General features: G+C 43.8%; 2 protein-coding genes across 3 annotated transcripts; one reads left to right on the plus strand and one right to left on the minus strand.

The window, feature by feature from the left end:
- The first annotated feature begins 30,044 nt into the window (after window positions 1-30,044).
- Window positions 30,045-61,555, plus strand: ube2t (ubiquitin-conjugating enzyme E2T (putative)). 2 transcript variants are annotated; one of them, XM_078197952.1, is made up of 7 exons: window positions 30,045-30,313; window positions 30,433-30,556; window positions 43,007-43,076; window positions 44,346-44,451; window positions 47,043-47,141; window positions 53,581-53,670; window positions 59,394-61,555. In XM_078197952.1, the coding sequence occupies exons 2-7, from the start codon at window positions 30,448-30,450 to the stop codon at window positions 59,511-59,513; spliced, it is 594 nt and encodes a 197-aa protein (XP_078054078.1). In that variant the 5' UTR covers window positions 30,045-30,313; window positions 30,433-30,447; the 3' UTR covers window positions 59,514-61,555. The 2 variants fall into 2 exon arrangements, with proteins under 2 accessions (XP_078054078.1, XP_078054077.1); XM_078197951.1 differs by having other exon boundaries at window positions 30,101-30,313; window positions 30,444-30,556; window positions 59,394-61,385.
- Window positions 61,556-165,263: 103,708 nt separating this feature from the next.
- lgr6 (leucine-rich repeat containing G protein-coupled receptor 6) lies at window positions 165,264-452,566 on the minus strand. Its single transcript, XM_078242326.1, has 18 exons — window positions 452,303-452,566; window positions 356,849-356,920; window positions 310,685-310,756; window positions 278,871-278,942; window positions 230,789-231,004; window positions 223,201-223,272; window positions 207,023-207,091; window positions 205,142-205,213; window positions 202,942-203,013; window positions 198,162-198,230; window positions 197,875-197,946; window positions 187,325-187,390; window positions 185,517-185,588; window positions 180,838-180,909; window positions 175,194-175,319; window positions 172,717-172,877; window positions 169,891-169,971; window positions 165,264-167,497 (listed from the first exon to the last, which is right to left on the minus strand). Exons 1-18 carry the CDS (start codon window positions 452,491-452,493, stop codon window positions 166,239-166,241), a joined length of 2,886 nt encoding a protein of 961 aa, XP_078098452.1. The 5' UTR covers window positions 452,494-452,566; the 3' UTR covers window positions 165,264-166,238.
- Window positions 452,567-576,716: the final 124,150 nt, after the last annotated feature.

The following is a 576,716-nucleotide window of genomic DNA, read 5'->3' on the forward strand; positions in this document are numbered from 1 at the left end:
GTACTCGGGCAAAAGGAGCATCACACTAAAATTTGCAGATGACACATAGAGAGCTTGACAAACAGTGAGGAGCGCTGCAATATTTAGCTGCAAGTATCAGCTGGCTCAATGATAGCACGTGCCTCTGAGTCAGAAGATTTTAGGAGGACATGGACATATTTATCAGAACGGATAGACAGGTTCATTTAGTACAGGGAAGCATGAGATAATGCATTTTTTGGTAAGGAGAATAAAGTCAGTGCATACTTTTTGGAAAGAGGAAAAGGAGGGCAAATAAATAATTCCTTGAAAATAGATAAATAAAGCCATAAAAATCGATAAGGTCACGTGACTAAGATATCACTTCTTATTAAAACTTCCTCTGAAAGATCACTGCAGTATGGATTTAATTTGCATGTGGCACCATCAGTGAAGCCAGTGCCCCCAGAGGAGATGCTGATTCTAATGTAGCTGCGAAACCAGGGCAAAGATTGCTGCCAGTAGCTTGTGTGTATTTGGGACCATTGCTTAGCAACACCAGTATCAACAAGATTATACCAGTAGAATGAGGTTACCCAGTTGGCATTCTGCCCACCAGTGAGGAAAACAAGCATGTCCAACCACACTACTCTGATTAAAGCTATTCCACTGTGATGGTGTAAAATAAATTGAACTGTTATGATTTGTTTGCTAACATTAATATCAGCTGGAAAGCAGCCTGGCCTTATCTTTGGAGATAGATGAAGCATTCTCAGACACTTATCATTTCATACTGTGAAGCAATGAATCAGAAAACATCAGCCAATTTTATAGCTCATATCAGGTAAACAAGTGTTTGAAGGTACAGATAGGATTAAACAAACACTCAACACTTTTTTTTTCATCTGATACTTTTGCATTGGTATACTCCCCTATTGGAACTTGTCCTAGATTGCTTTATCTCATCTACCTGTCTCCCAATAAGTCTTGCTTTATCATATCTTTATAAGCATGTGGATGACACTATCAGGTCGATATTTACTACCCAACTTAGGTCGGAGTTAACCACATAATGATTTCTGGAATATATGTTAGGGGTCAAGTTAGACAAGTTAGGGCTCCCTGTTCATGAGAGATGTTAGCAAACAATTTGATCAGTTTCACGGTAACTTTTTGGTGGCTGCTTATACATTTCCAGACTATTTGGGCGGCACGGTGGCACAGTGGTTAACACTATTACATCACAGCACCAAGGATCCAGGTTCGATTCCTGGCTTGGGTGACTGTCTGTGTGGAGTTTGCACGTTCTCCCCTTATCTGCGTGGGTTTTGTCTGGGCGCTCTGGTTTCCATCCACAGTCCAAAAATGTGCAGGTTAGGTTGATTGGCCATGCTAAATTGCTCCTTAGTGTCAGGGCAATTAGTAGGGTAAATATGTGGGGTTACGGAGAAAGGGCCTGGGTGGGATTGTTATTGGTGCAGGCTCAATGGGCCGAATGGCCTCCTTCTGCACTGTAGATATTCTATTATTGAATTTAGTTTCACATTAATATCAGCTAGAAAGCAGCCTGGCCTTAACTTTGGAGATAGCTGTTGTGGACACATCTCAGAATCACTAATGACTTGGATACTATGATGGTAACTTGAGGTAGCTAAAAATTGCAGGTCATTAAGAAAAAAGCTAAGTCAAACATTTCAGGATACAAAAAAAACTATTAATTTGCATTGTCCAATGGAAATCACTGCAGCCATAGGTGGGCTGTATCTATGTCTCCATTTTAGCCACATACAGTAACTTCAGTGGAAAATTGTACCTTTGTCGTCTTTTTTGCTGGAGTTTGGAATGCAGACTGAATTACATATGTGCACGATGGTCTTGCTTTCATTTGAAAACTATGGGAAACATCAAGGAAGATTGACTAGAACAAATTACTATTTCTATATTTCTGTAGAGTTGTTTAAAAAAACGTGCTTCTGTTTGTACTTCCTGTCTGTGCCACTTGCTTTCATACTTCCATATTTTGGCCACAATTTTTGAGTAGACTTTTGCCATTCTGTATTTCTGTGTCCACAATTACATTGGGAAAAAAACCTAAGTAAACCTATCGTTTCAATCTGACTGTATCATTGAGAGCCATGACCTTAGCGGACGGCAATGATGAAGGAGAAGCCAGTCAGGGTTTCTTCACACCCTTTTTCCCTTCCTGCTTCTATCCATGACCACACTTTGCACCACAAGCTGTTTTCCCCAGCAACTCCTTCCTCTACTCTAGCTTCATGCTGCTATGGACAGGGGAGAGATGACAGGGATAGTTCTCCTTTTTTCTACCTCTCAACAGACCAAATACAGCATGTTTTAAAATAAAGTGTTTTAACCCCTGAGGGTTTTAACTGACAGGAACAGACAAATGACAGATTTTTTTTTAGAAATTAGAAACCTTACAGTGCAGAAAGAGGCCATTTGGCCATCGAGTCTGCACCGACCACAATCTCACCCAGGTCCTACCCCCATATCCCCACATATTTAACCCGCTATTCCCTCTAACCTACACATCTCAGGACACTAAGGGACAATTTTAGCATGGCCAATCAACCTAACTCGCACATCTCTGGACTATGGGAGGAAACCGGAGCACCCGGAGGAAACCCACGCAGACACGAGGAGAATGTGCAAACTCCACACAGACAGTGACCCAAGCCGGGAATCAAACCCAGGTCCCTGGAGCTGTGAAGCAGCAGTGCTAACCACTGTGCTACCGTGCCGCCCAGTGGCATATGTTTGAAAAGAAAGATATTATTTGACACTCGAATATATATGCAGCCATACCCCCTCATACATTCATACAGAGACATGCACATTCAAGAGAAGATTACAAAAGTAGCATGCACTTAGATCTTAAGAGTTCAAGAGTTGTTTGTCACATTTGCTTTTCCCCGTGGTGAAGTCTTGAAATGATGCAGGCTTGTAATCCATTTTTGGCCCAATGAGGAAAAGGGTCTGGAGGTTTTCGGAAGATGGATTTGTGGTTGTTTATTGTTCACAGTAGCAGATTTCTGTTTTTCCAATCCAGTCAAGGTGTAAGAACTCTGGTCTGTTCTTCAGGTAGAAAGGTCAAGGCAAATCACAGTCTCTTCCTAGTTGTATTTCTCAGACAGGGTCTTGTTCCTAATCAAGATGATTTTCCTTTCTGCTCCATAACGTGCCTTATTAAATCTTCACATCTGAATTCTAGTTTCAGTCATGTGACCACAGTATCTCTTCCATTGTCTTCACAAATAGTTTCTGATAGTTGTTATTGTTAAACAATGAAGTCTGAGTATCACCCAAGCACATACTGTTGTGATAACACAGGACTTTTCGCACCCATTTTCTGGATTTCAACTTTGGAATCAAGTCTACAAACTGTATTGTGAAACCCATTTTTTAAATGAGTTGGAGATGTGCAGTCATTGGTCACAGGAAGTGTCATTTGCATTTTCATAACTCCTCAGAAATGCCGTTTGTATTTTAATGACTTTGTCAAACTTTGACCACAGATGAAGATTAGCTCAAGGGGACTTCTATTTTGATATATATTTGTAGGAAAAAAATAAGTCACCTGATCTCTCAAATCCAATTTTTTAAAGGAAAATCTTCAGGTATGTACTAGATAAGTTCACGTTGCATGAACATAACAATGCTAAACCCTTTGTATCTCACTTACATTGTAGGTGTTGAAAATGTGGACACCCCTCTGTTTAGGAACTGGCAAATTTCCTGAAGATGTCACTCATATGAGTCTAGCGAACAAATTCAGATACAGGCACTGACAATGGATACAGCTAAAGGGTGGGGTGGGGTGGGGGGGGACATATTCACATGGTGAATCACTGACCACCAATATGCAGGTTCACAAATGTACCTGGGCTTAATACGCAAGAGGATCCCAGTTGATGTCATAACTGGACAAGGAGATCCCAAAATGAAACCTTAGCTCAAAAGACCATAACAAACAAAGAACAAAGAAAATTACAGCAGAGGAACAGGCCCTTTGGCACTCCAAGTCTGCACCGACTGTGCTGCCCATCTGAACTAAAACCTGTTACCCTGCCGGGCACCATATCCCTCTGTTCCCATCCTCTTCATGTATTTGTCCAGACACCGCTTAAAAGTTACTATTGTATCCGCTTCCACTACCTCCCCCGGCAGCAAATTCCAGTATTTTTTTACACTGTAAAAAAATTGCCGTGTACATCTCTTTTAAACCTTGCCCCTCGCACCTTAAACTTATGTCCCCTAGTAATTAACTCTTCCTGGGAAAAAACCCAGGGAAAAAGCTTCTGACTATCCATTCTGTCCATGCTCCTCATAACCTTGTAGACTTCTATCAGGTCGCCCTTGTTCCATTGTTCCAGTGAGAGCAAACCAAGCTTCTCCAACCTCTCCTGATAGCTAATGCCCTCCATACCAGGCAACATCCTGTAAATCTTTTCTGTACCCTCTCCAAAGCCTCGACATCCTTTTACTTAATTTTCTTTCACATAACTTTTACTTATTTTAGAAAATGTAGAGGAACAGTCACAAGACTGCCAATTAGCTTTAACAACAAGAAAAAAAAATTAAACATGAAAAGTTTGATTCTGATACAACATGCCTTCACTCCCACTTATCTTAACAAATGGTCACAAATTTCAAGGATAACATCCCACTCTGAAACCCAGTGGAAGATGCCACTTAATCGAACTCCTATGGATTTCTCCTCAGTTGCTCCCAGATGATTGTCTCATGAGTATTTCCAAACTCCACTCCCAAAAATACATGCTTTAAAATCTTATTTCATCAGCTGTTTTTAACACGGATCCACCTCCAGGTTTCCCAACTCTCCTTTCAGTATTCCTTTCTCTTGAATGCTTTTACACAACCTTTGAGATCGAACTACTGATAGCTCCACAATTACTTCAAGTATCACTTCATAGGCGGCAGTAAAATATCACAAGCCTTAGGATCACTTTAGATATCTTTGGCTCCTCACTGGTCAACCTCTCCTTGGCTCTGTCTGTGACTTCAATGAACAGTAGTACCCTGTTCCAATTCCAGTTTCCTCTGTTTCTTTAACTTCAGATTTCCTGGACACTTCTTTTCATTTCTCTGATTTCCTGAACTAACTGTTCTTTAGATTTCTGGCATTTGCTTTCTTGCCCCTTATCCCATTTTATGGCTTTTCTTCGAGCAAAGCTGTGAGAGATGTCCCCTCTCTTACTGCAACACTCAATCTACTCTGGCTTCCAGTTAAAACTAACCTTAAAAAGGCATTTAACTAAAAATTGGTCTCTGGTTACAACATCTCATTCTATCCCCTAGCTCATGTTTACCTTTCCCATTGTAAACGCTCTTTCAGCACAATAAAAACACAACTTGAATTAAAACCAAAACATCCAAACATGCAAACACCTTTGTTGAACATGAATCTAACTAGAGTTGTACCTTTCTTGCATAAAAATGCTAAATTAGACACACTTAAATCTATACTTTTTTCTAATACTTAACAATCAAATAGAGATCACTGAAACCTACCTTTGTTTCCTGACACAGATCACTGAAGGGGGCCATGACATACTAGCTGTGTTACTCATATACAGTTTTCAAGATTACCGAAGAAGGCTTCTGGGCATAACACCAGGAAATGATAAATCAGATTTACCCACAGTGCCATGGGGCAATCTAGTTTCAACTTGTCCTGGGGTTTTGTGAGAACGTGGAGGTCACTCTAACCAACATGGAGAAGGTCAGCTCCATTAATATGATAACAGTGCTCATCATTGTGGAGCTCACACTACTCTCATGGAACCTCAGACAAATGCCATTTGGTTATAGGGACCAGTGGTAACAGGGGATTTCAGAGCAACACATCACTCACTCCTGGCCCTCTGCTCTCAGACAGAGCCAGATGACAGCCTCCAGGATGACTAGCCCTGGCTCTGTAAGAGAGACAGCTGGGGGGGCGATACTGCCAAAAGTGCTGAATTGGCAGGAAAACTGTTCTAAATCCTGACTGTTCTGACAATTCAGCTTCTCACCTGAATCACCGCACTCTGTGCACTGAAGAGGTCCCAGTCGTGAATCTCATTAAAAACCCAGGGGAGCGGGGCCTATTGATGCCGGAGTTTGACAGTTCTGGAGCTCTCCGCATGTGCAGTGGCCCCAAACTGTCAAACTCCCGTTTGCTGGCCAGCCCGATCGCTGGCCAGCCTGGGATACCGGCAGTGCTGCCCCTCCAGCCCCCCCACAGCCCGATTGCTGCCCCCACAACAATTCCCAGGCCAGCCCTGATTGCCCCCCCCCCCCACCCCGTCCCAGATGCCCAGCCCCCACCCCTCCCCCCAGCAGTGGCAATCCTCCCCACCCACCCTCACCCCGGCAGACCCCCCCCACCCCCCGCTGACCCCCTCCTGGGGTCAGACCCCTCCCCCGGAGGCAGCACCCCTCCCCCCGGCAGACCAACCCCCCCCCCCCCCCCAGCCCACCCCAATGTTTGATGAGGACTCGTCTACTGAGGTAGTATGGGCTGAGGTTAGAAACAGGAAAGGAGAGGTCACCCTGTTGGGAGTTTTCTACAGGTCTCCGAAAAGTTCCAGAGATGTAGAGGAAAGGATTGCAGAGATGATTCTGGATAGGAGCGAAAGTAACAGGGTAGTTGTTATGGGGAACTTTAACTTTACAAATATTGACTGGAAAAGCTATAGTTCGAGTACGTTAGATGGGTCAGTTTTTGTCCAATGTGTGCAGGAAGGCTTCCTGACACAGTATGTAGATAGGCCAACAAGAGGCGAGGCCACATTGGATTTGGTACTGGGTAATGAACCAGACCAGGTGTTAGATTTGGAGGTAGGTGAGCACTTTGGTGATAGTGACCACAATTCGGTTATGTTTACTTCAGCGATGGAAAGGGATAAGTATATATCGCGGGGCAAGTGTTATAGCTGGGGGAAAGGAAATTATGATGCGATTCGGTGAGATTTAGGATGCATAGGATGGGGAAGAAATCTGCAGGGGATGGGCACAATGGAAATGTGGAGCTTGTTCAAGGCACAGCGACTGCGTGTCCTTGATAAGTATGTACCTGTCAGGCAGGGAGGAAGTGGTCGAGCGAGGGAACCGTGGTTTACTAAAGAAGTTGAATCTCTCGTGAAGAGGAAGAAGGAGACTTATGTAAAGGTGAGACATGAAGGCTCAGTTAGGGCGCTTGAGAGTTACAAGTTAGCCAGGAAGGACCTGAAGAGAGAGTTAAGAAGAGCCAGGAGGGGACATGAGAAGTCTTTGGCAAGTAGGATCAAGGAAAACCCTGAAGCTTTCTATAGGTATGTCAGGAATAAAAGAATGACTAGGGTAAGATTAGGACCAGTCAAGGACAGTAGAGGGAAGTTGTCCGAAGAGCTAGGAGAGGCGCTAAATGAATATTTTTCATCAGTATTCACTCAGGAAAAAGACAATGTTGTCGAAGAGAATACTGAGATACAGGCTATTAGACTAGATGTGATTGAGGTTCATAAGGAGGAGGTGTTAGCAATTCTGGAAAGTGTGAAAATAGATAAGTCCCCTGGGCCGGATGGGATTTATCCTAGGATTCTCTGGGAAGCTAGGGGGGAGATTGCAGAGCCTTTGGCTTTGATCTTTATGTCGTCATTGTCTACAGGAATAGTGCCAGAAGACTGGAAGATAGCAAATGTTGTCCCCTTGTTCAAGAGGGGAGTGGAGACAACCCTGGTAACTATAGACCAGTGAGCCTTACTTCTGTTGTGGGCAAAGTTTTGGAAAGGATTATAAGAGATAGGATTTATAATCATCTAGAAAGGAACAATTTGATTAGGGATAGTCAATACGGTTTTGTGAAAGGTAGGTCATGCCTCACAAACCTTATTGAGTTCTTTGAGAAGGTGACCAAAGAGGTGGATGAGGATAAAGCAGTTGATGTGGTGTATATGGATTTCAGTAAAGCATGGGGCGGCACGGTAGCACAGTGGTTAGCACTGCTGCTTCACAGCTCCAGGGTCCTGGGTTCGATTCCCGTCTCGGGTCACTGTCTGTGTGAAGTTTGCACATTCTCCTCATGTCTGCGTGGGTTTCTTCCGGGTGCTCTGGTTTCCTCCCACAGTCCAAAGATGTGCGGGTTAGGTTGATTGGCCAGGTTAAAAATTGCCCCTTAGAGTCCTGAGATGCGTAGGTTAAAGGGATTAGCGGGTAAAATATGTGGGGGTAGGGCCTGGGTGGGATTGTGGTCGGTGCAGACTCGATGGGCCGAATGGCCTCCTTCTGCACTGTAAGGTTTCTATGATTTTCTATGATTTCTATGATTTGATAAGGTTCCCCATGGTAGGCTATTGCAGAAAATATGGAGGCATGGGATTGAGGGTGATTTTGCGGTTTGGATCAGAAATTGGCTAGCTGTAAGAAGACAGAGGGTGGTGGTTGATGGGAAATGTTCATCCTGGAGTTCAGTTACTAGTGGTGTACCACAAGGATCTGTTTTGGGGCCACTGCTGTTTGTCATTTTTATAAAGGACCTGGATGAGGGCGAATAAGGATGGGTTCGTAAATTTGCGGATGACACTAAAGTCGGTGGAGTGGTGGACAGTGTGGAAGGATGTTGCAGGTTACAGAGGGACATAGATAAGCTGCAGAGCTGGGCTGAGAGGTGACAAATGGAGTTTAATGCGGACAAGTGTGAAGTGATTCACTTTGGAAGGAGTAACAAGAATACAGAGTACTGGGCTAATGGTAAGATACTTGGTAGTGTGGATGAGCAGAGAGATCTCGGTGTCCATGTGCATAGATCCCTGAAAGCTGGCACCCAGGTTGATAGGGTTGTTAAGAAGGCATACAGTATGTTAGCTTTTATTGGTAGAGGGATTGAGTTTCGGAGCCAGATGTCATGTTGCAGCTGTACAAAACTCTGGTGCGGCCGCACTTGGAGTATTGCGTACAGTTCTGGTCGCCACATTATAGGAAGGATGTGGAAGCATTGGAAAGGGTGCAGAGGAGATTTACCAGGATGTTGCCTGGTATGATGGGAAGGTCTTATGAGGAAAGGCTGAGAGACTTGAGGCTGTTTTCGTTCGAGAGAAGAAGGTTAAGAGGTGACTTAATAGAGGCATAAAAGATGATCAGAGGATTAGATAGGGTGGACAGTGAGAGCCTTTTTCCTCAGATGGTGATGGCTAGCACGAGGGGACATAGCTTTAAATTGAGGGGTGATAGATATAGGACAGATGTCAGAGATAGGTTCTTTACTCAGAGAATAGTAAGGGCATGGAATGCCCTGCCTGCAACAGTAGTGGACTCGTCAACATTAAGGGCATTTAAAGGGTCATTGGATAAACATATTGATGATATTGGAATAGTGTAGGTTAGATTGGCTTTAGATTGGTTTCACAGGTCGGCACAACATCATGGGCCGAAGGGCCTGTACTGCGCTGTAATGTTCTATGTTCTATTCGCTGCGCTCCCTCCATCCCAGACTGATCCCAATGTAGAGTGACAGTGGGACCCCCCACCCCGACCAATCACACCAGGCCCCACACACAATAAGCCCCGCCCCCTTGGCACTGCCCGATGCCCAGTGGGCATGGGCATTTCGCCGCTTGGGCAGGGCCAGGGACACAGGCTGACTCTGCCAGGGTGCCCATGCCCAGGGGACACAACTCCCCGCCGCCTGACTCCCTTGGGGGGGCCCCCGATTGTCCCCTTCATTCCGCTGGGGTCTCCCGCTAGCTCCCCAAACGTGGGGAGTTGGTCTGAACCTCGCTGGAACGAAGTACTCCTGGCGGGGTGGGAGATTCGATTGGGACCTGAAAGTAAGGCTCACTGGTCTATAATTACCTGAAAGGTCCTGATAATTAACAAATCTACATATTTAAAATAGATTAAAAACAGATTTAAATTGCTTACCTGCCTTCCTGCCGGTTTCCAGCGTGGTCTGGCCGGCGACTGTTCGCCGGCTCTGGGAGATGCGCATGCATTCCTGGCGCATGCGCAATCCCCGTTCAAGGCCACAGATGCGTGTCTCCCGGCCAGACCCGCCAGAAAAGTGGCGGGCCGCAATGGGAGAATCGCGGCCCTGGTGTCCTTTCTCAGAATGGCAGCCTGTCTGCCTGCAACCTTCCCCCAATCCTGCCCCCCTCATCCCAACCTACAGAATCCACTATTGCTTTTGTTAATACCAGATAGCCAGCTGGGGTAGACTGACTTGGCTCACATCAGAATGTTGCAATCTGCAGCTAAGCCCCCAAGGCCAAGAATAGAGTACTTAAAATGTGGAACTCGGTACCACAGGGAATAGAATGGGGAACTCAGCACCACAATTGAGATGAATAGATGCATTCAAAAGGAAGCACAAATGTGAGAGAAAAATATAAGAACACACGTTGATGGAGTTATAGAAATCATAGAAACCCTACGGTGCAGAAGGAGGCCATTCGGCCCATCGAGTCTGCACCGACCACAATCCCACCCAGGCCCTACCCCCACATATTTACCCGCTAATCCCTCTAACATACGCATCTCAGGACTCTAAGGGACAATTTTTAACCTGGCCAATCAACCTAACCCGCACATCTTTGGACTGTGGGAGGAAACCGGAGCACCCGGAGGAAACCCACGCAGACACGAGGAGAATGTGCAAACTCCACACAGACGGTGACCCAAGCCGGGAATCGAACCCAAGTCCCTGGAGCTGTGAAGCAGCAGTGCTAACCACTGTGCTACCGTGCCGCGGGTGGGAGGAGACTTCTAACTACTCAAAGCCACCCACCACGGCTATCTGAGGTGTCCTCATTAGAGGCTCACTTTAATTTCCCAAGTTGTAGTCATTGGAAACATTTCATAGGAGCTTTCGTAGAAGTGATGGGCACAGAAATTAGTCACTGATAATGATTCCTTACTTTTCTGATTAAATTTCACACACAGATGGAATTAAATTACATTTTTGTATTTCGTATTGGTGTTAATGGGCTAGAATTTTCTGGGACAGGACATCATGCAATTTTTCTGGTTAGTTATCAGGTTTCTGTGCCTTCTGCTCAAATATTTTGCCCTGTGCCCTGTTGGAAGTGTGAACTAATCACAGCGTGGCAAGGACAACAGGGAATCCAGAACCTTAATGAGTGACGGGAGCAAAAGCATGATTCCTTAACTCGTGAGATTTAAAGATTCAAAAACATAGGAAGGACTGAGCAGGAGGGCAAATTAGAGTGGGTAAAGTATAGTTAAATTAGTTGTTTAAAAAAAAGAAATAGAGAGAGGGAAAGTAAGATTGGATGAAGAGAGTGAAAAAGAAACAAAGGAAAAGTAGGGAAAAATAACATTTTAAACTCAAACACTTTTACAATCTCTAACAATTATCATGTTAATCTTTAGAAGAGTATTTATGCTATTAATTCTGAGACTTAAATTGCTGTGGCAAGATTACTGGATATTAATGAGAAAATGTAGCAACTTCATGAACTCGCAGGGAGATTAAGGTGAGATGCATTTTTTATGAAACTAATGATGGAGTACAAATCATACAAAACTACAAACATGCAAATTAGGAGGAGTAGGCCAATTGGTCCTTTGAGCCTGCTCTACCATTCAATTAGAATGTGGCTGATCTGACTGTACCCTCAACTCCATCCTCCTGCCTACCTCCTGATTCTTCAGAATCTATCTATCACTGCCTTAAGAATACTCAAAGATTCCGCTCCCACCGTCTTTTGAGGAAGAGAGTTCCAAAGACTCACAACGTTTTGAGAGAAAAGAATTCTCCTCCACTCTGTTCTAAACGGGTGACTCCTTACTTTTAAAGAGTGGCCCCTAGTAATAGATTTTCCCACAAGATCTTGTCAAGGCCATTCGGAATCTTATATGTCTCAATCAAGTCACTTCTTACTCTTCTAAGCTCCAGCAGATACAAGTCCAGCCTGTCCAACCTTTCCTCATAAAACAACTCAGCCAATCCAGCTATTAGTTGAGTGAACCTTCTCTGAACTGCTTCTAATATGTTTACATCCTTCCATAAATAAGGACACTAACACTAGGCACAACACTCCAGTCTGCACAGCTGTGCACTCAGCACTGGCTTCTGACAGGGAGAAAGGAAAATCTCTGCTGCAGCATGGAGTGCTGCAATGATTTTAAATCCTGCTGGGTAACCGGGGGTATGGACATTAAAGTAACCTGGCCACCTTAGAGTTTTCAGAGCTGACAGGCAGGAATGCAGATGTTGATCACGGAGCTGCCTGAAATTACCATGCATGGGGTGATCTTCAGGTCTGCCAGGGCTAGAAGGGGCAGTCCATACTGACGTACCCATCCCAATGGAGAGTGATGAGGTCAACCCTTTCCCCCAGCCTGAGCCCATTCAACCCCCAGGACCCTCGAAAGGCTCTTCCTCTGCAGCCTGGTAGCACCAGAGGGGCAAATGGCCACTGGACCTACCTCCTCGAGCCCTCTCTACCCAAGGCACCAGGCCACGGTGTCACTGTCAAGGTGTATGGCCTGAAGAGGGGCTGTGTGGGGGGTCTGAATGGGAAGGGGGATGAAAGCAGCCAGGTCACCTTCATGCCTGAGTAGGGGAGGGGGGATGATCCATGATTTGAGTGATAGAGGATGCCCCTCTTTTCTGAGGGGTTGGTGGTGCTCCCTGGACTCTCAAAGTCCAGCGTGCCATGTTCTCACTCGTGGGCAGGAACTGTAAAACCCACCTGGTGCCGTTGCCACTGGTGGGATGGGTAAATGGCGAGAGGCTGGTGAATGGGCCATCAAATCTGCTAATGGCATTCAAATTAGTGGGTTTGCATAATTATCGGGTTGCCACCCACTCTGGGTGAGAACTCAATCGGGGCAGGTGGGACGAGTCAACTGAACCTCAAAAGCTCGCGTGCCCGTCGGAAATCCCGATTTCCAGCCGATGCTCCATTCACTGGGGATCGGGATTTTTAAAAAATTTATTCATGGGTGTCACTGGAGCACTTCAGCGGTCACGGGCATTCGGCCTCTGATATTCGCGTAAGCGTTCTCCAAGGTGGCCCTCATGACACACGACGGCGCAGAGTCGCTGAGCAGAAACTGATAGCCAAGTTCCCCACACATGAGGACGGCCTGAACCGGGATATTGGGTTCATGTCACACTATCTGTAATCCCCACAGCTTGCCTGGACTTGCAGAATTTCACTGTTTGTGAACAGAATTCCCACTCACCTGACGAAGGAGCAACGCTCCGAAAGCTTGTGGCTTTTGCTACCAAATAAACCTGTTGGACCTTAACCTGGTGTTGTTAAACCTCTTACTGTGTTTACCCCAGTCCAACGCCGGCATCTCCACATCGTCACTGGCTGGGCCAGCATTTATTACCCATGCCTGAGGGCATTTAAGAGTTAACCACAGCACTGTGGGTCTGGAGTCAAGAAAGGACGGTAGACTTCCTTCCCTAAAGGATATTAGTGAACTAGATGGGTTTTTATGGCAATCGACAATGGTTTCATGGTCATCATCAGACTTTTAATTCCAGATTTTATTGAATTCAAATTTTATCATCTGCCGTGGTGGGATTTGAATCTGGCTCCCCAGAGAATTACCCTAGGTCTCTGGATTTCTAGTTCAGTGATAATGCCACTACGCCACTGCCACCCTGAAGGGGTTGGACCATCACCCCCAACATCTTTAATCATAGTCTTGAACAGTTTCCCTATGACAGATGTTAAGCTAAGTGGTCTTTACTTTCCTGCTCTCTGTCTGTCTCCCTTTTTGAATAAAGGAGTTACAGTCATTATTTTGCAAATTCATGGAACCTTCCCCAATCTAGGGTATTTTGGAAAATTAAGATCAATGCACTAGCCACTTCTTTTAAGACCTTAGGGTAAAGTCCATCAGGTCCTGGGGACTTGCCTGTCTGCAGCTCCAACAATTTGCATCGCACCATTCCCCTAGTGATTGCAATTTCTCGATTTACAGCTATTTCTGGGATGTAATCGCAATGGTGCAAATACTGGTTCAATTCATCTGCCATCTTCTTATGTTCCATTATTAATTCCCAAGACTGACTTTCCATAGGACCAATGCTCACATTGTTAACTTATTTATTTTAAAATATCTATCTTTATACTCCGTCCTACTCTATGGTTACAGTTAGTGCACCACTCCCACAAGTGACTTCTTGCCTTTCTCATTTCTGATCTCTGCACAAACTGTTTCTACATCCCTGTTTCCTGAATTTAGTCATTCCTATCTAATGTGCTAATATGGGAGGCACAGTGGTTTGCACTGCTGCCTCAGCGCCAGGGACTCGGGTTCAATTCCCAGCTTGGATAACTGTCTGTGTGGAGTTTGCACGTTCTCCCTGTGTCTGCGTGGGTTTCCTCCGGGTACTCCGGCTTCCTCCCACAATCCAAAAGACGTGCTGGTTACGTGGATTGGCCATGCTAAATTCTCCTTCAGTGTACCCGAACAGGCGCCAGTGTGTGGTTACTTGGGGATTTTCACAGTAACTTCATTGCAGTGTTAATGTAAGCCTACTTGTAACACTAATAAATAATCATTAATTAACAGAGCAACCCCTCCATCTTTTTGTCCTTCTTTCCCGTGTTCCTAGCTTCCTGTCCTTCCTAAATGCCACATACCCATCAATATTAGAGAGTCATAGAGCAATACAGTGTGGAAGCAGGCCTTCAGCCCAACCAGTCCATGCTGACCATGGTGTCCTCCCAGCTTATCCCAATTGCCCGCATTTGCTCTATATCCCTCTCTAGAGGTTCCAGGTATTCAGTTCCAGACGATGTCATCCTGCAGCCATGTCTCTTTAACTGCTATTAGATGATGCTTATTCCTTTTTGTGCCCTCAGTTCATCTGTTTTGTTTCTAATACTACATGGATTCAGATGCAGAGCCTTTAGTTTTGTCCTTTTGTTATATTTGTAACCTCTAGCCTTCTCTGCAGAGTTGCTCTTAGACTTGTACTCCCTGTAAGCTCTGATCTTTCCTGCCACAGTCTGTTTATTATTTCCCACATTAATACTTCTCTCTTTTGCCTTTTCTTGACTGATTTACCACATCTTCCAAAATTTGATTCCTTGCCCCCACTATTTGGAATTGATGGGGCACCTCTTTTATATCACAAATTGCTGACTGTGTTGTGCATTGATAGCAGCATGTGTCGAACACCATTACCTTTTCAGCAAATTCTGGTCCATTGTAATGAAGAGAGGGTAAAAGCACAAGGTTGGACTGAAGGAAATGGCAAGGATGATGGTGACAAGAACTGTGGAGCTGTTGATGTATTTGGGATAATTCATATGATGCACTTTTGGATGAGTTACTCTCATCCAGAGCTTCATCAATACGTTTGCTCCTCTTAATGCTGCTCCCACCCACATCACTCTTCTTCTGGCTGCTCTCTCTGCAGCCCAGTTAGCGGTGAGGGCTGGTCTCTTGTGACAGCAAAGTTATATAGGATGCAGCAGACAACCACAAATTTGGAAGCTTAAATTGGACAGTACTGCAAAAGTCCTCCTGAATGCCCCAGGCAGTGGATGCATTGTTTGAAATCCTTACCTGGCTCGATGATGTCAGGGTGGCACAGTGGTTAGCACTGCTGCCTCACAGCACCAGGAATCTGGGTTCAATTCCAGCCTTCGGTCACTGTCTGTGTGAAGTTTGCACATTCTCCCTGTGTCTGTGTGAGTTTCCTCCGGGTGCTCTGGTTTCCTCCCATAGTCCAAAGATGTGCTGGTTAGGTTGATTGGCCATGCTAAATTAACCCTAGTGTCAGGGAGATTAGCAGGGTAAATATGATTACCAGAATAGGGCCTGGGTGGGATTGTGGTCGGTACAGACTTGATTGGTCGAATGGCCTCCTTCTTCACTGTGGGGACTCTATGGGATTCTATGATTTAGTGGCTCAGGGGATGAAGGAATCATGATTTGAGGCTCAGTTGTGGCTGCAAGTCTTCTTTTCTGAAGTGAAGGCACCTTAGTGAAATGAATGGGCAGTTCATTAGCAAGTATTAGAAGCGTTCCCTGAAGATTTACTATGGGTATGGCTATTGTGCAAACTCTTCCTCCCCCTCCCTCTTCTCTCAGCCATTCTCCATCATCTTCCGATTCCAAACCACCCGGCACTGCAGCTAAACTGTTTGACAAGCAACTGAAAGCAGTCCAGCACCAGCAAAAACTTATCAGAAGTCAGCATTGAATTTTAAAAGTCAGAAAAATAGTCACAATAAATTACCAGGCGTTAAGGCAAAGCAGCAACTAACCTCTGTGGAAGAGATGAGCCCTTTAAACAGCACTGCGGAAGTGCCCTTGCTACTGGTTACCTACCATACCATAGAATCCCCACAGTGCAGAAGGAGGCCATTCGGCCCATTGAGCCTGCGCCGACAATTATCCCACCCAAGCCCTACCCCCGTAATCCCATGCATTTACCCTGCTAATTCCCTGGCACTAAAGGGGTGAGTTAGCATGGCCAATCAACCTAACCCGCAAATCATTGGACTGTGGGAGGAAACCGGAGTACCCGGAGGAAACCCACACAGACACGGGGAGAACATGCAAACTCCACACAGTCACCCAAGGCTAGAATTGAACCGGGGTCCCTGGTGCTGTGAGGCAGCAGTGCTAACCACTGTGCCACCCTATGCTGCTGAACAGTTTATCACTGGGAGTTCGCCCAAGTTTCTAACAAGCAGAGAACTTTTCTTAAATACCATAGTAAGCATCCTGAACCATTCCTAAGGATACCTGTACAGTGTGGGATTCTATGATTTAGTGGCTCAGGGGTTGAAGGAATCATGGTTTGAGGCTCAGTTGTGGCTGCAAGTCTTCTTTTCTGAAGTGAAGGCACCTTAGTGAAATGAATGGGCAGTTCATTAGCAAGTATAAGGGAGGCAGTATCCATCATATTGGATGCATAAGTGTTTGTTTTATACCAGTAAAATGAGTATGGTTCAAAAAAAATCTCTAGCCGAGCAATCAAATAATGGAAGCAAAGGTGTGTGTTTGTGTGTGTGTGTGTGAACATGTCTGTCTGTCTATCTATCTACACGCACACACACATGCATCTAGTTTTGAATTAACATACCAAATACTATTGCCACTAGTGAACTTTCAGATCAGTTTGATTTTCAAGTGGGCTCTTTTGAAAGTTCTAAAATATAAACTGAACAGTAAGGTCCAAATCTGCACAAAAATGAAAGGACACCGCAACTTAGTCAAAATGGCACTGTTCCCAAACCTGGTACCCACCATTCTTGCCGGGGAAAGGATGTTGGGGAAGGGTGAGGGGGGATTTGTGGCAGGGGGTATTTCACACTTCCGTGATTCACGGAGGCAGCAGCTGCCTTCAATCAGAAGAAATTTCTGCTACCAGGATTTCCAAAACAAGCGCTGCCTTTCGCAACTCCCTTCTCCCCGTTTTCACTTACCTGTGCTTCGCAATTTATACACAGCATTGCCCAATGTGACCGCAATGTTCAATCCTCTGCATTTTTTTCTCCCTCTTTCCTCTTTCTCCAGGATTTTGGGCCAGTGTTGAATGCTGGAAGAGTGAGTAAATTTAAGGAGGAGTTAGACAGATTTTTAATTGGTAATGGGTTGAAAGGTTATGGGGAGAAGGCAGGAAGATGGGGAAGAGGAGCATATCAGCTATGATTGAATGGCGGAGCGGACTCGATGAGCCGAATGGCCTAATTCTGCTCCTATATCTTATGAACTTATGAGTGTTAGTTTGTTGATCAAAATGGGTGAAGTTTCCTGACAATGATAGGTCACAACAGTTCATCTTCTTAGCTATGCTCTTTTTTTAAAAAAGAAAGTGGCAATCGAGGCATTTTTCTTTGGTCAAAAAATTATTTTTTCTTGGAACTGAAATGCAGCCTGAACAATTTTGAAATCTTCACCAGTGTACTATATCGCTCAGAGGCTCCCCTCTCTGTCCTATAAAGGTACTGCACCACAATTTGCTGGAACATATCTGACTGATTCAGTCCCTTTCAAAACATGTTCATTGTTTGCGATTTTGCTGTTTGTGAGGATTCGTGGGGAAGTAGCCCCCATGAACGGTGGAATTTTACTGTATTCATGAATGGGAGGAACAGGTCTAAACCTGTTGGAGTTCTTTGGAGAGGTCAGGTACCCCTTTGGGATTGTTAAGAGCAGAATGAATACGACTGCGACAGGATCCTAGACTTCCTAACCCACAGACTGCAATCAGTAAGGATAGGTAACGATACCTCCTCCACGATTATTCTAAACACTGGTGCCCTGCAAGGCTGTGTCATCATCTCCTTCCTATACTCCTTATACACCTATGACTGTGTGGCCAAATTCCCCTCCAACTCCATTTTCTCCAAATTTGCTGACGACGCTAGTGGGTCAGATATTAAACAATGTCAGTAAAAGGAGGGAGATAGTCATTGACTTCAGAAAGCCTGGTGGAGAACATGCCCCTGTCTACATAAATGGTGGTGAAGTGGAAATGGTTAAGAGCTTCAGGTTTCTAAGTTTCCAGATCACCAGCAACTTGTCCTGGTCCCTCCACGCTGATGCTATAGTTAAGAAAGCCCACCAAAGCCTCGAATTGGGTGGCACCGTGGTTAACACTGCTGCCTCACATCTCCAGGGACCTGTGTTCAATTCTCGGCCTCGGGTCACTGTCTCTGGGGAGTTTGCACATTCTCCCCATGTCTGCGTGAGTTTCCTCCAGGTGCTCCGGTTTCCTCCCACACTCCAAAAATGTGTGGGTTAGGTGGATTGGCCATGCTAAATTCTCCCTCAGTGTCAGGGAGACTAGCAGCGTCAATGCTTGGGGTTATGGGGATAGGGCCTGGGTGGGACTGTGGTTGGTGCAGACTCGATGGGCTGAATGGCTTCCTTCTGCATTGTAGGGATTCTATAATTTTTCAGGATGCTAAGGGAATTCAGCATGTCCGCTACTAATCTTCAATTTTTCAGATGCACCACAGGAAGCATCCTTTCCGCATGTATCACTGTTTGGTATGGCTCTTGCTCTGACCAAGGCCACAAGAAACTACAAAAGGTTGTGAACGTAGCCCGGTCCATCACACAAACCAGTCTCCCATCCATTGACTCAATCTACACTTCCTGCTGCCTTGGGAAAGTAGGCAGCAGAATCAAGGACCCCACAACTCTGGACATACTCTCTTCCACCTACTTCTGTTGTGAAAAGATACAAAAGTCTGGGATCATGTACCAACCGAATCAAGAAGAACTTCTTCCCTGCTGCCATCAGATATCTGAATGGACCCATCAGATATTAAGCTGATCTGTCTGTAACATTATATTCTGCACTCCCTCTTTTCCTTCTCCGGTATGTACTCTATGAATGGTATGTTTTGTCCGTATAGTGCGCAAGAAACAATACTTTTAAATGTATTCAAATACATGTGACAATAATAAATCAAATCAAAATTAAATAAAACCTGAGGGTACAAGGGCTACATTTCCATAAATAACTGGGCGGCAAGGTGGCACGGTGGTTAGCACTGCTGCCTCACAGTGCCAGGGAACCTGGTTCGATTCCCAGCTTGGGTCACTGTCTGTGTGGAGTTTGCATGTTCTCTCTATGTCTGTGTGGGTTTCTTCCGGGTGCTCCAGTTTCCTCCTACAGTCCGAAAGACATGCTGGTTAGGTGCATTGGCCATACTAAAATTGCCCGCAATGTACCCAAACAGGTGCTGGAATGTGGCGACTATGGGACTTTCATGGTAACTTCATTGCAGTGTTAATGTAAGCCTCCTTGTGACTGATAAATAAACTTTAACGAGAGGCCAGTAATATAATATAGTCAGCAAGAAATCCAATGGGAATTCAGAAGAAACGTCTTTACTCAAGGGCTGGGAATATGGAACTTGCTGTCACATGGAGTGGCTGAAGTGAATAGTGTAGGCTGAGAGATCACGTGATAAGTAGTCTCACAACACCAGGTTAAAGTCCAACAGGTTTATTTGGCAGCACGAGCTTTCGGAGCGCTGCTCTTTCATCAGGTGAGTGAGGACTTGTGTTCACAAACAAGGCATACACAGACACAAACTCAATTTACAAGATAATCAAGTCTTAAAGGTACAGACAATGGGAGTGGAGAGAGGGTCAAGCACAGGTTAAAGAGATGTGTGTGGTCTCCAGCCAAGACAGTTAGTGAGATTTTGCAAGCCCAGGCAAGTCGTGGGGGTTACAGATAGTGTGACATGAACCCAAGATCCTGGTTGAGGCTGTCCTCATGTGTGCGGAACTTGGCTATCAGTTTCTGCTCAGCGATTCTGCGTTATCGTGTGTCAGGAAGGCCGCCTTGGAGAACACTTACCCGAAGATCAGAGGCTGACTGCCCGTGACTACTGAAGGGACTGGAAGGGAACACTCCTGCCTGGTGATTGTCGAGCGGTGTTCATTCATCTGTTGCCGTAGCGTCTGCATGGTCTCCCCAATGTACCATGCCTCGGGACATCCTTTCCTGCAATGTATCAGGTAGACAACCTTGGCCAAGTCGCAAGAGTATGTACCGTGTACCTGGTGGATGGTGTTCTCACGTGAGATGATGGCATCCGTGTCAATGACCCAGCACGTCTTGCAGAGGTTGCTGTGGCAGGGTTGTGTGGTGTCGTGGTCACTGTTCTCCTGAAGGCTGGGTAGTTTGCTGCGGACAATGGTCTGTTTGAGGTTGTGCGGTTGTTTGAATGCAAGAAGTGGGGGTGTGGGGATGGCCTTGGCGAGATGTTCATCTTCATCGATGACATGTTGAAGGCTCCGGAGAAGATGTCGTAGCTTCTCCGCTCCGGGGAAGTACTGGATGACGAAGGGTACTCTGTTTGCTGTGTCCCGTATTTGTCTTCTGAGGATGTCGGTGTGGATTTTCTCTATGGCATGTTGAAAATGTCGATCGATGAGTCGAGCGCCATATCCTGTTCTTGTGAGGGCGTCTTTCAGCGTCTGTGGGTGGCTGTTGCGATCCTCCTCATCTGAGCAAATCCAGTGTATACGGAGGGCTTGTCCGTAGGGGATGGCTTCTTTAATGTGTTTCGGATGGAAGCTGGAGAAGTGGAGCATCGTGAGGTTATCTGTGGGCTTGCAGTACAGTGAAGTGCTGAGGTGACCGTCCTTGATGGAGATGCATGTGTCCAAGAATGCAACCGATTCCGGAGAGTAGTCCACGGTGAGTCTGATGGTGGGATGGAACTTGTTGATGTCATCATATAGTTCACCATGAATCCAAAGAAAGAAAATGTCATCGATGTATCTAGTGTATAGTGTTGGTTGAAGGTCCTGTGTGGTGAAGAGATCTTGTTCGAACCTGTGCATAAAGATGTTGGCATATTGAGGTGCGAATTTGGTCCCCAGGCTGTTCCGTGTGTCTGGATGAAGAACTGGTTGTTGAAGGTGAAGATGTTGTGGTCCCGGATGAAGCGGATGAATTATAGAATTGCATTTGGAGATTGGCAGTTGTCGGCATTGAGTACTGAGGCGGTTGCAGAAATGCTGTCATCGTAGGGGATGTTGGTGTAGAGTGCCGAGACATCATTGTGACAAGGAGTGCTCCTGGTTCAACTGCTCCATGTGTGCTGAGTTTCTGTAGGAAGTCCGTTGTGTCGTGACAGAAGCTGGGAGTTCTTTGTACAATGGGTTTCAGGATGCCCTCGACGTAGCCAGAGAGATTCTCACACAGGGTCCCATTGCCTGATACGATGGGACGAACGGGTGTGTTGGCCTTGTGTATCTTCGGGAGGCAGTAGAGATCTCCAACGTGGGGAGTACATGGGATGAGAGCACGGAGGGTGCTCTGAAGGTCTGGATCAAAAGTCTTGATCAGTCTGTTGAGTTGACAGGTGTGTTCTTTGGTCGGATCTGTGGGTAACTGTCTGTGTTGTTCAGTTGTCGGTACACTTCTTTGCAGTAATCCGTTCTGTTCAGTACGATGGTGGCCCCTCCTTTGTCTGCTGGTTTGATGACAATGTTGCGGTTGTTCTTGAGAGCGCGGATGGCTTTGCGTTGTACTTGGGTGATGTTCGGGGCTGTCTTGTGAGTGCGGCTGATGAATCTGGCATTGACGCACCTCCTAACGGCTTGGACATACATGTCGAGTCGAAGGCAGCGGCCTTCTGAAGGGGTCCAATTCGACTCTTTTCTCTTCGGTTGCTGCACCGCGGATCCCTCTGTCGACTGTTCCGGTTCATTGGCTGTCTGTTGGGTCTTGGACTTTGTGGAAGAACTCCCGCAGCCTCATTCCTCTGTGTCCACTGCAAGACTGATGGGGTCCATGTTGGTGGTGGGGCAGAAATTGAGCCCTCGGCTGAGAATTTCGATTTCATCTGGTTGAAGTGCACAGGACCTTCAATCGACGCTCTACGCTAGATACATCGATGTTATTTTCTTCCTTTGGACTCATGGTGAACAATCACTGAAACAACTATATGATGACATCAACAAGTTCCATCCCACTATCGGACTCACCAAGGACTACTCTCCGGAATCGGTTGCATTCTTGGACACACGCATCTCCATCAAGGACCGTCACCTCAGCACCTCACTGTACCGCAAGCCCACGGATAACCTCACGATGCTCCACTTCTCCAGCTTCCACCCTAAACACGTTAAAGAAGCCATCCCCTACAGACAAGCCCTCCGTATACACAGGATCTGCTCAGATGAGGAGGATCGCAACAGACACCTTGTGGTGAACCATAGTTGGTTACCACTATGAGTGCTGAGCCATGGATGGTCAGCACTATGGGGGTTTGTAGATATGATTACTGTAGTTACTGTTGGTGTTAGGGTTGGGCTGTTCTACCTGTTGATATTGTTCTGTGGTACACTCCAGTTGGCTCCGCCTATCAGGGGAAGTATAAAGGTCATTGCGCTGCCTGGAGACCCTTTAGTCTGGGATTGTATTGTATATAGTGTGCTCCATTCTTGTCAGTAATAAAAGCCTTTATTTCCCGGGTACAATCTAGCCTCCCGAGTGATTTAATCGCGCATCACACCTACAGACGCTGAAAGACGCCCTCATAAGAACAGTATATGGCGCTCGACTCATTGATCGACAGTTCCGACGCGCCACAGCAAAAAACCGCACCAACCTCCTCAGAAGACAAATATGGGACACAGCAGACAACGTATCCTTCGTCGTCCAGTACTTCCCCAGAGCGGAGAAGCTCCGACATCTTCTCCGGAGTCTACAACATGTCATCAATGAAGACGAACATCTCGCCAAGGCCATCCCCACTTCTTGCCTTCAAACAACCGCACAACCTCAAACAGACCATTGTCCGCAGCAAACTACCCAGCCTTCAGGAGAACAGTGACCACGACACCACACAACCCTGCCACAGCAACCTCTGCAAGACGTGCCGGATCATCGACATGGGATGCCATCATCTCACGTGAGAACACCATCCACCAGGTACACGGTACATACTCTTGCGACTTGGCCAAGGTTGTCTACCTGATACGTTGCAGGAAAGGATGTCCCGAGGCATGGTACATTGGGGAGACCATGCAGACGCTATGACAACACCGCTCGACAATCACCATGCAGGAGTGTTCCCTTCCAGTCGGGGAACACTTCAGCAGTCACGGGCATTCAGCCTCTGATCTTCGGGTAAGTGTTCTCCAAGGCGGCCTTCATGACACACGACAACGCAGAGTCGCTGAGCACAGACTGATAGCCAAGTTCCGCACACATGAGGACAGCCTCAACTGGGATCTTGGGTTCATGTCACACTATCTGTAACCCCCACGACTTGCCTGGGTTTGCAAAATCTCACTAACTGCCCTGGCTGGAGACAATACACACCTCTTTAACTTGTGCTTGGCCCTCTTTCCACTCACATTGTCTGTACTTTTAAGACTTGATTACCTGTAAAGACTCGCATTCCAAACATTATCTTGTAAGTTGAGTTTGTGTCTGTGTATGCCCTGTTTGTGAACACAAGTCCTCACTCACCTGATGAAAGAGCAGCGCTCCGAAAGCTTGTGCTGCCAAATAAACCTGTTGGACTTTAACCTGGTGTTGTGAGACTACTTATCACTGTGCTTACCCCAGTCCAACGCCGGCATCTCCACATCAAGGTCACATGATGACATGGCTACAAAGGGGTCATGTGTCGGGAGTGCGGCAGTTTCCCCTGAGGGCACTGGCAGAGTACAAGCATGAAGTAGCTGCTCAGCTAGTGAATAAGCTACTACTTGTATTGAGCCTTTGTTGTCAGAGTTTCAGAAATCGAACACATTTATTAATAGTATACAGTCTCTCAAAGTCCAACCCTATGTCCATGTTGTGGGAGATGCTAACAATAATGCTGGGCTAACAGGGTCCTGGTGAAGTTGGAAGGGCTAATCACCCCTTCAGGGGATTTAACTGATTACAGAAACATGGCTAAATAGACAAAACAACAACTGTCTTGGTGGTGAAGGTTCTTCTGATGAAGAGCTTATGTCGTCACACAAGAAAAATTGAAAGAAAACTGTGCGACCGAATCTTCTGACATCAAGCTGGGAACATTGGAATGTCAGTACCATGTATGTGGCAGGCAAAGCAGCAACAGTTGCTATGGAGATGAAGAGATTCAACACTGATCTCCTAGGGTTGGCAGAGACAAGATAGCTCTTGTCTGGACAGGTAAAGCTTGCTACTAGGGAACTGATTTTGTACTCAGAGCATGAAAATGACAAGAGCAGCTCACACGGAGGGTGTATGATTTATGCTGTCCAGTGAAGCCCAGAGAGCACTTACCAGCTGGGAACCAATCAACTCCAGAATAATATCAGCAACCTTTAGAACAAAGCTTCATAGGATAAAAATCCCTGTCATTCTGTGTTATGCTCCCACACATCATGCTGATGATGAGGATCAAGACCAGTTCTACTACAGGCTGCAACAGGTGATAGGAAACAACAGCCCACAGGGGTGGCAAAGGTGGCACAGTGGTTAGCACTGCTGCCTCACAGCGCCAGGTTCAATTCTGGCCTCGCGTGACTGTCTCTGTGGAGTTTGCATATTCTCCCTGTGTCTGTGTGGGTTTCCTCCGAATGCTCCGGTTTCATCCTATACTCCAAAGATGTGCGGGTTAGGTTGATTGGCCGTGCTAAATTGACCCTGGTGACAGTTGGGATTCTATCATTCTATGAAAGAGATTATAATGTTGATGGAGGACATGAAAACAAAGATAGGCAATATAAACATAGGATATGAGTTAATTATTGGGAAACAAGGTTTGGGAAATATGAACAAGAGAGAGAGGTTTGAAGATTTCTGTGCAGCCTGGTCATAGGAGAAGGGTCCATTTTCCCACACAAGGATATCCACAGAGCCACATGTAAATTTCCAAATCACACAACAGAGAACCAAAATGACCACATCTTCATTCAGAAGACCCTTACTAGATCCTTACTAGATGTTAGAGGGGAACAGACACAAGTTCAGAACACCACCTGCTCGTAACCAGAATCTCGCTGAAGCTCAAGAGAGGTGCACAAATAGAGTCAGGTAGAGTAAAATTCAACACTGACAATCTCAAGGACAAAGCAACATCAGACTTGTATCAATTCACATTGCAAAACAGATTCCAAGCTCATCAAGATTTACAGGATATTGAAACATCAATAGAGGATCAAAGACAACAATTGAAGACCACTTGGAAGATAACATGTGAGGATGTATTGGGGCAAAAGAAAAGACAACACAAGCCTTCGATTTCAAATGCTACTCTTGAAAAAATACACAGGGAATACACAGATGCTAACAGAGAAGTTAAAGCTAGGATAAGAGAAGATAAGAGGAGATACACAGAATATCTTGCACAAGAAGCAGAAACAGGAGCAGGTCAGCACAACATAAAAAAGCTCTACAAAACAGCTGTCAGAGAAATTCAGACAGGAAAACACTCAGATTAGGGACATAGATGGAAAACTTCTCATTCTTACAAAGGATCAACTCAGGAGATGGCCAATTCCTTAACAGACCTCCACCAACTGTATCAGCTGACATACAACCCTCAGAAAACCCACCGGATATCAGCCGTGAACCGCCATCAGAAACAGAAATCAGGAAAGCCACCTCATCGCTGAAATGTGTCAGATCAGCTGGACCAGACGACATACCAGCAGAAGCTGGATATGCTCTATGGACTCCCAAGGAAAATATGGGAGGAAGAAAGGATACCATCAGATTGAAGGAAGATTATGTGGTGAAACTTCCAAAGAAGGGCGACCTCAGTCTTTGTAAGAACTATCGTGGGATAATGTTGCTCTCTGTGCCAGGGAAAGTACTGAACCGCAGCATACAGTAGAGAATGAAAGGGGCAGTAGAAGATATTTTAAGGGACAATCAGGCAGGTTTTTGCCAAGGAAACTATTATGTGGATCAAATAGCAACCCCATGGATTACAATTGAACAATCATTGGAATGGAACTTATTGATCTACATTAATTTTGTAGACTACAAAAAGGCATTTGACAGCATTGGCCAAAACCCTGTGGAAGTTATGGCATTCCAAGGAAAATAATCTCCCTCGTGAATAGCTTAAGTGAGTGGGCAAGGGTCTGGCAATGTTGGTAAATGTGAGGTCATCCATTTTGGTAGGAATAACAGCAAAATTGACTATTATTTAAATGGTAAAAAATTGCAGCATGTTGCTGTGCAGAGGGACTTGTACATGAATCACAAAACGTTGGTTTGCAAGTACAGCAGGTAATTAAGGCAAATGGAATTTTATCCTTTGTTGCTAGAGGGATGGAGTTTAAAAACAGGGACTTTATGTTGCAGCTGTATAAGGTGCTGGTGAGGCCACACCTGTGTACAGTTTTTTTTTACTTGAGAAAGGATGTACTGGCACTGGAGGGGGTGCAGAACAGATTCACTCGGTTGATTCCAGAGTTGAGAGTGTTGACTTATGAGGAGAGACTGAGTAGACTGGGACTATACTCATTCGAATTTAGAAGAATGAGGGGGGGATCTTACAGAAACATATAAAATTATGAAGGGAATAGATAAGACAGAAGCAGGGAGATTGGAGGTGAAACCAGAACTACGGGGCAAAGCCTCAAAATAAGGGGGAGCAAACTTAGGACTGAGTTGAGGAGGAACTTCTTCACCCAAGGGGTTGTGAAGCTGTGAAATTCCCTGCTCAGTGAGGCTACCTCGTTGAATGAGTTTAAATCAAAGATAGATAGATTTTTGAACAGTAAAGGAATTAAGGGTGAGCAGGCAGGTATGTGGAGCTGAGTCCACAAAAAGATCAGCCATGACCTTATTGAATGGCGGAACAGGCTTGAGGGGCCAGATGGCCTACTCCTGCTCCTAGTTCTTATGTTCTTATGAAGAATGCCTATGATGGAATGAGAGGTCGAGTGTTGCAAAGAGGAGCCGTCTCTGCTAAATGCAATGTACAAACTGGCATGAAACAAGGATGTTTAATGTCGCCATCCCTATTTTTGCTTGTGATTGATTGTATTTTGAGGTAAACAACATCATACAAAATTAAATGGCATACAAGAGCAGCTGGAAGATTTAGAGTTTGTGGATGACTTGACTTTATTATCACACAACCACATACAGATGCAAGATAAAACCTGTCATTTGACGCACGTATCAGCCAAAGTTGGCCTTAACATCAATGTAGATAAATAAAGATAATGTGAACAAACACCAGGAATAACAACTCCATTAAGGAAATGGATGAAGTACCATATTTTACTTATCTGGATAGTGTTGTAAGTACTACTGGTGGAACAGACATGGATGCAAAGATCAGAACTGGGAAGGCTAGAGCAGCATTCATCACTCACTTTAACATCTGGACATCAAGAGAGATCACCAAGACCACAAAGCTGAAGATCTTCAACTCCAATATAAAGTCTGTTCTCCAAATGGCTCCAAAACATGGAGGACCACCAAAACAATGTTGATGAAAATCCAATCTTTCACCAACAGATGCCTCAGAAGGATCCTTTGGATAAGCTGTGGAACAACGTTACATGGCCAGCTCTCACATGGAACCCACAAGGAAAGAGAAAGAAAGACAGACCAAGAAACGCATGGGGTCAGGATACAGAAAAGATGATGAGAGCCGAGGGCTATATATGGCAACAACTGGAGAGTTTGGCTCAAAACAGGATAAGATGGAGAGAATTTGTCCATGGTCTATCCTCCATCAAGGAGTGAAAAGGCTAAGAAGGAGAATAGATGCATTTAGAGGCTAGGAATACTGCAGCGAGTAACTCACCTCCTCACTCCCCAAAGCCTCTCCACCATATACAAGGCACAACTCAGGACTGTGATGGAATACTCCCTACTTGCTTGGATGGGTGCAGCTTCAACAACACTCAACAATCTTGACACCATCCAGGGCAAAGCAGCCTGCATGATTGGCACCACATCCCATACATCCACTCCCAGCAGTGTTCACTACCTACAAGATGCCTGACAGAAATTCACCAAAGATTGTTAGACAGTACCTTCCAAAGCAACAGCCACTGCCATCTAGAAGGATAAGGGCAGCAGATACATAGGAACACCACCACCTGCAAGTTCCCCTCCAAGCCACTCGCCATCCTGACTTAGAAATATATTACTGTTCCTTCGCAGTCGCTGGGTCAAAATCTGGAATACCCTCCCTAACGGCATTGTGGGTCAACACATAGCACATGGACTGCAGCAATTAAAGAAGGCAGCTCACCACCACCTTCTCAAGCGCAACGAGGGATGGGCAATAAACGCTGGCCAGCCAGAGATGCCCATGTCCCACAAATTAATTTAAAAATTTAAGGGGAAACTAGACAAGCAAAGGGCAGCACAGTGGTTAGCACTGCTGCCTCACAGCGCCAGGGACCTGGGGTCGATTCCTGGTTTGGGTCACTGTCTGTGTGAAGCTTGCACATTCTCCCTGTGTCTGCATGGGTTTCCTCCGGATGCTCAAGTTTCCTCCCACAGTCTAAAGATGTGCAGTTTAGGTGCATTAGCTATGCTAAATTCTCCCTCAGTGTACCCGAACAGGCGCCGGAGTGGTGCAACTAGGGGATTTTTTCACAGTAACTTCATTGCAGTGTTAATGTAAGCCTACTTGTGACTAATAAATAAACTTTTTAAAAAAGCATATGACGGAGAAGGGAATACAGGGTTATGGTGCTAGGTTTGGATGAGGAGCGTAAACACTGGCAAGGCCCGGTTGGGCCATATATCTGATGTACTGCCATTCTGCCTTGCTGCCGCTCCCCTTCCTATTTGACACACCTTGCTTTCCTCCTTCATCACTTCCCTCCCATCACCCACCTTTCGGCCTTCCTTCCATCCCATTTCTTGTTATCAGCAGCACTCCGCAGAGCCCCCTGTTTACTCATATTCAGATGGTGGTGAGCTGCCTTTCTTTCCTCCTGCCAGCAATTTTTGCCCTCTGAGTTGAAGAGCACTATAGAAATAGAGCCCATCTTACCTTTGGGATTTCTTTATTTGTTCGTGGGATGTGGGCGTCACTGACTCGGCCGACATGTATTGCCCATCCCTAATTACAGCTGTAGTCCATGTGTTATAAAAACACGCACTGTGCGTGACACTTAAGTGGCACGTAACATTCATGCAACACATCAGCCCAAGCTTAAATACTGTCAAAGTCTTGCTGCATTTGGACACAGATTGTCTCAGTATCTGAGGAATCATGAATTGGTGCTGAACATTGTGCAGTCATCAACGAACATCCCCACTTCTGACCTTATGATGCAAGGAAGGTCATTTATGGAGCAGCTGAAGGTGGTTGGGCCTCGGACCCTATCCTGAGAAACATTTCAGTCAGGTTGCTTTGATCCTGTGTTTGGAGCTGGTTAAAGGTGTGTCCGTATAGGGCAAGAAACAATACTTTTTACTGTATACATGTGACAATAATAAATCAAATGAAATGTATATTTGTGTATATATATATATATATATATAGAGAGAGAGAGAGGTGGGGTGGGGGAGCAGGGCACCAATCTGCTCCAGTTCACCTGATATTTCCACTCTGGGGTTTCCGGCACCAGCTCCGTGGTTTCTAGTTCCGGCTCCGTGGTTTCTAGTTCCGGTTCCATGTTTTCTAGTTCCGGCTCCAGGTTTTCTCGCTCCGGCTCCGGGTTTTCTCGCTCCGGGCGGCGGGTTTGAATGTGTGTGGCGGTTGGTGAGGCGGGAATCCGCGGGTAAAGTGTCTCCCAGTCTCGGCTCCTGTGGGGCGGCAGCAGCAGCTGCTTCAGCGACCGGCGCTTGAGGCTCTGGAATCTTCTCTTGGCGGAATTGCTGCTGCTTTAAACCCAGCTTTAAAATCGCCTCTTTACCTGGAGTCACTCTGAGGATTCAGCTCCTAACGACAACAAGGTGGCTTTTAGATGAAAGTTGTAGCTGTTATTTTCTCACCTATGTATTTCTTTATTTGTATTCCAGGCTAGTTTATTATTTATTTGTATTGTAGGCTAACTTATTTATTTGTGTTCCAGGCTAATTTCAGAACAATGCAAAGAGCGTCGAGGTTAAAGAAAGAAATGCAGTTGTTGGCGAGCCAGCCCCCACCTGGAATTTCCTGCTGGCAGAGCAATGACCAAATGGATGATTTACGAGCACGTATGTTTCTGACTGTTTAGAATCCTTCCAGTGTGCAAGGAGGCCATTTGGCCTATCGAGTCTGCGCTGACTACAATCCCACCCAGGCCCTATTCCCATAACTCCATATATTTACTCTGCTAATCCCCCTGACTCTAGGGTCAATTTAGCATGGCCAATCAACCTAACCCGCACACCTATGGACTGTGGGAGGAAACCGGAGCATCCCCTGTTTTTTTGGAGAAATCTGCTTTTTATTCCCCCTTTGCCTTTCCCTATTCAGCAAATCTGAAATGTTGAAGTTTCTCTTTTTTTTAAATTAGTGTCACAAGTAGGCTTGCATTAACACCGCAATGAAGTTACTGAAAATCCCCTAGTCGCCACACTCCAACGCCTGTTTGGGTACGCTGAGGAAGAATTTAGCATGGCCATTTCACCAAATCAGCACGTCTTTCGGACTGTGGGAGGAAACCCATGCAGACACTAGGAGAATGCACAGACAGTGACCCAAGTTGGGAATCAAACCCAAGTCCCTGACTCTGTGAGTAACAGTGCTAGCCATTGTGCTGCCCTCTGCATTTCGAAGTAGTTTTCCCAATTGGTCGTTCGATCCTGTTAGCTCACCCACCCTCTGGGTGAAATGTTTCTCCTCATGTTCCCTCTAATCCTTCTACCAATCACCTTAAAATCTGTGCCCCTGATAATTGACCCCTCAGTAAGGGGAAACAAATCTTTCCTGTCCACCCTATCTCGACTATCGACCCATCATTGTGCACTTTAATTAGGTTACCCGTCATCTCTTGTGTTCTAAGGAAAACAGTCCTCGTCTATTCAACTTCTCCTCATAGGTGCAATTTTCAAGCCCTGGCTTGAGCCTCTGTACTCTCTCCAAAGCAATTATGTCCTTCCTGTAATGTGTTGACTGGAACTGTTCACAAAATTCCAGCTGTGGCCGAACCAGCATTTTATACAGATCCAATATTGCTTCCCTACTTTTGTATTTAATACCTCATCCAATAAAGCAAATCATTCCTTATGCTTCCTTTACCACATTATCCTCTTGTCCTGCCACCTTCATGGACCTGGTCACTCTCTGCCTCAACTCCTCTCAATATCCTCCTGATTATTGAGTATTCCCTTGCTTTTTTTTTGCACTCCCCAAATGCATTGCCTCTCACTTTTCTGGATCAAATTCCATTTGCCGTTTTTCTGCTCACTCAACCAAACCATTGATATTCTGGATTTGACAGCTATCCTCTTCACTATCAACTACAAGGCTAATTTTAGTGTCATTTCCAAATTTCCCAATCGTGCCTCCCACATTTAAATTCAAATCAGTAATATATTACAACAAACAGCAAAGTCTCCAACACAGCCTTGTGGAAAGCCGTTGGAAACCACTTTCCATTCGCAAAAACATCTATCGACCATTACCTTTTGTTTCCTGTTACTGAGCCAATTTTGGATTCAACTTGTCACCTTCGCTGTATCCCAGGGGACCTCATTTTTCTGACCAGTCTAAAATCCATGTAGACAATATCTGCATTATCCCCATTAATCCTTCTTGTTACTTCCTCAAAAAAATTGATTAAGTTAGTAAGACACAACCTTCCTCTCTCAAAACCATACTGACTATCCCTGACTAATCTGTGCTTTTCTAATGACAGCCAGTACCAGCAATGGTGCCATGCACAAGCCTTCCCACCCTGACTTAATTGGGGTGGAGAGAGGAAGTTGGCATACTCCCCACCTGCCTCCGTGTCTGTGTTAATCTTAGAATCCCTACAGTGCAGATGGAGGCCATTCGGCTCATCGAGTCTGCACGGACTACAATCCTACCCAGCCCTATTCTCGCAACCCCACATATTTACCCTGCTAATCGCCTGACACTAGGGTCAATTTAGCAAGGCCAACCTGACCCGCACATTGTTGAACTGTGGGAGGAAACCGGAGCACCCGTAGTAAACTCACAGACACGGGGAGAATGTGCAAACTCCACACAGATGGTGATCCAAGGCCAGAATTGAACTCGGGTTCCTGGCGCTGTAAGGCAGCAGTGCTGACCATTGTGCCACTACGCTGCCCCCACATGCCACCAGTCTTAGCACAGGGAGGGCATAAGATTCTGCCCTTCATTTATATGCAATGTTACTATCAGCTTTATACTATGGTTTTGCAAAATTGTGAATTGATTTTAGGAAATAGGCTACAAGCTATTGGTAATACGGTACCTTTCACCTTTAGAGCTGGTCTGAATCTAAGCTAGACTGACTGGGTGAAACTTCTTGTTGTGGGAAAATCACCGCTCGGAGTCAGATCTAAAGATTCAACACGCAGTTTTATTGGACAAAGCTTTGGGAGAAGTGCTGGGCTCTCTGCAGTGCACGCAGTCACCTTCTCAACTTTAAAATGGCAGTTGAGCATCTTTTATACATTTTCAAATAATGGACAAGTACGGACATTGGCAGTTCGCACATCGTTATACATAGAGTAGATGCATTTATGCCCCCCATCGAGACTGATCTCGTTACCAAAACCCATTGTTTTGGTTCTGCTTTTATCTCAAGTCAAGGTGCCTTGAGGTCTGATTTATTTCCTGCAGTAATTTAGACACGAACATGATTTAACTCGTGCAATGTCTGTGCCCAAGTCAGCACATCTTAATGTCATTTCCCAGAGTCCATTTTCTGCCAGGTAACCATTTTGTATCCTTTAATTTTAAATTTACTCCAATAACTCCCCCTTTTGGTCAGGATTATGATCTAATAATCCGATGGACCAACAATAGTAGCGTCGTGGGTCCGGCAATTGATATGCCTGACCCGTAGCCAACAGGTCGCGCGTTCACAGATAGACGTCCACCTTCTCGCCCTTTCCTTCATCGTCGCCGTCCTCGGTGTCTTCGGGAGTTCCCATCAGGTGCTCTTCTTCGGTGACCACACTGGCCCCTGGCACAATCCCAGTCATCATGACTTTACAGCAGACATTAAGACATCCGACAATTAGGCAACAGACAGTTATTATTGCAACGAGAATAATCAGTCCATGCATTAAATAGGATCCCCAGGATCTCCCCAATAACCATTCGAGCCAGCTATTTCCCTTCTTGGGGCCTTGTCTAAAGTCATTGAGCTGCTTTCTTATGTCATTAATGGCTTGGGTGATGTTGTAAGATTCATTTGTAACTGTGTTATACATTTGTCTCTTATTGTGCATACTCCCCCTTTCACTCCTTGGAGCCCTCTGCACACAGGATCTGTGGAGTTTATTAGTTCCACACACCTTCCCTGTATACCCCTTTTTATATTTGCCTGTTTGTCCTTTACAGGGTGCGTCCGAGGTATCTGCCGTATATAGGTCATGGGGGGTCCACCCAGGGGTGGCCACAAATAGGGCCTCTACAGATTGGGCTAGCGGGTAACACACGGTTCGATTACCGTGTAAATGTACATGAGCCTTGTAGAATAAGTTATCCTCCAGCCCTGTCAATCTTACAATCACTACAACATAGAGTAGTGCAATTATATACGCTGTCTTAGACATGTTCGCAACAGGCAAGTATCAATCTTATTACTCTATGTTAACAACTTCCCAAAGGCTATATTGCCAACTTGAATGTGTCAGTTAATCTTGCTTGTAGTCGTCATCTGTTTTGGGGAAAGCACTCTGGTCACTTTAATATCACTCATTCGTTTCTTTGTATAATTTCAGCTGGGTCCAATGTTTCCATCCACCTTTCCCCCTTATGTCCAGACAGGCACAGGTATCTCCACTGATTATGACCTCATATGGCCCATTCCATTTTGGTGCAAACCCTGGTTTTTCAGGTAATGTTTGTACCATGACGCGACTTCCCGCTGTTGGGACGTCAGGGAGCATTTCAAGCTCTCTCTGTGCATCTCTTTCTTCCTGATTATCCTTTACTAATTTACGCATCCCTTTTAGTTGGGCGCTTAGTTCCAAAACATATCGTTTAATTTTGTCTTTTAGCGGATCTACATCGGCCCCACCTGTTATGATGCTTTCTGGTAATTGCATCGCCCTTCCTGTCATGAGTTCATAAGGGGTTTGTCCGGTTTGTGGTGGCTCTTAACCATTTTCCTGACGTTTGCATGGCCTTGGCCAGGGCATTCTTAAGAGTTCTGTTCATGCGTTCCACCATTCCAGAACTCTGCAGGTGGTAGGGGATGTGGAATTTTTGTTTTATTCCCATCAGTTGGCACACTTTTTACCACCTTTCTGGTGAAGTGTGTCCCTTGATCCGAATCAATTTGTATGGGTATTCCCCATCTAGGGATTACTTCCTTCGCCAATATTCTAGCTACCGTGGTAGCAGTACAATTTCTGGTAGGGAACGTTTCTACCCACCTGTTAAACTGATCTATAATAACCAAACAATAGGTTTTGCCGTGGGATTGTGGTAGTGGCCCTGTGAAATCTATTTGCAGATGTTCCCAGGGTCAATTTGGTCGAGGCTGGTGTCCCATCTTAATTTTTATGGGTCGACAGGGGTTGTATTGCGTGCATGTCACGCATTGGTGACAATGTCGGGCTATGTCCCTTCCCATTCCTTTCCACCACCATTCTTTTCCTATACTAATTGCCATGGCCCCATTTCCCGCATGTGAGAGTCCATGGTGTAGTTCCAACGGGGTGTTTTGTATGCACTCTGGTGCCATTACCATATCATTTCGTCTCCAAACGTTATCAGTCTCTCTGCTTGCTCCCTGTGCTTCCCACTTACCCTTTTCCTCTTTCGAGGTATCCTCGTGTAAGTTCTGAATATCTATTTCGTCTCCTGTCTGGCCCGTTACTGCTATTGGCAGCTCGCCAACTGCCTCCTGCTCTAATGCTAATTGCGCTGCTCTATCTGCGGCTTGGTTCCCTTTGTAATTTAAGCAATCGGGGCTATCCCTTTTTGGGCCCTTCTGATGTGCTTTGATTTTTATTACCGCTGCTTCTCCGGGTTTTTCGCTGGCTTTTAGTAATGCCCCGATCCTTTGTTGGTGTTTAATAGGAGTTCCTCCCATGGTTACAAACCCCCTTCTACCCCATGACGTCATATAATCGTGTATTACCCCGAATGCGTACCTACTATCAGTATATATGTTTACCGTCTTTCCTTCGGACAATTCTAGTGCTTTTGTGAGTGCCACTAGTTCCGCCACCTGCGCCGATAGACCTCCGTCAATTCTTTCTGACTTTACCGTTTCCGATTTGTCATTTACTACTGCCCACCCTGTCCGGGGTGATCCTCCCACATATTTACATGAGCCATCTACAAAAAGGGTCTCCTCAGCTGTTGCTAAAGGTACATCCTTTATTCTACCTTCTTCTATATCCATACCTACGTCTCCACAGTTATGTGGTTCTCCTGTATCCAAAATTCCTTCTGCTGGGTTATCTCTTGTTTCTCTTACTATTATAACTGATTTGCTGGGAGGTAGGAGGACGGCTTCCCATTTAGCCCTTCTCATGTTCGAGACGGACCTTAACTTTCCTGTATTTAGCATTTCCACCAAGGTGTATTTGGTGTGGAGGATTATATTTCCTGTCATTAGTATTGGTTCGCTAATCTTTACAGCCCAGGCGGCGCAATCTAAGGCAGCTATGCACCTTGGCAGTCCGGTTACTACTGGCTCTTCTGCTGTTGAATCGTAACCTATGGGTCTCCGTTTATCGCCATCATCTTGCGTTACTACTGCAGAGTAGAACCCCCCTTCATTATTACAGTGTATGTGGAAATCTTTATTGGAATCTGGTTGTCCCAGTCCGGGGGCTGATATCAGTTCTGCCTTTAACTTATAGGCCTCTTCTTGCTCAGGTCCCCATTCTACGGGGTTTAAAGCTGGCTTTCCCCCTTTAACTAGTCTCTGTATAGGCTCTGCCAATTTTGCAAATTCCGGGATAAAACTTCGGCTATAATTAAACAGTCCCAGCACCTTCCTGACTCCTCTTGCGGTGACTGGCCACAGCATCTGTTGTACCGCCTTCTTTCAGTCTGTTGGCATCTCTTTAAGCCCTTGTGATATTAAGTGTCCTAGGTACAGGACTTGTGCTTTCCCGATTTGTGCCTTTTTGGGGTCACCTTTAACCCTGCAGTTTTCAGTTCATTCAACACTAGGTATAGTGCTCCCTGATGTCCTGACTTAGATTCTGAGGCTATTAATATATCATTCACGTATTGTAGAATCGTGCCACCCTCTGGTAGTTTACCCTTTTCACTCATTACTCGATGGAAGATAGCGGGGCTATTGTGGAATCCCTGCTGTAGGCGAGTCCAAGTGTACTGTTTGTCTCCCACTGTAAATGCGAATTTGTTTTGGGATTCGGGATCCAAGGGTAGGGACCAGAATCCATTGGCCATATCTAATACGGTAGAGATTTTATGCTCCAGTGACAATCCATTCAGGATTGTCGAGGGGCTTGCTACAATGGGGTGCAATTTGGACGTGATTTTATTGAGGCCGGTGTAGTCTATTGTGAGTCTGTAACTTCCGTCGGGTTTGCTCACTGGCCAGGTTGGGGAGTTAATGGTACTCGTAGTTTCCCTCAGGATTCCTTTCTCCACTAACCCTTTAATTATTTCTACTACAGCTGCCTTTGCTTCCAGTTTTATCGGGTATTGTCGGTGGAGCTTGTGCTCCGGTCCAGGCACCTTTATCGGGTCAGTTTTGGTTAGGCCCGTGTCTAATTTCGTTTTGGCCCATACTCCGGGGACGGAGGCACAAATGGCTCCAAACCCCTCTGTTTCTAGTCGCCAATCTCTGGTGGTGGCTGTGGCCACCTTGATAGTCTCGAGGTGACTTGTGAGTTTTCCCATTCCGGTTTTCCGACCGTCCCGTTTTGGCCAGATTAATTCTCCCTTCCCACAGTCAATCAAAATTTCATACTCCTTCATTAAATCATTTCCCATTATTGGACCCTCGTTATTTTTACATACATAGAATCTCATAGGTATATACAAATTATTTATTTCTACTAACGTGGTCTCGCTCAGGTAGGCAGGTGTTTTGTTCCCTCCTATCTCTGTTAAATAAATCATCCTACTTGTAGTGAGTAAGGGAAGGTCGGTGACAGATATGGATGCTCCTGTGTCCACCAGCATCTCACATTGCTTGCCCCCTACTAGTGCAGACACACAGATCCTTCCCTCCTTCTTACCCTTATGAATGGGGGCTGCAGGCCATCTTGCTGATCTCGGAGGTTCCTTAGTTCCTCCATTCCTGCTGTGGACATGGATCGGGGCGGGGGTCTCCCATGTTTGTTCCAACATATTGCTTCCGTGTGTCCATTTTTATTACAATAATTATAGTGTCTCCCACTGTTTCCAAATTTATTTCCTTTCCTTGGGACCCAGCACTCCTTTGCAAAATGTCCTTGTCAGCCACAATTGTGACAGGTCAGTTTGGGCTTAGTTCCGCTCCCGCTACCGTAGGCGGCTACTCTTTCCTGTTTTATGTTCGTCTGAGATTTCTCCTCCCCGCCTCCAAGTATGCCACCAGCCCATTCCACCAGTTCATCATAATCCTGGGACACGGGGCGGCACGGTAGCACAGTGGTTAGCACTGCTGCTTCACAGCTCCAGGGTCCTGGGTTCGATTCCCGGCTCGGGTCACTGTCTGTGTGGAGTTTGCACATTCTCCTCGTGTCTGCGTGGGTTTCCTCCGGGTGCTCCGGTTTCCTCCCACAGTCCAAAAATGTGCGGGTTAGGTTGATTGGCCAGGTTAAAAATTGCCCCTTAGAGTCCTGGGATGTGTAGGTTAGAGGGATTAGTGGGTAAAAATATGTGGGGGTAGGGCCTGGGTGGGATTGTGGTCGGTGCAGACTCGATGGGCCGAATGGCCTCCTTCTGCACTGTAGGGATTCTATGAAATTCTATGAATGATCACTCCCATTTTTAGGATGGTTTGGTGAGCGCTGGAGAGTCCATCCTTGAAAGCCTGGATGAAGGCTCGATCCCCGCTGCCTGGGTTTCCTTGCCCTGAGCATTCCTGGTATACTTGGAACAACCGTTCCCTGTATTCAGATGCTCCTTCCCACTTTTGTTGCTTGGTCGTTGTGATTCTACTCCAATTAGTAGGAGCATTTCCTAAAACTCTCTGGACTTCTGTTTTAAACAGGGCGAAGGGTGCCTGTTGGGCATCTATTTCTGCTGTCAGGGCTACTGCATGTGTCCAACGTCCCCCACTGTAGTCTTGTGCTGGGGGAAAGGCGGGCCCTCCGGCTACCTGCCTCCATTTATCCGCTGGACGTGCGGCCCTAACCAATTGGTGTATATCCCTTAAGTGCAGTTGGCGTCCTACCCAAACCATATCTAATTCTTCCCAAAACTTCGTATTTGCGCTTCTAGGTTGTAGTTTACCAGGGAGGCCATTATCTGTTGTCTTTCGCCCGGGGTGAATGGTTTGTAATTTGCTGTTGGCTGCGCGTCCGTTCCCCCTCGGGTTACTGGCTCCAAGTTATGTTCTAGCGCTTCCCCTTCCTCTGGAGGGGCGGTTGGTCCCTCTTGTGTGGACTCATAAGGGGGCAGAGGAACAGTTTCCCCTCCCCATTGACTCTCCTCTAATACTAGATTCCATTTCTCCAACTCCCTTACTCTGGATTCTAATTTTTTAATCTTATCCTTATCTTTGTTCCACTTTTTAGTGGAGACGACTACTTGTTCAATTAGTCCAGCTAATTGATGTACTAATAATACCCCTGCCTTTTTTGTTTTGTCTCTCTTTTTCCCCATCTACCCACTTTCTCTGTTCTAAGGTCTGAGAAACATCCCAGCCATCCCTTTGCATCTTCTTAATCAACGCGTGTCTGTCTGTCATATATTTATCAATAAGAGAACCCGCAGGTCCCCACTTAGTTCCTCTACCTGCCATCTTGCAGACTTCTACACCCCCGGCCACGATTACTTCCTTAGCAACGTGTTTTCTCCACCGTTAGGGTTTCTATTTATACTCACTACCCCGGCCACGATTACCTCCTTGGCAACGTGTTTTCTCCACCGTGAGGGTTTCTATTTATACTCACGGCCACGATTACCTCCTCGGCAACGTGTTTCCTCCACTGGAGTCCGGCTCTAGGTCAGAGTGATCAGCTCCTTACCGCACCGCTTTACAACGTGACAGACAAGTACACAAACTTTTATGCAAACAGGTGGCACTACAGAGTTTGATGCTAAATGACCTTTATCACTTGTGCTTCACGATCCTAAGTGCTTTGATGCCTCTACGCCCACTTCAGGGTCCTGACCTTTGCGTGGGGGATTTCGCCTCTTAACAACCGGTCTAAGGCTGCGCGTTTGAGACAGGCATTTCCTTGTCCTAAATTGATCAGCACAAGTAATCAATTCCCGTTTCTATCCGATAGTACCCCTAAATTCCCCTAATTTTCACCCATTTTTAACTGCATTGTTGGCTCAGTCTGACTCCCACAGATTCAATAATCTCTACTCCAGTTCGCCGATCGAGGCCAACCGATCAACTCACCAGCAGTGAGATCCTTTGCCGACTACGCCAATTTGTTGTGGGAAAATCACCACTCGGAGTCAGATCTAAAGATTCAACATGCAGTTTTATCGGACAAAGCTTTGGGAGAAACGCTGGGCTCTCCGCAGTGCACGCAGTCACCTTCTCAACTTTAAAATGGCAGTTGAGCATCTTTTATACATTTTCAAATAATGGACAAGTACGGACATTAGCCGTTAGCACATCATTATACATAGAGTAGATATGGGCGGACATTGACAGTTATCACATCGTTATACATAGAGTAGATACATTTATGCCCCCCATCAAGACTGATCTCGTTACCAAAGCTCATTGTTTTGGTTCTGCTTTTATCTCAAGTCAAGGTCTGATTTATTTCCTGCAGTAATTTAGACACGAACATGATTTAACTCGTTGTGCAATGTCTGTGCTCAAGTCAGCACATCTTAATGTCTTTTCCCAGAGTCCATTTTGTGCCAGGTAACCATTTTGTATTCTTTAATTTTAAATTTACTCCAACACTTTTCCTAGGTTCTTTTAGATTGCAAATAGCAGTTCCTGATGCTACCCACTCAGTAACTGAATTTATATTACTGCCTTTTCATTGCATCAAGCTGAGTGAAAAAGTTACCTTCTGCACAAACTTCTTTGGCATTCCAATGTGCAGAGAGACAATTTATTCTTGATGTTAGAAATTGCCCTGAAGATCCACATGCCAGGATTCAATGTGTTCTCAAATGAGACAGAAACTTGACATCTGAACTGCACTTGCTATTTTATGCACATTTGCATTCCAAATCACTTTTTTTGACATGAATGTGACTATGCAGCAGCACTGTATAATTGCTGGAAGGATTGTAACTGAATCTCAGTCCTGGTTCTTAAAGCCCACAAGAAAATAGTTATACCTGAAATATTAAGATTGCTTTTCTCTTATTAGCTGCTAATGTGAAGTATTTCCACTTATTGGTTCATTCCTATCACTTGCGCTATCTGTGTATTTTGTGCTAGAATATAAATACTAAATCTTGCATTATATCTGCAATGTGTAAGAAATAATATTAACCTACCTTATTTGGAGTGTAAAAGATGGATCTTTCACTTTTCCCCTCTTTCCCCCTCCCCTTTTTCAATGTGCACATTGAAAAAATAGATGGGATTTGAAATCTGTAAAGTATCAATCATGATGCCTAAATGAGCTGAATTGGAACAGCCTCCATAAGTCAGTCCAAAAGATATTGGCTGGCATTCTCAGACCTTGTCCGCGTATGTGATTTTTCCATCCCACTGCTGTGAATGGAGATTACCAAATTCTCTATTCCTCGCTGGTAGCAGTGATGGGGTGTACGATATCGGAGAATTCTGGCAAATGACTGTTGACCAAACGAAGCGACAAGATTGCAATTTGACAGAGTGAAGTGTTAACTTGTGCTTGCCAAACAATCCAAGATATGAATTGGGCACTGGCGCATACAATAGCGGCACTTTTATTTACTTTGAAAGCAATTAATAATGCAATAAAATTAACTTGATGATTGGCGGCACAGTAATTAGCACTGCTGCCTCACAGCGCCAAAGACCTGGGCTCAATTTGCGGCTTGGGTCACTGTCCGTGTTGAGTCTGCACATTCTCCCCGTGTCTGCGTGGGTTTCCTCCCACAGTCTGAAAGACTTGCTGGTTAGGTACGTTGACCATGCTAAGTTCTCCCTCAGTTTACCCGAACAGGTGTCAGACTGTGGCGACTAGGGGAGTTTCATAGTACCTTCATTGCAGTATTAACGTAAGCCTACTTGTGACACTAATTAATAAACTTAGTTAAAGTAACTCCCCTTGAATATTGATGAGAATATAAACTTGAATTGTTTGCATCAATGTTTGTGTCCTGTCACATCTGTGTCTCTGGTTTTGTTCAACCTTGAATGCAAGCTGGTAACAGGATGCTAATTAACTGCAATTGGCTAAACTGGAATGTATGTATACCTTGTGGGTGCACCAACACCATGTGGGTTGTAGCAAGCAGATCACCATCACTTTCATGTATGTGGGCGTTCGGGAGAAATTTGCGTTGAGCAACAAATGCTGGCCTTGCCTGTGATGCTCATATCCTACGAAAGAAAAGAAAGTTACAAGGATAAACCTTTTTAACTTTAGTGTATTCTACATTACTTACTTCTGGATAATTGCAAAGTTATGTTTTAGAATTCTTTATTTTAAGAGAAGCGCGAGTGGAGAAATCAGAATGAAAGGGTGGTACGGAGTTTTATCAACTTCCCAATTTAGTGAATTAAAGTACTTGATTCTTTAATATTGTAAGGTGATTTCAGTTTATTTTACTTGAATTGCAATGTGTTAACTTTCCTATTATCCTTACCAACAAGCTTTTTATCAATGTCTTTTTATCTTGTGTTGAATTGCCAGTGTGTTTAAGTCTTCACTAAACTGTTAAACCGTACTATGACGATAGTTAACTGCACAGATGAAATTCTGGTCCCTGGTTATTCATGATGTATAAAACTATGTTTAAACTAATAGAAGTGACCCTAATTTTTTAGAATTCAGCCAGGTCGATTTGTTAATATCAGCATCCTGCATTCTTGGTGTGGTGTATTCAATCATTTTCTTCGTTGGCATAAGGTGTGTTTATCTTTTCACTATACCAGTGAATAATAGCAACTTGGAGCACACCTGGAATTGCCTGTGTTGCACTGGACAATGAAGAAAGTTACATGGGAATGGGGAAGTGGGTGCTGAAGATGCAGCTAATGTGTCTACTAATAACCCTTTGTTATTTTTCATGAGGAACATCACACGCTTTTATTGCTTAAAGTATTTGACCCTTTAAAAGTTAAATTGTTAATGAAACCCAGTTTTTCATTTTAAGTGTTCAGTTTTAGATCCAAAATATCGCAGCTGATATCCGTGGTTTGGTTGACGCCAATTCTCAGAAGGCCTCAAGTATTAACACACTAATTTCATTTCTTTTAGAGATTTTGGGAAGTGCCAATTCACCCTATGAAGGTGGAATATTTAATCTTGAAATTATTGTTCCTGAAAGGTACAATTAAGTTTTTAAATTTCTGATGCATATTTTGATTTCCTGTGATCATGCATATCTGCACAATAACTCTTCTAGCATGTTCCATGGTTTGATAAATTAATTACAGTGACAGTTGAAGTGTAACCTCCCTGACATTTGTGCTGAATGCAGAATTAATGATCACAACACCAACATTACATTTACATTGTTAAGCTTCGATTCATGCCATATGCTTTATTATTTCACACTAATGTAATACGTTAATGGAAAAGTAGTAATTTGAGTTTTGCTTAAATGCTGTTGTGTGTAATTGACACATTTTAAAAAAGAAAAATGTCAAGCTGAAGCACTTTCTCTTCAAAATATAGCCAATGGTGTATAAATGTCACGCCCTTCCAATGATTTACAATTGTGTGCCTTTTTTTAGCTAATCTGGCGATGTTGCAAAGGGCTGTCCGAATCCTGAAGCAGCTACATTTGTTTCATTGGAACAAGGATTTTGAATTTTTCTGATGCCCAATTCAAACCCGCTGAACTAGGAAATCATTCTATTGGCTAATTAATATCTCTTTGCCCCTCTAAAATAAAATTACAATTCCACAATAATGATATCATACTCAGAAAAAAAGTTAAATATGTACAAAACCATGTTGCAACTGTAACGCATTTTATTTAAGAATATACCATGTGCAGAAATACTAGAGTGGCTACTATACTTCTAAGACTGTTATATTCTTTTCAAAAAAAAAGTGTGATCCCTAACAACTGCGGATAAATGTCTTGAGCCACTTGGACCAATAGCTTCAAAGTTAAAATTCAAGTTGTCACAGAGTTAGCCATTCTTTGCTTAGAGTGGTAGGGCATTGAGGTTTGGGTATCTTGTGTCCTGATTTGAGAGAGGATAAGGAGATCTGTCAGTATGCCAATCTTGATGTTTTTGTTTCCTCTGGTGATTGCTGAAAAGTATATTTGTGTTAACATTGGGTGAGCTTAGAACATTTTAATGTCAAATTTCTGACATTACCCAGTTTGGGCTTATTTATCACCAATAAATTGTGTGGGTGTGCAACCACAGAAGATGTGAAAATGGGTATTAGTTTTGAGTATTTTATGTGAGCTTTTAACATACTTTTAAAAATAGTTCTAGAATATGTCTATATATAGATGTTATTTGAGTTTTAATTAAAAACAACTAACCTTATCCTATCTCAGTTACACACAAATACAAGCCAAAAGCTATTGGATGACTTGAATAATCATGTTTAATATTTAAATGTCCTGATTCAGGTATCCATTTGAACCTCCAAAAATTCGGTTTCTAACCCCGATTTATCATCCTAACATTGACACGGCAGGTAGGATCTGCCTGGACATCTTGAAACTGCCTCCAAAGGTAATTGTTTTCAGGATAGAAATGCTATTGATATTTTGCCTGAAAGTGACTGTTCTTGTTAGGTTCACTATAATTTTGAAAGGTGTATTTTTCTCTTAATTGGTTAAAGATACTAATCTTTAGATGTATCATCTTAGAATTGCTATCACCTTTTTACAACAACTCCTGTGTGTTCTATGGCAAACAGTTGAAATTATCAGTCTAAGGTTAGTGATTTATAATGGTCACAATATATGAAAACATTTCATTTTAATAGGCAATATTTTCATTAAGGACAGAACTCAGGAGAATCCATGTCCACAATGTCTGCCGCCATTTAAAATGCCTCTTTGTTCACCTCTGAACCTTGTGTCTTAAATTAGGAAATCCAATGTTCACTAACACTGAGAATCGATTCTTACCTTTTCAAGATATCCTCATTTACAGCGTTAGTCCATTAATCCCTAAGTCATATTTATATTCAGCAATGAAATGTGGGTGATTTAATGGATTCCAAATTGCATTTTTACCTCTTGGATTCCCAATTGGAATCTAGTCTGGGATTTCTGGCATTTAATCTGCATGTCTGACTGCCCAGTCCCTTGTGAAACTGCATGACTTTTATTAGTCATACTTGAGGGACACAATAACTGCTTAAAAAAAACTTGCATGCAATCGGAGCACTTTGCTCCATGTCCTAAGAACAGAAATACTAAGATCCTTCAAATTGCAATTTAACCTTGAGAACTTATAGCAGCAGTTACCAGACTTTGGGTTGTGACCCCAGTTGGAGTTGCATAGATAACTTATGGCATCACAGAAATTGCTTTTTGTGGTACAAACTCTCCCTCCCTCCATCCCCCACAGTTGTTCTTTCTACCCCCCCCCCCCGCCACACTTTGAGGCAGCAAAGAAAACTTTGGAGAGGAGACTACACTATTCAGCGAGACACTGCTGGGACAGTCCTGGACCCATTGATTGATTGATTCCATTAAATAGCAGGATGGTGAGCTGAAAGTGTATCAGCGAGTGCCAAGTGAGCCAGAGACTTAAAAGAGGAGTAAATGGCCACCGCTGATATGACTACAAAATGTGTTCACTGCCTTGATCTGAAGATTAAAAAAAAAAAAATTTTGTTTAATTTGTGTGCCATTTGTTTAATGCTTCTGGGGGAGGAGAGGAGAAAATCTTGGCATTAGCACCACCTTGTGGCAGCTGTGAAGACATGGGTCTCTGCAGTAAGGTCACCAATCAGTTTTAATTGAGTAGTTTAGGTGACAAGGACAGAACTGTACGGCCATTGTTTGTGCCATCTCCGTAAAACATAAACTGCTTTAGGATGGAGATCTGCTTATGGCTGTCATTGTTGGAGTTGGAGAGGGTAGCAGTGGAAGGGTGTGTTTCTGAATGGAGGGCTGTGACAAGTGGTGTTCCTCAGGGATCAGTGCTGGGACCTTTGCTGTTTGTAATATATATATAAATGATTTGGAAGAAAATGTAACTGGATTGATTAGTAAGTTTGTGAACGACACAAAGGTTGGTGGATTTGAGGATAGCGATGAGGACCATCAGAAGATACAGCAGGATATAGATCGGTTGGAGATCTGGGCGGAGATGGCAAATGGAGTTTAATCCAGACAAATGTGAGACACTGCATTTTGGAAGGTCTAATACAGATAGGAAATGTACAGTAAATGGCAGAACCCTTAGGAGAATTGATAGGCAAAGGGATCTGGGTGTACAGGTACACAGGTCACTGAAAGTGGCAATGCAGGTGGAGAAGGTAGTCAAGAAGGCATACGGCATGCTTGCCTTCATCGGCCGGGGTATTGAGTTTAAAAATTGGCAAGTCATGTTGACGCTTTATAGAACCTTAGTTAGGCCGCACTTGGAATATAGTGTTCAATTTTGGTCGCCACACTACCAGAAGGATGTGGAGGCTTTGGAGAGGGTACAGAAAAGATTTACCAGGATGTTGCCTGGTATGGAGGGCATTAGCTATGAGGAGAGGTTGGAGAAACTTGGTTTGTTCTCACTGGAGCGACGGAGGTTAAGGGGAGACCTGATAGAAGTCTACAAGATTATGAGAGGCATGGACAGTAATTAGGCATGAACAGCCTCATTGAGATAATGACTCTAAACAACCTATGTTACCTATGGGGATGATCAAGATGGGGAGAGGGTGGGGTAACAAATTTTGCAGCATACTGTGTACGTTGCGGCATCCCTCGAGCTCAACAGCTGGCTTCCCAGACAAGCTGGGACTCCACCCTCACGCTACCGCCCCACCCCCCCAAACTTGTGAGAATCGCATTACAGCTCCTGTTATGCCCAGAATGCTGTAAATTACCTAATTGAAAAACCGGTGAGAACGTACCGGTCGTTCTCACCCATTCAACACTTTGGATTTTTTTGAGAAAATTCTGTCCAGAATTTTTTTCGTAAGATCGCACCCTCAGTGTCTGAAGGCCTCAACTTAATTGATGCACAGTAATATATTCAGAATATGCATTTGTGTTTTACATGTTAATCCTAAATAGTCATTATGAAATGATCTCAAATGCTTAATGCTAACTTAAACCCTATGTTAAGATGTTAATGTTGTTATCTAGGGAGCCTGGAAGCCATCTCTTAATATCTCTACGGTGTTAACCTCCATTCACTTATTGATGTCTGAACCTAATCCCGATGACCCTCTCATGGCTGATATTGTGAGTTAATTTCTTTTAAAACTTGTAATTATTTAGGTATGCAGCAAATTAACAAAGCTCACCACAAGTGAAAGTAGTGTGATAAGTTAATAGAAAATGTATGATGTATAAGGATTGGAAGCTAATGAATGTTGGGAAGTCATATAAATGGTGAAATGACAGTTTAATGCTTTTTAAAGTGGTTAAGAGCAAAGTTCAGTTTACAAACAGTGACATAGACATTCTAGGTAAAAGGAATGCCAAAATAATTTGGTAGTTACAGCAGCAATGATAAATAAGAAACATGTTAAGTTCAATGGTGTGAAAAGGATAATATCTGAGCATAAGGACAGGTTAGGATCTCTTGTGTTTTACAGTGCTTGGAATATAAGAAATAAATGAGTGACTTAAGATGTAACATGCGGTCATTACTGAGATATAATTGCAAGCTAGCTGTACTTGGGTGCTAACTATTTCAGATATAGGATCTTTATAAAGAACAAGGAAATTGAAATAAATTACAAAATTAGAGAGGATATAGGTTAAAAAAAAGAAACCTACAGAAACTGGTTAGAATTGAGAAAGAAGAGATGACTTAAAGTCATAATAGAAGTTGTTTACAGGTTGCCTGATCTGATGGCAGCAGTGAAGTGTGGGAATGTAATAGTTTGAAATTATTAGGAAGCCTTGGTCCAAACATGGACAAATGAGCCTGAACTTGAGCTGAGGTGAGAGTGACTGATTTTGGCATCAAGGCAGCATTTTGTTGAGTCTGGCATCAAATAGTCTTGGCAAAATTGAAATCAGTGGGAATTGAGGAAAAGGCTCCACTGGTTGGGGTCATACCTCGCACAAAGAAAGATGTTTGTGGTGGTTGGAGGTCAATCATAGCCCTGGGACATCACTGCAGGAATTCCTCAAGGTAGTGTCCTAGGTCCGACCATCTTCAGCTCTTTTATCAATGGTCTTCCCACCATCATAATGCCATAAGTGTGCAATTATCACCCTTCCTGACCCCTCAGGTATTGAAACAGTCCATGTCTTTATGCAGCAAGACCCGCACAACATTTAGTCATTGACTATCTCCTCCAAGATAGAATCTAACTATCTCCCCATAACATTCAATGATGTAATCTGAATTCCCCTACTATCAACATCCTGGGGGTACCATTGACCAGAAACAGAACTGGACTACCCATATAAATAATCTGGCCACCAGAGTAAGTCAAGAGGCTGGGAATTCTGTGGCAAGTAACTTCCCTCCTGACTCCCCAAAGTCTGTCCACCATCTATAAGATGCAAGTTAAGAGTGCAATTGAAGTGTGGGGATAGGGCCTGGGTGGGATAGTGGTCGGTGCAGACTCGATGGGCCGAATGGCCTCCTTCTGCACTGTAGGGTTTCTATGATTCTATGAATACTCTGCATTTGCTTGGATGAGTGCAACTCCAATAATACCTAAGTTCAACACCATCCAGGGCAAAGCAACCCACTTGACTGAAACCAATCTCAATACCACTGACGCACATTGGTGGCAGTGTGTACCATCTACGAGATGCACTGCAGCAACTCACCAAGTCTACTTCTTCAGCACCTTCTAAACCTGTAACCTACTACCTCAAAGGTCATGTGCAGTAGAGTCCAAAGATGTGCGGGTTAGGTTGATTGGCCAGGTTAAAAATTGCCCCTTAAAGTCCTGAGATGCGTGGATTAGTGGGTAAAATATGTGGGGGTAGGGCCTGGGTGGGATTGTGGTCGGTGTAGACTCGATGGGCCGAATGGCCTCCTTCTGCACTGTAGGGTTTCTATGATTCTATGCACAGGAACCACCACCACCTATAAGTTCCCCTCCAAGTCATTCACCATCGTGACTTGGACATATATCACTGTTCCCTCACTGTCACTGGGTCAAAATACTGGGACTTCCTTCCTGACAGCACTGTGGGTATATCTACAACACATGGGCTTCAGCAGTTCAAGAAGGCTTCTCTCCGTCACCTTCTTGAGGGAAATTATGAATGGACAATAAATGCTGATCTAGCCAGCGATGCCCACATCCTGTAAGGCCGGGGGGGGGGGGGGGGGGGGGGATGTACTACCTTGTTTTCTATTCATCATTTAAATCAAAACATTCAGGCTTTCTAAAATAGTTATCCTTTTCAGTTCAGCTGAGAAGATTTTTTTAAATTGTTGAAAGTTTTGTGTAAATAGGTCAGCTTGAGTAAAATGCTGGTGGAACAGTTCCTGCAAGGTTGTTGCATAATGAACTTTGAAAACATGGAGAATTGCACACATTTGCACATACTGATACATACAAAATCTTCCTGTTACATTTTCAGCAAACAAATTATCCATCTGGGTTCCTTTTGAAAATTAGCTAATTAATATCTGTCAGTGTATTCCCATTGAATATATTTAAGTTATGAAACCTAACTTAAATTATTTATCTTATTTGAAAATGGCTCTAAAAAGTGATAATTTTATATATAATTAACTTAAATTGTTGCAAATTGTTTGTGTTTGCAGTTCTTAATTTTCAAGTTGTATTAATTTTTGTAAAAATTGTGTGATATGACTGGAAATGTTGCAATCTGCTGTGTTCAGTGGTGTTTGCCTAATTTGATGTGTCACAGAGGACCTCTAGTGTTACAAACTGCTATTACACATCTTGGCGAAATAAGTACTTCCTAAACAGTATGCACTACAAAATGATGGACACCTGACTACAACTTATTCCAGATAGCCCAAAATACACATTTAAAATTTTTAAATTATCTTCTAATTCATGTTGCACAATGTAAATAGCAGTGGTCAAAAGAATGCACGATTCAATGCAATTCCTACAAATTGATTTTTTATTACACTAAATTTCCATTGCTATGTATGTTACTCAGCTCAAATTTAGCGCTGTAAAAATGAATTATTGAATAACTTGAAATGTAAACTGATTGTAAGTGATGGGGATAAATATTTTGAGCCTTGTCAATACATTAATGTATTTAAATAACTCAGAAGATTTCATGGATGCTCTTTGGCCATACTGAAATGTGATTAATTATCTCCAAAACAGTTTTATTGCTTGAAAGAATTTTTTGAGCTGATAGAATATTTTCATAAATTGATAAATCTTTCCTTTTTCAATTTTTAGTTATTACAAGAAATTGTAAGTTATTTCATCTATGCTGGATGCTGAAGTTTTAAAGTCTGGTTCATATATGGTTCAAAATCACAAATGGAAGGGTAGAGTGTGGTGGAAATAATTTTTTGAGGTGTGTCTATTTCAATGCCAGGAGTATTGTGGGGAAGGCAGATGAGCTGAAGGCGTGGATAGACACATGGAAATATGACATTATAGCCATTAGTGAAACTTGGCTACAGGAGGGGCAGGACTGGCAGCTCAATGTTCCAGGGTTCCAATGTTTCAGGCGGGATAGAGGCAGAGGGATAAAAGGTGGGGGGGTGGCATTGTTGGTCAGGGAAAATGTTACAGCGGTACTCAGGCAAGATAGATTAGGGAGCTTGTCTACAGAGGCCCTATGGGTGGAGCTGAGAAACAGGAAAGGTATGACCACATTAATGGGCTTGTATTATAGACCACCCAATAGTCAGCGAGAACTGGAGGAGCAAATCAGCGGAGAGATAGCTGACAACTGCAAGAAACACAAAGTTGTGATAGTAGGGGATTTTAATTTTCCACATATAGATTGGGACTCGCATACTGTTAAAGGTTTAGACGGGGTAGAGTTTGTAAAATGTGTTCAGGAGAATTTTCTACATCAGTATATAGAGGTGCCAACTAGAGAGGATGCGATATTGGATCTCCTATTGGGAAATAAGCTCGGGCAGGTGATGGATGTGAGTGTGAGGGAACACTTTGGATCCAGTGATCATAATGCCATTAGTTTCAACCTGATCGTGGATAAGGATAGATCTGGTCCTCGGGTTGAAGTTCTGAACTGGAAAAAGGCCAAATTTGATGAAATGAGAAGGGATCTGGGAAGTGTGGATTGGCACAGGCTGTTCTCTGGTCAGGATGTAAATGGAAAGTGGGAGGCCTTCAAAGGAGAAATTTTGAGAGTGCAGAGTTTGTATGTTCCTGTCAGGATTAAAGGCAAAGTAAATAGGAATAAGGAACCTTGGTTCTCGAGGGAGATTGTAACACTGATTAAGAGGAAGAGAGAGTTGTATGAAATGTACAGGCAGCAAGGAACAGATCAGATGCTCAAGGAGTATAAAAAGTGCAAGAAGCTACTTAAGAGGGAAATCAGGAGGGCTAAAAGAAGACATGAGGTTGCTTTGGCAGACAGAGTGAAGGAAAATCCAAAGAGCTTCTATAGGTATGTTAGGAGCAAAAGGATAGTGAGGGATAAAATTGGTCCTCTTGAAGACCAGAGTGGTAGACTGTGTATGGAACCAAAAGAGATGGGGGAGATACTAAATGGTTTTTTTGCATCCGTATTTACTGAGGAAACGGGCATGGAGTCTACGGAAATAGGGCAAACTGGTAGGGAGGCCATGGAACCTTTACAGATTAAAGGGGAGGAGGTGCTCGCTGTCTTGAGGCAAATCAGAGTGGATAAATCCCCAGGACCGGACAGGGTATTCCCACGGACCTTGAGGGAAGCTAATGTTGAACTTGCAGGGGCCCTGGCAGACATATTTAAAATGTCAGTATTCACGCGGGAGGTGCCGGATGATTGGAGGGTGGCTCATGTTGTTCCGTTGTTCAAAAAAGGTTCCAAAAGAAATCCGGGAAATTATCGGCCAGTAAGTTTGACGTCGGTGGTGGGCAAGTTATTGGAAGGTGTGATAAGGGATAGGATCTACAAATATTTGGATAGACAGGGACTTATTAGGGAGAGTCAACATGGCTTTGTGCATGGTAGGTCATGTTTGACCAATCTATTAGAGTTTTTCGAGGAGGTTACCAGGAAAGTGGATGAAGGGAAGGCGGTGGATGTTGTCTACCTGGATTTCAGCAAGGCCTTTGACAAGGTCCCTCATGGGAGGTTAGTTAGGAAGGTTCAGTCGCTAGGTATACATGGGGAGGTAGTAAATTGGATAAGACACTGGCTCAATGGAAGAAGCCAGAGAGTGGTTGTGGAGGATTGCTTCTCTGAGTGGAGGCCTGTGACTAGTGGTGTGCCGCAAGGATCGGTGTTGGGTCCATTGTTGTTTGTCATCTATATCAATGATCTGGATGATAATGTGGTCAATTGGATCAGCAAGTTTGCTGATGATACAAAGATTGGAGGTGTAGTGGACAGTGAGGAAGGTTTTCAAAGCTTGCAGAGGGATTTGGACCAACTAGAAAAATGGGCTGAAAAATGGCAAATGGAATTTAACGCAGACAAGTGTGAGATATTGCACTTTGGAAGGACAAACCAAAGAAGAACGTACAGGGTAAATGGTAGGACTCTGAAGAGTGCAGTTGAACAGCGGGATCTGGGAATACAGGTACAGAATTCCCTAAAAGTGACGTCACAGGTGGATAGGGTCGTAAAGAGTGCCTTTGGTACATTGGCCTTTATAAATCGGAGTATCGAGTATAAAAGTTGGAGTTGGAGGCACTGGTGAGGCCGAATTTGGAGTATTGTGTACAGTTTTGGTCACCTAGTTACAGGAAGGATGTAAATAAGATTGAAAGAGTGCAGAGAAGGTTCACAAGGATGTTGCCGGGACTTGAGAAGCTGAGTTCCAGAGAGAGATTGAATAGGTTGGGACTTTATTCCCTGGAGCGTAGAAGATTGAGGGGAGATTTGATAGAGGTGTATAAGATTTTGATGGGTATAGATAGAGTGAATGCAAGCAGGCTTTTTCCGCTGAGGCTAGGGGAGAAAAAGACCAGAGGGCATGGGTTAAGGGTGAAAGGAGAAAAGTTTAAAGGGAATATTAGGGGGGGCTTCTTCACGCAGAGAGTGGTGGGAGTGTGGAATGAGCTGCCGGATAAAGTGGTAAATGCTCCACTGTCAACATTTAAGAAAAACTTGGACGGGTTCATGGATGAGAGGGGTGTGGAGGGATATGGTCCAAGTGCAGGTCAGTGGGACTAGGCATAAAATGGTTTGGCACAGACAAGAAGGGCCAAAAGGCCTGTTTCTGAGCTGTAATTTTCTATGGTTCTATATATCTATGTGCGCTTTTCCATTACTCAAATTTTGATTTTATTTTATAAAAAACTTAGCTTTATGCTGCGGTTGAAACTTTCGGCATGTATCGACATAGTTACGGTTATAGAGTTAGTTACTTCTGATTTCAAGAAGTCTTATTTGGCTATATTCACTTCTGCCTCCCAGCAGTGTTTTTATGTTTTGGTGGAGAGGAGCAGTAAGTTAACACTGAGCAAAGAGCCCTGTTTGGATTTGGTGTGTTTCTGTACTATTTTCAGTTATACTCCAAATTAGTAAGATGTATTCTGAAGATAGAATTATCCATTTAATATAGTTTGTCTCTTTTCCTCAGTCATCTGAATTTAAATACAACAGACAGTCTTTTCTGGAAAATGCAAAACAATGGACGTTAAAACATGCAACACAAACAAAAAAGAACGAGGTTTGTTTTAAGCTTACTCAATTTGCAGAGAAGTGATGGGGTGGCATAGAAACCCTACAGTGCAGAAGGAGGCCATTCGGCCCATCGAGTCTGCACCGACCACAATCCCACCCAGGCCCTACCCCCACATATTTTACCCGCTAATCCCGCTAACCTACGCATCCCAGGACTCTAAGGGGCAATTTTTAACCTGGCCAATCAACCTAACCCGCACATCTTTGGATGTGCTTTGTATTCCTAGAGTGTGTCAATACTACTTTTTAACTAACTGCTAAATGCACAAGGATATCCTGAATGACTGCTATTTCTTTCCTGTTGAGTCGTGGACTGGAAGTTGGTGACTTCTAATGCAGGGAATCAATTGAACAGCTATGGTTTACATCAGAAAAACGCAGAATACAAACCATAAAACATTAATGAAAATATCACCATCTTGTTTAATAAAGATGGTTTGACTTATTCACTTTAGTCTAAATCATTGGTCCTACCTTTTGCCTTATACCAACAAATTTATTACTTAAACATATACTGGTTTAACTGCTGACTAGCATAATCGGAAATCCTGATCCTTGTCTCACCAGACTAGAAAAGAAGGTGCAAGATTAGTGCCTAGTTTGTGTTTGAGTTGACCAGTGTCAGATAAAGTAGAAGTGGGCTATATGATGATGAGACTGAATTTGTGGAGGGTGAGGAATCAGCCAGAGTTCCTGTTCCTGACTTGGCTAAAAAGCATCTATCTTAGCCTGAATAGCCTTCACTTAAATTAACCACTTCCATTGACCCCACCAACACTCATTCCCAATAAAAGCCTTGGAGATTCATGCTGCTAAATATTGATCGAAAATTTGCTAGAAAAGTAACTGTGTGTTAATAACGCTCATTATTATTGCATAAATGAGCTAGCAAATTCAGTGGATTAAAAAATGCTGAGTTATAAATCTTCAGAACTTTCTGGGGTGACCTGTTGGTACAGTGGTTAGCACTGCTGCCTCACAGCGTCAGGGACCTGGGTTTGATTCTCAGCTTGGGTCACTGTGTGGAGTCTGCACGTTCTCCTCATGTCTGTGAGAATTTCCTCCGGGTGCTCCGGTTTCTTCCCACAGTCCAGAAGATGTGCTGGTTAGGTACATTGGCCATGTTAAATTCTCCCTCCGTATACTCGAACAGGCGCCGGAGTGTAGTGACTCAGGGATTTTTCACAGTAACTTTATTGCAGTGTTAATGTAAGCCTACTTGTGACACTAATAAATAAACTTTAAAATTTTCTGGTATGTATGCACTCTGCCATTTGGTTTGCACAAACAGCAACTTGCCTTGATTACTTTTAGGAACTTTAATTGTCCATTAAATTTGCTACAGAAAGTTAGGACTGGTAGCTATTTTTCTATGAACATGCATACATATGAATTAGGAGCAGGAGTTGGCTATTCAGCCTCTCACCTACTGCGCCACTTAATAAGATCATGGTTGATCTGATTGTGACTTTAATCTACATTTTGCCTGTCCGTGATAATCTTTGACTCCTTTCTCCACCTTAAAAATATTCAATGATCCAACCTCCACTGCAAGACTCACGATCCTATGAGAGAACATTTCATCTCATCTCTGTCTTAAATAGGGGATCCCTTATTTTTAAACCACATCCCCTAGTTTTAGTTTCTACCACAAGAGGAAACATCCTTTCAGCATTCACCCTGTCAAGTTCCCTCAGGATCTTGTGTGTTTCAATACCCTTTTAATAGAGCACAGTCCGAAAGACGTGCTGATTAGGTGCATTGGCCATGCTAAATTCTTCTTCAGTGTACCCAAACAGGCGCCAGAGTGTGGTGACTCGGGGATTTTCACAGTAACTTCATTGCAGTGTTAATGTAAGCCTACTTTGTGACACTAATAAATAAACTTAAATATGATACTTGTTAATGCTGTCCAAACAACTTGTCTGGAAGCAGTATAGCAATCCATCACTAGATTAGTCCCTGGGATGCGATGGATGATGAGAGGCTGAGTAAATTGGGCCTAGATTCTCTTTGTTTAGAAGCATGAGAGGTGACCTCATTGAAAAATTCAAGATTCTGAGGAGGCTTGATAGGGCACTGAAAGATTGTTTCTGCTGGTCAGGGAATCTAAAACACAGGCATAACCTTAGAATAACAAAGAACAGTACAGCACAGGAAACAGGCCCTTCGGCCCTCCAAGCCTGTGCCGCTCCTTGGTCCAACTAGACCAATCGTTTGTATCCCTCCATTCCCAGGCTGCTCGTGTGACTATCCAGGTAAGTCTTAAACGATGTCAGCGTGCCTGCCTCCACCACCCTACTTGGCAGCGCATTCCAGGCCCCCACCACCCTCTGTGTAAAAAACGTCCCTCTGATGTCTGAGTTATACTTCGCCCCTCTCAGCTTGAGCCCGTGACCCCTCGTGATCGTCACCTCCGACCTGGGAAAAAGCTTCCCACTGTTCACCCTATCTATACCCTTCATAATCTTGTATACCTCTATTAGATCTCCCCTCATTCTCCGTCTTTCCAAGGAGAACAACCCCAGTCTACCCAATCTCTCCTCATAGCTAAGACCCTCCATACCAGGCAACATCCTGGTAAACCTTCTCTGCACTCTCTCCAATGCCTCCACTTCCTTCTGGTAGTGCGGCGACCAGAACTGGACGCAGTACTCCAAATGTGGCCTAACCAGTGTTCTATACAGCTGCATCATCAGACTCCAGCTTTTATACTCTATACCCCGTCCTATAAAGGCAAGCATACCATATGCCTTCTTCACCACCTTCTCCACCTGTGTTGCCACCTTCAAGGATTTGTGGACTTGCACACATAGGTCCCTCTGTGTTTCTATACTCCTGATGACTCTGCCATTTATTGTATAACTCCTCCCTACATTATTTCTTCCGAAATGCATCACTTCGCATTTATCCAGATTAAACTCCATCTGCCACCTCTCCGCCCAATTTTCCAGCCTATCTATATCCTGCTGTATTGCCCGACAATGCTCTTCGCTATCCGCAATTCCAGCCATCTTCGTGTCATCCGCAAACTTGCTGATTACACCAGTTACACCTTCTTCCAAATCATTTATATATATCACAAATAGCAGAGGTCCCAGTACAGAGCCCTGCGGAACACCACTGGTCACAGATCTCCAGCCGGAAAAAGACCCTTCGACCACTACCCTCTGTCTCCTATGGCCAAGCCAGTTCTCCACCCATCTAGCCACTTCTCCTTGTATCCCATGAGCCTTAACCTTCTTAACCAACCTGCCATGTGGGACTTTGTCAAATGCCTTACTGAAATCCATATAGACGACATCCACGGCCCTTCCTTCATCAACCGTTTTTGTCACTTCCTCAAAAAACTCCACCAAATTTGTAAGGCACGATCTCCCTCTTACAAAACCATGCTGTCTGTCACTAATGAGATTGTTCCGTTCTAAATGCACATACATCCTGTCTCTAAGAATCCTCTCCAACAATTTCCCTACCACGGACGTCAAGCTCACCGGCCTATAATTTCCTGGGTTATCCCTGCTACCCTTCTTAAACAACGGGACCACATTCGCTATCCTCCAATCCTCAGGGACCTCACCCGTGTCCAAAGAAGCGACAAAGATTTCCGTCAGAGGCCCAGCAATTTAATCTCTCGTCTCCCTGAGCAGTCGAGGATAGATGCCATCAGGCCCTGGGACTTTGTCAGTTTTAATGTTCCCTAAAAAACCTAACACTTCCTCTCTTGTAATGGAGATTTTCTCTAACGGGTCAACACCTCCCTCCGAGACACTCCCGGTTAACACGCCCCTCTCCTTCGTGAATACCGATGCAAAGTATTCATTTAGGATCTCCCCTATTCCCTTGGGTTCTAAGCATAATTCCCCTCCTTTGTCCCTGAGAGGTCCGATTTTCTCCCTGACAACTCTTTTGTTCCTAACGTATGAATAGAATGCCTTAGGATTCTCCTTAATCCTGCCTGCCAAGAACATCTTGTGACCTCTTTTTGCCCTTCTAACTCCCCGTTTGAGTTCTTTCCTACTCTCTCTGTATTCCTCCAGAGCTCCATCTGTTTTCAGTTGCCTGGACTTAACGTACGCCTCCCTTTTCATTTTAATCAGATCCTCAATTTCCCTGGTTATCCACGGCTCTCGAATCCTACCTTTCCTATCTTTCCTTTTTACAGGCACATGCCTATCCTGCAGCCTTATCAATAGTTCAAATAAGGGGCTGCTCACTTGGGACTGAGATGAGGAGAAATTACTTCACTCGAGTTGTGAATCTTTGGAATTCCCTATCCCAGAGGGTGGTGTTCCTCCATCATTGAATGCATTCAAGACTGGGCTGGACATATTTTTGGAGAGTGGGCAGCACAGTGGAATTGAAGCTCAAGAACAGCCATGATCATTTGAATGGCAGAGCAAGTTTATTCCTACTCCTAATTCTTGTTCTCTTCAGCCTCCTGTATGCATTAAAATAAGATTTTAAAAAACTCTTTCTGTATTGTGTTATGAGCCAGGCCAGAAACTCCAGGGTGTTTTATGAAGTTAGCCTAGACCCTAAGTTTTGCACTTTGATTTTGGCATGGGTGAGCCTGAGGTGTTTCACTCCAGATATAATTCAGGCAACCCACTAGGAAACTTTTTTCAAACAAAGTTTAATTTAAGAACACAGTTGACATTTAATAAGGAAAATTAGCATAACTTTTACCACTTACAAGAATCAACCATGATATAGTATAAACCTTAACAGCTAGCTATGATGTTCCAAGTCAAACAACACCCATCAACATACACCCCTATCTAGACGTGGCACAGTAAAACTAGTCTGCACACACCATGCTGGATTTTGCAGCTATTTAACACCTGCGGTGAATTGATCCTTTGAAATGTAGGATTAAAACTCTAAGGCTTCCCAGTCTTGGAACTTTCAGCACACCTCTGGAGAGAGACAGAGGCACTGCCTGCCTCCACCAGCTTCTAGCTAACAACTCTGATAGCAGAATTTCCAATTCCACAGAGAGGGAAACAAGAAACACTGCTTTCTGTCTCGAGTCCAAACCGGTTCTGAGCAAAAATTAAACTAAATCTTTGGACTTTTCTGTGGGGGGGGAAAAAGTTGCCCCCTCAGGCATCACCTGACCTGTCAATCATCCCCAAATCAAGCCCCAGTCAGCAATCCCAATGGATCATTAAAACCCCAGGACATTGCATTAGCCCAAAGTAAAAGCAAACATGAAGTTCATCATATTGCTTCAGTGATTAGAGGTCACCGCTTCCAAACAGTTTGGCAAAAATAAAATACCTGGGCGTGTTTGAAAAACCTGCAGGGAAACATGATTAAAATACATTTCTCAGAAGACACAGTATCATTACAATTGTACCTGATTGAACTCTAATTCAGCATCCTTCTCTGTTCCTCTGGTTGCCTCACTAAGATCTGGATGGAATTGCCTGTGAATGGTGGACTGTTCAGTTATTATGTGACCCAGAGCATCTGTACACATGTTTAACCTATTTGTATATTGTATAACTTGTGCATAAGTGTGGTGAAGGTCTGGATTTTTGTAAGCAATATAACATATTGGGCAATTTAACCTATTCTACTGTTTACAAAGCAATATTGCTTAGTGTTTCAATTTACATGTGCCCAAGTATGAGACAATCAGATTACATGAGGAGTGTAATGTTGGGTCCAAACAGATGTCTTGAAACCTCTTTCTTGTTTTAGATATCTGGTTGCCTGAAAGAGAATCAGAGCCAGGTTGAAGAAGCTGTGACTAAGGATATGCCGATATTGAGAAAAAGGTCTGCCTGTGGTTCTGAAAATGCCAAGAAGTTTTGTTTGTAAATAGTGAGATTTTTGTATTTAGATGTTAATTTTTAATGTTTTTGTAACTATCCTGTAAAGTTGTCACATACATGGTTCAATAAAATATAGCTGTTGGCTATGGCAATAAATCACCTGTGAAGTGTTTGCACAGAAAACAGGAGTTGAATAAATCATGTTTTTCTTTCCACAGGTGCTGTCTGACCTGCTCAGTATTTCCAGTATTTTGTGTTTTTATTTCAGATTTCCAGCAGTATTTTGTTTTTTGTATTGGGCTGGATGGGTGCTTATCAGCCAGCATTTACACAATGGACTGAATGGCCTCCTGTGATTTAAATTTTGATGATTCTGTATAGAGGCACCATTATAGTGGTAGAGGACTGGGGGTTACCCTATTATAGGCAGCTGATTGCTGCAGTTGAAGTCATGATGTGGAGATGCCGGCGTTGGACTGGGGTAAACCCAGTAAGAAGTCTCAACACCAGGTTAAAGTCCAACAGGTTTATTTGGTCGCAAAATCCACTCGCTTTCGGAGCGTTGCCCCTTTGTCAGGTGAGTGCAGCGCTCCAAAAGCTAGTGGATTTTGCTACCAAATAAACCTGTTGGACTTTAACCTGGTGTTGTGAGACTTCTTACCGCAGTTGAAATCAGTCAGAGAAATATGGCCTCTGTCAGTCTGGAGCTCCGCCCCCTCCTGCTCTGCTGCCAAGAGCCCACTTCCAGGCAGTTACACTGGGTTCTCTAACACCTCTGGCTAGAAAGCACCAACCCCATGGAAGACAAGAGATTGCAGCTATTTTTGCAATAATCAACAACTTGCTGCTCGCACAGGAATGTACAAGTTGGAAATGTATTAATTTGGAGAGTACACTTTCATTTCCTAGTCATTAATTATGGAGCAAGATATTTTGATAGTTGGGCAGCCACCTTTGTCAGCAAAAGAATGCAAATGATGGCATTCAATCATATTGTAGGACACCTTGGGTGGTATTTTCTGGCCACACTCGCTCCCAGGACTGGAAAATCCCGCCCAAGACCAACAGGCCTTTGCATGGCCCATGGCCCGTGTCCTCCCTCCCACCGCTACAATTCCTATGGTGGGTGGGACTGGAAAATTATGCCCCATTTGTGCATGGATGGAGTCTTGGTTAGCTAACAGGAAGTAGAGGATAGGGCGAAATGGGTCTTTTTAGGGTTGGCAAGCTGTAACAAGTGGAATGTTACAGGGATCAGTGCTGGGGTCTCAACTATTTACAATCTGCATCAATGATTTGGATGTATAGACCGAATGTATGGTAGTTAAATTTGCCGATCAGACCAAGATTGGTAGGAAAGTCTTTTTTCAAAAATTCATTCATGGGCAGTTGGTGTCGGTAAGGAGTGGCAATGCCATCTACTGAGGAGGAATATAGCTATGTACATCTATGGTATTAACTTTTATCTCCATCATAGCTTTTCCTTTTCTTTCCGTTGTTTTTTAGTAGCTTTCTTTGGTTAGCAAACTTTTAGTGGCTTAGTTGAAGTTGACGTCCTTTACTGCATAATGTAGATTGGATCAAAAAACCTAATTTTGCAGCAGCCAAATCCACACAATCCCACAAGAATTAACTTACCAGCCATCCAGCAGAACAAAGCGTTCACAAAATCAGTGAAAGGCTCATTAAATAATTTTACAAATAAAACATATCTGGCAAAAAAATTAAAACCACATGTGGCATAATAGAATGCATGTCAAGCTAACAATGTACCAAGCAAAATAAACTATTTCATATGCTGTTTTTACTCTGCTGATCCTTCTGTCTGTGCCAGTGAAATAACCTGATGTTAATCTAAATGCACAACTTCTAATTCCAAAACTGAATAAAATAGGAAGCAGAGCAAAAATTACATTTAAGGGACATGGTAGAAAAGAAAGAGGAGGAATTTGTAACTTTGGCTTTCTGAAAAATAAAGAAATAAGCAACACTCAAATGTCTGCCTCAATTAAAAATTATATCTTCTTATCCAAGATTGCTAGTTCATATGACAGTTTGAACTACAGATGTCTTGTGCAATACAACTCCAATAAAATAATAACACGAGCTTTTTCAAATTGTTGTCTACCAGGATATACAGTAGTTTAACAGCTCTGAAGAGGAGTTTCAAAACAATGCTTCATACAATCTGCAAAGTTTTTAAAGCATCAAAGTAGAAATCTCAGTAAAGTCTGAATTGGATTGATAATTGTGCTGCAGTAAGAAGTATCCTTATATTAGGGTAATAGGCAATCTACATCAGTAGCACCATCAAAGCCATATCAAAACTCATGAAGAACTGCAACAGTTGGGGCTATTCCCTGGAAAAACAATGGCCCCAAAAGTCAGCTCAAGTGTTTTCCCAAGCAGTAATCTAATTTTAGTGGGGTCAGTTCTCGAGGGTGGTACTTGGGCACATGATTACGTCCAGTAGTGCCTGCCAGAACTGACTCCACTGGAGTTGAATGGCAGCTTCGGTTTAGTGCAACAGTTAACTTAAGAACTGCAGTCATACAGCACCTTTAAACATAATAGAATATGTCAAGTGGATTTACAGGAATTGTAAACAAAATTGGATACTGAGCCTCAAAACATGTTAGGACAAGTGACCAAACTGTTATCAAAGATTTTAGGGCGCACCTTAAATGGATGGAGCAATTTAGGGAAGATATTCCAGAGTTTATGATTTGGGCAGCTGAAGGCAGCTACTAATGGTAAAGCAATGAAAATTGGGGATGCACAAGAGGCCAGAAATGAAAGACCACAGAGATCTTGAGGGGGATGTCGGGCTGAAGGAGGGTAGACATAGGGAAGAGCAAAAAGGTAATGGAGGAACTTTAAAACCATCTTGAGAATTTTTAAATGGTATTGCCAGATTTTGGGGGTAGGGGGGGTTGGTGGCAGCAATGTAAGTCAATGAGCACAAGAGTGATGGTGAAATGAGACTTGGGGTGAGTTGAATGTAAACAGCGGAGTTTAGTTTGAGCTCCAGTTTATAGAGAAATAGTGAAGAATGTTCAAAAGATGTGAAATGCAGTTAAAATGCAGCACATAATCTAATGATCGCTCCACTAAAATTTAATTTTTAAAGGATAAGCCTTGCAGATGTCCCTGGAATAAATACTCAATTACAGGTGATAGAAAGTTGGTATTTTTTATTATGAAGTGTTAATTAAACTTTTTAACAGTCCTTCAACCTTTTTAAAAATCCTTTCCTTCAGCATGCTGGAGCTGATTTAACATCAGGCATTCATTTATCGAATAATTTTACTACAAAGCATGATGTCTGCATGTGTTGTTCCTCATCTGATCAGCATTGTGAAGCAATGCCCTCTCTGCCCTTGTTAACATACACAAGAGTCAGAGAATCATTATAGTTGCCACTGCCACCTTTGGGAAGCTTTTAAATCTGATGTTGGAATTGTTGTTCACAGTCCTTGTGGGAAACTGGCTTTAATGCTTTTCCTCTTGTCCAGTGGCATATGATCAAAGGTTTAAGAAATGTTGCAATGGGGTAGAAATGTACTCCAGAAAATTATTGTGATGATTTGTGTGTGGTGTGATGTCGAGACAATATGCCATTTAATACACACAACTTGAAATGAGAAAATATAGATGTGAGTTTTCTTTTAGCCTGCATTTCCAGATTATTCCTGATTGCTTCTTACAGATTGGATTAATGTAAAGAGTGCGAGTTAGTGTGCTGTGTCAGATATATCTCCAAATTAAGGAGAACTTTAATTCCACTGTGCTTGAAAAAACATACAGGAATTAGAAAAGATTGAAAATGGGCTAAAAGATAAAACATTACTTTGGAAACAGCTTGAGCTATTCCACAGACAACAAGAATGGGAAACTGACTCTACAGCCACTTGCACGCTATTACTATGTGAAGAATATCTCTATCACGTGCTAGAAAATGGATTGTTTGAATAAAGAAACATTTAAAGGGCATTTCTTTACATATGATATTTCCTTGTTAAGCAAACTGATTCTCATTGCTCAATTCTCAGCACCGTGTTTGCATTGAATAAGGCTTCACAACTGGATTTCTGCTGGTGCTCATAAAACACCCTTGAGGTACTGTTTGACAGGAAACAAGGTACAGCAAGCAGTGCTTTTTAAGCAGTGAGGACTTTTATCAATTTATTCTCAGTAGCTATTCAAAATGGATGCTGCTTTTGTGAGATGTACTGTCTGGTGCATCATAAATTTTCAACAACTTGCTTCTTTGTAACTAGTAAATTGTCCCTGAAGTTTTCTACAGACAGTTAATGAATGGCTCAGTTTTGCTGAAAAAAATAACCGGCTGAACAATGAAGTTGTGACTAATGCACAAATTGGTCAGCGATTTGTTACATGGAAGAGATACCCATGAATTGTGTTATGACACTAACAGTGGAATGGCAGCTCGCCCCAACCTGGTTTTTGTGAAGTAGCTGTATTTGCACATTAATTGCCCATTAAACTCAACAGACCAAGTTAAGACTTGTAATTAACAAAATAAGTTTAACAGTTGTTAATGATTGCCAACGAATTTCTCTTGCTAAGAAACTGAACACTTGAAAGAAATGAGATACCTCGCTTGTAAGTTGTGAATTGTTTCATAATTCAAAAATGTCAAGTTTGTAATTTATGTAAATATTATTCACAATCGTCACAGCACGGAAGGAGTCCATTCAGCCCATCATATCTACACCGACTCTCCAAATGAGCAATTCATTTAGTGCCATTCTTCTGCCTTCTCCCCATAACTCGCACACATTCTTCCTTTTCAGATAATAGCCTAATTCCATTTGAATGCTTCAATTAAACTTGCTTTCACTACTCTCAGTGCATTCCAGACCTTAAACCATGCTGTGTGAAAGCGTTTTATTCTCATATCAGTTTTTTGTTCTTTTGTCAATTACTTTAAATCTGTGTCATCTCATTCATGATCATTTCACAATTGTGAACCAATTCTCCTTATCGAATCTGTCCAGACCCTTCATGATTTGAATAGCTCTATCAAGTCTCCTTCAAGTTTTTTTCCCCATAGAAAACAAACCCAACTTCTCCAATTTATCTTCATAACTTAAATTCCTCCACCCTGGAATGTTTGTGACATGATTCAAACAGGTTGATAATCACCTTCTCATCACTCCAATACTTCCCCTCTATGTGAAACAAACCATATGCTCTGCAAGTAATCCTTATTGGGACTGTTTAGACTACTTTAGGATGCTTCCATTGTACTCCCATGTTTTGTCCACTTTTCTAACTGAAATTTATCAATGGAGGTTCACCAAATTAATCCCTGGGATGGCAAGATTGTTTTATGAGGAGAGGATTTTTTTTTTAGTCGTTTATGGGATATGGACATCACTGGATTTATTGTTCATCCATAATTGAACTGAGTGGCTTGTTAGGCCATTTTAGAGGGCATTCTAAGAGTCAACCACATTGCTGCAGTGGGTCTGGATGGCAGATTTCTTTCCCTAAAGGCATTAGTAAACCAGATGGGTTTTTACAACAATCCACAATGGTTTCACGGTCATCATTAGATTTTTAATAAATTCAAATTTCACCATCTGCCACGGTGGAATTTGAACCCAGTTCCCCAGAGCATTACCTGAGATCTCTGGATTACTAGTGACAAAACCGTTGTGTTCTCTAGAGTTTCAATGAATGAAGGGTGATCTCATTGAAATTTACAGAATTCTAGTGTGTGACAGTGTAGATGTAGATGGGATGTTTTCTCTGGTGAGTCTAGAACTAGGGGATATAGTCTCAGAATAAGGGGCTTTTGAGACTGAGATGAGGGGTTTCTTCACTTAAAGGGTGAGGAAAATCTTTAGAATTCCCCATCACAGAGTGCTGTGGAAGCTCAATCAGAGCATGTTCAAGACAGAAATAGATACATTTCTGAATACTAATGACATCAAAGGACAATGGGAAAAAATACATAGAGGTAGATGATCATCCATAATCTGACGAAGCAGGCTTGACTGCCTGAATGGTCTACTTCTACTCCTATGTTCCCATGACCCATAAGGTTGTTATGACAGCTACCAAACAAGAAGACAGGACTCATTAAATCATGAAATAGCTGTTGACCACATTACTTGTGATCTTTGATCAACAAGGCTCATATAGTAAATTCTATTTTTATGATCAATGCATACGCAAGGACAATGGACATGATGGAAAAGAACCAGAATAACTAAGGAATTAAGCATGTCTGCAGTAATAATGAATAAAAGAGTGATTCAATCGAGAGAATTCAAAGGGGATGAAGCAGAAACATCAGAAGATGTTTTCACTGTAGAATGTGACCTCTTACCGTAGAAGCTCATAACATGCATCAGTTACATGCAACTGTTACATCACTGTTCAAGGCATTAACATGTACGAGGGCTTGTTAGCTTTCTTTGCAATAAGTGCTTGTCCTGTTAAAAATGGTTGAATATATGTTGATATTCTTTCAGTCTTAGAAGGGTCATAGAAATGTTAAATGAAAACTAACCATGAAAATCACCATGGACTTCAAGACAACTTTACAGGATGAAGTTAAAATAAATGGGTCAACATACTCCATTGAAATAGTGGATTTGACTATGACTCGTTGAATGCCTATGTTGAGCATTCATGCTCTATTGCTGATTACAGTAATGTTTAACCTATGTTACTCATTTTAACTTGTCAAAATGGTTTATTTTCTTGCACAAGAAATAAATATCATCACACTCCCAATAAAATTATTTAACTTCTTCCAAAAGAGCCGGGCTGTTAGCTGTTTACTAAGTGAAGTTATAGGGAGAATGACAGATTGAGATGATGAAATGCTCCATGGAAACAATGATTCATGGGCTGCTGGGACAAGGAAAATATCATTTGTGGGCAGCAACAAGCTAATCTTGAATACTGGAGATGAAAGGATAAATAGAATTGTGAGTTTAACCTTGGGGAGAAATTGTGCCAGATCCATCTGCAGATAATTAAATAAGCAGGGTGGCGTCTATCTGCATATCAGTTAGATTGCATATAGTCTGGACGAATTTGGCTCAATGGCACAAATAGGGTTTTCTTGTTTCAAGCTTGCCTGTGTTCTTAATCCGAATTGTTTGAATGACAGCTTTGCAAATGATACACATACATCTGAAATTAAGATCAGCACAAAATTATTTTATATCAAATCTATTCTGGAATGCTTATTTTGCTATAATCGATAAAGCAAACTGCATCAATTCTATGCTTCTCTATACTACTATATAGTTAAATGTATTTAAATTGGGTCTAAGTGATAATGATTCAGAAACACCAAAATTGTTAAGAAAAGTTGCATGATGATTATGTTACTGGGCAAATAATGCAGAGACCTGGACTAATGACAATGATAATCCTATTTAAATTTAGCTAATTAAATATATCTAGAATGAAAAGGCAAGTATCAATAATGGTGATTGTGTAACTAATGGATTGTCAGTAAAGTTTGTCTGGTTCACAAATATCCTTTATGGAAGGAGGTCTACATCCCTACCCAGTCTGGTTGCATTTTGACTCCAGATCCACAAAAATGCGGTTGACGCTTAATTGTCTTCTGAAATGTCCGACCAAGCCATTCATTTGGAGCAAACCTCTATGATGACCATTGACCCAGGCATCAGATTCAGACACAACAGAAGCACACCCAAGCTCAGTTGATCTTGCAAAGCCATTCCATCACTAACATAGAATTATAAACTTCCGACAGTTCAGAAGGAGGTCATTTGGCCCATCAAGTCTGCACTGATGCTCTGACAGCATATCTACCCTGGCCTATCCCTGTAACCCCATGTATTTACCCTGCTAATCCCCCTAACCCTACACAACTTGGGACACTAAGGGACAATTTAGCATAGGCAATCCACCTAACCTGCATATCTTTGGACTGTGGGAGGAAACCAGAGCACCCAAAGGAAACCCATGGAGACACGGGGAGAATGTGCAAACTCCACACAGACGGTCACCCAAGGCCGGAATTGAACCCGGATTCTTGGTGCTGTGAAGCAGCAATGTTAACCATTGCGCCACCATACCACCCAACATCTCGGAGCTCGTGCCAAAATTGGGACAGCTATGGCACAAACCCACTCACCTGAAGAAGGGGCTTGGAGCTCCGAAAGCTTGTGTGGCTTTTGCTACCAAATAAATCTGTTGGACTTTAACCTGGTGTTAAACTTCTTACTGTACAAACCGATTGAGCCACAGCCTGACATATTCATACTCACCTAATCATGCCTTTCAGACTCCTCCATAATTATCCATAGATATGTCCTGCCCCACCAGCAGCATTGGTCCACCAGTGGTGACTGCACAATTATATACAATTGTGAGGAAGTAGCCCTGTGAGTCCTCAACATTGACTCTGGACCCCATGAAGTCTCATGACACGGTAGCACAGTGGTTAGCACTGCTGCTTCACAGCTCTAGGGTCCCGGGTTCGATTCCCGGCTCGGGTCACTGTCTGTGTGGAGTTTGCACATTCTCCTCGTGTTTGCGTGGGTTTCCTCCGGGTGCTCCGGTTTCCTCCCACAGTCCAAAGATGTGCGGGTTAGGTTGATTGGCCAGGTTAAAAATTGCCCCTTAGAGTCCTGAGATGTGTAGGTTAGAGGGATTAGCGGGTAAATATGTGGGGGTAGGACCTGGGTGGGATTGTGGTCGGTGCAGACTCGATGGGCCGAATGGCCTCCTTCTGCACTGTAGGGTTTCTATGATTCTATGACATCAGGTCAAACATGGTGTTGATTATTAAAATAAAAGCAAAATACTGAGGATGCTGGAAATCTGAAACAAAAGTACAGGTGCTGGAAATAATCAGCAGGTCTGGTGGCATCTGTAGAGAGAGAAATAGAGTTAACACTTCAAATCCAGTATGATTCTTCTTTGGAACTGATTACTAACTACAACCTTCCTTCAGCTGTCGAATCGGAACACTTCCATGTTAAACACAATCCAGGGCAACAAGGGCACAGAAGATATGCTGGGTAGGAGACTTGGTGACATCCATTACAAAAGTAGCTTGGTAACACCATTGCTGGCCAAGCTGCTCAAGTCTAGGAACCAGAATGGGCTTGCAGCAATTAGTGAAAGAACCAACATGAGGATATATTACTTGACCACTACCTCATCCTCACCAATCTTGTAGATCCATCTTTCAATGGCTGTATTGGTAGGAGTGAAAATCATAGAAATCATAGAAACCCTACAGTACAGAAAGAGGCCATTCGGCCCATCGGGTCTGCACCGACCACAATCCCACCCAGGCCCTACCCCCATATCCCTACATATTTTACCCACTAATCCCTCTAATCTACGCATCCCAGGACACAAAGGGGCAATTTTTAGCATGGCCAATCAACCTAACCCGCACATCTTCGGACTGTGGGAGGAAACCGGAGCACCCGGAGGAAACACACGCAGACATGAGGAGAATGTGCAAAAGTGTGCAAAAGTGGTGGTTGAATGTAGGCAAAATCCTTTCTACTGAGGATCCCTCTGTGATATAGTGTGGCACTATGGTGCCAAATGGAATAGATCCATTATACACCTTAGAGCTCAAAAATGGGTATCCATGAGGTGCTGGGAGGCCATCAGCAGTGGTAGAATTTTATTTCACTACAATCTGTAACTTATTGGCTCAGCATATCCTCCACTTTACCATTACCATTAAGCCAGGGGATTAACCCTACATAAATGAAAAGTGTAGAAGGTCTAGGAGGAGCATCAAACATACCTAAAAACAAGGTGCCAATTTGATGAAGCTATACAAGAGGACTGCATATAAACCAGAAAACAGAAAGCTCAACAGAGCTAAGTGATTCTCACAATTTATGCATCAGATCAAAACTCTACAGTCCTGCCACACCTAATCTTGAATGGTGGTCAACAATTAATATAACTGGAGGAGGAGGCTCATGAACATTCACGTTCTCAATGACAGTAAAGCCCAGTGCAAAAGAAAAGGCTAAAGCATTTGCAATCAACCAGAAGTGAAGAATGAAAGATCCATCTTGGCCTCCTGCTGAGGTCCCCACAACGACAACATGGATTCCTATCGCCTGTGTATTTTAATGTCTTGAGCTATATGTGGGATCAACAGTTTTCACTTTGCAGAACAGAGATCTTCTGTGATGATTCAGGCATGGATGAGAAGCTGAAAGAATGTTTGAATGCCATCTATGTCCTGAGGTTTGAGGTTGTTGTTCAGTTCCCTGTTCATAGTAATACAGAAACTGAAGTGCTTAAGTGGCCAACATAACCAAGGCAACATGGTGATTGAGGGAGATTGTGATGGGCTAAGTGTATCTTCCTGGCTCCTTGTTAACATACCTGATGTTGCCCTGTGTATCTTTTATTCAGTGGTGGTATGCATGGAATGTAGGGATCAAAAATATAATTAGTATCAGAGTTTTGCATAACTCAATGGATACTATAGTCATGCTGGAATTGTGAAGTGTGATATACCCAAGTTCTTATAGTAAAGAATCATGTAATCATACTGAAATTGTGTGCTATGCTGTATTGTGTATTGTCAGATTGTATAAAATAAACTAATTAAAAACCCCATTCAGCAATTGTTATTATGAGTGTCTCTGTACTCTGACGTTTAAAATGAAGTAGAACAGAAAAGCAGTCCCAACACCCACTTACCAGAAGTCGGTCTTTAGCCAATTCAATTCATTCCAAGTAATACCAAGAAATGGCCAGAGTGGAATTAGCAAAGGTTATGGGTCCCAACTACATCCCAGTTATAATGCCTCAGACTGTGCTCTAGAACTAGCCAAGCATTTAACAAAGATGTTCCAGTACAGCTACAACACTGGCAACTACCCCACAAAGTAGAAATCTGCTCTACCCAGAAAAAGCAGGATAAACCCAATGTGGCCAATTACTGCCCCACCATCCTAGTTACAATTACTTGTAAAATAATGGAGGGGGTTGTTGCGAATGTTATCAGGCAGCACTTACTCACCTATAAAAGTGGCGTCACAGGTAGGGTCGTAAAGAGTGCTTTTGGTACATTGGTCTTTGTAAATCAAAGTATTGAGTACAAGAGTTGGAATGTTATGGTGAGGTTGTATAAGACATTGGTGAGGCCAAATTTAGAGTATTGTGTGCAGTTTTGGTCACCTAATTACAGGAAGGATATTAATAAGGTTGAAAGAGTGCAGAGAAGGTTTACAAGGATGTTGCCGGGACTTGAGAAACTGAGTTACAGAGAAAGTTTGAATAGGTTAGGACTTCATTCCCTGGAGCGTAGAAGAATGAGGGGAGATTTGATAGAGGTGTATAAAATTATGATGGGTATAGATAGAGTGAATGCAAGCAGGCTTTTTCCACTGAGGCTAGGGGAGAAAAAAACTAGAGGACCTGGGTTAAGGGTGTGGTGAACCATCGTTGGTTACCACTGTGGGGTTATTCCAATGTTGCTGTTGGGTTAGGGTGTTGACACTGTGGGGTTGTTATAATGTTGTTGTTGGGCTAGGGTGTTTACACTGTGGGATTAATATACCTGTGGTGGATGCTGTTATGGCACATCCCGGTCGGGCCCCGCCTCCTGGGAGAGGTATAAGACCCTCTGCTCAGGCGGGACCCCTCCAGTCTGGAATGGTGTACTCGTGTTTAAATAGTTCCATTGTTTGTCAATAAAAGCCTTCAATCGCTGAAGCCTTGTACCTCGTGCTTGATTGTCGCGCATCAATTTTATTGACAAACATGAAACTCTCGACAGTAAAGAGAGTATGGAGCAAATGCTGAAACCAGAGCGTCTGACGCTGGACCCACGTGCGGTCGGCGCCTCTAACACCTTCGACCACTGGCTGAAGTGTTTCGAGGACTACCTGGCAGCCTCTGCAGCAGTTACTACGGATAACGACAGACTCCAGGTCCTCCATGCGAGGGTAAGCGACACGGTCTACCTCGCGATTCGTGCGGCCACCACTTACCCGAGGGCCCTCGAGCTCTTGAAATAGCGATACACGAGACCACCCAACGAGATCCATGCTCGTTACCTCCTCGCTACACGACGTCGGCAGTCGGGCGAAACCATGGAGGACTACGCCAATGAGCTCTTGCAGCTTGCCAGGGGCTGCGACTGCAAAGCTGTGTCGGCTGAGCAGTATATGTACGACCTCGCCCGAGATGCGTTTGTGGCAGGGGTAGGGTCTTCGTACATCCGGCTCAAGCTGTTGGAGAAAGGGAATCTCAACCTGACCCAAGCGATGGAGATGGCTGAGATGCTGGAGGCGGCGTCGAAAAGCTTGGCTCTGTATCCAGAAGACCACGTGGAGACAACGTGGCAGGAGCAGTCACAAATCCCTCCTCGCCCCACGGGCTCGCGCTCCCATATCGACCCGACGACGGCGGCAGCCCCAGGCGGCCCGCGGTCCTATTTTTGCGGAGGAGCCAAGCATCCACGGCAACAGTGTCCAGCTAAAACGGTGATCTGCAGTCAGTGCGGTAAAAAGGGGCACTACGCGAAAGTCTGCAGATCGAAGCCCAAGAACGGCAGTGCAGCCTGTGACCCTCCAGAACGGAGACAATCTCCATCGGCGTCGCAGTACCCACGAGGTCCGACCACGTGCGAACCCAGGACGACGCCATTGTGGCTGGCGGAGGAGGAGGATGACCACCAGGAGTCGCTACGCTTGGCGCCCTCACCCACGTGCGATTCATGGGGGCGGCCATCTTGGTCGACGACGACCAGGAGCGACCAGCAGGGGTCCTCAGCATCAACCTCGGCTGCCTGCAGTGACGTCCAAGGGCCAACGGTGGCGTCGATCACCCTGGACCAGGCTAAGCATCACAGGCTTGACTATTCAATGATGAACATCAAGGTAAATGGTCGTACTGTGTATTGTCTGTTTGACAGTGGGAGCACCAAGAGTTTTATTCACCCTGACACTGCAAAGAGGTGTGGACTCCGGGTTCTACCTGCCAAACAGACAATTTCTATGGCATCACGGTCCCGGTCTGTACCGATCCAAGGACGTTGTGTGGTAACTCTGGAGGTGCAGGGCACAATTTACGAGCGATACAGGCTCCTTGTGTTGCCGCATCTTTGCGCGCCAATTCTCCTCGGACTAAACTTTATGGTCCACATGAAGAGTGTGATCCTACAGTACGGTGGGCCACTCCCTTCGCTGGCAGTAGGGAATCAGCCGCAGCCTCCAAATCGTCCAAAGCGCCCCGCATGCAATCTTTCCACACTAAAGATCACCACACCCTCTTTATTTAAGAATCTGGTACCAGGCTGCAAGCCCATCGCTACTAAAAGTAGGCGTTACAGCGCTGAAGACCGGATCTTCATCAGATCTGAGGTTCAGCGGCTCCTCAAAGAAGGGATCATACAGCCCAGCGCTAGTCCGTGGAGAGCACAGGTCGTGGTGGTTAAAAGCCCCGGATGGTCATCGGCTACAGTCAGACCATTAATCTTTAAACGCAGCTGGATGCGTATCCTCTCCCGCGCATATCTGATATGGTCAATCAGATTGCGCAGTACCGGGTGTTCTCCACCATAGACCTTAAGTCCGCCTACCACCAACTCCCCATCCGCCCAGAGGACCGACAATACACGGCTTTTGAGGCGGATGGTCGTCTGTATCAGTTTCTTAGGGTTCCATTTGGTGTCACCAATGGGGTCTCGGTCTTCCAGCGTGCTATGGACCGAATGGTGGACCAGAACGGGTTGCGGGCTACCTTCCCGTACCTGGATAATGTCACCATCTGCGGCCATGACCAGCAGGACCATGACACAAACCTCCAGAACTTTTTGCGCACTGCGTCTCGCCTGAATCTGACCTATAACAGGGAGAAGTGTGTATTCCGTACGCGCAGGTTAGCTATCCTGGGATACGTGGTGGAAAACGGGGTCATCGGCCCTGATCCAGACTGTATGCGCCCCCTTACTGAACTTCCCTTGCCCGCTAGCGCAAAAGCACTGAGGAGATGCCTCGGCTTCTTCTCTTATTATGCGCAGTGGGTCCCCAACTACGCGGACAAAGCCCGTCCGCTCATCAAGTCCACGACTTTCCCACTCACGCCGGAGGCCCAATTGGCCTTCAAGGCTTTGAAAAGCGACATTGCGAAAGCCACGTTGCACGCGGTGGATGAATCCATCCCTTTTCAGGTGGAAAGTGATGCATCGGATTTCGCCCTGGCCGCCACACTAAACCAGGCAGGCAGGCCCGTCGCGTTTTTTTCCCGCACCCTTCAAGGTCCCGAAATTCGGCATTCAGCGGTGGAGAAGGAGGCCCAGGCTATTGTGGAGGCCATCAGACACTGGCGCCATTACCTGGCGGGGAAGCGGTTCACCCTGATCACAGATCAGCGATCCGTGGCGTTTATGTTCAGTAATACGCAGAGGGGCAAGATCAAGAATGACAAGACCTTGCGGTGGAGAATTGAGCTCTCCACCTATAATTACGATATTATGTATCGTCCAGGGAAACTCAATGAGCCCTCGGATGCCCTCTCGCGCAGAACATACGCTACCATGCAGGAGGACCGCTTGAACGCCCTCCATAATGACCTGTGCCATCCTGGGGTCACTCGGCTCTACCACTTCATAAAAGCCCGCAACCTGCCCTACTCGGTGGAGGATGTCAGGTCAGTAACGAGAAGCTGTCGGATTTGCGCGGAATGCAAACCGCACTTTTACCGACCTGACCGGGCACAATTGATCAAGGCCACTCGCCCCTTCGAGAGGCTGAGTGTGGATTTTAAGGACCCCCTTCCCTCAACGGACCGGAACGTGTACTTTCTCAATATCATAGATGAATACTCCCGGTTCCCGTTTGTTGTCCCCTGTGCGGACACGTCGACTGCCACGGTGATCAAGGCATTCCGTGATCTTTTTACCCTGTTCGGGTACCCCTGCTACATACATAGCGACAGGGGCTCGTCGTTCATGAGTAACGACTTGAGGCAATTCCTGCTCTCATACGGGATTGCCTCAAGTAGAACCACGAGTTACAACCCTAGGGGCAACGGACAGGTGGAGAGAGAGAATGCTACAGTCTGGAAGGCTGTCCTATTGGCGCTGAAGTCCAAAGGCCTTCCAGTCTCCCGTTGGCAGGAGGTCCTTCCAAATGCGCTTCATTCCATCCGCTCCCTCCTGTGTACGGCAACCAATGCTACTCCCCACGAGAGGATGTTCTCGTTCCCTCGGAAGTCGTCCTCGGGGATATCTTTACCAGCCTGGTTGACGTACCCAGGACCCGTCCTTCTGCGGCGACATGTAAGGGCCCGCAAGTCCGACCCCTTGGTCGAACCGGTCCAACTCCTCCACGCCAACCCTCAGTATGCCTATGTGGCATATCCTGACGGGCGAGAGGACACAGTCTCGATTCGAGACCTGGCGCCCGCAGGGGACGTAGCAACTCCTGTCGCTCCCATACCCCCTGTCACGAATCCCCTATCACTTATTTCTTCCCCGGACGTGGCGCGGTCAGCACCGGGACCAGTGCATAACAGTTATACTCCCATGTACAGCTTGCCTGAGACTCGGAGATCGGCGCCACCACAGAAGGTACCGGGATCCCCTGCACCACCGCTTCACCAGGGTCAACCGGCCCGTGAGTCCTCGAGGGGACAGCCGGACGCTGTTTTGGAGAGAACGCCACCGCAAGCACCTGCTCCGGTGTCACAACCGGTGTTGAGGAGATCACAGCGATGGTGCGGTCCTCCAGACCGTCTGGACTTGTAGATTTTTTTGTATATATGTAGTCTGTTTTCGCACCCCGCCGGCCTTTGTTTTCAAAGGAGGGGTGAATGTGGTGAACCATCGTTGGTTACCACTGTGGGGTTATTCCAATGTTGCTGTTGGGTTAGGGTGTTGACACTGTGGGGTTGTTATAATGTTGTTGTTGGGCTAGGGTGTTTACACTGTGGGATTAATATACCTGTGGTGGATGCTGTTATGGCACATCCCGGTCGGGCCCCGCCTCCTGGGAGAGGTATAAGACCCTCTGCTCAGGCGGGACCCCTCCAGTCTGGAATGGTGTACTCGTGTTTAAATAGTTCCATTGTTTGTCAATAAAAGCCTTCAATCGCTGAAGCCTTGTACCTCGTGCTTGATTGTCGCGCATCAAAGGGTGAAGGGGGAAAAGTTTAAAGGGAATATTAGGGGGGCTTCTTCACACAGAGAGTGGTGGGAGTGTGGAATGAGCTGCCAGATGAAGTGGTGAATGCGGCTCACTTTTAACATTTAAGAAAAACTTGGACAGGTACATGGATGAGAGGGGTGTGGAGGGATATGGTCCAGGTGCAGGTCAGTGGAACTAGGCAGAAAAACGGTTCGGCACAGCCAAGAAGGGCCAAAAGGCCTGTTTCTGTGCTGTAATGTTCTATGGTTCTATAAGTTGGTCACTGATGCTTAACCTGGCTTCCACCAGGATCAATCAGCTCCAGATCTCATTACAGTGTTGGTCTAAATATGGAGAAAAGAGTAGAGTTCTGAAGTGGGGTGAGAGTGACTGTATGGCAGGGGCCATTCCACTGCGGACAAAATGCCTGTGGCCCAGAGAGTGACTGATATAACTGTAACAGTTGATCGGATGTGACATATAGAAACTCTAGTCAAATTGAAGTCAATTGGAATCAGGGGAAACATTCTCCACTGGTTGGAGTCATACCTAGCATGAAGAAAGATGATTATTGTTGTTAGAGGTCAATTATCTCAGTCCCAGGAAAAGAATTCAGGAGTTCCTCAGGGTAGTATCCTAGCCCAACCATCTTCAAGTGCTTCATCAATGACCTTCCCTGATCATGAAGTCAGAAATGGAGGTGTTCCCGAATAATTGCATCAATATCCCGGAGGTCATTATTGATCAGAAACTTAACAAGACCAGTCACAGAAATACTGTGCCTATAGAGCAAGTTAGAAGTTGGGTGTTCTGTGGCGAGTGCCACATTTCCAGCCTCCCAAAGCCTGTCCACGATCATCATGGCACAAGTCAGGAGCATGGTGGAAAAATCTCTGCTTTCCTAGATGAGTGCAGCTTGACAAGGTCTTAGTTGGCAGTCTATCCAGTAACTTGAATAGTTACCCCATCTCTACTGGTTCACCATGGTCAGAGTTATACCATTTACAAGATGCAACTTGTTAAGGCTTCGGTGACAGCACATCCCAACACAGACCTCTGTCACTCAGAAGGATAAGGACAGCAGGTTCAAGGGGAAACCACTACATGCACGTTCTCCAGGTTGCATATCATCCTGACTTGAAAATATGTAATTGTTGCTTCATTGTTGCTGGGTCAATATCCCGAAAATCTCTCCCTAAAAGTTGGGCATATTTTCTCTACATGGATTGCCGCACTTTAAGAAGGCAGCTCACCACCATCTTTTCAAGGGCACATAGAGGTTGCAATGAATGATGGCCTGACCAGAAATATCTATGCCCTGTGGATGATTATTGTTAATTCATTGAACCAATTCTATCTTGTTCTACACCAGTGTGATTTGCTGATTTGAAACCTTAAAGCTGCTGAGAGAGAAAAGAAACATTGCCCAACTTAAATTAGCTGTTTACAACATGAGGAGAGAATGCTTTGTGCTAGTGCTCATACATTCCATTTTCAAGTTGCCAAAATCAAATCAGCACCATATTCAATCCTGATGAAATATTGGTTCCTCAATAGATGAAAACGGTTTGCACGGCAGAAAGTCAAATGGAAATTCCGACGATGCTGTTAATCGCAAGACTGACGCTCAAGTAGTCTGTTAGTTTTTTTATTCATTCATGGGACATGGGCATCGCTGGCTGGCCAGCAATTATTGCCCATCCCTAGTTGCCCTTGAGAAGGTGATGGTGAGCTGCCTTCTTGAATCGTTGCAGTCCATGTTCTGTGGGTTGACCCACAATGCCGTTAGGGAAGGAATTCCAGGATTTTGACCCAGCGACTGTGAAGGAACGGTGAGTGGCTTGGAGGGGAACTTGCAGTTGATGGTCTTCCCATTTATCTGCTGTACTTGTCCTTCTAGATGGAAATGGTTGTGCGTTTGGAAGGTGCTGTCTGAGGACCTTTGGTGAAATGCTGCAGTGCATCTTGTAGATAGTACACACTGCTGCTACTGAGTGTCGGTGGTGGAGGGATTGAATGTTTGTAGATGTGGTGCCAATCAAGCGGGCTGCTTTGTCCTGGATGGTGTCAAGCTTCTTGAGTGTTGTTGGAGCTGCACCAATCCAGGTAAGTGGGGAGTATTCCATCACACTCCTGATTTGTGCCTTGTAGATGGTGGATAGGCTTTGGGGAATCAGGAGGTGAGTTACTCGCCGCAATATTCCTAGCATCTGACCTGCTCTTGTAGCCACTGTGTTTATGTGGTAAGTCCAGTTGAGTTTCTGGTCAATGATAACATCAAGGATGTTGGCAGTGAGGGATTCAGTGATGGTTACACCATTGAATGTCAAGGCGCGGTGGTTAGAATGTCTCTTATTGGTGGTGGTCATTGCCTGGCATTTGTGTGGTGCAAATGTTACTTGCCACTTGTCAGCCCATGCCTGGATATGGTCCAGATCTTGTTACATTTGAACATGAACTGCTTCAGTATCTGAAGAGTCATGAATGGTGCTGAGCATTGTGCAATCATCAGCGAACATCCCCACTTCTAACCTTATGACGGAGGGAAGGTCATTGATGAAGCAGCTGAAGATTGTTGGGCCTAGGACACTTCCCTGAGGGACTCCTGCAGAGATGTTCTGGAGCTGAGATGACTGACCCTCCACAATCACAACCACCTTCCTATGTACCAGGTATGACTCCAACCAGCGGAGAGTTTGCCCCCTGACAGCTATTGATTCCAATTTCGCCAGGGCTCCTTGACGTCACACTCGGTCAAATGCGGCCTTGATGTCAAGGGCTGTCACTCTTACCTCACCTCTGGAATTCAGCTGTTTTGTCCATGTTTGAACCAAGGCTGAAATGAGGTCAGGAGCTGAGTGACCCTGGCGAAACCCAAACTGGGCGTCACTGAGCAGGTTATTGCTGAGCAGGTGCTGCTCGATAGCAATTTGATTACCCCTTTCATCACTTTACTGATGATCGAGAGTAGACTGATTGGGCGGTAATTGGCTGGGTTGGATTTGTCCTGCTTTTTGTGTACAGGACATACCTGGGCAATTTTCCACATTGTTGGGTAGATGCCAGTGTTCTACCTATATTGGAAGAGCTTGGCTAGGGGAGCGGCAAGTTCTGGAGCACAAGTCTTTAGTACTATTGTTAAAATGATATCAGGGCCCATTGCCTTTGCAGTATCCAGTGCCTCCAACCGTTTCTTGATATCGCATGGAGTGAATCAAATTGGCTGGAGACTGGCATCTGGGATGCTGGGAACCACTGGAGGAGGCCGAGATGGATCATCCACTCTGGCTGAAGATTGCTGTGAACATTTCAGCCTTATCTTTTGCATTGATGTGCTGGGCTCTTCCATCATTGAGGATGGGGATATTTGTGGAGCCTCCTCCAGTGAGTTGTTTAATTGTCCACCACCATTCTCGACTGGATGTGGAAGGACTGCAGAGCTTAGAACTGATCCCTTGGCTGTGGGCTCACTTAGCTCTGTCTATCACTTGCTGTTTTTGCCACTTGGCATGCAAGTAGTCCTGTTTGGTAGCTTCACCAGGTTGACATCTCATTTTTATGTATGCCTGGTGCTGCTCCTGGCATGCCCTTCTGCACTCTTCATTGAACCAGGGTTGATCCCCTGGCTTGATGGTAATGGTTGAGTGGGGGATATGCTGGACCATGAGGTTACAGATTGTGCTGTAGTACAATTCCACTGCTTTGATGGCCCACAGTGCCTCATGGATGCCCAGTCTTGAGTTGCTAGATTAGTTCGAAGTCTGTTCCATTTAGCACAGTGATAGTACCACACAACACGATGGAGGTTATTCTCAATGTGAAGGCGGGACTTTGTCTCCACAAGGACTGTGCGATGGTCACTCTTACCGATACTGTCATGGACAGATGCATCTGCAGCTGGCAGATTGGTAAGGATGAGATCAAGAATGGTATTTCTGTGGAATGCTTTGCCTGTGGAATGCTAGTGGGGAGGTGATGGCCGAGTGGTATTATTGCTAGACTATTAATCCAGAAACTCAGCTAATGTTCTAGGGACCCAGGTTCAAATCCTGCCATAGCAGATGGTGAAATTTGAAAGGGCGGCACGGTAGCACAGTGGTTAGCACTGCTGCTTCACAGCTCCAGGGACCTGGGTTCGATTCCCGGTTTGGGTCACTGTCTGTGTGGAGTTTGCACATTCTCCTCGTGTCTGCGTGGGTTTCCTCCGGGTGCTCCGGTTTTCTCCCACAGTCCAAAGATGTGAGGGTTAGGTTGATTGGCCATGCTAAATTGCCCCTTAGTATCCTGGGATGCGTAAATTAGAGGGATTAGCGCGTAAAAATATGTAGGGTTATGGGGATAGGGCCTGGGTGGGACTGTGGTCGGTGCAGACACGATGGGCCGAATGGCCTCCTTCTGCACTGTAGGGGTTCTATGAGAAGGCTGTGGAGGCCGGGTCATTGAGTGTCTTTAAGACAAAAATAGATAAGTTCTTGATTAATAAGGGGATCAGGGGTTATGGGGAAAAGGCAGGAGAATGGGGATGACAAAAATATTAACCATGATTGAATGGCAGAGCAGACCCGATGGGCCAAGTGGTCTAATTCTGCTCCTATGTCTTATGGTCTTATGGTAAATTATTCTTGTTGGTTCCTTCACCACCTGCTGCAGACCCAGTCTAGCAGTTATAACCTTTAGGACCCGACCAGCTCGATCAGTAGTGCTGCTGCCGAGCCACTCTTGGTGGTGGACATTGAAATCCCCCACCCAGAGTACATTTTGTACCCTCACCCTTTCCTCTAAGTGTTGTCCAACATGGTAGAATACTGATTCATCAGCCGAAGGAGGATGGTATGTGGCAACCAATAAGATGTTTCCTTGCCCATGTTTAACCTGAAGCCATTAGACTTCATGGGATCCAGAGTCAATGTTAAGGACTTCCAGGGCAGCTCCCTCCCGACTGTATACCACTGTGCTGCCATCTCTGAGTCTGTCCTGCCAGTGGGGCAGGATATATCCAGGGATGGTAATGGTGGTGTCTGGGGTGTTATCTGTGAGGTATGTCATCCATGAGAATGACTATGTCAGGCTGTTACTTGACTAGTCTGTGAGACAGCGCTCCCAATTTTGGCACTAGCCCCCAGATGTTAGTGAGGAAGACTTTGCAGCGCCGATACGGCTGCTTGTCTTGCCGTTGTCTTTTCCGATGCCTAGGTCGATGCCAGGTGGTCCGTCCGGTTTCATTTATTTGTTGAGACTTTGTAGCGATTGTTACAACTGAGTGACTTGCTAGGCCATTTCAGAGGGCAGTTGAGAGTCAACCACATTGCTGTGGCTCTGGAGTCACATATAGGCCAGACAAGGTAAGGATGGCAGATTTCCTTCCCTAAAGGGCATTAGTGAACCAGATGGCTTTTTACAACAATCGACAATGGTTTCATGGTCATCTCTTAATTCCAGATATTTTTTATTGAATTCAAATTCCACCATCTGCCATGGCAGGATTCGAACCCAGGTCCCCAGAACATTATCTGAATTTCTGGATTAATAGTCGAGCGATAATACCACTAGGCCATCGCCTCCCCCATTGGAACTTTGAAGCATGATTGTGTTCAGCTATTCTGTCACGTTCCACACTTACTTTTTAATTCTTTTCTGTTTGCCTGCTTCACTGTTTCCAATTCTGCTGTTGCAAGTAACATCCGATCTCAACAGAGTTTTGGTGCGGGATTTTACGGCCTCACTCATCCTGAAATCATAAAATCTCACCGGAGGTCAACGGTCCTTCCCGTGCTCTATCCCTCGCCCGCTCCAATTCTCGTGGTGGACGGGCTGGTAAAATTCCGGCCTTGATGAGACAACCCTCATTGAATGTAAGATCCTTGTCCAGGAGGCTATAGAATTTAAGATTCCTTTGAAAACATGGACAGGGCTTTCCTATTTCTCTGGTGGCAGAGATCTGGGACAATAATGGCGAGCCATGTTGGACAGCATGCCTGCACAATCCTGCTACCAGAGAAGTCTCCCAGCAGAGGGATCGGATCCAGATTGACTGTTCATTGAACGGAGACAGGTAGCCAAATTAAAATAATTAAAAGCCCTAATAAGGGCCCTTCCTGGGCCACTGGCAGTTTGCCCATAATGGAGTGGCCTCTGCCATGTGGAGCACCTCCAGCTTCATAGAGGTGGCCGCCCAATGCTATCCAGCAGTGGCCATTACAGTTGAATATTCCACACCTTAAAGTGGTAGCCACAGGGAAGCAAGGCACCCCCTGGGCTCAATAGACCATCAGGTGATGGTTGTCTGCCTGGCCACTTTGATTTTAATTTTTTTGCTTGCCTGTTTGAAGGCATCTCTGTTGTGAGGTGCCCTTTCGATCCCTGACCTGCCTGAAGAACATCTACCTGTCTTGGTGGGGATACTCAGGCTTCAGATCTACGCTCCCTCATGATTGAAGCAGCAGCATTTATATCTCATCCACCGCTCTTGATTGAAAAATGAAATATTGCTGAACCGGTTCCACTTTTGGCAAGGGTGGGATTAGACCATAAGACCATAAGACAGAGGAGCGGAAGTAAGGCCATTCGGCCCATCGAGTCCACTCCACCATTCAATCATGGTTGATTTCAACTCCATTTACCCGCTCTCTCCCCATAGCCCTTAATTCCTCGAGAAATCAAGAATTTATCAATTTCTGTCTTGAAGACGCTCAACGTCTCGGCCTCCACAGCCCTCTGTGGCAATGAATTCCACAGACCCACCACTCTCTGGCTGAAGAAATTTCTCCTCATCTCTGTTTTAAAGTGACTCCCTTTTATTCTAAGGCTGTGCCCCCGCGTCCTAGTCTCCCCTGTTAATGGAAACAACTTCCCTACGTCCATCCTATCTAAGCCGTTCATTATCTTGTAAGTTTCTATCAGATCTCCCCTCAACCTCCTAAACTCCAATGAATATAATCCCACGATCCTCAGACGTTCATCGTATGTCAGGCCTACCATTCCTGGGATCATCCGTGTGAATCTCTGCTGGACCCGCTCCAGTGCCAGTATGTCCTTCCTGAGGTGTGGGGCCCAAAATTGCTCACAGTACTCCAAATGGGGCCTAACCAGTGCTTTATAAAGCCTCAGAAGTACATCCCTGCTTTTGTATTCCAAGCCTCTTGAGATAAATGACAACATTACATTTGCTTTCTTAATTACGGACTCAACCTGCAAGTTTACCTTTAGAGAATCCTGGACTAGGACTCCCAAGTCCCTTTGCACTTTAGCATTATGAATTTTGTCACCGTTTAGAAAATAGTCCATGCCTCTATTCTTTTTTCCAAAGTGTACGACCTCGCACTTGCCCACGTTGAATTTCATCAGCCACTTCTTGGACCACTCTCCTAAACTGTCTAAATCTTTCTGCAGCCTCCCCACCTCCTCAATACTACCTGCCCCTCCACCTATCTTTGTATCATCGGCAAACTTGGCCAGAATGCCCCCAGTCCCGTCATCTAGATCGTTAATATATAAAGAGAACAGCTGTGGCCCCAACACTGAACCCTGCGGGACACCACTTGTCACCGGTTGCCATTCTGAGAAAGAACCTTTTATCCCAACTCTCTGCCTTCTGTCTGACAGCCAATCGTCAATCCATGTTAGTACCGTGCCTCGAATACCATGGGCCCTTATTTTACTCAGCAGTCTCCCGTGAGGCACCTTGTCAAAGGCCTTTTGGAAGTCAAGATAGATAACATCCATTGGCTCTCCTTGGTCTAACCTATTTGTTATCTCTTCAAAGAACTCTAACAGGTTTGTCAGGCACGACCTCCCCTTACTAAATCCATGCTGACTTGTCCTAATCCGACCCTGCACTTCCAAGAATTTAGAAATCTCATCCTTAACGATGGATTCTAGAATTTTGCCAACAACTGAGGTTAGGCTAATTGGCCTATAATTTTCCATCTTTTTTCTTGTTCCCTTCTTGAACAGTGGGGTTACAACAGCGATTTCCCAATCCTCTGGGACTTTCCCTGACTCCAGTGACTTTTGAAAGATCATAACTAATGCCTCCACTATTTCTTCAGCTATCTCCTTTAGAACTCTAGGATGTAGCCCATCTGGGCCCGGAGATTTATCAATTTTCAGACCTTTTAGCTTCTCTAGCACTTTCTCCTTTGTGATGGCAACCATATTCAACTCTGCCCCCTGACTTTCCTGAATTGTTGGGACCCCAATTGGTACAAATCAGGGCCCTGAAGCCCAGTCACAAATTGTGCACCTTATTTTTGTTCTGGTTCACAACATGTATAAAAATAAATTGAGAACTAGTGAATTGGCTTCCAGGAAGTCTTTTGACTTGCTGTTTCCACAAGTACTCTAAAAAATACCAGAGTAAAATTTGTAAGAAAGCTATTTTGTTGTTTCTGCTGCACTATGCTGGCACAAACTAATTGGAAAAAAATAGATTTTCTAAAACAATAATGGATTCACATTTGTACTTTAATATCTCATGAATTTAGTAGAACTTTTAACACCGTGGACACAGTAATGCAAGCTGGCAAGCATGTCGCCCGAATTTTAACTTTTCAACTATAACAGAATGGATTATGATAAGTCAGAGCGCAGGGGCTAAGTACTGACATTTGAATCATATTATATATAGTGGAAAGCTAAAAAGCAGTTTGATATCATCAAAATATTTCTATTGAGATATTTCTTTCTGAATGTTGGTTCAGGTCCTTTTGCAAGAAACTGAAATAATACAATTTACATCAGGAAGAATTGTGACCAAAATAAAGAGTGCTTTTATTTTTCAATTCATTTCTGTCAAAAAATATCCATTGGATGACTGGAATCTGTTTTGTTTAATTATTTGTGAGTTTGTATCAAATATGAGATAGGTTTCACTGTCCCCAATAACATTTGACCAAATTAAAGACACCTTCATTTATGGTCTGCATCAGTCATATTTTGAAAATGCCAGAACCACTCTGAATACCGAGATGAAAATAGGAATTGGTTTGCCTGATCAGTCACGTTACACTAAAATGTGATTTATCCATCATCGGGCGAGGGTGGTCTTGCACTGCAAGTTTGGTTTTGGTATGAAAAGGCTTCAGCTTTGCATCCACACTGGACTTATGTAGAATAAATTGAATGCTAAAGCCCAATCTTATTTCCAAAATGCATTGGAATGATACTCAGTGCTCCAGGGAATTACATTCTGTCTCAGACTGATGTAGCAAATGTGTTTTTAATGTGTCTTTCAGCTCTGGTACTAATTAGTATTGCTGGTACTTTGAATTATTATTGTTTGTCGCTGAGTCTGTTATGTGAATCTTGTGTTCATATTTTGTTTTAATATTGCTGAAAAGACAGACATCCCTTGTAAAATGGCTTGCATTTAGGCTTGTTAGAAACAACACCATACACGTGGACCCGTTGTGTGCAAACAACAGGAATATGTTATAGCCTTGAAACTTTTTTCAACTACCTGGGAGCTTGGGAAGCAAAGAGTTCCCTGTTGCTTTCTCTGTGACAACGCCTCGGTCAATCAGAGTCAACTGGCTAACCAGTCAGAACCTTTTTATCCTGCAGTATAAATTGTTGTGATGGTTTGAAATATAACATTATTGTCTGATGAGTGCAAGATGAAAAACTTTGACAACACCCTGAATTTACTGGCATGGCCACCCGATGCTCGTACGATCGTGCCCGAGGCCAACGGGGAATGCCGTTCTGTGAACCTCGCCCACCTCGATTTCGAGGCGGCCATGTCAGTAAAATCAGGATCCATGTCTCTTTTTTCAGTAATGTTCAAGTTCTGCACTGCCAAGCAACTGTTTACTTCAATATTTAATTTATGCCTTTTTAAACACTTCAAAATTTTTGCAGACTTTCCAACTCATTCCATGAGGCTTCAGTCTTACAGCTACCTTTATGTCAATGCAAAGCAGTTTTGATTGTGGATGGACTCAAAGGTTGCACAACCTAGAATCCCTACAGTGCAGAAGGAGGCCATTCGGCCCATCGAGTCTGCACCAACCACATAGGCCCTATTCCTGTAACCCCACATATTTACCCTGCTAATCCCCTGATACTAGGGTCAATTTAGTATTGTCAATCGACCTAACCCGCACATCTTTGGACTGTGGGAAGAAACCGGAGCACCCGGAGGAAACCCATGCAGACATGGGGAGAATGTGCAGACTCCGTACAGACAGTGACCCGAGGCCAGAATTGAACCCGGGTCCCTGGCGCTGTAAGGCAGCAGTGCTAACCACTGTGCCACCGCGCCGCCCAATAACCAGTAACTGGGTCCTGAGGAATGTCCAGACCATGCTAAAAACCAAATGGCCCAATATCCTTTCATACCACTTGCTTTTAGCAAACAAAACACAGTCACAGTGCACTACCAGGGTTTAAAAATGTTCTTTGGATATTCTGAGCATGTTGTACATTAGTATTGAGCAATTTGAATGTTGCAAGAAGTCAAACCATACTGACATGTTCTCTTAATATTAAAATATAGCCGACAAGATAATAGATGTTTGCAAATGCCTGTAGACATGGTGGAAAAGGACAAGTTGAAGCCAACAATGTAATTCCACTCTTGCTAGCTGTGCTTCTTAATCTACACTATTGTTCCAGTCCTTTCTCATAACTTGATCTTTAGACATTAAAAATCAGTGCATGGTCCTTCAATTCACAACATCATGTCTTAAAGGCCTTCATGCACCTGTAGACAATGCATGCGGACTGTACGATATAGTTTCAGTATTTTAATTTTCTCATAGTTGGCCAGAAAACTTCCCTTTTACATCATGTCTCAAAACATGTGCACATAAACTCATATTTAATAGGATACATCACAATCCCTGTTAAAAAGTACAAAGAGGAACACTGAGCACGTATTTAAGTTATTTGGCCTGACCACAATTTTTTTTTTCTTGTGACCTTTTAACAGCAAAGGAAGCAAATTGGTTACAAAGAAACATGCTAATGATGAGGGAAAGTGATTGTTCCAGCAAGTGATTTGTTATAAGGCAAATCTGCTTTGCATTTTCAAGGCCATCTGGAGTTTTAAGTACAAGATTGTAATGCTTAGGCAGCAAAACAGACACAATTAGTGTCGTGGAATGTTGCTTCGTGCCAAATCACTTGTCTTACACTTGATGTTGTCCCAACCTTTCAAGGAAAGGTATTAAAAAGATTCCTTCCAGAAAGGCAGGCTAATTATGGTTTACTATGTAATAGGATGGCAATATTCTGTCACCTTCCATGCCCCTGAAGCAGAGATTCAAGAGCTGCCTTATTTTGGACAACAGCTGCTGAACACAATATTACAACGAGAATGTCATGAGCCGCAAGGGCACCAAGAGATTGCAATGTAATTTGATATCGCTGGCATTTCCAAAAGGTTTACAAAAGATAATGTATCCTGTGAAATATATCCTGTGTGACTATTGTGTAGGAGTTCAGTGATAGCCATTTTTCTATTGGGGAATGTGATGAAAACTTTCTGTTTTGCCAGCTAGAGAAAGATAAATTGTGATGAAAAGAAATGGGTGGGGGGTGGTGGTGGTTGGGGGGGGGGGGGGGGGGGGGGGGTGGCGGTGGGGGTAATCAGAGGCATCAGCGGAGGCCGTTTCGCGGACTTCCCTCTGGGCGCACAGGCGTCTGCGCGTCTCCATCCGAAGATTTCCAGAGGAATCAGCTCCGTGCTGGAAATGATCATACGGAAATCAATACCTCAATGTCATTACCAAACCCTGTAATGAAGTCCCCAGGCCCGCTAGCATCGCCCGCCACACTGGGAGTAGTTCACTCCAGTGGGGTTTATGACTACTCCCCACTATTGGGGAACATGTGGCCGACCCCACTAACTGAAGAGAGACCATTGAGGACCCCCAGGCGTTTGGGGGTGAGAGGGGCTGCCCCTTGGTCAGTGCCAGCCTGGCCTCCTGGCACTGCCCAAGGGGCAGACTGGCAATTCCTACTGGGCATCGAGCAGTGCCAATGGGGTGGGGCCAGAGAGGGGGGTGGAGCCTATTGGGTAGGCCTATGGGGGGGGGCAATCAGTGGGGGTGGGGGGTGCCTGCCACCACTCTGCATTCGGGATTGGTAGCAGAGGGAGGGTGGAGGTGATTGGGGCTGGCCATCTGGCTGGTTAGGGGGAGGGGGCAGGGCTGCAGAGGATTTGTGGCTGCCGGAGGGTGGAGGGATGGTCGTGTCTGCTGAGGGTTTGGTCGAGACTGTTGGGGGCCTGATTTTACCATTTTGATTCTAAGTGCCGAATCTGGGCGTAGTACAGATCTGACCTCGAAATCAGCTTTCCAGCGCGCCCATACGCTTTCAGCCAGCTCCAGTCTGATCCGCGCTGTGGGCGGGGCTTAGTGCTGCCGGAACAATCGGAACTCTGAACTGCACATGTGCAGTTCGAAAAAAATTTGAAAAAGTGTGCCCGGGCGCTGGGCTGGAGCGCGCGGCTGGGGCGGTTTGTGCCTTCTTTACAGCGAAACGTTTCTGAAAGATTGCTTCCTGCTGTGTATCCTGAGTCCAGCGTACCCGGGCAGAACAATTCAAATAGAACATCAGTAGTTTGCTTTGGAAGGCAGGTCTATGCCAGGCTGTATCCTGTTCTGCTGGTTCGACCTGATGGGTCCACTATCAATATCCAATACAAGGAACCTAAAAAAATTATTATGATGCCAGTCGATGTTTCCCTTCTGCCAGAAGCTGAAAGGAAAGCAAGAATGCGCAAACGTGTTCCCAAAAGGGCTGGAATGAAAGAGGAGCAATTTGAAGATGAATTTAAAGTTGACAATTATAGCAAATTCTGGAAGAAAAAGTAGTCTTCAAAATATTGGATTTTAGAAACAACCATCACCGGACTGCTTGACTGGTGTTAACATCAGTGGAACTTTGACAAATGTACATATAATTGTGATGTAATTAATAAGTTATGTTTTTTATTTATGATCTAATTCATTTATTTTACTAAAATGTGTTTCTACAGGAAGGATACAGGGAATGAAAAAACAGATTCCTGTTTTTATTTCTACTACTACATGGCTTAAATGCAAGGAGAAAATGCTTTGAATGTTAATTAGACAATACCCATTCACATTAATTCTGTGCCTCCTGTTCCTGACTACATTTGTGTGGATTTGACTTGCATATATTTAGTTGTTTGTGTGATGTATCATTAAAACCAGTTGCAGGAAAAAAAAAGCAGAAAGCGGAGAGAGCGGCTCTCTGACACAGATCATCCTCTGGGGGGAGGGGGAGAGGAGGGGGGCAGCTCAGATGTATCTCTGGTGGGGGGGAGAAGGAGGGGGGGGCGGGTCGGATTGATCTCTGGGGTGGAGGAGGGAGGCAGGTCGAACAGATCTCTGGGGGGGGGGCAGGGGGGTCCGCTGCCACTCTGCGGGCGATCCCTCCTCCCCACCAGAGGAACGAATCCCTGCCCCCCCGAGATCCATCCGACCCTTCTCCCTCCTCCTCCCCCAGAGATCCATCCAACCCGCCTCCCTCCTCCCCCCCAGAATGATCCGACCCGCCCCCCTCCTCCTCCCCCCCAACCAGAGATACATCTGAGCCGCCCCCCTTCACCTCCCCCCCCAGAGGATGATCTGACCCGCCTCCCTCCTCCTCCCCCGCGCCCCCCCCTCCCTCAGAGGATGATCTGGGTCAGAGAGCCATTGCAGGCTCTGAACACGCTTCGGAGGTTCCCCTGCAAAATAAAAATCGGCTTCGGATTTTTATTTTGGAGGTTGCTAAAAGCGCGGATCCGGAACAGAAGAAGGTAAAAATGAATGCATTTAAATCGTCGGGCCGCCCGATTCGGGCGTCGGTAAAGTCACGATTTGCTCGGGCGCGGGTGCAGATTGCGATAAAGGCCACACGCCCGATTTTACCGCGATTTTGCGCCTGAAAACGGGCGCAAATTGTTAGTAAAATCGAGCCCAGAGTGTCGGAGATTCAATCTGAAAATCACGCTAAAAGAATCGGCAGGAATTACCCCCCGTTTTCACGCAAATTGGAGACTTAAATTTTTTGGGAGAATCCCGGCCAGGATGTATTGGCCAGACTGAAAATGAGATGAAATTTCAACACTTGAATAGCCTGACTTTATTGTGTTTTCATATTTGCATCTTTCATATTGTGTTTTACAATGTGTTATGGAGGTTTTGGATAATTTGCAGATTTAATTTATGTTGTCACAGTCACTTCACACAATATTCCCACTTACACACAGCCCAACTCGCAGAGCAAACTAAACAGATTGATCAAATGTTTTGCAGTTTTAGATGCAACAACTGTTACACCAGCTCACTCTAGTTATTTAAGGTGTTAGATTTTAAGATGGGAATCCTGGGATGTTATCACTCAGCTAAAAACCTAAAAACTATCTGTTTCGCTCGCTTCTTAGTCTTTTGGCTAAGTCAAGCGTCAGATCAAGCCCAAGATGGGGTGCAATTCCTTTTCTTGTCAGCTTGGATCTTGTTTATCTCTCTTGTGGGGACCATGAATTGGATTCAATTTGAACTTGGTTTTTGAAGCAAGCAAGGAATGGATTCAGGTCTGCCTGGTCCACTCTGATCATTGGTTTGAAGAATGGAGTAAAAATTAAACAAAAGAAAATCCTTGCCTTTGAGCATAGAAAGTACTGAGGCAAAAAGTACTTCAATTGCTGACTTCACACTGGAGGTTCACCTCTTCTGAACTTCTGATGGAGCTGGTTTATGTGACCAGCTCAAGCAACAAAATTCCAGTCAGTCTTCGAGGAAAAAAAGAAGGGATGTTCCAAAGATACTTCAGAAGGAATGTCTGCTCTTTGTGATTTTTATTAATGACTTAGAGGAGGGGGCTGAAGGGTGGATCAGTAAATTTGCTGATGACACCAAGATTGGTGGAGTAGTGGATGAGGTGGAGGGCTGTTGTAGGCTGCAAAGAGACATAGATAGGATGCAAAGCTGGGCTGAAAAATGGCAAATGGAGTTTAACCCTGATAAATGTGAGGTGATTCATTTTGGTAGGACTAATTTAAATGTGGATTACAGGGTCAAAGGTAGGGTTCTGAAGACTGTGGAGGAACAGAGAGATCTTGGGGTTCATATCCACAGATCTCTGAAGGTTGCCACTCAAGTGGATAGAGCTGTGAAGAAGGCTTATAGTGTGTTAGCTTTTATTAACAGGGGGTTGGAGTTTAAGAGCCGTGGGGTTATGCTGCAACTGTACAGGACCTTGGTGAGACCACATTTGGAATATTATGTGCAGTTCTGGTCACCTCACTATAAGAAGGATGTGGAAGCGCTGGAAAGAGTGCAAAGGAGATTTACCAGGATGCTGCCTGGTTTGGAGGGTAGGTCTTATGAGGAAAGGTTGAGGGAGCTAGAGCTGTTCTCTCTGGAGCGGAGGAGGCTGAGGGGAGACTTAATAGAGGTTTATAAAATGATGAAGGGGATAGATAGAGTGAACGTTCAAAGACTATTTCCTCGGGTGGATGGAGCTATTACAAGGGGGCATAACTATAGGGTTCGTGGTGGGAGATATAGGAAGGATATCAGAGGTAGGTTCTTTATGCAGAGAGTGGTTGGGGTGTGGAATGGACTGCCTGCAGTGATAGTGGAGTCAGACACTTTAGGAACATTTAAGTGGTTATTGGATAGGCACATGGAGCACACCAGGATGATAGGGAGTGGGATAGCTTGATCTTGGTTTCAGATAAAGCTCGGCACAACATCGTGGGCCGAAGGGCCTGTTCTGTGCTGTACTGTTCTATGTTCTATGTTCTATGTCTACTTTCCGTAGGCAGTAGTAAGAGAGCTGCTGTTTGCCCTATGTGGGGTTGCTTCACTGTGGTCAATGGGAAAATTTGTGGGGGATATAGAGACAAGGCAGCACCAGTTTCGGCAATGAGACAAATTTCTATGACAAAATGAGGCACGCTTTCTGCAAAGAATTTTGGTGCTTTAGAAGTACTGAACATTCGGACTCAGCTTCTACACTGACATGTAGCTCTGGAGGGAAGAAGACTTTCAGCTGGGACTGAAGTATTGGTTTCAACTGACTTTCACCCATAGAAATAGGTGCTATGATCTCTTTGGCAGTGTGGTCATCTGTGGATTCTGACATGGGATCAGGTAAGGCATTCTTTCTGGAAGACCTTTCATGTTAACCAATTATAAAATAGGTATTAAATTGGTAGGTTCATTGGATTTGAGAAACATAGCTGACTCCTCAAAAAGAAAGCGATTTCAGATGGTACATCTATCAATTGAAATGATGGACCGACCTCTTGAACCTTACCCTCGTTCAGTGCTGCAATCAACCTCTTCTTCACGAAGGAAAGAACCAGCTCAGGTCCAGCAGGCCATCATGTGGATGGCTACTCTCTGCTCCAGTGCCTTCTGTATCCATCATCTCTATCCAAGCCTCATAAAGAACTGAGAGATTCATAACCTCGGGATCTACTAGATTGTGTCTCTTTGATAGTAAGGAACCCACTGCTAGTCGAAGAAATCTCTTCAGCTGCTATAGGTTGAAGTTCCACTGGTTCCAATTAAAAGGTTGAAAATTGTTCCATGAAAGACAAGTGCTCATCATCATCTATTTCTTCCAGAGTTCCTAGAAGTAAGCCAATATCTCAACTCAATAAGGATATGCATTGATTGTGAACAATGTAGAGAGAATCAACTATCTGTTGTCAGTTATAATGAAGAGGACAATGATTCTGCTTTTGATTGGAAGGCTTGTGCTACCTGGACATTACAATTTGATGGATGGATGAAGGGGTTTAGCCCGAAGCCAGTCTAGATCATCTGCTGGTATGTAAAACCAGCTCCACTATTAATTTTAAAGGTGGTATTGAAGCCTTTAACTTGCACTTTAACTGACCATTAACTTCCCCTGGAAACTCTGTAATTTCATCATTGTTTTGGTTTCCAATTTCTTGGATGGAGTGTGTCTCATGATTTCTTTTGTCTTTTAGCTCAATTAAAGTTGTTGGATTTGCAGAAACACTTAAAATGTCCAGTCTTCCCACACTGGAGGCTTCCACACCCCTGCTGGATGTGTTTGCATCTATGTTGGTTCTTCGCTCCACAATGTGGATATCTCAGAATGGCTGCCACTGTGAAATTTCCCACCCTGTGGGTTCACCCAGTCAATTGAGTCATATGAAGCCCTGGAGTTGCGCCAAATTATAGTCTAATTTATTTCACTAAGCTCAACCTGCCCCGCATGCTAGATCAATTGGTCTAAAGTAAGGTTATCTTTGGTCTGCAGGAAGTCAGTGTTTTGCATCCTAGATATCCACAATGATGTGATTATGGATTAGCTTGTCTTTTAGTGCACCACGTCCACAAGAGATGATATAGGCCATGAGGAAATAATTCAACTGATTCCCCAGTGCTTGCTCTATTACTAAGGGTGGAATTTTCTGGCTCCCTCAGTGTCAGCACTGTGCTGCCAGTGATGATGTCAGAAACGGGCTGCATGTCAGCATAAAAGCTGAGGCAGAACCTTCAGAACTTCTAAAACTCTACAATTCTGTCCAGAAAATGTGCCTAATTTTGTTATAGAAATTTGACTCATTGCAGAAACTGGTGCTGCCTTGTTTCCATTGAGCAGCACAGTGGCACAGTGGTTAGCACTGCTGCCTCACAGCTCCAGGGACCTGGGTTCAATTCCTGGCTTAGGTCATTGTGTGGAGTTTGAATGTTCTCCCTGTGTTGGTGTGGGTTTCCTCTGGGTACTCTGGTTTCCTCCCACAGTCCAAAGATGTGCGAGTTAGGAGCATTGGCTATGAGAAATTGTCCTGGGGTGCGTAGGTTAGAGGGATTAGCAGGGTGATTATGGGGATAGGGCCTGGCAGGGATTGTTGTCGGTGCAGACCTGATGGGCTGAGTGTAGGGTTTCTATGATTCTATGAAAATCCTGGCCTAAATGTCACTTCAGGCTAAAATAGGTGTCAAATGACTTGAAAACGGCATCAAAGTTCCTGGTGGACTCCACCACCCCCTGCCTTAGGAAAATGTTGTCTGCTGTCTGTGCCATAGAATTGACATGATGCTTTTGCTCCTTTGCGTAAAGGCTTGGCGCTTCACATAAAGTTTCCACAATTCCTACTTTTGGCCACTTTGTAGGCCCTTGAGATGTCAAACGGAGGGAAAAGTGACAAAGGAGAAAAAGTGAAGTAGTCAGTGTTGGAGTCATTCTGACTTCTCTCTGGTTTTCACAGAAGTGTTCCTGAGATTCGGTTTTGATTCTGGGAGAATCCAGGACAATCAGAGTGGTCCTCAACTCGTTATCGTTTAGCCTTTACTTCAGAAACTTACTGATTTTTTTGCCTTCTGGCTGATGACATTTCTTTTTAATTATCCCACCCCTTTAAATTGGAATTGAGCAAGGCTTTCCTGTTCTAACATTTGATTCTCTCCTAGACCCTAGATTCATTCATGTTTGTACTTGAAGTTGTCAACAATTAACAAAATGTGGCTAGGCTGAAAAACAGCGTTGTAAATTGCAGATTCAGGTGGGGTCTTAAGCATTGCAAACCAACTTTCACCTGAAAAGAAGCATGGCCAGCACACTATTTATGTGTGAACTGAAGGGGGAGGACAGTTAGTTGAGTTGGTTTGATGGTTAGTGTGTGGCTCAGAATAATGCCAATAGCTCAGGTTCAATTCCTGTTCCAGTTGAGGTAGACTTGGGAGTGAAAAGCAGTGACGAACCATCATAGACAAGGAAATAGTTCAGGATGAAGCATCGGGGACAATGACCTACATTTAGGCAGAGCATACATGATGATGATGTGAGCTGAAAATCTATATATATTTCAATTGTTCAGGAAGCCAAGAATTCTATGCATTTGCTAGCAATCCAAGAGTTATCTTATCTGTTACTTGCAGAAGATTAATGGAACTTTAATGAACCTCATCTCAGCCAGTTATAATGCCACCAACATCTTTGAGTCAGACAAATGGAGTCATCCAGGGCTTTCCTGATTGTCGAGAAGTGTGTGTATGTATAGTGGATAAAAACAGTGTGAGCTCTACTGCAATGTGCTTTGCAACTGAATTTAACACCTAAACTGACTATTCTTTATCCATAGTCACGAGTGTGTGGTAGCCAAAGGTTATCATAGAATCCCCACAATGCCAATATTTTCATTTCAGATTTAGACGTTGCTGCTCACATGTACATAATTGTAGATGTGACTGAGCTGATTATAATGATGTATAACATGCTGTGTTGGCATGAAATTGAGCCTGAAAAGTTCCATTAGATTACAGAAAACATTGGGGTATTTGTGCCTGATTAACACATGACCCATGCATCCTACACAAACAACAGTTGTTGGAACCATTTTGCAGAATGCAATCATGAACGCAAGTTTGAAACTAATTATAATGTCCACTGAAGAAGGAGGAGGTCATTCGACCTATCAAGTCTGCACTGACTCTCTGACAGAGCATCTTACAAGGGACCTATTCCCGTAACCCCACTGATTCCCCTAACCTACACATTTTGGACATTAAGGCTCAATTTACCATGGCCAATTCACCTAACCTGCACATCTTTGGACGGTGGGAGGAAACTGGAGCACCTGGAGGAAACCCATGCAGACACGGGGACAACATGCAAACTCCACACAAATAGTCACCCGAGGCCGGAATTGAACCCAGGTCCCTGGTGCTGTGAGGCAGCCGTGCTAACCACAATGCTGGTGCTGGTTCTCCTGGGACCATGTGCTTGGAAGGACAGTAACCATGCTCAGGAGAAAAACAGGGAGAAATTTGAAAATAAAGGGAAAGATGGAGATGGAAATGAACACCAGAAAAATATCTGAGACTTTCTTCAGTGGACATTATAATTAGTTTCAAACTTGCATTCATGATTGCATTCTGCAAAATGGTTCCAACAATTGTTGTTTGTGTAGGAAGCATGGGTCATGTGTTAATCAGGCACAAATACCCCAATGTTTTCTGTAATCTAATGGAACTTTTCAGGCTCAATTTCATGCCAACACAGCATGTTATACATCATTATAATCAGCTCAGTCACATCTACAATTATGTACATGTGAGCAGCAACGTCTAAATCTGAAATGAAAATATTGGCAGTAAACTGAGGTGAACATACTTTTCTGGCACAGATCTAAATAAAGTCCAATTGATATGACACAATCCTGGACCTGGAGAACATTGGATTAATGAAATGACCTATAATTTTCCATTCGGTGAAATTAACCTTCAAAATATAAGTTCATGTTTTCAAAAGGGATGCCAGTTACTTTACAGAACATGATGACAGTCCAAATTAATGCAACATAATCCATTATATATAATATATATAATATATATATATTATATATAATATCCAATCAAATCATGTCATTTCATCTTGCATTAAGATATCTGTTTTGTGTCTAAACTAATTTTGCAATGCTCAACCCTTAAGGCACAATTAAAGTTATTTTAGCTGTGGAACTAGTATTTCTGAATGAGTTACAGCTTTTTCATTTGAAACAATAATCAGCACAAGGAAGATTCATGATATATTTAGTATCAGAGATTAAATGTGGATTTGCTTTGAATAAACAATAGTACAATTAATACCTCTGCTTTCATCCAAATAGGAATCATATAGTTCATACAATGTTTGATCTGAAGGAAATGACCTATAAATATTCAAAACTGTAGAGGTTTAGGAAACAGATCACATTCAAATGCCAATATAGCTTTGAATGAAGAAGACCATTTGGCCCATCCAACGCATCCATTCAAAAAATAAATTAGTGCCATTCTATCACAGCATCCAATATTTCTTAAATGATTCACGATTTATTTGCCTTCATGTCTCGCTGCCACTCATTCTTTGTAGAAAGAACTTCCTGAAATCACTATAATTTGTCTTTAACTAGTTAGGATTTATAATTGTTAAATTTTCATGGCTTAATCTGAAATAGTAACTGATGTAACTTTTCTCTACTGTTTGCTATGTTACATGCCCTCTTTGAAGTATTTATTTAGTCATCTCCTTTCAAGTTTTTAGACACTGGAGATCAGTCACTAGTTTTTTCCCACATTGTCACACAGTGACAAAAACGGTTGACGAAGGAAGGGCCGTGGATGTCGTCCATATGGATTTCGGTAAGGCATTTGACAAAGTCCCTCATGGCAGGTTGGTTAAGAAGGTTAAGGCTCATGGAATACAAGGAGAGGTGGCTAGATGGGTAGAGAACTGGCTTGGCTACAGGATGTGGAGATGCCGGCGTTGGACTGGGGTGAACACTGTAAGAATTTTAACAACACCAGGTTAAAGTCCTACAGGTTTATTTGGTAGCAAATACCATTAGCTTTCGGAGTGCTGCTTCTTCATCAGATGGAGTGGAAATGTACTCGCAAACAGGGCACAGAGACACAAAATCAAGTTGCAGAATACTGATTAGAATGCAAATCCCTACAACCAACCAGATCTTAAAGATACAGACAATGTGGGTGGAGGGAGCATTAAGCACAGGTTAAAGAGATGTGTATTGTCTTCAGACAGGACAGCCTGCAAGTCCAGGAGGCAAGCTGTGGGGGTTACTGATAATGTGACATAAATCCAACATCCCGGTTTAGGCCGTCCTCATGTGTGCGGGAGACAGAGGGTAGCAGTCGAAGGGTCTTTTTCCGGCTGGAAGTCTGTGACCAGTGGTGTTCCGCAGGGCTCTGTACTGGGACCTCTGCCATTTGTGATATATATAAATTATTTGGAAGAAGGTGTAACTGGTGTTATCAGCAAGTTTGCAGATGACACGAAGTTGGCCGGACTTGCGGATAGCGATGAACATTGTCGGACAATACAGCAGGATATAGATAGGCTGGAAAATTGGGCTGAGAAATGGCAGATGGCATTTAATCCGGATAAATGCGAAGTGATGCATTTTGGAAGAACTAATGTAAGGGGGAGTTATACAATAAATGGCAGAGCCATCAAGAGTATAGAAACACAGAGGGACCTAGGTGTGCAAGTCCACAAATTCTTTAAGGTGGCAGCACAGGTGGAGAAGGTGGTGAAGAAGGCATATGGTATGCTTGCCTTTATAGGACGGGGTATAGAGTATAAAAGCTGGAGTCTGATGTTGCAGCTGTATAGAACGCCGATTAGGCCACATTTGGAGTACTGCGTCCAGTTCCGGTCACCGCACTACCAGAAGGAAGTGGAGGCTTTAGAGAGAGTGCAGAGAAGGTTTACCAGGATGTTGCCTGGTATGGAGGGTCTTAGCTATGAGGAGAGATTGGGTAAACTGGGCTTGTTCTCCCTGGAAAGACGAAGAATGAGGGGAGACCTAATAGAGGTGTACAAAATTATGAAGGGTATAGATAGGGTGAACAGTGGGAAGCTTTTTCCCAGGTCGGAGGTGACGATCACGAGGGGTCACAGGCTCAAGGTGAGAGGGGCGAGGTATAATTTGGATATCAGAGGGACGTTTTCTACACAGAGAGTGGTGGGGGCCTGGAATCGCTGCCAAGTAGGGTGGTGGAGGCAGACACGCTGGCATCATTTAAGACTTACCTGGATAGTCACATGAGCCTTCTGGGAATGGAGAGATACAAACGAATGGTCTAGTTGGACCAGTGAGCGGCACAGGCTTCGAGGGCCGAAGGGCCTGTTTCCTGTGCTGTACTGTTCTTTGTTCTTTGTTCTTCATTGTCTCTGAAGTTTTAAAGTTCCTTGGTCTATCAATGACCAAAGTTAGGCCCACTGTTCCATACATCATCTGACTTGCACTGTATCATTACATATATATCCCTGCAAATATTTTTGTCCAGTTCAACATAATTTTTTTGTATTATTTACAGTGATAGGAAAAATGGGCAATTGATGAGAGGATGCAGAAGAGGTTTACCAGGATGCTGCCTGGATTAGAAGGTATGAGCTATAAGGAGAGGCTGGACAAACTAGGGTTGTTTTCTCTGGAGTGGCAGAGGCTGAGGAGAGACCTGATAGAAGCCTATAAAATTATGAGAGGCATAGATAGGGTTGACAATCAGAATCTTTTTCCCAGAGTTGAAATATCTAGGGGGCATGTACTTAAGGTGAGAGGGGGACAGTTCAGAGCAGATGTGAGAGGTAAGTGTTTTACACAGAGTGGTAGCTATCTGGAATGTGATGGCAGTGGTGGTGGAGAAGGAAGATATGACAAGGAGCATTTAAGGGGCTTTTAGATAAGCACATGAATATGCAAGAAATAGAGGGATATGAACAAAGGGCAGGCAGAAGGGATTAGTTTAATTTGGCATCGTGTTCAGCACAACATTGTGGGCCGAAGGGCCTGTTCCTGTGCTGTACTGTTCATTTTTCTATATTTATAGATCTTGTTTGGCATCATCTTTAATTATTTTGAAATAATTCAAAAGTGTTTATGACTCCGATTTTTACGACTGCATTCAATGCTTTGCATTAATTTCAACATATTTTATTTCAGTCATTCCATACGTTTCTCACTATTTATTCTCATATTTATTCTCCAATATTTTAGCCAGCTTGAAATTCCGCTTCATTCAAACTTGTCAATCTATTTATCTTGTCATTAATTAGGAGTGGCATGCTGTCTAGTGAATTCAGTTGGAAGCAAATGCTCAGTATATGAACTATGTTATTCGCATATCTCAGTTTTAGTCCACAGCATTCGTTTGGGTCCTTCATTCTTTTCTGTCCTCTGGCGGCAGGGCCAATGTGCTGGAAACTAGTAAAATGGCTGTCACAATGAGAGCTCCAATGAACACATCTGGGAACCATAACATACCTTACGGTTGAACTGGAACACCAGTTAAATTCCCTTTTTTAGTGCCACATACCACATCTTGTAGCAAATCGTGCTTGAAATGTTGTCATTGGTCACATCCAGTCTCTGTCTGATACTTTTCTTTACTCCTTTTAAAGTCATAGAACACCGTACTAGAAGCATAGAATCCCTACAGTGCAGAAGGAGGCCATTTGGCCCATCGAGCCTGCACCAACAACAATCCCACCCAAGCCCTATCCCCGAAACCCCATGGGCAGAATTTTATGGCCTTGCTGTTCCCAAAACCGTAAAATCCCACCCGAGGTCAACGGATCTTTCCATGGTCCGCCCCTTGTCTGCTCCAATTCCTGTGGCAGGGGGAACGGTAAAATTCCAGCCATGTATTTACCCTGCTAATCCCCCTGAAACTAAAGGTCAATTAAGCATGGCAAATCAACCTAACCTGCACATCTTTGAAGTGTGGGAGGAAATTGGAGCACCCGGGGGAAACCCATGCAGACATGGGGAGAACGTGCAAACTCCACACGGTCACCCAAGGATGGAATGGAGTCCGGGTCCCTGGCGCTGTGAGGCAGCAGTGCTAACTACTGTGCCACCGTGCCAGCCAAAGAGGTGATATATGAATACAAAAGCTCACCATCCTTCAGGAATGTATTGACGTGAGCAGTAATTTCAGAGAGGTTACTCCATTTTCATCAAGTTACAGAAAGATTGACCAAACAGTGGCTTGTCTTTCAGGGATACATGGAGCACAAGTGAATATGGGGCAGTGATCAGGGATATTCGGACTGGTTTGAGGTTGTTGATTTTCTGTGGATTTAAAAAAAATTCTGACCCTTATTTATATTTAATTTGCTGCTCCAACAAGCATGACTCTTGTTTCAAAATTCCTTGTGGAGATTAATGTAGCCCTTCAGTCAATTCAGTCAATTAACACAAGGAGACCATCTCCATATAACATATATTTGATGGGAAGCAGATTGAAAGATTATGGTGTGCGCATCAACAAATATGGAAAAGATTGTTCTGGCAAAGGTTATCAACTTGAAATGTTAACCCTACCTCCTTTTCCCGAAGATGCTGTATGACCTGCTGAATGTTTCTAGCATTTATCTTAATTTCAGATATGCACCCATTTATTTAGTTAAAAATGGTGAACATTGTTTCTAGCTCTGTGCTTTTGGTGAAGAAGTTCTGCGCTGGAACTAATCAACAACCTCTTGTAGAAATTTGGGACAAAAAAGTAGAAACTTTTTCTTACCAAAGCAAAAGCAATGGCCAGGAATTTGAATGCAGGTGTGACAGAAAAATTGGCAAACCCAGCAGAGATAAAAACTGGAAAATCCCAACTAATATGCACGTTGCATCCTTTTAGAATTCCTTGCTTGGGTTACACTGTGTGTGCGGAGTCTGCATGTTCTCCCTGTGAACCGGTGCTCCGGTTTCCTCCCACAGTCCAAAAGACATGCTGGTTAGATTTATTGGCCGTGCTAAATTCTCCCTCAGTGTACCCGAATAGGTGCGGAGTTTGACGACTGGGGGATTTTTGCAGTAACTTCATTGTAGTGTTAATGTAAGCCTACTTGTGACACTAATAAATAAACTTAAAAAAGAGTTTCACTCCCTGAATGGACAGTTGGTGTGCAGACACACTCAGCAGATCACACAGATCAATGGCCACTACCATGACAACAATCATAATGTCTGTATGCTGTGGCAGTCTTCTCTTTCATCAGTATCTGAGCCACCATTTCAAATCAGAGGGTGGCTGCTGGATGACCAGCTATCAGCTGACCACCTGACTCAGTACTCTGATGGGCACACAACTGTGGTGGACCTCAGTTGTGCCTTTGTCCTATATGGACCACCGTTGTGTGTGTTTGTCATACCTGGACACATCCTCTTCCAGTTTGGTTCCTCCCCTAGGCACCTAGTATAAAGGTGGCTGTCTCCTCCCCCTGTTCAGTCCAGGTCGGTTATTTGTTGGGATCTGCTCCTGATTCTGTTGTGAATAAAAGCCTACACTTGTATTGGCACACTGGTAGTCTTTCGCCTTATTGATAGCGCATCAATTTTATTCACAACAGTTGACCAGCATGGAGCAGTTTCTAAAACCCGACAAGTTAGCATTAGACCCTCAAGAGGTTGGAGCCTCTGATAAATTCGATCATTGGCTGAACTGCTTCAAAGCATTCGTCGACACCGCTACGGCCATCGACACCGACAACGCTAAACTCCACGTGCTCCGCGCCTGGGTAAGCGAAGCTGTCTATGGAATCTTCCGGGATGCTGCTACATACGCGGACGCTATCGAACTCCTAAAAGGGCAGTTCCGAAAGAGCCCTAACGTGGTTTACGCCAGACATCTCCTAACTACCCGCAAGCAGCAGCCAGGAGAATCATGCGCCCAATTTCTGCGCGCCCTGCGGGTCCTAGCTCGAGCCTGTGACTGTAAGGCTGTTACAGCAGCTCAGAACACGGAGGACCTGATCCGCGACGCCTACGTTGCGGGCATTGAGTCTACATACATCCGGCAGCGCCTGCTGGAACAAGATGACCTAGATCTCCGAAGAACAGCCACGATGGCTGAAACGTTAGAAGCGGCCTCTCACAATCTCGGGTCCTACCCTGCATCCCATTCTATCGACGGCTCTACCACGACGGCTGTTCCGGCGGGGCCCAAATGTTACTTTTGCGGCCTACCCAAGCACCCACGGCGTCGCTGTCCGGCGAAGGACGCGATTTGCTCTGGATGCGGTAAGCTAGGCCACTTTGCTAAAGTCTGCCAGGCAAAGCCGCTTCCGAAGCCTCGTGGCGCCACGTGTGTTCCGCGGGCGCAGCCATCTTTAAGGCAGGCGGCGGCTGCGCGCGAATCGCCATCTTTAATGCGGTCACCGGAAGTGCGAGAATCGCCATCTTTGATGCGGTCACCGGAAGCGCGGGAATCGGCATCTTTGAGACTGGCATCAAGACGCGCTGAGCAGGAAGCTTTATCCGTGACGTCATCAGACGGGGACAAAGACGGATTCTTCTTGGATTCGACGGTGGCATCGATTTGCCTGGACCAGTCGCAGCCTCATCAACTCTCAAAGTCAATAATGGAGATCAAGGTAAATGGTCGTGCAGAAAACTGCCTGTTCAACTGTGGGAGCACAGAAAGTTTTATACACCCTCGCACAGTGCGTCAATATGCCCTTCCCGTGTGACCCTGGAGCCAGACCATCTCCATGGCCTCGAATTCCCACTCAGTGGAGGTCCTCGGGTGCTGCTTGGTGATGCTGACGGTACAGGGCACAGTCTACGAGCGTTTTCGGCTCCTTGTGCTGCCGCGACTCTGCGCAGCTGTACTGCTGGGGTTAGATTTCCTCAGCCATCATAGGAGTGTCACCCTGCAGTATGATGGCCCTTATCCCCCGCTCTCCGTCTGCAAGGCGCCGTCACTGCAGCGCCCCTCGCGCACCACCTGCAGTCTCTCGACCCTCAAGATCACCCCCGGCCCCCTTATTTGATAACCTCACCCCGGATTGTAGGGCTATAGCCACCAAGAGTAGGCGCTATAGTGCGGATGACCGGGCCTTAATTCGGTCCGAGGTACAACGTTTGCTCCGGGAAGGGATTATCCAGGCCAGCACCAGCCCCTGGAGGGCGCAAGTGGTCATAGTTAAATCGGGGGAGAAACACCGCATGGTGAATGACTACAGCCAGACCATAAACAGGTATACCCAACTAGATGCGTATCCCCTTCCCCGTATCGCGGACATAGTCAACTGCATCGCGCACTATAGGGTTTTCTCGACAATCGATTTGAAATCGGCTTACCACCAGCTCCCTATCCGCTCGGAGGATCGCCCATATATTGCCTTTGAGGCGGACACCTTTGGTGTCACCAATGGGGTCTCAGTCTTCCAGCGGGCCATGGATAAAATGGTAGACCAGCACGGGCTACGGGCCACTTTCCCGTATCTGGATAACGTCACCATCTGCGGCCATGACCTGCAGGATCATGATGCCAACCTACAAAACTTCCTTCGTACGGCCACTCTCCTGAATCTCACATATAATGAGGCGAAGTGTGTTTTCCGGACACGCCACCTCGCCATCTTTGGGTACGTGATAGAAAATGGTGTCCTTGGCCCCGACCCAGCCCGTATGCGTCCCCTTATGCAGCTTCCCCTTCCTACTACCCTCAAAGCACTAAGGCGATGCCTGGGCTTCTTCTCCTACTATGCCCAGTGGGTTCCCCGTTACGCGGATATAGCCCGTCCACTCCTAAAATCGACCTCTTTTCCCCTGGCGGAGGAGGCCCGTCGGGCCTTCGACGACATCAAAGCGGACATCGCGAAGGCCGCGATGCATGCTGTGGACGAATCCATCCCATTCCAAGTGGAAAGTGATGCGTCTGACTTTGCCCTAGCCGCCACCCTTAACCAGAGGGGCCGTCCGGTGGCCTTCTTTTCCCGGACCTTACAAGGCCCTGAGATTCGACACTCCTCGGTCGAGAAGGAGGCCCAGGCCATCGTGGAAGCCGTCCGGCACTGGCGCCATTATCTTGCGGCCAACGATTCACCTTAATTACGGACCAGCGGTCAGTTGCCTTCCTGTTTAACACCAGGCAAAAGGGCAAGATTAAGAATGACAAGATCTTGCGGTGGAGGATTGAGCTCTCCACCTACAGATATGACATCATGTACTGGCCCGGGAAGCTCAATGAGCCCCCAGATGCCCTGTCCCGTGGATCATGTGCCAGCGCCCAACTAGACCAGCTACAGACCCTCCATAACGACCTCTGTCATCCAGGTGTCACCAGATTTTTCCACTTTATCAAGTCCCGTAACCTGCCCTACTCCCTCGAGGAAGTTTGGACGATTACCAGGCAATGCAGGGTCTGCGCTGAGTGCAAACCGCAGTTCTACCGGCCAGGTAGGGCGCACCTTGTAAAGGCCACTCGTGCATTTGAGCGCCTTAGCATTGACTTTAAAGGCCCCCTCCCCTCCTCTAACCACAATGTTTATTTCCTGAATATCATTGGTGAATACTCACGTTTCCCTTTTGCCATCCCCTGCTCGGACATGACCACGGCTACAGTGATTCAGACCCTGACCATGCTCTTCACCCTGTTCGGCTTCCCAGCCTATGTCCATAGCGATCGTGGGTCCTCTTTCATGAGTGACGAGCTGAGGCAGCACCTACTCGCCAAAGGCGTTGCCTCCAGCCTGCACCACTAGCTATAACCCCAGGGGAAATGGTCAAGTAGAGCGGGAGAACGCAACCATCTGGAAGGCCGTTCTATTAGCGCTACGGTCTAGGGGCCTTCCAGTCAGCCGTTGGCAAGACGTCCTTCCGGACGCATTACATTCCATTAGGTCACTCTTGTGCACAGCGACCAATACGACCCCTCACGAGCGGATTTTTTCGTTTCCCAGGAAGTCCTCCTCGGGTACTACGCTCCCGGATTGGCTGATGTCCCCGGGGCCCGTCCTGCTTCGGAAGCATGTCCGGACCCATAAGGCAGATCCCTTGGTCGAGGAGGTCCAATTGCTCCACGCTAATCCTTAATACGCTTATGTAGCGCACCCTGATGGGCGGGAGGACACGGTTTCTGTCCGTGACTTGGCACCCGCAGGTGCCCCTGAGGTCACCACGTCCTTCCGCCCCACGGTCCCTGGTGTTGTCCACTCGGAGATTGCTGCGCCTCCTCCTCCCTCAGTCCCTGTCTCCAATGCAGTGCGCCCAGAGCCTGTTGCGGCCCCCCAGCCCCTAGCTCCGGTTCCCACTGTTCCCCATACGCCATCAGGGCCACTGCTCACTCCTCTCACCCCTGTGTACAGCTCGCTTGAGTCGCCGGAGCCGTCGGCACGCAGTACCCGACGACTGGACGGGATGACGGATCGGTCCGCTTCACACCATCTGGCGCCTTCTCTCGACGCTCACTGTACGGAGCCTGGGCCGACATCGCTCCCTGCTCGGACGACTCTGCGACCTGCACTACGACGATCGCGACAGCGGATCAAGCCACCTGTTCGTCTGGACTTGTAATATTGTTTCCGCTTCACCCCGTGTTGTTTTTTTAAAAGGAAGGGGTGAATGTGGTGGACCTCAGTTGTGCCTTTGTCCTATATGGACCACCGTTGTGTGTGTTTGTCATACCTGGACACATCCCCTTCCAGTTTGGTTCCTCCCCTCGGCACCTAGTATAAAGGTGGCTGTCTCCTCCCCCTTGTTCAATCCAGGTCGGTTATTTGTTGGGATCTGCTCCTGATTCTGTTGTGAATTAAAGCTTACACTTGTATTGGCACACCGGTAGTCTTTCGCCTTATTGATAGCGCATCAACAACCACACATGATCATACAGTGAGAGCCAAGATGCCGTAGGAAACATCATCAGGGAGCCCATGAGGTGCTCACAGTCTGGGGTACCCTGGAAGAGCATTGCAATACACAGTGCAGCATGTGCTGTACTCTGCATAAGCTTTCTATCATGAGGGCAACATTTTTGTCCCAGGGAAACCATGAGCAGCTGAGGAGCAGGAGCTTGTCAGGGATGGTGGAGGGGTGCAGGAGGAAGGAAGGAGGCAAACAACGTATCTTCTTTTGGACTGGGCGCTCTGTGATTGCCTCATTTATCTAAGGTACCAATGAACGCAACCCTCCAAATCTACACACAATGAGCTGTGGAATGTTGGTGCTAAGCTGATCCAGGACAGACACGTTTACAGAAAGTGCAAACAGCTAGGAATTCTGGATCAGGATTATTGGGCGGATTGCTGCAGTTTGAGACTAAGTGCATTATGGGTGGCTCCTGCGGTGCCTCTCCCACTGGCCAGAATGTCAGGATCCCACGCCAGATTCTGCATTTGCAAACTCATTAATAATGCACAGGCTGTTCCCCTCTGATGGGCTGGCAGCTGATTCGTCTGCCCACCCTCAGCTGGCAGGTTTGAAGTCCTGGCGCCATATTTAAATGCCAGTCCAGCACATTCTGTGTGGCCAAATTCCCCTCCAATTCAATTTTCAAGTTTGCTAACGACACCACCATCAAACAATGACGAGGCAGATACAGGAATGAGATCAAGAATCTGGTGAACTGGTGCAGCAACAATAATCACTCCCTCAATGTCAACTAAATGGAGGAGATTGTCATCGACTTCAGGAAGCGTAAATGAGAACATGCCCCTGTCTGTCTACATCAATGGGGGCGAAGTAGAAACGGTCGAGGGCTTCAATCTTTTAGGTGTCCAGATCACCAATAACTGTCCTGGTCCCCCCATGCCCACACTATAGTTAAGGAAGCCCACACAACGCCTTTACTTTCTCAGAAGACTAAGGAAATTTGGCATGTCAGCTACGACTTTCACCAACTTTTACAGATGCACCGTAGAAAGCATTTTTTTTGGTTGTATCACAGCTTGGTATGGCTCCTGCTCTGTCCAAGACCGCAAGGAACTACAAAAGGTCGTGAATGTAGCCCTATCCATCACGCAAACCAGCCTCCCATCTACTGACTCTGTCTACACTTCCTGTTGCATCGGCAAATCAGCCAGCATTATTAAGGACCCCACGCACCCCGGACATTCTCTCTTCCACCTTTTTCCGTCGGGAAAAAGATTCAAAAGTTTGAGGTCACGTACCAACCGACTCAAGAACAGCTTCTTCCCTGCTGCTGTCTTTGAATGGACTTACCTTGCACGAAGTTGATCTTTCTCTACACCCTAGCTATGACTGTAACACTACATTCTGTACTCTCTCGTTTCCTTCTCTATGAACGGTATATTTTGTCTGTAGCACACAAGAAACAATACTTTTCACTGTATGTTAATACATGTGACAATAATAAATCAAGTCAAATTCATATCACTCTCTCCAGCCCACCTCCCTTTAAGAGACTGTGCAGGGTGTCAGCAACCCAGAGGGAAAAGGCCAGCAATTCTAAGCGGAAGTCTGCTCCTCGATTCAAACACCGTCCCTCCGAGCCCATCACCTGCAAGGCACCCACACCCCACTTGGATCTCTCTACCCACCACACCTGGAGTCTTTGTGCACCACCTTCCAATAAACAATGTGGCATCTTTTTGATCTCTTGTTTGTGAGCTTTTTATGCAACTTTGTCAGGGTCTAATTTGCCTCCCCTTGGTCGTCCCCCATCTTCCATTTTTCATCATCCTCATTGAATCCCTACAGTGCAGAATGAGGCCATCTGGCCCATTGAGTCTACAACAACTCTCCAAAAGAAAATCCCACCCAGGTCCTCCCCTTTGACTTATTCCTGTAACTCCACACTTTTCCTATGGCTAATCCCCTATCCTACACATTTTTGGACATTATGGGACAATTTAGTTTGGCAATCCATCTAACCTCCATATCTCTGGACTGTGGGGGGAAACTGGAGCACCCGGAAGAAATCCGCGCAGACACGGGAAGAATGTGCAAACTCCACACAGACAGTGACCCAAGGCCGGAATCAAATGCGAGGCAGTGGTGCTAACCACTGTGCCGCCTCCTTGAGCCTCTATCCCCTCCTTCCCTAGCCCTTCTTGATCCTTCTTTGTCAGACCACCCTCCCTGCAACCATCACCCCACCCTCCCGCAGCAAACACCAGGCCACACCTCACAATCCACCAGCCCTTCCCCGGCTGGACTTTGGACCTTTGTTGCAGTGGCTGTATGGGACCTGTCAGCATAGTCCTGCCCAGATAGACACTGGTGTGTAGTACCAGAGGCAAGGAGACTCCTGTCCTTGCCAATCCTGGCACAGTACTGATCTGAGATGGTGACTCAGAAGGGTCCATGGGTCCAGCAGCACCATGCTGTCCATAAAGACCAGCTCAGCACGGAGATGGAGTCATGTACAGTGCTACAGGAGAAGCGCAGCGCTATGACAATGTTGCATTCACCTCAAACTCTCTTGCCAGTTTAGGAGCATCTTCAGCATGCCACTCTTTATCAATTGGGTTTCACACCAGTGTGATTTTCCAATGGCGTGATGCAAGATTGGAAGGCCTACGAGATGCCGGCAGGCAACTGTTTTACTAAGTATTCATGAGATGAAAATGAATGCAAATGGAAATCATGCCATCTGCCAATGGAAAAAAGTGGCGTATCAAAAAGTAGAAATAAGGCAGGAGAAAATGGTATTAATATGCAAAATGATAAACAGACTGTGACAGGAAGGGTTAGGGAATATATACCGAAAAGAAAATTAGGTTACAAAAATACTAAAAGGAAAAAAATTAAGGCTCTATATCTGAATGTATATTGCATTCAAAGATCAAAGAACAAAGAAAATTACAGCACAGGAACAGGCCCTTCGGCCCTCGAAGCCTGCACCGACCATGCTGCCCAACTTTACTAAAACCCTCTAACCCTTCCGGGGACCATATCCCTCTATTCCCATCTCATTCATGTACTTGTCAAGATGCCCCTTAAAGTCACTACAAAACAAAGCAAAGCAAAGCAAACAAACTAATAGAGCAAACAGAGATAAATTAGTATAATCTCATAGCCATTACAGAGACATAGCTGTAGGATGGCATAGATTTGGACCTCAATATTGAAGGCTATGTGGCATTTTTGAAGGGTAGGAAGTTAGGAAAAGGCAGAATGGTGGCTTTAATAGTTAAATATGATATTGGCACAATAGAGAGGGATGATCTAAGTTCAGGGAACCACGATATAGAAGCAATTTAGGTAGAGATGAGGAATGCTGAAGGCAAGAAGTCACTTGTAGAGTGGTGTGCAGTAACTACAGGGTTGGATGTGGTATCAAAGAAGAAATAATTGCAGCTTGTCAGAAAGATACTGCAATTATCATAGGGGACTTTAATCTAAGGCTGGGATTTTCTGGCCACGCTCACTCCAAGAATGGAAAATCCTGCCCGAGGTTAATGGATCTTTGCATGGTCCTGTCTTGCTTGCTACGATTCCCATGGCAGGTGGGACAGGAAAATTCCACCCTACATATAGACTGGAGAAATCAAATGGGTAAAAGTAGTCTAGATGAAGAACTCATAGAATGTTTTTTGGATAGTTGCTTTAGAAAAGCAAGTTCTGGAGCCAACCAGAGAGTAGGCTGTACAAGACCTGGTATTGTGCGACAAGTTCGAATTAATTAAGGGCCTCACAGTGAAAATGGTCTTGGTAGCAATGATTATAATATGATTGAATTTTGCATTTAGTTTGAGGGAAAGAAGAGTGGGTCTAAGGCTAGCATTTTAAACTTCGATAAGGGCACTATGAAGGCATGAAAGCAGAACTAGCTAAAGTGAACTAGTAATTTAGATTAAGGGAGATGTCAATAGAGATTCAGTGGCAGACATTTAAGGATATATTTCAGAATACATAGAATTGATACATTCCAATGAGAAAGAAAAATTCAGGGAGTGGTGGATCCACCATCAGTGGTTAACTATGAAGCTTAAAGGTTGTATCAAACTTAAAGAAAAAGCATATATTTGCACAAAGAAGTGGGGCAGGAGAGAGGATAGGTTTGAATACAACACATAACAAAGAATGATTAAAAAATTAATAAGAAGGGAAAAATTAGAGTATGGGAGAGAGAAAGCTAGAAATGTAAAGGCAGCTAGTAAGAGTTTCTATATGTATTTAAAATAGAAGAGAATTAACAAAGTGAGCCTTGGTGCTATAGAAAGAGCGTTTGGGGAATGGATAATGGAAAATAGAGGATGGTAGATGAATTGAGCTGGTATTTTGCATCTGTCTTCACTGTTGAGAACACAACTAGCGTCCCAGAAAACCAAGAATTGCAAAGGAGGGAGGAACTCAAAATCACAATCACCAGAGAAGTGGTACTGAGCAAATTATTAGAGCTGCAGATGAGAAGTCCCCAGGTTCAGATGGACTTCAGACAAGGGTCTTAAAGAAGTGGCTAGTGAAATAATTGATGGATTGGTTTTAGTTTTCCAAAATTCAATAATTTCTGGGAAGGTTCCATGAGATTGGAAAACAGCTATTATAATTCCTTTATTCAAAAAGGGATGGAGACAGAAGGCAGGAAAATACAGGCCAGTTAGCTTAACATCTGCCGTAGGGAAAATGTTAGAAGATATTTTAAAATACATTATAGTAGGGCACTTGGAAAAATTTAAGGTAATCAGGCCGAGTCAACATGTTTTTGTGAAAGGGAAATCATGTTTAACCAATTTATTGGAGTTATTTGAGGAAGTAACTGCTGTGGATAAAATGGAACCGGTATTATGTGCTCTGCTTGGGCTTCCAGAAAGCATTTGACAAGGTGACACATCAAAGTTTACTGCAGAAAAAAAAACTCATGGTATCAGGTTCAACGTATTGGTATGGATGGAAGATTTGCTAGCTGACAGGAAACAGAGAGTAGGTTGGCAAGATGTAACAAATGCTGCGGCACAGGATTATGTGCTGGGGCCTCAACTTCTTACAATTTATGTAAATGATTTGGATGAAGGGATAGAAGGTAGGGTTGCTAAATTTGCTGATGGTACAAAGATAAGTAAGAAAGTAAGTTGTGAAGTGAACAAACAAAGGCTACAAAGGGACACAAGAACTTCAAGCTTTTAGTTGTCCAGATCACCAACGTGTCCTGGTCCCCCCGTGCTGACACTATAATTAAGAAAGCCCACCAAAGCCTCTACTTTCTCAGAAGACTAAGGAAATTTGGCTATGACTCTCACCAACTTTTACAGACGCACCATAGAAAGCATTCTTTCTGGTTGAATCACAGCTTGGTCTGGCTCCTGCTCTGCCCAAGACTGCAGGAAACTACAAAAGGTCGTGAATGTAGCCCAATCCATCACTCAAACCAGTCTCCCATTCATTGACACTACGTCGGCAAAGCAGCCAGCATAATTAAGGACCCCAGGCTCCCCGGACATTCTCTCATCCACCTTCTTCTGTCGGGGAAAAGATACAGAAATCTGAAGTCACGTACCAACCGACTCAAGAACAGCTTCTTTCCTGTTGCCATCAGACTTTTGAATGGACCTACCTTGCATTAAGTTGGTTTTTCTCTACACCCTAGCTATGACTGTAACACTACATTCTGCACTCTCTCGTTTCCTTCCCTATGAATGTTATGCTTTGTCTGTATAGTGTGCAAGAAACAAGACTTTTCACTGTATACTAATACATGTGACAATAATAAATCAAATCAAATCAAATCAAAAATGGAGTATAATATGGGAAAATGTGAAATTGTTGTTTTGGCAGAACAAATAAAAATGAAGCATATTATCCAAATAGTGAGAGATTGCAGAGAATCATAGAAACCCTAAAGTACAGAAAGATGCCATTTGGCCCATTGAGTCTGCACCGACCACAATCCCACCCAGGCCCTACCCCAATATCCCTACATATTTTACCCGCTAATCCCTCTAATCTACGCATCCCAGGACACTAAGGGGCAATTTTAGCATCACCAATCAACCTAACCCACGCATCTTTGGACTGTGGGAGGAAACCGGAGCACCCAGAGGAAACCCACGCAGACACGAGGATAATGTGCAAACTCCACACAGACAGTGACCCGAGCCAGGAATCGAACCCAGGTCCCTGGAGCTGTGAAGCAGCAGTGTTAACCACTGTGCTACCGTGCCGCCCCAGAGGGATCTGGGTGTCCTAGTACATGAATCCCAAAAGGGTAGTATGCAGGCGCAGCAAGTAATTAGGAAAGCTAATAGAATGCTGTTGTTTACTGTGAGGAGTATGGAAGAAAAAATAAGAGATGTTATGCTTCACTTATATGGGGCATACGGGCGGCTGGTAGCACAGTGGTTAATACTGCTGCCTCAAAGTGCCAGGGACCTGGGTTCGATTCCAGTCTGGGGTGACTTTCTGTGTGGAATTTGCAAATTCTCCCTGGGTTTCCTCCAGTTACTCCAGTTTCAAAGTTGTGCAGATAAGGTGGATTAGCCATGGTTAAAAAATGTGGGATGTTATGGGGATTGACAGGGTTGGGGGCGGGGGGGGGGGGGGGGACGACTCTTTCGGAGAGCCAGTGCAGATTTGGTGGGCTGAATGGCCTCCTTCTGCACTGTAGGGATTCTAAGGGTTCTATGCCATTATTGAGACCACATCTGGAGTACTGTGTATGGTATTGGTCTCCTTATTTAAGGAAGGGTGTAAATGTGTTGGAAGCAGTTCAGAAAAAGTTTATTAGATCAAGATGTGGAATGGATGGGTTATCTTATGAGGAAAGGCCGGACAGGCTAGACTTGTATCCAATGGAGTTTAGAAGAGTAAGAGAAAAACTGATTGAAACATGTAAATCCTGAGGGGACTTGACAAGGTGGATGTGGAAAGGATATTTCCTTTTTTTTCCTGTAACAGAATCGAGAACTACAGGGTCACTGCTTAAAAATGAGGGGTCGCCTATCTAGGACAGAGATGAGGAGAATTTGTTTTCTCTCAGAAGATGGTGAGCCTTTGAAACTCTTTTCCTCAAAATGACAGCAGAGTCTTTGAGCATTTTTAAGGCAGGACTAGATAAATTCTTGATAAGTGAGGGAGGGAAAGATTATCAGGGGTAGGTGGGAATGTGGAGTTGAGATTACAATTAGAATTTATTGAATGGCAGAGCAGACTCAAGGGGCTGAGTGGCCTTCTCTGGCTCCTAATTCGAATGTTCATACGTAAAGAGTAGAATCTTCTGTCCCTGCTAGAATGATGGGATTGTTTGGGGTAAGGAACCTGGGGCGGGGGGTGGGGGGCTGGGGGGGGGGGGGGGGGGGGGTGTGGGTGGGGGGAGGTGGGTGGCGATTCTCCCAGAAGTGCTGAGTTGGTGGGAAAACTGTTTGAGATCACGCTTGTTTTTTTCAGTGCAACTTCTCACTCAAATCTCCCCACTCTGTGCTCTGCAGAGGTCACAATTGGGAATATCATTAAAAACCCGGTGGTTGGGAGAGGGGAGTGGGGGGGTTAGGTGGGGGGGTGGCTATTCGCGCCAGAGTCTGACAGCTCCGGAACTCTGTGCATGCGCAGTGGTTCTGATCTGTCAGTCTTCCCATTTGCTGGCCAGCACCCGGGACCACCGCAGTGCTGGGCCTCCAGCTCCCCCCACAGCCCAATTGCAGCCCCACAACAATTCCCAGGCTTGCCCTGACCTCCCTGCCCGGGAGTGCCCCGATGACCAGCCCAACCCCCCAGCAGTGGCTATCCCTCCACCCCCTCACCCCGGCAAACCCCCCCCCCTCCACTGTGCTGAACCCCCCCCCGCCCCCCTGGGGTCAGACCCCCCATGGGAGACCTCACCCCCCTTAGCAGACCCTCCCCACCCCCCAGCCCACCCTGATTGCTGCCTCCCTCCAGCCCATGCAGAGTGGCAGCAGGACCCCCCACCCCCACCAATCGGCCCTAGGCCCAGCCCACAAGAAGCCCCGCCCCCTTGGCACTGCCTGATGCCCAGTGGGCAGTGCCAATATGCCCCCTGGGCATGGGCACTTTGCCCCTTGGGCAGTGCCAGGGGCACAGGCTGGCAGTGCCACGGTGCCCATGCCCAGGGGGCACCACCCTCCCGCCACCTGACCCCCTGTTGGGCCCCAATTGCCCCCCCTTCACTTGGATGGGGTCTCCTGCTAGTTCCCCGAACGTGGGGAGTTACTCTAAACCCCGCCGGAATGAAGTCCTCTTGGCGGGGTGGGAGATGCTATCGGGGCCGGCGCGGAACGGATAATCACATTGAAATGACATTTAAATTACATTTAAAACATATTCAAATTACTTACCTCACTTCCTGTCGGACTTCTGCGTGTTCCCAGCGGCGCCATTTTCTTCGAGTTGGGAGATGCGTGCGGGTCGTAAAAACTCGCGGGGAACCCGCGAACTGGCCGACACGCGCATCTCCCAACCTGACCAGCCAGAAAAGTTGCAGGTTGCAATGGGAGAGCCAGGCCCCAGATTTCCCAATGGGTGGGCTTTGCTGAAGCTCTTTTCTGGAGCAGCAACATTATCATTCCACCTTCTGGCTTCCTGAGTAATAAAGGAGGATGGGCAGAACTATGCATCCATCCATTCTGTCAAAGGAAGCAGTTCCAATGAAACGGACCATGGCTTGACAAGAGCACACCACCTAGGATCTCAGGGTTAGCCTGGCGATGGCTATCTGTTTTCACTGACTTCTCAGTGTCTGACTGCAGGGTCTCTTGGTCCCCTATGGGTTAAGAACCTTGCTCCTCCTATCTACCTCCTGCACCAAGACCCCCATCACAAGACCCTCAGTACTGCTTTCTGCCCTTTTGCGCCGTTTTCACTCTTTTACCTGCTCAGTCAGAGCCCCACTGTTACCTTGAGCACCAGAGTCCAGCCAGAACACATGTTCCCTTGAAGAAGTGCAGATTGGTTTTAAATGGTGCTAACCTTGCACAAACTGGGCCCCTGCTGAGGTGTGCAGCCACTCAGCGCATTTAGTTGTAAGCTACTATCATTTAAGTTAGCAGGCACACTAAGTTTGCGTGCTGTCTACATCACATGAAGGGTGGTGGTCAATTGTGCATTGCGATTCCTGTGCCTCTGTTTGGGTTGTTTCCAAATTTTCCTCCAAAATTCCTGACACTAAAGTAATCGAGACTAAATTGCCAAATTCTATTAATTTTTCACAAGTGCAAACGCTTTTGGCGGCTTGGCCATCCATATCAGATGGAAGATCTGCATTCCCCAGAATCTTTCGTGCAGAGAATTGCAATGGGGCCTGTCCAAGCTCGGGTTGAAAGGCTTTTCAAGAGGGCCTTGAAAACTTTCAACATCACTACTGCAAGATGGGTAGCTGTGGCTAACAGGCCATACTGGAGGCCCTTGCTTTGTCAAAGAAATATGGCGGAGGGAGCGAAAAGAGAAGCGAGCAAAAGGGAAAGCAGACCAGCCTTCAATGGCTAATGATATTAATAGTGAGTCAGTACTATCTGTCCCTTTTTTTTTTAGACCCCTGCCATTTGTGGAAAGGGCTGCAACTTGGGAATTACATTCTTCAGCCATTCACAATGTTGCAGAATAGAATCATAGAATCCCTGCAGTGCAGAAGGAGGCCCATCGAGCCTGCACCGACAACAATCCCACCCAGGCCTTATCCCCATGTATTTACCCTGCTCGTCCCTCTGACACTAAGGAGTAATTTAGCATGGCCAATCAACCTGACCCGCACATGTTTGGAGGGTGGAAGGAAACCTGAGGGGAATCCACACAGACATGGGGAGAACATGCAAATTCCACACCGACAGTGACCCAAGGCCGGAAATGAACCCGGGTCCCTGGCGTTGTGGGGCAGCAAGCTAACCACTCTGCCACCATGCCGCCCAGTGAAGATGGGAACACAACAATGCTGTTGAAGAGGATGTAAATTTAAATCAAGAGATTATAGTGCGTCCTTGAGCAGTTATGTTTTTGTTGCCTACATTGTTGCCATTTTATTTATTCATTATTTTGTACACAAGCCGTACATTAAATTTAGAGCATGCGCTCCATGTTGACACTGATGATGCAGCATGGAAAACATCTGCTGTAATTGCCTCCAATTAACTGTGACTTCCTGACACAACATTTTCCAGATTCTATTTGTGAATATTGAGAATTCCTTGGATTAAAAAGGCATAACAACAAATAAAACTAGTACCACACACACACAGCCTGGACAGTAAGTGAACCGTGCGTGGCCAGGGTCATTTACTTAGTTTTCGCTTGGGGAATAGACCACACAAAAATAAAATTCCTTTGGAAAATACTTTCCCGTTGCGATACATCTGAAATGTAAATCATCGCATGAAGGATGACTGTAGGAAACACATTGGCATTGGCTTTAACCTAATCAATTTGTAATATTTAATATAATTTACACTCATATTTATGCAGCTGGTTTGCAAAACAGTATCATTTCAATTTAAAGAAGAAAAAATATTTGAAAGCAGTGTTCTCCCTTTTGGTATGAATGCAATAGCTCAGATTTTAGAACCATACTCCTTAAATAAGTATCCAATATTTGAATGCTATGTTACAATCAGGGGAAGAGAGATAAACTGAAATCTGTAATTACTTTTCCCTTCTATCCATAAGAGTGCAGTTTAATTGTGACCAGGCTGACGTGTGGGCCCAATTCCTCCCCTACTCTCCTGCCGTTAGTTTGAAGCCAATTTAAAAGTTGCCAGCAGCAAAATTTCATGGAATCATGGAGCATTACCTATTCAAAGAGTTGCCACAGAAAGGTACATTGCTACATCAACCGCACAACATATACCCAGGAAAGATACAATGAAAGAGAGCAGTGCACTTCTAGAAATATTTTTCAGAATATTATCAAATCTTGTAGCTACCATGGCAGTGCAGGCATGAAGATATTTCAAGTCTTTTTTTTAATCCTGTGTTCCTTCTAAGATGAACCCTGATGAACTTCCGAGACCTCACCAGACTTTTGCAATTTCAACAGCCTAACAGAATAGTTAACAGTTTACATATCTTTGAGAGTCCAGTGAACGGGGAGATTTTCCCACTATAGAATTGAAGTTCAGATGGCTGGGTCCAAACCCAGCTTAACTGCAGAATTTCTTCAAAGTAAAGACTGTTCAGCAGGTCATGTAGACCTCATGGCTGTTGTAACCTGAGTTTTACAGGTGAACTCAGAGTGCTTTTATACTGGTTTAAGAAGGCTTTTAAAAGACATTAAGCCTCACAGATCTTCAAAAGACAAGATGATACAGCCTCACTTTGAAGATGTGATGCTGTTGCTGGTCCTTTGCAGACTGCCTAGCATCTCTCTCAGTTTTTGGATAAAAGGAATTTCAAAATCAGAGGGTTGTGTTGATCACATGATAAATGGCCATTGATACACGTTGGAAGGCAGGCTCTTTTATGGTGAAGAGTTTCAGCCACATGGTTAAATGCATTGATATACTATGGAAGGTAGACAGCAGGTATACAGCTCTTCATTGTGGATACTCAGTATCAATTGCCTTCCTTTGTTACATGGCAGATCCAGAGTCATAGATATTGGAAGTTTATTGTCCCTGTGTTTTGGAGTAAGCCTGAACAATGGCAGGTGTGAAATTGCACAGGAAAGTGCTGTTTAGGCATGTCCATTCACAGGAGTCCCCTGGCCATTATTATTCAAATTGGTACTCTCCAGTGATGCGTGATTAATTCACTCGGGAGGCTGGATCGTACCCGGGAAATAAAGGCTTTTATTAGCAACAAGAATAGAGCATACTGCTTAACAATACAATCCCAGACTAAAGGGTCACTAGGAAGTGCAGTGACCTTTATACTCCTATAGGAAGGCGGAGCCAACCGGAGTGTACCACAGAAAAATGCCAACAGGTGGAACACCCCAACCCTAACCCCAACAGTAACAAGAGTAACATATGCACAAGTACCCACAGTGATAACCATCCATGGTTCAGTACCCATAGTGGTAACCATCTATGGTTCACCACATTCACCCCTCCTTTAAAAACAAAGGCCGGTGGGGCAAAAAAACAGTACGAACTGTCCATATATTCACAAGTTCAGTCGTATCGGAGGTCCACACCGTCTCTGCGACCTCCGCAGCACAGGCGGTAGCGCCGGTTCTGGTGACCGTGGTGACCCTCTCTCCAAGGTGGTGTCCAGTGACTCCTCCAGTTCCTCACGGACGGGTGGACCTCGAGGTGGCGACAATCTCCTGGACTCAGGCAAGCTGTACACGGGAGTAAGAGGATTAAGTGGCGGTCCCGATACTGCCCGCGCCGTGTCAGGAGGGGAGAGAATGGGCAAAGGAACCCTAACCAGGGGTGCGGGAGTGACGGGGGTTTCCAGGTCCCCTGCAGGTGACAGATCTCGGATAGAGACCGTGTCCTCTCGCCCATCAGGATATGCTACATAGGCATATTGAGGGTTGGCGTGGAGGAGATGGACCTGTTCAACCAAAGGGTCGGAATTGCGGGTCCTAACATGTCGCCGCAGGAGGACAGGTCCTGAGTACGTCAACCAAGACGGCAGTGAGGTCCCAGAGGAAGACTTCCTAGGGAAGGTAAACATCCGCTCATGTGGGGTAGCGTTGGTTGCCGTACACAGGAGGGACTGGATTGAATGGAGCGCATCAGAAAGTACCTCTTGCCAACGGGACACTGGAAGACCCCGAGACCTCAACGCCAGTAAGACAGCCTTCCAGACTGTAGCGTTTTCTCTTTCGACCTGCCCGTTACCCCTGGGGTTGTAACTCGTAGTCCTACTTGAGGCAATTCCTTTAGAGAGCAGGTATTGCCTCAAGTCGTCGCTCATAAACGACGAACCCCTATCACTGTGGATATAACTGGGGTAGCCGAACAGGGTAAAAAGACTCCGCAGGGTTTTGATGACCGTGGCTGCGGACATGTCAGAACAGGGAATGGCAAAAGGGAATCGAGAGTACTCGTCAACCACGTTGAGGAAATATACATTCCGATCTGTCGAAGGAAGGGGGCCCTTGAAATCAACACTCAGTCGTTCAAAAGGGCGAGTGGCCTTAATGAGGTGTGCCCTGTCAGGTCGGTAGAAGTGCGGCTTGCATTCAGCACATACCTGGCAGCTTCGAGTTATCGACCTGACATCCTCTATGGAGTAGGGCAGATTCCGGGCCTTTAAAAAATGGAAGAGCCGAGTGATCCCCGGATGGCAGAGATCATTGTGGAGGGCCTGTAGCCGGTCCTCCTGCACACTGGCACATGTTCCACGTGACAGGGCATCTGAGGGCTCATTGAGCTTCCCCGGATGGTACATGTTATCATAGTTGTAGGTGGAGAGTTCGATTCTCCACCTCAAGATTTTATCATTTTTAATTTTTCCCCTTAACGTGTTGTTGAACATGAACGCCACGGACCGCTGGTCTGTGAGCAGGTTAAATCGTTTTCCAGCCAAATAATGGCGCCAATGCCGTACAGCCTCCACAATGGCCTGAGCCTCTTTTTCCACAGAGGAGTGCCGAATTTCAGGGCCTTGGAGGGTGCGAGAGAAAAAGGCGACGGGCCTGCCCGCCTGGTTAAGTGTGGCAGCCAGGGCGAAATCAGATGCATCACTCTCCACCTGGAAGGGGATGGACTCATCGACAGCGTGCATCGTGGCTTTCGCGATGTCAGCTTTTATCCCTTCAAAGGCTAAATGAGCCTCTGCTGCCAGGGGAAAAGAGGTAGATTTTATGAGCGGAAGGGCTTTGTCCGCATATTTGAGAACCCACTGTGCGTTATACGAGAAGAAGCCTAAGCATCTTCTCAGTGCTTTGATGCTAGTGGGTAGGGGAAGTTCAAGGAGGGGACGCATACAGTCTGGATCGGGGCCGATGACCCCGTTTTCCACCACGTATCTGAGGATTGCTAGGCGGTGCTTGCTGAATACACACTTCTCCCTGTTATAGGTCAGATTCAGGCGAGACGCAGTGTGTAAAATCTTCAGGAGGTTGGCGTCGTGGTCCTGCTGGTCATGGCCGCAGATAGTGACGATGTCCAGGTAGTGGAAGGTAGTCCATGAATCGCACGTGGTTGAAGACATCGACGAAGCTGGAGACAAGGAGACGGATCCTGGGGAGTCACACGCAGCACTGCTTGGCTTCGAAGGGGGCTTTGCTCGGCACACCTTAGCATAGTGCCCTTTCTTTCCACAAGCAGAGCAAAATACCGTCCTGGCCGGACATCTCTGGCGAGGGTGCTTCGCCAATCCACAGAAATAGCACCGTGGGCCTCCTGGAGCTGCCACAGCCATCAGGTCCGAGGTTGAAAGCACGATCGCGCAGTTCCTAGGAGCTACTGGGTGGAGTTGAGTCGGTGGCTGTACTTGCCACGATGTTCCCACGTGGTCGGTGGGGTAAGTTTCAAGACTTCTGGGGGCCGTTTCCATCGCATCAGCCAATTCCACCATCTTAGCTAGGTCCAAGTTACCCCGCTCTAGCAGCCGCAGGCGAATATAGGATGAGCCGATTCCCGCCACAAACGCATCTCGGATCAGATCGTTAGTGTATTGAGTAGCCGACACTGGCTTGCAATTGCAGGCTCTGGCTGCTGCTGAAGTTCGCGCAGGTACTGTGCCGTCGTTTCGCCGGGCTGCCACCATCGAGTGGCTAGTAGGTGACGAGCATGAATCTCCTTTGGCGGTTTATGGTACAGCTTCTTGAGTAATTCGATGGCCTCTTTGTAGTCTTGGGAATCGCGGATTGTTGCATACACAGTGTCGCTCACCCTTGCGTGGAGGACCCGCAATCTGTCGGCGTCGTTTTGGACTGCTGTTGAGGCGTTGATATAATCCTGGAAACACTTCAACCAATGGTCAAAAGTGTTCGGCGCTCCAGCGGCACACGGATCTAAGGTGAGCCGATCGGGTTTTAACATTTGCTCCATGTTTTTTATTCAAAACAAAAATTGTTGCTAATAAAATTGATGCGCGATTAATTCACTCGGGAGGCTGGATCGTACCCGGGAAATAAAGGCTTTTATTAGCAACAAGAATAGAGCATACTGCTTAACAATACAATCCCAGACTAAAGGGTCACTAGGAAGTGCAGTGACCTTTATACTCCTATAGGAAGGCGGAGCCAACCGGAGTGTACCACAGAACAATGCCAACAGGTGGAAAACCCCAACCCTAACCCCAACAGTAACAAGAGTAACATATGTACAAGTACCCATAGTGCTAACCATCTATGGTTCAGTACCCATAGTGCTAACCATCTATGGTTCAGTACCCATAGTGCTAACCATCTATGGTTCAGTACCCATAGTGGTAACCATCTATGGTTCACCACATCCAGAAAGTTGTCAGGTTCTCAGAATTGCAAACGTCAGGTGAGGTCTCGGAAGTTCATCAGCATCCATCTTAGAAGGAAAACAGGTTTAAAAAAAAAACTTGTAATATATTCATGCCTGCACTGCCATGGCAGCTACAAGATTTTATAGTATTCTTAAGAATATTTGCTCTCCATTTTGATGTAGACATCGATAATGGGCAGGATTTTCCACCCCGCACCTCACCATGACATGTTTTCTGACAAAGGCAGCTTGTCATTGGCTGCCGGCAGGATCCTCTGAACCCATCGATGTCGATGTCATTTGCCATGACTTACCCATCCCACCACCAGGGACACAATGTGGGGGTCATCTTGGGTGATGGAAGATCCCATTGATCAGAAGAGCCATCAAATCCCACCCAATATCAGTAAAATAGTTGGGCAGTTAACTCAGTTGGCTCTGTTTACCTCCACTTACCTATTTGTGAAAGTTCGTTGGGATGTCTCTTTATATTAAAGGCATTAAATAAACAGATGTCATTGTACTTGTGGTCCAATAGACTCACAAATGATCATAAAATGCTGACACAGTTTACTTGCCTTATGCAAATCATTTAGTCAAATCATGAACTAGCTAATGACAATGACTACAGGATGGGCCTGGATGTTGCATTTTTGCTTTAGTTTTTTAAAAATTATTTTGCAGGATGTAGACATTGCTGGCTGGGCCAGAATTTGTTGCCCTTGACAAGGTGGTGGCGAGCTGCCTTTCTGAATTGCTGCAGTCTGTGTGATGTAGGTGCACCGACAGTCTGTGAGGAAGGAAGTTGCAGGATTTTGACCCAGCGACAGTGAAGGAACAGCAATAATGTTTCAAGTCTGGATGGTATTTGGTTGGGAGTGGAATTTGCTGGGGTAGTGTTACCATATATTTACTGCCCTTGTCCTTCCAGGTGGTAGAGTTCGTGGATTTGGAAGGTGCTTTCGAAGAAGCCTTGGTGAGTTACTACAGTACATCTTGTAGCATTTGGTGTACACTGCTGCCACTGTATGATGGTAGACAGAATGAATATTGACAGGACGCCAATCAAGTGGTCTGCTTTGCCCTGAATGGTGTTGAGCTTCTTGAGTTTGTTGGAGCTGCACTAGTCCAGGCAAGTAGAAAGTATTCCATCACACTCCTGACTTGTGCCTAGAAGATGGTTAACAGGCTTTGGGGAGTCAGGAGGTGAGGTCAGCACTACAGAATTCCCAACCTCTGACCTGCACTTGTAGCCAAAGTATTTATATGGCTGGTCCACTTCAGTTTCTCATCAAGGTAACTCCCAGGATGTTGAGAGTGGAGGATTCAGTGATGGTAATGCCATTGAAAGTGAAGGAGTGATGGTTAGATCTCCTGCGGGAGTTAGTCAATACCTGGCACTTGTGTGGTGCGAATGAAACTTGTCACTTATCAACCCAAGCCTGAATGCTGTACAGGTGTTGCAGCTCTTGGATATGGACTGCTTCAGTACCTGAGGAGTTGCGAACGATGCTGAATATTGTGCAATCTTCAGTGAACGTCCACTTCTGATCTTATGACTTAGGTATGATCACTGATGATGAAAATGGTCGGGCCAAAGGCACTTCCCTGAGAAATTCCCGTCAGCAATGTTCCGGAACTGAATTGATTGACCTCCAACAACCACAACCATCTTCCTTAGTGCCAGGTATGACTCCAACCAGTGGAGGATTTTTCCTGTCTCCCATTGACTCCAGTTTTGTTAGGGTTCTTCATGCCACACTCAGTAAAATGCTGCCTTGATGCCAAGGGTAATTACTCTTACCTCACCTCTTGAGTTCAGCTTTTTTGTCCACGTTTGGATCAAGACTGTAATGAGGTCAGGAGATTGCACTTGGCTAAGCAACACAGAGCTAAATCCAATTATTTTCTTTTTGTGTGGACCTATGCATTAGTTGGCACATATTTATACACCAGCATGTTAGGATTTTGTGCTGATTCTAACAGGTCTGTTCATAAGCCAGTGTTATAAGAGTTGTAGGTACAGCAATAAAAATGGAATAATGAAAGCAAATGAATTATACTGCAAGCAAATGGGCAGATTTAGGTGGTGGATTATATTTTGGCAGTGCTCTTTTTAATTTCTTTTCATAAGATTATTTTGCTGTTTCAACCTAGTTTTGCTTTAACCCGTTTAAATAGCTGGCAAAGAATTTTCACGACTATTTGTGCCCTAACAGTGAAAGTCAATCCCTTTACAAGTCCGCCAAGAAGATAAAATGCATATGCCAATGCAGTTTCTACTTCAAAACATAAAATCGCCTAAAACTCCAAAGATGTGCTGGTTAGGTTGTTTGACCATGCTAAATTGCCCATTAGTGTCAGGAGGTTTAGCAGGGTAAATATGTAGGGTTAAGGGGTTAGGGCCTGGGTGGGATTGTTGTTGGCGCATGCTCGATGGGCCGAACGGCCTCCTTCTGCACTGTGCAGATTTTGTGATTCTGGCATAAATTTACCTAAAAATGGGAATTTCATTTCATGTGGTTATAGGACTGACTAATAAAGGAAAAAGAAATACTGCACAGGTAAACTAATTTGAGGTTTTCTGAGGTTGCCATTCAAGGATATCATTGTATGGGATGAAAGCAAGGAGACTTTATGCTGCATTTAAAAACAATTGCATTTATATAGTGTATTGGTGGGGCCACACCTGGCGTGCAGTTTTGATGTCTGAGGAAGGATGTCCTTGCTATAGAAGAAGAGCAGCAAAGGTTTACCAGGCTGATTCCTGGGATGGCAGGTCTGTCATATAAGGAGAGACTAAGTCGGTTTGGATTATATTCTCTGGAGTTTAGAAGAGTGAGAGGGATCTCATGGAAACTTATAAAATTTTAACAGGGTTAGACAGGGTAGATTCAGAAAGAATGCTCCTGATAGTGGGACAGTCCAGAACTAGGGGTCATAGTTTGAGGATGAGGGGTAAATCATTTAGGACTGAGGTGAGGAGAAATTTCTTCACTCAGAGTGAATCTGTGGAAATCATTACCACAGAAGGTATTTGAGGCCAAAATGTGATCTCATTTCAAGAAGAAATTAGATATAACTCTTTGGGCTAAAAGGATGAAGTGATATGGGGAGAAGGGGGGAATCAGGATATTGAATTTGATGATCAGCCATGATCATAATGAATGGCAGAGCAGGCTCGAATGCCTACTCCTGCTTCTAGTTTCTATGTTTCTATGTATATAGTGCCTTTCACAACTTCTAGATGTCCCAAAGTGTTTTACAGCCAATTAATGCTTCTGAAATATGACATAGGAACACATTTTGTACATAAGTCACCTCTTACTCTTCTAAATTCCAGTGGATTCAAACCTAGCTTGTCCAACCATTCCTCATAAGAATTTGGGGATGAAATTTTAGCTGGCAATAATTTTAGCAACTATGTAGGTTGAGTGCAAAGCAGCAAACAAGATTTTCTTTCAATAAAATTATCAACAGCAGGAATTTTATCCACTAATTTCCCTCCCTAAGCAGAACTACAAGAGTTCCACATATCTGTCTAGTAAAACAGACCATTTAGTTCTTGCAAAGTTATGTTGCTGTAATCCCAGAGTTGGAAGCTTCCGTCTGGTTTAAAATCCATGTCCCAGGAGTAACAAAAAATTCAGGCATCAATCCATTTGTAGCACACAGCACCTTTAGTGTACATTTTGCTTCTATTTCCAATAGATTTTGCAGAAGCTATGATACACGTTACACTCAAAAGCAGCTGATGAACTGAGAAACCTGGGAGATTGCCATCAAACTGATTTTTTTTCAACCAAGAATAATCTCTGCAGAAACTGGATTGATAAAGATCTTTAGTTGCTTGAATCACAATCTTTCTGCTACTAAACCTGTGGTCAAGCTCAAACATATACGTGCATTTGGACACAGCAGTTGAGTTATTGTGTCCAGCATCTCTTTGTATTTAAGAAGGAAATCCTAATACTCAATTCCAGAGGGAAATGTGAAGTCAGTGGCTACAAGTTGGATCAAGTCACAGACTTTCACATTGTTTTGTACAGATCTGATGTTGAGAGTTTTGCGGTATTCTTTCCTTGGGAACTTGGTTTCCTTTGTGGTTTCTTTTCATACAGTTAACATGCCTTCAAGGCAAAACCAATCAAGAAAGAGACAAATAAAAGTTCCAGACTTTTATCTGAAAATTACCCACAGCTTCACTTGCCAACATTACAATAACGAAGAAACATTTTTCAAAACCATCTTTCGTATGCATTGCAAATTAAGCTTTTGCACCTTCTTCTTCATGCTAATGTCTGATTAATGTTTTGGTTGTTTATAATAGTGAAGTACAAATGCCTTATAATTTCTTGTGAAGTAAATCTTAGATTGAGTTCATAGCCTTTCTTCACACTGTTCCTTGTTGAATCGCCCTTTCCCCTGAAGGAGTCAGTTCTGATCATTATGCTTTCTTTGGAGTTGAGCTGATGTAATATTCTCTCTGAGGCCAATCTTCTGTCACCAACACCCTTTACTTAAACAGTGAACAAGGTACCTTCACTCGCTAGTGGGGAAATTCATATTCCATGAGGCCCACGGGGAGATCTACTTATGATCCCCTCATCATAACAGCTGAGCTTTTTGTGAATTTGGTAGGCTCTTGTCCTTTTAGGGATTGTTGCAAAATGAGACTGAACCCAGGTGTACCCATCATCCTCACTTGTTATAAGCTGCTAGCAGTTCCAAAACTCTCATGGAAGACAAGAGATTGTAACTATTTTTGCAATAATCAACAAACTTGCTGCTAGCACAGGAATGTACAAGTTGGAAATGTATTAATTTGGAGAATACACTTTCATTTCCCAGTCATTAATTATGGAGCAAGATATTTTGATCGTTGGGCAACCACCTTTGTCAGCAAAAGAATGCAAATGATGGCATTCAATCATATTGTAGGACACCTTGGGCAAGATTTTCCGGCCACACTCGCTCCCAAGACTGGAAAATCCCACCCAAGGCCTTTGCATGGCCCGTGTCCCTCCTACCGCCGTTACAATTCCTATGGCAGGAGGGACTGGAAAATTATGCCCCATTTGTGCATGGGTGGAGTCTTGGTTAGCTAACAGGAAGTAGAGGGTAGGGCGAAATGGGTCTTTTTAGGGTTGACAAGCTGTAACAAATGGAATGTTAGAGGGATCAGTGCTGGGGTCTCAACTCTTTACAATCTACATCAATGATTTGGATGAATAGACCGAACGGACCGAATGTATGGTAGCTAAATTTGCCGATGACACCAAAATTGGTAGGTAAGTAAGTTATCAAGAGGAGTAGGAGAGTCTTTTTACAAAGATTCATTCATGGGAAGTTGGTGTCACTGGCTAGACCAGCATTTATTGCCCTTCCCTAATTTTCCTTGAGAAGGTGATGGTGAGCTGCCTTCTTGAACTGCTGCAGTCCATGTGATGTAGGCATACCCCAGTGCTATTAGGGAGGGAGTTCCAGGATTTTGGCTCGGTAGCAGTGAAGGAATGGCAATATATTTTCAAGTCAGAATGGTATGTGACTTGGAGAGAACTTTCAGGAGGCGATGTTTCCATGTGTCCATGCCTTTGTCCTTCTATTTAGCGGTCGTGAATTTGGAAGATACTGGCCAGTATTTTATGACCTCGCTAGGGCGAGGCTCGTAAAACCCTGCCTGAGGCCAACAGAGAATCCTGTTCTGCGAGCTGTGCCTGCCCCAATTCCGGGACAGCCGTGGCCGGTCTGACGTTACATACAATTGTGGTAGCTGTTTTCATCTACATCCTATTCTTTGATGGTTGGGCTACTTGGACTGTCAGCTTCAGATCATGGACTGATGGCACTCATTCAGAGGTCTGTTATAGAATTTTTTTCTTGATCAATTGAAGTACAAATTAGGAAAAAGTTCACCACTGAATCTTTTAAGAACGGCCACTATCTAAGGACTGTTGGTGAGCATCTTGTAGATGGTACACACTGCTGCCACTGTGCACTGCTTCGTCCTGGATGGTGTCAAGCTTCTTGAGTGTTGCCGGAGCTGCACCCATCCAGACAAACACAGATATTCCATCGCACTCCTGACTTGGGCCTAGTAAAAAATGGACAGGCTTTGGGGAGTGAGGAGGTGAGTTACTTGTCACAGCATTCCTAGTCTCTGAACTGCTCTTGTAGCCACTGTATTTATATGGCGAATCCAGGTCAGTTTCTGCAAAGGGACTTAGATAGTTTAAATTAATAGGGAAAGTTTTGGCAGGTGATCTTATTGAAATATATAAGATCCTGAAAAGGCTTGACAGAGAAGATACTGGGAGGATGTTTCCACTTGTGGGAGAGACTAGAATCAATGGGAGACAATTTAAGAAGAATAGGTCAACCATTTAAGGCGGAGATGAGGAGAATTTGTTTTTTTCAAAGAGTCATTTGTATGTGGCATTCTATTCCCAGAAAGCAGTGGAGACTGAGCCATTGAATTTATTCACAGCAGAGTTAGACAAATTTTTGATAGCCAAGGGAATCAAGTGTTATGGGGGGGGTGGGGTACTGGGAAAGTGGTGTTGAGACCACAACCAGATCGGCAATGATCTTATTGAATAGTGAAGCAGGCTTGAAGGGCTGAAGGGCCTACTTTCGCTTCCATGTCCTATGTTCCATCCAGGTCATCAACATTCACTCAGTATATATCCTGTTTGCACTCCCAAAAGTCACCAGGAGTTTTACATATCGCTTTGGTAACTATGTCCCCACACCATTTTAACTATCCTCAGCTGTGTGTCCCATAATGTCACTTTTGTTATCAAAATGGGAAGTTGACTTAAACTTCTGAAGCATAACCTCAGACCGTAGCTTCTGCCAGCTGATAAGGCATCATATACACAGCACAGCATATGGATCTTTACACGCATATCCCCAGGGCAGTGTCTAATCCAGGCCTGTAATAATACTTCCAGACACCTCCCATCCTAAACTTGCAACAAACAAAGTTGTGACTGAATTTGGGGTGATTGAGATTACTGGAATTAAGTGCTTCCTTGTACAGAAGAGAAGCCTTTCCTGTTAAGCAAGCTGTGCCTTTTCAGAGGAGGTGTGTAGTGTCCTTTGGCCATTGCTGGCAGATGTTTACCCACAGTCACCGCAGTGAGGAATTGAAAGGTGTTTGAGGGTGAATGTAATGCGTTCCTTCATTATCAGCGGAATTGTGCTTCATTGACCTCCACTTCGATGAACAGTGGCACTGAAAACAAGCATCAGTTTCCTTATAATTAAGTCTGGAATTCCAGATTTAGTGTATAATATGGTAAAGTGAGTTATTTTACACATGCACCCAGGGTATAAAGTGTGAAAGGCTAGTAACTAATGTATGCCTCTGAATGCTTAATGAAGTCATAAGATATTCCCGGCTGCTTTTTTAATGGATGGGTTGATTTATTCATAATAAACCAGCTAATACCTCAGCAGAAATTACAGACAGAGGGACATATTCAAACATATTGTAAACAGTAATTGCTGCCCTCATTGTTGAAATAATGTGCGCAACAAAAATTAAGCCCAGGAAGCAAACAATACTTTAAATATGCTCAATCCTTCAGTATTCAGAAATATATGTCAACTCTTGGCTGAAACACAAGGGGGTGCAATGTACCACATCAAAAATTGATGGCACTTACATCTATTTCTTCCTATACAGTGATGCAAACAGCATTTATTTTTAAAGCTGTAGATATGAATAAGTATCGCAATAGGATGGATCAAATAAAGAGTAAAGACAGATGGTTAACAAAAATTGTTAGGTGGCATAGTGGTTAGCACTGTTGCCTCACAGCACCAGGGACCCGGGTTCAATTCCAGCCTTGGGTGACTATCTGTGTGGAGTTTGCATGGTGTCTGCGTGAGTTTTCCCTGAGTGCTCCGGTTTCCTTCCACAGTCCAAAGATGTGCAGGTTAGGTTGATTGGCCATGCTAAATTGTCCAAAGTTGTAAAAATTAGTGGGGTAAATTTGTGGGGTTACAGGGATAGGGCCTGGGTAAGGTGCTCTGACGAAGAGTTGGTGCAAACCCGATGGGCCGAATGGCCTCCTTCTGCACTGTAGGGATCCTATGATTCCATTAAAGCAATAAGTGGCAACTGTTAACTGTTGAATGTTAGGTTGCAACATCTGCTTTTTGGAAAAGCTTTATAAGCATTTGGGGCCTATTTTCTGTTAGGAGCTAGCAAAGGATTTTTACAGAGGAAACTTGAGGATGTTGCCAAGACTGGAAAATTTTAGCTAAGAGGGAAGATTAGATAAGATGTGATTATTGTCTTTGGAACAGTGGAGGCTGAGAGGATATTTTAATTATAGTGTAAAACGTATGAAAGGCCTAGATATAGGAAGAGCATATTTCCCTTAGCAAAGCAGTCTATAACCAGAGGCCATGGATTTAAAGCAATTGGTAGAAGGATTAGAAAGGGGTTGAGAAGAATTCTTTTCATGCAGAGGGTGAGGAACGTTTGGAACTCACTGCCTGAATGGGTGGGAATGGCCCTCATCGCATTTAAAACATACTTGAATATACACTTGAAGTAACCTCCAGGACTATGGATCAAGAGCTGGAAAGTGGGGTTAAGCTGGATAGCCTTTTTTTCAGCCAGCACACGCCCAATGACTGAAGATCCTTCTGTTGTCATAAATCTCAATGATCTTTAAGTCATTTTCCCATGGGTTGTAAGGACCAAATATTTAAATTTATATTCACCACTCAAAGAGGTGCGAGTTAGATTGACTGGCCATGCTAAATTGCCCCTTAGTGTCAGGGGGGCTAGCAAGATAAATACGTGGGGTTACGAGGATAGGGCATGGGTGAGATTGTTGTCAGTGCAGGCCCGAGGGGCCGAATGGCCTCCTTCTGCACTGTACAGATTCTATGATCCACGAAACTCAAACATTTTGCCTGAATTTTCACAATGACAGAAAATGGCCCCAGCAGCCCAAATCCAGAAGTCCCACACTTGAACTGCTGAATAGCAGCTGCATCCAGTCAGACATGTCTGATATCCACTTGTCAGGAGATGGAAACATGGCTCTGTAGGTTTGACATGGAACAGGTCTAAGCTTTGCGGAGGTGCTTGGATAGGTAGAGCACCCTTTTGAGGAGGTAAGGTAACAGTTGGGATATGATCCCGGGACATCTTTGAGGGGAGGTCAGATACCCTTTGGGAGAGGTAAGCTGCCCTTTGGGCCCTGGCTCCTGGAGCATGGAGAATTCCCAGCTCTGTGACCTTTAAAAATGTCTGCTTGCAGTTCTGACTTTCAATCAGGAGCGGGAGGTGGGTTGGATTAGAAGTTGGGCCCACTGTCCTCGGAACGAGGGTGGGGGTTGCGTGTTGCAGGGACCCGGGTTAAATTCCAGCAATGGCCAAAGGACACTATATACCTGCTCTGAACCCAACTCCACCCAAGGTTGGCTTGTGCAGTGATTCAGCACTTTGTTGAATTAATTAAAGATTGAAACAAAAAAGAGCCCTGAAACCCTCACTCCCACCCACCCTCCATAGCCCCTTAGTTCCACCACATGCCAACCCATGACCCCCAGCCACCAATCTTTAGCCTCTCCATGCCAACTCACCTAGTATCCTTTAACAGTGCTTTAACAGTTTGACCATTCCAATGGTCTCCCCATGTACCATGCCTCGGGAAATCCTTTCCTGCAGCGTATCAGGTAGACAACATTGGCCGAGTTGCAAGAGTATGTACCGTGTACCTGGTGGATGGTGTTCTCATGTGAGATGATGGCATCCGTGTCGATGATCCGGCACGTCTTGCAGAGGTTGCTGTGGCAGGGTTGTGCACGGGCATTCAGCCTCTGATCTTCGGGTAAGAGTTCTCCAAAGCGGCCTTCACGACACATGACAACGCAGAATCGCTGAGCAGATACTGATAGCCCAGTTCCGCACACATGAGGACGGCCTCAACCGGGATCTTGGATTCATGTCACACAGAAGTAACCCCCACGACTTGCCTGGGCTTGCAAAATCTCACTAACTGTCCTGGCTGGAGACAATACACATCTCTTTAACCTGTGCTTAACCCTCTCTCCACTTACATTGTCTGTACCTTTAAGACTTGATTACCTGTAAAGACTCGCATTCCAACCATTATCTTGTAAATTTACGCAAAATCATATTTACTTTTAACAATCAAAAAGGGTGCCTTACCTCTCCCCAAAATATCCCAGGAGCTTACATAAATGAGTACCTGACTGCTCTAAAGTGGTACTCTGGCTATTCAAACGAATCCATCAATTTCAGACCTCCTCTTACCTGTTGTAACCCACACACTCTGGGTTCCACATCTGGCCTTCCAAAGTTCCGCTTCAGTGGAGGCAGCTGGTGATCTGAATGGCCAGTTGTTTCTGCAATCTATACATGTGCGAAACCCAGCCTGATTCCATTGCCGCCCCTGTGAATGTAGGAAGGCATGATGTGGAGATCCCGGCGTTGGACTGGGGTAAGCACAGTAAGATGTCTCACAACACCAGGTTAAAGTCCAACAGGTTTATTTGGTAGCACAAGCCACAAGCTTTCGGAGCACTGCTCCTTCATTAGGTGAATGGGAGTCGCGTTCACAAACAGGGCATATACAGACACAAACTCAATTTACAAGATAATGGTTGGAATGCGAGTCTTTACAGGTAATCAAGTCTTAAAGGTACAGACAATGTAAGTGGAGGTTAAAGAGATGTGTATTGTCTCCAGCCAGGACAGTTAGTGAGATTTTGCAAGCCCAGGCAAGTCGTGAGGGTTACAGATAGTGTGACATGAACCCAAGATCCCGGTTGAGGCCGTCCTCATGTGTGCGGAACTTGGCTATCAGTTTCTGCTCAGCGATTCTGCGTTGTCGTGTGTCGTGAAGGCCGCCTTGGAGACGCTTACCCAAAGATCAGAGGCTGAATGTCCATGACTGCTGAAGTGTTCCCCAACAGGAAGAGAACACTCCTGCCTAGTGATTGTCGAGCGGTGTTCATTCATCTGTTGTCGTAGCATCTGCATGGTCTCCCCACGTACCATGCCTCGGGACATCCTTTCCTGCAGCGTATCAGGTAGACAACATTGGCCGAGTTGCAAGAGTATGTACCGTGTACCTGGTGGATGGTGTTCTCATGTGAGATGATGGCATCCGTGTCGATGATCCGGCACGTCTTGCAGAGGTTGCTGTGGCAGGGTTGTGCACGGGCATTCAGCCTCTGATCTTCGGGTAAGAGTTCTCCAAAGCGGCCTTCACGACACATGACAACGCAGAATCGCTGAGCAGATACTGATAGCCCAGTTCCGCACACATGAGGACGGCCTCAACCGGGATCTTGGATTCATGTCACACAGAAGTAACCCCCACGACTTGCCTGGGCTTGCAAAATCTCACTAACTGTCCTGGCTGGAGACAATACACATCTCTTTAACCTGTGCTTAACCCTCTCTCCACTTACATTGTCTGTACCTTTGAGACTTGATTACCTGTAAAGACTCGCATTCCAACCATTATCTTGTAAATTGAATTTGTGTCTTTATATGCCCTGTTTGTGAACACGATTCCCACTCACCTGATGAAGGAGCAACGCTCTGAAAGCTTGTGCTACCAAATAAACCTGTTGGACTTTAACCTGGTGTTGTGAGACTTCTTACTAAAGTAGGAAGGGGCATGTTCAGGAGCAGGACTTAGGATTTCCAGTCTCATCTGCCATTTTCACCATGACAGACAGGATCTCCCGTTGTGTGAAAAGCTGGACCTTATTTTATCTAATCTAATACTGTTCCTTAGATCCGCGCACAGTAGACACCAGGTGAATTGGCATCGAGTTGGTATAGGAGCTATAAAAGTCATTAGGGCTTGATTGGGGGAGGGAGCAAAGGAGCTATAAATAGGCTTGGGAGTGAGTGGAGGGGTATAAATTGGCATGGACCATATGAGGAGCCATGAGCGTGGGTAGAGGGCATGAGGTGGCATAGGTGGCTTGGATGGAGCATGGAGAGAGTGTGTGAGTGGTGACGGCAGGAGACCTTTTTAAAAAATCTTAGACACAGATCGAAAGCTCTGAGGCCACCGTCCCCCCAGCCTCTCACTGTGTCCAGAGTCACTTGCCACAACTTCCGGCAACCCCAAAATGAAAGTATAACATTCCAGGAGACTTTCTCCTGGGTTGGGTTTGTGGAGGTGGAAAACGTCCCGATTCTGTGCGCCCGACCTTCGAGAAAAAAAATCAGACCTTTGCACTTGACATTTCTAGCTTATAAATTCAATGGTGCATGCTTATTTTTCAGGCACTGAGCATGACACCTAAGCATCCCTTAGATGCTCATTACAAACTGGAAGTGCACCTCCCCCTATCTTGGCACAAACACAATAGATGGCATCTAGAGCCTGTCCTTTACATCTGAAAATGTGGGACCAGTGCTTGTTTGAAATCCTCTGACAAACAGGTTACCCTGAATGCAATTGGCTGCTCTCAGGAAAAACCTCTCTATGCAGTGCCACAGGCTGCCACAAATATTGTTTCTTGCGCGCTATGCAGACAAAACATTCCGTTCATAGAGTATGTAGGGAGAAGGAAAGGAGAGTGTGCAGAATATAGTGTTACTGTCATAGCTAGGGTGTAGAGAAAGATCAGCTTAATATTTGGTAGGTATATTCAAAAATCTGATGGCAGCAGGGAAGAAGCTGTTATTGAATCGGTTGGAATGCGATCTCAGAATTTTGTATCTTTTTCCCACCGGAAAAAGATGGAAGAGAGGATGTTAGAAGTGCATGGGGTCCTTGATTATGCTGGCTGCTTTTCCAAGGCAACAGGAAGTGTAGACTGAGTCAATGGATGGGAGGCTCTTTTGTGCGATGGACTGGGCTACGTTCACAATCCTTTGTGGTTTCTTAGGGTCCTGGTCAGAGCAGGAGCGATACCAAGCTGTGATACATCCAGAAAGGATGCTTTCTATGGTGCATATGTAAAAATTGGTGAGAATCGTAGCAGAATGACAAATTTCCTTAGCCTGCTGATAAAGTTGAGGCGGAGGTGGGCTTTCTTAACTGTAGTGTCAGCGTGGAGGGTCCAGGACAGGTTGTTGGTGATCTGGACATCGAGAAACTTGAAGCTCTTGACCATTTCCATTTCATCATCGTTGATGTAGACAGGAGCATGTTCTCCACTACACTTCCTGAAGTCGATGACTATCTTCGTTGTTTTACTGACAGTGAGGGAGAGATTATTGTCGTCGCACCATTTCATCAGAATCTTCTGACCCTTACCCTAAAACTATGCCCCCTCATGATTGAGCCTTCAACCAAGGTGAACAGCTGCTCCCTACTCACCCTGTACATGCCCCTCATAATCTTGTATACCTTAACCATATCCCCCCTCAGCCTTCTCTGCTCTAAAGAATCCATTCCAAGCCTATCTAGTCTCCCCTTCCAGCTAAACTGCTCCATCCAGGCAACATCCTGGTGAACCTTCTCTGTACCCCCTCTAGAGCTATCACATCCTTCCTTTAGTGAGGCGACCAGAACTGCACACAGTACTCCAGCTGTGGCCTAACCAACGCTCTGTACAACTCTAACATTACCTCCTTGCCACGACTGATAAAATCAAGTGTCCCATATGCTAAAAGAAAGAGTCCCATATGTGAGAGGCAACAACAACTGACAAGAGTTAAAAAGTTAGGCTGGATAGTTTCAAAATAAAATTGTTCCTCGTGGTCAATTGTTTGTGGTTTACGGATTGTTCAACTACGAGTAATTGCCCTGATTAGTAAAATTTACTCTGGTTAACCTTAACGAACCACATCAGAACTTGGGGAAGGAAGTCATAAATTTATGCTTGTTATCAATGCCCCACCTAAGTTTGTAGGAATCTCCCACATGAATATTTAATATTCCTTGAGTATCTGTGCCAACTAATGTGTAGCTAATCAACCAGCAGCGCCTAAAACTGATAAGCTGATAAGCTTTGTGTACATAGGTGCACTTACTTCAAACCCTGCCAGAAACTGATGTAAAATGGGAAACAAGAGGCCATTGGATAGCTAATGTGGGAAATGGAGCTGACTTATTCTGGGATATGGTTCTACAATGTTTGTATTCTTTTGATACTTCAATTCAGTGATTATTATTCACACCTGAGTCAACCAAGTTGTGCAGGTGCAGTATTTGGTTGTAGTTAGCTTTAAGGCCCACGTTGACTCTCCCCTCACCGATGCTGGCAATCTTCTTGGGGGCTCTTCCTCGCTAACTTCAGCAGAAAATCAGTTTACGCATTGATCTGGATGTTTCCAACAGTCATCGATGAGCTTCCGACCAAATGACCACACACAAATTATTTTTTAGTCCAGAGCAGTAAGGACAATTGTAGCTCTCCTGTAGCTGACCTCAGTTCAGGTTAGTTTACCCATCAGAATGAAAGGACTAAAGGCAGATTCCAGTTCGATATGACTTAGTCCCAGGAGGTGCATTTACTGCCAGTACTTTCACATAGCAAAGAGAATAGCTTCTATCCATATTAGCTATCGTACAGTCTGGAGCATGCTGAAGATCATAAAATGCCAAGGGATTGATATAAGGGAATAAATGAGAATCATTTTCATGTTTGTTATACTCCAGGTGTGGTAGTTCGCAGACATTATGGACTTAAAACTATGGGGAGAACAATTGGACGGCACAGTTGGGCGGCACAGTGGTTAGTATTGCTGCCTCACAGTGCCAGGGACCCAGGTTCAATTCTGGCCTCGGATGATTGTCTGTGTGGAGTTTGCACATTCTCCCTGTGTCTGTGTGGGTTTTGTCCAGGTGCTCCAGTTCCCTCCCGTGCTCCAAAGATGTGTGGGTTAGGTTGATTGGCCATGCTAAATTGCCCTTAGCGTTAGGGGGATTAGCAGCGTAAATTTGTGGGGTTACGGGTGATAGGGCCTGGGTGGGATTGTTGTCGGTGCAGACTCAATTGGCTGAATGGCCTCCTTCTGCACTGTAGTGATTCAATAATTCTATGAATTTCCCCAGGTCTTCACGTGGCTAATTGCATCAAACATTCATTTCAAAGAAACTGGAATATAATGGAAGAAATGGGACCAGGAATAGAAGTAGATCATTTATTCTAGGGAAGAGTATAGGATGCACCTTCCTGATACAGGCAGAGCTTCTTGAGATAAAAGGCAGACTTGAATTTATATAATGTCTCTCACAATGTCCCAATGTGCTTTTCCAGCAAGTAAATTACTTTTGATGTGTAATCATTGTTGTAATGTAGGAAAAATTGCAGCAATCTGGCTCTCACAAGCAACAATGTGATAATGACCCTATATTTTATTTCTTAGTGATACTTATTATAGAATTATAGAATCCCAACAGTGCAGAAGGAGGCCATTCGGCCCATCAAATCTGCACTGACTGCAATCCCACCCAGGCCCTATTCCCGTAAGCCCCCATATTTACACTGTTGATCCCCCTTTCACTAAAGGGCAATTTAGCATAGCCAATCAACCTATGGACTACGGAAGAAAACCAGAGTAGCCAGGGGAAACCACGCAGACACAGGTTTGATTGACCTTTGATTCACAAGAGAGTCAACGCAGATAGGAGGAAGACAGAAAAATAGAATTAAGCCCTTAAGCAGATCAACCGTGATCTTATTGAACGGTGGAGCAGGCTCGAGGGGCTGAATGGCCTACTTCTGCTCCTATTTCTTGTGTTATGTCCACCCATTGATACAGATGCCCTCACACGTGAAGACAGAGAGGTGTATATACTTAATTTTGGGGTCAATCAGTGCAACCCGAGGCTGTGTCAGCAGATCCCATGGCATAACTGGGAAATGTGAACTTGTGCCAAATTATGTTGCGTGGTCCTTCAGAAACAATCAGATGACAGTCCGCCACGTTTAATGTGACACTGCAGGAAACAAATAATGCCAATATGATCAACAGAAAATGTTTTCTGATTGACAAAAATATCCACCGATTATATCAGCACTCATTGTCGTAACAAGAGATGTCTTCATAGGTCTTGCTTCATTAAAAAGACAATGCTGTGCTATTCTGCCCCCAATAAGCAGGATAATGTTGGCACAGATCTACTCGGATGTGGCCTGAAGCCTGTCCCCAAATCCTGCAGGGATCCAACAATGCTCACCTATGAGGATGGTGTCAGCATCATAATTGCTTCGCTTCATGTAACATCACTTTTATTTTCAGCAGTATTCAAACGTGAAGGGATCAGGACCTGATCCAATACATTGATAGTAGACTCATTCCTGAACATATAGTGAATTGAGTTTTAGCTTCGAGAAAGAAAGGTAGAAAACTGCTAGCCCAGGAGATTCAGTGAGAGGACCAATCTATTTTAACAACTAGCTGAAGCAGGCAAATTGTTGGCTTGTGATCTGAAATAATCAGGTGGTCAGGAGACTGTCACTCAGCTACATTGCTGAAGGTGGAGGTTGGAGTTTGAGGGGGGGGGGGGGGGTGCGGTTGGTGGTGGGTTGGATTCAGGAAGCCCTTTAAAGGCAGAAAGATGTCAGCAGCCCAGTTTCTATTGCTCCATAAGGAAAAGTCTTAAATTTACTGGACAGGGTTCTGCAAGGTCCAATTATGTCTGTAAGACCTCAAAGCAATTTTATAGAGTTGTCAATCATGGACACTGGACTCAGCGAGATCTGCTAGATCATTGGACATATTCAGGGCTGAGTTAGACAGACCTTTGATTGACAAGAGAGTCTACATGTATGGGAGGAAGACGGAAAATAGAATTAAGCCCTTAATCAGATCAACCATGATCTTATTGAATGGTAGAGCAGGCTCAAGGGGCTGAATGGCCCCTTGGGTTGCACTGATTGTGCAATATGTCCAGTGATCCACCAGGTCTCACTGAGTCCAGTGTCCATGATTGACCAACCTATAAAATTGCTTTGCGGCCTTAAGGACATCATTGATCCTTGCATGCACTCATTTGGTTCCCACCTGTGATAAGTGGGCGGCACGGTAGCACAGTGGTGGGGCGGCACAGTAGCACAGTGGTGGGGCGGCACGGTAGCACAGTGGTTAGCACTGCTGCTTCACAGCTCCAGGGACCTGGGTTCGAATCCCGGCTCGGGTCACTGTCTGTGTGGAGTTTGCACATTCTCCTCGTGTCTGCGTGGGTTTCCTCCGGGTGCTCCGGTTTCCTCCCACAGTCCAAAGATGTGCGGGTTAAGTTGATTGGCCATGCTAAAATTGCCCCTTAGTGTCCTGGGATGTGTAGATTAGAGGGATTAGCGGGTAAAATATGTAGGGATGTGGGGGTAGGGCCTGGGTGGGATTGTGGTCGGTGCAGACTCGATGGGCCGAATGGCCTCTTTCTGTACTGTAGGGTTTCTATGATTTCTATGATTTCTATGATTTCTATGAAGTGGTTGACTCAACCCTCCAACAGGAAGACAATGATGTTCAAATTTCTGTGCTGATGTAAAAGAATTTCAACTGCACCACTTGGCTACCTCACCATCACCAGTCCTCAGCCCTCTGAATGAGCAGAAACTTTCTCCATTTATACATTGGGAAGACCAAAACCATGGGGTGATTCTCCCATCCCGCTGCACTGATTTTTAGCGCAGCGGATGGGGAGACTCAAGTGGCGGCCAATTCGCGCTGGGCTTCCGGGCCTCCCGCGCATCTCTCAGCTTGGGTTTTTTGGCATCGATGGATCCATGCTGAAAATCAACATAATGGACATTAGCATGCATCCTAGAATAAATCTGTTGTTGTTAGATTGAATCTATGGGTGGAATTTTACGACCTCATGGTGCCCATTTTGTGGCGGGGAAATGTTGTAAAATGGGGCATGATGTGACTAGCAGGAATGGTGCCCGTTTTCACGTCCACTCCCATTTTACTGAGGAAAAAACGGGAGCCCACCCAAAATGGGCGAAATATCAATTGGGGAGCATTTGTTGCTGGGGGTCTGTGGGGGGATATGGGGAATGTGTGTTGCTGAAGATCTGTGGGGGAGTAAGGGAAGTGTGTGTTGCTGGGGGTCTGTGGGGGGTATGGGGAGTGTGTGTTGCTGGGGGTCTGTGGGGGGTATGGAGAGTGTGTGTTCCTGGGGGCCTGTGGGGAGTATGGGGAATGTGTGCTGCTGAGGGTCTGTGGGGGGTATGGGGAGTGTGTATTGCTGGGGGTTTGTGGGGGGTAAGGGGATTGTGTGTTGCTGGGGGTCTGTGGAGTGGGTATGGGGAGTGTGTGTTGCTGGGGATCTGTGGGGTGGATATGGGCAGTTTGTGTTGTTGGGGGTCTGTGGGAGGGTATGGGGAGTGTGAGTTGCTGGGGGTCTGTGGGTGGGTATAGGGAGTGTGTGTTGCTGGGGATCTGTGGGGTGGGTATGAGGAGTGTGTGTTGCTGGGGGTCTGTGGGGGGGGGGGGGGTATGAGCACTGTGTGTTGTTGGGGGTCTGTGGGGGGATATGGACAGTGTGTGTTGCTGGGGGTCTGTGGGGAGGGATATGGGGAGTATGCATTGCTGGGCTGGGGGCAAGCAGAGTTCTTTAACCTCTACATCTGTCTCTCCCCTTCCTCAAATTTGCCCCCCATCCCCCGCTTCAGATTGATCTTGCTGTCCTTTTGGCTGCTGCTGGAGCTGAGGAGGAGGAGCAGGGGGATGAATTGCAGGCAAAGGAGGCCCAGACCTTACCACTCGCAGGAGTAGAGGGAGATGGCTGCTGGAGGCAGGACGTGGCTGCCATTCGCTCTGAGGGAGGAGGGTGGGGGGCAGGAGAAAGAGGGAATGGAGACCCTGGCAGTCCCGCACGTGTGTTTCCTTCGAACAACTGTTGGACATCGTGTGCCGCTGACGGCTCCGGCTCTGAAAGGAGACAGTGAGAAATCTGTGCCATTTCTTGCAGGACCTGGCATCTTGGGGTACGGGGGGAGCACCCACTCCCGGTAGCTGTGAAAGTGATGGCTGCCTCAAACTTTTAGGCCACCAGGTCTTTGAATAGAATCATAGAATCCTTACAGTATAGAAGGAGGCCATTTGGCCCATCGAGTTTGTACCGACCACAATCCCACCCAGGCCCTATTCCTGTAACCCTCATTTAATCTGCTAATCCCCCTGACACCAGGGTCAATTTAGCATGGCCATCTATCTAACCCACACATCTTTGCATTGTGAGAGGAAACCAGAGCACCCGGAGGAAACCCATGCAGACATGGGGAGAAAGTATAAACTCCACACAGACAGTGACCCAAGGCCTGTGAGGCAGAAGAGCTAACCACTGCCGTGTCGCCCACCATGTCTGGTCCTTCCAGATCACCAGTGGAGAGCTTTGTGGCATTTCCCAACCATTCGCCGATAAGTTTGTCATGGACGTCATGGATGTCCTGGATGCCCAAGCTGGCCAGTATATTAAATTTGACTTGGACCAGACCCAGCAGCAAGCTCGGGCTGCAGGATTCGCAGCCTTCGTAGGGATGTCAAATATGCAAGGGGCTGTAAACTGTCACCCATAAGGCCCTGGTGAAGAATCCAGAAAGATTCATGAACAGAAAGGCCTCCATTCAATGTGCAATTGGAGTGTGACCATCAGCTGAATATCATGCACATCTGCGCCAGACAGCCTGGCAGTGCATGACAGCTTCACATTGAGGAGTTCTGATGTCCTGGAGGTCTTTGAGGAACAAAGAACAATACAGCACAGGAACAGGCCCTTCGGCCCTCCAAGCCCGTGCCGCTCCCTGGTCCAACTAGACCATTCTTTTGTATCCCTTCATTCCCACTCCGTTCATATGGCTATCTAGATAAGTCTTAAACGTTCCCAGTGTGTCCGCCTCCACCACCTTGCCTGGCAGCACATTCCAGGCCCCACCACCCTCTGTGTAAAATATGTCCTTCTGATATCTGTGTTAAACCTCCCCCCCTTCACCTTGAACCTATGACCCCTCGTGAACGTCATCACCGACCTGGGGAAAAGCTTCCCACCGTTCACCCTATCTATGCTTTTCATAATTTTATACACCTCTATTAAGTCTCCCCTCATCCTCCGTCTTTCCAGGGAGAACAACCCCAGTTTACCCAATCTCTCCTCATAACTAAGCCCCTCCATACCAGGCAACATCCTGGTAAACCGCCTCTGTACTCTCTCCAAAGCCTCCACGTCCTTCTGGTAGTGTGGCGACCAGAACTGGATGCAGTATTCCAAATGCGGCCGAGGAGGAGGAGCCCAGAGTGCAGGAATGGCTCCTGGAGGACATAGGTATCTGCTTCAGACTTGGTTGATGACACCTGTGCAGAGACACCTGTGCGACTGATGCTGAGACGTGATATAATGAGGCCCACATTGCCACCTGTTCAATAGTGGAGCGGTGCATAGGGCTCTTCAAAATGCGGTTCAGGTGCCTGGACCGTTCTGGCGGAGCCCTCAATATAGCCCCTTGATATTGTCCCGCGTTGTGGTGGTGTGCTGTGCCCTACACAATCTGGCACAGCAGTCAAGAGACCTTTTTGAGGAGGAGGATGTGAAGGCTGACCAGCTGGGCATCGCTGGGGGGGCTGCCCAGCAGGAGGAGGAAGAGGAGGAGGAAGAGGAGGAGGAGGAGGAGGATGCCGATGATGATGAGCAACAGAGGTTGGAGGGCTGGTGGCAGCATGGATCAGGCATGCGAGGGCAGCGGGGGAGGCCCTGATCACCACGTGCTTTAGTCACTCGGGGCCTGTGTTGCTGCACATGGGTTCCATTCCACCCCCCTCACCACCCTGCTTGGAGTCCTACAATCTCCTGCCACATTGTAACACCAGAGTGGTGGGCCTGGATACGCTGTGTTAGCGAGTTTCTGTGGCAGGCAGGGGGGTGATGATGACTTGCTATGGGCCATTGTGATGATGCCCTGGTGCAAACTAATCTTACTCCTACCTGAGCTCCACATGTACGCTGGCAGGTCTGCGGGTGGGTAAGGGAGCACTTAACACCCTTGCATGGCTCCAGGACGGGTGGGAGGGGAGCGAATTTTTTGTGGGCTCTGGGGATGCCATAGTAGATGCTGTAAATTGTTGCCAATGCATGCCACCTGCTGTAGTCAGTGCATTATTTGAGTGCTTTGATTTTCTCAGTAGCAGTGCGTTGAGGGGCCTCCCCCACTGACATCAACCTGCAGGGTCCCTCTGGCGACCGTTGGGGTAAGAACACTCCTGTTAGAGGCTAATTAGAGACAAGTTAGTCACAGGTGTGGGTGTGAATTAACATTTATTATTGCCAATCATAGTGCTTTCAGAATAAGTGCTAATATAAAAACATGTGAACGTGAGACTTTAAAGGGCCTAAATATTATATCTACCCAGTGTTGCCTTCACCCATGCCACCTAAGTGCTGCTACAACATCTTAAATTTATGTGGCCTACCACTACATCTCGGTGTCTCCCCAGGAGGTGGAGGTGTCCAGCTGCCTACTGTGCCCTGTGACCTGTGATACCCTTGGCGATCATCCTCTGGAGGGCCTGGAGCTTGAGGGCCCTGGCTGGCTTCCAGGTAAGAAGTTTAACAACACCAGGTTAAAGTCCAACAGGTTTATTTGGTAGCAAAAGCCACACAAAAAGCTTGTGTGGCTTTTGCTACCAAATAAAAGCTTGTGTGGCTTTTGCTACCAAATAAACCTGTTGGACTTTAACCTGGTGTTGTTAAACTTCTTACTGTGTTTACCCCAGTCCAACGCCGGCATCTCCACATCATGGCTTCCAGGTGTCAGGGACATATCCATAACACCCTCTTCATCCCATTGACCCCAAATTGCCCCGTTGTTAGGAAAGGGAGAGTCAGAAGGTGTAGCCACAGCCACAGTCTCCTGGGTGGTAGGTCTTGGCATGGACTCAAGCCCTTCCTCCTCCCCCGGGGTTCCTGTGGGCCCCTGTGTCACTCCACGCAACTGCGGTTCTTCTGCAGTGAGCTCCAGAAGCTCTGGCATCACCTGGCCCTGCCAGTCCTGGAGGACGACCTGCATTCTTGCCATGGTGGTTGAGCCCTCTGCGATGGCCCTCTGAGTCGGGGGCCACCTGTCAATGGCAGCAACAAGTGCCCTCTGAGACTGGACCATGCTCTGCAACCTCTTAGCCAAGGGCCTCTGTGAGTGGGTGGCATTCTCAAGGGCTGCAGCCATAGCCCGCTGTGTCTCAGCATTGTCCCGCTGGGTCTCCTGCAAGCTCTCGAGCCTCTCAGCCATGGGCCCGCAGAATCTCGAGAAGCTTGTTAAGGCCCTCAGCTGTGGCCCGCTGTGACTCGGTCATCACTTTTGGAACTTGCCACTCATGGTAAGGACTTCCTGCCCTGGGCTTTCCACCTGGGATGCCACCCTTGCAGTGTTGGCCTGGGAACCATGCAAGACAGGCAATAGCTGGTCCGCCTAAAAGCTTTGGGACTCCTCCCAACAGCCTCGCAGTCGGTCCAGTGTGGCCGTCAGCCCCTCCTGCATTCCCTGGCTCTGTTGTTGCATCTCCAGCAGCTGAGAGAGAAGTGATCTCAGAGGCCCAGCACGTAGCCTGGGGCCAGCTGTGTCCTCGCCTCCGGCAGCACCCACCGCCCCGCCCCCCCCGCCCCACCATGTCAGAGGCTTCGGGCATTCCCTCCTCCACCCAATGTACATCAGCAGATGTGTCGTGCGCACCAGAGAGTGACCCAGATGCCTAGCCACTAACTTGACTCACCTTTATGAGAGTCTCTGGGATGGTGAGTTGCAAGGTGGAAGCTGACGCAAAACTGATGTCAGCCTCGAAGACCCCTTCACCGGCTTCCGAGGAGGAGCCTTCTCAGCTGTCAGGGGCAGGATGGGTGGCAGCACCAGTGGGGGCCACAATGCCAGATGGCCCGCGTGCGTCGGGTTCCCTTCCTGCAACACACAATACAAGGTTAAGTGCAAGGGAGAGGGAGGAATCTGGGCTGCATGCAACTTACTTGAGATTTCTCCAACAAGTGGAGGATTGGCAGGTGCTCACTTCTACACTCCAGCCTGAACATGCTATCACTGATGGTCCGCCTGCCCTCCTCTCCAGCAAGATCCAGGGCTGCTCCTCAAAGTGGGTGAGTAACTGGATCTCGGGCACACCACCCCCTGTCTCCACCCTCTCCCGGTGATTATGGGTATTGTTCTCCTGTAGGGACAGAAGGAACCATCTGGTGGCACGAGTCCTGCAGGGTTTCAGCGGGTGGCCCACAGAGGGCAAGGGTTGTGATACTCTTGGGAAGGGAGGTGCTTGGGGTCAAGGGCTGAAAGAATGCAGGGTGCTGGGGTGGGGGCATCTGGGGGTTATTTAGAGGGAAAGTGCTAGATGAGATCAAACACTCACCCTTGCTGCCCGGATTAGGTCATTCAGTTTTTTACGGCACTGCTTCCTGGTTCTCCTGGCCAGTGCCCTGGCATTAACGCATGCTGCCACCACCTCCCAGGCTGCATTTCCATCCCATCTTCTGGGACGGCGTCCTGTTGGGGGAAGAGGGTATCCCAACTTGCCTCCACTGCCTCCAGCAACCTGGCCAGATCTGCATCCGAAAAATGGGGAGCTGTCTTCCTGGAGGCCATTTCTTCCTGCACTGCCTGCCTGTCTGTCCATCCTTGGGGTTTTTATGGAGCTGTCCCTCGTTAGGGCAGATCAGCTAAAGGCAGTTTGGGTGAATCACGTGCCTGTTAGAGCATTCCAGCGAGTTTACTGCAGTTTACCTTGTTACCATGGAGGGGAAGCCAAGTCAACACTTACAGGTGTGCTGATAGAGGGGGCGATTTATGCCCCTGTGATGATCGGGGACAGGGGAGAGAGAGGGTCATGTCAATCAGCTATCAGGGTCAGGGGGTGGGGTGATGAGGGGGCCATGTGCAAAGGGGTCCAGGGCATAAGGGGGTCAGTAATGTTGGTGGGGGGGCTGGTCTCCAATGTCCATGGGAGGGAGGGGGGAGGCTGTATCTCGCCCAGGGAGGGTTCTGTCAGCAGAGCTGTTTTTTTTCCACTTTTCCTGCACATACGCAGTTTGTGGCTCCGATCTGAACTGCAGGTTGTCTGGCAAATTAAGCCCCATCCACTGCCTCTAGTGGCTAGAAATGGTGTCGCCCATATTTTCAAAGGCTGAGTGCATATGATTGGGCGTGAAAGCTCACCCAAAAAAACGATCAGGAACTCTCCCATTTTCACGCTAGCTGAAAAAAGTCTCGCAAAATTCAACCCAATGTGTTAAAATCACATATTTTATTTTTGTTTAAAACCCAAAGCCCCTAACATATTTCGGACATTCCATCAGCAGAAACAGAGAAAAGGGTACGTGCTCTGATTCTCAGATGCAGAGCTAGCAGACAGAATTGTTGAGTTGGTGATCACATCCACTCTCATGGAAACATTCCAACAAGATCTGCTAGACAAGCCCAAAGCAGATAGCATCAAAGAACTATTTAAGGATAGACATAACTACGATGCAACCTGCACAGATCAATAAAGCCTACAGATCCTAAGTACAGCCGAAATTGTGGACTCACCCTCTAGAACATCCAAATCTAGCAAGACATGTGGAAGATATGGCCTTCTGCATGCACCAAGGACATCCCCAGCTTTCCATCAATTGTGCAAAGCAAGTGGCATTGGCAGCAGCAGTGCACTAGAGCAAAGGTTGATGCAGCTACAAAGCATTGTGCGATGATCCAAACAGACTACACACAATGATTAACTTCAAGCAATAAGATTGACTGTTTGGTATCCCATCAGAAACATATACTTGACATGATTGACAAACCAGAAAGTTATGATGATATCCATGACGGGATAAAGAGTGGTGAACACGTTTCACACCATCAATCTTGTGGAGAACAAAGATGCCATCACACTGTCCAAAATGATGCCAAGATTCAAATGATCTTTTCGAAGGAAATTGACAACAACTTGTTAATGGCCAAGATTGACACAGGGACACCTGCCAACAGACATGGAAGGCCATGGCGAATCCTACAACTCTGAACTTACAGTGTCCAACAGTTCGCTAATTCCATGTGCAGGATCTACAGTGCTAGAATGCAACTACACTCAATCCTCCAGGGTGTCACAGATGTTCTACATCATGGAAACTAAAAGCCCAGTGATCTCAGGTCTATCAGCATGCTGTGAGCTTGCACTGGTCACAATCCAGGGAATCAGTCGGACCTCATCTGACAGATCAACCTCAGAAACATCAATTGCCTCAGTTCATGACTTAACATCAAAATACCGTGTCAGACCCATCTCCAACTGCTCCCCAACCCCCCCCCCCCACCCCACTCTCTCCCAGAAACATGATAGGGTCCCCCTTATCCTCACTTTTCACCCCATCCGCATTCAACAGATCATCCTCTGCTATTTCTACCAACTTCAGCATGAATCTACCTTTAAAGACATCTACCCCTCACTCCCCCTGTCAGGTGCAACACTTGCCCCTTTACTTCCTCCCTGCTCACCATCCAAGAGTCTAAACAGTACTTCATGTGCACCTGCTTTAATCTGATCTGTTGCATTCACTGCTTCCAATGAAGTCTACTCTACATCAGAGAGACCAAATGCAGACAGGGTGACCACTTTGCAGAACATCTTTGGTCCATCTGCAAGCAAGATCCAGATCTTCCTGTTGCTTGCCATTCCAACATACCATCCTGCTCTCACGTCCATATGTCCATCCTTGGCCTTTTTCAATGTTCTAGTGAAGACTAACACAAACTGGAGGAGTAACACTTGATCTTTCAATAAGGCACTTCATAGCCTTCCGGATTTGAAATTGAGTTCAACAATTTTGGAGCATAATCTCTCTCCTCCACTCCATGTCCATTAAAAAAAAAATTCATTTAATCTTATTTATTTATTTTCTTCCATTGTTCATTTTTCCACTGTTTAAAATCTCACTTTCTAACTCACTTTCTATCTCCCCCTTCCCCCTATGTCTCCCCTCCCCCCACTCCACTCGGGCCATCTGTTACATATCTCAGGTTGTTGTCTGACACTCTGCTTACCTTTGTTCTGATGTGGAGATGCCGGCGTTGGACTGGGGTGAACACAGTAAGAGTTTTAACAACACCAGGTTAAAGTCCAACAGGTTTATTTGGTAGCAAATACCATTAGCTTTCGGAGCGCTGCTCCTTCGTCAGATGGAGTGGAAATGTGCTCTCAAACAGGGCACAGAGACACAACTTGATTTTGTGTCTCTGTGCCCTGTTTGAGAGCACATTTCCACTCCATCTGACGAAGGAGCAGCGCTCCAAAAGCTAATGATATTTGCTACCAAATAAACCTGTTGGACTTTAACCTGGTGTTGTTAAAACTCTTACTACCTTTGTTCTGCCATTTCCACAGTCTGATCTCTTAATGACCACAATCAGCACCCTTCTTAGCCATGATCAACACCATTTACATTCCCTTTGCCTTTTTGTCTCTGACATCTTTGGCAATCCCCTGCACCATCCTCCGCACATTTACCCGAATAGTATAAATCTTATCCTATTTTCTATTATCTTCAGCTCTGACGAAGGGTCATCCAGACTCAAAACATTAGCTCTATTCTCTCTCCATAGATGCTGTCAGATCTACAGAGATTTTCTAGCATTTTCTGTTTTTGTTTCAGATTCCAGCATCCACAGTAATTTGGTTTTATCAAAATACCCAGAATGTTTCAACAAGAGAGCTGCAATGTTACATTTTCAGGAGAATCCAAGTCCTTCAACTGATCTGGTACATTTTGCACAATGCAAATGTCAGTAGCTACAAGAAGATATGACGAAAGATTCTACACTACAGAAATTGTGGAAACGCATCATTGAAGGATGGCCTGATTCAAATAAGGAAGCCCATGAACATGTTAGAGACCGTTTTGGCCTTACCAGGATGAGCTAGGCATCTCCCGGGGGGTTAAGGCAGGCAGGCCATCATACTGGAATCTTTGTTGTATGAGGAACAGTTGAAGACTCTGGCTCTATACTCATTGGAATTTAGAAGGATGAGGGGGGATCTTATTGAACTGACAGCATACTGCGAGGCCTGGATAGAGTGGACGTGGAGAAGATGTTTCCACTAGTAGGAAAAACTAGAACCAGAGGGCACAACCACAGGCTAAAGGAGTGATCCTTTAAAAAATAGAGATGAGGAGGAATTTCTTCAGCCAGAGAGTGGTGAATCTGTGGAAGTCTTTGCTGCAGAAGGCTGTGGAAACCAGGTCATTGAGTGTCTCTGTCATTTGAGTGACAGAGATAGATAGGTTCTTGATTAATAAGGGGATCAGGGGTTATGGGGAAAAGGCAGGAGAATGGGGATGAGAAAAGTATCAGCCATGATTGAATGATGGAGCAGACTCAATGGGCTGAGTGGCCTAATTCTACTCCTATTTCTATGGTCTTATGGTCTCTGCAACTTGATATTCTTCAACAACTTAATCACTCACATGTGAGCATAAATTGGAAAAGAGGACTCACAAGAAAGATTGTCTCTTTGCCAAACATGAACAAGGAGTGGGATTCTCCGGCCACACTCACCCCAAAACCGAAGAATCCCGCCTGAGGTCAATGGACCTTTGCGTGGTCTGCCCCCCGCCCGCTACAATTCAGAGTGGATGGGACAGGAGAATTCCCCCCAAGATGTGCGAGGCACGTCAAGAGGATATACCAAGTCAGCACAAAGAATCATTGATTCAATATGAAGTTTCTACCCATGGCTTGACTTCATCCTCATCGTCAACTATTTTATCAAATATCCCATTATTCAACAATTGCACAATATGTCAAGCAGAACTATCTCACAGACTCTAAGTTTTTAGTTTACTTGGAACAGATAATTATGGATTATAATTATGGCTAACAGTCCACAAATAACTGCTAAACCATTTCAATGTATGTGAGAGAAGTGGAATACCCTACATCTCACAGCCTTGTTGAACAAATGATTTGCATGATGAAATCCCTAATTCTCAAATGTAGACAGACCAAGCAAGATCGACACATTGCAATGTTACACCTGAAAAGTACACCTTTAAATGCAACTATTCCATCAGCAGCAGAGGTTATATTTGGCAGATCAATTTATCCAGTTTTACCCATTCATTAACGAGAGAACAACTTGCAAAACTGTAAGAGAAAATGGTCAACGTGCACAATAAAAATTGCCAAGTTTATAGTTGGGTCAAGTTCACATCAGGATCCCATAAATGATACATTCACATGATAGCCAAACAAGGTGACAAAGATTAAATCAGAATCATGATCCTATGAAGTCATTACATGCAAACTCATAATTATGAGCCGTAGGCGAGGACAAATCAAATCCATTTCAGATCCTCAACTACTGTGCAATCCGATTGCATCGAGGAGTAGATCCCAAATGCAACCAGGATTGGCAACACCACAGATCACTGTGAGCAATTATAGAAACCCTCAGACAAGATTACCATTGAGATCTGGGCATACCAGCAGATTACCTCCATGCTTTAGAGACTCATAGATTAACCTATCTTATACACTTAAGCAATGGTAACTAAACATTAAAAAAATGTTTAATGTTTGGAAGGGCTGAAGTTTCATTAAAATGGGCGATATTTTAATATGCCTGAAAGAGGTAACAGCAGGACATTACTAGAAGAGAAATGTGCCACGCGATTCTGTCATAGAGTCATAGAGGTTTACAGTAGGAAAACAGGCCCTTTGGCCCAATCTGTCCATGTTGTCCAGTTTTTACCATTAAGCTAGTCCCAATTGCCTCCTTTTGGTCCATATCACTCTATACCAATCTTACCCATGTAACTGTCTAAATGCTTTTCAAAAGACAAAATTGTACCCGCCTCTACTACTACCTCACACTCACCACCCTCTCTGTGAAAGAATTGCCCCTCTGGACTTTTTTGTGTCTTTTCTCTCTCATCTTAAACCTATGCCCTCTAGTTTTAGACTCCCCTAACTTAGGGAAAATATATTGATTATCTACCTCCTTATTTTATAGACCTCTATAAGATCACCCCTAAGCCTCCTATGCTCCAGGGAAAAAGTCCCAGTCTATCCGGCCTCTCCTTATAATTCAAACCATCAAGTCCCAGTAGCACCATAGCAAATCATTTCTGCACTCTTTCTAGTTTAATAATATCCTTTCTATAATAGGGTGACTAGAACTGTACACAGTTTTCTAAGTGTGACCGTACCAATGTCTTGTACAACTTCAACAAGACGTCCCAACTCCTGTATTCAATGTTCTGACCAATGAAACCAAGCACACTGAATGCCTTCTTCACCAACCTGTCCAATTGTCACTCCACTTTCAAGGAACTATGAACCTGTACCCGTAGATCTCTTTATTCTATAACTCTCCCCAATGCCCTACCATTAACTGAGCCCTGGTTCAATCTACCAAAATGCATCACCTCACATTTCTCTAAATTAAACTCCATCTTCCATTTGTCAGCCCACTGGCCCAATTGCTCAAGATCCCATTGCAATCCTAGATAACCATCTTCACTGTCCGCTATGCCACCAATCTTGGTGTGACTTGCAAACTTACTAACCATGCCTCCTAAATTCTCATCCCAATCATTAATATAAATGACAAATAACAGTGGACCCAACACTGATCCCTAAGACACACGGCTGGTCACTGGCCTCCAGTTTGAAAAACAACCCTCTACAACCACTTTCTGCCATCAATTCTGTATCCAATTGGCCATCTCACCCTGGATCCCATGAGAATTAAGCTTATGCAGCAACTATCATGCGGTAACCTGTCAAAAGCCTTGCTAAAGTCCATGTAGGCAACGTTGACTGCATTGCCCTCACCTACCTTCTTGGTTACCCCTTCAAGAAACTCTATCAAATTCATGAGACATGATTTTCCACTTACAAAGCCATGCTGACTGTCCCTAATTCAATGTTAGGGATTAGGGACTAGGGATTAGGGATTAGGGACTACCCTGCCTTTTTAAATGCCTGTAGATCCTGTTTCTCAGAATACCTTCTAACAACTTACCCACTACAGACGTTAGGCTCACTGGCCCATAGTTCCCAGGCTTTTCCCTACAGCCCTTCTCAAAGCAAAGACACAACATTTGCCATCCTCCAATCTCTTCAGGCACCTCACCAACCTTTTACCTTTGACCACAACACACACACACACATACACACACACACACACACACACATACACACACACATTCGCTGATCTCTTCAAGCTTTCTACCTATGTATAAATGTTCCCATATGCCTAGTCTAAACAAATGAACCCTTGAAGTGTTTATACAATCCCTTATAAGCGATTGGTACTTATATCATTATAATAACATTATAATAATAACACCATTATAATAATAATTTCTGATGCAGATGGAGGGTGAGAAAGTAGGGTCCCAAACCAGTGTCCTCTGCTTGAACAGAGGGGAGTACGATAGGATGAGGGCGGAATTGGCTAATGTAGACTGGGCGAGCAGACTGGTAGGTAGGACAGCTGAGGAACAGTGGAGGCTTTTTAAGGAGATTTTTTAAAGTACTCAGCAAAAATATATTCCGGTGATAAAGAAGGACTGTAAGAAAAGGGATAACCAGACGTGGATAACGAAGGAAATAAGGGAGAGTATTAAAATAAAAACATGCGTACAGAGTGGCCAAAAATAGTGGAGAATTAGTGGATTGGGAAAGCTTTAAAAAAACAACAAAGAACGACTAAGAAAGCGATTAAGAAAGAAAGATAGATTATGAAACTAAACTAGCTCAAAATATAAAAAATGATAGTAAAAGTTTTTACAAATATATAAAAAGAAATAGAGTGGCTAGAGTGAATGTTGGACCCGTGGAGGACGAGAGGGGGGATTTAATAGTGGAAAACGAGGAAATGGCTGATACTTTAAATAAGTTCTTTGTGTCGGTCTTCACGGTGGAAGACACAAATAGTTTACCGAATATTAGAGATCGAGAGTTGGTAGGAGGTGAGGTCCTTAATACAATTACTGTTACTAAAGAGGTAGTGCTTGGTAGACTAATGGGACTGAAGGTAGACAAGTCCCCGGGCCTGGATGGAATGCATCCCAGGGTACTGAAAGAAATGGCCGAGGTAATAGCAGATGCGTTAGTAGTTATTTATCAAAATTTGCTGGAATCTGGGGTAGTGCTGGCTGATTGGAAAACAGCTACTGTTACGCCGCTGTTTAAAAAAGGAAGTAGACAAAAGGCGGGTAACTACAGGCCGGTTAGCTTAACGTCCGTAGTTGGGAAGATGCTGGAGTCCATCATTAAAGAGGAAATAGCAGAGCACCTGGATAAGAATGGTTCGATCAAGCAGACGTAGCATGGATTCATGAAGGGAAAGTCGTGTTTGACGAATTTACTGGATTTTTATGAAGATGTGACTAGTGCAGTTGACAGAGGGGAACCCGCTGGTGTTTTTAGATTTCCAGAAGGCATTCGATAAGGCGCCTCACAAAAGGTTGCTGCAGAAGATTAGGGTACACAGAGTTGGGGGTAAGGTGTTGGCGTGGATTGGGGATTGGCTACCTAACAGGAAGCAGAGAGTTGGAATAAATGGGTGCTTTTCTGGTTGGCAGTTGGTGACCAGTGGCGTGCCGCAGGGATCGGTGCTGGGGCCTCAACTGTTTACCATTTACATAGATGATCTGGAGGAGGGGACTGAGTGTAGGGTATCAAAGTTTGCTGATGACACGAAGATGAGTGGGAAAGCGAATTGCGTGGAGGACGCGGAAATTCTGCAGAGAGATTTGGATAGGCTGAGCGAGTGGGCGAGGATCTGGCAGATGGAATATAACGTTGGCAAATGTGAGGTTATCCACTTTGGAAGAAATAATAGTAAATTGGAATATTATTTCAATGGAGAAAAATTACATCATGCTACTGTGCAGAGGGACCTGGGGGTCCTTGTGCACGAATCGCAAAAACTTAGTCTGCAGGTGATCAAGAAGGCGAATGGAATGCTGGCCTTTATCGCGAGGGGGATAGAATATAAAAGCAGGGAGGTCTTGCTGAAACTATACAAGGCACTGGTGAGGCCGCAACTGGAGTACTGTGTGCAGTTTTGGTCCCCTTATTTGCAAAAGGATATATTGGGCTTGGAGGGAGTGCAGAGAAGGTTCACCAGGTTGATACTGGAGATGAGGGGTGTAGCTTATGAGGAGAGATTGAACAGATTGGGTCTGTACTCGTTGGAGTTTAGAAGGCTGAGGGGTGATCTTAGAGACATATAAGATAATGAAGGGGCTGGATAGGGTAGAGGTGGAGAGATTCTTTCCACTTAGAAGGGAAACCAGAACTAGAGGACACAGCCTCAAAATAAGTGGGGGCCGGTTCAGAACAGAGTTGAGGGGGAACTTCTTCTCTCAGAGGGTAGTGAATCTCTGGAATTCTCTGCCCATTGAAATGGTGGAGATTACCTCGTTGAATATGTTTAAATCACGGGTAGATAGATTTCTGATCGATAAGGGAATTAAGGGGTATGGGGAGCAGGCGGGTAAGTGGAACTGATTCGCTTCAGATCAGCCGTGATCTTGTTGAATGGCGGGGCAGGCTCGAGGGGCTAGATGGCCTACCCCTGCTCCTATTTCTTATGTTTTATGTTCTTATAACACAACTATGGTCAATGCTAGGAGTCTAGCCCTGAGGATCTGGCATGCAAAGCCAGGTGCTTGCTCTGCCAGCTTCTCTCTGGCAAAAGAGAATGAAATGTATCCAGCTGTTTTGGAACACAGAGCCTCAGTAAATAATGCAAACTGGGTGATCTTGTGAATATTATTTGTTTCCGCCAAGAAGAAGCCAGCTGTATTAAAGTTCACCACCATGGGTATTGGCTGCAAATATTTAAACCTTAAATGAATGTTCGAGGTTGGTGAATGTATCTTCATATCAAAGCAACTGCAGCACACAATGTACAATGGCATCTTCACTGACCGATAATTTCTATAAATCACAATTCATAACTGACATTCATAACTTCACCTCGTTCTCACACACTGCTACATATCCACAATAGACAGCTTGCTCACACAGTCAGCTGTTCAACCATGACAGCCACATCATCCAAACATGTATCCCACCCAGTGAAACATTTTCTTCTCACACAACAACGTAACACACAATTGATGGCAGCAGAAATTAAGTGGCTGGGAAAAGCATGGCTTCGTATTCTCAACCCAATGGAAGGAGATGGTGGCCCTCATCAATGGAGCAGTCATAGTTGAGGTAATAGCTGGTGATGGCGCTGAAACCATCGAAGATGACAGGACACTCAGATCCTACTCCTCTGCCTCACATCCCACTTCCATATCATCCCCAAATCTCCTCCAATTAACAAGCTGCTAATAGTGCAAGAAAAGTACCTCATAGTCTCCACCTTCCACATGCTGCAGAGCTACCCTTATGCCTTTCTCCTTTCAGATACCAGAGAACTGCCACCTGGTTAGGCAGTGACAGATGTGCAAGATGATGATGAAACACCATCACCCGCTTGCACATTCAAAGTCACCATTCACATACTGATACTCTGCTTGATTTAGAGGATTGCTTTGAGGCAGGATCTGCATGTGGCGGGAAACAAGGACAAAATTAACCTGCAGATAGAGCAGGGAACATGTATAGTGCAGGTGCCAACTTGCCAGAGTGTGAGGTCAAGTCTGAGCCCAGTTGCAGATGACTCAGATGATCATTTTGATGGAGCAGCCTACAGAACATGGTTTATGGCTATGTGCAAAAACATTCTCAGTGTTGGAAGAAAGCTTACTGTCACTATCAAGGAATGTGGAGGAGTCTGGCTCCAACTTGGCACAGGGCTTTATACGGAGCTTGGAATCCATCCCTTTTAGCGTGCAAGTGATGACTAACTCCGCTTAAATACTTGTGAGTCAAACCATGTTGCAATGTTTGATGGCTGTAGAGATCAGGGTTGATAGACGCCACCTATGTGTAGTTAATTGCACAAAATACCATGAAGTAGCCTGAAATACATGCACAGCCAGGTGTTTGCTCTGCCAGCTTTTCTCTGGCAAGAGAATGAAATGTATCCAGCTGTCTTGGAATTCAGAGCCTCAGTAAATGCTACAAACTGGGTGATTTTGCGAATATTACTTGTTTCCGCCTAGAAGAAGCCAGCTGTATTAATGTTCACCACCACAGTCAACTCCTATGCCAATGATGTCCCAGCCATGCTCTCTGGATCTCATGGGGGTTATCAAACATGCCCCTGTCTACATCAATGGGGACGAAGCGGAAAGAGTCGAGAACTTCAAGTTTTTAGGTGTCCGGATCACCAACAACCTGTCCTGGTCTCCCCATGCCGACACTATAGTCGAGAAAGCCCATCGACACCTCTACTTTCTCAGAAGACGAAGGAAATTCGGCATGTCAGCTTCGACTCTCAACAACATTTACAGATACACCATAAAAAGCATCCTTTCTGGTTGTATCACAGCTTGATATGGCTCATGCTCTGCCCAAGACCTCAAGGAAATACAAAAGGTCGTGAATATAGCCCAATCCATCACGCAATCCAGCCTCCCATCCATTGACTCTGTCTACACTTCCCGCTGCCTCGGCAAAGCAGCCAGCATAATTAAGGACCCCACGCACCCCGGACATTCTCTCTTCCATCTTCTTCCTTCGGGAAAAAGATACAAACGTCTGCGGTCACGTATCAACCGACTCAAGAACAGCTTCTTCCCTGCTGCTGTCAGACTTTTGAATGGACTTACCTTGCATTAAGTTGATCTTTCTCTACACCCTAGCTCTGACTGTAACACTACATTCTGCACTCTCTTGTTTCCTTCTCTATGAACGGTATGTTTTGTCTGTATGACGTGCAAGAAACAATACTTTTCTCTGTATGTTAATACATGTGACAATAAAAAATCAAATCAAATCAAACCTGTCATGACCAGAAACTCAGTAAGAAGTTTAACAACACCAGGTTAAAGTCCAACAGGTTTATTTGGTAGCAAAAGCCACACAAGCTTTCGAGGCTCTGAGCCCCTTCTTCAGGTGAGTGGGAATTCTGTTCACAAACAGAACTTATAAGACACAGACTCAATTTACATGAATAATGGTTGGAATGCGAATACTTACAACTAATCCAGTCTTTAAGACTGGATTAGTTGTAAGTATTCGCATTCCAACCATTATTCATGTAAATTGAGTCTGTGTCTTATAAGTTCTGTTTGTGAACAGAATTCCCACTCACCTGAAGAAGGGGCTCAGAGCCTCGAAAGCTTGTGTGGCTTTTGCTACCAAATAAACCTGTTGGACTTTAACCTGGTGTTGTTAAACTTCTTACTGTGTTTACCCCAGTCCAACGCCGGCATCTCCACATCATGACCAGAAACTCTCATGAGAGGGCTACTGTTCGATTTGCAGTGGGGAGATCTCAGTTTGAGCAAGGGCATGAACCTGATTGCCATGAAATTGAGTAGACTTACATAGAAATAAAAGGCTTAGCAATGTTGCTCCCAGAGCATTGAATTCTCTCCCACCAGCGAAAATCACTACTGGTCTTCAGGAGTCAAGATGACCACACTGGGGGTATGGAAGCCAGTGTATCTCCACAATGGTCAGTGACATGGCTGGACAGTGCTCTGACATCCTGGAGGTAGGGCCAAGGCTTCTAGGAAACTCCTTTGTTTTTATTCAGTCATGAGACATGGGCGTCGCTGGCTGGCTAGCATTTATTGCCCATCCCTAGTTTCCTGAGACAGTTGAGAGTCTCTGGAGTCACATGTAGGCCAGACCAGGTAAGGATGGCAGGTTTCCTTCCCTAAAGGACATTAGTGAACCGGATAGATTTTTCTGACAATCAATAATGGTTTCATGATCATGAGTAGATTCTTAATTCCAGATATTTTGTATTGAATTCAGGATTCGAACCCGGATCCCCAGTACATTTGATGAGTTTCTGGATTAATGGTGTAGTGGTAATATCACTGGGCCATCATCTCCCCGTAATGTGGGGAGGAGGGCACAATGCCCCAATTCTTGAGGTGGGGGGATGTGGGGGGGTGGGGGGGGAGAGAACTGATACCAGCGAGGATGGATGGGGAGGGTGGCCCGATGCACCAAGGAGCAATGCCTGTGAGGATGGAAAGGAAGAGACCGTCACCCTGATGCCTATGTTATGTGGGGGGGGGGGGGGGGGAGGAGGGGGGGGGGGCGGAGTGTGGTGGTTGACCCAAATATTTAGTAGTTGGGGGGGGGGGGGGGGGGTTTGGTGGTTACTCCTCTGTAGTCAAAGTTGGGGATGTTTCCCATGTCTGTGGGGGAGTTTTAATGTCCATGGAAAGCAGTGGGAAGGACTGCCACTTTACTTTGAGATCGGAGTGCTGTTTAAAAATGATGCCCTGATCTCTCTGGATCCGGCCTTGCAGGCTTTATGAGACCTCACCCCGCCAGAGTGATGGGGCAGAACATGCCCCCGTGCTTTTTTTTGACAAAGTGTCAGAAGATCCAGAGTGAAAACCTGGATGTGTTTCTGAAGAGGAACATGCTGGTTTTTAGTCAGAACATGACACTTGGCCATTTGGTTTGGAAAATTCCGCCCTATATCTGCTCTTATTTTACTTCTCTTTAGTTGCACATGTTCCTTCAAATTTCAGCGATATGCAGTTTTCTGCTTGTGCCACTATTGGACTCGCCGCAAACATCTGGAACTTAAAATAATTGTGTTAACAGAAAAACCCTGAGTGCCAGCAGCATACCTGACATACACCTATGCGCTAAAATGAGCTCCAATGAGCTTTTGAAGTCATTAATTATGTACGATATTCCCTAATGTTGGAAAATAGCTTTTCTTTCATTGACTGAGACCAGATGGTAACCACTCAGAGAGGAAGTAATGTCCCAATGTATCAATCGCAAGAAGCCACAAAATAATAGCACGGGTGATGTGCAGATCATTAAGCTGGAGACTGTGTAAAGCTATGACTGCCGTAGATAAATTACTTCCATCCGAATGCCACACACATGAAAAATGAGACACATCACTGAACATCATCTACTTCATATACAAGGCTTAGATGGTAGTGCCACAAATTGAATCTGTCTACTGGTGGGACAAAAGTATGGAGACCACACACTACTTGAATACCAGTGGTATTCTTCTGGGAAAAACCATTCAGACAGGAAACTTTGCCAGTAAACAAAATTGGATAAAACTCAATTAAATCAATCTGTCGTTTTCTTTTTGTTGTTTTAAACCTTATAGTGCAGAGCCTACAGTGGTGTAGTAATCACATGGTTCGGTTACAATTCCAATAATGATTAGATTAACCTACAGACTTTTTCTGAAAAAGATTTTTTCCCCTGTTGCTTCCCTGTTATTGGTGTCTGGTTTTAATTGCTTTAAATATACAGGGCATAACTTTGCCCATTGAGTGTGAGTGGGGGGTGGGGGGGGGGGAGGGATTTCAAACACAAACTATGGATTAATCCAGAGTGTATGCTGCTTTGCAATTAGGTGGGTTGTGTTACACATTGGCGATTTGTGTTAATGTAACCCAACCCCAGGTTCAGATGGAGTGCAGGACACAGTTGTAGAACTGAAGTGGTTTATTATCGCACGAGCACATGGTCGAGTAGGCAAATTTACTTTTCTTTTGCTGACACAACATCATATTTACTCTGTTAGCAGTCAGCCCAGTTTAGGAGGCAACAGATGGCTTAACAGAATATTGACACACATTCTTGGAGTAGGCAAAGAGTTCTTGTATAACTAACCGGAGACAGAAAGGGAGAAAAGCCAACCTGTTACTTTGTTCAGTGGGTTTTTGTGTGAAGGTCTTCTCCATATTTTGCAAATATGGAGACAGAATGGTGGGCTTACTTTTAGGACAGCATGGTGGCACAGTGGTTAGCACTGCTGCCTCACAGCACCAGAGACCCGGGTTCGATTCCTGGCTTGGAGTCTGCACGTTCTCCCTATGTCTGCGTGGGTTTCCTCGGGTGCTCCGGTTTCCTCCCATAATCCGAAAGACGTGCTGGTTAGGTGCATTGGCGATGCTAAATTCTCCCTCAGTGTACCCGAACAGGCGCTGGAGTGTGGCGACTAGGGGATTTTCAACAGTAGCTTAATTACGGTGTTAATGTAAGCCTACCTGTGACACTAATAAGTAAACTTTAATGGAAGAACAGCTCCTTAGGTCTTCGTTACCATTGAAAGTTATTTAACAGTCGCTATTGTATATATTACGCAACAACACACTCACTAAAAAAGTGAAGTTGTCGGAAGCACAGTGTGTTAGGAATATGAATTTTACTTTGAAGTGCTGGGTTTGGTCTTATTCAAAACTGGTAGATTGGAGGATCCTGAGGAAAGTCACATCTCACCATCATTTATCCATAATAAACTAAACAGGACCTCTCGCACATCCAACAGTTCAGTCTTTGCAAACTTCATGGGGGTCCAAGTTCTTCACCATATCGTCTTGAAGGTCTTTATTCTCATTTTCAATTCCTTGATGGCCTCACTCTACCGTCTCCAGTTTTATTTCAGCTCACGCCTTCCATTTGGCTGACGTTAGGATTATTATACATTCCCTCTGCTCCATTGCCGGAGGCTAGACGTTTAGTCATTAACTTCCCTGCTGTTTGAAACTTGTCCAAAAATACTTCTCCTTAATAACTGCCTTGTCGGTGCAAAACTCCTGTAAAAATCCATTCCCTTGTCACTCCCTTAATGTCCTGTCTCCTCAATGTCTTCCTCTTTCCCTCTTGCAAAATGCTATAATGTATTTTTTTACACTATTTAATTATTTAATGTGAATTAACAGCGCTGTCCAAGTGGCAACAAGAATAGTTGATGCCTAAAGTTGAAAAGTGGTCAAGGGCAATAAGAAGTGCCCTTTTGAAATTGTGTTGATGGAGATTGTTGTGAATAGGTAAAGAGTGGTCACCTTTCATTTAACCCTATTTTAACTCACCGAAGAGTGCTCAATATAAATACAGGTAGTAAATGAAAAAAGGAACAGTGAACCGTTTGCCAGCTGCCATGTCCTTTTTGTATTTCCAAATCTTTTACCTTGCTTCAGTTCAACTGGCATTCCACTCACCCTAAGAAGGGGCCGTGGCTTCTGCACAGTCTGATGTCTCTGTGGTTTCATGTGCTGACTGGGTTCTGCACGATCCTCCATCGGAGGATTGCTCAGAAAAAATGGGAAGGCAAGTAAGTGGGTATTTTTTTGTCTGACTGTGGTGGGAAATAGGGGTTCCAATTCTGATTGGAAGGTTTGGGCCTATAGGCTAGCGCGGGCGGCACGGTGGCACAGTGGTTAGCACTGCTGCCTCACAGTCCGAGGGACCTGGGTTCAATTCCAGCCTAGGGTCACTGTCTGTGCACGGTCTGCTCATTCTCCCCACATCTGCATGGGTTTTCTCCGGGTGCTCCAGTTTCCTCCCACAGTCCAAAGATGTGCAGGTTAGGTGGATTGGCCATGCTAAATTCCCCATTAGCGTCAGGGGGATTATCAGGATAAATATGTGGGGTTATGGGAATAGGACTTGGCTGGGACTGTGGTTGATGGAGACTCAATGGGCCGAATGGCCTCCTTCTGCACTGTAGGGATTCTATGAAAGTCCTTTCACGTCTCTGAGCCAGAATCAAATCCGCCCACAAACTGTGAAGTGAAAGCTGTTCTTGGCTGTCAAGATTCCAGATGAAATATCTGAAGATCACAACCCAGCTATCATTGAGCATGGGTTCATAGCACAAAGCTAGTCTTAGTTTGACACTTGTAACTTTCACAAAGGAATCTCAAGGCTGGCAATTGAGGGAATCAGCAATTGTAATATTGGTATGAAAAAATAATGCAATTCTACCTTTGTTATTTTGGTGCATTATTGGGAGCTTTGCTCTGCGGTGAGTAATTTTTCATGTATATGCTGTTGCCTGGCAACCACACCTTCTGGCACCACCCATTCCAGACATGATTTTGCATCCAAATTGTACCTGATCTGAAAAGCTTATTGGTGATACTGAACGCTTGAAGTGGGAGAGTGTTCAGTTCCTCAGTGCTAACATTGCTCATCTTGACAAAATCCCTTGCTTTAAAAAACGTTACCAGTTGAGGCAGGCAGAATGATTGATAGAAAACAGATAGAGGCTATTTAGTTCCCCATTTTAGATGCATCTGGTAGGTCAACATTTTCTTTTTTTAATGGAAGGACACACACCCTCAGAAAATTCCAAGTGTCAGCTCATGGGATCAGAGAAAATGAAGGGAAGGAAATAGTGAAAGGTTATCTTAAAGTTACTGTATTGAAATAAAGCACAAACATACTGATTAATTAATATGGGGCATGGGTTTCCATTAAAGCTATTCTGAGGTCTTCAATGTTTATTCGATTGAAGTTGTAAAAGTATTGGTGAAATAAGGAAGCATTCTGAACTCTACGATCTTAGCCACATTGCAATGGAAGGAGCCAACTTGAGTCTGAGCATTGTCCCACTATGTCGGGAGAAGACCAAGGAGTCTGAAGTTGATCATCGTGGAGCCATTTGCACCCAGCTCTCAAAATGAAATGAATGGAAATGTGTAAATTCGCCCACCCACTTAGTTGCTGTCATGCGGTCAAGGAAAGTAAAATATCGCACCCTCATTACTCACTTCCTGTGGAGAATATAGAGCTGGGGCTCTCGATACTTATACGGCACGTGCATAATGCACTTGGCTTTCTTGGAAATGACTGGCCAGCAGCTGACTGAAGGAATAAAACTCTATGCAATAAATGATGCACATGTGTAAAGAGGTTTTGTTCTGTAAAACAAAACCACATTGGTGCTGTAGTGAGCAGACTCTCCATTAACCTTCATCATTAGCAATACATGTTTTGGCATGGTATACACTAATTTGTAGCATGTTTCAGATGGATATATTGGCTCAGTCACACACAAAATCTGGAACTCTGATCTGTCATTTGAAAAAGTACAGGAGACATTCCAAACCGCATGTGTCGTTTTCTGGCCATTTCAGAGATGATTAGTCAGGGTCAGATTTCGGGAGTTTTCTATCCACAACTGGAACAATGGCTGAATATTAACTCTCAAAAGTGGATGGGTTGGGGTCATGCCACGCGAAAAAGGAACCAAGCCATCCTTAAACCCATCAGTTCAAATTTTAGCAGAGGTGGGAATGAGTGGCAGCCGACCAAACTGTTCACAGGATTAGTAAATTAAACATTATAATAAGTTCTGTATCTTCATTTTAGCATACTAATTTTTACCCTACTCAATTGGGTTTCAAAGCCCTTCAGCAATTTAGCAGCTTAAAGTAAGTTTATTAGTGTCACAAATCGGCTTATATTAATACTGCAATGAAGTTACTGTGAAAATTGCCTAGTCACGACACTCCGGCGCCTGTTCTGATACACTGAGGGAAAATTTGGCACGGCCGATGCATCTCACCAGCATGTATTTCAGACTATGGGAGGAAACCGGACTGTAGGAGCGCCCGGCGAAAACCCATGCAGAAAGGGAGGGAGAACGTGCAAACACTGCATAGACAGAGACCCAAACTGGGAATTGAACCCAGGTCCCTGGCGCTGTGAGACAATAGTACTAACTACTGTGCCACCGTGCCACCTAAAATAGGTGAAATTCATTAGGTAAATGCCTTTACAGCACTGGTTGTGGGCCAGGAGGAGGTGTGGTTCCTCCAACAAACTACTCACCTGCAATCTGTTTCCCCCACAATAACCATCATTGGCTCCAATCACTGACTGACCACCACCTCCCATCATGATCTGGACACTCTCCTCTTAATCTTCGACTCCAGACTCGAAACATTGGCTTTATTCTCTCTCCACAGATGCTCTCAGACTTGCTGAGTTTCTCCAGCAATTTCTATGATTCTCTCCTCACCCATGTGTAAGTGTATATATAAAGCCTAATGATCAATAATAAGAGTCCTGAATAATTCACCCCCTCACCCATCCAGGGGTAATTAAAGTTAATTCCGGAGTACCTACCATTGTCTTGTTAAAAATGAGATAAACAAACAAACCAGGAATCAAATCTCAATTCTTCCTACCCTTTTGAGAAACTTCCCAGGCCATTGGGCAATCTCAGAGTGCTCAAATGTATATTTAACAGCCCCATTTGGTCCTGGTCACATTTCATAGAATCATAGAAACCCTACAGTGCAGAAGGAGGCCATTTGGCCCATCGAGTCTGCACCGACCACAATCCCACGCAGGACCGACTCCCATATCCCTACATATTTACCCACTAATCCCTCTAACCTACGCATCTCAGGACACTAAGGGGCAATTTTGGCATGGCCAATCAACCTAACCCGCACATCTTTGGACTGTGGGAGGAAACCGGAGCACCCGGAGGAAACCCATGCAGACACTAGGAGAATGTGCAAACTCCACACAGACAGTGACCCAAACCGGGAATCAAACCCAGGTCCCTGGCGCTGTGAAGCAGCAATGCTAACCACTGTGCTACCGTGCCGCCCACTTCTTCAAACATTTAGGATTGTGCCAATAATCATTGTTACAATAAAGTGATGTTTTTGCTGCAAGATTAGGCAGAGACTGACCAATTCATTTGCTCACATGCCATTAAGTGAGATGCTTCACCATAACTAGGTACTTCACTTAGCAACATAGCTGAATATTGACAATCTTATTGCAATTGGACCTGATAAATTTTGGTGTCCGACAGAAATGAGAGTCAAACGCCTCACCAGAGTCAGGAAGTAAGTCATTATGTGATGTGACCCATACAGTTAAAAGTTCATGATCATTCTTGCTACTTATTATACCAAATGCAGGGAGAGAGAGGAAACAGAATCAGAGAAATTTCAGCACAGAATTTAACTGTTCAGCTTTGAATTGTGGCATTCTAAATTAATTCCATTTCCCATACCAAGTCAAATTTTGACCTTCAATTATTTATTTCACTCCCTTTTAACTACATGATTATGAAATCCTATGAGCCTTTGAAACCAATACCAAGCTCCCAGCAGACAGCCACCTTCAAAGGGAGTGAGTACAAGTCACAGATATGTCCATAATGCCAATGATCTAATCAAAATTATCCTAAGAGTGTGGCTGTCTGCTAGTGGAACGTGACCATGAACTTAGCCGTGCATGATCTATAGAACCATAGAACCATAGAAAATTACAGCTCAGAAACAGGCCTTTTGGCCCTTCTTGTCTGTGCCGAACCATTTTTTGCCTAATCCCACTGACCTGCACTTGGACAGGTCTATGTAATTGCTCAGAGTTCATGCAAACCATTTAAAATCTTCAGACACTAATTAGCTTAGATTTGATATACTTCTCAAATATCTAGCTGTTACCAATAATGCATTTTATATGTTTTTATGAGTCTTATGTGCTTATAAAAGAGCTTAATAAGATTAAGATGTAGCTTGGCAGAAAATACTGTGGCACATAGTTCCTAAGATGTCTTCATAACAGAAATATCTTTAAGTGAATCTTCCTGCACACAGGAATTAACTAAGTCTACATTATCTTCTCTCAGTAGAATAGTCATTGACATGCTGTTTTTAAAGAAGAAGCCAGTCAGTTTTTCAATATATTAGTTCTGATAGTTAATTCACTACAATTGCATTTTCCACCCAGATTGATTATACATTGTTTTGAAACTAGATTATTGAATGGTTTGATAATATGACTGCTCCCAACATTTTATTTATATTGCAGACACGACTGAGTGCAAGGAACATTTACATTAGGCAAGCACTGATGCATTGTCACTTAAACTCAAAGCAAAGAAAATTGGTTAGATTGTTTAATATGCCTTTTTGTTGCCTTTCATCGAGATTCGATTTAATTATAATTTAAAAACATTAATCAATCGGTCATTTGTTAAGCTTTTTTGTGTCTTAGCCAGCAACAACAAGCATTGTCGGGTGCCGAAGGAATATTAACAACTTCTCCCGGTGTATTGATGGAGTTGACCAGATAACAGGAAAGATCCTGAGTAACATAATACTCAATTAAATCAATCAGGGTATTAAGAGACCAGCATTGCTGCTGGTCAAAACTTTATTTTATCTAAAAGTACTTTGTAGATAGATAGCATGCTGTTCCATTTAAGCCTTGTTGTTGCTTGCCTTAATTTCTAGATTAAACAAAAAAAATTAATAAAAATGGAAATAAAGAATAAAAATGTAACGGAGAGCTTTGAATACATTAATACATGACAAAGCAAGTATATGAAAAGAATGATTTACTTCGACATAAAATTGCTAAGTTTAGCCTCTTAAAAACAGAGTACAGTACATATAATATGTACATCCAAATAACTATCTATATTTTTACAACTAAGCAGTTTAAACAGTTCTTATAAAAAAGTAACATTTTTTGTCAGTAAAGGGATATATAGTGTACTAGTAAGAGGTAGTTTTACTATACATCATCTGTTCTGCTGTCCAATTGTACAGAAATGTAGGATTTATAGTGTTTCTATGCAGAAAGTTTCTATTGTAATAAATATATTTCTATTGTTCATTTAACATTCACTTCTACCAAGATATCAAAATATAAAAAAAAAATCAGTATTTTAAAGCCATCGGGTACTCATGTTTTCCTATCTGAATATGATAACATGTGAGATGAACAATTCAACTATTTCCCCTTTGCTGGAGTAATTTGTCAAATCTACCAGAAGACTTAATATTGTAAAAATATGGTGAAGAGCATATATGGCATTATGTCATCATATAACTCAGTAAGCTGCCAACAAATTCCATCCATGTTTTCAACACGGTATACATTTACATTGGATCATTAGGAGTCCCATGATTCAAGTGCTAATGGATTTTCCCTTTAATGAAATCGACACTGTGATATACACTTTTTTTTAACATTGTACAGTGACTTTTAGAAGCCGATAAAATAAGTGGTCCATTGGTTCTGGGCTCATATGTGCACGTGTAGCTTTGCTAGTCACACACTTACCAGCCAAAAACCAGCTGTAGACCAGTTCATATCTATAAGTACCCCTGACCATCCATTATTTTACTTAAATTTATGGTAGTCCTCTTTTGCTGAATGAACAGCGACTCATAGTTGTTCCCAATATTGTAATCCTGTTTAGCTGTCCGGTGTTACCTCATCCAGTTCTTCGTAGCATTATGTAATTCCCAGGGGATTGTGCCTCTCTCAGGATTACTCAGTCCAGATATTTATACATGAGATGTGAAGGATGGTCCTTTGGTAGGATAAAAGCTGATCTGAAGGTTGTTATGAGCTTGCTCTGTGCTCTTTGAATTAATCAAGAGCTCCTCATCAGCGAAGCAGGATTGTCGTGTTGAGTAGCTCTCTTCCTTATCGTTGCCTTTCCTCTGTTGACATGGGATAAGAGTCACAGGAGGAAATGGATAGGCCTCCATCATCTGACGATGACTCGACAGAACTCCCAGGCCATCAGTCGAATTAAGAATGATTTCGTTATCTGCAAAGGTCATCAGTGCCAGGGTGGAATCACACGACTGTTTGTCTATATCTTCTGAAGTGAGCGAATCGATGCTGCCTTGTTTTGATCGGCATCTTTTCTGCCATTTGTACTCATGCAGCATGCGGAGATCCTCTTTGAAATGTGGGTTGAATAACAGATAAAGCAAAGGGTTTAGACAAGCAGGCAGTGGGAGGACCAGCAGCAGGATTGATTTAATTACTTCCGGACTGATTAAGAAAAGGTTGAGCAGGGAAGAAAATGTAAGAAAGGCCACAGGACAATATAGGATGCAATTGGTGAAGATCAGCCAAGCTACGTGCTTAATCATGGCGCAATCCCAGATGCTGTCAAATTCGCCTTTCATTAGGTCGCAGTAAAGTTTGGTGTATGTCCCAGTGATAACAAGGAAGCAAAGGATATTCATCATGATTAGAGCCACCATGAAACCTAGAGTGGAAGGTTTTCCATCAGGGATAGGCGAGGGGAGGCAAAGAGGTGAAGTCCCAAATTCTCCAACTGAGCATAGAGGCAGTGCGGCCGAACTGAATGATAGCACCATGCAGCAGAGAGCAGCAATTTTCACACTACTGAAAGATGGTGATTTCCCGTATGCTCGGACACAAGACACTGAAATACTGCACTGGACGGCCGCAAGAGTCAGGAACAGGATGGATGCTTCGGAAGCAAATACGGATACAAATCCAGTGATCCTGCAGCCCAAGCCAGTTTCCCACTTTGCACCATGCTTTGCAAAATTCCCAAAAGTCATTGCATCAACAATTGCTAAGGTGCCACTGTACAGCCCTGTCAGCATATTGGCTCCTGCTATCAGACCAATCACAAACTTTACTGGAGAGAGGTAGCTTGGTGATGCAAATATCGTTGCGATGACTAGTCCATTGCATACCAAGGAGATAAGAACTATGCCCCAAACTCCAAGACGTATTATCCAACTTTCAAAAAGATATTCACATGGATTAAATGGACCTGCAATGATTTTAACAATGAAATGTTAGAAATACTGAAACCTGCACATAAACATATCTTTTGTTCATGTTACGGAGTTTGTTCCATCATTTTGGTTGACATGTTATAACCATCTTTTAAAATTACATTTTTAGCATAGTTACATTTGACATTTTCTGTTCCAAACTAGAACAAGGGCTGGAATTTGGCTACTGGGGTGGGTAGCTTGAGATAAGAAACTTCACGACTTGCCACACCTGCCTTGGTAAAATGTGATACATGAGATTTTCATTCCAAAAAGGGCAGGTGCGTAATGAAGTCAGGACCACTGCCCCCAGAATCAGATGCAAAAAGATCATGGCAGTGGGTCCCTACAGTGCAAAAGGAGACCATTCAGCCCATTGAGTCTGCACTGACAACAATCCCACCCAGGCTCTATCCCCGTAACCCCATGTATTGACCTCTGCTAATCCCCCTGACACTAAAGGCAATTTAGCATGGCCAATCAACCTAACCCACATCTCTTTGGAGTGTAGGAGGAAACCGGAACACCCGGAGCAAACCCATGCAGACACGAGGAGAATGCGCAGACTCTGCACAGACAGTGACCCGAGGCTGGAATTGAATCCGGTTCCTCGTGCTGTGAGGCAGCAGTGCTAACCACTGAGCTATCATGCCGCCCGACATGTTCTCAATTATTTGAGAAGATTTTAGACTCCCTAACTCTCACCCCTCACAACTCCATCCACTCCACCCCCATGGTCCTTCAAATGCCCTATTTTACCATTTTGATTCTAAGTGCTGGGCGGACTTGAAACTGGGAGTGTTTCAGATCTGACTTTCAGACCTGTTCTCAGGCGCCCCCATATGCACTCTGTCTGAAAAAATATCAGTAATTCTGAATCGCACTACACAAGCCTGTGGGTGGGGCTTAAACGCACAAAACCCTGCAGCTCTGATTGACACCTCCAACTGCGCATGCGCAGAGAAAAAAGATAGAATGTCGCTCCCCTGCCACATCCTTCCCGGGGCAGGATAATGCTTCCCCCTAGCCCCCACAGACATTGCCCCACCCCCACAACATTACTGACCCCCCTTTTCCTCCCATCCCCCCTGCCACCCAGACTGATCATGGCTCGTCTCACCCTTCCTCCCTACCGATCTCAGGCAGAGTGGCAGGGGTCCCCCCTTCCCCTCTACTGATCTCAGGCAGAGTGGCAGCGGACCCCCCCCCCCCTTACCCCTCCACTGATCTCAGGCAGAGTGGCAGCGGACACCATTTCCCCCTCCCCACCGATCTCAAGCAGAGAGCCGTCGGACGCTAGGCACCTCCCTCCTCACTAACTGGAGCGCCCGAATTGGACTTTTATGGAGCATGTCTGTTTTGCCCCGATTCTGGATGGGCGAACACAGTGGTGAAGGGGGAAGTGCTGGTAAAGTTGGGAGTGCAGCACATTAAGTCAACATAAATGCACGCCGAAAATGGCGCAACCTGATGGTAAAATCGGGTCCATAGTCTTCATGCAAGATCAATGTTAATATCATCCCATCCAACTCATAACCCCCTTGTAAACACGATAGCCACAAACTCTGTAGCCACTATGGGCAGCCCTCAGAAGCCATGTGAAGATGAAAAATATACTTCTAGAATTCTAATACAGCTCTCACCATACAAAGTTGATAGTGAATAAAAGCTTTCATTCATGAAAGCAGGAATTCTTTCCTATAAACTCATAAAAACAATTTATCTTCATACTCCTAATCTTTTAATCGTCTCTTTAAGCTGTCAATAAAACTATGGACTCCAAAGATCCTGCTGAGATAATTGTAGCATTTGTAGCTCAGCCAAACATTCATAATGAATAACCTTTAAGGAAATGTCTACAAAGAACTCTATTGAAACTACTTGAACAGATGCTCCACCAACTGGTGTGTCAATCAAAGCAATCCAGCAGAGTTTGTTTTTTAACAACCACTGACAGCTGCAGCCAGTTTTCTTTATATTTAAAGAGTGGGACATTAAAAAAAATGATATCATGACAATTAATTAGATCTCATGAGCCCCTTAAGAGCATTTATGTTTAACTCCATAAATTTGTGACTGTGAGACTGTAAGGCCCTTGCAACAGCTAAAATTGTGTCTCTTTGAACTCAGCTCTAAGTTCAAATGTCCCTGCTGTGTTTAGGTTTCTATACTGCGTGAATTCCCTCGCCCACTTTCCCCTACTGGCAAAAATGGGATCTGTCAGAAATGGGATTGGCACTTAAAGTCCAATTTGCCATTTTTAAATATCCGCAGGGTCTTCCCGACCCAACCAAAATCTAGCTCTAATTGTTTGGTTTTGTAAGCTTTCTGGGTATGATATATTTATTACCTTTGCTTTTTATATCTCATTTGCATTTTGGGGACTCACCTGGGGCAGGTGTGCACTGAATACTGGGATGCAGTTTGGGGTCTTCCACATCTAACTGGAAGTCTTCCATATCTAAATAAACTGGACATTATTTGCAAAAGAAATAGTGTTAGAATGAGGGTTTTGAGAGAATTTCAGCAATACCATCAAAAACAAGAACACACAATTCATTTTGTGAGCACCACATTGCCTTGACTGAGTACAATTACAACACCCTTCATAATTGAAACAATATATGGCTCTCCTTAACTGTATTTTCCCCAAATTGAAGCTCTTTTAGTTTACAAACCCTTCAATATTATGATGGTTTTTGATCATAAAGTATAACTTCATGATTACAGAGCTCCCAACAGGGAATGGAGCTCACAGGATTTAAGTTTAAGTTTATTTATTAGTCACAAGTAGGCTTACATTAACACTGCAATGAAGTTACAGTGAAAATCCCCCAGTCGCCACAATCCAGCGCCTGTTCAGGTACACTGAAGGAGGAGTTACCATGGCCAGTGCACCTAACTAGCACATCTTTTGGATTGTGGGAGGAAACCACAGCACCCGGAAGAAACCCACGCAGACACGGGAAGAACGTGGAAACTCCACACAGACAGTCACCCAAGTTCAGAATTAATGTCCCTGGCGCTGTGAGGCAGCAGTGCTCACCACTGTGCCACCGTGCCGCCCACTTCTGATGCTTCTGAGCATTTTGGGGATGCTATATCTCAGTCTGCAGACTCTAATGATTAGCATTAGATGTGCACTTCTGCTGATCAGAGGGCAGGGCACTCAGACCCATGATGTAACATGCTTGGCCAGAATCAGCCTTCCCGATCACTGGATGTCAGCGCATGTTACTTTTCCCAGTCAGTTCATTCAGATGACTGCCCATGGAGGATACAGCCCTGGCTGCCCATTCACCTGAAGTGGTGACACAACCAGGGCAAGAATCCTTCAGGGACTCAGATGCCTTGTGGTAAGCGCTACCTTGATCCCAAGAGGTTCATGAGATCATGCTGCAATCAATCACCAACATTCAGAACAGATTGAAGCATAAGTCCCAGGGTAGACATGTTGGTAAGAAGAAGCACCTGTTATAAATGGGTACATTAAAACTGCACTTTAAAAGTGAAGTTCAGCCTTCTGGAGAAAGTACATGTGTTGTTTGTTTTTTGGTGGAAGATGGTATTTGGAGGCTACTTTGTTCTGGGAGACTTCTCCTAGACTTTCTCACTGAACTGTTACCTTTTTAAGTGGATCATTAATTCGGCACGGTAGCACAGTGGTTAGCACTGCTGCTTCACAGCTCCAGAGACCTGGGTTCGAATCCCGGCTCGGGTCACTGTGTGTGAAGTTTGCACATTCTTCCTGTGTCTGCGTGGGTTTCCTCTGGGTGCTCCGGTTTCCTCCCACAGTCCAAAGATGTGCAGGCTAGGTTGATTGGCCATGCTAAATTGCCTTTCGTGTCCCGGATGCATAGGTTAGAGGAATTAGTGGGTAAAGATATGGGGATAGGGCCTGGGTGGGATTGTGGTTGGTGCAGACTCGATGGGCCAAATGGCCTCTTTCTGCACTGTAGGATTCTATGATTAATGAGGCACTAATGGGTGGCATGATCCACAGGTTCTGGAGGCAGTGTAATTAACATATAGTTGGTTCTTCTATGGTTTAGCTTTTATCCCCAATAAAGTCTCTTGACATTCAAAAGCAGGGAACTCAGTCACTTCCTGATTTCTTTTATTCAGTCTTTGGGTGTGGGTATTGCTTGGAAGTCTAACATATGTTGCCTATCACTCGTTGTCCTGAGAAGATGTTGGTAGACCTTGTGATTGGTAATTTGTCCCTTTTTTTTATGGGATTAACTGAAGGCAAGTACAATTCTGGTTTAAAATGACAAAACTTCTGGGCAGGCAACTTTTCATTTCCACATATGCATCACTTTGGGACAATCAATGATTTCACCAACCACTAGTACAGGAGCATAAGGCATATTTTGGATAGGTTGTATCTTGACCTATACACAAATTGTGGTGTCTTTCAGTAGATCTACACCAGATTTTTATATAAGATTACATTACAGCACAGAAACAGGCTATTTAGCCAAACCAGTCCGTGCCCATGTTTAGGCTCCATTTGAGCCTCCTCCCACCTTTTCTCCTCTAAATCTACCATTGTAACCATTTATTCCCTTCACCCTCAAATGCATCACTATTATTCACTTCAATCATTCCCTGCAGTAGTGAGTTCCACATTCTTACCATTCTTTGGGTGAAGAAGTTTCTTCTGAATTCTTTATTGCATTACTTGGTGACTATATTATCTTGATGGTCTCTAGACATGCTGTTCTCTAAAAGAGGAAACATTCTCTCTGCATCCACTCTATCAAAATCTGTCATAATTTTACCCCGGCCTTCTTTCGTCAAGAGAAAAGACAATCAGCTTGTCATTCCTTTTCTGAAATGGGGGGATAGGGGATGAATTATCCAGACATTCACACTGGTGGGATTCTCCAGTCCCACTGGCTGCACACCCCCCTCCCATGGGTTTTGCAGCAATGTGTGGTGACATCGATGGGAGATCCCATTGACAGCAGCAGGACCAGCGAATCCTGCTGCCAGTAAACAGCGCGCCAACTCCCGCTGCCGAGAAACATGCAAATGGGAGGCCGGAGAATTCCTCCCATGATTTATCCACACATTCCTGGTATTGTCTTTGTAGATCTTCTCTGCATCCTCTCCAGTGCCTCTGTATTGTATTAATAATATGGTATCAAACCAAACAGAATTTCAGGCCTTGAATTCATTCCGTATGCTAGAATGTTAATATAATACTTACAGTTACTGTCTGATGCGACAGGAAATACACCAATGGCTCTTTTCTGGGCATCCTCATCATCACCGAGAGTAGCTTCTGCACCCCACAGGTTAGACTGTTTGTAATTATTTTTGCAGGATCCATATGCACAACACTGATAAGCATATGGCATTTCCAGCACCCTGCATACAAAATACAAACTTTGCAATCAATTTACAAATAGTAAGCAGCAATAAGTTTAGATCCACATAGTACTACAGTACATAACAGTATAAGAGGTTAGTGAAATCTTTCAGAATTCTTCCAGGGATAGCAGTGGGATATGAAGTTCTTTTGTTTGCATGATATAAAACTGGCAACAGTATTTATCTTCTCCTGCAAAGTTGCTATTGCATGTTTTATCTGTTTTATTTCTTCAGGTTCTTCCTGTCAGGTGTTTGGGAGTCTAGAAACATAGAAACGTAGAAGATAGGAGCAGGAGGAGGCCATTTGACCCTTCGAGACTGCTCCACCATTCATTTCAATCATGGGTGATCGTCCAACTCAATAGCCTAATCCTGCTTTCTCCCCATAATCTTTGATCCCAATTGCCTCAAGTGCTATATCTAGCAGCCGTCTGAATACTTCGGTGGGAGTGCCACAGAGAAATGGCCTTATAATGAGAGTTAATAGGACAATTTTAGATTGCCATTAATATAATGGGAATTAATGTCTTGGTGGTTTGGAATCCCTCATCAGTCTGGACAAATGTACTTACATTGTTCCGAAACTTTATTTTAATTTGCACATTTTCAACTTGCTTTTATGGTACCACTGCTGAACTACCATAAAGCCTGTGGAAAGAAAATTTTTTGAAATAGCATAGTTTTATTTTTGTCTGATAGTGCCAGAACAACAACACACGGAAGGCAACTATGATGAGGACAGATAGCTGTTTGATTCGTTAAGAGTGTAACTTAATGACCAGTTTGTTGTGTATTTCTAAATAGCATTAATGATTTGCCATATGAATAATTTGCTGGGAACAGTATCCTCACCATATCACCATATCATAAAGCTATTTTAAATTCAACTATTTAAGCAAAAATGCATGAGTCACTCGAGCAATTTTATAAGAATTAATTGGGAACTTATTTTCTCACAATGATTTCCCATGGACTGGCCAACTGGTTTAACAGGACTGTCATTTATGATCTTGAGGTTTAGTGGGATGTTTATTAGACTGGGAGATCGAATAGATTATTAGGTTTTATGTATTTTAGCAAACTGCTAACCATTTTTATGGTTTTAATTTTTAAGCCAATGTGTTTACATTTTAAAATGTTTAATTTCCCCTTCAGTTTTTTTTAAAATCAGTACAGTAATGCTTTGTACATATGCCAATAATAAAATCATCAGCGGGAGGAATTTCACTCCCTTTATCTATGTGTTGAGACTTCAAGGCCAGAATTTTCTGGCTGTTTATGCCCCACCACCACTGCGAGTGAGGATGCAGAGTTTGGCACGTAGCCAAATATCTATTTACTGAAGCGGGACCAGAGGACATCACTGGCGTGAACGGCCGTAAAATTCCAGCCGTTCATGCTCTGCCGCCGTTGCGTGCGAGGAAGGAGAATTTGGCGCTCAGACAAATCTGCTGCGGGACCGGAGAATCCTGGCTGCGAACGAGGTTGGAGAATCCGGCCCATTAACTCTGTTTCTCTCTCCACAGATGCTGCCGGATCTGCTGAGTATTTCTAGCATTTTCTGTGTTTATATGTCCAGTGCATCTTTTCCCTCTTCATATCACTTTCAGTGAACAACCATAGGACAAGTGTAAGTGGAATGACTTTGCGAAAAACATTGAATTGTACAATTCTCACTCAGTGAACAAGTTATATCAGTGCAATTCTTTTCCCACTATGTTCTGCTTTTTCTAGTTTGATGTTTCAAATTAAAATGAAGGAATATGATCACGTGCAACAAATTATTTGCTTAAATTCCTCTTGTTTGACATGAAATGGATCTCATTATTTAAGTTTAAATTTGTTATTCCTTAATGCTTCCCATATAGAATTCTCCGAGATCACATTTCTACATTAATCCTCACAATACTGGATAAAACAAGAATTTTGGGTGACTAATATGATTGCCATCACTTTTATTGCCAGTTCCATATTCACGCTCCAATCAAGAGGACAGGAAATTCTGGTCGCCATATGTAATGACATCATTAATGCATGCATGAAGGTTTCCTCTAATCAGTATTTTTAATAAAATTGCAAATACATTAAATCTTTGCTAAATGCTAGTGAAGATAGAAAAATTTCCCTGTTGTGGATTAATCTCTTGTAAAATGGTGCCTTTTAAAATGATGTCAATTCTGTTGATGACTTACACAGGTAGTTCAAACTGCTGCACTGACAAAAAGTTGACGATTATTATTTTATTCTGCACCAAAGCATCAACTGTTAGAAATGAGCATTTCGAATTAAATGATTGGTTCCAATAAATCCTACCTTAGCTTGGGAAAGTTCTCTTCTGAATAGGACTCGGAAAGTGCCAGATTTCCTTTTAGTTTTAGATGTGTCAATCCACTGAGACCATTCAAAGGGAGGGAGGAAAGTTGGTTGAAGGTCAGGTCCCTGTCGAATGTTAGATATGTAAAAGATTGGCAGTTAAGGGTAAATTTGCAATGAATTAAGTATTCAAATAGCATAGGAGGTCACTGCTTATTCACAGAAGCTCACAGAATTTTGCTTTGGTAGTTACTTATTCATCACAGAGACGGTACTGATGACTGTTGGCTCTGGTACTGAGACCTACCTAAATAAGTAATTTATCTCAGTACTTCTGGACTCAATGTACTCCTGGTACTACCAGCCACCACTGTTCTGGGCCTGACTGCTAGATAAACATCAGTAGCCAACAGTTTTTAACAGGCAAGGGGAGACAATGCCACAGAGATTATGATCAGGGGGAAAGAGAGAAATTCTGGGGTATGGGAGCCCAAGATTTCATTGTGAGCCACAAAGGAGCATTCTGGGTTCACAAGGAAATCGAATAATTCTTCTTAAAAAATAACTTATGTGTGGCATCCTCCAGCTCATGGCAAGTTTGGCCTGAAAAACAGTCACTGTTTTACAGCACAGGTCTCTAATTGAAACCACAGATCAAGCTCTGCTAATGGCCATCAAAGTTTGTTCTGCAGTTTCAAAGAGCACCCTGCTCTCAAAATATCTTGGGCTTTTTGCCAAGGACTTCAGGTGGGCAGTGCAATTGCCACATCCACTGTCCAAAGTCTGCCTCATCTAAACATTGCCTCCATTGGCCCTTATAAAGAACAAAGAACAGTACAGCACAGGGAACAGGCCCTTTGGCCCTCCAAGCCTGTGCCGCTCCTTGGTCCAACTAGACCAATCGTTTGTATCCCTCCATTCCCAGGCTGCTCATGTGACTATCCAGGTAAGTCTTAAACGATGTCAGCGTGCCTGCCTCCACCACCCTACTTGGCAGCGCATTCCAGGCCCCCACCACCCTCTGTGTAAAAAACGTCCCTCTGATATCTGAGTTATACTTCGCCCCTCTCAGCTTGAGCCCGTGACCCCTCGTGATCGTCACCTCCGACCTGGGAAAAAGCTTCCCACTGTTCACCCTATCTATACCCTTCATAATCTTGTACACCTCTATTAGATCTCCCCTCATTCTCCGTCTTTCCAAGGAGAACAACCCCAATCTACCCAATCTCTCCTCATAGCTAAGACCCTCCATACCAGGCAACATCCTGGTAAACCTTCTCTGCACTCTCTCTAATGCCTCCACGTCCTTCTGGTAGTGCGGCGACCAGAACTGGACGCAGTACTCCAAATGTGGCCTAACCAGCGTTCTATACAGCTGCATCATCAGACTCCAGCTTTTATACTCTATACCCCGTCCTATAAAGGCAAGCATACCATATGCCTTCTTCACCACCTTCTCCACCTGTGTTGCCACCTTCAAGGATTTGTGGACTTGCACACCTAGGTCCCTCTGTGTTTCTATACTCCTGATGACTCTGCCATTTATTGTATAACTCCTCCCTACATTATTTCTTCCAAAATGCATCACTTCGCATTTATCCGGATTAAACTCCATCTGCCACCTCTCCGCCCAATTTTCCAGCCTATCTATATCCTGCTGTATTGCCCGACAATGCTCTTCGCTATCCGCAATTCCAGCCATCTTTGTGTCATCCGCAAACTTGCTGATTACACCAGTTACACCTTCTTCCAAATAATTTATATATATCACAAATAGAAGAGGTCCCAGTACAGAGCCCTGCGGAACACCACTGGTCACAGACCTCCAGCCGGAAAAAGACCCTTCGACCACTACCCTCTGTCTCCTATGGCCAAGCCAGTTCTCCACCCATCTAGCCACTTCTCCTTGTATCCCATGAGCCTTAACCTTCTTAACCAACCTGCCATGTGGGACTTTGCCAATGAAGGAAAAAAACAATAAAACGGGGATATAAGAATACTGGTCCAAACTGTTTTTCCCTTCTGGGGTTCATCTTTTATGCCTTCATATGTGGATGATATCAAGAATATAGAAAGCAGACAGCTACTGTATTATTCAGTGTTTGCAACAATAAATTCCTTGTTAACCTGGCGCATGCCACATTAGATCATGAGAACAATCCCCACACCCTCTCAACAATATCAATCTGATTGGAAATCATAGAATCATAGAATAGAATCATAGAATCCCTACAGTGCAGGACGAGGCCATTCAGTCCATCGAGTCTGCACTGACTCCCTGACAGAGTGTCTTACCAAGGCCCTCTCCCCTGCCCTATCCCTGTAACGATGTGGAGATGCCGGCGTTGGACTGGGGTGAACACAGTAAGAAGTCTCACAACACCAGGTTAAAGTCCAACAGGTTTATTTGGTAGCAAATGGTATTTGCTACCAAATAAACCTGTTGGACTTTAACCTGGTGCTGTGAGACTTCTTACTATCCCTGTAACCACACACATTTACCATGGCTAATTATTCTAACCTTCACATCTTGGGACACTAAGGGGCAATTTACCATGGCCTATCCAACTAACCTCCTAGGTGTCCATACCTTTGCTATAAAGACACTTGCAAATGAGACATAAAGATGATGGACATTGACAAAGGGGAGACAGTCACCAATGGCAGTGACTTCTGGAGTTTGACCTTTTGGAAGGGCACAGGACTGATAGGGGAGGGAACCAAGACATAAGAAACAGAGTTTTGGATGACTTCAAGTTTATAGAGAGTGGAATGTGGGAAGTCATCCAGGAGTGTGTGGGACTAGCCAATTTAAAGCTTGTGAGAAATGATAATTTCTGCAACAGATGCACAGAAATGGGACAAAGTCAAACTATGCTTGGAGGTGGAAATAGATGGGATAAAGGGGGAGGTGGCTAGATGGGTGGAGAACTGGCTTGGTCACAGAAGACAGAGGGTGGTAGTGGAAGGGTCTTTTTCCGGCTGGATGCCTGTGACTAGTGGTGTTCCGCAGGACTCTGTGTTGGGACCTCTGCTGTTTGTGATTTATATAAACGATCTGGAAGAAGGTGTAACTGGGGTGATCAGTAAGTTTGCGGATGACATGAAAATGGCTGGACTTGCAGATAGTGAGGAACATTGTCAGAGGCTACAGAAGGATATAGATAGGCTGGAAATTTGGGCAAAGAAATGGCAGATGGAGTTCAATCCTGATAAATGCGAAGTGATGCATTTTGGTAGAACTAACGTAGGGGGGAGCTATACGATAAATGGCAGAACCATAAAGGGTGTAGATACGCAGAGGGACCTGGGTGTGCAAGTCCACAGATCCTTGAAGGTGACGTCACAGGTGGAGAAGGTAGTGAAGAAGGCATATGGCATGCTTGCCTTTATAGGACGGGGCATAGAGTATAAAAGTTGGGGTCTGATGTTGCAGTTGTATAGAACGTTGGTTCGGCCGCATTCGGAATACTGCGCCCAGTTCTGGTCGCCACACTACCGGAAGGACGTGGAGGCTTTAGAGAGAGTGCAGAGGAGGTTTACCAGGATGTTGCCTGGTATGGAAGGGCTTAGTTATGAGGAGAGATTGGATAAACTGGGGTTGTTCTCACTGGAAAGACGGAGGATGAGGGGTGACCTAATAGAGGTGCATAAAATTATGAAAGGCACAGATAGGGTGAACGGTGGGAAGCTTTTTCCCAGGTCGGTGGTGACGTTCACGAGGGGTCATAGGTTCAAGGTGAGGGGGGGTCGCGGGGGGGAGGTTTAACACGGATATCAGAAGGATGTTTTTTACACAGAGGGTGGTGGGGGCCTGGAATGCGCTGCTGGGCAAGGTGGTGGAGGCGGACACACTGGGAACGTTTAAGACTTATCTAGATAGCCACATGAACGGAGTGGGAATGGAGGGATACAAAAGAATGGTCTAGTTTGGACCAGGGAGCAGTGCGGGCTTGGAGGGCCGAAGGGCCTGTTCCTGTGCTGTATTGTTCTTTGTTCTTTGATGTCAGAGATGGCACAAACATAAGGTTGGAAGTGCATGTAAGAATCAAATGTGGTACCAAGACTGGTTTAATCTCAGACCATTGCCAGGGAGAGGGATGGAGTTAGGGAACAGAGTTTGGATGGTGACTAATAAGAATGGCTTCAGTTTTCCCAATATTTAATTGCAAATTATTAAATACTTGTTATTACTTGATTATATACTCTGTCGTCAAAACACAGAAAACTGCTTGGGGAAATATGTCCAGTGCCTACACCACAACAATTATACAAGTGAACTGTAATATTACCATTGCTACTGTTGTGTTAAAATGTACGCAATGTTTCTGAATGCCTAAAGAGGCTTAAAAGGCCTAAAGAGCCTTTTGGTTGAAATGATTCTTGTTTTTACCTAATGAACTTTATGAATTGAATTCTGAAGTGTGGCCTTTTTAAAACAGAGAATCATAGAAACCCTACAGTGCAGAAAGAGGCCATCTGGCCCATCGAGTCTGCACCGACCACAATCCCACCCAGGCCCTACCTCCATATCCCTACACATTTACCCGCTAATCCCTCTAACCTACGTATCTTAGGACACTAAGGGGCAATTTTAGCATGGCCAATCAACCTAACCCGCACTTTGGACTGTGGGAGGAAACCGGAGCACCCGGAGGAAACCCACACAGACACGAGGAGAATGTGCAAACTCCATACAGACAGTGACCCAAGCCGGGAATCGAACCCAGGTCCCTGGAGCTGTGAAGCAGCAGTGCTAACCACTGTGCTACAGTGCCGCCCATAAAGACACCTGGATTTGAATCACAGATCTCTGACACCTATAGTCAAATCCTCTACCACTGAGCTATACCCCCTAATACATTTTGGGAGCTTTTCTTCTAACCATTTACAAAGCAAAATTCTTAAGATAATTCCATCTTGGTTTTCATCGCTTGTTCTGTCTTCAATACCACTGATAGAATCCTTACAGTTCAGAAGGAAGCCATTTGGCCCATCAAACCTGCATCGACAACAATTCAACCCACCCCCTATCCCTGTAACCCCACATATTTACCCTGCTAATCTCCCTGACACTAAGGGGCAATTTAGCATGGCCAATCCATCTAGCATGCACATCTTTGGACTGTGGGAGGAAACCCGGAACACCCGGAGGAAACCCATGTAGACACGGGGAGAATGTGCAAACTCCACACAGACAGTCACCCGAGGCCAGAATTGAACCCAGGTCCCTGGCGCTGTGAGGCAGCAGTGCTAACCACTGTGCCGTCCTGATGAAAATGTTATTTATGTAATGAACACCTGTATCAGGAAAACCCCAAGTCATGAAGGATAGTGGAAGTTATGTGCTAATTCTATCAAAGAAACAGTGGATAAAAGGCACTTGATACCCCAGAATGTCCAAAAGACAGATAGCGATCAAAAGCTATCATGAGGCGAGAGATGCAACAAGCTTAGATCAAAACCTGACAAAAAATTATTATAATGAGACATCATATAACAGGTGTTTCACCACATTACAGAAAAATGGCTGTTCATGCTCATTTAAAATGAAATAATGTTGAATTTTAAACAGTTATCCTGTGATGAGAGACACAATCTGCCTTGCCCTACATAATAAGTAACAGTAATTGAAAGTACTTACAGCTTTGTTAAGGAACGTAATGAGACAAAGGCATCAAGATGAATGAATGCTATTTGATTCCAACTAAGGTCTCTGGAGTGAAAAAAAAAGTCATTAGATAAATATCCAATTTATGATTTGATAATGCTTGCCACATTAAATAAAGCATGAATGAAATAACATTCCATGCAAGAAAATAAAATGTACACTGTACTAAATCAAAACTTTGCATCCTAGTAGCAAGAATTTGCTGAATTTTTTGTGACTTTGATCATCATCTATTGTGAAGCGGCCTTAAGCAAGATTCTACACAGTGAAGGCCAAAGAACACGAGGATTGGTGGATGAGTAAAAAAAGCTTGTGCTCCCTCTTGGGGGAAATAAACAGAATTCCAGCTGTAAGCCATTAAATGTTACAGTGGAATTGCCCATTCTTGCATGTACTGAAAACATAGCATGTAAGTACAGGCCTAACCTCTTCTAATTGGTTGCAACCTGATAATCTTTCCCTCATAGTCTGTGATGAACTGAAGTAGTTTTCACACAACTCTCATGAGAGCACAAATAATTTTACATTTGGACAATAGTGTAGTATGCTATCATTCTGTGGTGGATCCACAGACTCATTCTCCGATATCTTTTTTACACTTTTTTCTTAAGAAGCTTTCCTATTTCCCTTTTAAAATCTATTATAAATTCTTGTTCCACCGTGGATTCTGGCAGAGCATTCCAAATCCCAGCAACTCTCTCCAAGGTGATGTGAAGAAGTCTTGCTGCCATTGTATAGAGCACGGTGAGACTGCATCTGAAGTATTGTGTACAGTTTTGGTCTGCTTACCTAAGGAAGGATTTTTAAAAATTCATTTGTGGCTCATGGGCATCGCTGGCTGGCCAACATTTATTGCCCATCCCTAATTGCCTTTGATTGATACAACTGAGTGACTTGCTGGGCCATTTCAGAGGGCAGTTGAGAGTCAACCACATTGCTGTGGCTCTGGAGTCACGTGTAGGTCAGACCAGGTAAGGACGGCAGATTTCCTTCCCCGAAGGACATTAGTGAACCTGATGTGTTTTTCCGACAATTGACAATGGTTTCATGGATTCTTAATTCCAGATATTTTTAATTGAATTCAAATTCCACCATCTGCCGTGGCGGGATTCAAAGTTTCTGGATTAATAGTCTAGCGATTGTACCATTAGGCCATCACCTCCCCTATACTTGCCACAGAGGGAGTGCAATGACAGTTCACCGGGTTCATCTCTGGGATGTCTGGATTGTCATATAAGGGGAGATTGAGGAGTCTGAGCCTTTATTCTCTAGAAATTAGAAGGACGGGAGGTGATCTTATTGAAGCACACAAAATTCTTACAGGACTTGAAAGGGAATGATGTTTCGTATGGCTGCGGGGGGGGGGGGGGGGGGGGGGCATCTACAAACCAGGAACACAGTTACAGATTAAGATGGAGGCCATTTAGGACTGAGATGAGAAGGGATTTCACTCAGAGAATGGTGAATCTTTGGAATTCTTGGCTCTGTAAGGTTGTGGAGTCTCATTTGTTGAGTATATTTAAGACAGAGATTTATGGATTTCTAAATATTAAAGATATCAAGGGTTAGGTAGATGGTGCAAGAAAATGGTGTTGAGGTAGAAGATCTGTCAAGTTAAATGTTGGACCGGGCTCAAGTGTCTGTGAGGCCTTTTCCTACTCCCATTTAGTATGTTAATATGTTCCTAAAACAAATTTTCTAACCTTTTCCTCTAACTTGTTAATGTTGCTCTCAAATTTATGCACCTTTTACTCACTGACCAGTGAATTAGTTTTGTCTTCCCAATGTAATCAACACACCTAATAGATCTGATGACCGCTGCTAGATTTCTTCTTAAACTTCTCTTTCTAATGACAGGAACCCCAGTTTTTCTGATCTTGCCTCATAACCAAAACTCCTCATCAAAATCAAAATGCAGCGGGTTCATGAAATCTGGAACAAAAACAGAAACTGCAGCTCACCAATTACCATAAATGTGGGTGAAGAGTCAATCTTTGATGCCTCCAAAAATCCCTCCAAAAAAGGGGCCAACTTATATTCCAAACATAAAAGTGAATTGCTGGTCTAAGTGTTCACTATCTGTGTCATTTGCCATGTGGTGTCTGCTCTATGTGGGCATGTCTTAAACTCCCAAGCATCTTCGCAACACAGCCTGCATTGATTGCCTGATACCTTGTACCCAATTACAAAGTACCAGTAAATAACACATCCATTTGCAGGATGGCTGACTACTAATGCTAAACATTTCATGGCTGGAAAAGGTAGGCGTCAATTTACACGCGGAGTATGTGACAAAGCACAATTTTTGGGGCCTGAAAAATGGGGTCATCTTGTATGCTGTGTCGACTTATATATCATGATTTATGGTATAAGCTCTGCCTAATTTTCCCCTCCATTGACTTGGTGAAAAGAAAAATCAGGCACATATTGTAGCAGGCAGCAGATTCAGTAGGTGCGATTTTGACTCACCCTAAACTCAACACACATGTAAAGATAGAATTAGGCTCAAAATGGCCCATTTTTAGACCACTAACCATGTTAAAAGCCCAAATCACCAGGGCGTTTCAGTTTTACAACCCCATTCCTCCACTACCCTTGCCCACTCCAGCTCCCATTATCACTCAAGGACAGTGTGAATCAATACCTAAAAATATGTGTTCAACTGATTAAAGGAGTGATCTAATATCACTGCGTTCAAAAAGGTATCTTTAAAAAAGTATCTTCAGCAGACCCAAACTCGTAATATAAGCCAAAGTGCACTTTTAATATTTCTGCCATCCCTTCATCATTCATATGAATTCCATTTTTATCTTTGTTCAGCCCTACCCTCACATTAACTAATCTTTTACTTTTTTATCTGTTTATAAAATCCTTTACTATTTCCTTTTATGTTGCCTACCAGTTTTTCTAACAATGAGCCTTTGTCTCAGCAGTAGCACTCCTACTTCTGAGTCAGAAGGTGGAGGGTTCAATCGCCATTGCATACAGCTCTGGCAAGTGGAAATGAGAATATGGTCGCTAGCTATTGCTTTTATATCCAGTGGGGTACTTGCCTCCTCAGAGCGATCAGTAACTCATTAACAATATGGGATGTCCAAGAATATAATAATGTGTTTGGAATACCTGTTGTGGAGAAAAACAAAGCATTTTCGCTGCAGTGTGGTTGACTCTGAACTGCTCTCGGGCAACTAGGGATGGGCAATAAATGCTGGCCAGTCAGCGAAGCCCATTTCCCATGAATGAACGAAAAAAAAAGAGGTTTACCAGGATGCTGTCTGGATTAGAGGGTATGAGCTATAAGGGGAGGCTGGAAAAAATAGGGTTGTTTTCTCTGGAGTGGCAGAGGCTGAGGGGAGCCCTGATAGAAGTCTGTAAAATTATGAGAGGCACAGATGGGGTCAACAGTCAGAATCGTTTTCCCAGAGTTGAAATATCTAATACTGGGTTGGGGTGGGGGTGGGGGGGGGGGGGGGGGGGGGGCGGGGGGGATGGGGAGGGGGGGAGGGGGGGCATGGGGGGGCGGGCATGCACTGATGAGAGAGGGAAAATTTCAGAGGAGATGTGAGGGGCAAGTCTTTTACTCAGAGAGTGGTAGGTGTCTGGAACACACTGCCAGGGGTGGTGGTGGAGGCAGATATGATTGGGGCATTTAAGGGGCTTTTAGATAAGCGCATGAATATGCAAGCAATAGAGGGATATGGACCGAGAGTAGGCAGAAGGGATTAGTTTAATTTGGCAGCATATTCGGCACAACATCATGGACCGAAGGGCTTGTTCCTATGCTGTACTGTTCTATAATAAGAAGTCTCACAACACCACGTTAAAGTTCAACAGATTTATTCAGAATCACGAGCTTTCAGAGCGCTGCACCTTCATCAGTTGATGAAGGAGCCTGCTGAAGGAGCAGCGCTCTGAAAGCTCGTGAGACTTCTTACTGTGCCCACCCCAGTCCAACGCCGGTATCTCCACATCATGAGTACTGTTCTATGTTCTCTCTTCTGAAGTATCCCATTGAATGTCAAATCAAAGAAGTTGGATTTTGGTTTTTAAATAGTTATAGATGAAATAAACTCCTCGCAATGGGTAAGGAATAGTTGTGGAAGCTCAGTTTAATAAGGGGTCGTCAGTTTGTAACATAAGATGCAGATGAGCTATTGTCTGCCAAGGGTTAATATCTTGTAACTGAGGGTTACATCTGTGAGAAAAAGTCACTTTCCCACACAGCCTGTTGAATCAGGACAATGAATACAAAAGGCGCAAATGACTACGAACAAAGTTTATTTACTGCTGCAAGTTATGGTATTTCATGCTGGAGGCTGATTCCTTCTTTGTCTTTTCCAATTGTTTTTGGCCATTTATGACAGAAGCCAGGTAGAATGTAGCTATGGCCTGGACAAAACTCTGAACTAAAAAGGCAAGGAGAGGAAGCAATTTCTTGTCTTTGCGACCGTTTCCCAATTATTTAAAACATCCGTTGTAAGGGTGACTGATGCTACACCTACAAAGAGCATTCACAGGCATCTAATTTTATATGACTGCCTGTGTGATTGAGTTCCAGCTTGGTGCCTGGAATCGGGTTTCTGTCTTATCAGCAGAGCAGTAAAACTTCATTTGGGAAGACTGCTCAGGAAAGAATGCGAAAAGCTACTCACAGAGATCGCAGAGCCATTAGCTGTTGAAACGTGTCAGCTCTGATTTCAGTGATTCTATTGTGCTGCAGGCCACTGAAAAGACAAACAGTACAATGAGATCAAGGTTTCAAGACATCACTCTTTTTTTGCGGCGGACAGAGGGAAAAAAATCAATCATTTTGGCATGAGGAAAGACAAAACAAAGCGGAAGTGGATTGTATCAAACGTTAAAGAAGTGGCTTAATGTTATACAGAAGATATGCTTCCATTATCAGATTTTAGAGAGTTTTCCCCCCACCAGTTTCTTCCTGAGGGTACTGACTCACGGCTGCATGGGTACTAGACGCTATCTGCTATCTTGCTCAAGACGTGGCTCTTTACATGTATGGGCTGTGTTGGTTGCTTGGTTGTTCTGGGAAACATTGAAGTCCAACGTAATCTGTCCTCATCTGATACCCTCTAGCCAGGGTCACTGAGACAAAACTGTCCAACTCCCTCTTCTCTAGACCAGGAGAACTGAAGCCATTTCTGTTACTCTCATTGTTGCCCAGCCTGAGAATAATGGGGATTGAACCTTCTATATCATAGAATCATATAGTGCAGAAGGAGGCTATTTGGCCCATCGAGTCTGCACCGACCACAATCCCACCCAGGCCCGACCCCCATAAACCCATGCATTTAGCCTAGCTAGTCCCCCTGACACTAAGGGGCAATTTAGCATGGCCAATCCACTTAACCCGCACATATTTGGACTGTGGATGGAAACCGGAGCACCCAGAGGAAACTCACGCAGACACGGGGAGAATGCGCAAACTCCACACAGACAGTGACCCAAGCAGGGAATCGAACCAGGGTCCCTGGTGCTGTGAGGCAGCAGTGCTAACTACTGTGCTACCTTGCCAGCCCTTGGATCTACCTGGTGCCATTATGATGCTTATTTAATCTACGTGAAAAGAAACAAAAGGTCTTCTGCGTGTCCCTGTGGCATATTTTGCGGTAGTGGAGGTGACCCGCCATTGCCTGGCAGTGGAACCTTTTGGTTGCGCCAATGTCAATGGGGTTTACCATTGTTTGCACCCCCTGTCGCTGGGGAACCTGCAGTGAGGGCACATTGTCAGTGGGACTAGACGACCCTGCTAGTGGGAATGGCTGGAAAATCTGGCCCATTATATTTTCTTGCTTTACTAGTCACTTAAATTTGTTTGAACCATGAAGGAGCCATAAAAGAAACAGGAGCTTGATCATAGAAGAATAAATGGCTGGGCTGCCTCTTCCTTGGCCCTGCTTATGCTTTAAGCTAATTTAGAAGGTCAACAGAGAGTTGGCTACTTCTAGACAACCATTGTCCAGCATCACTCAGCCACAGGATCCGATTTGCAAAGCATTCCTGAGTGCAGGGGGAGGAAATCAACATTTTGGTAAATGAAAAAAATATGCAGGTTAGATTGATTGGCCATGCTAAATTGTCCCTTAGTCCCAGGGTGTGCATGTTAGAAGGATCAGCAGGGTAAATATGTGGAATTTCGGGGATAGGGCCTGGGTGGGATTGTGGTCGGTGCAGACTTGATGGGCTGGATGGCCTTCTTCTGCACTGTAGGGTTTCTACGATTCTACGATGCTACAATAAATTGCAAGGGAGGCAAAAACCATAGAAAAGTTACAGCATAACAGGAGGCCATTCTGCCCATCTTGTCCATGCCAGTAGAAGTATGAAGACAGCTACTTGTGAACGGCAGGTAAACAATGCTGAATGATGAAATACAGCATTTAACAAAGCACAAATACTTCAGGCTAACAGAAAATTGCATTCACGGAGACAAAAAACTTACATTTCTTCAAGCTTCTGGCAGTTGTGGAAACTTGGTAACACATGAATTTGATTGTATGATAATTCCCTGTAAATACAAAAACATTATTGTTTATTTAGTCATGATTTGCAAAGGCTGCTAAATGTTGCTACCCAGGAATTGCAAAATTGTGTTGATCCTGGAATGCTTGAAAACCTAGCAATGAAACAACTGGCACTGTAACCAGATGGACATGTGATAGGCATAGAAGAGGGAGAGCGATAATTTCCAGAACCAGAAACGAAAAATAAATATAATATCTGGTCAAAATTCTCAAGTGGCAGTCTATTTAAGATTGTATGTGAACAAGTATGGAATTTAAATGCAATCCCTGAATGGTTAGGGCTCTCTTGGGGATCAGAGCAATATGGCCAGTCAGTTGGAAGCCTCCATTGCAGTCTACGACATGGAATTCAAAGTTGTTTAATGATAGTTCAGTATTCAGTATTCAGGTGGAAATGAAAATTGTGCAGTTTCTGTAATAGGTGCCTGAGCTGCAATAATGTTTTTACACCTGGGCAGCAAGTTGAAAATCCACCTCAATGAGCACTGCTTCTTTATTCTTTCATGGGATGTGGGCATCGTTGCCAGGGCCAGCTTTTTTCACCCATCCTAAGTTGCCCTTGAAATAAATGGCTTATAGGCCATTTCACAGGACAGTTAAGAATCAACCACATTGCCTTTGGTCTGGAGTCACTTGGAGGCCAGCTAGGGCAAAGATCAGAATCACAGAACTATTAGAGTGCAGGTGGAGGCCATTCGGCCCATCGTGTCTGCACTGACTCTCCAAATGAGTATTTCGACTGTCACTCTCCTGCTTTTCCCCACAATCCTTTCAAACAATTATCAAATTCCCTCCTGAATGTTTCGATTGAACCTACCTCCACCATACTCTCTGGTAGTGCATTCCAGACCCCAGCAACTCACTATGTGAAGAAGTTTTATCTCATATCATTTTTGCTTCTTTTATCAATTACCTTAAATCTGTGCCCTGTGGTTCTCAATCTTCCCGCCAATGGAAGCAACTTCTCCTTATCAACCCTGTCCAGGCTCCTCATAAATACTTCGATCAAATCTCGTCTTAACCTTCATTTCTCCAAGGAATAGAGACTCAACTTCTCCAATATATCTTCATAACTAAAGTTTCTCAGCCTTGGAAACTCTTGCACTCTCCCTAATGTCTTCACATCATTCCTAAAATGTGGTGTCCAGAACTATGTGCATTACTCCAGCTCAGAACTAACTAGTATCTTATACAAGCTCAATGTATACTATATATATATATAATATATAGCAAATTTCTTTGTCTAAATGGCATTCATGAACCAAATGGGTTTTTACACCAATCAATCAAAGTTGCCATCGTCACTATTATTGAGACTAGCTTAATATACCAGATTTATAAATCGAATTTCAATTAAACCAGCTGTCATGATGGAATTTGAAGTCATGTACCCAGAGCATTAGCCTCCGGGTTACTCATCCAGTGACATTACCACCAGGCTATATGTCAACGTTTGGGAGAGGGGGAGAAGTGTAGAGTGGGGGGACCTCAAAATTCAGTGACTGAGCCACAACCATTTCTCATTTACACAAACAACCTCAATCAGGAAACACAATGCAAAGCGACACCAAACTAGGAGGGGCAGTGAAATCAGAAGAGGTAGTTCAGAATTTCCAGAATGCTTTCAACAAGGCATGTCGGCAGGCAGAGCCTTGAGAGATGAAAATTATTGCAAGTGAGTGTAAAGTTCTACACATAGGTTGGAAAAATATGTGACACATATACGGCAAGAATGTTTGAAATAGTTCAGGACAAAGTGGAAAGAAAGCTAGAAAACTGAGTAAAAGTTACAGAAGCAAGAACCCTGGGGGACTAGTCAAGAAACAATTAGATGCCACAATGGGTATGGATGGGGGCAGGTATTGGTGGCATTAGGGTCTACCCGAATGGATAAGGTAGCTGGACCAAAATAATTTTTGTATCTGAAATTATCTTGTGATCTTGCGACATAGTAGCCATCAACATTATTTATAGGTTTGGTGTCATTTTAATTCAGGGACTGGTAGTATTGTCACTATTAGTTGCCTGGCCCATAAAAAGGAGGTAATAACTACAATATGGAATCAATCTGCAAAACAAACCTCATTGAACTGAAAAGCTTATTAAATTAATTCAGGTTATTTCATAGAATGTAGGAATATACATTCAATTTCCGCACAAGCCAATTACACCAGCTAGGCATCAATGGCCCAGATTTTCCAGCCTCTGGATCATTGGAGACTGATGTGGAGATGCCGGCGTTGGGCTAGGGTAAGCACAGTAAGAAGTCTCACAACACGGCATGGTAGCACAGTGGTTAGCACTGCTGCTTCACAGCTCCAGGGACCTGGGTTCGATTCCCGGTTTGGGTCACTGTCTGTGTGGAGTTTGCACATTCTCCTCGTGTCTGTGTGGGTTTCCTCCGGGTGCTTCGGTTTCCTCCCACAGTCCAAAGATGTGCGGGTTAGGTTGATTGGCCATGCTAAAAAAAACTTGCCCCTTAGTGTCCTGAGATGCATAGGTTAGAGGAATTAGTGGGCAAATTATGTAGGGATATGCGGGTAGGGCCTGGGTGGGATTGTGGTCGGTGCAGACTCGATGGGCCAAATGGCCTCTTTCTGCACTGTAGGGTTTCTATGATTCTATGAACACCAGGTTAAAGTCCAACAGGTTTATTTGGCAGCACAAGCTTTCGGAGTCTCACTCCTTCATCAGGTGAGTGAGGAGTTGTGTTCACAAACAGGGCATATACAGACACAAACTCAAGGTAATGGTTGGGATGCAAGTCTTTACAGGTAATCAAGTCTTAAAGGTACAGACAATGTGAGTGGAGAGAGGGCGAAACACAGGTTAAAGAGGTGTGTATTGTCTCCAGCCAGGACAGTTAGTGAGATTTTGCAAGCCCAGGCAAGTCGTGAGCACACATGAGGACGGCCTCAACCAGGATCTTGGGTTCATGTCACACTATCTGTAACCCCCACGACTTGCCTGGACATATCCACCAAGATACAAGATCTGTCCACTTGGAGATTGCAACTCACTGACTCCAAGAAAATTGCCAGTGAAGTTTGAACTTCTGATGGGCAATTCCCTTGCTCTCTTCAAAAAAGTCTCCAAATCTTGAGTTAGAGTTGGAGAATTTGAACGATTCTAACTCATTTACCTGAACATTTTCCCAAGAAATGGTAGATCGAAAAATCCTAGTCGAACTCCTGGATAACTATATGACTGACACCCCAATCATTTATTCTGACGAGCACTCCCCCCATCCCCAATGTCTCCTGACTACCCCTGCCGATATCCCAGAACTGAATTCACCAGCCAACTCCCTCTCTGAACCCAATGTCACCACTGACATCCCAACTCTCCCCGACCCAACCTGACCTCACACCTCCGACTTCCCCCCCAGCTCTCCCCCAACCGAACTGACCTGATCTCATCACCCTATCCACTTGCCAGTCTCCCCACTTAACTCATGTACCCTACTCCCTCTTACCTCACCCACCCTACCCCCTTTTCCACACCCATCCTGCCCATTACCCACATAATTCATCCATTCACTCACCCAATCACTCAGACACTCTTATGCCGACCGATTGAAAAGCTGTTTAAATATCCCAGATAACGGCAGCTGATGCCACAGAAAAGGGCCGTGGCTTGTCTTTGCCCAACGATCCAGGGTTACAAGAGCACAGTTGGATCAAAGGCACACTCTGCATTTCAGAGGAAGCCAGGATCAGAAATCCTGGTTAAAAATGCAGAGCTCCAGCGTCACATAGAAAATTAGCAGCAATCCGAAAGTGATTGCTGCTCCTCAGAAGAATCGGGTCAATATCCTAAGCAAGTTCTAGTCAGTTAAAGAGAGAATAAGGATATCATTTAACTTTGATGAAGGAATCAAATGAGGTGTTTAACTGGAGGCTCTTCAGATAGTGTCAGTTTACACTATTGTCAAACACATGTTGGCCGCAATTTTAATGGCTCGCCCCGCCCATCAATGGTAAAATCACGCGAGAGCTGAGAATTCAGGATCGCGCCCGATTTCTTGGCTCTTGCGATCTTACCGGCACCGCATTTCTGGCACAATCAGTCTCTCAGAAATATTATTATATTTCATGAAAGCATGGGTAGATTCTTTCACAATATCGTATGTGATACAAAACACTGCTGGATTTGATGTAAATCACTTTAACCTTTACATAACATAAATCCATCACTTTCAGCAGCATAATCTGAATTAAGTGCCAGCTGACAGACCAGTAAAATTTAGTGAAAATATTTGAGATTTTAGAGAAATATATTTGTAAAAGAGTTATTTTGCTACTTACTATAATGCAGATCAGTATATAGGATATTAGTAAATGCTATGAAACTGGGCATCTTTTGGTTTAATTGTTAATCTAGGGAATGCATTGTGTATGCTTCTGTTCGTTCATAGTCAGATAGTTGGATTAAAAATGCAGTTCATTCATACTGCCCATTTTCTTTCAGCATTAACAGCTTAATATGCACTCTGAATCTCAACGTGCCCGATGAAGCCCATCCATCTCCTGCCCTCTTGACTCCATTCCCACTAAACTTCCCCTTCTGACTCACAAGCTAGCTGATATGTCGCCAATGGTCCTATCTCCTCAGATACTATCCTTTGTCTTTCAAAACTGCTGAAAATTTCCTGTTTTTTTCAAAGTTCCAACCTTAAACTTTCAGCCTTTGTCGACTATGGCCCATCTGCAGCGTCGCTATTCTGTCCAAAGCCCCCCTGATTGGCGTTGCTACATCTCAAATTTGTGTCCATATTGCCTCATAGCGCCAGGGACCTGATTCCGGCTTGGGTCACTGTCTGTGCAGAGTCTGCACGTTCTCCCCGTGTCTGCATGGGTTTCCTCCGGGCGTTCCGGTTTCCTCCCACAGTCCGAAAGGTGAGCTGGTAGGTGCATTGTCCATGCTAAATTCTCCCTCAGTGTATCTGACCTGGCGCCGGAGTGTGGTGACTAGGCAATTTTCACAGTAATTTCATTGCAGTGTTAATGTAAGCCTACTTGCGACACTAATAAACAAACTTTAAACTTTATCTTTTGAATTTGTCCAATCAGATTTTTGTCCCTGTCTCAGCACTTAAAGACCCCTAATCAAAGCCATGAATGACATCTTCCATGACTGTGGTGTTAAATCCCTCCTCTTCCTTCTCGACATCTCTGCAGCCTTTCAGATGGTCAATCTCATCATCATCCTCCAGTGATTCTCTTCCATTGTCCATCTCATTGTCCTCACTTGATTCTAATAGATAATACTGGGGCAGCACGGTAGCACAGTGGTTAGCACTGTTGCTTCACAGCTCCAGGGGCCTGGGTTCGATTCCTGGCTTGGGTCACTGTCTGTATGGAGTTTGCACATTCTCCTCGTGTCTGCGTGGGTTTCCTCCGGGTGGTCCGGTTTCCTCCCACAGTCCAAAGATGTGCGGGTTAGGTTGATTGGCCATGCTGAAATTGCCCCTTAGTGTCCTGGGATGTGTAGATTAGAGGGATTAGTGGGTAAAATGTGTAGGGATATGGGGGTGGGGCCTGGGTGGGATTGTGGTCGGTGCAGACTCGATGGGCCGAATGGCCTCTTTCTGTACTGTAGGGTTTCTATGATTTCTATGATTACTCCATGGTGAAGACTGAAACCATAATGTCTGGCCACCTCCATATCCTTGCCATTGATTCCAAGCCCTTGCAACTTCTCCTTTGGCTCAGTATTGATTGTTGTCTGACTGCATTTCTGTGAATTACCTTAGGATGTCTTTCTTCATTAAATAGACTATTAAGCCAATTTTTGTCGTAACGTTCCTTCACAGTGAGAATCCACTTTCATGCATGATTTGTAAAAATGCTGAAATTTTCATCAGGTTCTGATGACAGAGTGATTCCTCCACATTGACCTAAAGCTGTCACACAATTGATTACCAACTGATGTACATGAAAAATATATCAATTTTGACACTGGCAAAACTAAAACACTGCTGCCTTTAGGATACCTTAATGTATATCAGTATCATGGGACCATATCTAACAGTTCCCTTTGTCAAAGTACATGTCAATACATTAAATACACCAAGTATGGGAGAACTGTTTACTTCCTGCCTCATGATTTGAAAGAAAATGACTGATATACTAACACAATCTAATCATATAGTTCCAGCCTGTTAACTGAATGCCAGGTATTTTAAATAATTTGGTTATCTGTGCTTGCTGACTGTTGGTTCTGCATTTTCAAGCAGCCGAGTGGCATGAAAACATTTCCTTTCAGCTTGCCTTAATAGCTCAGTTAACTAGTTCCCAGTTTGGGACTGGAGGACACAGTTTCCACCTTGACTATGCCGAGGTAGCTGATCTCAGGTGGGGCAATAGATGGCCTGTGACATCTGGTCTAAGTGCCCTAGGGCTGAAAGGAGGGGTTGGGAGGGGGAAGGGCGTGTGGAGTGAGTGGTAAAGAATGAAACAACAAAGATTATTATCCACCACCACTCAAAAAGTGTGCATGTAATGGCTTGAGGGTAGAATAGCATTGGGCTCAATTCTGACACTCCCTCACAGCTGAAACAGCACTTGGTGTTCAGTATTTAGGCTAAGAAATTGGGCCTGTGGGTATCAATGGAACCATAACTGAAGATAAATCACCGGCAAGAGAGGAAGCAGAAAATTGAAGAGATGATGAAAACAAACAGAAACATTTTGATCTTTTATTTATCATTCCTATAATATGATGTGGAGATGCTGGCGTTGGACTGGGGTGATCACCTGATGAAGGAGCAGCGCTCCTTCATTCCAAATAAACCTGTTGGACTTTAACCTGGTGTTGCAAGACTTCTTACTATTCCTATAATAAATATTTAAAATCACCCTCGGATCTACTGAAATGGGAATGATAGATAGGCATGTTTCTTGCTTTAACTGCCCAAGACTGCAAGGAACTACAAAAAGTTGTGAATGTAGCCCAAGCCATCACGCAAACCAGCCTCCCATCCATGACTCTGTCTACACTTCCCACTGCCTCGGCAAAGCAGCCAGCATAATTAAGAACCCCACACATCCCGGACATTTTCTCTTCCACCTTCTTTCTTCGGGAAAAAGATACAAAAGTCTGAGGTCACGTACCAACTGACTCAAGAACAGCTTCTTCCCTGCTGCTGTCAGACTTTTGAATGGACTTACCTTGCATTAAGTTGATCTTTCTCTACACCCTAGCTATGACTATAACATTACATTCTGCACTCTCTCGTTTCCTTCTCTATGAATGGTATGCTTTGTCTGTATAGCACGCAAGGAACAATACTTTTCATTGTATGTTAATACATGTGACAATAATAAATCAAACCAAATCAAATATCTGAAATGTTCACTGCTTAGTTCAAACAATCAATAGGGCTAACAACCATGATCTACCAGTTGTTCCCCAAAGGTGCGGTGCGCCACACTGGTGCGGCGAGAGAGGATGGCGGGAAGATTCAAGGACAATCAAAGAAACATTTAAACATTCATGTATAGAAACCCATAGAAGTTTCCAGATTTCATGCCATCTCTCTTTGTGTTAAGACTTAACACCAGTGTGGCGCGCCGCACCCTTTGGGAACCACTAGGTTGTACTCTAAATTTGTTACTTAAAAAAAATTGAAAATGGTCATCAGATATTAAGAACATTTTTCAGGTGCACAAATAATCATACTGAGAAAATAAAAGTCTAGATAAAGCCTTCTTATGAAATTACTTCAAACTGTGAAGGAACACAGTTCACTTTAAGAGAAGTAACTAAAAGGGAACTATTATATTTACTATTAGGTATCTCAATCTTTTCATGAAAGGCTTGTCAAAGATTTAAAGGACTCTTTCAATAACTGTTTGGGCTGATTGGAACCTTCATTTGTTCACTGAAATATTGACAATGATCCAGCCGGATATCATCAACCGAGGGCTTTGCCTTGGGAGCATGATCATTTCCACTACTATTCCCATTCTGGGGATCCGGGTTCGAATCCCGCCACGGCAGGTGGTGGAATACAAATTCAGTAAAAAAAATCTGGAATTAAGAATCTACTGATGCCCATGAAACCACTGTCGATTTTCGGAAAAACCCATCTCGTTCAATCATGTCCTTTAGGGAATTAATCTGCCGTCCTTACCTGGTCTTGGCCTACAGGGCGGCACGGTAGCACAGTGGTTAGCACTGCAGCTTCACAGCTCCAGGGTCCCGGGTTCGATTCCCGGCTCGGGTCACTGTCTGTGTGGAGTTTGCACATTCTCCTCGTGTCTGCGTGGGTTTCCTCCGGGTGCTCCGGTTTCCTCCCACATCCAAAGATGTGCAGGTTAGGTTGATTGGCCAGGTTAAAAATTGCCCCTTAGAATCCTGGGATGTGTAGATTAGTGGGTAAATATGTGGGGGTAGGGCCTGGGTGGGATTGTGGTCGGTGCAGACTCGATGGGCCGAATGGCCTCCTTCTGCACTGTAGGGTTTCTATGATTTCTATGTGACCCCAGAGCCACAGCAATCTGGTTGACTCTCAATTGCCCAAATGAATTAAAACAAAAATATTTATGTCAGTGTGCTTGGTGAGCTTTTAGATTAATCACAAATCATCGAGTCCATTGCAGCCTATATGAACTTTTCATTTGTGATCAAATCTGGGTATGTTGAGATTGACACTCTATGCTAAAAGGAGACGTCACAGGGCAGAATTTTACAGCCCCGTCACGATGGAGGTGGGGTGGTGGGGGGGAGGTGGAAGCTGTAAAATGCAGCGAACTGTTCAAGATTCCACTGACTTTGGTGGAACCTGAAAATCTGTCCAGCGGAAGGAGCTGTAGGACTCCGCCCACAATGTCAAATCTTCCTTTTGTCTGAGTGGAAAATATCACAAGTTTTTCCTGTAATTATGTTCTCACAAAAACATAACAATAAATTACACCTGAATGATTGCAGGGCAGTCTTTTAATTGAAATCTTTGCATGACATCATAAATCATCACAGTAAAGCATAAATTTTTATACCTGTCACTTTCTATGGAAGATTAAATTACATACTTGAAGGTATCTTTTTTTGTTTGATATATTGTTCATTTCATGGGATAGTACTATTCGATTTTACATAGAAACATAGAAACCCTACAGTGCGGAAACAGGCCATTCGGCCCATCGAGTCTGCACCGACCACAATCCCACCCAGGCCCTACCCCCATATCCCTACACATTTACCCGCTAATCCCTCTGACCTACACATCTCAGGACACTAAGGGGCAATTTTAGCATGGCCAATCAACCTAACCCGCACATCTTTGGACTGTGGGAGGAAACCGGAGCACCCGGAGGAAACTCACGCAGACACGAGGAGAATGTGCAAACTCCACACAGACAGTGACCCGAGCCGGGAATCAAACCCAGGTCCCTGGAGCTGTGAAGTAGCAGTGCTAACCACTGTGCTACCGTGCCACCAGATTTAACAGTTTAACTGTTTTGTATCAGCTGTTAAACTGGTATCAGCTGTCAGCATCACTGACTTGTGACGATGTTCACTTTTAAAGTAAATTGGAGAATGTCTCTGTTAACATAATAGATTAAGGGATTAAATATAAAAAATTTGAAATATGAAAAGCTTCGCACAGTGTAACTACATGTTTATCAAGTTGAAAGTGAATGGAATATTCAAGGAATAACTAATGGAGAATTCTTTTATACAGAATTTATTCCAGGAGTGTGGTAGGACCTATTGATTCTTGAACTATTTAGTTAAGTTTAAGTTTATTTATTAGTGTCACAAGTAGGCTTATATTAACACTAATGAAGTTACTGTGAAAATCTCCCAGTCACCACACTCCAGCGCCTGTTCGGACACACTGAGGGAGAATTTAGCATGGCCAATGCACATAATCAGCATGTCTTTCGGCCGGTGGGAGGAAACCAGAGCACCCGGAGGAAACCCATGCAGACACGGGGAGAATGTGCCCTCCATGCTGCCCTTATAGCTCTATAGAATGTCAGAAATTTGATTTTAATAAGTATTCAACAGCCCTGGATAAGAATCCGTAAAGTGGGATTGTATCACAGTTCACTAGGGAACACTTTATTTCGTCCATATGTGTATTTATATTTAAACTTAAAAAAGCACAAAAAATGAGCTTGAAATAGGCCTTAATATATGTGAGTTATATTTATTCCTCCTCCTAAGTTTGTAATAATCATCCTGAAACTCCTCTCAGTGAGGATGAATAGTGGAATTTATGAGGTTGGCTTGGCTTGTATAGGATGTAATGTATGAGCTATAGCACTAGGTTGAGATTTAAACTTTTCGATTTTGCATCAAGAAGCTATTAAATTGTTCTTGAAATCACATTTCCGTCATCCTGTCGAGTTAAACAGAGTTATTGCTTTATTTCTACACAGCGAAGGAATACTGGAGTAATTCATACTGAGGATTAATGATGAAATGCATGTATGACCAGGAGCGAAACCATACTCACAATACTCGTAGATTTGGGAGCTGTTGGCAGAGACCCCTGGGAAGTGAGGTTATTCCAGCTCGAGTTAGGGTCCTGTCCAGAAGCAGAAAATTTATGCCATTATTTGGAGTTAGGCATGCGAGAAGTTCCTCAGTACATGACCTTTATTTTTACTGACAGAACTGACAATGTAATGGATAATTTGTGATGAATGAATGCCATCAAAAGAAAAGAGCAATAATTGCAGCAAAATGGTGCCTGCTGTTCATTCAGGATCTAAGTTTGATAAACATAAATTTGCTACCCACAGTATTTCCAGGCTAGTTGTTCCTTTAAGGTCCGGGAATTCCTTTATTTCAGTTGCTCCATTTAGTGACCTGGAATTGACAGCAAAAATCCATTACTTTCTTCATGCATTACTTAAAAGGGGAATAAAATACCTGACATAACATTATAGTTTGTAATTATTGCACCATTATATTTAAAATACTTAACTATACTATCCTTTATGAGTGTTTGTATAAGCTTCATTTATTTTCCCAATTGTAATTGCTTTGCACAGGACAAGCTATCAACTTAATTCTCGCAAAATTGTTTCTTGCAGTTCACAATTTAAACATTTTCTCTTTCCTATTTCCTAATTTGGTTTTCTTCATGGGCCATTTGTTCTCATAGGTTTAACGAACATCTTGTACCCCATTTATACTGCGTTAGCAGTGTTTCAAATTCACGTCATTTATACTCCACACTGAATTCAGAAGCTAGAAGTCACTTTGTATACAACTGCATGCAGACAGACGAGTGTCTAGAAACTTTCTAGCAATTGGCCTTCCCAGGTTCTGGGAGAAGATTTATACATGAAACAATGTTTCATCTGTCATTTCAGATGGAAGTAAAAGATTCCTGGCACCATTTAAACATAGAAACTAGAAAATGGGATCAGGAGGAGGCCATTCAGCTCTTCGAGCCTCCTCTGCCATTCATTATGATCATGGCTGATCATCCAACTCAATACCTGCTCCCGCTTTGCCCCCATATCCTTTCATCCCCTTTGCCTCAAGCGCTATATCTAATTGCTTCTTGAAAGCATTCAATGTTTAGCCTCAGCTACTTTCTGTGGTAGCAAATTCCATAGGTAGACCACTCTCTGGGTGAAGAAAGTTCTCCTCATCTCTGTCCTGAACCACCTACCCTGTATCCTCAAACTGTGATTCCTGGTTCTGGACACCCCCACCATCAGGAACATCTTCCTTGCATCTACCCTGTCTAGTTCTGTTAGAATTTTATAGGTTTCTATGAGATAACCCCACATCCTACTGAACACCAGCGAATACCATCCTAACTGACTCAATATTTGAAGGAGAGCAAGAGAGTTCTCCTAGTGTTCTGCTCAACATTTAGCCCTCAACCGACATATCTAAAACAGATTGTTGGGTCATTTAGTTCATTGCTGTTTAGGGGACTTTGATGTACAATTTGATTCCCACACTTCCTGGGCATTACAAAAGTAACTCCAATTCTAAAGTACTCCATTGGCCACAAACTGCTTTGGGATATCCTAAAGTCAAGCAAAATGCCATGTGAATGTCAGCTCTTCCTTCTCTCTTTCTTTACAGGTGAATGGAGTGAGAATTTCCACTGGTTGTCACCTTTATATTGTAGCATTGCATCTGAAGACAGAGCGTTTTATAGAAGTGTTATAAACGGAGCATAACGTTATTTAACAAGTTTACAGTGCATCTACCATTCACTTGTTTTATATCGCGGCTTTATAAACTTTGCATCAAAATATTTCAAAAGTACAATCAGCCAGACCAGTTTAACTAATTCAGGGACTTTGCAATAAGTCTGTGCATAATAATAGGTCATAAGCAATTCACTAGCATTTGTAGTCTTGACTACACCTTTTATCAAAATGATGAAAACTACAGACTTGTGTCCACTACAAATTAAACTTAGTAAATGCCTCAAACATTCAGAGCTTTAAGAGTTATTTTCAAGATCATTCTTTAATGCTTTACTTATTTCTGGAACCATTCTCCACCATATATGAATCTATGGTTAGAACTACAAAACTGTTATACTGTGGACTTCTCTACAATCAAAGAACAAAGAACAGTGCAGCATGGGAATAGGCCCTTTGGCCCACCAAGCCTGTGCTGACACATGACACCTTTCTGAACTAAAAACTTTTTGCCTCTACGCAGTCCGTATCCCTCTATCCTCTGCCTATTCATGTATGTCAAGATGCCTCTTAAATATTACTATTGTATCTGCTTCTACCACTTTCTCTGGCAGCGCATTCCAGGAACTTATCACCAAACTTGACTCTCACATCTCCTTCAACTTTCCCCTTTTACCTTCAACCTATGTCCCCTAGTAATTGACATTTCTACCCAGGGGAAAAGATTCCGACTATCCATTCTTTCCATGCCTCTCATAGTTTTGGAAACTTCTATCAGGTCACTCTCCAGCCTCCAATGTTCAAGTGAAAAAAACCAAGTTTGACCCATCTCTCCTGATAACTAATATCCTCCAAACCAGGCAACATCCTGGTAAACCTTTTCGGTACCCTTTCCAAAGCCTCCTCAAGCAATTCACCAAAGATCCTTGGACAGCACCTTCCAAACCCATGACCACTCCCATCTAGAAGGACAAGGGCAGCAGATACATGAGAACACCACCACCTGTAACTTCCCCTCCAAGCCACTCACCATCCTAACTTGGAAATATATCGCCGTTCCTTCGCAGTCGCTGGATCAAAAACCTGGAATTCCCTCCCTAATGGCATTGTGGGACAACCCACAGCACATGGACTGCCGCAATTCAAGAAGGCAGCTCACCACCACTTTCTCAAGGGCAACTAGGGATGGGCAATAAATGCTGGCCAGCCAACGATGCCCATGCCCCACGAATGAATAAAAAAAACATCCTTCTGGTAGTGTGGTGACCAGAATTGTACGCAGTATTCCAAATGCGGCCTAACTAAAGTTTTATACAGCTGCAACATGACTTGCCAATTTTTATACTCTATGCCCTGTTCGATGAAGGAAAGCATGCCATATGCCTTCATGACGGCACGGTAGCACAGTGGTTAGCACTGCTGCTTCACAGCTCCAGGGACCTGGGTTCGATTCCCGGCTTGGGTCACTGTCTGTGTGGAGTTTGCACATTCTCCTCGTGTCTGCGTGGGTTTCCTCCGGGTGCTCCGGTTTCCTCCCACAGTCCAAAGATGTGCGGGTTAAGTTGATTGGCCATGCTAAAATTGCCCTTAGTGTCCTGAGATGCGTAGGTCAGAGGGATTAGTGGGTAAAATATGTAGGGGTATGGGGATAGGGCCTGGGTGGGATTGTGGTCGGTGCAGACTCGATGGGCCAAATGGCCTCTTTCTGTGCTGTAGGGTTTCTATGATTTCTATGATTCTATGACCACCTTATCCACTTACATTGCCATTTTCAGGGAACTGTGGACCTGTAAGCCTAGATCCCGCTGTATGTTAATGTTTCTAAGGACTTTGCCATTTACTGTATACTTCCCTCCTGCATTAGACCTTTCAAAATGCATCACCTTGCACTTGTCCGGATTAAATTCCATCTGCCACCTCTCTGCCCAAGTCTCTAACCTATTTATATCCTGATGTATCCTCTGGCAATCTTGCTCACTAATCACAGCTCCCCAAATCTTTCTGCTGTTCACAAACTTACTATTGACACCACCTATATTCTCTGCCAAATCATTTATATATATTACAAACAACAGGGGTCCCAGTATTGATCCCTGATGATCACAGATTTCCAGTCAGAAAGGCACCCTTCCACCGCTACTCTCTGTCTTCTATGACCAAGCCAGTTCTGTATCCATGTTACCAGCTCACCGCGGATCCCAATGTGACTTCAATGTCAATGTCATTATGTGACTGGCTACATACTGACATGATGTGGAGATGCCGGCGTTGGACTGGGGTAAGCACAGTAAGAAGTCTCACAACACCAGGTTAAAGTCCAACAGGTTCATTTGGTAGCACAAGCCACAAGCTTTGGGAGCACTGCCCCTTCATCAGGTGAGTGAGAGTTCTGTTCACAAACAGGACATATATAGATACAAACTCAATTTACAAGATAATGGTTGGAATGCGAGTCTTTACAGGTAACCAAGTCTTAAAGGTACAGACAATGTGAGTGGAGAGAGGGTTAAGCACAGGTTAAAGAGCCAGGACAGTTAGTGAGATTTTGCAAGCCCAGGCAAGTCATGGGGGTTACAGATAGTGTGACATGAACCCAAGATCCCGGTTGAGGCCGTCCTCATGTGTGCGGAACTTGGCTATCAGTTTTTGCTCAGCGATTCTGCGTTGTTGTGTTTCATGAAGGCCACCTTGGAGAACGTTTACCCGAAGATCAGAGGCTGAATGCCCATGAGGTACATGAGGACGGCCTCAACCTGCATCTTGGGTTCATGTCACACTATCTGTATCCCCCACGACTTGCCTAGGCTTGCAAAATCTCACTAACTGTCCTGGCTGGAGACAATACACATCTCTCTAACCTGTGCTTAACCCTCTTTCCACTCACATTATCTGTACCTTTAAGACTTGATTACCTGTAAAGACTTGCATTCCAACCATTATCTTGTAAATTGAGTTTGTATCTATATATGCCCTGTTTGTGAACACAACTCCTCACTCATCTGATGAAGGGGAAGTGCTCCGAAAGCTTGTGGCTTGTGCTACCAAATAAACCTGTTGGACTTTAACCTGGTGTTGTGAGACTTCTTACTGTACATACTGACAGACAGGACATACAATGTAAATGTACTGAGACAAAGGGTGAGATTTTAATTCATTCAAAACCCGACCACTTACACAAGAGCTAAAACCAGGCCCAGAGAATCAGTTTTTCTTTCCTCTGAGGTTGTCTTCACAATGCATCATTCCCCAGTCATGGACTGACAAAACTAAACTCAACAGTTTCCAGCGGCAAACACGCCTAAGAATCAGACCTTCAGCTTGGGAGTCAAGCACTCAATTATTTAAGCTACTGGGTCAGCTTTTTGAGCTTTTGAAATTGAACACGTGGCTCCGCTCGTACTTACAAGGTGTGAAGCTTTGGCAGGAACTGAAAGGCAGATTTCCCCACAAACTGGATCGGATTATCATAAAAATGACTAGAAAGGAAGTAAATTGTTTAGATAAGTTTTCATACGACATCCATCAATGTCAGAGCTCACATCTGCTTTGCCGATGTGAACAGAGTGTAGAATCAGTTTAAATAACAAAATGTACAAGAGTTGCCTGCAGAATTAACTGAAAGCAGCCAGACAATCGGACATGAACCCAGATGTTTTATTTGTGGCTGCTTGAGCAGATGATGGGGGAGGGTTTTCTCTAATTAATAATAACATTTGTGAATAAGTCTCGGAAACACACTGGATGGCAACAATATGCCAGTGATTAGCCAACAATCTGTTAGGTCCCTGGTAGCAGAGTGAGGACATGTTCAAGTGAAATTTCAGGATACAGGGATAATATAATTAAAGAGTTAACTAAGAAAGGCACTTGACCCACCCAGAGTGGCTGAATAGTTTATGTGTATTATACCTAATTGAATATATTTATATTAAATAACTAACCAAATAGCATTGTTTCGCTCACAGAAGAGTATAATTATTAGGTGTGGAACTCTGTTTCTGCCAAGAAAAATAAATAAAAGGCATTTCTTGGAAGTGTGTAGTTAAGTCCACACCTGCATTCTTAGTATTGCAAACATTAACCTGTTAATTGTTGATTCAGCTACTCACCTTTCATCTAAGTAACAGCTTCTAAGGACCAAAAGCAGTTTCAAGTATCCACAAAATAAACATATTCCCCAGTTAGATTACCTCGTGGAACTAAAGTATACTCATATATTTATGTTTGCATATAAAAAGAATGGAAAAGAGTAAGAGTATTTTTTTTGCCAAAAGGTTCAATTCATCCTCTGATGAAGCTCTCCATTCCAGATTAGCTCCCATGCTGGTTTTACTTTGAAACCCCAAAGTAAATGCAGCTATTCAGGGCTTGGGTACTCTTTAATGTCAATGATGTCAGCGGAATAACTCAGGAGGCAAATAAGCTTAAATAGCAGAGCATACAATTTGTTTTTTTTGTATTATTTTTATATCAATCTTCTCCACTTTAATTCTTTACTACGAGCATTTTTTAAGGGATAAAGTTCTATAGGCACCGATTACCATCTGGTACCTCATGCAGATAATAATTGTTCAGATATGAACCTGAACAACGAGTGTTAATCAGCTGCTTGGCATAGTGACCATCACCGAGTCCTGTCCTCACTCAATGACTATCCACAACCATTTTCACAGGTTACTGGATCAGTGATCTGGAGTGGGAACCTGTCCAGTTTTTAACTTCCGAAACTGGATATAGGTGTTGCGTCCTTGAGCCAATGCCCCAGGTGAAATCAGCTACCTTACCACACAGTGGGGACTACTTCACTGAATAAATGTTCGGAATCATTGAATTAAAAAAAACTTTAAAGATATTTTTATAATTTCACTTCGCATTTTGAACACTTTACTTTCCCTTAAATTTTTGCATTGTTATGAAATCTGGATGGCACTGTGGCACAGTGGTTAGCACTGCTGCCTCACAGCACCAGGGACCCAGGTTCAATTCCGGCCTCGGATGACTGTCTGTGTGGTTTGCACATTCCCCCTGTGTCTGCGTGGATTTCCTCTGGTGCTCCGGTGTCCTCCCACACACTAAAGATGTGCGGGTTAGGTTGATTAGTCATGTTAAGTTGCCTCTTAGTGTCAGGGATATTAGCAGGGTAAATACATGGGATTATGTGGATAGGGCCTGGATGAGATTGTTGTCAGAGCAGGCACAATGGAGTCTGCACGTTCTCCTTGTGTCTGAGTGGGTTTCCTCCGGTTTCATCCCATAGTCTGAAAAACGTGCTGGTTAGGTGCATTGGCCATGCTAAATTCTTCCTCAGTGTACCCAAACAGGTGCTGGAGTGTGGCGACTAGGGATTTTCACAGTAACTTCATTGCACTGTTAATGTAAGCCTATTTGTGACAACAATATATAAACTAGAATATAATATTGTTTGCCATATTGATGTGTTTTGAATACTGGCAGCAATATTAGAGGCAAGTGAATTTTGTCCATAAACAGTCGTAATCAAGGCTCAATTTCATTGTTTAGCATCCTCAGTGATATGACATACATAGACAGACTGAAACAGAATGGGTAACAACGAATGTATGAGATGGTAGCAATTAAACTTACATTGTCTGAAGCAAGGGATTTCCAACAAAAGCCCTTTCTGGGATAGCTTTGATATTGTTGTTATGGAAGCCCCTGTAGTACACATCAGGAATACATCTGATTAGTGAAGCAATCAAGGTCAAAGTGAAAGTTTTTACAGCACATTCCAATTATTGTTCTCCCTTTAAAAGAGACTTCTTAATTTTTGATATATCTTATCCCAAGGGAGTTCAAATCATTTTCCATATTGGATTTATACAGTGCCTTCCCAGATCTATCAGACATGTTTCAAAGGACAGAACATACAATTGATTATTTTGAAGTGAAGTGACTGTCATTTGCTACAACAAGACCTCACAAAACGCCAAAACATGGGTGGCCAATTCATCTCTTTTTGATGGAATTGGTTGTAGGACGGATGTTGGACAGGATACCAAAAGAACATCCCTACTCTTTGAATCAGGTCTTTAGAAATTTAACCATCCTTGAACCACTGGGATAGGAAGGCAGGACATTATTTTATATCTGACTTAAAGGATCACACCTTCAATAGTCCAGAACTCCCTCACAGCCTGCCTCAAATTGTCTGATGCTTGGATTGAACTCACAGCCTTTTGATTCCCAAGAAAATTGCTAACGAGTTGTGACGTGGACGGTGGCACAGTGGTTAGCACTGCTGCCTCACAACACCAGGGACCTGGGTTCAATTCGTGGCTTGGGTCACTGTTTGTGTGGAGTTTGCACGTTCTCCCCAGGTCTGCGTGGGTTTGCTCCGGTTTCCTCCCACAGTCTGAAAGATGTGCTAGTTAGGTGCATTGACTTGAACAGGTGCTGGAGTGTGGCAACTAGGGGAATTTCACAGTAACTTCATTGCAGTGTTATGTAAGTCTTACTTGTGGCTAATAAGTTAACTACTTTTTTTCATATTTGTGTGACATATTTTGTATCCGATTTATTGAAATGGATATGCATATATTCTCAAAGCACTCAGGTTGCCTGGCCTCAGTATATAAAGCTGTTCTTTATAAATAATTACAGTTTAATTAGGTGTATCTTGAGGGGATCTTTCCCTCAAAACATTGTATAATTTTTAAATTGATCAGTGGAAATCAGGATTTACAGAAAAATGAGCAGAATTCTCTGGCCGTACCCCCTATAGCTGGTTTTCCCATGGCAGAGGCGGATCGCCATAATCCACTGGTGGAATTGTCTAGTCCTACCAAAGTCAATGGTGATGTACATTCCTCACCCGTGCTGTCATCAGGGAACCTGTGGTGGGGTTGACTTTGGCGGGAGCGGAAATGCCAGCGAGAACGGAGTATTTGGCGCTCAGCCAAATCTTCATTCACTGCAGCGGGACCAGAGAATCCCAGCGGCAGGTGAAGTCGGAGAATTACAGCCTGGAGGTGATTAACAATGCAGCTGTCCTTTGTTACTATCACAGTAAAACTAATAAGAACACATTGATCTTGCAATCCCACAATGCACTGGCTTGCAAAGTACGGCAAGCTTGACAGAACATACAATACATAACAAAAGTATTGAAGGTGTTGTGTCAGCCAGTATTAGAAATTTTGAAGTGCTGTCATATTATTTGGCAGTCAGTTCCCTGTCTGCAACCTAATTCTGTGTGTGATTTTAAGAGTGAATGGTTTAAAAAAGCAATCTTGAACCTCTCTGAGGTAACTCAGTCGGTCTTTCCTGCTACTTCGTATAATGTATGGTTATTGTATACAGAATTTGAACTTGCATGCTTTCAAACGATTTGGTTTGGAAATGTACAAGTCCTCTTGCTGTTTTCGGGAATGTTACATAGACAAATGCATGCCTTCTTCTCTGATACATTTACTGGTGATTTTTGAAGTTCCATGTGCAACTTTTTCATGATAAAGCGATACTCACAGTTCTTGAAGCTTGCTAAGAGTTCTGATAGCCACAGGAAATTCAACCAAGTCATTATAATTCAAGTCTCTGGTAAAGCAAAAAAACAAAAAAAACTTATTAGCAATATTTAATTGTGTTCCACCTTGACACCTTTATGAATATTTTTGAACTGACATATCAGAACAGCTGTGTTGTTCACTTTTGAATATTGTAAAGCCACTCACGTAGCATGTTCCATTAGAGTGCAGATGAACCTCAAAAGTATTAGCACAATTTTAACCATTTTTGTTTGGAATTTTGCAAAGTGTTAAGGCCAGAATTCTCCGGTTGTTCACAGCGCACTGCAGTTGCCAACGAGAATGGAGAATTTGGCATTCAGTCAAATCTCCGTTCACTGCAGCGGGACTGGAGAATCCCAGCTGCGGGTGAGGTTGGAGAATCTGGCCCTAAGTGTAAATGGGGAACAATTATGGTTCTGAACCCAAAATCGTTTTGCATTGCACTTTGTTAAACTATGCTGAAAATGTTGGAATTTTTTATTTAATCTGTGGCCTGAATTGCTTAACATACTACTCCATGTTCATCAGCTCATTTCTCTGTTAACCCTATATTTGTCCAATCTATTCACACTGTAGTGAGTTACAAACCAACAGTAAAGAATGGCCTGTCAAATAAACAGTTGTCTATTACAAGTTAGAATACTTAAAGGCCTGGATAGAGGGGATGTGGGGAAGATGATTCCATTAGTCAACGAGATTAAGATCCAAGGACACAGCCTCAGAATAAAGGGACAACCCTTTAGAACCGAGATGAGGAGGAATGTCTTCAGCCAGAGGGTGGTGAATCTATGGAATTCATTGCCACAGAAGACTGTGGAGGCCAGGTCATTGGATATATTTAAGCAGAGATAGATAAGCTCTCAATTGGTAAGGGGATCAACGGTTACAGGGAAAAGGAGGGAAAATGGGGTTGAGAAACTTATCAGTCATGATTGAATGGCGGAGCAGATTCGATGGACTGAAGGGCCTAATGCTGCTCCTATATATTATGGTCTTATCAAGTTATTAATAAATGCCAAGGCTAAGTAACTTCATAAATTGCTCACTGTCTTTTCTCATTGGTTCAATGCTATCCAACAGGAAATAAACTATTGAAGTCTTGAATAGTGAAAGCTTGGTTAATCAAGATAATTATAAGTTACACTCATGCCACCACCAAAGCTAATTACAAAAGTCATTTATATTAATCTTGGAAAATATTTGATACTTGAACACCTTAGAAAATATGGAGGGAGAAATTCATTCACTTATTGCTGCTGTACAGACGTCTGCTGATTCAGTGGGGCAGCTAGGATTCCACAGACCATAGAGCCTACGTGGCATGCTTCAAGAATATCAATGAAGAGATCCATGTAGGTCTGGGTCCAACACACTGCCTGCCCCCAAGGAATTGACGTAAGCTGAACAAATTTTTTCCCCATGGAGATTAAGTAAACCTTCGAAGATTGTTTGATTTTACTGAAACCTTTCAGTAGTTATCCTGTATCAAAATAATGCAATGAAGACACTAAATAATTTTAGAGACAAGCTAACCTTAGGGATTTAATGGACCATCTTCAAATTTTATTGGAATTAAATCCTAGTGAACAAATAACTAGTTTGAATATTACATATTTTTGTTTGATTGAGGTTCTATAAACATATGAAATAAAATAGTAATTAATAAACTTCCATGCAACCGTTTAAATACATTGCTTTATAACTGTCTATACCGATCCCCGTTCCTCCTCACCCCCCCTTTCTTGAAGGAGCTAACTCATGCTAGCACATCATGCATGAATTGCCTGCACTCCCTAATTCCTCATCTCAATGGCTGTTTGTCATCTGCATACCTTGGCATTAACCCCAATATTACCAGGAACTGGCAAGATGTCAAGTCAGCCAAGGGCCCCAGCAAGGCCTAATTAGAATATTGCTGGGCTGATCCCTGCTCACAGCCAGGCATCCTTAGGGGTAGTCCTTGGCAGTTGGAAGAGTATCAACTCCATGTCCTGATGAATGGAGGAAGCTTACCTTTGGGAGAGGGCAGAGGGAGGCTGGAGATTAAGCCAGAGTGGGAATAGGCTGTAGATTAGGGCTGCATAGCTGAGTGTCGGTGGTAGGTTATAGATTGGAGGCCAAAGGCTTCCTTATGAGGCTTGGGGGTGGAGCACTTTTGTTCATAATCGAAGTCTGAGTGTCTGTAAACTATTTGACCAGTGCCCAATCCTCTTCCTGCCCATTATTTACAGCAGTGAATTTTCCAGCAGTGTTCACCGAGGTAGCAAATGATAAAAAGAAGCTTGGATGTCAAATAATACTTTGAACCAGACAATTGTCTATTTTGTGGAGGGGAGAAAAAAATTAAGTTGGGAAATTTCTCAACATGTCCTGATGTGAATCCCATTCAAAAGCAGTGCTGGTTCTGTCTGTAGCATTGCCAACATTTGTGGGTTATTTATGAGCCCTCCCTGCAGTTCGTGTAAGTTTTCAAATGCATTTCAGACTTATTGCATTATTTCTTTCTCTAATTTACTCTTTCCAAGGACCTCCAAGCTGTGGAATTTTCCACCTCTGGCTCCTTTTAAAGCTAGTGGTGGGTGGGGGAATAAGTGGGAGGTGGATTCTATACATTATGTTTGGAAATTTTATTTTTACACATGGCAGAAATTTGCTCCCTTGGTGTAAGTGAATCATTGCTTCTTCATTTACCATCATCTACTCCTTAAGGAGCGATTTCCCAATCTGGTATGTTCAACTGGTGGTGGTGCTCAGCTCTGGAAACTAGGCATGTGCAGCCTATGTTATTCTGGCCATAAATCAATGGACAAAAAAGAATAAGCCTATGATTCCTTGACTTGTGCTTCCTCTTGAGTTGTGATCCTCATTGGGAATGCCAGATCACAGAATGACCCCATTTGCTATTTTTACCCTTGGTGATTTCCTACACTAGAGACCTGGCTGTTTCCCCCTTGAAGCTCAGAACAACCTTCAAACATAGGATTTTAATGGTTATCTCTATTGAATTAAAGGCATATAATTGCTTGTACCAAATCTTACAGGATACATTCCAAACATTTAGCAGAGGTAATGATAAGCGCATTGAACAGGATATGTGATAAAGATATTTAATCAGTTACTTAAAGTTATTTAATAGTTGGGCATCCAGCAACTGAGTTATTCCATTGTCTCAATTTTCATTACATAACACCATTTCCCTCTTGCTGCCAATTTTCTATAGACTTAGGTCAGGATTTTCCACCGTTTCTCCCCCACTGCGGGGTGTTTTACTGTGGCGGAAGTGGTTCGTCATTGGCCGCTGACAGGATCTTCCAGTCTCGCTGATATCTGCGGCATTTTCCATGGTTCACCCATCCTGCTGCTGGGGGACCCACTGTGGGAGATTGCCTTCAGTGGGACTAGAATTGTAAGTCATATTATACACTTTTACAACTGTGCAGAAAGCTTCATAGGGGTTCATCATAGAATCGTAGAATCCCTACAGTGCAGAAAGAGGCAACTCAGCCCATCAAGTCTGAACCAACCACAATTCCATCCAGGCCCTATCCTGTAACCCTAGGTATTTACTTTGCTAGTTCCCCCTTACACTAAGGGGCAATATTTTAGGCTGGCCAATCAACCTACCCTGCACATCTTTGGAGTGTAGAAGGAAACTGGAGCACCCAGAGGAAACCCATGTAGACATGGGGGAACATGCAAACTCCACACAGACAGTGAGTGGCCTGAGGCCGGAATTGAACCCAGATCCTTGGCGCTGTGAGGCAGCAGTGCCAACCACTGTGCCACCCAAAATTCAGTTCTTAAAGATATGAATACATAGTGAGGTTACTACATTTAGAATATTGAAAACTTTGCTGCACCGCATGGAGTCCACAGTACAAATAGATTTCTACTCCAATCTGCATTTTCTAAAAATCTGTTGCAATTTATCATGCTTAGGCTCTTGATTTACAGTGCCAATAACTACCTTTCACCTCCCCTGTGTCAAACTCAGTTTTTCTCACAAGACTTTCACTCCTGAGTTTCTTGTTGTATTTTAATTCATAGCGATTATGCGGAACTGCTGAAAACAGTTCACTATCAGATAGAAATTGCTCGACTCTCAAGGGCCATTTTATAGTGAAGGTGAAGTGTACGTTTCTAATGGGGTGCCTCAAGTTACAAACACTTTTCCTGGACTATCAAATTTAATAATTAAGTAGCCTTCCGGGCAATCAGTGAAGAGGCAAAAGTTGATATTATCCTCGGGCTATGTGGGTTGACATTTACCTAGAATAGCTTTAAACAGCTAGTTTCCTCCTTGGGTAAAAATATCAGTGGAACAACTTACTTCTCTGGGCGAATTAGCAGAGGTTCAAAATGGTGAGAATGATGGTGCAAGCACTACAATGGTGCATTGTATTCACTGAATCCTTTATTTAATTGTTTTAAATCCTGTTTATTCACGAGATTTAATTATTGGCTATAATCATTCAAACATCAAAGCTTTTATTTTAAAATCAGTGCTCTGTGCTTTTTTTTTATCTCCCATAGTGGTTGTAGTATTTGTTAAAGATAGACTCCTGTGCACAATAGACAACAGATGCTTTTAATAACATTTTGCAGTGCTTGCCAAATTCACTATGAATACAGCAAACCTCTTGCAATAGAGGTGAGTCATATTTGAAAAATAGTGCCAGGTACTTTGAATCCTTCATTGTATAGATTTAGTCACTCTGGACATACAAAATGTAATTTATCTCGAGCCGTTTACAAAAATTGCAGTGCGTAGCTTGATATCCATCAAAAGCATAGTTAACTCTAGATATAATTTAAACACAAAAGAAACGTAACTGTGTAAAACATAATAGACAAAACAAATGGTGTATTGATGTTGTGAGAATTTTCTTTTATGGGAGGTGATCTGATACTATTTATAAGCCTATGTGTACATTTGAGCCAATAAAGTTAGTTATTCGAAGACGGTTTTCAAGGTCTCAGTCAGATGAGAAGCATGGTAGAAACACTCTGGACATTACAAGGCTAAACTTATCAACTATTTTCTGCTGCCATCATTTTGTTTGGGGCCTACACAGGGTGGCCCAGCCCTCATATTTGAATTCTGGTCCTATGGCAAAGACAGGCGTAATTTTCAGATAGTTCCGGGCGAGAGCATGTACTGCACATCCTCAGCCCGTTGTTGCCACAAATAGGTACTAGAGAACAGTGACCTGAGGCTGGAATTGAACCTAGGTCCCTAGCGCTGTGTGACAGCAGTGCTAACGACTGTGCCACCGTGCCACCCAAAATCCAGTTCATCCAGTTCTTAAAGATATGAATACATGGTGAGCTTGCTACATTTCAAGTATTGAAGACATTGCTGCATGGTGATACAGTGGTTAGCACTGCTGCCTCTTAGCGCCAAGGACCATGGTTCGATTCCCAGCTTGGATGACTGTCTTTGTGGAGTTTGCACATTCTCCCCGTGGCTGTGTGGGTTTCCTCCGGGTGTTCCCGTTTCCTCCCACAGTCCAAAGATGTGTGGCCATTCTAAATTGCTCTTTAGTGTCATGGGGATTGGCAGGATAAATACATGGCATTACATGGATGGGGCCTGGGTGGGATTGTTGTCGGTGCAGACTCGATGGGCCGAATGGCCTCCTTCTGCACTGTAGGGATTCTATGAAAACCCAGCTCTGATAGGAGCATATTATATTCAAAATAGTAACTGTGTCTCCTAGCTTTACTACAACACATTAATATCTGTATAATAACAACAGCTTTCCACAGGTTTGAGTTTTTAGTATTTAGTAGCTGGAGGAACATGCAATGATGAACTCTTGTAATCCTCCTCATCAAACCCTTAATAGCTATTAAGGGCTTTTGTTCTTTTTAAGACACTAATGATTCCCTTGCTGTCATGACAGTCAATTCTTTATTTTTCACCCTTGATCAGTAATTAGTTAGTGCTCCTATGGATTCTCTCCCCATTGCCTTACTCCTAGTATCAAACTGTAATCAAGTCTTCTGTAAAGGTTGTCAGTTGCTTTTAATTACTGCTGACGATTCGGAATTTTTATGTCAAAACCCGACTTTCTCCTTAACAACAAGGAATATGCATATTTTCACACAGGATTGCTTATATCTGTGTCTTTTTTTAAACACTCATGCTTTTGTCCAGGTACAGAATAAAACAGGTTGTAGCCCCTTAATTTCTGTCAATACATACATAAATAATTCACTTACCCAGCCAATCGTTACGTGTTTAGAGTACCAAATGTTTTTGGTACCATGAGAGTACCATGCCTTTTTTTCAAGATGGCGCCAGAGCGAGTTGGCTTCTTGCAAGCTATGACCAGCAGACCTTCTAATTCTATCTTTTACTCTCGTTCTATGCTTCTAAAGCATCACTCTAACTCCTTTAAACTCTCTAGCAATGCTTTACTATCTTGCATTAAGTTGATCTTTCTCTACATCCTAGCTATAACTGTAACACTACATTTTGCACTCTCTCGTTTCCTTCTCTATGAACGATATGCTTTGTCTGTAGAGCGCGCAAGAAACAATACTTTTCACTGTAGGTTAATACATATGACAATAATAAATCAAATCAAAAAATAGACCTGAAATTTTAATATTCATCTTTTTCAAATAATTTTCCACATTTGTGGACTATATATCTTATTGTAATTGCCTGCAGGGCAACAGCTGACACATGCCGATATATTTACACACCTTTGATCAACATGAAAAAATGGCAAGGCATTAAAAATAGTCATTTATCATCTGCTTTTTTTGTTGTTGATGTCATTGTGCGAAACGTTGCATCAGATCTGGGACATGAAATCAATTGACTTTTTTTTAAAACACAAGTTTAAGTTTGGATTAAGAAAGGCAACTGCGAAGGATCGAAACTCACATGGGGATTTGGGTAAAAGCAGAATTAGGAATTTGACACATTCTAAGTTCTGTAAACCATCAAGTAAATACTTGATTTATTTACTGTAGGAAATGCAGGCTTAGATCCCCGAATGAAAACTTACCTTGCTTTGGCAAAAAGATACGACGGCACGGTGGCACAGTGATTAGCACTGTTGCCTCACAGCGCCAGGGACCCGGGTTCAATTCTGGCCTCGGGTCACTGTCTGTATGGCGTTTTCTAATTCTCCCCGTATATGTGTGGGTTTCCTCCAGCTGCTCCTGTTTCCCCCCACAGTCCAAAGATGTGCGGGTTAGGCTGATTGGCCATGCTGCATTGGCCCTAGTGTCAGGGAGATTAGCGGGGTAAATATGTGGGGTTGCGGGAAAGGGCCTGGATGAGATTGTAGTTGGTGCAGACTCAATGGGTCAAATGGCCTCCTTCTGCACTGTAGCGATTCCATGATACTGACTTATTAAGTACGCAAAAATAGATTTCTTGAATGAAAGAGTAATTGTCTTACTGCACTCTCAGCAGGACATCTTGTCTTCCGGAAGTTGATACTGGAAATTTGGTATAGACTTTGTTTTTATCACCATTAAATCAAATAGGGGAAGGGGAAAGGCAGTGACTCATCTGTGCCCATTACCATCAAAAGCCTGCATCATTGGCAGTCTCAGAGAAGTTATAACATGTGGAGGTTATTAGCGGTGCTGTTCTTTGAACAGGGTTGGCCCATGCCACCAAGGAAAGCCCTTTGTGGGCCACAGGGCGCCCGGTCAGGAGGCTGCCAACTTTATTGGCCAGGTTCCCAATGATGTGTACGGACTCCACATTGCTGGTAGAATATCAGCGGCAGCAGGATGAGCCCTTTGCACCATTTGTAATGACCATTTTGAAATGTCTGTAACATTTCTTTGCCCTCAACCAAGTCTTGCAAACGGGCACATATCAAGGTCCAGGACTATGTGCTGAGGGATGCACTCAAGCTTGGGGCAGCCGTCGCCAAGGCACAATGGGGGAAAGGCCACTGTGTGAGGCCTTTCAGCCAATGTAGACCGAGGGACAAGTAATGGGGAAAACCCCTCGGACTGTAGATAATCTCTAACTCTATTAAAGCACCACAAAGTGCAATTTAACCAATATACATAGTTTGATAAAGAACTTTGGATTTATATTGAAATACATGTAATGTTCTTAGACTGAAAACAGCGTACATTTTGAACTCAGGGAAAATGTAAATATGATTGCACTTTACTGTTGTAATGATTGGAATGGTTTTTGTAATATTCTTCAGATTATATATGAATAAAGTCTATTTTTGAAAAAAATCTGTAACATCTCTTTGACTATATTGAAGTACCTCAGAGTGCAATATGATGTGTGTAGAGAATCTGGATGTTGCACTTTGTGTGATCGCCATTTTGAAATATTTGTAATGTTCTTTCAGATATTTTACGAATAAACTATATTTTTGCAAAAAGAAATGCCCACAAGGGGCTATTAATTAGTCACTTAAGGATTTTGATTGTTCTCTGGACAAAAAGGTCATCCTCACTCTTCCCTGCCTTTGATTTAAATCAGTGTGGAACTGGGAAGGTGATGGGAGGTCTGTCCCCAGCGATCCCTCCCCCAATTTTGCATGCACCACATGTCTTGTGGGTAGAGGAGCAGGGAATGGGAGCAGAATTAAATGATGTTTATTGGGCGGCATGGTGGCATAGTCTGCATGTTCTCCACGTGTCTGCATGGGTTTCCTCCAGGTGCTCCGCTTTCCTCCCTCTGTCCAAAGATGTATGGGTTAGGTTAATTGGCCATGCTAAATTGCCCCTTAATGTAAGGGGGATGAGCAGGGTAAGTGTGTGAGGTTACGGGGATAGGGCCTGGGTGGGATTGTTGTCAGCCTAGGCTTGATGGGCCGAATGATCTCCTCATGCACTGTAGGGATTCTATGATCCATGTGTGCAACTTTTGTCACCCAATTGCAAGAAAGATATGTGAACACATCAAGAAGCATTTCAGAGAAAATGATCAGGATGATTCCAGGCTTCAAGTGTCTAACTTACGAAGAAAGAGTCAAGTAACCTAACTTCTCTGCAATGGTGAAGGTTGAGAGGAGACTTATGTGATACAAGTCTTCAAAATAACAAAAGGCACCAGTCAATTCAATTTGGACAATAAGCAAAATGTTGAAAGAATGTTGAGAAAAATGTTGGGAAAATGTTGAGGTTCACAAGGTCCCTCTGCAAAGTTGGAGGTGAAATGTTCTTGCCCCTTAATGCAGAGTGGACATGCGCAACAGACTCTTGGAAAAGATAGTCGCTTCCAAATCAAGGAGAGAAGGGAACTGTGTAGCAAAGAGGTTTAAGGGGGAGTTCCTGAGGGTGGATTCATTGCTACAAAATGCAGAGCACCCTGACAAAGAGATTGGAACCAGAGTAGCACAGGATGAAGGCTCGGACACCAGGTTCGAGGTGGTTGTAGATACCGGCCAGGGCAAGACCACAAAAGGATTTGTAACCGAGTGTAATGATTTTCAATTCAATGCCTTAGGAGATGGGATGCCAGTGGAGGTCAGCAAGGACAAGTAATTTGGACTTAAATGGAAATATATGGAAGTTATAAAGTAGAATCAGACCATTTGGCCCAATCAGTTTTTTCAGTGTTTACCCTCCATGTGAGCAAATAGTTCTAATCACATTTACCCACCCTGTTCCCATATCGCTTTAACTCGTTTTGCTTTGTCTAGGTATCTAATCTAATCTTGAATGCTTGATATAGTTTCTGCCTCAGCGACTAATCCTCGAAATGAATTCCACAGCTATAGAAGGACATGTAATAGAGGATAAGGATATTATTGCAGGACAGGTTGCAAATATTTGGATGGCTTAAGGAACTCAGAGGTTTGGGGAGTAAGCACTGTTGTGGAGGTAGAAGCAATACAGCTTTATTGATGCATAGTGGCGCAGAGGTGGGTTGGTGCCAAATATTAAGGCTGGAATTCTCTGATGTCGTGTGCTCCGCCATCGCTTCCAGTGCGAATGGAGAATTTGGCGCTCAGCCAAATCTCCATTCACAGCAGCGTTACTGGAGAATCCCAGCTGTGGACGAGGTCGGAGAATCCAGCCCAAATTTCAATTTGATCTGTTGGACTCACGTATAGAACTTTTCTAAAATGGCAGTTAAATCAAAGACTTTGACTTAAGATGGTTGCCACAGGTCACCTGATGTTTGGGACTTTGGATGCTTAAAGGGCATAAAATTGCATGGGTGGGATTCCCTCCAGGATCTCGTGCACCCCGACCTGGAAGCAATTTTACAATAGGGTGGGCTAGGCCTCAGACAGGAAGCCTGCCCTTACCCCAATTAAGGCTTTAAAGGGCCTTTCCCATCCAGCCTCAATTTTGAGGCTGCCGGGTGTGGTATAGATCAGCGGGGGGGGGGGGATAAAATAAAATAAAATCCTGAACCTTGGACAGGATGGTGGGGAGCGTACTTCCATCAGAAGCCCCCTTCGGATTGGGGTGCCTTCCCTCCAAGGACTAGACACCTCTGGACCTCTCCTCCCCAGCATATCCTTCAATATTCCAATAATCCCCCCACCACTACCCGGGAGTCCCCTTTCCTCCCCAGAAGCCCTGTCATTTACCTGGTCTTCATGTTTTGGCACTTGGTCCCAGGCATGTTGCTGCAGTGCCTCTGGCACCTCGCCCGTGGCTAAAGAGGATACAAAGATTTTGGCCAAGGCCGTAGCAATTTCTTCCCCCACCTTTGTCAGTATTCTGGGATAGACCCTATCTGGCCCTGAGGACTTATCCACCTTAATGTTTTTCAAAACCTCCAATACCTCCTAGAATCCTCCTTTCTACACTCACCATCCACCACATCCTTCTCCTTAGTGAATACTGATACAAAGTACTCGTTAAGGACCTCACCCACCTCATCTGGCTCCACACACAAATTCCCTTCACTGTCCTTGAGTGGACCTACCCTTTCCTAAGCTACCCTCTTCCTCCTTATATACACATAAACAGTCTTGGGATTCTCCTTATTCCTTCATGCCAAGGACATTTCTTGGTACTCTTTTGCCCTCCGAAGTCCCTGTTTAAGCTCTTTCCGGCTATCTTTGCATTCCTCAAGAGCCTTATCTGTTTTCAATTTCCTGAAATTTATGTATGCCTCCGTCTTCTTTTTCACTAAGCCCACAATCTCTCTTGTCATCTAGGATTCCTGAACCTTACTATCTTTATCCTTCATTTTTGTCCTGAATACTTGTCCTGAATTGTTAACAATTGACTTTTAAAAGACTCCCACATATCGGATGTGGATTTCAAACAGCCACACCTAGTCTACATTCTCTTGCTCCGGCCTAATCTGTCATAGTTAGCCTTCCCCCAGTTTAGTGCTTTTACTCTGGGACTACTTCTATCCTTTTCTACAAGTATCTTGAAACTTATAGAATCGTGGTCACTGTTCCCAAAATAGTCCCCCACTGAGACTTCAATCGCCTGTCCATTTCCCAGAACCAGGTCTAAAATAGCCCCTTCCTGAGTTAGACTATCTACATGTTGCCTCAAGAATCATTCTTGGACATACTGAACAAATTCTGCCCCATCCAAGCCCCTGGCACTAAAGGAATCTCAGCCTATGTTGGGGAAGTTAAAATCGCCCATCACAACAACCCTGTTGTTTTTACATCTTCCCATAATCTGCTGACATATCATCTCTTCCACTTCACGCTGGCTGTTGGGAGGTTTGTAGTACAACCCCAAAAGTGTGATTACATCGCTCCTGTTCCTGAGTTCTACCCAAATGGTCTCACTGCTCGATCCCACCAAAGTGTCCTCCCTCTGTATAGCTGTGACATTCTCCCGAATCAGTAATGCAACACCCTCAGTTTTTTGTCACCCTCTCTTTCTCCCCTGTAGCATCTAAATCCTGGAATGCTAAGCTGCCAGTCCTGCCCTTCTTTCATCCAAGTCTTTGTAATTGCCACAACATCATAATTCCATGTAGTAATCCAAGATTTAAGTTTATCCACCTTACCTCTCAGACTCCTTGCGTGAAAGCAAACACACCTTAGACCATCTTTCCTGTCATGTTTTGTACACTCTTCCTGTGTTTTATGTCTCATAGCCTTCCCAGACCCATTCATTGAGTTCTCCACAGTCTCTGTACTCTGTACTGTGGCCCTTTTTGATTTTTATCTTTGGTTTCTCTGCCTTCAACTTTTCCCCTTATTGTCTTTTGTTTCTGTCCCCACTTTACTTCCCTCTGACTTTCTGCATCGGTTCCCATCCCCCTGCAACATTAGTTTAAACTCTCCCCAACAGCACTAGCAAACACTTCCCCGAGGACATTGGTTCCAGTCCTACCCAGGTGCAGACCACTCGATTTGTACTGGGCCCACCTCCCCCAGAACTGGTTCCAATGTCCCAGGAATTTGAATCCCTCCCTCTTGTGCCATCCCTCAAGCCATGTATTCATCTTAGCTACCCTGACATTCCTACTCTGACTAGCATGTGGCATTGGTAGCAATCCTGAGATGACTACCTTTAAGGTCCTACCTTTTAGTTTACAAAGTTTTAGTTTACTTTCAGCGACTGATGCACAAGGACACAAAGATCTCGCTGAGTATCTACTTCACTCAATTTGCATCTATTTAAATAATAATCTGCCTTCCTATTATTGTGACCAAGAAGAATAACCAGGAACAGGAGTCGAAGCAGTAATCTGGAATTGGGTTGAAACAGCAATCGGACAGGGTGAAGGGAGAGGTGATGAGGAGGGATAACCAAGTGGCGATCAGGAGAATGTTCGACAGTAAATGCTGGCCTTGCCAGCATAAAGGTTAAAGTTTATTGATTAGTCACAAGTACGCTTACATTAACACTGCAATGAAGTTACTGTGAAAATCCCCTAGTCGCCACATTCTGGCACCTGTTCAGGTAGACTAAGGGAGAATTTAGCATGTCCAGTGCACCTAACCAGCATGGCTATCAGACTGTGGGAGGAACCCGGAGCACCCAAAGGAAACCCACGCAGACACGGGGAGAACGTGCAAACTCCACACAGACAGTGACCCAAGTTGGGAATTGAACTCGGATTCCTGGCAGTGTGAGGCAGCAGTGCTAACCATTGTGCCACCATGCCGCCCATTGCCTACATCGTATGAATGAATCAAAAACTTAAAAGACAGCAAGCACAGGAGACTTTTATCCAATGAGTTGGGTTTTTACCCAGACTCCAAAGATGAAAGACCAATGTGTAACCAATATGTGCCGAGTTCTTAAAAAGGAATTAATCAACACCACAATTCACTGTTTTTTGTTGCAAATCTATTCCACTTATCTATTTTCATTTGCGAAAGAGGAATTTCATTTTCTTCAGCACTATTTGAAGTTATTTCTTCATTCAAAGTTCAAATTAAATAAACATTACTTGTGCCTTTCAGCATTTTAAAGATCTGGATCATGTCCCTTCTTAGTCTTCTCCAATGAAAACACAATCAATTTTGTGAGTATCTATTCATAACTTAATGTCTGTTCAGAACCTTATTCAATGCATCAATGTCTCTTTGAAGTAAAGGCATCCAAAATACACAATGTTCGAATCAAAAGTCCTTGACATGCATCCCAAATCTCAATTAGCCCTATTGATAACAGCTTCGTAATGATGAAGTACTTGTACGTTTCATCGACTGATGTACATTACAGTAAATCTTCTACAAAAGAATCCATTCCCTATTCCTCAGCCCTTCATGCAGTTCAGATCCTTTTGAATGCTATCAACAAATCTGTTAACACCTTGCTACATAACTTGGTGCCATCAAAAAAAAATGTAATAATGGCACTGAAAATACAGACCTTCATATCATTTGTGGATAATGTAAACCGTAGGGAAATCCTACGTGGCTCAACTAGACATCTTAGTCAGTCCATTTGTCATCACCTTCTGCTTACTACTATGAAGACAATTTTCAAACCAGACAGCTTATTTTAATGAATGTCAAATGTCTTTCGCATGTGGAACTTTATCAAATGTTTTCTTAAAATCTAAGCACAAATTAATGCCCCTTGGACCGCTTCTAATGAAGTAACCTCCTCCAACAGTTTTAATGAGGAATAAGGCATTAAAAATGCTGTCTAACCCCTACAACCTCTACGCTCTTTAAACACAGGTGAAAACTTCCAAAATACCTTATTGTCTATTGTATGTTTTATAAAGATCTTCATATTTAGTTAAAATTCAAAGTTACGTTTACGTTGATTGATAAATCAATCTTTCTCTACACCCCAGCTATGACTGTAACAATAAATTCTGCACTCTCTCATTTCCTTCTCTATGAACGGTATGCTTTGTCTGTAAAGCGTGTAAGAAACAATTCTTTTCACTGTATACTAATACATGTGCCAATAATAAATCAAATCTTATCAAATTGAGAAGCTGACATTATTTCCTCTACACCACTAGAATTCAAACTCATATATAATAATGTGAAGCAAAGAACATTACAAATAGCAAAATAAGTAAAAATATTTTTACCTTGCATTTCTGTTTGCATAACTGAGAAGAATATCTGCCCTTCCGCCATTGCTGACCTAAATTGCTGCTGCATTTTGGGGTGGTTTACAATGCTGGTTTATCAGCATTTCGGATGTGTCTTCTGGAAACTTCCACTTACTCTTTAGAAGTGCAAAGCAATAACTAATTGGCCAAATCACATGGGGCAAAATTAAAACATAACGGAGGGGAATAACTAAAATTATGGCATTTAAAAAAATTAAAATTGTCCTCTCAGGGTGTGCATTCAAATCGAATTTGAAATTTGAAGGTCACCATGGAAACAGAAAGCTTCCAGTTTAAGAAAAGCACATTCCAGGTAGCCCTCAAAAACTTTACAAAATGGCCCTCCTGATTGGTCAGAGAGATTTACAACACGGGATATAGAGAAGATGCTCTTCCTTTGTAGGTAAAATACACTAAATAATGACCGGGAGTCTCCGGTCTCACACACCCCACTGCTGCTGTTAGCAAGAATGGAGAATTTGGCGCTCAGCCAAATAAAGAACAAAGAAAATGACAGGAACAGGCCCTTCGATCCTTCAAGCCTGCACCGACCATGCTGCCCGACTGAACTAAAACCCCAAACCTTTCCCTCCATTCCCATCCTATTCATGTATTTGTCCAGATGCCCCTTAAAAGTCACTATTGTGTCTGCTTCCACTACCTCCCCCGGCAGCGAGTTCCAGGCACTCACCACCCTCCGAGTAAAAAACTTGCCTCGCACATCTCCTTTAAACCTTGCCCCTCGCACCTTAAACCTATGCCCCCTAGTAATTGACTCTTCCACCCTGGGAAAAAGCTTCTGACTATCCACTCTGTCCATGCCCTTCATAATCTTGTAGACTTCTATCAGGTCGCCCCTCAACCTCCGTCGTTCCAGTGAGAACAAACTGAGTTTCTCCAACTTCTCCTCATAGCTAATGCCCTCTATACCAGGCAATATCCTGGTAAATCTTTTCTGTACCCTCTCCAAAGCCTCCACATCCTTCTGGTAGTGTGGCGACTAGAATTGAACAGTATATTCCAAGTGCAGCCTAACTAAGGTTCTTAAAGCTGCAAAATGACTCGCCAATTTTTAAACTCAATACCCCGGCTGATGAAGGCAAGCATGCTGTATGACTTCCTGACAACCTTCTCCACCTGCGTTGCCACTTTCAGTGACCTGTGTATCTGTACACCCAGATCCCTCTGCCTATCAATACTCTTAAAGGTTCTGCCATTTATTGTATATTTCCTATCTGTATTAAATCTCCACTCACAACAGCGGGACCGGATAATCCCAGCCACTGGTGAAATCAGAGAATTCCGGCCAATATCATTGCACCGGGGCTAATAATGTTTGCTTAAAACTCTTGTGAGTGCATTTAAAATAGGATGATCGCCTGATAAAGATGCATCAGATAAAAGGGCAAGCTAAATTAAGACTTCTGTGCTTAACAAGATTCATGATAATACAATCACACATTCAGTCTTATCCTGTCCTTATTCAGGTCTTATTCAGTCCTTCCTGATGTGATGGTAAAATTTTGCAACTGTCATTCTTTGTCGGTTGTGGTGTTGACGGTTGCTGCTGCTTCAGTTTTTTTTCCCCCAGCTGCTTTCGGACTAGGTTTTACAAACTTTAACCTTATTAATCAGGTCTAATCATCAGCAACAGCCAGAAGGTTACTCACAGTGTTTCCAAGCTGTGGAGTCCATCAAAGCAATTCCTTCCAAGAGACTGAATATTGTTGTTATGGAGGTGCCTGTGGATGACATTTGTATTTCATTTAAGATCGAGCTATTCAGGGGATAGACTGAAAAAGTTAAGTTCATAGCAAGTCAAACAGGAAGCACAATCAAAAATAAACTAGCACAATCCTATTCAAACAAGCAAAACTGAAGAAAACACAAGAAAATATGGAAAGGTCTCTTCACAAATACTGTGCTGCTTGCATCTTTAAAGATTATGTTTGTCAGTTATTGAGTAACATGAGGAAAATGGACAGAGTGGATAGGGAGAAGCTGTTCCTCTTAGTTGAAGGGTCAGTCACGAGGGGACATAGGATCAAGGTGAGGGGCAGGAGGTTTAGAGGGGAATGTGAAGAAAAGCTTTTTTACCCAGACGGTGGCGACGGTCTGGAATGCGCTGCTGGGGAGGGCGATAGATGTGGGTCGCCTCACATCCTTTAAAACGTACCTGGATGAACACTTGGAACATCATAACATTCAAGGCTATGGGCTAAGTGCTGGTAAATGGGATTAGGTGGGAAGTCAGGTGTTTCTTGCAGACTCGATGGGCCAAAGGGCCTCTTCTGCACTGTATGGTTCTATGAACTGCTATCCCTAACCATGTTTGTTGAACGTCAATTAGAATTACCAATGGAAACAACTGCTAGCCCTCTCATGACTGAACATATGCAACAGAGGGCAGGATTCTCCAGACCTCCCACCAGTGGGATCACTCGATCCTGCTAAAATTGACCTCTGCCGTCAGGGAAGGAACATAAAATTGCCATTGACTTCGGTGGGACAGGAAGATCCCGCTGGAGGCTGATGGCGAATTGCTGCTGCTGTGGGAAAAATCGCCGCAGGAGAGCTGGAGAAATTTTTTAAGTATTGTCTCAGGTGGTAAAAGTGGATGTTGCAGCCTGCTGGCGACGCTGTTGAATTTTTCTGCTGAGTTTTTAAACACTTCTGAAGAAAAAATTCTGGAGGCGGGTCCCACACCTTCACGCTGGCGGGAAGCCCACCCAGCAGCAACATCAACCTTTTAAAGATCAGGGTACCCTTTAAAAAAGAGGCCATGATCTAACAGAAGTAAAAATAAAAACAAAAATTCACCCCCATGGATATGGGGTACCACCCCTCAATGCAGAAGGGAAACCCAGCACGAACACATGGAACCCCATCACTCCCATGGACCTCCCCAAAGGAAGCCCCTCTGGCACTGCCCCCTGCCCCCAGCTAACCACTGTGCCAAAATCAAAGTGGAGAATGTGGGCAAATTAATTCCAAGTCAATCTGAATGATGTACGTAATGGGAAATTCGAAGTCCTGACATTACAATGAGCGAATTGCCTTTTGCAATGACAAAGAGATTAGACAAAGGCTTTATTGAGATTTAATGTAGAAGCTCGAGAAAAGAACAGAAGAGACAACATGAAAGGCTCTACTAGAATACACACGGTAGCTTTCCCCTGAAATTCTGGATTAAAAATGAATGCAACTCTCAAATGAGTGTCAATCTATGTGATGGAGTGTAGTCAAGGAAATCCTGTTGCTGGCTTTTGATTAAAGCCTGGTATTTTGCCAGCATCTTGCTGAAACTTCCATTTTATTGCAGTCAGACACAGAATTCTCTTAAGATTACTCTCCAAAATTAAGCCAATTAATGATGAGTTCCATTTTGGTAATTAAAAGCAGCAAATCGCGAGAGAAATGCCATTTGAATTATTCACGACTAAGCCTGTACCTCATGAAGTCACATGAAGTGACATTATTCAAAGCAGATAAGCTTTACGTGGACAGTGAGAGCACTTTTGTTTGCTTTAGGACATAGCAACACCTGTACTCAGTTCACCTTGCCTCCCTTGCCCCAACACCTCTCAAACCCCTGGCATCACTCCAGCAGAAGGAAACTATTTGGACCCCAGGTGAATCTAGCTGAAGAAGAGAAGAATGGGGTTTGCAAACAATTACCATCTAGCATCCATTTATAGTAATGTTGCAGGTTGAAGCTAACTCATATTGATTCCATATAACGATGCATGTGTTCAGTGGCACAGTGGTTAGCACTGCTGTCTCACAGCGCCAGAGATCCGGGTTCAATTCCCAGCTTGGGTCACTGTGTGGAGTCTGCATGTTCTCCTCATGTCTGCGCATGTTTTCTCTGGGTGCTCCGGTTTCCTCCCACAGTCCAAAAGACATGCTGTTTAGGTGCATTGGCCATGTTAAATTCTCCCTCAATGTACCTGAACAGGTGGTGGAGTGTGGCGACTGGGGGATTTTCACAGTAACTTAATTGCAGTGTTAATGTAAGCCTACTTGGGACTAGTCAATAAAAAATATATATACTATACAGATTAAAGAATTATCTGCACCAATGTATAAGTGTGTGTATAATGCCAGTCATGTAAGTAACTCAGTTATCAAGCTGTATTGTTGCAAATGAAGTATTCTTGTTTTGAAAATGCATTTATTTTCCCCTTTAAAGAGTTAAACAAGTAAGGCATTAAGATTATATTGTAACAGGTTGGTTTGCTCAGCCATTCAAGTCATTATTCACAGTTACACCAAGATGAAATGGAAGTATCCATAACAAAATTAAGTTTTTTTACTTCAATGCATCTGAAGAATCAAATGTTTCCTTTACCAATTTTTGCATTTACCATTTCTCATCCCAGTTTCTGTGGCTTGGGCTGCCAATTTATTGGAAACTAATACCATATTTAGGGGAAAAGAATCATTTTAAGTTTATTTATTATTGTCACAAGTAGGCTTACATTAACACTGCAGTTAAGTTACTGTGAAAATCTCCTAGTCGCCACACTCGGCGCTTGTTCGGGTACACTGAGGGAGAATTTAGCATGGCCAATACACCTAACCAGCACATCTTTTGGACTGTGGGAGGAAACTGGCGCACCCGGAGGAAACCCATGTAGACACAGGGAGAACCTGCAGACTCAGCACAGACAATGACCCAAGCCAGGAGTTGAATGCAGGTCCCTGGCATTATGAGGCAGCAGTGCAAACCACTGTGCCACCGTGTATATTATGGGACCTGGAACTTGGTTGAAATGACCCAAACCCATATCAGTAAAACTGTGGGCAGGGGAAATTTTCCTACCATCAATCTGAACTCTTACTGTTAAGTTAACTAAAGGTCATTGATGTGCTGGGGAACCACTACACTCATGCACAAATAAATTGACAGGAGCACCATGCACCCTTGTCGACTTAAGTATGTTTAAAAAATGCATGGATAGAGTTGTAGAATGATCAGGGGTGGAATTTTCCTGTCCCGCCTCGGGAATCGTAGCAGGCGGGACAGGACCATGCAAAGCTCCATTGACCTCGGGCGGGGTTTTGCGGTCTTGGGGTGAGCGCGGCCGGAAAATCCCACCCCAGGCTTGCACAATTCCGAATTTCATTCTCAGTCACACCAGGTGATTCACATACCAGCTAAACACTAATGGCAAAGTCTTGCTTCTTTGAAGCTCTAACAGATAGATGTGGCTTTTGCTTCATACTGAACAGTCAGTGGCTTTTGATGGATGTTCTTGTGCACAAGAGATTACATGCCAACAAAACATTAAAGGACCTGGCAACAATTTCACAGTAATTAGGAAACCTTAAAGAAAACCTACTTTCTTCTTAATACAATACTTCTGCAACGCTTCAGCAAGCTAACATAATCAAACACCTATTAGCTCCAGTGAATGTTGCTCCTAGGTTAGAGAATTTGAATTACACCAAGCTGCTCCTTGTACATTTTGCACATAAATTATTTTTTGAACAATCGAGTTGTTAAAAATAACACCTTTGATTCACTTTTTTCCATCTACATGTATTAAAGATTCTAAGAAGCCTTCTCTTCATTTCATTATTAGAAAACATATTATTCTGGGAAATATATTGCTACCATAGGGTGGGACTGAGAAAGAGAGAAAGGAATGTGCTGGCCTTAGCTCAGTTGCAGCATCTTCACCCCTGAGTCAGAAGGTCACGATTTCAAGTCCTATGCAGTGGCTTGAGCCCATAATTGAGGCTGAAATGTCAATGCAATACTGAGGGGATGCCACACTGCTGAAAATGTCTCTTTTGAATCAGACATTTAAAGCAAGATGTAAAATAACCTGTGGCAGTATTCAAAGAAGGGGAAGGGAATTCTCCCTATTGCTCTGGTCAATGTTTATCCATCAATCACCATCACCAAAATAAAACAATGATGCTATGATTCTATAATGACCACAGGCATTGTCATTTGCAAATTGGTTGTTACATTCCCCTGTCTTAAAATAATGATACACTTCTGAAGTACTCCATTGGCTGTGAAGCTCTATGGGATATCCTGACACCAAGAAAGGGCAATATAAATGAAACACAGGTGAGATGCAGGGAAAAATTAGGGGGAGGGGCAGACCTTGTGAGAGGGCCCAAGGATGCAGTCAATGAGGAACACCCCACCTCCCCACCTATAGCCCTTGTGGTGGGACTTGGCAGGCTTCAAACTTGGTCCTGGCCTCCCCTATCATTAATTGGCCACTTGGGGGCCCCAATTGCCCAATGGTAGGTGGGCCACTTGGTGCCTTACCCACCACATGTAATATTGCAGTGAGTTCAAAGGCAGGTGGATTGGTGCCAGGAAGGGTGCCCAGAGTGTAAGGCCCCCTCAGCCACCTCAATCCATCCCTGGGAAGCATTTAAATCTGCCCGCGGAGAAACATGGCAGTCAATTTACACTGTTAGGTCTCACGAACAATAATTAGATTTATGATCAGATAATCTGTTTCAGTAATGCTGTTTGAGAGACAAATGATAGCCAGAACACTAAGTGAATTCTTGACCTTTTTCAAATAATGTCATGGGATGTTTCATCCACCAATGCAGTACTCCTTCAGTATCACTGAAATGTTATCCTGGATTATGAACTCACTTCCTGGGGCCCAGGATTCCTGTGCGCTCAGGTGCACTTTCGTGAAATACACATCTGACTTTGTCTTTTCACACAACGGTTGCCTCCGCACAACATTTCGCAAGTGTGATAGAGTTTATGAGAGGTGTGGGTGTTTTGGTTCTCCAACGTAGTGGCTCATTTCCAAACATTGTTTAAAAGCCTTCCCAAATCTCATCCCTTATTCATCTACTCATGCTCCATGCCCTTTCAAGCTGCCAATGCCACGCATGCCACCCCATATTGCCCATGCCATTTCCGTGTTCCCTCATCCCACTCCATGGCTGCTCATCCACAACCCCTATGCCCCTTCAGATCCCCCAGGCCACCTCCATGCCCCCTTCTTGCTCACATGTATCCTCCATAGCCACTCACCCAGTATACACCATATACAGTCCTCAGGGCCAGCATTAACAATGGGAATTATCTCAAACTATTGGAAATAAAATTAAACCACTCCTAAAATCCTGAACTCAAACACACTATTGCCAATACTTTAAAAATGAGTCCAGTGCAAATAAAGCTAATCCAGATCAAATAAAATTGTTATTCTTTAAGTCTCTATTGGGTTTGTAAGCAAACAAGAAACCACATCAAAGGCATATTCTGCTATTATAGCCTCTTAAAAGTTTCAACTGAAAATCAATAGATAACATACTGATCTGATGCGTTTGAAAGCCAGCTAAGCATGAATAATGGTTACAGCTGTCATAACAAAACTTTCTCACTACATTGTCTGAAACTGACAGAACACAATGGTGTCCCATCCCACTTCCATTTCAAAGCAGATATCTGTCAACCAATAGAAGGGAGCAGATTCACAGATTTATTTCAAATTTCAAAAGCTGTTTGAAGAAAAAGGGCCGTTAGTCAATTTAAATCATAGCACAAAGCATGACAACAGAAGCTGACAATGCTTTTTCTTTACATTTTTTATAGCATTACGGCATTTTTCCAATGGAAAAAAATACTGCATTGCCTGACAACACTTACACAATGGTGATCAGTGGAAGGGTTTACTGATCTTGGCAGGATAATTTCCTATGATGCATCACCGGTTTCCTCCTACAGTCCAAAGATGTGCGGGTTAGGTTGATTGGCCATGATAAATTGTCCTTAATGTCAGGGAGATTAGCAGGGTAAATCCATGGGTTACAGGGATAGGGCCTGGCTGGGATTGTTGTCGGTGCAGGCTGAATGGGCCAAATGGCCTCCTTCTGCGCTGTAGGGATTCAATGATTCTATTCTATGACTGCATTAAAAGCCTATCTCCGTTACAATACAGCATCTAATAATGCCATTTGCCGGTGTCTAAACATTTTACACTTCTCTTTCAGATTGCTCTCAATTCCTCCGCAGGCTTGCCCCAGTGGTCTTGACCTCTTGAAGGAGGTGCATGTTTTTAGGGCTTCCAAAATCCAAGCTAGTGCATGAAAATTTTGTGCAGGTGGTAATATGATTGTCCTGTGGCCCTCAAAATGGGGAGCTAACTTGGGAAGTGGGGCATGTGCATATTGCACTCATAGGGTAGGAATTTCTGGCTGTGCTTGCCCCAAGACCGGAAAATCCCTCCCGAGGTCAATGGATCGCTGCATGGTCTGCCCCCCTGCCCGCTACAATTCCTGTGGCGGGCGGGACGGGAAAATTCCTATCGCCTTCCCGACCCACAAAATGGCTACACAAGAATGGTGTGGAGTTGGGAGGGTGGAGGAAAATTGTTTTTCAAGCAAAAAAAACTGAAGTTTAGCACTTTGTGACCCAATTTGCACCTTGTTTGGGAACTAAAACTCCAGCTCCTGGAGTAGGATTAGAAACTACAATCCCTGACTTAAGAGGCAAGCGTTAAACTGATAACTGATTAAGATGTGATGAAAGAAAGCATTGTCCCTTACAATACCAGCAACCATCAATTTATAAATGTATTATTCAGCTGCATGATAGCTCTAATATAAAAGTAATTCAGTCCAGATGCATCTGCCTTTGGTCTGCCTCAGGGCTGACAATTTGAATTGTTTTCATCTTGACCAGGAGATGAAGTACCTTCGACCAAAGTGAAAACTTGTCTGATCTGATTCCACCTCAAGCATTTGGATTGTGGCTTTCAGCAGTGTTGTTTTCACTATCGAGATGAACAAATGACAAGAGGAAGGAAATTGGGAGGAACATATTAAAAATAAAGAGATGGTTTTCACTGGAGCTAATTATCATTCTTGGATTTAATACAAAACCAAAAGACAAATTTTGGAAACCTAATATAATAAAGAAACAGAAAATGTTGGAAATAGTCAGCCAGTCTGGTGGCATCGAGAGAGAGAGAGTTAACTGTCGGAATTTTAACATCTCGCACGCCTGAGGCTCGTGAGATCCCACCCGAGGCCAACAGAGAATGCCATTCTGCGAGCGGAATTGGGGTGGGCATGCCGGTAAAATTCTGGCAAACATTTCAGGTTGACAACCTGGAGAAAGGTCGTCAATCTGAAACCCTGAGTCTTGTTTTGTTTCTCTCCAGTTGCTGCCAAATCTACTGGATATTTTGAGCATTTTCTGTTCTTATTTCTTGACTGTTTTGCTAAAAAACAATTTAAAAAAAAACATACAATACTTACAATACCACCAGGCTGGATAGGTTGACGAATGCATAGTCGGGGATATGTGCTATTTTGTTGAGAGCTAGTGTCATTGCCTGCAGTGATGGCAAGTTGTTGAGAGCTCGAACAGGAATTTTAGTCAGCACATTATCATCAAGCCAAAGATGCCGCAGGGACTGCAACCCTTCAAAGCTGTTCTGAGGAATGTCTGAAATCAGATTTGCATCCAGACGTCTGTAAGAACAATAAAGTTTAAATTACTAATGTTTTTGAAGTTTTGTTGCGTAATTAGTTAAGACTAAAAAGAGTAATATACTTTAAATGTACAAATCAATATTTTATTAAGAAAATGTATTTTCACCCCCATAGGGGTGAATTTTCCCATTGCGCCCTCCACGGGAATTGTAGCGGGTGAGGGGTGGAAAGGTCCGTTGACCTCGGGCGGGATTTTCTGGTTTCGGGGCGAGCGCTGCCGGAAAATCCCACCCATACTGTTTTTTCCTTTGGGGAATATTGGAGAAGTGGTGGATTATTCTGGAGCTAATTAATAGCCCATTGAACCATGGTATGAACACTTCTTCCACGGCCAACAAGTCCTGGCGTTGGACTTCAACCCAGAGCTTCTGATCTAGAGGTAGGAGCACCACCACTGTGCCACATCTCATGAACCCGGCTGTTATCTGTGAGGGTGTCCTGAAACACGAGGTTATAGTGGTGCATAATTTTGTTTACAGGAATGGTGTGAGGAGAACAATAACCAGCCCAGTCATATTATAACACTTATCAAGGCTGTTTATTGCAATAAAGAAAAGACACAAATACACGAACAGGACTATAATGATCTAAGAAAGCTGCGTATAAGAACAACTAAACACACTCACGCAGGTTAAGTGGAAGTTACCCTTTTTGATACGAAGTACATTTACGAGATCTGAACTCTTTCAGGATGTCCCTCTTCCCAAACAACATCCAGATCAATAATCTTTAAGTAAAGGCCAATTTATAGTTACCGCACTGTATACGATTGAGTAGTTATTTTGGGTAACGTCTCTTCTTGATTCACTGAAGATATGGTTATAACAGACTCTACGAAGGTTTCTGCACTCTTGCTTCTGGTACGCTATCTAGAACCGGCGTGCAGGCTGCTAGATGGAAACCTGCCCCTCAAGCTGTGAGATGGAAACTGTCTTCTGCTTCCATGAAAGTTTGGTAATTACATTATAATTTCCCTTTGATGGTTCTCTCTGTGTATTTGTTGTCTGTTCCCTCAGCTTCTGAAGTTCTAAGCAATTAACATATATATCCCTTCCCTGGATGGTGCAAGCGTCTACCCAAAGCGTTTCCTATTAGAAGGACAATGTATTCTTCTGGTCTGTCTACAACTACTAATCTCATTCTTGGGACTCAGATCCTGTGAAATACCTTTACAAATGCTGGTGACTTTTAACCTGCTGGCACATTCATGACACACAAGGCGCCCTGATCTCCAAACAACCATACACACCAAATTACATCCCCACCCACCCTGCCGACAGCCAAGACTGCTCCCACCCCCCCGCCAGCCACTTGCTGGCTTCAGGCCCCCAGCACTCGTTGGTACCAGCACCCGCCCCACCCCCAAGTGAGTGACACCCAGCCAAAGTCCTCCTCTTCAAGAGCACCCGCAAGACTGACTCCCTTTCAGGAAGAAGTTTAACAACACCAGGTTAAAGTCCAACAGGTTTATTTGGTAGCAAAAGCCACACAAGCTTTCGAGGCTCTGAGCCCCTTCTTCAGGTGAGTGGGAATTCTGTTCACAAATAGAACTTATAAGACACAGACTCAATTTACATGAATAATGGTTGGAATGCGAATACTTACAACTAATCCAGTCTTTAAGAAACAAAACAATGGGAGTGGAGAGAGCATCAAGTCAGGCTAAAAAGATGTGTATTGTCTCCAGACAATACACCAGACAATACTCCAGAAGCTACGGCATCTCCTCCGGAGCCTTCAACATGTCATTGATGAAGACGAACATCTCGCCAAGGCCATCCCCACACCCCCACTTCTTGCCTTCAAACAACCGCACAACCTCAAACAGACCATTGTCCGCAGCAAACTACCCAGCCTTCAGGAGAACAGTGACCAAGACACCACACAACCCTGCCACAGCAACCTCTGCAAGACGTGCCGGATCATCGACACAGATGCCATCATCTCACGTGAGAACACCATCCACCAGGTACACGGTACATACTCTTGCAACTCGGCCAACGTTGTCTACCTGATACGCTGCAAGAAAGGATGTCCCGAGGCATGGTACATTGGGGAAACTATGCAGACGCTGCGACAACGGATGAATGAACACCGCTCGACAATCACCAGGCAAGACTGTTCTCTTCCTGTTGGGGAGCACTTCAGCGGTCACGGGCATTCGGCCTCTGATATTCGGGTAAGCGTTCTCCAAGGCGGCCTTCGCGACACACGACAGCGCAGAGTCGCGGAGCAGAAACTGATAGCCAGGTTCCGCACACACAAGGACGGCCTCAACCGGGATATTGGGTTTATGTCACACTATTTCACATAAATATTTCTGCTTTTTTCCTCCTGAGTCTTTATCATGCGATCCTAGAATCAGAATTTATGTCACACTATTTGTAACTCCCACAGTTGCGTGGACCTGCAGAGTTTCACTGGCTGTCTTGTCTGGAGACAATACACATCTTTTTAGCCTGACTTGATGCTCTCTCCACTCCCATTGTTTTGTTTCTTAAAGACTGGATTAGTTGTAAGTATTCGCATTCCAACCATTATTCATGTAAATTGAGTCTGTGTCTTATAAGTTCTGTTTGTGAACAGAATTCCCACTCACCTGAAGAAGGGGCTCAGAGCCTCGAAAGCTTGTGTGGCTTTTGCTACCAAACAAACCTGTTGGACTTTAACCTGGTGTTGTTAAACTTCTTACTGTGTTTACCCCAGTCCAACGCCGGCATCTCCACATCATCCCTTTCAGGAGCCCTCCCATGCCTACCCCTTCGGGCACCCCTCTTTGGCAGTGCCAAACTGGCACTCTGGCAGTGCCAACTAGCAGTGCCAACCTGACAGTGCCAGGCTGGCACTGCTAAGTTGCCAGGTGGCAGTGCCAGGGCACTACCGAACCATTTCCCTGACCACTTGAGGGCTTCAGTGGCCTCTGAACCCTCCGATGCGACCATCACAACTGGTTTCTGTTTCAGGAGAGCAATAGTAGTGACTCGCGTTGGGTTCCCACAGTGCTGGAAGGCCGGAGAATTGTAGAAGCCAGGAGAATCCGGTTCCAAACCAACTCTGCATATTTAAATGAATAATGAATTTTAACGTATATTTAAATGAATATTTAATATGCTAATCTGGTTCACATCCTCACTGGACATGAACTAGATTAAGTCCAGGTGCAGAGGCTGGGAGAATCCCAAAAGGGGTTCTCACCGGCGCTAAATACACTATGGCCCCTCCCGCATGACTGTCTTGTCCTGGTGCAATTTGTACATGAGCAATTGGGGCCAGAGAATTGCACCCAACATTTCAAGCTGCAAAGACTTCATCAGAGTTTGTGTGCTTATTTCAAGTGGAAGCCTCTACCACCGATGCTGCCTGATAATTAACATGGAGGTTATCCAGACTGGAGCAGGGAAGGAACAATTCCCTGCTCCATTACGACATTCGCCCTTCCACTCTCATCCACCTGGCTTCTATCAATTGAGACAAGTTAAGATCAAACCCTGATTTCAACTCGAGAGCATGACTCATTTTTAAAAAAATCTATGTTATTCCTTGTACAAACACATTTTTCATTAGTTACACCTCTACAGTAGGCAAACATATCCATTATCTGAGCACACCTATGAAGTTAAACCGGTGCAGCAAACAGCTAACTGTAATTTCTGATGAGATATTCTATGTAGCAACAAATTGAGTATCTTAATCATATCCAGTCATCCCTTAAATGATAAGAGTTTTTAACTTCTGTGGACTGGGCTATTGTCGGCAATGTCCATAATAAGTCATTGTACAAAACCAATTCAAACTAGTATTTGCTCGAATTAGCGTCAAAGCAACTTATTTTTTGCGAATGAAATTTTAGGTACACTAATGCAAAGTCATACATGTCAACTAATAGGACCAACAACTTACAAAAAAACATCTCTTATGCAGTGCAGTCAGCTAGATTAATCCCAGCTTTAAACATGCAAGCTCATTTTTAGCTCTCCTTTACCCTCAGTTTGCACTGCTCTCTTAGACTGGTATATAAATCCATGACTGCTTTAATTATATTTATTTCACTTTTAAAATAAAATTGTGTAGCTAACATTTAGGGTAAAGGATTGGTAGTGCTTGGCTTTTTGGATTTTCCAGTGGCTGCTAAAATAAAATTTGTTCAAATAAAGACTGAGTTAAAGACTAATGGATTCATTCTATTTCTCTATATCTGCCTCAGCTTGACACATTTTCTGAATTAAATAGTTAGAATCATGGAATGCCGACAGTGCAGAAGGAGGCCATTCGGCTCATTGAGTTTGCACCGACATCAATCCCACCCAGACCCTATCCCTGTAAACCTATGTAATCCCCCTGACAGTAAGGGGCAATCCCACCCAGACCTGCTTCCCGTAACCCCAAGCATTTACCCCACTAATGCCCCTAACTTTCACATCTTGGGACACTAAGGGGAAATTCAACATGGCCAATCCACCTGACCTACACATCTTTGGAGAGTGGGAGGAAACTGGAGCACCCAAGGAAACCACGCAGACACGGGGAGAATGTGCAAACTCCACATAGACAGTCACCTGAGGCCAGAATTGAATCCAGGTGCCTGGTGCTGTGAGGCAGCAGTGCTAACCACTGTGTCACCATGCCACCCTATTGCCTTAAGGCTTTTATTTATCTTTTATTTATTTGCTTTCTGAATTAAGGAATTAAAAGGTTTTCATTGAAGAGTTTTATTGAAATCTGCTCAGATTCAATCATGCAGAACAAAAAGCACACAAGAAAATTTTGGCCTCTAGTTTTTCTTCATGCAGTTACCTTAAACATTTACTCACTCCACCACAAGCCCACCATAACTCCAGTGGTTACCATAAGATGCAATGCAACAACTTGCCGAGGCCTCTTCAAAATCACTCACCATCCCATGATCTCTGCCCCTTAAAAGGGCAAAAGCAGTTAATGTGTTGGAACATCACTACAAACAAGTTCTCTTACAAATTATACACCATCCTAACCTGTAAATATCTCACTCCTCTTTCATCGTCACTGGGAGAAAATCCTAAAACTTCCTAATTAAGAGGACTATGGATGTACCTTCACCACGTGGAGAACAGAGGTTCTCAAGTACAATTTAGGATGGGCAATAATTTCTGACAATATACTCACCGCCAACTCCACAGAGCCTGTCCATCAATTGCAATGCACATCTCAGGAGTGTGACAGAATGCTTCGCCGCTTCCCAGATGAGTGCAGCTCCAGCAACACTCAAAGAGCTTGACATAATCCAGGACAAAGCAGTCTGCCTCATCGGCACCCCATCTCCACCACTTTAAACATTCACTGCATCCATCACTGGTGCACTGCGGCAGCAATGTGTACCATCTACAAAATATACTGCAGCATCTTACCAAGGTCCCTTCGACAGAACCTTCGAAAACAATATCCTCTTCCACCTCGAAGGACAAGGGTAGCAGATGCAGGGGAACACCAACACCTGAAAGTTCCTCTCCGAGCCACAGACCATCCCGACTTGGAATCATAATGTCGTTCCTTCACTGTCGCTGGATCAAATCATGGAACTCCCTCCCTATCAGCCCTGTGGGTGCACCTACACCACATGCAGTGGTTCAAGTTGGTGTCTTATCACCACCTTCTGAACAGCAATTAGGGAAGGGCAACAAAATTATGGCTTTGTCAACAATGTTCAAATCCCATGGAAGAATGATTTTTTAAAAAAACTTTGCAAATGGCCAGATTGCTGTCAATCATAAAACATTCAACAATTTCCCGTGAAAATATTATTTTTGTAAGCTAAGGGTCATGATTTTCTTTGGATTAAAAGCTAGAGAAAAAAAAGTTTATATTTTCAGTTCAATATACACAAATAATTGTCTTATTCTGCTCCTTGGGATAGTTCAGCAACTGTGTGAATAAATCTGATGTAAACAGTGATTAATATACACAACGGAACAGATAAATCCAACTTGACACACTTCCTAAATTAAAGAAACAAAGTTAAAGGCTCTTAAGATCAAGCCTGAGATCAGGTGCAATGCTTGTTCTTGTCAGCTTGTATCTAGTATGTCTCTTTTGTGGGGACGATGAATTGGATTCAATTTGAATTGGTTTTTGGAGCAAGAAAGGAGATGGATCAAGGGCTTGCCCTGTCCACTCTGCATGTTGGCTTTGTAACTCTGAGAAGGGAATAAGATTTATAACAGATTAGGTTAAACTGACTGAAATTCAGTAATGCACACAAAAAGTTTTATTTAAATAAAACTTCTGAAAAATAGGCTCCAAATTTTCTTCCAAGTAATTTTGCATGGTGGCAGAGTGGTTAGCACTGTTGCCCCATTGCGCCAGGAACCCGGTTCAAATCCCGGCTTGGGTCACTGTCTGTACGGAGTCTGCATGTTCTCCCCATGTCTGTGTGGGTTTCCTCTGGGTGCTCTGGTTTCCTCCCACAGCCTGAAAGACGTGCTAGTTAGGTGCATTGGCCATGCTAAATTCTCCCTCAGTGTACCCGAACAGGCACCAGAGTGAGGCGACTAGGGGATTTTCACAGTAGCTTCATTGCAGAGTTAATGTAAGCCTACTTGTGACGCTAACGAATAAACTTAATCTGAAGAAACACCACACTGATAGTGTTCAATGCTGAAAGTCATGTTCCACTAATTGGGCTACCCTACACGCGACTGGAACAATAGCCGCAATTACACTGTGTACCGTTATCTGACGAGTCATAGATCAGAGTAAAAATATCAAAACTAAGGCCCAGATTTTGGTAAATATGAGACCAAATAAATAAAAGACCACTTTGATGTAATCATGTTTTTGTCAAATATGCCATTTTTAAAAAAATGCCTTTTTATCTTTTTATCTTGTATTTATAAGTGTCAGAAAATTCAGTTATGGGGCGGGAATACCTTTTCTTCAGGAAGTATTTCAATTGAATTGATTGGTCTCCTTTTCTTTCTTTAATTGGCATGCCCTGTTGAGTGGTCACTTAGGGTTGGCTGTCCTACGTCCTCAGTAGTTTATCATTGATAGTTTGCGAGCTACTTTTCTTACTCTCAATTCATAAATTCCTCACTTCAGCTCTGATTTGCTGCTTTACTTGGCCGCTATTTTGCTCTTGAGCCAATCGGTAAGTGTGAGTTTAAAAGAGTAAAGCTAACAGCACAAGTTTGGAGAATAAAGATGTCAGACAGCAGAAAGCATCCATAGGTGCAGGACTTGAGAAACACAAACATTCCAGGTGCCACTCCTCAAATATTCCCCTCCTGTAGGCAGATTCTTGGCAATTATGTGCCAAACCAAACCAAAGTGCTGTGACCTTTTACCATGGGCAGGATGAGGAGGCAGGCCCTAAATCTACCTCACCCAGAACAGAGATCGAATTTGGCACTGTTTGACCTATCTGAACAACACGCTAGCCATCTGAACTAACCCCACCCCCACACCCTCCTTAAATATTGCAATCTGCACCCTCTCCTTCTCTATGAACGGTATGCTTTGTCTGTATAGCGCACAAGAAACAATGGCTGGGATTCTCCCAGCCTGCTGTGTTGCTCAAGTAGCGCAGCGGGAGACATCGGCCTTTATTGGGACTTACGACCGGTGTCAGGCTGATCGTGAGACTCTGAGGTCCTTTTTTTTAGCATTATCAGCAATTTCCATATGATTAGCAGACCCGGGACGGTACTCTCCGGGCCCGCAAGCGTCTCCCCCCCCGCACCAGGAGAGGTCCCCACCAGCGGGGTTTACAACTGCTCCCCACTAACGGGGAACAGATGTCATCATGCCGCTGGTGGGGACAGAGGCCATTGAGGCCCTCCTGGGAGGTCGGGGGCAGGAAATAGAGGGTAACCTAGGGCTGCTCAGTTCTATTTCTATTCTATTCATTCAAGGGACATGGGTGTCGCTGGCTGGCCAGCATTTATTGCCCATGCCTAATTACCTGAGGGCAGTTAAAAGTCAAACAAGTTGCTGTGGCTCTGGAGTCACATGTACAAAGAACAAAGAAAATTACAGCGCAGGAACAGGCTCTTCGGCCCTCCAAGCCTGCACCGACCATGCTGCCCGACTTAACTAAAACCCCCTACCCTTCCGGGGACCATATCCCTCTATTCCCATCCTATTCATGTACTTGTCAAGATGCCCCTTAAAAGTCACTATCGTATCCACTTCCACTACCTCCCCTGGCAACAAGTTCCAGGCACCCACTACTCTCTGTATAAAAGATCTGCCTTGTACATCTCCTTTAAACCTTGCCCCTCACACCTTAAACCTATGCCCCCTAGGAATTGACTCTTCCACACTGGGAAAAAGCTTCTGCTATCCACTCTGTCCATGCCTCTCATAATCTTGTAGACTTCTATCAGGTCTCCCCTCAACCTCCGTCGCCCCCAGTGAGAACAAACCAGGTTTCTCCAACCTTTCCTCATAGCTAATGCCCCCCATACTGGGCAACACCCTGGTAAATCTTTTGTGCACCCTCTCCAAAGCCTCCACATCCCCTGGTAGTGTGGCGACCAAAATTGAACACTATGGGCTCGATTTTACCAACACTTTGCACCCGTATTTGGGTGCAAAATCGCGGTAAAGTTGGGTGTCGGGCCTTTAACGCAATCTGCACCCGAATCCGAGCAGATCGCGGCTGTACCGACACCCGATTCGGGTGCGGGTCCGGCGTGTGCCCAAATCGGGCGGCCCGACGATTTAAATGCATTAGCATGCATTTAAATCGACTTAATGAACCGTGCACCCAACTCTACCGCCAAATCCCACTTTACCGTCTTCTGGTCCGTTCCGGATCCGCGCTTTTAGCGACCTGCTAAATAAAAATCCGAAGCGGATTTCTATTCTGCTGGGGCAACCTTCGAAGCCCATCCTCCTCGACCATCCTTTGCAGACCCCTCCGCTAACCACCACGGCAGACCCCCCCGCCCCACCCCCTGGGATCAGACCCCCCTGGGAGGCAGGCCCCCCTCGGCAGAGCACACCCCCAACCCACCTCGATCACTGGTCTCCCTCCACCATCCTTCCGACCTGCAGTCCTTCAAGAGCCTGCAGCACCTTCTTGGCCTTCCGCTGGCGTCCGCCGGAGGAGGGAGGCGGGCTCAGATGGATCTCTGGTTGGGGGGGGAGGATGGACTTGGGAGCATCTTGCAAACCGAAAATAATGTAGCATCCACTTTGTGCTGCCTAATTATCTTTGGGAAAGGTAATTAAACTACAGTGTCCTAGTGAGCAATTAGTGACCTGTATAATACATTTGTGATCTGTAACTGGATTGTTGATGTCCCTGTAGCCATGAGCCAGGTGCTCAAATGTTCAGAGTCATGTGGTGAACTTGGAAGAATTGTCCCCGTGGTGGAATTTGGTTGGAAGTAAGATTCAAGGAGTTACTAAATCTGGGAAATCAACCATAGTGAAAAGAAGTTTGTATTGGCAAGTCTTCTCTCACATTCCATGGCAGATGTGCCCCTACTTATGAATGTGATTTGCATGGGCAACGTTGGGTGCAGCTAATCTGCCTCTGGGGCAGCCTTGGATCCTTTCTTCCATCTTGTTTTCATCTGAACATTGCACAGAATGTAGGGGTGGCACAGTAGCACAGTGGTTAGCACTGCTGCTTCACAGCTCCAGGGACCTGGGTTCGAATCCCGGCTCGAGTCGCTGTCTGTGTGGAGTTTGCACATTCTCCCTGTGTCTGCGTGGGTTTCCTCCGGGTGCTCTGGTTGCCTCCCACAGTCCAAAGATGTGCGGGCTAGGTTGATTGGCCATTCTAAATTGCCCCTTAGTGTCCCAGGATACATAGGTTAGAGGGGTTAGTGGGTAAATATTTAGGGATATGTGGATAGGGCCTGGGTGGGATTATGGTTGGTGCACACTCGATGGGCCGAATGGCCTCTTTCTGCACTGTAGGATTCTATGATTCAGAATTAGAGGAATTCCCTTTGGAAGATAATGTCAAAATTATAATGGCAGGAACTAAAAACCTGGCAGTCAAAAATTTGGGAGAATATTTCAAAATATATATCCCCCCATCCATATTTTGAAATATTTTCCCAAATATTTGACTGCCAGGTTTTTAGTTCCTGCCATTATAATTTTGACATTATCTTCCAAAGGGAATTCCTCTAATTCTGTGCAATGCTCAGATGAAAACAAGATGAAAGAAAGGATCCAAGGCTGCAAATCCACGGGGAGAACCTGCAGACAGACAGTGACCCGAGGCTGGAATTGAACCCGGGACCCTGACATTGTGAGGCAGCAGTGCTAATCACTGTGCCACCGTGCTGCCCCTCTTTACACTACTATTCAAGAAGCAATTCACATAAATATTTACGCTGAGATGACATGCACTGTAAAATCTACTTTAAAATGCTGTAAAGGTGATGTGACAGTTGGCACAGAGGAGGGTGTAATTATATTAATTAGGAACATTTTCCATTTATGACAAAATAGCAATCAACCTTTTTCAAATTCTATTGCTCCATTGCAATCTTCAAAGAAAGATTAGTATAGACTTGTTAGAAATAATAGAAGGCAAAGCAGCATTTCACAACCTACATTTTAAAAGTAATTATGATTGCTTGTGAATCTCAATGGTCCAAAGATTACCACAAAAAGAAAGTTGAAAGAACGCATCTCACTTCCTGCAAAGTATAAAATGTTATATGAACTTGACAATTCTCTTAAGCTCCATTTGAATTACAGGACTTTTGTGTAAATTTGTGCCAAATGCAAATCACTTAGAGATGCTAAAATAACATTAGGCTTTAGAGTGTTATATTTTAAGGTGAAAATAAGCCTTTAATGTTGGTTCCATGGTTCATTAAAATCAAAACTACTTCAGAGCTAAGTTGCTCCTAATGGCTGGATCAACCAAATGAAAGAAGCTGGATCGATGCCTAGTTTATTCTAAGCACAGGGAAGATGCAAATACAGCATTTCACTGATAGCTTCAATACCTACACTGTTCTACATACTTTTATCCCCTCTCTACATCTTACTGTATAAGTTATTTCCCAGGACCTCAAAACTATGGGTCTCTTTACTCTCTAAGGGGAGGTGATGGCCTAGCGGTATTATCGCTAGATACAGTGGTATTCCAGCAACCCAGCTAATGTTCTGGGGACCCAAGTTCGAATCCTGCCATGGCAGTTGGTGGAATTTGAATTCAATAAAAAATATCTGGGATTAAGAATCTACTGATGACCGTGAAACCATTGTTGATTGTCGGAAAAACGCATCTCGTTCACCAATGCTCTTTAGGGAAGGAAATCTATCATTCTTACCTGGTCTGGCCTACGTGTGACTCCAGAGCCACATCAATGACTCTCAACTGCCCTCAGGCAATAAATGCTGGCCAGCCAGTGATATCCATGTCCCATGAATGAATTAAAAGGAACCCATTTCAAAAAACTTACAGTGCATGTTTCTCCAGATATTTTAGGCACCAGGAATCTCCCAGGTGACCACTGAGTCTTACTTGAAATGTGGGCCGCGATTCTCCCAAAAGTGCTGAATTAGTGGGAAAACTGTTCTAAATCCCGACTGTTTTGTCAGTTCAGCTTCTCACTTGAATCTCCACACTCTGTGCACTGCAGAAGTCCCAGTCGTGAATATCATTAAAAACCCAGGTTTGTCATACAAAGTCTTAGGCTCGCGTCGGAGTCTGACAGTTCTGGAACTCTGCGCATGAGCAGTGGCCCCGATCTGTCAGACTCTCTGTTTGCTGACCAGCCCGATCGCTGGCCAGCCCGGGACCCCCTGCGGTGCTGCCCCTCCAGCCCCTCCCACGGCCCGATTGCAACCCCAAAGGCAATTTCTGGGCCAACTCTGACCCCCCCCATCCCGGAGTGTCCCAATGCACTGCCAACCTCCTCTCCCCCAGCCTTAGATCATTAAACATCCTCTAGTGCTCCTTAAAGAGGTCATTAATGTTTGACTTAATGCCCTCTCCTAATTTTGCTGATTACTCAGAAAGAAAAATCAGTATAAAAATATTCTTATTTCCCTGTTTTTTTCCTTTGCGCATGAATAACCATTGGAGAGGATTATGAGTGCTATTAAAAGCACACTTACCTTTTGCTAACCACTTGTTGCTGGAGGTTTAAAGTTGACTCTTGAAACACGTCAGGAGATCTTATGGGGCATTTTGTGAAGACTTCAACACTTGATCATAATTTGTTCTCGGAATTCTCTGAGAACTTCACCTAACCAGAACAAGTGCAATGCCACTCCACCTTATAGCAGTCACCAAGAGAAAAGGGGAATCCATGGCCTTTGGCATTAGATCCTAAGTTCATAAGCAATAGGAGGAAGAGTAGGTCATTTGGCCCATCAAGCATACTCTGCTGTTCAATAAGATCATGGCTGATCTGATTATGACCTTTACTCCACTTTGCTAATTGCTCCTATAACCCTTGTTGATCAAAAATCTACCTAACTCAGTCTTGAATATATTCCATGAACCAGCCTCCACTACTTTATAAGGAAGGGGATTCCAAAGATTAAGGATCCTCCAAGAGAATAAATTTCTCTTTATCTCCTTTTTTGACCCCTCATGTTTAAATTGTGTCCCCTAGTTCTTGACCTCCCCACTCCCCCGCCCGCCACGAGGGGAAACATCCTTTCAGCAGCTGTGCACCCTCTCACTTGGTCCCTAAAGTTGACTGGATCATACCATTGTTTGTCAGTTAACACATTCCTCATCTTCAGTAAAAGTGGATGAATGGATGCCACACATACTACTGCACAAAAAACTACATCTGATCACCATGCAAGTGTCTGTTTAGTACTTTCAGGAAAGTTCAAATTAAGACCAGAACTGCATGCTAAATACATAATCTCAAAGATTAGCACAGTACCCATTTAGTGCCTTTGTCACCCTTTCACCATAACAACTCCCAAGGTTTCTAGTAGAACATTTTGGGCCAAATTGGATTGCCACTCCACCCCTATTTCTTATCTTGCACCAGAGCTCCATGAGAGGGTAGAGTGTCAGGTAAGTGGGTGTGAAGGCAGGAGGGCAGGTGAGTGGGCTGGTGGATGAGGCACTGGGTATCAGATTGGGTAGTTGGATGGGATCTAGTGGGAAACTACTTGGAATAATTACCCAGCAGTTAGAACTAGTTTCATTCCTTCTACCTTTTCCTGGGTAATTATTCCAACAAGTGAGTTGGAACCATACAAACTCTTAGACTCTAGCTCAAGAGTTTTGGAGGGTCCCAAATGCAAAGGAATTGCTCATCAGAAGGTCAAATCTCCTGGGCAATTCCCGAGTAGTGCAATGTGTCAGAACTTCTCAGGGGACTCCCAGTGCTTCCTCTGGGATACAACCATCCAGAGATCGAAGGTTCCAGACCATTTTAGCTAACCTAAACCTAGTTCTCCTTGTATCTTCCTGATTTATCTGGACTTCTTTCATATAGTCCTCGGTCTTGATGGCATCCCATGAAAACTGTGTTTCTTAAAGGAAATAAAATCTATTCTGAAGTGAAAAAAACTCTTGGAATACACAGTAGTAATTGAAACTATTGCTTCTACCTTTGCATCCAAGGGAGAAGGAGAAATCAAGTGCATTTGACTTCAAGTCAGAAAGACAAAGAGGATAAAATACACTTAGCTATTCCTTCCATCTGAAGCAGGCAAATTTAGTATTGAGTTACCAGTGTAAAAGTTGAAAATGATAATATTCTACATTACAATCAGAGTTCATGCTTTGCATGTAAGGGACAATAATGCAATGCTGGAGATTCTCCAGTGGCTCAATGCACAATTCAGAACATGGTAAGGAATGCATCTTATAAATCACATAAAATAGAAAGGCCCCCAATTCAACTTCTAGACCAAGGGAAGATACAATTGGCATCAAATTTCTCATTCTAGAGAAAAGGACAACAAGGACTTGAGTTTTTCTTTATTCATTCATGGAACATGGGCGTCACTGGCTGGCCAGCATTTATTGCCATCCCTAATTGCCCTTGAACTGAATGGCTTGCTAGGCCATTTCAGATGGCATTTGGGGGTCAACCACATTTCTGTGGCTCTGGAGTCACATGTAGGCCAGACCAGGTAAGGATGGCAGATTTCCTTCCCTAAAGAACATTAGTGAACCTAGTTGGGTTTTTTCCTGACAACCGACAATGGTTTTATGGTCATCAGTAGGTTCTTAATTCCAGATATTTTTAATTGAATTTAAATTCCACCACCTGCCATGGTGGGATTCATATCCAGGTAAAGTGCATTCCTTCCAACTGTCCAGAAATCCTGGCTTATATGCATGCTAAGTGAAGAAAGCAGGCACCAGAGATGTGGGACTGGATTTTCAATTGTCAGTGAGGATAGGAATGGGTGTAGGCATGATTTGAAAACTACGTTCCCAGAGAGTGGCACAAGGTCACAATATCTTTGGGACAGTTTGCAACCTGAGAAGAAGTGGTGTGGTGGGACCAACTTGCTGCTAATTAAAAGTTTCCTATGTCCTTAAACGGCAGAAAGGGATTTTCAATCATTTCTCCAGAGGAAGCTGAGCAGCCTGGTACATGTTAGTACACTGCTGCCTAGGTCCCGGAAGGACAAAACAAAGTTTGTTTGCATCTGTGATTTTTTAAATTAAATTTGAAGGGTCAGCTATTGCGGGGTTGAACATTGTACCTCGACTTGGCATCCATGGGCCACTTTGTGTCGTCATTATTCTCCTGGTCCGTTCAAGAGCTGCTTGCTCTTCTCGACAACATAATGGGGGCACCCAACATGACTGCACTTGCTTTTGCCGGTGGCATCAGACAGGCAGCTCCTGGAGGACCATGGTGCTTCTAATTAGGCATCAGATCATCTCCAGCCCAATCACATTTAAAAATAGTTTGAAAAATAATGTTTGAAAATCCAGACCATGGTGCTCTCCACGAGTCAAATGACTAGTTTCCCTTCACTGTCTGAACTCACACAAAAATAACGTTGTCGGTAAGGTACCAGATATCACCAGTACCAGTAGAAACATCTTGGGAGAAAACAACGTTCATTGGAAATGTGAGGTTTTTCAGTGAAGGTAGATGCTTAAGTGAAAGTTCCCTTAAGTCTATAGATTGCTGTCAATCTCAGATACTGATGACAGCACTTAGGCCCAGATGCCTCCAACTTCCACATTTAATAAAGCAACATCAAACAGTAAATTTATGGGATGGGCTTGAATGACATAGGAAACAGGATACAGAAGCAGTTGATAAGGAAACAGGAAACATCTAGACATAATTATTTATCGTGTATAATGTATTTTGTGTTAAGAATGATGATGTGGACCGCTTTGAAGAAAAATGTATAGTATCAACAAAATATTTTATGGTACATAAATCAGTTTGCCAGAAGCATGTGCTTTGTGCAGGGGCAGGCCAAAAACATGCATCTTAATCTTTGACCTCTTCCCCATTGCCCAAAGGCAGGCACTTGCTGCCTTTCAGTCAACATCAGTTTCCATTGAAAACTATGGGGAGCAGTGGGTCAGAATTGGCAAATGTATCCATGTTTTCATGCGCAGCCACTTTGTGAGATCAAAGTCGCTGTCCAATGACATGACAAGGGGAGCATTTGTCTTTCCCTGCTGAAACGTCAAGTTGCTGTCAACAAACTGGCTGCAGTCTCCAAACTGGATCTGGCTGGATTGATAGATTGTAGTTGTCGAGAACATTGATGAACAGCCCATCTGTTAACTTCACCTGCAAAAACAGGAAAGCAGCATTCTCCTAACAGCTATCTATCACTATACTGGTGGCAGGAGTTACACAGAGCAATTGTAATAGTTTTTTTGATATGATTTAAAGAAAAATGCCATGCTAGCCCATTTTGAAATAATAAGTAAAAGCGATTAAATTACAAAATATAAAACATAAACTCTACTTCAGGTGATATAATACACAAGTTTTAATGTGCTTGCCTTCCAGTTTTATCAGTTTCTCTACACTGCAAGTGAGAAATATGTATCTGCCTTGTGGTGAGTTAGTTATGGCTTGAATTGTTGAATAAATATTATTGAGAAATATATATATTTTGATCTGCCCGTTGTTCTAATTTATCTGAAACTCCCATTCATTTATCTATTTGTCAACATTTCAATTTTAAGTGAACTTAAGTGTCTTACGTAAAGAACTATTGTGCAAAAGCAATTTGTGTTATGGCCTTGTAGGTGACACAGTTGTACAATGATTAGCACTGCTGCCTCACAGTGCGAGGGACCTGGGTTCAGTTCTGGCCTTGGGTGACTGTGTGGAGTTTGCACATTCTCCCGGTGCCAGTGTGGGTTTCCTCCAGGTGCAGCAGTTTTCTTCCAAGTCCAAAGACTTGCAAGTTAGGTGTATTAGCCCCTCAATATCCCGAGATGTGTAGATTAGGTAGATTACCCATGGTTAATGTGTTGGCTTACGGAGATAGGGCAGGAAAGAGAGCCTGGGTAAGATACTCTGTCAGAGAGTCAGTGCAGACCTGATGGGCCGAACGGTCTCTTTCTGGACTGTAAGGATTTTTAACTAATGGTTCCTTAACAGCAAAGTGGGTAATGTTGCAGTGTAGTATTAAAGCTTTCAGACTAGAAAATTCCAGGTTCAATTTCCAGTTTACGTCAAGTTATTTGGAAGTAGCTGGGGCAGTGAGAGAGATGCTACAACTAGGAACGGAACCTTTACCCAGAGTTTCTGATTATGACTGGCCTACTGACATAGGTTTTTGGACTTGCAATTGAAGAATGACCACTTGCACAAGGTGCCAAATGGCTGACACTGCTCACTTATGGCACCCAAGCATGAGGTACAGTTCCATTGTTAGTATACATGAGGGGACAAAAATTATTTTAACTTCTTTTCAATTCAAAAAGTCAAGTAGACCATGGCTCTCTCCTCATACATCTGTTGTAATCTCCTTAACTTCCCAAAGTTTGCTTGCCAATTTCACCCCTTTGCAGCCTATCATCTTTAGCCAACCTAAACATCCATTATGACGGTTGGCACCAATGTTTTGGGTACAACAGGTTGCCAAGTGATGTATAAAGATGGAGAAAATTAATGGCTAAGAAGGTGTATGGTGTGCTGGCCTTTATCAATTGAGGGATTGAGTTTAGGAGTCCGGGGATAATGATGCAGCTGTATAAGACCCTCGTCAGACTCCAATTGGAGTAGTGTGCTCAGTTCTCGTCGCCTCATTACAGGAAGGATGTGGAAAAGATTGAAAGGGTGCAGAGGAGATTTACAAGGATGTTGCCTGGATTGAGTGGCATGCCTTATGAGGATAGGCTGAGGGAGCTCGGTCTTTTCTCCTTGGAGAGACGTAGGATGAGAGGAGACCTAATAGAGGTATATAAGATGTTGAGAGACATAGATCAGGTGGACTCTCAGAGGCTTTTTCTCAGGGTGGAAATGGCTGCTACGAGAGGACACAGGTTTAAGGTGCTGGGGGGTAGATACAGGGGAAATGTTAGGGGGAAGTTTTTCACACAGAGGGTGGTGGGCGAGTGGAATCGGCTGCCGTCAGTGGTGGTGGAGGCAAACTCAATAGGGTCTTTTAAGAGACTCCTGGATGAGTACATGGGACTTAATAGGATGGAGGGTTATAGGTAGGCCTAAAAGGTAGGGATATGTTCGGCACAACTTGTGGGGCCGAAGGGCCTGTTTTGTGCTGTAGTTTTTCTATGTTTCTAAATTTCTAAAATTGAAACATAGAAACTTTTCAATTTACCAGGTTGGCTGGCCATTGAGAAACAACACATCTGACAGAATTTTCCATTCCGGGATGAAGTACCGTGGTGTGGATGGGAACGGGAAGTGTCTCCCAACTCAGATGCCGATGGGAATGCGTGGCATATCACACGACACTGACTCACTAATTATGCAGTCGGGGTTTCCCAATGTTTTGTAGCGTGAGCTCGATGCCTTGTGCACTCCCATCGTATCTTGGCGTCATATCTAAAAGGCACCCAGGGGTCAACAGTTGAAGGTAGAAGATGGACCTCCTGAAAGACTCTGAACATCGAAAAGGGACTTTGTAAGTAGTCCACCCACCCACTGCTTCATGTTCTGGAGTTCACGGTCACTAGAGGATTTCATCCAAATGCCCTGGGATGAAAGAGCAGGATGCCCTGGGCCTTCTTCAGGTAAGTTCCAATGTTGGTCCAGATGTGTTCTGGATCAGCATGATATACTGCTTTGGCAGGTACAATTAGATGGGGGTGGAACAAGTCCAATCAGGCCTCTATTTGCATCCACATTAATGGGATGCAAAATGGTTTCACACTGGCCTTTGTTCCACACATCAAAGATCACAAAGATCTAGGGGCAGCACGGAGACACAGTGGTTAGCACTGCTGCCTCACAGCTCCAGGGACCTGGACTTGATTCCCGGCTTGGGTCACTGTCTGTGGAGTTTGCACATTCTCCCCGTGTCTGCATGGGTTTCCTCCGGGTGCTCCGGTTTCCTCCCACAGTCCAAAGATGTGCTGGTTAAGTGAAGTGACCATGCTAATTTGCCCCTTCGTGTCCCGGGATACACAGGTTAGAGAGATTAGCGGGGTAAATATGTGGGATTAGGGAGTTAGGGTTTGTGTGGGATTGTCGTCAGTGCAGACTCGATGGGCCGAATGGCCTTCTTCTGAACTGCAGGGTTTGTATAGTTTCTATGTAAAGAAGATTGGAAGGAAGACCATTCAGTCACATTTTATTGTGACCATTTCTAGTCAACACGATACAATGGAAAACATTTCAATCCTGGACGTGGCTCGGAGTTGAGCCACAAGACAATAGGATGCTCTGTATCACTGATAGAATTATTTACAAGACTAGAGACCTTTGGAAAGAGGTGACTGAGGAGTTTTCCTGTGGAGGTATACAGGATAGTTAAAGTTCAGGGAAGATAATCACCGGACAACAATTCAAATTACATTGACCTATCACAAGTTCAACCTGGCGAAAGGAAACTTTCGAACTGCAAGTTCTTCCATCATGCAAAGAATCAACAACACACGGAATAGATTTTCAGATATGTCAGTAAATCTTTATTCTGTGATACTGAGGACTCCATTTTGTTTTGGATAGGTGAGCAAAGGTATTCTAACATAGTCTTCCTCATTTAAATTTATTTTGTGAATCATAGCATGATACAGCACAACAGCACAGAAGCCATTCAGTTCATCAAACTCGAAAGAGCTATCCAATGGGTCCCACTTATCTGCTCTTTCCCCATAGCCCTGAAAATGCTTTCCCTTCAATGACTTATCAATTTCCCCATTTAAAAGCTGCTATTGAATCTGTTTCCACCACCTTTTCAGACAGTTCATTTCAGATCAGAACTCACCACATTAAAGAAATCCTCAATGCGCAATCAATGGGGAGAGACATAATCAAACCAAACACTACTTGGGAAACGTTTGACTGGTGGAAGAGAGTTAGAAGGGTAAAGTGGTCATGATAGAGCTCTAGAGGACAGGGGAGTCATGGGTAAAAGAACAATTGCTGAGATAGCAATGATAGAGAGTCAGATGGTTTTGAGGTAGAGATAAAGATACAGTCTCGAGGGAAAGATAACACAAATATGATTCAAAAAAGCTGCAGAGAGACTTGAAGGGAGGACAAGCATCTTGACGTTGATCTGTTGGGCACAGTGAGCCAGTGACATTAGCTGCAAACAAAGCAACAGGTGCTTAAGACTTTGGGCCTGATTTTACCAAAGCTTCGCGCCCGTTTTCAGGCACGAAATCGTGGTAAGGTTGGGCGTCGGGCCTATACCGCGATCCGCACCCGATTCCGAGCAGGTCGCGGCTTTACCGACACCCGATTCGGGTGCGGGGCCGGCACATGCTCGAATTGGGCGGCCTGACGATTTAAATGCATTTGAATGCATTTGAATCGACTTAATGAACTGCGTGCCCAACTCTACCGCCAAATCCCACTTTAACGTCTTCTGGCCCGATCCGCGTCCGCGCTGTTACCGACCTGCAGAATAAAAGTCTGAAGTCACCGCTGCAGCCTCCGAAGAGCGGGGTCAGGAACTGCAACGGCTCCCTGACCCAGGTCATCCTCTGGTCGGGGCGGGAGGGGGGTGGGAGGAGGAGAGGGGGTGTGACGTCTCATCCCCTGAGGGGGGAGGGGGGAGGTGGGGGGTGGGGGTGAGGGGAGGGGGTGTGACGTCTCATCCTCTGGTCGGGGGGGGGGGGGGGGGGGCGGTTCCGCTGCCTGTCTACAGCCGATCCCTCCTGGCACCATCACTGGTACACTACCAGCCACAGCCATCTCTCCCGCTCTCTCACACCTGCAGGGAAGAGTAATCTGTGGCTGGTAGTGTACCAGTGATGGTGCCAGGAGGGATCGGCTGCAGACACGCAGCGGAACTCCCCCTGACCAGAGGATGAGACGTCACATCCCCTCTCCACCCCCCTCCAGGGAATCCGCCCCCCTCTTCCCCCCCCCCCCCCCCCAGAGGATGAGATGTCACACCCCCCCCCCCCCCGAAAGGATGATCGGTCACACCCTCTCCCGCCTCCCCCGCCCCGCCCTGAGGATGATCATCAGAGAGCCGCTCTCTCCGCTTTCTGCTTTTTTTTTGCGCCCGGGCGCGCTGTCAGATTTTTTTCGAACTGTGCATGCGCAGTTCAGAGCTCCGATTGGTCCGCCAGCGCCTAAGCCCGACTCACAGCGCGGATCGGGCCGGAGCCGGCAAAACGCGTATGGGAGCGCTGGAAAGAGGGTTCCAGGCGCGGATCTATTTGACGCTCAGATCCGGCACTTCGACTCAAAATGGTAAAATTACTCCCGTTGAGTGGAATTTAATGCCCTGCCCCATGGTGAATTTGTTTATTAAATAAATTAAAGTTTATTTATTTATTGGTCACAAGTAAAGGGTACATTAACACCGCATTGAAGTTACTGTGAAATTCTCTTTTTGGTGAAATTTGGTAGCAGAGGGAACATTCAATCAGATGGAATGGTTCTGGGTTGGGACCCCACCATATTCCCATCCCACCTTGAATGCGCAATTAATAATTAATACCCAGTAGGGGGTGGAGGATGGAGATGTGATCTCCCATACAAGGATCACATCAACATGTGAAGTTATACTCGCCCCCACCACCGCCCCCTCCCCCTCCAGCCTGGGGTGGCTTCCTCTTTTGAAGGAGCTTAGTCCCTGATTGCGAAGGGCACCCCACCGAGACCTACATCCCTGCCCTCGCTGCTGAACCCCCCTCTTCTGCGATCCCTCCCTTCGACCCTCCTCCTGCCATCACAATCCTGGTGGCCTGGGATTCAGCAATGACTCGGCCTCGGGTGATTGGGCCTCCGTTGTTTAATAGAGCTGCCAGCCTCTGATTGGTTGCCAGCTCTCAGCGGGTAGAACTTCAGCTTCTGGGGGTCGTTGATCCTGGTGAATGCCCATTGCTGTCTGTGCCCAGTGGCACTTAATTCAGCAGGTCTTTCCTAAAAGAGGAGGTATGGGGGTCTCACAATAACCCCATTAAATACCAGCCTTTGTATCAGAGAGACTTTGGCTCTTGGAATTCTCAAGGCAGGAAGACCATCAAAGAAATCAATTAAGAAGTCAATCCTTAAGGTGATGGAGATGTTCTGAGCAGTGGATGGGTCACTCAGCACATTAAGTAGTACCAGATAGATCAGGCAAAAGCAAGACAGAGAGCAAGAGAACTCCAGATTAAATTGCATTTATTTCAATGCAAGAGGCCTGACGGGCAAGGGAGATGAACTCAGGGCATGGATGGGTACGTGGGACTGGGATATTATAGCAATTACTGAAACATGGCTAAGGGAGGGACAGGACTGGCAGCTCAATGTTCCAGGGTACAGATGCTATAGGAAAGATAGAACAGGAGGTAAGAGAGGAGGGGGAGTTGCACTTTTGATTAGGGAAAGCATCACGGCCGTACTGAGAGGGGATATATCCGAGGGTTCGGCCACTGAGTCTATATGTGTAGAACTGAGAAATAAGAAGGGGGAAATCACTTTGATAGGGTTGTACTATAGGCCCCCAAATAGTCGGCGGGAAATTGAGAAGCAAATATGTAAGGAGATTACAGATAGCTCCAAGAAAAATAGGGTGGTAATAGTCGGAGATTTTAACTTTCCCAACATTGACTGGGACAGCCATAGTATTGGAGGGTTGGATGGAGAGAAATTTGTTGAGTGTATTCAGAAGGAATTTCTCATTCAGTATGTGGATGGCCCGACTAGAGAGGGGGCAAAACTTGACCTCCTCTTGGGAAATAAGGAAGGGCAGGTGACAGAAGTGTTAGTGAGGGATCACTTTGGGACCAGTGACCATAATTCTATTGGTTTTAAGATAGCTATGGAGAATGATAGGTCTGTCCCAAAAGTTAAAATTCTAAATTGGGGCAAGGCCAATTTTGATGGTATCAGGCAGGAACTTTCAAAAGTTAATTGGGGGAGAATGTGGGAAGGCAAAGGGACATCTGGTAAGTGGCACACTTTCAAAAGTGTGTTAATCAGGGTTCAGGGTAAACACATTCCTCTTAGAGTGAAGGGCAAGGCTGGCAGAAGTAGGGAACCCTGGATGACTCGGGATATTGAGGCCCTGGTCAAGAAGAAGAAAGAGGCACATGACATGCATAGGCAGCTGGGATCAAGCGAATCCCTTGAAGAATATAGGGGATGTAGGAGTAGAGTTAAGAGAGAAATCAGGAGGGCAAAATGGGGACACGAAATTGTTTTGGCAGATAAGGCAAAGGAGAATCCAAAGAGCTTCTACAAATACATAAAAGGCAAAAGAGTAACAAGGGAGAGAGTAGAGCCTCTTAAGGATCAACAAGGTCATCCACAAGAGATGGGGTGAGATACTAAATGAATATTTCTCATCAGTATTTACTGTTGAGAAAAGCATTGATGTTAGGGAACTTGGGGAAATAAACAGTGGTGTCTTGAGGAGTGTGCATATTACAGAGAAGGAGGTGCTGGAAGTCTTAAAGCACATCAAGGTAGATAAATCCCTGGGACCTTATGAAGTGCATCCCAGGACATTGTGGGAGGCTAGGGAGGAAATTGCGGGTCCCCTAGCCGAGATATTTGAATCATCGATAGTCACGGTGAGGTGCCTGAAGATTGGAGAGTGGCAAATGTTGTGCCTTTGTTTAAAAAGGGCTGCAGGGAAAAGCCTGGGAACTACAGGCCAGTTAGCCTCACATCTGTGGTGGGTAAATTGTTGGAAGGTATTTTGAGAGGCTGGATCTATAGGCATTTAGAGATGCAAGGACTGATTAGGGACAGTCAGCATGGCTTTGTGAGAGGAAAATCATGTCTCACAGATTTGATTGAGTTTTTTGAAGGGTAACCAAGAAAGTAGATGAGGGCAGTGCAGTTGATGTTGTCCACATGGACTTTAGCAAGGCCTTTGACAAGGTACCGCATGGTACATTGTTACATAAGGTTAAATCTCACGGGATCCAGGGTGAGGTATCTAAATGGATACAAAATTGGCTTCGAGGGTGGTTGTAGAGAGTTGTTTTTCAAACTGGAGGCCTGTGACCAGCGGTGTGCCTCAGGGATCAGTGCTGGGTCCACTGTTATTTGTCATTTATATTAATGATTTGGATGAGAATATAGGAGGCATGGTTAGTAAGTGTGCAGATGACACTAAGATTGGTGGCATAGTGGACAGTGAAGAAAGTTATCTCTAATTGCAACGGGATCTTGATCAATTGGGCCAGTGGGCTGACGAATGGCAGATGGAGTTTAATTTAGACAAATGTGAGGTGATGCATTTTGGTAGATTGAACCAAGGCAGGACTTACTCAGTTAATGGTAGGGAGTTGGGGAGAGTTACAGAACAAAGAGATCTGGGGGTACATGTTCATAGCTTCTTGAAAGTGGAGTCACATGTGGACAGGGTGGTGAAGAAGGCATTCGGCATGCTTGGTTTCATCAGTCAGAACATTGAATACAGGAGTTGGAATGTCTTGTTGAAGTTGTACAAGACATTGGTAAGGCCACACTTGGAATACTGTGTGCAATTCTGGTCACCCTATTATAGAAAGGATATTATTAAACTAGAAAGAGTGCAGAAAAGATTTACTCGGATGCTACCGGGACTTGACAGTTTGAGTTATAAGGAGAGGCTGGATAGACTGGGACTTTTTTCTCTGGAGCGTAGGAGGCTGAGGGGTGATCTTATAAAGGTCTATAAAATAATGAGGGTCATAGATCAGTTAGATAGCCAATATCTTTTCCCAAAGGTAGGGGAGTCTTAAACTAGAGGGCATAGGTTTAAGGTGAGAGGGGAGAGATACAAAAGTGTCCAGAGGGGCAATGTTTTCACACAGAAGGTGGTGAGTGTCTGGAACAAGCTGCCAGAGGTAGTAGTAGAGGCGGGTACAATTTTGTCTTTTAAAAAGCATTTAGATAGTTACATGGGTAAGATGGGTATAGAGGGATAAGGGCCAAATGCGGGCAATTGGGACTAGCTTAGGGGTTTGTAAAAAAAGAGCAGCATGGACATGTTGGGCCAAAGGGCCTGTTTCCATGCTGTAAACCTCTATGACTCTATTACTTCAGAGAACTGAGTTGCAAGTCATCAGTTTTGCCAACGTTGATGTGTAATACAGCTAAACAGAGGTAGCCAGAGTATAGAAATGGTCAGTTCAATGGTAGAACTGAACTACCATGGATTCCTGAAGTAAACATGTGGTGACCATGAAGATACACGAGGAGTTTCCATTGAGGAAGCCATATCGTTTTGTTAGGACAGGTAAGAACAGAACCTTCAAAAACAAGAGAGGTACCATGGAAATGGACTAAGGAAGAGAGGCGATGAAGGAGAATGCAATGGCCAATCATGCCAAAGGAATAGAAACACAGAAGCATAGAAGATAGGAGCAGGAGGAGGCCATTTGGCCCTTTGAGCCTGCTCTGCCATTCATTAGGATCATAACTGATTGTCCAACTCAATAGCCTAATCCTGCTTTCTCCCCATAACCTTTGATTCCATTCGCCCCAAGTGCTATATCGAGCCGCCTGTTGAATACATTCAATGTTTTGACATCAACTACTTCCTGTGATAATGAATTCCACAGGCTCACCACTCCTTGGATGAAGAAATGTCTCCTCACCTCCGTCCTAAATGGTCTACACTGAACTGCTCAAAGATGACGTGTTGGATCAGTAATTACTGTTGTTGGCACCTGGGAGACCAGTACAACCTCAGTCTGAGCGTTAGTCAACACCAGACCAGAAGGGCTAGAACAATTGGTGGTAGAAGGGGTGAGCACATATTTGGCCAAGAATGACACCTTAAAAGAAATCTGGAGAGAAAGGGTAGGTTTGAGACAGAGCAGTAGTTATTTCTGGGCAAATCTGAAAACAATTATTAATTACATGGGTAGGAAACTATTTCGAAGTTGTAGCACTATTAAAGAACGAAGACTTGCATTTATATAGCACCTTGCATAACTTCAGGATGTCCCAAAGTGCTTTACAGCCAATGGGGTATTTTTGAAGCTAGTACAGGAAATTTCAACACCGTGGTGCTGGAGTTAAAAACCACACAAAGAATTGCAAAGTAATTTACTGAATGGGAGGATTTAATCCCAGCGCAGATGCTCAGTCTCCACAGGATGATAGTTATGAATTGTGAAACCCCAACACATGATCAAAGGCAATAAGCTTGAGTAACCAGTTCCAAATGAAGCCCTTGGGAGCTCAGTTAAATTTTTACCATCTCTTTAGGCAATAAGTAGTCTAAAAGTTTCCTTTCATCCACCTTTGATATTAATTTATGTGTTTCAGTGAACAAGGCTTAAACATTATTCTAAAACAGATGAAAGGTTTCCAGGTGAACATGCAGAACTGGAGCACCAGCTTTTTTTTTCTCGCCACTTTATATCCCAAATCCTTCAAAGCCTTTCGTGTTTTACAGTGTATTTAATGCAATTGGAGCATTTAATCATCTCGATGTCCTGATATTTTCAGAGAAAGTATTTCCGTAGTTACAGATAAGCCCCTCCTCAAGTAAAATGTCTGCCTCTGTATGGTGGAGGCTATATGAGCAGGATAGCCACTTCAAGGGCTCAATTTTACAGAGTTAATAGGGCATGTTTACAATGGGGGGGGGGGGGGGATCACAGAAAATGTGACCAGTGGCTAGCCCATCATCTTCCTGCCCACCCCCTCTCCCTCCCCCAATAAAACGGGTAGGTAGGCAGGCACCGAAATCAGCAGCCCATCCAGCATTTTAAAAAATGGACAATTGAGCTTGTTAACAAGCCAATTGACCCAAACGTTACACTGCCATGGCATAATGTGGTCGGTGTGGTCAGGCAAACAGGAGTGAGAAGGCTGTGTTTTCACCAAACTGCTTAGAAGGCAGGAAGAAAAGGGGAAGCCCCATATGCTTTGGATCACCACCCACCAGCACCCCCTTTGTCACTTGCTGCCTGCCCACCATAGCCCACCATCACTCCCTCACCTCACCCCCTTCTCTATGTTTCCATAGTCTGTCTATCCAATACCTCCAACTTATCTCACTCCAGGATTTATGTTGTCTTCATCGTGGGACTACTTGCAGTCCCAGCACTGGCCAGCAGCTCTCTAGGGCGTGACTCCCTTCCAATGATGTGATGAAGTCCAACCTCACCCCCTTAAGAGCACTTGGAATATGTTATGGCTGAAGGGCTGCCTTGTTTAACGTTGGTTAGCTCAAGACTAACTTTCCTTCCAGGCCGGAGGGGAGCAGTACACCTATCCCCTTCCGCATAAAATTCACTCCCTTCTATATTAGAACATCATACGGTTCAAAATGTATTATTGATTATGGGTGGCATAGTGGCACAGTGCTTAGCACTGCTGCCTCACAGCGCCAGGGACCCCAGTTCAATTCCCAGCTTGGGTGACTGTCTGTTTGGAGTTTGCACGTTCTCCCCATGTCTGCGTGGGTTTCCTCCGGGTACTCTGGTTTCCTCCCACACCCCAGAGATGTGCAAGTTAGGTTGATTGGCCATGCTAAATTGCCCCTTAGTTTCAGAGGGATAAGTAGGGGATGAATGGGGTTGCGGGCCCTGGTGGGATTGTTGTCGGTATGGGCTTGATGAGCCGAATAGCTTCCTTCGGCACTGTAGGGATTCTATAATTCTATGATTAAAATGAATCTTCCCTATGAAAATCAGCATTGGCAGCATGATTTTATCTTCAATTAAAATTAGATTTCCTTGTGCATCTTATAATAGTGTCAAATCATAAATGACCTGTGCTTAAAAACTCCTTGCAGGCTTCAAGGCAAAAGTGATATATTTGCATTCAGAAATGAGGGTGCTTTTCCGATATAATAAAGTCATTTCAGAAAAATGACTGAAGTGCTCAGAGAAAAGACTGTTTACATGAAAGCAGCTCAACCTTTGAGTTTTATGGTGCAACAGCCTAACCTTGAGTTTAGTCATGGATTATGATTACACTGGCTTTGATTCTATCAGTTTGAGTTCATTTTGGCAAGTTACCAGAATAACATTTTAAAACTTATATCAGGTAGGGGAGGGTTACATCAATTCAGTGGAGTATTATCTCTTTAAACCGGTATCTGCTTTAGCCTGCAAAGGGTGGAGGTTAGGTGAAGAAATCAATAGGTTACACCTCAATGGAGACAGTGTATATAATGTGCTTCTTATGTACAGTAAGAAGTTTAACAACACCAGGTTAAAGTCCAACAGGTTTATTTGGTAGCAAAAGCCACACAAGCTTTCGAGGCTCTGAGCCCCTTCTTCAGGTGAGTGGGAATTCTGTTCACAAACAGAACTTATAAGACACAGACTCAATTTACATGAATAATGGTTGGAATGCGAATACTTACAACTAATCCAGTCTTTAAGAAACAAAACAATGGGAGTGGAGAGAGCATCAAGACAGGCTAAAAAGATGTGTATTGTCTCCAGACAAGACAGCCAGTGAAACTCTGCAGGTCCACGCAACTGTGGGAGTTACAAATAGTGTGACATAAATTCTGATTCTAGGATCGCATGATAAAGACTCAGGAGGAAAAAAGCAGAAATATTTATGTGAAATAGTGTGACATAAACCCAATATCCCGGTTGAGGCCGTCCTTGTGTGTGCGGAACCTGGCTATCAGTTTCTGCTCCGCGACTCTGCGCTGTCGTGTGTCGTGAAGGCCGCCTTGGAGAACGCTTACCCGAATATCAGAGGCCGAATGCCCGTGACCGCTGAAGTGCTCCCCAACAGGAAGAGAACAGTCTTGCCTGGTGATTGTCGAGCGGTGTTCATTCATCCGTTGTCGCAGCGTCTGCATAGTTTCCCCAATGTACCATGCCTCGGGACATCCTTTCTTGCAGCGTATCAGGTAGACAACGTTGGCCGAGTTGCAAGAGTATGTACCGTGTACCTGGTGGATGGTGTTCTCACGTGAGATGATGGCATCTGTGTCGATGATCCGGCACGTCTTGCAGAGGTTGCTGTGGCAGGGTTGTGTGGTGTCTTGGTCACTGTTCTCCTGAAGGCTGGGTAGTTTGCTGCGGACAATGGTCTGTTTGAGGTTGTGCGGTTGTTTGAAGGCAAGAAGTGGGGGTGTGGGGATGGCCTTGGCGAGATGTTCGTCTTCATCAATGACATGTTGAAGGCTCCGGAGGAGATGCCGTAGCTTCTCCGCTCCGGGGAAGTACTGGACAACGAAGGGTACTCTGTCCACTGTGTCCCGTGTTTGTCTTCTGAGGAGGTCGGTGCGGTTTTTCGCTGTGGCGCGTTGGAACTGTTGATCAATGAGTCTAGCGCCATATCCTGTTCTTATGAGGGCATCTTTCAGCGTCTGGAGGTGACGCTGAAAGACGCTGAAAGATGCCCTCATAAGAACAGGATATGGCGCTAGACTCATTGATCAACAGTTCCAACGCGCCACAGCGAAAAACCGCACCGACCTCCTCAGAAGACAAACACGGGACACAGTGGACAGAGTACCCTTCGTTGTCCAGTACTTCCCCGGAGCGGAGAAGCTACGGCATCTCCTCCGGAGCCTTCAACATGTCATTGATGAAGACGAACATCTCGCCAAGGCCATCCCCACACCCCCACTTCTTGCCTTCAAACAACCGCACAACCTCAAACAGACCATTGTCCGCAGCAAACTACCCAGCCTTCAGGAGAACAGTGACCAAGACACCACACAACCCTGCCACAGCAACCTCTGCAAGACGTGCCGGATCATCGACACAGATGCCATCATCTCACGTGAGAACACCATCCACCAGGTACACGGTACATACTCTTGCAACTCGGCCAACGTTGTCTACCTGATACGCTGCAAGAAAGGATGTCCCGAGGCATGGTACATTGGGGAAACTATGCAGACGCTGCGACAACGGATGAATGAACACCGCTCGACAATCACCAGGCAAGACTGTTCTCTTCCTGTTGGGGAGCACTTCAGCGGTCACGGGCATTCGGCCTCTGATATTCGGGTAAGCGTTCTCCAAGGCGGCCTTCACGACACACGACAGCGCAGAGTCGCGGAGCAGAAACTGATAGCCAGGTTCCGCACACACAAGGACGGCCTCAACCGGGATATTGGGTTTATGTCACACTATTTCACATAAATATTTCTGCTTTTTTCCTCCTGAGTCTTTATCATGCGATCCTAGAATCAGAATTTATGTCACACTATTTGTAACTCCCACAGTTGCGTGGACCTGCAGAGTTTCACTGGCTGTCTTGTCTGGAGACAATACACATCTTTTTAGCCTGTCTTGATGCTCTCTCCACTCCCATTGTTTTGTTTCTTAAAGACTGGATTAGTTGTAAGTATTCGCATTCCAACCATTATTCATGTAAATTGAGTCTGTGTCTTATAAGTTCTGTTTGTGAACAGAATTCCCACTCACCTGAAGAAGGGGCTCAGAGCCTCGAAAGCTTGTGTGGCTTTTGCTACCAAATAAACCTGTTGGACTTTAACCTGGTGTTGTTAAACTTCTTACTGTGTTTACCCCAGTCCAACGCCGGCATCTCCACATCATGACTTCTTATGTACCCCAAGCAGTGAATTATGCTGTGCAGCTGCGTGCTAATTCTAACAAATCCTCAGGGCTTGATCTTACGAAAAGAAATTCTAAGTGCCGAATGAGGGAGAAAATGGGAGAGAATGGTGCTGGCATTTTCAGTGTGCTGCGAGATGCAATCTTAGTGCAAAAGAAGTGTGATTCATGCCAGTAGGGGGCAGGGTGGGGGTGGTGGAGCCTAATCTCGCCGATTAAACTGGCTGCTGTGATCTTGGAGAGCTATTGCGCAGGCATCCCAATCTCCCAACGCACTGGGAGATCTCCTGCCACAACCCCCACCCCCTGACCTGCCCCACGGACATTGGGACCCCCTCCTTCAGTCTTTGTCAGTAAGAACTGTTAAAGTACTGTGCACATATATTATTAACTATAGAATATTCCTCTCTCTCAACACTGTTCGCCCTTTCCTTCATCTCCACACTGTTCACCTTCTCCCGTACCCAGTACTATTCACCACCACCCCACCTCTACCCTCCTACACCCTGGGAGGGATGCTGAGCTGTCTCAGGAGAAGGCTGAGCTATGTCAAGGGTATCAATTATTTCCAAGGTGAGTGGGGGTCAAAGCTAGTTTCATCCCTCAGGCTGTTGGCAGGTTCCACCTTTATGGCCCCTTAAGTATCTCGGAGGCTTTCCCACTTATTATCTCTCGCTTCTCGCTGTTAGGAACTGGTGCAGTCCCAACTGTGGCCATTGCTTCCTGGTGGTACTGCCAGGACCAGAGAGCTGGCGACCATTTTGCTAAATGGTGCTGGGCAACTTGCTGGAGCAGGGTCAGGCTCACCACTGACCTTTTCACTGTGGGGGAGGGCAGGGTGGTGTTGTTTGAGAGCCCATGTGTAACGTAAAATCCTGTCCTTAGTGTTTTCGAAAATAGTCTAACAAACCTGTACGAGAAAACCTGTTTTGCATTTAAGAGCATCACTGATTAATTTACAAAAGATGAGGCCACTGCACAGTTAAATTGAAAGGTGAATAATTTCCTTCATGTCAGACTGCATGTTACTAGGTTAAGTGAATAAGAATTCAAAGATATTACCACACGTGTAAAAGTGGCTTAGAATTCCCCGATGACTATTTTCCCTCTCCGGGGGTGGTTGGGGGGGTTGGGGGGGGGGGGGGGGGTGGAAATGCTGGCAAAAATTCAACCCCAAAATGTTGGTCAAATATTTTAATTTTTGGATGTTTATAACATTGAAAGCTATCAATGTGTTGGATTGACACAATGCAGTGCAAGTAAAAGACTCAATGCTCACGGGATATTTTGTATTCAGAAGTGAATGCTGCTGCGCTTTGGTCGCAACTCTGATAAAAGAATTTTAAATCTACCTAAACATTTGCCAAATTGAATATCTAGCCAGATAAGCCAAATGTTGCTTCACTATCCGAAAGTCACAGTGATCATTTCAAAACTACAGAGGTGAATACTGTGGACAGCAGATGGCAGGAAGTCCTGAACAACATGAAAACTATGGAATGTATGACTGCATTGTCATTATATCCTTGGCCTAATTGTGGTTGAAATCATATCACCCTGAATAGTGATTTCACCAGTATGAGGGACGAAGTTTCAGAGATAACTATTTGGTTTTCTGCAGCCCAGTCATGGACACCATCAAATGTGGGTGGCCAAGTGTGTGGTTCCGACACAAACAAGCATCTCATTAGGCTGTATTTCAAAGATTTGCCTTCAGTTTGGAAGGAGTAGCTATACGAGGAACCTCATAATGGGAGGTTCAGCCTCAGGGTGGCACAGTGGTTAGCACTGCTGCCTCACAGCTCCAGAGACCCAGGTTCAATTCCGGCCTTGTGACTGTGTGGAGTTTGCACTTTCTCCCCGTGTCTGTGTGCGTTTCCTCCGGGTGCTCTGGTTTCCTCCCACACTCCAAAGATGTGTGGCTTATGTTGATTGGCTATGCTAAATTGTCCTTTGCTGCCAGAGGGACTAGAAGGGTAAATACATGGGCTTACGGGGTTAGGGCCTGAGTGGGATTGTTGTCGGTGCAGGCTCGATGGGCCAAATGGCTCCTTCTGCACTGTAGGGATTCTATGTATCAGGCACATTGATGCTCCTGGCATCCTAGTCCAAGGTCTTTGTAGCAGGCTTATTCATCATTGCTTAATTGGCAAAAAAAGACTTGCTCATTTAAAGATTCACTGCCCCTTTGGGGTGCTCAGGGACAGAACTCAAATATCTTCTGCAAGGAAAGTTCAGACAGTAATATTCCTGCTTTATCTGCAGAGTCAAACTTCTTCCAGATTGTCTTCCAGCTTCTAACAATGGCCACGTTCATGTTTGCCAAGTTCTTTCCATCTAGAGCATGTCTGTGACTGCTCTGTCTTGCAAAGTTACTCTTAAGATTCTCAATGACATGATTCATATCAAGATTGTGGAGGTGGATTTTTCGAATCTGAAGCTAAACCACTAGTCTGCACAGAAAAAGGAAGAACAAAATGCTTATCATTTGCAGTGCAGTGGCACAGTGGTTAGCACTGCTGCCTCACAGCTCCAGGGATCTGGCTTCGATTCCCGGCTTGGGTCATTGTCTGTATGGCGTTTGCACATTCTCCCCGTGTCTGTGTGGGTTTCCTCCGGGTGCTCCGGTTTCCTCCCTCAGTCCAAAGATATGCGGGTTAGGTTGATTGGTCATGCTAAATTGCCCCTTAGAGTCCCGGGATGTGTAGGTTAGAGGCATTAGCGGGGTAAATGTTTGGGGTTGTGGGGAAAGGGCCTGGGTGGGATTGATGTCGGTGCAGACTCAATGAGCCAAATGGCCTCCTTCTATACTGTAGGGATTCTATGATTGACAGCAGCTTTGTTGCTCAATCGCTGGTCAAAAAGTCAGAATAGAACATTTATTACTGCAGATGAATTGTGATTTTTTTTTCATAATTTCCACCAAAGTTCTATTGCACAATATCACTCACACTCATCATTTTTGATTGGTAACCATCCACATCCCCTTGGAAAATGGAGGTCCTCAAATTCACAGTATTATATGGTTATAAATCTCTATCTGACACTTCAGCATGTTTACAGTTTACCTCCTAAGCTGTGTGTACAAATAGTTATTTATTTATTATTATTGCCACAAGTAGGCTTACACTAACACTGCAATGAAGTTACTATGAAAATCCCTTAGTCACCACACTCCGGCACCTGTTCGTGTACACTGAAAGAGAATTTAGTATAGCCAATGCACCTAACCGCACTGTGGGGCTGTGGGAGGGAACCGGAGCACCTGGAGGAAACCCACGTAAACATGGACAGAACAAGGGCGGCACGGTAGCACAGTGGTTGGGTGGCACGGTAGCACAGTGGTTAGCACTGCTGCTTCACAGCTTCAGGGACTTGGGTTCGATTCCCAGCTTGGGTCATTGTCTGTGTGGAGTTTGCACATTCTCCTCGTGTCTGCGTGGGTTTCCTCTGCGTGCTCCGGTTTCCTCCCACAGTCCAAAGATGTGCGGGTTAGGTTGATTGGCCATGCTAAAATTGCCCCTTAGTGTCCTGGGATGCGTAGATTAGCGGGATTAGCCGGTAAAATATGTAGGGATATGGGGTTGGGGCTGGGTGGGATTGTGGTCGGTGCAGACTCGATGGGCCGAATGGCCTCTTTCTGCACTGTAGGGTTTCTATGAACATGCAGACTCTACATAGACCATCACCCAAGCTGGGAATCAAACCCAGGTCCCTGGGGCCGTGAGGCAGCAGTGCTAACCACTGTGCCACCATGCCGCCCCTAGCAGGTTAGCAGAGTAATCAGCTGATCTTGAGCTCTTTTCCAACAATTCCAAACCAAAAGGTATATTTCAAACAAATTAAATCAAATAGATCTTGATTTGAATTCTGGAACTTTATACAATGTATATTATTTTCCTAGCTTGGGGTAGTCTAATCAATTATTTAAATATCACTCAACACGGGAATCTAATCTTACACAAGTTTTTTTTAAAAAAACTCTTTTGTGGACTGAGGGTGGCATGGTGGCACTGCTGCCTCACAGCGCCAGGGACTTGGGCTTGATTCCCGACTTAGTTCACTGTCTGTGGAGTCTGCACATTCTCCCTGTGTCTGCATGCAGTTCCTCCAGGTGCTCCTGTTTCCAGCATCTGCAGTAATTTCCTTTTAAATTAACAATATGACTTTGCCAATATTAATAATTGCTCCATCTCAGCTGTATCCAGTGACTATTTGCTACAGGAAAGACCCTTTTATAATGATTTACTTTTTATCTTCTTTCTTCAGCACTGAGAAGAGCCAAAGGGAGTTTGTGTTATATTTCACCAGCAAAAATCTTCCCAGGCCACAATTTCAAAATTTGTAGATGATAAAAAAAACTGGAAAGTTTGGCCTTAGCTGGAATATTGCATGCAATTCTTAAAGTTTAAAGTTTATTTATTAGTGTCACAAGTAGGCTTACTTTAACACTGCAGAATAGTTACTGTGAAAATAGATAAAGCGGAAAAAAACCATGAGAATGGTTCCTGGGAATTTCAATTCTTTTGATAAACTGGAGAAGGGACTGTATTCCTTGGAGAAAAGGTGGCTGAGAGGGGATTCAATCGAGCCATACCAAATCTTGAGGGCCTAGATAGCGGAGACAGACCATTCCCACTCATAAAAGGATCAAAGATCAAAATGGCACAGATTAAAGTAATTTAGGAAAGAAGTGAGGGTGGTATGAGAAAAAAACGTTTCCACACAGCGAACGGTTAAGGACTGGAATATACTGCCTGAGAATGGAGGCAGGTTAGATCTAAAGGGAAATGGACTATTATCTGAAAAGGAAGAATGTGCAGGGTTATGGGGAGAAGGTGGGAGGATGGCATTAAATAAATTGCTTCTTCGGAGCGTTGGTGCAGATACAATGGGCCGAATGGCCTCCTATGCTGCAGAATTCAGCAAATCTGTGATTTTAATCCATCAAAGATACAATGGTCAGTAGAGTCTCTTTTGCAAAACACTCAAGAATTAGTGGACAGTTATTTGTTTCTATATTCTTTTTGTTTTGGGGCCAGAATTTTCCATAGCTCAAGTGGATGCACGCCCAACCTGGAAGCACCTAAAATCACACAAGTAGACCTAGAGTGTGTGTCCTGATGGCACCATGCCCTCTCACGACATTCGATCGGCAGGTGTGAGTCGGAAGCACCTCCACTGATAATTTCAATTAAGGAAACAGCAGCTGACTGGGATTTTACATTGCCTGCCTGTCGGTACGGTTGGCAGGCAGGCTGACTGGCAAGGCAGCCTTTACATTTTAGCTGCAATCTTGATTCAGGGAGGGATGAAAGTTCAGGGCTCAAATAGAATTATAAGTTTATTTATTTACTTATTAGTCACAAGTAAGGCTGCAATGAAGTTACTGTGAAATTCCCCGAGTCGCCACACTCCATTTGCCTGAATGCACCTAACCTGCACATCTTTGGATGGTGGGAGGAAACCGGAGCACCCAGAGGAAACCCACGCAGACATGGGGAGAACGTGCAAACTCCACACAGACAGTGTCCCAAGCCTGGAATCGAACCCAGGCCCCTGACGTTGTGAGGCAACAGTGCTAATCACTGTGCCACCGTGCCACCCCAACTTTATCAAATGTGTCTGGGGACTGAGATCTGTGTATGTTTGTGCTGCCCAGGCACTTGTAGCATAGCTTTTCCACTGACCTTTTTAACGAGTCAGCAGCTCCCTGAGACAGCTTCGCGGCTGTCTCCTTGAGGGAGCACATTGAAAGCGCCAATCTGCACGCTCCCTTGGGCCTGGGTGGGATTGTGGTCAGTGCAGACTCGATGGGCCAAATGGCCTCCTTCTACACTGTAGGATTCTATGACTCTATGAATACATACCGACAGGAACTGCAAAGGTGGAACAGCAGCTCAAACATTGTGATCTTAGAATTCGTCAGGAAAGAAAGTGTTGCAAAAAATACTGCTGAAATATTTCTGGAATTTGCAGTTATAATGATGGAAAAACTGTCAGTGATAGAGTCATTATTGTGTCAAAATGAAAAGAACATCTTAGACTGCACATGTGCAGTTGAACGGAGAATTCTGGAAGATGCTATCAGTGATTCCCGATTCCTCCACAGGATGTAATGTTGTCACCTCTCTCAATGCAATCAATATAGAATCAACGATTTGATGCAAATTTCAACCTTTTTCACACTACTCTCACAGAAGAATCCATTGAAAATGTTTAATCTTGTTGAGTGACATTTAACAGATTTCAATGGCGTACTGTGTCATAATTATTGGTGAACAACCTCAACGTCCCTGAAAAACTATTTTTACAAACATGGAGTGGCATGCCCTCAAATTAAGATTTAAAAATTGGATGCTTTTTAAAGTAAAAAATAATTTTAAAATCATTTCTAAAGTTTATTAATTATTTTTAACTTTTTACCTTAATTCTAAATATGTGGTCCCAATCTTTATATTGCTTATGTTGACTAGAAAATGAATTATAATCCAAACTCTTCACCTTCTACTTTGCTGTCTGTAGGACTTCTTCAACCTGATTGGATGATCAACCTGCTTGATGATGTCGAGATACCAGAGACACCCCATAGATGACACTAGATTCAAAGTAATGTTAAAATAGGGGAAGTTGGTACACTTGACCCACTAAGTATTAAGGAGCAGCTTTTCTCGAGGTCAGCAGTGATTGTTCTCCCTTCACTACATCGGCAAAATCCAAAGCATTGAATTATTGGGGAAATGATGATGCAACTTTGAAATGATGTGAAAAGGAGAGGGGGGTATTGGTGATGACATGCTTGCCCCTGATTTATAACCAATTACCTTTTCAAAAATGCTCAATTTGGCAATATACAAATGTCTACTTGTGCTCAATGTATTTAAAAAATTCTCTGTTCCTTCAAAAAATAATACTTTTACCAGTAAATCCTTCTTTTCGAATTTCTTTCGATAACCAGACTGAAAGTAGTAAGAAGTCTCACAACACCAGGTTAAAGTCGAACAAGTTTATTTGGAATCACAAGCTTTTGGAGCACTGCTCCTTCATCAGGTGAGTGTTCACTTGATGAAGGAGCAGTGCTCTGACAGCTTGTTGGACTTTACCATGGTATTGTGCGACTTCTTACTGTGCCCACCCCAGTCCAACGCCGGCATCTCCACATCATGACTGAAAGTAGCTCATGAGAAAAATAAAGCTCCAAACTGGTAAATAATTCAGATGTTAGGAACTAGAGTCCAACCAAATTGTTGAACTCCTCTAATTTTTCCAATTCAGGCTATTTCTGGGTAAGGCATGTCTATCTCTTTAGAAAAAATGACATTGTTCATATGCACAACTACTCAATACAATTGACAAAATAAACATGCATTTTGATCATTTATAAATTATCCAGGGGAATAACTGACCCATTGATTTAACAGCAGAGCATGAGAGAGGAGCTTCATCGAGAGGCCATTCCCAGACATTCTGGACAGGATTCTGGGGGGCACCAGAGATTTCTGCCGAAAGTCAATGGTCACTCTGCTGGGTTACCAAATTTTAGATCTCAGGCTCTGGATTAGTTGGGCACAAGTATTAGAAAGTCAGGGAGACTGGAGCTTTTTTTTTTACTTATTAGTATCACAAGGCTTCCATCAACACTGCAATTAAGTTACTGTTAAAATCCCCTAGTTGCCACACTCCAGCCCTTGTTTGGGTAGACTGAGGGAGAATTTAGTATGGCCAATGCACCTAAACAGTACATCTTTCAGACTGTGGGAGAAAACTGGAAGACTCGGAGGAAACCTACATAGACATGGGGAGAATGCCGCACAGACAGTCACCCAAGCCAGGAATCAAAACCGGATCCTTAGTGCTGTGAGGCAGCAGTGCTAACCACTGTGCCACCATGCCGTAAAGGATCCTGATCGATTTTGCTCCATTAATTTTGTTGCATGGAAATTAGCCTAGTTTCTTTCCAACTGTGCACTCTGATCCTAACTCTGAGATTTTGGAACATTTACTATGCTTGGGCAATCCATTCTGGTATAGAGTTGGAAAATCTCTTCCTCGACCGGTCGAGACAGAGTGGTGGTGGAGTGCAGTGAAGGGCATAAGAAATAGGTGCAGAAGCAGGCCATTCGACCCAGTGAGCCTGCTCCACCACTCAATAAGATCATGGCTGACCTGATTGTGGCTTTAACGGTAGTTCCTTGCCTATCCTCCATTACCCTTGACTGCATTGTCAATCAACCAGACACGGCATTTGTCCAAAGCATTTTTGAGGAGAAATATCTTATAATAAGAATGTTGTTAAATCTTTAATGTTTGTGCCAATGTGCTTTTTACAGAGAAATCTCAACAAAGAAACAACTTCAACCATGAAGGGTCTGAAAATAGCTGTCCATCATAAAACTCACCTGACTTTCCTTCCCATAGAATTTGATTTTACAGGGATTACCTCATTAGCTGGTTAACTAATGCCTCTGTCCCCAGTACTCCTTGCTTTTGCTGCACTCAATGGCCGGGATTCTCCCATAAAGATTCTAAATGCTGAATTCGCGTAAAAACTGGAGTAAATCCCGCTGGGTTTTTTTTTTAAGCATGATTTTCAAAATGAATCTCCCACACTCTGAGCACTGCAAAGTGCCCAAGCATGAATCACAGTAAAAATCAGGTGGTGGGGCCTATTCCCGCTGGAGAGGCCAGCAGCATAGGGCTGAGTGAGCCACTGTCAGTACCGAGATTGGCACATGTGCAGTAGCCCCGCACCGCCAGCCTCCCGATCGCTGGCCAGCTCGATTGTTTCCATCCGATCCTCCCAACCCTCCATCGCCCGGGCATCTCCGGGCAAGCCCCGATCCGCGGCCCTCCTCAATCTCCCCCTCCTTCCCGCAGTCTCGATTTCCCTATCCACCCCCCAACCCTGATGGCCAGCCCCAATCAGCCCCTTCCCTCACTCTGCCTAAGATCTCAACTGCAGAGTAGCAGCGGGACCCTCTACCCCCACCAATCTCTCCTCTAAAGGTCCCGCCCCTCATTCGGCCTTGCCCCCAACTGGCCCCACACCCTTGGCCCTGCCAGATGCCCAGTGGGCAGTGCCAAGGTGCCCCTTGGACATTGCCAAATTATCCCTTGGACAGTGCCAGGTGTCCAGGCTGGCAATACCCAGGGGACACTCCCTCCTTACCCCTGACCTTCTGGGGAGCTTCACTCCAGCGGCGTCGGGCTGCCAGTTCCCCCTTAGTTGTAAACCCCGCTGTAATGAACCACTCCTGATGGGGTCGGGGGAAGAGACTAGAAGGCCCAGAGACTTCAGTCCTGGACCCGCTAATGAGATTCAAATGGCGATTAGCATATTTTAACCAGCTCCATGCTGATTTCCAGTCGTGGCGCCCAGCAGGGAGCCCATTAAATGGCCTTCATTTATGTCTCCTGACCCGTTGCACTGCTAGAGCAGTGCAGTGGGCTGGGAGAATCGCCCCCATGTATTAGTTGATTCCTCTTCTTTCCAGGTTATTTACTTAGGCAAAGCCCATGTACATTTTTAGAGGACGGAACAGACCAGTATATTAGACATGACAGCCTTGGTAGAATATACACTTTTTAAAAAAGCATGATCTGGTTTTAATTTGTCTGCAAATGTTAGAAACTGACATTGGACAATGTATTTGAAGATTGACTGCAATGACATTATTACCCTGCCTTTGAAAGGCTTTCCACTTGTTATCTTTCAATGCTCTTAATTCTAACAAGATTAATCTTTTTAATTTAAAATACTTAACAACAACTTGCATTCATATAGCATATTGAACATAATTAAATGAATCAGAAATATTCTCAAACAAAATTAGATACTGAGATACTAGGGCAGGCGAAGGTTGGCTTTACAAAACATTTAAAGGTGGATAGATAAGTATAAAGGCTTAGAGGGGTGTTTCCAGAGCTTAGGTTTCAGGTAAGTGATAGTATAGCTATCAATGGTGAAGTGATTAAGATTGGGAGTGTACAAGCACCGTAGAATTGGAGGAGTGCATAAATTTAGGGGGACTGTGAGGGCAGAGAGGTTGCAGAGATAGGGAGAGCATGAAACCATGCAGTTATTTGAAAAGAAATGGGGAGAACTTTAAAATTGAGGCATTGCAGAACTGGGAGCCAATGTAAGTCAATAAAAACAGGGCTGATGCATAACGGGACTTGGTGCGAGCTCGGATATGGGCACCAGAACTTTGGATGAGTTTTAGTTTGTGGGGAATGCAAGATGGGAGATTAGCCAGTAGAGCACAGTGTGGTCAAGTCGAGAGGTAACAAAAACATGGTTGAAGGTTTCAGCAGCAAATGAGCTGAAGGAGGGTTTGAGATAGACAATGTTATGGAGGTAGAAGTCATTAGTCTTGGTGATGGAGCAGATATGTGATTTGAAGTGAACCTCATTGTCAAATATGCTACCAAATTTGAGAACAGCCATGTTCAGTCTCAGACAGTGAACAGGGTGAAGGAATGGATTCATTGATTAAAGAGCAGAGTTTACGTTGGGGACAGAAAACAATGATTTTGGACTGCTGAATATTTAGTTGAAGGAAATTTCTGCTCATTCAACACTGTTTGACAAACAGCATGGCAAAGCAGAGACAGTGAAGGCGTTTAAGAGTAGGTGGCTGTTGTTTTATGATGTGGCACTGCTGAGCATCATGTTGTGTTATGGGTTCGCTTGATGTCTCAATGATAAGATCTTGAGACTCATATATTTAAACATGAACCATTGACTGTTGATCTTCAACTAGTTATAGATCCCAGTTAATGTTAGACATGGAGCTGATGTCTCCATTCAAGCTGCTTCCAGAGTTTTCTCTGAGTCTATTACCATGTTACTCTGTATATCATACAGTGTACAATGCTATTCTCCAGTCCCATGTTCACCCTTGCTCTGCCTAACACCTTTTCATTATAATGGCATTCAGGCACATAATATAAAAAAGTGTGGCACGGTTGCTTATGGTCCCTTGTGCCTTCCATTTTTACTGGTGGAATAAGGCACAGAGAGGTTGCAGGGAAGGGATGTGTATAGCTACTCATACTTCTCTGGTGAGAGCCTTCAAGTGCTGGTGGAAGAGGTCCAGAGGAAGAGATCAGTCCTGTACCCTGTTGGCCATTGAAATCCATCTGCCAGAACCAAGAAGGCCTTGATACAAACTGTGGCTTTGGCGAGCACGGCAGGAGAGCAGGAGCATTCTTTAGTCAATGCCAAAAAAGGCTCAGTGACCTACCGTGTTGCAACAAGGTGATAGCTCATCCATGCAGAGGTCCAAGGGAAGGATCATATCTGCATGCTGTAGTAGAGGTGTGAGGCCTGGCACATAGTTATGCTTCACTGTTGAAGCTTGGATGTGTATGCATGTAGGTGCACTTTAGAATAGATGTAGATGGGAACTTGAAGCACAGACAGTGAAGAGAAATATCACTACATGCACTATATGTAAGACTAATATAAATTCACATTGTCATTGCAATATAAACGGGCAAAGAATGCGAAGGAGATGGCTCAGACTCAGCCTGACTGAGGACAATTTGCTCGGCTGAATAGATCACTACGGATTGCCAGGGTGCCTGAACAGCTGCCTGTCGGTGATGGTGAATCAGCGGTAGCAGGCGATAAATGTGATATTGAAATCACCTTAGAATGTGTTGGTAAGGCTGGTGGTTGTGCTGTCATTTCACTGAACATAAGGGGACATTGGCATGCGAGGGAGTGTGATGATGGGGTGCATCAGAAGTGCAGAACCACCATGGTTAAAGGCAATGGCGTGCATCAGAGTCCACTTTTGCAACGCAAAGGATATTTACCTAAATATCTTATTTTGTGTTTCACACAAGTCCCAACACTGCTCGCTTACCTCCGTGATAGAGATGTCTGAGGATGTAGCATCACATCTTTTTAGTGCACACTCTGCTAACTCAGATACCAGCAAATCAGAGGGATAAAGCGTGAGTGTAGCATTGGTGGCACAAGGGGGAACAGTGCCAGAGTGCAGTAGGAGGTTTCAGATTCAGAGTATCTATGCATAATCCACTTCCTCCGAGGAAAATCACAATGATGCTCCAATGGTAGGAATGTGGAGTCTCAGGAGTTACCTTTTGGGCACAGTATTTCGATAATCAGCAGTATGGGCATTCTGTGGTGCCCTGAGACTGTGGGAGCTCCTGTACTGTGAGTGGAGGAATACACCACAGTCAGGAGCTCCCCATTGTCCACAGAGCTCTGCTGTTACAAACAAATTAACCCTTATTGACTGTTTACACTATTTACAGAGAAGACCTCAGTAGGACTTCAAGACAACCTTCCTCCCTTATTTCTTCTCTTTTTTTCTTACCCTTCTACCTGGTTTACCTGTGAGCGGCACAGTGGTGCAGTGGTTATCACTGCTGCCTCATAGCTCAATTCCTGGCTTGGGTCAATGTCTGTGCAGAGACTGCACATCCTCCCCGTGTCTGTGTGGGTTTCCTCTGGGTGTTTTGGTTTCCTCCCACAGTCCGAAAGATGTGCTGGTTAGGTGCACTGGCTGGCCATGCTAAGTTCTCCCTCAGTATGCCCGAACAGGTGCCGGAGTGTGGGGTCTAGGGGATTTTCACAGTAACTTCATTACAGTGTTAATATAAGCCTACTTGTGACACTAAACTTAAAAAAACTAATCTGGGGAAAGGTTAGACTGCAAGCTGCAACCCATTAGTGGAAAGTTCACACCAGCCTCAGTGGGTTTTCCAACCCACCATGGCGGTCACCAGCAGAAGATGCCGCTGTAAATTCATGTCGGCCTGAAACTGATTTCTGGGCCTCTTGCCATATTCTCTCTCTCGCCTGCCATCGAACCCATTGAACAAAGAACAAAGAACAATACAGCACAGGAACAGGCCCTTCGGCCCTCCAAGCCTGTGCCGCTCCCTGGTCCAAGGGATTGATCCACTCCGCTGAAGCTCTGTGTTTCCAATCAGACATTCAAGTCGTCTGTCGCCATAGTTCCTTGACAAACATGTATGTTGCTCCTCCTTGTTCTTCCTACTAAAATGTATCACCTCACACTTCTCTACATTAAATTCCACTTGCCATGTGTCCACCCGTTCCACCAGCCTAAGTCCTCATGAAATCTATCTCATGAGATGCTCACAGTTCACAATACCGCTAAGTTTTGTCATCAGCAGCAAATTTTGAAGCTGTGCCCCATAGACCCAAATCAAGGTTATTAATATAGATCAAGAAAAGCAGTGACATTAATGTTTCCTGTCACTTCAGCCAACTTTGTATCCATGCTGCTGCCAGTGTCTCCATTATTCATGGACTTTGAACTTTCCTCGCCAGCCTATTACGTGACACTTTTGCCAAACGTCTATTGTAAGTTATTTCAATCAAAGAGTTGGTATTGGGGGCGAGTATCCCCATCACAACAACCCACTTCACATCTGCCCCATCGACGCTCTCCAACATTGGTGGAGGCTTAGGAGATTTCCACCCCTAAGCTACCAAAATCCCACTTGGGTGGAGGCAGCTGATTAATGGTTGGCTTTTCCATGAACCACGCATTTGCGAAACACTCCCAACCCTTGTGAAAATGAGAAGTTCCAATCCCCAGGGTGGGACTTGCGATTTCTGGGCTCGTCCACAATTTGTGCTGTGATGGAATCATCATTGCCAATATCTGGGCCTACATTTCAGCAAATGAAAATGTAAGGTTGTGTTTCTGCTAACACTGCACTTTGCCTCCATCTTGTACTGTGCTGGATTGATGGCATTTTCAGCTCCTCTAACTAGTTAAACAGTTCATTTTACAAATTAAAAAATGTGAAACCAGCATCATGAATGGTTTATTGGCCATTTTGTGCTGATGTATTTAGCGCCACCTGTATCAGATGTCTGTAAAGAATTTATGATTTATGGAGCACAATAGGAGGAAAACATAGCATTTTCCTTTCTAAGGGAGGACCCATATTTTGAGTTTTAAAATTTCCTAAAAGAAGACTTTTCATAACAATATTTTAAAATTAATTTGGATGAAATTTTACATTGCTCCAGTCATTGTTGGCATGGATTTGTGGCAGTAACGACAATGCAACTAGCAGTGTTTACTGTTATTATTTCTCTTAAACTGGCAGGAACTTCTGGAGTTTGTTTCCTGATGGGGTGCAGTCAAATAGAAATTAGGAAACTGATGAAAACCTGCATATTTAGTCAATTAGTCTTGCTGTAAAAATCCTTGAAAAAGTTACACCTTGTTGAATAAGGTGTAATTGGGTTTTTAACAGCAGTCTTTGTTCCTAATTACTGCTGAACAGCCTCACTGGCCCTGAAAACTGCTCATACTCAAATTTAAATTTCTCCATGATGATAAGAAAAAAGCATGCTTCAAATAATCTGTTTTAGTGTTGTTCATGAATTCCATAATCCTACGGATAAGATCGAATCATTTATTTTGTTCTCTGTAGAATTTTAATTGGAAGTAAAATGAAATGTGCGTTTTACTTCAGCGGATGTTATATAATTCATCATTTTAAAGTCTATAAAACGAAATGAACAACATCAATTTATTTCTTGTCTAAGCCAGGCTATTTTCAGGCCCACATTGTGTTTTTATTGGTGGGGTAGGTCTGACAAAAATTTGAGGTATCCAAATCTAGAATCAGGGCGGAATCTTCTGGCTATTCACACTGGCGGGATTTTCTGGTCCCGCTGCAGTGAACGGAGATTTGACCGAGTGCTAAATTGGTTCACTTGCAGCAGCAGCAGGCCATGAACGGCCGGTAAGATTGTGCCCCAGATTTGCTGGTACATCCATGCTCAAATGCCAGTAATATTTGCCCCAACTGGTTCTGAGTGTTGTCTGACTGAATATGTCCTTAAAGGCTGAACACAGAAACTTCAAAATGGATTCATTAACCTTTCAAGATATGAATAAAAAATTAGCAATCAGCTTTGCTTTGAACACAAACTATTACTGTTTTTAATATAAGAATGAAAAGATAACCAGGATCCAACACAATTGCATTAAAAACCAGGAGGTAGGAGACACAACAAAGTTTATTGTAGTTCACTGCTTGATGTGGGTATTGTTATCTACAGCCTAGTTTTTACATTCATTCTTATCTGATGTTGGAAGCAATGTCCTTGAATGATATCAAGTGTATTGAAGGCAATATTTGTTTATTGAGCATGTGACTGCCATTCTGCTTTCCTGTCATGCTGCAATCTACTCTTACATGCTTAAGTTTTCTCTAAATGTCGGCTGGTTGAAATAGCACTTCTTTATCTTTATTCTCCACTTCTGAGAGCTAAACTACTGAACTACAAGTACGAAGTAAGAATACTTGGTCATACTAATATCTAATCCCCAAATAGTGCAACCCCACTTGTTTGCACAGAAGGTTATTTTTGTAAAATGGAATACGTGTACATGTAAGAAGCCTGATAATAACAGCAGAGGTTCAAGAAGTAAGGATTGCCACGTGAGAAGTGATGGAATATATGAGAAAGAAAATGGCTGAGAAATGGTGGCAGCTTTTTGCAAGTGGGTTAATTGGTCAATTATGGGTCCCTATAATAGGCTGGACTAAATTGCCTAGGAATTAAAGATAGTTTATGTTTCTGTATACACAGCATTCCTGATATAATCTTCACAATGCAATTGGAACAATGTAAGAGTTACGCTGTACATTTGAAGTCATGAACATGTAATGCCCGGTTAAGTATTTGTGCACTGTTAGTTAGTTTTGTTTTCCATCCCCAATTAATTCATTTTGTTTTCTTGTCAGAATGTAATTAAACACAAGCCCTCCAAAGAAGGCAATACACACTGTATTTTCACACTTCATAATATTCTTTAAATGTGACTTTTAGTAAAAGTGTGGATCCAGTTTTATTCAGGAGAGAAGTACAAATTCATCAATAGTGCGGGATGCTTGTCACATTCCAGGCTGAGATTTATGATCTCAAAGCACAAAAAAATTGCAAGTTCATCTGGGGGAGGTTGTAGTGTATTGGTAATGTCACTGGGCTAGTGGCCCAGGAGTCCTCTGGGGACATGGGTTTAAATCCCACCACAGCAGCCGGTGGAATTTCAATTCAATTAATAAATCTGTAATTAAATGACAGTCTAACGGTGACCATTAAACTATGGTCATTAAAAACCTACATTGGTTCACTGAAGCATCATAAGGAAGGAAATCTGCTGTCCTTATCTGATCTGACCTACTTGTGGTTCCGGAGCCACTGCACTGCCCTCTGAAATGGCTTAACAAGTTACTCAGTTGCAAAAAGGAATGAAATACATAGATCATCTGGCATCAACATAAACAGCAAAATCACAATGGCAAACCCAATTCTGTCAACCCTGCAAAGTCCTCCTTACTTGTGACAAAATTGGGAGAGTTGTCCCACAGATACATATCTTACAGACACTACCACCATCCCTGAGTATGCTCTGTCCCACCGGACAGTGTCAAAAATGTGAAAGTAATATGTGACAGAAAGAGCTAAGAGATCCCACAACCAATGGATCAGATATAAGCTCTGCAGTCCTGTCACACCCGTTTGTGACTGGAGGTACAAAATTAAACAGCTAATAGGAAGAGGAGGCCCCACAGATTGGTAATGTATTGGTAATGTCACTGGGCTAGTAGCCCATTGTCAATGACGGTGGAGTCCAGTACATCTATGCAAATGGCAACTATCTTTAGCCAGAAGTGCCGAGCGAATGATCCATCTCCACCTCCTCCCGAGGTTCCCAGCATCACAAATGCCATTCTTTAGCCAATTCGATTGACTCCGCGTGATGTCAGTAAAAGGCTAGAGGAACAGGTTATTGCAAAGGGTTTGGGTACTCAAAAGATTCCAATAATAGTACTGAAGACTTAAGCTCCAGAACTAGCTGCGCCCTTGGCAAGCTGTTCCAGTACAGCTACAACACTAGCATCTACCCAGCAAGGTGGAAACTGCTTAGGTGTGGCCTGCCCACAAAAAGCAGGACAAATTCAAACTGGCCAATTACCATTCCTTCAGTCCACTCTCAATTATCAGTAAAGCAGCACTTGTTCAGTAATATCCTGCTCAATGACATTCTGTTTAGGTTCTGCCAAGGTCACTCACCTCCTGACCTCATTACAACCTTGTCCCAAACATGGGCACAAGAGCTAAATTTGAGAATGAGGTAAGAGTGACTGCCTCTGATGTTAAGGAAGCATTTGACTATGGGACAAAGGAGCCCTAGCAAAATTGGAGTCATTGGGAATCAGGAGGAAAACTTTCCACTGGTTGGAGTCAGACCCAGCACAAAGGACAATGGTTGCAGTTATCGGAGGTCAATCATCTCAGTACCAAAATATCACTGCAGGAGTTCTTTAGGGAAATGTCCAGCCCAACCATTTTCAGCTGCATCATCAATGACCTTCCCTCCATCATAAAGTCAAATGTGGAACTACATCGCTGTTTCTTGGGCCAAAATCCTGGAACTCCCTTCCTTACAGTTCTGTGGGTGTATCTGCACCATAAGCACTGCAGTGGTTCATGAAGGAAGCTGACCACTATCTTCTGAAGGGCAATTAGTGATGGGCAATAAATGCTGACCTAGCCAGTGACATCTATATCTTGTGAATGAATAATTTTTTAAAAAAGGCACACAGAAGTGCATTGTTACTTAACAGCAACATCCATCAAAGCCAGGTCACAGTTTTGAACTAAAATCAATGTGTCATTGCAATGGGATGAGGTTTGATAGGTATCGTGACACCCCAAAAACAAAGGTTACAAAACACAGATGATGAGGTCAAGCAATTGTAACCTGTAATTATGAGTCGCAATTCTTGATAACTTACAATGATTGGAGGTTCGGAAGATCCCATAACGCTTCACTTGGGAGCTTCTTCAATTGGTTATTTTGCAGCATTCTATTGAAAAGAAAGACACATACACATTCATTATTCTGATGTACAAAACAAGGCAAATGTTTCTCACATGAGATTTCATGTAACTGAAATATTGAGCCAAATTTGGCTGCACTAGGAGGCCAGAGACTAGCCCAGGTTTGGGTCTTGCATCCCCATATGTTACTGACATAGTAGTACAGTATCTGGCAGCTTGCCCATGTTGAAAAGATGAATTTTGGGTTCCTTGTCTTCCCTGAATTTATGTCCCTGGAGAAAAATACTATTCCTCCTGGCTTCACAGGAGTGCTATTTTAAACGTGATGGTATTTTTTTTAGTGTGACCCTTTGGTGGTGGCCACAGCTTAGGCTCTAACAGCTGCTGAAGAATCTTCAGCAGAACATGTTCAGTCAGCATTGCCTAGTTTAACATGTCCTGAAACAGTTGTTAGATTGATCTCTCATTTACATAGATAATGGATGCAATGTCTGCTATGGATGGCCACCAAGTTGCTTAAAAATCTTTTGATCTAATTTCTTTGGCATTGAAAGTAATATTCTGTAGTAAGGGCCAATTTATATTTCAGCAAATACAGTTTGACTCCATTTGAAGGTTATGGGAGAGAAGAAGTAAAACATTGGACTAAATTTGATGATCATTAACAAATGATATTGACCTCGGCGAAAGTTGTTCACAAAGCCCTGGTGATCTCTGTGGCACTGATTTTTACAAGAACTATAGAATCCCTATAATGTCGAAGGACGTCATTCAGCCCATTGAATCTGCACTGACTCTCTGACAGAGTATCTTACCCAGGCTTACTCCCCTGCCCTATTCCCGTAAACCCACACTTTTACCATGGCTAATCCATCTAATTTACAGACAATAAGGGGCAATTTAGCATGGCCAATCCACCTAACCTGCACATCTTTGGACTGTGTGAGGAAACTGGAACACCTGGAGGAAACCCATGCAGACATGCGGAGAACGGGTGACACGATGGCACAGTGGTTAGCACTGTGGCCTTACAGCGCTAGGGACCCGGATTCAGTTTCGGACTCAGGTCACTGTTTGTGTGGAGTTTGTATGTTCTCCCTGTGTCTGCGTGGGTTTCTTCTGGGTGTTCCGGTTTCCTCCCACAGTTCATATGATTCAAAATGTATTATTGATTATGGGTGGCATGGTGGCGCAGTGCTTAGCACTTCTGCCTCACAGCGCCGGGACAAGGGTTCAATTCCCAGCTTGGATGACTGTCTGTGTGGAGTTTGCATGTTCTCCCTGTGTCTGCGTGGGTTTCCTCCGGGTACTCTGGTTTCCTCCCACACTCCAGAGATGTGCAGGTTAGGTTGATTGGCCTTGTTAAATTGCCCCTTAATGTCAGGGGGATTAGCAAGGTAATTATGTGGGGTTTTTGGGATAGGGCATGGGTGGGATTGTTGTCAGTGCAGGCTTGATGGGCTGAATGGCCTCTTTCTGCACTGTAGGGATTCTATGATTCTATAAAGGTGCAAACTCCACAAAGAGTCACCCAAGGCCCGAATTGACCCTGGATCCCTGGCGCTGTGAGGCAGCAGTGCTAACCACTGTGCCAGACCAATAAATCGCAGGGAGTAGGTTTGTTGTCCAGTTAAGGATATCTCCCAGCTCCGGGACAAAGGGAGGCCATGTTGCACTAACACATCAGCAGCCCCACCGCCTGAGGTGCAATAGAGAAAGAGGGCACCGCAAAATGCAGACAAGCAAAGCTCAGCAATTTTAACATTTGGAAATGCCACGGCTGGTTAGCTGTGATCATGGAGCGGTTATTACTGGTGGAGGTAGGGGTGTGTGGGGGGGGGGGGCTTCCTTGCAGAAAAAGTGCACCCCTATTCCACCCCCCCCCCCCAAAAAACCTTTCCTGATGTAAGTCCACGATGTGCCTGGCTGTGTCCCTTACCCGGAAATTCCAGTCAACGCAGGAATAAGGCTGTATAATTGGCTCTAATTGTCTGTTTATAGGTGGGTTGCCCTTCCAACCGCAACTGTCTCTCCAAAAATGCCTTAGGGTCGAGATAGTGACAGCGGCCCAGTTTGGAATTGTGCCTCAGGTCCCAGCCTCGACCTGCTTTTAAAATTTCAACCCCAAAAGTTGCTGGTATTTTCACAAGGCAATGATTTGATCTGATTTATTGTTGTCACATGTATTGGTATACAGTGAAATGTATTGTTTCTTGAGCGCTATACATACAAAGCATATCATACATAGAGAAGGCAAGGAGAGAGTGCAGAGTATAGTGTTACAGTCTTAGCTAGGGTGTAGAGAAAGATGAACTTAATATAAGGTAGATCCATTCAAAAGTCTGACGACTGCAGGGAAGAAGCTGATAAACGCTGACAGTTTTGCTATCATTGCAACTGCAGATTCTGAACTATTGTAAGATGTAGAAAAGTGGTTTTCCCCCTTTTTCTTGATTGTCTTTTGAGTAAGGATGACCATGTCCATCAGTTGGGGTATTTGGTAAGCTTCCAATGGGTAAGCAGGTGACTGCTAAGGATGATCTGCACCCAGATGTTTCTGCAGCGAGTAGGATAGGATGCTGCAGATGATTGAGTTTTGGACAAGATGCTGGATCGGGATTTCCTCTCCTTGTGTTTTCTCTCTGCCTCTGATGAGTGCTTGCTTTCAAAGGAGGCATGCAACAGTTTTCATTTAGTTACACAGGGAGTGGCAATCCTGGTTCAGCTTCTCCAAGGACTTGAAGTCAAAATGAAAACTGCTGAGAGTGGCTCACCCTGTGGTCCAGCTGCTTCACCAGGTGGAATGGCATTGAGCTGTACAGATCAGGAAGGCTTCAAATTTAAATCTGCACCAAGTTAGCTGACCCCATCCAAGGCAGTGATAGAGAAAGACTAAATTTGGCCTCCAGATTAGGCAGACGGAAGAAGTAAATTGGATCGGGTTTCCATTCCTGGTTAATAGAAATCATACAGAACAAGACCGCTCAACAGTGATTGTCCTCAAAGTCAAACAGTCTGCCAATAAGCGCTGTCTCAGCTCATTCACAAAATATAGCTACTTAAAATGAGGACAATGATTGTGCAACATCGGGCACTGTATTCAGAAGGGGAGGTACATAGATAGAAAACTTGACAATAACAAGCCATTTTAATGCAATGGGGTAAATCTTGCAGCTTCACTGCATGGGTGGTAATCTGGCCCAGGGGATTGTCCACCCATTATAGAAAAGGTCTGATTTTCATTCCATCGCTTTCTCTGGGGGATTCTGCCTATCCTCTATTCAAGTTGCATTGAGAGGTTGAGAGAACACCCATGAAAATGACTGGGATATGTTTATTTCCCCTTAGGGCTAATCTTCGTTCAGCTATCTCAGATTTTGCAGAGATTATGTAATTACAACGAATTAGCTGCTTTTAAAGGTTAGAACGTATTAAGACATAATTTCCTTTGAACTCGACAAATAATTATAGAGTTACTGCATATCAAAGAAGCAGAAAGAAGCTCACTGCCCAGCGTAGGATATACATTACTTTTATTATTTAAACACGAGTTTTGTCAACATGAACGTAACAGGAAATATGTTGAGACCATACATAAACCTGGTGCCTGCGTGCTGTGGAAAGGGTGCTTTGAACATTACCTTCAAGCGATCATTTGATGTAGTTTTATAGAACTAATCTAACATGAGCTGAACTGGATCTTAACGTTATGAATATCTACAAGTCAACTTCATTTCACCACAGGACCTCAGGCTTTAACTTTGTAATCTTTCAGATTGTCCTTCCTGTTCTCTGTTTGTGACGAGGACATTTCTCTCATGATGTCGTGCCCATATAAGCTGAATTCCTTCAAAGTCCAGTAGCATTTTGGCTGTTGTTCTGGATGCGGGCCCATTACTTATATAACCATTTTTCCTCTCTTTTAACCCCTCTTTAACCCTTTCCTCCAATCTCCTGACCTTCTGATCGCATTGTTAAGCAATATTTCATTCTTCTTCTCTTGGGTACTTGCCCTCACCAATTCCAACCCATCACTTCTCCTCTGGAACCTACCCTCCTTCTGCCATCCCAAGCTTCAGTACATCTCTTGCTATCCCTCACTGTCTGACTAGGCATTCTACAGAGGGCCCATTGAGGCACCTGTCACTGAGTTCTTACGAGCGATGACCAACCGTTCCATCCTTCAGTTGTTCTTCCTCTCACTCTAACTGGGGCTAACATTGCCAACTTGCTTCCAATCCAGCTCACCCAACCAGAACCTCTCTGCACTCTGTCAGCAGATCAAGAATTCCTGCCCTGTATTTCCCTCCGGAATGTTTGTTGGTTCAGAAACAAGGCACTTGCTTACCACATCTTCTGGAGATGATTACATTGAAACAATTACATTAACTTCAGTCTGGTTCATGGGACCCGGGTTTGAATCCTACCACAGCAGATAGTAGAATTTGAATTCAATAAAAAAAATCTGGAATTAAGAATCTACTAATGAGCATAAAACCATTGTCAGGTAAAACCCATCTGGATCTGACTTGTCCTTTTGGGAAGGAAATCTGCCTTCCTTACTTGGTCTGGCCTACATGTGACTCCAGAAACACAGGAATGTGGTTGACTGTCCTCAGGCAGGGATGGGCAACAGCTCAAATAGTGCAGATGATAGAAAGACTGGGAGATAAATGTAAGAGGCAAAATGTTACCAACCCATGAACCAGGGATGGGCAATAAATGCTTGCCCACCAGTGGCACCCATAAATGAATAAAAAAAACAACTAGATCCCTCTGTGTGTCAGAATTCTGCAGCTGTTCCCCATTTAAGTAACACTCTGCCTTTTTATTCTTCCTGACAAAATGAATACTTCACATTTTCACACCTGCCAGATGTTGGCCCACTCACTCAACCTATTAATTCCCACCTGCAAACTTTTTCTTCCTCCTGATTAACCTTTAAATCATTCTCTGACAGTCCTTATATTCTGACCAATCAACTAACCTACTACTCATCTCTGTGCAGTTACATGCTTTTTCCTTAACTTCTTTAGTTAACCATGGATGACGGGTCCTCCCCTTAGCATTGTTCTTTATCGTAGGAATATACTTATTCTGAGTATTCTGAAATATCCCCTTAAACATCTGCCACTGATTCTCTGCTGATCTATTCTCCAGCCTCATATCTGAGTTCACTTCAGCTCGCTCAGCTTTCATGTCCACATAGTTACCCTTATTTAAGTTTAAAATACTAGTCTTAGACCCACTCTTACCCCTTTCAAGCAATACAATCATATCATAGGGATGCTTTTAATCTGAGATCATAAATTAATCTTGTCACATTGCGCAATACTAAATTGAATGTAACCTGCTTGCTGCTTGGTTCTAGAACATGCTGCTCTAGGAAATTATCTTGAAGAAATTCAACAAACTTCTCATTCGGATTTCTGCTCTAAATCTGAATTTTCCAGTTTATATTTAGATTAAAATAACCCATGATTATTACCCATCCCTTTATCACAAGCACCTAATATTTCTTATTGTATATTTCATCCTACTTCATGGTTACTGTTAGGGGGCCTGTAGATCATTCCCACTAGTGTTTTCTTTGCCCTACTATTCATAATGCCTTGAACCAAGATCATCTCTAACTACTGTACCAATATCATCATTGATTAACAGTGCTATCCCTCCATCTTTACCTCACTTCCTATTCTTCTTGAATGTCACATATGACTCAATATTAAGGACCCGACCCAATCCTTGTCATCCTGCAGCCATGTTTCCACAATGGCTACCCCGTATTTATTTGCTTCAATGTGCGTTAGTAAATCATTTATCATTTGTTATGAATTTTAAACGCATTCAGTTACAAAGCTTTTTATTTTTTTCTTTCTGTTATCTTCATAACATTCAGTTAACTGTTTGTGTCTTCCCAGGTGTTTTTCTCTCTGTTCCTCCCTGACGTTCTCAGACTCATAATTCTCATATTACTACTCTGCTCTCCTGCTTTGATCCCACCCCTTTTTAAAAATTCATTTGTGGGACATGGGCATCTCTGGCTGGCCAGCGGTTATTGCCCATCCCTAGTTGCCCAAGGGCAATTGAGAGTGAACCACCTTACTGTGGCTCTGGAGTCACATGTAGGCCAAACCAGGTAAGGATGGCAGATTTCCTTCCCTAAAGGACATTAGTGAACCAGATGGGTTCTTCCGACAATTGACAATAGTTTCATGGTCATCAGTCAATTCTTAATTCCAGATTTTTTTTTATTGAATTCAAATTCCACCATCTGCCGCGATGTGACTTGAACCCGGGTCCCCGGAACATTAGCTGAGTTTCTGGATTAATAGACTAGCGATAATGCCACCAGGCCATCATCTCCCCTTGATTTGCTTCATATAAACATAGAAGATAGGAGCAGGAGGAGACCTTTTGGCCCATTAAGCCTGCTCTACCATTCATTAGGATCATGACTGATCATCCCTGCTTTTCCCCCATAACCTTTGATCCCATTCGCACCAAGTGCTATATCCAGCTGCCTCTTGAATACATTCAATGTTTTGGCATCAACTACTTCCAATGGCAATGAATTTCACAGGCTTCCCACTTTTTGGGTGAAGAAATGTCTCCCCACCTCCGTACTAAATGGTCTACCCTGAATCCTCAGACTGTGACCCCTGGACTCCCCCACCATCTGGAATATCTTCCCTGCATGTACCCTGTCTAATCCTGTTAGAATTTTATAAGTCCCTATGAGATCCCCCCTCATTCGCCTGAACGCCAGTGAAAACAATCCTAACCCAGTCAATCTCTCCTCGTGCCATCCCCGGAATCAGCCTGGTAAACCTTCGCTGCACTCCCTTCCACAGAAAAGGAGACCAAAACTGCACACAATACTCGAGGTGCGGCCTCACCAAGGCCTTGATAATTGCAACAACACATCCCTGCTCCTGTACTTGAAACCTCTCGCAATGAAGGCCAACATGCCATTTGTCTTCTTTACCGCCTGCTGCACCTGCATATTTATCTTGTGACTGGTACACAAGGACACCCAGGTCCTGTTGCACACTCCCCTCTCCCAATTTGCAGCTATTTAAGTAGTAATCTGCCTTCTTGTTTTTGCTTCCAAAATGAATAACCTCACATTTATCCAAATTATACTGCATCTGCCATTGATTTGCCCACCCACCCATCCTGGCCAGATCATTCTGAAGGATTTCTGCATCCTCATCACAGTTCACCCTCCCACCCAACTTGGTATCATCTGCAAACTTTGAGATGTTACATTTTGTTCCCTCATCCAAATCATTAATATATATTGTGAATAGCTGGGGTCCTAGCACTGGTCCCTGTGGCACCCCACTAGTTACTGCCTGCCACTTTGAAAAGCATTCATTAATTCCGAACTCTTTGTTTTCTCTCTGCCAACCAGTTTTCTATCCATCTCAATACACTTCCTCCAATCCCATGAGCTTTAATCTTGCACGATAATCTCTTATGCGGGACTTTGTCAAACACTTTCCGAAAGTCCAAATATACCACATCGACTGGCTCCCCCTTGTCCACTCTACTAGTTACATCTTCAAAGAATTCCAACAGATTTGTCAAGCATGATTTCCCCTTCATAAATCCATGTCTGATCCTGCCACTGCTTTCTAAATGCTCGGCTATAAAGTCCTTGATTGTGGATTTGAGAATTTTCCCTACGACCAATATTAAGCTTACTGGTCTATAATGCCCTGTTTTCTCTCTACCTCCTTTTCTGAATATTGGAGTGACATTAGCTACCCTCCAATCTGCAGGGACTTTAAAGTCTATAGAATCCTGGAAGATGACCCCATCTACCCAAGCTTAGCCCTCCCCCTTGTTTATTTTAAAACCCTCTCTATTTCTCGATTTAAGTGGCTCATTAGAACACTGGTCCCAACATGGTTCTAGTTGTACAACTCTCACTTTTCCCAGTGCTGAAGCCAATGCCCCACCAATCTGAACCCATTTTTCCCACACCAGTCTTTGAGTCACGCATTCATTTCTCTCATCTTATTTACTCTATGCCAATTTGGACATAGCTCAGGCAATAATCAAAAGATTATTACCTTTGAGGTTCTGCTTCTTAATTTAGTGCGCAGCTCTTCATCCTGACTGCACGTAACCTGTTTTCTTGACGATGCTTCAAAAGTATTTCATTGGCTGTAAAGCGTTTTGGGATATCCTGTTTGGGATATGAAGTGCCGTACAAAAGCAAATCTTTCTTTCTTTCCATTGGCTCAGGCTGAACTGGACTTTATTTGCAGCTTTGCCATCCTATTCAACCTCATATCCTCCCCAGCATGAAAACAGCCTAATTACGCTTCCAAAATATCACATTCTGTCCCTACCTCAGCCTGGTTGCTGCTAAAATCTTTGTTCATGTCTCTGTCTCTTCCAGTTTCAATTAGACCAGTGCTCACCAGGTTGCTCCCTCATCCCCCATAAACTTCCAAACTCCACTGATTATATGCCAACCTGCATCAAGTCCCTGTATTCAATCTTGCTGACACACACCGGCTCAGAGCCCACCAAAGCTTCACATTTAAGTTACTCATGTTCAAATCCTTCCACTGCCTCAGCCTTCCCTATCTTTCTCAGTAAGAAGTCTCACAACACCAAGTTAAAGTCCAACAGGTTTATTTGGAATCACAAGCTTTCAGAGCACTGCTCCTTCATCATCTCCACATTATGACTACCATCGACACTGCAAACCGTCGGCTCAAAGTGAAGAGGATCTTCAAGAAGATCGCGCATATTGACACAAACATCAATGACCCGATTCTCCCATTGTGACCTGCAACTTTTCTGGCGGGTCAGGTCAGGAGATGCGCGTGTCGGCCATTTCGCGGGTTTCACGCGAGCGTTTAGGACCTGCGCGCATCTCCCAGCTGGAAGAAAATGGCACTGCCGGGAACGCGCAGAAAACCGACGGGAAGTGAGGTAAGCTATTTAAATATGTTTTAAATATATTTTTAATGTATTTTGCATGTGATTATCGGGCCTGATAGCATCTCCCACACCGCCAGGAGTACTTCATTCTGGCACAGTTTAGAGTAGCTCCCCATGTTCGGGGAACGAGTGGGAGACCCCGCTGGAGTGAAGGGGGGCAATCGGGGCTCCCCAGGAGGTCGGGCGGTGGGGGAGGGGGGTGCCCCCTGGGCATAGGCATCCTGGCAGTGCCAGCCTGTGTCCCCTGGCACTGCCCATTGTGTGGAGATGCCGGCGTTGGACTGGGGTAAACACAGTAAGAAGTTTAACAACACCAGGTTAAAGTCCAACAGGTTTATTTGGTAGCAAAAGCCACACAAGCTTTCGAGGCTCTAAGCCCCTTCTTCAGGTGAGTGAAGAACCTGAAGAAGGGGCTTAGAGCCTCGAAAGCTTGTGTGGCTTTTGCTACCAAATAAACCTGTTGGACTTTAACCTGGTGTTGTTAAACTTCTCACCAGGCATTGGGCAGTGCCAAGGGGGCAGGGCCTATTGTGGGCAGAGCCTAGGGGCAATTGGTGGGGTTGGGGGCTCCTGCTGCCACTGTGCATTGGGATCGGTCTGGGCTGGATGGAGGTCAGTGACGAGGCAGGCGTGGGGTGAGGGATGGTCTGACCCCAGAGGCAGAGGGGTCTGCAGGGGCGGGGACCTGCCAGGGTGAGGGGGTGGGGGATCGCCATGCTGGGAAAGGGTGGGCTGAAGTGGGGGGGGGGGGTCAGGGCTGGCGGGAATTGTTGTGGGGGCCACGATCGGGCCGAGGGAGGGGGGGGGGGGAGCTGGAGGGGCAGCACTGCCCCTGGGGTCCCGGGCTGGCCAGCGATCGAGCTGGGCAGCAAACGGGGAGACTGACAGATTGGGACCACTACGCATGCGCAGAGTTCCGGAGCTGTCAGACTCTGGCGCGAATAGCCCCCCGGGGTTTTTAATGAGATTCCTGATTGTGACCTCTGCATTACACAGAGCGGGGAGATTCGGGTCTGAAGTTGCACTGAAAAAAGTCGTGATCTAGAACAGTTTTCCCACCAATTCAGCACTTTTGGGAGAATCACCCCCCAACTTTCTACAAAGATGTAAGAAAGCAGACAAGATCCCGAAAGGACTACAGATCATAGACCACTCAAGTCGACTACGCTGAGAGACTCTGCCATTGCACCTCTCTCACATACTCAGCTGATGAAGGAGCAACACTCCGAAAGCTCGTGATTCCAAATAAACCTATTTGACTTTAACCTGGTGTTGTGAGACTTCTTACTGTGCCCACCCCAATCCAACGCCGGCATCTCCACATCTTCCCTATTGTTGTCACCTCCTGCAGTCCTTTTCCCTTTGCTCTGCCATTGGCAGCCATGTTTTCATCTTTCCGGGTCACATTGGGATTCCCTCCTTAAGGAGATTCAGTTATGAAGTTCTAAACTTATGTTATGACGATAGATTGGAGAAGTTTGGGGCTCTTTTCTTTGGAGAAAAGAAGGCTGAGAGGAGATCTGATTGAGGTATTCAAAATCATGAGGGACCTGGATAGAGTAGATAAGGGGAAACTTTTCCCATTGGTGAAAGGATTAGAAACCGAAGGGCACAGATTTAAGATAATTGGTAAATGAAGCAAAAGTGATATGAAAAAAAAAGTCACAGCGAATGATAAGGTCCTGGTATGTGCTGCCTGAGAATGTAGTGGAAGCAGGCTCAATGGAGGCATTCGAGAGGAAATCAGATGATTATTTGAAAAGAAACAATGTGCAAGGTTACAGGGAGTAGGCAGAATGGCACTTGGTGTAATGATCTGGCCGAACGGCCTTCTCTGCACTGTAACAATCCTGTGATTCTATGGAGTACTAAGGGATTCATTGGGAACTAAGGGAATCGAGGGATATGGAGATAGGGCTGGATAATAGAGTTGATGTGGATGTTCAGTGATGATATTGTTTTACAGTGGCGAAGACTCGATGGGCCACACAGCTTATCAATATTGCTTACTAATATTTCTTATGTTTTAAATTCCTTCACCTTTCCAGTAAGAGGTCTCACAACACCAAGTTAAAGTCCAACAGGTTGATTTGGAATCACGAGCTTTCAGAGTGCTGCTCCTTCATCAGGTGAGTTAGGAGAGCAGCGCTCCGAAAGCTCATGATTCCAAATAAACCTGTTGGGATTTAACCTGGTGTTGTGAGACTTCTTACAGTACCCACTCCAGTCCAACGCCGGCATCTCCATATCATGTTCACTTTTCCAGTTCTCTCTTTTAAGATTTTCCTTTTAAAATTCATTCAAGGATGTGGGCATCACTGGATAGACCAGCATGTATTGTTCAACCCTCCATGGGGAGGCGATGGTCCAGGGTATTATCGCCAGACTATTAATCCAGAAACTCAGTTAATGTTCTGAGGACACATGTTTGAATCCCACCACAGCAGATGGTGGAGTTTGAACTCAATAAAAACAAATCTGGAATTAAGAATCTACTGATGATAATAAAATCATTGCCGATTGTCAGAAAAACCCATCTGGTTCACTAATGTCCTTTAAGGAAGGAAATCTGTGGTCCTAACCTGGTCAGGCCTATATGTGACTCTAGAGCCACAGCAATGTGGTTGACTCTCAATTGCCCTTGAGCAACTCGGGATGGGCAACAAATGCTGGCCCAGCTAGTGGCACAGTAAGAGTTTTAACAACACCAGGGTAAAGTCCAACAGGTTTATTTGGTAGCAAATGCCATTAGCTTTCGGAGCGCTGCTCCTTCGTCAGATGGAGTGGATATCTGCTCTCAAATAGGGCACACAGAGACAGCTAGTGGCGCCATGCCCCACGAATGAATTAAAAAATTGCACTTGAGAAGGTGGTGGTGAGCTATTTTCATGAACTGCTGGAGTTCATGGGGTGTTAAGCTTCCAGGAATAAAAGATGATGCAAGTCCAGCTTCTTCACAAACTCACTTTATTCTCTTTTACAACTCCACATACACACACCCAATACCCAGTGCCACCTGTAACCCTTTATATATCCCGGTGAGTACTATTAAACAATTAACAAATTAGATCTAAAGTGGAAGGTTGCAGTTAACCCATTCCTAACATGGGGTGTAGGTACACTCACAATGCTGTTAGGGAGTGAGAATTCTGACCTCAACGCTTTCTTCCTCGACTCAGCATTCATTTCTGAAGTGTCTTAGGACATTTTTCTCTATAATAAAGAGTTGTTGTTGAACATAGTGAATACTTACCTCCAGTATTACTGATGGATTACTGGTATTCCACAACATTGACTTTAACCCAGAGCATGCTTCCAACAGAAAAAAAAGCTCCAGTGAGCTGATTTCCTGCCTGGCAAAGGAGACCAGTCATTTGATTCAGGTTTTCCGACACTATCATGTTTGGTTTGAGAGTCACATTAGTAGGGTTTAAGTTACTTACATGTTGAGTGCCTTGAATGTACCAGAACTATCAAGTTTACTAAAATCAGTGGTTAGGATCAGAATGCTTGCTATCCATTTCTAAGCGTAAGACTATTCTTTCTTTGTTGAACAATTATTTAGCAAACAGCATGTGGTTGAATAACATCCAGATACAACAAACAGCTTGTTGGATATTTAAAATAAATTGACAACTGCAGTCTTTCTTACTTTCCCATTCTATAATTTCTGTTGCAAAACTTAAAAAATGTTCATCTTTGTTTTCAAAACCCTCGGTGGCCTTCCCCTCTCTCTTTTGCAGCCATGTCAACCCTCGGAGGTATCAGTCCTCCTCCAATTCTGGCCCCCTGCATATCTCCAATTTTAATTGCTCCACCATTGGTGGCCATGCCATCAACTTTGAGCCCTAATCTATGAAATTCTCTGCCTAAATCTCTCTGACTCTCAAATTTTCTTTCCTCCTTTAAGATGCTGCTTACAATCTCTCGCTGATCAAGCTGTTGATAATCTGTCCATATATTCATGGAATTCAGAAGAATGAGGGGAGATCTTATGGAAACATATAAGATTATGAAGGGAATAGATTAGAAGCAGGGAGGTTGTTTCCACTGGCAGGTGAAACTCAAACTAGGAGGCATGGCCTCAAAATAAAGGGAAGCAGATTTAGGACTGAGTTGAGGAGGAACGTCTTCACACAAAGGGTTGTGAATCTGTGGAATTCCCTGCCCATTGAAGCAGTTGAGGCTACCTCATTGAATGTTTTTAAGGCAAGGATAGATAAATGTTTGAACAGTAAAGGAATTAAGGGTTATGGTGAGCAGGCAGGTAAGTGGAGCTGAGTCCACAAAAAGATCAGCCATGATCTTATTGAATGGCAGAGCAGGCTCAAGGGGCCAGATGGCCTACTCCTGCTCCTAGTTCTTATGTTCTTATATCTCCTCTTGTGGCTCAGTGTCAAATGTTCCTTGATATCCTTCCTGTGTAATATATTTGGATGTTTTAATGTGTTAAAGGTTCGTTTTAAATGCAAGTTGTTGTTATAAAAAGTAACAAGATGGACAATGGAGCCATAAATACTTACCAAAGAATACAGTTCAAACTTTCTCAACAAAGGATCCATTAGTTTGTCTCTCACAAAACAGCAAGTAGCTTATAATGGTAGATTAGAAATTAATTGAAATGTACTATGATAAATAGTGCACTGAAGATTCCTACATAAACTGAATTTATATGCTTTTCTTTAAATCTTTAAAAAGCTATCATATGTCAAATTGCCTGAACTAGGAGTGGTGATTAAAATGATAAATGTTTGCTGCGTCAATACAGAATTGTTGAAAAAAATATCTGGAGAGCTAACGTATTGTACTAAGTCAATAGTAATGAATCAAACTGAAGTGCTCTTTAGTTTTTATATTAACAACAAATGTTTAAAGAAATGAAGAATGTATCTTGATTATTGCCAGACACAATGAAACCATAAGAGATGTGCCACATTACTTTGGAAAAAGGTTTAAAACATTTCACTAACTTGCCAGTATTGTCTTTAGGGTTTGGATTTATTCTGTCATAAATTAAGTTTTATTTCTGAAGTTACAATCATGACAGGCAGGAATATTCTGCAAGAACACATGTACAGTACAATGGTATCAGATGATTTAAAGTGTTAAGTTAAACACACTTTCTCTCAAGAGCTGGGAGGAATTAAAAAAATAAAATATACTCATTAAACAGCTGTTTTTCTGTCTCCTCTGGGAACATCTGCTGATCAAAGGAACCGAAAGGATTGCCGTATGACTAAGTACTATGGAAATGAATGGAGGTTTACTTAGCTAACAACAGAAGAGAGTTAAATGGGAAAGTTGAATTTATCCTGGGCACACTCCCTCTGGGATAGAGAAAAGGATTTAAGTTTGCTGGACCTATCTTTGGCTCTCTTACTTAAATGTTTCTGTAATTGTTTTTCTAAAGTGAATACGTCTTTATCAGTTGTGGTTTAAGTCTGAAAAGTCACTCTGTGCTATTAGCTAATGTGCAGTAACCGAATCTGTTCATGCACAGAAAGCAGGTTAAAAAAGTCTTTTATTCTCTACCTATTTTAAAGGTCTCTTGATCAAAGAGCTCGGAGCTTCTAGATTTCAGGATCTGAAAACTATTTTCTTCGAATCATTCTTTCATCTTTCCCTTTTCCTTTTGTTTCTTTGCATTTTTATTGCTTTCTCCACAGTACAGTAGTTTGTTTTCTTTGCCTATCTTAACTCTATTTACCATTAAAACATGTACTTGAGTGACAAAAAGGCAAACAAACTCCTTATGCAAAGTGCTGCAGAAAACTGTCCAGTGAAAAAATAGTTAGAAGTTGCTATTTCTTTTCCAGTCAATTTTCCTACAACTTCCTATGATAGGGTACAATTTCAGAGCTGCCAGTCACCCTCCTATATCTTATCCAGGAGGATATTCTTCAGCCCTGAGCTCTATAAGTGCAGTTTCTACCAAATTTAATCTTTGAAGAGTTTTGGATTCACATGAATGAATGTTAGTAATTGAGGGAACAGGTTGTTGTGAAGCAGTTAATTATCATTAAATGAAGTCCTCTGAAATGGAGCAATTGGCATTTTTCATATTGACTGCAATTGGTTAAGGCTATGCTCACTTTGAAGTGCCTTGAATTATCCTTTTGAGAAGTATACAGCAAATTCAGAGAGGCTTAGTCGGTTAGGATTATATTCCCTGGAGTTTAGAAGAGTGAGAGGGGATCTCATAGAAACTTATAAAATTCTAACAGGGTTAGTCAGGGTACATTCAGAAAGATGTTCCCAATGGTGGGGGTGTCCAGAACTAGTGGGTCATAGTTTGAGGATAATGGGTAAAGCTTTTAGAACTGAGGAGAAATTTCTTCACCCAGAGGGTGGTGAGTGTGTGGAATTCACTACCACAATGTAGTTGAGGCCAAAATGTTGTCTGATTTCAAGAAGAAATTAAATATAGCTCTTGGGGCTAAAGGGTTTAAGGTATATGAGGGGAAGCGGGGATCAGGATATTGAATTCGATGATCAGCCATGATCAAAATGAATGGCGGAGCAGGCGTGAAGGGCTGAATGGCCTACTCCTGCTTTTAGTTTCTATGTTTCTATGCAGCAAAGTCGAGTTCCTAAATCAGCCAGCAGCAAGGTAAAGGCAAAATACTGCGGATGCTGGAATCTGAAAAAAAATAGAACATGCTGGAAAATCTCAGCATGTCTAACAGCATCTGTGCAGACTCTCTCCACAGATGCTGTCAGACCTGCTGAGATTTTCCAGCATTTTCTGCTTTTGCAGCAGCAAGGTAATTCTGGGGCAAAGGTATATGGAATTAGGTCACAGATCTCATTGAATGGCTTAATAGGCTTGAAGGGCTAAATTGTTTTTCTTTAATTCCTATTCCTGACAGTCCCAGAAGCAGATTGGAGTTCCAACAGCAGCAATTTGAATTTCTTCAGCTTCTTCCTCTACAATTCAAAATAAGCTAACACGTGAAATTCATAGAATCCCATAGGATCCCTACAATGCAGAAAGAGGCCATTTGACCCATCGAGTCTGCACCGATCACAATCCTTCCCAGGCTCTATCCCCACTTATTTACCCTACTAACCTCCTGACACTAAGGGGCAATTTAGCATAGCCAATCAACTGACCCACATATCGTTGGACTTTGGAAGGAAACCGGAGCACCCACAGAAAACCCACGCTTACACACGGAGAACGTGGAAACTCCACACAGACAGTCACCCAAGTTGGGAATTGAACCCAGGCTCCTGGCGCTGTGAGGTAGCAGTGTTAACCACTGTGCCACTATGCCGCTCATTGATAATGTCAAGGTATCACCATGTGCTTAGAAACAGGAGTTACTGTTTACAACTGAAAATGATCATCCAGAGATATTTTCTGTTTTTTCTGTAAACTACTGATGTGCCCTATTTTAAGCAAAGCTATTCAAAAATACTTCATTCAAATTAATACTGATGGTGTAAGATGAAAAATGGAACAAAGCTAAAATTAAAAACAATAGCACAGATTACTAATTGCCCAGAGACAACGGGAAAGATTTTCCGGCTGTGCTCATCCCAAGACCGGAAAATCCTGCCTGAGGTCAAAGGGAACTTTGCACGGTCCGTGTCCCACCTGCTCCGATTCCCATGTCGGACAGGATGGGAAAATTCCACGGAATCTCTCTCTATCCTCATTGTCTGTTGGTCACTAATCATGGCTCTCCACAGATCTCTCTGCCATGATATCACAGAGGGGCCAGGAGAAAAAGCAGATCCCAAGCACGAGCGCAGCTAACTTGGATACTGAGCCCACAACTTTGGTGTTAGCAAGCACCACACTCTAGCCAACAGAGCTAACCAGTCCCTGAATCAAGTTGAGTGAATCATTATAACTATTAGTCTGACTAAATGAAAGAACGACAAAGAAAAATTAGGGCAAAATAATACTATTAATTATTAACTACTTACTTTCCTTTTAGGTGGCTATTATGCCTGGAAAGAGACTACTTATAAATCTCATTTTCGCAGATCCAGTAAATCAGTGAATTAACCTTGGACCCTCATTTCCTGAAGGTGGTTGCAATCCAACAGTGCCAATCATTGTAAAATACTACCATCATACTGATGCTACAATAGACATTTTGCTACGTTTCAGCAACATGAATTCCAATTGTTCAGATGCACAAAAGAGAAGTAATCATCTTTGCAGGTAACCTTTGAGATAACTTTTGGGGTGACTCAGTGGCACAGTGGTTAGCATCGCTGCCTCAAAGCGCCAGAGACCCAGGTTCAATTACAGACCTGGGTGACTGTGTGGAGTTTGCATGTTCTCTCCATGTCGATGTGGGTTTCCTCCGGGTGCACCAGTTTCCTTCCACACTCCAAAGATGTGCGGATTAGGTTGACTGGCCATGCTAAATTGCCACTTAATGTCAAGGGGGCTTAACAGGATAAGTATGTGGGATTACAGGGATAGGGCCTGGGTGGGATTGTTGATGGTGCAGACTTTGATGGGCCAAATAGCCTCCTTCTGCACTCTAGGAATCTATGAATCCATGAACTAATATTCCATTCCAAATTCAGTAGCCCAACCAGTTGGAGCTCAAACTACCCTCTAACAGAAACCAAGAGGGTGGGCAGTTAAAATCATCCCAGTCACTTACTGGCCATGGAGGAATGGTGAGCTGACTGACCACAAAGGAGGCATCAAGGACAAAAACAGGCTGGAATCTTTTTAATATATGCATGCCAAGTCCTGCTGATGCCACTGAGACCTAACTGCAATTTCCATCAGGTTTGAACCAGAAGTGGCAGTGAGCTTCCCATCAAGCCAATCCGATGAGGAAGTGGAGTGAGAGACAACGAGACCTGAAAAAGGTGAATTTCTCTTTTATTTTCCTTCAGAGCAGCTTCAGCCTGCTGTGCCGCCATTATGCTTCCATCATGGAGTCCGATAGCTGATTCTACCACTCCCTGGTCACAGTGGGTAACCCCCAGCTCACACAAGTTCCTGCCACTCCTTTCAAACTTTCTGCCTGAGAGAGGTGGAAAGTTGGCTGGCAGCATTTTAATGTAACTCAGAAAGTTAAAATTATTTGGGCTTCTTTTTTGCTTTGTGAGTTTTGAACTGAGTTGAACTGAAAAATGTGAATGGGAGTAAATTCAGGCAGGGGGTAAAATGGATGGCTGGCACAGTGATTAGCACTGCTGCTTTACAGTGCCAGGGACCCAGGTTTGATTTTGGCTTTGGGTGGCTGTTTGTGTGGGGTTTGCATGTTCTCCCCATGTCTGCGTGTGTTTCCTCCTGGTGGTCCAAAGATGTATGGGTTAGGTTGATTGGTCATGATAAGTTGACCCATAGGCTGGAACTCTACCACCTCACCCGCGACGGAATCGGTGCGGGCAAGGGTCCAACACTGGAAATCTCCATTGATATCAGGTGGGAATTTCCAGTCTTGCCTGAGCGAGGTTGTAAAATCTCACCCATAGTGTCCAAGGATGCGTAGGTCAGGTGGATTAGCCATGGTAAATATACCATATGGACCTGGGTGGGATGCTCTTTCATAGAGTCGGTGCCGACTTGATGGGCCAGGCGGCCTCTTTCTGCACTGTAGGGATTCTTTGGCCTGATACTGGATCAAAGTAAATTACTGCGGATGCTGGAATCTGAAACCGGAAACCGAAAGAGAAAATGCTGGAAAAATCTCAGCAGGTCTGACAGCATCTGTAAAGAGAGGAAAGGGTTGATATTTCGAGTCCAGATGAACCTTTGTCACAGCTTTGTCAGCTTTGACAAAGGGTCAGCTGGACTTGAAATGTCAACTCTTTTCTCTCCTTACAGTTGTTGCCAGATTTTCCAGCATTTTCTCTTTTGGTTATGGCCTGATACTGTCAGTTCCTGTCAGATGGAAACGGTTAAAATTAACCCCCTGCCCCTCAAACATCACCCACTAAAAACTGCACTCAGGTTAAATTCAGAGCCGCACCAACAAATAACTTCTTCAAAACAAAATCTTTTGTTGTCTCTAAATATCAGTTTGAATATGCCCCAGATTGGTTTCAGTGAAACTACATTTGTGCAATGATTTGATAAAGACTGACATTTCAAAATGTGCTTCAAACCAGGCCCAACTTTGAACTTAACAAAGAATATAAAAGCCATTGCTTCAAGGCTGTCAATTTTGCATAACATCAAAGGTACTTTTCAAACAATTGTAGATGTCGTCGATATGAGAAATGTAGAATTAATTTCGAGTTGATGGCCTGACTCTAGCGACATTATTGGCTCTTCCTATTAAAATATTACATGAAGTTGGCCTTTCTGATATTGATTCGGGCAATGGAGACTAATAAAATAGGAATTTCAATTTGCAAAACAAGATGAACAGTCTCTTAGATTACCTGGAATTTTGCTCATCACAATGAAGGTAAAGTGAATGGATGCACATTTTCCAAAGGTTTTAAAGAACACAAGAAATCTCAAATCCCTCTCACCATATTTAGAAAACATATAAGGAAAAGGAAACTGAACTTGGGTTCTTTTAAGGGGGTTAGCTGTTCAACACCATGTTTGGTGCCAGGGCCAGGCTCTGTGGAGACTGGGAAGCTTTGCCTGCTTAAGGTCAAGATTTGAGATGTACTCTTGTATCTTTGGGTTTTTGCCCCAATTGAATTCTGCCCCAAATTCATAGAATCCCTACAGTGCAGAAAGAGGCCATTCGGCCCATCGAGTCTGCACCGACAACAATCCCACCCAGGCCCTATCCCCATAACCCTACACATTTACCCCGCTAATCCCGCTCGCCTACGCATCCCAGGACACTAAGGGGCAATTTAGCATGGCCAATCAACCTAACCCACAACATCTTTGGACTGTGGCAGGAAACCGGAGCACCCATTTTGATGCGCGATTAATCCACTCAGGAGGCTGTACCCGGGAATAAAGGCTTTTATTCGCAACAAGAATAGAGCATGCTGCTTCACAATACAATCCCAGACTAAAGGGTCACTAGGAAGTGCAGTGACCTTTATACTCCTATAGGAAGGCGGAGCCAACCGGAGTGTACCACAGAACAATACCAACAGGTGGAACACCCCAACCCTAACCCCAACAGTAACAAGAGTAACATATGTACAAGTACCCATAGTGATAACCATCTATGGTTCAGTACCCATAGTGGTAACCATCTATGGTTCACCACATTCACCCCTCCTTTAAAAACAAAGGCCGGTGGGGCAAAAAAAAGTACGAACTGTCCATATATTCACACGTTCAGTCGTATCGGAGGTCCGCACCGTCTCTGCGACCTCCGCAGCACTGGCGGTAGTGCCGGTTCTGGTGACCGTGGTGTCCATCTCTCCAAGGTGGTGTCCAGTGACTCCTCCAGTTCAGCACGCACGGGTGGACCTCGAGGTGGCGACAATCTCCTGGACTCAGGCAAGCTGTACATGGGAGTAAGAGGATTAAGTGGAGGTCCCGATACTGCCCGCGCCGTGTCAGGAGGGGAGAGAATGGGCAAAGGAACCCTAACCAGGGGTGCGGGAGTGACGGGGGTTTCCAGGTCCCCTGCAGGCGCCAGATCTCGGATAGAGACCGTGTCCTCTCGCCCATCAGGATATGCTACATAGGCATATTGAGGGTTGGCGTGGAGGAGATGGACCTGTTCAACCAAAGGGTCAGATTTGCGGGTCCTAACATGCCGTCGCAGGAGGACAGGTCCTGAGTACGTCAACCAAGACGGCAGTGAGGTCCCAGAGGAAGACTTCCTCGGGAAGGTAAACATCCCCTCATGTGGGGTAGCATTGGTTGCCGTACACAGGAGGGACTGGATTGAATGAAGCGCATCAGAAAGTACCTCTTGCCAACGGGAGACTGGAAGACCCCGAGACCTTAACGCCAGTAAGACAGCCTTCCAGACTGTAGCGTTTTCTCTTTCGACCTGCCCGTTACCCCTGGGGTTGTAACTCGTAGTCCTGCTTGAGGCAATTCCTTTAGAGAGCAGGTATTGCCTCAAGTCGTCGCTCATAAACGACGAACCCCTATCACTGTGGATATAACTGGGGTAGCCGAACAGGGTAAAAAGATTCCGCAGGGCTTTGATGACCGTGACAGCCGACATGTCAGAACAGGGAATGGCAAAAGGGAATCGGGAGTACTCGTCAACCACATTGAGGAAATACACATTCCGATCTGTCGAAGGAAGGGGGCCCTTGAAATCAACACTCAGTCGTTCAAAAGGGCGAGTGGCCTTAATGAGGTGTGCCCTGTCAGGTCGGTAGAAGTGTGGCTTGCATTCAGCACATACCTGGCAGCTTCGAGTTATCGACCTGACATCCTCTATGGAGTAGGGCAGATTCCGGGCCTTTACAAAATGGAAGAGCCGAGTGATCCCTGGATGGCAGAGATCATTGTGGAGGGCCTGTAGCCGGTCCTCCTGCACACTGGCACATGTTCCACGCGACAGGGCATCTGAGGGCTTATTGAGCTTCCCCGGACGGTACATGATATCATAGTTGTAGGAGGAGAGTTCGATTCTCCACCTCAAGATTTTATCATTCTTAATTTTTCCCCTTAACGTGTTGTTGAACATGAAGGCCACGGACCGCTGGTCCGTGAGCAGGATAAATCGTTTTCCAGCCAAATAATGGCGCCAATGCCGTACGGCCTCCACAATGGCCTGAGCCTCTTTTTCCACAGAGGAGTGCCGAATTTCAGGGCCTTGGAGGGTGCGAGAGAAAAAGGCGACGGGCCTGCCCGCCTGGTTAAGTGTGGCGGCCAGGGCGAAATCAGATGCATCACTCTCCACCTGGAAGGGGATGGACTCATCGACAGCATGCATCGTGGCTTTCGCGATGTCAGCTTTTATCCCTTCAAAGGCTAAGCGAGCCTCTGCTGCCAGGGGAAAAGAGGTAGATTTTATGAGCGGACGGGCTTTGTCTGCATAATTGGGAACCCACTGTGCGTAATACGAGAAGAAGCCTAAGCATCTTCTCAGTGCTTTGATGCTAGTGGGTAGGGGAAGTTCAAGGAGGGGACGCATACGGTCTGGATCGCGGCCGATGACCCCGTTTTCCACCACGTATCCGAGGATTGCTAGGCGGTGTTTGCTGAATGCACACTTCTCCCTGTTATAGGTCAGATTCAGGCGAGACGCAGTGCGTAAAATCTTCAGGAGGTTGGCGTCGTGGTCCTGCTGGTCATGGCCGCAGATAGTGACGTTGTCCAGGTACGGGAAAGTAGCCGGTAGCCCGTTTTGGTCCACCATTCGGTCCATCTCATGCTGGAAGACCGAGACCCCATTAGTGACGCCAAAAGGGACCCTTAAGAAGTGGTAGAGACGGCCATCCGTCTCAAAGGCCGTGTATTTTCGGTCCTCTGGGCGAATGGGGAGCTGGTGGTAGGCTGACTTCAAGTCGATGGTGGAGAACACCCGGTACTGCGCAATCTGGTGGACCATGTCAGAAATGCGCGGGAGAGGGTACGCGTCCAGCTGCGTGCACCTATTAATGGTCTGACTATAGTCTATGACCATCCAGGGCTTGTCTCCAGTCTTGACCACCACGACTTGTGCTCTCCATGGGCTAGTGCTAGGTTGAATGATCCCTTCCCTGAGGAGCCGCTGAACCTCAGATCGAATAAAGATCCGATCCTCAGCGCTGTAACGCCTGCTCTTAGTCGCGATGGGCTTGCAGCCTAGCACGGGATTTTCAAATAAAGAAGGCGGGGTAATTTTGAGTGTCGAGAGACTGCACGTGGAGCGCGCTGGGCAATTTGGAGGCTGCTGTTCTCTCACTGAAAGTGGAGGGAGTGGCCCATCGTACTGCAGGGTCACACTCCTCAGGTGGACCATAAAGTCTAGCCCCAGGAGTACCGGAGCGCAAAGGTGCGGTAACACGAGGAGCCTGAAGTTCTCATAAACTGTGCCCCGCACCGTTAGAGTTACCACGCAGCTCCCAAGAACAGTAACAGATCGGGACCTCGACGCCATAGAGATTGTCTGCCTGACAGTTTGTACGTGGAGAGCGCACCGTTTCACGGTATCCGGATGAATGAAACTCTCCGTGCTCCCGCTGTCAAACAGACAATGTATCAGGCGTCCGTTTGCCTCTATGTCCATCATGGACCTGTCGAGTCTGTGAGGCTTGGCCTGGTCCAGGATGATTGACGCCACTGTTGGATCCCGAGTGCAACTGCAGGCAGCTGAGATGGTCGACGATGAAGACCCCTGCTGGTCGTCTGCGGCCGGTGTCGACCAAAATGGCTGCGCCCATGGATCGCACGTGGTCGATGGCGTTGAAAGTGGCGGCACCCGCAGGTCGCACGTATCTTGCGTCGTCGTCATCAGGAATGGCAGCGCCCGTGAATTGCACGTGGTTGAAGACATCGACGAAGCTGGAGACGAGGAGACGGATCCTGGGTAGTCACACGCAGCACTGTTTGGCTTCGAAGGGGGCTTCGCTCGGCACACTTTAGCATAGTGCCCTTTCTTTCCACAAGCAGAGCAAAATACCGTCCTGGCCGGACATCTCTGGCGAGGGTGCTTTGCCAATCCACAGAAATAGCACTGTGGGCCTCCTGGAGCTGCCGCAGCCATCAGGTCCGAGGCTGAAAGCACGATCGCGCAGTTCCTAGGAGCCGCTGGGTAGAGTTGAGTCGGTGGCTGTACTTGCCACGATGTTCCCACGTGGTCGGTGGGGTAAGTTTCAAGACTTCTGGAGGCCGTTTCCATCGCATCAGCCAATTCTACCGTCTTAGCTAGGTCCAAGTTACCCTGCTCTAGCAGCCGCAGGCGAATATAGGATGAGCCAATTCCTGCCATGAACGCATCTCGGATCAGATCGTTAGTGTATTGAGTAGCCGACACTGGCTTGCAATTGCAGGCTCTGGCTGCTGCTGAAGTTCGCGCAGGTTCTGTCCCGTCGTTTCGCCGGGCTGCCACCGTCGAGTGGCTAATAGGTGACGAGCATGAATCTCGTTTGGCGGTTTATGGTACAGCTTCTTGAGTAATTCGATGGCCTCTTTGTAGTCTTGGGAATCACGGATTGTTGCATACACAGTGTCGCTTACCCTTGCGTGGAGGACCCGCAATCTATCGGCGTCGTTTTGGACTGCTGTTGAGGCGTCGATATAATCCTGGAAACACTTCAACCAATGGTCGAAAGTGTTCGACGCTCCAGTGGCACGCGGATCTAAGGTAAGCCGATCAGGTTTCAGCATCTGCTCCATTTTTTTTTTCAGAACAAAATTTGTTGCGAATAAAGTTGGTGCACGATTAATCCCCTCGGGAGGCTAGATCGTACCCGGGAGTAAAGACTTTTATTCGCAACAAGAATAGGGCATACTGCTTCACAATACAATCCCAGATTAAAGGGTCACTAGGAAGTGCAGTGACCTTTATACTCCTATAGGAAGGCGGAGCCAACCGGAGTGTACCACAGAACAATGCTAACAGGTGGAACACCCCAGCCCTAACCCCAACAGTAACAAGAGTAACATATGTACAAGTACCCATAGTGATAACCATCTATGGTTCAGTACCCATAGTGGTAACCATCTATGGTTCACCACACGTAGGAAACCCACGCAGACATGGGGAGAATGTGCAAACTCCACACAGACATAGACCCAAGCCAGTCCAAAGATGTGCTGGTTAGGTTGATTGGCCATGCTAAAGTTGCCCTTAGTGTCCTGAGATGCGTAGGTTAGAGGGATTAGTGGGTAAAATATGTAGGGGAATGGGGGTAGGGCCTGCGTGGGATTGTGGTCGGTGCAGACTCGATGGGCCGAATGGCCTCTTTCTGTGCTGTAGGGTTTCTATGATTTCTATGATTTCTAGGAATCGAACCCAAGTCCCTGGAGCTGTGAGGCATCAGTGCTAACCACTGTGCCACCGTGCCGCCCCAATTCCAACTAACTTTGCAGAGAGGGAGAAGAGGTTGCGCTCATCTTTCCATGGGCCATATCTGAATGGATTCCTCGGCTAGTCCAGAAATTCCACACATTATTTTCTCCCAAGGCCTCAACAGAATTCTTGAAGAGTCAACACAAGTTTTGTTGAAGTCTCTCCATGGGGTCCAGAAGATTCAAATCAAACGGACATAATTTTAAACTGATTACAGCACAACTGATGGTGAATTGGAGCCCGGTGGAGTTTCCTCAGTTGAGCCACAGCAATAGCATCCTGCTTCCAGGTTCCCCAGTTCCTCAACTCGAAATTAATTCTACATTTCTCATATCGACGACATCTACAATTGTTTGAAAAATACCTTTGATGTTATGCAAAATTGACAGCCTTGAAGCAATGGCTTTTATATTCTTTGTTAAGTTCAAGGTTGGGCCTGGTTTGAAGCAAATTTTGAAATGTCAGTCTTAGATTACTTGGAATTTTGCTCATCACAATGAAGGTAAAGTGAATGGATGCACATTTTCCAAAGGTTTTAAAGAACACAAGAAATCACCCAGGGAGGGTGGGCAGGATTGGCCAAAGGAAAATTTCTCATTAAAGGGATCATAATATAGGTTACAATGGCTCACCTGCGCATGGACTTTGGAGGTTCCTGCAACCATAAGAATGGAGAGGAGACCAAGGAAAGCTCTCACTCTTATCTGGATGTCCCAATGTGGGATCTGAGGGGCTGATATGAGGATGGGAGGAAGAGAATAACGTCTCCAACCAAACATTTGGCTGGATCTCTTTCTCCATTCCCTCTGTCCTGTGGAGCAGAATGTGGCTTGGGAGAAGACCAGAAGTGCTGCTACTGATATTGCTCCTGCTGCTGTTTCTGGTGTTGCTGTTCCTCCTGTTCTTCATCAGAGGCATATTGTAGAGCTATATCAGCTGCTCCCATACTCTTTTGAAAGCTGGCAACAGGGAAATGAGGTGGATGAACTGCAAGTCAGGTGAAATTACTTCCAAGACTTTGGTAATCACCAGGAGCAAAAAGACACTCTCCGTCAAGGGATGCTATGAGCAGCAGCCTTTCAGCTGGCCAGGACTGAAGCTCTTCAGTTTGGACATTCAAAATCTTCCCAACATGTCAGTTTCACTGAAGAAGTTGTCCCCCTTGTGCCCTCACCCTGGTGATCCTGACAAGTTGCTGACAGCTTAGGAAATAGGTCTGCATGTCAGAATCATTGTTTAAAATAGAACTCAATGACCTATCTGAATACTTAAATGCCTTACCTAACAGCAAGAAGTCTCACAAAACCAGATTAAAGTCCAACAGGTTTATTTGGAATCATGAGCTTTCAGAGCACTGCTCCTTCCTGAGGTGACTCACCTGATGAAGGAGCAGCGCTCCGAAAGCTCGTGATTCCAAATAAACCTGTTGGACTTTAACCTGGTGTTGTGAGACTTCTTACTGTGCCCACTCCATCCAACACCGGCATCTCCACATCATAGTTACTAACAGCTGCATGGGAGTTTCCATCGAACTTGCCCGACTGAAACCCAAAAGACAGTGATGATGTTGAGACCCTGGACTGATAACACTTTTAAGGAAATATTCAACTCTGTGGACACATCCATTATAAAAGTCAATGTCTGTTCTTGATCCTGGTTCAGTGGGGTGTGGTGGTGTCAATGCAGTTTGGCTTATTTTGGAACCGATAATAAAACATGCTCGTTTCCTTCAGAACAGGATGGGGTGGCTACCTAAGTGCTCCGGTCCACTTTGACACTGGAATGAGGAAAGCAAGACTGAAATGCTCTTGCAAGTGCAGGATGCCGATCCAAAGATGTTGATGCCCACGTCCCTGGGATTTGGCAGAGGCTCCCCATCTTGCTCCGAGGGCTGGGACCTCTGTTCTACTGTATTTCTACTATCAGATCAAGCATCTTGCAACATCAGAATCAACGAGTCCACCATCTTGACAGCGGCATTGTACATTTTGTTTTGTGAAGTCATGATTAAACACTGGCAGAAAGCAAAGCTACTCATATTTTACTGAGCTGACTATTATGAGCTACTAAACCAATCAGACAAGACAGATCCATAAGTTCAGTTCCTGGTCTGTCCGGAGTTGGATAATTGCAATCATGATTGGGGCAAGGAAAATCAAATTGGTCTCAGCATGTCCAGTTTAAGGAAGGAAATATATTCATTCAAGATTCCTGCTCTCAATTACTAACCAGTGACTTCTTCTTATGACAATAATGTGCCTTTAAGAAATGTATTTGTGTCATGTATCTTGTGCAGGACTTTTTTTTTTAAACCAGGCAGCTCTATTATCAGTGCCATTTTGTCTGTACACAGTAGTCCATGTTGTTACTGCAGCAGCATAATTAATCTTCGTCCAGATTAAAAGAAACAATGCTTGTTTTAATCTGGACTAATGTCGCATTGTTATTTTAGTGTTTTCCCCGGGGGTTTTTCAGAGTGGGGCTTGATTAGATTTTGACAGAAAAAGTCATATGACTGGGCAGGGCTATGCTCATAGAGAGAAAATAAGCTCAGCTACTGTTTGGGATTTATAAAGAACAGAATTAGCTGTGTGTCACTCTGAGGTCTGGAAACTGGGATCTGCCAGAAACTGGCCTCTTTCTTTGAAGGTCTGCTGTTTGAAGATAACTGTCTCTTGGGATACTCTATATGGGAGTCAGAAGGCAGATGTCTTTTTGCATCTTTCCAGAGGTATTAAAAGGCTGGAAATCTAGCATCCACATGAGTATATCTGTTTTTAGTGCGAACTGATTCTGAAGAAGTATGTATGTCTATGAGGATATTGCTTAAATTGGAACAATAGAGATGGATAGCTGTTAAGAATTATACTTTGTTATGTTTTCGTATTTTAATTGGTAAAAGTTATGTTAATTCTTTTTGTTATGTTCTAACTGTGTTCTTAAATAAAGTTTGTTTTAATAAAAGATTCTTAGTGGGTCAATCGAATCATACCTGGACCAAAACACCTTATGCTCACCATAATGCCAAAATCAAATAAAGTTGGGGTCTAGGCGAGCTTCAGAATATACCTTGGAGTTTGTGATGTCAGCCCTAAAATTCTAGAGCTTGCTAAATGGTGGCAACTTCTGTAAAATTAGGGCTCGGCTATTACAGAATGATGTCAGAAAAAGAGTAGTGGAAATCTGGAACCCTCTCCCCTAAAAAGCTGTTAAGATTACATCAATTAGAAGTTTTAAAACTGTGATTAATAGGTTCTAGCTAGGTAAGCATATCATGGTTACATAACCAAGGAGGGCAAATAAAAATAAGAGCCGCGATTCTCCCAAAAGCGCTGAATTGATGGGAAAACTGTTCCAGATCCCAACTGTTTTGGCAGTTCAACTTCTCACCCGAATCTCCCCACTCTGTGCACCGCAGAGGCCCCAATCAGGAATCTCATTAAAAACCCAGGGGAGGCGGGGCCTATTCGTGCCAGAGTCTGACAGTTCTGGAACTCTGCATGTGCACAGTGGCCCCGATTTGTCAGACTCCCTGTTTGCTGGCCAGCTCGATCGCAGGCCAGCCCGGGACCCCCACAGTGCTGCCTCTCCACCGCCCCCACAGCCCGATCGCGGCCCCCACAACAATTCTCTGGTGAGCCTTGACACCCCCCTGCCCTGGAGCGCCCCGATGTCCAGTCCACCCTCCCCCCCCCCAGCAGTGGTGATCCCCCCACCCCCTCACCCCAGCAGACCCCCCCCTGCTGATCCCACTTGGGGTCAGACCCCCCCCCCCTCCTGGAGGCAGCCCCCCCCCCCCCCCCCCCCCCCCCGCACTCTCCCCCCCCACTCCAGCAGACCATCACCTCCCAGCCCACTCCAATCACCGCCCTCCCTCCATCCCAGACTGATCCCCTTGCAGAGTGGCAGCGGGACCCCCCCACTGATTGCCCCTAGGCTCCGCCCCCTTGGCACTGCCCGATGTCTGGTGGGCAGTGCCAAGGTACCCCTGGGCATGGGCACTTTGCCCCTTAGGCAGTGCCAGAGGGCACAGGCTGGCACTGCCAGGGTGGCCGTGCCCAGGGGGCACCACCCCTGCCGCCCAGCCTCCTGGGGGGCCCCTACTGCCCCCCCTTCATTCCGGCAGGGTCTCCCGCTAGTTCCTTGAATGTGGGGAGCTAGTCGGAACTCCATCGGAATGAAGTACTCCTGGCGGGGTGGGAGATTCAATCGCGACCGGTAAGTTTCGGATAATTACATTAAAACTACGTTTAAAACATTTTAAAAACAGATTTAAATGACTTACCTGCCTTCCCGCCAGTTTCCAGTGTGGTCTGGCCTGCGACTGTTCGCCGGCTCTGGGAGATGCGCATGCGTTTCCAGTGCATGCGCAAATCCCGGAACAAGGCCGGCAACACACATCTCCCACCCCGACCCGCCAGAAAAGTTGCGGGTCGCAATGGGAGAATCGCGGCCAAAATGTAGATCAGCCATGATCTAATGAGCTGGGAGTGCAGGCTTAAGGGGCTGAATGGCCTAGTCAGTTCCGATGTTCTTATGTACGTGTTTATCGCTTATGACTGAAGACAAAAACAAACTTTTTTGCGAAACTCTTCATAGGTGAACTGTCTACTGACATTCCAGGCTCACATGGCAAGATCTGATGCTTTGCTGCTGGTATCTTTGGAATCATACCTCATCATCAGTCAGTATTTTCAAGAAAGGACTGGAGAAACTGGGGAAAAATAAACTTAAGAAATAACAGCACAGGAAATAACAGGGCAGAACTCTACGGCCCCGTCATGACAAAAGCGGGGCCATAATGCAGCGAGCCATTCAAAATTCCATTGACTTCAGCAGGACTGGAAAATCCTGCTGGCGGGAGGGGATGTAAAATTCTGCCCATGGTACTTAGTGAAGAAGCCGTTTTCTGTGCTACATCACTGGTACTTAACAGAGATTAATTTTAAGTGGTGCACATGGCCCTGAAATCAAAATGAAAGAGCCAGGTGTGAATATTGCATGTAGAATTTTTAGTGCCAAGCTTTTCCATTGGTAACTCTGATCAAATATTTGGTTAAAGAATTAGGCAAATTTATGGTGGTGCTGAACTATTAGAATATGTTGGCCAGAATTCTCCGATATCGAATGCCCCTCCCCCACTGCCAGCGAGAATGGAGAATTTTGCGCTCAGCCAAATCTCCATTCACAGCAGCGGGACTGGAGAATCCCAGCCACGGGCAAGGTTGGAGAATTCCAGCTAGTATCTGTCTTTAAAGTGGGAAACATGGGCTAAAGGTGTGAGCCATTTATTACAAATATGATTAATTAAATGATCTTTCCGCTTAAAATTTTTGGGTGGGGTTTTCCAGCCGTGCTCACCCTAAGACTGGAAAGTCCCACCCGAGGTCAATGGACCTTTGCATGGTCCATCTCTCACCCACTACAATTCCCGTGGCGGGCGAGATGGGAAAATTCCACCCTATGGGCAGGGCTTTATGACCTCGCTCGCCCCGAAGCCAGAAAATCCCACCCGAGGTCAAGAGACCTTCTCATACTCCGCCCCTCGCCTGCTCCGATTCCCCGTGATGGGTGGGTTGGTAAAATTCCAGTCTATGTGTCTGATTTATAGAGTCATAGAGGTTTACAGCATGGAAACAGGCCCTTCGGCCCAACTTGTCAATGCTGCCCTTTTGTTTTAAACCCCTAAGCTAATCCCAATTGCCTGCATTTGGCCCATATCCCTCTATACCCATCTTACCCATGTAACTGTCTAAATGCTATTGAAATTGTACCTGCCTCTACTACTACCTCTGGCAGCTTGTTCCAGACACTCACCACCCTCTGTGTGAAAAAATTGCCCCTCTGGACACTTTTGTATCTCTCCCCTCTCACCTTAAACCTATGCCCTCTAGTTTTAGACTCCCCCACCTTTGGGAAAATATATTGACTATCGAGCTAATCTGTGCCCCTCATTATTTTATAGACCTCTATAAGATCACCCCTCAGCATCTCCATCTATGATCTGCACAAAATATCCTGGAGTTGAGAGGGAATGCAATTTATTACAACATATTTCAAAATCTTGCTTTATTGAATGTAATTTTTATGTCGCTGCTACATCACCATTAAGTTAAACGAACCACAATATACACGTTTATGGTGTTGAGACTTTAACTGCTCTGTAGCATCTGTTGTTCAACTTGCTGAATTGTTCAAATGATCTGTACACAGTGAACCTGTGGTATGTCTCAAATTCTTCTGTAATCTGCAGTGGAACTGATTAGAAGTCCATAATTTTGTTTCATTTTAAGAAACAAAAGGCATCCTTATACATCTTGATCCAAGTGTTAAGAGGAATATATCATTTTCAAACTAAGTCTGATGACAGAGCATGAACTCCAATATGAAAGTATTTTGTCCTTGTTCCTAAGTGTAGTGTGATCTGTACACAGGCCTCAGTGTCTGTAGAAGTATTTAAATAGTTTGAAACTTTTCATGATCAACATTAATAGCTCCAGCAGGATTAATTTTACTAATTACGTCCAGCAAGGAGTTTCAAATGTAACTTAAGATGACAGTTGGTTAAAATATAAGAATGTCTGTAATAAAAGATTTGATGGAACAAGATTTACTTATAGATCACATCACAAGTACACTTGACTCTTAATAACATTTTAAAAACTGCTCACATTAAACAAACAGTTTGCTTATATAACAAGTGGAATTCAAAACTAACACCATATAAAGCATTTTCAGGTGTTTTAATGTGATATAAGAATATACAAAGGCAAATATTAGCATAGTCCTCTGATTGACTACATTGCATACTAAATTCTTTCCTCCGTTTGACACCTCAAGGGTGAATCTGCCTGAAGATTTCAGAAGACAATGTGAATATTTGTATTCTTTACAGTAAAACATATTTTGGTGTGGTCTGAACTATGAATACTCACAGGACTTTCAGATTGTAGAGGCCAGCAAAAGCATGCATGGGGATCTGTGCTAGGTGATTTCCAGACAGTCGTCTGCAAGAGAAACAAGAACATTGCCATGTGGAATTAATCTAGGTAAAACAATCCACCGTGAAAATAGCCAATTGATAGCAATGGAAATAAAAAGTGCATTGCCAGATATGCAATACTAGGAAACAGGTGTGCAAGTTACCCTTAACCAGATTGCAACAAATTGCATAGTATTTTGATAAATGTAAAGTACATACACTCTACTACATAGCCAATAAATACTGATGAATATTCATGGATTGGAGACATTTTAGAATACCCAGGTTAAGTAAAGGACCCCAAATCCTCTTCCCTCATTTTGAGGACTACCTTACGAAATTTACGTTTCATTTTTGATGAGGTGAGAGAATATTTAATCCACATCTCAAACTGTTATATTTACATAGAAAAGTACAACATCTTGGACAGGATTTTCTGGCCACGAAACCGGAAAATCCCACCCAAGGTCAATGGACCGTTGCTTGGTTCGCTCCACCCCTGCCCGCTACGATTCCCATGGCGGGAAGGATGGGAAATTCCCCCCCCTTGTGTCAATATTTTTCTGAAGATGCCTTTTGTATGTGGCTATCAGTAAATTCTTCTTTTGCAATGTTATATCACCATGAAAATAATAAACGACGATGACTCTTTTGCAATCTCTTGAGTTTCTATAATCAAAACTAACTGTACGCAGCTGAACTAATTTGAAAGGGTACAGATCATCTTAACAGTTCAGTTACAGATCAGAGCATGGGACAGTTTTGTTAGTCACAATGCAACATCATTTGAGGCTTTCGCGATCAGCAGTGGGGGTAAAGCAGGGCTGTGTCTAGGCGTCAACTCTCTTTGATCCATTTTTCTCCATGCTGCTATTGTACACTTTTGGTGAGCCAAAAGAGGATGTCTACCTGCATGCCAGAGCCAAGCTGCTCCACTTGGCAAAACTGCATGCCAGGGCCAAAGGATGTAACGTGCGAGTTTGTGAGCTGCCATTTGCTGATGGCGCTGCACTGGCATCCCATACTGAAGTCCACTTGCAACAGCTTGTGGATCCGTTCTGGGCCTGCAGAAAGTTTGGACTGACAATCAGCATCAGGAGGACACTGTTAAGGGACAGGATGTAGACACTCCATCAGCATTGGCAACCTCACTCTGGAGGACACCCACAGATTCGCATACCTTGGATCAACAAATATCAGGATTTTGTCATAGATTTTATTTAGAAAATGCGGAAATCAGCGCTAGGATTGCAAAGGCCATAGCTGTCACGTCAAAGTTGAGAAGTTGAGTTTGGACCAACAGCAAACTAACTGAAAGGACAAAGCTCTGCGTGTACTAGGATAAAAGCAAATTACTGCGTATGCTGGAATCTGAAACCAAAAGAGAAAACACTGGAAAATCTCAGCAAGTCTGGCAGCATCTGTAAGGAGAGAAAAGAGCTGACGTTTCGAGTCCAGCTGCCCCTTTGTCAAAGCTAAAAAGCATAGAAAGTGGGAGATATTTATACTGCAGAGGAAGAGACCTCCCCCTGCAGTATAAATATCTCCCACTTTCTATACTTGTTAGCTTTGACAAAGGGTCATCTGTACTCAAAACATCAGCTCTTTTCTCTCCTTACAGATGCTGCCAGACCTGCTGAGATTTTCCAGCATTTTCTCTTTTGGGTTCTGTGTGTACCAGGCTTGTGTTCTCAGTACCTGCACTGCTGAGGCATGGACAACTGACGCAAACCATGAAAATCAGCTGAACAGCTTCTACCTCTGCTGCCTCAGATGAATATTGGACATCTCCTGGCAAGACAGAATGCCAAATATGGAAGCACACCAGTGTGCTGGGATCCCCATAATGTATGGCCTCTTGAGTCAGCAGCAACTGCCTTAGTTGGATCACAAGAGCCAAACAGATGACAACTGCATCCGCAAAGACATTATCTATGGAAAATTTACTATCAGCACAAGACCAACAGTTCGCCCAGCTCTGCAACATAGGGGTGTCTACAAGCAAGACTTCCAAGTTGACTGGGATCAGAGTTAATATATTGGAAGTCATTGCTGATGACTGGAGCACCGGAAGACAAGCAGTCAGGGAGGATGTGGAAAAAAGCAAAGGACAAAATAAATGACTAGATGGCCAAAAAGAGCCTGCTGGAAGGAAAAACCATCAGTCAACCTCAGGCCAATACTATTCTTTTGTGCCAGCTGCGGAAGGAATTGCTACTCACGAATCAACCTAAGTGACCCTGGGTAGAGTCCATCTCACCTGATGAAGGAACAGCGCTCCAAAAGCTCGTGCTACCAAATAAACCTGTTGGACTTTAACCTGGTGTTGTGAGACTACTTAGTGATCCTGGGTAGAGTCCAACATCTCCTGAGACGAGAGGATATCAATACTACCTTAAAGATGTCAATAACTGACAGTCTTCCAAAAAATACACTGAAAAGACAGGTACAGTTGAAAGAATTGTTGTTCAGGTTCTCTGTTTACAACACCCTCCTACAACCCCACAACACGAGATGGGTTCTTCTGCAGCAGATGTGGTGAGCCATTCAAACGTGCAGTGACTGGCAGAACCAGGGTTGAAAAATTCTGACCAAATTTTCAAGCCCAGTATGACTCTTTTTCAGGACTCCAAAGCAGTTCTGAGGAGCTTTGGACTGTAGTTGCATGTCCACGTAGATTGCGGTGAAATGCATTAAGGAGGTTTTCAGTTGTGTTAAGAAGTTAATTGGAAATACCTTTTCTGTAGCTTTGTATAGTAGTTGCCTAATAATGTTTATTTATTAGTATCAAAAGTAGGCTTAAATTAACACTGCAATGAAGTTACTGTGAAAATCCCCTAATCGCCATACTCCGGCACCTGTTCGGGTACACTGAGGGAGAATTTAGCATGGCTAATGCACCTAACCAGCACATCTTTTGGACTGTGGGAAGAAACCGGAGCACCTGGAGGAAACCCACGTAGACACGGGAAGAAGGCGCAGACTTCCGGGTCCCTGGCACTGTGATGCAGCAGTGCTAACCACTGTGCCACCGTACTCAATGTTGATCTTAGTTTACTGGTTGCAGTAAAAATCTTAAAATGTGAAATCCTGTCATGTGATCCTTTTAGTAGGTCTCTGTGAAATTTATATCTCTTTTTAAAAATTATTGATCTCAATGGAGATGATGGTATGTGCAAAGGAATATTTGAATGTGCTAAAATGTACAAACTTAAACATAATTTGCTGTACTACATTCCAAGCACTAAATAGGACTTGCACCCATGTTCAAATAGGAAAATAATGGTAATGAGTTCGGCTTGCGGTTGGGAAATTATTTAAAATAGTATTTAAAATTATGAGGATTACAGATAAAGGTCCATTCCTTTTACTAAACCAGTGCAGCAGCTGTTTATATTTCAAAGCTACAAGTACACTACGATTGAATTATTCACGGCAATCGTGGGATTTTCCGGCCAAGCTTGCCTCAAAAACTGGAGAATCACACCCAAGGTCAATGGACCTTTGCGTGGTCCGCACCCCCCCGCCCCCCCCCCCCCCCCCCATCTCCTCCCAGCCGCTACGATTCCCCTGTGGCGGGTGGGATGGCAGAACTCCCCCCCGCCATAATGTCAGTCAGAAGGAAGGGCCCAGTCTCACTCTGGAATGAAATGGGTGGAGACATCTTTACACATGACAATGTTAGCTTAAATGCAACAGATTACAAAATTCTGAATTCAAGCCAAAGTAAGTCTGAATTGATTTCTGGGGTGCTAAAACAAATACAGTCTTGACTGTTTCACAAAATGTATCAGTCAAGTTTCTTAACCAGAAGGATGTACTGAATTAGACTTAGGCTAGAATTTTGCATTGTTCGGCCAGGCACGGGCCCGAGCCAGAAGGATGTGAAATTGTGCGAAAAGACTGGGTGGGATAAATGGTCAGGGTTAAAACAAAATGTAAAAAAAGTGCCTGGGGCCTGCGGTTTGTGCTTGAATGTGCTGCCTAGAAACTGCATTTTTGTTCCATTGCCACTGATTTTTATTTACAGGTTTGCAGCTCCCTGAGACAGCTCCATAGCGGCTGTCCCCCTGAAGCAGCACATTAGAAGCGCATGCCCACACCCTTACTTTTCTCAGCACACGCACCCCCCAACAACTCTAAACCTTTCCCACTGTATGTTTCATGCTGCAGTCATTAACTGGTCAGTGTGACATCACGTTCCAGGGCTGACCACAGCCTGAAGCGCGTTTTGCGCCCGCGAGTACGCATGCCTGATGAACGAAAAGTTCAGGCCTTGGAGTATTGTACATCATAGAGAATCATAGAATCCCGACAGTGCAGAAAGAGGGCCACTTGGCTCATTGAGCCTGCATCAACAAAAACCCCATCTAGGCCCCATCCCTGTAACCCCATGTCTTTCCCCCACTAATTCCCCCTGATAAGGAGCAATTTAGCATGACCAATATTGGTAAAGGATCACTTTTTTCTAGAAAATGATTCAGATGGGGTGTAACTAAACTGCCTGGATGTAGGTGTTTTGAGTAAGGCTAATTGTAGAGCTTCAACTCCTGCACCAGCTGAGGCCCGCTAACTCAGCACGGAGAGTGGGAATGAAAGCTGGGACCTCTGGCTCTGTATGGCTTAATACTACGTCAGGCAATACTTTATCCACTAGCTCATTAGGGGGAGCTTATCTGCAAATTCTGATTGAAACAACAGGAATGCAGAGACAGGACTGGTATCATGGACATTTATCTTAATAACATAAGGGATTCCCATCAGATGACATATTCTTCTAAGGAGATTCATGTAGCAGCATCTTGTTTTAAATATGTTTCTTCTCCAATGGGTTTCCAGAAAATGATAATTAAAAACAGCTCTGATAACAGCTCAAAATGCACTGACGCCAGAATATTGTCCTTTGTGTTTCTACAAAATAAAAGTCCTGTGAAATAAAAAGGATTTCACACTTCACCCAAATAATGTGGAGAAACCTACTACACTTTCAATATGACTGTCTGACCTTCCGTCACAAAACATTAAGTCAGTCACCACTTTACGTTGAGTTTCTCATTGGTTTCTCACCCGCTTGTAAAAACTGTTCACTTCAAGGCTATCAGGAATAATTTGTCTTCGCTGTTCTCTGTCACACACTGAAATATTTGTTCAGCAATGTATGCCGGCATGTCACTTCACGTAACAGCATTGCTGTATGCACAATACCACAAAACTTTATTCTCGCTTCACCTCACTAACAATGAACAATAATTAGGCAAATCTCCAGTGTGGGTAAACGCACAGTGGCTTAACTCTTTGCAACATGTTAAATTATCTTTGCCTTTATTTGATGTAAAAGTAGAAAGGAGAGTGTACAACAAAGTCCAAAAGTATTGCATCTCAGCACCTACGGATCGCACCATTGTGATCCGTAGGTGCGATTCAGTGTATTTCCTAATCCTGTGATGAGAGGTGGGGAGGGAGAGTGCAGAATTGGGAGGAAAAGTAGGGGTGGGGTGAAATGTCCGTCCATCACCTTATGCACTACCCCAGATTAAGTTGGGCAGGGAATGTCAAGGATGGCCTTCCCACTGGAGGCCGCTTGAGGTCCTTAAGCGGTTGTTTAATGAGCCTCAGCTTGCTGCTGCTGGCATTCTGGAGGGTGGGGTAAACCACATGGGAAGGCCACCGATTTAATGCTGGTGCCCTCCCGGAGAGCTCTGTTGGGGGCTTTTGCTCCTAATCGGGCATCATGTGGTCCACGAAGGGTTGCCCCCACTGAAAGACCTCTGTCCCGCTCTATTCATCTCCCCGGCTGACGCCTGCCTGACTGAGCTTCAGAAGCTCTCCTTGATTCTGGAGTCTCCTTCATGCTGGCTGGTCCAGACCGACTGTGGTACCAGCAGTGGCTACCAATTGGCCAGTAGCTCCTGCAGGTTGGACCTCTAGGCTTAAAGGTGCCAAACTGCCTGATTGCCATTGAATTCTGTCAGGGCACTTCTGAAGATGGCCACTGCAAGGTTGCCTCCGGCTTTCCATCTGGTGACGAGACCACCACCACACCGATTAGATTCAACCCTCAGTGTTCTGAGTATCCTAAGATCCTTGGTAATGTGCGTTCAATAATAAAAGTTAATTTGGTCCTCCTGGACTTTTCCAAGTCAGGTACACATGAGGCATGAAAGGAGCACAAATTTTATATCCTACTTTCTGCTTTTTTCCCCTATAATAAGCAACAGTTCTATCAAAGTTCTGTTTTTCATGGACGTTAACATGATTTGTGCATTGTGTCTAATAATTGTACTCCTGCTAGAATCATGTGACACTGTCGAAGTCCGAGGAAGTTTCCCAAAATTAACTATTGACCAGGTTTGTGACAAATTGGTAATTGGGATCAACTATAAAAGATATTGTGTAACATTGGTTATACTTTTCCACTTGAAAGCTTGTCAGAAGACAAAAAAGTGACCTGCTAAGGGTCTCCTGCACAATACAACCCACATATATTTTTCCAAGTAAAAATACTGAAACACAGAACAGGTCTTTCTATTAGCTGAAGAAAGTGGTCCACTTTCAATTGCAAACAATTCTGGAAAATAATATTTTATATATTTTTTAATGTATTTAAAAGTTTAAAAAAGTATTCTTTGAGTATATCACTGGGCTGGCACGCAATGAATTCTCTATTTTGTTCTATTTCAAGGAGTTGCTGTTGTTTAAGTTTATTTATTATTGTCACAAGTAGGCTTACATTAACACTGCAATGAAGTTATTGTGAAAATCCCCTAGTCGTCACACTCTGGCACCTGTTCAGGTACACGGAGGGAGAATTTAACATGGCCAATGCACCTCACCAGCAAGTCTTTCAGACAGTTGAAGGAAACCAGAGCACCTGGAGGAAACCCACAAGGACAGGGTAGCACAGTGGTAAGCACTGCTGCTTCACAGCTCCAGGGACCTGGGTTCGATTCCCGGCTTGGGTCACTGTCTGTGTCGAGTTTGCACATTCTCCTCGTTTCTGCGTGGGTTTCCTCCGGGTGCTCTGGTTTCCTCCCACAGTCCAAAGATGTGCGGGTTAGGTTGATTGGCTAAGCTAAATTTGCCCTTAGTGTCCTGGGATGCATAGGTTAGAGGGATTAGTGGGTAAATATGTAGGGATATGGGGGTAGGGCCTAGGTGGGATTGTGGTCGGTGCAGACTCGATGGGCCGAACGGCCTCTTTCTGTGCTGTAGGGATTCTAAGATTCTAAGACACGGAAAGAATGTGCACAGACTCCACACAGGATCAAACCTGGGTCCCTAGTGCTGTGAGGTAGCAGTGCTAACCACTGTGCCACCATGGCATTGGAGTACATTTGCTAATGTGACTGTCCTAAAAGCTTAAGAGAATTGGTAAATGTAACCAGAGTGAGGATGGGCGGGGTGGAAATGAGGAGAAATATTGATAGGCAGTGACAGCTTATGATCTGGACTACAATGGCTAAAAGAATGGTGGAAGCAGATTCAACAGTAACTTTCAAAAAAGATTTAAATATATATTCTGAAAGGAAACAATTGCTGGCGATATGGAAAGCATAGGGGAGTGGGACTAATTGGATAGCTCTTTAAGAATCAGCATAGGCATGATGGGCCAGTTGGCTTCCTTTTGAATGGTATGATACAATAAAAAGCAATGAAACCAAGTACAACTTTTATAACCCCCTCTAGCTACTTAAAACCAAAACAATATAGACCTTCTAACACAATGATTCCTTTCACATTACCCAATATCTTTTCCCTCAGCAGGCTCCCAGCTTAACAGTTAGAACAATATATTCACATCATAATCCTTGCCTTTTAAGCTGTTCGTAAGATTCAAAATATAAATCTATATTTTTGTTGATGTTTTCTCCAACATTGTCTACATGTATATTAAAATAGGTGCAAAAGCCACACTTCTATATGTGCAACCCAATGATTGAAAGATAGCTTTTTTAACTGATTGATACTGGGGTGAATGCCCAGTTGTTTTTATCTCAGTGCCTAGCTTAGGAAACAATGCAAAATCTGAGGGGGGTTAACACTTAGAGCATAAATCTTTTAGAGATAACATATTCAAATGGGGAAATAAGGCCATTTGAGGATGGGAATACTGTATCCTGAGGGATTTCTTAAATGTGTATGGAACGGGTGGCAGCAATAAAAAAGGCTAAATTCTTCAATGCCTCGTTTGCTAAAACTAATTCTGCACCATGTACATATTTATCTCTTTTCCTTTAGTGAAGTGGTTGGTTAGCTCATTTGGGGGTTGGTTGTTTCTTGATACAGAGTGAGGCCAACAGCATGGGTTCAATTCCCGTGCTGGCTGAGGTTACTCATGAAGGCTCCGCCTTCTTAACCGTGCCCCTCACCTGAGGTGTGGTAATCCTCAGGTTAAATCACCACCAGTCAGCTCTCCCCCTCAAAGTGGGGGACCGACTTATGACGACTTTTCCTTTATTGAAGCTGTGCTCGCCAATATTTCACAGTCAGTATATTAATATTGTGTGATGTAACACCTTTATTCAGAAATCCTGATCTTACCTCACTTTAGTGATATTTAATAGAAAGGTCAAAAGTACTTGCATTTATATTGTGTCTTTCATGATCGACAGAAATCCAAAATCACTTTACAACCAATTAAGTACTTTAGAATTGTAATCACTATTGTAATACAGGAAGTATGGAAGTCAATTTGTACACAGCAAGGTCTTACAAATAGCAATGCAATAATGATCAGATAATCTGTTTTAATTACTTTGGTTGAGAGATAAATATTGGCAGGGACACGTGGAGGAGCTTGCTGTTCTTCTTTGAAATAGATCTAGTGGGATATTTTGTGCTATCTGTGAGGAGAGACAGGACCTCATTTAATATCTCAACCAAAAACACAGTACCCCAAACACTGCTGTGGTGAAGAGCTTGCTGAGTTATGTGCTCAAGTTTCTTGGAGGACCTGAATTCACGACATTTTGACTGAGACACTGAACCAAGGCTGTTACCATTTCCTGAGAAAGCTAGGATAGGCTATTGCAAAGTGCCTTTGGACAGTGGTAGAAATTGATCATGTGACTTGTTTATTCAGTAACTAATCCAACAATCCCTCTTGTACACTACAAACTCTGCCTTCAGTTCTACAGTGTATCATACACACTAGCCTAATATCTGTCACAGGAAAATTGCTGGAATCCATTATTAAGGAGGTTGTAGCAGGATACCAAGATAATAAAGATTTGATCTGGCAGAGCCAACATGGCTTTGTGAAAGGGAAATCATGCTTAACTAATCTATTAGAGTTTTTTGATAAGTAACATTTAAGGTAGATAAAGGTGAACTGGTAGATGTGATGAACTTGGATTGCAAAAAGGCATTTGATAAGGAACCACGTCAAAATTTACTAGACAAGATAACAGCACATGGTATAGGGGGCACAAATATTGGATTGGTTGGCTGACAGGAAGCAGAGATTGGGTTAAATGGCTCTTTTTCAGGTTGGCAAGCTATAACTAGTGGAATGCCACAGACCAGTGCTGAGTCCTCAACTATTTACAATCTATATCAGTGACTTGGATGAAGGGACCGAAAGTATGGTAGCTAAATTTGCCGACACGTAGGAAAGTAAGTTGTCAAGAGGAAGTAGAGAGTCTGCAAAAGGGTGTAGACAAGTTAAGTAAGTGGGCAAACTTTTATCAGATGAAGTATAACGTAGTAAACGTGAACATCTTCCCTTTGGCAGGAAGAATAGAAAAGCAGTATATAATTTAAATGGAGAAGGATTGTGGGACTTGGTGGTATAGAGGGATTTAGGTGTCCTTGTACATGAATCACACGAAGTTAGTATGCAAGTTATTAGAAAGGCAGATGGAATGGTGGCATTTATTGCAAGGGAAATAGAATATAAAAGTAGGGGAGTTTTACTAAAGCTGCCTTGGTGAGACCACTTCTGGAGTATTGTGTTCAGTTTTGGTCTCATCTAAAAAAATATATAATTGTATTCGAAGAAGTTTAGAAAAGATTCACTAGACTCATTCCTGGGATGAAGGGGTTGTTTGATGAAGAAAGGTTGAACAGGTTAGTTTTGAAAAATGAGCAGTGATTTTACTGAAACATATACGATCCTGAGGAAACCTGAAAGGGTGGATGCTAGGAAGATGTTTCCCCTTTATTGTGGAGACTAAAAATAGGGGACAAAATGTAAAAATAAGAGGTCTCCCTTTTTATCAAAGATGAGGAGAAACCTTTTCCCCCCAAGGGATCATTGGCATGTGGAATTCTCTTCCCCAGACAGTAGTGGTGGCTGAGACTTTGATTACTCACTAATCATAGTGCAGGAGGAGGCTATTCGGCCCATCGAGTCTGTCCCAACTACAATCCCACCCAGTCCCCCTGACACTAAGGGGCAGGCAATTTATCATGGCAATTTGTCATCCACCTAACACGCACATCTTTGGACTGTGGGAGGAAACCGGAGCACCCGCAGGAAACCCACGCAGATACGGGCACAATGTGCAACTTCCACACAGGCAGTGACCCGAACTGGGAATCGAAGCCAAGTCCCTGGCGCTGTGAGGCAGCAGTGCTAACCACTGTGCCACCCATGGCCCAACTCAAGGCTGAGTTAGACAGATTTTTGTAAGGCATGGGAGTTGAGGGTTATGGGTTGGGTGTTGGGCAAATGGAGCTGAGACCACAACATGATCAGCCATGATCTTATTGAATTGTGGAGCAGGCTCAAAGGGCCAAACAATCTACTCCTACACCTATGTTCCTCTGTTCCCAGAAATATGAGGTAAAATTGTAATTTTAAAAATAATTTTAAAGTTGTTTCCTTCATTATATTTTCACTATCTTGTGGCCAGTTGCTGTGTTCAGCGGAGCATACATTTTTTTTAGACCGCTTGCCTGAATTAGTCAATGGAAAATGAATACTCAATGAAGCGAATAAATAGCCTTGAAACTGCAGTTGATTACCACATGTGTTCGCTTTCAACAGGAGTGACTGGGATTAATTTTATGAATAAAATATGGCAGGAAAGAACAAGCATAACTACCAAGGAAACTTTCAATAGGACAAGACAATTTGTTACCCAGTAACACACTACAATGTTTATTTAATTTAGCACTTTTCCTAATTTATTAGTTTTATGGGCATTGGCATTCTCTGAGTAAATGTAGTTATAAGATTGTCACACACGTGTCTTCAGAATTCTTTAACTCTGAGATAATGCAGCAATAAACGTTATAGCACTATGTGACACTTTAGAACTGAGGGCAGATTGCTGGCTAAAGTCCAAGTACAGCAAGTCTCTTCAACAGTATGCCCTCAATCCCAAAGCACCAGAAATATTTTTAAATAATATATTTCATTGGAAAATCCCATTAATTTGGTTTTAAGTAAATCACTTTTGCTTGTCATCCGGTTCCTATGATAAAAATGGTTTGGCTACTGTTCTGTACACCTGCCCCTTGACTTATTACAATTAATTTAAAGAATCAACAAAGGGTGGCACAGCAGTTAGCAATGCTGCCTCATAGCACCAGGGACCTGGTTTGATTCCCAGCTTGGGTCACTGTCTGTGCAGAGTCTGCACGTTCTCCCTTTGGCTGCGTGGATTTCCTCCGAGTGCTCCGGTTTCCTCCCACAGTCTCTAAGATGTCCTGGTTAGGTGCATTGGCCATACTAAATTCTCCCTCAGTGTACCCAATCGGGCGCCAGAGCGTGGCGGCTAGGGGATTTTCACAATAACTTAATTGCAGTGTTAATGTAAGCCTACTTGTGACACTAATAAATAAACTTTAAACTTTAAGGACAGTGACCCCAGTAAGTCCGGTGATTTTCAGAAGTCCCTTCTGTAAGTTCCAGATTAAGTACTCACAGCAAAAAATCTGTGCATCTAAACTGAAATATAAGCTGGAATCACATAGTATCAATTTGTTGAGATGTTTTGCAAAATATTGATGAAATTAATGTTTTAATGAATGAAAATATTTGACTTATTTAGCCAATAGTAAAATCATACCAAATAAGACACTTGACATACTTACTTTTAGACCAAAGAGCTCCCTTCTGTTCCGGGAGTTATTTACCTGCAGACATTCACTCTCTATCTGCTGGGCACTGGGTGGGCAGCTAGGTTTTTTTTCCTTCCATGTAAGTTGAGAGACAAGTTTCTCAGTTGGTGAAGATTGTCATTTGCTACAGAAGCTGCCTGCAATTTCTTTTTGCAGATTGGATTCATTTTATGTTTGGGAGGTTTTAAAATTTTCGTTTTGTACACAGTTGTATAACACAGGGATCCCGTTTACGGACGATTCTTCTTAGAAAACAGCTAAAATTCAGCAGCTGTTTTCAATAGATTCTACATTAAACACAAGAGCACTTGGAAAGAGCAGACCCTTCATACACATGTTTAAGATTCCACATTGAAAGGATTAAGTACAGCTAATTAACTTGTCATAAAGGACAATGCATCTTATCTAATAGCTTCTTCAATGTTTGTCCAAAGCTTACATTTAATGAGTCCTAAATGGCCAGTAAATATCGACGTAGCATTTTGTTCTTAATTGCGGTTAAAAAAAAATTGTGGAATTGTATAAACTTTGGAACCATTTTTTCCTTGAATATCACATCTCTGGGGAACTATAGCAGGACTGAGACTGCTTCAATTATAGAACTTAGTCTGTTAGAGGGAGTTTTTTTAATGTTTGGCTGATGAATGAAGGCAGTGAAGTAGAAGGAGAAAAAAAAGGTGGATGCATCGCACAATCTCATTAGTTTCATAGGAAGCATGAAACAAGGTCATCCATTGGCATAAAGCAGTCAGTCATTAAACTGATAATAGTAAACAATTAGCGGTAAAGCATTTTAACCATACAAGTGTCACAACCTTTTTTTTCTATTAAACCCTATGGAATTTCTGTTTATCCAGTGGGTTGGAATTATGGTCTCGAGGGATGAGCTTTGAGATTTGATTCAGCAAACCTTGCCAAACATTTATTCATTCACATCAGTTTAGAGATGAACTCAAGTTTTTTTAGCTCTGCCATCGCTTGGCTTTCTTTCTGTTCCAATTCATCGGATCAAAACTTTGGACACACCTTCTAAAATAACGAGGTCCTAATTGTATTTAAATTCAAGTTGGGGCTGAACAGCCATTCATGCCCCGCCACCACTGCAAGTGAGGACGGAGAATTTAGCGCTCAACCGAATTTCCGTTCACTGCAGTGGGACCAGAGAATCCCGTCGGCATGAACAGCCAGAGAATTGCAGCCCAGATTTCCCATGAATGTTCTTCTTTTGTGCTTAGGTTTCAAGATGCGTGTTCCGGTAACGTAAAATGGTTACTTGAAGAAACGCGTTGATAAATGAATGCAATTCAACAGTTTTTAATGGTTTGCCCTAGATGCCTCCTCGAGTCGACTGGCATCAGCCTGTCGCACAAGTAGCTTCCACATTCTTCAGGTTTACACTGCTCAGTATCAACTAGCTATGATAGTGATGCCCTTGGTAGTTCTCTCCCAATGGCAGTGAGGATGCAGTGACTTGTGATAATGTCACTAGACTAGTGATCTAGAGGCCCAATGTTATGGGGATGTTGGTCCAAAGGTGGTGGAATTAAAATCAGTCAGTAAATCTAGAATTGAAAGCTGGCGGCCATAGCAACCATCATTATTTGTTGTAAACACCCATCTGGTTCACTAATGAGCCTGAGAAAAGGTAAGCGGCCATCCTTACCTGGTCTAACCTACATGTGACTCCAGATCCACAGTAATGTGGTTAACTCTTAACTACCCTCCGAAATGGCCTAGCAAAGCCACTCAGTTTGACAGCCATTCGGGATACGCTACAAATGCCGACCTTACCAGCTGATGTGTTTTCATAATGATTATAAAAGCACCAATCATTCATAAGGAATTGGCTAAACAAGTGGATTCATTTACTTAGACAAGGCACATAAGAACATTTATACAATGTAGAAAGCGCATTGACATGATCAGCAGAGCTGTGTGTGCTGTGTTCCACTCACAGGTCAAAGTTAAACTGAGGCTGGATCACATGACAAACTTCCCTTCTAGTGATGGCATGCTGCTATCCCTTAAAGGCATATTACAACACCAGTGATGCTCACATCCCATGAAAACATTAAACAAAACACCAATATTTACTTATATGATAGCCCCCATGAATGAAGTAGTCTTTTTCACACATGCACTCACGTATGCTTCTCTAATCTTTCTGAAGAATCAAGAAAACACTTCAAAATGAGACCAAGAGACAACATTGCACTGTTTATTTCTTATCTAGCAAATGAACAGAGTTTATTCCACACAGAGCAAGAGATTTTGAAACGCAACACGTATGATCAGAGTCTGTCAACACAATTTTTACAATTTGCCTTTTCACAATAATCCAAAATAATGAATATGTTGCAATTTCCCACATTAGTGACTAGTGCTTTATGGACTTAAGCAAATTAAATGTTTTCCTTCAGTTCAGCATTCTGAGTCCAGTCAGACCTATTCCTGAGTCAGACCTACTCTAAACAGGGATAAAAAAAGGTTTGCATTAATATAACACCTTTCATGACTTCAGGTCACCCCAAAGCACTTTACTGGCAATTAAAAACTTTTGATGGTTTAACGCCTGGACTGAAAGTGCTTTCTGTTAAAAAAGTGTGTCTTTCTGTCCAACTTTTAAAAAAATCTCCCTGTATTCATGTATTCATGACCAGAGGCCCATGCCAGACAATCCGTGATGGACACCTGGATGAAGGAATTCCAAACACAATGGATGTGTTGGGTGTTCATTGATTTCTGAAACAAGCTGACACGAATAAATAAAAGAAAATTTTCTGCCTAAACTTCCAGATTAAGCTTTCGAGATTGTAAACCCCACCCTTCCACCAACACTACCTCGTCCGCCCCCTTCCACCCCACCCACTCATATTCATATCATTTGGGATGTGTCACACATTGAGATTGATTTTCAATTTGAATCCCACTCAGCATTAAAATCATTGTTTACAATTTATTTATTAGTGTCACAAGTAGGCTTACATTAACACTGCAATGAAGTTACTGTGAAAATCCCCGAGTCGCCACACTCCGGAGAATTTAGCATGGCCAACGCACCCAACCAGCACAACTTTTGGACTGTGGGAGGAAACCAGAACACCTGGAGGAACCCCACGCAGTCACGGGAAGGATGTGCAGACTCCGCATAGAGAGTGACCCAAGTGGGAATCGAATCTGTGTCCCTGGTGTTGTGAGGCAGCAGTGGTAACTACTACACCACTGTGGACATTCTACCTTGCTAAATATTCCACTTCATTGTGCGACCGTAATTTGTACTCATGTTATCCAGTTAAATGATCTAAATTTGGACTTGCGTTCTTCAGCATGTGTCGCTTAGTTGGTTGAGCACTATATTTGGAACAAGGGAAAAACTAAATCTCAGTAGGGTTGCCATAATCTTTCATCCTTCTAAGGAGGAACAAGCGAGTACTGCTTTGGAAGGTGTAGAAATCAAATGGAGACTCCAGTGGCTGAGAAGTGTCTGCCGCACAGTTGGAGTTCCACCTTGGTGCTTGGCAATGAATCAGTGCCACACCCGAAAGGCTTTTCATTTCCAAGGGAGACCGGCCTCTGCAGATAATCTCTCCCTTGTCATATTGAAACAAATATATTTTGAAAACACGAGAGAAAAGTTCTTTCAAACTCTCAAATAATAATCTGTTTAATTTCCACTGTGTTTGATCACAACTATCTGCAATCTGTCATTTGCCAATCCTGACAATTTGAGAACAAATATTATTGTCTGTAAACTTTTGTCATTGCTTTTGACAAGAGATTAATCTAGTTTGCTGAGTCCCATTTATACAGTCTAGTTCCTTTAAATGCATATCTATTAAATGTGTGCCTCATTTAACCAGGCATTTTGTAGAAGCCAACCTTGCCTCCATTGATTAAAGTCTGTTCTATAGTGCACAACAGGAAGTATAATCAAACCTAACATTTTGTCTCATAGGGCTTCAAGGTATACTTAAACAGCACAACAACTCCCGTTGTACTAAAGTTGACGAGGTGCAGTAAACTTTATGTTATTCAGCATTGCAATATCCAGATTACTCTATTAACCGGAATGTCTGCTATCCTACAGTTTGTGCCAGTTCTGACTTTTTTAAAAAGCCGGCTGGAAACTCTTGAAGCTGCCCGAAAGTTAGAAGCAGCCGTTGTTTTGAACTGTTCTGCAGAATTTTTTTTTCTGGCGTGGCATGGTGGCACAGTGGTTAGCACTGCTGCCTCACAGTGCCAGAGACCCGGGTTCATTTGCGGCCTTGGGTGACTGTCTGTGTGGAGTTGCACATTTTCCCCATGTCTGCATGAGTTTCCTCTGGGTGCTCCGGTTTCCACCCACAGTCCAAAGATGTGCGGGTTAGGTGGATTCGTAGAATCATAGAAACCCTACAGTGCAGAAAGAGGCCATTTGGCCCATCAAGTCTGCACCGACCACAACCCCACCCAGGCCCTACCCCCGTATCCCTACATATTTACCCGCTAATCCCTCTAACCTACACATCTCAGGACACTAAGGTGCAATTTTAGCATGGCCAATCAACCTAACACGCACATCTTTGGACTGTGGGAGGAAACCGGAGCACCCGGAGGAAACCCACGCAGACACGAGGAGAATGTGCAAACTCCACACAGACAATGACCCGAGCCGGGAATCGAACCCAGGTCCCTGGAGCTGTGAAGCAGCAGTGCTAACCACTGTGCTACCATGCCGCCCAGGTTAAAGGCGGATTGGCCATGATAAATGAGTGCCCAAAGATGTGTAGGTTAGGGGGAATAACGGGATAAATATGTGGGGTTCTGGGAATAGGGCCTGGGCTGAATGCTCTGTCAGAGAGTTGGTGCAGACTTGATTGGCCATATGGCCTCCTCCTGCACTGTAGGAATTCTATCCTACTGCACGGAGCAACTGTCAGTGGAACTGATAGCTCCATAGTTAGTAAAATTCTGGTCTGAAGATTGGAAATGAAGAGAGTCCTCCAATACTGCCAGCAGTGGGAAGCGTGGCAGCCTGAGGCAATAATTTGGTGGGAGGCAAATAATTAGTTTCCCAACGGCACAATGAACTGTGTGAAATTTGTCCACCCGACCTTCAAGGCAGGTTAAAGGCGTATTGAGCTTTCCGATGAGCAATGTCAGGAACCCTATTTACATTCATTAGCAGCTCATGCCATGCTCATCAAAAGGCCACCTCGCCAGAATTACCTTCATCCTCCAAATTATGTTCCCTGCAAGCAAGAATCTAGAACATTCAGTTTTACACCTGAATATAAGCAGTGCGCACCTGGAGTGCTGTGGCCTCCACAGCAGGAAATACTCCATGTTCCCGCCCCACCACAGGACTAAGCCCAACGATGGGGAAAATCTGCTACTTCTCTCCACAGTGAAGCCTGCATTGTTGGAGGTTGGTTCTTGACTCATGGGTCTCCTAGCATCGAGATCCCAGCAAGATGTGGAGCTGCCATTCATTCAGTATCATTTTTCATCCGCTGTATTTAGAGGCAGAGATGAAAGGAGAGCAGGTGGTTGATGTCTCCAAGATGGAAGGTAGCCAACTCACAACTCCAAACCTCCACCCTCCCAGTGAATGGTCATGGCTGACAAGGGCTCATTCCATTGGTCCATATGTGTTGAAAAATCAATGGTCTCTCTATTGAATCTTGATGGTAGTGGAGGCAAGGAGCAACACGGTGGACAGTGGTTAGCACTGCTGCCTCACAGCACCAGGAACCCGGGTTCAATTCTGTCTGTTTGGAGTTTTCACATTCTCCCCATGTCTGCGTGGGTTTCCTCCAGGTGCTCTGGTTTTCTCCCACAGTCCAAAGATGTTCAGGTTAGGTTGATTGGCCATGCTAAATTAACCCTAGTATCAGGGGGATTAGCAGGGTAAATAGGAGGGGTTATGGGAATAGGGCCAGGGTGGGATTGTTGTCTGTGCAGATTCGATGGGCCTCCTTCTGCACTGCAGGGATTCTATGATTCTGGTGGGGATGCCATGTCTAGATGAAGTCCAGGAAAGGGTTTAGCAATAGCATGCTGGCTTGGAAATGGAAGAAAATCTGTAAAGGACGTGCTCACCAAATGTATCACTTCAATTTGTTCACACATCCACTGAGGCTTCAATGATGCAGGCTGTAGGCAAACTTGCTTTGGTACTGCCTCTCATCCTCTGAGAACCACGGCCCCTCACAGGTTGGGACAGGGCCAGGAGGTGCAGGGGCCTGAACAGCAATAGCAGGACCTCTAGAAGGTCACGACGTTGGTGTGGTCCACTGCCCCAGTGAGCATTAGATTTACAATTAATGTATCATGGTTGGCGTTCTTATCTAGAAACGAGTGTAAGGCAATGATGGAAGCATCCTAGTATGTCCCGTGATGTAGTTGCTCTCATTTGCCAGCTTCTCTGGGGCAAGATGTGGTCACATGGACCCTGGAAGAGAAATGTGGATCTCCTAGCCTGCAGTGAGTGAATGCTGCCTTGGCACCCTTTAAATATGATGCCACAATCTTTGATCCCAGGAGGTAAAGGTGGGGCTGGCAACGTCCAGCCTGACCCACCACTAGATTCAGCGAGCTCCTCGCAGATGAATAATTAATGAGCTGAACAGCAGAAGATCATGCATCAAAAACAGAAAATGCTGGAAAATCTCAGCAAGTCTGACAGCATATGTGGAGAGAGAACAGAGCTAAAGTTTCAAATTTGGATGACTGAGAAGATTGCACATGTTCAGTCATCCCACTGCCCAACAGAAATCATGCTGACTTTCCCACCCGCCACTGAACTTTGACTTCAGGACAGACAATTCACTGTGACTTGGCACATCATAACATTCAGTGCTATGGGCCAAGTGCTGGCAGATGGGATTAGGAGGGAGTTCAGGTGTTTCTAGTGTGTTGCTGCGGACTTGATGGGCTGAATGGCCTCTTATGTGCTGTATGATTCTGTGATTCCATGAATTCCACCCAAAGAGTTAAATGGTAGATTTCCAAAACCCCAATGCCGGAAATGTACCATTTGATGGAAATTCCCCATCCTTGGACACAACCGGGCACAATAATATGACATACATCTTGTAAGTTAGGAATGAAAGTGCATGGGGCAGAACAGTGGCACAGTGGTTAGCACTGCTGCCTCACAGCACCAGAGACCTGGGTTTGACTCTCGGCTTGGGCACACTGTCTGTACGGAGTCTGCACGCTCTCCCCCGTCTGCGTGGGTTTCCTCCCACAGTCCGAAAGACGTGCTGGTTACGTGCATTGGCCATGCTAAGTACTTCCTCAGTGTACCCAAACAGGTGCCAGAGTGTGGCAACTAGGGGATTTTTACAGTGACTTCATTGCAGTGTTACTGTAAGCCTATTTGTGACACTAATAAATAAACTTTTATACATCGTATTGTGTTGTCAACTTTCCAGGGTTGGCCTGGTGTCTCGAGGATTGAAGATCAATCTCCAGAATACTGTTGCCACTGTTCTGCCCCATGCACTTTCATTCCTAACTTACAAGATGTATGTCATATTATTGTGCCCGGTTGTGTCCAAGGATGGGGAATTTCCATCAAATGGTACATTTCCGGCATTGGGGTTTTGGAAATCTACGTGATGTTACAAAAATTGTTTTTTTTATTCGCTTTAAACATTTCTTTTTTCTAGATTTAAAAGTATTGCAAGAGATAGAATGGCATTTTGTCTTGTGTCTGGAGCAATGCAACTCCCCATTAACCCACATTTTTGATTAACTGGCACATCCCATTCTAGAAGTATGCCGGATAACAAAACTTTTACTGTACTCTATTCATCGATCAGTTAAAGAGTAGATGTACTTTAAAGAGAGAGGGAGAGGGAGTATAATGGAGGGAAGAAATAGAAAGAGAGAGGGAGGAAAAGAGTGGGAAGAAAGAGAAAGACAGAGCAAAAGAAACTTTAGTTTAAAAAAATCTTTAATGAAGATTCAATATGGTTTAAATAAACTTTTATAAGTGGCAATAAACTGTTCAAAATAATCATTTTCTTTCATACACTTTTAATGCATGATTAGTCTTTTAACAGTTACCAGGTGTGTGTTTAACAAGTCATTTATAGTTTCATGTATTTTAGCAGGTCTCAGATGTGCCAGGTGTTTTTGTTAACAAATTTTATATGTCTATGTTTTCAGTAAAAGGTTCTATGTGTATCCATTTTATGCTATCGATAGTTTATTTAGAACCAGTGGACATTGATTCAAAAGTTGAATGATCAAAGAGCAAAGGCATCATGAGGAATAACCTTTTTTTACACAGTGCATGGTGGAATCTGGAATGTGATAGAGACAGATTCAATTATGGCCTTTTAGAGGGAATTAGATCATTATCTGAAGGGAAATAAGACTGCAGACAACTGGATGTTGTCTATATGGACTTCAGTAAGGGCTTTGACAGGGTCCCTTGTGGCAGACCGGTGCAGCAGTTGAAGTCGCATGGGATCAGAGATGAGCTGGCAAGGTGGGTACAGAACTGGCTCGGTCATAAAAGACAAAGGGTAGCAGCGGAAGGGTGTGTTTCCCAATGGCGTTCCTCAGGGATCAGTGCTGGGACCTTTGCTGTTTGTAATATATATAAATGATTTGGAGGAAAATGAAACTGGTTTGATTAGTAAGTTTGCGGATGACACAGAAGTTGATTGATTTGCGGATAGCAATGAGGACCATCAGAGGATACAGCAGGACATAGATCGGTTGGAGGCTTGGGCAGAGAGATGGCAGATGGAGTTTAATCCGGACAAATGTGAGGTAATGCATTTTGGAAGGTCTAATACAGATAGGAAATATATAGCAAATGGCAGAACCTTTAAGAGTATTGATAGGCAGAGGGACCTGGATGTACAGGTACACAAGTCACTGAAAGTGGCAACGCAGGTGGAGAAGAAAGTCAAGAAGGTATACGGCATGCTTGCCTTTATCGGCCAGGGCACGGAGTTTAAAAATTGGCAAGTCATGTTGCAGCTTTATAGAACCTTAGTTAGGCTGAACTTGGAATATAGTGTTCAATTCTGGTCGCCACACTACCAGAAAGACATGGAGGCTTTGGAGAGGGTACAGAAAAGATTTACCAGAATGTTGCCTGGTATGGAGGGCATTAGCTATGAGGAGAGGTTGGAGAAAATTGGTTTGTTCTCACTGGAACGACGGAGGTTGAGGGGCGACCTGATAGAAGTCTACAAGATTATGAGAGGCATGGACAGAGTGGATAGTCAGAAGCTTTTTCCCAGGGTGGAAGAGTCAATTATTAGGGGACATAGGTTTAAGGTGCGAGGGGCAAGGTTTAAAGGAGATGTATGAGGCAAGATTTTACACAGAGGGTAGTGAGTGCCTGGAACTCGTTGCCGGAGGGAGTGGTGGAAGCAGATATGATAGTAAGTTTTAAGGGGCATCTGGACAAATATATGAATAGGACGGGAATGGAGGGATATGGTCCCCGTAAGGGTAGGGGGTTTTAGTTCAGTTGGGCAGCATGGTCGATGTAGGCTTGGAGGGCTGAAAGGCCTGTTCCAGTGCTGTAATTTTCTTTGTTCTTTTGCAGGGCTATAGTGAAAAGGTGGGGGACTGAGACTAGCTGAGTTGGTCCTTTAGAGAGCCTTTTTCCATGTTGTAAAAATTCCTCAATGATTCAATGAAATAGAAGTGATTTCTACAAATGTTCAGATGTGCCATTAGGTGTGTACTCCTGATCAATGGTACATAATGCACAGGCAGTGTACAAGAATGCACATGATGAGATCTCGAATGGTTTCTGGTACCTCTGTGCGAAGCACATTCAGCAGTACTGAGCAGATGCCACAAACTGGCATTGTAATGATTATTGTGTTAACCAGAAATGCACACCATTGTGGCATTTTGCTATTTTTTTCCATTCAACTCCAACTTAAACCCGGTTATAGATTTTTGGCCTGGGTTGTATTTTTAAACCAGGAGAAATTGAGTTTTCAAGTGGTCTGTCGCCATCCAACCACACTCGACTTGCTGCAATGTGCATCCAATTAGGGAAACCTTTTTGAAATCTGCCACTAATGTAAACAATACAAAGTAAAATGCTTGCTAATTTGATCTTTCTGACCAGCATGCGCCATATAAACAGTCTGTCCTTGAAATGGGGGACAGAGTGCTTGACTGTGGACAAGTCATAAAAAGCATCACTCTGTAGCATCAAATTGAAAGGGACATGTTACATGTCATTTAAACAGACCCATTCTGACTAATGGGAATTAATATTGTTTCTTGATTTCTTCCATATGTTTCTGCACTGGGGCAACACGAAGGCTTTTATTTTCTTTCGGCATCCCTCTTCTGCACAAATTCATTTGTGTCCATAGCTAACACTAAGAAAGTTCTGTGAGAAGACTTCCGATTAGTCTCTATGTGATGGGGAAGGAGATAATACAGTCTAGGATTTGGCATTTCAGTCATATAGCTTCAAAACTTAACTGCTGACAAGTTCTTAGAATTTCTGAATGAAATATTTTTATTGATAACAATATCTCATCTAATTAGCAGCAATGTGCTTAGATTCATCTGTACCCAATTTAATGCACCCCAGTCCAACGCCGGCATCTCCACATCCCAATTTAATGGACAGATTCCACCTTTATCTTCATGTTATTTAATTTTATTTCAGGAAATTAAGCACCTTTCATATATACAACTTAACATTATCTGAACTGTTTTATTTTAGCTCCAGGCTATGCAACCAAGTGGAAGTTTAATATGTACTTCAGGAAAGATGGTTAGTTTTTAAATCTTCAAAAAAATCCTTTATTCGTATAGAATTGGATAAAGATGCAATCAAATATAAGTTAAACTTGAAAAATAATTGCAGTTTAATTAAATAATCAATAGTTGATAGGTATGACAATCGACATAAAGTCAATCAGACACACCAGAAATGCCCATAGTTTAACCCTCCATCTATTTACAGGGTGGGAATATTGGCTGTACTATTCAGTTAGAAGCATTACAGTTCTCCTCAGAACCATCAGGACAGAGAAGAGAAAACCAGCGTGCTAATTTGCTGCCCAGTGACATTTTGGCTAAGATCAAGTGTCAGATCAAGCCCAAGATCAGGTATAATGCCTTTTCTTGTCAGCTTGGATCTTGTATGACTCACTTGTGGGGACCATGAATTGAATTCAATTTGAATGGACCTAAGGGTTTGCCTGGTCCACTCTTCGCAATGGCTTTGTAACTTTAAGAATGGAATACATTTTTTAAAAATGCATGTTGGTGGACATTGAGTGAGGCCCAGCATTTAGATGGCAGAATAGAAAGGCAACATTTGTGTCGTGTGAAGAATGGCAAACTGAATGAGGACCCAGCGCATAGCTCATGCCTGTGAAATCATACCGCAATAGAAGTCAGTGCTTAAAAAAAAGGGCGGGAGGGGGTGGGTTGGAATTGGAATAAAATTGAGTGCAAAGCCATATTCTCTCATCAATTTCCTATGTTAGGATAGGAATCCCTGAAATGCCACTTCCTCTGATTTCTGAATCTCTGGAACATAAATGACTTTAACGTAAAACAGCCTTTAAATTGGTTTGTAAAGACAAACTCAGTTGACTGACAAATCAAAGTCATTCAGAAGTGAAGATAGCATTGCTTCCCTTCAGATTAAAGTATATCCTTAAACTTTCCAAACTCAAATGCACTGAGGCAAGAATCTTTGTGTGATTAAGCCTTTGTGCTAGCTGATCTATCAGAAATATAGGAAATGCTAATAGAATGCAATGAAATGTAACAAAAGATGATGAGAGGAAATTAGTTACATGAATTCGTAATAGAGCTATGGTGGGTTTAATTTTCTGAAGTTACAATGACAGGAAAAAGGATCAGGCTTTTTAAAACATTTGCATAATCATTCAGCAGTGATGCACCTAGTGAGTTTGATTCACATTTCAGTTATGATGGGTCTCAATTGTGCTGGCGCCCATCTGCTGCTAGCCAACAGCAAGTGGCACCAGATTGAAAGATAAATTTGGCAGTTTCATTAGGAGTGCTGTTTATCTCGGGCAATGGATGGAGCAATGATGGTACCAGAACCCAAAAACCTCCAGCCTGGCCACCCACTGTCCTGGCTAGACACCACACCAAAAGATGGAAGAACAAACAGAATATGCAAACAGAAACTTTCATTAAATAAAGGAGTGGCTTGGTTAGTGGCTGAGCAAAGGGTCACAGAGATTCAAATGAATCAGTGCACAGGGCCTTGCAAACAGATGGATGGTCAACAGAAGCAGCACTTGGGGACTGAGATTGACCAGGTCAAAGCCATGGATCTTGCACAGTTTGTTTCATTATTTATAAAAATCTGATATAACTGATAAAGGATGACCTTGCCAAAAAGCTGCGAATATATATCTTTTAATTCAGACAGCTTTTTGTGAATCAGCAAATTCCACGCTTTTGAGTATTTATTATGTTGGTAACTTTTCATATAAGATCAGCATTTTATAGTCCTGGTACAGAGATCATAATTGGCGGACTCTGAATTTATTTTGAATGTCGATGCAACATGTGTTTCCTACGCAGATTGAAATGTAAGTTGATGACCGCTTCCAGTGAATCAACATCCCAGTATATTGCAGTGTAACTGAGTGGAATAAGCCTCCAACTATAATTAAATTACATATACTAATGATGAAATTCTAAACCCTAATCGTTTATTCATTGGTTTGTAAAGAGCAGTGGAAAGGCCTATGCAGATTAGTGAAAACTGGTGCCTCCAGTCACAAAGCACTTACTCACCATCAGCAGAGTAACTTAATCACAACAACACTTTATAAAATGTATTAATTCATTCCAGTATGGTGATAAGGAAACTGTCCCTGGGTCACAATCATTTTTTTTTGTGAAGCCTTACAGTCAGTTTCAGGTCAAGCTCACAACCTGAAGAAGCATAAAATGTATTCATTTCAAGTTCATAGATAGTTCAAAAATTGGTTGAAGCAACAGAAATGTATTGCAAATATGTACAATGCATATGCAAGGAATACAATGCAGAGTGGCATGGTGGCACAGTGGTCAGCACTGTTGCCTCACAGTGCCAGGGACCCGGGTTCAATTCCAGCCTTGAGTGACTGTTTGTGTGGAGTTTGCATATTCTCCTCGTGTCTGCGTGGGTTTCCTCCGGGTGCTCCGGTTTCCTCCCACAGTCTAAAGATGTGCGGGTTAGGTTGATTGGCCACGCTAAATTGCCCCTTTGTGTCAGGAGGATTAGTAGGGTAAATATTTGGGGTTACAGGGATAGGGCCAAGGTGGGATTGCTTTCGCTGTAGGCTTGATGGGCCAAATGGCCTCCTTCTGCACTGTAGGGATTCTATGATAATCTCCACAGTTTCAGGACTACAATTTACTCTCTTTGAGCTTTTACCGAATGTTCATCCAATATTCAACTCTGTGGCCAGTCTTAATAGAATTAACCAGCAGTGAAGTTTGGCACCGGTATGTAGCTTCAGAAAAGAAGGTTATACATTCTTTGCTGGTCCCCTCCTGGGTCCATCCACCCCTAATTAGTCATAGTTCACTGGGGGTCATAGGCATATCTTTCTGCTCACTGCAATTCTGTGCGCCGTTGTCATTCCTCCCTCAACCCCTCTGGATATTTTATTTTAAAAATGAACTCGAGGCCCAAGGAGGCAAAACAAACCTACTCAAGGCATACAAAAGTAAAGGGTTGGATGATTCTGTGATTGGAAGGTGGATTGCTCACCTGAACCGTACACTAATACTTTGACACTGTTATGTATGCCCGTATGGACTAAAGGTACAAAAAGGATCACAAGGTAGGCTTGAACGCAGGGAGTTCTTTATTTGAGGTGTGCACTGTTCCACAGTTAGATCTAAGGCTGCCCCACAGAGTCCCACACTGGAAGGAGCTAATTTCCCAGAGGGTCACCTGACCCCACTCTTAAAGGGACAGTCTGCACTCCAAAAACCCCAACGTACATAATATACATATATCACAGATACAACCCCCTCTTGCAACAGGCTGTCCAGCACTGGAAATTGCAGAAAAACTAGGAGAAGCACAAGAGTTAGATAGATATAGTTGATTCTCCAGGTGTAAAATGAGGGGAATAATAATTAATTTAGAAGGTCATTTGCATGGGCCTCGAAATTGGCCAGAGTATTTTGTTTTTGATCTATCTTCGATAAATCTCATTGCAAAACTGTCTGCTGAAACTTTGAAATGGAAACTTACCAGCAGAAAGATTCAGATCCGAACATTGGGTCACTTTTCATGTGAAATACAGATACCTCAGGAAAGGTCACCAGATACACTTCCCTATCATAAGTCATTCAAGGTAGGGCCGCTCCTTACCCTAGTCACTGCTTCAGTATGGCTGCTTGGTTGGTATTATTGGCTGCTTCGTAGATATTATGTATTATATTGAGTCTTAGTCGCTGCAATAAGCCCTGTGCACAAATATATGCATGTCGTCACTGGAAGTGACATCACAGGTCACTAGCCAGGGGAAACTGCCAGAATGAAGAAACAGTCTGTACTGAACATACCTTCTAAATAAAACTCTGTGGTTTTTAACCCCCAGTGCTTCCTAGCGTCAATACCACAATAGTAGGGGCGCAATCCAGTTGTTACCAGCTGGTCTCTATCTTTTTAATTCATTGGTGTGCCCATCCATAATTGCCATTGAAATGAGTGGCTTGCGAGGCCATTTCAGAGAACATTGCTGTGGACTGGAGTCACGTGTAGTCAAGGAAGGAAATTAAGAGACATTAGTGAACCAAATGTGTTTTTACAACAATCGGCAGTTTCATAGTCATCCAGATTTTTAGTGAAAGTAAATTTCACCATGTACTGTGGTGAGATTTGAACCTAAGTCACCAGAGCATTACATTTGGTCTCTGGATTATTAGTCCAGTGATAATACCACTATGCCACCACCTCCCCTCAGAGACTAGAGGATGGTGCAGTGGTGGTGGGGGAAGAGAAACAAGGTGAACCCTAATGTACATGTTGGATAATGAGATTATATTATTCTAATTCTAACTTGCTTTCATCAGTCATGGTATAGAGTATCAGAGTAAGGAGGTAATGTTGGAGATGTACAGAACATTGGTTAGACCACAGCTAGAATACTATGTACAGTTCTGGTCACCTCAATATAGGAAGGATGTGAGAGCACTAAAGGGGGTACAGAGGTTCATCAGGATGTTGCCTGGGATGGAGCATTTTGAGCTATAGGAAGAGACTAGATAGACTTTGATTGTTTTCTTTACAGCAGAGAAAAATAAAGGGAAACATGGTTGAGCTGTATAAGATTATGTGGGGTATGGACAGGGTGAGTAGGGAACAGTTGTTACCCTTGGTTGATGGGTCAATCACGAGGGGACATGGTTTAGAGTAAGGGGCAGGAGTTTAAGAATATAGAACATAGAACATTACAGCGCAGTACAGGCCCTTCGGCCCTCGATGTTGCGCCGACCAGTGAAACCAATCTAAAGCCCCTCTAACCTACACTATTCCAATATCATCCATATGTTTATCCAATAACCATTTGAATGCTCTCAATGTTGACGAGTCCACTACTGCTGCAGACAGGGCATTCCGCGCCCTTACTACTCTCTGAGTAAAGAACCTACCTCTAACATCTGTCCTATATCTCTCACCCCTCAATTTGAAGCTATGTCCCCTCGTGTTAGCCATCACCATCCGAGGAAAAAGGCTCTCACTATCCACCCTATCTAATCCTCTGATCATCTTGTATGCCTCTATTAAGTCACCTCTTAACCTTCTTCTCTCTAACGAAAACAACCTCAAGTCCCTCAGCCTTTCCTCATACAATTTTCCCACCATACCAGGCAACATCCTGGTAAATCTCCTCTGCACCCTTTCCAACACTTCCACATCTTTCCTATAATGCGGCGACCAGAACTGTACGCAATACTCCAAGTGCGGCCGCACCAGAGTTTTGTGCAGTTGCAGCATGACCTCCTGGCTCCGAAACTCAATCCCTCTACCAATGAAAGCAAACACACCGTACGCCTTCTTAACAACCCTATCAACCTGGGTGCCAACTTTCAGGGATCTATGCACATGGACACCCAGATCCCTCTGTTCATCCACACTACCAAGTATCTTACCATTAGCCCAGTACTCTGTATTCCTGTTACTCCTTCCAAAGTGAATCACCTCACATTTTTCCGCATTGCACTCCATTTGCCACCTCTCAGCCCAGCTCTGCAGCTTATCTATGTCCCTCTGTAACCTGCCACTTCCCTCCGCACTGTCTACAACTCCACCGACTTTAGTGTCATCCGCAAATTTACTAATCCATCCTTCCACGCCCTCATCCAGGTCATTAATAAAAATAACAAACCGCAGTGGCCCCAAAACAGATCCACTAGTAACTGAACTCCAGGATGAATATTTCCCATCAACCACCACCTTCTGTCTTCTTACAGCTAGCCAATTCCTGATCCAAACCACTAAATCACCCTCAATCCCATGCGTCTGTATTTTCTGCAATAGCTTACCGTGGGGAACCTTATCAAACGTTTTGCTGAAATCCATATACAGCACATCAACCGCTTTACCCTCATCCACCTCTTTGGTCACCTTCTCAAAGAACTCAATAAGGTTTGTGAGGCACGACCTACCCTTCACAAAACCGTGCTGACTATCCCTAATCAAATTATTCCTTTCTAGGTGATTATAAATCCTATCTCTTATAATCCTTTCCAAAATTTTGCCCACAACAGAAGTAAGGCTCACCGGTCTTTAATTACCAGGGTTGTCCCTACTCCCCTTCTTGAACAAGGGGACAACATTTGCTATCCTCCAGTCTTCTGGCACTGTTCCTGTAGACAATGACGACACAAAGATCAAAGCCAAAGGCTCTGCAATCTCCTCTCTAGCCTCCCAGAGAATCCTAGGATAAATCCCATCCAGCCCAGGGGACTTATCTATTTTTACCCTTTCCAGAATTGCTAACACCTCCTCCTTATGAACCTCAATCCCGTCCAGTCCAACAGCCTGCATCTCAGTACTCCCCTCGACAACACTGTCCCTCTCCTGTGTGAATACTGATGAAAAATATTCATTTAGTGCCTCTCCTATCTCTTCAGACTCCACGCACAACTTCCCACTACTGTCCTTGACTGGCCCTAATCTTACCCTAGTCATTCTTTTACTCCTGACATACCTATAGAAAGCTTTAGGGTTTTCCTTGATCCTGCCTGCCAAAGACTTCTCATGGCCCCTCCTGGCTCTTCTTAACTCTTTCTTTAGGTCCTTCCTGGCTAACTTGTAAGAGGCAATTTGTCAGAAAGCTTTTTCACTCGGAGGGTGGTGGGAATCTGGAATGCACTGTCTGGGAAGGTAGTTGAGGCCGGAAATCTTACAACCTTTAAAAAATATTTGAATGAGCACTTGAAGTATCATAATATTTAAGGAAATGGGACAAGTGTAGGAAAACTGGATTAGTGCAGCTTTAGAGGCAGATTTTGTTGGTGCAAACTCGATGAGCCAAAGGGTCTTCTCTGCAGTATATGATGACTCACTATGACACTATAATTCACTCTGGATAACAGTTACACCACTGCCAGGTGAGAGGATGTGCCAGTTAATGAGGAAGCAGTTGGTTCCATAAACAAAAAGCTTTGATTTTATTTTTAAGTTCTAAAAGCTGCTAAGCAATTTATTGGACAATATGAAAATCCTTTAAGTGTCACTTCAGATTTACTGTTGTTGTTGTCCAGCAGGTGCGAAGACTAAACAATTTCAGGATATCTCCTAGCAGTCGGCCAAAATTCTTACAACAACAACCACTGCTATTTATATAGTGCCGTTAATGTGTCAAGCTATCCGAAGATGCTTACCTCAGTGCAGTTTACTTGACTTAGAATCATAGAATCCCAACAGTGCAGAAGGAGGCCATTTGGCCGATTGAGTCTGCACCGACCACAATCCACCCAGGTCCTATTCCCGTAACCCCACTTATTTACCCTGATAATGCCCCTGACACTAAGGGGCAATTAAGAATCATAGAATCATAGAATCCTACAGTGCAGAAAGAGGCCATTCGGCCCATCAAGTCTGCACCAACCACAATCCCACCCAGGCCCTATCCACATATCCCTACATATTTACGCACTAACCCCTCTAACCTATGCATCCCGGGACACTAAGGGGCAATTTAGAATGGCCAATCAACCTAGCCCGCACATCTTTGGACTGTGGGAGGAAACCGGAGCATCTGGAGGAAACCCACGGGGAAAATGTGCAAACTCCACACGGACAGTGAACTGAGGCTACAATTGAACCCAGGTCCCTGGCGCTGTGTGGCAGCAGTGCTAACCACTGTGCCACCCAAACTGTGCAACCGTGCCGACTTCACAGTGGAAGTACTCTGCTTGCCAAGCTAAAACTGTCCAGATCACCTTGATAAGAGTTTTAACAACACCAGGTTAAAGTCCAACAGGTTTATTTGGTAGCAAATACCATAAGCTTTCGGAGCACAGCTCCTTCGTCAGATGGAGTGGAAATGTGCTCTCAAACAAGGCACACAGAGACACAAAATCAAGTTACAGAATACTGATTAGAATGCAAATATTTACAGCTAATCAAGTCTTAAAGAAGTCTTTACCCTTCTACATTTTATTATCCATTCACAGAGGAAAATCAAGTGGGGTCTAAAACAGGTGGCCGATCTTTTATTCCCCATCTTAGACAAATAGTAAATTATCCCCAGTGGAAAGTGTCATTGGGAGGGGTGTAAATTATGCATGCAATCTAACCCTGCCAGTGTCCCGCTGGGTGGGTGAGTTTAAGCTGACCTCCTTGATCAAAATAACTTGCTCCTGAAGAGCAGCAAGTTCAAAAGAGGAAATAAGGCCCAGCAATTTCTTTCTCATTAACGTACTAACTATCTGAGTTAAACATGAGCTGTTTAGCATTGTGTGCCCACACACATCCTACAGCACATCAAATTTTTAATTTGAAAGCTCGATTTATGTTTCAAAAGTAATTCTTAAAGATTTCTGATTCGGTACTGGAAGAGTGGTTCTGCTGTAGCAGATAGTTCTGCAATGTCTCAGTACTTTTTGATCTCTCTGTTGAATTTTATGCATATCAGCTAAAAGTCTAACGACACCATCACTTTCAAAGCTGCAAATCTAATGAAGACCAGCAGAAAGAGGCATGACTGGATTTACTGTGCAGGGATACTTGTATTTATATAGCCAAGTCATTGAAAAGGCCTTGTTTAATTCTGAATTACCTTTTTCGGAACAGCTGGTGAGGATTTAAGATGATGCAGTGTAATAAAATGGATAGTTCTGAACAGCGTCAAAGCAGGCCCGATGAATGTTAGCAATTAACTGCAGTCTGGACGCTGGACAATTACCTTTCTGACCAAAGTTCAATAAATCATTCCGAATTTAATATAAGTTATTGTACATTTATTTTCATTCTGGATTTGAAGGTCGGTTTTGAATTACAGTTATAAAATGTAAAGAGAACCCAGGTCTCTAAGTGAAGATTTTTTAAAAAGACTTCAGCCACAGGCCATAAAGCACCGGAACTGTTATTCTGGGGCTTGTAACAAGAGTAATTTTTTTGCAGCAGTATTCTTCACCTGCCAGTGAGAGCCATTTGTTTCATTACGCGAGGAATCAGCCTAATTACAAAAGTGGGCGAACTCAAAGACCAGTTGAACCAATTGATCAGGATGCTAAGCGGAATCTGAAATCTAACTCGGGATTACCTGATGGTACAAACCTTTGGTCACCACCAGGACTAATAATACAGTGGCATAAAAGTGAACATGTTGGTGTATTTTCTGCATCAACACAGCTTTACTACAGCCGTGTAATTGAAGACATTCATGACATAACAGTGGTTACTGAAAGTATTTTGGGAGCACCAATGCCTGCTGGTTTAAACACAATTTTGATGTTTTCAATATGTGGGCTACATTTCCTTCTCCGTGAGTCAACGAAAGGAAACGGAACAACATTAATCCTCTTCATCGGTTATGCACTGCAATTAAGAGATGGTTATAAGCACCTGAAATAGCAGTGAAAAGGCAAAGGCAAATGTTTACTGAGCAAAATTGGTGCAAATTGGGCATTATGGAATGAAGAAAGCTAGTTTTACGGTGTGAGCATTGCAATAAGTGTGGGAGAGGAAAGGCACAATTTATAGGTTTGATCACCAACCCCTGCCAGAAGCACCTGGTACACTGGGTATTTGTGGAGGTGGCTGAAAGGAAGGAGAATTTATGAGCGACCACATAGTCCCAGATGTGCTTGGCTCACATGGAGCAGCCTGTGCAGTTCCGTGAGGATCCAAGACCATCCGAACCCTCCTAGGACTGTCAGGAGAGCCCGCCGCCTAGCAAATGTGTTTGGTAGGTTGGCACGGCATATCTGAAAAGGCAGAAGCACGGTGTAATTCCAAACTGTTGAAATTTGCAGACTTCATAATAAAGAAAATAAACAGATATACTTATTTGCCATAAGTTACAATACAGCACAAATCTCAAGTAACACTTCCTGCTGTCTCGGAACAGCAGCCAGCATAATTAAGGACCCCACGCACTCTGGACATACTCTCTTCCACCTTCTTCTGTTGGGGAAAAAGATACAAAAATCTGAGGTTGTACCAACTGGCTAAAGAACAGCTTCTTCCCTGCTGCCGTTAGACTTTTGAATGGACCTACCATATATTAAGCTGATCTTTCTCTGCACCCTATCTGTGACTGTAACATCATATTCTGCAGCCTCTCCTTTCATTCTCCCCTATGTATTCTATGAAAGGTATGCTTTGTCTGTATAGTGTGCAAGAAATAATACTTTTCACTGTATATCAACGCATGTGACAATAAATCAAATTAAAAAATGTAATGGCAATATTGTTTGATGTAATGTATGTTAAAATGTAGGAGAAGATCATTTGAGTATGGTTAGTTTGTAGCGGTCGCTTGCCCTTTAAGAAACAATGTAGATACAGGAACATAGAACATAGAACATAGAACATTACAGCGCAGAACAGGCCCTTCGGCCCACGATGTTGCACCGACCAGTTAAAAAAAAAAACTGTGAATCTGCGAAAGACATTTAGAATTAAACCTGGCTGTCCTCCTTGCTGCATTAATGGCAATGTTGCTAATTGAGTTTCCACTCTCTCATCCTGCCAGGGGTTTTGCTTTGTTTAGAATTGACCTGCTTGCTGAGACCTCATTCGTGATAAATATGTATGATATATAGCATAAAGTACCATTATTCTGGAAATCCAAGAGCTGCGTTGCATTGCAAAGTTCCTTCCGGTCAGCTCTCACATATCAATTGTGACTTAAAGATCCTACTCAGACATCTAATGAAAATTCTGGTTGTAGCACAATCTTTCTTTTATTGACTTATTGGCATCATGAGCCATGACTACATTGAACAAGGTGCTTCCCCAGGAGCCATTCTTTCATTCACTTTCAAATTAATTGTCATACAGCTGATTGAAATGAAAGTTCTGGAGACTTCTAGGGAAGACAACTTGCCCTTCATGTTTCTGTGCTGTTGATCACATTATGTTCAGACTAAGATAGAAAAAAAAACTTTCATTTCATGTGGGACAAGGCATTGTGCACTTTGGGATGCAAATAAAAAAAAGTTTATTTATCAGTCACAAGTAGGTTTACATTAACACTGCAATGAAGTTACTGTGGAAATCTCCTAGTCGCCACACTCTGGCACTTGCTCGTGTACACTGAGGGAGAATTTAGCATAGCAAATGCACATAACCAGCTCATTGTTTGGATTGTGGGAGGAAACCGGTGCGCCTGGAGGAAACCCACACAGACACGGGGAGAATGTGCAAACTCTACACAGATAGTGACCCAAGCCGGGAATCAAACCCGGGTCCCTGGCACTGTGAAGCAGCAGTGCTAACCACTGTACCACAGTGCCGCCCCAATATTACAAATGGTAATTTGGATACTTTAGTTGATCCCTTGGATACTGGAAAGCTCGTAGAGCTGCAGAATGTTGTTCCTCATCCTGCTGTTGATTAGTAATGTTGGACAGCCTTGCTGAATAATACATCTGTAATCTTCACACATGTTTGGATGGCGAACAGCAGATAACTGGGGCTGAACTGTAACGTTCTGGCCCACTGACAGTGAGGGACGCTGTCAGTGTGTCCGGAAGATAGGGTTTCAGCAACACATTTGTCAGTGTTTTTTTTTACTCAGGCACAGCATTTGCATTTGACCTCCAGGTTTGTGGACCAGGGTGAGCAATGACCTGTAGCAGTCTGCTTCAGCTCCACGATTTAAAGGGATCCTGCTGAGGGTCTGACCGATGGAAGGATATCCAGGACTGTCAAAACAGAGTCAGCAACTTGACAGATGGAATGTAATTGTGGAAAGGTTGCGTCACTGTTTTAAGATGCATCCTTGGACATCATACTTCAGGCTGTAATGGGCCCAGAGGGAGATTCTTTTCCCCTCAGCACTGGAGGAAAATGCCTGCTGCAAAGAACAAGCAGGTGCGGCTGGAGGTTACTGAACGGGTTAAACACAGGTGTGTGATGCCTCATGCCTGGATGAGGTGTCACAGGAGTTTCACTGGCCTGATCAGGCTGGCGAAGGTGGGCAGCATGGCACATTCAACTACAAACCCCTTTATTGTGGCGCAAAAACGCAGCATATACACCAGGACTGCCCAGCTAGTGGGCAAGGTGCAGGGGGTACAAGATGTTTCCAGTGTGGCAAAACTGAACACTTCAAGCATTTCTGCAAATCCAGAAATTTTAATCAAAGTCGAAGATAAGAAAGCATTTATGAAACACATTCCTTCCAAGAAATGGAAAGTCAAGAAAATGACTGGGAAGTGGATGGTCTTAGTAGAGATTATCGGTCAGTTACAGTCCAAATTCAAAGCTTTGGTGTTCCTTTTAAAATTGGTACTGAATAATCCATGCGCAAAATCTTTAAGAATGACCTTTAAAACATAAATTGAGCTTTCAAATTAAAGATTTGATGTGCCGTAAGATATGTGTGGGCACACAATGTTAAACATCTCATTTAACTCAAATCACAAAAGCGTTAGTACGTTAATGAGAGAGAAATCCTACACTCGGAAGGCAGCCCCAGCATTGTTCACATGAATCCCGACATCTGAACTCCAAGTTGTTCCAGACGTGCTTTCCCACTGGTGCCTCAGAGAATCGGATGTGGGTGGTCGGACCTGGACAACATTCAGGCTTGGGCGGATAAGTAGCAAGTAACATTTGCTCCACACAAGTGCCAGGCCACGACCTCCTTCAACAATAGAAAATCTGCCCAACTACACTTGACATTCAATGACATTACCATCGCTGAAACTCCACTAACAACATCCTGGTGATTACTGTTAACTAGAAACTGAACTGGCCCGGTCATATAAATACTGTTGCTCAAGAGGCATTGAGAGGATGGGAATTCTACGGCAAGTAACTCACTTCCTGAATTAGCAGGATGAAAGTAAGTTTCATATGGGCCTCCAGTGGGTTTCCTGATCTGCCACGGCAGCTCCAGCACAAGATCCCATTGCAAATTCACACCAATATAAAAACAATTAATGGTAGCCACAAGGTTGTTGATAGTGGGGTTTCAGCGATGGTAATTCCATTGAATATCAAGTGTAGGTGGTTAGATTCTCTATTGTTGGAGGTGGTCATTGCCTGTGTGGCTCAAATGTTACTTGCCACTTATCAGCCCAAGCCTGAATATTGCCCTTATCTTGCTGCATAATGACTCGGACTGCTTTATCATCTGAGGAGTCGCAAATGGTGCTGAGCATTGTGAAGTCATCAGCAAACAACTCCAACTTCTGACCTTATGATCGAGGGAAGGTGCTAGTCTGAAAGGAGTATGATCTAAAAAATAACTGACACTTGATGGGAGTCCAATTTTAACTCATTCAAAAGCCAATCACTTGCACAGAGTTAAAATTGAGTCATGGCCTTGGGTGTTACTTGTTTTCATGGGGTCTTCCTGTAGAAGATGGCATGATTCTGTCATTGGGTCCTTGCTAAATCTTAGTCTCCAGGCAGTTCTTTGCTGCCATGACTAGTGGTTATGAATTTGCCAAACTGCTAATTAGTGAACTGGTGTGTACCACTAAACATCAGCGCAAGTATTTTTCCTTCTTTGCTCCCATAGTAGACAACAAGTTGGAATGTGAACTGGGAAGGCAGTGGAATACTGGTATTGTCATCCAGAGATCCAGGGTTCAAATCCTACCACAGCAAATGGCGAAATTTGAATTCAATGAAATCTGCAGATCATCTGGGTCACTAATGTCTTTTAGGGAAGGAAATCTGCCATCCTCACCTGGTCTGGACTACATGTGACTCCAGATTCACAGCAATATGTTCGATTCTTAAATGCCCTCTGAAATGGTTTAGCAAATCACTCAGTGCAAGGGCGATTAGGAATAGGCAATAACTGCTGGCCCAGCCAGTGATACCCACATCCCATGCATGAATGATAAAAGTGGCCCAATGTAGCTCAGCTTCAGGTGTAAACTCCAGCTCCTTCACCCAAGCAGGTGACCCTCATTCTGCTCTGTTGCCCTTAAAAGGATAATCATCACAGTGGTAGAGGTTGTGGGTTTAAAAGATGTTGTAAAAGAAGATTTGGTATGTTGCTGCAGTGGGTATGGTATACATTGCTGCCACTGTGTGGAGGAAGTAAATATTTAAGGTGGTGGATAGAGTGTTGATCAAGTGGGCTGCTTTGTCTTAGATGGTGTCAAACTTCTTGAGTGTTGTTGGAGCTGCACCCATCCAGGCAAGGGCAGAGTATTCTATCACTTTCCTGACTGGTGCCTTGTAGATAGTGAACAGCTTTGAGGACTCATGTTAATCTTACAAAGAAAGAGTTTTAACAACACCAGGTTAAAGTCCAACAGGTTTATTTGGTAGCAAATGCCATTAGCTTTCGGAGCGTTGCTCCTTCGTCAGATGGAGTGGAAATCTCTTACAAAGGACCTTACAAAGAGGACCTTACGATCTTACAAAGAGCCAGCACAGAGGGCTGAATGGCCTTCTTCTGTGCTGTAACCATTCTATGAGTGAATTGACTTATTTGGCCTCATGGATTTTTCTCAACTATATTTGTTTTAATGATACTTCAGGCCATTTTTATGAATGTTGATATGGATATTCTTTTATTCATTCACAGGTTGTGAACATCACCAGCAAGTCTTGCATTTATTACCCATCTCTAATCACACAAAGAAGGTGGTGGGTGGGCTACCTTCTTGGAGTGTTGCAGTCCATGGGTGAGATTTTCCAGTCCCGCCCACTGCAGGAATCATTATGAGCAGGACAGAAAATTTGACGGACCAGCAAAGGGTCCATTGACTCTGGGTGGGAATTTCAGGTCCCACCTGCTGCAGGATCAAAAAATCCCACCCTTTGTGTTAAAGGTAACTCAAAGGTGCTGTACGGTCGGGAGCTCCTGGATTTTGACCCAGTGAGATTGTAAGACCAGTGATATGTTTCTAAGTCGGACCGTTATGCAACTTGGAAGAGTTGTTGGAGATGGTGTTGTTTCCAAGCCTAGTAGATGCCCTCGAGCTACTTAAAAAAGCAAGATTTCATAATTGAGAGATTATGGCTTTACTTATACTTGGCAAGCAGTCTATGACTGGAGTGGACCATGTAATGGTCCATTGACCTCGGATGGGATTTTTGGTTTGGGTCGAGGATGGCCGGAAAATCCCAGCCTATGGGTGCTCATTTACCCATTCCCCAGCTGGGTAGTAAATCAATGGGTTGGATCGACCGGCCATTATACAACACCCCCAATTTTAATTATGATCATTTTACGATGTTGGCAGGCCCAGCTCTATCCCATTCCCACTTCCCTGGCACGTAATGGAGGCCTTTGAACTGAGGTGCGTCTGCCAAGCCAGAAAACATTGTAACTTGAGCTACCCAAACTGGTACTCTGGCCCTTAAAGTCTCAAATCTCTTGCTGTTGTGTAAGCTAAAGATTGGTGGAAAACCAGAGGAAAGGGCTGCTTCTGCTTATCAAATATATGTGGGGAAACCAGATGTAAAGCGTCACTTTTGCCCTTGAAATATGTTCAGTGGTTTTTTTTCTCCACATAACTTTAAAAATCATTATCCATGATAAAATATAATCTCTTCAAAGCTTTTACCAGCCATTAAACAGTGAAGTTATATTATTTTCTTGAGTTGAAATAAATAGATCCTTTGACTGGAGTTCTAACAGTGATATTCCCCATTTGCCTAAAGATAATTATATAATAATTTATCTTATTTTTGTTTTGCAGGTGCCAATTAGAACTTGCCTTCTAAAGTGGTGTTATCTTATTACCCATCTCATTAAAGCATTTTTATCCCATGCTGTAATGAGGGTGAGCAGCACTGTAGTTTATTTTAATTGCTGCACTTTCACTGGAATTGCTGGAAGATACCTCTGAAGCTTCCACATTGGCATGTGCACACACCTTGATAAAACCCATTAAAGTTACTTTATGAGGACTGTGGGGACATTCAGATGACATCAGTTCAATATTTCAATGCAGTTTCACTGTGACAGGAAGGCCATTTGCAGGTCACAGCTGAACAAGAAGGGAAAAGAGTACAGATCAGTACATGTTAAACAGTTCAGTACATGTACAGCAGTTCACATCTGGGACTGTTGACATTATCCTCAACTGACAGAGAGGCTCATAGATTAACCTGATTAAGCTCATATTAATATTTCCTTTCCTTTGTTAAAAGGAGAGCACTGTTTCATAATGGGATTAGTTTAATATGGAAATCCTCTCTGCGGCAGACAAAAATCTAAGCTCTTGCATTTTAATCTCGGCGCTGCTGCTGATTTATTTAAAAGAGAGGCAGGATGAAAACTGTTTGTCTTGGCATAAAGCACTGAAGAAGATTTCACCTAGTGTAACTGTCTGACATGTTTAACTGTTTTCTGCTTTCATTGCATTTGAAGAAAGGGAAACATGGGCCGCGATTCTCCCATCGGGACCTGCAACTTTTCAGGCGGGTCGGGGTGGGAGATGCGCGTCGCTGGCCTTGTTCCGGGATTTGCGAATGCACCGGGAATGCATGCGCATCTCCCAGAGCAGGCCAGACCACACTGGAAACCAGCGGGAAGGCAGGTAAGTAATTTGAATCTGTTTTTAATATATTTTAAATGTAGTTTGAATGTAATTATCGAGAACTTACTGGTACCGATTGAATCTCCCACCCTGCCAGGAGCACTTCATTCCGGCAGGGTTCAGACTAGCTCCCCATGTTCTAGTGGGAGACCCCGCCGGAATGAAGGGTGGGGGCAATCAGGGCTCCCCAGGGGGGGGTCGGGCAGCAGGGGGGGGTGGTGCCTCCTGGGCATGGGCACCCTGGCAGTGCCAGCCTGTGGCTGTTGGCACTGCCCAAGTGGCAAACTGCCTATGCCCAGGGGGCACCTTGGCACTGCCCACCAGGCATCGGGCAGTGTCAAGGGGGCCTATTATGGGCAAGGCCTAGGCACAATCGGTGGGGGTGGGAGGTCCCGCTTGCCACTCTGCATGGTGATCGGTCTTGGGTGGAAGGAGGCTAGCGATTGGGGCTGGCTAGGGGGGTGGGGGGAGGGTGTGGTCTGTCTGGGGGGCCTGCCTCCCGAGGGGGGGTCTGACCCCGGGGATGGGGGGCGGGGGGTTCAGTGGGGCGGGGTGGGGGGGTGTCTGCCGGGGTGAGGGGGGGTGGGGGGATTGCCACTGGACATCGGGCGATCACCCAATCTACGCTTGGTCTCTCTGATATAGAGGAGACCACATTGGGAGCAGTGAATGCAATACACCAAATTGAAAGAGGTGCAAGTGAAACGCTGCTTAACCTGGAATGAATGTTTGGACCTTGGATGGTGAGCAAAGAGGAGGTAAAGGGACAGGTGTTACACCTTCTGCGATTGCATGGGAAGGTACCATGAGTGACAGAAGAAGTGTTGGGTATAGTGGAGGAGTGGACTAGGTTATCCCGAAAGGTCTCTGCTGAATGCTGACAGAGGGAGTTTTCGCCAACTTCAGTGCGATGCCACCACCAAACACATCTTCCCTTCACTCCAATGTGGTCTCCTCTATATCAGAGAGACCAAGCGTAGACTGCGTGATCGCTTTGCTGAGCACCTTCGGTCTGTGCGTAATTAGGACCCTGACCTTCCGGTTGTTTGCCATTTTAACACACAATCCTGCTCCCGTGCCCACATGTCTGTCCTTGGCTTGCTGCAATGTTCCAGTGAAGCTCAACGCAAACTGGAGCAACAGCATCTCATCTTCCGGCTCGGCACTTTACAGCCTTCCGGTCTCAACATCGAATTCAACAACTTCAGATGATTTGCTCTACCCCATCTCGGTCCCCTTTGTTTTCATTCTATTTTATTTAATTTTTTACTGTTCTCTATCTTTTATTTCTTTATGGTCTTTCTTCATTTTTCTTCCCCCCCCCGCCCTCTTTCCTTCCCCCTACTTCATCCCCCTTCCCTTATCTTTTCTCCCCCCCACTTACCCTTTTCTAGATTCTACCTCTGTCCCACTTCCCTCTTCTCTCTCCTCTCCTCCTTCCCCCCTCCCCCCCCCCCCCCCCCCCCACAACATCTTCATCTGTCACAGTTTACAGCTTCTCTGCCCTTTGGCCATTCACACCCATTATTCTCTCTGTGGACAGCTATTAGCAGCCTTTTCCCTGGTTTGTATGGCTATCACTCATCTTTCTTTCCCTCCCCCTGCAGTATAAATATCTCCCACTTTCTATGTCTTTTAGCTTTGACAAAGGGTCATCTGGACTCGAAACGTCAGCTTTTTTTTCTCCTTACAGATACTGTCAGACCTGTTGAGATTTTCCAGCATTTTCTCTTTTGGTTTTAGGCACTAGTGAGATTGGACAAATAAACACTCAAGAAAACAAAAGTTGAGATTCAGAATGAAACTTGACCAGAATTACGATGTGCTTTATATCAATCTCTATTTGTCCATTTGTGATTCAGAGTGATTGTTCAATAACTTCCTCAATAGAAATTGAAGTGATTTGTACTCGAACTTAGATGGGGTAATGTGTTAATCTGTTTAATGTATTTCACTGGCTGTAAAGTGCTTTGGTACGTCCCGTGGGCCAGGATGCAAATTTGTACGATCAGCTTCTGTGCCAGTTCACCACCACAATGCCAACCTGAGCCGTTTTCAGTGGGGATTGCTCAGGCTCCAATCTTCCTGTTCCCATTTTCAGTTGGTGAGAACTCCATGGGTTCAGGGTGGGAAGTGAGGTGGGGTGGATTACACGAATCATTTACTGCCAACCTTTAACACCTGCTGGGTCATAGTTGTGGCCACTAGCCAATGGGGCTGCCACTCTCTGAGTGCTATGCAGCACCTCCCAATAGCTGCCTGCTGTTTTTCAATCTGAGCTACAACTGGCGAATTGCAAAAGGGTTCCCCGCAGTCATACTTGGAAAACGTCCATTCCTGTCTCAGTTTATCTATTTTAGATATTTTTCTTGAATGGAACAACCAATGGACTAATAAGTTTCAGTTAGCAGATCCCTCCAGGATCATGACATTTTAAAAAATAAAATGAATTTACTTACCTGTCCTTCTCCCTCTCTCTCTCTCTTCATTTTCAGATTGGCAGCTCCCACCTCAGCCAATGGGGCTGCCACTCTCTGAGTGCTATGCAGCACCTCCCAATGGCTTTCCTGCATCAGAAAGCCCCATTTCCAGTTCCTGATTCCCAACTGAAAATCCAGCTCATTATTGTCTATGCACTTCTTGTTTGAAATATGTCACGAGAATAAAATATTTTGAATAGCTGCCTGCTGTTTTACAATCTGAGCTACAACTGGCAAATTGCAAAAGGGTTCCCCGCAGTCATACTTGGAAAATGTCCATTCCTGTCTCAGTTCATGATCCCTATTTTAGATATTTTTCTTTAATGGAACAACTAATAAGTTTCAGTTAGCAGATTTTAACAAATCATTATGTAATCTTCAAGAAGTGAACCCATCAGCCACAGTGAAAGAATCATAAAATCCTTACAGTGCAGAAGGAGGCCATTCAGCCCATCGAGTCTACACTGACCATAATCCCACCCAGGCCCTATTCTCGTAAGCTCACATATTTACCCTGCTAATCCTCCTGACACTAGGGTCAATTTACCATGGCCAATCCACCTAACCTGCATATCTTTGGAGTGTGGGAGGAAACTGGAGCACCTGGGGGAAACCCACGCAGACACGAGGAGAACATGCAAACTCCACACAGGCAGTGTCTCGAGGCTGGAATTGAACCCGGGTCCCTGGCGCTGTGAGGCAGCAGCGCTAACCAAGAGCTAACAAAACTTCATATTCAATGTCAACCAGTCTAATATTTTACACCAAATAACGAGACTAAAGCCTGAAATTTACGGAGACATTAGTAGACAAACATTTAACACAGTTGTTGAAATTTGGCCATCATAAATAAACAAATTTGTCTTAAATGCATTGATGTCTCTTAAAATAAGTATTCAGAGATATGTTGCACATAGCTTGTCTACGACTATTAGCAATGGTCATTTGTGGGTTTTAATAATTTGCAAAAATGAATTTTTATCTCCAGAATACAATGACTGAAATTTATGCTTTGTTTATTATTTCTCATGCGGTGCAAAGAAAAAAATGTTTAAGAGCAGTCTCGGAATAGGTAAACTACTGATTTGTTTGTACTTTGGACCATTGATATGTAACACCTTCAGACTTTGGGACATATTTTTGGAAAAGAAACAAACAATTGAATCCCTGATCAGAGTAAATATAAATTTTCACAATTAAGAAAGTATAATCATTTGGAAATAAATTAATTTTAAGAACTTTGTAAGTAAAATTCATACTTGCATGTTAATATTTTGCTGTAATTACCTTTGATTTATTTTACTCCATTATAATATCAGATAGACTTTAAGTACAGTCCAACAAGGTACCAAGTAATGCCCACCTTACGCTGTATAAAATGCAAACTTTTATTATCATGGGCATCAGTAGTTTGTTGGGCAATTACATTTGGTCATATGGTTGTTTCAAATTAACATTTCCTAGGATAATATTAACTTCGACATTAAGGTAACATCACAAACGTGCCAACATTCGCTCAGTGATACCATCCTGAACTGTGAGAGAGAAGGTTATGGGTTGAAGTCCCATTCTAATTAATTGAGCATTTATTTACTGACACTTCAGCTCAGTACTGAGAGAGTGCTGCAATGCCAAAGATGCCATATTTCAAATGTGATACTAAATCGCAGTTGTCTATAAAAGATACTATGGTCTGAACTGCATGCTCTCTCACTGGTGAGTTTTTAGGCAAAGGATTGAAGGGTGGGGGGAGCAAGACGTTGAAGGAATGGGATTCCCTCTGGGTTCCTGCCCGCCCGACCTTGTATCACTTTTACACTGGGCTGGGCAAGGGCTTGAATGCAATGCCCACCCATACCCCGGTTGAGAGCCTTAAATAGCCAACTATTGACCACTTAAGGTAGTTTCCTGCCTGGTTTCAATTTTGAGGCTGCTGGGAGGATCTACAAGGTGTGGGGGAAGCCTGAAAATGAAAAGGCTTAGACCTCTGGTGCAAGAGGTAGGGGGCCCCTCCATCAGAAGGCCCTTTTGTCGAGCGGCTGCAGGACCTCCTCCACGAATGCACCAGTGCCCCCCCTCCCCCTTCCCCCTACCCTCCCAGTCCTTCTCTACCCTCCCCACCACCACCCTGGCCTCTTCCCCAACACCCCAATCACCCATTCCTCACTTTCCCAGTCCTTCGCTACCCTCCCCCCGCCAGGACCCCCAAAACGTACCTTGCCCCGGGATTTAGGCTCTGGCATATTGAAACATTTCTACTGTCCACTGCATCTCCTGTTGCTGCAGGGATCATAGAGGCTGATTTATCAGATTGGCTGACAGCTCTCTGAGGTGGGACTTCCTCTCAAGTGAAGGACAGAAGTCCTGCCTGCAGCCAACTGACGCTTATTTGAGCATGAAATGGCAGCGGGGCTGTCAGAGTCAGTGAGGGTGTGTTCCTTGCCAACTCTTCAGATGGCGAGAAGGGAAACCTCACCATTGGTACTCGGGCCGCAACTATTTACCATTTATATAGATGATCTGGAGGAGGGGACGGAGTGTAGGGTAACGAAGTTTGCAGACGACACAAAGATAAGTGGAAAAGTGAATCGTGTGGAGGACGGAGAAGATCTGCAGAGAGATTTGGACAGGCTGAGTGAGTGGGCGAGGATATGGCAAATGGAGTATAACGTTGAGAAATGCGAGGTTATACACTTTGGAGGAAATAATAACAAATGGGATTACTATCTCAATGGAAACAAATTAAAACATGCTACCGTGCAAAGGGACCTGGGGGTCCTTGTGCATGAGACGCAAAAGCCCAGTCTGCAGGTACAACAGGTGATCAAGAAGGCAAATGGGATGTTGGCCTATATTGCGAGGGGGATAGAATATAAAAGCAGGGATGTCTTGATGCACCTGTACAGGGCATTGGTGAGGCCGCAGCTGGAATACTGTGTGCAGTATTGGTCCCCTTATATGAGGAAGGATATATTGGCATTGGAGGGAGTGCAGAGAAGGTTCACCAGGTTGATACCGGAGATGAGGGGTTTGGATTATGAGGAGAGGCTGAGGAGATTGGGTTTGTACTCGTTGGAGTTTAGAAGGATGAGGGGGGATCTTATGGAGACTTATAAGATAATGCGGGGGCTGGATAGGGTGGAGGCGGAGAGATTCTTTCCACTTAGTAAGGAAGTTAAAACTAGAGGACACAGCCTCAAAATAAAGGGGGGTCGGTTTAAGACAGAGTTGAGGAGGAACTTCTTCTCCCAGAGGGTGGTGAATCTCTGGAATTCTCTGCCCACCGAGGTGGTGGAGGCTACCTCGCTGAATATGTTTAAAGCGCGGATGGATGGATTCCTGATCGGTAAGGGAATTAAGGGTTATGGGGATCAGGCGGGTAAGTGGTACTGATCCACGTCAGATCAGCCATGATCTTATTGAATGGCGGGGCAGGCTCGAGGGGCTAGATGGCCTACTCCTGCTCCTATTTCTTATGTTCTTATTATTCAAAATATTCAGATATGTATTTGAAGAATAGCTTGGAATTATTCTGGTGTTCTGTTCAATATTTATCTCCTAACCAGAGACCACCAAAGATTATCTGGCCATTAGTCTCATTGTTGCTTGGGAGACCTTACTGTGTGCAAATTGCTTGTTGTGTTTTGCAACATCACAACAGAGATGACACTTGAAAATTACTTTAAAATGAGTGTGAAGCATTTTGAAATGTCCTGAGGTTGTGAAAAGTGCTCGGTAAATTCAACTCATTTTCCATAAAGTCAGGTTGTCACATGGATGAGTAATAAAAGCATTCAGGCAGGTTTATGGTTATACAAAAACACAAAAGAAATATTAATTGCATCTCATTTTTTTCTCAAATTTTCAACCCCATAAGCATCGTTGGTTGTTCTAGATCAAAAACAGGAAATGCTGGAAAATCTCAGCAGGCCTGACAGCATCTGTGGACAGAGACAGTAGCACTGCTGCCTCACAGTACCAGGGACCTGGGTTCAATTCCGGCCTCAGGTCACTGTGTGGAGTTTTCCTCGTGTCTGCCTGGGTTTCCTCCGGGTGCTCTGGTTTCCTCATACACCCCAAAGATGTGCTAGTTAGGTTGATTGGCCATGCTAAATTGCCCCTTAGTGTCAGGGAGATTAGCTGGATAAAGATGTGGGGTTGCGGGGATAGGGCCTGGGTGGGATTGAAGTCAGTGCAGGCTTGATGGTCCAAATGGCCTCTTTCTGCACTGTAATGATTCTATGATTATCATTTAAGTAACGTTAGCTCAGCTCTCTATCCACAGACCTGTTGAGATTTTTCAGCATTTTCTGTTTTTGTTTCGGATGCCAGCATCCACAGTAATTTGCATTTATATTATGATTGTTGAAGATGTTGGTTTGATTACTTACAGTTCTTCCAAGAAGTGGAGATCTCCAAAAGCAGTTGGCTGTAGCTCGTTAATATTGTTCATGCTCAAGTCACTGCAGAGAGAGAAGAAATACAGAAAACTGATTAAAATGCTTTGCAAAATAATTTCAATAATTGCAATTTAATTGTCATTCCTAAATTTTGAAATCAACGGCATAATACTGAGATATATTGGGGATATAATTTGACAGAAACATGAAGCACCTTATTGAGAAAGTAACAACAATATTTAACTCATAGTCATTTACTGGAACCCGGTTTCCTCCCACAGTCCAAAGACATGCAGGTTAGATGAATTGTCTGTGGTAAATCATCCATTAGTTTCCCAAGATGTGCAGGTTAGATGAATTAGCTGTGCGGAATGTATGACGTTATGGGAATAGGGCGGGGGAAAAGGGCCTGGGTAAGACACTCTGTCAGAGAGTCTTTGTAGACTGGGTGGGCTGAATGGCCTCCTTCTGCACTGTAAGGATTCAATGATTCTATTGGAAAAAGCTGGCTTTAAGTTGGTCAGTAGTTCTGATTCTGCTATTCAATGCCAAATGTGTAAGTGTTGTAACAAATGGAAAAATTACTTCGATGGTTCAGACCATTTTTCTTGATTTTATTCTGATGCTGCTGAATGCTCTTCCCTTCATTTTTCTCCCTCTCAGCATCCCTTCATAGCCACGTATTGGCAGCCCTCAAGGGCCGGGAGAAGTATTTTCTTCTTAGTAACACCATTGCTGCACTTTGGTAGTTCTTAGGTGCCTGACAATGAACCTATGAAGACCTCTTTCCCAGTTGTTTGATCTGCAGTAGGGTCCTCCCTACTGATAAGATAGGGAGGAAGGAAGAGTTGAGGAGGAACTTCTTCTCCCAGAGGGTGGTGAATCTCTGGAATTCTCTGCCCACTGAGGTGGTGGAGGCTACCTCGCTGAATATGTTTAAAGCGCGGATGGATGGATTCCTGATCGGTAAGGGAATTAAGGGTTATGGGGATCAGGCGGGTAAGTGGTACTGATCCACGTCAGATCAGCCATGATCTTATTGAATGGCGGGGCAGGCTCGAGGGGCTAGATGGCCTACTCCTGCTCCTATTTCTTATGTTCTTATGTTCTTATAAGAAGGCTGTAATCCAGAACTCAGAGGGATTGGGATTAAAGGCTGTGATCTTAAAAAAAATTAATGGGGACAATCTTTAAATTGATCCAAACACGTTTACTTGAAATGCTCTGTTTCAAATGTACCATTTCTGTTTTTTTTTAATTCACCAAAGCAGATTAATGTTGAAGCAATGAATCCCCAATTATTCAGGAAGCTGTCATGCTTGAAATAATAAATTGGCACTTGTGAGCGCTTATTTGAGTCAACAACGGTTCTGCAACTCATTAAAACATGGCACTCTTAATGGCTGGGCTCCAAAGAGCATTAAAAAGAAATTTAGCCCCTAGTATTTTATTTCTTTTTATAATGAGTATTACCAAGAAAGTTTTGAGATCCGGTCTACTATGGTGCCCTGATGGTTTGTGTAGTATTAGTAAAAGTAAATTAATTAATATTACTCTGTAAAAAAATATGAAACCTTAATGTTTGCGAATAAACAGTAACTTAAGACCACAACGTAGAGATAAAATTTTACTATTAACTCCGCCACAGTAACTTTTTAACCAGCTGATCTTAGCTGGAGGAAAGCATTCTTTTTTATGAATATCATTAAAATGAAAAAAATATATATATACAATTTGAGGGAAATGCAAAACAGATGTTAAAAACAAGAACAAACAGAAAGAAATGAAAACATAATGGTTTATTTTGGACTATGTCAATAGCCAAGGAGCACCAAGATGGCACATTGGTCAAAGAAGCTCTCGAAAAAGTCCAGTGCAGGCTTCGTATTATCTATTAGCACCAGGATTTGCTGAGTGAGTTTCTCATTTGTCACCATGATAGATCAATTTGCTACAAGAGTCCTAAGACAAACATAGGGCCTAATTAAAATATCACTTTTTAATACTTCTAGCACATGCCCAGCATGTCTGCGGAGAATATGGTGAGTAGGTTCATTATTTTGAACACTTAAGTGTCTGTTTTACACGGAAAAATTGACATAATCCAGTTTCCAGGTCACCATGTTTACAGAAGTACAGAAATTTCCGACTTATAGAGTCATAGAATGTAAATTCGTACAGAAACAGGCCCTTCAGCCCACCATGCCGACCATCAAAGACCAATGTAAACTAACCGCATTTACCAACACTTGGACCATAACCTACCATGCCTTGGCGACTTCAGTGCCCGTTCAGATGTTTCTTAAATTTTACAAGAGTACCTGCCTCTGCCAACCTCTCAGGCAGTGCGTTCTATATTTCCACCACCTTCTGGGTGAATTTTGTTTTCCTCAGATCTCCTCTAAACCACTTACTCCTCTCCTTCAACCTATATCTTCTGGTCTTAGCCACCTCTGCTATGGGAAAAGATTCTTAAGATCTTCCCTTTCTATGCCTCTCATTATTTTGTATACCTCTATCTCACCCCTCCTCCGCCTCCTCTGCTCCAGGGAAACAAACCTGGTGTTGTTAAACTTCTTCCAGGGAAACAAACCCAGCCTATCCAGTCTCTCCTCATAGCTGAAACTTTCCATCCCAGGCAACATCCTGGTGATTCTCCTTTGCACCCACCCCTGTGCAGTTGCGTTCTACCGATAGCGTGATGATTAGAACTCATTAACAGAGATGTTTGATCTAAAAAGAGATCTGTAAGCTGCTTTCAATTTTAAACAGTAACCTTGCACAATTCCAACAGGATCACTGCACAAACATCAAGGCAGCAAATTGTAGGAAGTTGTCTTCCTCTTCAATATGCCCAAGGATTTCACAGTAATCTACTGTGCATTTAACCTAATCCCTACTCTCTTCTCAAAAACATGCTGGCTTTTGTTATAGGTGTCTAGAAAACAGGTGTCAGTTCAGAGGAAATATTCCAAAGATTAATCCCTGAAGGACTTACATTATTACTGTTACGCATTTGAAATTTTTAAACAACTTGTCATAATTATGTAGATGGGAGCCATCTACCCCTATTGTCAGGGGAAGGGATAATCTTAAATTGTGGATATAGGGTGTGATCTTACCAGCTGTTCATGCCAAATCTCCGTTCACTGCAGCGGGATAGAAAAATCCCGACGGCGTGAACTGTGGTGAGATTCCGGCCATAATTTCTTTGTGACCCTTTTGCAGAAATTTCAAGATATGCCTTACTAATGACAATGGTCGGAATTCTCTGACCTCTCAAATGGCTGGTATTATCCATTCCTGCTGCTGTGATCAGAGATTTGGCTGAGCGCCAAATTCTCCTTTCTCGCTGGCAGCAGTAGCAGGGTGTAAGAGACCAGAGAATTCCGGCCAATACATGAATGGATGTCCTTGACCTGCTGATGAACAAATCACTGTGTCTTATTTTCTGCCTTAACTTCATTCAACAATTTTAGACCTTAGCCACAACTCATTTAGTTCTGATTGCATGAAAGTTGCAGTGTTGGAGGAGGTGCAAGCTGAGACTTGTGGTAGTTTGACCCTTGGGATCCATCTGCATTTTTCCTATCAGATTCCCAGGCCACGGTAGCCCTCTCTTCACAAGATTTTCCATGTTTCCCTCCTCCTCTGCTATTCCACTGGAACGACTTGCACCGTTCCTGGGACCATGTTTAGTTATGATCCATATTTCAGCATCATTTCATTTTGCCTTGTACCATCATCATTTTATCACTCCTGCTCTGCGCCCAACCATGGATACTTTGCTTTTTTTACCTGCTCCCTTTCCCTGACTGCACTCACTTAAAAGTTTTTCATCTCTTAATAACTTCCAATTCTGATGAAATGTCATTGAATCTGAAATATTGGGCAGGGTTTTCCGGCTGCGTTTAACCCAAAACCGGAAAATCCTGCCCGAGGTCAACAGACCTTTGCATGGTGTCCCCCCCAACCGCTCCTCCCCGCCCCGCGCCCCCCCCCCCCGCTATGATTCCTGTGTTGGAATTTCCTCCCCCATTAACTTTGTTGCCCTTTCTACAGATGCACCTTGACCTGTTGAGTATTTCCAACATTTGCTTCTTATATTTCAGATTTCTAGCAGCACTGTCTATTTTAGAACCATAATTTGATTGATAAATAATTTAAATTATTCATAAAGGATTTGGTCAATGCCAATTGGCGAAAATCAGTTTTGCTTAATAAATTATTTTGCAAATCCCCATATTTTGTTGATATATCCCGATTATTCTCATAACATTTTTTTCAATACACTCTTACCATCTCAAAAGGGCGGCACGGTGGCACACTGGTTAGCACTGCTGCCTCACAGCGCCAGGGACCTGGGTTCGATTCCCGGCTTGGGTCACTGTCTGTGCAGAGTCTGCACGTTCTCCCGGTGTCTGTGTGGGTTTCCCCTGAGTGCTCCGGTTTCCTCCCACATCCAAAAGACATGCTGGTTAGGTGCATTGGCCATGCTAAATTCTCCCTCAGTGTACCCGAACAGGTGCCGGAGTGTGGCGACTAGGGGATTTTCATGGTAACTTCATTGCAGTGTTAACATAAGCTACATGTGACTAATAAATAAACTTTATACCAGAAACAGAATAGCCTGTGCTTTATGCATGTAAAAAAATGAAACCATTAAGATATTGAAAGGTGTGTTTAACATTCTTACAAAGTATATTGAAGAAAATGTTTGTTCGAGGGGAAACATTCCTTTTTTGAATTACATTTCTTTATGTGAACTTTAAAGTCAGTATCTCAGAGTGTGCATTCATAGCAAATGAGCTTTGTAAATAATCAAAAACTAAGGCCCTCCGGTGGGACACAGAATAATTATTTTTAATTACCGCATTTCCCTTAATTTAGATGAAACAGCCGCAGAAGTACCCTTTGACTGTTTCCCATAACCATCTCAAAGTAAAAATACTCCTGATAGGCATGATAATTGGAATTACAACACACAGAAATGTGGCCTTTTCAGATTTCACAGACCTTCAAATACAAAAGAATGTTAATATCATTGGGAGAAAAAAAGACCACCCGGCCCCAACTTTGTGTCCTGCCATCATTGTTTGGGAAATCATTTCAGTAAATATCCTCATTTTATTGAATTTATTTGCCCACAGATCACTGTATTGTATAGGTGTACAGTTTGACATGGTAAACCTGACTATTGCAATTGTTTGGGAATTACTTTAAGAGCTCATAATGAATTCTAAAAACAAGTAGGAAATTTAATCTTACTTCAATCTTTTATTTTTACAAATAGATAGTCGCCTGCAATAAAAATTAACTTGGGTGTCGATATGTATTTAAATTTACAGTCCGCTCTTTAAAATGTGCAGATTAATTAGTTGTCACTGTAACAAGACAAGATTTTAGAATCATATAATCATAGAATTCCTACAGTGCAGAAAGAGGCCATTCAGCCTATCGAGCCTGCACCAACATCGATCCCACCCAGACTCTATCCCCGTAACCCTACATATTTACCCCGCTATTCCCCCCAGCACTAAGGGGCAATTTAGCATGGCCAATCAACCTAAACTGCACATCTTTGGACTTTCACTTTAAAATTTAAAAAAATTTAAAATATCTTAGTTGAAAGTCAAATATTGGCCAGATTTTCTGGCCGCATTTGTCCCAAAACCGGAAAATCCTGCCCAAGGTCAACGGATCTTTGCATGGTCCACCCCTGCTCCCTGCCTGCTACAATTCGCGTGGCAGGCAGGGGGGGGGGGGGGGGCGGAGGGTGATGCTTCCAAATTTAGAGTGTCAGGCTTTAAAAGCTGCTCCATCCTGTTTTTTTCCCTCAGTGAATAAAATTGATGCACTATCAATTACGACACGGAGACTCCTGAGAGTGAGGGAAAACTAATAGGCTTTTATTCACTGAGAACAGGAGCACACCCTTGTAGCTGACCTGGTCTGGACTGAGGCAAGGAGGAGGGACCATCACCTTTATACCCCACTCTGGGTGGAAAGGGAGGGGTCCCAGGTGGAAAGGGAGGAGTCTTGGGCCAGGTGCAGCATGGGTGTGTCCAGGTACATACTTGTAGTAACAGTGGTTCACCACAGAGGGGAAATTCAGATATAAATTGTACAAATTTCTACATATATCTACTTTGACTAAACTTTTTTATTTTGCTAAATTAGTGAAAAGGTAGATGTCAAAAGCTTGCATTAGCATAGCATTGTTTTATATAGAGGAACATCCTGAGGTTCCTCATAAAGCAATAAAGGAATAGAGGATGAGCATTGGTGGCATTGAAAGTTCGGTTGTCAAGATAGCTCTTGAGAAAGCTTTAAATGATGGTCAGAGATGAGGAACAAACATAGGAACATAGGAACTAGGAGCAAAAGTAGGCACATACAGCCCTTTGAGCTTGCTCCACTACTCAGTCAGATCATGGCTGAATTCTCCCTGGTCTCAAATCCAGGAAGTGACAGAAGAACGAACTTGCATTGCCTTTCATGATCTGAGGATATCTCAAAGCATCCCAAAATTGTTCAGGTTGATGAGCTTTCATCAGGTCAGGTCCAATGAGAGGTCAGCAACCTGATACATTCAGGAGTAAGCTTTCTAGTCCCACTCATCACAGGAATCGCCATGGGTAGGGCGGAAGATTTGATGGACCATTTAAAGGTCTGTTGACTTCGGGCAGGAGTCTTGGGGTGAGTGTGACCGGAAAATCTCATTTCTCACTTCACGGATGCTGTCGAACTAACTGATTATTTCCAGAATTTTCTATTTTTATTTGCTGAAAAATAAACTTGATTTTTTTCACATGATGAGAGAGATCCCCTGTTATGGTTCCCCAAACATATCAAGCAATCATGACCAACTTTCATAATGATTGCCTGACATTGCTGTGCCTATGAACAGCATTGGCTCCTGCTCTTTCAAGAGTACACCTTCTTTAACCCTCACTTCCTTGCTCTCCTCACTTTCTTAGTAAGCCTCAGCCCTTGCCGGCTGCTCCCTCCTCACCCAGGCTGCTGGTTCACTTCTGCTCCTCTCTGGACTCACTCCAAGTCCTGGCTCAGCTTCCCACTCCTACTTTTCATAGAATCCCTACAGTGCAGAAGGAGGCCATTCAGCCCATGGAGCCTACACCGACCACAATTCCATCCAGCCCTTTCCCCATAACCCCATGTATTTATCCTAATAATACCCCGGCACCAAGGGGCAATTTAGCATAGCCAATCAACCTATCCTGCATAACTTTGGAGTGTGGGAGGAAATCGGAGCACCCAGAGGAAACCCACGCAGACATGGGGAGAATGTGCAAACTCCACACAGACAGTCACCCAAGGTCAGAATTGAACCCGAGTCCCTGGAGCTGTGAGGCAGCAATGCTAACCACTGTGCTACTGAGCCGTCAATTCATATTGGACCCCACTGAACATTTGTGACTAACTCTTACTGTTTGCAGTAATATTCAGGCTGAATTCTACGGTCTCACACACCCCACTACACTGCCAGTGAGAACGGAGAGTTTGGCGCTCAGCCAAATCTCCATTCACTGCAGCGAGACCGGAGAATCTCAGCCACGGGCAAAGTCAAAGAATTCCGGCCGCAATCTCTCATTGCACTAATGATAAATGGTGTTTTCATGCAGAAATAGTCAGGATACTTCTTTGTGGCTCATGTTTGAGTATTCAGAAATGATAAGAGTCATTTCAATTTAAGTACAATTTATTAGTTAAGTTATAGAGATATGTTATTTGGCAAGATGGCAAATTAACTATTGTCACTGCAATAGCTGAATGATTCACAGAGATTTACTGTATAATACAATATGCACATTAAAAATTTATCATGTTTCTTAAAGGAAAATTAAATGGATCCTCTTGGTACCCTGTATTGCAAATTGAGAAAATACATTCCCATTTATGCCAGTCTCAAGTCCCATCATATTGCACTTGGTGCATTTCAGAATTGAACTGATATCAAGAGCACAAGTTTTCCTGTCTTCCTGACCTCAGATAGCTGGGGAGGGGTGGGTGAGGGGAGGTGTGGGGGTGAATGATGGAGAGCGGGGAGAACATAATGGGAAGTCACGTTGGGACTGTTCCCCAACACATTCCCGTTACAAGGAAAATTTCTCCAGGGCAAGAAGGGGTGCAGATTACCTGCCTATTGCATGGCAGAACAGCCCGAGGCTGCTTCCTAAATGGAGATGGCCTCCAAGCAGCAGGCTGGGGGGGGCGGGCATCAACGCCAGAGCTCTATCCCCCAGAGAGGGAGCTGCCAGCAGCAAAGTTGCACTTGTGGCCCATACACTGTTGCTGGAAAGGCTTCTCCTCTGATTAGAAGGGCCTGCTTGCTTGGCCCCACTCAGAATTTTAATTTATTTTCCCCCCACCCCCACTCACATTTTCCTACCTATCTCAGCAGTGCCCTTCCTCTCTTTTATGATTGGGCTGACAGAACCCGAGCTTCCCTGACAATTCTTACTTGGGTGACAAACTTGGAGGCAGCAAATTAGGAGGGCGTCTCTGGGAAAATACCTCCCCAGATTCAGGACCCCCATTTAGTCTGTACAATGGGGTCCGAAGCCAACTGGAAAATCTTGTCAAAGTCTTACTTGTATCATGTGGATCGATAATTTCCCCTTGATTATTTTATAACTGGTAGAAAAGAAATTCTTGCATTTATATAGTCGCGAGAATCTTCTGGACCGTTAGGCAGGAAAGAACAGGGTGAACGGGTATGAAAATCTGGTGAGTTGGGCTCGGGACCAATGCCTGATGCCTTCCCACCTCCACAGAAATAAGTTCTGGATGGGAAGACCCATGGTTGACCTGTCTCCATGAGAGTCCCTTAAGTGCCCAATTAATGACCACTAAATGGCATTTTCCCACCTCTGCTGCAATCTCCCCAGCTCCAGCTGGCCTGCTGACCTGCGGTCTACACCACTGGTAAAACTTGAGCATTGCTGAAAAAAGGGGATATGTTATCAAAGCTTTTTGTCCTGTATGCATCAGGATAATTCGCAAGAAATTACCAACTATCGTGGGGGAATGATAATTTACATTGCATGGGAAGAGGGTACTGATTGGTTGGCAAGTGGACTCTGATTGGTGGAGATGTTGTGATGGAGAATGCAACATGGAACATTTAACTTCCCAGCTTTGTTCAAATCCAAACCAGGCAGTTTTGTACTACTAAACAGCTGCTAGTAAAACTGTACGGCTACATGTCATCTGGAGGGTTGAGGGCATGGTGGGGGGTTCCCTCGATCTGCACTAACCTGTGCATGATTAAGGGAAAGGGCATGGGGCAGGGGGATGGCCACTGACAGCCATGCCCCTGTCCTTGCTGCTGACCCCCATAGTGCCCCTCTCCCCATGAATCCCACCCTGCGAGATTCCCTCCCCTAACAACACTTTGTTTTTTTCCTGGGTTGCTCCACGATAATGGGACTCCAGGGTTTGGTGTTCTGGAAGCAGCCATGGCTTCCTTACTGGCATTGCTGGAGTGCAAACCTGCCGGCAGCTCTTGATGGGTGATATGTCATCTTTTGGGCTCCTCGAATGGGAGGAAAGTGTGTCCACTTAACTTGCACAGTGGCACAGTGGTTACCCAGGGACCTGGGTTCATTTCCGGCCTTGGGTGACTGTCTGTGTGGAGCTTGCACACTTTTCCTGTGTCTACGTGGGTTTCCTCTGGGTGCTCTGGTTTCCTTCCACGGTCCAAAGATGTGCGGATTAGGTTGATTGACCATGCTGAATTGCCCCTTAGTGTCAGGGGGATTAGCAAAGTAAATACGTAGGGTTTCCTGGGATAGGGCCGGGGTGGGATTGTTGTTGGTGCAGGCTCGATGGGCTGAAAGGCCTCTTCTACACTGTAGGGAACCTACGATTCTATGAACTTCCTGATGGGCAGCAGATATGGCGGCCCTTCTTCCTCAGAGTCAGTATGGGTGTCCCGGCACTTTTTCAGGCAGCACGTGAGCTACGTGCTGAGAACGGAAGATTCCACCCAGCGTCTTGCACAACTTCAGGATTTTCCAATGCAATTTACAGTCAACAAAATATTTTTGAAGTGTAATTATGATTGTATTGTGGGAAATGCAGCAGCCAATCTGTACACAGCAAAGATACCCAAACACTGATACGTTAATGAGCATTTGAATGGTTGGTTGAGGGATAAACATTGGCCAGGACACTGGGGAGAACCCCCTTTTGCTTCTTCAAAATAGTGTTGTTGGATCTTTTACATTCACCATGTAAGGGACTGAGGAAAATTTGTGGGGAAGACGTTTACCAGTGTTCTTTGTCCCTTGTGGGTTTCAGTGTCCTGTTTGCCGGGCGGGTGCTGTGAACAGGATGCTGTTGGTTGAGTGATGTGGGCTGGGCCAATGGGATTGCTCTGGGGGCGGGAAGAAAAAAAACACGCCAGGAAGTGAAGCAGCTGCAGAGCTGAGGAGGGAGTGTGCAGAAGAGGGACAGCCACGTTTTTGAAGAGAAGCTTTTCAGAGGCAGTAAAAAGTCAGTTCGAAGTGAATCTTTCTCAGGTAGAACTGCTTGGTTTTTTATGACTGCCGAGGAGGACAGCCTTCAGCGCACGGGATCTGCGTTACTACACAGATAGCTCGCGGCACCTCTGCCTCGGGTGCTTGCTCCATCATCTTCCCTCTCGTAGACCCGTCCGGACTGTGTGTGTGTTGGGATTAAGTGAGTACTATCAGACAGGAACGGTAACAGAATGTGGCTTTCTTCAGATGTGCACCAACGGATGGGCCCCAACGTTTAAAATTCAAAGTGCTTGGTGATATTCTGAACATTTCTCAGGTTGAAACGGTTAATTGGAAAATCTTCAGTTGGGATTCTTTACTTGTTTATATCTGCTAATTATATTTGTTATTAAATTTTTTTGTTATTCCGTTTACCTTGTTGTTCCAAACCTTTTCTCATTATAAGGTTTATCTCAATAACATTTTTGGAGGCACCGCGCTAAACATACTCAAATCCTTTTCATGCAAGCCTGTACTGGCATTTATGGGTAAACAGGAAATTTAGCCAGCTCACCATCAACTGCGAGGAATTCAGGATCCTGTAAATCGAACAGTTAAATATTAGCCCCATATAGTGGTCAGCAGGGGGTTACATTTTTTGAGGCACCGCTGAGATCATTCCTGTTTACCAGACTGGTCAAATAATTTTTTTCCCCTTCAGTCAGTAACAGTTAACCCAGTAATTACAACAGGAAAGGTTTTTTACAGTGTTAGTAGCTCACTTAAGACAATGAATTTTTCTCAGGCTGCTGACTGGAGCTGCCAAAAGAATATCAGTCTTTCTCGTGGCATATTACTGAGCAATGTGCCAATAGATACTAGTGAGGAGACCATTGCTAGGGTCTTAAACACAGTGAAAGTCTTTGGTCGCACCAAGACATGTGGTCGCCATGGGGATTCTACTGTCACACAGTTGTTCATACTAGTGGAGCCGAGCATTGATTTAACCCCTGACACTGTACCTCCAGATGTAGGTATTGAAGGAGAAGCTGGGCCATGGGCTGTGCATACGCTAGAAAGCTTGGACACACAGGATGCTGTTCCTGAAGAGGATGCTTTCCATACAAAGCTGTTATTACTACTACAATAGGAAGGCAAGTCAATGGAGGATTTTCAGGCCATAGTATCAGAAAATCAAGCTCCCAAAGTGGATGTGAACATGGATTTAGTGACTGCTATTGGCAAACTGGTGGACAAGTGCAACCAAGTGTCTACCGATGGGCCTAGCTACAGAAAGCTGAGACTGTTTTCAGGACTGAAACCTGTACCCCCAGGTGAGGAAGAATACGATGCCTGGATGGAGCAGGCTACCCAGATGATCAATGAGTGGCAATGCACTGACGCCGCCAAGAGACAGCGTATAGTGGAGAGTTTAAAAGGGCCTGCTGCTGACATCGTCCGATTTTTGAAAGTTAGCACTCCCGCTGCTACGGCCACCAATTATTTATCTGCTCTGGACACAGCTTATGGCACCACAGAGAGTGGAGCCGACATCTTGGCCAAGTTCAGACACACATACCAGGATGAAGGAGAAAAACTCTGCTTTTCTATATCGCCTTGCCAAACTTCTCCATCGTGCTCTTCTTAAGGGAGGAATTACGGCTGCAGACATGAATCGAGCTCGGATGGAACAGCTAGTCAAGGGTGCACTCACCCGAGACAGGATTGCTCTGCGTGTAAGGATGAACCACACCCTGGACAAACCCCCTTCCTTCTTCCAGCTGATGCGGGAGGTAAGAGAGGAAGAAAATTGGATTAGCGCCAGAGAAGGGGTGAAAGCTACTGCCACCGCAGCCACCGCCAGTGTACCGCAGTCCTCAGTTACGTCTGAGTTGAACAGCCTACGAAATGAGGTAAGGGAACTGACTTCTCAGGTGGCCAGACTGTTGAGCGCCGTTCCAGTTACCCCTACATCTGAAAGTACGACAGCAAGGACTGGGTCCGTACAGCAAGCGCCAGAAGCTGCTGTTCGGGACGCGTTGCCCCGAGTGAAAATGTCCAAACCACTGCCGGCAGGAATCTTTTGCTACAGGTGTGGGCAAGATGGGCATACAAGGAGAGAGTGCAAAGAACTCGAGGATCTGAGGAAAGTGGATCAGGAACTGATCAAAGCAAGCAGACAGCAGGGAAACTTCTCAGGAGCCAGGTGAAGGAACGGTGCTTGGTTCCGTGTGAAATACGTTCCACCCACTGTCCACCCCCAGCGAAGCAAGGCTCAAAACAGTTACCTGCAGGATTAGTGGGGCCCATCTCTGGTGTACCTGTGCAAATAGAAGGAGTTTATGCAAGAGCTTTGCTTGACAGTGGCTCCCAAGTAACCATTTTGTATCGCAACTTCTACGACACCTACCTGAAACACTTACCTCTCCAGCCACTTGAAGACCTGGAAATATGGGGTTTAAGCTCTCACCAATACCCATATGATGGCTACCTGTCCATACAACTCGAGTTCACTGCCGCTGTAACCGGAGTGCCGCAGACAGTTGACACTTTGGCCTTAGTATGTCCTGACCCTGTGAAAGATGACAACATTGCCGTGTTGGTGGGGACAAATACCCGGCTGGTGAGAGAGTTGGCAGGAGAACGCTTCTTGGGTACTTTGACCATACACCCCGTCCTCCGAGAAGCTTATGAGACACTCACCGAGTCTGAAACAACAGAAGGGGTAGACAAGCATGGTACTGTGTGGTTTACCCAGCACAAGCCAATCACCTTGCAACCAGGACAAGTGTTTAAAGTCACTGGCCTCCCAAAGTTTCCTGGTGATTTCACAGACCAGCTAGCACTGATAGATCAGCCTATTGACACTTTTTCCCCTGAAGAGTTGTGGGTGAGGCCTGAGGTTCATCCTGCATCAGTTGTTTCCAGCAGACGCATTACTGTGACTGCGAAGAACCTGTCATCCAGAGAAATCTCCTTGAAACGTGGGACTCCAGTAGCCCATATTTTTCCAGTAGCCCCTGTTCCTCTGCCAACGGCACAGTGTGCGGATAAAGCTGCAATCGAACTGACCCCTTCCTCTTTTGATTTTGGAGCCTCTCCTATGCCAGAGGAAGCAAGGAGGCGTCTCTGTGAGAGAATGATGGAGAGGAAAGAGGTTTTCTCTCAGCACGAGTGGGATGTAGGTTGTTCTAAAAGCACCAGACATGAAATAAGACTGAAGGATGCAAGGCCCTTCCGAGAGAGGTCTCGTCGCTTGTCGCCTGCTGACTTTGAGGATGTGCGCCAGCACCTACAGGAACTACAAAGCCATGGCATCATCTCTGAATCGCGTAGTCCCTATGCATCGCCAATAGTAGTCGTACGCAAGAAGTCAGGGAAGGTACGAATGTGCGTGGACTACTGAACCCTTAACCTTCGAACAATACCGGACCAGTACACTGTCCCAAGGATAGAAGACGCTCTTCACTGCTTGTCTGGGAGTAAATGGTTCACAGTCCTCGACCTGAGGAGCGGGTACTATCAAATACCCATGAGTGAGGCTGACAAGGAGAAGACCACTTTTATCTGCCCGTTGGGTTTTTATCAGTTCGAACGCATGCCTCGGGGAATTTCAGGAGCACCGGCCACTTTTCAGAGAGTCATGGAACATACTGTCGGCGACATGAACTTTCTGGAAGTGTTGGTGTACCTGGATGATCTCATTGTGTTTGGACGAACCCTCGAAGAACACGAGGAGCAGTTGCTCAAAGTGCTTGACCGGCTCCAAGAAGAAGGTCTGAAGCTGTCGCTTGATAAGTGCCAGTTTGGCAGGACTTCTGTCACCTACGTTGGACATGTAGTGTCGCAGGACGGAATAGCGACAGACCCATCCAAGGTAGAGGCTGTTGTCTCCTGGCCAAGACCCCAAACGGTGACAGAGCTCAGATCCTTCCTTGGATTTTGTGGCTACTATCGCCGCTTTGTCAAGGACTTCTCCAAACTCTGCCGTCCCCTCAACGGACTCCTTCAAGGATATCCTCGCCGTCCCCGCTCCAAGGGGAGTCAGACTGCAAACTCACCTGACAAGACTTACTTCAAGCCTTCTGAACCCTTTGGCTCTCGGTGGAGTGAGCAATGCGAACATGCTTTCCAAGGACTCAAGATCCGGCTCACCAAAGCCCCTGTATTGGCGTTCGCAGATCCACAGAAGCCTTACATTCTGCACGTGGATGCTAGCCTGGACGGACTAGGTGGTGTCTTATACCAAGAGCATGATGATGGTCTACGCCCAGTTGCATTCATCAGCAGAAGTCTCTCGCCATCTGAGAAAAACTATCCAGCACACAAACTGGAGTTTTTAGCTCTCAAGTGGGCTATTGTGGATAAGCTACATGGCTATCTTTACGGAGCTACTGTACAAGTCAGAACGGACAACAATCCCCTGACATACGTCACAACGTCAGCTAAACTGGATGCCACTGGTCATCGCTGGCTCTCAGCACTGTCCACCTACAACTTTAGCCTTAAGTATAGACCAGGCCGGCATAACCTTGACGCAGACTCGTTGTCTCGACGTCCACATGACAGCATGACACCAGATGATGAATGGCAAGAAATCCCTGTTCCAGGAGTGCGGTCTCTCTGTCAGACTGTGTAGAGTAGCACACGAGCAGGACACTCCTATCCATGTGTGATCGAACAAATAGGGGCTCATGTGTCTGCAGTTCCCAAGGCTTTCTGTCATACCCTTGCAGTAGTAGCTGATCAGCTGCCCACTTTCAGTCCAGCAGAGCTTCAAGCTGCTCAGAAAAGTGACCCGTGTATAGGAGAAATATGGCTAGCTGTCAATCAGAAGGCACCGGCAAGTCAAATACAGACAAACCATCCTGATTTTACACTTCTGAAACGAGAGTGGGGGAAGTGGTCAATCGAGCCGGGACTGCTTTACAGGACAGTCAAACAGTCTGACCTATGCTTACGGCGACAGCTTGTGCTCCCCAAGCAGTTCCACCGTATGATTCTGAAGTCACTGCATGACAACTATGGACATCTGGGATTTGACAAGACCTATGCACTCGTCTGTGACAGATTCTTCTGGCCCCGCATGAAGCTAGACGTAGAGACATACTGCAAGACATGTGAACGCTGCATTAAGAGAAAGACTCTGCCACAGAGAGCAGCACCACTTTCCCACATCCAAAGTTCAGGCCCTATGGGTCTTGTATGCATTGACTTTCTCTCCATAGAACCTGATTCCCGCAATGTGTTGGTAGTCACTGACCACTTCACTCGGTATGCACAAGCATTCCCAACCAAGGATCAGAGAGCCATAACGGTTGCCAGAACTCTATGGGAGAAATACTTCATTCATTATGGCCTACCAACTCGCATACATTCAGACCAGGGTCGGGATTTTGAAAGCCAGTTGGTGAGAGAGATGTTGACCATGTTGGGTGTGAGGAAATCAAGAACTTCACCATACCACCCACAAGGTGACCCTCAACCAGAGAGGTTCAATAGAACCCTGTTGAACATGCTGGGAACTCTTGAGCCCAGTCAAAAGTCCAAATGGAGTCAGCACATTGCACATCTGGTCCACGCGCACAACTGTACCCCAAATGAAGCTACCGGGTATTCACCCTACTTTTTAATGTTCGGGAGGGAAGCCAGACTTCCTGTGGACGTTTGCTTTGGCGTGTCAGTGGATGGGACCTCAACAACTTCCCACTTGCAGTATGTGTCTAAGATGAAGAAAGAGCTGCAAGCAGCCTAACAGTTGGCCCAAGCCACTTCCGCTAAAATAAACCAAAGTAACAAGGAGAGGTATGGCCAGAGAGTGCGCTACCATTGCTTGAAGCCTGGGGATAGAGTCCTCATTCGAAACCTTGGCCTGAAAGGGAAACAGAAGCTTGCTGATCGGTGGAGTGCAAATCCTTATGTGGTTGAGAGTCAAATGTCTGATCTTCCTGTTTATCGTCTAAAGCCTGCAGATGGTTCGGGACCCATTAAGGTCATACACCAAAATCACATTTTGCCCCTGGGACAAGAGGTCCAATTGAGCACTGAGGTTGACTCAAAGCCTACTCCCTCTCCAAGAGCCCTCAGGCGCAGAAAAGCAAAAGAAAGGAATCAAACTCCTGAGGTTCACAAAGATGACTCCGCAGCTGATGTGCCCCTGGGAGATCAAAACTCTTCAGACTCAGAGTCAGAGTATGGACATTACCCAGAGAACTTGATCATTGACAATCCGGAGGGAATCTGGGAACAACCAGAACAGGATGTCATGCCTACAGAGTCCAATCCCCCCACAAATGCTACAGAAGTGACAGAAGTCGCAGCGAGCTCAGAATCTTCAGAAGGGCTACCTATTGTGATAGAAGAGGTAGTAACTGAGCAAAGGGAAGTAGAATCAGACCGTTCTGTTGAGGGCACTTACACTACAGACACATCTAACATAGCCAATCCAGAACCAGAGATAAGGAGATCACAGAGAGAGAGAAAGCCAGCAGACCATTTCCATTATACAAAGCTGGGAGAGCCGAGTGCAAAGTCTGTAGTAGTAGGACATACAAGTGTTCACTCTTTCCACCCACTATTATACCAGTCATCACACTATAAGGTACATGGTGTAATTGGTTAACTGGGTCCTATGTCATGTACTTCAGCATGGGGGCATGCTGTATTTTTGATGGGGGGAGAATGTAAGGGACTGAGGAAAATTTGTGGGGAAGACGTTTACCAGTGTTCTTTGTCCCTTGTGGGTTTCAGTGTCCCGTTTGCCGGGTGGGTGCTGTGAACAGGATGCTGTTGGTTGAGTGATGTGGGCTGGGCCAATGGGATTGCTCTGGGGGCGGGAAGAAAAAAAGGCGCCAGGAAGTGAAGCAGCTGCAGAGCTGAGGAGGGAGTGTGCAGAAGAGGGACAGCCACGTTTTTGAAGAGAAGCTTTTCAGAGGCAGTAAAAAGTCAGTTCGAAGTGAATCTTTCTCAGGTAGAACTGCTTGGTTTTTCATGACTGCCGAGGAGGACAGCCTTCAGCGCACAGGATCTGCGTTACTACACAGATAGCTCGTGGCACCTCTGCTTCGTGTGCTTGCTCCATCATCTTCCCTCTCGTAGACCCGTCTGGACTGTGTGTGTGTTGGGATTAAGTGAGTACTATCAGACAGGAACGGTAACAGAATGTGGTTTTCTTCAGATGTACACCAACGGATGGGCCCCAACGTTTAAAATTCAAAGTGCTTGGTGATATTCTGAACATTTCTCAGGTTGAAACTGTTAATTGGAAAATCTTCAGTTGGGATTCTTTACTTGTTTATTATCTGCTAATTATATTTGTTATTACATTTTTTTGTTATTCCGTTTACCTTGTTGTTCCAAACCTTTTCTCATTATAAGGTTTATCTCAATAACATTTTTGGAGGCACCGCGCTAAACATACTCAAATCCTTTTCATGCAAGTCTGTACTGGCATTTATGGGTAAACAGGAAATTTAGCCAGCTCACCATCAACTGCTAGGAATTCAGGATCCTGTAAATCGAACAGTTAAATAGTAGCCCCATATAGTGATCAGCAGGGGGTTACAACCAGATGGGTGGAATTTTACCATCCAGCCCACATGGGAATCGTAGTGGGTGGGGGAGCGAACCATGCAAAGGTCCGTTGACCTAGGGCGGGAATATCTGGCCTCGGGGCGAGCGCAGCCGAAATCCCTCCCCGCTTCACTTCCAGGAATACCCCTGCACACTTGGGCGGGCCACAGACAATGCTCCACAAACCTATGCCACTGTTTAGATAAGTCAGTTAAGTACCAATGAGGAGTGACTGGTCAAGTTACTTGATCTTTACCATTGTCAGGTGAGGTGGTTCAGGCAGATACGCTGGCGATGTTTAGGACTTAACTGGATAGGCACATGAACAGGCGGGGCATAGAGGGATACAGGCGGTTGGCTTTGATAGGACATGAACGGCGCAGGCTTGATGGGCCGAAGGGGCTGTTCCTGTGCTGTACTGTTCTTTGTTTATTATTCTTGAATATTCTGAATGGATCCTGACCAACAACTCAAATAAAAAAACTCACACAAAGTAAGTGAAGATATTTTTGAATTGAGAAAGTAAGAAAACAGCAGTCATTATGGGGGGAATTTTTGCTTGCAGGAATGAGTGGGGTTGGGAGCAGCTATGAATTAAAAATACTGAAATTTACAGCGTTCCAACCTGTCAACTTCCACTCTTAACTATAGTACCTCAGGCTGCTTCCGAGCAATTTCCTTGGAGAGGCCTGTTTTCGAATATCGATATGTTAAAAGCTCATGAAGAGTGATGTTAGCATGAGTTCTGGGACTTAGCTGTAGCAATTGAGTTACCCAGACTTTCTGGGACTCGCCAATAAAGGTAATAGAGGGGGTTATGGAAACCCTGGACACTTACCAGAAGTACTGAAACCTTGCAACTGCTTTCTTGCCTAATTATGTGAAAGGCTTTTGCTCACAGTATTTATTCTGAGTAGTTAACTTCAACACTTTGAAGGTTTGTAGGTCTAATCTCCATTTTGCATTTGGGTACTGCTTATGTTCTGTTAGCTGGACCTCAGATGAGGACATGCCAATTTGATCCACTCCACATCATGTCAAGGAACGACTGAAGTCACAAGATACTGCAAAGGGTGTGGGCCCTAACAACATTCCGGCTACAATACTGAAGACTTGTGCTCAAGAACTAGGTGCGTCCTTAGCCAAGGAATTCCCGTACAGCTACAACACTGACATCTACCCAGCAATGTGGAAATTTGCCCAGGTGTGTCCTGTCCAGAATCCTGCCCCATCAGTCTGCTATTGATAATTATTAAAATGATGGAAGGGGCTGCGACAGTGCTATCTCGCAGCACTTACTCAGTGATAACCCACTCACTGACACTCAATTTGGGTTCTGCCAGGGCCACTTAGATCCTGACCTCATTCCAGCCTTAGCCCAAACATGGACAAAAGAGCTGAACCCAAGAGATGAGGTGAGAGTCACTGCCCTTGACATCAAGGCAGCAACTCACCAAGGCTCCTTTGTCAACACTTCCAATACCTGCAGCCTCTACCATCTAGAAGGACGAGCAGCAGGTGCATGGGAACACCACCGCCTTCAAGTTCCCCTCCAAGTCGCACATCGTCCTGACTTGGAACATTACCTCTGTTCCTTCACTGTCACTGGTTCAAAATGTTGCTGTTGTTGGGGAGGGAGTGGGGGCTGGGGTAGAGGGGGTGGGGGGGGAATCCTTGTCTAAGAATAAATAATACAAAGTGGTGACACAAATGGTACCTTAGAGAAAACAGAAGCCCAGAGTGAAGTAATTCAAACAGAGAAAGGTGTTGACAGGTGGGCCTCACCGCCATTTTAGTCTTGTTATTAGTCCCAATCTTTACTTTGCGATGATTTTTAAAAATGCTTTTGGTAACATAATAAAAAGTTCCAAATTTGGCCAAAAGTAACAAGTAAAAGAATGGAGAAACATCCTGCCCTAAACCTAATATCAAATTTATTTATAAATCTTATTGATGAATGTACTGATAGTTGTGTTATACTTACTATACTTACTAATAACTTTCAGTTTGCATGGTACAGCAAGTCTAAGCTGCTGGTTCAAGCCTCTGCAGCCTAGTGATAGAAATTCAAAGAAACAGACCTTTGAAGTTGATTTGAGCAACGTTTTAAAGAATGACAGTAACTGAAGGTATGCTTTAATCTACAGATCGGATATCATCAAAGTCACAAGACACCCGAGGCACCATTACCTGCATATACCTCAGAGCTCAGTTACAAGGAGAAGTTGACTCTTCTGCCAAGCATTTTTCTGAGGGGGATCATTCATTACTCAGATCAATATAAATGGATACAAACAGAAACAAAACAAGCTCAAAGCCATCTGCGGAAAACAAATAGAAATTAAGAACTGGTTGCCGACCATTCAGAGAATTTGGTAAAACTGATACTCTGCATTCATTCTAACTTCGAATAGATTGTCTTCTCCTCAGTGGCTACAGAAACATTAAAAGCCTTGTTCCCACTTTGTGATATTCAAGAACAATTTCTTGTTTTTCTTTTAAATGGGGCTGATTGGACAGCTCTTTCATAGAACCGTCACAGGTAAAATGGGCTGAATAGTCTCCTTCTGAATTGTATCATTCTATAATTCTTTAAAATATCTTCAATTTCTCATGTCTGTCAAATATCAAAATCTGACCCTGTAATATTTTCAACAAAGTTAACGGTCCGTTCTTTTTAATATGTAGAAAAGATTTTTTTAAAAAGCAGAAATTCATAATGGGATAAAATGGTGAAACCATGGGGTGAATGTTACAATCTGCTCGCTGCTTTTGGAGCTTTGACAAAAGGGACATGTACCAGGACCTTGGGCGCAAAGGTCGGGGATGGATGCCTTCAGAATTATCATGATGAACTCCTGTTTCAGAGAATGAAGGCGGAACTCTTCAAAACATCAGTGGCTTTCTATTTTAACACAATAAACTGCTCCTGGGAACATGGAAGGTTTCAAGATCAGACAGAGAGAATTCTTTCAGCTTGTTTTTAAATCTGGCCAAAGTGACATAGACCTGTCTGTTAGCATCCCTGGTGTGCTGATGAAATATCAAAGCCTTGTCACACTCACAGTGCAAGAGCTCCAAAGAGTCAGTCAACCATATAATCTGAGATTGGCCCATCTTCACAATTGGAACTTGAACTGATATCAGCAAGGTAAGGTTGATCTTACTGTATCTTACTGTGGAGTGGTATGCCTTGTCTACTTCTTTAAAATAAATCAACATAAGATCAAAACCTCACTGAACCAAAGTGTTCTTGAATAGTATCCTCTTTCATTCTTAATATCCACAGACAAACCAATGCACCACTCACCTCCCTCTCGCTGCTTAGTCCTTGTAACCTCCATATTTCAACAGTTTGACGCTCGACACATTTTTATGAGCATCAGCCAATGTTGCCTTTTGTACATAAGAAAATTACGTAAAGAAAACAAAAATATTTTTCAGATGTGATATTTTTTTCCTTGGCAGAGGGTACTTTTTAGAATGTAGAGGGTACTTATTAAAATGCTAGTCTCTACTCACAAGATGGATGAAGCAGGATTCGGGCATTATTTATGATGTGTGACAACTGCACCAGTTCTTGTTTCAACTGGTAAGATTGGAGGCAAGAGGGACAGAACAAAAACATGCATTTCCACAGCACCTTGCATTTTCCCACTAAGTTCTAAAGTGATTTCAGCCACTGGGCTATTTTTGCTTGTGGTCACTGCTCAAGTGGGTAACGCAGTAGCCAACTGGCACACAACAAAATGCCAAAACATCCAACAAATAATTGAACAGTAAATGTGGTTTAGTGATTTTGTGGGAGGTATAAATGTTGGTCAATTCATTGGGAGAACTTCAAATCTTGTCATGAGATCTTTGAGCAGGCAGATAGAGACTTAGGATTCAAGTCTCTTGAAAAAAATATAGCACCTACAATATTTCAGCAGTCACTATGGAAAATGCTAATTCAGATGATGTTTGTGATAGAGAAGCGCATGAATTCTTAATCTAAGACTTCTACAACTGAGTCCAACCGTCAAACTTCTGAAGTGAGTATTAACAAACATTATTTTATTTCAATAGTGAGATACTACAACTGTGAGCTGTAAATCTGCTTAATATATCTCATGAGCTTTGACTGGTGTTTATGCGTGTTTATGAAAATTGACACTATTTTAAACCCACATCTATCATAATTCTGGAATGAGTCCAAAGTGAACTGATCTCTGCAGCAAAATAGTGATGTTAATGCAGCCACCTATTAAGCTTAAGTTTTATTTATTAGTATCACAAGTAGGCTTACATTAACACTGCAATGAAGTTACTGTGAAAATCCCCTAGTCGCCACACTCCAGCACCTGTTTGGATACACTGAGGGAGAATTTAGTATGGCTAATACACCTAACCAGCACATCTTTTGGAGTGTGGGAGGAAATCGGAGCACCTGGAGGAAACCCACACAGACATGGGGAGAACGTGCAGACTCCGCACAGACAGTCACCCAAGCCAGGAATTAAACATGGGTCCCGAGTGCTGTGAGGCAGCTCTGCAGCATAAAGCGACATAAAAATGTAGAAAGTAACCGATCTGTGTTTGGGACTACTGGCATATAAATAATATGCATGCAATTCAATTGGGTGACAATCATGTTTTGCTTTGATTTGGGAGAATTATATTTGGATGCCAGTGACACATTTATGATGATATGATAACAGTTCATAGTCCTCCACTATGGTAAAATTCAATGATTCAAGGTATTCAGTAATGAAGATACCATAGATCTCAGATCTTAGCTCAGTGTTTACTGAGAAACTTCTTCAGTCCGTGAGCAAACTGTCTTCAATATATTTCGCAGTACGTTCAATCTGAGAAACGTTTTCTCTTTCTCCCCTTGTCTGTTCCTCTCTCACGCGTTCCGCACACAATTCACCACTTATGTAGAAAAGTGCTGACCTTGTAACCTGCCTGGGAGTGATTATTCAGCTCTGGCTTCTGATGGACATAACATGCACATGGCCACAAACAAGACAATGTCAATCATCTGTTCGAGTTACTTAATATAACAGCACTTGAATAAACACTGATGCTGGGTCACAGAAATGCTGTCACAACAATACCAAGATAAATGCACTTTCTTGACCACATTCATATTTTCAAACATTTTTTGTCACAATACCAAGAGCTCATTTTTCATTGTGTGCCAAACAAGAGGCATGTGACTTGAGGAGAAGCTTTGATTGTTTTCTTTTCCAGTCGCTGAGGACACATAACTAAATGGAAGAAAGCCTATGGCCCTGTACATACCTAAACAAAAGGACAAATTGATTTTGTAGGAGCTACATTTAATTTGAGCGCATTTGCATTGCTCCCTGCTATTGTGCTGCACCTCAAGGTGTGCTGTGCTTATTTCAACAGTTTGACGCTCGACACATTTTTATGAGCATCAGCCAATGTTGCCTTTTGTACATAAGAAAATTACGTAAAGAAAACAAAAATATTTTTCAGATGTGATATTTTTTTCCTTGGCGGAGGGTACTTTTTAGAAACTGTAAACAACCACAATTGTAAAGTAAGATTGAGTTTTACTCAGCTGAATATATATATTTCCCAAGTCAAGTTTGAATGTGAGAAAATATTGAATCTGGGTTCTAAGGTTCTTTGAATAACAGGTGAGCAATAACATATTTCAGAGCAAGATTGACCATAGTGGCGACGATCTAGCAGAGTATTCTCACCTAATCTCATCCTCACCAAGGTGGCACAGTGGCACAGTGGTTAGCACTGCTGCCTCACAGTGCCAGTGACCCAGGTTCGATTTCCGGCTTGGGTCACTGTCTGTGCGGAGTCTGCACACACTCCCCGTGTCTGCATGGGTTTCGTCCCAGTGCTTTGGTTTCAAAGAACAAAGAACAAAGAACAGTACAGCACAGGAAACAGGCCCTTCGGCCCTCCAAGCCTGTGCCGCTCCTTGGTCCAGCTAGACCAATCGTTTGTATCCCTCCATTCCCAGGCTGCTCATGTGACTATCCAGGTAAGTCTTAAACGATGTCAGCGTGCCTGCCTCCACCACCTTACTTGGCAGCGCATTCCAGGCCCCCACCACCCTCTGTGTAAAAAACATCCCTCTAATATCTGAGTTATACTTCGCCCCTCTCACCTTGAGCCCGTGACCCCTCGTGAACGTCACTTCTGATCTGGGAAAAAGCTTCCCACCGTTCACCCTATCTATCCCCTTCATAATCTTGTACACCTCTATTAGATCTCCCCTCATTCTCCGTCTTTCCAAGGAGAACAACCCCAGTTTACCCAATCTCTCCTCATAGCTAAGACCCTCCATACCAGGCAACATCCTGGTAAACCTTCTCTGCACTCTCTCTAACGCCTCCACGTCCTTCTGGTAGTGCGGCGACCAGAACTGGACGCAGTACTCCAAATGTGGCCTAACCAGCGTTCTATACAGCTGCATCATCAGACTCCAGCTTTTATACTCTATACCCCGTCCTATAAAGGCAAGCATACCATATGCCTTCTTCACCACCTTCTCCACCTGTGTTGCCACCTTCAAGGATTTGTGGACTTGCACACCTAGGTCCCTCTGTGTTTCTATACTCTTGATGACTCTGCCATTTATTGTATAACTCCTCCCTACATTATTTCTTCCAAAATGCATCACCCGCAGTCCGAATGATGTGCTGATTTGGTGCATTGGCCATGCTAAATTCTCCCTCAGTGTAACCAAACAGGCACCAGAATGTGGCGACGAGGGGATTTTCACAGTAACTTCATTGCAGTGTTAATGTAAGCCTACTTGTGACACCAATAAATAAACTGAAACTTATAGCTTAAAATGTTTGTCAAATCAGAAGTGAGGCAAAGAAGGTTCCAAACACTGATTCCAAAGTGTAAATTCAAAAGTTCTCTGATGACAGATTGAATTTAGAAATGAGGTAATATTTCTCCTCAGGAAACTAATCTGATAGGTGAACAAAACCAAAGAGGATCCAGAACAGGCCTTTGGTCTATTAGAGTCTTACAGCTTTGAATGTGTGTGAGTAAGTGAACAACATTTATGTATCCTGATTGGATTGGAGAAAAGAATATCAATGAAAATTAGTTTTTGCACTGATGATAAATGTTTTCAAGTTTGTACACACGTAACAACAAACATTGCACAACTAATCAGCTAATTTTGAAGTGAAATCATTATCGATATGTAGGCAGTAAATGAGATAAATGACCAGTTAATCCGTTTTCAAAGGAACTGATTAAGGAAACAATGATAGTCAGGGTGTCTAAAAAAACTGTCTTCTTTGATTTAACATCTCATCTAAAATACCTTGCAGCAAACCCTCAACATTTAAACAACTTCTATCAAGTACTGTATTTGTTTGTAAGTGCACAATACAGGTCTACAAGATATGTCAGTCACAATCAAAAATTTAGTAACTGTTATAATTAATAACGAAGAAAAGAAAATATAGGTGCACCAGACATTTTTACTAAGCTCCAGGCTAATTTTAGACACTACAAATTACACGAACATCTGAAGCCGGACATCCCATATATGTAACATATAATAACACTCTGAAACATGGGGTTCCCAGAACCACAACTTATACAGGGGGCGAATATAGTTTGAGCAATAATATCCATTTTAACAACACCAAAGCTGCCAATGCTCCACAATTTACACAAGCTTAACAGTTACAAATGAATATTAATCTTTATCACCCAGCTCCTGGACTTTACAAGGAAATGGTGTTTTACATTTTGTATTTCAAATTATTTTCCCTGTGGGACTGCTAAATACTTTAAACCGGAGATGATCAGACATTATGGGAAAAAGATAAAGAATAAATGTGCTAACTTTCCCAATATCCCTGCCAAAGTTTGTTTTTCAATATGTGGAATGCATTATTTATGGTATCCCAGATACTATAAATAAGCTTTCCAAATGGATTTATTTTAGTGTAGAAATTTCCATTGAAATCTTCTTGTTATGCATCACTCATTTAATGGCAATGTACCGCCTTCTATTTAAAATGCCTTCCACAATACACACATAAATAAACCAAGTCCAAAACAAAATTAGGAGCGAGGTGGGGTACAGCAGTTGATACAGCTGCTGTCAGTGTAGTACAATACCATTTTCTTTTAGCCTTTTCATAAACCATCAATATTGTAAATGCTCAGGTTAATTCTTGCTTTCCCTTTTGACTTTTTTTTGGATTGGCAATAATAGAGAACATCCTTTTGACAGCGAACCTTTTAATTATCTGCCTGAAAATTATTTTCCGAAGAGCTGATTTCTTACCTTAAGCCAACATTTATTTTTTTAAATCAGATGCATTCACAGAATTTCAGTTCTGCAGGTCTAACATGATCAGGTTTATTATTCCTCTTACTTCTGGTAAAGCAGAGTTAAAACTGTTCAATGTTCAGCCCATCTCTATGTAGCTCCACGTCATGGATTATTCATAATGACTTGTATCATTTTCAGTCTTTAATGGCTTCAACAAACACTTGGTTGTCATTTACTGAACTGTGAGCTAAATGAATGACAAAGAATGACAAGGAAACTGGATAGTCCCAAGACTTTAAGAACAACAACAAAGTGAAACGAGTAATCAAAAAAGGCACATCAAATTATCAAACACAAAGATTTCCTGAATCATAGAATCATACAGCACAATGGGAGGCCTTTCAGCTCATCGTGTTTGATGCTAGCTCTTTGAAGATCTATTCAATTATTTCCATTCCCCTGGATCTGGTCCCATAGCCCTGTGTTTTCTTTTGTTGCTATTTTTCAAGTATCTTATTCCATTTTGAGTCTGCTTCCTCTACCCTTTAACATATACATTCAAGATCACAACAACTTATTGTTTGAAAACAAAACTTCATCCCTTAATCGCTCTGCATTTTACTAATTATCTTGAATTTGTAATCTTTGGTTACCAGCCCTTTAAGTTTATTTATTTGTTCATGTCACAAGTAGGCTTACATTAACACTGCAATGAATTAATGTGAAAATCCCCTAGTCGCCACACTCTGGCACCTATTCGCTTACACTGAGGAAGAATTTAGCATGGCCAATGCACCCAACTAGCATGTCTTTCAGACTGTGGGAGGAAACCAGAGCACCCAGAGGAAACCCACGCAGACACAGGGAGAATGTGCAGACTGCACAGACTCAAAGCCGGGAATCGAACCCGGGTCGCTGGCGCTGTGAGGCAGCAATGCTAACCTCTGTGCCAGTATGCCACCCTTCTGCCAGTGGAAACAGTTTCTCTCTGTTGACTCCATCAAAACCCTTCATAAATCTTGAGCATTTTTAACATCTCCCCTTAACCTCCTCTGCTCCAAGGAGAATAGTCCCATTATGTCTCTCCACATAACTGAATCCTATGTAGTTTCTTGTTGTAGGATCTGTGGAAAAGAAATTCGGATTATGCTATGGAATTGAAATTTTGTAAATTGCTGTGCCTTGTTTGCACTGTGTTGGAAAGACTCTCATGCGTGGTTTATAATGACTGTATTCAATAAATCGTACAAATTCTCACTTTGGACTTTGTGCCTTATTTGAACTGGAACACACTGAAATCAAACTCAGTTAAGCTTCAATTTCATACTTTGGTGTAGATGATAAGATGAAGCAGACAGCTGTCGCTAAATGTATAATTTCCTTGTACATTAAATTACAAACAAGTAGTTGGTTACCAACCTTACCAATGTACCAACTTTGAAAACTTTTATAATGAAAACCATGATTAAAGAGAATGTTGAACAGTAACTTGTATCAGAAATAAGCTTTCTCTATGACAATTTACAAAAGTTGAGATTGTGCTGGATAGTTTTTGCATATGCAACGTTCATAAACTCAAATATTTTCCTGGGGAAAAACAAACTTAAATGTCACCCAATTTTACACTCTGCTGCAAGTCTAAACCAATCTGATAAAAACATTGGAAATAAGCAAACTAGAATTCCAAGAAACACTCTAGATAGTTCCGTGGTATTTCAGCAGCTTTTTCCAAAAGAAAGAAGAATTGCAAATGTGAGAAATCGGAGACAAAAATAGAAAACGATGGAAATAAGCAACAGGCAAATCAGCAGCTGTAAATGAAATATCGGCTTGTGCTTCTGGTAGTATAAAGTTAATTTATTTGTGTCACAAGTAGGGTTACATTAACACTGCCACACTCTGGCACCTCTCCCGGTACACTGAGGGAGAATTTAGCACAACAAATGCACTTAACCAGCATGTCTTTTGGACTGTCGGAGGAAACTGGAGTACCTGGAGGAAACCCGCACAGGCACAGGGAAAACATGCAAACTTCACACAGGCAGTGACCCAAGTCGGGAATCAACCCCAGGTCCCCGACGCTGTGAGGCAGCAGTGCTAACTACTGTACCGCCGTGCCGCCCTATTTGTTTCACCTATGAAGCGAATCTCTTTCCTCTTGTTTTTATACTAACATACTGCACATTTGCAGTGAGTTCCATTTATGTTACACGTTCTTCTTGAAAAGCTCGTAAAGTGTACCTGCAAAGACTGAGCTTTGGCCAACTTGGTAGCGTTACACTAACAGTATCCATTACAAAAATGATGCATCCAAAACTAATAAACATGGCTTATTCAAAGAAATAATGAAAAAACCCAAGGCTGCTGGAGCTGAGAGAATGCTTTCTATCAGGGCTGTTATCTTTGGTATTTGATTTAATGATGACGAGTCTAAGGTAGACCATAGGTAAAGGTTTTTGTGCCTGGAAAAGGAATCTAAAGGACCAGGCTCGTCTATGTTTTAATTCTTATTGTTTATTGTAGATGGTGTCAAGGAGCATATGACCATTTATTTCTTGTAGAATGTGAAGGCAATCAATTCAATCAAGGTTTTATTTGGGAAACATGAATACAAAAACATTTCTCTATGTTGCTCAGTTGCAATATTTTAATTTCTCAACATTTCATCCAATTGAACACATTAAACTGACTTATCTAACCTCTGTAAATGTTTTTACCATTGTGGTTTATTGGGTATGTACAAGGAAACTGCATCACAACCCTTCCATTCAAATGTAAACCATCCTGTTTGCAAACTCGAACCATGTCTGACTCTGCACCTGGCACTGGCCTGAGGTGTGATCAGTTACATTCACACACTCTTGATGAATCTAATCCATACTAGGAGGTACTCAAAACAGTTGGTATCCTATTCCCCTTTAATTATTGCTTATCTTTACAGCTGACAGATTCACTTTATCCACTTTTCTGGAAGTGCAGATTTGGGTAGGGATTAAGGACCACAGTTCACTATCATCGGTAACCTTATTACCTTCCAGCAGTTAACCTTACAAATTACTTGGAGGTTTGGAATCTCACTTCATAGGTAGCCCTCTCCTAAGTATAAATAGCTAAGTGGATTAGCAAAGGGAAGATAGGTTTCGTACTCTTTAACACAAGGGCCATTTTTAAAATATATAAACAAGCTCTAGTATTCTACCTAACTGCCAGTTGTGGGGTAGGCTATGGGGTAATTCTGTGTGTCAACAAGCTTGGTAATTGCTTACAACAACCAATAAAAACCACGTATAGGGCAGAATTTTCCCATCCCATCCGCCATGGGAATCGTAGCGGGTAGCACATGGGCCATGCAAAGGTCTGTTGACCTTGGGCGGAATTTTCCGGTCTTGGGGCGAGCGTGGCCGGAAAATCCCACCCATAACCTTTTAACAGACTTTTGGTACAAGGGGAGGCCTGTTCTAATTACTGATGTGGGTTTAAGACAGAAGCAATGGGCCTGGATTTTACAACCATTCCGGTCCAATGGGATACTACAGTCCATGTGAAATTGCTCCTTAGCGCCAGGGGGATTAGCAGCGTAAATACGCAGGGGTAAATACGCGGAGCTGGGGCCTGGGTGGAATTGTTGTTAGTGCAAGCTCAATGGACCAAATGGCCTCCTTCTGCAGTGCAGTGATTCTATGATTAGCCATGATCATAATGAATGGCGGAGCAGGCTCGAATGGCCTACTCCCGCTTCTAGTTTCTATGAATTTTGAAAATCAGACCCCTGGCCAACTTCCCTCTGAGCCAGAAGCTCCACTTCAAGTTCCATACCAGGACCTGATGGCCAAGGAAGGTGCGTTCATAACGCAGCCAACAGAAGTGTGCCAACCTACAAAATCCAACAATTTTCGGACCCCTACCTTCCTGGCAAGGAGGTCTTGTGGCGCAGTGGGTAGCATCTTTACCTCTGAGCCAGAAGCTCTGGATTCATGTCCTACATTAGGGCTTGATGGCCAAGGAAGGTGCATACATAACGCAGCCAACGGTTTGATTGCCAACCTGCAAAACCCTTCCAATGTGCCAATGGTAGGTGCTAAGTGAAGGAGAGACTCCTGGTCAACCATGCTTGGTGTGGGGTGGTACCCCCTCAAGCTATAAGCCTCTGGCAACAGGCTAGTGACCTGTTCCAGCTTAAAAATGAACTGCTATAGAATCAGATTAAAGTTTGCCTTGTGCATCACTAGATGTGGGAAGAGGAATAACAACTCTCCTGGCAGATCAAATAAGTAAAAATACAACCCATTGTTTCCAACAGTTGATCTCTCTTCAAACACACAGTGTACTCTGGTTATACTGTTCCAGACAAGATGAAATAGGTGGCCATAATTAGGATTATGTAGTCCCTTTCGAATCCTAAAAACAACCATATCACTTCACAGCCTTCTCTTTACCTGTAAGAACATGCCCCATTTACATAATCAGTTCTGTCCTCACCGATAATTACCCTCTGATATTTAGTCTTCTTTATGACTATGGTTGCTCCACGAATAAGAAACTGTGGATGGAATCAGTTTGATTTTTACTTGCCTTTTTTTAAATCATGAATTAGTGGAACAAACTCTGAAAATAACCCTCAAGGACTCCATCTCTACCATCTATCCCTTTTATTACGAAAAGAAAACAATTTGAATAGTCTGTCATTAGGAAATCTTGCCAAATTCCTACTCCATACTTCCAGAGTGTACTGTTCCAAGCCAAACTTTGACAGGCTTCATGAAGAATAATTGCTGCATTTACTTTTGTATTTTGTTTTCCAAAGCAATGGCCAAATTTTTATCCTTGTTTCAAAGTCCTCACTTCTAATCTTTCATTATACTGCTTAATGCCTATTTGGCCTGTTAGCCACATCAATGGAATATTGTCCCTGTCTGCAAATAAATTAGAAACATTTACATTCTTAGCAAACAAAACCTACTTATTTTGTTATGGACCTTGTGGAGAAATTTAAAATTATTCAAAGGTAAAATCTCTATTTATTAAGAATCGTGCGTTTATTAAAAAAATCACAGCGGCGGAGTTACCACAATGTCGTGCTGACGAAATTCGTCCAAATCGACCAAACCAGCGTTAAAGGTCGCAGGACTTCAGGCGCCACTTGCATTCAGCAAAAATCATGTTTCTTCTCATCTTTTAGGATGGTTTCAAAAATATCATGCTGGAAGCCTGTCCCGCCCACAAAGCAGGCCATGCCCTTAAATTGAATTGATCACCATGGTGACTTTCTCCAGAATACACCTGTTTAAGAGCCTTCAATGAAGCTCTTAAAATTAGTTTATTTATTTACTAGTTTCACAAGTAGGCTTACGTTAACATTGCAACGAAGCTACTGTGAAAATCCCCGAGTCGCCACACTCTAGTGCCTGTTCGGGTAAACTGAGGGAGAATTTAGCATGGCCAATGCACCTAACCAGCACGTCTTTTGGACTGTGGGAGGAAAACGGAGCACCCGGAGGAAACCCATGCAGACATGGGGAGAATGTACAGACTCCGCACAGACAGTGACCCAAGCCGGAAATTGAAGCCCAGTCCCTGACGCTGTGGCAGCAGTGTTAATCCCTGTGTGCCGCCAATTAAGCATGTTTTCTTGGGCACACCAAATACTTAATTTATTAAGAAACTGACTGGAATGCACCAACAGAACTGGTCCATATAAATTTCTAAAGTCATTTTCAGTTATGTAAAAGTAGGGGTGGAACATTGTAGAGGTGACAGGTCTCTCGGCTACCAGCTGGAGTGCCAGCGCACCCCTGCAACGAGAAGGCCAACTTCATTTTGTGCCACTCAGACATTTAAAAGGCCAGCACCCGGCCTTCGAGGATCCTGAGGGAGGACTCCATACGCGCCGAGAGCAGCTGACCAGAGGCTGCCAGCTCACCTTGTACTCAGCAGCGCCACTTGGAAGGTAATGTCCACTGCCAGTACTACATCCACCTGAGACCTCGGATTTAGGAGGGGCCCAGGCAGAGGTGACTGATGAGGCGAAGGTGGTCACAGGGGTAGGGCTGGTGGGTGAATGGGGCACAAGCAGCAAAAGCAAAGGCATGGCTTTCAGTGAAGTCCCCTAACTCCCATCCGCATTGGGAGTTCCCTCAATCAGTCACTGAGTGCCTTTGAATGAGTGACCCCAACAACCTCTCAGAGCACACAAGGTGAGGTACCCCCCACAGATGTGTTAATACCAGCAGCAGTGGGATGAGACCCTCAAGTTGGCATTAATTACCCACCTAAGGGTGGGAGAGTAGGAAGGCTGTCTTCAGGCCTTCCCGCCAAGGACTTAATCGGAATAGGAGAAGGATCCCAAACTGCCACTCTTCTGCCCAATTAAATGCTACCCCACCACCAAACTCATAGAATCCTACAGTGCAGAAGGAGGCCATTCAGCCAATCAAATCTGCACCAACCACAATCCCACCCAGATCCTATGCCTCATGCATTTACCCTAGCTAGTTCCCCCTGACTCTAAGGGGCAATTTAGCATGGCCAATCCACCTAACCCGCACACCTTTGGACTGTGGGAGGAAACTGGAGCACCCAGAGGAAACTCATGCAGACAAGGGGAGTTTGTGCAAACTCCACACAGACAGTGATCCAACCGGGAATCAAACCTGGGTCCCTGGTGTTGTGAGACATGTTACTCACAGATGGTGGACTAAATGGTCCCCTTTTAAGCTGTATTTAAAAAAATAACTCATTTTCTGCTGTGTTAGTTTAACCACATCAGAGTGCCACTCTTAAGTTTATCAAAGATTATATTAACAAAAGAAAATCTAAAATGTGTTTGTGCTGGACCAAAAAGATTTTACATTTGTGACTACGAAAATTAGTGAGAGTGGGAACTTGGAACAAAAAAATCAATTCTGAAAACGAGCAGGATTCTGAGCGCAATTTCCACCCGGATTGATGCTCACACCCAAAGGCAGACACGATAGCCACGCTATGTCTGTATTCATTTTGGTGTCTTCAAAGCAAAAAATCCTTCCATCTGTACATGTATGTTAAGGTCAATTATTCTACAGATCATTGTTAAATTGCTCTCAAAAACATGTAGAGGAACTGTAGCTATACCAAACATTTCAGTCAGATTCAAAAGGACTATATTTGGCTAAGCATGTCCTATTGTTAATATGCAATGGATCAAAATTAAGAATGTCAGAATTTTCTGATTTATGACAATTAGCAATGTTTACTGAAAGATAACCATCCTGTGACATCTTTATGTTGGATTTTGGCTGACTTTGATCTTTTTTCACGAGTAAATCATTGGAATTATTTCAAAGGCAACATTACAAAATGTAATTTATTTGTACATAGTGACTGGATATCGCACTAGTGAATGAATTCATTATTGAATGAATGATACAAATTCATTGACCTGGATTTTATGGTCAGCAACAAATAATCCCTCTTTCATTATGCTTACAGATGCTTGCAGACATTTTTGGCCTTTTTTTGAGCAGCAATTTATGATGTTTGGGAGTTTGGTTTTCACAGGAGATCGAGGACCGGTGTGAACAGGACAAGTAGCAGCATGTCCCTTCAATTGGATTGAAGAATCCTTACTGAAGTATTGGTTGGAACAATTACTTGAGTATTAAATCATGCAAACAAAGCAAAGAAAAGGATTTGGAAAGAGTTATGAAAGAGACAGAAAGAAAATTAAAACAATTTTTTAAAAACTCCAACAATGATTAAAATCTGCCAAGATAAGAGTCTACACCTGTAAAGGTTGATTGAGAAAGCTTGGGAGGCTGTTTTTCTGTAATTAAGACTGTTGAAATTTCATATACAATTGAATGGACAATGAAACTAAATTTCATTTAATTCGGCGTGTTTATTGGGCATCTAGTGAGTAAGTAGCACAAAGGTACGTCCTTCCTGTGGGTGAATGTCACGTCTCTTGGTGAGATACTAAGGTAGTGAAGCTTGTCAAAGAGCTGGGTAACTCAGACAGCAACTTCCTGATTTCCACATTTAGCTTCTCATGTGTGGACACTGAAATTTGCCATCCTTAATAATGATAAGTGCTGATAACCTCACAATCATTCTCACCATAAAATACGACCATTTGTGTGCCTAATATTAATATGTGGTGAGTCCTTACATTTGTGAGTCACTCATGCTTTTGATTGATTAGCACTTCAAAACAGAGATAACAAGTATCTCACTATTATTGGAATAAACAGGAAGTACTTCTCAACTGTTGCTCTTGTTGAGTCTTTGTACATCAACATCAAATATATCACTGCCATAGCTTTTAGATCCACGGTAGCACAGTGGTTAGCACTGCTGCTTCACAGCTCCAGGTCGATTCCCGGCTCAGGTCACTGTCTGTGTGGAGTTTGCACATTCTTCTTGTGTCTGCGTGGGTTTCCTCCGGGTGCTCCGGTTTCCTCCCACAGTCCAAAGATGTGCGGGTTAGGTTGATTAGCCGTGCTAAAATTGCCCTTTAGTGTCCTGAGATGCGCAGGTTAGAGGGATTAAGCGGGTGAATATGGGGGTAGGGCCTGGGTGGGATTGTGGTCGGTGCAGACTCGATGGGCCAAATGGCCTCTTTCTTCACTGTAGGGTTTCTATGAATTCTATGAATATTACTGCAACTCCTACCAAACTACGTATCATAACAGTCTAAAACACTGGAACCTTATCTAATTCATCTAAAGAACAAAGAACAAAGAAAATTATAGCACAGGAACAGGCCCTTCGGCCCTCCAAGCCTGCACTGACCATGCTGCCCGACTGAACTAAAACCCCCTACCCTTCCGGGAATCATATCCCTCTATTCCCATCCTATTCATGTATTTGTCCAGACGCCCCTTAAAACTCATTATCATATCTGCTTCCACTACCTCCCCTGGCAGCGAGTTCCAGTCACCCACCACCCTCTGTGTAAAAAAACTTGCCTCGCACATCTCCTTTAAACCTTGCCCCTCGCACCTTAAAACCTATGCCCTATCTATGATAAATGAGAATGAATTGTGCCATTTAATAAGTGTTTTATGTAAATTGTTTTGGATATGAGAAATTTGTTTGCCAGTCCAAATTATGATGGCAATCCAGTTCTCCAAATAATATTATAGCACATTGGAGGATTGTGTGTGAAATCTGTTAAAATAAAATAACATTTTAAATAAAATCTGTTCTAAGTGTTTTTTTGAAATTGTTTCTGTCATGAAATTATAATACGGTAATGCTTTGGCGAGTGAACTTCCTGACTCTTCAACCTGCTTTGAAGCCTTTTGGAAGGCTGCATATTTCTATGTAGGCTGTCATAAGGCATTGTTTTACACAAAAAGTAAAAGCAAATGTTCAAATAACAAGCAATTGACTTGCGTCCAAATCTGTAGCTATTGAAGCCCTTATACAACAAAACTAACCGTGGAGTAAATGTATCAAACTTTCTTTTGGAAACTGGTATCATACACTTCGAAAACAAACTAGCATTTGGTCTGCAATTCTAAAACCAATAGCATGGAGTGGTTTCAGAGTCTGCCTTCATCTCTACCATGTGGCTTATGGTATTTGCTACCAAATAAACCTGTTGGACTTTAACCTGGTGTTGTGAGACTTCTTACTGTGTTCATCTCTACCAGTCATTTCTAGCTGAGTGCTAATGTGACAATGTGATGTCATTGTCAATGTGGCATGGTGGCACAGTGGTTAGCACTGCTGCCTCACAGCATCAGGGATCTGGGTTCAATTCCAGCCTTGGGTGACTGTTTGTGTGGAGTCTGCATGTTCTTCCCGTGTCTGCATGGGTTTCCTCTGGATGCCCCGATTTCCTCCCACACTCCAAAGATATGCAGATTAGATTGATTGGCCATGATAAATTGCCCCCTAGTGTCAGGGGGACTAGGGTAAATATGTGAGGTTATGGGGATAGGGCCTGGGTGGGATTGTTGTCGGTACAGGCTCGATGGGACGAATGGCCTCCTCCTGCACTGTAGGATTCTCTGGGTTCATTGCACTGTGATTCTCTGTCCACTTTGCCCCAGCTGGATTTGAAATCTGAACTCTTCAGCAATGCAAACATTACAGTCTTTGGACTTTACCTTCACAGTTCCTGGAGGAAGCTGCACAATGTGCTTCAGGTTATACTGTGCATGTTCTAATATAGCTTTCTGTTCACCTTGTACATTTTGAAATTTGGACTTGTTTTTTATCATGACTTTTACTTTAAATATAAAATGGAATCCTAATACAAAATATGTCAGGACTTTAGTTCAAAATACTTAACTCTGCTATTCAGAAATCATGTTATAGTTCTGACATGGCAAAATGGCATATGAACCCTGTATGATGTAGTTAAAAAGGCATATTCAGAAATATTAACAGCTAACTGGTGAACATTTAGTGAATAAGAGTTAAAATTTCTCTCTGTCAAGTATATTCAAGCCACGAATTACTGCACAATACCAAGTGGTTCACTCCGGCAAGCAGGAGAGGATTAGCTCATCCTTCGGCTGCAAGACAATGGACCTTGTACCTATAGCAGACAGTACAGCAATTGTTCTTCAGTGCAACCCTTTTGTTCTGAGAAACAAGCCCAGTGTCAGATGTATTGATATTTCCCACGCCCAGTCTGGAATCAGTTCCCTGCAAATGGTTGTCTTCTGACAGGACAAATCAAACAGATACTGCTGCCAAGGACAACCACATTCACACACTGGCCAGTTTTCACAACTCTGACACTTTCCAGCAAGATTTGGGAATATTTTGCTATTCTCATGAGACCGACCAATGTTCTCAGACCAACCTTTATCATTTGGGTTTTGTTTTTGGCGCCGATTATAAAATGAACTGCAGTAATTTAACTATCTAAGTCCCAAAGCATTCAATCTCCAGCAAGTTATCATATGTGGCATGAATCTTTTTATGAATTTCAATTTTCTTTGTACGCTTCAGGTCCTGAACAGTATAAATCACAGCATAATTTGATAAGTAATAATGTACATTATTGTTTTCTTATTGATCCAAGCAGTTAGCTCTGGCCCAGCATTCTTGCAAAGTAACTATCGCTGCACAAAAGATTTATGTTAATCATAGAAATTGTACATTATACATATTTTTCATGTAGGAGAGTTAAAAGTTTATTTATGTCACAAGTAGGCTGCAATGAAGTTACTGTAAAAATCCCCGAGTTGCAACATTCCGGTGCCTGTTTGGGTACACTGAGGGAGAACTTAGCATGGCCAATGACCTTAACAGCATGTCCTTTCCTTTCTTTCCTTTGGGGTGGCATGGTGGCTAGCACTGCTGCCTCACAGCACCAGGGACCCGTGTTTGATTCCTGGCTTAGGTCACTGTCTGTGCGGAGTCTGCACGTTCTTCCTATGTCTGCATGGGTTTCCTCTGGGTCCATCCACACATATATGAAGATTACAGATGCATTATTCAGCAACGCTGCCCAATATCACTAATCAACAGCAGGATGAGGAATAACATTCTGCAGCTCTACGAACTTTCCAGTATCCAAGAGATCAACTGATGTATCCATAATGCCATTTATAATGCCAGGACAGCATGGTGGTACAGTGGTTAGCACTGCTGCCTCACAGCGCCAGGGACCCAGGTTCGATTCCCAGCTTGGGTCACTGTCTGTGTAGAGTTTGCATGTTCTCCCCATGTCTGCGTGGGTTTCCTCCAGGTGCTCTGGTTTCCTCCCACAATCTGAAAAATGTGCCGGTTAGGTGCTTTGGCCATACTAAATTCTCATTCATTGTCCCCGAACAGGTGCCGGAGTGTGGCGACTAGGGGATTTTCACAGTAACTTCATTGCAATGTTAATGTAAGCCTACTTGAGACAATAATAAATAAACTTATAAACTCTCTAACTGTACCAGAGTCTGATACTCACCACATGTCTGTGATAATTTTCCAACATGGCTTTATTATATTTATATCTTAAGCTCCAACAATGTAAATTTTTACATCGCTCACAATTATAATATTGTTAGTATTCAAAAATGTGTTTACACAGAAGCAAGATATATTCTTTAGGATTTGCAACACACTGAACCCAGTAAGATTATCACGATCCAAATATATATTGAATTGTAAGAACATCTGAAGATATGTACCAGTAACTAAACTAAATATTACAAGGTTAAAAAAAAGATACGAACACTTATACAAAATTATTTTGTGGAGTAATCAAAGAACCTGTGGCCACAGCATGGAGTGTCAGTGGGGCTGAAAAGAGCTAAATGAGGACTTGGTTTAATGCCTTTAAATCAAAGGCAGAAGGTTGGGTGTTCATTTCTCACTCCAGAACACTTGCAAACATAATCTAGTCTGACATTTCAGCGTCATACTGAAGAGATGTAGTACTGTCAAATGTTGCTCCCTTTCAGGTTAGATGTTTCCCTTTTAGCTGGACATAAAGGATTTCTTGTTTTATTTGAAAAGTGGGGAGTTCTGGTCAATTTTTAATCCCTCTAAATATCATTAACACAGAGTATCTGATGATTAATTACCTTGTTGTTTGCAGGATCTGGTTGTATACAAACATCTTGCTGTATTTCATAGAATCATAGAATCCCTACAGTGCAGAAGGAGCCTGCCCTGACAACAATCCCACCCAACCCTTCTCCGTGTAACCCCATGTATTTACCATGCTAGTCCCCCTGACACTAAAGGGCAATTTTACACGGCCAATCAACCTAACCTGCACATCTTTGTAATGTGGGAGGAAACCAGAACACCCGTAGGAAACCCATGCAGACACAGGGAGAACATGCAAACTCCACACAGACAATGACCTGAGTCCGAAATTGAACTTGGGTCCCTGGCGCTGTGAGGCAACAGTGCTAACCATTGTGTCACCGTGTTGCCCTGCATTAAAATGTAACCATACTCAAAACAACTTTACTAGTAAGATGTAAAGTGCTTTGGGGCTTTCTCGGGCTGTCAAAGGTGCTGGATTGATGCAAGTTTTTTTTCTAAAGCAAGAAATAGCAAGCAATTGACAAAATGCTTGGATTTTAAGAGCCTGAAAATCTGAGGGAGGAAGAAGGATTGAGGAAAGTAAATATTCCACAATGTTGAAGCCTTAGGAAAGAACAAGTCAGATGGGAGACCGTGCAGATTCTTGAATTCAAAGAAGAAGATCTCAAAGGAAGAGTTTCAAGCATGGCATGGAAGAAGTAAGGGATGTTCAGGTGAGGAATGACCATCATAGTCTTGGTAAATTGGAAAAAGGCAAGAAAGAATTATGCATTTAATACAGTGCTGGAGTTTTGTTCCCTCATGTCCAATGGCACAGTGCATTCTTTGATACATATTTCAGTTTCATTTGATACAAGAATAAATATTTTGGTGACCATTATAGAATGGAATGATTAAGCCACCAAAAATATATGATAAGTATCAAGGGATGCAATGACCTCTTGTTAGTATTCAGTGAAGATTCATTGACCCAGCTCTTTCAAACCTCCTGGAGTTCACATGTCATCTAGGTTTACCTATTTTCACTACGCAGTCTACTTGGCTTTTTAACGCAAGAAAAAAAATCAATTCGTCCCGTAGTTCTAAATAAACAATTGAAACACAAAATTAACAACATAAGCAATTTTGAATTAAAGTACCTTATTGCAACTTTTGAAAACATGTAAATATTGAAAGCTGCCACATAAAATGTCCATTCATTGCTAATGTTAAGAGCTGCAATTAAGTAGTGGATTCAGAACCATTACATTGTTTACATTATTGGTAAAGCTTGCTGCACTGAACTGCACAAATCCACAGTAACATCCATGAGATGATTATTAACTACTTTTCCACTTAAAAACCCTGCTATTCAGTGATGCTTCTGTAATTTTCACTCAGTAGCTAAAAACCTGTTGTATGTGTAGGTTGTATTGGATTATCAATTTATGAGGTCTTGCAACCTTTGGAAACTCAAAAGGTTTCTTTTTGTTGAATGTGCTTTTTTATATGTATGTATTTTTCTACCAAATGGTCTTCAAATACTTAATGAAAGACTTAGCCGGAAGTAAGCCTCTTTGAAAGACTACAGCATCTATTCTGGCCTATGATTAACAAGTAGGCACTTTAGTAGAAAAGTGAGGTGTTTGCTTTGGTTCTCCAGTAGCACTTTTGATTAGCCAAAAGGTTGTGGATTCAAGACTCATTCCAATGTCTTGAACACATAATTTAGACTGACACACCAGCGCAGTGCTGAGGGAGTAGTCAGAGGTTCTGCCTTTCCAATGAGACATTAACTCATGGCACAGTGGCACAGTGGTTAGCACTGCTGCTTCACAGCACCAGGGGCCTGGGTTTGATTCCTAGCTTGGATCACTGTTCTCCCCATATGTGTGTTTTCTCCAGGTGCTCCGGTTTCCTCCCACAGTCTGAAAGATGTGCTGGTTAGGTGCATTGACCTAAACAGGCGCTGGACTGTGGCAAATTGGGGAATTTCACAGTAACTTCATTGCAGTGTTCATGTAAACCTTACTTGTGACTAATAAATAAACTTTAACTCTGCTCTCATAGGTACGTCTTTATGGTACCATTTTGAAAAGAAAAAAGAACACCAGATGAGAACCCAACAAAAGGAAATTATCTGTTCCATTACCACATTGCTATTTGTAGGATTTACTGTTTAAAAATTGGTTGCTGTGTTTTCCTACATTGCAACAATACTTCAAAAGTACCTAATTGGCTTTGGGACATTGTGAAATCCTAAAATGCGCTACCTAATTTTGACATTGCGGTGAAAATATATGGCTGGAATTCTCTGGCTGTTCATGTCGGCAGGATTCTCCAGTCCTGCCGGTAGCACATCCCCGCCTGCGAATTTCCCAGCAGTGTGAGTGATGTCAATGGGAAATCCCATCGACAGTGATACGAGCAGAGAATCCCGCTGCTAGCAAACAAAGTGCCACCTCCCACTGGTGGGAAACATGCGCTGGGAGGCCAGAGAAGCTCGCCCTATTTCCTTTTGTATTTTCTATTTTTGGACACAGACTTTTTATTGTTCATTCTTTATTGATTTTTAACTGCTGAATGAAGAGGATATCTGCATTAATAAACCAAATTAGACATAATGCAAAACTCATATTCATTCTCCCTCCATTTACAGTTTGCTAATGTTTGAATGGTTCGAGGCACCGAGCTCATGACATTGAATATTAATGGACTGGCGAATAAACACATTTCCTTGTTCTTGGCACATTGCTAAGTAACAGGGAACATCAACATTCATCAACATTCTTCCATGAACTGTCCCTATTTGATCAATCTGCGGTTGCTGAGTCTTGTTTTTTTCTTTAAACAGGCAAATATTCCAAATAATCAAACTTAAAGTTTCACTCGAATTGCTCTTCATGCACAAGTTCACTTCTAATCGGTGACCTTTGTAAGTCTGTCAAATCCTGACACCTCGGAAGCAGTTTTGCCTGGATTGTTGGTCTCAATCTATTACATGCACTTTTAGGTTAGAACACGTATTTCATTTAGTCAATGAATGAATAAGGACATACTGAAGATCCTTAATTAGTTTAGAACATTGCAAATGACCTGTAACTTAATCCTTAACCTTCATTCCCTTATTGTCCTTTAGATATTTAACAATTAGTACAAAAGCCTCAATCCATGAGGAAACTAAGAAGCAGATGCAATCTTATAATTATTTTCATTTACACTAATGCCAGCAATAAGTTGAATCCTTTTCACCTGCTGATACTTTTAGATGACTATTAGTTAAAAAAAAACTATTGAGAGAATTTTCCATTCTGTGATTCAGTCCCCAAGCAGGATGGGAATGGGGAGTGTTTCCGTCACAGAGGTTACTGGGAATTCACACCATATCGTGTGACCCTGGCCTCATTAATTATGCAGTCCGATGTTTACCGACAGATCGTACAGTGGGTCAGGCTGGATGGAACTCATCCCACCATCATATCATTTCTAAAAGGTGTCCAGATAGCAACCCATCCAATGAAGAAGGAGGGGGAGATCTGGAGCTCAGATTTGGTTGGGCGTCCTGCTTGACATAGTGGAGGCCAGGAGGGACATCCTCTATCTGCCGGATGGGAGGAGCAGGTTGATTAGGGAGATGAACCAGCTTGGTTGGAAGCCTCCAGGGCAGTCTGTGCCCAAGATGTGCACTGGAGGACTGCCCTGTGCATGGCCTCATTTGCTCTGCTGGGCTAAGTGAAGCCTTGACAGCTCACAATCACCTCACTGAATGGTTCTGAGGACATGGGCCTCAGTGGCCAAGTGATAAGGTGATGTCTTATTGCCCCATAGCAGTCCATTTAGCTTGTAGATGGAGAGCCTTCCACACAGAGAGCCCACATGCTGCCTGGGGTTGGGGAGGAGGGGGTGGTGGGGTGTAAATGGTTCAGGCATTGAGGGAACCAGCAAGCACTGCTAATGTTATGTCTCCATGAGCCTTATCATTTCATCTGCATAGACTCATCGCTCTGGAACTTATTTAGGGCATTTTTTATTCGTATTCACTGATATGATAAATATTCAAAGGAATTAATTGAGTATTTTTGAATCTTTCATTCTTTTCTATACACAAGATGATTTACAATAATAACAGCTATGAGCCCAAATTGTCATGCCCTTCAAAACTTGACTTAAATTTATAACTAACTGTGTGTGTTTCACTACAACCACAGTATATTTCACTGAGGAAATACTATCTTAACTAACACAAATCCTTTTGTAAGCCAAGAGGTACCAAGTATGACTTATATGCAGAATTGAAACAAGTGTACTTATTTCTAAATACAGATAGTCAAAACATCATCTACCAGTGACCTTTCCTGATTTCCTAAAGCTGCATCAGTCCACATACTTGGAATGGTTAATTCCTGTCGTTGACATTACAAATACTTTCTCACCATACGTTGATCCTGCTCTTTAGTGAATATGTTTTCTGCTTCAAGTACTCTGCCAACTTACAATTGCATGTATATTGGATGGCTCCAGCATCACAGCTTGGTATGGCTGCTGCTCTGACCAAGACTGCAAGAAACTACAAAGGATTGTGAATGTAGCCCATCACTTAAACCAGCATCCCATCCATTGACTCTGTCTACACTTTCCGCTGCCGTGGAAAAGCAACCAGCATAATCAAGGACCCCACGCACACCAGACATACTCTCTTCCACCTTTTTCTGTCGGGTAAAAGATATAAAAGTCTGAGAACACATACCAACCGACTCAAGAACAGCTTCTTCCCTGCTGCCATCAGACTTTTGAATGGACCTACCATATATTAAACTGATCTTTCTCTATATCCTATCTGTGACTGCAACACTATATTCTGCACACTCTCCTTTCCTTCTCTCTTATGTAGTCTATGCATGGTATCTTTTGTTTGTATTGCAACGAAGAACCAATACTTTTCACTGTATCCCAATACACATGACAATAATTAATCAAATCAAATCAATGAAGGAATTTACACCACTATCATTATTAATTCCACAGTTGACTGACACTAAATAGTAGAGCAACCACCTGACCATTTTAACTTTTCATTTTATGGGTGGGATTTTCTGGCTGCGCTCGCCCCAGGACCAGAAAATCCCACCCAAAGTCAACAGACCTTTGCATGGTCCGTGTCCCGCCCACTCTGATTTCCATGGCGGATGGGATGGGAAAATTCCACCCTATATTTCAATTATTAATGGCTAATGGTTACACAATAAAACACTACTTAATTTCAGACTTTGATGACTTTGCCAGAGGCTTGTCTGTGGAACTTGCTTCTAAAAATTGCTAACTCCAATCCCCATTGCAAAGCCATATAATAATGATGTTATGGTGAAGAGTCACATAGATTATACTTTATTAATTGATTGTCCTTATGACTATACTATAACTACATATGTTGCACATTCTCTTTAATTACTCTGTGTAAGAGTATTTGATCTCGAAACCATTTGTAATGCTATTTAGAGGCTAACTTGTGCAAATGTAATGCAAATTTCTGGCGCTGAGTTGCTGAAAGCTGCATTTTGGCTGGGTTTGGTAGTTATTGGTTAATATGCCTCACTCGTGCTAGTTAGTAAACATTTACACTACACACGACAAACTGAAAATTAATCATTTTGATGTTCACTGCAGGTGATTCAATTTTAGTTTTTTTTCACCTGGTTCCTCAGTTGGATACTAGATTTTAAACCCCATGTTGCATAAAGTTAGAATGCTGCCCACAATAGAAAAGTGGAGTTTGGAACCCAAGTTGCTGAAGACTGTATTTACACTGTAACTAGAGTTTACATAATGGGGGTTCCATGTTCCACCTCTAATTTTGATTTGACTCCATTTTTATCCTTTACCTTTAGAATTGGTGGAATGCTAAAGTTGATGAACAAACATGCCCTGAATATAATAAGGACATCACATGAGTACCACGACTGTTGTGGAAAGTAGGAATTCACCCATCAGCCAACCAGTGCTATTGTCTGTGCTGTTAAAGTGTCCTTGGGTAAGTTGCACAACATTATTCTCTTGAAATGTCCAAAGATGTGCGGGTTAGGTTGATTGGCCATGCTAAAAAATTGCCCTTAGTGTCCTGAGATGCGTAGGTTAGACGGATTAGTGGGTAAATATGTAGGGATATGGGGGTAGGGCCTGGGTGGGATTGTGATCGGTGCAGACTTGATGGGCCGAATGGCCTCTTTCTGTACTGTAGGGTTTCTATGATCTATGTGGAAGCCATCATGTTTCTGCTTCTAGCCTCATAGATTTAAGACTTCATTATGTATGAAGCCATGTGTGAATCCTCATCCTGATACATGCAGTTAAAGTGGCCTAGTGCCATGATAACCAATCCAACATGTCACCTAATATAATTGCTAATGACTAATTGACATTGGCAATCACTGAGAAAGATGCAGTCATAACACCGCCAAGCAGGTTGAGTATCAATCTGCAAATCTTTCGAACATATGCCAATGGCAAGAGGTAAGAGTGGAAGAGAATTCTGGTCAGCCATGTAATGAAAAGAACATTGGTGCCTCTACCATCACTACCTATAAGTCCAAACTACAAAATGCATGTAAAAGTGCTCGTCTCCATAGCAACCCGGACTCCCCGAGTGAGCTGTAACATACCACCAATCACTGAAATATGCTCATTTTGACTCCTTTCCTTCAGTTAACTAAAAGAAGCTTGTAACGAGAAAGTGATAAAAAGTGTGATTAAAAAATACAAGGTTCTTACTCCTTTGTGTATTCTTACTGGGGATAACCAGATGGAGAGAAAGAAGTCAACGTTACTCCTTGCCAATCCTAGGCACCTGCATTTGTATATTTCATCTGCCTGTATGAATTCTGTCTTTCCTACTCATGCTTACATCTAACCCTATTTTTTACAAGAAACATCTACCCCTGATTGCTACGAGAATAACAGACACTTGTTGTGATTAACTATGGTAAGAAAATGTAAAGTTTGTGGTTACTGGTGCCCCCAACTACTTTATTAGAGTAGGAGTTGCATCTAAGAAAAACAAACCAAAGGCTTTATAACAATTTGTCTATCTGATATCTTGCTTTTATTGTTGGGGACATTACATTTTATTTGTTATTGATTCATTCCTTTGTAGTTAGTTGATATTAAAAAATCCATGCTAAATAGAATTAGGCTATCAGAGATTCATAGAAATGAACAGCACGAAATCTGTCACTTCAAGCAAACTTAGTGATAATGCTTTGAGGCAGCTTAATGGGAAGGCATGTTTGTACACTATTTCTTGGCAGCGAAGTGTCTGTTATTGACACAAATTCAAACCAGCACCCTTAAAGGAAGCAATAGAATCTTCATCTGCATACTCTGTAATACTATATCAGAGAATATTAGGTCAGTACATCTAACTTTTGGCTTACAGCTTCCATATTTAAACTAAAATGGGGCAAAAGTAACAAAGGAAGACTATTTTCTAACAATCACTTCTCAGTGGTTCACAGTGAGCTGCCTTTCTGCCTCTCTAAGGATAGTTAAACATCCTTATGTGTGTTCTATTAATCTGTTCATTTTGAATCTTCAAAACCAAACTGGTTTGAGTAGTTTAAGTACTGAAAAGAAAAATTGCACTGCTTTGCACTGATTATTTTTCAGTCAGGTTACTAGGGTTACAGGTAAATATAATAAGATGTTTGTCAGTCTACAGTATTAGTTATATTGATACATTAGTGTCCAAACATGTGTAGTTTAGGTGGATTAATCATGGTAAATGCGCGGGGTTACGGGATAAGGTGGGGGTTGAACCTGGGTAAAATGCTCTTTCAGATGGGCTGACTGGCCTCCTTCTACACATTATAGATTCTATGGTTTATGGTACATACAGTGTATTAAACTGAACACGATAGTTCTTGCAAAAAAAAAACTCCGGGAAATTATATACACTTAAGTAACTTGAATAAGTATTTGTATAGATCTTTAAAACTTTTTACTTGATTGGTCTATCATAATAATGTTTCCTGTCACATTAAGCCACCTTTAACATTCACTCCCTCCACCACCAATGCACAGTGGCAGCAGTGTGCACCATCTACAAGATGCACTGCAGAAACTATCCAAGTCTCCGTCAACAATACCTTCAAACCTGCAATCGCTACCACCTAGAAGAATATGACAGCAGATGCAGAGGAACATGAAAACCTACAAGTTCTCCTCCAAGTCTCATATCATTGGGACCATATTATTGATCCTCCACGTCACAGGCTCAAAAACCTAGAGTTCCCTCCCTGACAGCATTACAGGTGTATCTACACCAGATGGACTGCAATTCCAGAAGATAGCTCACCACCAACTTCCTAAAGAATGATTAGGGATATGCAACAAATGCTGGCTCTTGACAGTGATGCTCACACCCCATGACTGAATGAAAAAAAATCAAAATATCAATCCAAGGTCCAGTTCATTATACAATCATTGAACAGGATTTGTCATGCATGTTTGAATGATCCTATCTAGCCTGCTCTCGGCTGTTGTATTATGTGCTTCATGCCATTGTAATGTAAAGGTGCTCGACAGAACAAAGATTAATGTGAGACTGGAGAGTAGCACGGCCCACGGTATGATGTATAGAGTCACATGGTAATAGACTCAGAAGGAGAACACTCTGGAAGTCTACCTGCATGGAGAAGCAGCACCATGTAAGACAATATTTAGGATCTGTAAATAGTTAAAGATTAACAGTAAAAAGTTCATTTCTAAATATACAAATCTCAACATCTCATCATTGGAACATCTCAAGAACCCACATATTACAACACATGGGTTGGAACTTTTGATAGCACAAATACCATGGGTATTGAAGTATTCCAGCTAATATTATCTTCATTGATCTTTGTTTGCCACGATTTAATTTCTCAGAAATTTGAATACAGCTTTAACAGAAGTATTTGCATAAAGAGAACACAAAACAATACCAAAACTGTGACAACATTGTACATTTATTGTTTATGAACAACTTACATCGATTTAATGTTTTCAATGTAATATATCTTGAAGCAATTCACAGGAACAATTAATGATCACTTTTTGCTCTGTGCCACACATAGGGATATTGGGGTGAATTTTCCTGTTCCACCCACCACAGGAATTGTAGCGGGCGAGGGGCGGACCATGGAAAGGTCCGTTGACCTTGGGCGGGATTTTCAGGTTTTGGGGTGAGCACGACCGGAAAATCCTGCCCAATAGGTCAAATGATCAAATGTCCAAAGATGTGCTGGTTAGATTGATTGGCCATGCTTAATTGCTCCTTAGAGTCGGGGGACTAGCAGGATAAATACATGGGGTTATGGGGATAGAGCCTGGGTGTGATTGTCGGTGCAGACTTGATGGACCGAATGGCCCCCTTCTGCACTGTTGGGATTCTATGATTCTATAAATGTTTGGCCAAAGAGGTAGGGTTCGAGGAGAATATTAAAGGAGAAGAGAGAGAGATGTGGAGAGTTTTAGGGAGAGAATTTGTGAATTTAGGACCTAGGTAGCTAAAGACATGACCACCAATGGTAATGTGATTAAATCAGGATGTTGAGGAGGCTAGGAGGAGCCAAAGATTTTGACAAATTGTAGAGCTGCAGCAGTTTATAGAGATTGGGAAGGGTGGGGGTTAGAGGGAAGTTGGGGATGTGAGAATATTGAGGGATTTGAAAACAAAGATGACAATTTTAAAATTGAGCCACAATCAGAATGGGAACCCATTTTGGACAGTGAGCACTGGTAGAATGGATTTGGATACGAGTTATGGGTAGCAGGATTTTGGATAAGTTCAGGTTTATGGAGGGTGGACGTTGGGAAGCCCATCAGGAGAGCACTGGAACAGCCTGGTCTACAGGCAACACTGGAGTGAACTGTTTCATCAGCAGATGAGCTGAGGCAGAGCAGAGCATCGTCAAATAACTTGGGGCTCCATATTTAAGAGATATTGAGGTTGAATTTCCATGTGGATTTCCTTTTGAACAATGGCCCTAGATGACATTTTTCTCTGGGGTATCTGAGGATCTTTTGCCAAAGTCATAAAGAATCAACACTGAAATTCAACCACTGTAGCAGACAACATGCCTGGTAAAATTCACCTGTTTATTGACTGTAAAGGTGCTAAGTGAAATCAGTTTGAGCAATCATATTCTTATTCCTCATTGGCAAAACCAGTTATAGTTGGCACTAACTGGTAGCAGTTTAGCAAGCTCACTGAGAATCCACAGAACAACTGATTCAACAAACAGAAAATATCAAACAGGCGCAAGAGAGGTTCTCTTCTGAGATTAAGGCTAAGATCTATAGTAGGTACAGAATAAAGAGATTATCTATACCTAACAACGCTACCCCTTACCTGGAAGTGCTTGATGTGGATACTGGGCACCTGAAGTGGAAAGTGTTCCATTTTTTCATACTGGCATTGCTAACATTGATCAGCAGTAAATTCAGAAATTTTAAAATAATTGAAACGGGAAATTGGATATATAGTTGAAACGGAGAAATTTGCAGGGCTATGGGGAAAGAGAAGGGGAGTGGGACTAATCAGATAACTCTTTTAAGGAGCCAGCACAGTCACAATGGGCCAAATGGCCTCATTCTGAATGATTCTATGAATTGGCCGTCTGTCGTTAAGCGTGTAGAACTATTTCTTAAAGGTTAAATTTGGATCTGTACTCGAGTGTATAAGCCACTTAAACTTTAAAAAAGTGACATATTTATAAAATGTATGACCTAATAAATGTCTTTCAATATGGAATCGTTGGTAATGTTTGCCTATGTGGTTCTAGCGCTACTATGATGAGATATGCACACTGCTCTTGTTTTGCGCACACATCAGGTAGCCGCGAAATACTTTAGTCAAAGCAAACTTTTCTTTTAAATTGTAAGGGCTTGCCAAATCACATCCTCATAACTTGGTGTCTGCTTTTATTTGCTTCTTGTGTACCAGCAGGAAAAGGATCATCAGTGCTACCAAGGGAGATCTGTTTTCAGCCCAGGGTGCTGTGTTGCATGTTGTTAGCTTTCAGCTTGTGTATGGAATTTTGCAAAACCATGGCAGGAAGTAGAAAAGGATGTGAAGTTGCCAACAGTGGTTAATGAGTCTTCTCTCCCTCCCCAACAATAACTAACAATTCACATCGAAATAGTTAGAAGTGTTTTTTTTTGTTTTGCAACATTGAGACTTGAGGCATAAATGTCACATGTGCCTGACATTCACGCATGTATCAAAATTTTAAGCAGCGCAAAGCCAACACTTGGCTTTCCATTTGAATGTTGTCCATGAACCCTTGCTTTGGAAATACAATGTTTTCTTTAATACAAGTGAGTAGGTTGTTGTCGCAGCTGCTGTTCATGCCTGACTGACTGACACACATTCTTTATTATCTAAATCACTTCTACAAAATACTATGACAGATATGTGAAATCATGTTACCTGATTCATTAATGGCATTGTACATTGTGCTGATGCTTGTGATCGTGATTTGCCCAGGCTAGGGTAGAGTAAAAGATCAGGGTAGCCAATGGGATTAAACCGAGCTTTTACCTGATGCAATTTTTTAAAAGGCATCTCGGCCTTTTGTCTAAGGTGAAGCATTAGATCAAACCCGGGAAGGAGTGCAAAGCCTCATCTTGTCAGCTTGGATCTTATTTGATCGAGCCCAAGATGGGATGCAATGTTTATTTATCAGTGTCACAAGTAGGCTTACATCAACGCTGCAATGAAGTTACTGTGAAAATCCCCTAGTCACCACACTCTGGCGCCTGTTCGAGTACACTGAGGGAGACGTTAGCATAGCCTATGCACCTAACTAGCACATCTTTCAGACTGTGGGAGGAAAGCAGAGCAACTGGAGGAAATCCACACAGACATGGAAAGAACGTGCAGATTCCACATAAACAGTGACACAAGCCGGGAATCAAACTTGTGTCCCTGGCACTGTGAGGCAGCAGTGCTAACCACTGTGCCTCCATGCCGCTGTGCCATCGATGTCTTTTCTTGTCAGGTTAGATCTTGTTTGTCCCTCATGTAGGGACCATGATTGGACTTAATTTGAATTGGCTTTTTGGACTTAAATTAAAGTACTGAAAGGTACCAATGAAATAAAGTTTTTTTAAAAAATAGTCAATGTAAAATCCAAACTATTTCAAATCCAAATCTTAAGTCTGCATTTATCAGAATGAGCTGAAACAAAGTGTAGAATCAACTTAATTTTGGATGTGATTTACTCACCCCAGACCAGTCCATGATTCACTGAATGAAGAGGGGACACACTATCAGTTTCCTAGCATATATAAATGAAAGAGAAATATTGGGTAACTTGCTCTGTGATATTTCTCTCTTTGGAAAATATGATGTGGCATTTCCCTTAAAATCCTGTGGAGCCTGGGAATTTACAGAGCATGGATTGGCGGGGGTTGATACCATCACTCCATGTAGAATCAAACACTAAAATGAATTCCATTAGAATATCTGAAGTGTCTAATATAGATACTTCAGATATTCTTCAGAAGCTGCAGCGTGACATAGGATGCAAGACTGGGCGGAGAAGCGGCAGTGGACTTCAACCCGGATAAATGTGTAGTGGTACATTTTGGCAGGTCAAATGGGATGAAGGAGTATAATATCAAGGGTAAGACTCTTAGCAGTGTAGAGGATCAGAAGGACCTTGGGGTCCGGGTCCATAGGACTCTTAAATCGGCCTCGCAGGTAGAGGAGGTGGTTAAGAAGGCGTATGGTGTGCTGGGCTTCATCAATCGAGGGATTGAGTTTAGGAGTCAGGAGATAATGATGCAGCTTTATAAGACCCTCGTCAGACCCCACTTGGAGTACTGTGCTCAGTTCTGGTCGCCTCATTACAGGAAGGATGTAGAAATTATTGAAAGGGTGCAGAGAAGATTTACAAGGATGTTGCCTGGATTGGGTGGCATGCCTTATGAGGATAAGTTGAGGGAGCTCGGTCTTTTCTCCTTGGAGAGACGAAGGATGAGAGGTGACCTGATAGAGGTGTACAAGATGTTGCGAGGTATAGATCGGGTGGATTCTCAGAGGCTTTTTCCCAGGGCTGAAATGGCTGCTATGAGAGGACACAGGTTTAAGGTGCTGGGGAGTAGGTACAGAGGAGATGTCAGGGGTAAGTTTTTCACTCAGAGGGTGGTGGGTGAGTGGAACCGGCTGCCGTCAATGGTGGTGGAGGCAAACTCGATAGGGTCTTTTAAGAGACTTCTGGATGAGTACATGGGACTTAATAGGATTGAGGGTTATAGGTAAGCCTATATATAGGCCTAGGTAGGTAGGGACATGACCGGCGCAACTTGTGGGCCGAAGGGCCTGTTTGCGCTGTAGTTTTTCTATGTTCTATAGGCTGCTTTCAGAATTATGTTTAAGATTAATGGGTGTTAATTTCAAAGAACTCTTAATTTTATGAATTATGGTAAATGTAATGAATGCAGTGCAAAGCAATCACCTCAACGACTTCATTTATCTTTTTATATATAGGACTTGCTATACGTTATATTTTTCGCAGATTGAAAATGATCAGAATAATAGAGAAACAAAATGTTACCAAACATGTAAAAGTTTTACTGTCACCACTAATACCTGGATGCAAGCCAGGAATTCATCAATGTCAACAAAGCACTTGCTCCAAGAAAAGTAATTTTGGATTAAAAGCATGGTGGCACAGTGGTTAGCACTGCTGCCGCACAGCACCAGGGTCCCGGGTTCAATTCCAACCTCGGGTGACTGTCTGTGTGGAGTTTGCATGTTCTCCCTGGGTCTGCATGGGTTTCCTCCGAGTGCTCCAGTTTCCTCCCACACCTCAAAGATGTACAGGTTAGGTTGATTGGTTGTGCCCCTTAGTGTCAGAGAGATTAGCAGGGCAAATATGTGGGGTTGTGCGGATAGGCCCTGGGTGGGATTGTTGTCGGTGCAGGCTCAATGAGCCAAATAGCCTCTTTCTGCATTATAGGGATTCTATGAAACTTTATTTTTTTTAATGCTGCCTTTAAACAGAGACTTTGATATGAATGCCATTGTGCTCAACAAATATGGTTCATTGATTTTGGCTTCACAAGTTAAATTCCTAATATATGACTGCATCCTTCTGCATTTTTGCAGGCAATTAAAAACCAACATGGAATAGTTGGAGTTCTTAAATTTACAACTTCAATTGCATTGTTCTTGTATGAATCAGTGATACCATATCACAAGTTAATGAGAAAATCAATGTGTCAGACTCAGTCAATCGGTGAGAGTGATTACAGTAGAATGAAGCTCGAGCATGTGCAATCTAATTATTTCAAGAATTTTCACAGCATTGCATAATTTTAACTTTCAATGCAACACTTCACCAAATTGAAAACAACCATCTTTATTGAAAGGTGTTTACCAATTTTTTTTGCTTATTTGTCAAATACTGCATAGTAATGGCACAATTTACATTTAAGTGCTTCGATGCACTGTAAAACCAACCACTGAGTCACTTGACCAGGACACATCATTGCTATAACAGTGATACATGACTGATCTAGAAGCTGTCTCTCAAATTTATTAGGAACAAAATCTGGAAGCACATTTTCACACAAAGGGCAGCAAGATACCTAAAATGTTCTTGAGAAAATGCATTTGCTGTAACAAAACTGAGATGTCTGGAGTTTTATTAGGTAAAGGTATCAAAGGATTTGGAGCTAAGGTAGTTGAGGGACAGGTCAGCCATAATCTGATTGAACAGGAGAGCAGGCTGAAGGGTAATGAAGTGGCCTACTCATCTGCGCATGTTCCTAAAATATGCAGCTGCCTGGCAGTTGGGGCCTGCTTGAGGACAGGGATGAGGAAGAGAGTGGGGAAGGAGAGAGCGGGACGGGATGGGATGGAGGAGAAGAAAAGGCCAGCAGTGGACCAGATGATTTATGGAGAATGGAAGACTGCTACTGCTCCTCCCAACTTCACAGAAGACTTTTATGAATCCAGTGCTCTAGATAAGGCTTGGGGAAAGTGAGGTAGACTAACATTCACCGCTAGGTAGAAGACAGGAAGTGCCTGATAAGCTGCCCAATCTCCACCCTCTCCAACCTTCCTTTCCACTGATATCATGGAAAAACATGGGGTGTATAAGAGATTGCCAAAACACTATAACCAGCGATCCACTGAGCAGCAAAAAATTACAATCTACCTTAGCTCAACAATACTCCACAAATTTGTCCATAAGAATTATGTTTGGGACCACACAGCAAGCATAGAACTCCAATTTGTAAGTTTCCTGGGTTTCTCCACGTTCCGAGTGGGAGTGATGGGGACGTGGGGTCCATTTAAATTCATTCAGGCCTATGGTGAACAACATCAGCAATGAATTTTCCTTCAGTGGTTGACCATTAATCTAGGCCAGGAACAGGCTATCATTTTCTCCCCTCATTTTCCTCCCACTAATACTCGCAAGCCACGTATTTCCTTTTGCTGAAAAGCCAGAATAGGTGCTCTATCCCTAACCACTTGAAACCAGGAGGCATGCAAGAGCTGTTGGTGAATGCTGTTGCTGCTGGTGTTGGATGTTTCCTGTTCAATGTTTCTCACTACCCATGTTTGGAAGGTAACTTCTGCACAACAGTATAGCTCAGTGAGATGCATGGTACGGCAACAGATGATGTTGCTATAAGTCACTGTGACACTTTAACATCCCAAAATTCAAAACCATACGATTGAATTTATCCATTCTTATATTAACCTCCTTAGAATTGTTTTAAACAATAGTTACATTGGATGAATCTTCCACTTTGAAGTCTAAGTTCGTTGGTGAGTGAGAAAGTTGGACTCATTCCCACTGGGCAGCGTGATGGCTGAACATGGGTGATCTTCCACTGTGCAGCTCATTATATCTAATAACAGATTTACTCATATCTACTAATTATCATATATGTTGAACATTACTTTTAAAGAAATTAAGATACAATAACTTGAAAGTTAATATTGCCTGACTATGAGGTTCCCAATAGTGTGTAAGTTTTGCTTCATTCATTTTCAATTGACGAACTGTGAACTCTGAAGATTTGGACTGGTACGATTGTTTTTGCACTAGGACAGTGGACTGTTCAATTTTAAATGCTTTAAGCACACCAATGCATTATTCTTAGTGATGGTTTTGTTAACAATTTGAAGTGCTCCTTCAGAACAAAAGTGTCTTTCAGATTTCTAAGTCTACACCATTCCCGTTCGAATGAGATCTGCAGAAGTTATTTCCTTGATAATTTGGAATTATAAAACAAAATTAGTGAAACAGAGAGAAACAATTATCATTTAATCTATAAAGAAAGAAAGATTTGCACTTATATAGCATCTTTCACAACCTCAAGACACCCCAAAGCACCTCAAAGCCAATTACGTTTTTATTCCCTTCAAGTGGAGTCACTTTTGTAATGTAGGAAACAGAACAGCCAAATGGCTCAGACCAAATAACTTTATGGTTAAAAAAAATCATCAGTTTTAGTGATATTGACTGCAAGGCAAATATTGGCTAGAACCCCAGGAGTAACTCACTTGCTCCTTTTCAAAATATTCCCAAGTGATCTTGCCCATTCTTCTGAGACAGCAAATGGGTCCTTGGCTTAATGTGTCATTTGGAAGACTGTGAGTGATAGTTTGCAGGCCAAGTCTGCAATATGTCTATACAACATTTCTTTCCCTGCTCTTTAAGGTAGGCATTAACTAATATATTTTAAACAGGTTAAATGCTCCACCAAAACAACAAAAGAATGTTACCCAGGTAAATGTTCATTTAAGATAAATAATAAGTTCCAAAGGCATATTCTGGCACCAATAAATGTTTTATTATAGTCTTGTTGAATTTTGGATTTGGCTAGCAATGCAATCTTCAATGAGTTAAAAGGAGAATAACTGCTTACCTCAACCAGATGACACTTTCCCTTGTTGATTCCCCCCCTATAATCTTCTCCCCATTTTTTTCTTGAAGTTAATGATTCATGCTGGCATGTGGCTCCATGTGCAATAGCCATTGTCTATACCTCACCCAGGTGGCATATTTCATGCATGAGTCTAGACAGTAAGTGCTGACAGGTTATTTTAACATGAGAGCAACAGACTTCAGTGCAATCCTGTCCTCACCTATGATGTTACACACTTGTATTTTACCGCAGATTGTGGTCAGGGGTAGGAAAGGCGGCCAATTTGTTTCCCTTCTCTTCATCCCTGACTATGGGTGCCAAAAATTGGAATCAGCTAGCTCTGTATAGAGATCACACCTTCAGTTGATTTCCAGTTTGTCGCACGTGACAAGGGAGAACCAGCCGTGGATAACGAAGGAAATAAAGGAGAGTATTAAAATAAAAACAGCTGCGTACAGAGTGGCCAAAAATAGTGGAGAAACAAGTGATTGGGAAAAATTTAAGAAACAACAAAGAGAGACTAAGAAAGCGATAAAGAAAGGAAGGATAGACTATGAAGCTAGGCTAGCAACTAATATAAAAAATGATAGTAAAAGTTTTTATAAATATATAAAAAGGAATAGAGTGGCTAGAGTGAATGTTGGACCCTTGGAGGACGAGAGGGGGGAGTTAATAGTGGGAAATGAGGATATGGCTGAGTCTTTAAATAAGTTTTTTGTGTCGGTCTTCACGGTGGAGGACACAAATAGTTTGCCAAATATTAACGATAGAGGGTTGGCAGCAGGAGAAATACTTAATACAATTAATGTTACCAGAGAGGCAGTGCTGGGTAGACTAATGGGACTGAAGGTGGACAAGTCCCCGAGTCCGGATGGAATGCATCCCAGGGTATTGAAAGAAATGTCAGAGGTAATAGTGGATGCGTTAGTGATTATTTATCAAAACTCGTTGCATTCTGGGGTAGTGCCGGTTGATTGGAAAACGGCTAATGTTACGCCGCTGTTTAAAAAAGGAAGGAGACAAATGGCGGGAAACTATAGGCCGGTCAGCTTAACGTCGGTAGTAGGGAAAATGCTGGAATCCATTATTAAAGAGGAGATAGCAGGGCATCTGGATAGAAATGGTTCGATCAATCAGACGCAGCATGGATTCATGAGGGGAAAGTCGTGCTTGACGAACATGTCGGATTTTTATGAAGATGCGACTAGGGCGGTTGATGGAGGAGAACCGGTGGATGCGGTGTTTTTGGATTTCCAAAAGGCGTTTGATAAGGTGCCCCATAAAAGGCTGCTGAAGAAGATTAGGGCACACGGAGTTGGGGGTAGTGTGTTAAAGTGGATTGGGGACTGGCTATCCGACAGGAAGCAAAGAGTCGGAATAAATGGGTGTTTTTCCAGTTGGAGGAAGGTAACTAGTGGCGTGCCGCAGGGATCGGTACTCGGGCCGCAACTATTTACCATTTATATAGATGATCTGGAGGAGGGGACAGAGTGTAGGGTAATGAAGTTTGCAGACGACACAAAGATAAGTGGAAAAGTGAATCGTGTGGAGGACGGAGAAGATCTGCAGAGAGATTTGGACAGGCTGAGTGAGTGGGCGAGGATATGGCAAATGGAGTATAACGTTGAGAAATGCGAGGTTATACACTTTGGAGGAAATAATAACAAATGGGATTACTATCTCAATGGAAACAAATTAAAACATGCTACCGTGCAAAGGGACCTGGGGGTCCTTGTGCATGAGACGCAAAAGCCCAGTCTGCAGGTACAACAGGTGATCAAGAAGGCAAATGGGATGTTGGCCTATATCGCGAGGGGGATAGAATATAAAAGCAGGGATGTCTTGGTGCACCTGTACAGGGCATTGGTGAGGCCGCAGCTGGAATACTGTGTGCAGTATTGGTCCCCTTATATGAGGAAGGATATATTGGCATTGGAGGGAGTGCAGAGAAGGTTCACCAGGTTGATACCGGAGATGAGGGGTTTGGATTATGAGGAGAGGCTGAGGAGATTGGGTTTGTACTCGTTGGAGTTTAGAAGGATGAGGGGGGATCTTATGGAGACTTATAAGATAATGCGGGGGCTGGATAGGGTGGAGGCGGAGAGATTCTTTCCACTTAGTAAGGAAGTTAAAACTAGAGGACACAGCCTCAAAATAAAGGGGGGTCGGTTTAAGACAGAGTTGAGGAGGAACTTCTTCTCCCAGAGGGTGGTGAATCTCTGGAATTCTCTGCCCACTGAGGTGGTGGAGGCTACCTCACTGAATATGTTTAAAGCGCGGATGGATGGATTCCTGATCGGTAAGGGAATTAAGGGTTATGGGGATCAGGCGGGTAAGTGGTACTGATCCACGTCAGATCAGCCATGATCTTATTGAATGGCGGGGCAGGCTCAAGGGGCTAGATGGCCTACTCCTGCTCCTATTTCTTATGTTCTTATGTTCTTATTTAGCATCAAAGCCATGTCAGCAATAAACATTTTTTGACCGTAGTTTCCGAGTTATGTTCATCAACTTTTCTCATGAGGCATAATGAAACTTTTCAACAGTGGCTCAGGAACATACCTCATTCAAAAAAAATGACACATCTGAAACATATTTGTGTTTTATCGTCCGTAGAAACAGAATGCTTCCAATGAAGTATTCAATGTAACTTATTACTGTGTGCCATCTGTTCAGAAGGTGGATTTAATTTAATAACCTGCACTTAGGCAATTTACTTTACCGAAGTTTTGGAAAATAGACTTAAAAGGTGAAGAAGGAAAGTGTTGCTTTTTTAAGAATATGAATGAACTGTTCACGTTTATCTAGTCCTCTTAAAGAGACAATCACTGTGAAGCTCTCTCATGTCAACCTGTATTTTTACTGAAATAGTGGCTCTTCTTGAAATAATGTGAGGAAATTAAAGCAAGCCTTCTAGAGATGCATCATTTAGATTTTCTTTTAGTGGAATTAATACACTGTTTTCAACCTAAAACATAGGCCAGAATTCTCTGGCCATTCAGATCCCACCGCTGCTGACAGCGGGAATGGAGAATCCGGCGCTCAGTCAAATCTCCGTTCACTGTAATGGGACCGAAGAATCCCAGCTGCAGGCCCCTGATCTCAAACGTGATACCTCTCAAAGGGACACATCTGATCATTATATTATTTCGTCTCATCTAAATCAGGAATGTAGAGCTGCCAAATGGGCATCTTGGAGTCAATTTTTGGTTCGGCCTCGGTAAATATTTGTCTGGCTCCAAGCAGGCCCACAGTTTGGATTCAGTATGTGAGCCAGGAAGCACTGCAGATGACAGTAAATCCTTCTTCTGGCTGCTCAAAAATATCAATTTGAAGAATTTCCTTTCAGCAGAAAGTTCACCCACTGCAGCAGCACATATTTTCTATTGTGGTTCTGTATAGTGCAGAACCCTGATTTGCACAGAGCAATAGCCTCACACAGGTTTCAAATGGATAGCGTGCTCATCCATTTACAGGCCTGAATATTGCATCTGGCTGTCAATGAGGCCTGTGGTCTCCTAATGTTCAATACCTGACTGCCTGTTTTTTAGCTGCAAACAGAAGGCTGTGAGTTAAATTTCTTCCCCATTATTTCCTTAACCTCTTATACTGTAAGCTGCTGTCTGAACTTCACGTCAGTCTTGGTACTTGACCTCTACAAGGGAAAAAGCCTTGTGCACATGAAATCCTGAAAACATTAAGATAGCACCACATTGACAGGAAATCAGTAGGGAATTCAGGAGAACTTTCATTACCATGAGAGTGGTCAGAATGTGCAACTCATTACCACAAGGAGTAGCTGAGATGGATAGCATTTATCATAGAATCCCCACAGTGCAGAAGGAGGCCATTCAGCCTATCGAGTCTGCACCGACTCTCCAACAGAACATCCCATCCAGGCCCAATCCCCATAACCCTACGTATTTACCCCACTAATGCCCTAACCTACACACCTTGGGACACTAAGGGACAATTTAGCCTTGCCAATCCACCTAACTTGCACATCTTTGGACTGTGGGAGGAAACCGGAGCACCTGGAGGAAACACACGCAGATACAGGGAGAACATGCAAACTCCACACAGAGAGTGACCCAAGGCGGGAATCAAACCTGGGTTCCTGGCACTGTGAGGCAGCAATGCTAACCACTGTGCCACTGTGCTGTCCTTAAGGAAAAGCTAGATAGATGCTTGATGGAAAAAAGAATGTAAAGCTATGCAGCTGTGATTAAATAAAGAGAGATGGGCAAAGGCTCATGTGGAGCACAAATATTGGAATGATCCATTTGGGAACAATGACATGTTTGGGTGCTATATGTTCAATGCAATTGCACATCTCTTAGCACAGGCATTTGAGCTTTTTATCCAGATTTATGGGCGTCCATAGCATACAGAGGGTTAAGGGGACAAACTATAGTCATCACATCCACAATAAAAATGCCTCAATCAGGGAAGTAGATGATGGGGAGATATGCCCGACAACACTCAAAGGCTGCAGGGAACGAAATAGAAGAATGATACATTTCAAGTTGTGCAAAAGAAATGTTCAGAATCCTTGAACTTTTAAAAAATTAAGCAAGGCTTGTGCAATTACATATTTTCTTTTGTGCACGTCTGAGCTCATCAAGCTGAGCAAACAGGCGCACAGTTGTTTGATCCTGACTGTTGTAACAGCTGTGAAGTTTAGACAAGCTGACTTAATAAGACATTGAGTCAAAGACACAAAAGCAATCTGAAACAATGACATCTTTCCACAACATATGGAAATGTTTGTGAAATAGTCTCTTTATGCAACTTGCTTCCTGTATGCTTCAGTGAGGATATTAAAAGTAATTTATTGAAAGCCCTACAGTAAAAACCTCTAATTTTTCAAAGAGCTCATGAAGCCCCTCAGGGTCAGGATGGTTCATAACACACCTATGGGTGATTCCAAATCAGTTTGGGCTCAGACAAAGCTGCGTTTCTTTAAAGCTTCCTCTTGTGACAATAGCTTTGAAGGCAATTTTCCACCATTCATGCTTTTATCGCAGCCCTGCTATAGAATATTCATTTCCTTCTGATGACATTTCTATTTTTCTCCTCACACAAATTAAAGCCTAAGAGGATTAAATGAAGTTTGAAGTTTAAAGCTATGCACTGCAAGAAAAAAAACATTGCTCTGAGCTATTCTAGGTGTTTAACCCTTTGAGCTTTCAGCTTTCAAAATAACCAGGGCATATTGGGGATGGCTTGGTCATAGGTACAGTGGTCGTTACTGAAGTATCAATGACCATCACTTAGGATTTCACTGTTCACTTTAAATTAATCATGTACAAAGTTTATTTATTAGTGTCACAAGTAGGCTTACATTGACACTGCAATGAAGTTACTGTGAAAATCCCCTAGTTGCCACACTCCGGCGCCTGTTCGGATACACTGAAGGAGAATTTAGCTTGGCCAATGCACCTAACCAGCACCTAACCTAACCTTTCAGAGGAAACCAGAACACCCAGAGGAAACTCACGCAGACACGGGGAGAATGTGCAGACTCCGCACAGACAGTGACCAAAGCCAGAAATTGAACCCGGGTCCCTGGCGCTGTGAGGTAGCAGTGCTAACCACTGTGCCATCGTGCTGACAACTACCCTCTGTTACAGTGAATGTTTAATGGCTGGCAATAACTAGCAAGGGTGTAAAAGACCCTCTGAACTAACAGAGACATGAAGGGCAATAATAAAGGGATAAAATGGGGGGAGAGAAGAGAATGATGCACACAAAATGTAGGGCTTTATAAGAAAAAATGTCTTCAATAAATTTGAATACAACATTTTAAAAATTAAAATTAGATAATTTGTGGAGCTATTAAACCGCTTCTTTAGTAACAATATTTTCTTGACAGGCCTTGATATCCATAAAGGTCATGAAATATTCTGGAAGTTCTTCAGTTTATTGCAGAGGAAGAATGGGGGTTGAGGAAAAGGATATGCAACTAAGATATTTCCGACAGGCAAACAGGTTTAAAAAATCCATGTAATCTATATATGCACATATGAACCCTTTTATTCTCTTTTTGCTCTTCTTGCGTCTGTTTTGTTATCTTTAGTCTCTTCTTTCATCCTTTTTTGTTTCCCTGCTCTCTTCATTCATTATTCTGTCTCTTCTTTCTTTCATTCATTTTATCAGTCTGACTATTCTTTATTTGCTCTACCTCAGGATATCTGGAGATTTGGTTACTCGATCTGAAGAGAATAGGTTCAGTATCTGAAGACTCTGGCTAAGAACTGGAGACTTGACACATATAGAGGTTTACAATGAATCAAGCCTGTACAAAGAACATGCATGCATGTAAAAGGAAATTGGCTGTACTCAGTAAGCTATTGAAATTTGGACAAGTAGATAAATGCGTTTTCAACAAATGATAAAGGCAAAACACTCACGAAGCACCCAACTTAGAAAATAGTCCAAAAGCCCAAACTGATGGCTGTTTGCTGACAAGCTGAATTTCAAGGAACAAAAAAAGGATTTTTAGCACCCAGATGAGATAAGTATTGTCAAAATGATTCCTCACATCCTTTAAAAAACACTTGGCTGAGTACTTGCCACGCCATAACATTCAAGGCTATGGGCCAAGTGCTGGCAAGTGGGATTAGGTGGGCAGGTCAGGGCATTTCTTGCTTCAGCGCAGACTCGATGGGCCTCTTCTGCACTGTAGTAATCTGTGATTCTGTGAAAATAAAAACAGAAAATTCTGGAAATACTCAGCAGGTCAGGCGGCATCTGTGGAGAAAGAAACAGAATGATCAATTTCAGGTCAATGACTACCAATTATGACTCTGTTTCTTTCTCCAAAGATGCTGCCTGACCTACTAAGTATTTCCATCCTTTTCTGTTTTAATTTGTGATATCCAGCATCCATAGCATTCTGCTCATTGAATTCTGAAAAACACATCAATGATCTTTCAAGAGCTGTTACATGGTGATCACAATAATATTTAGACCAGTATGGCTATGTAATAGTGGTAACCATGCAAACTACCACCAAATTTTATACATGGCTTAAGTATAGATTTATCCAAACACCAGCATATCTATAACGACAAAATAAGTGTTATGCTTAATTGAAGTAAAAATAGGATTCGGTCGATTGGAGGATTTTCTCTTTACAAGATCACACTAATATTTCTGCTCCTACAGAATACTTGAGAGCTGTTTACCTTGTGACGCTGAATTGCCCTTATGAACAGGTAATATCGTCAACCAATACAGAAGTTGCCTTGCGCAACTTCAGGACATTCTATAGTACTTTATATACCTTTTGTCCTAGAGTCACTATTGTACTGTAAGGAAACATGACAGTCAACTTACATTAAGTAGGGCTCCACAAACAGTAATAAGATAATGACCAGTTTCATTGATGCTTGTTGAGGATTGGTGCCATCCAGAACAACTGGAGAACACCAGCTGCTCCTCCTTGAATGCTTCCATGAAATCTTTTGCAAACACCTGAAATAGCAGATAGGACCACATCCCAATGTGGCACCTCCAACAATGCAGTATTCCCTCAGTGTTACACTATGTTTTCACCTGGATTATATGCTCAAGTCAATGCAGTGGAGTTGGAAGCCACGACATCTGATTCAGAGGTGAAACTGCTGCCACTGGACCACAGTTGACACTTTGCACATCTCGCATTTTGTCATTTTATCATACTTTTCGGTAAAATGGTTAATCTGAGCTAACGAAACAAAAAAAACCTTCTGTCAAAGTTGCTGGAATTCTATTTCAATAAAATGGGAGGATCTTAGCACAACTATGTTTATCTCAAAGTTTACATTTAAATATCACAAAATCACAGAGTTGTTGCAACACAGAATGAGGCCATTTGGTCCATCATTCCATTCCCCGATTTGCACAACTAAGAATGAATATAAGTTTGAAGAAGTCACTGTAAACCACTTGACTGCTTGCATGTCACTACGAATAGCTGGCAGTTAAGGGTTGGCTCTTGTAGTGACTTTCACTGCTCCTTTGTGGAAATAAGTAGAGGACTAACAATAACAATCAAGTACCATAGCATATTCTCTTATGTACATGACTGTAAGGGGCACAATTTCAAAATGATGGCGGCATCTTGGGAAACAATGAAGATCAATTTGACCAATAGTCTGATAATTGATGGATTATGAATCAAAACCAATTTGAATTGAGTTGATCCAGTCAGATTTCACAACCATTGGGATCTTTGCCCACTTTGGATCCGTACTATTAAGAAAACTAAATGCGACATAAATTCACAATTCTTTTGCAATATTTTATCTGTTCAGTAAATGCACACACGGCAAATGTTGGCAGAAACTCAAAGATATTTGGATGTGTTTACATTGTGTAGGATTCTGGTGTTGATAATTGAAAAGCAACAAATGGCAGGCATTATCAAAATAAAACACTTGATTTTGGGAAAAAGTTTCTGATTGACTGTTGCAGTCAAATTAATTGCAACAATAGTCTAATAGTATATGTATTTGCATGATTTACTCCTACAGCAGTTATGTGTTAGGGCTGTGCATGTAAGTACTTCTATTCTCCTTGTAGTCTTATTAATTAACCTCTCAAAAACTGTACAATGTATCCTCCTCATTTTGGCTGCAAGATTATTTTGATTGTCTAAATGAATTAATCTTTAATTTCACTCAGATATAGAACTAAAACTACTGTATTTTTTGAACAAAATCAAAGGGAACATTAAAATTGAGGCAGATTTAAATGAGAGGTCAACATACTTTAATCAGAAATTGCTGCCGTTCAAATAAACTGATGAACTTTTGTTGGGTGCCTTTGTTTCTCTATTAGATTGGATCAAGGTCGGTGAGTATAAATGCAAAATTAAGAAATGCTGCTTCAAAGGTTGAGCCACTGTCTCAGAGCCTCGCAGACTAAAAGTTAGTGCTGATAGAGGTTATCTCAACAAGGCAGAGGTAGGGGCAAGATCTGCTGGTAATGTAAGTCGATTGCTGCTGGATGAGGACATAAATCAGATTTGGTGGAGGTGTCCCTCTGGATAGTCCACTGGCACTCACTATCAAGGGTCATAAGTGATAATGGTCATGTAGCTGAAATACCAGAGGGCAATTGCCACACTTGGATGTATAACTCAGCGAAAGAAGTCAGGAGAGCAAAAAAAAGAGAAAAATTCATGTATTTCGACACAATGCTCACACACTAATTATATCTCCCTTCCTGCTCCAATAACATGAAAATATTGAACATCTTGCAAATATTAATAGATGTCAAACACTTACCGAACCTAAAGAGTCACCAAACTACATAGCACTACACAGTATTTGACAGTTAAAACTTTATAGAAGAGCAGAGACAAGCGTGCCTTCCTATCTTTGAACGACGGCAGAAAGATGAGGATAGATGATCTCATCTGGCTGCAGGCTGTCTGCCAGTGCGTGTTCACAGATTCCTCTCTGGAGTCAGTCTGCCTCGCCACTCCAATTGTCCCCTGGTGCTTCATCTAACAAAACACGCTGCTCACATTTTGCTTTTGTGTTCCCCTTTGTGTGCGCTGCCTGTGTAGTCACAGCGTCGGTAACTACCTGTCCATCCACTAAATGCAAACAATACTTTGTGACAGCAACCACCATATGAGTCTGATCAATGCTGCAGCGCAGCTTTCTGTCTCCTACATCAGGATGGCAAAGACAGCTTTTCAGCTGAAAAACCTTGTTTAAGCTCCATCTTTTTATGTGATTAGGAATTTACCCGATAAAACTTGGCTGGAACTTTCCCAAAAAACGACCAAAGTGTCAGAACAGTGAGAAAACCAGAGCGATCCATGCCAGTCTGTCCAGTGCAGACTGGACCGCAATCGTCCCACACTTAGCCATTTTTTGGGAGAGTGGTGAGTTGCACGCCGGTTCCGGGAAGGGGGGGGACCTAAACACGCCAGTGAGCCCAGCTGCAAATAAATCGGGCACCGTTTTGAAAGGGAACCCCGATCTCATGGTGCACTGGGAGACCCCCTCCGTCCCCCTATGGACATCAGGACATCTTCCCCCTCATCGGTGGCATTTTTCTCCACCCTCTCCCTGACATGGATTGCCAGCATAGATGCAATGGACCCTCCCAATGGGCCCCCCCTCATGACCCCTGACATGCTCCACCCCTTCATGACCCCCCTTCACGACCTCTCCTCATGACCCCTGACAAGGTCCCCCTTTATGACTCATGACATGTCTCACCCCTTCATGAGTCCCCTTTCATGACCTCTTCTTCATGACCCTCCCCCTTCAGTGCCCTCCCTGCATAGTCTTTCCCTTGTCATAGTTCCCAAGAGTTGTATACAGCATAGCTTTAACATCAGATGCAATGTTGGCACATCAACAGATAAGTCAGACTTTTCAGCAAAGCAGCTTATTCTGAAAGTCTTTGGGAGATAAATTCATTTGCACAGTGCCATTTCTATCATAGAAGAAAACCAAAGGGTAGTGGCGCAGTCTGCCCTGGGGAACTGGAGCCACATGGACACATGTATCCCCCTTTCTACCGAAAAGCATTGAACTTGACTACTTTTACAGTTATTTTTCTAAATGAATGCATCGGTTTTGTTCAACATTCCATTAGCAACATTAATTTGTTGCATTCAATTAGTGAACAATTATTCTTCAGGTACCAGTTGGAGACATGTAACTTCTTATGGAGAAATAGGCCTTATAGACTGTAGATGCAGTCAACTAGCTCCATACAGCACTTTGCCAAGATATAACAGAGCCAGTTAACTATAATGCTAGCAAAGAGCGGACTGAAAAATCTATTCCCTTAATACATATATTACAAAGGTCCCAGATATGCAGTTTGTTCAAAACTGAAGCATTCTGGAACTACTTCAAATAGCATCACTTGCTTAATTTGATCTTGGTACTTTTTACCCAAATTTGGGTGGCACGATGACACAGTGGTTAGCACTGCTGCCTCACAGTGCCAGGGACCCGGGTTCAATTTCAGCCTTGGGTGCCTGTCTGTGTGGAATTTGTAGGTTCTCCCCCCTCAGACAGAGATAGATAGATTCATGATTAATAAGGGGATCAGGGGTTATGAGGAAAAAGCAAGAGAATGGGGATGAGAAAAATATCAGCCACGATTGATTGGTGAAACAGACTCGATGGGCCGAGTGGCCTAATTCTGCTCCTATGTCTTATGGTCTTATGTCTGTGTGGACTTTTCTCCTGGTGCTCTGGTTTCCTCTCACACTCCAAAAACATGGGGTTACACGGCTCGGACCTGGGTGGAATTGTCAGTGCAGGCTTGATGGGCTGAATGGCCTCCTTCTGCACTATAGTGATTCTATGATTTTATGAAGTAACATGACACAGACTAAACAGGTCTACTGAAAAGCATATTAAATGATGTGAGTGGAGTGGAAAGTAATAATATGTATTTTATCAGGTTATGTGAATTCAATTTTAATATTCTTCTTATCACTATAGGTTCACCAGTTCCTTTTGTGAACCACTATAATAAATATTATAAGAAAACAAACCTTTCCCATTCCCATTATTATTTAAACATGTTACAAATTGGTGAAAACACCAAACTGATATTTAATATTTTGTAATATTGTCCCTTGCTGTGATCATTATAACCACATAAAAGAGATTCTCACCACATAATACCATCTTTGAGACATAAATCCTGCAGCTGGTGCCAGGAACTCCATCGTCATTGGTGGATTTTCTAAAGCTCTTCTAGAGGACTTTCCCAGCTAAGGGGATGCCGGTTTACATGCACCTAGGAAGCTATATCCCGCTGAAATTGACACCAGGTTGAGATCCCAACATTGTTACATCTTCTTAGGGACGGTACAATGGCACAATTGTTAGCATTGCTGCCTCACAGCACCAGGCATCCAGGTTCAATTCCGGCCTCGGTCACTGTCTGTGTGGAGTTTGCACTTTTTCCCCATGTCTGGTTTCCTCCCACAGTCCAAAGATGTGTGGGATAGGTTGATTGGCCATGCTAAATTGGCCCTAGTGTCAGGGGGACTAGCAAGGTAAATGTGTGGGGTACGGGAATGGGGCCTGGATGGGATTGTGATTGGTAGAGACTCGACGGGCCAAATTGCCTCCTTCTGTACTGTAGGGATTCTATGACTCTTCCAGTTATCCCAGGGAGAATTACAAGGCCAGAGGGGCCTAGATTTGGGTGTTAACCAATTAAGGCAATTGAAAAGGCTTTTGAGAATTTCTTTAATCTGAATTCTGACATTCCCACTAGTTTCTCAACCTGTTAGCAACTCACTCTGAGCTAGAGTTGGGTACTTCAGACGGTTCTGTGGGACTAAACAGAATAGTGACCCAGGAAATGTTAGGCAGGAAAATCCTGGTTTAACTCCAGAGTTGACCCCAAATTGATCACACTGACCCCCTGACTCACCCACCCCACCCCCCAGTATCCCTAACTACACCCTGACAATTGATTATCCACCAACCCCTTCCACAAAACACCACATTACTCCCCCCAAAACAAGGCGTGACTACTCCCATTACCAGACTATTCCACTGACCCAGTCTGACGAGCCCCGACCTTTACCCAATTACTAACTCATCCAATTGCCAACCTACCAATCTCCAATCTTATCCACCTTCTGCCATGTGCCACTCTACCAATGTATCCCCTACCTACCTGCCACCTCACCCACCTGCCACCCTACCAACTCACCTAACCCATCCCAACCATTCACTTATTCATCCATTCACCTATCCAGGCTGGAACTTTAAGTGCCATAGAAAGACCATGTGATTGGATTCCTTGCTGATACAGAGTTGCGCCAGAGCTCTCCGATGGATGCTGGGTTTTGTATCTCTTGAGAATCTGGGCTCAGAAAATCCAGTAAGCAATGCGGAGTGGCATCTAGGTGTGGAAAAGTGTGAGCGGAGCAGCAACGCTTACTGTTTCACAGAAGATCTGGGTCATTATGTTTGAAAATAGATGTGTTAGTTATCACACACATGACATGTGGTAAATTGAGACAAGAGGTGTGGTATTAAAAACCCCAAATTAGCAGGCCTGGAACAGATGTTGAAAAGCTTAAATCAATAGAATCAGAAAATTAATGAACTAATGCTTAAAATAGCCAGGTATGTTTATCTGAAATAATATCGACACCAATCTCTTGCGGCATATGAAATTTAATCAAATAAAATCTGAAACTAGGTCGATTCTGCTTCAGAAAAAAAATGTTTCTGGGGATCTATTCTCCTTTACAAGGTATAATTTCAACCCAACTTCCCCCTCCTCCACCCCATGTCTTCCAGAAGGGTGGGGCCGTAATGGTTGTACCTTCACAGCTGCTGTCAATGCCTCTGGGGAATGTAAAATAAGAGCAATAGGGATGGAAAGTGCCACTTCCCCTTCCCCTGCAAAGGAACACTACACCTCTGAGAAGCACCTCCCCAAGTGGTTTAGCTGAGAACAAATCCGAATCAGGCCTGGAGGCACACACGGGTCAAGTATCGGGCTGAATTGAGATTTGAACCCACAACATCCTGGGCAGGGAGTCAAGTACTCAACTGCCCGAGGTGCCAGGCCATATCACAGTACATTTCTTAACTTCCTTTGTTCTTGAAATTAACTTAAAAACCTAAGCTCTGAAATATGTTTTCAATGCAGCTTACATATGGTTGTCTTTTGAACCGTACATTATGCACAGAGAATATGTTTTAATAAAGTAAGTACCAAAATTGCTATATTTGTCAACATTACCCCAAAATACAAATGGAAAATAGACATTTTTAAAGCATGAATGGTTTGGAAATAGGATCTTGTCATTCTTGACTGGAGCCTAGTATTTCTTAACTTTTACAACTTGTGCATGCAGTTTCAATACTCACAAGCAAAGTATTTAATGACCAATTATGCAGAGACTTGCTTGAGGTGGCATGTTAATGGAAAACTTGAAGTATTCTGCAGGCTTTGAATTCTGCCTCTTGTCTAGGAAAATTGAACTTGGCTTAGCCCAGTGATATCAGTATTTTAATGCTCAAGGTTGTTGAGTCTGCTAACATTAAAATATTTAAATATCATAGGCAAGATTCTCCAGCCTACTGGCACGCATTTCCTGCCAACGGGAGGTGGCGCATTATTTGTTTGTTGCGAGATTCTCTGATCCCACCTCTGCCGATGGAAATTCCCATTGATGCCATCCCATGCCGGTGGGAAACCCGCGGGCGGGGCTGCACTGCCAGCGGGACCAAAGAATCCCACTGGCATGAACGGCCGAAGAATTGCAGCCTATATTTAAGAAGTTCCCAGATTATCCACTGGACCAATTTAGCTGACTTATAAAATATAAGCGTTGAGATCTGACTATTTATGTAATAATAGGATGGTCAAACAACAGGAATGTTTTATCGTCCTTGAAGTATGATTGCTGATTCTTTATGCACAGTACAATACAAAAGCTACCCAGATACCTAATTAATACTGCAGTATTTCTATTGCAGTTATCTAACTGTGCTGGTTTTTTTGTAAAGATCCCCTAGTCGCCACACTCCGGCCCCTGTTCGGGTACACTGAGGGAGAATTTAGCATGGCCAATGCACCTAACCAGCACAGTTAGATAACTGCAATAGAAATACTGCAGTATTAATTAGATATCACTTCATTGCAGTGTTAATGTAAGCCTACTTGTGACACTAATAAATAAACTTTGAACGGATTTTTAAAAAAAATTAGATATAGCTCTTGGGGATAAAGGGACCAAGGGATATGGGGGGGAAGGCTGGACCAGGATATTGATTTTTATGATCAGCCATGATCAAAATGAATGGCAGAGCAGGCTCAAAGGGCCGAAAGGTCTGCTCCCGTTTCTAGTTTCTGTGCTTCTATGTTTCTGTTTACAGAGGTTTGCTGGTCATAGTACATTGCTCACGAGCATAATGTGATTTTTTAAATATATGTTGTTAAACCACTAAGATACCAACTAGTTTCATGAAGAATAATATGCCGACTAAAGAACAACTCCCACTCAATTCTGTCATGATGGCTCCTAATTGCAGTAATGTGCAAAGAAGCCTTTTCAGAAACTTTTTTAAAAATTTAAAAACTGTATTCCTTTCTCAAAGTTACAAAGCTCATGCACTGAGCGGACGGGGCAAGCCCTTAATTCAGCCCCTTGCTTACTCCAAAAACCAAATTCAAATTGAATCCAATTCATGGCCCCCAAAAGAGAGACATACAAGATCCAAGCTGACAGGATAAGGCATTGCACCTGATCTTGGGCTTGATCTGACGCTTGATCTTAGCCAAAAGGCCGAGCCAAAAGCCTGAAAAATCAGCAAAACTAAAGTGAATATTTACCTTGGGTGGTTTGATATTAAATGGAATAATTTCTGTCAAGCGGCTTACTAACCCCACCTTAATGTCAGCCTGCCAGCGCACACTTGACTGAGAACTCTGATTTGGTTTCACATCATATAAATCAGAATTCTTTACTGGCATGTACAAATTAAAAAATAGACAGTAAAATCTACTATCTCTGATGAAGCGAGCAATGACAGGAGCTCTACTCATCGACTTGCAAAATGTCACTTTCAGAGCTTAGAGTTTGCAGCAAAACCTTCAGAAAGAAATGATAGAGTAGGTAAGCTCCTCCTCTTCTGTTACCTTCTCTGAATAAAATAAGCCAAGTTATTTTATCTCAGGGATAGCTTTGGTGGGGTTTTCTTTAGACATGGAGTCCAACATTATTATTACAGATTTGTGAGGATCAATAACTCTTCATAAAAGCAGTCGTTCGTCTTTCTGAAGTTCAAACATCCAACCCGATGGAGCTGCAGTTATGGGTAAAACCACCTTGCTTATCTCCATGAGTTTCAATTGTAAAAACACAACTGTACATCAGACAGACCTTTGTGCCATAAGTTTCATTAGCTAAAGCATAGATTGTACATTATGCTTGAGATACAGAAAATTGTTACACAAATGTCATCAAGACAAATTAGCCAAGAAACTAAATACGGAAAGGTTGATAAAATCAGAGCTTCCATAATGTTTCATTTAAAAGGACTGGTAAGTAAGAAACAGTGGCAAAATTGTGGCCAGAAATTATGTCATGGACTGTTATAAGCACCTGAAGGCACTAGTCTTTAGATGAGATTTCTCTTTCCATAATTTTTCCAGAAGTGTTAACCCATTTTGGGAAAACACCTTCCCATAAATGAATAAAGGCATTTTAGGCAAAAACATTAGGAATGTTTTCCTGTGTTTGCATTTTATTATCTGGGTGAGGTGAAAATTGGAAAACTAGGCAGGTTTCTTTACTGGTATGTGCTCTGATCTGCCTGTTTTTATGATGTTTGCTGTGTTCAGATGATGCAGCGCATGTGGATTTAAATCCAGTAACAATTTGCCCTATTAGTGGCACAATTATGAGGTTCATAAGGTTATGCTTTGGAACTGTTTCTTTAAATTTAGGGTAAATGAAGGGGCCATGTGCTCAGCAGTCTGCCTGACAGTAAGCCTGGGTGGTTTGAGTGTTAACGACTGAAGGAAGGTTTAGACTGTTTAACTGAGAAGAAGGTACAAGGAATATGCTTGGAGATAATGGTCGCAGTCTCTGAGTTTATTATGGGTAGCCTTTCTCAAAGGTGGTGTTAGTTTGTAAACAGTTGTGCCACTGTCCATTTACTTCCAAGATGAAAGAAAGTTAGGATCAAAGAAAGCTAACAAACATTTCTACCTGGATGCATGGGTAATATGTTCCAGTTGCTATATAGAAGAGGGCAGAGGAAGCTATTTTGAGTTCAGGTTACTGGCTTCCCTACAAACCAATGAATATCACAGACAGGCATCAGAGGTTCGGTGTGGTCAGCAGACAAAGAGACTACTTAGCTTTGTGAGCTACTATAGCTGGATGCAGGAGAGAGATGGTCTCGAGTAAAACAGACAGCAACCTGGGCTTTATTAATAGGGGCATTGAGTGCAGGAGCAAGAACATTCTGCTGAATTTCTAGTTCATAGAATCCCTACGGTGCAGGAGGAGACCATTTAGCCCACTGAGTCTGCACTGACAACATTCCCAGCCAGGCCCTATCCCTGTAACCCCATTTATTTATCCTGCTAAGCCCCCTGACACTAAGGGGCAATTTAGCATGGCCAATACACCTAACCTGCACATCTTTAGACTGTGGGAGGAAACCAGAGCACCCAGAGGAAATCCCACACAGACATGGGGAGAATGTGCAAACTCCACACGGACAGTGAACCGAAGCAGCCATCCAAGAATTTCAGGGGATTTTTCCAGGCATGGACAGAGGAAGAATCATTGGAATAGCCTCTAAAGCTGGTGGTGGATTTAATACAGTAAGAAGTCTCACAACACCAGGTTAAAGTCCAACAGGTTTATTTGGTAGCAAATACCATAAGCTTTCGGAGCACTGCTCCTTCGTCAGATGGAGTGGAAATGTGCTCTCAAACAGTGCACAGACACAGAAATCAAGTTACAGAATACTAATTAGAATGCGAATCTCTACAGCCAGCCAGGTCTTAAAGGTACAGACAATGTAGGTGGAGGGAGCATTGAACGCAGGTTAGAGAGATGTGTATTGTCTCCAGACAGAACAGCTAGTGAGATTCTACAAGCCCAGGAGGCAAGCTGTGGGGGTTACTGATAATGTGACATAAATCCAACATCCCGGTTTAGGCCGTCCTCATGTGTGTGGAACTTGGCTATCAGTTTCTGCTCAGCGAAATAGACATGCCAAAAATTGTAGAAAGGGGCTGGAGACGGTCACTGGAAGTTACTACTCAGTGAAGTGGAAATACAGGAACTTATTGGAAGATAAGAACAATCCTGTGGACTGTTTGTAAAAAGAACTGTAATTCTGCAGAGAATGTACTGTGTAATAAGTATATGTAAATTGTTCTCTGTCATTTAAGGTACAAGTTGCCTACAAAAAGAAAATAGTGTTTAATCTGTAGTGCGTTTAGTTATTTGTTACAGTACAAGGTTTAAAACATGAAATTTTGTCATGTCATTCTTCCAGCGATCAACTGGAAGTTCAAATCTTTTTTAAAAGGTTATACGTCTGTATGGAGATTGTAGGATTGGACACTTATACAATTGCACCACATTGTGTCATTTCAATGCCTTTGATTTCCAAAAAACTCTTGGATTCAAGCTCTTTTAAATTCTGGTGGATAGTCAAGTACATAACCGAAAAAATGATAAAAGATACACTGCAGGAACATAAAATACTAGAGGAACGATATATGTAGCTCTTTAAATAACATCAGTAAAGTGGTTACTCAATATTGGCAACCAGTATATTTGGTGTCAATCTGCCTCATTCTTACTTAGTTCCAGGCTGGAATTTTCTGACCATTCACGCCAGCGGGATTTTCCCATTCCGCAGCAATGAACGAAGATTTTGCTTGTTGCCAAATTCTCCGACTTCACTTCAGCGAGCATGGCGTGGACAGGCAGTAAGATCATGCCTTTAGTCTTAAAGTATTTTTTCATGTACTTTAACAGAAAAATAGTAAATATGCTCTACAATATAACATTACTGTTCTTCTATAATCTAGTCTTGCCTTTTCACAAGTAATGGTAAAGAAAATTCTCCAGCACAAAATTAAATCTCCATAAAAATGACTTGGTTACATATGCAAAACAATCCAAAATTGTTGTACGCTTTCTAACTGCACCTGAAACTGACAAGCACCATATTGCCTCCAAGTTTCCAAAATCACATTTCACACAGCAGAAGAATCAATTGTGAGTTACTGTCAGCGCTTATTGCCATTACGCTATGAAATGAATAGCAACTTCTGGCAACCATACATGCACTATTAAATATGGAAATCCAGAGGTTTCTTGCACTGATTCTCCACTCCTCTGCAGGGTGCATGGTTTAAGTCTTTGCAGATGGAAATCAATTGCAAATCTCTAAATCGATATTGATATCCACATTTTACACTATTATTCTGACTATAACAAACCCTTGAAAAAGTTGTGCCTAGTTGGCTGAGGTGTAATTAGGTTTTCATTGAGGTACTAAGTTATAATTACTGCTGAACCACCTCTCTGGTCCTGAAAAACCTAACTTTATTTTCATGGAGTTCTAAATTTTTCCATTCAATTTCCATCATTTTTAAAATAATATTTTTTAGTGTTTGTTTCTGATATTTCAGCTTCTAAGCCCATCTGTATGTCCCAATCTTTATTTTATATCTATAGTTTTACAAAAATAAAGTGAATGGTACGCCATGGGCATGATTTTACCAGCTGCTCATGCCCCAATTACGTTGTAGTGAGGATAGAGAATTTGGCACCCAGTCAAATCCCTGCTCATTGCCGCAGAACCAGAAAATCCCGCCGGCGTGAACGACCATAAGATTTCGGCCCATGCTTATTAATGGCATGTGGCTGTTTTACTCTTAAATGTGATTGGCTGCTAAGCCTGTCTGATGGCATCACTGTTGCTGGATAACAGAATTTCTCTATCGCTTGCGCCAAAACTAAATTAACATTAGAAATCCATGCTACAGGGTTCACTAGCCCTTTACAAGCAGCTTCCTTCAAGGTTAGCTCCTTTCCCGGTTAAACAGGTCATCCTTTAAGTTCCTATGTAAAATGTCATGCACCTAGCACGGATACATCATGTCAATTGTCCAAGGGGTGTAATGCCTCCAATGTTTAGAATGTCCACACAGCAAAAAAAGCTTAGCTAAATAACCACTTAAATATTACATTGCTGATCAAATATCTAATAGCCAAACTTGAATAAATCAAGCATAGAAAAACTTCAAGAGGTACAAGAAACAAACTGAAAACATTACCTACATTTTATTTTATAGTCACCAGTGAGTACAGTACTATTAAAATGATGAATAAACTAATTTATTTCAAACTTTTATTTGGTGCTTTTCTTTTTCACTCATGTATTGGGAAATTACATTTTTAATACAAATGTTTGCTGATGGTTATGTGAGAGAGAAATGACTGAGTAAATGATTTTTAATGAGAGCTACAGATTTCACATGGTCTGGTGGAATAGAACATGCGTGGTTTATCCAATAACCAATGTCCTGTAACAGCTGGACAGCAACAGACAGGAGAGGCTTAGTTCTTTGAGAAATTATGATATATGTTAGAGAGAGAGAGATGCAATGTGAATGTTCAATATTGCTGAAAAGTGAGACATGTTACCAAAGATTTTTGTCTTACACTTGTCAGGACAGATGCAAATTTGAAGCAATCTCAACAATTTATACTACCAGAGAAAAGTATGCTGATTGGTTGGGAATTCTAGGCTCCCAAAATGCCCGTATAATTCATAAAAGGTTCAAGGCTTGAACGTATTCCTTTTATTTACAGAGAACAAATCTTTATGCAGAAATGTATGTATATCGTTTCTAGCTACTGAAGAAGTCCAAATGTCGCAAGGCCAAGACAATGTCCAGACTTGAGCTAACAAATGGCAAGTACCATTCACGCCACACAAGTACCAGGTAATGACCATGTCCAACAAAGTGTGAATCTAACCATTGCCCCTTGAGATTCACTGGCATTACCATCACTGAATTCCCCACTAACATTCCCCTGGGAATTACCATTGACAAAAAACTGAACTGTACCAGAATAGAAATACTGTGGTTACAAGAACAAGTTAGAGGCTGGGAATCCTACAGCAACAAATTCACCTCCTGACTCCCCAAAATCCTGTCCACCATCTACAAAGCACAAGTCAGGAGTGTGATGGAACACTTTCCCCTTGACTGGATGAGTGCAGCTCTAACAACACTCAAGAAGTTTGACGACATCCAGGACACAGCCTGAATGGCATCCCATCCACAAACATTCATTCCCTCCGCCACCGACGTACAATATCAGCATTGTATGCCATCTATAAGATGCACCGCAGGAATTCACTAAGGTTCCTTAGACAGCACATTCGAAACCCATGACCACTACTATTGGAAGAACAAGTGCAGCAAACATATAGGAACACCACCACCTGGAAGTTTTCCTCCAAGCCACTCAACATCCTGACTTGGAAATATATTGCCATTCCTTCACCCTCACTGGGTGAAAATTGTGAAACTCCTGCCTAACAACGCTGGGGTGCACCTAGACTAGATGAACTACAGCAGTTCAAGAAGGCAGCTCATATCACCTTCTCACAAGCAATTAGGGATGGGAACAAATGCTGGGTTAGTCAGCACCGTCCACATCCCATGAATAAATTTGAGAAAGCATAAATGAGCGACATTTTTAGGTCCACTGATCATCATAAATTAGTTGTTTAGTACATCTATTAGTGCATTGTGGATTATTCAACATGTGCTTCCCAATCGTGGAATCACATCTAACAGTATACTGCCACACTCAGTAAAAGACATGTCATAGTCATAAAATTAAACATGGACTGTGCTCACATGGCAGCCTCTGCAACTGCTTTTATTAATTTTTAAAATGGACACTGATAAACTGTTAAGTGATGGGCAGCATGGTGGTACAGTGGTTAGCACTATCTCTCTCTGCACCTTCCTCTCTCTCTCTCTGTGCCTTTCTCTCTCTCTCTCTGTGCCTTTCTCTCTCTCTCAATTCCAGCCTCCGGTCTCTGTGTGGAGTTTGTACATTCTCCACATTCTGTGTGGGTTTCTTCCAAGTATTTCTGTTTCCTCCCACAGTCCAAAGATTTGCAGGTTAGGTGAATTTGCCATGCTAAATTGCCCCCTAGTGTCTGGGGATAAATACTTGGGTAAATACTTGGGGTTATGGGAATTGGGCCTGGGTGGAATTGTTGGTGCAGGCTCGACGGGCTAAATAGCCTCCTTCTGCACCGTAGGGATTCTATTCTATGATTGTCAAGGGGATCAGATGATCTTTGCAACTTCAACACAGACTATCAATCTTTCAGGAATTTCTGAACTGAATCATAATGGGTGAAGAATCGTTTTCACTGGACTCACTAAGACACGTGAACTGTTAACTATTATTTTGGTTTATACTTGTAGAAGTACACCATCTTCTTTAGTTGTATCTTCCTTGAGTATGTGGTGTGTGACTGAAGTGAGATAAATACTTTGGGGTGAATTTGTGACTAAATAATCCCCTTTATTTAAACCTGCAAAAGTCTGCTGCTGGTATTTTTTTGTAATTGACTATGTACTAACAGGAACTTAGAAACACAAACATCTTCATTTTCAAAATACACTACACTAATTATGGACAGAATGGAAAAGAATTGGAAGTTTTGGTTCATCTTTCCTCCCTTGTCCAAAACAAGACATTTTAATTTTGGGTTTTGCAAGCACAGATTGTTTGCTCTGCCTATTACAGAAAACCAAAAGAACATTCTGTTTGATTCCATCAGCCAATTGTTGCGATGAACAGCCTATATACTTAGCATCACACTGGCACTGAAATTCATACACAACGGGCCGGATTCTCCAACTTCATTCGCAGCCAGGATTCTCATGTCCTGCCACAGTGAACAGAGATTTGGCTGAACGCCAAATTCTCCGTCCTCGCTGTCAACGGTGACAGGACGTGAATGGCCAGCAAATTCTGGCCAATGTTTCTAAAAGTGTGGTAGGTAGAATATCTTTTTTAGACTGACAGCAGCAACCTGTTCATGGAAAATACACAAATGTAGCCACTGCATAGTAGCAACATAAAGCACTTGCTTAGTCCGTTGTTCAAATTTTTGAAATATTTTGCCTTTCCTTGGCAGTTTGAGGTAGGCCAGACCCTTTTTTAGGTCTAAACATTATGGCCTTCGGATCATTTGTGAGTTTGCATGATACACATCGGACAATGATCTGACCATGATAGCTTTGGTGCACTCTAGTTCTGTATCAAGCTTGCAAGACGAATAAATGGCGAGGGTCCTATTTACAATATTGCTAAAAGGCTAATCATATAGCACATGAAAGATGTCGCTTTCACCTTCCTCCTGTGGAACAACAAATCTAGACAGACCAGGCAGAAAAAGTACAATAAAAACTGAGAGAAGCGAGTGATAATGGAAAACTTTACAGGTTTTATTATTTATTTTAATATTAATATTATTTTAGCTTTCTCTTCAATGTAAGCCATTAATTAAAAACTCTGAGCAAACAATGTTGCTTGGGATGAGTTTGTTTCTCTGTGTTGCTGTGTAGGACTGATATTTAGACCAGAGTCAAAGGAGGATGTTTATGATGTGCTTTAGTGGCGACTTTGGATATTGCGGCTGGCGTCAATCAGCCAAGCCCAGACCATGGGGAATAAATAAAGAGCTTTCATCTTAAACAAGTCGTGCAAACCTACTGTGAGATTTGGAGGGGGAAACAATCTCAGATGGTATAAACTGAGAACTCAAGGTTTCAGAGAATATCAAAGTCTCTTGCCTCTTAAACATTTTCTGCAGAGTGTTAGGTAAATAGCGTGGCTATCATTATATCTGCAATGCCTTTATCTTTCAGTATCAGTAAGACGTGCACTATTTTTGCTTTGAATCAATCATGCAATGTATAGTTTTAGTAAGATTGTCGTATGACATCTGTTGCTACTAGACTGCAGCAGATACAGACAGAAACTATACTCCCAGGCCTGACCTACCCAAGAGAAAGATTACGTGTACTCTACAAGCATATAGTGACAGATATTAATATCTCTTTATTAATAACAATAATTGGAATTGACTAAACTCCTTTGGATTGAACTCTTATGCACTATGTGGCTTGAATCAATTTGTTGTTGCATTCTGACTGATATTTTAATCCATGCCTTAAAATATTCAAATAGCCATTGCTAAAATAGCAGAGCAATTTTATGCAAAGGCATCAAAATGTTTTAATGATAATATCACAATGGAATTTCAACCTTCCTCTAGGGTACACGATTCATTGTTTCTATTTTTGAACCATTCCCACTGTTTTCTATTCATGTGTGAAATCCTTATGGATTGTCAAAAGGACTGTTGTAGATCAGCACCTTGTAGAAAACCTTACTTCAGCTTTGAAAGAAAATCTCTTCTCAGTAAATTGCACTTTTAAAACTTCTGATCGTGAACAGCTTAGCAAGATTTTATTGCAGAAGATTGAATTAAGTGATACATCAGTAAGTGTTGCCAAATCTCAAGCGTGTCCAGGCCTGCTCCTGATACACCTTAAAAATGATCCAGAATTCTAAAAAGTCAATATCCAAATGTATAGTAGTTTTTTTTGCATTTGACTGTTGAGTTTCAATACAACTATTTCTTTCACAGAAAAAAATGTTATGGTTTTATATTGAGGTGACCAGAGTTTGAACAAAAAATTGCTCATTTGTGCTTTCATCATAATGAAGCTTGGCTGATGCATCCGACAAGTGACCGATTGGAACATTACTACAGAGCATTTATGTGACATGCCATCAATAGTCTGGAGTCGGCAAGACTCCACTCTCCAATGATCTTGAGGAGATAAGGAATGCCTCAAAAATTACACTCGAGCTGTTTTGGGTGAGTGCAGTCTTTTCAGACTGCGGCAGGTCTATACATAGAATCAGAGAATTCCTACAGTGCAGAAGGAGGCCGTTCAGCCCATCGAGTCTGCACCGACAACAATTCCACCCAGGCCCTATCCCCATAACCCCACGTATTTACCCTGATAGTGTCAGGGGGACTAAGGGGCAATTTAGCATGGCCAATCCACCTAATCTACACATCCTTGAATTCTGGGAGGAACGCCTAGTTCGAACGTCCATGAACATCCAGTCCAACATCTCCACATTCTGGGAGGAAACCAGATCACCCGGAGGAAACTCACGCAGACACGGAGAGAAGGTGCAAACTCCACACAGACAGGGACCCGGGTTTAATTCCGGCTTCAGGTCCCTGGCGCTGTGAGGCAGCAGTGCTAACCATTGTGCCAATGTGCCGCCCAATTGCCAACTGCCATGTGACTTTATCACTAAACACCAACAACTGTATCTTACATCCAGTTATCCACTTATTGTACATTGTTTCATTGTAATGATATCACAGACACTTTGAATCATGCTGGCGGAGATGGATGAATGAAGAACTTTCACAATTTAAGACTGACTTTAGTTTGCAGACTTCATAGAATTATAGAATCACTACAGTGCAGAAAGAGGCTGTTCGCCCTATCGAGGCTGCACTGACTCTCTGATAGAGCATCCTATCCCCGTAACCCCACATATTTATCCCATTTATCCCCCTAACCTATACATCTTGGGACACTAAGGGGCAATTTGCCATGGCCAATCTACCTAACCTGCACACCTTTGGACTGTGGAAGGAAACCGGAGCACCCAGAGGAAACCCACACAGACACGGGGTGAACATGAAAACAGACAGTCACCCTGGAATCGATCCCAGGTCCTTGGAGCTGTGGGGCCGCAGTGCTAACCACTATACCACTGTGTCACCCCAGAAATCTTCTGAGGTTTTGTTTTGAGTCATCCTTTATATTTGATAGTATTTAAAATTTGAAGGTGTTTTGAAAATGTTTTCATACTGAAACCAAAATTAATTTTTTTTTGGAGAATTTTCTCATTTCTGTTCAATGAGAAAGTATGAAATAGGAGCAGGAGCAGACCACGTAACTCCTCAAGCCTAATTAGCAATTCAATACTGAGGCTGATCTTTCTGCCTTACTCCAATTTCCCACTCTCTTCCCATCTTCATGCATGAGAGACAAAGAATCTATTTACCTTAACCTTGATTATATTCAACGATAGACCATTTGCAACCCTCTACGGTAGAGAATTCCAAAGATTGTCAGCTCCTTCTGCCTGTAGAAATTTCTTTTCATCATGTCCCTTTTCTTCTTTATTGTTTCATGGGGTGTGACCTCACTGACAAGGCCAGCATTTGTTGCCCATCCTTAATTGCCCTTTATCAGAGTGTATTGCCTGGCTATTTCAGGGGGCAGTTAAGCGCCAACTACATTCCTAAATGGTCAACACTTATCCTGAGACTATGGACGGAATTTTCCCATCCCGCCCACCACAGGAAACATAGCCGGCGGGGGCATATCATACAAAGGTCCGTTAACCTCAGGCAGGATTTTTCGGTATTGGAGCGACCACGGCTGGAAAATCCGACCCTACGTCCTTGTATTCTGGAGTATCTTGCCAGGAGAAAAGAATTCTCAGTACCTACCCTGTTAGGTGCCATCAGGATCTTGTACGTTGCTTTCTTCTAAACTCCAGAGGGGATCTAGTGAACTTTCACTATACTGCCTCAAAAGCAAGTATATCCCTCCTTAGATATGGAGACCAAAACTATACAGTGCTCCAGGTTTGGTCTCACCACAGCCCTATACAATTGTAGGAAGCTTTCCTTGTTCTTACGCTCAAATCCCCTTCCAATAAAGACCAACATGTAATTGGTCTTCCTAATTTCTTGTGTACCTGCATGTTAACCTCCTGTCTTCTTTGTTTGAGTATACACAAAATTCTCAATATTTAAAAGTATCACACCTTTTATAAAATATTCTGCTTTTCTATTCTTACAAGCTAGATGAATGACCTCACAATTCCCTATACTTTGGTTACCTGTCACCTTGTTCCTCACCGGCTTAACCTGCCGAATCTCTTTGCAGCCTCTTTGTGCCTCACAGCTTGCATTCCCACCTAACTTTGCATCATTTACAAACTTGGATACATTACTCTGGGGTAATTTTCCCACCCTGCCCACCACAGGAATTGTAGCAGGTGGAGAACAGACCATGCAAAGGTTCCTTGACCTTAGATGGGATTTTACGGGTTTGGGGTGAGCGCAGTTGGAAAATCCACTCTTTGTCTCTTCATCAAAGTCAATAACATAGATGGCAAATAGAAGGATGGTGCAGTCAACCATGGCAAAGTCTGCAGACAGGTCAAGGTGAAAGAGGATGGCAGATTTGTCATAATAAAACAGTGAAAAATGAAATGATTGCATTCCGTTACACTGCCTGACTGCAGTGAAAAATGTTATGTTTTTGCTATCTGCAAATGAATTTTAACAGAAATGTGAATTGTAATCTAACCAGTGCAATTTCAAGCTTAAAGTGGAAACTCTACTCCAACATGTAGTAACTTTTTGCTCAATTTTCACATTGGTAATGTCCATTCCACATCCTCAAAAAAAGATATCACCTATTGGAAAGTCTATTTGTAGTGCCAGGGAGTGCTTCCTCCACTTAACATCTCCCTTTCACACTCTGACTGCTTTGTTTAAAGAAACCTTGAAATCAACATCCAGATCTGTGAAATAAGACACTGCGGTAATTACAAGAGCAGAAATAAAATGCCACAATGTATCAGCAAAAGAAAGCAGCTGTCACATTGTCATGATGCCTTCATAAAGGAGTAAAGGACAATAATGATGGTTTCACATTTTTACCACACATAACTGAATGAATCGTTGTTTGAGACAAAAGTAACTATCTATTTAGAGTTCCCTGATTTCTTTAAATATAATCTGTGCTTATATTTAATAGGGGATTTAGATTCTCCGTGAATATGGACATGTTTCAAGGAGCTAAATAAATAAAACTAAAGCAAGTAAAAAAATCACACAAAAGAACTTAATTTAAGTTTTATAGAATGCACCTATTGTTCTTGGAATCTTTTGATCCCCATGATTTATTATTTCAATGTTGCTATAAATCTGATCCCAATCCTGTAAATTGTCATGACATATTACAAAATTGTTATTTTTGGACGGTGCTCATCAGCTTTTTACCTGATGTCCTGACATGATTTTAGTTCCAATGCAAATCTATTAAATTATCACAAGCTCTTAACAAAACATTACTGTGAAACTTTCAATGGACTTACTGTTTGGAATAATGAGCCCCTGAGCATGTTGGAATAATCCACTAGGAAGCAACTGGTGCAAGTATTCTGATTTTCAAAATTGTACACATATTTAGGGCAGCTTGGGCTGCACTGCTGCCTCACAGTACCAGATACTCGGGTTATATTCCAGCCTTGGGTCTGTGTGGAGTTTGCGTGTTCTCCCCGTGCCTGCATGGGTTTCCCCCGGGTGCTCCAGTTTCCTCCCATACTCCAAAGATGTGCGGGTTAGGTTGATTGGCTGTGCCAAATTACTCCTTGGTGTCAGGAGAACTTGCAGGGTAAACACGTAGGGTTATGGGGATAGGGCTTGGGTGTGATTGTTGTAAGTGCAGGCTCAAAGGGCCGAATAACCTCCTACTGCGCTGTAGGGACTCTATGATTCTATGAATACGGATGATCATTCGCATCTGTATTTTCACATGTTGGCAACTGCACTGCAGGTGAGCTTGCTCTGGGACAACTAGAATTTATCCCAAACACTGTTCTCTGAGATCTTGCACAGACACTGTAAGTGGTTTATGAACAGAATGAAAATGATTTGTTTACCTGGGGGAGAATGGTCGTATGGGGGGGGGGGGGGGGGGGGGGGGGGAGGGGTGCGAGTGGGGTGCGGGGGAGGTCATCCTTACCTCAAACCTAGAGGGAATATTAGCAGCATTAAGCACTACAGAGCACCATAACAAATACGGAAATAGTTAAGCGTTAGTAACTTATTTTCAGATTTCATTGGTGTCCCAAATTAAAATGTACTTTCTTGTGAACAATTCTTGAAAATGAAACAAGATTCAGTAATGATTGCTACCAGATCATCACAACATTAATCACAGGGAGCAGCATCTCTCACTCCAGAATAGTTCACCTTGGAGAGAGTAGAAATCTAAATCAACAAAACGCAGCACAATCAACACGTTTAGTCGAGCAGGTTTTTGTTGACTTTAGCTACAGTATAACACCATCCATCACCACTGCATTATATTCAACTTTCAAAAATGTCAAACTTGTGTACTTTACCCATTCCTCTTTCCTTGTGTTTCTTTTTCCCTATTATGTTCATTTAAAATACCATCATAAAGACCCAGGAATCAACATTCAAGTTGCTATGGCTTGACTAGCTAAATAATCAAAATAGTATAAATATATATGGTACAACCCTGTCAAACTCAAAGATGAAGCAATGCTTAATATAATATGTGCTGCTTTAGCTACCTATTATTTGAAAGGCGCTTTAGATACTGGCGAATCATAAAATCCCTAGAGTACAGAAAGAGGCCATTTGGCCCATCGAGTCTGCACCAACTTTCTGACAGAGTGTCAGGTTAGGTGAATTGGCCATGCTAAATTCTCCCTTAGTGTACCCGAACGGACACCGGAGTGTGACAACTAGGATATTTTCACAGTAACTTCATAGCAGTGTGAATGTAAGCCTACTTGTGACTAATAAATAAACTTGACTTACTTCTTACTCAGGCCCTCATCTCCACCCTATTCCTTTAACCCCACACATTTACCATACTAATTCATCTAACCTACACATCTTAGGTCACTAAGGGGCAATTTATCATGGTCATCTTTGGACTGTGGAAGGAAACCGGAGCACCCAGAGAAAACCCACAGAGAACATGCAAACTCCACACAGTCACCCAAGGCCGGAATTGAACCTGGAGCTGTAAGGCAGCAGTGCTAACCACTGTGCCATCGTACCGCCCATTATTATTTAAATTCAGATTAAATCTGAACTGACCAGGGAATGTATGATTAACAAATAAAAGTTGGGGTACTGAGACGTGCATGCTGTGTAGATCCATCTCAACTTCAAAGTGTTGAGACTTCCCTTCTCCCAACACAATGAAAAACTCATGGATGCTTCATATTTACATTATGGTATAGCAATTATTGGAGGAATAAAGGTGATTCCTCAATTTAAAATTCTAGTTTATGAAAGATTCATCAAACTCAATTTGGTTTCAGCACAAAATATGGAGAAAGGACCTGATCTATGTCAAATGTAGAACATAAATTAAATTTGTTGTTTTTGAATTCTGAGCTGTCCAGAGGATAAGCAGGCAATTTAACTTGGACTGGTGAGCACAAGAGTTAAAGAACATGAATGCAAAGATACTGGGTAAACATTTTCCTTTCCCCTAACAAACAAAGTAATAAATATGTAGGATCAATTCCGTACTAAAACTATATGCTACAACCTGAAATTAACTGCATTGGCGGTATTGGTTACGGCTGCCATAAATTAGATGGTCGAGTCCCCCAGTCCTCCAGAAACAAATTTATGCTCACATTTGTTGATCAACTGATTAAAATATACTGTACTATGCATAATGATGAATCAAAAGGTTGACAGCCATTGACCAATGCATTGATCCCACTGATTTAGTAGTAACTAATTCTGATTGGCACCAGTTTTCTGCACCCTGACCTATTAAGTATAGATTATGATTCTAAAAGTGCTTATTAGTGGCAGATGGTAACATTTACCATCTCTCAAGTTTAATTGCCTAAATTACTGCAAACCTTTTAGATGTTTGTTTAATTGGTTATAGTAAAATACATTCTGAAGACCTTCTATAACAGAACATGATTTTTAATGAATCAATTTGTGTATTTAAGAACCATCATTATAGGCAGATTCCACTACTTCAGTTGATAAATGGCATGGAGAAAGTTAAAGGCATATGGAAGAACCCACCATCATTTTGCTACTGTTATTATTTTGGTATACTTTATTGGAGCCATAATTAACCTCATGAAACAGATTATTATCTATTTAATTGCCTATAGATATGCAATTACAAAGGTCAAAAATATAACTATATACTGTAATCTGATTCAAATCTGTGCTTGCATGAATTATATCATGATATCAGTGTGAGAATAATTCACATTTATGGTATGAGTAGGGAGGTAATCTAACAGTATGATTTCCTTATTATGGTGGCAACAATTATATGCTGGATGTTTGATCCATCGTCTTTGTGAACTAGGGAGAAATTTCACGGTCTTTCTGGACTATATTTCGTTATGACATTGATACTCACAACAACGGTAATGCATGATTTTACTCTTCTTCAGGTAAATAGCAGGCCTGTGGCTGGCAGCATACAGAAGTTCTTATTTAATTTGTTTGTAGACCTTAACTAAAACTTGTAGCCATGATGGATTGAACAGTTTTCCTGATTCAAAATCCAGCTCCTACCTGAATCCAGCTCCTAGCTGCATCATTCAACATAGCTGCATAACAGTGTGTGGGAGAACAATGCCTTGCTCCTCTCTATTCAAAACAATTCAGACAATGTACTATCAACAGAAACTCTCCCATCCGTCACATCATAGGGCGGCACGGTAGCACAGTGGTTAGCACTGCTGCTTCACAGCTCCAGGGTCCCGGGTTCGATTCCCGGCTCGGGTCACTGTCTGTGTGGAGTTTGCACATTCTCCTCGTGTTTGCGTGGGTTTCCTCCGGGTGCTCCGGTTTCCTCCCACAGTCCAAAGATGTGCGGGTTAGGTTGATTGGCCAGGTTAAAAATTGCCCCTTAGAGTCCTGAGATGTGTAGGTTAGAGGGATTAGCGGGTAAAATATGTGGGGGTAGGGCCTGGGTGGGATTGTGGTCGGTGCAGACTCGATGGGCCGAATGGCCTCCTTCTGCACTGTAGGGTTTCTATGATTCTATCATGAAACTGTTCCTGAACCGAATAAAGTATTGGCCCAAAAAATGTTGTAGCTAGCCAACAAACAACACCCAACATCAGTTAGAATTGCCCTTGGTTGTTTATTTTCATGATATTTTCTGCACAATTTTAGATACTTTTTCCCAGTTCAGTGTATTTGAATGGATAGACAGTGGCCTGAGTTTCTAGGATGGCAAGCACACAGTACCCACAATACTGAGAGTTAGTAAGGATTGCATCCTTGTTGACTCTGACAGGCCCCCTGCCATTTTACACTCAATTGAGTATTGATTGGCAGCCAACAGAACTTCCATTCACCCTAGGATAGAGGTCGTACCTTGGAAAGCTGTCAGCCAATCAGATTGGTCAACAGCTCTCCAGCTCCTCCAGGCACAGTGGCTGGAAGAGGTACTGCAGTGCTGTGGTCAGAGTGGGATTTATACGGCCACGCTCACCCAAAAGCTGAAAAATCCTGCCTGAGGTCATTAGACCTTTGCAAGGTCCGTGTCCCTCCTGCTACAATTCCCATGGTGGGCATGACAGTTAAATCCCATCCCAAGTCCGTGGACTGCATTCCAGCTAAATACCAGGGCTCCTGGGCACGAAAAGATAGGGGATGCCCAAGTATGTCAGAAGTGGGGGGGGGGGGCAATCTCAGTGTCAGGTGATAGGCCACGGTGGGGGAAAGGCTGCAGTTTTGAGATCCCGGAGGGAGGGAGGGAGTCCAAATCTGAAGGGGCCTTTCGATTGCGGCAACCCACCTCCAGCCCACCCGGGATCAAGAGCTGATCCAACCAGCGTCCAGCAGCCAAGAAATTGAGGCTGGGCGGGAAAAGGCCCTTTAAGTAGCCATGTCCTTAGGATGAACAATGTACAATTGTTTATGTAAGTATTTTCTTGAGAGCTGGAGATGATTGAAGAGAACAGGAAGGACAATAAAAGCACCACAAAGACACACTAAAGGTTCCCCTGATCCATGGTTGTCAACGCTTGGCCGCTGGCTGCTGCAAATGGTACTTTTGACAGGACAGAACAAGTGAAGGTCTTTGAGACACAATGTCATGCCAGGGTCAAAAGAAAGAGGGAGAATTGGTGATGCCAGATGATCAAAACAGAACCTCCGCCCCAAGAACATGAGGCTTGTGATAGGCAATGTCCATCAGTATACTCATCTCATCTATCATGAACTTATGCTCCCTTCATTGCTGGCACTAACACCCTCAAGTTCAAGGTACATGTTAATAGTAATATGACTGAAGACAGTAATTGAGTTGAATTGATCTTGGGTTTTATACAGTCTTTGCTGCAGGAATAGACATATTGAACTACAAAATTGTTTCTCATTCCATATTTGATATTTTCACGTTAGCCATTTTAAAAATGTACATATTTTTTAAAATCTCCATTATAAATGGAGAATCGTTCCAGAAACAACCTTATACAAGTTTCTTTTTACAACCCTTTTTCTGTATGGCTCCTAAAGGCTACGCAATCTCTAAATAAATTTTCTTTCAACTTTTAATATAGAATGAAAATTGAGATTAACTGAATAATGGATTTATAGTTTTATACTGAATGAGCCCAAAAGCTGGACTTGGATACAGTTATAAAGTTAAAGCAATCCCCAATATTAATGGAGAGTCATGAACATTATGAAAAGTAAATATGCAAGTAAGCATTTGAAAAACTGGGGGATCCAGATAAAAGATGGCAAATTCTAAAAACTTGCACAGTAATCTAGCATATAAAAGATGAACTACAGATAGAATGTATCAATGGAAAATGTGAAGTTGCACATATTGCTATCTAAGAAGAGGAAATATATATTTTTAATGAAGAATACTTAATTTAATATGGTGGATAGTGGTAAAGTTCTGAGTGTAATATTGATGCAATCATAGAAAGTGTTGTCACAACAGAGTGTATCTTACGCAGAACCAGAAAAATATTGGGGTGTAGAAGAGGGCAGTAATTTCAAGGAGTTGATGTTGATAATTATATATGACAGACCACACAAACTATCTATTGTACCTTTTCAAAATATGAAGATACAAAAGGACCGCATGAATTTTAATTGCTGAGCTAACAAAGGTTAAGGAAGTCATTATCATTGTTAAAAAATGATCAAAGGACAGATCCTTAATTATTCTCAAATAGTGAAATAATTAAATATTGACAACAGTCAATAGATTAGGCAAAGGAATATTTTGTGTAAAAATAAATGTAAGATGTAATTATAATTTTAAACATGTTATTATAATACACCAAATTCTCCTTATGTTGAATTACTGAGGTAAGGAATAGACTGCCACCTAGTGCATAAAATGCTGATACAGTTAAACTGTTCACCAATGATTAGATCAATTTATGATTCGGCAAAGAACGGAGACGGTTTGGGTTGAATTAAATGAAAAATTGGTCAGGTTGCATTTTGCATCAGGATTTAGCTTTTAGAACAGGTTAATGTGCAGAAAATATCTACATTTATTTCAATATTTTTCACTGTGAGGAACGTCCTTAGCCCTTTGTGCATCTTGTGTCAACTATATCCAAGAAAGCAGATGGGTAACCTAATAATAGGTGAGCAATTCAGCAGGCTGCTCGGAGGGGCACAGAGATGATGCCCCTCTATTTACCCACTCCTAGCAAGGCATTAGAAAACAGAAACTCAGCAGAATGGAGTTTCAAACCTGAACATGGTGCTGTCTCAACATAATGCACCACTCTTGTCCCTACATTATTCTTAAGAAATTACACTAGCCTGGACCTTGAACCCTCTAAATCAAGTTAAACAGCTGCAATACAAGGATGCTTGTGTAGGGGCAACAAACAAGCGCACCAATCTCACGTATTGCCTTAGGACACATGAAATAGATTGAATTTGCAGCTGAAGAGATGAGCGTTCATACACAACATCAAACTGGAGAGTTTACACTGCCAAGTTTTTTTGTCTGAGAACAGTCTCTGTACCTGTTTTATTCTAGTGCAAACTTGGCAGTGCAAGTGAAGGTTTAAGATTGTGAATGATATGATGTACATTTATTATAGGTTATTAACACATCAGTACATGCTTAGCACATGGTGGAGTGCTAAACTTGATAACAGGTTGCTAGAATCTAAATAAAGGCACACCTTTGAGCTCATTATAGAAATGATGTTACTTTTTGTTTAGTGTGCATTTTTCAAGCTTGCTTTCAGTTGCAGTCACAATAATGAAAGAAGACTCTGATGGTGAGCCAAGCCATATTCTTATCCTAGATTTACAGCCAATCTAAACATTTATCTATCATGATCCATAATCTAAGATATATTTTACCATTTGGGGTTATCTTCAAAATTGCAAATAAAATGCAAGGAATGCAAGTGAGACGAACATTTTAAGCAAGGCATAACGTTTCGAAACATCAAAGGTAACATCATCAAAGAGGTCTGACTTGCAAAAAAAAAGTTGCGGCACAAATTCTTGAGCATGTTCCACACACATGCTTGGTGTATGCCAAATGCCTTCAGTGTGATTGAATTCAGTCTAACTACAGACATTGTTACCTGTTGAGAGTGACATGAGTGACAGTGCAAGGTTTGTTGGCAGTCAGATCTTATTGCCTGGCCAAGGAAAATGGAGCTCTGCACATACATGCTGATTACCATCCCAATGTTAGAGGTAACTTATTTTGTCAGCTCTCATTAAAAAAAAGTGATCGAAAGATACAGTGACGCCTATTGCTTTACACCTGGATGTAGTCCCATTGTAGCAAGTGTGAAACTGAAGCAGTGGGAGGTTACCTCGTCTTTTACCAAGATGTGGAGATGCCGGCATGGACTGGGGTAGTTACAGTAAGTAGTCTCACAACACCAAGTTAAATTCCAACAGATTTATTTGGTAGCACGAGCTTTCGGAGCATTGCCCCTTCATCTGCTGAGTGGCACTAGTCATCTTTTATCAAATCAGACCTACACAACCTGGTCTTCCAATTACATCATGCAGCTTGCACAATGCAACTCTAAGATTACTTCACATCAATATAAACAGTATACAATGCATTTTACAGAATATTGTCTCTGGGAATATTTGCACTCTCTTGCTGCTCAACAATTATTTATGATACAAGGCAGCATGGTGGCACAATGGTTAGCACTGCTGCCTCACAGTACCAGGGACCCGGGTTCAATTCCGGCCTTGGGACACTGTTTATGTGGAGTTTGCTTGTTCTCCCCGTGTCTGTGTGGGTTTCCTCTGGGTGCTCTGGTTTCCTCCCACAATCCAAAGATGTGCGGGTTAGGTTGATTGGCCATGCTCAATTGCCCCTTAGTGTCAGCAAGATTAGTGAGGTTATGGGGTTAGGGCCTGGGTGGGATTGGTGTCGGTGTAGGCTCAATGAGCCAAATTGCCTCTTTCTGCACTGTGGTGTTTCTCGGATTCTATAATAAAAGCAAAATACTGTGGATGCTGGAATCTGAAACAAATTCAGAAAATGCTGGAAAATCTCAGTAGGTCTGACAACAGAGAGAGGGAGAATAGAGTCAATGTTTGGAGTCTGGGTGACCCTTTGTCAACAAAGTGAGGTGTGATTTCAAGAAAAAAATAGATATAGCTCTTGGGGCCAACGGGATTGAGGGATATGGGGGAAGGTGGGATTAGGATATTGAATTTGATGATCAGCCACGATCAAAATGAATAGCAGAGCAGACTCAAAGGGCCGAATGGCCTTCTCCTGCTTCTATTTTATATGTTTCTATGTTTCAGACTCAAAACGTTGGCTCTATTCTTTCCCCACAGATGCTGTCAGACCTGCAGAGATTTTCCAGCATTTTCTGGAATTCTTTATAATATTTGTACTGTAAGTGTGATGGACTGATGCAATTTATTTGATCATTTCAGTTTATGAATGATATATCAGTGTTAGTTAAAGTTTAACACTTGTCAATGAGTTGCCAGGTACCTGCAATATATCTTAGTTACAGTAGCACCTACTATCTAGTTTAGCAATGTGTGTGTGTGCGGCGGGAAGTTGTTACCGCAGTTCTGTAAAACAGTGATACTAAAATTATAAGACGCGTGAAAACCCTTACAACTGTTTAATAGCTTTCCAGCTATTTGTATTTTCCATTAAGTCCGATCTCTATCTGTTCATATTCAGCTTGTAACGCTCAGAAAACTTGTATTTTGTAACAAATCAATTTTATAAACGGTTTACATTTGAAGAATGATATTGGAAAAGGAGACTACTCAAAATGCTTGCGATATTTAGATGTTTCGACCATTTCTTTTTAAAAAAATAACATTTATAAACGCAAAATGTAGATGTAAGACACTATCTGCGGAAAGATGTTCAGAGATACAGGTGAGTTAGACTGCATCATTGCCTGAAGCCATTGCCTTTGAGTGCGTACGATACCAAAGACATTTTACTGATGACTGTACATTTCCAACGATTTCAAACATGCTTAAGTGTAGATCACAGCCAAACATCTTCAGTGATCTTCCCAAGCAAATATACGTCTTTTGTTAGCCGGGGGCTGATTTATTCCCGTAGTGCAAAAAAAAGGTAAATGTTGATTTAAGTTCGTGAATTAGTGTGAACGCGCTTGTTAAGATCGTCATGAGAAAAGTAGGAACGTGCAAGTTACAGATTCCCAATTGCAGGGGAATGTAAACGCTATTCCATACATAACTTAAAACAAAATAACATCTGCATGATTAGTTGAGAGCTTAATGATCAGTTTTGACTACTGGATTTCTAGTTAGAATGTGCAATGATATATATTTACACTTAGAATCTTAGACGGAAGGACAAAATCCATCCACATTTCCATACCGAATCAAAGCAAGTTCAAATCCGTGCGTTAATTAACGCAATGTCTCTACTTCCGAACCCAGTGACATGTTTCAGTCTCTCCCTTGACTGATTGCCCTCTTTGTCGGTTCCCATTTGTTAATGTTTAGTCGGTTTAATTTATTCTGCGTGTTCTTAATCTTTGGTCGACCTGCTGTAACGAGCAAACACAGTGAGGGTGAACTGTGGTCGTGAAGGGGCACGATTTGCTCACCAACTAGTGCCAGCACCAACCCCCTTCCCCCGAGATGTCGGCATTTTGCGGTCTCCCAACACAAACACCTGAGTCCAGTGCCTTTGCTGGCTGCTGGCTGTCAGAGAAGCACTGCCCATCGGCTCAGGTCGAGATTATATCGCGCACTGAGCACGTTTGAAGTCAACTAATCTTCGTTTTGCGGTTAAAATTACGAAAATATCCATTGCGCAAATATATGGCCAACGTGACTTTAAACAGTAAGGGAAATATTCGCATTGCCCCACGAGGGGAAGGGTGCCGCACAATCTAATTGGAAGCACCACGCTGCTGTAAGGTTGCGAGATTTTAGTGTGTGTTTTAGGGAGAGATTTAGGGCACTGCTTGTAAAGCAATGCAAAGAAATCGGATTAATATTCCTGGCAGGTGCAGCACTAAAGGCAATTTCTAAAAGCTTTTTGATGTGCCTGCCTATTTCTGAGCATGTCAGTATGTTGTTGCAGCCTGCTTGTCTTTCATATAAAGTTTCAGCTATTTAAAATTCTAAGCACAGGGCGGAAATTCTTCTCCTTTCCCTTTTAACCAACCGACGGAAGCGAGTAATTGCTTTTTTTTTAAAGAGAAACTATTCCTGGCACCGGACACTCGTTCTGCCTTCGTGACAGTGAAAGAAATAAGGTACAGTTTTACCCCGGCAGGCATGTGCTTTGTGACAGCGGACGGATGCAACTGTAATACTATTGCAATGTTGGTGTACTGTTATTGCAATTTATTGTAATGTTATTGCAATGATACTGTAATATTGTTGTAATGTTATTGCGATGTTATTGTAATGTTGTTGTAATGTTATCACGATGTTATTGTGAGGTGTTGAAATGTTTTTGCAATGTTGTTGCAGTGTTACTGCAATGTTACTGTAATGTTGTTGTAATGTTATTGCAATGTTACTGTGATGCTGTAATGTTATTGCAATGTTTTGTAATGTCATTACAATGTTACTGTTAATATTAATATGTGTAATGTTATTGCACTGTTACTGTGATGCTGTTGCAATGTTACTGTGATATTGTTTAATGTTATTGCAACGTTACTGTGATGTCGTTGCAAAGTTTTGTAATGTTGCTGCAATGTTACTGTAATGTTTTATATTGTTGTTGTAGTAATGTTTTGTAATGTTATCCTCTCGCACCGCTCCAATGGGTCCCTCAGTATATCACATCTCAGCAAGGGTTAAACAAATCTTTCAGTACATCGAGAGCGCACTCTGAAAGCTCTGAGCCACAATGTACAGGAGTTTTGTTGAATCAGGAACTTCTTATTCACTCCGTTCCAGCTAAGCATCATTGATCTTATGAATGTAGAGATATCTTACTCCATCGCTGTTATTGACCAACATGTCAAGAGCTTCAGCCATGTAAACAATCGCCATTATGAAGCATAACTATTTAACATTCATCTCAATGAACACAAACAGTCCAAGTCCAAGTCAGATATAAACACACCGAAAAATTCCTTCGGACTATCTGGGGTAACCATTAAAGTTTTTCCTTAGCGCATGCCCCCCCCCCCCCCCAACCCCCCCCCCCCAACAACCCCCCCCCCCCCAAGCAATGGTTCTAATCCCAGGGCAATAAGAACTAAGTGAATTGATTTGGACGTGCATTATTTCTGAGTACATTATCATCGTCACGGACGGAGGCCACTCGGTCCATTGTGTCTGTGCCAGTGCTTTGGAAGAGCTACCCAATTAGTCTCTCCCCCCCCCCCTTCCCTCTATACCCCATGCATTCCTCCCTTTACAAATGTCTATCCAATTTCCTTTTAAAAGGTAGGATTGGACCTGCCTCGTCACCATTTCGGACAGAGAGCATAAACATCCATCACCAACATTCAGCACTTCATAATTTTCTTATATTAACGAAAAAGCACAGTTGCCCTTTCTCTGGACTGCAGTCCAGTCTAGAGAAACGGCTGAAGAGCTAGCATGAAACAGTAAAGAGAAGCCCCCTTCTTCCAATTGGCGTTAATCAACTTTTCACGTTTAAACACTGCTTTTTCTCTGCAAGTCTTTGGTTCTGTGGCATTCTCTGTAAGACTGTAGGGGGTGAGGGGAGCCCCTTTACATTCATTGATTGCCTTACACGCAGCGGGTCAGTAATATTACAGGCACTTACAGGTAGGACGTCAACGGGCTCAAGTCTTCCGGCAGAGTTGTAAGCCCCAGTTCTGAGCAATCGACCCACAGCAAGATGCCATCCTCTTCACAGTGGCACAGAGCCGGGCAGGGAGGGCTGGTTGGTTCTTGGCTCGTGGAGGCATACCCAAGGGCAGCGAGGAGCAGCGGCGGCAGCCAGGACACGGGCATTCTCCTGCGAGATGAATGGGAGCGTTTTGGATGTCACTTTCAGTAACACACGTGTGTGGATGTAGATTTCTGCAAACTTCACCCAGCTCTGACTGCAAGCGTATCTACCTATTGTAGTGCAGGGGAAAGCACGTCTTCCCCTCATTGGCTGGCGTCGGGGACTGAAATTGAATGATTGATCGCCGTGGGAGGAGCTTGCAAGCTCTTTTCTCCAAGACATGCCAAGATTACATGATAGGTTGGTTAACCAATATTTAATTCGAAGTTGCCCCTCGTTTATTCTGCAGAGAGAAAGTTTTGCATCTTATCATTCAGTTCAGTTACACAATCTATGAAGTTACTGGTCTCACTAAGGCTTTCTTTTTGGTTGAACGAGATATTTTAACCGCATATGTTATTGCAATTCCGAATTTGGAAAACGGGTTGCTGTTTGCTGCACCTCAGGTGCATGTTCGAGAAGTTTAAAGGCTTAAAGAGATGATTTTGCGAGGGTCTACCGATTTAAAACTGTACTGACGCCAAAAAAAGCCACAAAGGAGTTAAACATTAACCTCCCTGGATGAATGTACTTTGAAACTGTACGATTCAATTGGTGCACGAATGGCGCCAAAACATTAAAAAAACAGTAATAGTTAACAATTAAAAACATAATGAGAAGAATTGTCCAGTTTCATCCCGCCAAATCCTTAAGTGAGGCTTTAGAAATAGTGGCAGTTGAATATATATTAATACCTTTATTCTCAGTGTTCAAACCAAAACCAGGAACCGTTCAGAATCTTTGTTTATCAAAGTTTCTTTCTCTGATTAAGCGAGACAACTGAAATCATACAGACTAAAAACGTGCATTTTCCTCCCAAATGCAACAACGGTTCTATTAATTGAAGCATCCAAACTTTGAAACAATCAAAACTCAAAGCAGCGACACACAATCTAAGTGGCGTTGGCGCCTGTTTAATTATACAGTACAAGGATTCCCAAAAGTGACCAAAACCACACACACACGGCTGTATTCTGCGACAGGCCTTTCATCACAAGGAGGCACACGCGGCGCTCTGCTGATTTATCTGCCGCCTCTAACATCCAAGTTCTATCTTTGCTTTAACTCGCTCTTTCCTTTTAGATTTGATGTCAATCTTTCTTTCTCTGTTTCTTCGTCCCTAATGCCTCTTCCACAGGCTCATGTTCAAATGTTTTCCCATAGGAAGTACTGTAACTGCCTACCTGTTGAAAAGATTTTCTTTGAGCGTCAGTCATTGTCCAACTTTTTGTATATTCTGTATATTCACTCCCCTCTTTCATTGCCACTACCAGTCTGAGAAGCCAGCCAATTGTTTGGCGTCCATTGGCTGCGGGCAGGCGCAATACATGAATTTTGATGCAAAAAATTAAGCACCTTTGCTTAAATGTATGTAAGGAGCTATGCTAGGTAGTTGACAGATTTTAAGTCATACTCTATTTTAAAAAAATATTTCCTTGGGATAGGTGAGGAAATACTGCTGCATGTACAATACTTCAATGCTTGTCGCCAAACAAAATGATTGGATGCAGGGAGTCATCACGTAACGTGGTGCTTGAGATCCTGAAAGTGAACCACCTTTAAGTGAAACATGATTTCCCATTGAAATCAATCTTAAAGCCAGTGAAATTCCTGAACACAATTTTTGTCTGGAAAAATCAATGTAAAAATTGAAACACTGTACTGTACAGTCTGAAATACAGTACAGTAAGTGACTAAAATGGCAGAGAATTCTTTAAAACACCAAGTTTACAACAGGTTCCTCAAACTCAGGTTTCGTACAGCATAGAGGTGTACATAAAAACAATACTTCCTCAGGTACCAGCAGCAGTGAAAGTTGAAAAATAAAGTTAACAGGGCAGTATCTGGTACTGTCCTATACCGTACTATGGAGAATCTTTTCAAAAGAAAATCTACAGAGTTCCTTCACTCGTACACTAAAAATAAGCTTAAAATGAAGTTTAGTTTAGGGGGCACCTGAAAATGCAGCAAAAAAATGATGTTCCTCAAATGTACAGTAAGGACAGATTGGCTCCGATCTCAAGCAAGACTTCACTCTCCAAAACACTGAATCTGATCATTCAATGATATCATCATATTGGGAAAGTAAAATGACATTATCACCCTGCTTGTTGTACCCTTTACAACAGGGAATACTGCACCTTAACTGAAACCCAGACATAAAAAAATCCCTTTTAAACAAAATGTCTGTAAAAGAGGACACTTAAAATTATATACTGTACTTATATCAGTAAACGTGACCAGCTAACATAGAGATAATTAAATCTTCAGAACCCTTCTCTTCAATGTGAAGTCTCCTACTGGCCACAGCAGCATCTTAGTTTTCAGTTATGCCACACTAAACAATAGAGTTTTCGCTCTGACAGCAATGGAGAAATTGCACTAAAGTTATTTTGGAAATTGTGCTGCTTAGGAACATAAGAGTAGGCCATTGAGGTCTTCAAGCCTGTCCCATCATTCAATAAGATCATGGTTCACCGGTGACCAACTCCCTTACTCCATATCCCTGAATAGTTGGTTACAAAAGAACTACCACTTTCAGATTTTAAAATGAACAGTTGATCTAGCATCAGTTGTCATTTATGGAGGGAAGTTCCAAGTTACTGTGTGTGTAGAAATGTTTCCTAATTTAGTTCCTGAAAGGTCTGGCTCCAGTTTTTAGTAAGAAGTCTCACAACACCAGGTTAAAGTCCAACAGGTTAATTTGGCAGCACTAGCTTTCGGAGTCTCAAGCTCCTTCATCAGGTGAGTGAGGACTTGTGTTCACAAACAGGGCGCCCTGTTTGGTGGGACTTACAGATGCAAATTGAATCTTTTGCTGGCATAAAGATGCCATGCAGGATACATGAGCATAAGAGTACTTTGGCTCCAATTCACATAAAATTTCCCACCCTTCTGTGCTGGTTTGGCTGATTCTGCCCAGAATGCACTGACATAACTTGCAAGTGGAAATTTGACCACTCCCCTGTCTGGGGCCAGTTGCTGCAAAGTGCAAGTGCAGTTAGAACCACAGTTATATCAAAGTTGGGACCAAGCTGTCCTTTGGTGGCACAGTTGCACAGCGGTTAGCACTGCTGCCTCACAGCGCCAGGGACCTGGGTTCGATTCCCAGCTTGAATCACTGTCTGCGGAGTCTGCACCATTCTCTCCTTGTCTGCATGGGTTTCCTCCGGCTGCTCCAGTTTCCTCCCATAGTCTGAATGACATGCTGGGTAGTGCATCGGCCATGGTAAATTCTCCCTCAGTGTACCCAAACAGGCGTCGGAATGTGGCGACTATGGGATTTCCATAGTCATTTCATTGCAGTGTTAATGTAAGCCTACTTGTGACACTAATAAATAAACTTTAAGAAAAAAAACTTAGTTGGAACTCAGATTCAGGCTGTGAAAAGTCCATGTCTGCATCTACAATTCTCTGCTCCCCATGGCTTTATTTTCTAAAATTAGTTTTGGGATGTGGATGTCGCTTCTATGTGGATGTCCACTTCTAAGTTCCCATGAGAAGGTGGCGATGAGCCATCTTCTTCAACTGCTGCAATCCATCTTGTATACATACACCTACGGTACTATTAGGGAGGGAGTTTCTGATTTCAGAGTCAGCAACAGTGAAGGAACGGTGATGCAGTTCCAAGTCAGGATGATGATTAACAGCGAGGGGAACTTGTAGGTGATGGTGTTCCCATGCATTTGGGTCCTTGTCCTTCGAGGTGATGGAGGTCACTTGTTTGGATGGCACTGGTAAAAGAGCCTTGGCAAGTTTTAGCAGTGCCACTGAGCACCAGTGGTGAAGGGAGTGAATGTTTAAGATGTTGGTTGGGGTCAAGTGGGCTGCTTTGTCTGAAATGGTGTTGAGTTTCTTAAGCGTTTTTGCAACTGCACTCATCCAGACAAGTGTAAGCTATCCATTCCTGACTTGTGCCTTGTAAATAGTGACCAGGTTTGGGGAGTCATTAGGTGAGTTACTTGCCACAGAATTCTCAGTCTCGGAACTGCTCTTGTGGCCACACTATTCATATGGCTGGTTCAGTAATATTAGAAGAGAATAGACAACAGTGTCTGTGTTTTCATAACTTTAAGATGTTTCAACGGTAAGTTTGTAAAATGCCGCAAATAAGAAATGAACAGCCCACAGAAACCTTTTGCGCTTGAATTATTTCCACCTAAACAGGTTAAGATGGCCTTCTGAAACTTGGCTTTAATGTGCTCAAATATCAGCACAAGAATATCATTGGCATTTTGATGTAAATACAAATCCTAACCAATCTTGCACAATGTAAAAACAGAAATACAGTTGCAGCCTAGGCTATGAGAAAGAAAGTAGCATTTGCTATTTGAAACTGTCAAATCATTTCAATTTTAATTTTATACCATTAATGGTCAATATTTAAAATGTTTGCTTTTGGATTAAGGATTTAACTAAATTAATGCACTTAGTTCACACATTCATAAGTATATACTTCATTTCAAATTATGACTCTTCGGTTAGGTTGATCCAATTTTTTTCATTATCACCAAGACTTGAGTTAAACAAGTGTTGTTATTTCAAGATGAAAATGGAAGTATTTTTACAACAGGTATTATATGTATTATGAAGTATTAATGTCTGTGAGATTTGTGTGGCCTCTTCATATTTAAGATTCCAAAATAATAATTTATCAAAACTTACATAATGTTTAGTATGTGGCTTAATTACCAAGACTCATACAGTATATCCTGCAATACCTTAGACGCCATGCATAAGTATAATTATCAGAAAACACAGCGTGCATTATGAGGGAAATGGGATATTATTTTAGTTACTTATTACTTATGGAAAAAAAATTCTTGTTTCAATCATCACGGAAATAACGTTCAGAGTATTTGGATGAGCTTTGGCCCAGTTGTAACATTCATGCTACTGAGTTGTGAACATGTTCAGTTGAAGCTGCAGTCTAGAGATTTCAACACAGAAGCTTGGCTGATGATTCAGCACAGCATTGAAGAGGAAAGTTGCACTGTTGGAGGTGCTGCCTTTTGGATTAAGTTTCAAACTGAGTCCCTGTTTGTCTTTTCATAAAGATGTAAAGATTCCACTAGTTGAAAAAGAGCAGGGTGGTACCTGGCCAAGGTATAATCCTCAATCAACATGTCTAAAAAAAAAGATTATCTCTGCATTTATTTCAATGTTGTTGGCAGGATCTTGCTGCATGCACATTAATTAAAGCATTTTCCTATATTGCAATAGTGATAACACTTCAAAAATATTTCGTTGACTGTGAAGCAATTCAGGAAGTCCCAAGGTCATTAAAGGTGATATACTTATGGAAGTTCTTTCTTTATTTTAGGTTATGTATCCAAATGATTTTTGGAACAAAGTGCTTTCTATATTGAAGTCTCCCTCGGCCTGTGAAGAGGGCCATGGATTCAGGAAATTGGTCGATTGCACTATTTTCTTTACCTGGTCCATATGTAGTACTATGTAAAGTCACAGAAAAAGAACGGCAGTGCACAAAAAGGCAGAAAACCATTCAGGAATTAAAGATATATGGAGGCCAAGAATGGTAGAAAAAAGCAGAAAGACACCAAACAACAGATAAATAATACAGATACCATACTGAAGAAGAATGACAGAAGTGATAGCGGCAAAGTTTACCACTTAGAACAAATTATATGTTTGAAGGGAAAATAAAGGGTCAGAGGAATTAGAAGAACAAAATGAAAAAAATAGAGGAAAAACTGAATGGAGAATGAACATTTGGTAGAAATAAAGAGCGTTATGGAGGAATGAAGAGAATGGAAAATTTATAACTAAATTAAATGCAAGAGAAGAAAGTGAACATGGATGTTATAGACGGGATGCAAATGAAATGAATTGTACATAGGTATGAAATAATGGACAATTACCTTCATCATTTCCTAGGTAGAAATGCAAATTATTTTATTATCAACTGGAACATATTCAAAATTAGGGGTAAAGAAATAATAAACAAAGCAAGAGCTATACATGGGCATGATTTGTCAGAATTAATTATTACTCACGCACAGAAGTTAGAAACTGTTAAAAAAATCAATGAGAGAGATTACTGAAATGTGCTAACCTGAAAGAATGTTCCCAATGGTGGGGGAGTCTAGAACTAGAGGTCATAGTTTGAGGATAAGGGGTAAACCTTTTAGGACTCAGTTGAGGAGAAATTTCTTCACCCAGAGGGTGGTGAATGTGTGGAATTCACTACCACAGAAAGTAATTGAGGCCAAACGTTGTCTGATTTCAAGGAGTGGCAGCAGGACTCCCTACTACACCAATCGCTCCCCCTATAGACCCTGCGCTCCAATAGGTCCCACCCCTCTGGCCCCACCAGGCATCAGGCAGTGCCAAGGTGCCACTTGGGCATTGCCAGTTTTCCCCTTGGGCAGTGCCAAGAGGCCTGGCTGGCATTGCCAGGCTGGCGATACCCAGGGGGCACCCCCCTTTTCACTGACCTCCTCGGGGCGGGGGGGGGGGGGGGGGGGGGCGCGGTCTCCATGTCCTCTCTTCATTCCAGCAGGGTCGGCTATCAGTTCCCTGCTCGTGGGGAGCTGTTGTAAACCTCGCTGAAATGAACCGCTCCTGGAGGGGGGAGGAGACGCTTGCAAGCTCAGGGACTTCAGTCCCGGGCCCACTAATGAAATTGAAATGTGTATTTAAATATTATTCCAAAAATCTTCATCTGGCAGATGCGCTGAGGTCGTGACGCCCAGCGGAAAGCTTGCTAAATGTCCTCCCCTGATGTCTCCTGACCAATTGCACTGCTAGAGCAGCGCAGTGGGCTGGGAGACTCACCCCCTGTGTGATTTCAAGAGGAAATTAATATAGCTCTTGGAACTAAAGGGATCAAGGGATATGGAGGATGGTGGGATCAGGATATTAGAGTTTATAGAGTCATAGAGGTTTCCAGCATGGAAACAGGCCCTTCGGCCCAACTTGTCCATACCGCCCTCCTTTACTTAAAGCCCTAAGCTAGTCCCAATTGCCTGCATTTGGCCCATATCCCTCTATACCCATCTTACCCGTGTAACTGTCTAAATGCTTTTTAAAAGACAAAATTGTACCCGCCTCTACTCCTACCTCTGACAGCTTGTTCCAGACACTCACCACCCTCTGTGTGAAAAAATTGCCCCTCTGGACACTTTTGTATCTCTCCCCTCTCACCTTAAACCTATGCCCTCTAGTTTTAGACTCCCCAACCTTTGAGAAAATATATTGACTATCTACGCCCCTCATTATTTTATAGACCTCTATAAGATCACCCCTCAGCCTCCCATGCTCCAGAGAAAAAAGTCCTAGTCTATCCAGCCTCTCCTTATAACCCAAACCATCAAGTCCCGGTAGCATCCTAGTAAATCTTTTCTGCACTCTTTCTAATTTAATAATATATTTTCTATAATAGGGTGACCAGAACTGTACACAGTATTCCAAGTGTGGCCTTACCAATGTCTTGTACAACTTCAACAAGATGTTCCAACTCCTGTATTCAATGTTGTGACCAATGAAACCAAGCATGCTGAATGCCTTCTTCACCACTCTGTCCACCTGTGACTCCACTTTCAAGGAGCTATGAACATGTACCCCTAGATCTTTGTTCTGTAACTCTCCCCAATGCCCTACCATTAACTGAACATACTGAATTTGATGATCAGCTATGATCAAAATGAATGGCAGGGCAGACTCAAAGGGCCAAAATGGCCTACTCCTGCTTATATTTCCAATGTTTCTATGTAATTAAAATGTGAAAACAGAATATTCTAGAAGTGCTCAACAGGTCAAGTTGATCGTGTAAACAGAAATGTAAAACAGAAGGTCAACATTTCAAGTGTAAGCCTTCATTAGTGCTTCATATTTAAAAGTGCAGAGAGATCTCATTATGGGGAAAATCCTTTTTTAAAAAAGTTTATTTATTCGTCACAATTAGGCTTACATTAACACCACAATGAAGTTCCTGTGAAAATCCTCTATTTGCCAAACTCCTGCAGTTGTTCGAGTACATTGAGGGAGAACTTATCATGGCCAATGCACCTAACCAGCACGTCTTTCCAACTGTGGGAGGAAACCGAAGGAAACTCATGCAGACACGGGAAGAATGTGCAAACTCCGCATCGACAGTGACTCAAGCTGGGAATCAAACCCACGTCCCTGGTGCCGTGAGGCAGCAGTGCTAACCACTGTGCCACCGTGCCACCCTGTGTTGCCCATTTTGACTTCTGCCAAAAGTCACTAGCTCATTTGACATACAGTTTCTCAATTTTCCTTTTTGGTTACAAACTGCGATAGTTTGTTCATGACCAGAATCCATTACAATTAAATAGCCCATACCAAAAATGCTGTATTCATTTCAGTTCAGTGGATAAAGTGCAAAGTTTTATTTTCCTCTCTTTTCTTCCTTTAATGGAAAATATAGACAAATCAAAATAATAAGTTTATTTAAATTCTGTATCGTATAATGATAGCAATGTCATCCAGATAGTGCTGTCCAGGCTCAGGGGACAATCGGAAAAATAGGTGTTACAGATTTTGTTCTGGGTTGCATTTTTGTTCCTTATACAACTAACAAAGGGTGTTTTGTATTACGTTACCAATTCCACTCTTAATACCCAACAGAAATACAAGCAGCCATCTGCTTCAAAGTGCAAAAGCGTTAAGTTTCACTCATTGGGTTTCATTGTGGGGGGACAAGCTAAAGTTTTTTTAAAAAAAGTCTCTGCACACAGATCAAAGCAAAGTGAGATAGCAACTGGAAGGAAACAAAGTGGAAGTTCTAGAATGACCAACCTCAAGTCCGGTTTTAAAATATACCTGAGGCAATTGGAATCCCCAAATGGATTGAAATGAACACCATCAGCCCTCAGCGTCAAAAGATTATAAGGTGATCACCAGAAATGTTTTTATTTCTTTGGTCATAACACAGCTTCCTGTACTTCCTACTGTATTTGTTATAATTATTATAATTTTTGTTTTCTATGTCTTCCTTTTCCATCAACGGTCCCCCTCACACACAACTTTGTTTAACGAGTTAGGAAGGAACAGGAAACTAGGCAGACAGATATCCAATGCACATCTGCTTTTGATGTATATATACACATTTTGTTTTGATACAAAGGTACTTCTTTTTCCTCTCACATGCCATGTCCAAACAAGTTATGTGTATACGCAAGAAAAGGGCGAACTAAACACACTGCACAAGCTAACCATCACGGAAAGTTACATCCTTAACTCTGGTAACCGAACAATAAAACAAAGAACTGTAAGCACTTTTGTCAGGAAAATCTAATCCCACTTTATGTGCTTAAGCACACCTGTCTTTATACTTATCCAGTGCATGCCTCTTGAACTGACGGTTTGATTGCTATGACTTAAAAATAAGAGTCTGTTTTTGCACCACAGAATCATAGGATCCCTACAGTGCAAAAGGAAGCCATTCGGCCCATCGAGCCTGCACTGACAACAATTCCAGCTAGGCCCTATCCCCATAACCCCATGTATTTACCCTGCTAATCCTCCTGACACTAAGGGGCAATTTAGTATGGCCAGTCAACCTAATCCACACATCTTTGGAATGTGGGAGGAAATTGGAGCACCTGGAGGAAACCCCACTCAGGGAGAATGTGGAAACTCCACACAGACTAAACACACTGCACAAGCTAAACATCATGAAAAGATATATCCTTAACTCTGGTAACTGAACAATAAAACAAAAAACTGTAAGTACTTCTGTCTTGAAAATCTAATACCGCTTTAAGTGCTTAAGCACACCTGTCTTTATACTTACGTGGCTCGATGGGATGAATGTCCTCCTTCTGCACTGTAGGGATCCTATGATTCTATGACGAGTGTGATACAAAAACAAACTTTTATTTTTAAGTCTTAGCAATCAAACCATCAGCTCAAGAGACATTAGTCACCTGAGGCCAGAATTGAACCCAGGTCCCTGGCGCTGTGAGGTAGCAGTGCTAACTACTGTGCCACCCTGATCTTTAACTGTGGTACATCAGAAAGAGCTCTTTAAGCTATGAAATGAAAAGAGAAAGCGTTAGAAATACTCAGCAGGTCTGGAAGCAACTGTGGAGAGAGAAACAGAGCTAATGTTTCAGGCCAATAATCTTTCATCAGCACTGGAAGAATTTAGAGATTTAACAGTTTTAAGCAGATACAGAGCTAGCTAAGAAAAAGGGTGTGGGATGGCAGTTAGGTGGGGAGGAGAGAACAAAGAGACTGTTGGTGATAGGGTAAAAGGCAGAAGTGATTAAATGACAAAATGAATGATAGTGCCAGCAAAAAGGGCAGCATTAGGACAAGTTAAAGAACAAAACATGTGTTTAGATGGAGATGTAAATGATAACAGCAGAACATACAAACATAAGGACAAGGAGGAGGAGTAGCCTATCCTGCCATTTAATAAGATCGTGGGTGATCTGATAGTAACCACAAATCTGCACTCTGCCTACTCCCGATAACCTATCACCACCTGGCTTACCAAAAATCTATCCATCTCTGCTTTAAAAATATTCAATGTCTCTGTTTCAACAACCTTTTTGGGAAGAGAGTTCCAAAAACTCATGACTCTCTGAGTGCAAATACTTGCCTTGTTGTATATTGGAGACAGACACTAGGGAACATGGAGTGTTTAAAACAACAGAGTTTTCTTTACAGGTGTGTCTTCTCTTACATGACTGCTTATTCTCAGCCTGTTTCCCGTAGTGAGTGGCTGATGATGCCACTTACGGTGAATACGCAAATACAGCAGAGTAGACTCAGCTAATAAGCATCAATGTAAATACATAATATTTCCTCGCCCCTTTAATTGTACATCCCCAACCAGTTCAAAGCAAGTTCAATAATCAATAAGTCAGTCACTTGTAATAAGTCAGACGGCTGGAGGTCGTCGCTCTTGGAACAGTTAACAGCGAACTTCTGGCATCTTCTTCTCTAAATGAACATCATCCGTGGTGGGTTTAACTGGTGCTGATGTAGGCACTAGAGGTTGTCTCTGTGTCTGATCTGTAGATCAGGTGTTGCTTTCCTCAACAGTGTCTGTAGGTTTTTTAGGAAGGTTCAGGTCAAGACTTTGTACGTTTGAATTTGGATTCTCAGTTGGTTCCGATTTCAGCAAACCTGTTCTCCCAGCCAACAGCTGGTCTGCATGTCTCTTCCAGATAACGTCATCTCTGGTCTAGACAGTGTAAAAAACAGGTCCAGTCTGTGCAATGATTGTGGCAGGAACACATTTCTCTCCTGTGGAGTAATTCCTAGTCAAAACTCCTTGTCTCTGGTGAAAAACTCTATGCTTTGTTTTCCCGCCAATCCATTTGCCCTTGTTGTTGCTGTTGTATGATCCCTTTATTTTTGGAAGTTTCAACAGATTGAATGCCAATCTGGGTGTCTCTTCATCATTAGTAATGCAGGAGAGGTCTTGGTCATTAAATGTGCGGTGTTCTTTTGCATGACTAGGAAGATGTTTGATCAGTGAACCTTGTTCTCTGGTTGCTCTCAAAGTATTTTCATGGTTTGGATGAAACATTCCATTAGTAGCGGGATGATATAATGTGGACCTAATATGTTGAATACATCTTCTTATAAGAAACTTTTAAATTCTTGTGAGACAAACTGTAGTCTGTTGCTCACCAGTTGTTCAGGGAATCCAAAATGACTAAATACTTCTCCTCGCTTCTCAATAGTCCTCACCGATGGAATAGATTTCATCACAGTACCTCTAGCCACTTAGTATGAGTATTGGCCATTACCAAGAACAAATGTCCTTCAAAAGGTCTTGTAAAATCCACATGCACTCATGCCAAGCCTCTTTGGGCCATTCCAATGGATGCCACGGTGCTAAGGATGGCAGGTTTTTTTACGTTAACACAGGAAGAACATGTTCTAGCTTTCTCTTAAAATTCTGCATCCAATCCAGGCCACCAGAAATAACTTCTTGCTATTTCCTTCATGTGTACTGTCCCATAATAGCCCTCGTGTAGCTTTGCTAACACTGCTTTCTGAATGTGATGGACTTATCACTCCAAACCCCCATAGAAGACATCCTGACTGTACTGACAGCTTCAATCTGCTGGAGTTGTAGGGTTTCAGGCTGGGTGTCTGAGGTCTTCCCTCATAATACCAAATCCATCACTTCTGAAAGTATCGGATCACTGAGTATGCTTCCTCACCTGTCTAGTAGTGACTGGCGTGTTGTCGACTTGTTTAAAGTAGCAGATGTCCCCACTTGAGTAGTCTAACAAACTACCTGTCAGTGACAATCTTGGAAGTTCATCCATATTACAATGTAGACTTGATTGTTAATACTTAATGGCATAAGTACGTGCAGAAAAAAACAATGCCCATCTTTGAATTCTACTTGCTGTTAGTGACGGAATACCCATATGCGGTCCAAAAATGAGAGTGAGTGGACAATGGTCCGACAACAATGTAAATTCTCTCCCATACAGGAACTAATCTAATTTCTTTACTCCATAGAATATCCCTCATGCTTTCCCTTCGATCTGCGCATAGTTACTTTCAGCTTTGCTCAAGGTTTGAGACACAAAAGTAATGTGTCTTCTTTACGTGATGGCGTGATGTTGGAGACCACCGTTCCTACACCATAAGGCAAAGCATCACAACCTATCAGGGGCAGAGTGAGCGGCATTAGGGGGGAGATTGGAGCTGGCACAGGAAGGTCCGAGAGGCCAGTGATCATGGAGGGTGGAGCAGTCAGAAGGCCAATGATAGGGGGGCTGTCAGGAGGCCAGCGATTGGGGAAGGCTAGCGATCAGGAGGCCAGCAAAGAGGGTCACTGTGCATGTGCCAATCTCTGCTCTGACAGCTGCCAACCTCTTGAGTGGATACAGGCTCCAACCACTACTTGCCAGATTCTTTTTCGGAGAATCCAGGCCATAGTCTTCCAACCTCTGAAGATGGCATCACAAATCTGAAGTTGTTCCTCTTCATCTCTTCCAATGTCTAAGATGTCACCCAGATCGCACTGAACTCTGCTCGGCCCATCCAGGATCCGATCCATTGCTCTTTGAAATAATGCAAGAGCTGACGTGAGAAACAAATGCCAACTTTAGTACCGAACATGACTTTATGGGTCCAATTTTACCATCATGTTTAGCCCATTTTCGGGCACAAAAACTTGGTAAAGTCGGGTGTGAGGTGAGTAGAGCGATCCGCGCCCACCTCCGCGCCGGTTCTCTCTTTACCAAGGCCCAAAACGGGCGCGACGGCCATTTAAATGCATTTGCATACATTTAAATTAACTTAATGGGCTGCACGCCCAACTTTACCGACACTTCCCCCTTTACCATCGCGTTCGCCCATCCAGAATTGGCCCAAAAGAGACATGCTCCATATAAGTCCGATTTGGACACTCCAGCTGGTGAGGAGGTAATTGCCAAGCAGCCGACAGCGCTCTGCTTCAGATTGGTGGGGCTGGGGTGGGAGGGGGTGCAGAGGTGTGTTCGCTACCACTCTGCCTGAGATCAGTGGGAGGGGAGGGGGGTCTGCTACCACTCTGCCTGAGATCGTTGGGGTGAAGGGGGGGTCCGCTGACACTCTGCCTGAGATCAGTGGGTGGGGAAAGGGGGTTCACTATCGCTCTGTCTGTGATGGTTGTGGGGGAAAGGGGGAGGGTGAATCACTCTGCCTGAGATTGGTGGTGGGGAATGAGGGGGCAGGGGCCCGCGATCGGTCTGGATGGCCGGGGTGGGGGGATAAGGGGGTCAGTAATGTTGTGGGGTTGGGACAATGTCTGTGGGGGCCAGGGGGAGGCATTATCCAGCCCAGGAGGGATATGGCAGGGGAGCAGCAGTCTATCTTTTTTTTTCTGCACATGCGCTATTGGAGGCACCGATCGGAGCTGCAGGATTTCGGGCACGTTAAGCCCCGCCCACAGGCTTCTGCAGCGCAATTCGGAATCGCTGATATTTTTGCAGGCAGAGTGTGTACGGGGGCACCTGAGAACGGGTCTAAAAGTCAGATCTGAAAAACACCCAGCTTCAAATCCACCCAGCACTTGGAATCAAAATGGTAAAATAGGGCCCTATGTATCACAATTGCCCGAAGTTCATCTGCAAGTAAGCCTAACTCAGGTCAATTTTACTAAAATGTTGGCCTCCAGCCAATCCCACAAACAAGTCATCGATATAGGGTTATGGGTACTGTTCTGCACATAACACTAGATTAATAGTGACATTGAAGTCTCTGCAAATTCTTACGAATCCATCTTTCTTGATGATTGGAACTATTGGTGTAGCCCATTCACTAATGCTGACAGGTTCCAAGTCTCTTGTCTTCACAAGCCGTTCCAAGTCAGTTTCCACTTTTGGCTTATGATACAGACTTTGCCTTCAAGGCAAGGTGATGTTTTCGGAAAACTGAAAGGTGAGGGGAGGTGTTGTTGATTTGTGCCATTGCCCTGGAGCTGGCAGAAATAGGAGAGGCGGGAGTGATCAATGTGGAGAATAGTTGAGTGAAAGCTGTAGAGAGGGGAGCCCCTCTCATGGTTCTGACTTGGTTGAAGTGGATGAGGAGAGTGTTACATATTTAAATGGTTGCATGATTGCTTTATGAGATGATCACATGCTTTGATGGTGATATCATTAGGGTGTTTCAAAGGCTCCTGCTTTTAGTTTCAATTGGTTCGCTGTGCAGTGCAGAGAATATCTTTCAATAAACCTGTTGTGTGCTACTTTGAATCTACATGTGCAAACCACGTCTTTTTTCTTTTTGTGTAAAACCCACAACCCTAAACATAGCTAGGATATTACAAAAAGAAAATTAATAATGAGTCAGTATTTTGTTTCATCAAGAACATTGAGAAAAGATCCTAAGTAAAATAAAAAACATTGTGAGTCCTCACACTTCATATATTAGAAAGCTGGGGAGAATCCAGAACAGAATTAAAGGTTTAAGTGCTAGTGAAGGAAGAACAAGTAAGAAAAAGCTCTCTGTGTTTTCAAAAGGTAATTTTTTTCCTGATCGGAGAAGGGTGACATTCCAGGCAATGTCTGGCATATTCAAAAAGTAGGGATTCTTTGCTGGGGCCATTTGAGAAAAAAACACATTAGGTCAATGGTCTCCAGTGTGAAAAGGGGAATACTGGGAAGACAGTTAAAAAATATGCTCACTGATGCCTGAAAGAGAAATGATGGATCAATTAGGATCCATGGGCCCTTTCAATGAAGAAATTGAATCATGAAGTTCCTATGTAGAGCAGTTTCAGTCCTTTGTACAAATGAATAATATTGCAAACAAGTTGCTCATACCAACTTTTCTCAGTACAGTAGGAAGTAAAACCTTCAATTTTCTCCGGAACTTCGTTCATCCAGCAAAGCCAGAAACCAAAGCTTACAATGACTTGACAAAGATCCTTGAAGAGGATTACTCGCCAAAGCCATTGATTATCATGGAACGATCCAGATTCCACTGAATGAATCAAGTGGAAGATGAAAGCATCGCTCAGTTTTTAGCAACCTTAAAAAGGCTGGCACAACATTGTGAGTTTGGTGAGTCATTAGTAGATACTCATAGAATCCCTACAGTACAGAAAGAGGCCATTCGGCCCATCGAGTCTGCACTGACCACAATCCCACCCAGGCCCTACCCCCATATCCTTACAGATTTACCCACTAACCTACGCATCTCAGGACACTAAGGGCAGTTTTTAGCATGGCCAATCAACCTAACCCGCACATCTTTGGACTGTGGGAGGAAACAGGAGCACCCGGAGGAAACCCACGCAGACATGAGGAGAATGTGCAAACTCCACACAGACAGTGACCCAAGCCGGGAATCGAACCCAGGTCCCTGGAGCTGTGAAGCGGCAGTGCTAACCACTGTGCTACCGTGGCACCCTGTTTGAGATCGTCTAGTTTGTGGACTCGAAAGTGAGGCTACTCAAAGAAGATTGCTCATTGAACATGCTTTGACTTTAAAGACAGCCGTGGAAACCGCAGTGTCGATGGAACTGGCTGCTAAAGAGGCTTCATAATTTGATGCAGGAAAGAAGATCCATAAGTTGGGAGCTGCCCATAAGAAATCAAAACAGCAATGTCGGGTCTTAATTCTCAATCCTCATATTCTGCTCTTGTAAGTTCCTCATCCTCAAGCATGTCCAATTCTCTTTTGAAATTATTTATGGAATTGGCTTCCACCACCATCAATCTTCAGAATTATTCTGAATGCTTGATGGAAATTCAGTCATAATAGAACACAAAATACAAATAATCTCTTTCATAGAAATCATAGAAACCCTACAGTACAGAAAGAGGCCATTTGGCCCATCGAGTCTGCACTGACCACAATCCCACCCAGGCCCTACCCCCTTATCCCTACATAATTACCCGCTAATTCCTCTAATCTACGCATCCCAGGACACTAAGGGGCAATTTTTAACATGGCCAATCAACCTAACCCGCACATCTTTGGACTGTGGGAGGAAACCGGAGCACCCGGAGGAAACCCACGCAGACACGAGGAGAATGTGCAAACTCCACACAGACAGTGATCCAAGCCGGGAATCGAACCCAGGTCCCTGGAGCTGTGAAGCAGCAGTGCTAACCACTGTGCTACCGTGCCGCCCCTAATTGTAGGATCTCCCCCCCCTCCCTAGCATTGGGTAAACCCTATTGATGTGAACTAGTTGATTAGTGCCTTCAATTACTGCCCATGCAGGAACATATAATTTTCTGATGAGCAGCAGTCAAATCTACCAGAAGCTGTATGTTAGTAAACTTAATCAGTGCACAGCCATGCTAGTCACGCTGCAGCACCTTAAAAAAGAGGAATGAGTCTTGCAACTAAATCACCAGGTTAGCAATAATTTTGAAAGCCCACGATTGTGACGCAGAAACCTGACGATATAATATATTGAGGTAGATCTCCCCACATTATGTGGAGGCACTATGGTACAGAATGCTGGTCTTCAGCGTGATAGAGTGTCATTCTTCACATTCACATTTCTTCCAGCAGATGGAAGTCATTAAATGGATTCATGATATAAAGGATCCAGCTCATTGTAAAAAGCAACTTCCAAGACAGAAAGACCACCAAAGAAGGGCAGCAGCACATATAATCTCTCAAGAATTCAACAAAAGCTATGGCCTATTCATTTGGCCTCAAGTGTGGGATGAATTGACTAAGCCTGATGTAGAGGAATAGACTGTACAAGAAGGTGTGTGATCAAGGCTGTGCTGTCTTGGAGGGAATTTGCAGTTAAATTTTGTTTCAGCACAGACCATCTTAAGTTTCTGTGAAGTCCTGAATGTACAGTGGTCTGTCCTCACACAGCTTTGAGCAATGCCCATCACTACAGTCAGACAGGGCATAAGAATGCTTGTGTATCCATCTTTAAACTGCATGGGGCTGCATGGAACAGTCTTTGCTGAATGTTGGAACTTGAGACACCTTGAGTTTCATTTCTATTGAGCTGGCAGGATGTAAAGAGCAGGAAGAAGATCCCTGGCAAAGCATATCAGAAGATTAGGCTGCTTCTGGCATTGTAGCAGTCCATGGAAGAAGGAAGGGATACTGGGAAGAGGGAAGGGGGATGGATGGCAGGGGCGATATTTGTATCAAAGATATTGTAGGTAGGCAAGATTGGTGGAGTCAGGTAATCATTGTCTGGCAGCACCTCATTTACTTTGAATTTTTGATGGGGAGGAGCACTTACATCCTTGTTGGTTTGTTCACTTATAGAATTGTGAAATGGTTATGGCACAGAAGGAGGCCATTCAGGCTCTTTGAGCCTGTGCCTGCTCTCTGCAATAGCATAACACTCTCTCAGTCTTTCCTGTAGTTGTTAGTTGCTAAACAACAGTCCCTCCAAGGACCACGGTAAGGCTCATGTAGACCTCATTTTCCTGAGTGCAGTTGGTTGCTTCAAGAAAATGAATTTTGCATTGGGGTCTCAAACAGCTTTTAAGCTTCTTATTTGGATTTGCAAAGTGCATAACGCCAACTTCAGATATGAGCATGGTATGCTAATTATTTGGTATTTACCAATATAGTGACTGGAGCACTTCTGGTTTGTAATGAGTGTGTGCTTGCTTCCTGACACCTCACAGACTTAGAACCCTTTTACCACCTGAAAAATACATACTGTGTGGTCTATATCAGAACAAAGGCCAAAATTCTATTGCAGGCATCATAGATTCTTGGGCACATGTTCTCAGATGACTGACTGTCAGCTTCATTGCACCACATTGCATCATGGTATCTGCTATCAGAGATTGCTGCTGATATTTCCAGCATCCTCTCACACCAGATCGAAGTCTGATGATTATTTTCCATCAGTTTAAGGTAATAAACAGCAAAGCCTTGAAAATGGGAGAAGAACTTCAAGCTTACCAACATCCTGGAAATTGAACTGCAAGACACTTTAAAGCTTACTGGGAAAACTCTGCTGACAAGATCTTCACTGCAACAATAAATATCAACTCATCTAAGAAACTGCAGGCCTGCCACAAAGGAGAGATTGAGACTATTACACATTGTAATGATATTGTTTTCTTTCTTCGTCTGTATCAGATTTTTATGTGAGTGACAGTGTGTGAGAAATTACAATTTTAAACCTGTGGGGGCAAGTTTAGGATAATAAATCACCTTTTTTATTTTAAACTCACGAAACGGCTTGCCAGAGGGATTGTTTAAATCAGAGAAACCACTCTGAGGGTAAAAGTACACACATATACACACACACACACACATACACACACCTCACATATAAAATCACATTGATTGCAGACAATACAAAAACATATAAATTCTGATAAATTCTGTCTGTGACAGTACATGAAGCAATGGTAAATTTCAGCAATTGGAATGGATTGTTGGGACAATATTTAAAGACAACCTGTGTTGTATTTGATAATTGACAATATTCTGCAATCGTTATGATTAACATAATGGCTGAGACTTTCCGCTCCCGCTCAGGCCAGGCGGCGAGAGCGGAAAATATAGCGAGAAGGCCAAAGTCGCGTTTCACATCAACATCAATAGATGCATCCATGGCGGCATGATGTCAGAACAGCATGATGCATGACTGGCCTCAAAAGGCAAGCAGCACTCTCAGGGGAGCTGGGATGTGAATGCAACTCTTACGGTGTGGTTCCATGCTCAGGTGGGAGAAGGTGGTACCAGGTGGTGCAGGGGGGGATGCCAGGGTGATGCCAAGGTAATGCCATAGGATGCAAAGGAGGTGTTGGGGGGTGCCAGTGTGTGAAACTTGGCCAAAGAACATTTCCTAGCATGCTCATTGTGCGCTGGGGTGGCTGTTAAAAATGGCACTAGATAATTGAAGCGCTGAGGTGGTGGCGGGGTGGGCAAATAAGAGTCCATCCCCCAGTGATACATTGCCGACCAACACCTGCTTTCTTTTTGTACTAAGTCCCAATCTATATGGCTTAAAAAACCACCATTGCCATTGGCTGTGTTTGCCGATATCAGAGAAAATCTCTCCCAATGTATAAACTTTCATTTGCCTAAATAGTTGATGCAGTAGAATGTAACTTGGTGTCAGCCAAATGAGAAAAGAATTTTACCAGGAGACAAGAGATTCCTGATCTGAATTGGGTGAAAGATCATCTCCAACCTCCCATTTGCCCAATATATCCTCTGAGACTGCCTCAACTGAAGCAAATATGTGACGATTCTCATCAACTGTCCTGTTTCACTCTCTGGCATGACATATGTGCACAACATGTAAATGCCACAAAACTACTTGCAAAATACAATGTGGTTAAAATAAACAGTGCCTACCCAATACTTGTTTTAATTGCTGTTGTTAACCCATAAGTGGAAACATTTAAACTGCCATTTTAAACTTACACTGTTTTTAACGGCAAGACCAACGCTACAATTAGACTTTATGCTTCGAGTTTCATTCTCTACATGACAGAACATTGGCAGATTAAAGAAAATCATGCCCAAAGTCCTTTTTTAAAATCCACCATGAATTAATTTCTGATTGGATAAATAACATTCCAGAAATGTTTGTAAGTATTAAAACTATGAAACTCAGAAACATTTCCTGACCTCATACAAGATATGACGTTTTTACAGTGTGTATCACCACAAACTAATTCAGAACAAAGATTAGGTGAAAACCGTGAGGATTTGCACTCTCAAAAGGAGGACATACTCATCTCAAAGAGCTAGCGACAGAGTTGGATTAGACTTGACCAATATTGTTAAGTTTTGGAGCCAGATTTCTGTCGCTTTCTTGCTAAGAGTAGCTTTCAGATTGGAAAAACATATGTGTGAAGAAACAATCTTTGGGGGGAAAAAAGCAATACACTGATCTCCTAGAACATAGTTCATGGTAATTTCAGATCTGGAGCCTTCTATTGGGATATCCAAAAAGCAATGGCTCAGCACAGTGAATTAGGAGGCTAGGAATGCCTCCTTTGTGCCTCTTTCACTCACTTTTGATGTAACTGTAACTAATGTGAAGAGAAGACATACAAACAAGCAGTACGAATCAGTCATTTAACCCCTTGAGCCTGATCTACCATAATAGATTCATGGTTGATTTGACAGTAACCTGAAATCTGCATCCCGCCTATCCCCAATAACCCATCACCCCCTTGTTTACCAAGAAACTATCTGCCTTTGCCTTAAAAATATTAAAAGACTCCGCTTCCACCGCCTTTCAAGAAGAGATTTACAAAGACTCGCAATCCTCTGAGAGAAAAAAATTAGTGACTCCTTATTCTTAAATAGTGACCTCCAGTTCTAGATTCTCCCACTCTGTTCAGACTCTTCAGGATCCTACATATTTTAATCAATTTGCCTCTTACTCTTCAAACATGCAGCAGATACAAGCCTAGCCCATCCGACCTTTCCTCATAAGACAACCACCCATTCCAGGTATTATTCTGGGAAATTTTCTCTGATCTGCTTCCAACACATTTATGTCCTTCCTTCAATAAGGTGTCCAATACTGTACACAGTACTCCAGATGTGGTCTCAGAAGAGAAATAACAAAAAAGAGAGAAGGACTTACATTATTTATAGAGCTTTTGGTGACCACCAGATGTCTCAAAGCACTTTGCAGCCAATAAAGTATTTCTTGAAGACGAGCCGCTCATGTAATTTGAAAAACGTGGCAGCTAATATATTCATAGCAAACTCCCTCAAACAGCAATGTGATAATGACAAGATAATCTTTTTTTTGGAAGTTGATTGAGGGATAAATATTAACCAAGAAAATCCCTGACTCATCTTGATAATTGGACCATGGGATTTTTCACATCCACCCCCGCAGGCAGAATGGACCAAAAGTAAACTTTCCACTTGAAAGAAGGAACTTCCAATCGCCATAGTGCAATGTTCCTTCAGTACCACACACTAGTGTGCCAGACTTGATTTAGATGTGCATGCCCTGAAGTGGATCTAGAACCAGGAACCTTGTAACTCCAAGGCAAGAGTACTACCCACAACTGATACAGCAAGCAACTCAAATCACTCAAACCATTGCTTGAAAATCATCTGCCTGTACTTCTTTTTCTTCTGTCAGCCAGGTGAGCTCAGGCAAAGGCACAATCTGTAATGCAAACAACATGGATGTTTTTACGTGTATTTAACTTAAAGTTGAACCTACTTTAACTTGGCTCAGGTAGAATTTTAGAACACAGATACAGGCCATTTGGATATATAAATTAGTATTCTTCTCCACTTGCTCAGACACCACCTAGTCTAAACCCATTCTTCTGAGTTCACTCCCTGTACAATCCAGTTCAAGCAATAACCAATTTGTGTCTATACACCTGCAGTGAAGGTCTGGTGTCCTGCCTGTCAGCAAGAAACTCCAGGTTCAAGCCCTTCTCGACAACCTGACAGCCATGATGGTTCATAATGCAGTCAAACAGATTGATGTCAACCTGTAAATCCTTCCAACACATGCCAATGGTAGTTGGTAAGAATGGGACAGATTCCTGGTCAGCCATATGATGGAAAAAAAAATTGGAGCCACTACCATTACTATTCATTGCTCTGGGACTACAATGTGCACAGAAAGGTACATGTTGTCAAAGAAACTCAGACTCTTTGGGGCTTGGTTGGTTGGATGGCCGGTGTGGATCAGATTGTTGCCTTTTCTGGCTGGGGTGGATTTTGAACTTGTCTCCTTACCCTAACTGTGGTGGAGATTGTGGTGCTTTGGGTTAGATCCGTCTTTGGGCAAAGAAGGAGAATGGCACCTTCAGTGTTGAAAAAAACATCCCAAGGCATTTCATTAAGGTGTAATTAGGCAAAGCTTTAGACAAAATTTTGCTGAAACAAAGAAGAAAGTTTTGGGAAAGATCTTACAAGAATGAAATAGAGGTGAATAGATGGGTTTACGAAAGGAATTCCATACACAGCTTAGACTGCTCTTGATTGGTAATGGGATTAAAGGTTATGGGAAAAAAGTGGGAGAATGGGATTGAGAAACTTATCAGCCATGATTGAATGGCGGAGCAGACTCGATGGGCCGAATAACCTGATTCTGCTCCTATATGTTATGGTCTTATGATCTAAAGGAATGCTGAGACAAAGGGAAGTGAAGATGGTGGAGGTGAGGGTATAGGTTGCGGATCCTAGATCATAGAATCCTACAGTGTAGAAGGAGGGCGTTTGGCCCATCGAGCATGCAATGACCACAATCCCACCCAGACCCTATCCCCATAATCCCATGCATTTACCCTAGCTAGTACCCGGACACTCGGGCAATTTTAGCATAGCAAATCCACCTAATCCGCACATCTTTGGACCATGGGAGGAAACTGGAGCACCCAGAGGAAACCCATGCAGATACTGGGAGAATGTGGAAATTCCACAATGACCCAAGACGGGAATTGAGCCCGGGTCCCTGGTGCTGGAGGCAACAGTGCTAACAACTGTGCCACCGTGCTACCCAAAACATTAGACTGGGCCAGTCCGGTGACGTTACCACCCTGTCCCCGAGGTGGTGTGGTGTGGAATTGCGAGTGTGAAAAAGACCAGAGTCAGATGAATACACTCCATACAAATTAGTTGCTCCCTTGTCCTTTAGTAGCTGGTTAACTTCTGGGTGTTGAATAGTGACATCTGCTAATCCACTTTTGCTGATGTTTGACTACATTTGGCTGCCTTCCAAACAGCATGGGTGATCTCGAAGGCATGCTTTTAAGCTTGGAAAATGAGAGAAACAGAAAAGGAAATAGAAGAGCACAGTGCATTTGGGAGAAGTGGGAAAAGGAGAGCACTCTGCAAGAGGCCATACCTACTGTGGGTCTTCAGGGGACACTGCTCTCAATTGCACTGAGGATCAATTATGTTCGGCCTCTGTGCTTCATTAAAGAGGCTATGATTGAGCTATGTTACCTATTGCAGCCACAATCCGAGCCTCAAATCAGAATACTGGCAGCTCTGGCTGTGGTTGTCAAGATTACTGAGATTCTTGTATACAACAAACCCCTTCCAGAATGCAGAAGGAGTCATCAGTGGCATCTTCCAGATTGCTGTATCACAGATAATCTCAGGAAAAGCACCTAAATCACCCTCCCAATTACCTTGGAAAACAGGTTGAGCGAGCTCTCGGCTTTGCCTGCACTGCAGGCATCCCCATAATCTATGGTCCAATGGATAGCACCAGCAATGCCTTCTGTGTTCCCCATCGCCATTTTGGTATCTTTGTGCATAGAAAGGGATTCACCTACCATCATGACTAACTTGTTTCTAGGCAGCACATCATGTCAGTCTGTACCTGGTTTCTGGGCAGTTGTCATGATTTATTCAACTTCTGCAAGTTCTCTGATTGAAGTCACGGGTTGGTTGTTGGGTGACAAGGGGCATCCCATCATATGTGGTTTGTAACTCCTGTCAGGGTCCAGGGCTCAGCTGCAGAAATAGCTGGTAATGAGCATCATAGTGCAAATCAAAATATCATCAAACAGACCATTTGCCTGTCCTGGCAGTGTATCCACTGTCTAAGGAGTCCTGACTGTTTTTCAAATTTATGGTCACCAGTTGCATAACTTCATAATGACAGACCAGTTTTACAACCAACTAAAGTATCAGAAAAAAAGATAAAATATCATTCTTGTCTCCAGGTCAGAAAGTTGTGTGTTCAAGCCTCACTCCAGAGACTTGAATTTATAATCAAGATTGACACGTTAATACCATCTTTTGGAAGAGACATAAACGTGAGTTCCAATTTGTCCAACTACCAGCTTAAGTTGGGTTTATTATAGACAGGGGAGGTGGTGGAATAACGTCCCTTCTTTTCTCACCTCTTGGATGAATTTTACAAGCTGTATTTTTAAGAAGGAGAGTTTTAACTCTTAACATTAAATAACAGTCAATAAACAGAATTTCTTGTAAGTTTAAATCAAAATATAGGATAAGCATTTATTTTTACCACACACAAAATGTAACTGCAACAAATACCCACTTCTGAGACACATACACACAAACATATACACACAAGGGGTGGCATGGTGGCACAGTGGTTAGCACTGCTGCTTCACAGTGCCAGGGACCCAGGTTCAATTTCGGCCTCGGGGCACTGTCGGTGTGGAGTTTGCACATTCTTCCCGTTTCTGCGTGGCTTTCCTTCAGGTGCTCCGGTTTACTCCCACAGTCCAAAGATGTGTGGATTAGGTTGATTGGCCCTGTTAAATTGGCCATAGTGTCAGGGGAATAGCAGGGTAAATATGTGGGGTTACGGAATAGGGCCTGGGTGGGATTGTGGTCAGTGCAGACTCAATGGGCTGAATGGCCTCCTTCTGCACTGCAGTGATTCTATGAAAGATGTTTTTTTTGTGATGTGGCATACACTTAGATTATTAATTGTGATGGTACAATGCTATTGATATATGTTATGTTTAAGGGGGACTGTCTGTTTTTTTTACAGGCAGTCAGTGTGTCTGGGAAAACATGTAGCTCAGAAGTTGGACAACAGGATAATTACTAATTTTAGCCATGTAGTGTTTATTTAGCAGAAGGCTAATGGGCTGTTGTTTATCAATGGATAGCTCCCCTGGAGCTTTTGCTTAAACAAATTGAAGTTGTGTTTTATTGAATTTTTAAAAATGGGAGGAACTAGGTTTGTAGCAGAGAAATAATTTGGTTTCAGTTTTGAGTTCAATTGCTGACTGGAGCTGTTTAAAGATAGAAGTCTGCTCTCTCTCTCTTCACAAAATCTCTCTGGAAGCTTCAAGGCTGTTAACTTAAGTTAGAGCAAATATATCTGTGAGGAGGTGGGTTGCTCGCCACAGGATTCCCAGCCTCTGACTTGCCCTTGTAGCCACAGCATTTATATGGCTAGTCCAGTTCAGGATGTTGATAGTGGGGAATCTGTGATGGTAATACCAATGATTGTCAATGAGCAATAGTTCGATTCTCTCTTGTAGGAGATTGTCATAGCCTAGCACTTGTGTGGCGTGAATTTTACTTGCCACTTGTCAGCCCAAGCCTGGATATTGTCCAGGTCTTGCTGCATTTGGGCATGGACTGCTTCAGATGTGAGGAGCCATGGATGATGCTGAATGCTGTGCAATCGTCTGTGAACATCCCCACTTCTGACCTTATGATGGAAGAAAAATCATTGATGAAACAGCTGAAGTTGATTAGGCTGCGGACAGTACTCTGAGGAACCACTGCAGTAATGTCTTGGAACTGAGATGATTGACCTCCAACAACCACAATCATCTTCCTTTGTATGATTCCAACCAGTGGAGAGTTTTTCCCCAATAATGTCCATTATTCTAAGTTACTTTCTTTTTAAAAGTACAGTGTGTACTGCTGAATTATCTTTATGGTCATGACGTGACCATTAAGGTGACCATCAAGGTACCAGCCAAAGAGCAGGAAACTTCTCCAAGTGTCATAGACAACATTTTTCACTCAACCAATGTCATGAAAACATATTACCAGGCCATTAATGTTTTTTGTGGGGCTTGTGCGCTATAGTGTTTCCCTGTAATATAACAGTGAATACATTTCAAAGTACTTTGTTGAGTGTTGTGTACTTTGGGACATCCTGAAGCAATGAAAAGTCCTACTTAAATCTTATCTTCTATGACCAGAATAAAGGATTTATTTGAAGTTGTTGGTGCTGAAGCAACAATTACGTATTGCTAAGCCACAGAAGATAGGATTCAGAAACTGTGTATTCCTTTACAGAAAATGTTGATCTGAAGAGGTAACAGTGAGTTATAGTAGGCGCCAAATAAATAGGGTTAATGTCCTTTGTTCATTAGCACATTTGAGATCAAAGTGTTCAGTTTTTCAAATATTGACTCAAAAATAACCAATAAAGAAACAAATATTTGTCTCCAGATCACCCTTATATGTGTATTTTAAAAATATACAACTTTTAAATGCATTCACTTATGGGGATAAAAGATGGCTAATTATTCACTGCCTGATTCCTTGTACAATGAATAGAGTAGGCTGATGACAATATAACTCTTGTTTGCTGAAGGACATCTCTTTCATCATTTCCATTATTATGATATTGGTGTTATTGGAATCAGTTTCTTGCATCACTTCTTTTTAAAATGTTAAAGGGAGAAAATATGGTAGAAAGGGAGAAAATATTAGCGTTGGATGGGGAGTCGAGGAGGCAAATTTTCCCATTCCACCCACCATGGGAATCATAGCAGGCGTGGGGCGGACCATGGAAAAGTCCGTTGACTTCGGATGGGATTTTCCGGTTTTGGGGCAAGTGCAACCGGAAAATCCTACCCTTGGACTCAGGGCATAGACTAAAAATTAGAGCCAGACTTTTCAGGAGTGAAAATGGGAAACATTTCTACACGCAAAATGTGCTCAAAGTTTGGAACTCTCTTCCACCTGTATTCCTAAAATTTCAACTGCGTTTAAGCTTGGATTTGATTTGTTAATCAAGTCTTGGCTTCAAGGTTGCACAATAAGGTGCAAAGAAATGCTTCTCATTTAAGTCTTTCTTGTGGAATGAGATACTAAGGAGACACAATTCAGTCTGCAAGGCATTTCTGCCCTTCTTTAAAAAGTTTATTTATTAGTGTCACAAGTAGGCTTTCATTAACCTTGCAATGAAGTTACTGTGGAAATCCCCGAGTTGCCACACTCCGGTGGCTGTTTGGGTACACTAAGGGGCAATTTTAGCATCGCTAATCCAACTAATCCGCATGTCTTTGGACTGTGGGAGGAAACTGGAACACCCAGTTGAAACCCATGCAGACACGGGGAGAATGTGTAAACTCCGCACAGACAGTGACCCAAGCCAGGATTGAACCCAGGTCGCTGGCACTGTGAGGCAGCAGTGCTTTCTTGTCTGGGGGCTGTGAACTGTATTGAGCTGGTTCTAAACTGACAGTTAGTACATACTTTAAATACATTTCAGGTGACCTTCACTGATTAGTTTATGTACCTTTTATATGACTTTGCAAACTAAACAGTGCTTTGATTGTATGTGTATTATTAACTTTGGAAAGCATGTTGTATTTATTGTCATTATTCTTTGAATAACATTGAGCTTTACTGAGTGTATGTGTGTGTGTGAACGAATGTGATGTTATCACTTGAGGTGAACAATACAATCCATGGTACAGCAGTTATTTACATCAACCAAAGCATTCTTGATTTCAGCTTAGAAAATCATGTCAGGTAATATCCTAGCTTCCCTGAATTCATCTAGGCCTCAGATTACATGCTCTCAACCTAAATTTCTCTTACCCTTCAAACTACAGCCCCCATGATACCAAGCTTTCTAATGTGAGGCACTATCATCCATAGTCATCCTAACTCAACTGCTGCTGTACGTAGAATGGAATGGGAGGATTTTAGTTTACCAATATCACTTCATTCAGGATATAACTCTGGTTGCAAACCATTTAAGGAATAATTAACACTGGTTTTCAGTCTGGAAGGATACCAAACAGATCAAAGCTCTTTTTTCATGTGTTTTTGTGAAATTAGTTGTTCAATCGCAGGATAATTCTACTCACAAATAACTCTTAGTCGTTGTAACCAGTAGTTCTACAGGCCTAGTGATTGAACATATTCAACTTCAATTGCACAGCTTTTGCATTTTATAGGAACATAGGAATAAGAGTAGGCCACTTACCCCCTCAAACTTGTTCTGCCACTTAATGAGGTCATGGCCAATCGGTAATCTAACTGGGTGCCTTCGGTCCATATCTCTTAATAAAGTCAGATCACAAAAATCTATCAAATCTATCAATCTCAGATTTGAAATTATCAATTGATTTGGCATCAAGTATTGTTTTCGGAAGCGAATCCCAAACTTCCATCAGCCTATTTTCACTTCTAAATGGTCTGGCTCTAATTTTTAGATGATGCCCTATACTCCCAAACCAGTGGAAATTGTTTTTCTCTCTCTAACATATTTGTCCCCCTGGTACATTGAAATTGTTTTTTATAAAATATTTATGAATGTCTCCAACATGAAGTTCTATATGTTGCACCAAGCTTCCAATGCCTTGATATGTTGCCGATAGCACAGTATCCAGAACTGTACACAATGCTCCAAGTGCGGCAATACCGGCGCACTACATAGACACATTCTTGCCTCTTCCATCATGCAGTGTTGCCTTACTGGGATTATACAAGTTCTTGAATCAAGTAGGCAGACCTCAGTCCATCTGGTGCTGAACTCTAAATTCTGTGGGAGGAAAAGGTTTGGCAGTTTGTGCAGAATGCTTCTAGCGTGCACTGGCCTCATTAGTGGCTACAAAATTATGTTAATTTACTGTAATTGACTCCACAACAAATTCTCGTTGGCATTTTGTGATGTTAATCCTAATTTGCTGGGTACCAGTGTAAATTAGAGCTGAGAGGAACATCCAAGCCATTCATTCAATCATTAGCAGCCTACTTATTTTAAACCCTTGAATTTTTCCAGCTGTTTTCAAGTTACCAGTGTGAACTTTGCGCAATATTCATTCTGCGTTTAGTTTTCAGTTGTATGCTTTTTTAAAAATGCAGTTCAGCACTCCTTCGTGTTAACCTCTAAAATCAACATACTTGTAACGTGACACCAGTTGTCCTTAAATTTGCAAGCACAATATTAACTCTGTTGTTCCATTTCAGCTGCCAATGAGTGCTCTTATTTGAAGGAGACAGAAGTTTCCTGAAGGGAGGAGTGGAAAGTGTATTTGGACTTCTGCACTGCTATTGATTACCAGGTGGATTATGTAACAAGATGCAGGCTCAATTACTAGAGCATGTCTGGAGAGACTGTTGTATGCTTGAGCAGGAAGGCAATCACCAAGGTGGGTGCCAATAGATAGAATCTAAGCTTTGGACCACATCCAGTACAGGCTTTATCCATCGTATTCAAAGTCAATCCCACTTTGAACTTTAATGCCATCAACTCAACACGTGGGTGACATTTGACAGATTAGTCACATGTCTGTACACTGATTCTTCAAAGGCATGTTTGCAATTTTAAAAAGAATATTTGTTCATGGACATCGCTGGCTAGACATGCATTTATTGCTCTTCCCAATTTGCCCTTGAGAAAGTGGTAGTGAGCCGCCTTCTTGATTGTTGCAGTCCATGAAGGTGCACCCACAGTGCTATTAGGAAGGGAGTGTCTGTGGCCTGGAGGGGAACTTGCAGGTGTTGGTTGTCCTGTGCATCTGGTGCAATTTTTTTTCTGGATTGTAGCGGTAACGGGTTTGGAAGTAGTTTGGTGAGTTGCTGTAGTGCACACATTGCTGCCACTGTGCATTGGGGGTGAAGGGAGAGAATATTTAAGGAGGTGAATGGGGTGCCACTCAAGTGGGCTGCTTTGTCCTGGATGGTGTTGAGCTTTTAAGTGTTGTTGGAGCTGCAGTCAGCCAGGCAAGTGGAGAGTTCCATCAAACTTATGATTTATGCCTTGTAGATGGTGGACAGATTTTGTGGAGTCAGGAGGAGAATTCCTCGCCACAGAACTCCCAGCCTCTGACCTGCTTTTGTAGCAACAGTATTTATATTTAAGGGACACGGTGGCTAGCACTGCTGCCTCACAGCACCAGGGACCCAGGTTCAATTCCCGGCTGTGCCGAGTCTGCACGTTCTCCCGGTGTCTGCGTGGTTTCCTCCCACAGTCCAAAAGACATGCTGGTTAAGTGCATTGGCCATTCTAAATTCTCTCTCAGTTTACCCCAATAGGCGTCGGAGTGTGGCGACTAGCGGATTTTCACAGTGACTTCATTGCACAGTTAACTTGTGACACTAATAAATAAAATTTTAAAACTTTTAAAAACTTAAACGTAAACTGTATGGCTGGTCCAGTTCAGTTTCTAGTGAATGGTTATGCCCAGTATATTGACAGTGGGAGAATTCAGTGATGGTAATGCCATTGAATTCAAGGGGAGATGATTGGATTCTCTCATGCTGGAGATGGTCATTGCCTGGCACTTTTATGTGGTGTGAAGTTACTTGCCACTTATCAGCCCAAGCCTGGACATTGTTCAGGCCCTGATGCCTATGCTCACGATTGCTATCTCAGGAGTTACAAATGTTGTTGAACATTGTGTTAGCATCAGTGAACATTCCCACTTTTGACCTTATGACGGAGGAAGGTTATTGATGAAGCAGCTAAAGATGGATGGATCAAGGGTGTTACCCTGAAGAACTCCTGTAATGAGATTGACTTCCAATCACCACAGCCTTTGTGCTTGGTATGGCTCCAATGGGTGAAGGGTTTGCCCCCTGATCCCCAATGACTCCAGTTGTGTTAGTGCTCCTTAATACCATTGGTCAAATGCTGCCTTGATCTGTTGATTGTGGAATCTCTTGATTCTGTCCATCTTATGCTGGCTCTGCTGTTTCACCTCTTTGTAGTTCTGTGTTGTAGTTTCACCAGACTGACGCCTCATTTTGCGGTGTGAGTGGTGTTGCTCCTGGCATGCACTCCTGCACCCTTCATTGAAAAAGGGTTGATCCCCTGGCTTGGTGATAATGGTAGAGTGGGGGGTGTGTCATTTACCTGAATGTTTCTGATTGAAAGGAGACAATGACATGAGGGTTTTTTTCAGTTTTTTATTCCTTCACACTCTTCCTCTTTGGAGAACAGGGTTCGAGGGGTGGGGGAATGGGGAGGAAATGACATTCAGCTTGTTGATAAAGTATTTGCTAAGAAAATATGATTTAAAAAATACACATAAAAATGTTCTATCAACTGTTGTTATGAATGAATCTGTTGGGCTTGTTAAATACTCTCACTTTCTTCAAAGCACTTGTCTCTGGACTCAGTTGTATGTGGATGGGATAAAGAAGGTAACATAAATGAAATGAAGACCGGAGCATCATTGAAAAATGTACAAAAAATCTAGGCTGTTTTATCTGACTTACAGGAATCTTAATTGCAAGTGTAGATATAATTGGGCCATGTTGGACCAAGGGTGGCACAGTGGTATAGTGGTTAGCACTGCTGCCTCACAGCACCAGGGACCCGGGTTTAATTCTGGCCTTGGGCCACTGCCTGTGTGGAGTTTGCACGTTCTCCCCATGTCTGTGTGGGTTTCCTTCGGGTGCTCCGGTTTCCTCCCACAGTCCAAAGACATGCAGGTTAGGTTGATTGACCATGCTAAATTGTCCCTTAATATCAGAGGGATTAGCAGGGTGTTACGTTGATAGAGCCTGGGCAGGACTGTGGTCGGTGCAGACTTGATGGGCCAAATGGCCTCCTTCTGCACCTTAGGAATTCTATTCCATATAACATTGACTATTAGCTTAATGGTAGAAGAGTGATACTGTGATGCTGTGAGTTAACACAATTAATATCTTTGCTTTATTAAGACCATAAGAAAAAGGAACAGGAGTAGGCCATTCAGCCCTTTGAGCCTGCTCTGTCATTTAATAAGATCCTGGCTGATTTGCCACTCACTAAGTCCACTTTCCTACCTTCTCTCCATAATTCTCCGACAGAGAATAAATTCTTCCTCAAACATCTTAAATGAGCACCCCCTTATTCTGCGTCAATGCCCTCTGGTCCTACACTCACCCTTGAGTGGAAACATCCTCCCAACATTTATCTTGTCTAACCCCCAAAGAATCTTGAATGTTTCAATCAGATCATCTCTCATTCTTTTGCACTCCAAGGGGTACAGACCCAACCTGTTTAATCTTTCCTCATATGGCAGTCCCACCATACCCTCCATCATCCCAATACACCTCCTCTGAACTGCCTCCAATGATAATATATATCTCCTTAAATAAGGGGACATAAACTGTACACAGTATTCTAAATGTCACCTCATTAGCACCTTGTACAGTTGCATCTTTACTTTTATACTCCATCCCCCTTGAAATAAAATCTAGCTTTCCATTTGCCTTCCCTATTACCTTCTGCACCTGCATAGTAGCTTTTTGGGTTTCATGAACAAGAATCCCCAAATCTCTGTGCTACAGCTTTCTGCTGTCTTTCACCATTTAAATAATAAATCCATCTTCTCATTCTTCCAAAATGAACAATCTCACATTTTTCCACATTGAACTCCATTTGCCAATTTTCTGCTCACTCACTTAACCTGTCATTATCTCTCTGTGAACTACTTATATCCTCCTTACAACCTGCCTTCTCTCCCACCGTTGTATCATCTGCAAATCTGGCCACAATGCACTCTGTTTCTTCTTCCAAATTGCTAATATATAGTGAAGAGCTGTGGTCCCAGCACTGATTCGGTGGCCATTGGTTACTGCCCTCCAACCTGAAAAGACCTTGTTATCGCTACTCCCTGTCTCCTGTTAGTTAGTCAATCCTCTATCCATGCCAGAAGGTTACCTCCAACACCATGAGCTCCTATCTTGCAAAGTAGCCTTTTGTGTGGCACCTAATCAAATACCTTTTCAAAATCTAAATATATAACATCAACTGGTTCTCCTCTATCTACTCTGGTAAATTGCGAGATACAATTTCCCCTTCATGCAACCATGTTGAATCTGCTTGATCAGATTATGGACTTTTTCAAATGCACTCATTAATAATTGATTCTAATATAATTCAAGTTAGCGAACTCTGCCTTCAGAGCTATAAAGTGACCAAGTTTAATGCAAAAAATTAAGTTGCTTAGGGAATGGGTGGCTGTTGAAGAGTGCTGAAAATAGTGGGTAATCGGGGAGCCGACTGCAACAACTGACTCCAGCCTTTGACCTCAACACATGCAGGAAACCACCTTGGGAGAGGCAGGTTGTCAATTCTCTTATGTAAAAAGACAATTAGTAACTGTTTGAACTTGGATTTTGGAAATTAACTCTGACTTCATGGGTTTCAAGGGCTTTCTGGAACTCAGTAGTGAAGGCGAGGTGAAATGACCATGGGATTTAACATATGACAGACAAAAAAACTTAGAAGTGGACTCAGACTTCACATCTGCTTCCTTGCCTAAATGAGTTGCACACAGTAATATTTCTGAAAGTATGATTGCACTTCTTTAAGAAGATTTCCAATGCTGTGGAGGCCATTTCTATTACCTTGGAGATCTGACCTACATTTGTCACCTGTCAACCATCAATGCAAAATGCGTGCAGCTTATGCAACAAGAACTTCAACATCAGATGGGAATCAAAGATGAGCAACAGCCACAAGGACATCATCGATGTGTCTTCAATCGCTGTAAGATAATTCTGCTTGCGCACCTTTCCCAGGCACTTGCCAAGATGCTTTCAGCTTGCTCCAACCAAGCTGCCTGAGCTGTTCGCACTCAAAGCAGGGTGTACAACTGACTCGTTCTTCAGTTCAGCACTGAAGACCGGGCTGATGACACCCATTAGGAAGCCAGACAATGATATCCAGGAGAGATGACACCTGACAAAGGAAGCTGAAATTGAGTAAGTGATCAGAACGCTGAAGATGTGCTTTCAGTGATGGAGGCAGATCTGGTATGCATTAGCTGGGATTTTGAGAATGATGCTAGTGTTCTCCACCTTGCACAATGTAATGCAGCAGCTAGTGCTGGAGATCCGGGAGGAAGGAAATACTGAGCACAATGCCTCTTCGGAGGAGAAGGAGCAACATGAAAAGCAGGAGGAGGATGGACATGATGTGATGAGGAAAGTAACAGCGGTGTACCTAGTTGTCCAGACTGCCAGGAAACCCTCATTCTGGCACAATTCAATTCGAGTTTAAAGTTTATTTATTAGTGTCACAAGTAGGCTTACATGAAGTTACTGTGAAAATCCCCTATTTGCCAAATTGCGCCTGTTCGGGTACACTGAGGGAGAATTTAGCATGGCCAATACACACAACCAAAGCACGTCTTTCAGATTGTGGGAGGAAACCGGAGCACCTGGAGGAAACCGACGCAGACACGGGGAGAACGTGCAGACTCTGCTGTGAACCAAGCCGGAAATCGAACCCGGATCCCTGGCACTGTGAGGCAGCAGTGCTAACCACTGTGCCACCGGTAGAGAAGCATTTGACAGCCAAATTCTGAGCCTACGTGTCTCCCAATGCCATCCTCGACCTCCCCCGCCCCCCACGTCCCAAACGTAGAACAATCCTATAATCAATAAAGCAGTCTTGCAGACACCCATTTCTCATCATTAATATTTGTCCTATCAATCATCACAAGTGAGAAGGTCACTTAATAGGCAGCAGGCAAAAGTGAGCTGGTATCATCAAATCAACGTGAGTGAGTGATCTGTGCCATTTGATTGTGTGATAATTAATTCTGTCACGAGGTAACTTAGAGACCCCGAGCATGCCCTCTGTAATGGCTAGGGTATTCTGAGACTTGGCTTATCTCTAGCACCTCCTCCTCTGCAGCTGTCAGCATGGAGATGGCCAACTTTTTGCCTCTCCCTTATGTGCTCCGCTCCTCTGTTCTTTCTCCTACAAAAAGAGAAAGGAAAAAAAACTTGAGTGAAGGTAATGGAATGTGTTGAGTCGAGAGATGGACATTTATGGAGGGTAATTGTGAGGGATAGGTGTGACATTGAATTAGGATGAGGGTTGATTCAGTGATGGACAGGTAGATGAGGATGGGAGAGTTGTCGAGACAGAGGAATGGCTGCACCTGCAAGGTAGGTTGGCATGACGATTGATGTTTTGAAATAGGCTTCAGAAGGTAGAGTCAGTGGGGTTGCAGTAAAATGAATGTCAAAATATACTTAAGATATACTTAAACAACATACTTGCCATTCACCTTCCTGACCTGATCAGGTAATTAAATCTCTTTCAGCACCATATCCAGAGACAAGGCAACACACTCCTGCTGCTAACCTTCTGAGCAATTTCCAGCCCCTGTTCTCCACGGCTGACTGCTGTTGGCAAGGAACAGGCTCCGGTTATGGGCCCTTGGAGCTCATAGCATCAGCACTAGAGAGCATCAGTGAAATAAGGTGCTGCCTTGCAATGTTGTGAGCCCTTTACTGCAATTTCTTGCTCTGTTGAAACCAGTAGTCTTCAAGATCTTTTCAAAACCAGCTTTTTTGAAACAAAAATCATTATTCTTTCAGTTTGACAAAATGAAAACAAAGTTGTAAAAAATAAGTAATGAATTCAACAATGTGACCAGGAAATGTATTCAAATTGGACGCATGGCATAAAGTCATACTACTGTGAGTAACTAAGACCTCACAATGTATATTTTTAAATATATACATATATATAAATATGCTCATCACTATTTCAAAAACATTTTCATCTGAACAAATACCTTTAACATTGCAAAAACTGTGTTGGACCACTTGGCATTTTTAGGAAACCCACATCTCATTATCACTGAGGAGCCACTAACCTGTGAACTGTACAGCCCAACTGCAAAAGAGCTATGCAAAACCATTTGCGTTTAATAAACCAGGCTGCCCAGAAGGAGATGGATTGTCCGCGAAGAAAAAAAAGCCCACAATCCTCTTTTCTTTTCAATCCTCTAATGGCTGAGACATTTCACAGTCATTGGAATCCAGGCAATGGACACAAATCCTTTGTCAAAGATGGTGAAGAGGTGGGAGTCATGAGGTATGGGCCTCTGACTTGTGGAGCAAATAATTTTACCTTGCTGAACTAAAAAAGCCAGTCTGCTGTTTAACATGTGACTAGCCAGCCATATTGAAGGAACATTGGCCCAGGTTGGACACCTAGCCCAATCTACCCTGCTTCTGCTGGAGGTTCTGTGCCGTTGCCTACAAAAATGATACATCTCTGCATGCTTATCTCATCTTGTAAAGTCAACATCACCGAAATTGGTTTTCAGCCCAAAGATCTCCTTGGAGAAATATATCATTGGACTTCGATTCTGGACTCTAGAACCAATGTGAATCAATATTTAGTTTCTTTGTAGTTTTTGTTTTATGAATCCTTTTTTTCCTCTACCCCTCTCTTTATTATCTGTGTTTGGAGGTGACTTTGCAAACCCTCCTCCCATATTTTGAGTTTGTGCAAATAAATGAATCCCTTGGGTTCATCCTATCTCGAGTTTGCCAGGGGTTATTATTCGAAAATTGGATCACATAAAAGAATTGAGGCATTGGGAAATACGCCACTGCTTATAAAGAGGGAAATAAATCAAAATACCTTTCTGTTTATGGATGGGTGGTGAGAGGAGAAATTAGTGCTGTTTAAATTAATCCCTTCCTGTCCGTAGCGCTAAATTTAACTTTTTTGTTATTTTGTGCAATAATACCATCTTTCACACTCCCAGATTGAAGGCTTGTTTATTTTCAAGTTGGAAATTAGTTTTGAGAGATCACACACACACACACACGCACACCAGAGAATCCTCCTGACGTGGGAGCATATGAACATAAATATCACTCATGGAATGGGGGAGGGGTGGGGGGGTGACGGGGTGGCAGTGGGGGAGAGGGAGCTGTGGCAGCTTTGCAGTAAGCCACAGATAGATGCAATTTACTTGCCTAAACAATTTTGTACAGGAATAATAACATCATATAAAAATCTGGAAAAGTTTACCTTGTCCAAATATTTAGATCTTTAGCATAACAAATTTTAGTTCCTGAGTACATAAGTTGGCACCATCTTAAAACATTTGGAATTATTTTGTGCCTGATGTGTGCAGTTGGTATTTTTTTTTCCCAAAAGAGCAATAATGAAAGGCTTTGGCTCCCTTGAAATGATCCCATTCCCCCTTCACAAACATCGATTGCAAAATGTTGCCCAGCCTTATTCAGGAGTCTGGTGAGCAAATGACTTGGAGTTGGCCCTGAAGCTTAAATGTCACCATGGATATAAGCAAATTAAACATAAGACATCGATCTCAAATTCCCCGCGATATAATTTTAATGATTAAAAAATTTAAATGAATAATAAAGCATATGGGTTCCTTCAGTTTTGAAGTAGAGGTATAAAATATTCATGATACCATGCTAGAACTTCACAAGTAACTGCTGAGGCCTCAGCTGTTGCAGACAATTCTGGGCACCACATTTCAGGAAAGATATAAAGGCCTTCGAAAGGGTACAGAAGGACAATCTCAGAAGCAAGTGGGGATGGGCAGTAAATGCTGGCTGAACCAGCAACACCCACATCCTATGAGGTAATGGAATAAAAGAGGTTTACCATGATGTCATCAGGGTTGAGGATCTTTAGTTAAGAGTTTAGGAAAATGAGGACTTTTCCTTTTAGAGTTCATCCATAGATATTGTTGAGATGGTTATGGGTCTTGATAGAGTCGATAGGAAAAAAATATTCCATCTGGCAAGTGTGTCAAAGACCAGAGGCAATAGATTTCAAATAGGGCAGCACAGTAGCACAGTGGTTGGCACTGCTGCCTCATAGCACCACGGATCTGCATTCATCTCCAGCCTTGGGTCACTGTCTGTGTAAAGTTTGCACATTCTCCCCTTGCCTGTGTGGGTTTACTCCGGGTGCTCCGGTTTCCTCCCACAATCCAAAGATGTGCGAGTTAGGTGGATTGGCCATGCTAATTGCCCTTATGTCCCAAGATGTGTAAATTAGGGGGATTAGTGGGGTAAATATATGGGAAAGAGCCTGAGTGAGATGCTCTGTCAGAGTTGGTGCAGATTCGATGGGCCAAGTAGCTTCCTTCTGCACTGTAGGGATTCTATGATTCTATGATTGCGAAATATCTAGAGGGGAAATGAAGATAAAAGCTTTGACACATGATCTGCAATGCTTTATCTGAAAAGGTGGTGGAAATTGATTCCATAATTTAGGCAGGATTTTCCGTGTGCCCCTACTGCATGTTTCGCGGAGTCAGAGGTGGCCTACGATTGGCCAGTGGCAGGATCACCTGATTGGAAAATTCCACCCACAATTTCCACGAGTCCATGATATTTTCAGGACCCTTGATAGTCATAGTAATTAATCTGAGCAGGAATGTTGTACAGTTACCATTTATTACGATACTTGTAAGCTACAAGCACTGATTTTCAAAGTAAATTCAGAATGTACACCATTGATTAGCTCTTTGGGTGAGAGAATGCATTTTTTATGAGACTAGAATAATGATAGATAAAATAAATCTACCAAATGATAGGGTTGACCATAATTAAACTTCTTCAGCTGAAAAAAGACAGCAAATCCAAGTGTGCTGATTGGCTTGGCAGCAGATACTTTTAAGACTCAAATCTAAATCTAATTTTAGCCTGATTTTTCCCAATCACCTTTGGAGCCTTGGATTTTAAATATTAACGCCAATGCCATCCTGATTATAAATGCAACACTGTGGTTAAACTTGTAATCAACTGCAATAAAGTGTGCGCAGGAAATATCGATTTGAGTGCAGAAACTATTGCCCAGATGGCTTAGCTGGTTTTGGCAGTGAGTAGCTATATCACAATGACCACTGATATCCCAGGTTCAAACTCCAGCCTGAGCCCAGTTAGCTGATTACAATCATGCAGTACAATTTTCCTTTGTCCCCCTGGGCTGGGGAAGGCAAATCAATCTAGTTTCATTACAGAGCAATGCTTATTGAATGTGCATGTTTGTAGATGTTGGGTTAGAAACAAAATCAAGCTCGCTATGATGCCCCCTCCAGTTAAAGAGTTTGCTGATACACATGACAATACACATTGTTAATGAACACGATCCTGAGGGCTATGATACTGGACGCTATAGGAAACCATGGCCTGGCAAGGAGTCAAATCCTTCAACAGAGGAGAAGTATTAAAAAAAAATTGGCAGCAGAAAGGACAGGAATAAAAAAAACATGAGAAAACATAAATACCTATTAATAAAGCTACTGTAACTTGATACAGCTTCGAACAAAGTAATGCCAAGTACAAAAACACGTCTCCTTAGTGTGTTCTAATTTACTGACTGCAATTCAATTTCCCATGAAATGCTAAACTGAAATCACAATTGTTTTTTGAGATTGGGCTCCAGTGGTCTCATCATTAGATAAAGGGATTTCATTTCAGGAAAATAGACTGAACAAAGCAAATATAATATTATGAAATCTGTTAAAGAGACTTGATGCAAGATGGCACTTGGCTGGGTTTCTGTAAGTGCAGCTGTGTTCATTTTTGCTCATAATCACTTATTCTAGTTGATCACAGTGATTCTTTACGTTGTGATTTTTTTCTATAATTTAGAAAGATAGTTATTTAATGAAATGTCACTATCTTTTTCTGGCAGCTAATTGGGTTAATTGTTTTCAGCTGAATTCAACATTTTTATTGTAACTTTTCCTGTGAGGCAATCTTAAAGCAACAATAGAGTTGTAATCAGGAATGACCCCACTTTAACAATAATTATACAATTTTGTGAAACTTTTCTCCCCGTGTTTTAGACATCAATATCAAGATGGTTGAAAGGAAATAATGGATCGGATTTTCTGAGGAGTGGTAATCACTGTCCTACCTACTTACCTTACATTGGAGCTGCACATTTGTCATCTGCAATTCCAAGCCAGACTTCCTCAGAAATGGGAAGGGTAGAGTGTATTTATTTATTTTTATTAGTGTCACAAGTAGGCTTACATTAACACGGTAATGAAGTTACTGTGAAAATTCCCGAGTCGCCACACTCCAGCCGCGCCTATTCAAGTACACTGAGGGAGAATTTAGCATGGCCAATGCACCTAACCATTTGATTTGATTTGATTTGATTTTATTTGATTTATTAGTATCACATGTATTAATATACAGTGAAAAGTATGTTAATACTTGCGTGCTATACAGACAGAACGTACCGTTCATAGAGAAGGAAATGAGAGAGTGCAGAATGTAGTGTTACAGTCATAGCAGGGTGTAGAGAAAGATCAACTTAATGCAAGGTAATTCCATTCAAAAGTCTGACAGCAGCAGGGAAGAAGCTGTTCTTGAGTCGGTTGGTACGTGGCCTCAGACTTTTGTATCTTTTTCCCGACAGAAGAAGGTGGAAAAGAGAATGTCCAGGGTGTGTGGGGTCCTTAATTATGCTGGCTGCTTTGCCGATGCAGCGGGAAGTGTAGACAGAGTCAATGGATGGGAGGCTGGTTTGCGTGATGGATTGGGCTACATTCATTTGTAGCTCCTTGCGGTCTTGGGCAGAGCAGGAGCCATACCAAGCTGTAATACAACCAGAAATCTTTTGGACTGTGGGAGGAAACCGGAGCACCTGAAGGAAACCCACGCAGACACGGGGAGAACGTGCAAACTCCATGCAGTGATGCAAGCCAGGGATCGAATCCAGGGTAATCAGGGTTAGTAGGAAAATGAGTGGTCTTGTGGCACAATGGATAGCATCCCTGCCTCTGAGTCAGAGCTCCAGGTTCAAGTCTCACCCCAGGATTTGATGGCCAAGGAAGGAAGATGCATAACGTTGCCAAACAATTTGAATGTGCCAACATGTGAATCCTTCTAACACACTAATGGCAGGTAGTGTGAGCAGAAGAGACTCTTGGTCAGCCATGGTTGATGTGCAATGGTGCCCCTCAAGTTGTAATCCCCTAGCAACAAACTTCCAGGAATTACTAGCTATGGAAACAGATGAAAGTCTGCCTTAGTGCATCACGAGATGCGGAAAGAGAATTGGAATGGAATCAGGACATGGGGGAAGTCGGGGGTCAGGGATAGTCAGGTAAGGGGGTAGTTGGCTCAGGGAATAATTGAGTTGGGATAGTCAGAGTTAGTAATTGGAGGGTTAGTAGTATAGTTACCCACGATTTGGAACTCGTTTTATACCTTCTAACTATTCTGGAGTAACTATTCTGTAACATGAGTCAGAACCATCCAAAGTCACTGACTTACAAAGATTTTGAAAGATAAAGATGTAGGGTAATTGTCCATCAGAGGTCCAAACATATCAGCATATAACTGTGCAAAGACAGGGCAGAAGATTGGACAGAATATAAGGAACAGCAAAGGATGACCAAAATATTAATAGGAGGGGAAAACTTTGTGGGCAATATTTTGAGCCCATGTTTGCCATCTGCAAGGTTTTCGGCGTTGCCTCAAGATCCACAACTCAGTTTTCACCAGCGGGAATGCAATTTCAGATCTTCCCCGCCCCTAGCCAGTGACATCATCAGGTTCACACCCATAATGGGCACGAACCTGCTTTACATATATTTCCATTCATTTTAATATTATTAACCCAGCCCTCACCAGATATTGTTCCCCGCCAAACTGACAGTGTCAATCTGACGGTGCCAACCTGCTAGTGCTACCTGTGCCCAGTCTGTGCTGGGGAGAGTGGTGGGGCAGGCCCTCTGAGGAGCCTCTTGGGGGAGGCTCATTTATTTGTGTTGGTGGGGGGGAACGGACATAGGAGCAGTGGGGATACCAGCGATGGCTGTTTGGGGGTGTGGGACAGTCCAATGCTGGTGATGTTTGGAGGGAGGGAGGGGTGCTGGCATTGATTGTCTTGTGGCGGGGTGGTGGGGAAGGGGTCCAATGTCGGAATGTTCAGGGAGGAAGTGGGGATGTGGAGAAAAGGTGGGGAAATGGAGTTCAGGTACAGATCAATTGTAATCTAATGAATTATCAGCTCAGGCCTAAGGTGCTGAATGGTCTTCTTGTTTTTTACGTTAAGAACATAAGAACATAAGAAATAGGAGCAGGAGTAGGCCATCTATCCCCTCAAGCCTGCTCCGCCATTCAACAAGATCATGGCTGATCTGATAGTGGGTTCAATTCCACTTACCCGCTCGCTCCCCATAACCCTTAATTCCCCATAACCCTTTAATTCCTAAACATTGGAGAAAATAGTGGATAATAAAAAAAATTGTCTTCATTTGAGTTTAGCTTTCAATTACACAGATCTCAGAACTTCCATTCTTCAGATGGCTATACCCTGGTGATATACCAGATGATGTGTTGGACGTCCCCATGTACTGACTTATGATCAGCATTGTTTTGTAGCTCAAGTTATGGGTAAATAATATCGCCAAAACTCAATATAGTGCCTGATTTCTTACATAAGCATTATTATTATAATGGAAATAATGCACTAAGTTTGGCCTATGAATCCATGAAATTCAGAATTAAAAGCTGACTTTTACTCCTTTTCATAATTTAATACAGAAAATCTGTTGTTATTCTTTGTTCTTTCTACCCAGCACTCGGAGAAAATGTTGACTTGATTTAGAAAAAAAAAACAGGCAATGACCCTTTAAACAATGTGAAACATTGGATTATAGAACCATAGAATCCCCACAGTGCAGAAAAAGACCATCTTTATTATCGGGTCTGCACCAATTCTGCAACAGAGTATCCTACCCAAGCCCTCCCCTCCGCTTTAAACTGGAACCCCGCACCTTGTACACGAAGGGGCAATTTAACATGGCCCATCCACCTAACCCACACATGTTTGGACTGTGGGAGGAAACTGGAGTAAACCCACGCAGACATGGGAGAACATGTAAATTCCGCACAGATAGTCACCCAAGCCCAGAATTGAACCCAGGTCCACTATTCAAAAAGGAAGGTAGAGAGAAAACAGGGAACTGTAGACCAGTGGGCCTAACGTCGGGACTGGGGAAGTTGCTAGTGTCTATTATCAAGGATTTCATAATTCGGCATTTGGAAGGCAGTGTTATAAAACAAAATCAGCATGGATTTACAAAAAGGAAATCATGCTTGACAAATCTATTGGAATTTTTTGAGTTGACTGAGGAGAACCAGTGAATGTGGTTTATTAAACTTTCAGAAGCCTTTCAACAAGGTCTCACATAACAAACTATTATGTAAAGTTAAAGCACATGGGATTGCAGGTAAAGTCTTGAGATGGATAGAAAGCTGGTTGGCAGATAGGAAGCAAAGAGTTGGCATAGTTGGACCTTTTTCTGATTGGCAGTCAGTGACTAGTGAGGTTCTGCAGGGATCTGTGCTGGGACCCCAACTATTCACATTATGGATTAATGATTTGGAAGAGGGGACTGAATGTATTATCTCCAAATTTGCAGATGATACAATCATGCAGAGATGCGTCAGCATGATTTGGACAGGCTGTGTGTGGGCATGTGCATGGCAGATGCAGTATAATGTGAATAAATATGAGGTTATCCACTTTGGTAGCAATAATAGGAAGATAGATTATTACTTGGAGGGGTGTAAATTGAGAGAGGTGGATACTCAACAAGACCTTGGAGTCCTCGTGCATTAGTCGCTGAAAGTAAGCACGCAGGTACAGCAGGCAGAGAAGAAGGCAAATGGTATGTTTGCCTTCATAGCGAGAGGATTTGAGTATAGGGATAGGGATGTTTTGCTGCAATTGTATAGGGCATTGGTGAGGCCACACCTGGAGTATTGTGTGCAATTTTGGTGTCTTTATTTGAGGAAGGATATCCTTGCTATAGCGGGAGCACAGCAAAGGTTTACCAGGCTCATTCCTGGGATGGCAGGTCTGTCATATGAGGAGAGACTAAGTTAGGTAGGATTATATTCACTAGCGTTTAGAAGAGTGAGAGGGGATCTCATAGAAACTTATAAAATTCTAACAGGTTTAGACAGGGTAGATTCAGAAAGAATGTTCCCAATGGTGGGAGAGTCCAGAACTAGAGGTCATAGCTTGAGGATAAGGGGGCAAACCTTTTAGAACTGAAGTGAGGAGAAATTTCTTCACCAAGAGGATGGTGAATGTGTGGAATTCATTACCACAGAAAATAGTTGAGGCCAAAACGTTGTCTGATTTCAAGAAGAAATTAGATATAACTCTTGGGGATAAAGGGATCAAGAGATATGAGGGGAAGGGGGAATCAGGATATTGAATACAGTGATCAGCCATGATCAAAATGAATGGCGGAGCAGGCTCGAAGGATCGAATGGCCTTCTCATGCTTCTAGTTTCTTTGTTTCTATGTCCCCTGTGTTGTGAGGCAGCACTGCTAACCACTGTGCCACCATGCCATTGACAAATAGAGAGCCAGGTTGAAAATTTACTGGCAAATTTTCCCCAACTTCCTTCATACTTAGTGGCTCTCTAGAATCATCATTAGCTAAGCACATGAACCTTTTAAATAGCCAACAGTCCAAATCAATAGAACAAATATGGCAGAACATAATTGTTCCTGGTATAAACTGCAGTTTTCCTCCCCCATATGCATTCCATTGAATGTATTGGCAGCTGGGGAGATTATAATACATAAAACCACATCTTGTGTGGTCTGAGATGTGTTTTTCTTCCCTCACAGGTAAGACTTCACCTGTTTTCCAAATCAGTCAGTACAATGTCAGCTGCCAGCTAAAATCTGACTTTCTTACATGTCAACGTATATTACATACACAGACAGAATGTAACAAAAAACAAACAAATAGGGAGAAGGATGCCAAGCAGCCATTTCTTTTTAGTTAACGATCTTTTAGTTTGTCAAATTTCACCGAGTTGGCTACACATTCAATAATTGGGTCCTGTCATATTTACCACTTAAATCAATTAGCAAATGTAAAATTAGACTTGCTCGTATTCTCTACAATGTAAACTCACAGATTCACATTATTCGAGCAGAACAAGAAAAGAACTGTAACTACTGATATGCATAGCTGGGCCACTTCCTATTGCTACAAACAAACCATGCTAAAATTCTCCTTCTGGTTCCACTTTTGCTGTCAACATGAGGAATTGTTGAGCAACATTGGTTGCTTGGAACAACTGGTGCATTTAAACATCTTGCTATTTATGCAGTGTACATTTAACTTTAGCTTTACAAAAGGTTACAAGAGAAAGGTTATTATTTATTTGTAAAACCACATGGTTTAAAGTATTTGTCTAAAGCTATCAATCTTTACATATCTCAAATATGTTCCTGTACATGTCTGAAGAGATATTGAATCTAATAATCTTTTCCCACCAGCCTAATTTCTATTGATGCTGATTTAAAAAAATGTAGATATAATCAAACCTGATAGTAAGCGCCAATCAACTTCTCTCGTGTTTTTCTTAAGTTTATTTATCAGTGTCACAAGTAGGCTTACATCAACATTGCAATGAAGTTACTGTGAAAATCCCCCAGTTGCCACACTCCGACGCCTGTTCAGGTACACTGAGGGAGAATTTAGCACCTAACCAGCATGTCTTTCAGACTGTGGGAGGAAACCAGAGCACCTGATGGAACCCACACTGACATGGGAAGAACGTGCAGACTCCACACTGGCAGTGACACAAGCATGGAATTGAACCCAGGTCCGTGGCGCTGTGAGGCAGCAGTGCTAACCACTGTCCCACCGTGCTGCCCATCTTGCTCCTTCGAGTCTTTCTTCCAAGATATCCACCAAAGAAAAGAGCACTTTTTAAGGGTTGTTAAATCCTTCCTTGACAGCACTCAGCACAAGCAGGGCACAAGTTTATAGCTTTGTGTGGGGAAAGGTTGATTAAATGTGACAATTCAGTTCATTACCCTGTTGTGAGCCAGGCCAGAAACTCCAGGGTGTTTTATGAAGTTAGCCTCGACCATAGGGCTCGATTTTACCATTGCGTTGCGCCCATTTTCGGGAGCGAAAACTTGGTAAAGTCGGGCGTGAGGCGAATAGCGCGATCCGCGCCTGTGCCCGCGCAGATTCCCACTTTACCAAGGCCCGAAAATGGCCACGATCGGAACCGCGACAGGCGCGAAATCACTTTAAATGCATTTGCCCATGCATTTAAATTGACTTAATGGGCTGGACGCCCAATCTTACCAGCATTTCTCCCTTTACCATCGCGTTCGCCCGTCCAGATTCGGCGTGAAACAGACATGCTCGGCAAAGGTCTGTTTTGGGCGCTCCAGCTTCTGAAGAGGTAAGTTCAGAGCTACCAACGGCTCTCTAACTCAGATCGATGGTGGTGGGGGGAGGGCGGGGGGCGACGGGGGGGGGGGGGGGGGGGGGTGTGTGAAGGAGGCAGACCAGATCATTCTCTGGGTGAGGGGGGGGAGATGGAGGAGGGAGGCCAGATTGTTCTCTGGTGGGGGGGAGGGAGGAGAAGGTGGGTCAGATGTATCTCTGATGGGGGAGGGAGGCCCGATCATTCTTAAAGGCATGGTGTCCTCACAACTCTCAGTCCGAGCTGTCATTAAGCTGCATGAATGGGAAGGAGAAAGGTTTTAGACTTCCAACAGAATAGTGACAGAAGCAGGAAATGCAATGGATCTGATTCCATGCTTCTTATTAAATTGACTCCTGTTGGCAGTATTGTAAGAAATTGGGGTATTTTAACAAACCATTTCTAAACATTCTGACCTCTGAACAGTCTTGGTTCAGGCTGCCATGTTGATATTCCTGAGTTGTTGGATGGCATCCTGTGCAATTGTTAAGTAAGTACCAGGATATGACAGGTAAACTACAAAACAAAAGCTGATCTCCAGCAGGATGATGAATAAGGGAGGTGGTAACCACCCTGACAATTTGAACACCTTTCCTGTATCTATTGGTCAGAATAGATAGCCACGTGATTGTCACTGGGTAAGCTACCAACCCCGAGAAAGATGGGTGCTGTACTGGTGGTAGTGAGCTGTGGTGCTTGTGGGGTGGCAGTGCTCATTGGGCAGCTACCTTCTTTAGATGTAAGATCGACCAGAGCCTGGAGGAGGAGGAAGATCAAGGGAAGAGTTTCCTAACTTGAAGGAAATTACTGGTGAGAAGAACACTGTTTTCACAAGCTGTTACAGGTTGTATGCTTTTTCTGTTTAATTAGATGATATATCATATATAAACTATAGTTTCTTAATAAACAATCTCAAAATTACTTATGACTAGTCAGCTCCCTGTTTAGATATCTGTGGCCCCTGGACTCCAGGAAATCTTACAGCTGTGATTCGATACCTGGCAGCAACTTGAAATTTATTAACATGAATGTGTGTGTGTTTCATTAATGTGATCAATACTTAAACTCTAATTTATCACCTAAATACATATTTACATCCTTCTGCTCACATTAAGACTGACTGCTTTTCTTTCCTTACCCTAACTCTCTTTTCAGATAATAATATTTCCAATGGTACATCATTGCGGCACGGTGGTATAAGAGCAGCATGGTGGCACAGTGGTTAGCACTGCTACCTCACAGTGCCAGGGATTCAATTCCCGGCTTGGGTCACTGTGTCTGCATGTTCTCCCCTTGTCCACATAAGTTTCCTCCAGGTAATCTGGTTTCCTCCTACAATACGAAAGATGTACCGCTTGGGTACTCTGGTCACTGTAAATTCTCCCTCAGTCTACCTGAACAGGCGCCGGAGTGTGGCGACAAGGGAATTTTCAGAGTAACTTCATGGCAGTGTTAATGCAAGCCTACTTGTGACACTAATAAAAATAATAAAAAATAGCTGACCCCAGCAGGGATAAACTTGTTTTTTTTTCATGACTTAAAGATTTCCACTCATTCTGATCAAGGTAGCTCACAATATTCTCCTGTCCCACGCTATAAAAGAGGCTTTGCAATGCCTTTATTGGACAACTTTCACTAATCCAAGTGCATTCTAACAATGCATGAATAAGCCAATCGCCGTTTAAACCAATTTTATGTGCGTGAAGAGATTGAGAGCAACATTATTTCAAGTGGGTTTTTGATTGGACAATTTCCTTTCATTGATGGATACTTCGAAAGTAAGTGATGCAATCTCACCATCCTGATTTGGCCTAAACTATTGGCCTGCAAGACTAAATCTACAAAAGAAGAATACTTACGCCAATGGCTATTTTGGCTTGAAAAAGGCACGCTGTTGTCACCACCTTTTTTCACAGTTGGGCCAAATGGCCTCCTTCTGCAGCACAACAATCCTGTGGAATAGGTTTGTGCATTCACAGAATCCCTACAGTACAGAAATAGGCCATTCAGCCCATCGAGTCTGCACCGACCACAATCCCACCCAGGCCCTACCCCCATATCCCTACATATTTACCCGCTAATCCCTCTAATCTACGCATCCCAGGACACTAAGAGACAATTTTTAGCGCGGCCAATCAACCTAACCCGCACATCTTTGGACTGTGGGAGGACAGACAGTGACCCGAGCCGGGAATCGAACCCAGGTCCCTGGAGCTGTGAAGCAGCAGTGCTAACTACTGTGCTACCGTGCCGCCCATTCATTTGGTAAATCATATGGCAAGGATTGGCCATATGACTACATTAAAAAATACTCGTGCAATGGAAACAGGTTTTGCAGCAGTATTAAACTCAACTGGACAATCATAGAATCCCTACAGTGCAGAAGGAAGTCATTCGGCCCATCAAGCCTGCATCGACCACAATCCCACCCTGCACATCCTCTGACACGAGGGTCAATTTAGCACGGCCAATCTACCTAACCTGCACATCTTTGGATGTGGGAGGAAACCGGAGCATCCGGAGGAAACCCACGCAGACATGGGGAGAATATGCAATCTCCACACAGACAGTCACCCAAGTCAAGAGTCGAACCCAGGTCACTGGAGCTGTGAGGCAGCAGTGCTAACCACTGTAACACCACGCCGCCCCTAGTTACTGAAAAAGGTTCCCAAGAAAGTCTGCCCCATGAGCAGTTAAGCATTCTGTGCTCTCCTAAGGTACCAGGGCACAGCAGTGTAAGCAACACTGTCAACACTAATTTTGTGTATTTTGTTTCCTTTTCAGGCATCTTTCATAATGCGTTTCTCAGTAGGGTGAGTATTTTGATGTGTGTACAGTCAGAAACACAGAAAATACAAGCAGGAGTAGGCCATTCAGCCCTTGAAGCCTGCTCTGCCATTCATTCATTCATCTGGCCTCTAAGTTCCACACTGTATACAAAACACACTGCCAGACATCAGAGGAGAGATTGAGACAGTTATGACTATATACATTTTAAAAATTTAATCATGGGACATAGGTGTCGCCTATTGCTCATCCCTTGTTGCATGAGGACAGTCGAGAGTCAACCAGATTGCTATGGCTCTGGAGTCACATATAGGGCAGAACCGGTAAGGACAGCTGATCATCTAACTCGGTAAACTGTTCTTGCTTTCCCTTCATATCCTTTGATCCCTTTAGCCCCAAGTGCTATATCTAACTCCTTCTTGAAAACAAACAATATTTTGAGCTCAGCTGCTTTCTGTGTACAGAATTCCACAGGTTCACCACTCACTGGGTGAAGAAATTTATCTTCATCTCTGTCATAAATAACTTACCCCGTATCCTTAGACTGTGACTCTGGTTCTGGAAAACCCACCATCGGGAACATCCTTCCTACATCTACCCTGTCCAGTCCTTTTAGAATTTTATAGGCTTCTATGAGATTCCCCCATCCATTGACTCTGTCTATACTTCTCGCTGCCTCGGAAAAGCAGCCAGCATTATTAAGGACCCCACGCACCCCGGACATTCTCTCTTCCATCTTCTTCCTTCGAGAAAAAGATACAAAAGTCTGAGGTCACGTACCAACCGACTCAAGAACAGCTTTTTCCCTGCTGCCATCAGACTTTTGAATGGACCTACCTTGCATTAAGTTGATCTTTCTCTACACCCTTGCTATGACTGTAACACTACATTCTGCACTCTTTCGATTCCTCCTCTATGAATGGTATATTCTGTCTGTATAGCGCGCAAGAAACAATACTTTTCACTGTATGCTAATACATGTGATAATAATAAATCAAATCAAATCATTCTACTAAATTCCTGTGAATTAATTCCAATAATTAGACACGAAACCATTGTCATAGTGTTGGAAAAATCCATCTAGTTACTAATATCCTATACAGAATAGAGCCTGGGTGGGATTGTGGTCAGCGCAGACTCGATGGGCTTAATGGCCTCCTTCTACACTGTAGGAATTCTATGATCTTCTATGATCTAGAAGGAAATCTGTTGTCCTTACTGGGTCTGGCCTTCAAGTGACTCCAGAGCCACAGCAATGTCGTTGACTCTCAACCATCCTCAAGCAACTAGGGATGGGCAGTAAATGCCGGCCAGCCAGCAACGCCCATGTCCCATGAATAATTTTTTTTTAAAAATCCTAACTGTCTCAGTCTCTCCTCCGACATCAGACCGTGTATTTTGTAGGCCGTGTGCAATTTAGAGGCCAGATGATGGCAGATGTTTTTGTAAGAGAAAGATGTCTTCATAAGAGAATCTTATGGCTGTTTATTGATCACGAATGGGATTCAGGGTAGTTGGGGGCTATGCTGGTGGGAGGGGTGTTGGCAGCAGTGGGCAGGATAAGAGGAATTGTGCATGTCTGGAATTCTGCAAGCTGAGGAGCTTTAACTCCACACCATGTAAGTTTCCCTTCCACAGGTTCCCTGCCCAGAAGTCAGCCTGATCGAGAGGCTTGGTTTCCTTCGGGTAGGGAGGATTCAAGAGCAGGATGCAGGAGTAGGTAGGTCCAGTTCCAATGAATGTTTGATGAAGTGGCTGGAGGGATTTGATCCACAATCCCAGAAGAAGGTCCTTGGAGTCTGATTTCTAAATCTGATTGAGGGCGGGGCTCCTATCCTGGGGGGAGGTGGGGGGGGGGGGCGGTCAATCTGTAATTCTGGGCTCTTTGTTTGGGGTTTGCCTGAGGGGAAGAAGCTTGTTGTGGAAGGTGAGGGCAGGTGTGGGGAGGTCAAAGGGAAATATTCTAGCTCCTCCAAGGACTGCTGTAGAAACACATCAATTGTTCCCAAAGCTCTTCTTAGCTCCTCAGCTGTCAACGTGCGTGGCACAGTGACACAGTGGTTAACAGTGCTACCTCATAGTGCCAGGGACCAAGGTTTGATTCCCGGCTTGGATCACAGTCTGTGCGAAGTCTGCATGTTCTCCCCGTGTCTGCGTGGGTTTTCTCCGGGTGCTCTGGTTTCCTCCCTCAGTCCAAAAGATGTGTTGGTTAGGTGCATTGGCCATGCTAAATTCTCCCTCAGTGTACCCGAACAGGTGCTGGAGTGTGGTGACTAGGGGATTTTCATAGTAACTTCATTGCAGCGATAATGTAAGCCTACTTGTGACACTAATAAATAAACTTTAAATGTTTTTTCATTTTATCCTAGAAAAGCAGGTTGAAATCAGAGTTTGCGAGCCTTATTAAAATATGTAAATTGTCAACCAGCCTCCTAGAATGGGTGGACAGCCTTGTCCTAGTTCAGCCTCTGTTAAACCAGGAAGTGGGTGGGTTGGCATCTGGTTGGGTTTGGGCTGAAAATCTAAAGATGTTAAACTTCTTACTCCACTCCAACCCACCCATTTCTGGAGGGATTAGAATCTAGGCCTTAAACTTAAAAAAAATGACATTGCTCCTTTATAGGTGGTGATGAATCAAATGTCCTTCAATAGCTGCAACAGAATCAGTGCAGAAGGAGGCCATTCAGCCCATAGGGAGCCCATGACTCTACTACATCCAAGAACCTGGAAGGCAGGGATAATTGGGGGAATGATGGGTGGGACTTTTACGTACAAAATTTGGCGTGCGTCGAATCGGGAAGCACAAAAATTCACATGAAAAGACATTGGGCCCTATTTTACCATTGCCTCGCGCCCGTTTTCGGGCGTGAAAACGTGGCAAAGTCGGATGTGAAACCATTATCGCGATCCGCACCCGCATCTGCGCAGATCGCCACTTTACTGAAACCCGAGAATGGCGGCGATTCGATCCGTGCCCAAAATGGGCGCAACGACGATTTAAATGCATTTGCATGCATTTAAATTGAATTAATGAACTGCCCGCCCAACTTTATCGGCATTTCCCCCTTTACCACCGCATTTGCCAATCCGGAACCGTGCCGTAACGGACCTGCTAAATAAAAGTCTGAATCGGGCGCTCCAGCCTCTGAAGAGCGCGTTCCGAGCTTCCAATGGCTCTCTGGCTCAGGTCAGTGGTGGGGGGGGAGGAGGGAGGCGGGTCAGATCATTCTCTGGTTGGAGGGGGAAGGAGGGGAGTGAAGCCAGATCGTTGTCTGGTTGGGGGGGGGGGTGGGGAGGAGGAGGAGGCGGGTCAGATGTATCTCTGGCGGGGAGGGCTGATCGTTGTCTGGTGGTGGGGGGGGGGGCCGGGGGGGAGGGCTAATCGTTGTCTGGTGGTGGGGGGAGGAGGTGGGTCAGATGTTCCTCTGATGGGGAAGGGGAGTGATGCCAGACAATTCTCTGGGGGGTGGGGTGTGAGGCAAGTTCGTTGTCGGGGTGGGAGGCGGGGGAGTGTGGCCATATCGTCGTCGGCGGGGGCGGGGGAGTGAGTGAGACCATTGTAGGGGGGGGAGTGAGCCAGATCGTCATCTGGGTTGGGGGGGGGGGGAGTGAGGCCAGATCGTCATCTTGGGGGGGTGGGGGGGGGAAGGAGGGAGGCAGGTAAGATGTATCTCGGGGGGGGGGGCAGATGGATCTCTGGTGGGGGGGCAGGGGGCCTGCTGCCACTCTGCGGGTGATCGGTGGGGGGGAGGGGGTAGGGGTGGCGATCGGTCTGGGTAGTGGGGGCTGGATAAGGGGGACAGCGATGTGTGTGGGTAGTGGGGGTGTGGATAAGGGGGACAGTGATGTGTGCGTGTGTCCCTTATCCACCCCCCCACTACCCATACACATCACTGCCCCCCTTATCCACCCCCACACTACCCAGACCGATCGACACCCCTGCCCCCCTCCCCCCCCACCGATCGCCCGCAGAGTGGCAGTCGACCCCCCTGCCCCCCCCCACCAGAGATCCATCTGCCCCCACCAGAGATCCATCTGCTCTCCCACCCCCCCCCCCCCACCCCCGAGATACATCCTCGCTCCCGTTTTTCACTCCCGGGCCACTTTATCCACTTTCTGCAGCTCGGGAACGATCTGACATGGGCGTGCTTTTTCCAGTTTTTTTCTAACTGTGCACGCGCAGTTCAGAGCCCCGATCGTTTCGGCCGCAGTAAGCCCTGCCCACAGCATTATGAAATCTGCCTGCAAAAATGGTTTTGACCCTCACTGACATCCGATTTTGAATGTTCCCTTTGAAGCCAATTCTAATTTAAACCAGGACTAGGTCTGTTGAGGTATTGGAGTGGGACTGGAGATGGGACTGGAGATGGCTGAGAGCGTATGGGGGCGCCTGAAAGCAGATTTCTACGTCGGATCTGCATTACGCCCAGATTCGGCACTTAGAGTGAAAATGGAAAAATCATGTCCATTGTGTACACATCCTGATATCATCGCGCTCTCGGACGACATTTTTGGTCAGTGGGCATGCACGTGAGTGGGAAGCACGCCTGCTGACAAGCTAGAAGCCAATTTAAATTAATGAAACAGCAATTGACTGGGATTTGACATTTGCCCGTCTGCTTTTACAGTGGGTGGGCTGTTTGGCCAGATGACCTTTATGTTTGAACTGCAACCTCGATTCGGGGTGGGATGAAGAGTCAGAGTTCAAATAAAATGAATAAATGTGCCTGGGAGACTGAGGTCCAGACCTTATTCTATTTCCTGGACACTTGTGGCATAGTCTTTCCTTTGATTTTTTATTTTTCACGGTTCAGCAGCTCTCTGAGACCGCTCTGCAGCAGCCGTCCCAGTGAGAAGGCGTATTGGAAATGCCAGCCCGCATTCTCCCTTTTCTCGATGCCTGCCCTCTTCCCACCCTCCCAGACACCGATCAACCTTTCACAGAGAACGCTTCACACTGCATAGCCGTTAATTGGCCAGCCAGCATGAAATTGCACTCCTGGGCGGGAATGTGTTTCATGCACGCTTCTGCACCTGCCAAGTGCATTTGCCCAACGGTGAAAGATTCTGGCCATGGTGTTGAGGGATCTGTGCAATTGGAAGTGCTACAAAGGATCAACAGGGGAGTGTCATATCTCTTTGGAAACATGACTATGGAGAGAAGATACTGCTGCACAATATATGAATATTGTATGTATGTATCTATACAAAGTGAAGCTACATTCTTTGTTCTTTCAAAGAAAGCGATTGTTGCAAGGAAACTACCTTTCTTTATCACTGGCTTCTGCATGGTATCTTTAGCTAAATATAACTTTCTTTTGAAGGTTTAGCATGTTTCTACTTTGTATATTTATAAATTGCAACTTTATGCCTTTGCTGGGGCTAAGTCTGAGAACTCAGGATAGACCATTTAGGATGGAGATGAGGAGACATTTCTTCACATAAAGAGTGGTGAGCCTGTGGAATTCATTACCACAGTAAGTAGTTGATGCCAAAACATTGAATGTATTCAAGAGGCAGCTAGATATAGGACTTGTGGTGGATGGGATCAAAAGTTCAAAGGTTATGGGGAGAAAGTAAGATTAGGCTACTGAGTTGGACGATCAGCCATGATCGTAATGAATGGTGGAGCAGGCTCAAAGGGCCAAATGGCCTCCTCCTGCTCCTATCTTCTATGTCTGTGTCCAACTGGAGCTGTGTACTCCAATTCCATACCCTTCTCTTTCCCTGTATGGCATATTCTTTTCACATATATAACTAATGCCTCTTTATGGGTATGAAATAGTAGTTTATTTTATTGAATCAATCTGAGATATTTTCAGTTGAGGGAGGGTGGGTGTAAGGCCCATTTGGTGGGCACAAGGTGAGGCATCGTTGAGCTGGAAAGGGGAAGATTATGAATGTTAAATAGCCAGAGCTGGTGACTGGGAGTATTATTTCTGAAATAGTAGGTGAAGACTGTGGATGGTTATTTCTTGCACTCTGGGTTCTCTGGCTGTGTATTAGTTCACTTAGAGTCATAGAGTTATAGAGATTTACAGCATGGAAACAGGCCCTTCAGCCCAACTTGTCCATACCGCCCTCTTTTTTTAAAGCCCTAAGCTAGTCCCAATTGCCCGCATTTGGCCCATATCCCTCTATACCCATCTTACCAATTTAACTGCCTAAACGCTTTTTAAAAGACAAAATTGTACCCGCCTCTACCACTACCTCTGGCAGCTTGTTCCAGACACTCACCACCCTCTGTGTGAAAAAATTGCCCCTCTGGACACTTTTGTATCTCTCCCCTCTCATCTTAAACCTATGCCCTCTAGTTTTAGACTCCCCTACCTTTAGGAAAATATATTGACTATCTAGCTGATCTATGCCCCTCATTATTTTATAGACCTCTTTTAGATCACTCCTCAGCCTTCTACGCTCCAGAGAACAAAGTCCCTGTCTATCCAGCCTCTCCTTATAACTCAAACCATCAAGTCCCGGTAGCATCCTAGTAAATCCCTTCTGCACTCTTTCTAGTTTAATAATATCCTTTTTATAATAGGGTGACCAGAACAGTGCACAGTATTCCAAATGTGGCCTTACCAATGTCTTGTACAACTTCAACAAGACGTCCCAACTCCTGTATTCAATGTTCTGACCAATGAAACCAAGCATGCTGAATGCCTTTTTCACCACTCTGTCCACCTGTGACTCCACTTTCAAGAACCTATGAACCTGTACCCTGAGATCTCTTTGTTCTGGAACTTTTCCCAACGCCCTACCATTAACTGAGGAAGTCCTGCCCTGGTTCAATCTACCAAAATTCATCACCTCGCATTTATCTAAATTAAACTCCATCTGCCACTCGTCAGCCCACTGGCCCAATTGATCAAGATCCCATGGCAATCAGAGATAATCTTCTTCACTGCCCACTATGCCACCAATCTTGGTGTCATCTGAAAACTTACTAACCATGCTTCCTATATTCTCATCCAAATCATTAATATAAATGACAAATAACAGTGGACCCAGCACTTCAAATAATATAATGTTTTTTATTCATTCGTGGGATATGGGCATCGCTGGCTGGCCAGCATTTATTGCCCATCCCTAGCTGCCCTTGAGAAGGTGGGTGGTGAGTTGCCTTCTTGAATCGCTGCAGTTCATGTGCTATGGATTGACCCACAATGCAATAAGATGTATCTAACTGATACAATCTCAAAACAAATCAGAGCCAGGGTATAGATTGTAATAAAGGTTAGGAAGATACTATTAAAACACATACTGGGCCAGCCAGCACTGTACTTAAAACATGCTTCAGCATCAAGTTTTCCAGACTGCAATACCATATAGGGAGCTTTTCAGTGAAGAGGGTCAACAGAGGGGTGAAGATATAACTGATAGTGATTTATTACTTCAGTGGACTTTGCTCATTGAAACAAAGCTAGCTTCATAACCATTTCAGTCGCATCTGTTTGAAGTCAATGTAATGTCACTTCTTCAGCTGAAAATTGGTTTGCCCTGCTTTTTGCCCATTGGGGGTCATGATTCGTGATTTGACCATATAGTACTAGTGGAGGTGGGCTGGAAATAAATGTTATGCCACCACCGCTTTTAAATGATTATGATGTTGGGTTGATGGCTCCCATGTTGCTGGCTACATCTGCTTTCTACAGGGAGTTAAGGCAGCTAGGTAATGCAGCCAGCCTGCTGTTCTTCAAGGCAGTCTCTGCGTCTTGAATGAAAATTAGAATGATAAGAGGCTATTGCTGAATACTATTGTTACAATTTTAAATCAGAAAAATGGAATCCTGGGACAGAAAGAAAGTAAGAGTTTTAACAACACCAGGTTAAAGTCCAACAGGTTTATTTGGTAGCAAATACCATGAGCTTTCGGAGCGCTGCTCCTTTGTCAGATGGAGTGGAAATCTGCTCTCAAACAGGGCACAGAGACACAAAATCAAGTTACAGAATACTGATTAGAATGCAAATCTCTACAGCCAACCAGTTCTTAAAAATACAGACAATGTGAGTGGAGGGAGCATTAAGCGCAGGTTAAAGAGATGTGTATTGTCTCCAGACAGGACAGCCAGCGCTCCGAAAGCTAATGGTATTTGCTACCAAATAAACCTGTTGGACTTTAACCTGGTGTTGTTAAAACTCTTACTGTGTTTACACCAGTCCAATGCCGGCATCTCCACATCACAGAAAGAAAGTTCCAGGGTCATGGATGCAGCACTGGAGTCCAAAGGCAACCCTCAAGGATACCCTCAGAAGTTAATTGGAGAAGGTGGCCAGGGAGGTCAACTCCCAACATCTGGATCCAAGGACATAGAAGCAGGGACACGAAGGGGCTAGATTTTATTTCTCCCTGCCATCTGTTTTATTTGTGAGGGTGGCACGTAAAATACAAGTGGTGGCAGGCCTTTACACTCACCCCAACATAATGTGATAGATGGTTGGGTGCTGAAATTGGAAGGTCACCCATTTTTGAAATAAATAATTAAGGGTCAAGAGTGCTGCCCATGCCATAATGTGGTTAACATGGGCAGGCCAGTTTTCTTTCAGAAATGGACAGGAAGGAAGTGATATGCATCCTTTTTGGGGGAAGCCCTCTGGGACTGGGGCCATCCTCTCCAAGTTGACACCTGTCCATTTGGTCCTCCTCACTTGGTCTCCAAAACAATCTTGTGCCCACACCGCCAACCCCTCTCTCCAACACCCCACCCCCCTACCCCCACCACACACATAACATCCGCATCACTACCACTAGGGGATTTTCACAGTAACTTAATTGTAGTGTTAATGTAAGCCTACTTGTGACACTAGTAAATAAACTTTAAAACACCATCCATAGGCTTCCCAATAGTTCTCTGTCAGGACTTACCTGGATCCGGAGGCTAGGGTTTCTTCACCCGGCTGCCTTTGTGCACTCCCCACAATACCCACTACTATGTTCTAGCGCTCTCAGGCCAATCAGATTGCCTGGCAGCCCTCAAGGGTGGGACTTCCACTGAAGGGTGAATGTCCAACTCTCATTCATGTCCACTGCACTGAGTTTTTCTGCAGGTTGGCCTTGTTTAATGTGGGTCAGCTGGCATCCAACATCCAGAAGAGGGGAGCAAGTAATATGTTCACCTGTAAAATTCAGACCAAGAAGTCTAATGACCTCCCGCATGAGATCAAAATCACTCAATGCATCTTCATGTGACATCTCCTAGCCATCACTCCACCAGCCTCCTATGCTGGTCAGTGCATAGTAATAGGGTGAGCCCTATTACTCACCTAGCAGCACTCATGACACTCAGGACACACGTTTAAAGTCATACTCTAGCTTACCCTCACACACCTATATACCTTCATATACCTTGCACACGCCATATACCTCCAGCTATTCAGTAATGCAAGCACATCACACGAATGCAGTGTCACCCAACCACTGACATTCTGTCCTCTCTCTTCCGACCACAATGCTATAAAATAGAGGGAGCTAAAGACAACCATTCGTTGAAAAGTATGGCTGCATTTCCTGAACCTGTGGAGGAGATGGTTCTCTGCATCTTGGGCCCAGTTACAACCGAGCCTGAGGCATCCAACATTGCAGGGAAGATTGAGGATGATGGTATGTTCCTACAACACGCCTTCTGTCAATTCTCAGCTCACCCTCACCCTCTGATATGTGAGCAAGCTGCAAACATAACATCACCAGGGACCTCTTGCTTCCATGGGCAAAGGTGGGCTGCAGCCAAGCCAGGGGATAAAGGATGGTTTGTTTGTTAGTTTTCCAAAGAGTGAAGTATCCGGTGAGTTTTGCTACAGTGATTCAGATGAGCACCTCCATGGAATGGCATACAGGAGAACGCTGATGGTTATACAGGTTGACAGCCTCCTCTCACTGTCAAGGACCTGGGGAACACCCTGACTCCAATGTGGCAGAGGACATTGCACAAAGCATGCCCTCCCTCTCTGTGCTTTGCCCTTTAAATCACGCTGCTACAAAGCCCATCTTGCAGTTCATAGAATCCCCACAGTGCAGAAGGAGGCTGTTCAGCCCATCGAGTCTTCACCGACTCTCTCTGACAGAGTGCCTTACTCAGGCCCTTTCCCCCACCCTATCTCCATAACCCTACATATTTACCCCACTAATCCATCTAACCTACACATTTTGGGACACTAAGGGGCAATTTATTATGGCCAATCCACCTAACCTGCACATCTTTGGACTGTGGGAGAAAATTGAAGCACCCGAGGGAAATCCACGCAGACACAGGGGGAATGTGCAAACTCCATATAGTCACCCAAGGCTGGAATTGAACCCGGGTCCCTGTCGTTCTAAAGCAGTGGTGCTAACTATTGTGCCATCATGCCGCTCAATGCTTTATCTTTGTGGAGTGACCTGCAAATTCTTTCAATGTACCTGTGTGATCCAAACTAGGAATTCCTCTGTCACGTAGCTGGTAAGGCATGGAGACGTCAGGAGAGCTCATGTCCAGTTGCTTCCATTGCACGCAGGGAATGCCAGGGTGGGCACACTTCCCAAGATGGCATGTTGCCAGCCTTGTTAGCAGTGACTGGTGGCACAGTACATACCACAAGGAGAACAAGCTATGCTATGCCAATGAACTTCATTTCCGTTATGTGTTAAAAAATGGAAAAGTTTGGTGGTGGAGAAATTGTCCCACATATTTCTACTTAAAATACAAAGTTCTTCTAAAATTGATAGGATGCTGAAGTACATGGAGTCTACGGAAATAGGGCAAACTGGTAAGGAGGCCATGGAACCTTTACAGATTAAAGGGGAGGAGGTGCTCGCTGTCTTGAGGCAAATCAGAGTGGATAAATCCCCAGGACCGGACAGGGGATTCCCACAGACCTTGAGGGAAGCTAGTGTTGAACTTGCAGGGGCCCTGGCAGGCATATTTAAAATGTCGGTATTCACGGGGGAGGTGCCGGATGATTGGAGGGTGGCTCATGTTGTTCCGTTGTTTAAAAAAGGTTCCAAAAGAAATCTGGGAAATTATAGGCCAGTAAGTTTGACGTCGGTGGTGGGCAAGTTATTGGAAGGTGTGATAAGGGATAGGATCTACAAATATTTGGATAGACAGGGACTTATTAGGGAGAGTCAACATGGCTTTATGCGTGGTAGGTCATGTTTGACCAATCTATTAGAGTTTTTCGAGGAGGTTACCAGGAAAGTGGATGAAGGGAAGGCGGTGGATGTTGTCTACCTGGATTTCAGCAAGGCCTTTGACAAGGTCCCTCATGGGAGGTTAGTTAGGAAGGTTCAGTCGCTAGGTATACATGGGGAGGTAGTAAATTGGATAAGACACTGGCTCAATGGAAGAAGCCAGAGAGTGGTTGTGGAGGATTGCTTCTCTGAGTGGAGGCCTGTGACTAGTGGTGTGCCGCAGGGATCGGTGTTGGGTCCATTGTTGTTTGTCATCTATATCAATGATCTGGATGATAATGTGGTCAATTGGATCAGCAAGTTTGCTGATGATACAAAGATTGGAGGTGTAGTGGACAGTGAGGAAGGTTTTCAAAGCTTGCAGAGGGATTTGGACCAACTAGAAAAATGGGCTGAAAAATGGCAAATGGAATTTAACGCAGACAAGTGTGAGATATTGCACTTCGGAAGGACAAACCAAAGAAGAACGTACAGGGTAAATGGTAGGACTCTGAAGAGTGCAGTTGAACAGAGGGATCTGGGATTACAGGTACAGAATTCCCTAAAAGTGACGTCACAGGTGGATAGGGTCGTAAAGAGTGCCTTTGGTACATTGGCCTTTATAAATCGGAGTATCGAGTCTAAAAGTTGGAGTGTTATGGTAAGGTTATATAAGGCATTGGTGAGGCCGAATTTGGAGTATTGTGTACAGTTTTGGTCACCTAGTTACAGGAGGATGTAAATAAGATTGAAAGAGTGCAGAGAAGGTTCACAAGGATGTTGCCGGGACTTGAGAAGCTGAGTTACAGAGAGAGATTGAATAGGTTGGGACTTTATTCCCTGGAGCGTAGAAGATTGAGGGGAGGTTTGATAGAGGTGTATAAGATTTTGATGGGTATAGATAGAGTGAATGCAAGCAGGCTTTTTCCGCTGAGGCTAGGGGAGAAAAAGACCAGAGGGCATGGGTTAAGGGTGAAAGGAGAAAAGTTTAAAGGGAATATTAGGGGTGGCTTCTTCACGCAGAGGAATGAGCTGCCGGATAAAGTGGTAAATGCGGGGTCACTTTTAACATTTAAGAAAAACTTGGACGGGTTCATGGATGAGAGGGGTGTGGAGGGATATGGTCCAAGTGCAGGTCAGTGGGACTAGGCATAAAATGGTTCAGCACAGACAAGAAGGGCCAAAAGGCCTGTTTCTGAGCTGTAATTTTCTATGGTTCTATGGTTCATGACAGTGTATATAAAATAGCCTTTCAATATTTATATGTTTTCTAATTACTGTACTTGCAAACTTGCAAATGTCTTAAATTTATTTAATGCTTTTGAAATTCACCAATATCCTTTATATTTCTGACACACTGGGTTCCCTCTAACAAGCCAACTTCACAAACAGGTCTGACACTCGCCCTGTTTTCCTACTGTTCTTTGTATCTAAAATTGCGGCTGCATCAGTTTGGTTTTATGATGGGAGGTCAAATTACTGTGGACTGATTCTGGCACGGATGGATAATGTGGATGAATGTTTATTGCTTTTTTTATTGGGTTCATATGTTGTTTTTTTCACAGTCACATTTTCGAGAACAGCGGAATCTTAGTTCAGCTTGAATTCATTAGTTGTCACTCTCACTGTGAAGAAACAGAAAGGCAGCGATTCCAATCCAGGTACTTCTGCAGAAACATCTCTGCCTCCACTCACTAGCACATAATGATTGCAATGTGTAAGTAAACTCCTAGAGATTTCATAGCGAGTTGCACCTGCAATCTCAAAGGCAATTATATGTTGATTGCTCAGATCTTTTACAAAACATAGAATTAACCCGTTAAGTACAGCTTCTGTTTTTCACATCACTAAAACAGCATTAAAATTGGGTTCTAACCTTAGCAGTTCAACAATCAGAAGCAGAGAAATATTCAGAATAGACTATGGGGCCGATTTTACCAAATCGGCTCTAAGCGCTGGATGCGGTCGTAAATCAGACCCGCGCCCGGCAGCCGCGTTCCAGCGCCCCCATACGCCTTTTTTCGGCGCGGGTCCAGTGGGCGAAGCCTAGCGCATTTGCATCTGTCGGAGCCGACAGCACTCAGCGCGCCCGAGCGCGAAGGTCAAAGTCAGCGCTGACAGCACTGCTGTCTGTGCTGCCTTTGACCTTCCCTGGTCGCGGTGGGGGCTGGGTGGAGGGGGGGGGGGGGGGTGGGATGTGATGTCTCTTCCCTGGGTGGGGGGTTAGGGGGGGATCTGACGTCTCTTCCCTGAGGGGGGGTGGGGGGGGATGTGATGTCTCTTCCCTGGGGGCAGGTGGGCAGGGGGGGGATGTGATGTCTCTTCCCTGAGGGGGGGGTGGTGGGGGGGATGTGACGTCTCCGCCCCCCTAGGGGAAGAGACGTCACATCCCCCCCTACCCCCCCCCCCCGCCCTCAGGGAAGAGATGTCACATCCCCCCCTACCCCCCCCCCCCGCCCTCAGGGAAGAGACGTCACATCCCCACCCCCCCCTCCCCCCCTCCCCCCCTCCCCCCCTCCCCCCCTCAGGGAAGAGATATCACATCCCCCCCCTACCCCGCTCCTCAGGGGAGAGATGTCACATCCCTCCCCCCCCCCCCCCCAGTGAAGAGATGTCATCCTACCCATCAGGACCCCCGGAGCAAGGCCAGGATCCAGGATTGCAAGATGCTTTCGACGGACACCAGCGATCAAGGTAGGTCGGGGGCCCGGGGGGTCCGATCCCAGGGGGTGGGGGGGTGGGTGGGCAGGGCTGCTGGCGAGGCCTGCGTCCCAGGGTGGTCCGATCGGGGTGGGGGGGTGGTGGTTGCCAGGGTGTTTCGTGGGAGTGGTCCGCGAAGGGTGGTCGGGGGCGATTCGGCGGTTCAGTTGCTGAGTTGAAGCCCTATTGGACTTGAATTCAGCAACACGGTAAATGCGCGGACGCCAATCGGATCGGAGCCTCACAAAGTGGGATTCCTTGGGTAAGTTGGGCGCAGGCTTCATTATGCCGATTTAAATGCATGCAAATGCATTCAAATCGGCCCGCTGGCCGATTCGGGCGCGCGCCGGATCGGCGCCCGGATTGGCCGTTGGTAAAGGCACGATTGGCCTTGGGTCAGGTCTGGACCGCGTTTTAGGCCCGACGCCCAACTTTACCACGATTTCGCGGTAAAGTCGGGCCCTATATTTCCCATCAGTTTCAATAAGCGGTGGTCTAAGTGAATGATAAACAGGCTCAAAGGACTGAATGGCCTACTCCTGCTCCTGTCTTCTTAAGACAATGACACACGGAGCTTATGGTAAGTGACGAAGCAAGGACACTCAAATAAGGACACCCCGAAGTAAGCCTCACTGAGAGATCTGGCAATCTGTGTGGTGAGTCTTTTAACTCTATCGCCATGCAGTGGAACTGCAACTGACTGCAGCATTTTTCTTTGCTGGGGGCTGGTAGAAAGGAACAAGGAAAGACAATACAAAATAAAGTTTCCAATTCCAAAGGGGCTGCAGGAGCAGATGGACCTGGGGATATATCTGCACAAATGTGAGCAGAATGGGTAATAAGCCAATCAGGATCCTGGGCTTTATAAATAGGAGAAGAGGGTAAAAAGCAAGGAAGTTATAATTGGCCCAGAAGTACATCAGAGTGGAAATCAGCAGCGGATTGTAATTGTGTAGTGATATACCTCTCGAATTCCAAATCCCCTGTCTCACCCAACCTTCCTGACTCGGGCCAGTGAGACTGAAGAAGAGAAGTGCACCCCCTGCTCAGCGATGTAAAAGGAACGGAGCGAAGGAGCATATGTTCCCCTTTTTATGGCACGAGCAGCTGTAAAGCAGGTGAGTTTAAAGGTCCCATTGAAAGGGAGAAGGTAAGTCCCTCGAGCCTGTCCCACCATTCAATTAGACCAGTGCTTATTGAAACTGATGGGGAAAGTAGTTATTCTGAATATTTCTCTGTGAATGAGATGTGGGGGTTCAGACATTGTAAGAAGTTTAACAACACCAGGTGAAAGTCCAACAGGTTTATTTGGTAGCAAAAGCCACACAAGCTTTCGGAGCTCCAAGCCCCTTCTTCAGGTGAGTGCACCTGAATTCAGCAACACGGTAAATGCGCGGGCGCCAATCGGATCGGAGCCTCATAAAGTGGGAATCCTTGGGTAAGTTGGGCGCGGGCTTCATTATGCCGATTTAAATGCATGCAAATGCATTTAAATCGGCCTGCTGGCCGATTCGGGTGTTGCTGAATTCAGGTACACTTATCTGAAGAAGGGGCTTGGAGCTCCGAAAGCTTGTGTGGCTTTTGCTACCAAATAAACCTGTTGGACTTTAACCTGGTGTTGTTAAACTTCTTACTATGTTTACCCCAGTCCAACGCCGGCATCTCCACATCATGACTACCATCGGTTCAGACATTGGCAGGGAACAGGGGTGGGTCAGATCAGACATTGGGGCTGGTTAGGTTGGACTTTGGGTGGGGGTGTGGTTGGACGTTGCGTGGGCCAGGACATGGGGAGGTGTTGTCGGGACATGGGTGGGGTCGGGTCAGACATGGGGGGGGTACGATCGGACATCATATTCTTGTTTCAATATTTTTGCAACAGGACTGAATAGTTGTAAATTTGTATACAATGAATAAATGCAGATCTTTTAGATACAGAGCATGGGGCGAATTTTCTCGGCCTGCCTGCCACGGGAATCGTAGTGGGCGATGGCGGACCATGGAAAGCTCCGTTGAGCTCGGACGGGATTTTCCAGTTTTGGGGCGAGAGTGGCCGGAAAATCCCACCCTATTTCTCCTTAATTGAATGACACTGCAACACTCCCCCCTTTAAGTTAACCGTTTCTGCGCTATTCCTGTTTCTGCACTCACTTCGAAAAATGCATTGATATATGTGAGTCAACGTCCAAAATCACTCAGAGTACATTACAAAGTAAACAAGCAGTGCTTTTTTAAATGCAATATTTCTACTGCTGCCACTTGGTGAGCATGGCACAGCAGATAGTAGACAGAGAGATTGCAGTTTACACCTGGATCTGTTGTCACATCAAAATCTTAAGGGATTCTTTTTCTTTAAGAATCCTTTCAACACATTTCTGCTGCATGAGACATGGCCAAGTACTGATACACAAGATAAACTGTAGGTTGACAAATTTGTCAGTGCATATGCTTCTCAGACTCACTTCTGAAGGCTATTTCTCTACTTACAGCAGAAAATGACAGACAATAAACTGGAACAGGCTCGAGCAGAAAGAAAAAACAGAAATGATTTGCCCTTAACTCCCTGGAAGATGTGGAGGTGATATTAGACATTCTTTGCATGTATTCCAACAGGGCCAGGAAAATGAAGCTGGAGATCTTCCACTTCCCCAGTTCAGAGTGATTTCCAACCTATTGTTGTCAAATCTTCTCTCTTGCATCAGTCACTGATACATAATCATTCAAACACCATGCACGGTATCTTGCGATGTCAGCTCTGTTTGTAGGGGTCTCTTGGGGGCAGAATTAAAACAAATGGACTGGGATTCTCCCAAAAATTTTCTAAGTTCCCAACGTGTGGGAAAATGGGAGTAAAACCTGCTGTTTTTTTAAGCGTACTTACCAGAGCGATTCTCTGACACTGTGCATCACAGAGCACCCTACCGTGATTCCCTCTGGAAAGCAGGGGGTGGGGCCTATTCCTGCCTGAGAGGCCAGCAACATAGTGCTGAGCAGGCCATTGTACACGCACCAATCTGTTAGCCCGGAGCTCGGCGCATGCGCAGTGCCCCCCCCTCATTGCCGGCCTCCAGATCACTGGGCAGCCCGATTGCTGGTCGGTTCTGCAATCCCTTAATGCTGACCTTGTGACACCCCCACCGTCTGAATGCTGGCCTCCCAGACCTCCCCAGGCTAGCCCCTATGTCACCCTCTTCTCCACCGGCCAGGCCTGATCTCCCGACAACACCCTCGGTCCCGATGACCAGTCCTGATGTCTCCCCCACATCCCGGCCAGCCGTGATCTCGCCCCCCCCCCCAACAGTCCTGACCCCCCTCTAGCCCGGCCCCAACCCCTTCCAGCCCAATGGCCAGCCCTGTATGCCCTCACTCCCCCTTCCCCACTGATCACCCCCTTCCATTTGCCCCACCCTCCCAGTAGTCCTCCAATCCCTCTGGCCTTGCCCCCACAGTACCACGCCATCATCGCTTTAAGGGAATTGTACCAGGTAATCCAGCCTCAGTTTTACTTTAGCCTGGAGCAGAATACAGCAGACACAGCAATGCTGCTGATGACCTCAAGATTTCTATCCATGTATATATATACTCATGTGTTTAAATGAGATCACAATGTGTTTGTGCAAGCCTGCTGAGTGGCTGGTATCTTTATATCATTATAAGATGCACAATGTTAAAGTGGTTCCTTCTATGACATAGTGTAGAGCCTAGCAGCAAGATTAATTACAGGTACAACACGGTAAGCAGTCATGCTACCTGCATGAGACAACCCTTCACATTTTGGTCAGACCACAGCGAAGCCCCAGTGTCAGAGAGGATTGAAACCAGACTGAACAGAAAAGCTTTGAAGACATAGCACTCAAGCCAAGAGCTGGTAAGCAGATGGATCCCTCGAGATGACTAGGACAGCACATCGAGAGGACCTCTCGTTAGCTCAGTGTTAGCTCAGTCCGGAAAGGCGAGTGTCCAGTGTGTAGGCTGGATCGATAGCGAGTTAGGGATAGTCAAAGAGGGAATAAAACTAAACATATTGCCCAGTGGTCAATACCCAAGGTGCCCCTTGGGCAGTGCCAGTTTGCTCCTTGGGCAGTGCCTGGCTGCCAGGCTGGCACTGCCATATTGGCACTGCCCAAAGGGCACTCCCCCTTACCCCCGACCTCCTGGGGTGGGGCTCTATGGCCTCTGTTCCCTCCAGCGGGGTTGGATGCCTGTTCCCTGTTAGTGGGGAGCAGTCGTAAACGCCGCTGGAGGAAACCACTCCCGGCTGGGAGGAGGGGTGGGGGGGGGGGGGGGGGGGGCGGTTGGGGGTGAGGGGAGACACTAGTGGGCCGGAGAATTCCATCCCACCCCACTAATCATATGGAAAGGTCAATTTGAATGACATTTCCATATGGTAATTTAGCTCCGTGCTGATCTCCGGCATGGAGCTGATGATGCCACAAAATTTAACTTCGGAAATGCCGTGGCCATAACACCCAGAGAGAATCCCGCGAAATGACCACCGCTGATGCCTCATGGCCTGCTGCGGTACTCGATCAGTGCAACAGGCTGGGAGAATCATCCCCATGCTAATCTTCAGATTTTGTCGTTGTGGTGTGGCTGCTGTCATTGAGCCCCAAGCTTTTCATAAGCGTCCCATCATTCTCGCCAATGTTTGCAAGCCCCAATGCTGCTTGAACTTGCAAATAGCAAGCTTTAGGTAAATCACAGTACACAGATAAAGAGGAACTGCTAGATGCTGCAAGATGCTTGGAGTAGGAATGTGATGAGCAGATGCCCATAGGCCTGTAACATCAATGATGCATTACTTATTTGCTATTGAAACCATCAGGCATACTTCCTGAGATCTATCTTCATTTTCAGGAGGTCGACCTTTTTTCAATGGTGGGTCAGTTATGTTGGACACTTTTTCAACATGGCGCCCAGACATGATTTCTGACCACGTGTCATCTAGGTCTGCCCCATCAGTAAGTATGGCGTGAAACAACCAGGTGCATAATTAATTAAGTTAGGGCCCGAAGATTTGGCCTGTTTTCCCACTGGCTAACGCAGCGGGAAACAATTCACATTCCTGCACCCGCCATGGGACTGTCTCAAAATGGGTGAATTCCGCCCCATATATTTTGGGGATTCTTTAGCTCTTCTGCTGCTTAATCCTGCCGTGTTCAGATTGTAGACCTTTGTTCCCAATTGCTAAGGGAATTTTATGGCTTGATTTTCTGGTTTGGATGCATCTGAATTAAGGAAGCATAACTCCCTGCACTGTTTCGACACTCTGAAATTGAATACGAGGTCAGCTGCACCCAATTTAAACTGGGGAACTTTGTGGACATTTTGACAATATCCCTTGGACCTTCCTTCTTCTGTAATACCTGGGATGAGTGTTACTGTGGCCACTTTCACATGCTTTTCCGGATTTCCGCCCGTTATAAACACAACCGATTTTTATGACGGTTTAGTTTTGTTCTCTCTTGTTTGACTCTCCCTCGCTCGCTGTCGATTCGGCCTACACACTGGACACTCACCTTTCTGGACTGAGCTAACTTAGTGCTGGTCCTCTCGATGTGCTGCCTGACTCACCTTGAGGGATCCATTTGCTTACCAGCTCTTTTGCTTGAGTGCTATGTCTTCAAAGCTTTTCTGTTCAGTCTGTGGTTTCAATCCTCTCTGACACTGGGGCTTCGATGTGGTCTGACCACAATTCTGACAGGTTGTCTCATGCCAGGTAGCACAATCTATGACTGTTCATCCTGTTGTACCTATAATTAATCTTGCTGCTAGGCTCAACACTATGTCATAGAAGGAACCACTGCTGCAAAGCACGTTGTGTGACTTATAATGATATAAAGGCACCAGCTACTCATCAGGGATTATACAAACACATTGTGATCTTATTCGAACACATGAATATATATATATATATATTATATATATATATATATATATAAAATACATGGATAGAAATTTTGAGGACATCAGCAGCATTGCTGTATCTGCTGTCTGCTGCTTCAGGCTAAAGTGAGACTGCGGCTGGAACACATGGTAGAATTCCCTGAAAGTGACGACGGCATGGTCCTCTCCCCTAAAGGTATCCATGAGATCACCTCCCATTCTTCTAAACTCCAGAGAGTGTTGCCCAATTAAGACAGCCTCTCATCATTGGTCATCGCAGGAACCAATGTTGTAAACATTCACTGTCTCTGAAGTAAGTACGTAATTTCTTTGATATGATGCCCAAAACTGCGCACTCTACTCCAGGTGTAGACTCATCAGTGCTTCATATAATTATAACAAAACTTCCTTATTGTTGTACTTTAATTCCCCTTACAATAAAAGCCAACATGCTATTTGCTTTCCCAATTGCTTGCTGTACCGGCATGATAACTTTCTGTGTTCTTGTACGGATACACTCAAGTCTTCCTTGTCAACATTTGGAAGTTTTATCCTTTTTAAAGAGTATTCTGACTTTTTTATTCTTACTTCCAAACTAAACAACCTTGTGCTTCCCCACATTATACTCCGTGGGTGAATTTTGTGCTCTCCCCCAAAGCAAGTTTGGTAGTAAGAGGCAATTTAATCAGGCGAGGTGGTGGGTGGGCCAGTCATCACGCTGGGAGCGTGACAAGCAATCCTGTACGGGTTTGCTTGTGAACCCCCATGCACGGGAGGGGGAGCTTGTCATTCAAATGCTCTCAGTGCCTGACAGCGGGTCCTGGCATCATGGAAGGGGTGGGGTGGGGGCATTGAGAAGCACACCTTCCTTGATAATGCCCCCCCTATACCCAATCCCCTGTTATTCCCATTCCTTGAAACCCCTCTCAACATTATTTACACTGGCCTGGGTTGCTTTGTGATCCAGGACTTCCAATGGTTCTACCAGTAGCGTTGTTGTTCAGTAGATCACTGGCCTCTTGCTCCAAGGATATTGAACCTGTGGAAGGCCCAATGGTGACCTCTCAAATGCCTGAGACTAGTTTTCAATTCCAGATTTTTTTTATTAATTGCATTGAAACCATCAGCTAACATGGTGGGATGTGAACCCATATCCCCTCAGAGCATTAGCTTGAATTACCAGTCTGGTGACTTACTAGTACGCCACAGTCTACCCCTGCTCTACAAAGCAGCCAAACCACTGATGCTCTGAGAGAGCTGACTTTTGACTCTCAAAAATGAGTTGTGTCAGAGTTTAAATTCAAGAAATCGAAAAAAGGAACTAACCCACCTTGAACCCTCCCACTTCCAGTTTTATATTGATGGACGAGCAGATGAGCGCTCAGCCCACTTGCCTGAAGCTATTTGGAAATTTCAGTATTATAATGAGACTTTATGCCCCATTTTTAGCTTCACTCAATTTTATTCCCAAGGTGGCTGTGTTTCCTGAGCCCTTGGAAAATTTACAGTGTAATAGAGGCGAAGCGGGCCAGAATCCTCAGGTGAGTGTCTTCACAGCGCTGCTTGAGGGCTGAGATGTTTCTTTCCTGTGCAACAAGCTGCACAGTTATACCCCCACTCTACCGCACTCCGTCTGCTCTCCCCACAATTGGAGTCTTCAGCTATCAACTGTTCCTCCCATCCGATTACCATCAGAAGTGCCACCATTTCCTCCCAACTGTAATCAGGAACCCCACACCTACCTGCAGTCATCGACTTAATCTCTGTGAGGAAGGCTTCCCACCTGAAACACCTCCAGCTTCTCAATAAGGCCACCTGTGGGAGTTTATGTTTATTTATTAGTGTCACAAGTAGGCCTACATCAACACTGCAATGATGTTACTGTGAGAATCCCCTAGTCACCACACACCAGCATCTGTTGGGGTACAATGAGGGAGAATTTAGCATGGCCAACACACCCAACCAGCACATCTTTCAGAGCACCTGGAGGAAACCCACGCAAACACAGGGAGAATGTGCAGACGCCGCAAAGATAGTGACCCAAGCCGGCAATTGAACCTGGGTCCCTGGCACTGTGAGACAGCAGTGCTACCATGCCACCCTGTGGGAAGGAACCACACTTAAAAAAGCCCTGCAGTTAAAATCTGCAGGACATTCAGAGAATCTGTTATTGGGGCTTCCAGACCTCACAACAACCACCCGCACAGAACCCACTTCCAAATCCAAGCCTGTATCTCAAACTATAATCGACAGAACCAGTTTATTTAGAATGAACATTAGAAGTGAAAACAGAAGGGGAACAAATAGATAATTTGAATTATTTCACTTCCTCGCAAATGGCAAACATACAAAAATGTCAAATGCACACAACAAAACACAAATAAACCTAAAACGGAGGCAAACATTACATTTCCCCTATGTTTCAGGATTTAGAAAGCTATTTTGTAGCTTCAATAAACTACTGCAAATAAAAAATGTGAACTAATCAGAAGAGAGATAAACTAAAAGATAACAGAAAGGGCTTTGCCTCACAACCACAAGATGAAATAATATAAACTGAAGTTGAAATAACAATGATGGAGATGATAAACTTGTAGAAACATCTAAAATTGTTGTTTTAGTAAAGAATGAGAAAAATGTATTATGTCTGTGTTAGATTATAGATTACTGATTTAATTTCTTTATCACATGTCAGAACTTGAGGGGTTAATAACTCAGGTTCCTACAAAATGAAGCCTTTTGATTTGATGCACATTTTCATTCTAGCAGGAGCTGGGTGAGTGTTTATGAAATTTGATTTCTGTCTTGTATCAAAAAATCACATGTTTGTGAGTAAGTCCATAACTGATTCCAGTTGAAACCAAGAGTATTTTAATATATTAGGTGTGATTTAAGGGATACCGGTTTGCAAAGTCACTGACAAATAGTTGCATGTCATTTTAGTTAACTGAAACGCAAATCGTACAAAGTACTCGGTACTGGTGAAGGGAGTAAGTTGTCAGTTTAGCTCCAAAACATTTGATTGATTGACATTCTGGATGGTGTGGACGGACACTTTAATTGGGAGGTATATTATGTGGAAAAGTAGGCGAAGGCAATGTTTTGTTTTGGAACTCGTTTGATGCCCCTTCCCCCATCCCATCTCCCCTTGGCATCAGAAGTGTCTGTTTCTGGGTTTATCTGGTGGGACTGCCTGCCCTGAGGTAGTCAGTCTACTGTCGCCACAGTGTCTGAAGCAGTTTCAATCTGTAGTTGCATGAGGCCAAATATCAACCAAGCAATTTATTTTAAGGCTCAATGTATGACGAGAGTTAATTCTGGGAGAGGTGCTTTTATAGGTTTGATATTCTGCTGAGAATAGAAAAGTTGATAGTTATTGTAACATATGAAGTTTTGACACAGTGGTTGGCGCTGCTGCCTCACATTGCTAGGGACCCAGGTTCAATTCCGGCCTCAGGTGACTGTCTGTGTGGAGTTTGCACATTCCCCCCATGTCAGCGTGGGTTTCCTCCGGGTGCTCCGGTTTCTTCCCACACTCAAAAGATGTGCGGGTTGGGTTGATTGGCCATAATAAATTGCCCCTTATTGCCAAGCGGACTAGCAAGGGTAAATAGAGATTAAGGGGACAAGGCCTGGGTGGGTTTGTGGTCGGTGCGGACATGGGCTGAATGGCCTCTTTCTGCACTGTAGGGATTCTATGATTCTATGAAGGTGAAGTGAGGTAGAAGGAGAGAGATTCTGTGGGGAGGGGTGCTGCTGTCTAGAGAAGGGTCTGCCAAATGTTTTAAATGCCAGCAGACTCAAGGAACCTGGCAGATGAAGAAAGGCTGAATGCAAGTCCGAAGGTGTGCAGGTTAGGTTGATTGGCTAAATTGCCCCTTAGTGTCAGGGGGACTAGCTAGAATAAATAAATGGGGTTATGGGGATAGGGCCTGGGTGGGATTGTGGCCGGTGCAAACTTGATGGGCTGAATGGCCTCCTTCTGCACTGTAGGGATTCAATGATGATTCTATGAGTTACTCACTTTATTTAAAGTACTTATTTGTTAATTTCTAGCCAGTGACTTGGTGTAGAGTTTTTATTCTATCCGCTTACTGAAGACGGAGGAACATGTAGCTGCATGTAATCCATTCCAGCAAGCTGGTAGAAATGATAATGCCTTCCATTTGATTCCAAACTCCTAACTGTTATTTACCAAGATGTTGGGAAGGTGGAGCCAGAATGATAAATGGGTTGAAACCCAAACTGAGTTTCTAACATCAAGCCCAAAATACAATGGTGATACATTTAAATCAGTCCCATTTTGAAATGAAATGAATGATTGCTACCCCTTTAATGGCTGATAATGGACACATTTTTGATATGAAGTGGTCCGGAACCAACTGAACCAAGTATAACTCAACTGAGTTGAGGGACTAACTGCTAATACTTCCACATCTTAACTCCAGCGACACAATGATCTTAAAAATAGCAAAGAAGCAAATACTTGGAATACAGACCAGAATAGCAGCTAGTCTAATTTGCATGAAACCAGACACGGGCACAGACATTGGGCGGAATTTTATGGCCTCGCTCGGGCGAGACTGGAAATTCCTGCCCAATGTCAACGGAGATTTCTGTTGTGGGACCCTCGCCCGCTCTGATTCCGTGGCAGGTGAGGTGGTAGAGTTCCGGCCATGTAAAGGAAACAAATTTAAAATGAAACCTCAATGATACAGAATTTTAAACATCCGTGTACACTGAGTGGTCATGTGATAGAAACATAGAAACATAGAAAAACTACAGCACAAACAGGCCCTTCGGCCCACAAGTTGTGCCGAACACATCCCTACCTTCTAGACCTACCTATAACCCTCCATCCTATTAAGCTCCATGTACTCATCCAGGAGTCTCTTAAAAGACCCTATTGAGTTCGCCTCCACCACCACTGACGGCAGCCGATTCCACTCGCCCACCACCCTCTGTGTGAAAAACTTACCCCTAACATCTCCCCTGTACCTACCCCCCAGCACCTTAAACCTGTGTCCTCTCGTAGCAGACATTTCCACCCTGGGAAAAAGCCTCTGAGAGTCCACCCGATCTATGCCTCTCAACATCTTATACACCTCTATTAAGTCTCCTCTCATCCTTCGTCTCTCCAAGGAGAAAAGACCGAGCTCCCTCAGCCTATCCTTATAAGGCATGCCACTCAATCCAGGCAACATCCTTGTAAATCTCCTCTGCACCCTTTCAATCTTTTCCACATCCTTCCTATAGTGAGGTGACCAGAACTGAGCACAGTACTCCAAGTGGGGTCTGACGAGGGACTTATATAGCTGCATTATTATCCCCGGACTCCTAAACTCAATCCCTCGATTGATAAAGGCCAGCACACCATACGCCTTCTTAACCACCTCCTCCACCTGCGGGGCCGATTTCAGAGTCCTATGGACCTGGACCCCAAGGTCCTTCTGATCCTCTACAGTACTAAGAGGCTTTCCCTTTATATTGTACTCCTTCATCCCATTTGACCTACCAAAATGGACCATGACGCATTTATCTGGGTTGAAGTCCATCTGCCACTTGTCCGCCCAGTCTTGTATCCTATCTATGTCCCTCTGTAACTTCTGACATCCCTCCAGACTATCCACAACCCCACCAACCTTCGTGTCGTTGGCAAACTTACCAACCCATCCCTCCACTTCCTCATCCAGGTCATTTATGAAAATGACAAACAGCAAGGGTCCCAGAACAGATCCCTGGGGCATACCACTGGTGACCGACCTCCATTTAGAAAAAGACCCATCTGTACCCACTCTCTGCCTCCTTTGGGCAAGCCAGTTCTGGATCCACCGGGCAGCTGCCCCTTGGATCCCATGCCCTCTCACTTTTTCTAGAAGCCTTGCATGGGGGACCTTATCGAACGCCTTGCTAAAATCCATATAAACCACATCTACCCCCTTCCCTTCGTCAATGTGTTTAGTCACATTTTCGAAGAACTCCACCAGGCTTGTAAGGCACGATCTGCCCTTGGCAAAGCCATGCTGAGTATTCTTGAGCATACTAAACCTCTCTAGATGCTCATATATCCTGTCCCTCAGGATCTTCTCCATCAGTTTACCGACCACTGAGGTTAGACTCACCGGTCGGTAATTACCTGGGCTATCATGGACGAAAAGAAATTGGTTTAGGTTGGAGGGTCACAGTTTTTTTTTTTTTTAACTGGTCGGTGCAACATCGTGGGCCGAAGGGCCTGTTCTGCGCTGTAATGTTCTATGTTCTATGTTCTATGTTCTATCCCTATTCCCCTTCTTGAAAATAGGAACCACATCCGCAATCCTCCAATCCTCTGGCACCTCTCCCGTCTCCATCGATGACGCAAAGATCATCGCCAGAGGCTCTGCAATCTCTTCCCTTGCCTCCCACAGTAACCTGGGGTACATCCCATCCGGACCTGGCGACTTATCTATCTTGATGCCATTCAAAGATTCCAGCACAACCTCTTTCTTAAAGTCCACATACTCAATCCTTTCAGTCCACCGCACGCCCGCAGTACATCCACCCAGGTCTTTCTCCTCTGTGAAAACCGAGGCAAAATACTCATTGAGCACCTCTGCCATTTCTACTGGTTCCATACAGACTTTCTCGTCTTCACCTTTTATAGGCCCTATTCCTTCACGTCTCATCCTTTTACTCTTCACATATTTATAGAATGCCTTCGGGATTTCCTTAATCCCACCTGCCAAGGCCTTCTCGTGACCCCTTCTGGCTCTCCTAATTTCCTTCTTTAGTCCCTTCCTACAAGCCGTATACTCTTCTAAATCCCTATCTTCACCAAGCTCTCTGAGCCTTTTGTATGCTTTCCTTTTCTTCTCGACTAGGTCCCGCACAGCTTTCATGCACCACGGTTCCTTTAACCAACCAACACCTCCCTGTCTGCTCGGAATGTTGTCCTGTAGAACTCTAGACAGACATTCCTTGAAAAACTGCCACCTCTCTTCAGTACATTTCCCCGAGAATACCTCCTTCCAATTTAGTCCTCTAATTTGCTGCCTCATGTCTTCATATTTCCCCTTACTCCATATAAACGCTTTCCTAGCTAGCCTGATCCTCTCTTTTTCCAATGCAAGCCTAAAGGAGATAGAGTTATGATCGCTATCCCCAAGATGCTCTCCCACTGAGAGATCTGACACCTGTCCAGGTTCATTGGTCAGTATCAGATCAAGTACAGCCTCTCCTCGTGGTGATCCAGTTATTTAAGAGGTCACGCGACGAAAGCACGGGAGTTCTCCCCGTAGTGTGGGCAGAATACAAGCATGTAGTAGCTGCTCAGCTACTGAATAAACTCTTTGTTGTTATAAGACTTTGGTTGCCAGTCTTTGGTAACCCTGCACTTCCACATGGTGTCAGGAGTTGGCAACATGGCACAACGACTTCACCAATTTTTTTTTATTCATTCGTGGGACATGGGTGTCGCTGGCTGGCCAGCATTTATCGCCCCTCCCTAGTCGCTCTTGAACTGAGTGGCTTGCTAGGCCATTTCAGGGGGCAGTTGAGAATTAACCACATTGCTGTGGCCCCAGATTCACATGTAGACCAGACCAGTTAAGGACAGCAGATTTCCTTCCCGAAAGGACATCAGTGAACCAGATAGGTTTTTCCGACAATCAGCAATGGTTTCATGATCATCAGTAGGTTCTTAATTCCAGATATTTTTTTATTGAATCCAAATTCCACTATCTGTCGTGGTGGGATTCGAACCCGGTCCCCAGAACATTAGCACAGTTTCTGAATTAATAGCCCAGTGATAATACCACTAGGCCATCACCAGCCTGTAAATCAACCCACTTGTATTCAATGAAAATATTGCAGATAACTGGGACAAGTTTGAAAAGGTATGGCACATCTTTTGTAGTGCTTGTACCCAAAAAGGTACAAGCTTGCACCTTATTAAATCCAGTGGGCCCCAAGTCCATTGAGAAGTTCAAATCAATTTTATTTCAAATGGAGCAGGAGAAAGAGGACCTCAAGATAATTGTGAAAAAGTTTGAGAACATTTGCCTGCCAGTGAAGAACATGATAATTGACAGGCACATGTTTGACTCTACAAACCAAAGATATGATGAATTGATACAATCATACACGGCAACTTTGAAAATCTTCCCAAAGAAATATACATTTGGCACTCTTACTGATGGAGTTAGTCAGGGATCGAATAGTCTGTGGGGATCACAGTGACCTAGTCAGCAAGCAGCTGCTGCGAGAAAAAGATTTAACACTACAAACAGCCATTAGCGTTTACATGCTAAAGGAACAAACTGAAAAAGTAGTGAAAAGTTTAAGCGGGAAACTGGATTCTTCAGGGTATAGGGCATGCCTTGCCCCAACTGTGGTGGTCATCACCCTCAGAACAGAGCAGCATGTTTGGTGTATGTGGAAAGTGGAATCACTTTGCAAAATCCTGCAGATCAAAATCACAACAGCCTACAACAGCACTCTACTGTGAGAGTGTTGACACCCACATGTAAAAGGGTGAGATCTTCTCAACCCTGAATATGATTTGCAGCAATGCAAGACTGAAGGTAAAGATTGACACTGGATCAAAGTATAATGTATTGCTATGGAAACGAGACCCACGTGTGGTACCAAACTCCAGGGCCAGCACCCAGGTGGACCTTGTGGTTTATGGCGGAGAAACCTTCTGCATGGAAGGTGTGGCCACTCTCCATTACACACAGGGTAGTTTCAAATTGCATATAGTCGACCAGAATGTAAGGCTACTGCTACGTCCTTGGGAGACCATCACATTGGATCCCATCCAACTTGGTCCAAGGTACATGGACCAGAATTTTCCAGCCATTCACACCGGTGGGATCTTATGGTCTTATGGCACACCCTTGCCGTGTGTTTCACGGTGGTGAGGGGTGCATTCAATGGGAAAGCCTGCTGTTTAAAGTTTATTTATTAGTGTCAGAAGTAGACCTAAATTACCACTGCAATGACGTTACTGTGAAAATCCCCTAGTCGCCACACTCCGGCGCCTGTTCAGCTACATTGAGGGAGAATTTAGCATTGTCAATGCACCTAACCAGTAGGTCTTTTGGACTGTGGGAGGAAACCGGAGCACCCGGAGGAAACCCACGTAGACATGAGGAGAATGTGCAGACAGTTACCCAAGCCAGGAATTGAACCCAGGTGCTGTGAAGCAGCAGTGCTAACCACTGTATCACTGTGTTGACAATGGCAACACCAAAAAATCCTACCCCCGGCCAATGGTGGGCTGCCTCCGCCACTGCAAAACAAGTAACCGTTGTGCAGAAAATCCTGCCCATGCCTTGAACACCAAGCCCCAGAAATGAGAGTACAAAGACCACTTCAACTGCAAATTGGGAAGCCATCAGTAATATGTCACTTGAGATTGGATGACTTGGTACCACCAAAAGCTTATGCTCCAAGGAGAGTACCAAAAACCATGAAACAGAAAGCTGTCAATGAGTTGCATTGGATATCGACACTGGGTGTCATAACTCCCAGAAACAAGGCCACAGAATGAGTTTCAGCAATGGTGACTGCACTTAGGAAAGATGGCACAGTCAGGGTATATATTGACCCAAGTCACTTAAGCAAGGCACTGCTCAGACCTCATCACTTTATGAAGACAGTGGAACAGATGATAACAGACATCCCAAAACTTGTAGTTTCAGCATCCAGGATAAGAAATGTGGGTTCTGACAGATCCCCTAAATGAGGAATCTTCGAAACTCATCACATTCATGTCTCTGGTAGACAGATATCATTTTCTTTGAATGCCCTACGGGATCAACACTGGCAGAGAGGTTGTCCAGCAGTGCATGGAGCAACTCTTTGCAAGCCAAACTTGTGAAATCATTGTCGATGACATCATGGTCAGGGGTCATGCTTTGCAAGAACATGCTGCACGTCTTTGTCTCATCTTTGACAGAATCAGGACAATACAACTGAAGCTTAACCCTGCTAAACACAGATTCAGGATCAACCACATTCCCTATGTGGGTGACTTACAGCTGATGGTGTGAAGCCAGTTGCAGACAAGACAACGGATATACAACAGATAGCCATCCTCGTGGACAATCACACTTTGCAGCGCCTCCTTGGTATGACAAATTATCTTTCTAAGTTCATCCCTTGTGACAATGAGCTCTTTTGCAGCTCCTCCACCAGGATGTTGAATGGTGCTGGCAGGAGGAACACACAGCAGTCTTCAACAGACTCAAAGAGGCACTCTCAGTCCCACTGCTGCTCCAATACTTTAACATTCAAGCACCCATATTCCTATCAGCAGATGCCTCCCAGCACGGACTTGGCGCAGTCTGCAGCCAGAATGGCAGACCAATTAGCTTTGTCTTCAAGGGTCCTCACTGACACTGAGACTCAACATGCTAAGATCAGAAAATAAAAATTTAATGACTCAATGTATGGCTTTCCTGCAACTGTTGAAACTGGTCACTCACCACTATTCTAAAAATCCAGGAACTGGAAGGTGCCTTACACAGTAAGAGTTTTAACAACACCAGGTTAAAGTCCAACAGGTTTATTTGGTAGCAAATGCCATTAGCTTTCAGAGCGCTGCTCCTTTGTCAGATGGAGTGGAAATCTGCTCTCAAACAGGGCACAGAGACACAAAATCAAGTTACAGAATACTGATTACAATGCAAATCTCTACAGCCAACCAGGTCTTAAAGTTACAGGCAATGTGAGTGGAGGGAGCATTAAGCACAGGCTAAAGAGATGTGTATTGTCTCCAGACAGGACAGCCAGTGAGATTCTGCAAGTCCAGGAGGCAAGCTGTGGGGGTTACTGATAGTGTGCCATAAACCCAACATCCCGGTTTAGGCCACCCTCATGTGTGCGGAACTTGGCTAGCAGTTTCTGCTCAGCGACTCTGCGCTGTCGTGTGTCATGAACGCTTACCCGAAGATCAGAGGCTGAATGCCTGTGACCGCTGAAGTGCTCCCCCACAGGAAGAGAACAGTCTTGCCTGGTGATTGTCGAGCGGTGTTCATTCATCCATTGTTGTAGCATCTGCATGGTTTCCCCAATGTACCATGCCTCGGGACATCCTTTCCTGCAGCGTATCAGGTAGACAACGTTGGCCGAGTTGCAAGAGTAGGTACCGTGTACCTGGTAGATGGTGTTCTCACGTGAGATGATGGCATCCGTGTCGATGATCTGGCACGTCTTGCAGAGGTTGCTGTGGCAGGGTTGTGTGGTGTCGTGGTCACTGTTCTCCTGAAGGCTGGGTAGTTTGCTGCGGACAATGGTCTGTTTGAGGTTGTGTGGTTGTTTGAAGGCAAAGTGGGGGTGTGGGGATGGCCTTGGCGAGATGTTCGTCTTCATCAATGACATGTTGAAGGCTCCGGTGGAGATGCCGTAGCTTCTCCGCTCCGGGGAAGTACTGGACGACGAAAGGTACTCTGTCCACCGTCCCCTACAGACAAGCCCTCCACATACACAGGATCTGCTTGGATGAGGAGGATCACAACAGACACCTCCAGACGCTGAAAGATGCCCTCATAAGAACAGGATATGGCGCTCGACTCATCGATCGACAGTTCCGACGCGCATTCTAATCAGTATTCTGTAATTTGATTTTGTGTCTCTGTGCCCTGTTTGAGAGCAGATTTCCACTCCATCTGATGAAGGAGCAGCACTCCGAAAGCTAATGGCATTTGCTACCAAATAAACCTGTTGGACTTTAATCTGGCGTTGTTAAAACTCTTACTGTGTTTATCCCAGTCCAACGCCGGCATCTCCACATCATGTGCCTTACAGGCAGACATCAGATGCAGACAACTGCATAACATTATTATGAGAGGCTGACTTGAGTTGTCAAGGGAGCTTCCACATGAGTTCACCATCTGAGATGAACTAACCGTACAGGATGATCTGATACTGCATGGCCACCGATTCATCATTCCTACCTCTCTTCAGAAGTACTTGTGGTGAACCATCGTTGGTTCCCACTAGATAGTACTGAGCCAGGGTCTGGCCAGTACTACGAGTATGTATATATGTTGCTGTTGGGGTTAGGGATGGGTTGTTCTACTTGTTGCTGTTGGGGTTAGGGTTGGGCTGTTACACCTGTATTATAGTTATTATGGTACATCCCAGTCGGGCTCCGCCTCCTGGGAGAGGTATAAAGGTCACTGCTCTGTCTGGGACCCCTCAGTCTGGGATCGTGTACTATACATGGTAGCTTTGTTGTAACAGTAAATAAAAGCCTTTATTTCCTTGAGCATCTCAAGCCTCGTGTGTGGTAACGCGCATCAATTTTATTTACTGTTAATTAAACTCTCGTCGTTAAAAAAAAAGAAAACGATACAGAGAGTATGGAGCAGATGTTAAAACCCAAACGTCTTACACTGGATCCACATGCGGCGGGCGCCTCTAAGACCTTCGACCACTGGTTGAAATGTTTTGAGGACTACCTTGCAGCCTCCGCAGCGGTTACCACAGACGACGACAGACTCCGGGTCCTCCACGCGAGGGTAAGCGACACCGTATATCTCGCGATCCGTGCGGCCACCGACTACACAAGGGCCCTCGAGCTTCTTAAGAAGCATTACATTAAACCGCCAAACGAGATGCATGCTCGATACCTCTTAGCCACTCGACGACGGCAGCCCGGCGAAACGACGGAAGAATACGCGAACGAACTCCTACAGCTAGCCAGGGGCTGTAACTGCAAAGCAGTGTCGGCAGACCAGAACATGAACGACCTCGCTCGAGATGCGTTTGTGGCGGGAATCGGATCATCTTATATCCGACTCAGACTGTTGGAGCAAGGTAATCTTGATCTCACTAAGTCGATAGAACTAGCGGATACGTTGGAGACGGCCTCCAAAAGCCTAGTATTGTATCCCGAAGACCACGTGGAGACAACGTGGCAGGAGCAGTCGCTGATCCCTCCTCATCCCTCGGGTCTGAAAAGCTGCGTGATGGCGTGCCCTCACTCGGGCCTGACGACAGCAGCAGCTCCGGGCGGCCCGCGGTGTTACTTCTGTGGGGGAGCGAAGCATACTCGGCAGTGGTGTCCCGCTAAAGCTGTGTTGTGCTCCGCCTGCGGTAAGAAGGGGCACTATTCGAAGGTATGCCGATCCAAACTTACTTCCAGGAACAGCAGTGTGGCCTGCGACTCCCCGGAGCCCAGTTCTTCGTCGTCGGCATCGTCGAGGGTTTCGTCCATGTGCGAGGCCAGGACGACGCCATTACAGTCGGCGGAGTTGGAGATGCGTGACCACCAGGGGTCGCTGATTTTGGCGCCATCACCCACGTGCGATCTATGGGAGCGGCCATGTTGGTCGGCACTGACCGCGAACGACCAGCAGGGGTCATCTTCGTCTATCTCAGCTGCCTGCAGTGGCGCTCACGAACCAACGGTGGCGTCGATCATCCTGGACCAGGCCAAGCCTCACAGACTCGACAAGTCTATGATGGACATTCAGGTAAACAAACACTTGATTTATTGTCTGTTTGACAGCGGGAGCACTGAGAGTTTTATTCACCCAGACGCTGTGAAGCGGTGTGGCCTCCAGATCCAACCTGTCAAACAGACAATTTTGATGGCATCAAGGTCCCAGTCTGTCACCGTGCTAGGGAGTTGTGTGGTAAATTTAATGGTGCAGGGCACGGTTTACGAGCGCTTCAAGCTCCTGGTGTTGCCGCACCTTTGCGCGCCAATACTCCTCGGACTAAATTTCATGGTCCACTTGAAGAGTGTAATCCTACAGTATGGTGGGCCACTCCCTCCGCTTTCAGTGGGAGAACAGCAGCTTCCAAATTGCCCAACGCCTGTAGCCTCTCGACGCTGAAGATTACCACACCCTCCCTGTTCCAGAATCTTGTGCCAGGCTGCAAGCCCATCGCGATTAAGAGTAGGCGTTACAGCGACGAGGATCGGATCTTCATTCGATCTGAAGTTCAGCGGCTCCTCAAGGAAGGGATCATACAATCTAGCGCTAGTCCATGGAGAGCGCAGGTCGTGGTGGTCAAGAGTGGGAACAAACCCCGGATGGTCATTGACTATAGTCAGACCATTAATAGATACACGCAGCTGGATGCGTATCCCCTCCCGCGCATATCTGACATGGTCAACCAGATTGCGCAGTACCGGATGTTCTCCACCATCGACCTAAAGTCTGCCTACCACCAACTCCCCATTCGCCCAGAGGACCGACAATACATGGCTTTTGAGGCGGATGGTCGCTTGTATCACTTTCTGAGGGTTCCTTTTGGTGTCACCAATGGGGTCTCGGTCTTCCAGCGTGCTATGGACCAAATGGTGGACCAGAACGGGCTGCGGGCTACCTTCCCGTACCTGGATAACGTCACCATCTGCGGCCATGACCAGCAGGACCACGACACAAATCTCCTTAAGTTCCTACGCACTGCATCTCGCCTGAATCTGACCTACAACAAGGAGAAGTGTGTATTTCGTACGCGCCATTTAGCCATCCTCAGATACGTGGTGGAAAACGGGGTCATTGGCCCTGATCCAGACCATATGCGTCCCCTCCTTGAACTTCCCCTGCCCACTAGCGCAAAAGCACTGAGAAGATGCTTAGGCTTCTTCTCTTACTATGCACAGTGGGTTCCCAATTACGCGGACAAAGCCCGTCCGCTCATCAAGTCCACCTCTTTTCCCCTAACACCAGAGGCTCGATTGGCCTTTGATAAACTAAAAGCCGACATCGCGAAAGCCACGATGCACGCTGTTGATGAGTCCATCCCCTTTCAGGCGGAGAGCGATGCATCTGATTTCGCCCTGGCCGCCACACTTAACCAGGCGGGCAGGCCCGTCGCCTTTTTTGCCCGCACCCTCCAAGGCCCCGAAATTCAACATTCAGCAGTGGAAAAGGAGGCCCAGGCCATTGTGGAGGCCGTCAGGCATTGGCGCCATTACTTGGCGGGAAAACGGTTCACCCTGATCACGGACCAGCGGTCCGTGGCGTTCATGTTCAATAACACGCTGCGGGGCAAGATCAAGAACGACAAGATCTTGAGGTGGAGAATCGAACTCTCCACCTATAATTATGACATCATGTATCGTCCAGGGAAACTCAATGAGCCCTCGGATGCCCTGTCGCGTGGAACATGCGCCAGTATACAGGAGGACCGTTTGCAGGCTCTCCATAATGACCTCTGCCATCCTGGGGTCACTCGGCTCTACTACTTCGTAAAAGCCCGCAATCTGCCCTACTCAGTGGAGGATGTCAGGTCCATAACGAGAAGCTGTCGGGTATGCGCGGAATGCAAACCGCAATTTTACCGACCTGACCGGGCACAACTAGTCAAGGCCACTCGTCCCTTCGAAAGACTGAGTGTCGACTTTAAGGGCCCCCTTCCCTCGACAGATCGGAATGTGTACTTCCTCAACATCATTGATGAGTACTCGAGATTCCCTTTTGTTATTCCCTGCTCTGATACATCCGCTGCCATGGTTATCAAGGCATTCCGTGATCTTTTCACCCTGTTCGGCTACCCCTGCTACATTCACAGCGATAGGGGCTCGTCGTTCATGAGCGATGACTTGAGGCAATACCTGCTCTCATACAGGATTGCCTCTCGTAGAACCACGAGCTACAACCCTAGGGGTAACGGACAGGTGGAACGTGAGAATGCTACAGTCTGGAAGGCTGTCTTACTGGCGTTGAAGTCAAAAAGCCTTCCAGTCTCCCGTTGGCAAGAGGTGCTCCCTAATGCGCTCCATTCCATACGCTCACTCCTGTGTACGGCAACCAACGCTACTCCCCATGAGAGGCTGTTTTCATTCCCTCGGAAGTCTTCCTCTGGGACCTCATTACCGTCTTGGTTGACGTACTCAGGACCTGTCCTCCTGCGGCGACATGTAAGGGCCCACAAGTCCGACCCGTTGGTCGAACAGGTCCATCTCCTCCACGCCAACCCTCAGTATGCCTATGTGGCATACCCTGACGGGCGAGAGGACACGGTCTCGATCTGAGACCTGGCGCCAGCAGGGGACGTAGAAACCCCTGTCGCTCCCATACCTCCTGTTAGAGACCCCCCAACTATTGTTTCCCCTCCTGACACGGCGCAGGCAGCATCGGGACCATTACTTAACCCTTTTACTCCCGTGTACAGCTTGCCTGAGTCCAGGAGATGGTCACCACTTCAGGGCGTGTCGGAACTCAACGGATTATCATCACCTCGGGGTCAACCGGCCCGTGAGACTGTGGAGGAACCGTTGGACATCGCCTTGGGGAGAATGCCACCGCGAGTGCCTACTCCGGTGTCATCACCGGTGTTGAGGAGGTCACAACGACGGTGCGGTCTCCCTGACCGTCTGAACTTATAGACTGATGACAAATTATTCTGGGTTTTTTTGTACCCCGCCGGCCTTTTTCTTCAAAGGAGGGGTGAATGTGGTGAACCATCGTTGGTTCCCACTAGATAGTACTGAGCCAGGGTCTGGCCAGTACTACGAGTATGTATATATGTTGCTGTTGGGGTTAGGGATGGGTTGTTCTACTTGTTGCTGTTGGGGTTAGGCTTGGGCTGTTACACCTGTATTATAGTTATTATGGTACATCCCAGTCGGGCTCCGCCTCCTGGGAGAGGTATAAAGGTCACTGCTCTGTCTGGGACCCCTCAGTCTGGGATCGTGTACTATACATGGTAGCTTCGTTGTAACAGTAAATAAAAGCCTTTATTTCCTTGAGCATCTCAAGCCTCGTGTGTGATAACACGCATCAGTACTGTACCCAGCAACTTAACCAGGGATACCCTGGGTTGGAAGCAACTAGATACAAGGCAATCACTGTACTGGCCCTCCTTGTACGCCAACATGGACAGGGAAGTCTCCAGATGTGTACCATGCAATGCACTCAAGCCGCATCAAATAAAAAAACTGCTGCACCTCTATGAGGTTCTCCGACCTCTCGTGGTCATTCACAGCAGCATTTTCAAATGGAATGGTAAACAACATTTGGTCTTAATCAACTTAGAATGGTTTGAACATGACTATGGGTGGTATGCTCAGTTAAGTATCTTCTAAAGAAGTGTGCCCGGCAGATTACTATGCTGCAGTACTTAGCCTGTGAAACATGTCATGACAGGCTGCCCTCGTCAGCAGAGCGACTGTTCTCAGAGTGCACCAGGATGACAATTCCTACTGTCAGACCTGTTGCAGCCCAAACCTGGAAGCAATGTGAGTAGTTCGCCCATGGGACGACAATTAAGAGGGAAACTGCACTGTGGGCGGCACGGTGGGTGGGTGGCACAGTGGCACAGTGGCACAGTGATGAGCACTGGCTGCCTCACAGCAGATTCGATTCCCAGCTTGGGTCACTGTGTGGAGTTTGCTCGTTTTCCCCGGGTCTGTGTGGGTTTCCTCCAGGTGCTCTGGTTTCCTCCCACAGTCTGAAAGACATGCTGGTTAGGTGCATTGACCCGAACAAGCGCCGGAGTGTGGCGACTAGAGGAATTTCACAGTAACTTCATTGCAGTGTTAATGTAAGCCTTACTTGTGACTAATAAATAAACTTTAATATGATCACAATGCTCACAAACTCGGCCCAGTAACAGTAGATCAAACAGTCAGGATCCAGACCACAGGCAGCCATGACAGGTTGGCAGTGGTACACAGCCATGACCTGAGCTGAACAGTTATGTGGTAGTCTCAGATGGCATCTACAATGCACAAAACCGGTGTCACCTAGTACAGGTAGCACAAGCAGCAGTCATAGTACCTCAGCCTTCAGCGCAGGCCCATCCATCAGCAAAAATGGAGACTCCCTTCACAGGCCTTTGCAGCAAGTCCTGCATCCACTGTGCACACCAATGGAGCGCCCTAGGTCATCCACGCTGAGAACCTAGCCTGAGAGACCTACACCTAGAGCACTGCCAACTGGCACAATCACACATTCAGGGTGTATGACCAAACCAAACACAAATTCCAGAACTACATAATGAACTAGTCCACAACTGGCCTGTATCTTTCTTCTTTACACACCAAAATGGGGGGTGGAGGGGGGAGCAGGCAAGGAGACGTGATGGGTTGTGCGCCAGCTGAAACAGCTCAATCCATTTCTCACACTATATAAATAGTTATGAATTGTTAGTCCATTCAATATGTATGTTATACAGATTAATATTTGTGCATACTGTTACATCTCAACACCATTGGTTGTCCCAACTTAAATGGGGAAGATGTTAGCTGAGTGAACAAAGAACAAAGAACAGTACAGCACAGGAACAGGCTCTTCAGCCCTCCAAGCCTGCGCCGGTCATGTTGCCTACCTAAACGAAAACTGTATGCACTTATGGAGTCCGTATCCTTCCATTCCCATCCTATTCATGTATTTGTCTGGTTGCCCCTTAAATACAGTAAGAAGTTTAACAACACCAGGTTAAAGTCCAGGACTTTAACCTGGTGTTGTTAAACTTCTTACTGTGTTTACCCCAGTCCAACGCCGGCATCTCCACATCATGCTCCTTAAATGCCACTATCATACCTGCTCTCACCACCTCCCTGGGCAGCACATTATAGGCATTCTTCACTTGCCTTGCACATCTCCTCTAAACTTTTCCCCACACACCTTAAACCTATGTCCCCTCGTACTTGACTTTTCTACCCTAGGAAAGAGCATCTGACTATCCACTCTGTCCATGCCACTGATAATCTTGCTAACTTCTATTAGGTCACTCCTCAACCTCCGTCATTCCAGAGAACAAACTGAGTTTATCTAACCTCTCCTCAAAGCTAATACCCTCCAGACTAGGCAACATTTTGGTAAACCAGTGGTCACGTGATGATGCAGTTTCTTAAGAGGTTTTGTGACGGAAGCATGGGAGTTCTGCATGGGCAGAGTACAGGCATGGAGTAGCTGCTCAGACTAGTGAACAAACTATTGTTTGTTATAAGTCCCTGGTTGCCAGTCCTTGGGAACCCAACACTTCTACAATGTGAATTAACAATGCTGAAAGAATCTTGAAATTCTTAGGCAAAGAACTAATTAAACACAGGCAAAAGACATTTCATGGGCAAGATACTCCCAGGCTCCCAGCTGCATGTTGGCATGCTGTTCACTTGCGGTGGGACTCTCTGGTCCTGCTGCTGTCAATGGGATTTCCCATTGATGTTACCCCACACCGCTGCGAATCCCATGAGTGGAGGTGCGCTGCAGGTGGGACCGCAAAATCCTGCTGGCACGAATGGCCGGAGAATTCAGCCGATATCTTTCAGTCTGATATTTACTGACATCAGTATCAGACCTAGAATGAAAGGCCAAAGAGCAGAAGTCAACAGCATTAATGAGCATACCACTTATTCCTAAAATTGATCTGTAACACAATGGCTTGAATATTTTTAGAATGAAAAACAGTAGAAATAATTTTGTTAACGGATAGGCTTCTTTAGCTCCTTCTACATTGAAAAAATGTAACCATACACGAGCCTCGGGATCTTTAAATAGGAATACAAATAAAAAATCTCTGCTGTGCTGAATGCAAGGAAGCAACACAATCAATAAATAAATGAATAAAAGCAAATTACTGCGAATGCTGGAATTTGAAACCAAAAGAGAAAATGCTGGAAAATCTCAGCAGGTCTGGCAGCATCTGTAAGGAAAGGAAAGAGCCGATGACTCGAAATGTCAGTTCTTTTCTCTCCTTACAGATGGTGCCAGAGAAGCAACACAATCAACCTTTTGTTGAATTGAGTGGATGTCAGATCCATGAGGTGCTGCTTTTTAATTAACACTGCAGAAATTTTCTTGCACTGTTAAAAATGAATGCTGTCATTTATCTCAAGAGGCTTGGAATACAAAAGCAGGGATGTACTTCTGAGGCTTTATAAAGCACTGGTTAGGCCCCATTTGGAGTACTGTGAGCAATTTTGGGCCCCACACCTCAGGAAGGACATACTGGCACTGGAGCGGGTCCAGCGGAGATTCACACGGATGATCCCAGGAATGGTAGGCCTGACATACGATGAACGTCTGAGGATCGTGGGATTATATTCATTGGAGTTTAGGAGGTTGAGGGGAGATCTGATAGAAACTTACAAGATAATGAACGGCTTAGATAGGATGGACGTAGGGAAGTTGTTTCCATTAACAGGGGAGACTAGGACGCGGGGGCACAGCCTTAGAATAAAAGGGAGTCACTTTAGAACAGAGATGAGGAGAAATTTCTTCAGCCAGAGAGTGGTGGGTCTGTGGAATTCATTGCCACAGAGGGCTGTGGAGGCCGAGACGTTGAGCGTCTTCAAGACAGAAATTGATAAATTCTTGATTTCTCGAGGAATTAAGGGCTATGGGGAGAGAGCGGGTAAATGGAGTTGAAATCAACCATGATTGAATGGTGGAGTGGACTCGATGGGCCGAATGGCCTTACTTCCGCTCCTATGTCTTATGGTCTTATGGTCTAATTCTTTGTTGTAATGTATGAATACATTAATACAAGTCTTTTGTGGGATCCGATATGTTTTTGCATGTTCCACTTGGAATAATATAATTCTCAGTTTGCTTGTTGTTGTTAAAATGATGGAGGTGAGAAATTATCAAGTTCTCTGGGGTGGGATTTTACGGCCTTGCCTGTCACAAAACCGTGAAATCCGCCCGCGGTCAATGGACCTTTCCATGTTCCGACCCTCATCCGCTCCGGTTTCTGTGGCAGGCGGGGACGTAAAATTCTGGCTGTAGAATTTTTACTTGATATTGTGTTACTGAGTTAATGTGCCCATTTGTCTGGTGGGGTGAGATTTTCAATCAATACATCAATAGTGCTTTGATGTTTCATTATTATCTTAATGGAAAATGTAATACTTTTTAAAGACAATTCCAATATTGCAACAGTGACTACTCTTCACAAATACTGCATAAGCTGTAATGGACTTTGGGACGTCTTGAGATTGTCAAAGGTATGATATAAATGCAAGTTCTTCCTTTCATTTATGCTTGTGGCTTTTTAAATTAAAACTATCCATTATCATTTGGCGTCTAAATGGTCTACGCACTGATTTCCCGGCTGAGACAACACATTGGGAAAAATCTTGGAAAATATTGCCCTCTTGTCTTTCTGGAAGATAAAGACATGCCCACAACAAACATGAACAGGCCAAGACTGAAGGTGGCATTCCATATATTAGCATCCTCCCCCTTACGAGGAGCCAGCTGGCGAGATAGCGGGGAGGTACAGAACCGTATCTGTGCCGAAGGCGAGATGGGACTCCACAAGGAAATCAATGACGATGCCTTCATTCTGCAGCTGGCAGCTACGCCCACAGAGTAATGGATTGGTTTAATGAAGGAGCCTGCTTAGGTATTCACTGAATCTTTCTTTTCTCTATTTGAGGTACAAGCAAGAAAAGATGGAGGCAGATCACCCACAGCTCCATCTTCAACCTCACCTTTGAAGAGGATGTTCACCTGCCCCCTCCACAGCACAGATATCGTCACCTTGGGGATCCATGTTCTAGAGTTGGCTTGAGGTCACAATCTGCTGAGCACATTCCTCTCCTGGGTCCACAGCTGGTAGAGGATGTGAAGCCAAGGTCTCTAACACTCAGAGTGTTGGAGACCAAGCTCCTGCTCAGCCCCATGCAGATGATGAACCTCTAGTCTCAGCCCTAAGGAACATGTTAAAGATGCAGTGACAGGCAGGGGACATCAGACAGAGTTGCCAGTGGCAATGAGCAGACCAGACCAAAGGCTGGTGGTCTCCGTCCATGTTCTGTCTGCTGTTGTGGACCTCACATGCGAGTGCTTGGCTGCCTCCATGAAAAGGGTGGTGACCACCTCAGGGATCCAGGGCCAGTAGAGCACAGAGTGGCTACAGACCTGCAGCAATGGCTAGGCAAGAGACGGATGGGGTACCTAGACCAACCTTCAGATGCCCCTTCTCTTCAAAGAATCAGGTAGGTACAATCGGGCACCCACAAGGAGGAGGAGCGCCAGCCTGGGGGCTTCATCCCCTGGTACTCCAAGGTGTCCTGTGTTTCTCTTCCCCCTGCTAGTGACCCCATCACCTTCAGCAAGTAGACTAAGGTAGGTGCACCTGCATCTTAGCAGGTTGGGGGCTGGGGCCCTCTAGACCTAGGGCCACCCTAGAGGATGCCCACCAAAGACATCACAATCAATAGGGCATAATGTTCAGCAGGCTGCCTCCATCTCAGCTGTGGATGTCAGGATTATACCTAGACCTAGCGATAGGCAAAGAAAGATAAAGGAGCTTTGAAAGCACAGAGCTAGCATGGATGGATATGGTTTCGGCACTTGTGAGCATATGTTCACTTGCACTGTTTGAAATTTGCCTGGATTCTATATGGTGCTAATTGTTTCAATGGTTGTGGGCATTTGTGGGTGTGGATTTTGAACTCTATCAGAGTCCAACAATGAATTCCTATAGATTCACTTCATTCACATTATCAGCATGGTCATTACTCAATAATCCACATGTATATTGTACATGATGTAGCACTGATCATCATTTGTCAGTGTACTGCCCGGGCACACATCATGCCAACCATTACTTGTACCTCACCACTCTAACCTCTGAGAATGTGTTCAATGAGGCCATTGCAACTCCTGCTATTGCCCTCATGTAAGATGTGATTGGATGGCATGAGTATTCACGGGGAGTTAAATCTACTATGTGATGGCAAGAAATACTGTCGAAGCAGTTTCTGGGCTGAGAGAGTGAAGCGCTACATTGATTTTGTCAGAAACCAGAGGCTGCTCTACATATTTGGAGAAAGCTGTGTTGGGCATGCCCTGCACCCGATTGTCACTTACCCATAGTAAACCCACATCCTGTGATATGAGCAGCACAGTGGCAGCACTGCTGCCCAGCCAGCGAGCCGGGTTCAATTCCGACCTCGATCACTGTCTGTGTGGAGTTTGTACATTCTTCCCGTGTCTGCGTGGGTTTTCTCCCCCATCCAAAGACGTGCGGGTCAGGTTGATCAGCCAGGCTAAATTGACCCTAGTGTCAGGGGATTAGCAGGGTAAATACGTGGGGTTACGGGAACAGGGCCTGGGTGGGATTGTGGTCAGCGCAGACTCAATGGCCAAATGGTCTCCTTTTGCACTATAGGGATTCAATGATTCTATGTTTATAATACAGAAAAGTTTTGAGGTTACTTTGAAATCCACTCACTGAGAGTTCTGTTGTAAGGTGTTGGGCATAGTATTAGGTAGTTGAACAGTATGTATTTATTAACTACTAGAAACTGTACAGTAAAGGTCCAAGCTCAGAGCTATCTCCATGCTTGCTTCAATACACAGTCCTGTCCAACACTACATTGACCCCTAGCTGTGGGTCATATACTTATATCATTGTGTGGCTAGTACTGTACGCAGTCCCAGTTAACCCTCTATGTATCAGACACTTGTATTACAAATACCTCACCTGTACTGTGGATCATTGAGTAGCAACCACTCCAGACCATCCAATTGCAGAGAATCCTATAAGTCTCAGTCCTAGAGTGCCTTAGTATTACTGCAAGACTGTGATCCATCGTTTTTGTCATCCCAGTCAAGGACAATCTTCCCTGATCAATTTAAATGGAGGAGCGACCTCAAGGGACCAACTGGTGTTCTCATGCTGCTCCATCTGTGGACCCACCTATCTGTCTCTGCCAGGTCTGTCCCCCTTTGGGAGCAGATGTGAGGGTGTCATAACCTGCCGAGGTTAGATTTGATATTGCTTCCAATTTGCCATACACATGGGCTTTGTGAGGGCAAGAGTAAAATCTCAATTCTATTTCTGAGATCACAGGAGGATGGAATGCTATGCAACTTCCAATGTACACATGTAGTGCAAGAGCTCCATATATTAGCAGTTTGGTGCATGCAAAGAATTAAGCCGCTAGCAGAGCAGATGTTAAGTAGTGCAATTTACTTCAACTATCATACATCAAGGTAGAACAGGGAAAAGTGTAATGTGTGTAACCACAAAGCAGCTGGGGCCAGCTGGCCAGCTGAAGATAGAAAACAAAATAGTAAAGGAAATGTATTGGCAGCTTACTCTGATGATGGCCATGTTGTACCACTGCTACGGCCTCTCCATGTGGCTCAGTCTACCCTTTCACCATTCTTATTGTCAGGAGAGACAACTCAACCCACATGTCTCCCTCAGTCAAGTCATGATCCCTTTCTAGCACAAGGTTGTACAGGGTGCAGCAGACAACGATGATCTGGGATACATTCTGTGAAACATAGAAACATAGAAAATAAGAGCAGGAGTCGGCCATTTGACCCTTTGAGTCTGCTCCGCTATTCAGTATAATCATGGCTGATCATCCAACTCAATAGCCTGATGATCCTGCCTTCCTCCGTATAGTGCATATAACAGTGCCCCACCTGAGCAGGCCAAATATCTGAACCTCATCTTTTGGAGGCCTACCATCTGCTCAATCGAAGATCTAGTGGAGGCATGTGTAGCATTGTACCTCTCCTCAACAGCACTGTTTGATTGGTGAACTGGCATCATCAGCCAGGTCTTCTGGGGTATCCCTTGTCCCAAAGAGCCAGCCCTACATTTGTCATGGTCCTTCAAAATCTAGTGACACCTGGGAGTTGGTCAGAATGTAGGTATCATGAGAGCTCCCTGGGAACCAAGAGCAAACACAAAGGGGACAATCTTACCATTGCACCCCGCCAGCTAATAGTTGGGTGAGCTGGTAAGATTCTGCAGGCAGTGCCAAGGGGGTGGAGCCTGAGGGGTCAGGGCCTATTGGGGCCAATCAGTGGGATGTGGCGGGGGGGAGGTGCACTGCGTACTCTGCAGTTGCGATCAGTATGGGGAAGGAGGGGGGGTGGGGGACCACTACCACTATGCAGATGATCAGTTGGGGAGGGATATCCTGTTGTCACTCTACAGGTGATCAGTGGAAAAGGGAAGGGGGGCCCCACTGCCACTCTGCAGGTGATTGGTGGGTGTAGGGCAGTTGGTCTGGGCAGTGGGGGGTTGGGTAGGGGCAATATTTCTGGGCAGGATGGGGATTGTGTTTGGCTGCGAGCCCCTGTGATAGTGGGGGGGTTGGCGGGGGGGGGGGGGGGGGGGGATGCTGGGTCAAGGCTGACTGCAGCAGCAGAGGACTGATAGGTCTCTCTTTCTCAGCCCTGTCAGGCTTCTGCTGTTCGCCATTTTGCATGTGCAGCCATAGAGGTCTGGACATGCGCAACAGTGCCCTCTGCTGCTACAGTAGGCTTACTGGCGATGTAAGCCCTGCCCCCTTCCCCTACAGGCAAGGAACGGTTTAGCCCATTTTTTCCTGCACTGAGTGGATAAGATACTGGATTTGAACTCGCCCAAAAAATAGGTCAGAAACTCACATGTTTTCATGCCCGTCCTAGACTTAGAATTTTTTTGGTTAGAGTCCGCTCCCCGCAGTATTTCCTTTCTGTGATCACATATCAGCTCTCCTTTTGATAAATGTGACTGGATGTTGTTAGAGAGCTCTCAATGTGTGCAATCAAAAGCACTTGTGGGAAATCTGAGAATGCAGCAAAACCCAATGCCCTCGCAGCCTGGCTTTCAGGATCCAGGTGATACTAGAAAAATTGGTGTGATGTCCTGAAGAGAGAATCTATCACCCCACCTCCCCACACATAAGAACATAAGAACATAAGAAATAGGAGCAGGAATAGGCCATCTAGCCCCTCGAGCCTGCCCCGCCATTCAATAAGATCATGGCTGATCTGACGTGGATCAGTACCACTTACCCGCCTGATCCCCAAAACCCTTAATTCCCTTACCCCCACACCCCCCACTCCCTGCCAGATTTATCTGTGGCATTGACAGGAAGATACCGCACAGGTCCTGAGTGGAGTCCTGGAGTGAGCTATTGACAAAGAGGTTGAAGACAATGGTGGCAATTAATGCCACTGGCATGGGATTGCTTCCAAAACCTTGTGATGGCAGATCTTTGTAGAGAAATTTGCAAATGTGTGCAACCGAATTCTGTGACATTCTTTGGCACCTCTGGCATTTACCTTTCCCTTATCTGTACTTAGCTGCACCATCTGTGATATACCTGCAGTGGGTGGGTGAGGTAAGTATAAGGGCATAGGGTGGCAGGTGCTGGAGGTGGCAGCTGGGTAGGGTTGTGAGATTGGATTGGGGGATTTGGATGGTGGGGCCTAGGCAGGTCGGATCAGAGGAGAATTTGTGGAGTCGGAGGGAGTCAGAATGTTGGGCAGTCAAGTGGTGTGGGCCGTCAGATCGGGTTGGGTCATAGTCGGGGGATGGGAGAGAAAGGGAAATTGGGGTGGGGATCATGGAGTAGCTGGAGGTCAGGGGTGAGTCGGCAGGACAATATGAATGATTGGGAAGTCAGTTGTATAGTTACCCAGGAGTCAGACTTGGATTTTTCTGTCTAATGTTTCCTTGGCAACTATTCAGGTAAGTAAGTCAGACCCATCCAAAGCCTCTGACTTTAGAAATGCAGATTTTTTCGGAGGATCCCGGCAAGCAGGGCAATTATCCATCGGAAGTTCAAATTTCCTGGGCAAATCCTATGGAGTCAGTACGTTGGGAGGTTTGGTGGCATGTGGGGGCATTGGCACATCATGTGGGGTATGTTTGGTGTTTGATGGCTGAAGATCTGGGTCATTGAGACAATAAGCAGATAACCTATTTTAGTGATGTTACTTGAAGCAGTGCCTCCAGTGATTCCTGAAAGATCACCACCAATGCCTCCACAATTTCCTCAGCTACCTCTTTTGGAACCCTGAGATGTAGTCCATCCAGTCCAGGTGATTTATCCACCTTCAGACCTTTCAATGTCCCCAGAACCTTCTCCTTAGTGATGGCCACTACACTCACCTGTGTCCCCTGACTCTCCTGGAGCTTCAATCAAAGACATTTCTGTTCCCCCCCTCCCCATCGCCAACCCCCCTCCCCATTTCATGTCTGTGATGTTCCTAATGCATCACATGTGGAACTTGTCCAATTGCTTCGTATGTCTCAAGTCGGTAGTCTATTTTTCACAGGCATAAATGAGGATAGACATTACCACAGCTTTGCACACAGCAAGTTTTGTTGTAAATATGATACTGCCTCCCTAGTCCCATGCATAAAGAGCCAAATGCTGAACGTGCTCTGACAATTATATTCATCATAGTCTGGCACTCATTAGAAAATAAATTTTTGTATGTGGGGAAAATTTTTGTATATATATTTATTGTATGATTTCATTACTTTGCATGGACAGAAGAAATCCTTCTTCCTCCCCCCACTCTGGATTATTAATTCCAGTTAATTATAGAATAATTTCACTCAAAAAGCCTTAATTATTTTTAGGATTTTACCATTTCTTCACTCCAAGAATGTTATTATTTTAGAAACTTTAAAGGGCAGAGGGTAAGGAGTGGAATTCATTTAAGATTTCCTTTTATCTGTTATTTAAATTTCCCCAATGACTTTTTGTTATATCCAGGACATTAAACTGTAGCTTTCATGAGACTACCTTTCATTGTCATTTAATTACTGTAGTTAGTGACTATCTGGATGTAATCATGAGACAATCTGGAGTTCTTTAGCTTCCTAGCTATTTATAATCATTTGTTTCTGGCTTATAAACATGAGTGAGACGCTTGGGGATCTTTAGGACTTCCAGGTTCATGTATTTAGTCAAGGACTTTTTGCAAACCATTGAAGGGAGTATTTCATTAGTTCAGTCATTGTTAAAGAAAGGAAAGAAGAATTTGCATATATATAGCCTCTTTCACAACCTCAGGATGCCCTAAAACATTTTATAGACAAGGAAGTACTTTTAAAGTTAGTTGCTGACGTAGTGTCGGAAGCGTGGAAATTTGTAAAGAATTTTGGAACTTAACAAGGTCAACAGTTGAACTGAAGATAAAAACAAAATAACAGACAGGTAATAAGATTAGCAGACGTCTAGAAGAATAATGAGATGGGATTTGCCCAGTAATAAGATTAGCAGGCATCTAGAGAAATTGAGGAATTGCCAGATCAGAAAAACTGTTTACCAGTGATCAGTGGGGCTATACAAATAATAAACTTCTAAAGGCAAAGCATTTGAGAGATGTAGACAGCTGATTCCAGAGGGAATATCAAAGAGACTGAACAAAATAATTGCCAGCATTCTCACTGGGGAACGAGGCTCGTTTTCCACCTAACAGGCAAACTGGCCATCTCCATCTAATCTTCAGAGAGGCCAGTTCCATTTAGAACTATGGAGGTCTGTTCCATCTAACATTTGGAGCCATGGCAGATTGTGGATATTCTCCTCCAAAAGATGCAGCTTTGTGCCTTCACTGAACTAGGACTTGGTTATCTAAGCTGCATTGTATCTAAGCTCCATAGCTGGATTTGATTTTTGGGTGGGATTTTTCAGCTGTGCTTACCCCAAGGCTGGAAAATCCCACCCGAGGTCAACGGACCTCTGCATGGTCCATGTCCCACCTGATACCATTCCCATGGAGGGCAGGATGGGAACATTCCACTGCCCATAGAGTTACTAAAGTGAATGTTTTTTGGGGAAAGGGGTGTCTCACTGAGTTCAGAGAACATGGATATATTTTGGTAACAAGAGTCAATTTCAGATAAAATAGTGTGTTTGGTCATTAATATACTTAAATATCATGGGGGCCGATTTTACCAAGTCGGCTCTAAGTGCCGGGTGCAGTCGTAAATCAGACCCGCGCCTGGCAGCCGCGCTCCAGCACCCCCATACGCCTTTTTTTGGCGCGGGTCCAGTGGGCGGGTCCTAGCGTATTTGCATATGTCGGAGCGCCGAACTGCGCATGCGCAGCCCGGAGCCGACAGCACTCAGTGCGCCCAAGCACGAAAGCCAAAGGCTTTCCCTGGTGGAGGGGGGGCGGGGGGTGCTGCTGGCGGGGCCTGCGTCCCAGGGTGGTCCGATCGGGGTGGGCGCAGGAGGGCTGCCAGTGTGGTTCGCGGGGGCGGTCTGCAAAGGGTGGTCGGGGGCGATTCGGCGGTTCAGTTGCTGAGTTGAAGCCCTATCGGAGTTGAATTCAGCAACACGGTAAATGCACGGGCGCCAGTCGGATCGGAGCCTCATAAAGTGGGAATCCTTGGGTAAGTTGGGCGCGGGCTTCATTCTGCCGATTTAAATGCATGCAAATGCATTCAAATCGGCCCGCTGGCCGATTCGGGCGTGCGCCGGATCGGCGCCCGGATCGGCTGTTGGTAAAGGCGCGATTGGCCTTGGGTCGGTCTGGACCACGTTTTAGGCCCAACGCCCAACTTTACCACAAAACGGGCGCGAAATTTTGGTAAAATCGGGCCCATAATGTATTATTTGTTGTGTATCTTTCTTTTCTTTTACTTTAATAAATAATCTTTATTAATTTTTTATACAATGACTGGACTGGTTCTTCACCAGGTTGTACATTGTTCCTCACATTATTCCAAACAAACATACACCACTAAGAACCATTGTTTCAGGTTATCCTCAGGGTTTTGAGACACTCTCACAGGTAACATCAGCGGAGTTCTTAACAAATTGCACACGCCAATGTACAGAAATATGATAATGACCAAATAGGACCAAAGATGTGTGGGTTAGGTGGATTGGCCATGCTAAATTGCACCTTAGTGTCAGGGGCACTAGATAGGGTATATTCATGGGGTTATGGGATAGGACCTGGGTGGGATTGTGGTCGGTGCAGACTCGATGGGCCAAATGGCCTCCTTCTTCACTGTAGGATTCTATGATTCTATGATAATCTGTATCAGTGATGTTGATTGAAGATTAAATGTTGTCTAGGACACAAGAGGTAACTTGGCTACTCATCTTTGAATTAGCGAATTAGATCATTAGTGTGATCTTTTATATCTACCACAGAGAGCAGACTGGATCTCGACTTAATGTCTCATCTGAAAGTTTGCAGCTCAGATGGTACTGCACTGAATGCCAGCCTAGTTTTTGACACTCAAATCTCTATTTGACAGCAAAATCTAGGGTGAACTGCTAAGGAAGTCCTGGGCTATTGGAGAAGGTGCAGTGTTGGAGAGATAGAGAATAGCTCTTGCATCTGCCATTAAATATTATGATCTCCAGTCCTTCTACATACGTATGTTGCATTTTTACATTGCAGCTATATTACAGATGCTGGTACACTTTGGGTATGAAAATGGATATTGAAGAAAATGAGAAATGGGAGAACATAATGTCTGCAAATCCTTATAATGTACAGAACTCCACTTAAAAGCAACTGAATGCAGTTACATTTTATTATCAACAGGTGCTAATAGACATTTGGTTGTTCACTAATATTGAAGAGAATAACTAACAAACCAGATTATTTCACTGTTCAAACGTGGTGATAAGATGTATAGGTTTAATAAATAGATATTATGTACTATCGGTTCCCATGATGTGGACTACTATAAATGATCTTAGATCATGAAAAGATATTTACTAAACCTTTCTTTGTGTCTGATTACACTTCTGGGAAGCTTCTTGGGATTTTTTTTACATTAACAGTGCTATATTAATGCAGGTGGTTGTATTGCTGCTTAAATAATTTTTTGGATCCCCCCAGGGAACTCTGCACCCACAAATTGACAAAAACAAATCACTGTCTAGATGACTCTTTGTAATTAATATAAATTCTTATAATTGATAATGGAGCCTATCTATTCATGCCTTTATACAGATAGAGATATAACATTCCCCAATCTTATAGTTTTTTGAAGTTTATTTATTAATGCCATAAGTAGGCTTACATTAACACTGCAATGAAAATCCCCTAGTCGCCTGTTCCGGTACACTGAGGGAGAATTTGATATGGCTAATATAGCTAACCAGCTACATATCAGAGGAAACCCAAGCACCCGGAGTAAATCTATGCAGACACAGGGAGAACATGCAGACTCCACACAGACCAGTGACCCCAGCTGGGAATTGAACCCAGGTCTCTGGCACTGTGAGGCAGCAATGCAAACCACTATGCCACCATGCCACCCCAATGCATAACTGCTGCACAACTGCAGTAATATGTGCCCTAAGCATCTCCAATCAAGTATACAATACTAATATCTTCCTAAAGCCAATTCAAAGGCGAGTATTATCTTTAACAAGGATGGACTCTTGGAAAGAATGACTGTACAGAGGCTGATGGCCAACACCATTTTTGAGGCAGTGGCGTTATAATGTTAAGACAGTGATGATGCCTGATATATCATCAAATGGTCTGCAGTAATGGAGTAAGTAAACGATTTTACAGTGCGATTTATAAAATGTAAAAAAATGGAAGTTTGGCCACTATTTTGAAATATAAAGCAAAGTTATCAAATTACATATAGCTGGCAATGAGACTTTGGCCATGGTTATTTCTAATACATGGAACCTTGAAAAATACACATTACAGTCCATAACATACAGCATTACTGATTTAATTGTGATACTAAACTGGAGCCCTAGGTCTTCTCCGCTGGCCTTGATTCCCAAGTGAATGAGATTGGTTTGGGCAGCCTTGTCCTATACTGGCTTTTCATGCACAACACCGCTCATAATTTCATTGGAAATTACACAGTGAAGATGAATTGAAAGTGGAAGTGTAAATGGAAAGTTCACATTTTTATATTGCAAGCTGTTCTCTTTTCAGATTGGAATTAAAGCTCCAGTGTTACTGGATAATATATGCAGAGTTTTTGGCACCTAATCATTTATATGTCTGATTGGGAAGACTTTATTGCTGGCATTCAAAACAAATTTTGGAGTTAATTTCCCCTACCATCTTAAAAAAATTGAAAATGGATGGACAGAATTTTCCAGCCTTTTCTGCTGTCCTGCCAGAGGCGATTCTGCGTGGCAGATTCCCCAGAAACTACAAAAGGTTGTGAATGTAGCCCAATCCATCATGCAAACCAGCCTCCCATCCATTGATTCTGTCTACACTTCCTGCTGCCTCGGCAAAGCAGCCAGCATAATTAAGGACCCCATGCACCCCGGACATTCTCTCTTCCACCTTCTTCCATCGGGAAAAAGGTATGAAAGTCTGAGGTCACGTACCAACCCAGTCAAGAACAGTTTCTTCCCTGCTGCCATCAGACTTTTGAATGGACCTACCTTGTATTAAGTTGATCTTTCTCTGCACCCTAGCTATGACTGTAACACTACATGCTGCACTCTCTCATTTCCTTCTCTATGAACGGTATGCTTTGTCTGTATAGCGCGCAAGAAACAATACTTTTCATTGTATGTTAATACATGTGACAATAATAAATCAAATAAAATCAAATAAAATCAAAATCAAATCAGTGGCAGGACGAGCAAACCATGAAAATCATCATAGACATCAATGGGACCAGAAATCCTGCTGGCTGCCAATGGCAAGCTGCCTGAGCTGCCAGAAAACATGCTACGGCAGGGTGATGGGGAGGAGGGGGGGTGGAATTTTTTATCTTCCCCAATTAGTAGACACTGAATGGAATCAAATTTTTATGAAGCATGATTCAGGTCACATGCAATTATTATTTATAATTTTACTGAGGGAAAATAGGAAGCTTTCCCAAGATTTTCTTAAAGTAGAAATTCTGCACAGCATGGTAATATTTCCCTAGACAATGGCACCCTGCACCTTGAGCACAATCCCTGCCTCCAAGAATAATTATGAACAAGGTGGTAACATAACTCTGATGTAAAGTAATATTTATGACAAGCCTCTGCACTGGTAAATCAAGACCTGAATTCTAGTTCTGACTGATATTTGAGCTTTGACTTTGTTACAGGGAGATATGTCAGTCTCTGTTTGGCCTGCAGCTACACTAAATTGAGACTAGCAGATTCAATCAGGTTTCTTCATGCATATCTGTAGGTGCAGTCGATCATTTTTGACATGGGCTGGTCTGCCTGTGATCCCAGCTGAGCTAGATAATGTAGATGTATATTTGGAGTGAACTTTGATGTACTCTCTGAATCTTTGTCATACTTAGATGTAATGAAAAATGTTCAGTTTTGCTCAGTTTTAATGTCCAATGGCACTTTCTGGCCATATTACTGCTATCTGATTCATCAGCAGCTTCTGATGGTGTCTTGAAGTTGCATAATGAGCAGGAAATATCAGTATTGCCATATTGGGGTGTTTTCATTTGTACAATAGAATTTTAACAATATTCTACAGCTCGGGCCGGAATTCTCCGGCTGTTCACGTCGGCGGAATTCTGGACCTACCGGCAGCACACTCCTGCCCATGGTGTGGGGTGACATCAATGGGAATACCCATTGACAGCGGCGGGACCAGGGAATCCTGTGGCGAGCAAACAACCGGCACCTGCCGTTGGCGGGAAACATGCGACTGGGAGGCCAAAGAATCTCAGCCAAGATGTTTGAGAGCAGATTTTTCTAAACAAAAAAAATGCTAAATTGTACAATAGAAATATAAGTTATACTCTTTTCTGCACAAAACACAAGAGAATCCAACAACACAGGAGAAGATCATTCTGTTCACGAAAGTGTTCCCTGTGTAACCACATTCACCTACCTTTTTCCCACAGCCTTTCCATTATTTTCTACTGCAATAGTTATCCATTTCCCTTTCATAAGCTTTCGCATCTTCAGCTATTTCTGCTGAAGCATTAAAAAGCACAATGTAAATAATTTCCCTTAATCTCTTCATTTGTTCCTTTGGCAATAATCAGTAATAATCTCTTGCAGTTATGCGACTCACTGACCGGGGAAAGTAGTTTTCCCACAGTTACCTAATCAAAACCCTTCATAATTTTAAATATTACCAACAGTTCCTCTCTCAACCTTCTTTGTCTAATGAAAATAGATCTAGATTATCCAGTCATTCCTCGTAACTTATTATTTTATTTACTTATTCATTCATGGGATATGGGCATCACTGGCAAGACCAGAATTTATTGCCCATCTTTTGCTTTCAGAAGGTGGATGTAAGCTGACTTCCTGAATCATTGTATTTTGCAGAATGTACATACAAGTGCAGTGCGAGTTCCAGGACTTTGACCCAGTGATGTTGAAAGAATGGCAGCATATTTCCAAGTCAGGATGCTGTGTGACTTCGAGGGGAATTTGGTGTTTCCATGTGTCTGCTGCCCTTGTCCATCTACGTGGTCATTGTGATGATACTGTGCCTTTAAGAAATGTATTTTAATCGTGTTTCTCTGCAGGATATTTCTAGCAGGCTCCAGAATTTGTCAGCAGTGTTGTATGTAGCCAGTGTCCTTTATTGCTGCTGAGGCAGTATAATTTTAATCATGTTGATTTTAATCTGGGCTAATGCAGTATCCTATGGTTTTAACGGTCCCTTAGGATTGCAGACTGGAGCTTGGTTTGTAATGATTGACAGGTCAGGTGACATGCCTGGGGACAGCTAGTTTCTTTAGAGAAAAGTCCAGTTTTTAGTTTGGTTTCTCAGTTGCTGATAGAAGCTGGTGGAAGAAGGCAGTATCTCTGTCTCTGTCTCTCTTTCTCTCCAGAGGTTATTTGAAAGTCCCAGGATTGCGAAGTCTCAGAGAATTAATCCAACATTCAAAGGACCAATTCACAGCAGGTGTTGAAAGTTGCAAATCCAGCATCATGTGAGCATGCGTGTTTCTGTGCCAATTCTGAAGATGAATATGTTTCTGTTGGATGGTGCTTAACTTAAAACAACAGAGAAAGCTAGCTGTTAGGAGTATACTGTGTTATGTTTAAGTCTTGTAAAATACACTGAAAATCAATTGTCAATTTTTGTATCTTGACGCAAAAAGGGACAGCTGGTTTTACTAGTCCTATTGGCCTCCTTTTCTACTGTCGCCATTCTGTGGACTGTCAGATTCATGGAAACAGCTGTGTCAAGCAGAGGAAAGGACTGCTTGTTAGCTACCAAGCAGAATACCAGCAAGAATGGATTCTATGTTTGAAGAGATGGGACTTGTAGAATCTAAGAAAGAATGAGTCACAAAGTAATTTCTTGCTTCTGGAATCCGATGTCCAGATACTCGTACTCTGGAAGACACTGGAAGACTTGCCCTGGTGTGACATGCAGAGGAAAGCCTGCTAAAGAGCCAGGAGTGTGGGATTTAATCTATATGACTACATATCTGCTCAGAGCATGATGTAATTTACAAATGAGACATAAAGTATTTTCAGTTGCATTCATTGGTGAACTTTTTCTGTAGCTTGGTGTATTAATTGCCTATAAAATAATGTTTAGTCTATGTTGACTTTAGTGTGTTTGTTACAGTAAAAGTTTTAAAATGCGAAACCTCATTGTGCGATGCATTCCATTGATTGCTGGGAAATTTGTGGGTGGGATTCTCCGGCCTTTCGTGCCCGCAGATTCTCCCATCCCGCTGCGCTGAATGAAGACTTGGCTGAGCGTCATATTCTCCATCTTCTCTGGCAGCGGCAGTAGGGTGTAAATGGCTGGAGAACTGTGGCCCATATCTTATAAGAATTGTAACACCTCCATTTAGAAAACCTAGGAAACAATTGTTTTAAAAATATATTCCATGGTTTCAAGCCAATTAATTTTTGATGACATTAACATAAAGGTTTGATCCATTTTTTTGATCTGTTCAGCTAATCAGCCAATTACCCTAAGTTTTGAGGATATGCTTTGAAGCTGGTGTGTAAACTTTCTTTTACAGCGTTGATTTTGTCCATGCCAAACCTTAAACAGATGTTAAGTCATCTCATAAACGTCTCAGCTAAAAATCTAATTTATTCAACTGGGAAAGCCAGTAAATATTTTATCGATATAATCACCTAAAGGAGTTGACTGTTCCAATCCATTAAAAGGTGAAGACATGTATATTTTTTCATATGATAGTCAACAGTTCCCATTGGCGCCTGGCCTCAGGAGCCTGTCCACGATCCTTAATTGAATAGGGTTCTATAGTTAGAAAATGAATTGGTCATCCCTTTGAAAATATTCCTCTGGCTCCCTCTTCCGGCATGTATGGGTTCCCAATCACTGCCCCTGCTGCACTGGAAGACACAAATGAACATCGATTCCACTGTGATTCCACAGCAAAAAACAGAGCATAAAAATTACATCTAAAACATGCTTAGGGAGTGAAAACAAATTGAGAAAATCATATGGAATTAAGAGAAAGAAATAAAAGGTACCACCCAAAGCAACTAACAAAAAAGAAAGACTTTAAGTTTATTTATTTGTGTCACAAGTAGGCTTGCATTAACACTGCAATGAAGTTACTGTGAAAATCCCCTAACCACCACACTCTGGCACCTGTTTGGGTACACTGAGGGGGAATTTAGCATGGCCAATGCATCTAACCAGCAGTGTGGAAGGAAACTGGAGCACCTGGAGGAAACCCACACAGACACGGAGAGAACATGTAAACTCTGCACAGACAGTGACTCAAGTTGGGAATTGAACCCAGGTTCCAAGGGATGTAAGGCAGCAATGCTAAACATCGTGCCACCCCATACTGCACCTATGTGAAAACAAAGTCCAAAGATCTGCAGGTTAGGGGGATTAACCATGGGGTCATTAATGATCCGTTAGCAGGGGACCATTAATGAGAACATCAGTGTGATGTTACGGGGATATATGTGGGGTGGGCCTGGGTAAGATGCTCTTTCACAGAGTCAACACAGACTCAATGGGCTGAATAGCCTCCTTCTGCACTGCAGGGATTCTATGGATGCTGTAAATCTGCAGAATTCATTGCATTTTTATAATTTGTTTCAATACTACTGGACATCCTAAAGCACTTTACAGCCAATGAAGTGATTTTGAAGTTACTTCATTGTGTCTTCACAGTGGAAGACACAAATAACATGCTACAAATTTATGACAAGAAGACTGTGACAGGTGAGGAACTAAAAACGATCATTGTCACTAAAGAAGTAGTGTTGAGCAAACTAATGGGACTAAAGGTAGGCAAGTTTCCTGGCCCTGATGGAATGCATCCCAGGGTACTAAAAGAGATTGTGGGGGAAATAACAAATGCACTAGTGGTAATTTACCAAAATTTGTTAGACTCTGAGGTGGTTCCAGCAGATTGGAAAACAGCAAATGTGATGGCACTGTTTAAAAAAGGAGGTAGACAAAAGGCAGTTAGCTTAACTTCTGTAGAAGAGAAAATGCTTGAATTTATCATCAAGGAAGAAATAGTGAGACATCGGGATGGAAATTGCCCCATTGGGATGATGCAGCATGGGTTCATGAAAGGCAGATCATGTTTAATGAATTTACTGGAATTTTTTGAGGACATTACAAGCGCGGTGGACAATGGGGAACGTGTGGATGTGATGTATCTGGATTTCCAGAAGGCACTTGACAAGGTGCTGTACCAAAGGCTGCTGCATAAGGTAAAGGTGCACAGTGCTACGGGTAATGCATTAGCATGGATAAAGAATTGATTAACTAACAGAAAGCAAAGAGTTGGGGTAAATGGATGTTTTTCTGGTTGGCGATCAGTGACTAGTGTGTGCCTCAGGGATCAGTGTTGGGACCACAATTATTTATAATTTTCATAGATGATTTGGAGTTGGGGACCAAGTGTTGCGTGTCAAAATTCACAAACCGTAAGATGAGTGGTAGAGGAAAGTGAACAGTGGATACTGAAAGTCTGCAAAGGGATATAGATAGTTTAAGTGAGTGAGCAAGGGTCTGGCAGATGGAGTACAATATTGGTAAATGTGAGGTCATCCATTTTGGTAGGAATAACAGCAGATTGGACTATTATTTAAATGGTAATAAATTGCAGCATGCTGCTGTGCAGAGGGACCTGGGTGTCCTTGTGCATGAATTGCTAAAACTTGGTTTGTAGGTGCAGCAGGTAATTAAGAAGGCAAATGGAATTTTATCCTTCATTGCTGGATGGATGGAGTATAAAAACAGAGAGGTTATGGTGCAGCTGTATAAGGTGCTGGTGAGTCCACACACTGAAAGACATGCTGTTTTTATAGTTTACTTATTAGTGTCACAAGTAGGCTTACATTAACAGTGCAATGAAGTTATTGTGAAAATACCCCACTTTCACGCCTGTTCAGGCAAACTGAGGGAAAATTTAGCATGGCCAATGCACCTAACCAGCATTTCTTTTAGACTGTGGGAGGAAACCGGAGTACCCAGAGGAAACCCACGCAACACAGGGAGAACGTGCAGACTCTGCACAGACAATGACCCAAGCCGGGAATTGAACCCTGGCGCTGTGAGGCACCCACAATGGCTGATGGATCTAGTTTAGGGTCGGGCTTACACGCTGGTGGTCACCCCATAGACATGTGTCCACAGCAGGTGGAGCCAGTAAGAGCACTCAGACGGCTGCTAGACAAGAGGCCCTTGCTAAGTCTGAGTTAGATGTTAAGCCTCTAGAAGCGGCCATGGAAAAGATGCTGGAGTATCCAAAAGATGCAGGGGAACATCAGGCAGATCTATTAGAGGCTCTCAACAGAATGGCACAAGAGATAAAGTAGTGAGTGCCTCTTGTAAATATATGCTAGCTTGCAATGATTGGAAGTCTTCTGGGTTAATTCTTGCTGTAGGTGTTTTAGTGGTCATGCACACTCCGTCACTTCCAAGGGGGACCAAGGATGGGTCTTCCGCCCTTTAATATATGGTTGTACATGGCAACATCATTCTTTGACAAGGGTGTTCACAGCCATGTGTCACTCCTACTCATTCTACTACATTTGCCTCTCCTACTTTTGGAATCAATTCATGATAAATGATAACATTCTATTAACTTTCCTAATTACTTGCTGTCCCTGTATCTTAGACTTTTGTGATTCATGCACTTGGACACTCAGATCCCTCTGCATATCAGAGCTTTGCAATCGCTCAACATTTAAATAATAAGCTTCATTTCACATTTGTCCACATTATTCTTGATCTGTCACATTTTTTGCCCACTCACTTTATCTATCTTTGTGCTTTTGTAGCCTCTTTACGTCCTCTTCACAAATTGCCTACCCATCTTAGCAAACCTAGCAAACATATCTTCAGTCCTTTCATCCAAGTCATTTATATAAATTGCAAAAAGTTGAGGCCCCAGCACTGATCCTTGCGGCACATCACTCATCACATCCTGCCAACCAGATAAAGATCCATTTGTACAAACTCTGTGTTTCCTGTTAGCTAGCCAATCTTCAATCCATGCCAATATGTTACCCCTTACACCCATAGGCATTTATTCTATGTAATAAACTTTGATGTGGCACCTTATCAAATGTCTTCTGGAAATCTAAGTACTGTACATTCACTGGTTCTCCTTTATCCACAGCCCATGTGACTCCTTCAAAGAACTGCAGCAAATTGTTTGAACGTGATTTCCCTTTCACAAAACCATGTTGACTCTGCCTGATTACCTTGAATTTTTCCATGCGTCTTACTGTCACATCTTTAATAATGGCTTCTAACATTTTCTCTATAATAGATTTAGACTAACTGGCCTGTACTTTCTTGCTTTCTGTCTCTCTCCCTTTTTAAATAATGGAGATACATTTGCTATCTTCCAATCTAATAGAATCTTCCCCGAATCTATGGAACTTTGGGAAATTAAAACCAATGCATCAGCACCCGCAATTCTCTCTATAGGATTCTGTCCCCAATCTCCCCACTCACTTCCCACTCACCCTTCATGCCTGCCTTTCCTTTCTCCCCCAGCCTCTTCATGCTTTCCTTTCCCCCCCCCATTTCACCCACTCACCCACACACATGCTCCCCCTTGTATCTTCCATGACCACTTCAGTCCATGTGCCTTCCAGACACACCATACCTGTGGTCGGTGCCAGTAGTGCAGCCAGTTTCAACTGTACAGTAGGTGCTCTGAAGTTCCCCCTCGATGGGTGCACACTACGTTTGTGTAGTCCGGTAACTGAACAGCATGAATTTCCACTGGCAGGGTGGAGTATTTGACAGGGGTACATGATTCTGGTCTGTTGGGCTTTTAATGAACATGCATGAGATGCAAAATGGTTCCTGCCAAGTTTCCGTGCGAGAGTCAACCTGCTATCAACACACAATGAAAGCTGGGACACAAAGATCCCGATCTCATTTTCTGACATCGGGTAACTGATTTTTTACATCCTGCTATATCTTCTGGCCCCACCCACCATCAGTCCTGTTGATAATAAGAGAGGACAATTTCAACTTTAATATGAATCAGGACCAGGAGGGATGCAAATGGTGCGGACAGTGGGTCGAGCCAGAAGATAATGGTGTGGACTTGGGATGCAACTCGGAAAGAAACTTATATTGCTGATCTTCTGGGACATTGGAGAGAGCCTGATGGAGTGGGAAATGGAAAGAGTGAAAGCGCTCTTAAGCCAGTTCCACTGGTGTCTTTGACTCCGTACTCCACGGTACCAGCACAAAGCTCCCAGCTATCCAAAAAAGTGACTGAGTTTTATGACGCTTAGAATTCTTTTGGGTAAATTCCACCTGAAGTGTTGGAACTGTTTAGCATGTCTGGTGGTGTCTATGCAGAAAGAAACAGAGGTTAGTGACTTTTTATCAGAACTAGTGAAGATCTAAAGTGTTGTCTGTTTCTCTCTCCACTGATGCTGCTTGGTATGCTGAATATTTCCAGCTTTTTCTGTTTATCTCAGATTTGCAGCATCTACAGTCCTTTGCTCACCTATTATATGCTCTATAATGGACATTTGTAAGTGTGGTGTGTTTCAATTTAAAAGTTAAAGTTAAAATAGGCTTACATTAACACTGCAATGAAGTTACTGTGAAAATGCGGGCAATTGGGATTAGCTTAGGGGTTTAAAAAAAGGGCGGCATGGACAAGTTGGGCCAAAGGGCCTGTTTACATGCTGTAAACTTCTATGACTCTAACCCTTAGTTGCCACACTCTGGCAACTGTTCGAGTATACTGAGGGAGAATTTAGCATGGCCAATGCATCTAACCAGCACGTCTTTTGGACTGTAGGAGGAAACCGGAGCACCCGGAGGAAACCCACGCAGACACGAGGAGAATGTGCAGACTCCGCACAGACAGTGATCCAAGCCGGGAATCGAACTAGGGTCCCTAGCCACTGTGCCACCATGCCACCTTTAAAGTAAGAAAATATTTATAATTTAATGTGAAGTGTAACTTTTCTGATAACTAAGCCCAATTGTGTGGATATAAATAACGCATTATTGTAGGTGAATTGGTTGGTGCTAATTTACTGGAAGGTTTCTTCATTTTTAAATTTGTGCATGAAACCAAGAGTCATGTAGCAATAGAATATGTCACTGTTAGTTCACAACATTCCCATTTGACAGGGAATTGTTGTTTGTTGCTTGTGTGTTTTTGATGTTGCTGTCTGAATTTTACATAGGCCAGATTCAGAGAAGCAGAGTTGATTGCATAATATGAATGACTAACTTGTGTATAATTGTCTGACAAAGCTATGATTGCATGGTGTATCATAATGAAATCTAATCTTTTGGTGGGCTTTATATATGGAGGTATAGAGCACAAAGGCTAAAATGTTTTGTGAAACCTACAGGACACAGTTTGACCTCGCTGTGACTAAACATCCCAATTCTGGGCACCCAAAGGATCTGAGGGAGAGGGTTAAAGGATGTGATAGTGGAATTAAGTTCCCAGAAACAAGAAAAAACTCAGGGCCAGGACCCATGATTTTTCTCTGTGGCCTCTGGAAACAATGCTTCTGTTGTCTGGACCATTCAGAGTACTCAGAAGAGCAAATGTCAAGCATGCTGCACAATCTCACCATTATAAGGGGACAACATTACTGCCAACATTACACCAAGCAACTGAGAAGGAAGAGGAGCAGGAGAAGCTGGAATGGCAACCTAGATAACTCTATTCTGGCTGGATGCCCATGAAGAACTCATCCGAGGCTGATAACAACCACCACAGCCCCAATTTTCCATTCAGCAACAGCCTCACACCTGCATCACTGACCATCACAGCATTACTTGGCCGCAGCACAAAAATAGAAGCTACCACAAAATAAAAATTCAAAATCAAGTTCATAAATTAAATGATGCCATATTGCTTACAAAAGCCAACAAATCTCCTTTATGCATGTCTGCTGTGACTCTTTTCCCATTCTAAGTGCTCCCATGCTGTGCAACTCCAGTGACAACAGCATGTTAGTGGGAGGCTGCAGATTTCCTGTTGAGGAGACTGTAGTTGGCCTTAGTGGATGACCTTGAATGGCCATGGGTCATAAGCTTTGGTTGTGGACCGCACGATCTTGGCAGGGATACCAGAAGTCTGTGTTGACTGTTTAACAGGAAGCAGGGTGGATACTGGCAGAGTGGTGGGGAAGGGAGAGTGAATGCAGCTTTCCCCAGAGGAGACAGCTGGGTCACACAGAATGGAGCTACTGTCATCGCTCTTCTTCCCAATGTGGCACCTCAGCAATCCGAGTAATCTATTGGATGACACATTGCTGGACTGCTGTGATACCCTGCAAGCTGACTTGCACACTGCAATCCATGACAGCAGCAGTCAAAGCACCAGATTGGCAATTATATTTGCATGATACCATCCTGAGTTTCCAGTGCAGCACTCTGACATTGGTTACTACTATGCTGCAATGGGAACTGCAACATGGTTGTATCTAGAAATGCGTGTGCTGAATTGGCCGTTGCTTCTATATATTGTATAGAATAGGATGAGATGTGCAAAACCCTGTACCAAACTGGCACCAGTTTCACCCTTTTCACTTACAACAGGCTTTTAGGCTGCCTTTCCAATAAATGAAGCTTTTTATTGTGCATACCAATTAGTGTCCCCCTGTTCTGAAAAAGAGTCATACAGATTTGAATAGTTAATTCTCTTTCTCAATCCATAGATGCTGCCTGACCTGCTGTGTGTATCCAGCATTTTCTGTTTTTATTTTAGATTTCCTGCATTCACGGAGTTTTGTTTTTAGAGAGAACATAAAATATTTTTATATCCTGGGAAAGGTGAGTTTCAAAGAAGAATATGGACAATAGAATCAAGAGCAAAGAGATACTTAGTGAGAAATGCTGAGAACTTAGGGGAGTGGCTATGTAAGACCTCCTGGAGTGTTGCTTGGTGCTGGGAAAATTGTTGTAAAGTGACAAAATGAAGCAGTTTCGGCCAACCCAGCAATGTATCTACTTTTTGGAAAGCAGGATTTTGTTTTAAAGATTCTTGAATTTCTATCGCAGAGTGGAAGTATGACTGAGAAGCCCCTTGACATACCTTCCCTACGGCGTTAGTGTGTCTTGTGGTAGTTTGCTGGAATTTCTAAAGTTAACATAAGGGATTGTTTCCTAAAGGGATGTTTATTTTGTGAGTCTAAACATGTGGGAGATCTTTTTGCATAAAGATTCTGTAAAACTAATTTTAAATATATTCTTGTTTGTTCAAGTTTGTTTTTGTCAATAAGTGTTTTAATTTAATATTTAAGATTCCAAAGGTGTTACTGGAATTTGTGGCTTAGAGTCATAGAGGTTTAAAGCATGGAAACGGGCCTTCCGGCCCAACCTGTCCATGCCACCCCCATTTTTAACTCCTAAGCTAGTCCCAATTGCCTGCTTTTGGCCCATATCCCTCTATACCCATCTTACCCATGTAACTGTCTAAATGCTTTTTAAAAGACAAAATTGTACCCGCCTCTACTACTACATCTGGCAGCTTGTTCCAGACACGCAGCACCCTCTGTGTGAAAAAATTACCCCTCCGGACACTTTTGCATCTCTCCCCTCTCACCTTAAACCTATGCCCTCTAGCTTTAGACTCCCCTACCTTTGGGAAAAGATTGACTATCCAGCTGATCTATGCCCCTCATTGTTTTATCGACCTCTATAAAATCACCCCTCAGCCTCCTATGCTCCAGAGAAAAAAGTCCCAGTCTATCCAGCCTCTCCATATAACTCAAACCATCAAGTCCCAGTAGCATCCTAGTAAATCTCTTCTGCACTCTTTCCAGTTTCATAATATCCTTTCTATAATAAGGTGACCAGAACTGTACACAGTATTCCAAGTGTGGCCTTACCAATATCTTGTACAACTTCAACAAGACGTCCCAACTCCTGTATTCAATGTTCTGACCAATGAAACCAAGCATGCTGAATGCCTTCTTCACTACTCTGTCCATTTGTGATTCCACTTTCAAGGAACAATGAACCTGTATCCCTAGATCTCTTTGTTCTGTAACTCTCCCCATCGCCCTACCATTAACTGAGTAAGTCCTGCCCTGGTTCAATCTACCTAAATGCATCACCTCACATTTATCTAAATTAAACTCCATCTGCCATTCGTCAGCCCACTGGCCCAATTGATCAAGATCCCGTTGCAATCCTAGATAACCTTCTTCACTGTCCACTGTTCTCTTTGTCTTCTTCAGGAATCCTAGGACAGTCGTGGCTTTGGCAGAAGCGCCCGTGAGCTGGTCGGACTTGATGGATACAGGTCAGCAATTTCTACCCTGCCGGGTCATAACGATCTTCATCATCATTATCTTCTTGCTGTTCCTCAACTGCCTGGCCAGATTTCACTTCTTAGGTAGCTGAAAGTATAAAGGCACAAGGGTAAGGTTGTGATGTGGGAAGGGAATTGGAAAAAAAGTGGTGCATCTTACATCTTGTAAATCAAACGAGAATGTGAAGTGGGAGGATGTGGGATGATAGAAGCAACATTAAGGGTGGGATTCTCTGGCCACACTCGCCTGAAGTCCAGAGATTCCCACCCGACTGCAATGAACCTTTACGTGCTCCACCCCCACCTTAAACACGCCCCCCCCCACCCCACCCCCCACCCATGGGAATTCCAGTGGCGGGCGGGCTGGGAGAATTCCGGCTTAAGTCTGAGGATACCATCATCATCAGTGGTTGCAGCTCAACTACTGGCCATGTTCTTCCATCATCCTCATGGGGGTTAGGATATGCAGGCATGCCTGTTCTCGTGATTAACTCCCATTGCCTCCTTTTCCGGCAGGAGAGAGGGCAGTGTGTCAGTGAAAGTAGTGCAATGTGCGTAACGTGACATGGTTGAATAGCTAGCAATGTGTGCTATCTGAGAGCTGTGTGAGTCTTTCAGCAGCATTAAATGTGTGAGGGTAAGGTGAGGCTATGAATGTTAGGCAGGAATCCTGATTGCTAGAGATTGTTAGTAGGTGAGTGATGGGGGTGTGGTGAATTGAACAGAGGGTAATAGTGCAGTTTGTAGCAAGTTACATTTGAGGATGCATTCACTGACCTTAACTAAATGAGAACATTGAATTTCTTGCATCCAGGACCCCACGTCCCTGGCATTGATCTCCATGGCCACCTCCTCCCCTCTGAGCATCTGACTAAGGGAACTCCTGGCATCTTCATCATACAGGACATTTCTTCCCCTTTCCACATCCCTCTCCAAAGCCTCCATTTAGTGTCTAAAAAAACTTGTCTATTTTGGGCTAACTTTTAATGTTTTCCAGGTCACATTCAGTTCCTGCATGGCTGCTGGCACCAGCTTCAGCCACAATGTGACACTTTTAAGAAGCGTAGCCTAACTTTAAGAGGTTCTAACCATGCACAGCACTGGACACAGCTTAGGCGTACAAATAATCAATGAGCACTGTTACAGTCCTTGGCCGGATCTCAGGATGAGATAGCACGGTGGCACAGTGGTTAGCACTGCTGCCTCACAGCACCAGGAACCCAGGTTTGATTCCCGTCTTGGGTCACTGTCTGTGTGGAGATTGCACATTCTCCCCGTGTCTCCATGGGTTTCTTTTGGGTGCTCCGGTTTCCTCCCACAGTCTGAAAGACATGCTGGTTAGGTGCATTGACCCAAACAGGAGCCGGAGTGTGGCAACTAGGGGAATTTCACAGTAACTTCATTGCAGTGTAAATGTAAGCTTTCCTTGTGACTAATAAAATAAACTTTAATTTCAACTTTAAAAAGGATGTGGGGGGAGATCTGGTTAGGGACCAATACTTTTTTTTAAGTGGATAAAGGTTGAGATTGAAGCCACCTGCTTTTGAAATAAAGGAACACAATTCCATGAGTTTTGAACTAAAGAAAAGCAAATTTTACTATTCAAGTTCAGAAAGATAAAAAAATTTACAGACCTGCCTTACACTCCACTCTAACATTTTGGTTAAGTATGTGAATTAACAAGCAAATTGTGGTCAGACACACCACACTACAGGGTAAATGACAGATGCACTCAGAATAGATTCCATGAATTTCTTAACAGATCACCAAGATGTTCTCACTGGAAAGGTTGTTCTCACTGGAAAGACGGAGGATGAGGGGTGACCTAATAGAGGTGTATAAAATTATGAAAGGCATAGATAGGGTGAACGGTGGGAAGCTTTTTCCCAGGTCGGTGGTGACATTCATGAGGGGTCATAGGTTCAAGGTGAGGGGGGGGGAGGTTTAACACGGATATCAGAAGGACGTATTTTACACAGAGGGTGGTGGGGGCCTGGAATGCGCTGCCGGGCAAGGTGGTGGAGGCGGACACACTGGGAACGTTTAAGACTTATCTAGATAGCCACATGAACGGAGTGGGAATGGAGGGATACAAAAGAATGGTCTAGTTTGGACCAGGGAGCGGCGCGGGCTTGGAGGGCCGAAGGGCCTGTTCCTGTGCTGTATTGTTCTTTGTTCTTTGTTCTTTATGTCAGTTCCACTATGAGTCAACGAATCTTACTGAAACTCTTTCCTTCTCAAGCTCCACATTTAAAGATCCTGCCTCAGAGCTCTCTACAAACATTGCTCCCACCCAGACAACTTTGAAAATGTCTCACCTCACAGGGTTTCAATCTCGTCTTCTAAAGATTCCTTCTCCCTGGATTCCTGAGTAAACTAAAACACTAGTTTACAAGCACACTTTCAGATCTACAGCTGTGCCAAGCAGAACTACTCCAAAGCTCTTTACTTAAAGTCTGCTCCCTGCCGATCTTTCTTTAACTTAAATTTACTGGGACCTGTTTCTGCCCCTTTTGTCTTTTTAACACTTGCTAGCTGGCAGACTGCCTCAGCCTGTCTGCCTTAAGAAGAAATGTTCACCAATCCTTGAACTGACCTGGTGCCTTATCAAAACACTCCCAGAGGGTCCTACCCTTGTTACTCGGCAGAAACCAATGCAACAAGCATTGGAACATCTTGTACCTTAAATGTCACAATGTCCACAGACTAAATTTAGCACCCAGCAACATGCGGATCAATGGGTTCCGTGACAGCACTGATCGACGTTAAAACCATTGAAATGAGTAGGCAACACTATGGTGGTGTGCTGTCTGTGTATCAATCAACAGTCATGGGTTGATCGCACATTGCAATTTATCAGTGCTGATTTGTGGTAGCGGGAGGGAGAGCTAACCATTTTAACCCCTATGACTCCTGAATGCACTAGTTTGAACATTTTCAGTGCAGGTTTAGTTAATAAGTACTTGAAGTTCATGCTGATACAATGATTTCAGTGGCAAATCGATTGGTGAGAACAGTAATTGTGCACTGTGGATGAGTGGGTATCTCTGACAGCGACCTCTGCATTTACCTCAGCAGATGCTGGAAGTTGCTGTCAGATTTATCCTGTAATGATAAGTGAGAGCTGATCGACTCAATTTTATCATGACAGTGAAATCTGGGCCATTTGTGTAAATTCATGCAGTACTAATGTTCTACCACTAGATATCACTGTCATGTTTATATTCATGATGTGGAGATGCCGGCGTTGGACTGGGGTAAGCACAGTAAGAAGTCTCACAACACCAGGTTAAAGTCCAACAGGTTTATTTGGTAGCAAATACCATAAGCTTTCGGAGCAATGCTCCTTCGTCAGATGTTTATATTCTACATGATTCATACCACATCTGCAAAATATCAAAAGAGAATTCTAGAGGTAAAAACATCTGAACCAACTTTTATGTTGTTCTGATTCCGTGAATAAGACTCTTGACAATTGAACAGGGAGATTTAAATGAATTCCCAGTAAAGACTCAGGTCTACCAGACATAGTGTTATTTGAAATATTTTTGTTCTTATTAAACACCATTAATTCTGATGGGTATATTCTGTTCAGTTGACGAATGTGTTGCTCAGTATGACCAAGATTGATCCCAATGTATGCTTTGAGTTAACTGAACTCAACCTTTGGAATATGAAAAAGAGACTGCAATTAACTTTGATGAATTAATATTAGGGAGAGAGTAAAATATCAGCTGGGGTTCTGACTCTTGAGACTCGTCTAACAACTCCACTTGGAAGGCACTTTGTTGATGATGTGAAGACAAGCTTAACTTCAGTTGTGAATGCTCCTGCAGATGAACAGTCTTCTGACTCTCACTCTCGAAGGTCACTAAGGAAGAACTTAGAATAAAAACTCACCAGGGTCAATTTTAACTTGCCAAAGGGAACAGTGAGAGTCTCAAAGTATAGCTTGTCGTCAGGCTGCTCCGTTAACACATTAAAAAAATTTATTCATGGCACGTGGGTGTCACTGGCTGGCCAGCATTTATTACAGTAAGAAGTCTCACAACACCAGGTTAAAGTCCAACAGGTTTATTTGGTAGCAAATACCATAAGCTTTCGGAGCACAGCTCCTTCGTCAGATGGGGTGGATATCTGTTCTCCAACAGTGCACAGACACAGAAATCAAGTTACAGAATACTAATTAGAATGCAAATCTCTACAGCCAGCCAGGTCTTAAAGGTACAGATAATGTGGGTGGAGGGAGCATTCAACACAGGTTAAAGAGATGTGTATTGTCTCCAGACAGGACAGCTAGTGAGATTCTACAAGCCCAGGAGGCAAGCTGTGGGGGTTACTGATAATGTGACATAAATCCAACATCCCGGTTTAGGCCGTCCTCATGTGTGCGGAACTTGGCTATCAGTTTCTGCTCAGCGACTCTGCGCTGTCGTGTGTCGTGAAGGCCGCCTTGGAGAACGCTTACCTGAAGATCCAAGGCTGAATGCCCGTGACTGCTGAAGTGCTCCCCCACAGGAAGAGAACAGTTTTGCCTGGTGATTGTCGAGCGGTGTTCATTCATCCGTTGTCGTAGCGTCTGCATGGTTTCCCCAATGTACTATGCCTCGGGACATCCTTTCCTGCAGCGTATCAGGTAGACAACGTTGGCCGAGTTGCAAGAGTAGGTACCGTGTACCTGGTAGATGGTGTTCTCACGTGAGATGATGGCATCCGTGTAGATGATCCAGCACGTCTTGCAGAGGTTGCTGTGGCAGGGTTGTGTGGTGTCGTGGTCACTGTTCTCCTGAAGGCTGGGTAGTTTGCTGCGGACAATGGTCTGCTTGAGGTTGCGTGGTTGTTTGAAGGCAAGAAGTGGGGGTGTGGGGATGGCCTTGGCGAGACGAACATCTCGCCAAGGTCATCCCCACACCCCCACTTCTTGCCTTCAAACAACCACGCAACCTCAAGCAGACCATTGTCCGCAGCAAACTACCCAGCCTTCAGGAGAACAGTGACCACGACACCACACAACCCTGCCACAGCAACCTCTGCAAGACGTGCCGGATCATCGACACGGATGCCATCATCTCACGTGAGAACACCATCTACCAGGTACACGGTACCTACTCTTGCAACTCGGCCAACGTTGTCTACCTAATACGCTGCAGGAAAGGATGTCCTGAGGCATGGTACATTGGGGAAACCATGCAGACGCTACGACAACGGATGAATGAACACCGCTCGACAATCACCAGGCAAAACTGTTCTCTTCCTGTGGGGGAGCACTTCAGCAGTCACGGGCATTCAGCCTTGGATCTTCAGGTAAGCGTTCTCCAAGGCGGCCTTCACGACACACGACAGCGCAGAGTCGCTGAGCAGAAACTGATAGCCAAGTTCCGCACACATGAGGACGGCCTAAACCGGGATGTTGGATTTATGTCACATTATCAGTAACCCCCACAGCTTGCCTCCTGGGCTTGTAGAATCTCACTAGCTGTTCTGTCTGGAGACAATACACATCTCTTTAACCTGTGTTGAATGCCCCCTCCACCCACATTATCTGTACCTTTAAGACCTGGCTGGCTGTAGAGATTTGCATTCTAATTAGTATTCTGTAACTTGATTTCTGTGTCTGTGCACTGTTGGAGAACAGATATCCACCCCATCTGATGAAAGAGCTGTGCTCCGAAAGCTTATGGTATTTGCTACCAAATAAACCTGTTGGACTTTAACCTGGTGTTGTGAGACTTCTTACTGTGCTTACCCCAGTCCAACGCCGGCATCTCCACATCAGCATTTATTAGCCATCCCTAGTTGCCCTTGGAGGGCAGTTGGGAATCAATCACATTGCTGTGGCTCTGAACTCACATGTAGACCAGACCAGGTATGGATGGCAGATTTCCTTCCCTAAAAGGGCATTAGTGAACCAGAGGCATTTTTCCGACGATCAACATGGCTTCATAGTCATCAGTAGATTCTTAATTCCAGATATTTTTTATTGAATTCAAATTCCACCAGCTGCCATGGCAGGATTTGAACTCAGGTCCCTGAAAGATTAGCTGAATTTCTGGATTAACAATCTAGTGATAATACCACTAGGCCATTGCCTTCTCTGATCACTGGTAATTAGCTCACTGCAGTTTTTAGAGTGGCCTAGAAGTGACCAGATCAACTGTCTCTTCAGGCAGAGGGTTATGCTTATGAGGTCATGTGAAATATGTTGGACTCCGACTGCCATTTTAAGCATATGCCGTGCACTCTCTGATCTGTTTTCCTGATGATAGATCTGAAGAGGACTTATGGGGTCAGTAAACACCGATAATTCTGGCTACTCCCGCTTGCTTACACACTTGCTCTCAACTCTCCTACCTCATTCGGCTGACTGCTGTTCTGAAAGTCTTTGGGTAGCCTGATATTGAGTTCGTCTGAATTCAGCTCACTGCATTGGGTGACATTCAGATGAGGTCATATTCGTTCTGGGAATGAATGGAACTGCCAGTGTGATCCCCCAGTGGGCCGCGCACAAGTTAAAATTGACCCCAATATCATAAACTCAATGAGATAAATTCATTCTCATCTAAAAGTTTCATTTGTATTTTAAGTTTCTTGTGTTGAGATTTTGACTTTGTTCTTACCTGCGATAGAGTTTATTGTTTTTGATAAAAGAAATACTTAAAATGAAGACATTTGTCATAAGTAACTCTGAAAAGATTTAGCAGGTTTTGGATCCTAGACAGGAATTTTCAAAACAAAGTCCAAAGATGTGCGGGTTAGGTTGATTGGCCAGGTTAAAAATTACCCCTTAGAGTCCTGGGATGCGTAGGTTAGAGGGATTAGCGGGTAAATATGTGGGGTGGGATTGTGGTCGGTGCAGACTCGATGGGCCAAAGGGCCTCCTTCTGCACTGTAGGGTTTCTATGATTTCTATGAAAAAATAGAAATTGCTTGAAAATCTCATCAGGTTGAATCATCGTAGAAACCCTACAGTACAGAAGGAGGCCATTCGGCCCATTGAGTCTGCACCAACCACAATCCCACCCAGGCCCTATCCCCACATATTTACCCGCTAATCCCTCTAACCTACACATCTCAGGACTCTAAGGGGCAATTTTTTTTTTTTAACCTGGCCAATCAACCTAACCCGCACATCTTTGGACTGTGGGAGGAAACCGGAGCACCCGGAGGAAACCCACGCAGACATGAGGAGAATGTGCAAACTCCACACAGACAGTGACCCGAGCTGGGAATCGAACCCGGGACCCTAGAGCTGTGAAGCAGCAGTGCTAACCACTGTGCTACCGTGCCGCCCTCATTTTTCTATATTCAACTCAGTTTATGTGGGTGGCATAACATATCAAACAATGTTCCCTCCAATTACTTCTTTTGATGTTCTATTTTAACCGGTCCAACTTTGCAGCATTGAAGAACATTCAGAAACCTTACTTGAGGTCTGACAACATCTGTGGGGGGAGAATAGAGCCAACATTTCGAGTCCAGGTGACTCTTCAGAGCTGCTGAGATTTTCCAGTATTTTCTGTTTTTGTTTCAGATTCCAGCATCTGCAGTATTTTGCTTTTATCTCAGGACTTTTCAAAGGTCTTGGCATGAATGGAAAAGAGTCAGCCACACATGATCAGTTGACCAATTACAGGGCTGAATAAGATGGGGTGGCCGGGGTTTGGGGAGTTTGGTGTGTGGTTGGGGTGAAGTGGCATGGATGGCATGGGATCCCAAAAACTGACATGCTCCAACTGACTTTTGACTGAAATATATCAGCCTTCCTGCTCCTACTCAGCCGCCCATGCCAAACATTTTATGATGTGGGAAGTCTATTCAGGGTCAATTGACTTGATAACAAGCTTAATTGACCCTTGATTATCCAAGTAAGTATGGAAGGTCAGTTTCTGATTTCGGCACCCGCCGGATCCCCCACTGCGGGTAACATGCCTGTTAAAGGCATGGAAAATTCAGCTTTAGTCTTCTACTCCAGTTAAGGTGAGTCATGAGTATTCAAGAAATTGGAGTAACATTAAATTATATAATATTATATTTTTAAAAAATCTCAATTTTGTCAGATGCAAATAGATAACACTGAGAATAGTTTGATGTGTGTCATATACAGGGATCTGGAATTTTTCCCCTGGAAGAGAAACACTTTACAAAGGAACTGCTGTGAACTTTATTCCTGACTTAGTTGTGCTCATGTATTTTTCTTTCAAATCAAGTATCATTCTTGGGGACAAGCTCATGAAAATCAAATTAAATCAAGGGTTTGATCTGCAAATGCCAGGCAAACCCAATTCTTAGAACAAGTTTTTACCTACTGGCAGATCAACTTATAAAACAAAGCACATGAAGTAACATCTCCCACATGTTATTTTTGGAAAATTGAAAAATCCCATGTGTGAACATTGTTGACTTTCCATCATTTCACAAGACATGTACCCGGATAAAGATGAAACATATAAATAATTTACTTGGTTTAATTTTGACATTTTGACTGAAAATCTTGTCGATTAAAATATATGGAATAGTCCTACTTCATAGAAACCACAAAGTAATATTACTTTAGCCCGAAGCCCCTTTCACTTTTAATTTATTAAAATATTTGAAAATCTTCAGTGTTCGGCTTTGAACCATCTTCTGATGTGATGAATATGAACTCAGTCCAAGGAAATTGAAAACAATACCTCATTTTTCTATATTCAACTCAGTTTATGTGGGTGGCATAACATATCAAACAATGTTCCCTCCAATTACTTCTTTTGATGTTCTATTTTAACCGGTCCAACTCTGCAGCATTGAAGAACATTCAGAAACCTTACTTGAACCTTATTTTTGCACTATTATGTTACATAATGATGTTGAAAAATATTATTTTGATACCCAATCATAATTGGTTCTGGTAAATTATTACTGATCAAAATTCCAACATGCTAGTTCATAAAGATACCTGCTTCCTTTCTTGCTTTCAGGAACTCAGGAACTCACTACGAATGCATGGTCAGTATTGTGACAGACAAATTTTGTTTTCAATAAAATCTAACAGATTAACATTTTCGACCTCTACAATCCAAATTCTGAAGATTTTCACTTCTCTGTGGCTGCTTTCCCACCAACTGGTCAATTTATCTAGCTTTTGATTGGGAAACACGCTGCAAAGAATTTCAAACTAGAACTGCCATTAAATTTGACAGGACCTGCTCCTGTCTGTAAATCTCTTCCCACTTGGCCCCCAAAATTGTTCTTTTCCTGCTTCAAAGTTATCACTGGGCCCTAAACTCAATCGTGCTCTAGTCATTATTACACATTAATGTATTTTTTTGACAATAGGTCACATAAGTGACAGTGATGTATCCGTCCAACATATTAATACCATGGAAACCTTTTCAAATAGCAGCCTGTTTTTATAGAATGGCTTTATATTTCTCTGTGCAATTGCAACTTATTTTTCAGAATGTTAAACAGTGCGAACTAGGCACAGTTTAAGGGTTCGTGAAGAAATGTAAAATGCTAGAACTTAGAAAACATAGGGGGCAATTCTCCCGGCCCACTGTGCTGCTAGAGCATAACATAAGTGAAGGCCATTTAGCTGGCTCCCTGCTGGGCACCATGGCCTCTGCGCACCTCTGGCTGCTGATTTCCGGCGTTGTCAGCTCTGTGTTGGAAATTGGGGCGGAGCTAATTAAAATATTTACATTAGCATTTGAATGTGATTAAGTGGGCTGCCGTTCGGGGGGGTTTGGGAGATCAAGACTGCTGGGGAGTGGAGGGAGCAGAGTGATTGAGGCGGGTGGGTGGGAGGGGCGGGTCGGTGCTGGTCCGGAGAGGTCTGGGAGCCCAGCGACTGGGGGGTGAGGACATCAGAGGGGCAACGATGCGGGGTCATGGGGCTGGCCAGTGATTGAGTCCCCTGATTTTGTTGGGACACTCTGTGATGCACAGAATGTGATGCACAGAGCGTGGGAGATTCATTTCATTTTGAAAATCCCACTAAAAGAAACAACGGGATTTATTCCAGTTTTTACCCCATTTTGACACTTAGAAATTTTTTTGGGAGAATCCCAGCCATAGTTTTTCAGTTTACGGGGCGATCTTACCATCTCGTCCTGCCAGTTGACCGATTGGAGGGGGTACGATGTTCAGGGGGTCAATCAGGGCAGGGGAAGTGATGTTGGGGGGTCAATCGGTGCAGGTAGAGTGATGTTCGGGGGTCGATTGGGGGGGCAGGGCTGTGAATGGCGGTGCATTGTGTATATTTGTACACAGTGCACTGGGAGATCGGGGCACATGCGTAATGGCACCCCTAGAGCTCCCAACATGAATAGGCTCTGCCCACTCCCCCTGCTGGTGAGAATCACATCTGGGCTCTTTTTATTTTCTACGTTCCGTACAATTGCGTCTGGGAGCTCACCCAAAAATGAACGCTTTTCTCTCCCATTTTCACACTCGTTTGGTACTTAGAATTTTTTTGTTAAGATCGTCCCTATGTGCATTATTCCTACTAATTCTAGAATAATCTACTTCATGGGCAGTCCCCCGGGATCAAGGATAATTTGCTTCCACTCAGAATCAATGGGTTCTGAGATGGCTGATAAGTCCAATGCAGACTCTGCCATATGTAGGCCAGGTGGATAGATAAGTTTGGAGGTGTGTGCACTTTCTCTGATGCTTCAACTTTGCCACTCTGTATTCCCAATGAAATCCCTTGATGGAGCCTTCCCGAATGAACCTTCTCCATTTTACTTGATCATAAGCCAGAACTTCCATGAATTGTTGGGGATGCTCGGAACAATGTGTATGCTGTCACGACACCTCTCGATGGCACCATCTTTCAGTTGTGTGTTTTCTGTACAGCAGACCATGAATTCATTGAAGGATTATACTCTTGATAAACCAAACTGCCAATAATTCACTAGGCCCTGAATAGATTTATAAAAATGGCTGTTGAATTGTTAAATGCCAATTATTTATTGTTTTGTTTCTAGAAGAAAGATTTATTGGTCTAAAATTTCTTAAAACCTTTTTGACCTTTGGAACACCAGTTAGATTCTGTCTTGCTCCCAACTAAACTCTGAGAAAGCATATAACATGCAATTCATTAAAAAAAATACACGTCATAGAATAAAGCCAGCTCTGAGCTCATTTTAACTTATTGATGACTATTTCTGCGAAACATGTCGCACCGGGGCCTTTATTACCACCAATAACCTTGTTTCATCCAATATCATCCTATCAATGAGCATGTACATGAAG

Source organism: Mustelus asterias, chromosome 25, assembly GCF_964213995.1.
Source record: "Mustelus asterias chromosome 25, sMusAst1.hap1.1, whole genome shotgun sequence".
Classification (NCBI taxonomy): domain Eukaryota; kingdom Metazoa; phylum Chordata; class Chondrichthyes; order Carcharhiniformes; family Triakidae; genus Mustelus; species Mustelus asterias.

Excerpts from the sequence above, each read along its gene's own strand:
- ube2t (XM_078197952.1), top strand. The coding sequence starts at position 30,448 with ATGCAAAGAGCGTCGAGGTTAAAGAAAGAAATGCAGTTGTTGGCGAGC. Across the intron at positions 43,077-44,345 it reads GAAATTATTGTTCCTGAAAG|GTATCCATTTGAACCTCCAA; the intron begins GTACAATTAAGT and ends GTCCTGATTCAG. Across the intron at positions 47,142-53,580 it reads ACCCTCTCATGGCTGATATT|TCATCTGAATTTAAATACAA; the intron begins GTGAGTTAATTT and ends TCTTTTCCTCAG.
- lgr6 (XM_078242326.1), bottom strand. The coding sequence starts at position 452,493 with ATGCCCGTGTCCTGGCTGCCGCCGCTGCTCCTCGCTGCCCTTGGGTAT. Across the intron at positions 180,910-185,516 it reads CTAATGGCTCTGCGATCTCT|AGACCTTAGTTGGAATCAAA; the intron begins GTGAGTAGCTTT and ends TTTTCACTCCAG. Across the intron at positions 172,878-175,193 it reads GAGAACTTTCCCAAGCTAAG|GGTGCTGGAAATGCCATATG; the intron begins GTAGGATTTATT and ends TTTTGTATGCAG.